General features: G+C 44.4%; 45 protein-coding genes and 3 non-coding genes across 69 annotated transcripts in view; 29 read left to right on the forward strand and 19 right to left on the reverse strand.

Moving 5' to 3' along the window:
• Positions 1–1,852: 1,852 nt before the first annotated feature.
• On the forward strand, positions 1,853–9,730 carry LOC139332124 (uncharacterized). The gene is made up of 17 exons (XM_070963844.1): positions 1,853–1,955; positions 2,709–2,897; positions 4,147–4,265; positions 4,599–4,691; positions 4,818–4,940; positions 5,182–5,274; positions 5,414–5,474; positions 5,559–5,701; positions 5,932–6,108; positions 6,264–6,446; positions 7,010–7,109; positions 7,220–7,412; positions 7,586–7,766; positions 7,862–8,099; positions 9,185–9,345; positions 9,429–9,533; positions 9,629–9,730. Exons 1-17 carry the CDS (start codon positions 1,853–1,855, stop codon positions 9,728–9,730), a joined length of 2,364 nt encoding a protein of 787 aa, XP_070819945.1.
• A 5,426-nt stretch (positions 9,731–15,156) lies between these two features.
• On the reverse strand, positions 15,157–19,850 carry cyp1d1 (cytochrome P450, family 1, subfamily D, polypeptide 1). The gene is made up of 8 exons (XM_070963896.1): positions 19,779–19,850; positions 19,331–19,613; positions 18,633–19,241; positions 17,399–17,522; positions 17,194–17,283; positions 15,702–15,825; positions 15,535–15,621; positions 15,157–15,439 (listed from the first exon to the last, which is right to left on the reverse strand). Exons 2-8 carry the CDS (start codon positions 19,598–19,600, stop codon positions 15,157–15,159), a joined length of 1,587 nt encoding a protein of 528 aa, XP_070819997.1. The 5' UTR covers positions 19,601–19,613; positions 19,779–19,850.
• Positions 19,851–22,307: 2,457 nt separating this feature from the next.
• Positions 22,308–28,186, forward strand: LOC139332165 (aldehyde dehydrogenase 1A1-like). Of its 2 annotated transcripts, XM_070963894.1 has the most exons (14): positions 22,308–22,556; positions 23,434–23,603; positions 24,130–24,234; positions 24,513–24,653; positions 24,760–24,889; positions 25,019–25,080; positions 25,279–25,407; positions 25,576–25,689; positions 25,777–25,879; positions 26,180–26,364; positions 26,465–26,629; positions 26,715–26,872; positions 27,026–27,100; positions 27,704–28,186. In XM_070963894.1, exons 1-14 carry the CDS (start codon positions 22,496–22,498, stop codon positions 27,771–27,773), a joined length of 1,668 nt encoding a protein of 555 aa, XP_070819995.1. In that variant the 5' UTR covers positions 22,308–22,495; the 3' UTR covers positions 27,774–28,186. The 2 variants fall into 2 exon arrangements, with proteins under 2 accessions (XP_070819995.1, XP_070819996.1); XM_070963895.1 differs by lacking the exon at positions 24,130–24,234 and having other exon boundaries at positions 22,390–22,556.
• On the reverse strand, positions 28,081–36,277 carry tmc2b (transmembrane channel-like 2b). Of its 2 annotated transcripts, none has more exons than XM_070963893.1 (20): positions 36,174–36,277; positions 36,036–36,077; positions 35,389–35,785; positions 34,174–34,320; positions 33,131–33,221; positions 32,956–33,037; positions 32,758–32,864; positions 32,582–32,680; positions 32,182–32,324; positions 31,958–32,105; positions 31,543–31,737; positions 31,270–31,449; positions 30,906–31,064; positions 30,683–30,811; positions 30,279–30,346; positions 29,795–30,034; positions 29,389–29,514; positions 29,130–29,208; positions 28,889–29,018; positions 28,081–28,780 (listed from the first exon to the last, which is right to left on the reverse strand). In XM_070963893.1, the coding sequence occupies exons 1-20, from the start codon at positions 36,217–36,219 to the stop codon at positions 28,572–28,574; spliced, it is 2,817 nt and encodes a 938-aa protein (XP_070819994.1). In that variant the 5' UTR covers positions 36,220–36,277; the 3' UTR covers positions 28,081–28,571. The 2 variants fall into 2 exon arrangements, with proteins under 2 accessions (XP_070819994.1, XP_070819993.1); XM_070963892.1 differs by having other exon boundaries at positions 28,081–28,789.
• A 3,342-nt stretch (positions 36,278–39,619) lies between these two features.
• On the reverse strand, positions 39,620–48,617 carry tmc1 (transmembrane channel-like 1). The gene is made up of 20 exons (XM_070964549.1): positions 48,494–48,617; positions 46,927–46,950; positions 45,930–46,410; positions 45,645–45,833; positions 45,439–45,529; positions 44,697–44,778; positions 44,430–44,536; positions 44,203–44,301; positions 43,963–44,105; positions 43,747–43,891; positions 43,453–43,647; positions 43,126–43,305; positions 42,891–43,043; positions 41,941–42,069; positions 41,749–41,816; positions 41,388–41,627; positions 41,188–41,313; positions 40,985–41,063; positions 40,520–40,655; positions 39,620–40,063 (listed from the first exon to the last, which is right to left on the reverse strand). The coding sequence occupies exons 1-20, from the start codon at positions 48,528–48,530 to the stop codon at positions 39,843–39,845; spliced, it is 2,925 nt and encodes a 974-aa protein (XP_070820650.1). The 5' UTR covers positions 48,531–48,617; the 3' UTR covers positions 39,620–39,842.
• A 9,581-nt stretch (positions 48,618–58,198) lies between these two features.
• zfand5a (zinc finger, AN1-type domain 5a) lies at positions 58,199–65,476 on the forward strand. The gene is made up of 6 exons (XM_070964663.1): positions 58,199–58,537; positions 61,596–61,757; positions 62,399–62,501; positions 62,613–62,698; positions 63,235–63,363; positions 63,477–65,476. The coding sequence occupies exons 2-6, from the start codon at positions 61,598–61,600 to the stop codon at positions 63,623–63,625; spliced, it is 627 nt and encodes a 208-aa protein (XP_070820764.1). The 5' UTR covers positions 58,199–58,537; positions 61,596–61,597; the 3' UTR covers positions 63,626–65,476.
• Positions 65,477–67,829: 2,353 nt separating this feature from the next.
• Positions 67,830–80,737, forward strand: snrnp200 (small nuclear ribonucleoprotein 200 (U5)). Its single transcript, XM_070963670.1, has 44 exons — positions 67,830–68,121; positions 68,359–68,522; positions 69,074–69,245; positions 69,347–69,539; positions 69,639–69,694; positions 69,817–69,915; positions 70,043–70,195; positions 70,296–70,395; positions 70,487–70,623; positions 70,709–70,786; positions 70,965–71,138; positions 71,270–71,407; positions 71,495–71,650; positions 71,753–71,923; positions 72,028–72,221; positions 72,318–72,441; positions 72,571–72,720; positions 72,805–73,047; positions 73,141–73,329; positions 73,422–73,619; positions 73,714–73,866; positions 73,964–74,044; positions 74,229–74,312; positions 74,594–74,700; positions 74,797–74,915; positions 75,000–75,154; positions 75,234–75,423; positions 75,508–75,681; positions 75,791–75,951; positions 76,065–76,292; positions 76,418–76,609; positions 76,822–77,000; positions 77,102–77,253; positions 77,348–77,456; positions 77,553–77,661; positions 77,768–77,957; positions 78,044–78,208; positions 78,301–78,422; positions 78,512–78,655; positions 78,735–78,911; positions 79,015–79,175; positions 79,706–79,787; positions 79,867–79,959; positions 80,069–80,737. Exons 1-44 carry the CDS (start codon positions 68,077–68,079, stop codon positions 80,216–80,218), a joined length of 6,411 nt encoding a protein of 2,136 aa, XP_070819771.1. The 5' UTR covers positions 67,830–68,076; the 3' UTR covers positions 80,219–80,737.
• ciao1 (cytosolic iron-sulfur assembly component 1) lies at positions 80,732–84,256 on the reverse strand. Its single transcript, XM_070963671.1, has 7 exons — positions 83,830–84,256; positions 83,036–83,184; positions 82,847–82,958; positions 82,676–82,764; positions 82,385–82,586; positions 81,867–81,933; positions 80,732–81,183 (listed from the first exon to the last, which is right to left on the reverse strand). The coding sequence occupies exons 1-7, from the start codon at positions 83,966–83,968 to the stop codon at positions 80,949–80,951; spliced, it is 993 nt and encodes a 330-aa protein (XP_070819772.1). The 5' UTR covers positions 83,969–84,256; the 3' UTR covers positions 80,732–80,948.
• On the forward strand, positions 83,849–87,054 carry tmem127 (transmembrane protein 127). Its single transcript, XM_070963672.1, has 3 exons — positions 83,849–85,253; positions 85,343–85,507; positions 85,592–87,054. The coding sequence occupies exons 1-3, from the start codon at positions 85,010–85,012 to the stop codon at positions 85,900–85,902; spliced, it is 720 nt and encodes a 239-aa protein (XP_070819773.1). The 5' UTR covers positions 83,849–85,009; the 3' UTR covers positions 85,903–87,054.
• Positions 87,055–87,719: 665 nt separating this feature from the next.
• Positions 87,720–91,954, forward strand: gatd3l (glutamine amidotransferase class 1 domain containing 3, like). 2 transcript variants are annotated; one of them, XM_070964475.1, is made up of 7 exons: positions 87,720–87,935; positions 88,018–88,070; positions 88,163–88,276; positions 88,422–88,553; positions 88,664–88,756; positions 91,434–91,599; positions 91,701–91,954. In XM_070964475.1, the coding sequence occupies exons 1-7, from the start codon at positions 87,819–87,821 to the stop codon at positions 91,833–91,835; spliced, it is 810 nt and encodes a 269-aa protein (XP_070820576.1). In that variant the 5' UTR covers positions 87,720–87,818; the 3' UTR covers positions 91,836–91,954. The 2 variants fall into 2 exon arrangements, with proteins under 2 accessions (XP_070820576.1, XP_070820575.1); XM_070964474.1 differs by having other exon boundaries at positions 91,434–91,954.
• Positions 91,955–93,424: 1,470 nt separating this feature from the next.
• igsf9b (immunoglobulin superfamily, member 9b) lies at positions 93,425–121,161 on the reverse strand. 2 transcript variants are annotated; one of them, XM_070963962.1, is made up of 22 exons: positions 120,595–121,161; positions 115,068–115,163; positions 111,983–112,189; positions 104,755–104,901; positions 103,353–103,504; positions 103,040–103,157; positions 102,506–102,647; positions 101,927–102,072; positions 101,480–101,622; positions 101,250–101,390; positions 101,051–101,167; positions 100,821–100,971; positions 100,606–100,717; positions 100,306–100,481; positions 99,972–100,210; positions 99,777–99,861; positions 99,491–99,661; positions 99,338–99,374; positions 95,840–99,238; positions 95,528–95,697; positions 95,143–95,354; positions 93,425–94,952 (listed from the first exon to the last, which is right to left on the reverse strand). In XM_070963962.1, exons 2-21 carry the CDS (start codon positions 115,126–115,128, stop codon positions 95,155–95,157), a joined length of 6,114 nt encoding a protein of 2,037 aa, XP_070820063.1. In that variant the 5' UTR covers positions 115,129–115,163; positions 120,595–121,161; the 3' UTR covers positions 93,425–94,952; positions 95,143–95,154. The 2 variants fall into 2 exon arrangements, with proteins under 2 accessions (XP_070820063.1, XP_070820064.1); XM_070963963.1 differs by lacking the exon at positions 95,143–95,354.
• On the reverse strand, positions 109,729–262,398 carry LOC139332218 (junction-mediating and -regulatory protein-like). 2 transcript variants are annotated; one of them, XR_011602282.1, is made up of 11 exons: positions 260,725–262,176; positions 257,422–257,595; positions 252,158–252,308; positions 251,323–251,492; positions 251,049–251,214; positions 250,726–250,895; positions 250,069–250,152; positions 249,885–249,980; positions 249,019–249,565; positions 247,865–248,922; positions 109,729–109,743 (listed from the first exon to the last, which is right to left on the reverse strand). XR_011602282.1 is itself a non-coding variant. In XM_070963964.1 (10 exons), the coding sequence occupies exons 1-10, from the start codon at positions 261,556–261,558 to the stop codon at positions 248,615–248,617; spliced, it is 2,700 nt and encodes an 899-aa protein (XP_070820065.1). In that variant the 5' UTR covers positions 261,559–262,398; the 3' UTR covers positions 245,900–248,614. The 2 variants fall into 2 exon arrangements, 1 of the variants encoding a protein (XP_070820065.1); XM_070963964.1 differs by lacking the exon at positions 109,729–109,743 and having other exon boundaries at positions 245,900–248,922; positions 260,725–262,398.
• Positions 125,375–127,222, reverse strand: tmem230b (transmembrane protein 230b). The gene is made up of 3 exons (XM_070963974.1): positions 126,883–127,222; positions 125,665–125,787; positions 125,375–125,574 (listed from the first exon to the last, which is right to left on the reverse strand). Exons 1-3 carry the CDS (start codon positions 126,976–126,978, stop codon positions 125,434–125,436), a joined length of 360 nt encoding a protein of 119 aa, XP_070820075.1. The 5' UTR covers positions 126,979–127,222; the 3' UTR covers positions 125,375–125,433.
• On the forward strand, positions 133,243–144,762 carry adra1aa (adrenoceptor alpha 1Aa). Its single transcript, XM_070965498.1, has 3 exons — positions 133,243–133,534; positions 136,941–138,393; positions 143,598–144,762. The coding sequence occupies exons 2-3, from the start codon at positions 137,496–137,498 to the stop codon at positions 144,149–144,151; spliced, it is 1,452 nt and encodes a 483-aa protein (XP_070821599.1). The 5' UTR covers positions 133,243–133,534; positions 136,941–137,495; the 3' UTR covers positions 144,152–144,762.
• On the reverse strand, positions 147,482–155,986 carry dpysl2a (dihydropyrimidinase like 2a). Its single transcript, XM_070964295.1, has 14 exons — positions 155,639–155,986; positions 152,881–152,969; positions 152,538–152,722; positions 152,237–152,401; positions 151,913–151,974; positions 151,714–151,794; positions 151,562–151,630; positions 150,938–151,058; positions 150,669–150,825; positions 150,393–150,534; positions 150,117–150,287; positions 149,724–149,903; positions 149,436–149,637; positions 147,482–149,344 (listed from the first exon to the last, which is right to left on the reverse strand). The coding sequence occupies exons 1-14, from the start codon at positions 155,678–155,680 to the stop codon at positions 149,253–149,255; spliced, it is 1,758 nt and encodes a 585-aa protein (XP_070820396.1). The 5' UTR covers positions 155,681–155,986; the 3' UTR covers positions 147,482–149,252.
• On the reverse strand, positions 157,105–161,749 carry bnip3la (BCL2 interacting protein 3 like a). Its single transcript, XM_070964698.1, has 6 exons — positions 161,640–161,749; positions 160,292–160,562; positions 160,141–160,222; positions 159,947–160,053; positions 159,715–159,864; positions 157,105–158,978 (listed from the first exon to the last, which is right to left on the reverse strand). The coding sequence occupies exons 1-6, from the start codon at positions 161,689–161,691 to the stop codon at positions 158,930–158,932; spliced, it is 711 nt and encodes a 236-aa protein (XP_070820799.1). The 5' UTR covers positions 161,692–161,749; the 3' UTR covers positions 157,105–158,929.
• On the reverse strand, positions 162,196–172,244 carry ppp2r2aa (protein phosphatase 2, regulatory subunit B, alpha a). The gene is made up of 10 exons (XM_070964479.1): positions 171,940–172,244; positions 171,479–171,556; positions 169,785–169,882; positions 169,430–169,595; positions 169,181–169,293; positions 168,231–168,408; positions 167,358–167,522; positions 166,718–166,887; positions 166,468–166,559; positions 162,196–166,135 (listed from the first exon to the last, which is right to left on the reverse strand). The coding sequence occupies exons 1-10, from the start codon at positions 171,944–171,946 to the stop codon at positions 165,856–165,858; spliced, it is 1,347 nt and encodes a 448-aa protein (XP_070820580.1). The 5' UTR covers positions 171,947–172,244; the 3' UTR covers positions 162,196–165,855.
• On the reverse strand, positions 175,674–182,140 carry vps33a (VPS33A core subunit of CORVET and HOPS complexes). Its single transcript, XM_070963967.1, has 13 exons — positions 182,014–182,140; positions 181,573–181,638; positions 181,316–181,443; positions 181,007–181,193; positions 180,738–180,854; positions 180,425–180,599; positions 180,091–180,284; positions 178,725–178,851; positions 178,448–178,515; positions 178,081–178,218; positions 177,602–177,739; positions 177,328–177,496; positions 175,674–176,505 (listed from the first exon to the last, which is right to left on the reverse strand). Exons 1-13 carry the CDS (start codon positions 182,113–182,115, stop codon positions 176,312–176,314), a joined length of 1,803 nt encoding a protein of 600 aa, XP_070820068.1. The 5' UTR covers positions 182,116–182,140; the 3' UTR covers positions 175,674–176,311.
• On the forward strand, positions 183,559–202,221 carry LOC139332219 (rabphilin-3A-like). The gene is made up of 17 exons (XM_070963965.1): positions 183,559–183,888; positions 193,716–193,817; positions 194,134–194,259; positions 194,397–194,526; positions 194,673–194,756; positions 194,845–195,013; positions 196,236–196,421; positions 196,545–196,727; positions 198,028–198,107; positions 198,254–198,328; positions 198,795–198,904; positions 199,033–199,159; positions 199,248–199,304; positions 199,417–199,571; positions 199,661–199,742; positions 199,894–199,990; positions 200,087–202,221. Exons 3-17 carry the CDS (start codon positions 194,147–194,149, stop codon positions 200,215–200,217), a joined length of 1,779 nt encoding a protein of 592 aa, XP_070820066.1. The 5' UTR covers positions 183,559–183,888; positions 193,716–193,817; positions 194,134–194,146; the 3' UTR covers positions 200,218–202,221.
• LOC139332125 (uncharacterized) lies at positions 202,673–209,897 on the forward strand. Its single transcript, XM_070963845.1, has 8 exons — positions 202,673–202,728; positions 203,044–203,432; positions 204,137–204,269; positions 204,936–205,070; positions 205,620–206,608; positions 207,151–207,280; positions 209,257–209,376; positions 209,517–209,897. Exons 1-8 carry the CDS (start codon positions 202,673–202,675, stop codon positions 209,695–209,697), a joined length of 2,133 nt encoding a protein of 710 aa, XP_070819946.1. The 3' UTR covers positions 209,698–209,897.
• On the forward strand, positions 210,896–223,630 carry LOC139332222 (uncharacterized). Of its 2 annotated transcripts, none has more exons than XM_070963973.1 (8): positions 210,896–211,543; positions 213,838–214,355; positions 216,191–216,280; positions 217,018–217,125; positions 217,770–217,912; positions 218,540–218,709; positions 219,112–219,275; positions 219,450–223,630. In XM_070963973.1, the coding sequence occupies exons 1-4, from the start codon at positions 211,406–211,408 to the stop codon at positions 217,022–217,024; spliced, it is 753 nt and encodes a 250-aa protein (XP_070820074.1). In that variant the 5' UTR covers positions 210,896–211,405; the 3' UTR covers positions 217,025–217,125; positions 217,770–217,912; positions 218,540–218,709; positions 219,112–219,275; positions 219,450–223,630. The 2 variants fall into 2 exon arrangements, with proteins under 2 accessions (XP_070820074.1, XP_070820073.1); XM_070963972.1 differs by having other exon boundaries at positions 211,324–211,543; positions 218,540–218,713.
• LOC139332221 (homer protein homolog 1-like) lies at positions 223,763–245,787 on the forward strand. Of its 4 annotated transcripts, XM_070963969.1 has the most exons (9): positions 223,782–224,529; positions 230,080–230,236; positions 232,374–232,505; positions 234,810–234,902; positions 237,300–237,448; positions 242,233–242,389; positions 242,653–242,763; positions 242,880–242,960; positions 243,072–245,787. In XM_070963969.1, exons 1-9 carry the CDS (start codon positions 224,510–224,512, stop codon positions 243,261–243,263), a joined length of 1,092 nt encoding a protein of 363 aa, XP_070820070.1. In that variant the 5' UTR covers positions 223,782–224,509; the 3' UTR covers positions 243,264–245,787. The 4 variants fall into 4 exon arrangements, with proteins under 4 accessions (XP_070820072.1, XP_070820070.1, XP_070820071.1 ...); XM_070963968.1 differs by lacking the exon at positions 223,782–224,529 and having other exon boundaries at positions 229,799–230,236; XM_070963971.1 differs by lacking the exons at positions 242,233–242,389; positions 242,653–242,763; positions 242,880–242,960; positions 243,072–245,787 and adding an exon at positions 237,711–241,971 and having other exon boundaries at positions 223,763–224,529.
• trnaq-cug (transfer RNA glutamine (anticodon CUG)) lies at positions 255,360–255,431 on the forward strand. The gene has a single exon. It is a non-coding gene; the product is annotated as a tRNA-Gln (tRNA).
• A 1,375-nt stretch (positions 262,399–263,773) lies between the features above and the next one.
• Positions 263,774–263,845, forward strand: trnaq-uug (transfer RNA glutamine (anticodon UUG)). The gene has a single exon. It is a non-coding gene; the product is annotated as a tRNA-Gln (tRNA).
• A 581-nt stretch (positions 263,846–264,426) lies between these two features.
• On the forward strand, positions 264,427–264,498 carry trnaq-cug (transfer RNA glutamine (anticodon CUG)). The gene has a single exon. It is a non-coding gene; the product is annotated as a tRNA-Gln (tRNA).
• A 1,158-nt stretch (positions 264,499–265,656) lies between these two features.
• On the reverse strand, positions 265,657–269,231 carry LOC139332126 (betaine--homocysteine S-methyltransferase 1-like). Its single transcript, XM_070963847.1, has 8 exons — positions 269,214–269,231; positions 267,747–267,879; positions 267,408–267,520; positions 267,092–267,283; positions 266,589–266,736; positions 266,312–266,494; positions 265,934–266,162; positions 265,657–265,741 (listed from the first exon to the last, which is right to left on the reverse strand). Exons 1-8 carry the CDS (start codon positions 269,229–269,231, stop codon positions 265,657–265,659), a joined length of 1,101 nt encoding a protein of 366 aa, XP_070819948.1.
• Positions 269,232–270,004: 773 nt separating this feature from the next.
• On the reverse strand, positions 270,005–273,155 carry LOC139332323 (betaine--homocysteine S-methyltransferase 1-like). Its single transcript, XM_070964180.1, has 8 exons — positions 273,099–273,155; positions 272,521–272,653; positions 272,275–272,387; positions 271,958–272,149; positions 271,722–271,869; positions 271,447–271,629; positions 270,599–270,827; positions 270,005–270,489 (listed from the first exon to the last, which is right to left on the reverse strand). Exons 1-8 carry the CDS (start codon positions 273,117–273,119, stop codon positions 270,372–270,374), a joined length of 1,137 nt encoding a protein of 378 aa, XP_070820281.1. The 5' UTR covers positions 273,120–273,155; the 3' UTR covers positions 270,005–270,371.
• Positions 273,156–274,425: 1,270 nt separating this feature from the next.
• cenph (centromere protein H) lies at positions 274,426–276,431 on the forward strand. The gene is made up of 9 exons (XM_070965177.1): positions 274,426–274,658; positions 274,861–274,916; positions 275,008–275,053; positions 275,176–275,244; positions 275,379–275,435; positions 275,516–275,579; positions 275,856–275,907; positions 276,009–276,169; positions 276,265–276,431. The coding sequence occupies exons 1-9, from the start codon at positions 274,546–274,548 to the stop codon at positions 276,355–276,357; spliced, it is 711 nt and encodes a 236-aa protein (XP_070821278.1). The 5' UTR covers positions 274,426–274,545; the 3' UTR covers positions 276,358–276,431.
• A 94-nt stretch (positions 276,432–276,525) lies between these two features.
• Positions 276,526–279,856, forward strand: dimt1l (DIM1 dimethyladenosine transferase 1-like (S. cerevisiae)). The gene is made up of 12 exons (XM_070964634.1): positions 276,526–276,703; positions 277,438–277,511; positions 277,707–277,793; positions 277,992–278,053; positions 278,135–278,228; positions 278,322–278,371; positions 278,466–278,589; positions 278,676–278,768; positions 278,859–278,923; positions 279,014–279,077; positions 279,184–279,290; positions 279,378–279,856. The coding sequence occupies exons 1-12, from the start codon at positions 276,646–276,648 to the stop codon at positions 279,418–279,420; spliced, it is 921 nt and encodes a 306-aa protein (XP_070820735.1). The 5' UTR covers positions 276,526–276,645; the 3' UTR covers positions 279,421–279,856.
• Positions 279,857–282,120: 2,264 nt separating this feature from the next.
• kif2a (kinesin family member 2a) lies at positions 282,121–296,926 on the reverse strand. Of its 4 annotated transcripts, XM_070964182.1 has the most exons (22): positions 296,718–296,923; positions 291,387–291,481; positions 290,865–290,987; positions 290,113–290,167; positions 289,370–289,486; positions 289,171–289,215; positions 287,757–287,857; positions 287,545–287,640; positions 287,399–287,453; positions 287,154–287,316; positions 286,930–287,020; positions 286,726–286,789; positions 286,534–286,625; positions 286,196–286,338; positions 285,768–285,972; positions 285,516–285,626; positions 285,360–285,427; positions 284,957–285,082; positions 283,984–284,131; positions 283,640–283,741; positions 283,211–283,346; positions 282,121–283,085 (listed from the first exon to the last, which is right to left on the reverse strand). In XM_070964182.1, exons 1-22 carry the CDS (start codon positions 296,776–296,778, stop codon positions 283,000–283,002), a joined length of 2,283 nt encoding a protein of 760 aa, XP_070820283.1. In that variant the 5' UTR covers positions 296,779–296,923; the 3' UTR covers positions 282,121–282,999. The 4 variants fall into 4 exon arrangements, with proteins under 4 accessions (XP_070820283.1, XP_070820284.1, XP_070820285.1 ...); XM_070964183.1 differs by lacking the exon at positions 289,171–289,215 and having other exon boundaries at positions 296,718–296,926; XM_070964184.1 differs by lacking the exon at positions 284,957–285,082.
• Positions 296,927–298,017: 1,091 nt separating this feature from the next.
• On the forward strand, positions 298,018–307,294 carry unc45b (unc-45 myosin chaperone B). The gene is made up of 20 exons (XM_070964768.1): positions 298,018–298,032; positions 300,291–300,452; positions 300,563–300,599; positions 300,716–300,891; positions 301,133–301,222; positions 301,317–301,484; positions 301,709–301,874; positions 302,087–302,257; positions 302,365–302,536; positions 302,671–302,971; positions 303,401–303,495; positions 303,721–303,862; positions 303,944–304,084; positions 304,201–304,328; positions 304,971–305,037; positions 305,120–305,233; positions 305,455–305,570; positions 305,681–305,798; positions 305,891–306,046; positions 306,954–307,294. Exons 1-20 carry the CDS (start codon positions 298,018–298,020, stop codon positions 307,227–307,229), a joined length of 2,811 nt encoding a protein of 936 aa, XP_070820869.1. The 3' UTR covers positions 307,230–307,294.
• A 1,147-nt stretch (positions 307,295–308,441) lies between these two features.
• Positions 308,442–313,468, forward strand: LOC139332968 (uncharacterized). Its single transcript, XM_070965170.1, has 10 exons — positions 308,442–308,539; positions 309,495–309,524; positions 310,036–310,124; positions 310,214–310,288; positions 310,371–310,610; positions 311,425–311,454; positions 311,543–311,608; positions 312,083–312,155; positions 312,259–312,318; positions 312,413–313,468. The coding sequence occupies exons 3-10, from the start codon at positions 310,109–310,111 to the stop codon at positions 312,477–312,479; spliced, it is 627 nt and encodes a 208-aa protein (XP_070821271.1). The 5' UTR covers positions 308,442–308,539; positions 309,495–309,524; positions 310,036–310,108; the 3' UTR covers positions 312,480–313,468.
• Positions 313,469–313,719: 251 nt separating this feature from the next.
• Positions 313,720–346,055, forward strand: pip5k1bb (phosphatidylinositol-4-phosphate 5-kinase, type I, beta b). Its single transcript, XM_070965059.1, has 15 exons — positions 313,720–313,926; positions 324,920–325,023; positions 325,134–325,202; positions 325,955–326,085; positions 329,128–329,245; positions 331,844–331,996; positions 332,657–332,956; positions 338,509–338,711; positions 339,085–339,168; positions 339,968–340,016; positions 340,113–340,197; positions 341,312–341,467; positions 342,526–342,652; positions 344,488–344,611; positions 344,750–346,055. Exons 3-15 carry the CDS (start codon positions 325,134–325,136, stop codon positions 344,750–344,752), a joined length of 1,602 nt encoding a protein of 533 aa, XP_070821160.1. The 5' UTR covers positions 313,720–313,926; positions 324,920–325,023; the 3' UTR covers positions 344,753–346,055.
• A 138-nt stretch (positions 346,056–346,193) lies between these two features.
• Positions 346,194–366,158, reverse strand: LOC139332026 (ceramide transfer protein-like). 8 transcript variants are annotated; one of them, XM_070963694.1, is made up of 18 exons: positions 365,453–366,158; positions 365,094–365,228; positions 362,572–362,688; positions 356,538–356,645; positions 356,182–356,320; positions 355,952–356,035; positions 355,681–355,838; positions 352,277–352,369; positions 352,042–352,128; positions 351,698–351,790; positions 351,235–351,312; positions 350,375–350,470; positions 350,047–350,179; positions 349,882–349,952; positions 349,641–349,769; positions 349,242–349,371; positions 348,097–348,232; positions 346,194–347,893 (listed from the first exon to the last, which is right to left on the reverse strand). In XM_070963694.1, exons 1-17 carry the CDS (start codon positions 365,540–365,542, stop codon positions 348,105–348,107), a joined length of 1,869 nt encoding a protein of 622 aa, XP_070819795.1. In that variant the 5' UTR covers positions 365,543–366,158; the 3' UTR covers positions 346,194–347,893; positions 348,097–348,104. The 8 variants fall into 8 exon arrangements, with proteins under 8 accessions (XP_070819795.1, XP_070819794.1, XP_070819796.1 ...); XM_070963693.1 differs by having other exon boundaries at positions 355,952–356,038; positions 365,453–366,132; XM_070963695.1 differs by lacking the exon at positions 351,235–351,312 and having other exon boundaries at positions 355,952–356,038; positions 365,453–366,127.
• A 1,116-nt stretch (positions 366,159–367,274) lies between these two features.
• polk (polymerase (DNA directed) kappa) lies at positions 367,275–374,963 on the forward strand. Its single transcript, XM_070965471.1, has 15 exons — positions 367,275–367,376; positions 367,558–367,695; positions 367,970–368,089; positions 368,217–368,369; positions 368,592–368,723; positions 368,847–368,997; positions 369,112–369,324; positions 370,239–370,363; positions 370,535–370,701; positions 370,800–370,832; positions 370,954–371,050; positions 371,814–371,985; positions 372,139–373,200; positions 374,163–374,211; positions 374,347–374,963. Exons 2-15 carry the CDS (start codon positions 367,567–367,569, stop codon positions 374,426–374,428), a joined length of 2,685 nt encoding a protein of 894 aa, XP_070821572.1. The 5' UTR covers positions 367,275–367,376; positions 367,558–367,566; the 3' UTR covers positions 374,429–374,963.
• A 668-nt stretch (positions 374,964–375,631) lies between these two features.
• On the forward strand, positions 375,632–380,991 carry ankdd1b (ankyrin repeat and death domain containing 1B). Its single transcript, XM_070965444.1, has 15 exons — positions 375,632–375,806; positions 376,222–376,322; positions 376,403–376,501; positions 376,604–376,702; positions 377,900–378,004; positions 378,105–378,206; positions 378,372–378,470; positions 378,986–379,084; positions 379,166–379,264; positions 379,461–379,559; positions 379,686–379,784; positions 379,916–380,011; positions 380,336–380,537; positions 380,685–380,816; positions 380,936–380,991. Exons 1-15 carry the CDS (start codon positions 375,632–375,634, stop codon positions 380,989–380,991), a joined length of 1,662 nt encoding a protein of 553 aa, XP_070821545.1.
• Positions 380,805–390,220, reverse strand: poc5 (POC5 centriolar protein homolog (Chlamydomonas)). 2 transcript variants are annotated; one of them, XM_070965441.1, is made up of 13 exons: positions 390,129–390,220; positions 389,274–389,357; positions 388,625–388,778; positions 387,851–387,940; positions 387,528–387,727; positions 386,185–386,361; positions 385,782–385,886; positions 384,764–384,943; positions 384,196–384,379; positions 382,857–382,990; positions 382,417–382,500; positions 381,846–382,016; positions 380,805–381,746 (listed from the first exon to the last, which is right to left on the reverse strand). In XM_070965441.1, exons 2-13 carry the CDS (start codon positions 389,355–389,357, stop codon positions 381,612–381,614), a joined length of 1,698 nt encoding a protein of 565 aa, XP_070821542.1. In that variant the 5' UTR covers positions 390,129–390,220; the 3' UTR covers positions 380,805–381,611. The 2 variants fall into 2 exon arrangements, with proteins under 2 accessions (XP_070821542.1, XP_070821544.1); XM_070965443.1 differs by lacking the exon at positions 385,782–385,886.
• A 6,162-nt stretch (positions 390,221–396,382) lies between these two features.
• On the forward strand, positions 396,383–426,207 carry sv2ca (synaptic vesicle glycoprotein 2Ca). The gene is made up of 13 exons (XM_070965111.1): positions 396,383–396,572; positions 402,883–403,685; positions 413,428–413,608; positions 414,552–414,703; positions 419,858–419,991; positions 420,489–420,578; positions 421,050–421,160; positions 421,239–421,327; positions 421,721–421,885; positions 421,974–422,107; positions 422,218–422,424; positions 422,661–422,820; positions 422,955–426,207. Exons 2-13 carry the CDS (start codon positions 403,088–403,090, stop codon positions 423,136–423,138), a joined length of 2,205 nt encoding a protein of 734 aa, XP_070821212.1. The 5' UTR covers positions 396,383–396,572; positions 402,883–403,087; the 3' UTR covers positions 423,139–426,207.
• Positions 426,208–427,418: 1,211 nt separating this feature from the next.
• On the forward strand, positions 427,419–456,291 carry iqgap2 (IQ motif containing GTPase activating protein 2). The gene is made up of 38 exons (XM_070963692.1): positions 427,419–427,675; positions 430,230–430,329; positions 434,455–434,611; positions 435,017–435,094; positions 436,802–436,878; positions 438,603–438,670; positions 439,138–439,251; positions 439,357–439,535; positions 440,150–440,237; positions 440,403–440,566; positions 441,035–441,122; positions 441,313–441,476; positions 441,617–441,777; positions 442,187–442,311; positions 442,427–442,590; positions 445,664–445,754; positions 446,356–446,523; positions 446,653–446,795; positions 446,920–447,090; positions 447,384–447,467; positions 447,677–447,748; positions 447,844–447,913; positions 448,058–448,266; positions 448,431–448,583; positions 448,712–448,875; positions 449,080–449,304; positions 449,394–449,534; positions 450,569–450,653; positions 450,774–451,006; positions 451,689–451,821; positions 452,632–452,734; positions 452,834–452,975; positions 453,876–453,963; positions 454,073–454,285; positions 454,393–454,553; positions 454,670–454,813; positions 455,173–455,281; positions 455,651–456,291. Exons 1-38 carry the CDS (start codon positions 427,630–427,632, stop codon positions 455,762–455,764), a joined length of 4,989 nt encoding a protein of 1,662 aa, XP_070819793.1. The 5' UTR covers positions 427,419–427,629; the 3' UTR covers positions 455,765–456,291.
• f2rl2 (coagulation factor II (thrombin) receptor-like 2) lies at positions 442,927–444,582 on the reverse strand. Its single transcript, XM_070963701.1, has 2 exons — positions 444,304–444,582; positions 442,927–444,027 (listed from the first exon to the last, which is right to left on the reverse strand). Exons 1-2 carry the CDS (start codon positions 444,365–444,367, stop codon positions 442,970–442,972), a joined length of 1,122 nt encoding a protein of 373 aa, XP_070819802.1. The 5' UTR covers positions 444,368–444,582; the 3' UTR covers positions 442,927–442,969.
• A 237-nt stretch (positions 456,292–456,528) lies between the features above and the next one.
• Positions 456,529–459,216, forward strand: f2r (coagulation factor II (thrombin) receptor). Its single transcript, XM_070964826.1, has 2 exons — positions 456,529–456,662; positions 457,690–459,216. Exons 1-2 carry the CDS (start codon positions 456,578–456,580, stop codon positions 458,916–458,918), a joined length of 1,314 nt encoding a protein of 437 aa, XP_070820927.1. The 5' UTR covers positions 456,529–456,577; the 3' UTR covers positions 458,919–459,216.
• A 2,440-nt stretch (positions 459,217–461,656) lies between these two features.
• Positions 461,657–463,989, reverse strand: LOC139332741 (saxitoxin and tetrodotoxin-binding protein 1-like). Its single transcript, XM_070964827.1, has 6 exons — positions 463,679–463,989; positions 463,031–463,173; positions 462,867–462,934; positions 462,448–462,576; positions 462,204–462,299; positions 461,657–462,109 (listed from the first exon to the last, which is right to left on the reverse strand). The coding sequence occupies exons 1-6, from the start codon at positions 463,787–463,789 to the stop codon at positions 462,021–462,023; spliced, it is 636 nt and encodes a 211-aa protein (XP_070820928.1). The 5' UTR covers positions 463,790–463,989; the 3' UTR covers positions 461,657–462,020.
• Positions 463,990–471,541: 7,552 nt separating this feature from the next.
• On the reverse strand, positions 471,542–519,754 carry LOC139332019 (single-stranded DNA-binding protein 2). 2 transcript variants are annotated; one of them, XM_070963680.1, is made up of 17 exons: positions 519,524–519,754; positions 498,389–498,461; positions 494,993–495,054; positions 494,555–494,639; positions 478,594–478,683; positions 477,179–477,238; positions 477,002–477,068; positions 476,077–476,147; positions 475,911–475,978; positions 475,490–475,538; positions 475,372–475,407; positions 475,218–475,272; positions 475,064–475,134; positions 474,827–474,905; positions 474,664–474,692; positions 474,462–474,560; positions 471,542–473,588 (listed from the first exon to the last, which is right to left on the reverse strand). In XM_070963680.1, the coding sequence occupies exons 5-17, from the start codon at positions 478,627–478,629 to the stop codon at positions 473,559–473,561; spliced, it is 750 nt and encodes a 249-aa protein (XP_070819781.1). In that variant the 5' UTR covers positions 478,630–478,683; positions 494,555–494,639; positions 494,993–495,054; positions 498,389–498,461; positions 519,524–519,754; the 3' UTR covers positions 471,542–473,558. The 2 variants fall into 2 exon arrangements, with proteins under 2 accessions (XP_070819781.1, XP_070819780.1); XM_070963679.1 differs by having other exon boundaries at positions 519,439–519,546.
• Positions 519,755–538,197: 18,443 nt separating this feature from the next.
• On the forward strand, positions 538,198–542,221 carry LOC139332770 (arrestin domain-containing protein 3-like). The gene is made up of 6 exons (XM_070964866.1): positions 538,198–538,672; positions 538,765–538,834; positions 539,058–539,205; positions 539,709–539,811; positions 539,899–540,164; positions 540,304–542,221. The coding sequence occupies exons 1-6, from the start codon at positions 538,396–538,398 to the stop codon at positions 540,400–540,402; spliced, it is 963 nt and encodes a 320-aa protein (XP_070820967.1). The 5' UTR covers positions 538,198–538,395; the 3' UTR covers positions 540,403–542,221.
• Positions 542,222–544,717: 2,496 nt separating this feature from the next.
• LOC139332127 (arrestin domain-containing protein 3-like) lies at positions 544,718–547,411 on the forward strand. The gene is made up of 6 exons (XM_070963848.1): positions 544,718–544,730; positions 545,868–545,928; positions 546,064–546,214; positions 546,334–546,430; positions 546,884–547,140; positions 547,229–547,411. The coding sequence occupies exons 1-6, from the start codon at positions 544,718–544,720 to the stop codon at positions 547,409–547,411; spliced, it is 762 nt and encodes a 253-aa protein (XP_070819949.1).
• Positions 547,412–550,035: 2,624 nt separating this feature from the next.
• Positions 550,036–553,285, forward strand: LOC139332701 (arrestin domain-containing protein 3-like). Its single transcript, XM_070964776.1, has 7 exons — positions 550,036–550,389; positions 550,870–550,911; positions 551,029–551,089; positions 551,374–551,524; positions 551,897–551,993; positions 552,077–552,333; positions 552,906–553,285. Exons 1-7 carry the CDS (start codon positions 550,128–550,130, stop codon positions 553,164–553,166), a joined length of 1,131 nt encoding a protein of 376 aa, XP_070820877.1. The 5' UTR covers positions 550,036–550,127; the 3' UTR covers positions 553,167–553,285.
• Positions 553,286–555,576: 2,291 nt separating this feature from the next.
• LOC139332868 (arrestin domain-containing protein 3-like) lies at positions 555,577–558,506 on the forward strand. The gene is made up of 6 exons (XM_070965006.1): positions 555,577–555,883; positions 555,979–556,039; positions 556,121–556,268; positions 556,369–556,465; positions 557,374–557,630; positions 558,220–558,506. Exons 1-6 carry the CDS (start codon positions 555,625–555,627, stop codon positions 558,472–558,474), a joined length of 1,077 nt encoding a protein of 358 aa, XP_070821107.1. The 5' UTR covers positions 555,577–555,624; the 3' UTR covers positions 558,475–558,506.
• Positions 558,507–559,299: 793 nt separating this feature from the next.
• Positions 559,300–559,990, forward strand: part of LOC139332963 (arrestin domain-containing protein 3-like) — a 2,439-nt gene continuing 1,748 nt past the window's right edge. The window contains exons 1-2 of the mRNA XM_070965162.1: positions 559,300–559,877; positions 559,967–559,990. The exon at positions 559,967–559,990 is cut by the window's right edge and continues 37 nt beyond it. Coding sequence (XP_070821263.1) covers positions 559,619–559,877; positions 559,967–559,990 — 283 coding nt within the window. The 5' untranslated portion in view covers positions 559,300–559,618. The remainder of the gene's footprint in view (positions 559,878–559,966) is intronic.

Below are 559,990 nucleotides of genomic sequence, written 5' to 3' on the forward strand. Positions count from 1 at the left end.
TGTTTTCACCTGTCCCCCACCTCCACAGGTAATGCACTCATCCTGCAGTTATCTGTCCTCTTACACAAAGGTTAGCAGGAGGCTGAACAACAGATGAATCTATGGCCCCGTACTGATCTGTGGAACATTTGATCATTATAATACCTGCAGGAACAACCGAGCAAAGACCACCATAACATTCCCCAGAAGAGTCTGGCTTTGGCGTGATGAAGTAATTTGTTTCTTTGAGGTGTGGCATGTTCTCATGGCAGCACAGCCAGGGCCTGACCCTACCTGCAGCCTACGTGCACTGACGGAGGGTAATGCCTTCACACAGCTGAGATTAAGAGCCAGGACGATGACACATCTGTCTGGCGGCTGCATCGTTCCAGCCATCCTTTGTCATCATACTGAAGGTGATAGACAGACTTCACAGGCCGTGTTGCAATCAGCGCACTGGTCACGTGTGTTTAACGGCACTGCTTTTTTCCCTCACTGAAGTTGGTAAAAGTGACGCATCGCTCAGCCACAGTGGAGTAGGGTCAGGGCAGGGTTAGGATTGTGAAAAAAGAAGGAGGGCTCAGCGCTGTGTTTTCATTAAAGTGGCATCATGGATGGATTTATCTCTAAGAGGGTGTGTTACTCAAGCTGTGGCCCAAATGTTCCAAATGAGTCTGTTGGCCTGAAAAAGAAATTCTCACAGAAGGGATTGGCCAGGAACAATAGGACAGGATCTACCTTTAATCATCAGATGCAGAATCACCATGAAGTCGATTTTATTACACAATTACGTCCTCATGATTCACGTGGACGCTGTAGTTCATCATATAAACCAGAACGACTGACGTGTCCTGACACCCCTCAGAGCAGTTCACCTGGATGTAGGTGACCCAGTGTGGGGGTCCCCAGGAAAACAAACAGCAACACGAGTGAAATGAGTGTGTGTGAACTATACGTGTGTGGGTGTGTGTGTGTGTGTGTGTGTGTGTGAGATAGCATCTAGTTACAATCTCTATCTTACACACAGGAAACCTGAGGACTGTTTGGGGCATCTTTTTACCAGCGAGCTCTGTGGGTTTAAGCCAGTACCTGGTGAAACTCCATCTCTGCTGGTTTAATATTTAAAGACTGATGAGAGTTTGGTTCCCCTTAGAGATCAGGATCGACGCGTCCCTGCGCTCCTGGTCAGCACAGCAGCACACAAACTGCCCTGAATCACACCGGAGGGATCGGACCTGCTCCCAGACCAGGTAGTCCTCAGATTATCAGGGCTTTTTAAATTCTTTTTTCTCAGTTTCGTATGTATTCTCTCTCGAAAGTGAATCTTTTCCGATTAATTCATGTGTATGTTGTGGATTGATGAGTCTTGTGGCAGCTTAGCTCATTTTTTAATTCAGAAATTCCACTTTTCAGTCATTTCAAATCACTTTATTTGGTAGAAGAACTGGCACTGTGCCCGTCTCACCCAGCGAGACGTGAGATTTGTTCTCACACAGCACCGTGAAATCAGGCAATTTGAAAAACAAAAGAGAGACACTCAAACTCTGGTATTTTCAGTTTTTCCTGTTGAGAAGCTCGTAGCTTATCGTATCTTGGAGAGGCTGGCAAACGGATTACACTCTGAGTGAATCTGCTGTGTGAGCTGCTTGACATCTGCAAACAGTTTGAGGGTTGAACCAGAGTTCATAACATTGACTGAAATATTTCATTTATATTATATAATATTTTTCAGCTCCATATTAATTAAAACATTTCATCTTTCCAGGATCTTTGTGGCTTTAAAATGATTTTAGCCTTAATTTCTCATCCAGGTGCATGTGCTCCGAAGACCAAACATAAGAGCAGCAGCAGCCAACACACAGTCACATACACGATGTATATGAACTCCTCTGGAGCTGAGAGCGGATCTTACTCGCTGACCTTCCTGGGAAAGAAAGTGGGGAGGCATCACTCTGTGGCTCCTGCAGGGAAGCAACGTGAGTATAAAACACACCAACAACAACAAACACCTGCACACTTAACACAGCTTATGATGATTTGCATGGTGGAAATGGCACCTTATGTTCACTTCTGTATCAGATATCAGATTCTAGGTTGTAGAAGCAGCTCTGAGTGATGAACAGGTGAACGTAGACGAGGTTTAAATATTTCAGCTGCTTGGCTGCCTCCGTTGTGAAGCAGCGGAGCAGTCAGTGTATCAGAGCAAACACAACACACTGTTCCTGGCTGGAGATCTGGACACAAAGGCCAGTCGGGTCCACTACAACCACACTTGCAAGCGCACATGCTAATAGACCTCCATATGCACACTTTTCTTTAGCCTAGCAGAGCAGCTGGTGTCACTTTATGCTGCAGAGGTGTTCTGTGTGGCTTTCCAGTCTTGCATGTGTGCATGTGTATTCACATGGCGTGCACGCAGAAGTCTGTGGAATCCTCTAAGATATATAAAGCCTGGCCTCGTGCCTGCAGTATGTCACTGTAAGCTCCACCATCTTCTGCCCAGATGTTTCATTACCTGAAAGCTCCTGCTCTTCTGCTGCAGCTTCTTTTCACCATTTCACCCACGTCCATCTACACTCTGTGCTATTTTAAACCTGTATGCAGCCATAGTTTGTCTTTTTGTCTGGAATCCTGGACCTACCCTGTCCTGCATTTCCTTGTACGTCTGTACTGCATGTATGAATTTGCTTTTCACAATATGCACCGTCTGCATGTTGAATTTTTCTCAGGCGCGTGGGAGACAACTAACAGGTCGACCTGCCCTGAGGACCCTGTGGCGTCCTTGCGGCCTGGACGGGTTCCAGTGGCAGCGCAGGTGCTGCAGGATTTGCCCGGAAGTGTACCGGAGCTGAAGGATGAGAGGCCCGGTCCAATAATTCACAACACACAGTTTGACCAGTACGAGGACGGCACAGGAGGTCAGACCAGTAGACCCCCCCCCCCCACACACACACACACACATAAATAGTAATATATATAATATAAATCCTCCAGGTTCAACCTCTGCCTGCTTTCAAGCTCAGACGGCAGATAACCCGAGTGCTTTTCATGCCAACTCTTCCCTGAAATTCCTGACATAATTTCTGTTTCTCCACTAAAAGGTGTTTCTGGGAGGAAAATAACAACCTGACGGCACGCCCACATTCCTGTATGAGGAAACAAAGAGGGGAGAGGGGAGAGGGGAGAGGGTGGGAACGAGGGGGAGTCATTTTCTGCAATGTGTCAATATTTTCAATAAGACTGACTGAACGGATTAACCTGAAAATGAAAATAAACAGGGACTAATTAAAAAATTAACACAGTGATCGATGTTTGGAGTGTAATATTCACAGCAGACAATAAACTGCATGCTAAGCACTCATCACAAAGATGTAAAACATGTTTTAAATCTAATAAATAAATTAAATGTAAATGCTTTCACTGAGATGTATGTGTTTTATTCAAAGACTGAAAGCGACTGCAATAAAATGATAATAAATGCTTTATAAACTGGAAAACTGACAAAAGAACGTGTTTGTGACTTTATCCAGTTATATGATTGGATTGTTTTGTTTGTTCACAAGCACACACACACACACACACGCACGCACACGCACATGCACGCACAAACACAGAGCTGGAGGAGCAATTTATCAATAAAACTATTAATAAACTAAAAGAGTTTGACATCCCTTCTTATATTTGCAGTTCTTACCAGTAAAATAAGTCTGTGAACTCCACTCATACAAACATGTTTATGATGATTTAACTGTTTATTATGAATGGGTGTGTGGTTTACTCCTAATTACGTAGCACATTCATTACATTGCAAACTCATTAGGCAGCTGAGCGGCACGTGCTCTGAGACTTCACTGCGCTCGTCAAGCTGTTTCCAACATTTGCTTCTTTGTTCAAGCTGTTGTTCATCACAAACCTCTGTGGACGAAGAGGTGGGCTGCGTTCAGACGCTGGATCGGTGCAGATCGCACAAAGAAACCCAGAGAAGAGGTCAACAGAGGTGTGTGAAGCGATGAGGGTGAACGTGTGTGTGTGTGTGTGTCGAGGGGAGGGTGGGGTGCTGATGATGATGAGGTTTAAAGACGCAGGTATACACAATCTGAGGCTGAGATTACTTCTAACTACCACTTGGACAGCGCGCCAGCTCTGAACAGCATGTTATTTCTGCAGGCTCATCAGGATCTCAGCTGTCTGAAGGCAGCGATGCAGATCAGGCGACAGAAGCTGGGAGGTCACAAGATCTCAAGATCTACATCCCCTACGAGTCAGCTGAACTGTGCATCAATCAGGTAAAATAATGAGCAGCATCACAGGAAAGCTGCACAGAACAGCGTCAGTCTTGTATCCTGCAAACTAACAGCATCAGAGCAGATAAAGATTTAATAGATAGAGTAAATAAATATGTTTCAGGCGTGTGACAAAGAGCTCTGTCCAGTTGTTCAGCGAGAGCTCGTGCAGACACACAATGAAGACACTGTCATACGCTGCGCCGGGTTCTTCCTCGCGCTCACATGGCTGCCCTGATGCTGCTGGTGTGACCCCGCGAGGCATTTGATCACAATGAGCTGCCAGGCTGCTGCTTTGTGTGTGTGCGTGAGTGTTTTTGTGTCACACCGGAACAGATAGCCGAGGACATGCAGGCAATGAAGAGACGACACCTGGAAATGGTGCAGGAGCTGGAGGAGAACTTTCAGGTCACGGCACGAGAGAACCAGGTGAGGGTGTGTGTGTGTGTGTGTGTGTGTGTGTGTGTGTGTGTGTGTGTGTGTGTGTGTGTGTGTGAGAGAGAGAGAGAGAGAGAGAAAGGGCGAGCCCTAACACGTGTCTTGCTGTGTGGTCAGGAGTGGACTGTGCAGAGGATCAGATCTCATTACCAGAACAGGCTGAACACTCTGAGGAGAATCCTGGACCTCTACCAGGAGAAGGTGGAGAAGAAGAAGGCTGACTGGGAGAGCCGAGTGGCGGTCAGTGATGTTCATTGGTCAGTCCGTCTCTCCCTCAGTGCCATCTCTTACCAGCTGGCTTATTCCCCTGCAACTCCTGCTGCTTCACCCACTCAGCCAAACTCTCTGATCTCCATTCAAGCTTTTGATTTAGTTCATCAGGCGTGCTGGCTACATGCTGCAGACCATATTGTTGAGAGATTAAGCAGCTTTATGTATTTATGCGTGTATTCCTCTCCCTGCCTGGTCCTGTTTGCTGCAGGCTTTGACAGCCCAGAGCGAGCAGCTGCAGGAGGAGCAGCAAGCTGAGAGGAGGAGGAGTAAAGAGGAGGCCCTGCAGTGGCACAGAGAGAAGGTCGGATAGGAGTCTGGCAGGCGTCAACTCTTTTGTCTTCCTCTGAACTGAAGCGCACCCCTGTGGCCACATTTGAATATAACAGGCAACCTTTTCATCACATATTATTGGACCAACTTTGTTCCTGTTTTTCTTTTAGAGCAAAATGCTGGAACTGTTCTCCAGCAGGCTGGACACCCTGCACAGCCACCAGGCCTCCAGTGAGTCCACATGTACGCACGGATATGTAACATCACTGACCTTTGCATTTAACGCCACCATTGATGCCCTGTGACTCTGAACAGCACTACGGGAGCTGCAGATGGCCAGACAGGAAGTGGGAAAGGTCCAAGAGATGTTGACTGTGTCATCACAGGAGCAGCAGGAAGCCGCTGAGGAAAGTGAAAGCTCAGAGGACAAAGAGCTTTTGGCTCAACAACAGACTGTGGTGGGTTGGAATCAGTTACCATGGCGGTGTGCTGCTGAGGTGCATGATCAAACAAACAAAGCAACCCACAAAAATCTTCTGAGCCCGAGGAACAATAACAGGCTGCGATGGATCTGATATTACCACATTTAACATGTTTGAATTACATTAACGTTCATGCATGTGTACGTAGCAAAGGTTTCAAACATCAGCAGGTAAAAACAAGTTGAGTGGACTTGTTCTGTCTGCAGGCCTGCAATGAGTCAGATCAGCCACTGGAGGGGGCTAAAGCCCGTCTGGAGGAGCTGAAAGAGAGCCTGTATCAGAGGGAGAGAGAGATCACTGAGCTGCTGGAGGCAGGGAGGAGTCCCGTCCCTCCCATCCCTCAGCCTCCCTGCAGCGTCCTGCTTCCTGCTGTCATTCACAAGGTGCTCCTCAACAACTAAACATATGTAAACAAACAACTCAATACATGTGCATCCAACTATTCTGTGTGACGTTCCCTGTTCTGCTGGTGGCAGGAAACACAGACATCACCCTCCTTTATGACTTTTCTGTACTGATGCTTTGTTTTGTTGCCCAGGCTCATGCAGTCTGCGGCACGGCGGCTGAGACCAGAGCTCTTTTGGACCAGATGATTGAGGAGAATCGGGTCGCTCTGATCGAAGCTAGAGACAAACTGGACCGTCTACAGACGGCCAAAGAGGACACTGGTGGCAGAGAGGACAAGACCGCAGACCAAGAGGGGTTAGAGATCACAGAAACAGTTTCATATTGTTTTCATTATTTTTATTGTCTGATTACAATAATCAGCCAAATAATTTCCTTCTACTTTTCAGGTTAGATGAATATGAGTCAAGTTTGTCTCAACTACAAGAAACACTGAGGGGGTACGAGGTCTCTCAGGTGGCTTTGGATTGCATCAGAACTGGAGAAAGCCCTTTAGCAAACGGTAAATAAAAATATCGACTGCAGCCAATAAATGACAATTTATGTATTTCAACAGCCATTTTACCACGTCAACATCAGTCTTGCAACAGCTGCACACATCTGTGTCTACAGTGAGTGCTCATGCATCACTACTCAACTTTCTGCCTTCCTCAGACTGCGAGGGAGCACAGAGTGTCGGTCAGCAGCTTCTCTTGCTGCAGGATCAGGTTGGTGTTTTATCACACAGGTCAAAATCTCTGGTCAGGCCTCAGAGACAGTAACCCCCCAGCTGCCCTGAAAGCACCGTACGCATCAGGCCTGCAGCTGCTATATAATGGTGAACATATTGCAGCAATTCTTCAGTGTCATAGCTGTGTGTCCTCATGCTCTTTTCTCAAGCTGAAGCAAATTAAAGAAGAGAAAAAGAAAATAATTGAGAACTACACTTCAGAGAGGACGATGAGGAAGAAGTACTACAATATGGTGGAAGACATGAAAGGTACACATCAGCATTAAATGATTCTGTATGAAAGAAGCCAGTTCCCCTCACTTTAACTCTCGCTTTTGTTGACGTCATTAAGGTTTGACGTCTTATATTTCTTTTCTGAGGTAAAATCAGAGTATTCTGCCGGATTCGACCAGTGAGCCGGGCCGAGGTGGCGCAGGGTGGAGCCATCGCGGTGGAGAAAATAGACGATTACTCGGTCGTTGTGGAGACCCCTCGCGGGCAGAGGGAGTTTCAGTTTGACAGGGTGTTCAGTGCTGAAGCCTCTCAGGACGACCTGTTTCATGACACCAGCAGGTGAGATGGACCACGTCTCCTGATCATGGATCAACACAGTTTATTCACAAATGCACTATAGTGTAGAAAGAGATCTAATTTCATCTACTTCTGATACTTTATGGTACAAATTTGTGCCAGTCAAGCCTGAAGTACAGCTACTTCAGCCACATATGCTGTCACAATCTCCACAGGCTCATCCAGTCGGCTATCGACGGCTTCAACGTCTGCATCTTCTCGTATGGCCAGACGGGCTCAGGGAAGACCTTCACCATGGTCGGGGACAAGGAACAGAAGAACCCCGGGATCATGCCGAGATCTTTTAATGCCATTTTTGATTTCATACGGGAGAACAGCACCAAATTTGACTTCAAGGTATCAGACGTATATCTTATCTAGGAGATAGGAACCACACATCTTCCCTTGTCTCCTTTTCTCCTCCTTTCTCCTTCCTCATCCTTTTTCTTCAGGTTTCAGCCTATATGCTGGAGCTGTACAACGACAGGCTGCAGGACCTCTTTGTGAGCCTGGCCGGAGAGGCCCATGCACAGCCCCAGTCCCACGGCCAGGCCAGGCGGGTGGAGATCAAGAGGAACAGAAAGGGGGTTGTGTTCGCACAAGGAGCAGAGACAAAGGAGGCTTCCAGTGCCCAGGAGCTCTACGCTCTGTTCCAGCAGGCCTGCGCCAACCGACACATCTCTGCCACCAGTGAGTTCTCTATACCGTGCCACGCCGCCCAGTTCAAACAGGGCCCTGCTAAATGGTTTGGATTAATCGTGTTAGTCACAGCCGGTGTGATGGGGCGGCAGCTAGGTACATCATTACTGGACTGAGAGCTGAGTGGCAGAACAGCCAAACTGGGAATCAGTACACTGGAGGAAGAGGAGCAACATTGTTTTATAGATGCACACAGGTCCTCAGAGTCCCTACAGGACACAGCTAACAGGGAGCGTGAGCCTCTGAGAACAGCAACAATATTAATACTGATTACAAATGCAGTTTAATGACAGTGGATACTGAGACATGAGTGGAAAACTCACTTCACTCACTCACTCACTCACTCACTCACTCACTCACTCACTCACTCACTCACTCACTTAATAATATTTTTATTCGTAATATACAAATTTATCACCTTAAATCGACAAAAGCTAAAAAATGACTAATTGATTAGTCTATCATCCCACATATAATAACTGTTTCACCATTTAAGTCATTTATCAAGAGAAAAATGCCAAATAATCTCGAGGATTTTCTGCTTTGTTTCTGTTTTATATGACTTTAACTGGATGATTTCATATTTGAAAATATCAAATACCTCTGGAAAATAAATTTCCATAAAAGCTGAAAGTCTCTGAAAAATACAAAGAACATTCAGGGTAAATGTTCAATTCCAAAGACAAAAGCCAGTTTCTGCACACACTTATCACCTCTGCACTGATTTATTGAACAAAAGGTTTGACGTTTCAGTCGCAAGGAGCTTTTTCTCAGGACATATCGATCATAATGTGGCACAGTGCTTAAATAATACAGCCCCGATAATCCACATCTGTGCTGATGTAGTCCTCTAACTATAGTTTCAGTACACACATGCTCTTATATATAATTGGGGCATGTGTATATTGTAGACTTGTGTCTTATGCTTACTTATATACAGAGGTGATAAGAGTGTGCTGCAGTTAACTTTGTAATTAGATTTTTCGGAAGGGGATTTGATTCCTTGCACCACGAAAGAGACGAAGCATGGTGTGTGCGTGTTGCTTCTATTCATTTTGTGGTGAATGTTCCCCAAGAGATGAACACGGAGAGCTCCCGCTCACACCTCATTGTCGGCATCATGGTGGAGAGCAGGAATCTGACCAATGGCAGCGTGAGCACCGGGAAGCTGAGCCTCGTGGACCTGGCAGGCAGCGAGAGAGCAGCCAAGACCGGTGCCAAAGACCACCAGCTAAAGGTTTGCTCGCAGGTTATGTTTTGATTCAGGTGATGGAGCAGCGTCAGATATTTCCTCATGGCCGGTTTGCTTCCTCTCTGCAGGAGGCCAACTCCATTAACAAGTCTCTGAGTGCTCTGGGTGATGTGATCTCAGCCTTGTCTGCTGAACTGCCCCATGTACCATACAGGAACAGCAAGCTGACTCAGGTAATGATAAAAAGCAGTTACAGCAACGACCGACATGCTGCTTGTGATTTCTGATGCGTTGTCATGATGTGATTGGTGCGTTGCATGTCTCTCAGGTGATGCAGGACTCTCTGGGTGGGAACGCCAAAACCCTCATGATCGTCAACATCTCTCCTTCAGAATGCAACCTCGACGAGACGCTCACGTCTCTCATGTAAGAGACAGAGAGAGATGAATCTTTGCATGTATATGAATGCTAACAAAGTCATAAACAGCATCTAAACCTTCCAGTTACGCAACAAGAGTGAAGGCCATAACCAACAATGTTCAGAGAAATGTGGAGAGCAAAGAGGTGGCTCAGCTGAAAGAGGTGCGTGTCACTGTCATTTACAGCTGGTGCAACAATGAATGGATCTGCATTTGGAATAAAAGAAGAAGAATTTGGTCTATCTGCTGTCTCTCTCTCTGACAGGTGATCATGAAGCTGAGGTCAGGACAGGCAGTGGAAGAAGAGGACTTCTGAACTGTTTCTAATTGTGTACAATAATGGAGTAAAGTGCTGAACTGGGATTGTTTGGAGCATTTCTTCAGCGGCCTCATAGCTCATATCTTTATGCATTGTTTAAGCTGCTTTAACTGCCTCATTCACTGAAAGTCATTTAAATATTTAATTTAGTCACATGGAGGGATGGGCAGGGTGGAAGAAGCATTCACATCCTTTACTTGAGTATTTGTACCACATTGTGAAAATACTCCACTTCAAGTAAAAGTCCTGCATTGAAAACTTTGACTATATAAGTATTATAAGTGAAATTTACTGAAGGTCTCAAAAGTTGAAATAGTCGTTATAAGAATCCCATTTTCAACTTTGTGACCATGCATTTTCCAGCTAATCCAAGAAGGTGTTTAAAGGTCCAGTATGCAGGAAGTAGTGACATCTAGTGGTGAGAGAACAGATTGCAACCAGTTGGACACACCTCACCTCACCCTCACATGTGTTGGAACATGAAAACATAAAAATTATGAAAAGCTCTCTCTGGATCCAGTGTTCAGTTTGTCCCTTCAGGGCTACTGTAAAACATGGCAGTGCAACATGGTGGACAGACAGAGGACCTGGTCCCTCTGTAGATATAAAGATCTCATTCTAAGATTGAAAATATATATATTATTACTATTATTATTTTAAAGCCATTATATGCTATAGAAAACATAACTGAATATTATATCACATTTCTGTCAGTAGATCCCTCTAAAGCCTATGAACTGGACCTTTAAATAGTCTATTTAGCTTTAAAAGTAACCCATGAAGGAACTCTTCAGTACGGAGCCCCCTAAGGGACATGGGGGAGAAAAAAATTTGATGGGTGAAAAAAAAGCCGTGTCTACAGCCAAGAACTGGTTTAATGTCTTTATATGTGAGGCCCATACCAAAATAAAACTTAATAACCTCCCATGGAGGAAGCGTATACTCCATCGTTGTGTATGTTTTCTTTCCGGTTACTGACCCGGAAGCACATTGATTTAAAAGAAAAAACTGCGAGATCTCGCAAAGGTTCGTCGTTCTTTTTTTTTTTTCACCCATCATTCACCCCCCTTAGGGGCTCCATACTTCAGTCCTTCAGTTGATCAGAAAAAATCATTAAGAAACAGCAAATCTGGAGATTTGAAGGTTTTCACAGGACATAAATCTGAAAAGTAACTAAAGCTTTCAGACAAATGAAGTGGAGCCAAAAGTACAATATTTGCCTCTGAGTAAAGTTACTTTACTCAAAGAAAGTACAAGTACCTTTGTACTTGAGTAAAACTACTCAGTTAGCAGCCTCCGCTGTGGACGGGTGACGTCACTGTAGGGGCACTGACTGGTGCATTCAGGGGATTGCGTGCAGTTCGTTAATGGGTGCAGCCTGCCAGCGTCTATAGAATGAGGCCTCCACAATACGGGGCCCCACGTGAAACTGAAGAGGCAAACAGGAAGTCAGTTGGTCATTCAGTTTGCACTCCTATTGTACGTCGGGAACGGCGGCGAGCTTGTGGCCCATTAGAGCTCGAGAGGTTAAGTCTCCACGGCCCGTGATCTGTTCCCGCACTGTTACGGGGTCACATCCCACGGCCGGGAATCGACACTCTCAAACACGCAAAGAGCCTGTCCTGTTCTGTTTTCTTTCTCCAGACGGGCAGGGGTTTACTAAAGTTACATATATCCTCATATAAGATAACTTGTTACTGATCTTATTTCTGAGTAACATGACGCTTGAAACTGGAATCACAGACGAGTACAACATGTCAGAATTTCTCATTCCAAGCATCTTATCTTTTTCATCTTATCCAGACATCTGTGGGATCTTTGAGTCTAGATCTTTGCTTACTTTAATTAACATTTAATTGCTTTTTCTTGTTTCAGAGAGCTGATTTTTTGGCTCAGTCACAGCAGAGTCGGTGCTTCACACAGAGATTGTTTGAGCCGGGGTGGCATGCCAGCGCTGACGGGGGTCAAAACTTTCTATAAGTAGACTGTCCTTTGTCTGCAGTTGGGCCCAATCTTAATTGTTCAGCATTTTTAATCCATACTGTGGGCCCCACAAGTGCTTCTCTTTGTTACGCCACATTAGAGCCACGATTTGTAGCTTTGCGTGCTGCGTTTTATTGGCTGCTTTAGATCAGAGGCCGCTCAACACACGTTCACTGTGATTTGTTATTCTTTAATGACGGCCATAGTTTAAATCGTACCGTGAGCTCTGTGGACTAGAACAAAGTGAGAGACAAAGACACGGAGAGAACATGGAGAGGGAACAGGGTTGATGAGGGGGCTGAGGTCTCTCCTCTGGGTGTGTTTTGTTAATTAATCAACACAAACCAATTTACCGCTGTAAACGGTTTGTATACACGACCACACAAAGGCAAAGTGGGAGTGATGCCTTTAATACAGCAAAGGGCTGCTCCGTCACCTCATGGCATGACACAACAGGCTGTTTGCAGTCACGTGACGTCAAATTCAGACGGAGAGCAGGAAGTGAAAACTGCAAAGGACGAGATGGAGGAAAGTTCTTACTGTGCTCATTTAAATGAAATAATGAGAGAAAGGTATAAACAGAAATTCAGAACATATGTTGGACGTCACCTGCTGTTTTTTAGTCAGTTTCTTCCTTTTTTCACTTTTCTGAAAAACAACTTTTTGTACTCAATAAAAGCTCCTCGTGGTTTCTTGGTTTGATCGATCTGAGCAGCCATAAATGACCCAAACAAGCATTTTGAGTGTGTGTTATAGTGCTTTCTTTGCAGAAAATCACTTCCTGCCCTCCATCTGCAGTTCAACAACAAAAGACAGACGTGCCGTCATCTGCAAACAATCTATTAGCTCGAAAATAAAAACAAATAGAAATATTACGAGTGCAACACAGAAGTTCAGCATTTCCTTTTTATTTTCAAGTTACATGTAAGACAAGACCTCATCATACAGAGATGTCGTGACATTCAAACTACTGTTTCACTTGACAATATTTTAGTGCTTTTATTGTTAATAAGAGACTATTGGTGCCACTTATTCTGCTATTTTAATAGGATTCTTAAATAAAAAACATCAAAATTAATTTCAAGAAAGACGAAGAGTCTACAGCCATGCAAAATGCTAATTTCAGCATGCTAACATGCTCTCAATGAAAATGCTAACATGCTAATTTAGCAGGTATGTTTACACTACATTCGCAATCTTAGTTTTTGACCTGATGATGGCGCTACATGAGAAGTCAGGGGGTGCTAAAGGGATTTTTCCTGATGGGGGCTTCAATGTGGGATCATGAATGTCTGGAAAAAATAATCCACTGAATAGTCGTTAAGTTATTCTGAGCCACGCTGTTAAAATATCTATATTAATTAAACCAGTGCAGGTTTAGGGTTCAAGGATTTCCAGTTTTCACAAAATCAGCTCAGATTGAAGGTGAGAACAGACAGAATTTCCTCTGTCAAAATGGAAAACCAGCTTACTAATATCAAACTGCACCAAATGAAGACGCCATAGCCGTGTTTCCATCTATTTTCAAGTGAATTTTGAGCAATATTTTGAAATATCACCAAAAAAAACCCAGAGAAAATGCAAATTATGGTCTTTTCCATAAGTTAGTTTGGAGCAAACAAACCAGGCCTCAGCGTAGTTTCTCTAGAAGTTGGCGGTAAGTTTTTTAGCTATGTTAGCTATGCTGTAATAAACAGAGTAGAAGAAGAAGACTGTTGAAAAGTTGAAACAACAGGAGTCGCCTGAGAGAAGAACGGAAAGAGGTCTGCAGGAATCTGTTTCGTTTTGGGCGTTCTGGCCATGTTTTCGTGCATTACAGGAACATCCAGGAAGATGACGACAGCAGAAACAGCTTCTTCTTCTTCGTCTTCTTCCTCCTCTTCTTCTTCTTCTTCTTCTTTGGGTTTTGAAACAGCTGATCAGTCAGAAGGTATTCAGCAAAGGTTTTTTCAAATTCTGCTGTTTCTATCAAGTTTAATCAACAGCATCAATATTTCAAAACATGCAGAAATGACCTCGATGGCACACTGATATTGAGAATTTTTCTTTTTTTTTGATGAATGGGGACTTTAAATCTTACACTCTTATACGTCAGTGACATGCTATGACCAGTAGGTTGCCAGTTTGAATCCCTGGGACAGATTTAACATCACATTGTTCTAACAACTCTCTGGCTGACAGGAAAATAACTCGAGCTCTCAGTAGACTTTCCCTCAACAGATGAAAGTTTGCATTGAACATAACTTTCAAAATTTCCATTTAAGGACAAAGTCCTCATCAGTAAATCTGCCCGACTCCTCTGTTCTTCATATGCATGCCGCCATGCTTCTTTACATTAGCCTCTAAAATTAGAAATGCCTGATTTCACACTCGGCTGTCCTCCCCCCCCCCCCCCAAAGATGTGTGGGACTGCATCTAATCTCAGTGTGTGGGAGGTCACAGAGCTGATGGACGAGGAGGAGGATGTTCAAAAAGACAGGGGACTTGTATGTCTTAATATATATTTTGCGTCATTCCTCGGAGAGCCACTGGGGGAGACTTTAGTTGGTGTTTGCCTTGAAGCTACAGGAAAAGAGGAGGAGGAGCCAGGGAGGAGGGATGAGGACAGGAAGAAGACGAGGAACACGATGGGGATGAGAAGATGAAAGCGGTGACGAGGAGGAGAAAAGTTGAAGCGAGGAGATGGAGGAGAGGGCTGACGAGAGCGAGGATGAACCCTGCGTGACCACAGTTTGAGTCCTGAAGCCATGATCGGCAATCTGAAACACCCCCTCACTCCCCTCCCCCAGTGTTTAACTGTGACTAATAGCTTCAGATAAAGGCTTTTAATGAGGGGCTGTTTTCAAGCTACTTTCATTTTTAATGCAGTGGGACAGGAAGGCGGAGGGACCCTTTCAAAGTACGAGCACAGAAGCACTTTGAGTGACCCTCGACTGTCGTACGTATTGTGTTCAACACAACGTTAGTTCATTTCTAGCTAATTTCCAAAATCTTGCAAACACATTTTTACAGTACATTTCCCTTTTGATGTTCACGTGTGTGCTTGACCATCTGGTGGCTAATGATAATAATGATAAGAGTTAGAATTTGTGCTGTGAAACTCATCCACGCAGAGCATCTTTTGTTTTTGGCGTTCTAAAACCTGGAGGCGACGGTAATCCTGTACGGACGCGGTTTCATAGTCAGACCGAAATCGGTGCTGAGATCCAGCTCCTGCCCTGGAACGTTTTCAATCCGCAGGCCGTGAAGCAGCGTGGTGAGGAAGACAAACATCTCCAAACGTGCAAATCCGTCACCGAGACAGCGTCTCTTCCCCATGCCGAAGATGAGAACCTTCTCCGTCAGCTCCTTGTGGAGGAGTCCTGACGATCCCAGGAAGCGTTCGGGGCGAAACGTGTCCGGATCGCCCCAGAGGTCACTGCGAGAGAGTGACAAACATGAAGATCAATAAGAAAAAAGACCCTCGTTCAACTGAAGACTCGATGCGTCAATGCTGAGATGATTGTTACTCACATATCATGATTGACTTGATACTGATTAATGAAGACACACGTGTCTTTGGGAATGAAGTATCCGTTCAGGGTGATGTTTCTCGTGGTACTGAAGGGGAGAAAATCAAAGTTTTAACAATACAAACAGCAGCAAGCATGAATGTAATGTAATCAAAGCTCCAGTCTTACCAGTGAGGAATGGTGAAAGGGACATAGGACGCGTGGCGAAACACTTCATACATGAAGGCCTCGGTGAAAGGCATCTTGGGCTTGTCTGAAAACCTGGGCAGTCTGGCTGTGCCAATGTGGTCATCTGGGAAAATACATTAAATACATACTGCATCTCAGTTTTTCAGACATTTATGTCCTTTGAAGGACCTGAAGGACAGGCTGACCTCACAGAATTACCCAAAATGTGATTGTCTGTCCTCACAGTGAGCAAAGAAACAGATGCGTTCAAGTCAAAATTCTGAGTTTTTCATCAAGAGCCTCAAATATCTGCCAAAGAGCAGCAGTAAACCAGGGCTCCATGTTTCATGATGGTTAAGCCAGCGTTTGAGCCCCTGAAGCCACAAAGTCTACAATGACATCGAATCACTCGTTAGCTGTATAGTAGATTGGTTTCTGATCATTAGTCCTCATGTCTGTATGAAGCTGCGTTTGAGTTCTTTGGGGTTAAAAGGGCTGAGATCTGTGTTGTGTCTTTTGAGTTCGTAACACTGCACCTCATGAGTTATTACCACATAAAGAATGCTCATCTTTCAAGCTAATGAATTCATTAATAAGGTTTCCAGTAAAGCAGTGAGCCTGCTGCAAGCAGAAGAAGGACAGCTTGATTTAAACTGAGCTGAGTAAGTGGTGAGTAAGTGAAGAATGTCAGACTATGTGTGTTCGGTGCCTTGCGTGTTACGGCCTTTGTGTCGGCCTGGAACAACTCTCTAACCTTTCTTTCTTTCTCTGGCTTTTTGTGCCTCCCTCTCTCGTTCTGATTCATCCTGTCTCCTCTTAGCGTCTCCCTCCCGCTGCCCCTCTCTCTCCCTCTCTCTGTGAAAATGCAACGTGCCTCAGAACAGACAGCACCAGTTCTGTCAACCCACAAAAGTAGCTCTGGCGTCAGCAAATTGGACTGATCTTTTGTGAGTTTCTCTGGTGGCTGTCGCACTCTGTCTGTCCGGGAAGGGCACTCGGTTTGGCCATTGTTGGGCTTTTATTATGTTGATTGTGCCTGAAATTTTGATACTTCACATCACAGACGCCTGGCTATTCCTGTCACGATGATACATTTATTAGAGAGAGGCGCATTTTCACCTGTTCACCCCCTTAGAAGCATCTTTTACATTTTCGGATAGTTTTGTGGCACATATTTTAAGATGTTCAGAGCTGAATATTAAACACTCTTGTCTAAATTTAGTAGTCTTTCAATAATAAACCACCTGCAACGATCTTTGCTCATTAGTGATGTGTTAAAATGAGTCATCGCACTGGAGACTGGACCGGCCCTCGCTGCTCAGCATAGCCTGAATTCCTTCTCTTTAGATAAGATAAGATGCTCTATAAGGCCTGAATTTACCTCTCAGTGTTCCCTATATATATGTAATATTTATCCCACACACATAACAGGCAGAGCAGGGCACGTTTTAAGGACAGCACAGATTGGTCACATTTACATGTAAGACAGCACCTATTTCCTGGTGTATTCTGCGCTGGATGTCAGGAAACTTTATCAGGTACAACAGGCTCCACTGTAAACCAGCAATGATGGTGTCAAATCCTTCAGAAAAACACAAACGACACAACTGCAGTGAAAAGAGAGCAATCATCTTCATCAGTATGATCAGTTCAGTGTCATTAGCAGCACCGTTCATCAATGAAATGTGAGCGTTAACCTGCTCCAAAGATGTCTATGACGCTGTGGATGATCTGAGAGTTGGAGAGCGTGGACGTGTCCTTATGTTCGTCTCTGTCCTCACAAAGTGCAATCAGAGCGTCCGTGATGTCCCGGATACAGTTCTGCAATCACACACACACAAACAGAAATATGCCGGGATATCTAACATTAGTTATGCTGCTGTCTTTCTAACATCAACATCATCATCACTGAAGCATCCTGTTGTCTTTATCAACTATTGGGTGATTAGCAATCCTGCAGAGTAGGACGGAAATAGAGGTTCGGAGTTTTAAAAGCAATACTTACGGAAGAGACGGTAATCAGTTACGGAATGACGCGTGTCTTCCAGTGGGACGCTAATTCCTAATTAGAGTGCGTGCGAACATTTTAGCCACTCTGCACAAGAACAAAGATCCCTCCCAGGGAACTTGTTTGTTATTTTTTTGGCTACAGTTGCACTCACAGCTACTACTGTATGAGCGCAATGTCAGATTAAATAGTGGACGGCAAATTAGTGGGACAGATCTAAAGAAAACAGCGCTTACAGACGCGTTTCCCGCCACATTAGCCCGTCCCGAAAATATTCTCTTTGTCTTTTGTGATCGCTGTGCAACACGCTGGCTCCAGGAAAGACAATGTTCACCAAGCCAACCATCGGTTTTTCTCTGTAATGCATTGTATTTCATTGAAATATCTATTTTACATTACATGTCCCTAAACACTCACTTTTCTTTGCATTTTCCAGGAGTGAAATTGAAACACAACCTTCATCGTAATGGGTCACATTAAAATTGCTAAAATACTGAAATGTGCAGAGAAGTTGGTTTTGTTGGTCAGTAGATAATGTCTTATCCTGCAGCGGCTGATTATATTGTAATACTTTTTCTTTTGGGCTGAACAGTTAATTAAAACATTGTCAACATCGCAGGACCGGTAACTTTCTGTTTGAGGTATGTCACAATGTTCCTTCATACATGAAGCCTATAAATCACATTCTTCTGATTTAATGGAACATGCTTGTTTCATACAAACACCAGCAAAAATCACCATATATTTATATTCACCATTATCATTTTTATGTTTTTTTCAGTGAAAATTAATGCAAAATTACCGTTCCCACTAAAATCGTCACATGTATCGCGATATCTGCAGTCTGATTTTTTTGTGCATCGCTCAGCCCTACTTGACTTTTTCGGTTTCCGTTCTACGTGTGCACCTGCCGGCCTCCTTACCTTATCAAAGGTGCTGATGTGCTCCTCGATGCTCCGCTCCATGAACCCGTTCATCCTGCGGATGTGCTGGACCATCTTCCTCAGAGATGGACTTGGAACGTAGCGGAACACGGGGAAAAAGTCCGCCAGGTTCCCCGCTGCAAAGATCCTCAGGACCTCGTTGTTGATGTGAACGATGGTGAGGAACTCCTTGTCATTGTAGTCATACCTTTTCCCGAAACAGAGGGCGCAGACGACGTTTGCCACTGAGGTTACCAGAGGCATCACCGGATCTATACCCGACGTATCTCCTTTAGCGGCCGCCTGTTCCCGAATCACCTCCACCATCCCAGCTGCCTCGGCGCAGACGTGCTCCTCCAGCAGGCAGGTGGCTCCAGATCCTCTGGGCTCGGCCTGAGAGAAAGACCTGAGGGCGTTCTTGCACAGCTTCTTATGGAGCATCCAAGCCGGCCCGTACTTCTCGCTGAAGGTCATACTGGTCCCGTTGGCTACGGCAGAAAATGTGAACAGGTCAGGTCGGCCAGCGAAAGCTTCTCCCTGCCGGACCAGCGCCTGTCGTATGGTGGTGTATCCGCTCAGGACGACGACAGTCAAAGAGCCCAGACGCATCTAGAGAGAAGGAATAAACAAATGACTGAATGAATAAACTAATACTTCATCCTCTGTCCGTTCAGAAAAACACATTTTATTATCTATACCTTGAAAACATCGCCGTACTGGAGCCTCAGCCGGGTTAGAGAAAGATGAATCTGGTCCCCCATCTGAAGCAGATTGCCGACAAGGGGCCACGGCGTGGGGCCAGGAGGAGGGGGATATTTTGTGTGGTCCAATTGGGAGTAGTGGTGGTGGCTCTTTCGGCCCCTGAGGGCCATCAGGAGGAGGGTGAGAAGGCACAGAGCAACAGTGACACTAGACAGAGAGGCACAAGGGTTCTCCTTGATGGGCAGAGTCCCAAACATCAGTCTCATCTTAGCAGATAAACTGCAAATACAGAGAGAGAGAGAGATCGTAGGACAGAGAAGGTGAAAGTTCATCAAATTACTCTAAATTCAGAAGCTCTGACTGTGTGCTCAAAATATAGAGAGGAGTATTTTTTTCCCCAAAAGTAAGAAGTAATGTCCTAAAAGAAAGAAGGAGAAAACTCACCATGCAGGATCCTCTGTAACTTTGGTCTGAAAATTCAGAGAGCCAAGCAGGACGACAGAGAGCAGAGCAGAGACCAGAATACTCAGCAGGCAGAAGTTTGAGGTCTGATCCTCAGGAAGGGTCCGGGACGTCCCTATCAGCAGCAGCCGGGCCCCCTGCAGAGGGAGCTGCTGCCCGCTCACAATGGAGAGGCGCACATGGCGAGAAACTTGGCTCAGGGTGAAGGACGAGCCCGGCCCGGCCAGCCAGTGACCGCATTGGCCCATTTGACCGCAGACCGGAACCATTCACAGCGTGGGCCCCTCCTCTCCTGGTCCCTCACAAAGCTGCAGCAGCATGTTGGTTTAAAAAGGGTTTGCAAGGGCTTATTATGAAATGTGTCTAAACATATGCAAGGATGGAAAAGAGCCAATAAAACAGTCATGACTGTGCACCATTAATATATTATCACTCTGAATTCAGGACTGCTTGTGCAGAATAAAGCAAACTTCCAACTTCCACTGGTTCACAGATTGTTTATGAGCAATGTAGTTTATCTAATGCTCCACAAGGGGGCGCTCTCCATCTGCTTAGATTGACTTTGTGTCTCCAAGAGTTTGGACTAAGGTCATGCTCTCAGGTTGCTGTGGGTTGAGACTTGCCTCAAGTCATTGCAGCACCACACTTCAGGAAGCGTGGACAGTAAAACAAGAACACCCCGCAGTGCATTGTAGTCCATTATAAACTGATTTAAGGAATAGAAGCTGCATGCACACGCTCAACGATAAAACGTTTTTTAAAAAGCTTCACGCTGAAAGGCTCCAGTGTTCATGCAGCTGCTGGTAACACCTTGTAGATGTGTATAGTTACACTGTGAAGAAATACATCCAGCAAAAGCAGATTATATGTCACAATGGGAGCAACATATCTGTCAACCTTTAAGAGAACTGCAAAGTCACCCAGCTATACTGTAATATAATAATTTAATATATGACAGACTTATTTCCCTTTAATTCAGGCGATTTATATCTAATTCGATTCTCACTGGCCTTCGTTCCCCTCCTTTCCTTTCTCTCCTCTCTTTTCCCCACCTTCCCTCTTGTTCCTTCATCCCTCATTTCCCCTCTTTCCGTCCATGCCTGTATTACTTCCTCCTCCCCTGCTCTCCCACTATCCCTCGCTCTCCATCTTTCATTCCTTTTATTCTCCTTTCCCTCCACCGAACCGTCAATTTAGCTCAGGCTCAACTGTGGAACACCCGGTGCTGTCAGGCCCAGCGACAGCTCCTTTGACCTGGTGGTCCACATCCTCTCCAGGCCGAGGCGGTCCGGTCTCGTCATTAGCTCTGGCAGACAGAGCCGAGACACACACTGACTCTGTGGAGCCAGACGAGATGCTGAAGTGTCTAGAAGAAGAATGTGTTGCTTATATTCACATTAAAGCAGGAGCAGACCCGACAGCCACACACACGCAATGCAGAAAACTTGAAATAAACATGAACACTGTGGAAATTTACTGTATGTTGTAAGCAAAAATGTGTTCATTGCACACACTTCTTAACACTTTATCCAGAACTCACAACACACTGTATAACGAACCCAAACTCACTGCCTTCACAGCACAGGCTTCAAGTCAAGAGTGTGACAAAACAGAGCTGTACACATTAGTATGGGAAGATGGGTTTGCTCTGCAGTTCTGCTGATCTTTCCGTTGTTTAACAAGGGTTAATTACAGAGGTTGTGTAGTCCCTGGGGATAATTCTCAAAGGGATGTGTGTGTGCATGTGTGCGTGTGTGGACAGCCAAGATGAAAATAGGCGCACCAGACAAAGTTATGTGATCGCATTGTTCCTGGGAGACAGTGAAGCAGCAGGAGGGCCCTTGTCAAAGCAAACATCTTCCCAATTATGTTTGCTGCCTCCTGGACGAGCCCATCAGCTGCACGCAGACACGAAGGCAGAGGCAGCAATGCAACAAGTGGCCATCACCTCGAAGGCCGAGAGGCCCAAACGTCTGGTCAGCAGCACAGCTTCAGATTACACAGACAGGAATTCATTTGGGTTTTTGATTTGATCAGGCTTACTTATTAGGCATTTGGCATCTGTTTCAATGGTGATAAACATCTTTTTAAAGAAAAATATTAATTCATTTAAGAAGAGACACATTCAATTATCTGATGAGGAGTGTCATAAATGTGTAGAAATTAAGCAAAAGTGGACAGAAGGCCTTCATGAAGTTGGAATACCCTAAAACTGGACACAGACAGACAGGTTAAAGGTGAGTCAGTGAGAGAAGGAAACAAAAATCTAAACTAATTATTAATAGATGAAAAATAGCAAAACACCAAAAGTAAAAATAAATAAATAAAATTAAAAAATAAAAAGTATTTTCTGATTCAGTTTCCAGAAAATGTCACTGAAGCAAACACAAAAATTAATTTTGGCTAAAATCTCAGATTCTTGCATTCTTTGTCTGTGGACTACTGCGCGTCACGGTCATAGAGGCTGAGCGGTGCGCGCGCCTGCCTCGCGGGGCACGTGGGGTAAACTGGGATTGGTTCCGTCTGAACGGTGATTAGCGCGTGCAGCGGGACCCTCAGAGGACGGAGCGGAGGACTCCCGGCGCGACGGGACGTGATGCAGCCGCCCTGTGCTTTGCAGCGCTGAGCGCGGCAGGTATTTAAGGCTGCTCGGCGCCTCCGCGGTGCACTGACGGCGAGAGGAAGCAGACGGCTGCAGCATGCCGGTGAGCGGAGCGGGAATCCCGCAGACTGGAGGCTCCTCAGCAGCACCTTCCGCAGGTAACAGAGCTTTTTAAGACGTAGGAAGCTGCTCACCACATCATACAACTAAACATGGAGCAGCAGCATTTAGTGACCACAGAGCTGGAACTCCACCTTTAATCCAGATTATGAATTAATACTAAACACTCTGCTGTCAATCTTTTAATTTCCTTTAAAAAGATTTGTGATTTTTAATGTTTTTCTTTCTTTTTCTTGTGTTTGACTAATTGTGTGAGCTTGTTTTACTTTTCAGGAGTTTGGTATTTTCTGATTTACTTCATGAATTATTGAAATATCATCTATGCTGTAAAAGCCAGTAAAGCACCAGGCCGCAGCTAGCAAGCTTAGAATTACATATTTTGAACGGATCACATTACAGGAAACAAAACATCTCAGTCAGTACAGACTGTGGTTTGTTTGTTTATTGTGTTTGTACATTTACCAACATTTTACCACCAACATTCTCAGTCATCTGTTTTTCATTGCATGACATTTCATTGTTTCTTAAATCAAAGTTCGAAGTTTTTTGGTGAATAAGCACACCTCTGGTAGTATTTGGATCCTGCTGTTGTCCGCTCCTCTCTGTCCAAATGAGGTCAGTCCAGTCCACAGCTCAGAGCCAGCCCGACTTTACGGTGCCAGGCGTGACCCTTGACCCCGTGGTGTTACCCTGCTGACAATGCCAGTACCTCATTTGGCACAGTTTCTCTCCAGCGGGTTGGGATGGCAACTTATGCACAGGGTTATGGTGAAACACGAAAGGAGCTATTCTCACTCAGCGATCCAGATATTAACTTTCACGATCAAAGCTTCACACACACAAACAGCGTATGGGCAAACACACACACACGCACCAAAACTGGTGGACACTGGCTGCTGTTTTTATTGTTTTCAGAGGGAAATCATGCCAACGTGAACACCCAGCCCGATGGCCACCAGCAGCAGGCTGGTAATGGGTGCAACCACCAGGGTCCAATCCAGAACTGTAAACCACAGCTTGCAGATGGGCCTGAGACCCAGGCCTTGCCCATGCCGGTCCCAGACCCCCACATTCAGTACACCAAGGTAAGCTGCACCCAACAGCAAGAGTCAAAGCAACCAGGACTGAACCGGACTTAGCTTACCACCATGTGATGCACGGCAGATCTCTAGTTTTATCATCTGTTCTGTGTTTTGGTAAATCAACCTGTAGATAATTGGCTCAGTTGCCCTTTAATATACCGTTTTATGGTTCCCATCAAAGCTGAAAAATGAAAAATGTGCTGTGTCGGCTTGTCATTAGAGAAGAGTGGAAATGTGCTTCCACTAAGATGAAACAAGATGAATGTGGGAGAGTATTTACTGGTCCTTTCCACTCAGCGTACTGTTGAAGGTCTCCTCAAGCTTTACGGCGTGCAGATGCGTCTCATAAACATATCAGAGCAGGCTCAATGACTGGCACTAAACACAGGTTGTTAACTCTATCAGGCTGAGAGGAGCTGATGCTCTGCACCAGGTGTTTACGACGGGCTTTGATCCGCTCTGCGACATGTGCCTGAACGATCTGTGTCTGTGCAGGACGTTCTTTCCTAATTCTGCTCTGGTGTCTCAGTTGTTCATCAATAACGGGTGGCATGAGTCCTGCAGCGGGAGAAAGATTCCCGTGTATAATCCTGGCACAGGGAAGCTGCTGTGTGAAGTGGAGGAGGCCGACGCCGTGAGTATAAAATACACAGAATGTGCTTTTTCTGTCTATATTAGCAGGAATTCACATATGAAGGAGGTGGAGTGAGCTCATTGTACCATGTTCTGTTATGAGTTTTCCACCCTGGAGGAGGGATCCCTGCACTGTTAAAGGGGTCTGGGTTGTTTTCCTGATCTGAATCGAGGCTCTGACTATAGAGAGTGTCATCTGCAGATTCTAAAGCCTGTTCAGGCATATTCATGAACAAAGCTGACTTTCGTGACCACCTCCTGCACTTGAACCTCTTGCAGGAAGATGTGGACAAGGCAGTGAGCAGTGCCAGAGCCGCCTTCCAGATGGGTTCGCCGTGGCGGTCCATGGACGCCTCAGACCGAGGTCAGCTCCTGAACAGACTTGCAGACCTGGTGGAGAGAGACCGGCTTCTGCTGGCAGTGAGGAACACACACACATGCAATAAATCCTGAGTTGACTCCATTAAAGAAGCAGTGAAACAAATAATGACGCTTTTATACTAATTTCTGGGCTTTTTATTTCTAGACGCTCGAGGCTCTGGACTCGGGCAAAGTGTTTCTCATGGCGTATTTTGTAGATCTGATGGCCACAATCAAAACCTTGAGATATTACGGTGGCTGGGCGGACAAGATTCACGGCAAAACCATCCCCGTAGGTGAGACGCCCTCTTTTCAGTACCGGTGTTTTTAACAGCTTTTAACTGATTGACTGCAGCTTCAACACAAACATTTAAAGCCACGGTGTGTCCAAAGCTGTCGTGAATTAAGTGTAAATGTGTTTTTAGATGGAGAGTACTTTACTTACACACGGCATGAACCCATCGGAGTCTGTGGCCAGATCATTCCTGTGAGTAGAAGAACAGGGACTGCACACACGACACTTAAAAGCAAATGTTTGAAATCTGGCAAAATGCTTCAAAAGGAGATATTTGATGAGTGGGTCCAGCTGTGTCACACAGTTAATTCATCATCATATCAATGCATCATTCAGAGGTCTTCAAAGCGTGGAGCGTAACCACAGTATTTTGTGCGTTTTGGCCGACAGTGGAACTTCCCAGTGATGATGTTTGCGTGGAAAATCGCTCCCGCTCTGTCCTGTGGGAACACTGTAGTCATCAAACCCGCTGAGCAGACCCCATTATCAGCTCTGCACATGGCTGCGCTCATCAAAGAGGTACTCTGGTTTATGATTGCCTCCTCTGACAATGATATAAGAACAAAGAGCATGTGGACGAAAGCCAGAAACTCTCAGAGTAGCTGTAAAAGCAGCTAAGCTCTGAGATTGTCTCCGTTAAAGATGAGCATGTGTGGTGTATCTGACCCTCCGTCTCTCCATGCTCAGGCTGGGTTTCCTCCAGGAGTGGTGAACGTGGTGCCAGGTTACGGTCAGACAGCAGGCTGCGCCATTTCCCACCACATGGACATCGACAAAGTGGCCTTCACCGGATCAACTGCTGTTAGTATCTACTGAAGCGCATTTGCTCCTGTTTGTATTAACTCTTTCGCTGTGATGCAGCTGTGCATCTCGCACTGTTGTTGTCAGGTCGGGAAACTCATCCAGAAGGCTGCAGGTGACAGCAACCTGAAAAGAGTTACGCTCGAACTCGGTGGAAAAAACCCAAATATTGTGTTTGCTGACTGTGACTGTGAGTAGCTTTTTTTTTTAGCTGGTTTTTAAGCGTAGTGTTGTTTTGCACATATACTGTCACTTCAGGGATTTCATTATTCTGTGCTTTGCTGATGAAAAGCATGAAAGCATAAAGCAAGCCTACAGAATGAGTGAGAGGATATAAAGAAGACTGTGCAGACTGTGTGGATTGTGCTTCCCGAAGGCATTACTATTTGCAACTCCAACCATAATAGCACCAACCCCAACAACTCCTCTGCATCGCTCTGTTTCCTTCCTGTCAGCGTCTGTCTGCAGCATTTTTCCATCTGTCTTGCAGTAGAGTACGCAGTGGAGCAGGCCCACAGTGGTCTGTTCTTTAATCAGGGCCAGTGCTGTCTGGCTGGATCCAGGGTGTTTGTAGAGGAACCGATCTACGAGGAGTTTGTCCGCCGGAGTGTCGAGAAGGCCACATCCAAAGTCCTGGGAGACCCATTGCTGCCCGGGGTCGACCAAGGACCACAGGTACAGGATTTCTTCATGTGACAGTCGTTGAACTGTCAGCTGCACTAACTGCAAGCTTTTTGTATAGAGAGAAAATGACTTAAGTTGCTGCTTTCTGCAGATTGACCAGAAGCAGTTCGAGAAGATAATGGAGCTGATAGAGAGCGGGAAGAGGGAGGGAGCCGTGCTGGAGTGTGGAGGGTCTGCGTGGGGTCAGCAGGGACTTTTCATCCAACCCACCGTCTTCTCAGATGTCACAGACGATATGCGCATCGCCAAAGAAGAGGTACTGTGATGTAAAACCTGCACGGACACAAGCACGCGTGACAAACACGTGGGTCATCTGTGTCCTTTCCCTCCTGTGCTCACAGATTTTCGGTCCAGTGCAGCAGATCATGTGTTTCCGGAGCATCCATGAAGTCATCCAGAGAGCCAACGCCACACACTACGGCCTGGCGGCGGGAGTGTTCACGAACGACATCGACAAAGCTCTCACGGTCTCCTCTGCTCTGCAGGCTGGCATGGTCTGGTAGGAGTCAAAACCTCTAGACTTCATCTGCAACAGTCCGGGTTTGATGACTTGACCAGTGAATCTGAAGTGTCTGCAGATCCTCACAGAAACCTCCCTTAAAGCGTAATGATTGATTTCATGTAATGAGGTGATCTGATGTCTTTTTTGTAGGGTGAACTGCTACAATGCCATGAGCGCTCAGTGCCCCTTCGGTGGCTTCAAGATGTCCGGGAATGGAAGGGAGCTGTGAGTGATACCCTCGTATATTATCTCAGCTTTAGCATGGCTGGTCCACAAAGGCTTTCAGAGGTGGTGCAGGGGCACAGTGAAGTCAAAGGTCATTCAGTAAGAAAACACTTTGAATTCAGTAAACGCCTGTTTCTGTCTTTTGTGACCTGAAAATGCAGAAGTGTTGGAGAGGCTGTTTTCAGCCCTGAGTTGTGTCTGCAGGCATCCTCAGGTCGAACTCAATCTCTTAAGCTTTGAAACAGGTTAGACACTGACTGTCACACTAATCTTGGACGTCCACCTTGAGACTGTGCTGATGGGCTGTAGATGTGTGTGAAGCATCCATATTTTATAGTCTTTAGCTTCTTTGCAGCAGCATCCATATTTGAGGCGTTGTAGTCCACCATGAGGTGACTGGTTTTACTGATACTGGCCTTCAGGTGGTTGTTGTTGCACCATGTTTCTATCAGTCCTCCGTGCTCCTCTGGAAAAACAGGCTCGAAGTGAAGACAGCAGGTTTCTCTCTCTACAGTGAGAACTTCATTGCAGCTTGACCGGTAAATTACCACAGGCTCTTGCAGCACTTGCTCCTTCCATAATCTGTGTTTTCTGTTATTCCAGGGGGGAATACGCTCTTCAGGAGTACACCGAGGTCAAAGCGGTCACCATCAAAATCTCACAGAAGAACTGATCACAGGACTGACGCTCCCCTGCCACCCAGCGGCTTCAGACCCTCCACACACATTCTGCAATACTCATATGGCACCTGGATGCGTTGAAGGCGTCTGCTGTCCCTCCATGAACATTTATTCCTGTCAGATATTTCTGTTTTTTCAAACGCTTATCGATGTTGTGTCTCTTGATGCGATAATGCTGACAGCAGTGTGTCTGTGTTCCTCAGATGTATTTAACGGTTTAGTGCACAGCATGGTCTCTGTAGTAGTGTCTGATGTGTGTTTTTTAGTCTTTTAAACCAGTTAAATAGCACTTCGCCACAAAGCAATTCTTTTAATAGGTGTCATAGAAAAAATAGAAAGACATTTTACAAACTATTTACAGTGATTTCCAAATGAAATCAATAAAACTGTTGACCCATATTAACAACCAGTAAACCTGATTGCAGTGCAGTAAACATGATCACGCTACACATCTGTGTACAGCAGGTACTGCGCTGAGTGTTTCTGCCTTTTGTGTCAGTGATACCATTAATACAGATGAAACAGTCACACCTGTGTCTGTTTACACACAGCTCTAACTCATTACCCTTAAACCGAGGACATGATGGGGTTTCACTCTGGGGGCTTTTCAGGGGTTAATTACACTTGATGAAGGTAACTGGCATGTTTAAAATATTAGTTATGATGCTTCATTTCATAGTTTTTCAGCATTTTAGTGGAACCCTCAATATTTTTAACCCTCCTGGCTTCAGCTGTACTGGTCATGTTAACAGATGCTGGTTGTTCGTTATGAATTGTGGGGATCGTGAGTCTTATTGCCTTGGAGGCCCACCCCGCCCTCGTCCTCTCCCAGGCCCGGGCTGAGGCCCACCGGCTCTCCCAGGAGGCCCTCGTCTTGGTCCTGGGGCCCGGGTCACCGGAGCTCTGGGGTTTGGGGCAGCCAGTGACACGTCTTTTTGCAGATTGACCCCTTTTCCTGCTGTACCTGGCTTTGTTTTTGGGGACTTGCTGCCCTTCTCAACTACAACATCTGAGAAGACAGACAGAGGACAGAATGAGCAGTGAGGACAGTCGGGTGTATGTTAGCTGGATGCATGCGTGGTAAAGGAATACGCAGGTGTGTGTGTACCAGGTGGAGGTGGCTCCTCCTCGGTGGGGGGCGGTATTAGAGACTTGTTTGGCAGCAGGTCCTCCAGGTCTTTCATCACTTGATTAGTGCTGTCTTTGTTGTTCCTCCGGTTCTTCTCCTCGTCTCGAGCCTGAAGAGTCCACCAATAAGACACCAGACGGTCATTTGTTTGATTGAATCTTGAGAAAAGGTTTTTAAAAAAGAGAGAAACAACAAAACAGAAGAGAATCCCCATACTGACCATCTGCATCTTCTTTTTCAGGTCTATATTAGCTTGCTGGTATCCCTTTGACACTGCGTTCAGGTAGTAGATGGCCAACCTGTCGCACAGATTTATAAGCCGTCATTAACGATACAGCTTAGACCAGAGTCAGGGTTTGTAAAAATATCTGAAAATGGTACAGATTTTCTTGAAGACTTCAGGGACGTTCTCGGATCTATCTATTTGTCTATGTCCAGCACATGAAACGGTTTTACGCTGACATTTCAGTGATACTTACACCATGAGGAGGACAGCAGGCAGGATGAGTCCAGGGTTGGTGGCATACACAAAAATGTTCCCTATGAAGGATGGCAGATCCTGTTCTATAGTCTCCATGATCACGTCGTACATCTTCTCTTGGCCACTGAGGGACAAACATGGACCAAATGCAGAACTCTGCTTGTTGTGATGTCATGTAATCCTGTGTAATGGTTGGGAGTTTTAGTATGTTTAAGCATAAATGTGACCTGCAAAGGACCTGCAGATGAAACGCAGCTTAAAGATTTAAAGCTAACTCTGGTCCAATGCATTTAGCAGTCGTAGTAGTAGTTGTAGTAGTGGTAGTAGCAGTAGTATTGTAAATGTTCACTTACAAATAAAGCAAATAAAACTGAATCTGTCTACTCCCTCCATCGCTCACTGACCTGAAAGGCCCGCAGTCGAAGGACGGCGACAAGGTCATGATAGTGTAGACGACAGGCAGCAGGCTGAGGAACAGCACCAGCAGCAGCAGGCCCATGTAGAAGTTATTGGACCGCGAGGCTTTGAAGACTCGCTCATGAGGAACGTTACAGCACATCACCGCCCAGCACTGGTAGTACATCGAGCTCAGGAGGCGCAAAACGTTCAGACCCACCAGACCCGGAGCGTAAAATGCTCCCATCCTGACGGACACAGGTGAGCAGCATTACCCCAAAAACACTGAACCAATCATTTAAAACTACCAAATATTCAAATGTGTGGTTTGCTATGTTCTCAATTAATCACGTATTAGAGACAGACACCGGAGAAACATAATCTCATCAGTCCACCATTAGTACCAAGGGTTCTCACAGTGTGGCCCGCGGACCAGTGGCCGCCCTCAGAAACAGAAAATAAAATCAAACACGCAGATGTGGAGTGTCTCACCATATCATCCCTTGATTGAAGATGAGGCCCAGCACATTCCCGCTGATGTCAAACTCTCCGTATGAAGGCTGGAATCAATACAACAACATGATTAACATGCTCACCTGAATTAATAAAAACCAGGTCAATACACTTTGCTCCTCTCTCTCTCTCTGTAGTTAAGTTCTGCTTGCAGTGTCCTGTTTCACTGAATGTTAGGGATCAGCTGTCTTGCTAGATGTCATTGTAAGGTATCAGGTTGACTCATCCAGTACGAACTGCGCTGCGCTCACACAGCGTCGGTTAAAGAAAAAAAGAAAATATAATAAATTAATTATGTAATTTAACCAAACAAGCAAAAACGAGCACACATAATGCACACAAAGAGACAGCGTCACCAACTGACACACACTGTGAGTACTCACAAAGCCGGCCTCCAGGTCCCAGCACCAGCAGTAGTTGAGGAAGCGAACAGTGACAGCTCGCACAAAGTCCCCAATCATGATGGTCAGATAGGTCACCTGAATGTCCGACACGATCAGCTTCACGAATTCCTGCTCGTCACAAGAAGCCAGCAAGAAAAGAGGAAGAAATTAATCGATACGGAGGGTAAAGCTCAACAGTACACAGCTGAACGCCACTACTGACTATTCCCACTGCGGTCTCCCAGCAGGGTCCTCTGATGACGTCGGCCGGGTGCACAGCTGGAGGAGGCACATCTGTGGTGTTGAAGAAGGAGCTGTAGTTGGAGTAGTACTGATTCAAAGCCCATTCAGTGGAGTTCTTGATTGACTTCTCGCTCTCCAACTAGAGAGCAGAAAACAGATCATTACAACATTATTTATGAAGCACATTTCAAAATCCAAAAACCAAGATGGTGACGGTCAAACCGCCTGGCTTCAAGGCGGCAGTCCACAAACCAACAGACTATGTCCACTACTTTTATACAATCTGTCAGACTGTACAAATACAAGCAAAACCACACCTGCCCATGCAGGCGTATCAGTCATACCTTGGCAGTAACCTCGTCAAACAGGGCGAAGAGGAAGGTGTAAAGGTTTCCCAGAAAAAGGGCGAAGATTCGTCCCAGCTGCCACTTGAGGGCAATACGAGGGTGATAATCTTCCAGTTCTGCGATGGTTTCAAACAGAGGAGGACACACCAGCCCCAGCAGAGACATCACAAACTCCACCTGAGACATCGGACGAGAGCGTTACTAATCTCATTATCTATTTCCTGTCGTTTTCAGCCTCAACCTTAAACCAGATGTTCGACGTCAACCTGCCTCGTTCTTTTCAAACCACGAGAGATTTTCTTTATTCATCGCAGCAAACTCCTGAGAACGCTTCACCACAAAGTAGATGAGGTATCCGCTGCCTCCGAGGCAAGACGTGATCAGAAAGTTTGCCAGAACCCTGAGGAAGCGTCGCAGATGGATGTTCTCGTCTTTCTGGTTCTCCTGCTCGTCCACGATGGATTCCTACAATGAGGCAAAATGAGGAACAAAGCTGCAGTTGTTTGACACTTTAAAGTTTTTGTTATATCTGCACATTGATGTAATTTCTCTGCAGACTCCTACTGCTGTCATGTTGCAGTGCTCATCTCCCAATACAAACACACACACACACACACACACACACACACACACACACACACACACACACACACACACACACACACACGCACACACACCTGCTAACCTTGAAGCTGGTGGTAATGGAGGCGTACTTGTTGTCTGCTGTCTCAGGGTTTCCTATCAGGTAGTCCCAGCTGGTGAACATCTTCCAGCTGAAGGTGAACTCTCCCTCCTCCGCCCCATCTCCTCCTTCATTTGCATTACGTGCCATCCTGAGAGGAGAAAAGAAAAGATTAAAAGCACCCAAACACCTCCATCCGTCTGTGGTGTGTGTGTGTCTCGCCTTACGTTCTTATGACCACCATCAGACTGTATCCAAAGATGCCAACGCCGACCAGCAGGTATGACAGAGGGAGTCTGAACTGGAGCACCCCAACCTTTCGCTCATGGTTGTAGTACCCGTAGAACAAGAAGGAGTACTTGCAGTACCCCTGTTGACGAGGTAAACAAAGACTTACAGACACGTACTACAATAAACAAGAAAAATGTGGTGCATAAAACAGTAACATTATGTTAAAGTGCTGATAAAAACATGACAGCCATGAGTGTGCGGCAGTGCCAGCAAGTCTGTGAGGTTGTGTGCAGTGGTGCTTTGAGCTAAATGCTAACATTAGCAGCCATTATAAATATCATCCACCTCTCTTATTCACATAGTTATGATGATGATAAATAAAGCTGAGATCCTCACTCCGAAGTCAAAGAGCACAGCGTAGTCCATGGCTGTGTCCTGCTCCTCTCGAGGCACAGTTTTCCTGGGAATGGAGCCATAAGGGAGACCCATCAGGATCTAAAGGCAGGGGAGAGACACGGGGGTGAGGACGGAGGGAGGGACGGATCTAACGTGTACCACGAGGAAGTCTGTACCTCAGGCAGCATCACCAGGCCGAACATGAATCCAAACAGCACCAGATTCAGACCGTACATCCACCTCAGAAAAATAAAGTAGGATGCAACAGATGATCCGAAGTGACCTGTGATCAGGAAAGCAAGAGCAGTGACGCCTGAAGCAGGGAGGCCATGGCTCAGAAATAATTTTTTAGATAACGTCAAAGAGGTACCAACTTTCTACTTCCTTTATCTTCCTCTCCCACGGTATACAGGCTGTTTTGAAGTTATCAAAGTCACGTTTAAACTTGATCAGTTTCTGAAATGTAAAGTTTAAAGTGCTTATTTCCACAAAATCATCCTCATTATAAAGTGTGCAGTGTCAGACCTTTATGCAAAATGAGCGGATTACCTTGGTCATCATGACTTTGAATGCGTACAGCTTCCTGCCTTTTCCTTTCCCAAGAGCGCCTTCAAATTTTTCAACGAACTCCTGCGCCTCCCTGTTCGACCAGTCAGAGAAAACACAAACATCCGCCGATGAGCAAAAGTGAGCACATCCAACTGAAAATGATCCACCTAAGCAAAATGAATTAGTTTGTGGTAACAGGGTGTTAGAACAACTGATTGATGGTACATTGTATATGGTAAGAACATCGGGAGGCAGCGGGTCAGCCAGCCGCAACAACATGCATTAAACAGTGTCGAGCTCATGAAAAAGTCAAAGCAGCACACATATCGCTTACACTGATCTGTACGTAGAGAAACATACACACCGAGCGCACACACAGTCACCTGCAAAGCTGCCAGCCTGGGCCCTGGCAGGGCAGGTGCTAGTGTTTACAGTCTTATCGCACAGAGAGGAAGATGTCTAACAGGCTGAACTGCAGCCAGCTTTGTGCTGCTGCTGCTGCTGCACATTTTCCTGAGATTTATAGACATCTGACTTCTCACAGAGGGAAGAGCTGAATACACTTGTCAATGTGGTGAATATCTGCCTGGATCTAATCATTTTGAGGCTGTGATTTCATGTTGAGTGCTTTTATCTCTGTTCAAAATTACGTTTATTTGAGGAAAATGTGATTAATTGGGCATGCTCCACCTTAAAAGTCTTATGTGTGAGCATTATATCAGAGCTCATTCCTGCCAGCGTTCGTTCTCTTGCAACATAAGAAACCAGGGTCATAGAAATCCTGGTCTTATAAAGATTAGTAACAAACAGCTAAAGTAACAATGAACAAGTTTTAATAATGCATATTCAACATCACATGTACATGACATGAGTGATGGCAGGCATGAAGGAGAGCGTTTGTAAGAAAAACAAATGAGTAACAAGCAAAATACCAAAAATAAAACAGGCTTAAAGAACAAAATGCAGCAATAACCAGAAATTACAGAAACCACAAGCAAGCAGGCAGAGGATGTGAGTCACAGCGGCCTCGGTTTGCTTTTTACTTGAGCACTACGAGCCTCCTCTTCATGCGCCAGGGCTGGTTCCTCAATGTCGCGATCGTCCTCTTCTTCTCCTCTACCTGTTCCTTCAGGGCTTCGATCTCTCCCTCCGACAGCGATTCTCCGTCAGAATCGGAGGAGGAAGAAGAGCTGATAAAGGGAGAGATGTGTCATGTGGCATGGCTTTGACAAGGCGCTGCAGGAGACGAAGGTAAACCTCAGAAACCAACATCAGAGATTCAAAACTCGGTTTGCCTCATTCGTCTCTAAGTGAGAGAGAAGACAGTTTGTTTTATTGTGTTGGTTTGGTCTTCACTTCTACTCAAAATCACAAGGGTGATCCTTTTTTAAATGTGTCCAGTACAAAAATAAAGGCATTTCCATCGTTGGCTGTACTTTCTGCTTAGTGCTAATTAGCAAGAGTTAGCATGCTAACCCGTTGCACTAAGCTTGCAAACATAGGTGCACATTAGGCTTTGCTTGCTAAATGTTAACATGCTAACTTTAGCATTTAGTTCAAAGCACTGTGCAGTACAGCACAGTGTCAAAGAGGAGCTAGCATGGTTATACTGTCTGATGGAGTATAGCAGCAGCTTAAGTCAGTCTCTTGATGTATATTTATAATTTTAGCTTTTAAATATTTTAACATTAATTTCCAGCCTGCCTTGTTGTCTCTGACTGTTCTTCACACGACCACAGGGGGGCGCAAAAGTCTAAAATCGAATACGCTGGCTTTAAGATCTGTTTTATGTGTGCAGGTTTAACGGTCGTAGCATGGATTTAAATTCTTCTACAAAATGTCAAAACCTTTCTTGATGCTGGATAGCCAGAACCCGAACCCTCCCAGCGAAACAGTAGTTAGATGCAGCTTCTCCGGCGTTTTGTCATGTTGCCTTTGTTCTAACACAGCAGTAAATAATGGATGAACAAATGAGATCACGCCATCACAAGCCAAAAAACGTTAATGCGACACATTTGGTTTGATTAAAAGCCAGAACATTAAACACGGCACAGGATCCCTCACTAACGTTTCCCAGCTCATGAACAAATGAATGTACTGTAAAAGCCACTCAGGGAAGTCAGTGGGTATCAGTATTAATATTGATGTAATTTACTCTCCCTGAGTTTACGCCACACATCACCAGAGTCTGTCAGGGGCCCATACAGGTGTGTGGTGCATGCAGGTAAGTGAGAGCCAGCTCTCAGAGAATACTGCACCTGCTCATCTTCCCATTCTTCTTTTTCTTGTCCTTCTCACCGCCTTTATCCTTCATCCCTTCTTTCCCTTTAACATTTCCCTTCTTCTCCTTATTGTGCTCCTCTTTCTCCTGTTTGGACGCCGCCCTCCCTCGTTTCTTCCGTTTCTGTCGGTCGTCCTCGCTCTCCTCATCGCTCTCCTCCTTCGCAGCTTTCCTCCTGGAGGCTTTTGAGCCCTTGCTTTTCACGCTCCGGCTGTCCTCCTCGTCGTCTTCGTCGCTGTCCCGGGGTTTGGCCTTCTTCTTTCGTCCTCTTTTCCTCGGTGCCTCATCCTCGTCCTCTTCATCCTCCTCGTCATCGCTGACCCGTTTGGCTTTACGTTGTGGTCTTCTGTTTTTAGCTCTCCTCCTGGCTTCATCTGAGACAAACATGCTTTAGATTAGCACCTGAAACGTCTATCAAGTGTGTGCAACAGTGATATTTTATATTACTAAGAAAAATAATCAAGTGCACAAGAATCCTCTTGAATTATTCCAGTCAGCCTCCATGAAAGAGGAAACTTTATGCAAAGAGGGAAAAACAAGCAGTAATTTCTACTAAATCGTCCATCACACCATGAAAAATCTTAAAGCCGGATTCTCAGTTTAACTGTTTCTCTGGTGACTCACCTTCACTTCCACTGTCTAACACAGCATCCACCTCCATCCCAACTGTGAGCATGAAAGAAAAATCCACACACAAGTTAAAGGATAAAGACATTTACCGCTGAAGAAAGGCAAGTTTAAGGGTGAAAACAGTCTCCTCACCATCTTCAACCTTGACGATAGCATCGTTTTTCCTCTTCGGAGGCATTTTGTTGAGTGTCTCTTAGTTATTTCTGTCCTCTTCTTCTCCAGTTCGTCCTCCTCTTCTCACTTCTGCCTCCTCTCCATCCATGAGTTGGTCAATGTGAGCGACTGAGGTCCTGTGTCAAAAAGCCAGGATTACACACACGCACACACACACACACACACACACACACACACACAGCCTGTTCAATGGCTGGCTCCTTGACGACCGTCAGTGACTCACAGTCCATTAGATGATAATCAGGAGCCGGGGAGAAAACAGAGTCCATCAGACAAAGGACCTGTCAATCAAAACGCTAATTAAAATCTGACTCGAGTGAAACAAGCTCACATCCAGTCCACAAGCTTTCCTCAAGTTTATTCAAATTGCGTTATGTTGAACTGAATCAGTGTCATATAGTGCACAAGGAGACCAAACACATTTCCCACCATGCAGCTGTGGCCCCTGTAAGGAGACACCAGAGAAAATGTGGACGTAAAGGTCAGGCGCCATTAAAGTTGGATGAAGGCTGAGAGAAAAGTGAAACAAGTCACTGTATTTAAATACCGTACGCAGCGAGTACGCTGAACACACAGGAGAGCAAAGGACGGGTTCACGTTATTTATCTGGAATGACGCTCACATGCCCACAAAGCTCTTAACGGCTGTGAAGAAGTCGCTTTCTACAAACCTGATTCCAAAAAAAGCTGCAAACAAGAATCCATGTAGTCACAGCCTTTATCCAATCATGTGTTCACAAAGTGGTGAAGCTCACTCACCCACCCTCACCCCGTTTACCTGTGGAAGGTTCCAAACAGGTGTTTTTGGAGCGTTCCACAGCTTTCCCAGTCTTTCATTGCTCCTGACCCAACTTGTTTGCTGACAGTGAATTCAGAATAATCAAATATTTCCAAAAATCAATGAAGCTGATGAGCTCAGACATTAAATATAATGTTTTCAGTTGAGTATATGTCAAAAAGGATTAGCAAGTTACTACATTCTGCTTTATTTATCAGTCAAATTAAATGGGTATTTTGACAGATTACAGTCGTTTTAATATGAAATTGTAACTGTAGCTCAACATTAAAAAGGACTTCTGTGACTTTTGAACATACTGAAGTGAACCGCTGCAGTCAGTTGAATGCAGGAGTCCATTTTCTGTCATATTTAAGGTCAAGCTTTAAAAACATGAACCTGTCCTCTCACTGAGAGCTGGTGGCAGCACAGAGGTATAAAAAAGAGGTGAAAGTGACGACTGAACATGTTCCTCTCCACATTCTGTGCTTCAGTCGCTGAGATGCAGCTACTACCTTTGTGGTTTATGGTCAAATGTCAGAGCTGACCTTCTGAATAATGCAGGAGGAAACAGGAGACGCCGGGCTGCTAACACAGAGAGCTACACACTTCCGGGGGTTATATGAAAGCTCGCTTGAAGGCTTGTACCTGAAATACAAGCTAAGCCCTCGGGGTTGGAGCTCTTCATGTCCTCCTCATCCAGCTCCTCCTCAGTCTTCATCCTTCCCTCTCACTGCACTGCTCTCAGGATTAGAGATGGCCTAGATGCATTCATTCTTCAGCTTAACTAAGAAGCGTCTAACTTTCCACAAGTTCACGCTGAGACTCAACGCCGACCTTTGCTACCCAAAGCAAAACTGGACACCGTCCCAGCTGTCAAATCAGTGCCTGCAGCGCCGCAGTGTCTCACTCCTCCCTTCATCACTGTCATTGAATAAGAGATGCAGCGGACATGGAGATATCCGGTAATGAGTAATCTGTCATGGCTCAGTTTCTGCTACATTGTACCAGCTCGGAGCGAGACGGGGACGGGGCCAAAACAAGACTCCAGGAGGAGGATGAGACGGAGGGCATCGGGCTGGTATTACCTGGATCAGTAAGAGTGGGCGGGTTATGACAGCACACAGAGAAGATGGAGGCTTCACTTCAGCGTCTCCTCAGTCTTCATTAAATCACATGATTGACGTTCGCTGGCCCGCGATGACAGAGTGAAGCATGGGGGCTTATTCCGTCCTCCAGCTCTCAAATAACTGCAGAATGAATTCTTAATGCCTGCCTGCCATGAATTGATCATGAGCATCATTGGAAGTGGATGTGACTGGCACTGTAATTCAGCTGGCATTATGAGCTTGATGTCTTGTAAATGATTTAGACACTAATTCCTCAGTGATGGCCCTTACATTGTATAACCCTTGAATTTAAAAACAAAGACTGTGTGGCAGGACTAATTTGACTTTTTTAATACTGCCACAGGGACGTTTCAGGCAGGACGTCCTTCTCCAGTTCCTGGTAGTTTCACACTCATTGTGCACAGGTGGGAAACCTTTCCAGCACAGTCTCATGATGCAGGCTGCTAAAACATGAAAAACCAAAGAAACACAACACAAATTACACTCACTTCATAAGAAACATGCCCCCGTTCATCCCATTGAGACTGAGGGTGTCCTCTAAACTTACATCTGTCTCTGTTACCACCTCTTTGTGTTCTAGTTTGAAGACTTTCAGTTCATATACAGAATTTCAGGTTGATGAAGTTTAAGTAATGAGACAGCAGCGTTCCCTGTAGATTTGACTGACAGGTGCGTTTAATGACATGCTGATTGACAGGACGCTCAGCGAGTGCAGAGCAGAATCAGCTGTTGGGACACATGATATGATCATGGCGCTATCAGATGACGTTCATGCTACATAATGAAGGTCAGGAGACCACGACGACTGGATTCACACTGACAGCTCAAATCTTGGATTTTTTCATTGCTGTCCAAAAAAGGAATAATCTGACACTCTTTATGTGTCACTCAGTTTATTATATCTATGCTACACAGCTGAAAAACAGATGTAAGTTGAGTGTGTGAGCGCAGTCAGAGATGAGAGAGATCCATTTAAGTCCAGCTCGCTGGGTTAAATGGCTTCCATGTCTAATGAATTGTTTAATGCTTTGGCCCAGTGGCAGGCGCAGGTACAGCTGTGTGAGAAACCAGGAGAAAACTGTCAGTCAGAGTGGTTTAAACTGACTGTCATTTTCAATATAACTGAGCTAATTTGTTAGGAAACTGGTCAATTTTTCTTAATGAATGAGAAGAACTAGTAGTTGATCTAAAAAAGATCCAAACAGCCGAAGTTAAAGCGTGATTGTTGGATGGGATGACATCTTCCCAGACAAAAATATGTACAGGATTCATCAAAAATTAATTAATTAATTTAAAAAAAAACAGCTCCATGTTTAGTTGAGCAGAAAATAACTGCTTTGATGAGTTTCTGTGATGTGAAAGATTAGACCGAGCACAGCGAACACGTGGACCTCTGTACGTCAAATAAAGACGGATAACAAGCTGCACACGATGCCAGCGGCGCAGAAAGACGACTAAAACTGCATATTTAGAATGAATGAAAATGATATCCTGCTCTTGTTAAGGTTTATTTAGTAAACAAAGGAACAACCACTAATGTGAAATGCTTACAGCTTGTTTTTATCATGAATACACAGTGAAAAAACACTTTTATTCACACATAATGTGCATTAACTGCCCTGAATCATCGCTCTCTCTGCTCTCAGCTCACAGTTTACCTGTAGACATGCTTCTCTCAGTAAAGTGCTCGTTTCGGGTGACATGCTGACTGTTTTTCACTCCCTCAGTGTCTCTGCAGGCTCGGCACCCTGTGCATCCTCGGTTCGCTTTGCCGAGGGAAACCGGGCAGGTACCCAGGAGCCCCGTGGCTGCCATGGCAATAGGTCCTGGGGACGGGGGCTCTGGTGGCTGGAAGGTCATGGTCTCTGACAGGAAGAGGAGGGTTGCGTCCGTTCTTACTGTGATGCAGCCTCTGACTGCTGCCACGGTTTTCTTCCCCATCTGCTGAGGGATTTATTTATTTCAGATGAGGGAGGAAAGAATCGTCTTATTAATCACACTGTGCTGCGTACGGCTGCAGCATCACAACACTGACTAAAGTATCTTCACACACAAGCTAATGCTAACAAAGCTGGCTAGCCCTTGGTAGTAGCATGTTATGGGAAATAAAGTGCCAAGAAAAGATAATGAAAAATAAATAGAAAAATAAAATACATTAAGCTTTCATTGATTTTTGTGGACTGAAGAACTTTACCAGCTGATTGGAGGTTAAAGGAAAAAAAACTTTTATGTATTCAGTCATATTTTTAACCTGAATAAAAACCTTTTACTACATTTAGCCAGTTTCAGGGCTCCATAGTGTGAGACCAAAGGCGACTTGTTTAATTTTTGTTTGTTTGTTTTTCATTTACATTGGATAAAAATCCTGTTTTACTTGTGCATAGAAGTCAAAAGTCTCACCCTCTTGCTGTTGCACTGAAGCGCTGTTGTTCTTTCTTTCCTCTGCAGTCTGTGATGCAGCTTTTCTGGCCTCCTCCAGATCCATCTGGGCCTTCAGCGCTGCCTGTTTGTTCTTCTTCTTGTTCTCCTCATTTTGCTTCAAAGGGACACACAAGCAACAAGACGACTAACTGGAAACATATTCAGCCCACTCGAAGCTCAATGCCCGCCCACAAAGCTTAGAAATATTGAATAAGACATGTAAATACACATCAGCTCTTAGTTTAACTCCACTGCTGCATTTAAAAGCAGCATAGTGATGAGTTAGCTGTCCGAGCTGCTGCTTTAAGGATGAAGATGAGCTTTTACTCTGCTGCTCTCTGCTGGAGTGATGACATTAATGCAACTACTGTTGCCTCAAGCTGTCTATTTGTGCATCTACAATTACAATTATGGGATGAAAACAACATATAATTCAAGTTTTACCGTTTGTAGTTTTTTCTTTAGTTCCACATTAGCTTCTTTATAGCTTTTGGATGTGGACTGCAGGTAATAAATGGCCAGTCTGAAACATCAAAACACAGCTTGTTACCATCAAGGAATCTTAAACTTTACCATGAAAAGGAGAGGAAAGGTGGGCATGCAGAATATATGTTCATGCAGTCTGCTGCTGAGTGTTCGTGACTCACACCATCAGCAGTATGAAGGGCAGCACCAGTCCAGGGTTAGAGGCGTAGCTGAACACTTTACTGAACCAGGCGGGGAAGTCCGACTCGAGCGTCTCATGGATCACATCGAACATACGCTTTTTACCACTGAGGAGAAGAGACTCACTGTGACAAAGAGTCAGAGAAATCAAACTGCACTTCACTCAAACAAGCATTGTTACCTGAAGGGTCCACAGTCAAAGGACGGGGGGATGGTGACGATGGTGTAGATGGCCGGCAGAGTGGACAGGAAGAGGATGACCAGCAGCATGGCCATGTAGAAGTTATTGGAGCCAGAGGCCTTGAAGACTCTTTCCTGCGGCACGTTACAGCACATCACGGCCCAGCACTGCAGGTACATGGACACGTGGAGTCTGAGGACGTTCAGGGCGGGCAGGCAGGGGGCGTAGAAAGCACCCATCCTGCAGGAGAAGAGGGGGGGCAGACTGAAAATAGACAGACTGTAGACGAAATACAACAATGAGCCTGATATGTCTTTTTTTTTAACCTGCTGATTTAAATAAAACAAATGTCTTTCCTCACCATATCATTCCTTGATTGAAGATCAGGCCCAGGACGTTTCCACTGACATCAAACTCAGAGTAGGACGGCTTTCACAAGCACAGGAAGCAGACAGAGACAACTCTGCTGTGACTCACATTTCAAATTCACCTCCAGAAAAAAGATAACGGCAAACGAATCACACACGGAAATCAGTGCGAGCAGATGACTCACAAAGCCGGCCTCAAGGTCCCAGCACCAGCAGTAGTTGAGAAAACGGACGAGCACGGCTCTCAGGAAGTCACCAATCAGCAGCGTGATGTAAGTTGTCATGGTGTCAGATATGATCAGCCGGACGAACTCCTGCAGAGGAAGAAGCATCATCATAACGAGAGGTTTTCATTTGCATTTTATGTCCAATTATCTTGTTTGGGGTAGTTTACCATGTTTACTTTGTAAAAGTACAAACTGTAACTACATGTCATATATTTCATATTTAAGGCAGGCAGATGTTTCTGTTTCTGTCATGTATCGGGTATCAACCCAAAGTTGTCAATATTAAATAAAGCAATGTGACATAATCCAAAGCCCAGTCGAAGATGGCTGTATTAAAACATGGCTCTGCTCTCATTTATTCACAAAAACTGCCTCTGCAACGTTTCTGTTGACCGACACTGTCTGAAAATGAAAAGTGGTGTTATGTAATAAAACGGTATTGGGGGGAAAATAAGCTTAAAACACAAACAGACTCCAAAGTCCTTTATCCTCGTTCCTCTTCAGGGAGCGTGTGTGTGAGCTTAGATGTTTGTGTGTGCTGGACACACACGGCTTTATGAAATACATGAGTGAATGCTTGGCTGCCTCCTCTTTGTCTGCGTGGTCTGTCCTCCTTCCAGCTCTCCGTGGTTGAGTGGAGGTCCTGTGGATCCACGCTCTGAACTAATGATTTACAATCTACTCATGTCCGTATTTTTGTCAGCATTGACTGTTTTTCTGCTCTACAGATGACATCGAATGCATGTCTGTCCATCCTGGGACAGGGATCTGTCTTATGTTGCTCTCCCTGAAGGGGACCCCTGTCATACCTCATGTTATATCTCTGAGTCAGAAAAAAATACAGACGACCTGTAAAATCATTCACATCTTATAAATACATGAAGGTTTAGGCCCACATGGACACTGACCTGTCCCACCATGGTCTCCCAGCAGGGCCCTCTGGGCACATCAGCAGGCTGGATCGTGATGGGTGGACCCGTGCTGTTTTCTGATACTGTACCATTGTACAAACTGGCTTCCCACGTGGTTATATTAAACTTTATTATCTTTTCCTCTTCCCTCTGCAACACATATACACACCTCAAGCTAAGAGCGGTGCAAAATACTGAAGTACCTCACACATCTACCTGCTCTTCTTCTCACTTTGAGGTTGATCTCATCCATGAGTGCAATGATGAAGGTGTAGAGGTTTCCCAAGAAGAGGGCAAAGATGCGACCCAGCTGCCACTGCAGGGCGACACGGGGGTGGTAGTTCTCCAGGGCGCTGATGACGTCGAACAGCATGGGGCAGAACATCCCCAGCAGTGACATGACCATGTTCACCTGAGAGACACAAAAGCTCGTCTGACATGTAAGATAACTGAAGGACTATCACTCCTGCTCAGCCCTCCTGCTGCTGAAAAGATTCATACACTTCTTTTTCTACATTTCTCTGCGTTTGATTCTCTGCCTCTCAGTCCTCATTGCTACCTCATTCCTTTCCCACCAGGTGTGATTCTCCAGTCCGTCAAGGGCAAATTTCTGAGAGCGACGCACTACAAAGTAGATGAGGTATCCACTTCCCGCTAAGCAGCACAAGACCAGGAAGTTGGCCAGCACACGCAGAAAACGAGTCAGGTGGATGTTGTCATCCTTTCGGCTCTCTTGCTCCTCTAAGATTGCCTCCTGGAGGTGTAGAAGGAGGGATATACAGGACATCGATGAAGATGATATAAAGGTATCAGTTACTGCTTCACTGGAACACCAACAGTCAGCAGCACTGACCTTGAAGCTGGTGGTGATGGAGGCAAACTTATTGTCTGCCGTTTCAGGGTTTCCTATCAGGTAGTCCCAGCTGGTGAACATTTTCCAGCTGAAATTAAAGCTGTTATCGTCTCCAACCCCCGACTCATTTGCGTTGCGGGCCATCCTTTAACCAGAAACACAGATTGAGTACAGCATTGTGCCTAAAGGAGATCTGCTTAGCCACAATAAACTCACGTTCTTATGACCACCATGTAGCTATAGGCCACTGTTCCCACACCAACAAGGAAGTATGACAGAGGCATACGGAACTTGAGCCAGCCAATGGCGCGCTGGTTGTTGTAGTAGCCGTAGAAGAGGACCGAATACTGAGCATAACCCTGTGACACAGATTTGAGTTAAGGTGATCCACAACAAAGAATTTGAGCTTGAGGTGAGCGTGATCCTGCAAATATATCCGGTGTGTAATTAACTGACTCCAAAGTCCCATAAAACAGCAAAGTCCATGGCACTGGCCTCCTCAGCCCTGGGGACAGTCTTCCTTGGGATGCTGCCGTAGGGACGCCCCATTAATGCCTGATAGCAAAGAGCAGGGAAACAAGGAGGGTTATTAGAGGAAAACTCAAAGTATGCAAACATGAAACATACAGGAGAGCAAGACTACTGATAAAATACAAGTAAATTATGACTTGTTTCTGCAGTACCTCTGGCACCATAACCAGGCCAAAAGTCAGCCCAAACAAGATCATGTTGATGCCGTACATCCACCTGAGGAAGATAAAGTACGAAGCAACCGAGGAGCCAAAATGACCTGAGGGAATAAAGACGAGGATGACTGTTACGCCAATGACTTCCTGAAAGCAGCGAAGCCTGAAAGACATGTTTGATTCATCTTACACTGTAAAAGCCTTTGACGCCTCCAGAACTCGAAGGAGGAAAAGAAACATTTGTGAAAAATGAACCCAACATACTTTCAATCTCCTTGATTTTCATCTCCCAGGGAATGCAGGCAGTTTTGAAGTTTTCAAAGTCCCGTTGAAACTTCATCCATTTCTGCAAAAGAAATATAATGAATCGTACAACACACATTTAATACTGATGCTTCTAAATGAACTGCATAAGCAAACAAGCCTTCGTTGGTTGGGTTTGTTAGGTAAAGGCATGAGGAGTGAGATCGGGTCAGGTTGGGGTAAGATTTTCAGGCTAAGCCAATCAGAGGCAGAGTAGGGCAGTAGCTAATTTCCCACGTTCATGAAAACTGTACTTAAATTATATTAAGGCTTAAGGTTAAGCATAAGTATGGCCAAGGCGACAGTGAATGACAGCTAGCTGCTAGTTTTCAGCAACCAGACTGGATCCTGCTCGCCTCAGCTCCCATTTTTGGTTTGGTTTTGGTTTTTGGTGGAGTCAGGCACCGCTAAGATTGAGACAGCTGGAGTCACTGTCACTGCTTACGTTGCTTTACCGTCATCATTTTACAGTTATTAATCTTACATAGCCACAAATAAATATATCACCCTATGCATCCTGCAAACAGCTGTGGTTATAAATCTAAAACAAAGGCAGTGGAAACTCTCCCACCTTTGTCCACATGGGGCGCCAGAGTGAAAACAAACTGTAAGCTGCTTCAAATAAAAATGTGTAATATTCAGTATAATAATTGAATAATTATCTGAATGAATACTGATATCCTATCAGTCTGTGTGTCGTTACCTTGGTCATCATGACCTTGTATGCATAGAGCTTCCTGCCTTTCCCTTTCCCCAACGCTCCCTCATATTTCTCCACAAACTCCTGAGACTCCCTGCAAGCGAGAAGATGATTTGATCCAAAATGTTGTTTCACAGCTGATCCAGAGAAAGTTTCCGATGGTCCTAATTGAAAGTGTGCGTTAGTCATAACAGGGTGAGTGAATTTACCGTAAAGTCACGAGTTTCTTCTTCATTGGCCAGGGTTTTCCCCTCAGACCTTGGATCAGTTTCTTCCTCTCGTCCACTGCCTCCTTCAGCCTCTCCAGCTCTTCCGGAGACAGAGACTCCGGCCTCACCTCTTTATCCTCGTTGTCCTCTTCATCATTCTCATCTTCCTCGCTCGTCTCCTGCTCTGAACTGAGACGTAGCAGAGCAGTGTACTTACTATCTTTCTCTTTTCTTGTGTGAATGACATGACAGTTGTGAAAAAGGCCTCCTGATCACCTGCTTTACCTTGTTTCAATCACTTTCTTGTGCTTTTTCTTCTTCCCCTCTGGTGTTTTCTCCCTCGCTGTACGTTTACCTCCATCCTCTTCTTCCTCTTCCTTTTTGGCACCTCGATGTTTCCTTCTTCCCTTGGTATTTCTGTCCTCAGCTTCTCCCTCCTCCTGCTCCATTTTTCTTGTTTTTTCATTTTTTACATTCTTCTTTGTTTTTGCCTCCTTACTGCTTCTTTTGTTGGCCTGCCCCTCTTCATCCCTCCCTCTTCTATCTGCCTCTTCATCATTCTTTGCCCTCCTTCTCCTGCCCCTCTCTCTCTTCTCAGCCCTGGCCTGTAACTCCTCCTCTCTTTCTCCTGCTCTAGAGGCTCCTTTTCTCCTCCCATGGCCCTTCCTCTTTTTCTTTCTCTCTATATCACCATCCCTCCTTTTTCCTCTTGTGAGTCTTTCCTTTTTATGTTCCTCATGGCAAGTGGAAACTTCATCCTCATCACCTGCAGTAAAAATATAAATGTTGTGTTTATTCAGTGTTGCAATAAACATTAATGACTGAATTACATGTGAGTAAGATATGCAATAACATGAAATAAAGGTGTTTACAATGTTTTTGTACTATTGCATGGTAGAAGAACATAAAACACAGTAAAAAAAAAAATTATCTGACAGTCTTGTGAAGTTTGTCATTGTTCTCTACTCAGTTCAATCTGTATCTCTTTTCTCTGTTTCTCTTTCTCTATCTCTTTTCTTTTATCCAGGTGTGATAATCCTGTGATAACTGGGGACAGAGGGGCAAAAGGGAGTGTACATGTTATACAGGGCTATGGTGGACAAAAGAACTGCAGTAGATGAGTATTGTTGCAGTAAACGCTTCTGAAAAGACAATTACGAAGTCGAGACTCCTGTGCCTCTCTAATAATTTAGATTATTGAGAAAAATTTTCATGATCTCCTTAAAAGCAGAAACCATTGGAAGCTTTAGTGGTTCATGTGGTAACACAACGACACACTCACCTGCCAAGTCCAGTCCAACGTCAACTGTGGGAGAGAAATAACTTGACTGAAGAATGAAAACAGGTCACTTCTGTTTATTTAGTGCTATGAAGTGATGCCTCATGAGCCATAACATTTTGTAATAATGCTCCTTTTACTGCCATGCATGCAGAAAATCAGACCAGAATCACGGCTGTTGGGGGGGACAACCACAGCTGCTGCACTCACTAAGTGGCTGACATGGAAACCTATCTTCATCAGGGTTTGCACTGTTAGATAAAGTCCATGTGACTCATCTGGACACATAACAAGACAGAGAGCAGCCTCCATCCAGCTTTTGTTGGCCTGACTTCAAGCTGAACAACTTGTCTACTTGCACTTGTAATCTTAAAGGAAGAGTTTATTCAATGATAGTGAGATTTTACAGTCTGTCATGAACATGGAGGAAACATGTGAAGAAGACTCTGTCACTTTGTCGTGAATGACAGCTTATCGGTTATCAGCTACAGGTTATCAGGACTCACTGGCTGAAGCAGGAGACTGACCTTGTGTCCTGGCAAAGCTTCAGCTTTACCTCTAAAAGCTGCACATTTATATTTTAGAGTCTGACCAACTTGTATTCCTTGTTTATGCCAAAGAATATTCATTTGTATATTTACCAGGTTGTAGCTAATTGAGCACCATTGTTTAAATCTCTTTCTGGAAATGTGACACGAAATGAAACATTTCTGTGCTACTTTTTTCTCTTCTTTATTGTTCTGCTTCATACTTTTCAGAGAAAGTAAATGCAGCATAGCCACCCCCATAACCACGACGCTGACCCCTTTCACTAGCAGAGCTCAGCCTTCCTTATTGTATACCTGCACTATTGTCCTGCAGTGAAGGGGGATAAAGAGGAAAACAAAGAGAACCACTGACAAATTGAACTGATATTTATGTAGTCAGCCCTTTGATGTGTGTCCTTAGTGTAACCGGAGTGGCCGGCACACGGGTCATTACGGCCGTGTGCAGCAGAGGGGCACAAAAGAGACAAACAATGGCCTAATGAAGGGAGACGGGGTGGCTAAGCCCACAAGGACGGGGAGACAGCTGAGGGCCAGAGGCCAGCTCTCAAATATGCAGCTGAGTGAGTAAGATGCAAGAAAACTGTGGATAAATGTGCTGGAGGTGGTCGATTGATGGCCTTTTATTGATGATTAAAGCCAGAAATCCAGCGTAAATGCCTGGACTGTTTTTCCTTGTCAGTTCTTTCCATGCCACCAAGCTTAAGGCTGTATTAAATCTATAAATATGGATGTTTTTGTCCATAAATCGGTGCAAATCAGTATATCATAAACACCGTGAGCAAAGGGCCTTGCTTTATTTAAATAATCAGTCATATTTTGTCCTAATGATAATGGTGATTTTTTTTATAATTTAAGATACATGCAATTATCATTAGACTTACAATTATTATTACTGATTACAATAAATTTTGCCTCCCCGGGGACAAAGAGTTAACATCCTCTGTCAACAAAACTCCTGCGTCATATAATGACACCAGAGGAGCAATTCGATGATGGAAATATGAAGAAGGTCCTGGACTTACTGTCGCTCTCCGAGGTGATCAGACTGTCTCGAGGCATCTTCCTCTCATGGTCCTGCTCCCTCCTACAGCGGTCGGCCCAGCATCCAGCGCACTCTAACTCTGCAGGCTTTCAGTGGCCTCTCTCCTTCTGCATCTTCACAGAGAAGGATGCAGCTTATCCAAGCCCACACACTGCCATGGGAATGAAGAGTGTGTGTTTCTGTGTGTGTGTGTGTGTGTGTGTGTGTGTGTGTGTGTGTGTGTGTGTGTGTGTGTGTGCGCGGGTGTGTGTGTGTGTTGAGGGGCTGGTACATGATGAGTAACTCGCATGAGAAGTTTACTTTTTCCTCGCCACCCATCGACCCGAAACAGGGACAATGACAGCATGGAAACCCTAGAGCCAAGCAATTTCACTAGCGATCAATTATTCAAAACAGTTATGACTGCCTTTATGCAGCTGTGTGTGTGTGTTTGTAAATGTCTTCTCGATATGTGTGTGAAAAGACAAAAACATGGGGGTTATAGGAGCAGCAGGCTGGACGGTCAGGACTCTTTGACAGACTGTTTTCACTGCATCATAACAGATGACTCCACTGAGAAGTGACATTCAAAAATCACATTCACCTCACGCAGCTGAACGTCCTCCTGTGTTTTATCAGGGTGCAGACGGCTTCCTCATCCTGTTCATTCACATGCCCATCACTTAACTCCAGCTAATATATTTAGCCGTCTGTTCCCACACACTGACCCTCGACAGGCGTCCTTGTTATTTGTGAATGAGGCTTTATGGCTAAAAGCAGCCAAACATTAAACATGTAAAGCAGCAGTGAAGAAGTAAATAAACTGGGGGCCTGATACTGACCCCTGACCAATCATTACTTTAAAAGCTCTTCAGTTTTTGGATGTGCTTTGAATGTGTCTCACAGGTTTGTGTTGAAATAACTGTAGCATCAGCCAGTCTGTTAACTGGGCTCTTGTTCTAAAACCTATGCTAACTATGTGTGAGTTGTGCTCTGGCTGCAGACCCATTGCTCTGCCTTTATCATAGGAAGCTAAATTAAAGCAAATGCTGACACTTCACAGGGTGTTAGGTTTTCATCCTGGCTGGTGAAGAATATGAAATAGGTCACAGATTTTCTAGGTCTGGTCTAATTCAGCCATCTGGCACATCTGAATGTGCGTGCTTGCATAATGATTTTGTTGTGAGAGGCATGTGTGTGCAGAACAAACCATGTGATCGTGTGAAACATCAGAGTTAATGAATGAAATCACCATTCTCACGTATGCATGAGCGTGACGTCAAAATGAGGCAAACACACTCTTCTTAAAAACACCAGAGAGACACAGAGGTGAGTTCTGAGCTAATCAACCTGTAGAGGGCAGCGTTGCTCTGCACTGACGTGTGGAGGAAGCACCACTTCTGCCTTGGTAAAGATTATTTTTATCTTTACCTGACTTGTTTTCTGTGTGTGTGTGTGTGTGTGTGTGTGTGTGTGTGTTTGTGTGTGTGTGTGTGTGTGTGTGTGTGTGTGTGTGTGTGTGTGTGTGTGTGTGTGTGTGTGTATGTGTGTTTGTACATGCACGTGTGTCCGCGTCACTGACATGTGGCTGTGTGTACATGCTCATCAGCTCCTGTGTGGTTTGGGGGTAACTAGAGTAGGAAAAGATATCGGTTTCCTCTTGCTAAACTTAGATGAAGCTAGGAGGGAAGCATTGAGACGAGGGAGGTCATCAAGGCCACTTGAGCTGAGAGTGGCATCAAAACAAACTGTGATACATCACCGCTGTACAGTTAAATGTTTCCCAGGGAGTAAATTATAGACTAGCAGACTGTATGAACGGCTTCATGGTTGATGAAACGGGGTACCATGCACAGAAGTAAAGGTTGAGCCACGTTAATAAAGAAGAGCAATACAAACGTACTTGTGGTATTGGACTAATGGAGAGTTTTGCTTTATGTTGTCCAGGTTTTGTGAAGTCTTGCAGAGATTTCTGCAGGCACCAGCAAAAACTATGAGGGGTTGTTTCCCAGGATCTTTCAGAGACGTCGCTGTGAATCATACACTGAATATAATGTGCAAAGAGCTGACACGTGCTTACTGGTTCAAAATAACGTTCATTGTCAGGAGAGAAAAGAGAAAATCTAATCAAAAGTTCATGTGGGTCTGCATGTGTTTTGTTCCAGCCTGTTCTGATGAGTGCACCTTGGTGTACCTTTGGCGAGCAGGGAGTGATAAGAGTGTCGTTGTACATGCAGACTGTGTTTCGTGAAAGGCTGAAATCATTGGTGGCTATCAGTGTGTAGGCATTAGACTGTGATTCATCTCGCAGTTGGCGTGGTAAAAGGCTGCAAAGGGGCCTGCATGCACTGTGTGAGTCAAACAGCAGCTCTGTAACAGATGATCAGTCTGTCACCATGCCCCCTAACGCAGGTTAGAGAAACAGGAAAAACAACACAGACTCGGATGAAGCCTGTGTAGTGAGGCCTGAAGGCATTGTGCTGTTCCTAAACAGAAATATGACGAGTTAATAGAAAAACTAGAATTACTGCCTCATGACTGTACGTCTCCACGTGCCAGTCGAGTTTCATTTACATCCACGTCTGTCTAGACTCATGATAAATGAAGTGGCAGCTTTGAAGAAATTTAAAAGAAAGTGTTAAATGTGTTTTTTGAAATGGAAGTTCTCTCTATACTGACACATATGATTGCAGTGAATGGGAAACATGCTGTCTTCTTACAGACTATTTTTCCAGAGTTCAGAGGACTGATAGAGAGCTTCATCGCATGGTGCAGCGACAATCACCTGAAGATCAATATCAGCACAACCAATCAGCCTGTGGTGGAACTACAATGCTTCAAATGTGGATGAGGCTGCAGAGGAGTGACAAACTGTAAAACATGGACACTTCCCACACGTCTTCAACCCGGCAGCACAGAAGATCTAAACAGTCAGCACAGTTTGAAGGTGGACGCCAAAGATTAGAGTCACCAGTTCAGGAACCAACCAAATGTGAAATCTGGTCACAGCCTGCCTTCTGTTCCTGAGGTATGGTGCTGAATAATGGCCAGAAAAGTGTTTCTGCAGAACATTATGATGTCACGGTGAAGCTCACCTTTCACCTTTTGCATATAAAATGTCATCACTTCATCATTTTCTCCTGTGAGACTTTTGTGTGAAATTTTGTCAGATGTAATGAAATTCTCTCCAGAGTTTCTCGAGATATCACGTTCACAAGAATGGGCCGAATGGACGGAGGGCTGAGTGGCTGCAGGGGCATAAAAATCCATTCAGGGTTCACATGAGCAACAATCGACACAGCTGTAGATATAGATTAAGTTTAAAGTCTACCTTTTACATCCCTTTTCCTTCAGTGCACCAAAACAGTGAAAACAAATGCACAAACACTGCTGTGTGATTGATTCTGCCTGTCTTTCTCTGCCGATAATGATCAAACTGTGAACTTTGTGTGGCAATAAAGTCTCAGCTCCACAACTGTTGACACTAAATGTAAAGCAGCAGGGAGTTGTGGCCCAGAGGGCAAAACCTGGCTGTTTTTGTCAGAGAGAGGAGGGAGCTGAGAGGGGAGCGCAGGTTAATCAGGTGTGACTCAGACTATAAACACATTTTCGCCAAAGGGATTCAAAATGGAGCAGAGACTTGTGATTAGAGACGTGTGCAGCAGACAGTTTCATGTGTAGGTTCAATGTGTTGCAGGCTGTTTGCCTGCCTGGGATGATTGACTGCTTCTGAGCGGACTTGTTTTTCAGTTTCACAGAGACTATAGAAAAACACACTACTTTAAATATTGCTGTTGGAATTTCATCCCAGTTTAACACCAAGTGATTACAACAGCCATAGAGGGAACGTGATTTCACCATAAACCCACAAGCCTTTACTTCCAAACTCCGGCCTGGCCCAGCTGGAGCTCTCCCTCCCTTGTTTTCCTCTTCACTACATTCCTTCTTCCTGTTTCTGGGTGTTTCTGCGGAGGACTGTTGCCCCAGTATGGAAGTAGAGGAAGAAAGAAAACATTTCAGGAAGGAAATATCAGCCCTATATTTATCCAGAGCAAGAGAGAAAATATTCAAAAGAGGTGGTTTACACGAACAGAAGAGGGGGAAGTGTGTTGCTCAAGTTTGTCGACCATGTTGGTGGCACAGCTACAGATAGAGTAGGCGTGAGCAGAGAGAAAGAGGGAGCATGGTAAGTATGCGTGAGTAAAACAGCGTCATCCAGCAAGCAGGCGGACCCCGTCAGGCTGTGGGTGTTGCTGGGGGCGGGGCTTGGCCTTGCAATTGACAGATTAAAGCGGCGGAGGCGTGGCTTGTCCTTGCAGACAGAGAAGCACGTGGCCAGGTCCGTCTGCACGAGGGAGCAGCAACAAAGACCAGCCAGTCTGGAGAACAGAACAGAACACAGGACATCTGCTGCACACACATGTACACACACACTCTCTCTTTCCCACACACATGCGCACACTCACATGCAGGGGTTCACATTTGCTGGCCGCACGCAGGCGTGCACTTGTACATGGAGTCTCATATATCAGCTGCAAAAGGACAAACCCTCCCACAGCAGCATTTAAATGTTAAATGACAACTAACAGCAACAGGAGTGCATTGTTACAGGCGTGTGTGTAACACACACACACACACACACACACACACACACACACACACACACACACACACACACACACACACACCATGTTATCCCATGATCATCCACATACCCATGTACGGTGAGGTTTGAGGAGAAAGGAGGAAGCAGACAGTTTGGACTGTGTGTGACACAGTGTGTGCTGAGACAGTGTGTGTGTGTGTGTGTGTGTGTGTGTGTGTGTGTGTGTGTGTGTGTGTGTGTGTGTGTGTGTGTGTGTGTGTGTGTGTGTTGTGTGTGTGTGTGTGGGGGGGGGGGCTGCTCCCTGGTCAGATAGCCTGCAGTAAAACAAGAAACACCGTGAGGGACTGAATGGTCAGTAGATGCTGAATCAGCAGATGACAGCTGGTTTTGCTCTTTATTTCTTTTGCTTTAGCTTCATTCAGAATATGTTGCTGCTTGACACTGCTGCACAGATGTGAACCCACAGTGGTCCGCCTCACGTTTTCTCAATTTTCACCTTATGTTTCCTCAACAATTACACCCACAGCAGTGTAAATGGACTGAAAGGAGCCAGAATTTACAACAAAGCTGTCCCTGATCCCCCCAGAATCGCGCAGACAGACGCCCTCTGTTCATGAAATGTTTCCCTTTACTTACCTTAACGCACACATATGCACCGTCGCCCCCCTCATGAGGGGCTGCACATGAAGTTGAATGTGGACAGAGGAGGGTGGGGATCAAGTTTTGAAGCGATGGCTTTAGTCCACCTCAGCGCAGAGCTTATCAAGCCCCGCACACAGCTTATGTAAATGGATAAGCTGCCATTTCCACCACGAGCCCCTTTATCAACAGAGTCTCACCACACCGACGCCAGACACAGCAAGCTGTGCCTGAGTGTGTGTGTGTGTGTGTGTGTGTGTGAGTGTGTGTGTGAGTGTGTGTGCGTGTCGGGTGTCGGGTGTGGGCCAATATCTGCCTAGTAACTACAGACAGGCTGTACTAGATTCACATAAAGTAATCCTCACACCCTCTCCCCCCAGCTCCCCCCCACACACACACACACACACACACACACATACACAGACACACACACACACAGACCGAAACACAACAAAAAGCTTCTCTGCAAATATGCATCCGTTGTCATGGCAACATTGTCACTTTCAGACGTTCACGTGCGTGCATCATGGTCGTGGAAAATGATTAGAAAGCCCCTCCTTCAGCACAACCACCAGCACCATTATACCTAACCACCCACCCACACACACTCAACGGCACTAAATCCTGCAAACACACACACACTGAAGCCAAGCTATGACAGCGAGGGGGATGGGTAATGATACTCGACACCCCCAACTCTCTCCTCAGCTGCCCCCTCCCTTCGCTGAAACCCATGAACCTTCACATACTAAACAGACATACATCTCACATACACACGCTCCTTCTTTCCTGCCTCTTCGTGCAGGGCCGCGTTAACACAACACTCACGCACAAAGGCCTCAGTGTAAAACACACAGCAGATTTCCCCTCACCGCCCCCCTCCTTCTCTTTACTCACATATGAAAAGCTTATGTCTGTACAATCGGGGGACCGTACCACTGCTGCTGTGTCTGAAACATGAAGGACTGTTTGCATAAAGATGCCACATGATGAGTTTTCACAGGCACTGCTCACAGCTGACGAACTACACGACGTTCAGCCTCCACTGGCTTCCAGTGTTTCATTCCTTTGCCTTCATTTCATTACATTAGTTGACGACTCTGTCGCTTCAATCAGATAATAATGCCTCTTTTTTTTGAGGATCCTCCCCTGAAACACTGGTTGTAAACTGTGTGTAAATGAACTCTATGTCATCTGTGAAAAGCATCATGAACATTATGTGTGAATGTGCTGCTCAAACCTCTGTGATAATGATGACTCCGTCTCCTTTCATTCACTCCACATGGTGACAAAGAACTACTGCAGGGTTTATGGTGAGTCACATAATAATCACCAAATGGCTTTTCATTATAAGAGATGAACAGTCTGACTAAAGATGATCAGGACTTGTTATATGCAAATATTTCCTGAGTGTTGCTGTTGATCAGTGATCACTTTTCAACTCACTTAACTGTTTATGAGAAGAAAATGTGTGTATTTAATGTGGGAATCAGGTCATATTGACAAGTTACTTGTCTTAAAAGAGATTAAATAGATAAAAAATAAAGGTTTGTGAGACATGTGATACAGAAGACAAGTTAGACATTGCTCAAATGAGACATCTGTATTGTAAAATGTATTTATGTGAATGATTTGTTTCATGTGGAAAACGATCTCACACTGATAGAAAATAAAATCTAATGAATTCAGTCAGCCCTCCTTTTAAGGACAGAAACCAAACTTTCCATGTTTCAGGCTGTGAAATGAAGACATCACCTCCTCTGTTCGTTTGTGTGTATGTTTTATTACAATGACGCAAAGTAATGATTAAACCCGTCTCACCTGTGTGAGCAAAAACAGAAGAAAAGCAGGAGCCATGATTGAACTGACCTGAACAAAACGCTGTCGCCTCACCTTCATCACCAAACTCACGACACAGAACCAACAGCTGGAACAGTGTTTCCATACAGTGAGGAAATGTGCAGTGACTCCTGTTTGTAACCTGCAGCAGTGTCTTTACAAGGTGCAGTAACAATAGCAGCTTCTGATATGTCAGTCCTTTCTTTTTTTATTGCTGTCATTATCTGTACGGCAGGTGTGTGTATGTGTGTGCATGCGCATGTGTGGAATGTTAATGCACAACAAAGTTTGTTTTGTACTGTGCTCCACCTTGTCTGTTGGTGTGTGCGTGTGTGTGTTTTCCCCTAAGAAAGCACGGGGAAGATCAGCAGCAGCAGCAGCAACTACTTTTACTTTCACTTGGCGACGCCTTCTCCCAGTTTCCACATGGAGTCTGGTTTGAACTGGTGTGAGCAGACCGGCTTGCAGCCTCCCATGTTTCCACGAATCCACTCGCTGATACATGACAGCATGTTCCCTCAAATTCACACACACAAACACCGAGCAGCCCTTCCCCCGAGTGTTTGTTTTCCAGCCAACGTGGCCTGGAGTGCCTGGGGATGTGTGTGACGTTACACTGACAAGGTGGGGGAATATGCTGGGACTTGTTCGACCTGCAGGGCAAAGCATACAGCACAGATGACACACTGCGAGCGAGCGTGCTTTCATATTTCATAAGACATAACCAGAAGATGAAATCTGGCAGCTAATGGTGTTAAAACCAGCAGGCTTAAGTAAAACCTGACAGAACAAAAGAGCCCAGAAATTCAGTGACTGCTCAGCATGTCGTGATGCTATATATCATTGAGTTTCATGAGCTGGCGTCTCTGGAAACACATTTTCTATCAGGGTCCAAAGTACCACTGCTTAAACTTCCAACTTACCATCAAAAATATAGTGTGTGAGAACTCACAGCGAGTAATTTGCCTTTGACTGTACAATCCTTCTCAGATTGTTTTCCCTGAAACGACACGGAGGACATGACCTCTGGCTCCTCAGCGGTGGCTACAACCCTGTTTACCAACTGAAACCACTGACGGCCTGAATGAATTTCACAACCAGTTTCTAACAGATGTAAGCAGATCTGTTCAGCTCTTATCTCTTGTAACCTCCCACAAGACATGTTGACACTCTCTGCTGTGTGTGTGTGTGTGTGTGTGTGTGTGTGTGTGTGTGTGTGTGTGTGTGTGTGTGTGTGTGTGTGTGTACTGTTATCACTTGGGCCAGATCTTCAAACAGCTGTTACCATTTTGTTTTGGGATTAGTGTTAGAAGTGTGTTTGGGTTGAATTAGGGAAGGGTTTGGTTTGGGCAGTGACTGTTAAAGTTAAGATTAGGGGCTAAATAATGGATTACATGAATGAGGGGTCCTCACTAGGAGTGGGGGAATATACCTATCAATACCAGACCTTTGTTTGAGTTTCAGTGCTGGCGTCAGTGGGAGCGACACCAAACATGACTTGGTCTTCCATGTTCAGGACACATGATCGCTGATGAATTCACACAAGAAAACATGTCTGAGATTGCCTGCTTCATTGAAGGTTATATATATGAATGAGTCATTGAACACTTTCTTGTGTGTGAACATGCATTAAACAGTGAAAGGAATGCCTTAAAGGACTAGTGTGTGACATTTAGTGACATCTGACGGTGAACTGAACACCCCCGGCTCACTCGTTCACTATGGTGGCCATGAAAAACATTAAAAAAAGTAAGAGCAGTCTCTACTGCCAGTGTTTGCTTTGTCCTTTCTGGGCTACAGTAGAAAAACTGCGGACTCTGAGGAAGACGACCTGCTCCCTCTGAGATGTAAAGAGCTTCTTCTAAAGAAACAATTGTGTTTTTAGGTTTTTATACACCAATGAAAACATAACATTATGCTACATTTCTAAATCTTATATATTGGACCTTTACGTTTGGCAAATCACTGAATAGTGATGAAAATGTGTTCAGAGGCAACCTAAAGACACGTTCACCTCATAAATCCTGACACATGGCGCTCACCCGTTTGATATCACATTACCCATTTTTAATTAAATCAAAATCTTAGTATAGTTATCAGTTTCTGTGATCCTGCCTCTACTCTTAGTTAAATTTGGTAGTATCAGTCAGCGCTGCTGCTTGGACGCTGCTGTTATTGCTGTTACCTCCCAGAAAACATGTTTACACTCTCAATATCAACACAACAAGCAGCCTCTGTGTGTGTGTGTGTGTGTGTGTGTGTGTGTGTGTGTGTGTGTGTGTGTGTGTGTGTGTTCCCAACAAACAGACGTGTATATCTTTCACGCAGTAAATCTGCACTTGTTTTGTTCCTGACAAATATAATCACAGTAGGTGGCAGGAGGGGCGAGACAAACTAGTCCCCTCTCACAGATAGGGAATCTTGTCCAAGGAGACATTCCCACGTGATTACCCTCCTATTCACACTTTTTAATTATTTATTTTTTTTAAAGTCAGTCATGTTAGCACCAGTATTCATCTATCCATTCATTTGTGTGGATTACTCAATAAAAGAGATTCGTGGCCTTGTAGGAGGATGACGAATAGATGTGTAATAACGCAACAAGAGACTACGCGCATGCGCACACTCGACTACCCCCGCTGAACTGTAGCGCTCGGGGGCTCCGCGGGCAGCCAATGGCGACACGTTGTTTTACCCGTGACATCATCCGCCACTCCTCTTACTAAAGAAGGAAACAAACATCCATCCAGAAGGGACGGGAGACGGAGAGAGGAAGAAAGAGAGGCAGGAGGGCGAGGAAGGGAGAATTAAAGCCCCTGAAAGCTGCCTGACACGGAGGACAACGCCACAGAAACGCAGCTAGACCAGAAAAAAGGACGCGACCAGGGCGTTTTTTTTCCGCCAGGACAAAACGGCCACTTTCCCCGTCGTCTCGCGAGAAGCTCCATCGATTTTCAGCAGGTGATGATCTTGGATTATTGTTTTTCTCTTTCTTAACGAGGATGAATTTTGAAGTGAGCTCGGCTTGTCGAGGTAAAGAGAAAAATGGAGAAAGGAGGGGTGTTAAACTAAGCTAACGGTCGGTCATGGCGACCTTTAACGGCGGATTGAAAGGTCAGGTGGTGCGTGCGTGATGGTGTTGTGTGGTAAACAAGCCTTTTTGTCTTTGGCTCGTTGGAGTTGTCACCAGCACCACCATCTCCTCCTCCTCCTGAGTGGAAATATCACAAGTCCTCAAACGTGACTCCGTCTGGTTCAGGAGAAAAACAGGAGAGGGAGCTCGCTGGTGCTGCTGGCCGCCTCTGTTTTTCTGTTTGCCCCGAGCTGGGGGATGGGGAACCAAAGCCAGCTAATTCCTGGCTAGAAATAGAAAATTCATAAGCCCAATGGGCAAGTAGAGCGAGAGAGATCCTCTGAAATTACTACAGAGCATTTTGTTAAATATTAAACGAAGTGCCAGCACGGCTTTGCCTAATGTTTGCAGCAGTTTCAGCTTTGGAGAAAACGAGAACAAGCTCGGTGTTTGGAGCTTTGAGGCGACACCAGGTCGTTTGGAAGTGCTTAAGAGTGATTATATAATGGAGGTTGTTCACATCGCGTCGTTGTCGAAAGATGGTTTTTAGTAGAAAGGCTGTGGGAGAAGGGAGCTGCAAAATGTCTAAACAGGAAGCAGAGAGATTGTAGACAAAGGAGGAAGAAAGAAACAAAGGGAGCAGAGAGCACACTGTCTAGACTGTGGGTTATTTCAGAAAACACCAGTGCTGGAGCTTCCTGCCGGCCTCTGGTCATTAAACGCAGCATTATGTCCTTTCTCAAACACCATTTCTTGACCAAACAGCAGAGGGGTCTTTCTGTCCTGTCCTTCACTGTGACTCAGGAGTTTTGAGCCCAGCAGGGCCTGAAATATGAGCTGAGCCCGATCCAGGAGCGAAGTCTTCCCCCTTTTGTTTGCTGCAGGCTTTCACACACATCGTCTTCAAACTGCCTTCAGTTTTTTCACGCTGTGACTGTTTTTGTGAGAGGAAGTTGGCGGTGGATGACTGTGACTGGTGATCTGCCCTGTGCTGGAAACCCCCTGACTTACCCTGTCGGATGTGGACTATTTTACCACAACAGGTATTCTGTTTGCTCGCACTAGGTGTGTGAATAATCGGCCCAAGATGATGATAGACACCATTATTTCTGAATAGCATGTGTGCCTTCCTCTTTAAAGGACCTCCTTTGTGGTGAAACGTGAATATGAAGTGTGTCCATGTCAGGTTGAAGGCTGGGGGGCTTAAACGTGGGTTTTGACCATCCATGGGTCTTGGTAGAGGTTAGGTTGGACGTGCCTGCTGTTTGTCTGACAGCTGGACTCAAACGTGACAGCTGAGCCTCACGGTCTATTGTTCCTTTGTGTCAGAAAGTCAACAGTCACGGTCAGCCTGCGAACGGGCCTCGTCATGCTCTTTGTTGTCCAACGCGTCTTTGGTGGTGTTTTTGTCCTCGGATGTGACGTCTCCTCAGTTTACATTGATACCTGTCCTTTTGAGGAGCTGTTTTTGACCTCGTCCATGTGCCCGGGGTCTGGATGTGTCCCTCAAATCCTGCAGTCCAAATGTAGCTGAGAAAGCTGCTGATGATCATGTGTAAAGAAAAAAATCCCTTTTGAGCCTCACAGGAGGAAATATCAGCGTCCAGCTCGGTCCTGTCTGGCATTTCTCATCAGTCAGCAGTCGAACACGTGACACGTGAGGCCAGACAAGGTCTTTGTGGGCTTTTCCAAGGAAACCCTTTGTTGACACGCCGTGATAACACGCAGGGGTAGAGACGGGGGAGGGGCTGGCTCAAAATGTAATATCACTCGTTGGTGAGGTCAGGCCACCTCGAGTGAACTGACAGGACGTTCTGAAACAACTGCCAGCCTCTCCTGGAACAGTCAGCCCGCCTGCCCTGTTTGTGTCCGTGACCAGAATATATACGAGCTTCACACCGACGCGAGCCAGCAGCTGCCATGTTACAGCACAAAGGGGCCAAAGGTTGTTTACAAAGGGAAGATGGTCCTGCTGTCGTGTACACTGGGCGAGGGGGGGTCTGGTTTGAGTTGATATGATGATCTGTGAACCGGTCAGGGCAGGACTGGCAGACAGGATGCGTCTTCCCCGGCTAATCTCGTCCTTCCTGGCTGCTTGTTTGCTCTCTCATCAAGGTGTTTCTGATCTGTTTCCTCAAAGGCAGCACCTCCCCGTCACACAAATTCCTGCCGTGTTACACTGCGACAACGTCATAGGACGCCACGTTTGGCCAAGTTACGCACACAGTACATGCTGGTGTGTGTGGAGGGAAATTACTCGGTTTTGAAACGCCTTGTGTGGCAAGAGGCAGAGCGTTTCCGAGGGTGTGCTTTCTGAAACTGTCGGCCTACTTTGTTCGTCACTTATCTTTAGGTTTGTTCCCCTTTGTGGCTCCCGGCTGAGACGCCGTCAGTGAGTCAGAACTTTTTTCTCGTGTGTCTGTTTAGAGGAAGTGAACGCACCGATGAGCAAGTGTTAGTTATTGTGAGGAGTCATATGACGGTCATGACGTTTTTCCCACAGGGGCGGACAGATATGAGAGCGAGGGATCGTGGGTCAAATGTTCAGAAGAACCATAGCGACTGTTCTCAGAGCTGTGAAAAGGGGTTTTATGGGGGAGGAAATGGAGGGAGGAAAGGGGGACAGGGCAGAGGACAAAGCTGTGGGACAGAACAGAGTCCAGCTTCTGCCAAGGTGCTGAGCAGAACACAGCGAGTGTTGTTTGTTCCCTGGACTTCCTGTGGAGAGACGTTCATTACTGTGTTCAGGCTAAAGGGCGAGTCTAAACAGGCCCGCGTGTTGTTCTCCACTTTTCATAATATGACTCCTGTTATCTCTCAGACCGGCGGGACGGGGAACTGCGTCCCGCCACGGAAAATATTTTTAGCTCTCCACTGCGTCCGTGCAGAAAAGCGCTCTCTCGGCGTGTCGGCCGGTCTAATAAGCGTTCCCTCTCGTTCTCTCAGCAATGGCCCAGGAGACGAACCAGAGCCCGGTGCCCATGCTTTGTGCGACGGGCTGCGGTTTCTATGGCAACCCGAGAACCAATGGCATGTGCTCTGTATGCTACAAGGAACACCTGACACGGCAGCAGAGCAGCGACCGCATGAGCCCCCTCAGCCCTATGGGTAAGTCAGCTCACACACACACACACACACACACACACACACACACACACAAAGAGATGCAGGAGTGTTTGTGTGTAAAGAAACAGAAAAAGAATCGATTTCACAAATGATTTCAGTAGCTTTGTGACGTAAAACAAATAAATAAACAACTAAACGTGCTTCAGGCTGTTTATTCGCAGCTGGAGATGAGGAGGGACAGCAGGAAGCGTAGACGTTGTTTGGAAACACAACCAGTTTCAGGCCAGTCGGTGTGTTTTCCCAGCTCTCCTCCCTCTGCACCCCCCTCTGTTTTTCCACTCTGTGTAATGAAAGACAGCTGTTTTCTTCATTACAGTGTTCAAGGTTATGTGGGTGTTCACTCCTTTAGACGTCTCTAAGGTCAAACGCCGAAGTGTCTCTCGCAGTGCGACGCTGGCAGGCGAGACAAACACGTTGCAACAGAGAGGGAAGATTATCTCGAGTGCAGCTTTGTGGGGGGAAATGACCTGATACCTCCACATTTCCAAGTCTGCTTAGGAGATATTAAATTGTTAATCAGTTAGATTTTAATTTCAGCATTACACCGCAGTGTTTTACTCTGATGATGGTACGTGTTTTCTGTGTGAGCTTTATCTGATGGAGTTCACCCTGTTCTCATCCAGGCTCAGCTGCTAGTCCTACCTCAGAGGCCTCAGCCATCCAGAGACTAGAAGCCAGTCTAGCCAAGGTTGACGCCTCCCCTGCCTCTTCACCAGACATGTCTAGGTCAGTGTTGGCCGTGCTTGACTTTGAGCTTGTCGGCGAGCTTTCTGTGAATCGGAGAATGTGTGAAATGTTGGCTGACTGGTTCCTTTTCTCCATTTATTTAACCTTCAGAACTATTCAAGGATCTCTTCCTGTGACTCAACAAATGACAGAGATGAGCATCTCGAGAGAGGACAAGCCAGAACCCCTAGAACCTGGTAAAAACACACACACACACACACACACACACACACACACACACACACACGTAGTAACACACAGCTGAGCAGACACGAACATTTAACGCAGATGGCCGCTCACATACAGACGTCTTCAGGCAAACGCTGCCTCGTAGGATTCGCTGTGGCCGCGGTTTATTTTTGATGCTTCGCTGCATACCTTAAACCCAACAGTTGGTTTTACTTACAGCCTCCAAGAAAGAGAGGAGGCCTAAAAATAAGCCTGTTTAAAAATACCTCCACACCAGAGGGCATTCTCAGATTTGGTGCTGGCTGCCAGAGGCTTTCTCAGAGCGGTGCACTGTTTTCTGCCAAGAACAAGAGATGGCAATTTAGAGATAAGGACCACAGGAATTACTGTCGTTTGGGCCAAAGGTGCACAGTTTCAGTGTTGCATGTCTTACAGAATCATGAACAAAACTCATCAATCCGCTAAAATAAAGATATCAGATGATGGCTAATTAGTCTGAGGTGACTCATAATGTTTCTTTCCTGTCGTCTTTCTTCATGTGTAGTTGTAAGCCAGCCTGCTGCTTCTAGCCCAACTCCTGTAGCTTCTTCCAGCAGTGACGATAGCAAGGGTGACACCCCCAAACCCAAGAAGAACAGGTGTTTCATGTGCCGCAAACGGGTGGGCCTTACAGGTGAGCTGGGGGGACGTCAGCTCGTGATGGTTGTTTTACTGGTCGTGGATGGAAAAGGTTTTTTTAAGCACCTCTCCTGTTCTGCCGTTGACTCCTGACATTTGTGCTTCCAGGATTTGACTGTCGCTGCGGCAACCTGTTCTGCGGCATCCACCGGTACTCCGACAAGCACAACTGTCCCTACGACTACAAGGCCGAGGCTGCCGCCAAGATCCGCAAAGAGAACCCCGTGGTGGTGGCCGACAAGATCCAGAGAATATAGATTCGGCGAAACGGCAGCGGTGGCGGCAGCGGTGGCATCACCTTTGACAAAGACTGGAGTATGAGTGTGAACCTTTTGAGATGAGCACTGGCATGAGTGGCTAAGTGAGGATTGAAAGGACTCGATTTACAAAATTACAACCTCAAGAAAATGACGAAAAAAAGAAAAAAATGAAAAGATCCTGTCTGAGGGAGATGCATGAATGATCACTTTTCTCCTTTTTTTGATTGATTCATTAGTTTGTTTTCTCCTGTTTTCTGTGGTGTGACTTTGCCGCTGTTCAGTCCTTTTTTCTTTTCTTTTCTTTTTTTTATAATGTGTATTGTCTTATCACGAGCAGCCCAGGCTAACTGTCCAGGATATGCTGTGCTCCTCTCACCCAAACCAGGCGCCGTTTTGTGCCAAACCGTCGACAGCCGTTTTGCTCAGACCCGCCGCGTGTCAGACACGGGCCGGTCCTTTAAAAGATTCAGACTTCACAGCGTAACAGTCCACACGAGTCGTGTCCCTCCGCCTTTGAACTTCCTGTCCCGTGCTCCGTTGGTTCTGGAGTCAGTCGGCGTTCAGAGAACCGTACAACTGTCCCCCGCCACGCACAAGGGGCTTCGTCACCTCGTCTCTGTCTTTCCTAGCTTTACCTACCTCACAGCTGCTGTGTTAAGCTTCGTCGTCTTCCCTTTTACTTTGTTTTCATCAGCTTTGACCCCAGCAGGACAATGGACCACCGCGATAGGCAGCCTCAGTGACCCTCCGATCGGCACGTCCGCGTCGACGTCGGTCGGTTTGATTGTGAAAAGGCTGTTCCATTACGGCTGGAGGTATCATGCTAGACAGGGACAAACCGATTACTCCACGTTTCACTGAGTCTAAATGCTTTCAATGGACGCGACGGGCGAAGGAGCTCCCCAACTGGTCTGCGCTCATATTGTAATCACAGATGCCTGGTGCAGGGCTGCGTGAGCCGACGTGTGGCCTGAGAGGAAGGATGGCACCCCCCCACCCCCACCCCCCCGGCAGGCCTGGTCAGAGACTTTAAGCAACAATATTGTAGGGGCATGAATGAATGAATGGGATAAATGCATGAGTTACTCTTCATCTGCATTAGTGTTTCAGAACTCTTTGGCCTCACTCACTTCGGGTTTTATTTGCTGAGAGACAATTATCTGTTATGTTTTATTAGCTTTTTTTGTTTTTCTTCCATCGATATTGTACTGACGTTAGCGCATGTATTCAGTGCATTTGTGGAGTTAGGGTATGTGAACCATGATTTTATTTTTCGTTTTGTTTTTTAATGCGCTAACAGAACGTTGATGTGAGCACAGTGTGTGTGTGGGTGTGTTTGTCCCCCCCCCCCGGCCCTTTTCGTCTGTGGAGCTACCCGGTTTATCAGCACATGTTTACAGAACTACAGGAGCATGCCAGAGCTAGAGTTATGAAAAATAATAGATACCAAGATTAGATGTAACTTCTCATCTGTCTAACAGCTATTGGTCTGTGTGTCTGCTATAGAGCACCGTAGAGAAGTGTGTGTGTGAGTGTGTGTGCGCGCGTGCATGTGCACATTCCTGTGCAGAGGTGTGTTTTCATGGCTGCCTGACACATTGATAACATGTATGTTTGTGACTTGTGTTAATCCCCCATTTTTCTCCCCCGTGAGGATGTTTTTCATTTAAAAGACAACTGTGTGTATCCGTTTGAGTTTCTCCTTTCTGATTCTTAGTTATATGCAAATTTGTACAAAAAATGAAAAAACAACAAACTGTGTTGATATTTATGTATTACATATAATCTTGCTATCCAGCATTACGACAGAATAGTATCATGTAAATAAAACTGTACAGAGAGACATTAGCAGGTTTCGTTGTGTGTTGACTTTCACAGCTCGCTGTTTGTTTGAGTTTTACTGGAGTGTGTTTGTTTAAAGCAGTGTTGCTCATTTTATGGCCTTGCTTGTGTAGACAAACCTGTCAGGCCAGAGTCAGCAGCTTCATTGTACCTCAACACAGTAAAAATGACGGAAAAGTGAGGCTGTTTTGAGAAGCTGAAGATAGTTACGGGTGAGCATCATGGAACATTTCAGTCACGACGAGAATAGTGTCGGAGCGACATGCCGGGAGCTCCAGCATTAGCCTGTAATACTTCACCCTGGCTAACCCGGCCTCTTTAGCATCCTCATGTTAATACAGAACGCTGGCAGCACAGACTGTAAACCCACTCAAGAGACTCTTGTCCAAACCTTGTCTGGGTCACACAGGAAGTATTAATCCCCGGACCCTGGAAGAAAGCAATCCTGTTCCACTCTATCTAGGCTAACACCGCACACACAGGACTGATGTTGTGTGTGTGTTTCAGGGACAATGTGTTTTCTCGCACTCCTGTAGGGAGCTCCTGGGCGGAGTGTGTTCACAGATGGCGACACGACAGCAGCTGCTCCGACAGCTGAGGTGTGCTCATGTGGCGCTGCTCTGACAGAAAGTTACCGAAATCACATTGTCTGGACACACTGAGGGACAGCGGAGGGTTCACACAAAGGCATGTGGGGTGAGAAAACATCAGCGCTCAGAGTTCAAACTGAAGGTTTTTACTGAAGCCAGACAAACATCTTATAAGGCAAATTAATCAGTGACCCCACCATCCTACTTTCTACTGATCACAAGTCTGCATGTCCTTTGAACCAGAGAGGACAGAAGAACGAATGCAGGGACAGATGAGAGGAGGATCAACACACCCCAGATATGACCTGGAACAACTGCAGATATCCTGATTCACACGTTTTACGTGTGTGTGTGAAGGCACATGTGGAAAAGAGCTGAACACACACACTGTAATCCCTCAGCCCCCCCACACACGTTAACCTATAATTTGTTTCACTGATGTGTGCGGCCCATTTATCTGTGTCACCCTCTCTCTGTGTGCGTCTGTCATCGGCTGTGACTGAGGTTAAAAAGCTGGCTCAGTAGATGTAAAACATCAGAGATTCTGACTTGCGGAAAGTAACAGATGTCGATGCCAGATGTGCAAAGGGTTTGGAAGTTATACGAAGCCACAGACAGTAAATACAAACACGGACGCACTCGTCTCTCTCAAGAAAACGCTCACACCCACATTAAGTGCATCTTCTTCATCTGCCTTTTTTCTTCAGCGCTTACTGCTCTTCATACTACATCAGTACAAGCGATGCAGTAATTTGGGCCAAAAATGAAATCTTTTCACACACACATACACAAAATTCACACATATACACGTCAAGCACTTGCACACACACTTATTAAATCAGTTTCATATCCATGCATAATGGATACTCACATCCACAGGAAGCATTTGTACATGTATGCGGGCAGGTGTGACTCAGGAGGTAGAGGGGGGTCCTCCATTAATCACAGAAGATGCTTACATTGCTCTCTTTGCTGCCATCTGGGTGTGAATGCTGGAAGTGCAGTTGATGCAGCACCTCGCAAATCCAAGTGAAACACACTGACAGCGTGGACCCTGACATGGAGAGGGATGCCTCCTTCACTTTTGGAGCAACTAAATGTGGAAAAGAGTTGGCATACTCGACAAATAAAAATTCCCTATAAAACATTAAAGATGAGTAGATAATTTTATTTTTTTTTTAGGATATTTAGAAAAAGTAACAGGGGGTTCAAATTTGCCAGAGAGAACTGCAGTGTGTTTAAAAGAAATCTGGTTTATTATGTTACAAAGAAATGCTCTGAATGTGCTGGAGGTTCAACAAACCTGTACACCTTTACTGGTCTCTTGGATAAATCAATGTCATACCTAACTAAAAAATTAATTCTTATCATCGTTATTGAGTTTAGGTTGTGGTATTACAAAGACCGCAGCTGTGACAACCAACAAAACACTCAAAATGCATTTGTACTGATAGTTTTAGGGGTGATGAGCATTATCTTTCTAATTTAGAAAGCTGCATTTAGATCAGAATCAAAAAATTGAGATTTTTTTTCCCCACTTGATAAAACCTGGTAATATTATGTTAACGCGTCATTGTTTTCATTATATGTACATAATTAATAGGCTATGGGAGGATGCTAATTAGTAATTAATCACAAACAATTTCTTGAGTTTTTCTTATTCTTGAGAAACAGATTTTTCCTCTGAAGAAGTAAGTGCCACCTGTAGGGGGCGCTGCTCGTTTTTGCGCTTTGTAGCTGGTGTCACCTTTGCTACCGGAAACGGAAATAGCACTAGCAGCGGCTTGTTGTGCGCTCGTGTAGCGCTGTCTTTGTAACGTATGTGAGACGCACTTTTTTGAATGAAATTCGGACGTTTTGAAAAAGATTTCATGCAACAAATCTAAACATCGCATCGATGTTTCCGGCGTCTCCTTGAAAAGACAGAGTGGAGTCAACTCTGTGGATGTTTTGAGTCAGCGGACTGCTTCACATCGAGTAAAAGTGCGGTAAAAGCTAAAAGATACAACTCGCACCATGGCGGATGTTACTGCTCGTAGCCTGCAGTACGAGTACAAAGCGGTGAGTATGGTTGCGGATAAACCTATCAACACCATCACTTAAGAAAGTGGTGTGTTCGTGGCAGCGTTTAATACGCTGTTACGTTAGCAAGCTAACTAGCTGTATGTTTTTGATTCATGCTGCTTCATGTTTAGCTAGCCATGCCGCTAACTAGCTTAGCAGTTAGCCTAGCTGGAGCTTTGCAGCCTGATGTAACTGTTCCTGACTGATCTCCGTGTCTTTGTATCGGACTGTTAGAACTCAAACTTGGTGTTGCAAGCCGATCGCTCTCTGATCGACCGCACACGGAGAGATGAACCCACCGGAGAGGTACTGTCCCTGGTGGGAAAGCTGGAGGGGACCAAGATGGGTGACAAGGCTCAGAGGACCAAACCTCAAAAGCTGGAGGAAAGACGAGACAAGTCAGTACTGTCAATAACAAACTTCATTATCTGTGTTAAATCAAAGCAACATACAGATGTTTGTTTTAGTCTGTTTATGACAATTTCACCACAAATACTACAAATAGTTTGTTTTTCTACAAGCTGTCTAAGTTTGAATTTAATTTTAGTTAAAAAAAAAAATAATGCAGTCCAAAAGTAAATTGAAAAACAATTATTGACATTTGCCAGCTTGTAGCATAAACATAAATTCTAGAAATTCACAATCACATCAAACATATGAAACAATATCAAAACAATATGCAGTTTCATTTTCTTTATGATTAAGTAAAACAAACTCTGGAACTCTCTTTTATTATTAATGACAATAAATTCAATTCAATTCAATATTCCTTTATTCGTCCCTCAAGGGGAAGTTCCAAAATGAAAATTAAAAATCTGTGCTATCTTTTGGAAGACATTTGTCTCTTAAATTTTTAATTCATTTCACGTGTGATCCTTTTAATGCACTTCAGATGTGCTGTTGAGTGACACTACCCTTAACCTCATTATTTTCTCTTGTGTCTGCACAGGAGGCGAAAAAGAGACGAGGACAGACACGACATCAACAAGATGAAGGGCTTTACTCTTCTCTCTGAAGGCATTGATGAGATGGTGGGCATTGTGTACAAGCCGAAAACCAAAGAAACCAGAGAGACGTATGAAGTGTTGCTCAGCTTCATCCATGCTGCTTTGGGAGATCAGGTCAGAAAAGTTTAAAACACCTGTTTCCTTTTAATGCTTTGTTTAAAAACTTCAGTTTTTCACCCGAAGCTTTTATTGACCTGGCTAATGTCGTCTCGCAGCCACGTGATATTCTGTGTGGAGCGGCTGATGAAGTACTGGCAGTGTTGAAGAATGATAAAATGAGGGATAAGGAAAGGCGGCGCGAGGTGGAGCAGCTCCTTGGACCCGCTGATGACACACGCTACCATGTGTTGGTTAATTTGGGCAAGAAGATCACCGACTATGGAGGTGACAAGGACTTACAGAACATGGGTAAGTGAATCAGAAATAACTGTACTGTTCTTTGACATTAGCACATCATGAAATAAGTCCAGTACTTATTTAGATATTTTAAATACCGTTCCTTTACAGATGACAACATCGATGAAACGTACGGTGTGAACGTCCAGTTTGAATCTGACGAGGAGGTGAGGCCTTTTCGCTCATTCCTGAAGAACTGCAGCTCTTAATTGAACCATGATTTGTAAGTCCAAGTTCTGGTTTTAAGTACATTGTGTCACTAATTTTCCTCTCTTTTGTTGTTATTAAGGAGGGGGATGAAGACCAGTTTGGTGAGGTGCGAGATGAACACTCGGATGAAGACAGTGAAGGAGAGGAGGCAGATGTGGGCTGCACTCTTTCAGCCAATGTAAGTTTCACATCAGAGTCAGTATTTGTAGTTCAGCCAGTATGTTTACAAAGATAAATCTGTCTTTGTGGATTAATGCACACTACGCTACACTACACAAAAGGTTAATAAAGCACTCTTCGTTTAGCTTGGTGTCACAGGCGACGTGATGACGGTGAAGAAGAAAGATCTTCATCCTCGAGACATCGATGCCTTCTGGCTCCAGCGTCAGCTCAGCCGCTTCTATGACGATGCCATCGTGTCCCAAAAGAAAGCCGATGAAGTATTAGAAATCCTCAAGGTAAGTCTGACATCGTGTCTGTTGTGAGCTTTTTGTTTAGCGCTCACACACATACGTGTTTTTCAGACCAGCGCCTCCATTGTTTGTCTGTGTTCCACAGACTGCCAGCGATGACAGAGAGTGTGAGAACCAGCTGGTGCTGCTGCTGGGCTTCAACACCTTTGATTTCATCAAAATCCTCCGTCAGCACCGTCGCATGAGTGAGTCAGCGGTGTAGACAGATGTACTCTCAGATTATTGGCTCCTGTGCATCTTGAAGTTTTAAATCTCTTTCGTTCTTCTGACATACAGTTCAGTATTGTACCATGCTGGCAAGCGCTCAGAGTGAGGCAGAAAAGGAACGGATCATAGGAAAGATGGAGTCTGATCAGGAACTGTCCAAGATTCTTTACCAGCTGCAAGAGACAGAGAAGGAGGATATTATTCGGGTAAGTCCTCCTGCTTATTAAATTATGTGAGTAATAGTTTGAATCAAACTATTCTCATGTTATTCGTTGGTTGTTGTGCTCTTAGGAGGAGCGATCTCGCAGGGAGAGGGTGAGGAAGTCTCGTGTTGATGACTTGGAAGCGATGGACATTGACCATGGAGAGGTAAATAATGTACCAGTGTTCATATGTCACCTGCACATCGTACAAGCAGGTTATTTTGGTGTTTTTCACTGTAACTAAGATTACTGCTTCAGGTCAGTAGAATGGCCTCTGTGACACCGCCATAGGTACTGTATGTAAAGCTGGCATGTTCATGTTATCCATTCTTCGTACCCTCCAGTCAATGGCCCCTCGACAGTTGCTGGACCTTGATGACCTGGCCTTCACACAGGGGAGCCACTTCATGGCCAACAAGCGTTGCCAGCTGCCAGATGGCTCGTTTCGCAAACAGCGAAAAGGTTATGAGGAAGTCCACGTGCCTGCCCTCAAACCCAAGCCCTTTGCTGAGGACGAGGTGTGTTGGTTGTATGCTTCATCATGGAAAACTTTGCCTCGCTCAGCTATGCAGCAACCAATGCAAAAGTTTCATTCATAAGCAGTGTGTATGTGTGTTCGTGTCCATTCACCACACTGTTGTGTCATCAGGTGCTTGTTGCCATTGAGAAGCTGCCCAGGTACGCACAGGCTGGATTTGAAGGCTTCAAAACCCTGAACCGCATTCAGAGCAAGCTGTTCAAAACGACCATGGAGACCGATGAGAACCTGCTAGTGTGTGCGCCGACGGTAAGCTAACGTTAAAGCCCAGAGCACCGTGAGAGTTCTTCCTAAGTGTGTTTTCTCCTGTAATTGTGTCGCTCTGTGCGCACACAGGGAGCTGGTAAGACCAACGTTGCGTTGATGGCAATGCTGAGAGAAATAGGAAAGCACATAAACCTGGATGGAACCATCAATGTGGACGACTTCAAAATCATCTACATTGCACCCATGCGCTCACTGGTACAGGAGATGGTGGGAAGCTTTAGTAAGGTGAGCCCCACCTCTGTCCCTCAGAGATATGGATATATAATACTGCTCTACATGTACCAGTTTTTTTTAATTCATTTAAATCAATTTCACACTTTCTCCCAGCGCTTGGCAAGTTATGGCATCACAGTGTCTGAGCTGACAGGAGACCACCAGCTCTGTAAAGAGGAGATTAACGCCACTCAGATAATCGTGTGCACCCCCGAGAAATGGGACATCATCACCCGTAAAGGTGGAGAGCGTACCTACACCCAACTAGTGCGGCTCATTATCATTGTAAGTGCTGTGAATGTGTTGACAAAGTCATAAAACACGTCTAATTTTATTTACCAGTGATTCGACGTAAAACTCTCCTGATAACAAAATGACGTGTCGTGCAGGATGAAATCCACCTGCTCCACGACGACCGTGGACCCGTGTTGGAATCTCTGGTGGCGAGGACCATCCGCAACGTGGAGCTGACCCAGGAGGACGTGCGTCTGCTCGGCCTCAGCGCCACGCTGCCCAACTACGAGGACGTGGCCACCTGCCTGCGCGTGGATCCCGCCAAGGGACTCTTCTACTTTGACAACAGGTATGGCCGTTTGGAGAATGATAAAACACAGATGGAGCCGTTCTCGTTTGCACTTTCTGCATATTCATCTCTGATAACTGTGTCCCTTTTCTCTAGTTTCCGACCTGTGCCGCTGGAGCAGACTTACGTTGGCATCACAGAGAAGAAGGCCATCAAGCGTTTCCAGATCATGAATGAGATTGTGTATGAAAAGATAATGGAGCACGCTGGAAAGAACCAGGTGAGTTCTGTATGACTCCTCCCAAGTAACTGCGTGCACTTGTCCCACGCTTCTTCCTGAACTAACACTCATCTACAGCAATGTGGAGACAGACTCAAGAGACTCCTGACATTCACTTGTCTCCATCAGGTCCTCGTATTTGTCCACTCCAGGAAGGAGACTGGAAAGACCGCCAGAGCCATAAGAGACATGTGTTTGGAGAAGGACACGCTGGGCCTGTTCCTCAGAGAGGGTTCAGCATCCACTGAAGTGTTGAGAACTGAGGCAGAGCAGTGCAAGGTGAGCCAAACTGAAACTTCACCAACACGGTCGATGACGGAGTTCAGAATCTCGGCAGACTTACACCTGAACTTTCTTTTCTAGAACCTCGAGCTGAAGGATTTGCTTCCTTACGGCTTCGCGATCCATCACGCCGGTATGACCAGAGTGGACCGTACGCTGGTCGAGGATCTGTTCGCTGACCGACACATCCAGGTCCTGGTGTCCACAGCTACTCTGGCTTGGGGTGTCAACCTGCCGGCACACACCGTCATCATCAAAGGCACTCAGGTGTACAGCCCAGAGAAAGGCAGATGGACTGAACTTGGAGCCCTGGACATTTTACAGGTGAGGTGTGCTGGCTGGACACTAAGCTGCAGCAGAAAGCGTTTCACACCTTTTACTGACAGTAATAACTCGATGGATCCTGTCGTATTTCAGATGCTTGGTCGAGCCGGCCGTCCTCAGTACGACACCAAGGGCGAGGGAATCCTGATCACGTCCCATGGAGAGCTGCAGTACTATCTGTCCCTGCTCAACCAGCAGCTGCCCATCGAGAGCCAGATGGTGGGCAAGCTGCCTGACATGCTCAATGCCGAGATCGTACTGGGCAACGTGCAGAACGTAAAGGTCTGTGCACGTGAAGACGAAATAGATTCACAAGGTGCTTAATACTCTGTTTGTTTTGCAGTTTTTGTAATTTCATGTATTTGTTGTGTCAGGACGCTGTGAACTGGCTCGGCTACACCTACCTGTATGTCCGCCTGCTCCGTAACCCCACCCTGTACGGGGTCTCCCACGATGACCGGAGTTCAGACCCCCTGCTGGAGAGACGCAGGATGGACCTGGTGCACACAGCAGCCAATGTCCTGGACAAGAACAGCCTCATCAAATATGACAAGAGGACCGGCAGCTTCCAGGTACACACATCCATCTGTTGTCATCTCTACTTTAGCTTTTACTTTTACTAAATGATTCATTATTAAATTGACTTTTTTGCCTCTTACCCTGAAGGTTACTGACCTGGGACGCATTGCCAGTCACTTCTACATCACACACGACTCCATTCAAACTTACAACCAGCTGCTGAAGCCGACCCTGAGTGAGATCGAGCTCTTCAGAGTCTTTTCACTCTCCTCAGAGTTCAGGAACATCACTGTGAGAGAGGTACGCTTGATCTCCAGACAGCCCTGCTTGTTCAGGTATCACCCCATCAAAATGTTATTTAACATGCTGAATTTAAAAACCCTCATGTGGTCTGTAGGAGGAGAAGCTGGAGCTGCAGAAGCTGCTGGAAAGAGTTCCTATTCCTGTGAAGGAAAGCATTGAGGAGCCCAGTGCAAAGGTAGCGTTCAAAAGCAGTGATCAGCTGAGAAAAATTACACTTTCCTAGTTTTATTCATGATGAATCTCCTGGCGTGGTGTTCTTCTTCTGGTGTGCAGATTGGGTCACTTTGTCTGTTTTCAGAAAGAGCATGAACTCAAATCCATGAAATGTTCCTCCTGAACTTTGTGTCGCGTTGTTTCAGATCAACGTGCTGCTGCAGGCGTACATCTCTCAGCTCAAACTGGAAGGCTTTGCCCTCATGGCCGACATGGTGTACGTTACACAGGTAAGAAAGGAGCTTCTTTTCTTATTTTTATGGTTTTCATACATTTTTCCAACAGAATTTATTCCTTCAGCTGTAAAAGTTCTTGAGTTTGATGGTCTTAAGACAACATCAGAGAGCCTGATATGATGGAAAGACTTTCATTACGCATGTGTTAGCTTTCTGAAACCTAATGCCAAATGTCCATTTCACTGGTGTTAATGATGAAATAAATGTTTTTGAGAAAATAAAAATCCAACTTAAGTTTGTCCTTAGATTAATTTAATATTTTTTTTTCCTTTCAGAGTGCTGGAAGGTTAATGCGGGCCATATTTGAGATAGTACTGAACAGGGGCTGGGCTCAGCTGACAGACAAAACCATGAATCTCTGCAAGATGATTGACAAGAGAATGTAAGTCCGTAACTCTTCTGTCAGCAAACAGGCTGGTTGTGCTGCGTTTGTCTGCCAAGGCAGGCGGCTGATGATGTGTGTCCCTGCTGTCCACAGGTGGCAGTCCATGTCTCCGCTGCGACAGTTCAAGAAGCTGCCGGAGGAAGTGATCAAGAAGATCGAGAAGAAAAACTTCCCCTTCGAGCGTCTCTATGACCTCAACCACAATGAGATTGGTGAGTTTTCTTCCTCCACAACACGCTCGCTGAATTCCCCTGCAGTCTGGAGAGTAATTAGACATCTCGTGTTACCTTGGTCAGGTGAGCTGATCCGAATGCCAAAAATGGGGAAGACCATCCACAAATACGTCCACCAGTTCCCCAAACTGGACCTGGCTGTCCACCTGCAGCCCATCACCCGCTCTACCCTGAAAGTGGAGCTCACCATCACGCCTGACTTCCAGTGGGACGACAAGGTCAGCAGTTCGACCCTGATGTGCTTCACCTGCGTTGCTCTGTCTTCAGCCTCCTGACACACGTTCCTTTTCCCCACAGATTCATGGATCGTCGGAGGCTTTCTGGATCCTGGTTGAGGATGTGGACAGTGAGGTCATCCTCCACCACGAGTACTTCCTGCTCAAAGCCAAGTACGCCCAGGACGAACACCTGGTGACCTTCTTTGTGCCGGTGTTCGAGCCTCTGCCCCCGCAGTACTTCATCCGTGTGGTCTCCGACCGCTGGCTCTGTGAGTAACGACTGAAACGTGACATCACGTGACTTTAATGTAAACTTTTTAACTAACACTTTCATTCTTTCTGTTCCTTTTCAGCCTGTGAGACTCAGCTGCCAGTGTCCTTCCGCCACCTGATCCTACCGGAGAAGTACCCCCCACCCACCGAGCTGCTGGACCTGCAGCCGCTGCCCGTCACTGCTCTCAGGAACTCTGCCTTTGAGGCTCTCTACCAGAACAAGTTCCCCTTCTTCAACCCCATTCAGACACAAGGTACAGAACGAGACGAAGCACAGTCTGCTGCTCTGCAGTTCCTCTCCAGCATCATTGACTCAGAAGAAAACGTTTTTCTGACTTCGTCGTGCTGTTTCTGTCCCTCCAGTGTTCAACGCTGTGTACAACAGTGATGATAATGTGTTTGTGGGGGCTCCCACCGGCAGTGGAAAGACCATCTGTGCTGAGTTTGCTATTCTGAGGATGCTGCTGCACAATGCAGAAGGTCGCTGTGTCTACATCACCCCGATGGAAGCGCTGGCCGAACAGGTGTGAAGTCCTTTACAAGCTGGATTTTTGCTTTTATCAAAACATTCTGCAGCAGCGGTGCTCACTTTCCCAGCATAACATAACGAATCATTGTGTTCATCTTTGGCTCTCAGGTGTTTGTCGACTGGCACCAGAAGTTCCAGGACATCCTGAACAAGAAGGTGGTGCTGCTGACGGGAGAAACTAGCACAGATCTGAAGCTCTTGGGAAAAGGTGACATTATCGTCAGTACCCCCGACAAATGGGACATCCTGTCCCGCCGCTGGAAGCAGAGGAAGAACGTCCAGAACGTCAGCCTTTTCGTCGTGGATGAGGCACATCTGATTGGAGGAGAAAATGGAGTAAGAACACAACACCAGCTTTGCGCAGCATCTCAGCAGTTTCATGCCGTACACATCAGGTGTGTGCTGCTCTTGTCATTTTTAGACTCTGCATCATGTTCATGCCACTTGTTTCCCTTCATTAGCCCGTGTTGGAGGTCATCTGCTCCAGGATGAGGTACATCTCCTCTCAGATCGAGCGTCCTATCCGCATCGTGGCCCTCAGCTCCTCTTTGTCTAACGCTAAAGACGTGGCCCACTGGCTGGGCTGCAGCACCACGGCCACGTTCAACTTCCACCCCAACGTCCGGCCTGTGCCTCTGGAGCTGCACATCCAGGTCTGTGAGCAGTGTGGGACCGTAGACTGTGTGAACACCCATAATGCCTTGATATGCCTTTAAATGAGTGAGGTTTATGACAAGTCACACCTGTACGGTTGTCATGAAAAGTGAAATTAGCTGTAGAGAGCAAAACCATTTTTTGTGTCAGGCTGTAAACATGTTTCTGGGGTGAAGTTGGGCATCCTGATTCGCTCCTCTGGTCTGTTTAGGGCTTCAATGTGAGTCACACTCAGACTCGGCTGCTGTCCATGGCTAAGCCCGTGTATCACGCCATCATGAAGCACTCCCCCTCCAAGCCGGCCGTGGTGTTCGTGCCGTCCCGCAGACAGACTCGCCTCACAGCCATCGACATCCTCACGTTCTGTGCTGCGGATGTGGTCCCTCAGAGGTCAGTCACCACAGTGAGGTCACGCCTGTCGATGAGGAGTAGACTGTGATGGTGCTGACGCTGCCGCTGTGGATGCAGGCTAAATGTTTGTCTCTCTGTAGGTTCTTGCACTGCACTGAGAAAGACCTTGCTCCTTTCCTGGACAAAATAAATGACTCAACCCTGAAAGAGACTCTGGCCAACGGCGTGGGCTACCTGCACGAGGGTCTGTCTGCAACCGAACGCAAAATAGTGGAGCAGCTCTTCAACTCGGGTATGACTCACTCCGCTCTGCTCTCCCAGCATGCTGTGCGCAGGTTCAGGCTAAATATTTATTTTCGGCGTCTGTGGTTCTTCTCCCCTGACAGGTGCTGTTCAGGTGGTGGTGTCCTCTCGCTCGCTCTGCTGGGGCATCAACATCTCCGCACACCTCGTCATCGTCATGGACACCCAGTACTACAACGGCAAAATCCATGCGTAAGGCTGCCGTTTGTTTGAAGCTCATTAAGGTTTGTGCTGTAAATAAAGTGTATTGCTTTAACAACATTATCCTGTTCTCCCTCCTTCCCTCAGATATGTGGACTATCCCATATATGACGTCCTGCAGATGGTGGGCAAGGCAAACAGACCCATGCTAGATGATGAAGGACGCTGTGTCATCATGTGTCAGGGCTCCAAGAAGGTAGAAAGACGTCCCTTGTGTCTGCCTTGTTCAGTTTTGAAGACGGTGACTTTGGTTAAAGCAGCTGGTAAGAACAAGCCAAATGGTTTCCTTTTCTTCTCTTTAGGACTTCTTCAAGAAGTTCCTGTACGAGCCGCTGCCAGTCGAGTCCCACTTGGACCACTGCCTCCACGACCACTTCAACGCTGAGATTGTCACCAAGACTGTGGAGAACAAGCAGGACGCCGTGGACTACCTGACGTGGACATTCCTCTACCGCCGGATGACCCAGAACCCAAACTACTACAACCTGCAAGGTGAGGCTCATCCTGTCTGCACTTTTAAAAGAGAGAATAAATATGGTTTTACTTCTAGATGTAAAGCTGTGTGTTCACCTGTCCAGGCATGTCCCATCGTCACCTGTCGGACCACCTGTCTGAGCTGGTGGAACACACGTTACATGACCTGGAGCAGTCCAAGTGCATCAGCATAGAGGACGAGATGGACGTAGCGCCGCTCAATCTGGGCATGATCGCTGCCTACTACTACATCAACTACACCACCATCGGTTTGTGCCAGTGCAGCTGTCCTGTCGTCACTGCCTGTCAGATCCTCTGTGTTTGGAAAAAACGTGACTTTGTGTCCGCTTGTGTTTGGCAGAGCTGTTCAGCATGTCCCTGAATGCTAAGACAAAGATCCGTGGGCTGATAGAGATCATCTCCAATGCTGCCGAGTACAAGAACATTCCTATCAGACATCACGAGGACGCACTTCTCCGACAGGTAGACGCTGAACTCCAGCGGAACCATTAACTCTTCTCTGCCGAGGCGTTGAAACTGACCCCTTTTTGGACGACTTATTTCTGTTTCAGCTGGCTCAGAAAGTCCCCCATAAACTGAACAACCCTAAATTCAACGACCCCCACGTGAAGACCAACCTGTTGCTGCAAGCCCACCTGTCCAGGATGCAGCTGAGTGCTGAGCTGCAGTCGGACACGGAGGAGATCCTGAGCAAGGTGCACATTCGTGGCGCTCAGTCCTGAGTGGGAACGAGCTGCTGGGTGTCTCATTCTAACCCGTGTGTTGTGTTTGCAGGCGGTCCGTCTGATCCAGGCCTGCGTTGATGTGCTGTCCAGTAACGGCTGGCTGAGTCCTGCACTGGCAGCTATGGAGCTGGCTCAGATGGTCACCCAGGCCATGTGGTCCAAGGACTCGTACCTCAAACAGCTGCCCTTCTTCACCTCGGAGCACATCAAGCGCTGCACAGACAAGGTACACCAGCGTTTTGTTGTTCTGCTAAGCTCACTTCACAACATCCAACTGTTGCGTCAATGCAAGTGTGCACGGATCATCTTATCCCCACTACCTTCATCAGGGCGTGGAGAGTATCTTTGACATCATGGAGATGGAGGATGAAGACAGAACCGCGCTGCTGCAGCTCTCAGATGGCCAGATGGCCGACGTGGCTCGCTTCTGTAACCGCTACCCCAACATCGAGCTGTCGTACGAAGTGGCAGAAAAGGAGAACATCAAGAGGTACGCGTGGGTTCTGTTTGTGGTCGACGTCGTCACAGGTCAGGAAATTCAGACCAGACCCCACGTAGAATCTGTCAGGACACATGGACCCTGTGGCTAATCCACACGTTGTTTCACCTTAAAAGTCAGCTGACTGTCATGGTGACAGACGACAAACGCGATTCTTTTGAACTGTAACAACTGCTCGTTCGTTGTCACGATGGCTAACGTTAGCATCGCTGACATCATCATCTGTGCTCTCTAACACAAGTCTGTTGTGGCTCTTTAAGGATTCAAGTTACAATAAACACAAGCACACCTTTTATCATGATAAGCAATGTGGACCTGGACCTGGCCCCGTCCAGGTTTGGGTCTCAGATCCTGATACATGAAGACTTCTAGTTTGCAGTAAAGACCAGTGCTGTAGAGGATGAAATACAGATGTTAAACAGCTGCTTAACAAGGATAACGATGCTTTTTTTAATAATAATTTTCACCCTGCGTGGTTCTTTTTGCCGAATGTTGATGTGTGTCTCCGTGTTTGGTCGCAGTGGCAGTCCAGTTCTGGTTCAGGTTCAGCTGGAGAGAGAGGAAGAGGTGACCGGGCCCGTCATCGCGCCTCTCTTCCCTCAGGTAAATAACCTTTTTTATGCATTTCCCAGAGTTTCGCTGACAAGTTTGAACATGTAATGAACATTTTTCATTGCTGCAGAAACGTGAGGAGGGCTGGTGGGTCGTGATCGGAGACCCCAAGTCGAACAGCCTCATCTCCATCAAGAGGCTGACTCTTCAGCAGAAAGCAAAGGTCAGTCAAAGGTCAAAGGTCGCTCTCTGCACGTCATGCGTAAACGCTCTTTAAACCAAGAGGTCTCATGTTCTTTGTCCCGTTGCGCCCCCCCCCCCCCCCCCCCCAGGTCAAGCTGGACTTTGTTGCACCAACAGTGGGCGTCCATAACTACACCCTGTACTTCATGAGTGACGCGTACATGGGCTGTGACCAGGAGTACAAGTTCAGCGTCGATGTGAAGGAGGCCGACAGCGAAGGAGACAGCGACTCAGACTGATCAGTGGAGTGTTTCACTCCTGCGTTGTGTTTTATAGGACGGATCAGTTTGTTTTTTCTTTTTTTACTGTAGATATGTTCAACCTGATTCACGTCCCTTCACTTTGTCTACATGTCATCATCATCTCTACCCCTGTGAGAGGAACAGTCATAACAATCAGTACAGTTTAAATCCCGAGTGATGAATTCTTGTGTACAGGATCAGTTAACAGTCAGTGTAATCAGGCTCATTGTTAGAATGAACCACTGAAGCCTCAATCTGGGACGTAAAACTCTGTCTTTACTGATCTACTGTCAGTTTTCAGGCATGAATTTAACTTGATAAACAATTTAAGATAAAAAAAGACATTTATTAAGATGCTCTTATTCCAGATTGGGTCCTTAAATACTTCAGAAAACTGTCCAGTTATATTTTGGACTTGTGAAATCTACTTCTCACACTGTTCTAAATGTTTTTAGTATGATGTGCTGTCTGGAATATTTTTTGCAATAAAGAGAAGCCACACGATTCTTTATAAATTATTTTTAGATTTATTTATAGAAACGTGAAATTGAGCTGTTATACAGAAATACATGGACTCAAAGGAGAAGATGTGCTGAAGCATGTTCAGTTTACAGAAGTGAAGGAGGACGGGCGACGTGTGCTGACGTCAAGCTGAATGAATGCTGCCTGTGGTGACCACAGTTCCCAGTGTGAGCTGCAGTGAGGGATCGGCGCCGTCGGCCCTCGTTCAGTCTTCCTCTTGGAATCTCCAGATGCTGATCTCGCCGTCGTCGCTGCAGGAGGCCAGGAGTCCCGCCTCCTTCGGGTTCCAGGCCACGCAGTTGACGTCCTGGCTGTGAGCTTTGGCCACCTGAGCCGCCAGCGAGAACACAGGCTGGTCTGGATCCGCCGCCTCGTCCTCCTTAAAGACACGCACCGCGTCGTCACCGCAGGCGGTCGCCAGGGCGCCGGTCAGCCGACACCTGAGCGGAGACAAATGTCCTCAGATTTAACAAGATGGTGCACGCATGGTGTGGCTGAGCCCGCTGCTGACGAGAGACGTGATTTTACGTACAGTCTGAGTGAATTAAGCCCCTTATCAACATTCAGGAAGAGTGTGTGTGTTTACCCTCCAATGCCACATTTTCCTTGAGTTTAACCAAATTCTGCCTATTTCTAAGTGCTTCCTCAGGCAGCTGGACTTGTTTGTGGTTCTAGAAGACGTTCGGCCTCTTCACTTCTGACTGACTGATGGGGAGTCTCAGGCATTTGTCCTCTTGCAGGATCATAACTCCACCCAGACTTGTGCGAGTCGCCCTCCCCACCCACCCACTCTCACCCATCAACACCTATTGTGCAAGCCACACCTCGACTCAGGTGACTCGAACGACTCGCATGAGTCTGGGTGGAGTTATGATCCTGCAAGAGGACAAATGCCTGAGACACCCACCAGTCAGTCAGAAGTGAAGAGGCCGAACGTCTTCTAGAACCACCAACAAGTCCAGCTGCCTGAGGAAGCACTTAGAAGTACCGTGACCTGGATGAATGAGAATCTCCACAGACAAATCCTGCCGACAGTATCTATTAATAACATATAGAGATATATATAGATATAGTTATCCATGATGTGGAGATGTTACAAGACTTCAGTGGAGACGGGTCTTACCAGGCGACGTCGTACACCGTCCGTCCGTGGTATCCAGACAGAGTGCAAACACACTTCCACGACAAGTCTGTTAAACAAGCAGAGCAGAAAGGTTTGAGAAAACAGTCCTGCAGCATCTGTCCACCAACCACACTACTACACCTTTTTTTGTGTGTTTTGACAGAAATGTGCGTTAGGTTTGGATACACTTCATCTATTTCATGACAAACAGACAAACTGAACGGCAAAACGTCTGTTTAAAGTCTTTTTTTAGTCGCTAAAAATAAGACGAGGTTGACAGAAATATCAACTGCAGCAGCTCTTTCACTGCTCCCATGTTGTTTGAATCAATTCAAGTATGAGACTGATATTAAATGAGGTCTCTGATGGTCCACAGCTTCTCTACTCCTCAGCCTTAAAGATCAAACTCATCTTAACCTGCTGAAAAACTTCTTCCATTTTCGTCAATTAATAAACACGTGAAACAACATTTCGTTAATGAGACGTTTCCTGACGTGTGACTGATGCCGTCAGCTCACCCTGTCCACCTTCATTTGGATACTCCTTCCAGATCTTGACGGTGCGGTCGTCGCTGCAGGAGGCCAGCCTCCGTCCAGCCGCATCAAAAGACAAAGCCCACACTGTGGACGTGTGTCCCGTCAGCGTGGCCCGGCACTCCCAGTCATCGTCCTCTTCCTTGTAAATGCAGATGTTGTTGTCGTAGCTTGCTGAAGCCAGGAGCTGAACGAACACGTGGTGAAAACGCAGTACGGTAAACGTCACAACAAACTGAGAAATGATGTCAGTGCGCAGAGCGGAGTGAGAGCTACCTCCTGGGTCGGGTGCCACACAACGTGCTTGACATCTTGTGTGTGAGAGTTTACGACGGTCACGCACTCATACTCGTCCTCTTCATCCACTGTGAAACACAAACAGATCGTTTCCACAGACACACAGAGAGGCATCAGATTCACGCTGCACATCTGAGCTTTGACACAAACCTTCCCAGACCCACACGCTCTTGTCTCGGCTACATGTTGCCAGCAGATTCCCCGAAGGCGCCCACGCCACGCATTTCACCTCGTTCTCATGTCCTTCCAACACAGTCAGACTCTGGAAGACAAGGTGAAACTCTCAGTATGATCCAAAAAAAATGGCAGCATATTAAAAGTGAAGATTAAACATCTCACCTCAAAGTCATCATTCTTCTTTTTCCAGATGCACGTGGTCGCATCAAAGCTGGCCGAGGCCAAATAATTCCCACAGGGAGACCACGCCACTTTCCTCACAGTGCGCTGGTGTCCATCCTGGAGCACGGTCTTACAGATCCAAGAGTCACCTGAAGGAGAGCAGGAAGGACGTCAGCCATCAGACACTTCAAAATCAGCGAGCGTCACTGCGTTATGACCGGATGGATTACAGGACCTGTGCGTCAGTGTAATGAAGCTCCTTACATTTTAAAGCTTCTAATAAAAAAAATTAATAAAAAAAATTCCCCAAAACTAACTGTCATGATAAATAATTACATACCACGATAGAACATTTTATCCATATGTCACAGGTCACCTGTACTAACGTCAATTAGTTTCTGACACAAAATCTAAGATGTGTTTCGATTATAATCCCCCTGTATAATAACATAATCCCTCTGAAATTACTCCTGTCTTATTTTACTCGTAATCATATTTCAATTTCTCACAAACCAGATATTATAGATGGGAAAGTGGAAGCGTTTTCACTACTTTGAGTAAAAATGGAGTACAGAATAAACTCAAGTGAAGAATAAACTGAAGCGGCGACATGAACGTTACATCCTGGGTTGTGAGGAGTGATGCGTTCCAGTACATCCAGTGAAATTCAGATTTCCTTGTTTCTAAAGACTATTCAGTATGACATTGTTATTTCACCATTTTCTTAATCTGTAAGTATCGGCTCAGTTTCTTGTACACCAGCTGTCATTCGGTCTATTTAGTTGACAGCCCACCTTCTCGTCCCCATATCCGGATGGCCTTGTCGCCCCCGCATGAGGCCAGCAGCGTCCCGGACGGGCTCCAGCTGACGAACCAGCACCGGGAGTCCGGGTGTGCGCTCAGCCTCTGAACCAGGGACAGAGTCTCCTTCATATCTGAGCTGGTAAAATGCTGAAGACTGTGAGCTGCCGCCAGTCCCGGATATGTCAGTTAACGTTACCGCCGACGGTTAACTGACGCGAGATGAATCAGTAAACAAACACCACGATGCACCGAAACAACCTGCACAAACAAGCAGTGATGCTGCCCTAACCTACCGAAATATTTCAGTCAGAACAGGATTTAGAGAAAATTGACGTATTTACGCAAAAGTACAAAAGTTCACAAACACAACCATGTCGGAAATGTCGCCATCTTGGTCCATCAGGTGTTTTGCGCGATGCATTCTGGGGGGCTTCTTTTTCTTTTTTCTCTCTTTTTTTAGTAATGGTAAATATATTCCCTGATAACAGTTTAAATGTGACTTAATCAAATGAAACATACAGCCGCTGTGTAATGCTATCACATGATATTGTTAATATTATATCAAAACTATTATTTCTTTGGAGGAGTCACCACTAGGTGGGAGCACTAATCGCAACTCCCGCTTAGACTGCAACCTAGATGCCACGAAGAAGAATGTTATTAACACGGAAGTCGACAATTTACAGGAAGCCAGCGTAAGCTTCCTTTTGTTTTGATTTGTCTTTGTTTTTCTGTACCAAATTGGTGCTTATTTTTCATCAGGGTAGGTGGCTATATTAGTTAATAGGTTATAGTTTATATGATTTGTTTGAATTAATTTATTTTAATGACAGTTGGTGACACTTGTCGTCAGCTGTGAGCTAGCTTCAAACGGTAACAACAGAGCTAGCAGGCCCGAAGGCCATCTGTCCATTGTCTACCCGTCAGTCAGATACTTTTCCTGTTTCCATCAAGTAGCTAGTTTTAAGGTCAAACGTCGTTTGGAAACATTATATGTCAGAGTAATCAAAGCTACAGGACCGCTGTCATCCGCTCATCGCCCCGGGGTAACGTTAGCTGTGCTGGCTAACAGTACTTACTTTGGACAGTCAGTTGGCTGACCTTAATAACGGATCGTGTAGTGCAGTCGGGGGAAAGGGAAACAAACTCAACAGACGATAAAGAGATTGGATGACCATGTATGCCCCACCGGGTTCTACTGTTCCTGGAGGTCGGAGGAGGAGAGGGGGCACCTCCCTGCCCAAACAGCCGGAGCGGAGCCTGGTGTCGGCCCTGCCCGGAGCTCTGTCCATCACAGCGCTGTGCACGGCTCTGGCGGAACCGGCCTGGCTCCGGGTTCATGGAGGCACCTGTCCGAGACAAGAGCTGGGGGTGGCAGATGTCCTGGGCTACATTGACCCCAAGCTTCTTGACGGTGAGGACCAGCACAAGGCCATTATGCCCTACAGCAGAGATGTGTGGCAGCTCACCTGTAATGCTTTGTGATGTCTCTGTGTTCTCCAGATTACTGTGTCAACCCACAGACCATCTTGCTGCTGAGGGTGATCGCCGCCTTCTGTTTCCTGGGCATCCTGTGCAGTCTGACTGCTTTCCTTCTGGATGTGTTTGGCCCCAAGCACCCAGCACTAAAGATCACACGCAGATATGCATTTGCACATATTCTCACAGGTAATTTTAATCTGTCACGCAGGAGTTCTTTTCATTCTAAAGAATAAAAATTGGGTGCTCAGTCGTTTTTTCTTGTCTCATCAGTGTTGCAGTGTGCCACCGTCATTGGCTTCTGCTACTGGGCCTCAGAGCTCATCCTGTCTCTGCAGCAGCAGCACAAAAAGTACCACGGCTCCCTCATATACGTCACTTTCGCCATCAGCTTCTACCTGGTGGCAGGAGCCGGCGGGGCCTCTATCCTCGCCACGGCTGCGAATCTCCTGCGCCACTACCCCACCGAGGAGGAGGAGCAGGCTTTAGAGCTGCTCTCGGAGATGGAGGACAGCAGTGAAACGTTTCCTGCTGATTATGACATTGCCAATCAGTTTCAGCCACCGCCTGCCTACACGCCCTAACGCCGCCTGACTGGCCTTGCTAACACCTGCTTCTCTCTCAGCACGGCTATTGGCTTGATGAGCAGACCCCACTCTTTATCAAATGGATATCTTCGCAAATACTCTCCATAATGAACACAGTGTGCACAGTTAGTGCACAAACCTTTACTGACAGTGCTTGGGTGCATGAAAGCTTTCTTAGGTGGTGGCAGAAATTTAGGAGATGATTCTTACTTTCACCACTGAAGTTGTTAGTGGTTTGCATGTAAATGGCTTTTAGGATTTGGTTCTTACATGTGAAGCAAACTAAACTGCAAGGAGGGCTCAACGTGGCTCATCACAGGTAATTGATGAGACAGCCGCAGCCTGATCAGTGCCAATGTTGAAGCTGGGCTGTGGGCACATTGTCAGCGGTTGCGTTGCTCTTGGTTGGACGTGGATGAAGCTTTGTTCAGCATCATTTTGATGTCATTTTTGATAAGCTTTCCATGTGTATGATTTTGTTTTACCCATGCATCAAGAGTGCAGACATACACTGAGAAGTTTTAGACATTTCTTTTATATGAAACATCAAATGGACCTTATTATTTATTGTTTGGCTGTCTGTGCTGTGTCTTTCTTTCTTTTGCTTTGTAGACATCTCTCACTGGTTTAGTCTTATTTAATCACATTTGTACTTGAAATAACAAGAAAATTGAAAAATGTGAGGCCGGTCTTTGTGGTGTTTTAAAAGGATTGTGTTGTGTGTTGAGAGCTAGCAGCCGCGGAGAAACTGAGAAAAACGTCTTTTCGTTTCACAAGCTGACACTTCGTGACGGGAACCTCGCCACACCAGCCGGTCGTGTCATGTTTCTCGTGTTTGATTTAAAAAAGAAACCTTGTTTATACTTTGTGATTTCCATTCGTGACAGTTTGAGTATGTGTTTTCTATGCATGAGTTCTGTCGTATGCAGATTTTAAGCCCTCAGGCTGAATCTTAGGGAGCGTTTCACGTAAGAGTCCAGCCGAGGCTTAAAACTGTGATTGATGTGGTGACTCTAGTTGATTGTGTATTGTTCTGTTACTTCATTTCTGCATTTTGTTCCTCAAATTGTCGCTATACTTTCACCACCAGTATGTAAATATTGATTGTTTATACATAAAAAAAGTGGTCATAATAAAATAAATGCCATATTTTGCCTCCTGTGTGTCATCTGTAACTTGATCTGGAGTTCTTTGCTAAATACAAGTGTTTTCCACCTAATTGGATATAGGAAGGAGCTGCAGTTCCGATTTAACGCTATATTGACTCTGACATTTCAGGCTGGCCGGGGTATTTTTGGGTTTACTGTCTAGACGCTACAGGGCATTACAGTGAGTAAGAGCCTTACGACCTAATAGACTTTAAAGGGCATACAGTATGCCTGACTGTACTGTGTAAAGGCATCTCATCTGCCGCTGCTTTATAGAAACTGAGTAAGACATTTAAAAACACTGCACCTGTATGCAGAGTGGTTTATAAAAGGTGTTATCAGTCCACTGCCCTGACAGTTCATTTTAAGTCTTTTTGCATTGTTTCTGCAGGTTTCTCCATCTAGACGCCGTGCTAAGAGTTAAACTAACTGGGTCAAGATATTTCACGGGTTAAAGCACTACATGTTTAGATTGCTCTCCAAAGCTGAAGAGTCACTGGGTGGCCAAATGACTTAAGTTAATCAGATGAATAAACAGGGTTTTAATCGGGAAGGGTGTTCAAGAGACGAGTAGGCCGTTCAAGGCAAAGGAGCGTCGCCTCTTCTCAGAAAATAGAGCTTACGTGGTAACGTCACGTAGCCGCACTCTGGTGTATATATACAGAGAGCCACAGGTAGATCAACATTACTACCAACAGTCTTCGCAGGCTCAGTGGTAAACTGTTCACCCACATTCTCCTCAAACAGTGAGACTGAAGCTAAACCATGCTGGCAACCAGGACTTTGCTGTCAAAACAAACCCTGGCTGTTCTTTCCCGCCAGCCTGCCTGCTTTGTTCACCATGGTGACTATGGCAACTGGGGAAACACCAATATTGCAGTGGTAAGTGAAATATCAAATTGGGACCAGTGAAAAAACAGGCAAAGTATTAGCTGGGGGCTTCATCGTGATTCTGAAATCACAGGTTTTCTCAGGATGCGGCTGGTGGGATGGGACTGATGTCCACGAGGGAGTTTAGTGAGTATCAGGCCTGCTGAGCTCAGGAATTTTCACATCATTGCATGAACATGTCACCACACAGAGAGAGTAACTGACAGCTCTGTCTTCAGCACCATGTACCACCTGAGCCGCAACGGCGCTCGCTTCCAGATGTTTGCTCCAAATCAGCAGCAGATGCATGTGATGGACCACATGAGGAAGCAGCCGGCCTCTGGCGAGAACCGGTAGGCATGTTTGCAAACACGGATGCACTTTGAGATGAGGATCAGGATCACAGACAGGTCCTGCGGCTTGTTAACCGTTGAATGATTCCACACCTGACGTGACTAATTCCAACAGTATCTATGATTATTTCTGGCCGTTACACAGGAACATGATGATGGAGGCAGCTCGCTTCAGTCACGGTCAAGGAATGATGCAAATGCAAGACCTGGCCAAGCTGGATGTCAACAGCTTTGATGGTATCATCTTTCCTGGAGGCCACGGCGTCACCAAGAATCTGTGAGGGAGACACAAAAATGATGTAATCGCTTTGAAACTGTGAGGTGTAAAATAAGAGAGAGAACAAGGAAGAAGGAGCATTAATATTATTACAATTCTCAACTCTTTAGATCCTCCTTTGTGAAGGATGGCAAAGACTGCAAGCTGCACAACGACGTGGAAAGGGTGCTTAAAGATTTCCACCGTTCACGCAAGCCAATCGGGTATGTACCCTTTGGTCATTCTTCAGTCCATCAGTGATGAGGGAGCAATGCTGTAAACCAATCTACAAAACACACAATCTACAAAACACACAATCAGTTTAAGTATTAGAGGAGCGGTGGTTTGTTTTTTTCGGGCTTTACAATCACTTAAAATTCACATTTTTAATCCAAACATGAGGCGAAATTGCAGACTGCCACACTTTAAATCAGATTACATTAGATTACATTAGGCTAGATAAACACACGAGATTTAAACAATCCCTGTAATGGAATTGGGACATTGGAGCATCTGCAGAAAAGAAAAGAAGTCAGACAATGCAGTTTTCATTGTCTGACTTCTTTACTGACAAATTGTGTACAATTGTTGTGACGTTTGGCCAAAATATATCCGATTACTGAAGAAGCTGTTATGAGACGCAGTGACAGCGGCCTACTAGACCTGCTACTTTATTTACTTTCACATTGTCAATAAACTGTTTGTTAGAAAATCCACTTTACTTTTACTTCAGATAGTACCACAAAAATATATTATGCCAGTCCCGGCATATTCCTGAGAACAGAGCCTAAAGCAGCTCAACACCATCGTAGGACTTTGCATTTGTATTTTACAGTAAGAGTATGTAAAATATGTTAAAGAAAACATTCACAAACAAATATCACCAAATCTGAAAATGTACTAAAAATCCACTTAATAACTAAAGTCAAGGCAGGACGTAATAAAAAAAAAAAAAGTCTACAGCCAGAAAAATACGTTTGCATGTTTGTAAAACTGTGCCTCGTGACCTGCTCTGAACCATGTTAGAGGCTGTGTGGTGAAAGTGTGCGCTCACTGATCGCAGCAGGAGGAGCAGGTGCAGTTAAACAGTCTTTACTCTCTAAAGAGCAAAGCTGATGCTGGGCGACGCACAGCCAGTCAGACCAAATCCTGCAGGTCAGAGCAGGCCGGACAGAGCGAAGGCTCAGGCTGCAGGCAGAGTGGGATCTGCTGCAGAGACGCTGATCCTTTGGCTGCTGCGCTCGCACACGTGGGCCGACAGGGCGACTGTGCAGGCAGGTGAGAGCCTCAGGTGAGGGGGCGCCTGGCGGCCAGGTGCAGAGTGGCAGGATTACAGGAATTAAAGGGCGGAGCTGGAGGAGGAAGAGGATGGAGCAGGTCTGACCTGGAGGCAGCCTTCATTTAAATATGAACAATTCCAGTGTAATCATTTCCTGTTGCCATTAAGGCCCAAAAAGAGTTCAATTCAATTCAATTCAATATTCCTTTATTCGTCCCTCGAGGGGAAATTCCGAGTTGGATCCATTAAAGATAATTTGAACACAAATGAAAAAAATATTGAAGACAATGTCAGTGAATTTTTATCCTTCTTCAAGTGACAATAAAGGACACAAACAGCTGAACAAAGAGGCTTTGCTGTGCAGTGTAGGAGTCAGTATCATCACTGTGATTCACATGTTGCTGTTGCAGACAGGATACGCCCCCCCCACCCCCCCACTATTGTCCTGTTTTGTCAGAGCTGTAATCATGTCCTGGAATTTGTTAAATAACAAAACAAGCAGCGTCTAAATTTAGAATCGGATCATCTTCCTCAAAGCATTAATTTAGCCCCTGGTGGCAGAGTTATTATCTGCAGCTCCCCCGCAGTACAGCCCCTCCAGCTGCAGCTCCTCACCTCACCGCTGTCCTCACATTTCATCAGTGTTTCACTCCCGTTGCATTTAAGACTCAAAAATTCACCTGGATGCACCCTTACCTCAAAATTCCTCCCCAGTAGCATCCTGCGCCACACGTCCTGCTCCGTGTGTGGACCTTGCTGCTTTTTGGTCCACTGGAGCAAATGAATTCTGATGTTTTCGGAACAAAAACACAAACACGGTGACATCAGAGAAACATCTTGCCTCCCCTTATTTGAACAGAACAGAGCCATCTTTGATATTCCTGCTACCACCTCATCTTTTCCTGCAAACACAAATAAAAATGCCTCATGCAGACGCCAGGCTGTGACTGTACTGTCGTGTGCATCTTCAATAAACACCAAGTTTAACTGTGAAACAGCACCTGCATTTCTTTAAAGGCACAGCGCTCACGCACAGGTGTTTCCCACTTTGGCTGATTGGACCTCCTCTCAGGTTCAAGCTGGGAGGAGCTCATGAGGTCACCAAACTACATCTTTATGATGACGATGAAGCTTGTTTCCTATGGAATAATGACACAGTCAGCAGTCTAAGCTTGTGTCCAGGAGCAGGTTCAGTCATTGGGATCCTTCTGACTTGCACTGAAAGTTAAGTTTAAGTCTGTAGGATCTCAGTAAAGCTTCACAGGTGTGTATTACCTGCCTCAAGCTGCAGTGCTTGTGCTCTAAACGTTGATGAATGTTTCTGTCCAGATGTGCTGCACATCCTCCCATGGTTTCATTTATTGGAAAAGGGTGATAATAAACAGCCGACAGTCTGTAATCCTGCCTCGTGACCATGTTTCGGTAGTAATAGTGGATTTCCAGTGAAGCCTGAGCTTCACACTGCTGCCCCAGTGCTTTATGCTGGGGGAGCTTTTCCTTTTCAGGCTCTGAATCTCTCCTGTCGGGTGCTGGTAAGGCAATTATTCTCACACCCTGATCAGTCTTGTCTCTTAATCTTGACTTAATAAAAAACCTCGACTGACTGTCTGCTCCTGTTTCAGTCTGGCCAGCATGGCTCCCGTGCTGGCCTGCCGAGTGCTGCCGAACATCGAGGTGACCATGGGCTACGAGCGGGACGACAGCACTCGCTGGGGGAACTGGCCCCACACGAACATGGTGCAGGCCGTGAAGAGCATGGGCGCTCGCCACAACGGCCGCGAGCCATACATATCCTTTCCTTTCAGTGGAAATCTACAGGTTTCTGTTCATTTTGTCTTTTTTTTTCATTCTGAAATGACTCCCGCTTTCACCTTAACTCTTTCCTTCACGAAGCTTATGTGGACGAGAAGAACAAAGTGGTCAGCACCCCTGCCTTCATGTGGGAGACCGACTATCACTATCACTATATCTTTGACGGCATTGGAAATATGGTCAAACATGTCATGCGCATGTCAACCAAGTAATGTGGCATTTTGAGCCTGGAAAAGAAATAGAGAAAGCTGGTGTTTATGTTCAACATGCACCTCTGTACTGTGACCAATTCTTACCTGAAACAATATAAATGCTTTAGTTAAAGAGCAAATGGTTTGTCGTGTGTAATTGCTAGCATTGGTTTATATCCAGGAAGGGAAACATGTGACGAGTCCAGATAACGTCCAAGCAGATCGGAGACAGAATGTCTTAAACAGGACAGGCAGGGAGGGACTCATTGTCCTCACAGTGAACCACAACACAGCTGACATTGTAAAGTGAAGGATCAGCAGTTAAATGACCACTGCGTCTGATGTTTGGTCACAGCAGGACTCTGCAAAACATAATGTACAAACCACTGAGGATCGACACCCACTGTGGACACGAGCTGTGACTCCAAACTCCATGAAACTTAGGCCTGCAACATGTTAAACGCCTCCCCCAGATCCTTGAAATAAACAGTGACTGCGTGGACAATCGCTTGCAATGTTGTGTAATGTTTGTCACGCCTGCTGAGTGCAGAGGTAAGACACCTGTGACTCACCTGTCTCCACAGGGAGGACTCCTACTGGCTGAAATAGAGGCTATACATGTGGCCTGCTGGTAGACCACTTTGGTGCAGACATTCAGGGTCCCCAGAGGATGAATCCTCCTGACTTTGGTGATCTCCTGACTTTTCATATAGCGCCACCATCAGGCTTCATTTGGCCAAGTTTGGTTTATGACCAAATGTCAGAAAAACTAACAACATTCACATCAGCCTGAGCTGTGCTTTGTGTTCAGCGAACGTTAGCATGCTAACATGTACATCAGCATGTTAGCATTATTACCAGACGCTCAGCCGCTCCATGTAAAAAATTAACAATAATTATGGAGATTTAAAATGTAAAAACAAGAGGTGTATCTCATGCAGCCAGTGGAGTACTATCATCCCACACTGATTTTGAGTCCTTTGGTCACATGACCTGGGAGCTGTTGAGCTGAAATGCTAATATTTACATATGAAAAATTAATACAAATTATAAATAGGTGTAAAATGTAAAAACAAGAGGTTTCCCAGGCACAGCATCTCAGCAGCAGAGTACTTGCAGCAGTGCCTCGATAGCCGACGTTTGAGGGAGGAAGGAGCTGGTAGCCTATTGACAAGTGAGATTTTGTCGCACTTTTTTAATGTTTTTTTTCCCCCATCGTTTCTAGTTATTATTTTTACATTTTTCATCTTTTTGTAATTTTTCATTAATTTACATTAGAAGTTCAGCTCAATAGCTCCCAGGTCATGTGACCAAAGGACTCAAAATCAGTTTTTTATTCTTTTTCTGCATGTGGCAGAAGTTCAGTGTTTTTAGGCTTGTTGCAGCACATATTTTAAAATCAGTTCATAGAGACAAACAGCATATGGATACAACTGGTTTCACGAGCACAGACCACATCACACCAGTATGTGATTAAAGGTTTAACCAGATTAGCCCTGCTGGTTAACTAGCTGCTGTGATTGAGTTAAAGAGCGACTGTGTTCATCCTCACTGCATTTCCTCGAAGCACCAAATAAATAAATAAGTCAACACACTCTCAGTCTGGTACATTCAGAATAAAACAATTTATTCATTACAAACATATAAAAATGACAAAAACAAGCAGGTGGCAAGATATAAAAATTTCCAGTTTGTACAAAACTTCCAAAAGCATCATCAGAAATGCATACTCACTCCATATGAAGATCTTCATCTGGGTTCTTTACGTAAATAGAGTACAAAGAATTGCTAGAAAGATTTTCTTATCTGTCAGGTGACGTAAAAAAAAACAACTTCTTTTATTTTTCAGTTAAAAAACCAACAAAAAAATGTAGGCTACTGGGCACAAAATTCATAAGAGACTTATAATTCAAAGACAGAACCAGAAGTCGATGAAATATTCACAGTGTTGCCTTCACACCAGTGATGTGAATTGTAAACATCGTTGCATATCGTAACTCACCGTAATAAATACACAGAAATACTCATTGTGTGAGCTAAACGTGTAAAAAAGGTTCGACTCTCCGATCGTTTTCAACCCTCTGATCATTTTGTTTGATTACAGCTCGCCAGCGCAAACCTTCCACAGTCAATCAGCTAGAGCGTCCTTCTGACATTTACAAAAATAAGGCAAAAATCATTTTCCCTGTGGCTGCCGTTGAAGCGCAGAGGCCAGGTTTGACCGATTCAGTGGAGTAAAGTAGCATTTTCTCTTCTGATGAAACGACGAAGTGGAATATACAACAGCAGGGCTCGTTCACATTACAGTACATATAAACATCTGTACATTTTGAGCAAACAGTGGGAAGTGATCTGATTACGTACGTATTAAGTCCTCAACGGGAACGTTACTGACAGATAAAATGTATAAAACAGGAAATGAGTTCAGCAGGAAAATGACAGTGGCAAATAAACAAAGTCTTCTTTTAAATACAGTAAATAACGGTTTGGAGTAGCAAAGTTAAATATCATAAACTGCCTAATCATGTGATCTTTAAGTAGTATGACTCAAGTACTTCATATTCAGAAGGAGAGGGTGGTGAAAACGCTCCGAGCACCGTCTGACAACACAGGCGACGCTGCAGCTGCACACATTTCCACCTACAGACCGACATTGTCATTAGCGTCCCTTTGCCTTTATTAAAGGGAAGACTTTCGATGCATAAACATGAAATGCGACCTTCATTATGCTGCTTTCATAAAGCAGGACTTACAAGGGGGGGTGGGGGCATTTCATTTCTCAAAGCAGCCCTGTGTGCCTGATTGTCAAGGTTGAAAAAAAAATCCAAAAATACAGTTGCACAAGCTTCTTAGAAAAATAAACAATCCCTTCTCAGCTTCATTATGCAAAGCACAACAGAACAAGTACAAGACTCATCTGAGAAGAGCTGAGGAGCTGCAGTCTGTCACGTTCGATGGCATACAGCGCGTAATAGTGTCTCTTTAAACTGCTTAACTTTAGTCTACTCTAACTGAGGATAAAAACATAAAACCATGAGTTCTTCACGTGACAGTTCCAGTGAGGTGTGACGGCGTCCAGGACCACAGTGCTGTCGTCTCTTCTTTAAAACTGCTATTTGGTGTCTGTCTTAGATATACCTGTGAAAGACAAAGGGCGGTGCAGCGTTAGAGAACAGCCCTTACGGGTTAACACGTTAACTGAGGAGCAGCTGGTGTGCACGAATTCACATGGATGATGCAGAAGCAGGCGAGAAAAGGGTGCAGGCAGGCGAGCAGTGAGAGGCGGAAAAAAGAGGACAGAGGTGAGAGGGCAGGCAGAACAACGGACCGAGTCAAGCTGCTAGAGCAGGGCTGAGTTGGAGTCAGAGCCTGAATCGTGGCCAGGGCCGAGGCAGGGCTCACGGGAACAGATGGATTCCTGAGCCCGCCTGTACTCCTGGTACTCCTGGCGGAGAGCGTTGAAACGCGCCTCACTTAGGGAGCGGCTGTACTGGCAGCGAGGCGGGTTGGAAACTGGCGGGCTGACTGAGGGAGACGGGCCTGGGAAGGGCATCAGGGAGAGGAAAGGCATGGATGGTGTGTCATGGGACAAGCTCACAACAACAGCACAAGGGCACAGGATGAACACATGCAGCGTCACGTCACTTCAAGCATTACACTCGTGCAACAACGAAACATCACACACACGTGACGGCAGCGTAAGGAAAGATCACCTTTCTGTCGCTGGTCCTGGAGGCCACCAGCTTGATCACATCTGGGCTCCGCTCTGCCTCTCTGAAAACCCATTTGCGACTGATCAAATCTCACGGCCTCCAGGACCTCCGAGTCCACGCAGGCATCAGCAGAGTCCCACTCATAACTCTCATCTACTGATGTGTTCCTTCTAACGAGATACACAAAACAAGTGGTCAGACAACAGCAAACAAAACAACAACGTTAATGTTATTTTGGCAACGTAAATGAATCCCTCTGCCAAGGAGACACTCCAGTGTTGTTGCTATCATCCAGGTGCGGTGGGCTTTCACCTTTTCGCTCTCCTCTCAGGCAGCTCCATCTCAGCTCTGTGCCGCTCGCTTTCCTCTGTGGTTTCGGGGGAGCTGAGGAGGGTGGGCGTGACGGACAGGGACTGTCGGAAGAGACCGGCGCTACCTCTACCACTGCTCTGACTGGCATAGCTGGCCCTCCCTCCCTCCCTGATCTCTGTCTCCCCTCCCCTCCCCATCAGCCTGTCTGGCTGTCTGTAGCTGTCCCCCTCCCTGGCTGGGAAGGGGGCGTAGTAAGGTGAGGGCCAGCTGATGCCCCTGGGCAGATAGGACCTCGGAGGGCCCCTCCTGGGGTCCATGGGTCTCATGCTTTCCGCTCTGGATCCTGGCCAGTGTTGGTACTGGGGGACAGGGATGGAGGAGGGCATGGGGACATACTTATGTTGGGCAGACCTCAGGGTGTCTTGATAAGAGGGGGACCACCTGGAGGACTCGGGGAAAACAGCAGCTTGCCGTCGTGGATCAGAGGGTTCCAGCATCGGGGAGACTGAGGTCTGTCTGGGAGGGTACATGGAGGGAGTGAGGTAGGGAGGACTAGCTAAAGATCTTTGTGCATGGTGGGGCCGCTCTAAGCTCCCCATGCTGGGGCGTCTGAAGGGGACGTACTCCCTCCAGGAGGGGCCTGGCCTGGGAAGGGAAGACGGACTGTGTCCCAAACTGTAGGACTTTAGCCTGACGTCTGGGTTTGGGAACTCGTCCCAGTAACATTTCTCAGAAATATATGTTCTAGGGGTCTCGAAGTGCTCCCACCGCTGTGAGCCTAAACTGACAGACTTCTTTAGAAAAGGACGAGGCTGTCCCATACCTGAGAGCGTCCGACACGGGCCGATGCTTAAGGATTTCCTTAGAAATGGCACAGGGGCTTGACATATTCGTGATGCAATGTTATTAGTCCTACTGCCCTGAGAAGCTTGTCTTTGGGGTTGCTCTGATAAAGACTCACTGCTGTGAACAAAACTCTGCGAGTGCTTCGACACGATATCTGCCATTCCTTTAGCTGCACTGAACAAGGTGTGAGCTGACCTGGATCCAAGTCTGGATTCAGGTCTCTCTGTGCTTTTACTCCCAGCTCGAATTTGTGTTTTCTCATCATAAAGTTGCTTGCTAGTTTTTTCTGGACCAGGAGACGACGGTCTCGTCTCATCTGGGAATCTAACTCTAAGTGAAAAATCTCTAGCATCCATGTGGAAGGAGCGTTTATATCCTTGTTTTTTACCACCATAAAAGCTAGACTCCGCCGCACCCGCAGGATGAGCCTGTTCAAAGCAAACCTTTTGGCTTGAGTCTCTTTCCTCGTTTTCCTGAACATGCACCTCCCAGTTTCTGGGAACCACGTCAGGCTTCGTCCCCGGGGACTTGTCTGGCTTCAGTTCTGAACTTTGTCCGGCAGTGTCTGTGACTTCAGCGTCTTCCACGGGCTCATCCACGCTCATTTCAATGAAACCTGGAAGGCTAAGGTATTCAAGAATTGCACTTGTCTGCAGTGGGGACATTTTGGGAGATGGAGCTGCAGGCTTGGCCTTGAAGGACCCTGACATTCCAGGGGCAGAAAACTGGGACTGGTCACTCTCAACTTCTTCTACAAGAGTCAGTGTTGAAATAGGGCTGGGGCTATCGGAGAAGAGACACTTGTCACTCCTCCTGGAGCGCGTCCGGACGCCCTCTCTCTCTAACTCAGAGTAAAACCCTGAACTCCGTCGGTCATCCCGAGCCTGAGTGTCTTTTTCTTTGGCCTTTGCCCCTACATGATGTTCATAGGGCAAGGTAGAATAGCTTGATGGACTGGGATCCCTTGTGGCTGTGTAGTCTACTTCTGCAGTTCTCTGGGGCTGATTATATGGAGCTGAGGCTGAACCTTCAGGCCTCTCACTGTCAACTGAAGGACGTCTGGCAGCTGAATCCCAGGTATGAGCTCCTGCATAAGCGTATGAATGTCTCGACCTTGTAGCAACACCTCCATCCTGTGTCTTTTCCCTTAAACCCTGCTCAGTCAAAGACTTCCTGCCCATATCTGTGTCCCTCTGAGGACTCAATGACCTGGCTCTGTCTGGTGTTTGCAGACACAGGACAGGTGGACTTTGTGAGGTGACATCAGGGGAGAGCATGGGGAGGGAGGTGTTCTGGGTGACCGGAGAACGTGACGAATCAACAGCAAAAGAGTCCTCTGTGGTTTCCCTTCGCTTGCGAGGATGCTGAGACCTGGGTGACGTGGTGTCCCGGGGGGTCTGTACAGGAATGAGGCTGGTGACTGATGTAACAGGGCTAATGTCCCATTGAATGTGAGACGTAGGCAGCCGGTCCATGGGACTGCTGGTGTTCCCGAAGTAGCACGCCCTCCGATAGTCCGACACCCGACTTGTCTGACCAGAGGGCCTGTGTTTCTGTCGGATGGTGACATCTTGTGGCTTCCATACAGGCTCTTCCTCTGACTTGGGCGAGTCCCGTTGAGGACTTTCTGTCTTTTTAGACTGTTGCTCGTCTCTTCCTCGACCACGACCTCTATGTTCAGCTGTATAGCTCTCCAGCTCCTTCTCCATTTTTTCCCTCTCCTTTGCCAATTGGACACACTTGTTAATGCTGTCCCGCTCAAGCTCACTGTCAAGTTGTGAGACCAGGGTGCTGTTATTAGTCAGCTGGCTCTCCATCGGCTGGTAGCCTGAAAGGAGCGGTCTGTCTCTGTCTCTGTCCAGGTGCTTAGATTTCTTGCCCAAAGTGAGGAACAGGTCGTCAGCCTGGCCTGGCATACGGTACCTCCTGAGAGAATCACTGGGTTTTTTCTCACTGTTGTCTGAATAGAAGCTGGCTCTTTCCAGCAGGGCCTCCGAGCCTTGTTCATCGTCAGAGTAAAAGCAGCCGTGACGAGAGAAGTTTCTGGCCATGGCCCGTACTCGTCCAGGGGAGGAAGGAGGTCTGCTCAGCTCTGGGACGTCCACAGTGAGAGGGGAATTCTTCCTCTCATCCTTCTCTGAGCTCAAAATGCTTGACTTAGGAGAGTCCCTGAACGATGTCCTGTTGCTCCCTGAGCAACTTGCTCCACCATTAATTTGCAGGATGTCCTCCTTCAAGTTTTTCTTATTGGAGGGACTGGAACCCCCTTGCAGTGGCTGGACAATGAAGCGTCCATCTGGGCCTCGGGAGATGGACTCCAGAGCCGTTGGTGAGGGGGCCTGAGACCCCAGGTGACTCTCAAAGAGCGTGTAATGCGGTGGAGGGGACGAGTTGGACAGGAGTTGTTTCCGCTGGTCGTGGTATTCCCCGCGGCTGCCTTTATCGAAGGACGACCGGTCGGACTGTGAGGAGGACGAGTTGGGGAAGAAGGGAAGCGGCGGACAAAGCTTCAGCTTCAAAACGCTGTCTGGGCTGCGAGGAGGCGAGCGAGTGCTGAGATGGACATGGACAAGAAAAAAATGATTAAAGGTCATACTCAGAACACAGAAATGTTTGATGAAAATACACATGTGCACAGATGAAGACACTCACTCTGGAGAGGAGCTCTTCTGGAAGGCAGACGGGAGATCTAAGAAAAGTGAAGGAGGGAATAAAATGTCAAACAACAGCACAGCTGAAGGTCCCATCATTACAAAGCCTGTTTAACGTAAACTCAGATATCAACAAGTCAAACCAATGTTTTACCATGTCTCCTCTTTCTGCGCCGGCGCCGTCTCCTCTGACTCATATAGCACGCTGTCACCAATGAGAGGATGATGGCCACAAACAGGAAGCACACTCCCCCTAACACACCAGCCAACAGGGGCTCAGGGATGACCTCCAAGAAACTTGGGCGCAGGGGGTAAATTTCCATCCCTGCAATCAATCAACCAGTAGTCGATAATGGTGAACACAGATTCCACTGCGTCAGTTAAATGGTGGAAGCTTGACCCAACGTGCAAGTGATGCTCATCTATAGAAAGGCACTTACCAATAGTGGAGACATTGACAGACTCGCTCGGCTCGCTGAGCACTTTGTTGCTGCGAGACATCAGCCTCAGATCATAACTGGAGTCCTGAGAGAAGGTGTTTGATTAGATATAGATTTGTATGCTGTGATTAGTCACTACATGAAACCAGACTCCGACTGATCTTTTGGCTAAACGAGAAATAAATTAATCATTACCCTTAGCAGTCCTTGTATAATAAGGTCACTCTGATTGGCAGTGATGTTGCTGCTGAGGATGACCCACTGGCCCTGATTCCTGCGGGCCTGCAGCACGTAGCCAGTCAGCGGAGAGGATGGAGCCTCAGGAGGTAACCACTGGAGGAGAACACCCTGCTCAGTCCGGTTGGCTGACAGAAGTACAGGGGGATCCAGTGCTGGAAGAGTGGTGACGGCTGTGGGTGTTTCTGTTGGCACAGCTGACAAAAAGACCCACTGTAAGTTCAAACTGACACTTTCCTTCAGCAAAACAGCATCAGATAGACGGAGGGAAACCTGAAACACTTGCACAAACCTTGTGTTCGCACAGTAACAATTTCACTGAACGGTCCAGAGCCGAGTTTATTCTGAGGTAGGACGCTGAACTGATAGCCAGTGCCAGCAAGCAGCCCGGTCACCAGCAGGTAGTTTTTGGATGTTGGCACAGGCAGAGACGCCCATTCATGTTTCCCTCTCGATGCCTGCTTGACCCTGGAAAAAAACAGCCAAATATAATATAAATATAATATAAAAATAAAGACAGATGATCAAGCAGTTGGGACTGTTGCTGACAGCTAAAAGCTGCATCACCCAGTGTGTACTATGTGTTACTAACCACACAGTGAACTTCTGGGTGTATCCACCATCAAAGCCTGGTACCCAGGACACGTTGGCCTGGTTCATCTCCGTCGTGACAAACACCGAGGATACGACATGAGGACTGGTGCCTGAGGGACAGAAAAATACGGCTGTAAGTTTAAACAATACACATTCAGGTTAAGTGTCACACATCAGTGCATTCATTTGCAGAAATAAGGTCGGCCTGCTCACCCAACACCATGACCACAGTGCCCACGCTGACAGTCGCTACACGATTAGTGGCCAAGCACTCCCAGCCCCCGTGGTGATCTTTACTGAGCGGCTGCAGCAGGAGGGAGCCGTTAGCCAGCACAGTGTACACGGAGCGAGGAGTAGGGCCAATCTGTGCGCCGGGACAGCAACAGGTCAAATAAGGTGTCGGTAATAAGACGTGTTTGAGCAGAGTGGAAAATCTCCTGTACCTTGCTCCATGTTATGTTTGGAGTGGGGTCTCCACTGGCTTCACAGGGGATGATCAGCTCTCTGCCCACCTCCTGGAGATACTCAGGCCGAGGAGACACTCGGAATGACGGCGGGTCCTGGAGGAGGGAGCACGTTTAACTGTGTATGCTCACAGGAAAAGGTTTTCTCTGGAACTGAAGTCGAGAGCATCAGCCTTACCTGCAAAATGACCTGTGTGGCTTCAGACTTGCCCATGGTGCCATAGCTGTTATAGGCTGTACACGTGTACATGCCCACAGCATTGTCATTGGCTGTTGTTATAAAAACTGAGCCCTCAGAGTTCACTAACCAACCTGGGTACTGGAAAGATCAATGGAGGACAGAATTATTCGAGGATGAAAGAGGCATGTGTGCAGAGACGCACTGGATTTCTTCAGGACAAGGCTTACCTTGTCAAGATTCAGGTCGTCCCCATCTTTGGTCCAGTTGACATACAGCACGGGGGGATCAGCCTGGACAGGGCAGACAATGACCCCCTCCATGCCCGCAGGCAGGTATGTTTCCCGGGACATTCGGCCAACACGTGCAGGGTCTGAGGTGGAGAAAGAGGAATCGATCACAGAAAGTAACTAAAGCAGGGAAATACTCAAGACCCCTGCAACCCTGACCAGGGTTAGAAAAACTGAATGGGTGTATGGAACCACAGGGATGCAGCCTCTCAGGTGCAACCTCTGCACTAAAAAATGTGAAAGCACCAAAAACTGCAGTTCCCTGAAAGGCCATTTGAGGCTGGCTTATTAAAACACATAGTTTTACAGCAGATATAAATATTTACAGCCTGGGTAACGTCACAGAGATGACACCCATTGTTTTACAGTCTATGGATTAAACCTTACGTTTCACTTTCAGGTGTGCAGAGGCTGAGGGCGGGGTCAGTATCCCATTAGTTGGGATGCAGGTGTAGTTGCCAGCATCTTCTGGGATGAGATTAGGGATAAGAAGTGTTCCATCCACCAAAATCTTAACTCTGGACTTTAGGGACCTAAAACCAAAATACACACAACATGATGCAATTTAAGAAGTTCTCAGATTGACATTTGTGATGAGAATAAAAATTGATTATTGAAGATGTTTATTCATCAGAGCGCAGAAAATATCACAATGATCTGAACACTAATCTCCTTTGTCTAGGGTTTATAGCGTGCCTGTGACCAAATGATATAATAGTCTTATAGATAATCTAATTAGAATTGATTGTATTAACAACATGCTCTGGAAAACGACTAAATGATCCATTGTGTTTATTTAAAGGCTTCCTTTAAATGTCCTTCCGGTATTCCAGTTAAGCAAATGACGATACTGTGGCTGATCATGTCTGACAATCACGAAGTCACATTAATCATGTTTTACGTCTGACAGAGAAAGTTTATTTTCTTTCCACTTCATGGACACAGTGCAGGGACACCTGTACTCACTCAACATGGTAAACATTCTGTCCTTGTTTCAGCCACTCATAGGTGAGGTTAGAAGGGTAAGCGTCAGCCTGACACTGCAGAACTGCATCCTGGGACATGTTGAGAGTGGTGTCCTCTGGGGATATGATGATGATTGGAGGTCCTTTTGACAAGGTGGAAGAAAACATAACAGACCCTGATGTTAGTATTGTGTTTATATAGTCAGTCAAGACCTGGACAGCAGATCAGTGCTGATCGGCCTTGATTCAATGCAACAGCAGCGGACGGGCTATAGGTGGCAGTATAGACTCTGTAACCATGACTGTTACACTGTTCACTAGGTTTGTAGTCACACAATGGGATCGTAAAGCCTTTGAGACGGACTTAATCTATCTGGATGGACCTTTTGTCCCAGAAAAACATATGTAGTAGATGCTATTTTAAAAAACACAATCCTGGGTCTGGTTCACCTGCACGTCACATCACAGCAAACGCTCAAACGTGACAACAGCAGAGATTCCGCCTCTCCCTGGTGATTGACAGATGACCACTGACCTTTGACCTGCAGCTGTGTGGAGTGGGTCAGGTTCCCCTCCGAGTTGGACACGTGACATTTGTACACTCCTGAAATATTTCTCGTCACGGAGGCCAGAGACAGGGTACCATTGAGTACCTAAAAGGGGGCGGAGGTAAAGAGTAAGAGGATCAAACAGAAGGAGAAGTCGGAGGACGATGGTGAGGCTGTCGTGGAGAGGACAACAAAGCAGTTTGCTTCAAAGGAACATCAAAGCAACAACTCCTCCAGAAAATGCTAATTATAAAGTATTTAATTAAAATACTGCAAATGCCATCTGTTAATCCAACTCACTTTTATTTTTTCATGTTTCTCAATTTGGCTCTCATCTTTATGCCAGACAACAGTTGGTCGAGGGTTGCCATGGGCTCCACAGCTGAGAGTCAGCGCGTCTCCGAGCAGAACCTCCACGAAAGTTGGGGGTGTCTTGATAAACACAGGTGGAGCTAGAACAAAGGCAGAGCAGATGAAATATTTATCCAAATGGTACAAAGAAGGCAATCAAAGCACTGACTTAGCACTAAAGCCAGCAGTCAACCAAACTCAGATGGTTTTGGTTGATTTGCTGTGGTTCAGAGGTAACACCTGTAGAGCTCGGTGGCAACTGGAGGGATGCTCTGAAAATCTGGTTTATCTAGACGACCCCCCGACTCTGTGAGCAGTTTTACTCCCTCTGTGTGGAGAGGGGCAGTTGGTGGGTATGTGTGGCTGCAATGTTCTCAACTGAAGAAGATTTATGGGTTTTCATGAGTAACTGTGTCAACAGATTTGGAAAGAGACACTGTTCATGTTTCCAAACGTGGTGTTTTGGGCATCACAAATGTAAATGGAGCACAATAACTGGGGTAACCACCAAACAGCAAATCCCACAACTGGACTGACTTTTATGTTTTCTAATACTTGTTTTGTGTTGCTGAGGGGAGAATATGGACTTAACACTGCCATGTTTGAGTTTTTTTACCCCGGTGGGACCACCCATGCTAAAAATACATGCACTCATTGAATTGGAAAGGGATTGGATAAAATATGTCATCACTGTTTCTGTGCATAAGGCTCTGTGTCAAGTTTGGCTTTGGGATTACTGAACATATTCTTAGGTAACATGTACAGTATTCATGAGATATTCAATGCATGAACTCATGAAATACTATTATGTGCAAGACAGGTGTCCAGTGTTCATCTGCAGCCTGATGCAGCACATGAAGGCCTTTCATTCACTGTCAAATCCCCACTTCACACTCTCAGTGAAGTCCTACCTCGACTGTGGCATAACCGGTGTGTGTGTGTGTGTGTGTGTGTGTGTGTGTGTGTGTGTGTGTGTGTGTGTGTGTGTGTGTGAGACAGAGAGTGGGACGTATGTGGGTTAAAAACAGTCAGATTTACACATTTAACCTTAATCTTTAGCCCACACAAGCCATGCATACGCTGTCCTGCTCCTGATATTCTTAAAAACAACTCCTACGTTGACATCAGCTCATAGCAGGTGAGGTATCGACAAAGACACGATCACCGTGGGCACAGAGCGTCTCACAGAGCGTCCCAATACGCTGCTGCAATACTCAGGAAAATTCAGTTTGGCAGGACCTTCAGAGTCCCAGCCAGGCTCCACACTGTGGCTGTTCTAAACAAGGACAGCGCCAGCGATGAGCAACGAGAGGAGCAGCTCCAGAGACCCGAAAACCCTGCAGTGCTGCACCTGTGATGGAGAGGAAGGTCCATGTGCCGTTCTGAAAGTCGTCCGTTTTGCTGTCCAGGAGCAGAATGCGGCATTCGAACCAGCCCTCGTCCTCCAGGGTCAGCCGTTCCACCAGCAGAGAGGCACCCCGGGTCAGCGACACACGGCCTGCGGGAGGAGGGGTGAGTGCAGAGAGGAAGGGGTGAGAGACGGAGAGAGAGAAACGGTCAACACACACACATAGCCAGACAGGCCGAGTCAGCACATGCAGGAAGAGGGCTTAGCATGCAGAGGACACAGGCATCCAGTGGCACAAAGGCCACAGTCAAAGTCAGGGACTTCATGCTAGCAGACAAAACCAAGCTCAGTGTGAACATCAACTGCAGCTCGACCGTTCATAGCAAAAAAACAAAACAAAAACAAAACTAAGATTCAGTGGAGGTGGCAGACAAAATATGCCGCTCAGGGGACAAAAAGTCCAGGACCGTAAGTTTGAGTGCAAACACATGAATCACTCCAGCGATGATTGTAATGATACGCAACATCACAGAAAAAGATGGTGTCCTGTCATTTAGGGTTTGGGTGGTGGTGGAGTGGAGAGCTAGCATGTGCATGCCAGGGATATTTGGCGGCCGCTTCATTAAATCACTAAAATAGAAGCTGCGGGAAAAATTTCTGGATATGAAGGAATGCCGTGAAAGAATCTGTGGGTCGGCACGATGAGTCGACCTGAGAGCGCCTCGCCGTCCTTCACACTTGGCACACTTGTGCAGGCAGACTGGGTGTCTGGAGGTAACAGTGCAACCTTGTTGATGTTCCCTCCTCCCTGATAATGAAAGGGACTCGATGATTCTGTATACAGCCGAGCGAACGCAATGCCACTTTGACTTCTTCTCTCACATCAGTCTTGTGTTGTGAGAAACTTATATATTCAAGTGAAGAAGTGTTTGTCTTCCTCTCATTTTTTGCAGTTTTCGGCTTAAAAGGCATTTCTGCAGCAGATGCCGGATGAAACGAGTCACCTGGTTTTGTTTATCAGTGAGGGACACTGGGCAGACATAAACAATATGGAGCGCTGCAGATGCATGCTCTGAACTTGTGCGTGAGATAAACACCCTCAAAGACACAGATGGATCCATGCATGCACACACACACACACACACACACTCTAACACACACCCATGCTCTGCTCCGTCTCTGCACTTCTTACAACTCCTTGTCAGGCTTTGAAACTTGATCTGCTGGTTGCCTGGTGACTGCAGCCTGGTTTTCAGGGTACTGAAGTTACCCTTCCCCACCCACCCCCCTTCCTTTTATCCGTCTCTCAATGAACTCTTTTTCCCCCTTCAATCTCAGGGCTTTAAACGACAGGAGGATGCGTGCAGGGGGGAAACACACACGTTGCTCATAGCAGGCCTTTGGCCAAAGCAGTTTGAAAGCAAACAGGGCAATGTGGAGGAGTTTCCGGCATCACGTCACACTTGTTTGTGGATAACGAGCTTCTCAGATGATATAAGTAATGTCTGTCACATTCAATCCTTTGTGCAGAGTAAGAAGAAATGCAGTCTCTTCATTTGAGCTTAAGGCTCTTCCCCTGTAGACTTATAGATCAGAGCAGACAGTTCTCCAATGTTCTGCAACCCTGAAGCAAAAGTATCGCAAGAAACACAATATCCTCGCTGTCCCTCCAGACAGCAGTGTCTGGAAAGCTATGAAATTCATTTAAAGCTATACGTGGCCTGAAGACAGGGTGAAAACACTCACTTAGAGTAAAGACAGACAACAATGGCTAACAATTAACCCTGCATTCCTGACTGGGGCTGTTGCTGTGCTTAATAGTTGGGTTTAATGTTTGACTGACCTCCCAAAAGACAGACCAGCGTTTGACGGGCGGCGCTCACTTAAAGGCACCATAAAATGAATGCCTCTCGTTTCAGCCAGCATCGTTCAAACAGCCGGGCAGGGCCAGGACAGAGGCAATGTGCAGACAGATGATAACAGGTACGGGGATAACTTTAGGCCTTTTCCTTTTATCTCTCCATGAGGGATCCTCCCTGAGCTGCCCGTTTCCTGTGCAACCCTTTCCAACTGGACGTGAATTACCCATCCGCTGCAGGCTAAGAGGAAAAAGACTTTCTCGTGAAAAATCACACAAACCCTCTTTAGCATGCGCCTAATCCTCATGTGGCTAAATATTAAAGGATACTTAAAGATCACGGCGGCTAACGGCGACTCTGGCTGCCATGTGCGCCGATGTCGTGGGTTCAGGAGCACGTGGGTGTGTATACATGTTGATTTTCAAAATTCGGTGAGGGCCCTGCCCCCTGGGTCTCCACAGGGGAATTCTGGTTTTGATGTCGAACACTTAACCCTTTCCCGTAGCCTCCCTCTTGTCCATCACTACAAAGAGACGGCAGCCCCCCGCTCCTCATTCCTCGGGTTACCATAGTGATGGACGAGAAAAGCCCGGGCTGTGGGTTTAGATTTGAATCCAGTTGCTGTAGAAACCTGGGGGGGGCCAAACATGGGCAGGGGTGGGTCGATCGGGGAGAGGGGAGGGTTTCTACTGTCAGAGATTTGAAGAATTACCCGTTTGGATTGAAAAAAAAAGTCTTGTGTCACATGGAGCGGCAGAAAAGGAAGAGTGAGAGAAATAAATGAGAGGCGGATGAAGAAAGGAGTGTTTTCCTTTCAGGCGGACGCACAAAAGGCCGACGCTGTGTGACAAATGTTGCTTTATTTAAATCTGAATGTTGCATCTTGAACTTGAGCTGAAATCTGGACGGCGCTCGGCAGGTGCTCTGCCCTGAAAAGGCTGCTCTTCTCTCCGACAGCCGGACGCACTGACGCAATGCAAAAACGCTGCAGTGATCGAGCAGGGGAGGTGAAAGACGATTAACCATATCAGTAAAAACCCATCCTGTTTTTCAAACACAGAGGAGCGAGAGGTTACGGCGAGGTTACTTGAATTATGTGCATCGATAATCCACTGACAACCAATGAGAGGTTGACCTTTCTGCCCTCTGTGCTCCGCCACTCCCCGGCAGACACATTCATCACTCCCCCTGGCTCTACATTACCACAATGTCCACGAGTCCTCCTCAAGAGACTAACATCATTAGACTGTGTGGCTGACACGGAGGACGGCTGAAACAATAGCTGCTGCTCCTCTCTCATGTCCACCCTCCCTCCTCGCTGTTTTTCCTCCAGCAGCTATCACATGACAGCTCCAGTCCACCTTAAAACAAGCCCTTGTTTCCAACAGGTCAGGCTGCAGTGCAGCCAAGGGTAGAAAATGGAAACGTTAATCCAGTGGTGCTGTGTGAACCTCTAAGACGCACCCTCTTCATGTGAGCGAGTCAGGTTCTCGCCCAGTGGGTGGCAGGTTAGGAATAACTCAGCTTTCAGAGCCGTGCCGCTGGCCAAGAGCTGGACTCGTCTTACTGACTCCCCCCCCTTAAAGACCAGATTGATGAAGCTTTTTCTGCAAGTGAAACCACTGCGATGCAATCAAGCTGAGAACCATTTAACCCGCATACATTTGACCCTCATGATTCTGGTTCATTTCATTTACACTTTCTTTACATATATTACTGTTATATTGTATTTTTACTTAGTTTTGTGGCTAAAAAAGCTCTGGGATAAGGCTGCTATTGTTCCACAGGAGAGGACTCAACATGTGATTTTTGCATTGCTAGTTCCCACTGGTACTTACTGACACAGTACTACACAGGGTACACTGAAGTACATGTGATACAACGGCAGGCCGACTGCGGAGGAAGACAGATTATTCTGTTTGCAGAAGCATCAGCACTGCTTTTCTTTGTCCATCCGTATGTGCACAAGAGAGTCCGGCAGAGGTGCATTGTGGGATGTGTTTTGATTTGAATACAATCATAAGTCTGGGACCGGCCCCCTGCTTCTGACAGCTCACCCCTCCCACTCCCCCAAATTTCTCTCTTCAATCCTCCTGTCTCTCTAATCAGTTTAACCCTCTTATGAATAGCTCTTTGTCGTGAGATAGATTACAGTTAACTCTGCCCCTCTCGCTCTGTCCGGCTCTGTTAACCCCTGCACCGGCAAGCGCGCACAGCTCACGTGCCAAACTTTCACTACAGCGGCCCCTCAACTTACCGCGGGCGTCAGCCTTCGGACAGAAGAGCAAAACGTTTCTAAAATGTGGGATTCGGTCCAGCGAGATTACAGGAGGTGTTTGAACTGTTTCCAGTGCAGAGCTTGAGCTGTGAGATAACGCTGATGTTAATAATTGCTAGTAGCCTAAAATCTGCTTCAGTCAATCCTCAGCGTTAGCGAACAGCAAGCTTGGTGTGTTCAAAATACCGCTGATAAAAAATGAAACGTCACTCATCATGAATTGGCCATGCAGCAGTGGGTCCACGCAGTGACAGACGAGACACTTGGACAACATGTCCACAGTTCAACAGGACACAGCGCTGACTGATGATATGAATCTGGCCTGTGACACACCTAAGGCGTGAGCTCACACAGCCTTTGTAAGGTCCTGCTGCTTTAAGCCATCTAGCATGAAATTCCCAAGTCGCAGCCATCTACTCTTCTTTCTTCGTGTCATTGTTCGCCACCCACCACCCTGGTCTAGTTATGGCGGAAAAACTGGTTGGATAAAGGTGATCAGTTTCACCTTTCAGCTGGGCTATTTTCCAGCTGTCAAACAGGTGTGTTTGTTAGTTGTTAAACATTAAAGTCCACTCAAGTCTGCGAGCAGGAAGGTTAGAGAGTTCACAGATTGTGTAGATTTAAGTGTGTGTGTGACCTGTGTCTGTGTGTGACAAATGCAGGCCTTAACTTCTCCAGTGTTCAGAGGTCGCGCTGAGAGCGTGATGGAGGCCTGCTGAGACGGGGGGGGGTTCGCCCATTGTCGTTCTAACCTCAGGTCGGAGACCCCCGCTCACAGTCTCTCCTGATTTACTTGAGCACACAGGAGACATTTGATCTAACCCTGCAACAGTAAACCATCCTGACACTGCAAGACTCGAACATATTGTCTCAACAAATACGACTCGAGCAGACTATAGCGGCATGTCAGTCAGAGTTTATCCGGCTGTTTCCTCTTTGTTGTGAGTTGACTGATGTTCAGCCCTGCAGGGCATGCTGGGTGTGAAGCAGCGGAAGAGGGACGAGGGGTACTAATACCTTCCTGATTCACCTTAAGCAGACAAGAGAGGCTCTCTGAGGCCGAGACAGCCCGGTGTCTGAGGAGGTCGACAGAAGAGGAAGGCTGCTGTGTAGCCGTGACACTCCTCAAATACAGAGTGCAATCTCAAATACACCTGATATCGTATCAAAAAATGTCGCTTTAATGGACGACTGAAATAGTCATCCAAGATACGGCCTGCTGTGATTCTTTCATCTCAGCTTCTAAAAATGGCCAATAGCATCAGTGAGCTTGAGACAAAGCAGCAGACCAAGGACAGACAGCGTTTTATGTTTTATTTTAGCCTCCTTAAATGTGCAGCATTTGCATTGCAATGAGTCCTCCAAAGCAGCGACAGGAAAACACTTAAATTTAATAACATACACGGAGCCATTATGCTGTAAATCCAGCCTAGTTCTGCACAACGGTACAGGTCTCATCCCTGCTCTCTTCCTCTTGATCTCAGACAAGCTGAGACAAAGATCAGGAAATGGTCGCCTGCTTGACTGTCTTGTGGTTAAAACTGAAATCCCCCAACGTTTTAATTTGAGGGTAGAATACATTAGACCCACAGCGCTGACACGCTTCACATGCTGCCATCTGCCTCCAGTGGGAGGGGAGATATGAGGATCTGAGGCAGACAGGGCTAAAGCCCGCACCAGACAAGAGATACGCAGATATGGCAAAATATTGGGGCATCCCGAACAGTCTTCTACTCTGAACTACACCCCTGCAATGCTGTTTACTTCATTATGGCTGCTTGTGCACCAGATGACTGCTCCGAAACAATGACACAGTTAACGGCCTACAGGAGGGTTAACATGCCAAACACATGTAGCCCAGTTGCACAGCGGAGGCAGCCTGTTTGTGGCTCAGCCCCTGTACACTCCACGATGCAGCAAACGTGTTTCTGAATGCGAAGCTTTGATTCTCTGCAGACCCTCTTGCTAAAGGAAGTTCTAATAAGTCCAACGCGGACGGCTTCCCTGCACATTTCAGTGACCTAGTTGGGACAGTATGGGATTTTGGGTGTCCTAGTGGTCCTGTTGGCTTTGGCAATGCAAGGGGAGGTTGTGATACCCCTCTTTGTCTTTTGTCCTCCAGTAGACAATGACAGGATTATAGAGCTCCAGCAAGAAAACTCCCATTATTCCCAATGCTTCATCCATCCTCCTTCCAGCACAACAATCTCCCCTTACTGGGTCACCCCTCAGCATACTAATAAAACACTGTCATCAGACCACCAGGCCCCCACCTACACTCCTAATCCCCCTATGCACAGCGTTACTAGTGCCCCCCTTTTTCTTGCTCAGCTACCCCACCCCCCTTTAACTGCCTCCATTAAAACGCATCCATTCTCGCCCTTCCCCTTCTCCCAGCACTTCAACTGCAGCCTCAAACACACAGACTGAACAACAGCAGTAATTACAGGGCTTGTGGTTTGGATGGATTACCTATTTGGGGTATTGTTTCATCCAAACTTCCCCTCCGCAAGGCTTCATAAACACCAGTGTACCCTCCTTATATCTACCTTTGCTCACACGGGGCAGATGCCTGTAACTCAAGCTCTCTTTCCCAGAGCCATAACTGCTCTGAATCAGTCCACCAGTATCTCCCATAAACTGTCTGACTGCTCCCATAATGCCACCAATGAGCTACACAACTACACAGGGGTCCACTCTCCTTTGCACTATTTTCTACTGCTGGACACTTTTTCTTTAATGCTACTTCAGTGGCATTTTACCTTACTTGTTGTTTTTCTTATAGCATCGGGTACAGAAGCTGCAAACAAAGATATTCTGTTCCAGTCAAGATAAAAGTCTACTGAACCATAATTAGAGGAATCAGTCAATCGGTGGTCTGCCCCTCGAAACCCTCCAGAAACAAACTGCTGTGATAGCAGCTGCAGAGTCTGCTGAGAAAAGTGTTCCAGGCTCACATTAGGGTCTGATCACTAAAACAATGGAAAAGAAGATTCCATGAAAGCGAGGCCTGACTAGGAGGTCTACTTCGACCTCCAGTCGTGGACCACAAGTTGTTCCAAAGGAGACATGAAACAATGGGAATGACTCTTACCCTTGTAGTTTGGATGAACACGAGGAGCATACACTCCAAATTTGATGAGGATGGGAACGCTGTAACCGAGGCGCACCCACTCCACCACATGCAGAGGGAAGAGATTTGGGCTGGTGGCGTCTTTGGATGTGGGAGTGAGACTGCAGCTCAGCTCTGCGGACCCCCCCTCTCTGGCACGAACCAACGATGCCTCACCTTGAGACACACCTGCAAAGACAAGAGCGTATCACCGGGATAAAGAGTGGAGTTCACTGTGGACTGACAGCACGGAAGGCAATAAACAGTCAAAGTATGGATAAACACATAAATCTTGCTCTATAAGCGCCTGAGAAATATGGGCCTTTTAAAGAGAGTTATGGCTGCCAGAGAAGCTGGATTAACCTCTCTGGAATTTTTTTGGGCCATTAATTCCTCTGAAAATTGTTTGCTATGCTCAGAACAGATCATAAAACATAAGCAGCAATATCTCGGGGGACAGAGAAGGGCCACGACGAGGTCCAAAAAGTTGGCGGGAGACAGACTGAAAGGACTGACAGCTGATGCGTGAATGCTTGTGTTGACGTGGATCAGCCAGCGACTGTGGCATCCCCGGAGCTCTCCCCGTTGAAAGCTGGGCCATCAGAGGCCATGTAAAACAATCATTTGCCATTTGGTGACGAGATCGTATAGCTGCAAAGCCTGCAAACACACAGCAATCCCATTAGCGACACCTGGAGCAGCGTCTCCTCTCGCTGCCATGTGCTCACGTGGGTGTGTGCGCAACTGGGTGCCAGTGTTTGCTCTGCTTCTCATCTGGCCTGGTGATTACTTTAATCTCAGGAAGGAGGAGGTGGTGGTGGTGGGGGGGGGTGGTGGCGATACTCTGATGCAGGCCAGCAGGACCCTCTGTGCTCTCTGCAGCCGACCTCCCACTACCCCCTGGGGTCCACACATGGTCTGCGGACCAGCACAATCAATCCCACCAACCCCCCCTTATGAACACATGCACGCACACAGAGAAGCGTGCCTCGGCTGGGGGGTAGTATAAATCCCAGATTGATCTAAATCCACACCCACAGATATTATTTAAGTTGGATTTTGGCCTCATTCTCTTTGCTGTAGCCCCTCCTCTTCACTTTCTCTAATGTAAGGCGATGGGAGCTGTGCCACATTCACCGCGGTGTCACTCAGACTGTGCATCGGCAGCTAAAGGGCAGCATATGCCAACTGCTTTTCAGTGCTTCACTGTTCAAGGGAGGGGGATGTACCACGAAGCAGGTTCCACTTAGCCGGGCTTTCTTTGCATGAGCTGACTTGACAAAACCTAAAACCCCAGTCAGAGATAAGGGGTATCACCACGATGGTTATCAGCTTTGTTTGTTCACCAAGATTCAGGTTCTGTGTGCGCTCTCATAAAAAGTTCTCAGTGGCTCCCGTTCATCTCTATCGTGACAATGGCACATCCACAAGCTCTTAAACCAATCAATTTTCTAATCAGCGTTCTGTTAGCTGCGATACCAGCCGTGTAAAGCAGACCTGGCAGCACATCAGGACCGAGCATGAAACTTAACCCAAAGGTGTCTGTAACTTCCATGCCTTCATCCTTCTTTGAGTGATGCTGTGTGAAATTTAAGGTGTTAATATGACCTGATGCAAACACGAAAACTAATTATTTTCTGCAGCAGCAGCTGAATGCATGTAGAAAAACACAACGTGATGCATACAACCCAGTAACGTTTTAGAGAGGCACCCTCATGACGCTGAAAACCCTTCAGGCTCAGCATACCTGCTAACCCAATCGTCTCATTTCGTAGTACATCCCTGCGGTCCTGCTGATGTGGGTAAACAGTGAACTTTTGGGGAAGCAATGCAAACAAATGGCAGAGACAAATGGAGGAAAACAGCTGGTTGTCTTAGAGCAAAAACTAAAAAAAGCCCATTGAGAAAGTCTTATGAAAAAGCAGATTTGTTTGACTGGATGTGACTGCGTGATTTCACTCTTCAGTGTCGCTTCATGCTGGTCGTAAAACAATCTGCTCTGTGCACCAGTGGTTTTCAACTGGTTGTGAATGTGCACAAATCCAACCATTATTTGACTTAACGCAATACTGGACCCATTTTTCATTCCGACCACTGACACAGTCTGCAGAACGATGTGCCAAACTCATAATCCAAACCCGACGAGCAAAACAAAAAGTGGCACAAGCTTTACAAATACTGCAATAACGTAGACACATAGTGACATACTGTAAGGCAATATCATGGTCGTGATCATGTAAATGTGATCCAACAAAGCAGATTTTCATTGGTTAATCTCTGCTGTACACGTCCTATTTACACATGTTGAGTGAATATTCTGTCAGTGTGACACAGCTGTGTTTCTTTTGCTGTTTTTCTGTGTTTAAACCAGCTGTGCACCGAATGTTCAGATCTTTTACTGAAGCAAAAGTACTAATACACATACATCACTGCGAGACCTGCATTCAAAACCTTACTTGAAGTATCAAAAGTAAAGTACTCATAGTGCAGTAAAATATTGCATCGATGTGTTTGCTGCATCTTACTGCTGTAGATGTTTAAGGTTGTGCTAATTTACGACCTCATATACTGTCGATGAGACTGATCCACAGCTATGCATCATTTTCTATAAAATCAGCACTCTCCTGTGAGAACCACAGGTTTCTAAAAAGTTTTCATGAGCTCATAAAAACAGCCTGTTTTCATCTTTGTTGGGATGCATTTTCCAGCTAATCCAAGAGGCTTTTTAAAGAGTTTATTTAGCTTAAGAGGGAGAATTTTCTCAACGCATAAAGGAACACAATCCTTCCATTCATCACAAGCATTCACATTCAGAATCACCACATTTGGAGATACATGGTTTTCAGTGGGTATGAAAAGTGTAACCTGAAAAGTAACTAGTAACTACAGCCGTCGGACAAACGCAGTGGAGTAAAAAGCACAGTGTTTTCCTCTCAGACGTCGTGCGGTGGAAATACGAAGCTGCATAAAATGGAAACGCTCGAGTGAAGTTCTGCAAAGAGAGCTTAATTATGGAGATGCATTGTAAATGTATGCGACGGATCCATATTTGCATTAGCATACTTACTTAGCAGACAGATGGCTACAGCAGCGGTGACAGCCTGAAGCCAGCGTCTCTCCAGTCCCATGGCCGTCCGTCACACTCCTTCACACATCTCCCAACCTGAAAGAGAGGAGCACACATCCCGTTCACTCCTCAGCACAACGCTACCGGACCACTGACAGAGCCAGCGCTGCACAGGGACATCCCTGACGTCCCCCCTCAGACTAATGTAATCCCTCAAGTTAAAATCACCTCATAATCCAACTACTGCACTCCATTCCAGATGCTTCTTGGTTAATAAATAACTGTATTCTTTGAAAACACTTAATCCTCTGGAAAATTGCATGTCTGTGCTGCTGGATTAAGGCAAATAAGCTATTCCAACAAGTGCTGCATTACACAGCAGGACATGAGACTGCTTAGAGCATGCAGCATCCAGTGGAGGTTTGCACGGGCCAAAGTGTGTGTGCTTGGGTGTGTGCGTGCATGTTTATATGTCTGTTTGTGTGTGTCCACAGAGAGGACCTGTACAGGGCTAAGTGTATGTACAGATTAACCTGATGCTTGTGATTGGTCCAGCTCATCCAGAAGGTCTTGGCTCACGCTAAATAGGCCAACAGCAATTGACAGGTGACAGGAGCGATATTAAAAAGTGTGTATACCCGACTCCAGATGTTAGCCTGTTAAGAGAAAAGGAAATTAGCTGTCATAAACAGACTGTACTTTGACGAGGCTCTTCAATTACGCTGGATTCAAGCCCCTGCTGAGTACAGTAAATATACTGTCAAGCAGCCAATGGCAACAAGTGCAGCACATGCAAACACAATCCACTGATCTATCTACTAACGAGCCTCATAAATAAGACTCCACTTACACAAAGCCTGGGCCTACTTCACAGTCTGAATGATGAGAGCCGACGCAGCACCTCGTGAGGCCCTCCACCTCAAATTGGATTGGAGGCACAAGTCTAAGTTGCTGCCCTTCAAACACAATTACAGACCTCGCCCCCTCCCTTTAAGTCGCTCCATTCAGGACCCCTAATACCATCTTAATAAGTTCATTTAAGTAATACAAGGAGGAGGCTATTCTTAGGGAGCAGGTAGGTGTTGGATATTAGCTGCTGATACAGCCACAGATGCACTGCAGACACGCAGGATAACGCAGTCACATGACGGACGTGTTTCGTCTCTTAGAGGTCGTGTTTGTGCTTGAGCAAACAAACAGCCCAGAAAAGAAAGCAGAAAGATGCATTTATCTCCTTGCAGTTTCTGCCCTTGAAGCGCGGTAATAACTTCTGTTCAGCACCTTTCCAAAACAAGCAGAGAGCCAGAAACCAACGTCACACAGGCACTGAAGAGGAGTGGGACAGGGACACGTTGGAGCGGGGTCAGCTTTACAGCAAAAGCTGATGAAGAGTGGGGGCGGCAGAGCACAAATAATGGCTGAGATTGGTAGTTTTTGCATGACAGAATAATTTCAGTGTAATGTTTGTAATGAGGAAAGGATTACTCCTACTGAGCCGACATTATTCGCTCAGTAGGGTGTCGGAATAAACAGGGCTCTTATGATGGATTCAGAAAATATAGAAATACATCTTTTCAGTCCAATCATCGGGGTGTCACCTCCAGCAGTCAAAAACAGAAAAAGATGATGGAAGCCATTGCACACGGCTGCATCATCTCGGCTGTCATCTTCACAGGCATTTTAACGACATGACAGCGAAAGCAATGAGCGCGTCATACATCTAAAACTCCAGCTTGGATCCAGACCTCAAGTGACTTCTGACAACCTCAAGACATCTCAAACCTTCGCTCCTGCCAGCTCCGCTGAGCTTCCACACCACAGACGACCGGCCTGTGGGAGCAGACACACTGAGCCGACATATTACAGAGGAAGCCTGGAGGGGAGCTTTGTCTGCAGGTGCAGGAGTAGACGGAGGACAACCAGGTTATTTCCTCAGGCAGCGGAGCGGAGGAGGGGGGGCATTTAATTGGCACGTATGCAGCGAAAAGAGCCCGGCTGCTTAAGTCAGATGATGGACTCTGTGACTACTTCAAGCAGCAGTAACTTCTACCAGTCATAATTTACCAACCGTAATTTACTCTGAAAGAAAAAATAACTGTGGATTACAGCTCCCATTCAACAGCGATCGCATCACACCTGTGTGTGTGAGAGGTGAGGGGGTTTAATCCTACACACTAATCTCCTCACAAGGGTATCTGAGGGAAAGTGGACATAATTAACTGCTGTTTGCAAGTCGAACACAACCATACTGAGAGATCATATCATAGTGACACAGCGGGGACGGACATGAGTGAGACATACAGGACTTTATCTGCTTTGAAGCTCTAATGATGAGGTTAGCAGGGTGTGATTTTCAGGTAAAAGGTGACATCATCTTAGAAAAGGTAATCAAAGCTAGGGACACAAAAGCAGAAAAAAACGCAGTAAATTCGTGCCTCAGGTGTGAGGGCGCAGCTGACCGCTCCGATGTCTCGCTGGATTTCAATGACACAAATTGCTTTAGATGTAGTCATGACTTAGCCTTCTGGACTGCACATTTAACACCCAGACTAATCCCGCCCTTCTGCTCTGAGTGTTAGTAGTGTAATTAAATTAGGGCTCAAATTGGTGAGACAAATCAAGGACACGCTGGCTGTTTAGTGATCAATCACTGGTGAATCAAGTCACTAAACACTTCAGATTACTCTGCTCGCTGGGAGCCGACCAGCGCCCGTGGAGATGACATGGCGGTGTGTTTGCTGCAGGGCGTGCAGGTTGTGTCGGACCCGGACTCAGTAAACAGCAATAATTTCACATTTCAACGGAAATCTGGGACTCTGGCCATCATTTACCAAGTGTGCAAATCAGCTACACCCTCCAGGGAATCCAAATTTCATCAGATAATTAGCACAAAGGTGTTTCCAAAATGAGCATTAAGATGGATGGATGTGTTCTGGTGGTGAGTGTAAGTAAGAAGCTGAGTCCAAGCTGTCGGCTGCAGCAGCTGGTAAGCCTGAGCTCTCCATATGCATCTCCTCTGAGTCGCACTGGAATTAAATGATCAGGAGGCATAAACTGAATAATGCAAAGGTTAAAGTGCATTCTGGAATGAGTTACACTGTGCAGCAGTTAACACGAACAGTGCAGCAGTCCATGAAATGCTCGGCGTCTCATTCAGCCAAACGTCTCCCCAGTGTGAGAGTGTGTGTTTCCCTTCAGCGGGGCCATCAGTGATGTTAGCAACAGATACAGGCCTGATAAGAAGCAGCATTACTCTCTTAGTAATCCCTGTTAATCCTGACAGAAGCTGTAGCTTCAGCGCAAACCAGCCTGTAGCAGGAACTAAAAGTGTTACTGGAGCAGAAACTTTCACATGTGAACAGAACAAGCTCAGAAATGTTTACGCCAAAGTCACAACGAATACTACATGTGAACCCAGCGCTGGGTTGTAAACCGTCAGTCCAACCACGACTGGTTGAACCAGCCTTCCCAACACAACAATCAATTCATGGATGTTGTCTCTGGCACCGCAACCCAGTTTCGTATCTGTATTGACATTTACTCCAGCTAAAGGAAATGAGCCGGGCACACACTGGGCACGGGAGTGAAGCCCGAGTCACATGAGGGGAAAGCCTGCTGGATATGGATTAACACAGCAAAGTTTGGTCACCTAACATGGTGCTGCTGCGGTTTAACATCACTGACTAATGCAGAGTGCTGCTTTTACTATGCAACGCCATTTTACAGCAGTTGAACAATGCTGTAAATTACTAAAGTGAGTCAGCACATGCTCCACGCATCAGTGCACTGATTTCAAGTTTTCTCTCCAGGATGACTTCACATAAAGCTCATCGGGCTCTGGGGAATGAGGAATGACACGAGTCCTGCGAAAGCAAAGCAGCTAACGTCCTCCTTGTAAGTCCAAGAGTCTTTGTCCTCCCCTGCCCCCGACTCGCGGGAACAGGTCAGTCCCATAAAGCTACTTTCAAGACCGGACAGTGAGAGGAGTCGAGGTGTCAAAGGCCAAAGGTAACGAACTCCAGAGCTGAAGTCCACTGTTGAAGCACGGCACTGGATTTATTTTAAAACCTGAAGCTCAACGAGAACTGCTATCCGAGTATATCCTGAATAAATCCTGCATGTTTAAGGTCAAAATGTTCAGATTCGTCTGGTTTCTTCATTCAAGTCCAGCTGTTCATGCGCAGATGTTAAAGGCCTTTGCAGACAGTTACTAATGAGATGCAAAACATACAATGGTGACCATTACGGGACACTGCATGGTCCTTAAGCTTTATTAGCCGCTTTGGCCAACCTCCCTTTAGTTTTAGTTCACTCCATTACTTCACTTAAATGTGCTGTTCTTCATTTTTTGTCTCTTCTTTGGTGCCCCATGAGCTTCAACACAGTCACTGATGCTTTCCCTGCAGAGGTTAACAGACTCTATCCTCACACCTAACAACACAGCAATTTGGAGTAACCACTTTCATCTCATGAATAATTTGTTTCTCGATACAATCAATTTCCTCCAGCAGGACAAACTGCCTGCCGGGCACAGCTGGCCACACGGTGTTTGGAACAGAGCAGCAGGCTGGTGACATGTCAAGGCCTGCTAAACGCTGATATATGTGGGATATCACGGTGTACAACGACACCTGCGCTGGAGTCTCACATGCACAGACTTTAAGCTGGGGGGGGGTCTGGATGATGTGCTAAACATGTCCTTCAAGGATCCAAGAGAAAAATGCAAAACTGCTTCTTGCACAGAGCTGCAAATGATGCCAAAGCAATCAGAAAAACTGACTGGACCAGACTGGAAGACTCTTCTCTGTTGTACTTTTGGAAGAAATAATATATTAACATTAACAGAGGACTAAATCCTTCGACAACCTACAAGCTGATTAATGAAGGAGGCTTACATTTATGAAAGTAACCAGTGTGTATATACAGTCTAATGGTCCTACATCAGGGATTAGAGGCTGCAGAGTGATGTGAGCCGCTGTGCACCCCATTTCTCACCAGCCAGTATTAAAAAGCACAACAAAAACAAAGGAGGGGAGTCACCGGAGCAGGGATGTAAAAAGCACTGCACTCTGTCCAAACCAGCTCAAATCAGCTTGTGTCCAGCTCACTGCGCCGCGGGCAGCACCAGCAAACACCACAGGACCCCAAGTCTGGAGCTCTTTATCTACAGTGAATTGCGATGCTCAGTCCAGAACAGGTGCGTCTTTTGTCTGACTCAGAGAGTGACACCAGCAGAGGAGGAGGGAGCCCTGAACACAGGAAGCAATTTTCAAAAAGCACTATTTTGACTGACTAATGCGCCCACCGTTTCAATCATGGGGAGAGGGTTCACTTATGGGTCATTACAGCGCGCTCAACCTTTTCTCTGAGGTATTAGGGGGGGAAACGGCCACTGGGAGATTACAAGTGGTGCATGTGATACAGTAAACATAAACAAAGGCGCCATACTGCAGTCTATCACAGTATTACTCCAGGACCTTCTGCGGGGAGACGTCAGGCCTGCAGAGGATGCTTCAGCGCCGCTTACCTTTCTTTAGGCACTTTTTCCACTTGAAGCTGAAAGTCTGCTCTTTCAATCCATTGATGCTCTCCTTCTGGACTCGACTTGCAGACCAGATTCAAGTTAACCGTTCATTCCTTTCTCTTCGGGAGGAAGCGATATTAAAAAAAGAGGGGAAAAAAGGACTTTTAAAATTAAAAGAGAGTTGGATGAAACGCAGGTGGTCACATTTTTGTTCTCAGTCCGCGCGTGGATCACAAGAAAAGAAAATTAATCCTCCACATCCATGCTGGTTGGACTTCCTAAAAAACACTTTGCGGTTTCAATAAAATCCATTAACCCAGAAAACCTTCACGAGACATCAGTCCATTTAAAGTCCATTTAAACTTTCCACGCGTTGGCTTTTATGTGCGCAATCGTCTTTGTGCAAACTTGCTCAAAGTAGCTCAAATCTTGACTGAGACTTTATCATTAATTCACGAGAAATTCAGAAATGGCGCTCGGTCGACGCACTGCGTATTTCTCATCAAACAGGCGCAAGTTTCATCGGAAACAGAGACACACTGCACGTTTGGTGAAAGCCCCGCTGTTGATATCCTTCCTCCCCTCCCATTATTATCTTTCCCTCCTCCTACTCCAGCCGCTGTTTGAACCACCGTCAAGACAGGCGGAATATGAGCACAACATTTCCTGTTACACCTTTCAGAATAAAGTCCTGCTGCGGCGCGAACTGTTTAAATGAGGAAACCGATCCATTGTTAAATGTGGAAATTAGTGTAAAAACAGCTTCAGGTATGTGTCAAGCATGAACAGCAATATTTGCTGTCTCATGCTTCTCAAATATGAAAAATTACATTTTTTTTGTTTTATATCATTGTACATATAATAATGCAACATTTTTGACTCTTAGGTTGGACCAAATAATTAATCTAAAGATAATTTAAAATCACTTTGGGCTCTGGGATATTGTGCTGGCCATTTTCTGAGTTTTCCATTATTTTTATGGACACCATGAATCATCAGTGATTGAGGAAATGATGAACAGATTAATCAAAAGACTTTCTTCATTACAGCCGGTTAGAAACGTCATAGGTGTAAATTAATGATGAATGAATTCCATTTAGCTGCTTCTGTTTCAAGGTCTTGGTATTATATAATTAATGAAAACTGCTGTATTTCCCATACTTACTCATACTTCACATCCCATTTCAAGAGGCTGTCTTCACATGGGGTGTAATATATAGTGCTGCCAAAATAATAACTGAAGACAAAGGTTTAACTAAAAAAGACTGAAAGTGTGCTGTGTAGGGCTGACAGTTATCTTTATTGTATCTTCATTCTGTCAATTATTTTCCTAATTAATGGATTAGTTGTTTGGTCAATAAGGTGTCAGAAAATTGTGAAAAATGTTGATGTGGGTTTCAAAAAGCCCAAAATGATGTTCTCACATGTCTCATTTTGTTCAAAACCCCAAAATGTTCAGTTTCCTCTCATAGAGGAGTAAAATATTCACATTTAAGTAGCTGGAATCAGAGAATTTTAGGTTTTCTTAATTTAAAAATACTCACACTGAACAATCAGTTGTCAAATTACTTAACAATTAATTTAATAGAATAATTGTTGAAGCTCTAGTACTGAAGTGGTGATCAGATTATATAGTGTGTTGGTCAAAGGCTGAGAATACATAGTGTGGTTAAAAAATGCTTTAATGTTGAAGGCAAAATAATAGACTTCCGTTAATTTGCCGCCTGTCTCTGTGTGACTTGGTGCTGCTGGTACTTCAGCGCCTCGGACAAAAGCGCCTTTCCATGAGAAAGACTCGGGCTCATAACAAAAGGCAAACGCACACCTAAAGGACACGTTTGTCCAAAAGCCGTTTGGGACAGAATCCGGCAGACATGCGACAAAACCACATGTTGTTATCCTGCAGTGAAGACAAAGATTCCTATGTAATATATTTCCGGTTTGATATATTAAAAAATGTCACATACTGAATTAATGAGCTGAATTTACCATCCAGTACACATACACATCTATTTTCTCTAAAATATCTGGCAAATATTCGAGCAACTTGAATGCCAGAGAAATGTGTATGTTAGACGAGCGGTTACGTTAAAATTCAGCATCAAATTTGTAGCTAACCTTACAAACTGCAACGCACTGCCATTCAAATTTTGAGCTAATGCTAGCTGGCTCTCCGTTAGCTAACGACTGAAGATCAAGCTAGCAAGAGCCGGCATTTATTCTCTAAATAAACCTGACAATAGCTATTAAATGGTAATAAAGTATACATTTATTACCACTGACATAAACCAGCTGTTAAGTTAGCTATGTTGTTTTGTTAACTCTAGATGTTATTATGGTCAAAACTGAGTTTTGCTAATATGCTAATTAAGAAGACTCATTCAAGCCCTTTGACTCTTGAGTTGTGCTCTTGCCAAAATAAATCCTTTTAATTTATTTCTTTTTAGTGTTTCACTCTCAGAGATAGCAGTTCAAACTAATTCAGATGACCCTCCATTATAATAACAATGAGGAATCAAAAAAGATTAGGAATTGGTAATTTTCCTGTCAAAGATTGTCATTATCTTAACTTACCTTAAAACTACTTCTTTAGATGTCCTCTCAAAATGAGCTGGAAGTTGCTCAAAAATCTACAATCATTGCATTTTATGAGCTGATGAGGATGTGGTCTGTTAGTTTTTCGGGGGACAGTTATAGTTTTGTCTTGTTTACCTGCAGTTTAAAACAGCCAATCCAGGGCCAAACACTCTGTATCACCACAAGAGGGCGACACTGTCCATCAGTGAAAAGGGTTAATGGCAGGCTTGTGTGTTGATGCTGAGTGCATTTAACCACAAAAACATTTAATGGGGACTGTGGACACAACTGTGGACATACACTGTTAAATTATTATAATATCCTTACAACTTTACTATAAACTTACCATGTGCCTCTCTCTACCTCCATCTTCTGTCAGTGATTTTGTATGTAAGTGCTTCCTGAAAAGGTTTGCAGCCTTCAGACATTATGTTTCTGAGCAGATGTGAATTGTTTTACCTGGTCTGACTAATACCAGGCAGCTTGTGGTTGGTGGCTAATTGAGTGAACACAATGGGCAGCAAGAGATACACAGAGAAGACAAGCAAATGTCCTTGCAAACATGTATTGAAGCACCTGAAAGGATTATACAAGTGCAACCAGTACTGGCAATGTGTATGTATGACAGTATCCTGCAAGGGAAATGGAGGAGGTGGTAGCCTCGTCACACTTTCAAACACTGAAATCGATTAGCTGACGGCACAGACTAGAGGACAGGTTTTGAAACAGGTTAACAGATCAGAATTGCATGCGCACTTCCCCGTTTGACAATGTTTACTCTCGCAGGCCAGGTGTACCATATGGAGATCAAAGGATTGGAATTAATCACATGAGATCCTCCAAGGAAGAACAACTCTGAACAGCATTAAGAAGAATTAACTGGAAGGGAAGACAAACTGTTATACAGAGTATTGATCTCATTGTGCGTAAGCCAATAAAAAGCCTTTTATTAAATATTGGTTATCTGCCAGACGGAACATATGTCATTGAGATGGTGACATCTTATAAGTACCTGGGTGTTCATCTGAACAACAAGCTGGAATGTACTCATAACACCACTGCACTTTATAAAAAAGGACAGAGCAGACTCTACCTGCTCAGGAGGCTGAGGTCTTTTGGGGTGCGGGGGGCACTCCTGAAGACCTGCTATGACTCTGTTGTGGCCTCTGCCTTGTTCTATGGTGTAGTCTGCTGGGGGAGCAGCATCGCAGCAGCTGACAGGAAGGCCAGCTCTGTCCTGGGATGCCCTCTGGAACAGGTGGAGGAGGTGGGAGAGAGGAGGACGACAGCCAAGCTGTCCTCCATGACAGACAATGACTCCCACCCCCTCCAACACACACTCACTGCACTGAGGAGTGATAGGATGCTACATCTGAAGTGTGTGAAGGAGCGGTATCGCAGGTCATTCCTTCCTGCAGCCATCAGACTTTACAACAGATACTGCTCCAAGTAATCAGTAGAATAATATGTATAACAATCTGTGCAATAACTGAACATGTGAAACAATCTGTGCAATATTTCAGTACATAAAAGTCTGCCTGTAAATACTATTTACAATTTTTTTAGGATGACGTTTCTCTTTCTATCCCATCCTTTTGTATATACTTGCTGTGTTAACTTGCATGCACTTGTTGTCTTTTAACATTTTATTCACTTTATTGATGCTGCTGTGAAATCGGAATTTCCCCTCATGGGACGAATAAAGGCATATTGAATTGAACTGAATTGAATTGAATGCCATGTGATTTACAACGCAGGTTGAATTAAGAACCCACTGAACGCAATGTTAGTTTTATTTGGCATTAAAGCTATTTGATTATGGGAACTGGCTCGACTTAAAAATGTGTCTCAAATCATCAGTCCCTTTTGGGTACAGGTAGCCACATTGGTTGATTCCCCTTCATACTGTATTATTGGCTAAAATGTGCTTTATTGTCGAGCCACTCAGTGTAAAGTTATTGTTATTGGTATGTGTGATGGCTGTAGTGCCAATGTCTCTGTGTATAGATGATCTCACTAGCAGAAATAACATTTTACAAACCAAAAGATTCATCAAATTAGTTTAATTAATCTATCAAGCTAAAAGAACAAATATACAAATCAAACAAAGTCTGATACTGGTTTGGCTTCATAACAGCGGGCTGGCATCAACCCTACGACAAAATCCTGGAAATTAGACTATTTAACCTCATTCTCTTTCAATTTATCAGTGCATTTAAATGAGCATGAGCAGAATACTGTGAGTGCAGAGAGCTGTGGTGTCTGTCAGTCATCAAAGTCTGGGATGTCATCGTAGGAGTAGCCATGGTAGCCCTTTGAAGCATAGTAAGCTATTCGTAGGTGGTAGAATCCGGGCAGGAAGACAAGGATCCCTATGATGAGGACAGGCACGGTTCGGTCTGAGTGCTGAAAGAGAGAAAGCATCTCAGTATTTACCGGAGCTAAATATATTGTTCGTACTGTGAAACACTGTAAGAACTCTGTACAAGTACTCACAGTGACTCCAAAGTATCCAGCCAGGAGAAGGGAGCCAATGATGATTAACAGAGAGCCGATTAAGAAGAGTACTGTGGCCAGGGCTATGGCTTTGTATGGGACTTTGGGTGGGCTCCTTTTGAACTGCAGAGGAGGAGAAATATTTCATTAAAGATTCTTTTCTCTCACACAGCAGACGGTCAGAGGAGATGCCTGTTTTCTCACTCATGTCATGAACTGGACAGCAAAATGAGCCTGGCTCATAACGGAGCTGAACTTCCTGGAACAGTGAAAGTCTGACACTGGCTGAGAGACGCAGTTTATCAAAGTGTGTTGACTGCATGAGCCATGAAGCTGTCATGTTACGGTCTGGATTCAAAGACGTAAATGTGGATGTTGCTGCAAAGAAGCTACAAACTGTAAAACACGGACGCTTCACACACATCTTCACCGCGGCAGCACAGAAGACTTTTACAGTCAGCACAGTTAAAGGGGAACGCCAAAGATGATTCAGCAGTTGTGAATAATGACCAGAAAAGAGTTTCTGCAGAACACTTATGATGTCACAGTCAAGTTGACCTTTGACCTTTTGGATTTAAAATGTCATCACTTCATTATTTTATCTTATGAGACATTTGTGTGCCATTTTCTCATAATTAGTGTTTGAATTCTTGAGTTATGGTCAGAAATGTGCATTGTGTGGTCACAGTGACCTTTGACCTTTGACCACCAAATTCTAATCAGTTCATCCTTCAGTCCAAATGAATGTTTGGGCCAAAGTCCCTCAAGGTGTTCATGAGAAATCAGGTTCAGGAGAATGGGCATGCAGCTGGAACCAGTGCTTATTTACCAAAACAAATGATGAATGTCGCATGATGCATTGTGGGAAATGTAGTATTTTTTGAGCTTGAGCCATACTAGACGTTAAATATCAGGAAATTTCAGCTTGAACTGCTTCTGTTTAATCTTTTCCGCTTTAAATCTGTTTATCTTACATCCTCCAGTGTTTTGGCGGTGTTATACTAAACTTATTCCAAGTTCACTCTTACAAGGCTGAACTTTAACCTTCAGTTTGTCATCACAATAAGGCAAAGTTTACTGACTAAAAATAAAGATATAAACGACATTATCAAGCCTCTGTAGCACTGATTGAGTTTGCTTCCCTCCTCTTAAACACAGGACCCCCTCCTCACCAGACACAGCTCGTTTTAATGTGTGGGTGTGCTAGGCTGTGCTTACCTGTAAATCAATGTAGCCATCATCATCGGTGGCTAACCTGGAGTACCTGACTTTGCTGTTAGGGGTCCCGTTGGACACAATGTTCCGTGCTGGCATCTTCAGCTGCTCAGGAGCTTCACCAACAGTTTGTTTTCAGTGTTTCAATGCAGCTCGGCTACAGAAGCGTTACTAACACGAAGCCATCATCCGGATCTCTCACAAACTGCTAAAAAATAAAATATTACACCAGAACTGATGTAAGCAAGCTAAAACAAGCTCTGAGAGGAGATTAGAGGGAGGTGTTGTCTGTTTAGAATCCGCTAAAATGGAACTTCCGCATTTACGCTTCGGTCCATAATGCGCATGCGCATACCGAAGCGTCAACATCGGCTACCGTAGGACGCTCAAACCAACGCGTCAACTCAAGCGTTTAAGTGTGTTGCTATACTAATTTAAAGTAACTGTGTAGAAACAAAGTTGTCGTATCTGTTTTCTTCTTTTAATTTTCATCCTCACAGCCTCCTCTTGCCACCGCTGCGTGTTTACCACGAGAGGGCGCCGTCGAGTCTCAGATGAAAGCCCAGGTCACAGTGAGCGTTCATCTGTCTGTGTGGATGTTCATTTCCTGAGGTGTTCTCTCAGGCCAGCTTTATAATCACACCGAATTCTCAGAAGATGAAGTTTCTGTCGAGGCTGCAGTTTTGTTTTTTCTAAATTCAATTTCGTGTAGCAGAAGCTGAGACACAAAGACAGTCAGCTGAGGCAGAGATGAAATCTGGTATATCACACACAATATTCATTTCATTTTCCATGCATGGAAATTTAACAAACAGAACATGTGAGTTCACCAGATCAAAATCACACTCAATTATTTACAAATGAAACCAGCTCCTTGTCTTCAAAAATGACACGTTAATGAGTCTCTTTGATTTCCATTATCCGTCAAATCCGTCTTCAGTTGTTTGTGTTCACAGCGTTATCTCTGCCAGATGTTGTCATCTCTCTGGTCATGCACAGCAATAAGCTGGCCTGCGAATGACTGACCGTGAAATAGACAGAGCACACACAAAAAACACATTTGCTGACAATTCTCCTGAAATGAATAATTAAAGCAGGTATACTGCCTTTTTTCTCTCTTTCTTTTCAAATTGTGTTTTTCACATTTTCCTGCTGCTCTGTGGAAAATTGGACTGTCACGTAGACAAATATAGACTCTCCTGTAGGCAGAAGTCAGATAGCTGCCTAACCCTGAAGCTACAACAGGATGATTGTGACTGTAGCTTTCTGGCAGAGCCGTGGAGGGCACACTCATGGATAAATGTCCACAGGTTGTAAATAATCCAGAAACACACTGCTCCTTTCAAGAGCAGCAATAATAAAAGACTTGAATATTCTTATTAGACGTGCTCCCTGCATCAATAACACGCTCTTGTTTCCTGTGAAGCACATGTTGGCAGAGAATGAGTCTCGAGTGATCATTAGAGTGCTCAGTGACCTTGACTGCAAGTCACATTGTTGTAGTTTAAGGCCATACTGTAGCTGTCAGGGGGGTTCGTTGTGTTGTGTTTCATACTCCTGTTGTTTCCCACCGAGCTTTGTGCTGCAGTGTGTGTTCTCTTTTGTTCGATTTTCTGATGCTTGTGTCCAAATATATCCAAACCTCTGCAAGACATAATCTCTGCAAATCTGCCATGGATACAACTGGATTTCACCTTTGTTTTCAGGGGATTGAACATATTTATTCTTCTACAGGTCACTTTAACATGAATCAGGTTTGGAAATTGCTGTGCACAAATGCAGAGCGCGTTTAGCTCCCACATATGTCCTCTTCTCTGGAACAAAACCATCATATAGGCCACCTGAAATAAGTATTTGTGCAGACGTCGTGCATGCTGCTGTCCTCACTGTACCAGTTACTGACAATACCAGAGGTAAACTTTGCCCTGTGCTTTATTAATGACGCCAGTTTCTTTACTCACATCTCACTGCTCTGTGTGACCGTGTGTTGGCTGCACTCATTAGCCAACAGCATCACTGCATCACTGGCGCATATTCCTTTCAATGACGAAGACTTCCCTCTTATCTGTCCTGTCTCCTCACCATAGTTCAATACCTATAATCAAGGTCACTGCACAAGCCGCTTACCCTTCCTCTGTCTGAATTTAGAAACACGGCTTTTAATTTATCTGTGCTTCAGCCTTGGAACAATCTGCAACGGCGGATAAATCTTCAATTATTTTACATTCATAAATTCAAAATGAATGGGCTCAGAGCGGAACCACTGATGGAGTAATCTGTCTGTCCACCCCGCTGCTGGTTTTCAGACATTATTTCATTGCATCACTCATTACTTCTCGTCTAGTTTGTCTTCTCTGTCTGATGCATGTGAGTTGGCTTCCTGTAAAATATTGATGCCATTCACTTTCACAACAACAACAAACAAACAAACAAATCAGAACAAACTCCACAATACAAACAACGCCGCTCAAATAACATCTGGAGTTGTGATTAATTAATCAGATGATAGAGAAGACTGCCACCGGTCGGGGGGGGGGGGGGGGGGGGGGGGGTTAGATAATCCCTGCCTCTAGACCATAATGCCAGTACAGAGGAGCATCAGAACAGCTGGGCACACTGAGCCCTCAGGGTGTGTGTGTGTGTGAGAGTTTGTAAGTTTGTGTGGTAAGAAGACAGCAGCAGTCCCCCCCCCCCCCCCCAATAACCCCTGGGTATGACACTGAACAGTAAGAGAGCAGCATTTAGGCCATAATTAGAGTCCAGCTCAGAGTGGAGTTCTGTCTGCTGAGATAATTAGGTCTGTCTTCATTACAGCAATTGCAGATAGCACCGCGGCTGGAGCCAAATAAAGGGCTGAACCATTATGCCACTTGAACATCATGCAGCAGCCCTGTGGCTCAGCCGTTTTTACTTTTAAGCCCACCAGGTTTCACGAGTGATCAAATGTGGCATGTGGGTGGCGCACAGGTGCTGCTGAGCAACAAGCTTTTCAGAATTTGAAATAATCGCGCAGGCTAATATAATTACTTTTATTTTTAGGCTCGTCGAGATGCACGTAAAGTTGAGCAGATTTTTTTAGTTTTGTGCTTTGCTGGAATTTGTTCTCATCTATTGAACATGTGAAGAACAGTCATGCATGTAGGTGGAATGTGGCTATGGATACGGAGAGACGTTTCTCTCTGTTTTTATTCTTAGCCCCGCTGGCGGCATGGCTCAGTGGATGGCGGTCGGTCGGTCCACCACTTTGGTCCAGACTGAAATATCTCAGCAGCTATTGGATGGGTTGGCATGAAACGTCCTCAGAGGACCAATCCCACTGATCTCCTGACTTCCTAAAATGCCTCCAGCAGGCCACAGTGTTCGTTTATCCAGTGAAATATCTCAACATCATTTGAATGGATTGGCACAAAGTTTGGCTCCGGTGTTTCCCAGATGATGGATCTTAATGGCTTCGATGCTCCCTTGACTTCTCCTCTTGTCCCACCATGCTGACATTTGCAGCTCTACAGCCAGTGGAATGATGGCCATGACATTTGGTGCAAACATGAATGGATTGCGAGCACTTTGGCGATCCTTTGACTTTTCATTCAGCACCATCATCAGGTCAAAGGTTCGTTTTGTCCAGTATGAGATAATGTAACATCTATCTGCAGTGCCTGTCGTACAGGACGGTCACAGCCAGTTACTGGAACATGTCTTGTAATACTGTCTACTGCTACTGATCAGTCAAGTGTTTTTTCTCTTTAATCTGCATTTCAGTTGCGAGGTTCAGGTTAGCTGTGTGTGGGTGGACAGCTGACTGCTGCAGGACACTCTACATGAGAAGCTCCATCGACGATGACGAAGTCCATCACCTTTATTTCACAATGTCAACCCAGTTTTTTCCTTCCGTTTAGGAAAAAAGCCCACAGGGCTTCAGTGGCTTCGAGAATATGATTAAAACATGACACATAATGTTGCTGCTCGCATTTGAATTTGCCTGACATGGAAAGCATTTCATATCAGTTTACTTCAGACGACATGTACTGCATGCACTGTTACACACAAAGGAATCAGTGCCCTGCGGCATGAGGTTGGCTGTTTGCATTTACCTGCCTGATGATTGAAATCTGTGTCAGTTACTCTGTTTTTTCTTAGGATTTTGTCAAAGTCAGAACCAGGAGGGTAGAATTCTCTTCATATGCAATTCAGGTGAATGTCACTGTAAATGCCAACATTAGCTTGATGCCTGGCTGAGGCTTGTTGCCTCCATGATGGGAAATGTTCTTCCAGTGCAGAGATATTGATTTCAGTATCTCTCAAACTCAGCAGTCCGCCTCACTGCATGGGCGGCTCAGACAGGTAATTGCTTTTCCAACAGGTCTTAGATAGCATGATAAACCCTAACAAGATGCAAATACACAACAAAGTCGCACAAAGGAAACGTATAAGCATGATTTATTTCTAAGCATGAAATTGTTTCACTGGGTTGTTTTTAATATATCACGTAATTGCACAATAATTGATGCGTAAATGTTGCAGTAAATACTTATTTAGAAAGTGCTCCATCTGTGTCAGTGCAACACAGTCATGCATGAACAATAATGAGACATAATCTCTCTAAATCTTATGATAATTGTAACCTAAATTGCTGTGAAAATTGTTTTTCCAATTTTAAAGACGGTCCATTGGTGACATTTGCTTTCATAGTGCACACAAAGCAGAGTCGCGCCGCCTTTTGCAGATGTGACTGTGCTTTTAGAGAGTTCACAAGTGTGCCTGTGATTCTGCTTCCGACATGCCGAAGTAGATCTGTCCCCAGGATAGAACAGCAGGTACAAACGCGTGTGCGAGTGTCGTACCATCAAAGTCACATCGCTGATTGAGCCGAGAAGCTGCACTTTGAATAGTCAAACGTTTACTTCACAGATGGGCTTAACATCTCTCACTGTGAGCCGGCTGCAGCCCCAGGTAAAGCATTCATATCTGGACCCAACAGGAAAACAAAGAATGCACCAGCTGGATAAACAGAGCGTTTGTTCACAGTGGGGAAAAAAGGAATCAGCCCAAAACTAAATCAATGCACTATTTCTATGCATGTGTTCTTGTGTGTGTGTGTTAATGAACCTGTTTCTGCTCTTCATCATAGCTTAATTGAAAAAAAAAAAAAAAAAAGAAGCACAGGCGTTGAATAATAAGGTCCCTGGTGAAACTGCACCACCAGATAAATTGCACTTGACTGCTACGCCTGAGGCATTAACAAATGTGTATTGACTGAAGTGCAACAGATACACCAGAGAGTCTTATAAGTTAAACATGCTGCACATGTTGTGTTTATCTATGTGTCAGCTCTCAAGTCTGTTCACACAACAGAAACAACACCCAAAAACATGAAACCATAGAAGAAATACATGTGAGATCCTATCGCAGAAACAATTATCATATTTAACATTCATATTAGTGTTTATGCTTAGAATATGTTATGTGCATTCTAGCTGTTTAAATAAGAGGTAATGCCACGATAGATTACAGGCAGCAAATTACAGTTTAGTCATTTACAATGAGGGGTATCAATAAAATACTTATGTGCACCAGAATACCAGGAGGAGAAGGAAAATGGACAAAAGGTTAGAGAATAATAACTTAATGCTCAGGGTAATAACTTTGTCATTGAGAGGGCTGCAGAAATGAATCACATTATAAGTGCTGTTTAAAGGAGCTATTGAATTGTATGGAAATATTTTGGGAAATAATATGGATATAATTGTCCCTGCTGGGGAACAACATGCAGGCTGAGCCTCAGAAGAAGGATGTGCTTTGTAAAATAGACATCTTAATGGGTTTTTTGTTGAAATGATGGTAAAATACTGGGGAACGCAGGAGAGATTGTACCTCCTATCATCAGATCATAACGTATTAAAGAATCAAACACATGTTTTTGTCCTCACAAACTTTATTGGACAGCTCACAGCAGAAAGTGCAGTTGATTTTTAATGGTGTGGTGATTTTTGAAGCATGCATGAGTGATTCCAGCTGAGGTAATGGCCATTATCTGTAAGTGACAGCATTAAATATGTCCGCAAAGCTCCTTGATTATAGTATAAATCCTCAGGCTGTAAAATAACGCAGTCCCTTGCTTTCCATCGTAAGTACAGGGTCGTTTCCAGCTGCTGCTTCGGACCTTGTGTTTTACACTGTAATTTTTGAGCCGTAGTCTGAAGCATCACCGCCACTGACGCTAAAACGATGAAAACTTTTCCACCTGTGCTTCCTCCTCTTGCAGTTTGACATTTTGCAAGGTGAGTGACGCTCGCTAATGAAACATTTCTGAATGAAAAGTCATTTTGGTAAGACAGTGACTGGTTGCGATGACGCACAGGGAGTGATGCTGAAGGGGGGTGATGCGAGGATGAGGATGAGGAGGGTTGGGTGGCGGGTGGTGGGGCTGTACGGGGGGAAAGTGGTTCGAGGAGAAAACGGTGAGTCACTTGGTGCTCATCATCATCTGAAGAGGCTTGGAGCACCTGAGAGTCGGGCGTTTGGACCGGCAGACGTGAGGGCTCTCCGCGTCGAGCGCACTTGGCTTTCGCTTCAGCGTCTCCTGGTGCGAGTCAGCAATCAGCACCGTCTCCAAATGTGGCTGAGCCAGGCGTCGGGATGTGAAAATCAAACTTAGGTGAGTGCCAGAAAATTTGATCTCAAGCATTTAATTTAATGGAGGCATTTTTGGGAGGATAGTGTATTTTCTTTCTCATCCAGTTGACGCGTTTCTTCCTCTGCTGTCCATGCTGCTGGTGCTGGACACGTTTCATTGTTTCCACATGAGCCGACTTTTGACTTAAAAAGAAGGAAAGATTTCTGAGCAGCAGTAACCAAAAAATAACGTTGATTTAATTTTAATTTTATATTTTTTAAAGTAATGAAGCGCATGATTTATCGTCAGAGGGGCTGTCTGAACATCTTCAGCTGTCCTTCCAATCTGTGGGAGTTCCCTGTCTAAATTAATTTGACTGCTCTATAAATACTTGGATAATATGATGCTATTTCTGTTGTTTTTAAATCTCTCTCCAATCTCTTAAATTGAAATCTTAAAGACGTTTTCAGATGAAATGTCACTTTAAATGACAGCAGTGTACTTTCAAGAGTGTGTATGTCAGAGAGATGCACTATGAGCTCTCAGTGTAATGACTGCTGACCATCACAAGCGCCCACAAGACCCCCTCCCAGTCATTTTATGAAGGTGGATGTCACTTTCTGTCAGGTATCACCTACAGTCCTGCTCAGTGGGCTCATCTCGTAGAGCTGGGAATTACCCAGCACACCAGCAAAGAGGCTGAGATTACAGCTGAGCCACAGAGGATGTTTACTCCTGACCAATTAAAAGAGCTGCAGACACAGAGAGGCCAAATGTCTCGAGCTGTCCTCAACATTATTGTGGATTCCTGTCCAACGCTCAGCAGCAGCTGCACATCAACCTTTTCAACACACTGCTGTGTGTCTGCCTGGAAAACAGCCAAGAACAGACAGCCTGTGTTTGTCGATGATGGCGGAGAAACATGTTCGTAACAAGAAGGACCTGCAACATTTTATACGGAAAGTAAAGGCAAATACCACCACATGCCCCTGAGCAAGGCATGTAACCTTCATTTACATCATTATGTTGCTACTCAATGACAGGATCACCCCTCAGGCATGCCTCTTCTGCTGGGCAACACCCACTGTACATGTTTGTTGTTCTGTATGAATATTAAACAGACCGGTGCTGGAAAAGAGCCGAACAATGTGCACACTTTATGCACCTGGATCCATCGCATCAACAGGTTCGCTTTTTATCAGCAGCCTGATGTTTTATACGCTTGTCAGTTTTAATTTGCCTCAAAATTTAATAGTTTTAATGATGAGTTTAAGTCTTGAGATTATGAAGTGTGAGTTTGAATTAAATTAGGTCTGTCTCAGGATCTCAGGATTTAATTGGCTCAGCTCTCAAGAAATAAGTCCTTCTTCTAGTCTGAGCAAATTTTCTCTGACAAAAATGAAAAGATCATCACGACCAAATCAGCCCCCTGTCACATACTCGTTTTCATTGTAACCCTAATTATTAATGTAATAAAGTCACTGATCAGCTGTAAATGTCATATCTACCTTATTACAGGCACTGATATAAACACCTGCCACGCAAACGCTGCAGAACTGAACTGAAACTCCTGAGAGAATAACCATAAAAGAGCAAATCGTGACTGAAGGGGTCTGTCAATGTGACTGAACATGTCGTACAGTAAATCCATCAAGCCTATTCTCTCCAGTTAATTGTAACACAGTATGTTTAATATTTTAATGCCGCAGCGACACTCAATATTTTAAGAGGAGGTAACTTAATCTTTCCTACAGTGCAAAATGATGACGATGTAATGAGCTCCTGCAATCCTCCTGTGGATAAACATGTAACTCTCACTTTCATAATTACCTCAGAGGCACCTCCTTCCTCTACTTGAGTGGGTGGGAGAAGCTCTCAGGTGCTGCGTTATGATGGCTGCTGAATGCAGGCTTTTTGCCGCACCGTTCCTGCAGGGGCTAACCAGCATTACAAGAGTCTATCAGACATGTTGAACAGCTGTACATCCAGCAGGGGCTCGTGGGGAAAAAGGTCAGCCAATGGTTAACAGTGTGACGAGGAGCAATGGAGGAGGGGAGGGGGCTAAAGACTTGAGGGGACTGCATAATGCCTGCGCCCTCATCAATGTCTTTGCACAGTCTGTCGTGTGTTAAGAATGTTTAACCCCCCAGCACTGTTGTTAAAGGGGCTGCTGATAGATAGATAGATAGATAGATAGATAGATAGATAGATAGATAGATAGATAGATAGATAGATAGATAGATAGATAGATAGATAGATAGATAGATAGATAGATAGATAGATAGATAGGAAACAGTAGAAAAGAGGGCAGCTCAGATGAACTTTTAATTTTGTCTCAAATAAAGCAGCTTAACGAAATCCTAAAATCGTCAACAGGGCCGCACTACTTTTACTAGTCCCATCTAATCTATGTTTAGTTAAGGAACATCCACGTTACAAATGTCAGTAATCTGCACAGACAAGATTAATCTCACATCTGTCAAAGTGGAGGAGTTCGCGTGGCACTAAGACATTGTTTTGCGGTCAAAGGACAGAGCGTTCACAATGAAATTAATTCGATGCATCAAAGTCAGAGGGAGCGATTCAGGCCAAAATCGTCACTGTTGGAGGAGCAGCGCACAATGACGTCACTTAGAAACCCAACCGAGCAACTGCAATTTCTCATTTTGCTTATCTCATACAGTTAGACAGCCACAAAGGAGAGAGCCGAATACTCTGGCTTGAAATGAGATTGTGTGAATTAGAAAATACAAGGCATGAAAAACAGCAATATGCAAGCAGGAGTCTTGTAGTTGCAGAGGGAACGCTCACAAACCAGCGAGCAGACAGCTAGCAGCTGCTAGCAGACAGCAGACGAGGGGTTTACGAAGTGTTCAGAGCAGTGTAACTACACCTGAATGCTCGGACGTCAATTAATGTCAGATTCTATTGTTTTGACCTCTACCATATAGATGTCACTGTGTGGTATCGATTTGTTGAGAAGATGGATTATGAGAGGGATCTGCCTTGTGTAGGTCAGTTGAAAATCATATTAGCACCGCAAAATGGCAATAAAATACACATTAGGTATTTTGACCGTTGGATTGTTGACTCTCCAGCTATTCCACATGGGCTTGATGCCATCTGGAGTTTTAACTGTGTGATGTTTTCCCCAATGATTCAGTGAAACAGGCAAGCGATCGGTCCCGATAGCACGTTCTTTATTCTTCAACCTCACGTTGTGTGTGGTCGATAAGCTCGAGATAGTCACATTGATCTGACAGTGGCTGCGGCGCAGACGTTGTCTCACGCCCACAGTCTTGATGGATGTGAGCCGTGGTAACTTGGAAAAGAAAAAAACAAGAAGAGATTAGACAATAGACAAAACAAGGATGAAGGTTTTGTGTTTTACTGTCTGTGATGGAGGCCTCAGTTCTCTCAAAGCAGATTCTTCTGTCTCTCTTTTCAGAGGTTCTGGATACTGTTGCTGAATCCTGACGCGTTGAAGCTGAATCTGCCACTGCGTTCAACAGGAAGAGCCTGGACGACTGCTCGCCTACCACTCAAGCCAGAGAAGCAGTTTCTCACACGGCACTTCTTAGATTAGACTTAGAAAGACTCTTTCTAGATGGGGTCTCTACATCCCATCTGTAACGCATTTCCAACTGTGTTTTTGTACCAGCTGCATAATAACAGTTTTAACAACAGTAGCATTTTCAAGATGGATTACCTGATTTCAGCGCAGTAGGTTTCGCCTGCATATATTATTCATCTCCCTTGGTGTTTGTGCACGCACCCTGTTTTATTTTCCTTGATGCTTTGCCAACGTAATGGCAATTTGGTCGGAGCATCATCATTCAAATTATGTTTTGACAAGACAGACTTAATGTGATCATTACTCTAATGGCTCTTATGAGAATGCCCTGATGTCCCTTTTCTCCCGCAGTGAACTTAAATAGGTGTGTGTTTCAGTCTACCTTTGCTGCACAGGACAGTGTCAAGCATCAGCATAGTGCTGGAACAGATGGTTCCTGTGCTGGACACAATGACCCCGGCTCCTCTGACACAGAACTGCTCCAACTGCAGCCAGGTTTTAGTCCCAGAGCTCAACGTGGTCAAGGCTGTGGTTTTGGGCCCGCTGCTTGGCATCTTCATTGTGTTTGGAATTGTGGGAAACATCCTGGTGATCCTCTCAGTAGTTTGCCATCGACACCTGCGGACAGTCACGCATTATTTTATAGTTAATCTGGCGGTGGCAGATTTGCTGCTTAGCTCCACTGTACTACCTTTCTCTGCCATTTTAGAGATTGTGGATCGTTGGGTGTTTGGACGAGCCTTCTGCAATGTTTGGGCAGCTGTGGATGTGCTCTGCTGCACTGCCTCCATCATGAGCCTCTGTGTGATCTCTGTTGACCGCTACATTGGTGTCAGTTACCCTCTGCGGTACCCAACTATAATGACAAAACGCAGGGCGCTGCTGGCAGTGATGCTGCTGTGGGTGCTGTCTATCATCATTTCTATTGGACCTTTGTTTGGCTGGAAAGAGCCGGCGCCTGAGGACGAGTCCATCTGCAAGATCACAGAGGAGCCGGGCTACGCTATCTTCTCCGCCGTGGGCTCTTTCTACCTCCCTCTCACCATCATACTGGTCATGTACTGCCGGGTTTACGTGGTAGCTCACAGAGAGAGCCAGGGCCTGAGGGAGGGCCACAAGACGGAGAAGTCCGATTCAGAGCAGGTGATACTCAGGATACACAGAGGCAACACAACTGTGTCGGAGGACGAGGCGCTTCACAACCGCACACATTTCGCCCTCCGACTGCTCAAGTTCTCACTTGAGAAGAAGGCCGCCAAGACCTTGGGCATTGTGGTTGGCTGCTTCGTATTGTGCTGGCTGCCCTTTTTCCTGGTGCTACCTATCGGTGAGTATTGTTACTCTTCTTGTATGTCATTCTTATTTTTGTGCGCCAGATAATGTCCAAAAGCTCTGTAACATTTGTCTGGGCAAAGCAACAACTGTGGACAAAATCAGCTCAGTATGATGTAAACAGCATCATTTTAATCAGCCTACATTTAATTTGTTTATATGATGAATGTTAAAGGAATAGTTGGACATTTTGGGAAATATTTGCCTCATTGCTGAGAGTAAGATGAGAAGATTGATACCACTCTGTATGGTAAATATGAAGCTGCGGCCAGTAGTGGGTTAGCTTAGCTTAGCATAAAGTCTGAAAACAGGGGGAATAGATAGCTTGGCTCTGTTCAAACAACTACCAGCTGTTCACAAATTAACACATCATTGCTCATCTGTTCAGTGTGTACTTAACCCAAAGGCTAAAAATGACAAGTTGCGGTTCTACAGATGATGGGGGGACTATTTGTGGCTGGACGAGGTGACATCCTCGTGTCCTGAGCGAGCTTTAGTGGTGTGAGCAGATTTATTTAACCAGATGTTTGTCCCACAGAATCATCTGGGAAGTCATCCATGGAAAGTCTTTGGAAACGGGCTGCCACTTTCAAAAATTACTTGGCCGGTGATCGGATGACTTATCACCATTTATCACGGGTTACTTCAGCCAATCAGATCAAAGCATCCTATGACGTCTAGTATGACGAAGCCAGTCAGAGAGAAGAGTGTACAGCTATAGCAGCATCTACGCTGACCTCTGTAGGAGCTGCCATCATCACATCTAAACCACACCTGCCCGTAGCTGCCAGCAGCTCCTCACAGGACACTGATTGGTCAAAACCACTGTGGTTTGGCCACAAGCTCATAACCTGAAGCCTGGCAGGATGGATTGTCAGCCTGCCTGATCTCGTGTGATCTTGTGGTCTTGTGAATCTAGCTGCCTCAAAAGATAATCATTTAGGTACCTTTTTGGGCGGAGCGAGGCTGGTTGTTTCCCTGTGTTTCCAGTCTGTATGCTAAGCTAAATGAAGCTGTCTCCTGGCTCCAGATTCCTAATGAAAGGTCATAAATGACAGTGGTTTTCTCATCTAACTCAGGGCAGCAAAGGAAATTAGCATGTTTCCCAAAATATCACTGTTCCTTTTAAGATACAGATGATGACTTGCTTTCTATCCTTTTAATCAATAGGACTTCACAAACGAAAAACAGGTTCATATATTTGATCACCTGCTTTTACACGTATGAGTCAGACCACTTTTAGAAAGCTATTCAACTTCTGCATTAATTCATTTTACAGATCCATTCATTGATTGCCAAGTTTTTAAGTGCCGGCGAATTTAATAGTTTGATCAAGTTAATTGAATTGCTCCTCTGTGGGAGCACACTGAAGTTACTATCAGTCAGACGAGCCTTGTGGCCTGTTGTAGTAAATGCTTTGACTCGGTCAGGTAGACGCTCTATAAATAGGCGCTATAAATCTTTTAGGTCTCTGACAGCTTCCGTTGCTCCCCTGTCTGTAAACAAAAGCACAGAATTTCAGACCAACATGTATTTCAAACATTCATTCCTCGATAAGCGTGAAGCCTTTTCTCCACTCCTTCCTCTCTCTTTTGTGTCTGTGGCTCACTTCATCACAATGCGAGTCCAGCAATGACAGAGAAAGCTATCACATCGGTGTCAGACCTTATATTATGTTCCCTTCAAGAGCTCCCAGCTTTATGAAGACAGGCTCGAAGGGAAATCACGCGGCTTGCCGACCGTGCATGCACTATATGTGCCGGAGTCAATATGGAGGGAATGTGAGGCGGAAATCTGAACCAAATAGATATGAGATATGGCAAAGCCCTCAGAAATCCCTCAGGGTTTTTTATTTATTCCATGCTCTCATGCTCGTAAATATAGCCGTTACCATTTGGCTGAAGGCCTCTCCGCACTGGGAAATGAGGAAAGGCCTCAGCTTACCAACACTCCTGCACTAAAGCTGGCGTCTGGCTGCATACCGCTGCCGCATAAGTCTGTGGACAATGATAGATTTATCAGTAAATCACCAAGCAATGGTCGAGTTTTGACATGTGGAGCTGAATAAGTCTTGATTGTTTGATTTGGTTTACTGGCGTTAACATTGTTTTGTTACCAGAAAAAATGCATTTGAGAAAGATGGGATTTTTTTTTTCAGGTCTGCTCTTCAGAAGTCCTCCTCAGAGACTGTCACAAAGTGAAAAGCAAGCCAATGCTAATTTAAAGAATGACTTCACGTCCATTGGCCAAAGACGTTAAGACGTCAACCAGGAATTGCAATGTCCCTGATTCAAGTCCAGCTGGGGCCCTTTGTTTGATCTTTTTTGCCATCCTAAATAAAATAAAAGAAGAAGAAAATAAAAAGAGTAATTTTATAGCTATTATGAAAAACAGTGGTTCAGTGCACTTCATCATTTAAAGTTTAAAGTCTGGTTGTGGCAGACCTGATGTGATGTACTGACACACCCTGCCATAGAGCTCCACATCACAGCAGAAGTGTGAGAAGTTTCTCTCCTGTAGGTTGACGAAACATCGATTTTCAGCTGGTGTGAAGCCTCTCTTTAAAGCTGCACTAATCAACATTTTTAATGACTGCCTGTAATGTGAAAGAGGTTGCTGCCAGTGATGAACCCACAGATAATAATCACCCAACTGCAATTCCCTGAAAGATTTTTAGCATCTATCGAGCCCGTCCTCACCAGAAAAACAACCGCATGGATCAACTGTGCAAGCAGGTTATTATGATTATACTTAGCTTTACTGCACAGACTGTGTAAAACTGTGAAGTCTTGGCCCAGCTAAACCAAAAATCAGCAATGAGGTGGAGCATGGGTGGAGGTGAGGCCATTAGCTTTGAGTCAAAGCAGCCATCCATAATGATGCTTAACTTTAAGCCTTAATGTGGTTTAAACAGTCGAGCTCTTTAAAAATGCGTCCTCTGTGCAGTTGCCATGAACAGGGAAACAGAGAGCAAAGCCGCTTCTTCTACCACCATCGTACTGTGTTTATTTCTGCTGTAAAATGTGGCATTTTGACATGGGGGTCTATGGGAATTGACTCCAGTGGCCATTTGAGGAACTGCACTTTTTGGCACTTATGCAACAGCTTCATTTGTCACCCCAGAGGTTGGTTTATTGTTCGTCAGGGACCTCTTTTTAAGAATAAAGATCAAGAAAGTCAACATTTGGAGGACGGTGGGGTGGATCGGGGGGGGTGAAACAAGCTTAGGGCGTTCACCCAGGACGCCGCTGTTCATGTCCCGCACGCAACTGAAAGTCAACACTGACTCATTTAAGCTTACATAACGTGCTTAAGTTACATCATGTACATAACACATTTGTTTTAATCCACGATCTTTTCCTAAACCTAACCAAGTCTTTTTGTTTCGGGCGGCCACTGTTTTCAGCTGGAAGCTCTAAAAACCACAGTCTGCTCCCTGCCTTGCACCAAACAGCTGACAGAGTTAACTGCAAAACAATCTGATATTGTTCTCAAGAGCTGGTGGAGACCGAAACAGAGCTGAAAGGAGAGTGAAAGTTACTCGCATTCATCAGGCGGACAGAAGCTCCAAATGAACGCTGATGTTGCTGTGCCTGACAGATGTGTGCTAACATGGCCACCACTGATGTGGCAGTGGAAGTCTGATAGAATACTGTCAAAACAAATCACGTTGTGCTTTAATTGAATTAACAAAAGTTACACAGGTTCCCCTTGACAACAGCCAGTGATGTTTCATCGATTTCGGACATCAAAACATTTGTCAAACAGCTGCAATACCTTTCTTTTCTCATTCGACAATGAATTTATCAGATCTACCGGCAATAATGGAATTGTTTTTGTTGGCACAGCTGGGAATAAAATGTATGAGCCGGAGAGCCGGGCACAAAATAATTTGCTCTCAAACTCTCTCCACTTGTACCTTCAATCCATCTTCATATCACGATCTCATTTTTCAAAAGCCCACGTTTAACCGTCCGCAACAGCTCGACCAATAAAGCATTTTACAAGACGGCTTCTCCCCTGAAGGTGGATGGATGGATGGATGGATGGATGGATGGATGGATGGATGGATGGATGGATGGATGGATGGATGGATGGATAGATAGATAGATAGATAGATAGATAGATAGATAGATAGATAGATAGATAGATAGATAGATAGATAGATAGATAGATAGATAGATAGATAGATAGATAGATAGATAGATGGCATCCTTTTAAGTATTTCACTGGCAGTCACTGGATATGTGAAGGATCAGTGACTAACAGGCCTGCTTGTAATGTGCCTGTTAAGCCATTTTTTCTGCTTCTTCATTAAGGATCCCACTCACACTGCCTGCCGTGAACGCTTCCTCTAATCAAAAGCAGCACTATTTGCACCGGCAATTTTAATACAATCCTCAACCTTGATGGCAAGTGGGGAGCTTTTATTAGCGGAGAGTGGATAAAACAATTAGAAATATATTGGCTTAGGTGGATGTAAATGAGAGCAGTGATATGTTTCTCTCGTGTTAGTTTCACATTAACGCAACCTTTGATGAAATAGATACTAGAGAAAGTAACCAGAGCTCTGAAAACGTCATCTATATCATTTTAGCCATGTTAGCAGCATTTGATGAAGAATGAATTGTTGACACCCATGTCCCCAGAGGATGAACCCTCATGTCTTTGGAGATCTACATTTTTTTCCTCTAGCACCACCAGCAGGTTCACATGTTTGTTTGTTTTTTGGTAAAATATCTCAATCTTCAGTACAGATTTTCATGGTGCTCAGAGAATCCCAACAACTGACTTAGCTTCTAGTCCCACCGCTGGGTTCCCGGGTTATTCAGTTAGACATCTACCTGATGGACTGGCACGAAATACTGTACAGACATTCACGCTCCCCCACAAGATGAATCCTGATGACATTGGCGACTTTTTCCTGGAGCCACCATGATATTGACTTTTATGGTCAGGTTTTATGAAATATCCTAGAAACTATTGGATTGCTCTAAACGCTGCTACAGATTAGCCCCTGCAAAGCTAATGACCTGTACTGTACCTGCTAAATAGACAATTACAATGACAGATGTGCCGACAGCGTCACAGAGCTGCCAGCATGGCGGTAGATTTGTGTTGTAACATCTGAAACTGCACTTTCCAGACAAGAAATCAGTTGTAATGTTACTCATGCTTTATGTCTTAATGTCCATACAGGCTCCATTTTCCCTGCATACAGACCTTCAGACACTGTCTTCAAGATCACCTTCTGGCTCGGTTACTTCAACAGCTGCATCAACCCCATCATCTACCCGTGCTCCAACCAGGAGTTTAAGAAAGCTTTCCAGAGTTTACTCGGAGTTCGCTGTCTAAGAATGGCCCGTAGACCACACCATCATCATCTGAACGCAGTTCAGAGCCAAACTCAGGGTCACAACCAGTCCCTCAATCTGGGCCTGGACAGCAGGGGGGCTCCCTGTCGGCTCAGCCCTTCCTCCTCCATGGCCCTGTCCAGGACCCCTTCCTCCAGGGACAGCAGGGAGTGGAAGGTCTTCTCTGGAGGCCCCACCGCCGGATCCGGTCCGGCTGAGACGAGCAGAGCCAAAGTGGCCAAACTCTGCAGTAAAAGCTTCCACCAAACCTGCTGCTGCATCCTCAGCAATGGGACACCCCCGCAGGAGTCAAACTGCGCCCAGCCCCCTCCCGTCGGAAACCTCCCCACCATTAAAATCCACCAACTGTCCCTGTCGGAAAACGGAGAGCCTGTATAACTACTGTAATCCTTCATCCATTAGTCACGACTCCTCTTTCAAGGTCACAGATGAGAAGATGTTTCCTTTTGCTCTGTTACCATCACGAATGATGAGCTGTGATGGAATGATGGCTGCTTTGAGTTTAAAACGGAAAAGTCTCGGCTTTGATGTCATTTTTCTGGATGTAACATCCAAAGGAACATGACAGCCATTATATTTTACCCCTTTCCACAAACACAAACTACTGCAGTGCATCTAATGTCCGTTACATTTTGTATAAGTGCGAAAAGATCCTGTAAACACTCCCCTGATGTGGACCAAAAGAAGAAGAAGAATCCTTACAGTAAAGAGACCAAAAGACCTCTAAATGTTTACATATTTTATATTCCAGAAGAGCAGTTCAAATGTAAAATCATGTAAATAGGAACGTTTTATATGTTGCATGATTTCACCAAATGTTTCAGAAATGCTGGTCAGTGGTGCTCCTGTTTGCCTAATGCTGTTCCTGTTGTCAAAATGTTGTTTGTGTACTGCTCTGTACACAGTTAAGACCGAGGGACCTTGTGTACTTCCATGTCACATTACAATAAATTTATATGACGCACTCCCAACAAGGGATTCATGAGGACATTTTTAGACTCCGCTTGTTGTTTCTTTTGGTTGATTCACTGAATATATCGCCCCTCAAAACTTCTCCTTCATCTATCCAAATTCCCACAATTTCATGTACCTCACAGCGGTGCCAGATGGATGTCTTAATATACTTGTGTGGAATTTTAACTGACCTTGTGGTTGCTGACCTCAATCCTGACCAGCCCCCAAGCCTCTTAAAAAATCCACCAGATTTAGAGATGTCAAGTTAAGTCATACAGTCTCAGACATTCTTCTCTCAGGCCGTTCTCTTTGTTTCAGTCTTTTTTAGTTGCCATCCACTTATAAAGCACGCAGAGCCTTGATCTGGGCTTTTCATAAAATCTTCTGCGTGGGCGCTGTTTACCATTGCAAAGGTGCAAAGCTGAGTGTGAGGTCAAGACTGCAAAGTGTCTCTGTGTTTACGCAGAAGCACCAAAGGGTAAGAGGACAACCTCAGCCAACCGTATTGATTTATTTCCCCTGGCTACTCCTTCTGTAGTACCAAGATGCACTCCCTTTGTGAGTGGGAGAGGGAGGAGATGCAGTCGGCATTGTTAAGCCCATCCACCCGTCTGCGTGTGAAGTTCAGCTCCAGAAGTGGAGTCGACAGATTTCCCACAGGGGAGGGACTCGGCGTGGCAGCTGAGTGCTTGTCTGTGTCCGCGTTGTCATTGACTAGCATGCCTGTGAACCTGTAAATCACACCGTCTCTGCGCAGATGCCATTAGGAGAGCAGCTACCAGCCGCAGCAATAAACTACAGATGTACAGATGGCCTAATTCACCCCTCCCTTCCATTGTCTGCCTCTGTGGAAAGTGGTCGGATTATGAACCAAACCTCAGCCAGCGAATACCTGTGTGCCTTTATAAAGATATATCATCTTCCAAATGCAATAGCTGTAATGAACACCATAAATAGATCTGCAGCCTGGCAGTAGTCAGATATAGCCTGGAACAGGGCATGAACAGCCCCCCCCCGTGTTCCACTCTCTCCTCTTACCCAGCAGCTGAATTTCAAGTGCATAATCTGCATTGTCTTAAAATCTGATCCGCCGCTGAACCCACGATCTTTGACTCTGGAGGGGAATAAATGTTTTCTAAATTCATGTTCGTGATGATGTAGTGATGACAATTCAGTTCTGGGAAGGATTGTGGACTTGCAGAGCTGGTGTCTGTGTTCCAGGGGATTGAAGGCATAGCGAGTGCAGCTGGTGAGTCATGTTTGCACACTTCTCCCAGGAGGGCTTATCTTTGTAAAGTCTTCCTGATGCTTTTTGTGTTCTTTCTAAAGCTCTCATCAGTGGGGGAAGATGTTGACATTATAGGATTCCCCTCTCCGGTTTAATCAGTGCGCTCATCGTGCTAAGTCCTAATTGGACGACTGTCAAACAGCCAGGGGGCTTCACTAATCACAGAACTGTTGTTGATGTGTGCACTCGCTGTGACTTCGTCTTGTTCAGTTCATTTTTCTGGGAGCATCCCTGTGGCTGAAGCATTGAAGGAGCTGGAGCAACAACACGCTGCCTCGAGGCTGAGGCTGCACGTCACGACTCTGTGCCTCCACCTAGTGTCTCACTGCCTCTCTGCAGCTGCTCCAACCGCTGCTGGATGTGCTGTGACTCAACACAACATCTGATACCCAAATCTGAAATTAACAGCGCTCTGTTTTATATATCAGATAGTTGACTTTGACATATCTGTGAGGTGTTCAGAAGGTTCCTGGACAGCACTGTTAATTGTAAGGACGCTGGAGACTCTGCTCATTTGGTGCACTTCTAATTAATTCACTCCAATTAATTGCTTATGTGATCAAGAGAATCTTCTCATCAGCAGTGGAAGGAAGGTTCAGGCTTTACTGAAGTAAAAGTAGCATCAGCACAATGTAAAAATACTGCAAAAGTCCTGCAAGTACAAAGTATCATGAAGTATAAAAATCACCCGTGTGTACATTATTTTAGTAAACAAGCCCGACTAAGATGTTTAGACATAAAGACGTGTGTTTGTTGTGGTTAATAAAAGATTGACTAATAGACTCTCAATGAAAAGTCTGAATGCTGAGAAGTCCATTCTCACTTTCTGTGACCTGAAGGTTTAACATTCAACATCACACTTGTGTAAGTCGCATCCCTGAACACGATTGGCCTCCAGACTGTGATGACATCACAAAATCAGCTCGTAGGTGCGTGTGTGAAACTCGGATTTAAGGTGAGCACAGAGAGACTTTCTTCCTTCAGCAGATGAGTGAAAACAAACTGCATCATCCTGCACAATGAAGCCGAGGCGTTCCTGACTGCGTGTATGCAGCATTTCATTCTTGTAGCTCAAGAGCTGTTAAATACCATAACAAAGAGCTGAGACGATGCATCAGCAGTGCAAGGTCATCATGTGTTTTGTCTGTGCAACCTCCATCTGCGAAGAAGCTGGAGCTGTTAGACTGACTTATATTATATTACATTACATTACATCAGCAGTAGAAAAGGGGAAATACAAGTACCTCAAAAGCATACTTAGTACTTTCCACCCCTGCTGTTTGACATGGTGCAGTGAGTGAACAAGCAAAAATGTGAAATGTGTCTGCAGACAAAAGGAGTTTAGTGCATCTTTTGTGGAAAAGCTTATGAAAATATCAGCTATACTTTCAGTTATGAAGTTAAAGGATAAAGTGTTTCTATATATTTGTAAAAAACAAAAAAAAAAAAGAAGAGGCAGAAAAAAGTTTAATTTTAATCATTTTAATCCACTGAAGTCAACACAGATAGGGTCAAATGCTGACAGGACCGATGAGTTCCCCCCCAAAACCCTGGTATCCTACAAAACATACACGACCAAGAGAGTATCACACCTGCTGGGAAAGGGGCAACAACATCACAACTCAATAACCATCACCAAAAAACTTCCCCGAATGGAAATCACTTCACGTTATAGCTTGGCATACAAAACCTACACTTGACGAGGGAATGAGGAAGAGATAATCCAGTGTTTTACAGGACGGCCGTGCTGTGCGCGGAACTGACAAGCCAACGTGGTTCAGTGAGTACAGGGACCACCTCGAGTGAACGCGGCGTCGACAACGCTGGGCAGGCGGAGGGGGCGAGAAAATCCGGCTATCTGGTAATTCATTCACAACACCAACACCGAGAACAGTGGACACGTCATGAGCACGCTGTGAGGGGGTTCCTTTACATTTTTCATCAGGTCTCAAAGATCATGGTCCCACAAAGAGCCTTCATAGATACAGTGTGCTATCAATATGTTACAGAACAGGCAGGCAAGTAGTTCAATTCAACACATATCCTAAAACATACAGACATTTCCAATACAAAGAAAAAAAGATGCAAGCTCACATACGTTTTTACCGTTTGGATCCTTACAGGTGCAAAACAAATAGTTTCAAAGTAAACGGTGGATAAATGACGGCTGCTGATGTGACAGAGCGTACAGACTGCAGTGTGGAGGTGAACATCATCTGCACATATACAGCAAAGGTCATATAGCACCAGGTGCAGAGAGGCTGCAGGCAAACCCCCCCCCCCCCCGCCTAAGCTTCATCGTACCTTCATTCTGCATCCCGAACAACATACGCTGGTCTGATTATTGGAAGCTTGTTGACCTGACAACCTCTGAGGAGAACAACAAAATGGTGAAATGGAGGAAAAGGTTCAGGTTGCTTGGACGAACTAAAGCGCCAGCTGAACCCTAAAATACCCTTTCTGTTCCTTTCAGTGCAGCCGGCGCTTCCCCAAAACGACGGATAAAAACATAAAACATCCCTTTTTACAACAAAAGTGCGACTATAACACAAACAGACGGTGAATCTTTCAGCTGCACCTACTGCAAACGTCAGACAGAATCAGGTGTGATGAGCTGCAGGAGCTGATTTCTACAGTCTAATCTTTCATCGTTAGTGTTCTGAGTTTCTTGTGGCAGCAGTGCAACAACATTTTTGTAACTTTAGAGTGTGACGGCGTCAAAACGTGGACGGCGGAGGCTTTACTTTCAGCTGAGGGCGGCTCTGTGGCCACCGGCACATTCTAACTTAAATGTGGGAAATGAACAGCCATGAAGAAGAAGTGTAAACACGTGGCGTTCCTAAAACGCCCGCTCATGAAACTGCCCGCGTCTTGGGACTACTCTCTGAGCCAAGAGGGCAGCTAAACAGCTCAAACATGTACAGCCAAAAATATACAAAAAATGTAAACAAATGATGTCCTCAAAAACCAAACTGAGCTTAAAAACAGCAGAAAAAGCTGCTTTGGTTCACCTGATCCCTCCAATGATGATGGAAAATGGCAGGAAAGACGCGACAAAATGGAACAGTGCCTTCTTTTTTTTGCATGACACAGTGGGGGTGTGTGAGTAAGAATGGATGGAGTGCTTTTGGGTGGGATGCAGGGGGAGTCAGAGGTGACCTGATGGGATGTGACAGCGGTAAGAGAGGCCTCTGGTCCCGTGTTGCCCCGCACCCCCGGCTCAGTCGAGAGGAGAGCTTAGCCGAGGCTGGTGATGTTGGCCTTTCCACCGGGGGGAGCCACGATGCGTTGAGTGGTGCGGCGAGGAACGTTGTCGTCGATTTGGGCTCCTAAAGAAACAACGGTACGATGGAATAAAACTGAAGTGCCTCGTCATGAAAGAGGCCGACTGCCAGGACTGAAATCTGTGCAATCACTCACCAGACAGACTGAAGCCCGACTGGTGAAGGTTGCGCACCGGCTGGTGGGCGAACTGCTGCTGCTGCTGCTGCTGCTGCTGCTGCTGCTGCTTGGCGGGGGAAGTCTTCACCGAGGAGACGGTGGACATCACCTTGGGAGTCACGGTCACCTCACACACCGGCCCGTCGTACTGGCCCCGGGGGACTCCTCGCAACTCTGTGAGCTAAACGTCCAGACAGAACTGATCAGACCACAAGCAGCACAGCGGCCAGTTTGTCTCCGGCGCCACAGTCCGGAGGAAGGACTCACCCTGCTGCGAGCCTTTATCCTCTTGTACACGTGGTCAGAGAAGGGTTTACGGCTGATGTAGCGCCCGCAGCCCTCCGTGGTGTGCAGGCTGCCCTCCTCCAGCACGATCTTGCCCTGACTGATCACCACCACGGGACCCCCACGCACTTCTGTGCCCTCGAAGATGTTGTATTCCACAGCCTGGGAGAGGAAGAGATTTGATCAGGAGACACTTAAAACACTGCTCATTACATGGTTAGCATACGTCATTCTGCAGTCGCTCTTAAGCAAGTTTACTTCTTTTAAGCTAAATCAGTTGATGTGTGTTAATCCCTTTCACTGCAGCCCGTAAAAATGAGCTCTCAACACGCTGACATTGCGGATGAGGCTTGAGAGGCAGAGTAATCGTCTGACCAGGTTGTGGCTCTTGGCTGAGATGATCTTGGTCACATCTGGGTCCCACAGCACGAGGTCGGCGTCCGACCCCACGGCGATGCGACCCTTGCGGGGGAACAGGTTGAAGATCTTGGCCGCGTTTGTGCTGGTCACCGCCACAAACTGGTTCTCATCCATCTTGCCAGTCACCTTTTGGGACAGGACAGCCAATCACAGGATAGCATCTAAACGTGCACATTTGCCTCATGGTGGGAATGTGTGGAGCACGTGAGGAGGGAGTCGCATCAAACTCACCACACATTTGTCCCAGATTAGAGACATCCTCTCCTCAGTGCCATTGGTGCCCTCTGGGATTAGGGTGAAGTTATCTTTGCCTATCGCACGCTGAGAAGTCTGGAAAGTGCAGTGAGCACTGCCAGTCACCTGCAAGTCCCCGCTGGATAGGAAAGAAAGCAGGAAAATGACCAGTTACTGAAAGCAAACTGTGATGTTTATAACTGTACCTTTGCATTAAGTGCAGTGAATTACAAAAAGAAATACGGCTGTGTCAAGTTTTAGTTTAGAGCCTACCATGACAGCAGAGAGCTGAGGTAGTCAGGGGTGGTGGGGTCAGGACTGAGCGGTGGAGAGGTGACATAGGCTGCAGCCTTGGCCCAGTTCTTGCTCCAGTAATGGGTGCCGTCCGTGCCCAAGCTGGCAGATATGGGCTCTCCGTAAACCACAGCACCTACAGGCGGAGACAGGATGACGTCAGAGCAAAGAAAGAGCTGGAAGCCAGCCGGTGATGGATGGAGGCGTGCAATAAATCTGTGGAAGAAGTTTTAAATTTCTCCTTTTACCCTTTTTCCTGGCAAGGGCGATGACATCAGCAGCGCTCTTGCTCATCACTTTGGTGATGTAGAGGGGGCAGTTGGTCTGATTGGCGATGGTGACGGAGCGATTGACTGCCTCGGCCTCCACCTGCAGACACGCAAAGTCGGATTCATCAGCAGCCTGGTTTCCATAGCGGATTTCTCGTAAAAGGTGCAACAGTTCCACCTCTTCCACTCGACACAAAGCCCACTAACAGGCACCAGCGGCAAGCTTTTCTCTTCGGTATAAAAGGGCACAATCAGTATTCATTCCAGGGTCAGATGACTCTGCAGCAGTCACAGTATTTATTGGCTCCAGCTCCAATCGGCGGTGAAGGAAACATGACACCGAAGAGGACGAGCTAATGACCCTTTTACGGCTCGACGATGACGTGCCCTGAAGTTCTGGCTGCTGGTGCGTAAATAGCCAAAAACGCGTACTTTATGTTCTTACAGTCTGTGTTTTGTTCTTCGTATTGTCCAAGATGCAACACTGGCAGGTGAGAGCATCACCGGAGTCAAGGGGAAAGACACGTAAAAGACACCAGCTTAACACTGTCACTGGCCTCCGTGCTGCCGGCACATTGTGATTAAATCTGTCCTCCGTCTTACCTCCTCTGGGCGGCTCAGCACATGACCTTCAGGGCCAGTGATCCCCAGCTCTAGAATACGTCTCTGCTCCTAAAAAAGTCCACACAAGAACATTACTATCCAAAAAGGGAATAACCGGCCCAGATCTGACCAACAATCAGCGGTTCTGTTACCTCTGCAATGATGTCTCCATTCTCAGCATGCACCTGCGCAATGGCTCCAAGGTCTCTGATGATGCTGAACACCTCGTAGATCTAAAAGACAACGACACACGCCGGTCAGCTCGCAGCGCAGAAGTCTACGCCAAAGACAGCCTCAAAAACATGTGCTGTGCTGTGACAGACGGCTCAGCTGCAGAGCCGCAGAGCATACCTGAGAGTCAGAAAGTTGGAAAACATCCTTATAAGCCAAATAGACCAGGAAAGAGTTGACACCTGAAGATAGAAAACTTATGAGAGAAAACAGCCAAAAGGTGGAGCAAAGAGAGCAAAAGAGGGAAAACCCAGAGCGAAGGAGAAGAGTAAAATCAAAAGGATAAAAATTACAAAGCAGAAACATGTAGTTACTGTTTATGGTCTGCAGGCAGCGACTTACTTTCCTCCCATAACACTGTCTGAGAAACACGTAGCAGTAAAAGTGGCAGCAAGTCAGTGATTAATGCATGTGGAGACAAATGTGAGCGTGCTGACTGCATACCGTGATCCTTCACCAGGACCTCCATCTCTTCCTGAGTGCCTTTGTTCCACTCGGTGATGTCCACGTGCAGAGAATAGTCACAGCAGGACTTGCCGTCGGCCCACTCCCTCCACTGTTTGAAAGCTGCCACCAGGCTGGCGCCGGGCTCTGGCACCACGTGGTCAACTGCGAAGCACAAACAAACAGGTTGGATCTCATGCGCACAAGCAAACAGCGTAATTACATCACGCGGTTGAGGGAGCGCATATCTGCGGCGTCACGATCCCTGCAACAGGACAGCTGCATCTGATACAACACGTACTGATCATAGTCGTCCCCCCTGCCAGGGACGCTCTGGTGCCCTGGTAGAAGTCATCTGCTGCCACCATGCCTCGGTCAGGCATCTGGAACCGGGTGTGCACGTCAATGCCGCCGGGCATCACCATTCTCCCATGAGCCTCTATGATCTTAACTCCCCCAGGAACGATGAGGTTGTCTCCTATCTGCCTGAAGGAGGCGAATAAAAGAACAAATACAGAAATGAGTGAAGGAAACGTGACAAGATTGCGAGAATCTAGATTCCAAGAGTCAAGGTGAAGATGAAATATTTCTGTCATTCATCACACGGTTCACACAGGACATTTAAAATCCTCTCCTGAACTCACTTGATGACGCCATCCTCCATGTAGATATCAGCCAGGAATGACTGATCATCGTTGACTATCTTTGCTCCTTTGATGAGGAGACGGTCACTCTGAAAGGAGCAGACGGCATTTCACATCAGCCACAAAGCACAAAAATTCACGCTGAGCGGAGTAAAAGAGCGAGAATCAGCTCCGTGAATTCCTCAAGGCGAACAGGCCGTCCCATAATTCAACAGTGAAACTGACCAATTTCAAAGACAAAGAAGTGGAAAAGACCCTTGGGCCAACTTTAGTGACTCATTTTGCTTAATGCATTTCCCAGTTTCCCAGTCCCAGCTCCCATCGATCAGCGCATATCAACGTCCATCCTGTGGAACGATTCACATAAAACTGACCCGTCGGTTAAAGGAAGGAGTGAAACCTTCAAGTAAGACCTCAATCTCTTGAATGGCATAATTAACTCAAGAGACACGAGAGGAGAGCGGGCCGGCCTGTCTCTCCTGTCTCTGAGGACAGTCAGGACAGCTAATGAAGACAGACGTGGTTTACTGCCAACCTCACAGCAGGAAACTCTCAGTCTGTAATGAGCAGAGTGGATGGACACGGGCAGCGGGAATGCATTAGGTATACAAGTCGTGACTGTATTTACATGATCTCCCAGCCCATTACTCCCCTATAAGTGGGTCCTATAACCTACAGCACGTCCTCTCTGTGGTCACTGACGGGCACACTGAGATGTACCTCCACTCAAAATGGCTTTCACTGTGCTGGAGTCTTTAATTCTGCACATGAATCAGAAAACAGAGCCCAGAATCAAAGGAAGTCAGGACCCTGTGAAGTGATCCCGAGTCCATTAAGCAATCTCCTTCATTCAATCATGTGTTCACAAAGAGGTGAACCTCGCTCCATCCTCGGTTGTGATCCAGGATGCCCCTTTCATACCCAATCATGACACTATCACCTGTTACCAATCAGCCTGTTTACCTGTGGAATGATCCAAACAGGTGTTTTTGGAGCGTTCCACATCTTTCCCAGTCTGTGAAACGCGTTCACAGTAAGCAGATATTTACAAGAATCAATGAAGCTGATGAGGAAGAACATTAAATACATTGACTTTGAGCTGTTTTCTCATGAGTTTATGATGCAGATTGCCACATTTTATACTGTTTTATTTATATTTTACACAGTCCACAGAAGTAGAAGTACAGTTGTCTTCACAAGTGTACTCACACACACACGCTAGGTTTTCATCACTTTTGGGGACATTACATAGACTTACATTCATTTCCCGGAGACTACTTGCCTAACCCTTAGCCTTAACCTTAACCTTAACTTAAACTTACACACACCAGTACCAAAAATGTAATGTTTTACATGATGGGGACCTGCATTTTGTCCCCACAAGTATGGCAAGTACAAGTATGAGTGCCCACAATATGACTGTGTAAACAGATTTACGTCCTCACAATGTGAGTAACACACAGACACACACACACCCCTGTGAGTACGACTGTAATCTACAGACATAACACTGAATTGATTACTGGCTCACTGTCGGCCATACTGTCAGTGGAAGCAGGAAGTGTGTTACACACACAGAGCGCCACACAGCTGTCCGTTCATTATGGACACCCAGGGTGCACTTTGGTGTCCATGGGCCAAATGGCTGGTGGAAGTTCAGCTCTTACCAGCCAATCGATGGACTGATGCTGTACCAAGAGACCTGAACCAGAGACCATGCGCATGTCCACCATTAATACAATGAAGAGCTTTTCCAGCATCATCATTCCATCAATGTATGGCTGCTGGTCATGTTTTAACTCTCTGCTTTGTTTAAAAATACCTGCTTCAGTCCAAACAAACAAACGCTGTCTGACTGTGTGTCTATGGGCCTGGGGGGTGGGGGTGGGGGGCTGCTGCACAGTTACTGCTGTCTGCATGCTGTGTCTGGGATGTCAGGGCTGCATGTTCGTAACCCTGCCTCTACCTGTCAGACATCTACAGACAACTGTCTGCACACACCGCAGCCTGACCCTGAGTCAGTGCGCGTCACTGTTTGGTGTCATTAAATGATCAAACTTAAAGCAGTTGCCGCCTTTATGCTGCAGCCATAACAGCTGCATGATGAAAGCTTTGGGGAGAGGTTTGAATGGGTGCTGCTGTCCGATGACCTACTTTACAAAAGAGGTTTTACTTCCTCTAACTATCAGGACATCCCTACTGTAGGCCCTTAATGCTGTGCTCTCTGGTGGAAAAGCTGCACCATGAAGCAAATTTAAATGGTCAAATCCCAGATCAGGGTTAAATGAGCAAAGCTCGTCCTGCAGCTGCAGCACTGGAAGCTAGTCTACAAAAATAAAGAGTAAAAAGGAGGCTGAGTGGATGTGAGATGATGGAGGATGAAAGATGAGATGATGACAGTGAACCTGTTCGCTACACCCTCCAAGCTGAGGATGCTGCGAGGCAGAGCTAACAGCTGCTAATGACAGCTAGAGGAGCGAGGAGCTGCTGCAACCAAGCCCTCAGTGTTCACCACACTCAAAAATACCACTTCAGCTCCAGTAATCAAAGAGCCTGCTGCAAACCCACAGGCAGGTCATCATTATTCATGCCAGGCTGGAGCAGGGGTGCTGCTGGAGGCTGCGCCTGTCAATGAATGGAGCCGACATGCTAAGCGGCGGCTAGCCTTTCTAATCCAGAGGCTCACCGCACGTTCACCAAACACCACCAGTGAAGGACAAAATGACAGATTTGTCCCGAACATCGACACCATACTCACTGTAATTCGTGGGATGTTCTTCTTTCCTTGGTACCCCGACATTTTGAAGATGCCTCAGACACAGCTGTCCCCTGCCTCTCGGCTAACGCTAAGCTAGCTGGACTGGAAAACCTGAGCTGCCAATGAAAGGATGAATGGATGCTCTGCTGGTCGGCCAGTCGACGCCCTGGGTGCTCTGTGCCTGTCTCACACTCTCTGTCGATGCTAAATGACGTTTGCAGCCTCGCAAACAGATTTACTCAGCAGATATAGCTTTGCTTGGCACTCCTATCCTTGGATTTAGTGCTGGAAAAGGTCTCTGAAGACCAGACAAGCACCAAGAAGAGAAGGGCCACAATGAGGTACCGCGCATGCGCACTGCCCCGCCCTGCTCAGCTCCAGCTCCATGTTTCTTTGATGTGTTTTGATGAGGGGAAACACGGGGCACGGACCCCAACAGGTTACTGAGAATAACATAGTTATTAACCATTTTAATGGCAGTTTCAAAGCGTAAAATGAACGTGGTGGTTGTTAACTTTGATGCATATTTCTATGAATAAGCTGGCTTGTCTGTGTCATATTTGGGGGTTTTGCAGGGAGCAGTCACATAAAATGACCTTTGGCACAAAACTTTTAACTGCAGCATGTATGGTTGGCATAAAATACTATATTCCACTCTAAGTCTAGGTTCAGTAAACTCTGAAATGTGCCGCTCTAAGGCATGCAGGTATGCAGATAACTGCATCACATCCATTTAATGTCATCCGTTCAAAGGAGCATGTGCAAATAGCAAAGAGGAGAGCTTTGTGGAGGTATAGTTTAGGATATCGTAAAAAAAGGTTGGGCCTGTGACCCAAAGGTTTGACGGGTGGAAAGACTGAGCACTTACCCCTCTGTTATTACCACCACTGAAGAGCCCTTGAGCAGGAGCCTTAACTCCAAACTTTGGTGCTGCTCAGTGGTTCATCTGTCAGCTTGTTGTGATCTCAGGCCTCAGGATTGGCCTTAGTTTGTTCCCTCTTGTTGGCCTCATTGTTTTTCCCTGTAAATCAGGAAATTGATGGGTGGAGCTGAGACCTCATACCTGAGCAGACTGAGCTCAGGAGGTCATAAATCCTCTCATTCCTTCACGGAAGCATGGTGTGTGCATGTAGTGTGTGCAACTATGTGTGATAAATAAAGTACATTTCTTCTTTTTTTGTACATTTCTTCTGTTTGTTTCTGTGTGAACTTTGTGTTTCACACTCCTCACCGTTCACCCTCTCACACAGGCATCGCACACACACTTACTGCACTGTTCATTTCTTTCGTTAAAACCTTTGACATTTACAGATGTGTGACATTTACAGATTTATGTGTGGTCTCCCATACTTACTGTGACCGTGTGTGTAACTGAGTAAACATGAGAAAGACCCAGTTCTTCAGGATTTACAGTAAAAAAGCAAAAGCACAGCATTAATAAACATTTAGCTGCTGACACGCACACGTATGTAACATAGAATTTATTTTGGATTATGTTGACATGGTTAGGTGACCACATGAGATATTTAGTTGAGGAAGAGGAGTTTAAACCTTACTTTGATTAAAAGGGAAGAACATGAATTTAGAAAATGAACCTCCACAGACAACACTTTCATGTGTGTATTTACGCCTCAGCCTCTTTGTGCTGTGTTCAGTATGAAGTCCATTCAGATTCACAATGCTCACTGCTGCTCGCTAATCAGCTGTGCAGAAGCCTTAAGGATATGTGCCATTTATTAGCTATTATGACTTGAATAATGCATGAAGGTCTTTGGAGCTCTCTTCACTCCCTTTGTATTTATCTCTTAGCCACTGTATACAGTACAAACTTTATTCAAATTCCAAAATGCTCTGTATTGCACACTGATCAACTGTACATAAGCCTGTTATGATGACAGTTTTATGAGTCAGTACGAGTCATGTAATGTATTAAAGCCCGAATGCATGATGAGTGCTTCAAAACCAACGACTCTGTGACGTCCGTTTGCAAACACTGACAGAAGGATCATCCAGTCATCCAATCGGCATCAATACACGGAAATCACATGCACTGTCTTCAGGAAATGCTCTTCTACTTTCTCTGGAAGTTCTACACACTGTACACTGTTTATTCTAGCATATTATGTGAAATGATTGCACAGTGTAGTCGAGATAAAAGTCAGATAACACTCTTAAATGAGGCCCCTGGAAATACCTTCCACTGCGGTGGTTTCTCCCACTGACAGCAAAAACACATGACGTACACTGCCACAACACTATATAAGAACAATGATATAATATGCATTTATATCAATGTATAAACAAATTATACAATGTCAAAAGGTGTACACGGGGCAGATCACAGCTTAAATTATTTTTCACATCTACATCTTTAAATACCTAAACATACCAGAAAATCAAAAAAACAGTCTAAGATAAATCACCAATGTGCAGTGGTGAAAGACACAAACTTGGCACTTTGCCATTGCTGCTATGTTATGTTAAAGAAGATATGTTGGCAAAAAGAAATAAAAATAGCATATGGCCTGGTAAACTGCCATCCAGCCTAGGTTCCACTATCACGGGTGCTCAAACAACCCCATTGTAAAAGTTTGCAGCTACATACTAGATCAATGCATAAGCCTTGAAAAACAACCTTCAGAAAACAAAGCTTTTAGAAGAAACCCTCGGGAGTCAACATGATACAACTGTATACTCAAAAATGTGTGGAATTTCAAAACAAATCCCACTGTGCAGCGTCATTTGCTTCCCCCCAGTAACTGCACCTTGAATGTTTCGCTAAAAAAATTAAGGCGACGGGCCTTTCTGTTCCCAGAGCCAATTCAGTTTGTGTGTATTGCAGAAATGGCGCGTATTTTTGGTTCATACACTCTTCCTACTGGGACACAGTGGAGAGATGCAGTGTGGGAGAAGGCCAAATTTCTCATGACATAACATCAAAACAGGTAGAGAAACGTCAACCCTGAAGCCTCTGGACATCAAATCCTCGTCATGTATTTTGAGTTGGACAGGATGACTAATACTCTGCAGCTCTAACAGGGTCTGTTGTCTACTGGATTCAAGTTGGTGACAGCTGCTGGGTGCAATGTGTCAAAATGTGATGGAGTGCAACCACATTACGCCATGTGTACAACTCGATAGCTACATCTACGATGTGACAGGATTTAATGCCGACTGGAGGAGAAATGTGGGTGTACAATAGATGCAGAGAGACAGCTTGACTACAGGAGGATGGTTGAAAGACTTGGAGACGGGAGAACATCCAGGCACTGCTTTATCTTCTTCTTCTTCTCAGTAAGAGCTGGTGGAGGCTGTGGCAATTCTCTTCCCAATGTACACCCTGGAAAAGAAGTCCAGACCAGTGGAAAGAAATGGGAGATGCACATGAGTGAAAAATGTTATTCGTGCAGTAGTGAAATAAAGCCATCGATCCATATCAAGTGAGCAATTAAACTGAAGGTTCAGACTCTCATTAACGTCCAGGCCTGTCCTCTGTTTTGAATATAAAAGGCCAACAAACAGGTGCAACCTGCAGGTGAAGGTAGCTTCTCCCACAGTTGCTGCTTCTGACTTCCTAAACCTTCAGCGTTTAGAGGAAAACGTTCATCAAACAGCACTGCACTGATAAAATGACGAGGTGCACTTCCATCCACCTGTTTCTGAATGCATTTTCAGTTTGCACTAAAAAAGAGTGGAAATGCAGACAATAAAATAAAACAGTGTTCTTTTTCTACAGCTGTATAATGGTACCTGACTGGGGCATTATCGCCACTTATTGCTTATGTCAATAAACCAGCTCCTAATATTCACATCAACACGACAGCAGTGGATGGAAACATGCATAAATTTGCATTTCCTTCTGTTGATTTTCTGAAAATTCAGTTTGAATTTGTGCTCTCCTGGATGGAAACCTGGCGGTTAACAGCCCGTCCTGACCCTCTCCTACATGCACACAGTGAGTCACTGAAACAGCAAACTGGCAAAGGCAAGTAAAAAACATCAGACTGAGAAACTTTCTCCAATCCAGAGCCATTTTGCCCCTGCATGGAGACACAGCAGCGTGAATTCAGACCTACCCGAGGCCGAGAGCGAGGATGTGTGAGATGAGTAAGGAAGGGATGAAGACTTTGAGGAATTCAGCAGAGAAGATGCCACCTTTCTTCATGACGCCACTCTTTCTCATACTGAGAGATACTGAACGGCGGGGGTGCCTGAAGTGGAACTCCCTGAGAGGAATAATCAGTCGATTTAGAAAACAAATCCTGAACCGCCATCACTGAATCACTCGGCAGGTGAGGGTTTGCTTACTTTGGTGGGACGTTTTCCGGTCTGCTGGACCAATCAGAAACCCAGTCTACTTCTTTGTTGAGCAGGATGTCTTCCTCTCTGTCCTGCTCTGGACCGTCTTCCTCTGACTGTGAATGTGCAGGTGCAGCAGTTAGGTTTGGGGCTAAAATAAAAAGACTTGAGAGGAGTCTGAACGTTGGAGTTAGATCTTTTACCTGACTGCCTCTCGGGCTGGGCATCTCCACATCAAAGGTGATCTGACCCTCGTCCTGGTCTGGACTTGGTGGCCTGTGAGGACTGATTCACATGCTGGGATTAAAAACTGAACATGAGCTTTAAAGAGCGTGCACAGGCCTTTATTCCTACCTATCGCAGGAGGAGCTACTTGGGCTGGATTCGTGCTGTGCATCCAGGAGGATCTTCTCCATGTCTCCATTGTGGATGGAGGAGGACGACGGCACATGCTCCAGTCCTCCAATCAGGGTTTCATCATTCTCGGGCACCACTTCCAAGGTCTGCAGAGTTTGACTCATGCCAGCATTGGCGTTTATTTGGTCTGCAGCGGGTGTCATTAGCGGGCTGGTCTGCACGCCCTGGGCCCCCGTGTTCCCATTCAGCTCCAGCTCTACCCAAGAGCCTTGGCAACACAAAGGTCAAGAGGAGGGAAGGAAGGGAAATTAAGCTTGTTGTGCTAAAGGGAACAACAAAGAGCAGAGCACACACAAACACACCCCTGCCTGCTTTCAAATGGAAACAGCTGACCTACATTTCCTGCACCACTGACACTGTGCATTCACATGAACTGGCTGTGCACCGCATCCAGATTGCATTTCTTTGTGCCACACTGCCCCACAAACAGCTTGCACATTTTTCCCAGACAGGCGGGGGTTATGTAATCTCTCATGGGCAGCGGGCTGTGCTGGAAGGCTTGTGATAGCATGCGACGCCCTTTCCCCCGTTTTTTTTTATTTGGCTCGTTGCAAATGAAACATGATTTACGTTTCGACGACGCGTTTGCAAACCCGAATCCCTTTTCCAGACCAGCCTGTCACCGCCGCTGCTCTCAGGAGACCGCTTGCATAACTGTAGTGCTCAGTGAGAGACAGTTCGCCCAGACATGTCGCTGTTCCAGCTGTGATGCTGTCACACACAAAGCGCATGTCCTCTTTTTCTCAGTGGGTCTTTAAAGAAACTGTTTATCGGTTAACCTGAACGCACCTTTTATTTTTAGGTACCTGTTATTCTGCAGCCACTTGAGCCAACATCATTCCATTGTCTTCCTGTTTATATTTACTTAGCTAAACTGCTGCTGGTTAAATAAATATCAAACTCTGCTACACAAACAATGAGAGTAACATGAGCCGTTATAGGACAATTTAAAAATAAACACTCAAGAATAAAAGCGACATTTATTCCGTCTTTTGTCCCAAACTTGTTTTCATTTGGGCCAGCGCCCGCCCAGCGCACACTTCCCTGCCTGATTGGCCGCCGTGCCATCAGTCTAATATTTGTCCAAACGCAATTGGCTGTCTCGCGGTGACGTCAAACAACATCACCCTCCACCCCTCCCAGAAGAAGAGGAAATAGCGTACCAGATGTAACTTTACAATAAAATCTTCATTACGCCGATATTCTCTCAAATACGCACACTTATTGAGAATTTCTCCCGCGGCCTTCGCAGCGCGGAGGACAGAGTAGTGAGGGCGTTACGTACCGTGAAGCCCGGGCTCTTCGTTATTGTTCCGTTGAGCAGCGGCGGTGGACATGTTGACTACCCAGTTTTAGCATTCATCAACATGACACGCACACAAAGTACGAAGTGCGCATGCGTCAAGTGTATCCGGAGTCCAGACCGCAGATAAGACGCTAACTACAGGCCGCAGATCAGGGATGGGCAGCATTTATTTATTTTCCATGAAATGCTGTGGTGTCGAGTTACAATATTAAGCATCAGTTAATAATGCATGCTTTAAAAATGGGATAAAAGAGCACATTTGCACTATAATTATGTCCTGACTGTGTGGTCTGTGGTTCTATCGGAGTCTGCAGAGGGTTGTAGCGCTGATGGTGGTCCTAAGGCTGAGAGTATGCATGAACTCCACCTCCTAAAATAAGCCTGACCATGTTTTAAAATGAGTTTGTGTTCAGCTTAAATTATAATTCGAGGCTCTACAATAACAACACTAACATGTTGATGTAGTTTATGTTTATGTGATGGCTTCACATCGTCTTCGACACACAAACCACAAAACAGTTTAGTCAGAATAATCTCGGTTTGAAATTCTTTATTACTTTTCATCTAAATTGTACTTTATTCCATTTGACAAAGATAAAACATTGCTGTACAATGAGCCATTTGTAGTTTTTTCCTCCCAACAAACAGATCGCCAAATCTCTCCTACAATCTTTATTCAAGAGCCTCTTGAAAGAAATAAAAACATACAAATTAATGAAATTCACAAAAATAAAAAGTGCATTTTTGTTTTAACTCCTGTGATACATCAGACATGTACATAATGCTGCTTCAAGTGGAAAAACCTCATAACTCCAATTCAGTTTCCTTGAGATTTCATGATCCTTTGTACGCGGGGCAAGTTTTGTTGACCCGAGGTTCATGTTAAAAAAACACTCACAGCGAGCTGAATTTCAAAAAGTGATCTACCTGTAAATAAGGCAGGTTTTTAGTTAAGTCCTGATAGGCTGCTTTTTTTTGGAAGGTACAAGGTTTTGATCACAGAGCAGCGGTAAAATCCCCTGAGCAGTCTCCTGTCTGGCGCGCCAGAGACTTCAAGAAACATACTTGATTATCTTATTTCTTCTGAATGCTATAGGAAAGGCATCAGGGCTCCTCTGACCGTCTGTGGTTTACACCAGAGCCTCAAACAATAGCTATGAAGACAATTTGAGGGGGGAGTGACGAAGATTACTGGTTAGCTGTTTTTTTTTCTGAACGCTAGTGACCGTTTTTCCAATAATGCTCCGACACTCGACGACGTCTCTGCTGTTTTTAAAAAAGGAAACTTCAGAACTATTTCTGTACAGTTTCTTTTAACAGTGCCTCCTTTCAATGAACGACGACACTGAGCTCATATTTTTGAATGGACATCTCTCCTTGTTGATTGGCGGCTAACTGGCTGGATCATCCTCAAGGTGCCACGTTATGCAGGTCTACACGACATTAGGCAAATAACTTGAATAACTCTCACACAATCTCCCATTAGACAATAAAGTTGCTTTTCAAAAGGTTGCAACATAAAAAAATAGAGATAAGCAAAGTATCTCAATACTAGAGGACATTACCCGGAGCCCTGAGAGTGACGCTCAGCAGCAGCTTCACGTCGCCGTGTGGAGATGGGTGGTTATTTTGGTGGCATCCAAGCAACTGGAAACCAGTTCTCTAAAGTAGGAGTGACACAACAACTCACATAAATATGCTCCAGTGGAACAATAAGCTTCATGCCCTGACTCAATGACCTTTAAAGTCATCCAAACGTTCATGTAATAAAGTGGAAAACGGGGCGATAATCAGCCCGTTTGCTCCAGAAGAGAGTTGGCAGCATGTGACCGACGCATAGTGTCGCAGAGACACAGCAGGGTCCATTTCTGGAAGTGTTTCCCGTGTCAAATACAGTCAGCAATAACCGCTTTCATACAGCAAACAGCGGCGAGGCAAGTGCTTCACAAACTCTGCTTTTTAAATAAAAAAGTCTGTTCAGAGACACATTTCATACAATAATCCAAAATCAGTAACTCTGCCTGGTCTTCGGCCGACCTGAGCGGCTTTAGGAGAACTTGATTTAACAGTTTTAACATTACAGGTTGATTAACACGCCTTTCCCGTTTCACAGCGAGCAAAAGGATTCCCAGAACAAAACCATGGCACAAAAACAAAGATCAAAATCGACTCAGAGCGCGACTCTGAAGCATCCAAATAAGCTTTATATAAACATCAGTTACAGTCAGCCAAATTAAAAAAATAAACTGTTATAGTGCTTACGACTACTGAGGTACTGACACCTGAAAATACTTCTTTGGACATCCCGCCAGAGAAACGACACACTTCCTCGATGTCACAAAAAGTCTTGAGCCTTTAAAGAAAATACCTGCCAGAATTAAAAATGTCCCCAAGTCGTGACAAAAGCCCCCCCCCCCCCCCCCAAAAAAAAAGAGATCAGGTCACCTTCCATCTACAATCAGAAGCTAAAGAAACTACAGTGATCAGACTGTAATCCTATTGCCTTAATTTATACAAAAATAAATCAGCTATAGTGACTCTTCTGCTTTTATCAGGTACAGTACAAAACATCATAAAAAAGCTCTACAAACACAAACTAGATCCAGAGAGTGAAGCGGTCCATCAATCGGCAACAATGCAACAGGCTCTGTGGGGAAGCAGGCGGCGGACCGCCAGAGAGTGAGGCTACGTCACGCCACGGCGCCTGTCCACACGTGGACAAGCGTTTGTCCTGAGCTGCGTATGATGGTCCACACGTGTGCAAGGACGAGCAGCCTGCTGAGCTTTGTAGGACTGGTTACTTTGGCGTGATTAGCCCCCATTCAGCTCCCACAACACCTGACGAGTGTGTGCGCATGCCGTTCTTATGTCCAAGTTAAAGGACGACAGTTTTGCATTTGCAAAGAAATTACACGAACATTACTGCTGACCATTTTCCTACGTGAAGCCATTTCAGTACACAAAGAAACTCATGTTACAGACGTGAATCTCCATCAAACAGAGCAGACAGGTTGTGAGATGCAGCGGAGATTTGGGATTGTTCTGAAAACCTGATGCTGCGGTTTCCAGCCTCGGCTCGTCAAAAGCCACAGACTGGATCAGAAAATCGAATCCAGAAGTCTGCTGATCCTTTTGGACTCAATATATTGAATGTCTGACCTCATTTAGTTGATTTCTAAAAAGGCGTGATAATTCTGAATTTGATGCAGCAACACATGTCAAACAAGTTGGGACAGGAGCGACAGAAGACCTGTGGAAAGATCCAAAACACCTGTTTGGATCTTTCTACAGGTAAACTGTCCAGCCCTGAGTTTACCTGCTTGCTGCTGCAACACTACCAAACAATTACTCTGACTTAATGAAAGAGAAGAAAAGCTCATTGTGATGGAAAATGTGTCAAGTGACTTTCTTTCTGTAAAGAAATGAGTGTAAACCAGCGGCTGCCTTGAAGCCTTAAATTTGATCTGATGAATATGGGTACGCTGACAACGGTCAGCAGTGATGTCCGCTCTGCACTGTAGAGAAAGAGCTAAAACGTGATAAAACACTAGAATAGTCCTTTAAGGGCGTAACCACACTGTACACAGGAAAGAAGCGGTGCGGGAACTTGGCAACTTGACAGATACTTGGGGGAAATACGGAGTGTCGACAGCTTGTATTCGCAGTGTTTCAGGCCAGTACCAAAAGGAACTTGGTGACAGAAAGACGTATAAACAGTAGAAAGAATTTCCTATGCAAACTAATAAAACATGGAAGCTACAAAAACTTAACAACTGTTAGCTACGACGTACAAGTGACTCATGTCAGGATGGCACAAAAGAATGATGAAATAAACTAGCCAAACGTGTATTTAACACATTTCCCTTTGGTTTGGGATGTAGTGGAGTTGCAAACAGTAGCTTGGTGAACGGAGTGCTCTCAATGGAGAAAACCCATGACACCAGATCCCAAGTTCTGGGCTCAGATTTACAAATCCTGCATGTTTGTATTTGTAATACACATGGAAAATGTGCTTGTGATGGCCTGCTTAGATGCACTGTGTTAATGCCGTTGTTTGCTGTTGACAGAGTAGGTCTGGTCACATTTGGTACTAAAGTCACCAAGGGCAGATCAGATCGAAGACAGATAGTTTGTATGTGTGTATCAGAGCAGTGGGGCTCAAGCAGAAACTGGGATCTGAGCGCGTTAACAAATGCTAGTTCAGTTTTTCCTGGAATATGTACAGATTGTTGGTGGTGGCCACAGCTATGATGTTGTCCAGGGGATGCCAGGCAGTGTGGAGGATCTTCTTGTTAAAGTCCAGACTGTCTACACTGATCTCATCCTTTTTGCGCTTCCCACCTGTGCTTACTTTGCGAGGTTTCAGGATCGACCGTGGCTTGCTGTTCTCCCGCGATGCCTCCAGAGTTACGTCCTGCCGGTAGCCTCTGTCGAACATCCGGAAGAAGTTGTTGTAGGAGCCGGTCATCACAACACTGCGGAGGGACGAAGTGTGAGTGATGATGAAGGACAATGAATCAAAAAGCCACGCGTGCATGTGTCTGCCACGAACCACAATGGCAGCATGAGCAGAGCAGCCCTCTGACACCCAAAGCCAACCATGAGCAGCCCCCTGCTCTGCGCTGAGCAGATAACCACCATTACTGATAAGGTCGGTGTTGACGGGTTCAGCTGCATCAAATTAGGGTCAGCCCAGAATGTGGGAGTCATTCCAAAAGCATGATTAAGAAAATAAATGACTTTCTCAAATGCAAATTTTGTTCAGTAAGAAAGGCATCTTTTCCCCGAACATAACATGGACGCTCACCTGTCGTTCCCGTTCCAGCAGCACTCGAACTTGTCGAAGATGCAGTCATTTTCATAGAGTGAACACAGTTTACTCCTGAGATATTCATGCACCTGTTAAGACAAAGTGAGGTGGAATTATAACCAACAGTTCAAGAGTGAAACCAGCGTTTTGTTACGACTTCTGTTAAATGGCTCCCCCTTGTGGACAGACAGCAGCATGACGTCAGGCCTGGCATTAGTTTGGTCTTAGCATGGCAGAAGTCACACACCTGATATGTCTCGACTGGCCGGCTCTCCATGTTGAGATCCCAGATTTTGACGGACAGGTAGTCGCGGGTCATCATATAGCGCCCACTGTGGCTGAACTTTACATCAGAGATGGATGAGATGATTTCAGAGAAGAACGAACGATTGTTCGGATCCTCTGGCTCTTCAAACACTTCAGAGAGAAGAAAGACGCAGGTCATTAGAGTTGCCTGACTGCCATTAGTTTTTATACAGCTGTGGGCTATTTAATGCGAAAACAATTCAGTTTTAATAATGTGGTCATGCAGCGATGTAAGGTCCCAGGTTTGATCCTCACTACGCTTCCTGTTGGGTCAGACGTTCCTCAAATGTTCGTCTACCTTTAAAAAAGCATGCTCAAGATAACTGATGTCTGTATTTCACTCAACCCAGCTCACACAGGTGGATGATGCCTCATTAAGACTTCTCCTCTGCAGGCTTGATAAAAACACATTTCTTGGCAGATTCTGTAGCTCAGCTGTTACAGAAGCTAACTCCCTATCAAAATACTGAATGGCTGGCTGACATTTCCTTCAGAAGCTGTGACCTCTTCTAGTTTCACTGTGTATCATCCAGTTTCTTTAAGCATGTCACAGACGCGCCTCGTGCATGAAACTGGCTTACTTTTGGCGTGCTTGTCACACAGCGCTGACGCCCTCATGTCACACAGGCGAATGGTGCCTTTGCTGCTGCTGTAGACAAACGTGTTGCATTGGTTGGGGTGGAACTCTGCTGCTGTGATCACCTCCGTCAGCTCCTCCATATTGGCTGGTTTAATGTCAACAATGTCTGAAGAAGTGGGGTTAAGGTCAAAGGGCTCAACTGACATTTTGACAACAAAAGAAACCCTTTAGAAAGTACAAACAGCTTTCTGCGTGGTCAATGTGCTCGATTCAGGATTAAGACATTTCCTTACACTAAAACTACTTTGGGGTCAAAGTTAGACCTTTAACTTTTGTTAAGCTTCAGACTCTCACAGACACTATGTGAAGAAGTTGAAAATTCCTCACTTTGGGGACATCTTGTGGTAGCATCACATATGACACCAACAGACGCCAATGTTTAGGCAGCCTTGAAATACATATCTGTCATTTGAATGGCCAAAATAATCAACAGGATTGATTTACTGACTTGTCATGGAGCAGAAAAAGGTGTGGTGGGTTTCAGTGCTGCTGTCGGGACTGAGTGACGCACAGTGTGATTGATGTGTGGTGGGCAGGTGAAAGGATGCATGCGGGGGATCATAATCGGACAGCGTGAGTCAGAGCTACCTCGAAGCAAAGAACTAAGCTAACCAGGACAAACTGTGTATTATTCCAAGTAGTACACATAAAGAATTTAACTCCTGCAAACTTATCATCACTTAAAATGAACCGCAGGTTTCCACTTTGTCTCAATCAAACCGGACAACAACAACAAATACGCGTCTTTCTATGACACAGGACACACAAAGACGCACAGAAGACAATGTGCATGGAGTTAAAAACGAAAGGATACTAAAGCTGCGATCAGTGATCTCCAGATTCCAGAGGTTAATCCGCAGGTCATCTGCAGACAGGTAGGTCTCACAGTCACTGTTGACTGAGATGGAGTTGATATGGTAGGTGTGAGCGTTTGCAAACACTCGTCTAGGGCTGGCTTCCACCATCAGGTCCATGGGCCTGAACACTGGTACCTGAGGAGAGGAGCGGGCTTAGTGCTGCAACAAATACTGGTTATCAGAAAAGTCAGGCAACTTTCTATTTCCATTTCCATTTTTGACATTTTGCTGGTAGTGTGAAGGGAAAAAGATTTCACTGCTGGTGCAAAGAGCAGCAGTGAAATGTCTTTTAAACAAACAATGAAGGGCCAAGCTTCAGTGGAACAGGCAAGTCTGTTAAACTGAGTCTAAATTTGGAAACTACTCAATAAATATAGATCACTGCTGCCTAAAGTGGAGGATGCATGTGAGCAGGGAGGAAAAGTGCAGTGAAAGTAAACCTGAAAAGACCTTTTCCAGAGCTGACTTGCCAAATCTAACAAATAGCATGATGAGCTGTTAATGTTATCAGCTGAGCACATGCTTTTAAGACGTGTTAATACGTCTGTACGAATCAGGAACAACTGAGAAGACACAGACGGGGCCTTGGTGATTGGAGAACAATGATGCAAAAGGTGCAACACAATTAGTCTCAATTTGATAAAGCGTTGGACTTCCACTACATTTCTCTGCATGTGGGCTAAGGGGACGCTGTGCACACCAGCAGAAAACTGCACTTTAAACAACCTGCAAACAAGCCAAATCTAATTTTCTAGTTTCTTTAATCTAGTTTTAATTCACTACCAGGATCTATTCATTTAAAGAATGGAGTAAGTACAGAATCACAGATGCAGCTTACAATCACAAATTTGGCATATTAAAATACACTTAATAACATCATTGGGAGAGTGAAAGCAATCATACACACCCGTAGTGTTGTGACAGTGTTGAAATCTCTGTATCGCCCATCTTCTTCTTTCAAATTGTAGCCCTCCGGTCTCTTGTCACGCTCACTAATTTTCCAAAGCTTTATGGTTTTGTCTGTCAGCGAGAAAGAAAAACTCTTCAGTAACAAAGAAACTCTAGATTTAGATTACTTGCTGCCAAATGGTGGCAAAATATCAACTCATGCTTACTGCAGTGAAACAATTTAATTAGAGTACGGCGGTTTACGAACCATTTGTAGACAACAGGAACTGTGCTGCGTTCTTCTGAGGCAGCCATCGAATCTTGTTGATCTTCTCCTCGATCTCAAGGCTTTTCAGGTAGTCGAACTCAGGCTCGTGGCTCTGGAAGGTGCTGTAAACGTTGTATTCTCCTCGACACTGTGGCTGATTCTTACTCTACACGATGACAGACCGCAGATCAGAAGTGTTACTACACTAGAAATAGACACGATAATCGAAGCCACAGTGTTTGTTTTCCCTCACTTCAGGTGGTGATTTCAGCATAAATTCTGAACCGAATGTGAAAAACAGTGATCGCACTCTTTGTGCACACTTCGTTTAGTCAGATGAGTCACCAAAACTCACCTCTGGCTCCTGCTGAAAGATGACAACACGACCCCCCTTGTCCCCGGTGGCTAGTAGCTCCCCAGAGTGGTTGAATTCGACAGTGGATATGATGTCAGCTGTCGATAAAGCAGCACAATTAGAATATCATCAAGCTTTGTGCTTGTGCTACTGTAGCAGGGAGCCTATTGTGCACATTTCAGGTATGTTCACTGTGAAAAGATTTTGTAAGGCTTCTCTGGTTGAAGGATTAATTTCCTCCCACTGATGCACGAAATTCTTCCAGCAGTGTTAAAAATATTGTGCGACTGCTCCTGTTTTGTCCACCTACAGTATGAGGGGTGAAAACCATGTCAACCATGGTGAAAGCATAACAAGCAATGACGTACGTGCACATCTATATTTATTTATACATATGCACACGCTACAGACTGTTAGTGCAATGGAACTAAACGTCTACTGAACAGGAAGGGAGAGAAAAAACTTGCCATGTGCAGCTATTCAGCACTTTTCTAAGACAAGCATTCTCATCAAATTCTACAACACAACAATCAATCCCTGTTTACAGGCTGGCACTATTCTGAGCCAGCGCAATCCTTCATATAGACCGTGGCGTTGTTCCTCTCTTAACACAGCACACAAGGTGCCTGATACAACCTGACTCCATACAAATGCTCATACGAAGCAAAAGAGGACAGAGGGAAGAAGAGCATTTCTGCAGGAGTCACAGAAAACTACTTCATCACTGCAGTGTTGAGTTTTCGTCCCCCTGCTGCTGTGTATTGACACAAGGAGAGGCTCACATTTATGCTTGTTCTCGGGCAAAGCTTACTGTAAACAAGTGTGTAGTCCTTTAGGTACAAGTAAGTTCATCATGTACTGTAAACATACGTGTTTTGGGACCTCAGGAATTTACTCATTGGACAATGGGGAAAGGGGGGTTACCTTTCCCTGCGGTCTTTCTGTTAACATGGAGTTAAAATCTTGATATATAACAATCACTTACCCTGTGAGCTCACTGCAAGGCTCAGTTCAAAAATAACACTGCTACCCCTAGAGGTATCTAACCATGCAGGTAAAACACAGGACCGTCTGCATGGCTCGATGCCAATGTAGTTAAGTATGTGAAAGCATAACTGGCAATAACCCTGATTCTGAGGGGGGACAGTTTTTCTTTTGACTTATCCAGTCAGACCCTCTGAAAGCAGGACATTAACACACGTTTGAAGTTGAGCCCAGGCAAACTGATTGCTCAACTGTTTCAGTAACTTCCTGCTTGTTTATGAAAGGTTCTTGCAGAGGTAAAAAAAAACCCTGCAACTATTCAGCTCTGAAATGCACTTGACTCCCAAGCATACAAATATTACATTACACACACTGTATAAATGCACTCTGAGGATTTGTGAAGGTAGTGACTGCTGACATTTTGCAGCAATTATTGCAAAAAATGACGAATGCTGTCAGCCTTCCGCCAGTTTTACCAGTCTGTACCAGGCCTATCAGCAAGACTGTGCCACGCTACTGACCCTTTACTGCGGTGCAAACAGGTTAATGCTCTACAATAGCAATCACTCAGAACTTATCATGATCTGCACAGTTTGAACAAACAGAAAGTGCAGCATTATCATTGTTGCTAGCTTCAAAACAAGCATGCACAGGGTGCCCATCAGACGGTGCGTGTTAGCAACTGCTCACTGGCCAGCACATGGACTCACCTTCAGCGACATCATCATCTATCGCTCCTTTGACTTGGGAAAAGCACCACTGCACATCACTGTTCCCACCTCCGGCCCCTGCACGAAACACAAACCGAAGTTAGACCACACCACCATCGAAGACGACTTCACACGCGTTAGCCTGCTGCTAACTCAGCTAAAACCAGTAATATGAGAACAAGGGTGTCCGTGACTTGACAGAAGGGACATAATGTGACTATGGCAGTCCATTTTAGGCACAGGAAGTAGTTCACGCACGTTTGCAGTGGAAAACGGTCACTTTCACTGTGTCACATATTAGCATCATGGAAGTGTATCCTAGCTTGCTAGCTAGCCTGCGCTGGTTAACCACAACAGAGGGACAAACCCATCGTCTGTGCCAAACAGGATGTAACCAGCGATAAATGCTGGAATATAATCCAACACCAGACACTCTGACAGTCTTTACACTCTAGTTTTACCTGCCATGGTGAGCGACTCAGACAGAGGGAGTCTCTGGAGCGGGCTCGGGCCCTGGACTGGAGCAGTGCTGACCCGGGTCGGCTGGGTGGTTCTGACCGAGGAACAGCAGCGGAACAAACCTGGGAGTGCTCTGAGTCACTCCAAAGACTGTACAAGTCCTCGGCCCGGTTGATAGAGACCACTCAAAACAGTTTTCAACCAAAGAAAGTGAACCGCAATCCTCAACACTGAATTTTAGACTTTGCACTCTACTTTGAGATTTCCCTCGCCTCTGCCTCTCCCAGCGTTACGCTTTCAAAATGGCGCTGCGCGGGCGGCGTTCATCAGGCATCACTCGGAGAGCGGTGAGGCTGCATCGAGCAGTTTCAATCTCTCTGGCCGTCAGCGAAAAGGGTCTGTTTCCCCTGTGCACTGAGACCACATGGTCAGCTGATTCATAACGCGTTTAATTTTCAATGACAAGTAATAAGGACTTTTTAGAAAACCGCGTAATGGCTAACCCCGCCCACATGGATTGTTTCTGTGACAGAAATCCAACTAACCCCGCGCACGCAGGGTTTTTTGCTTCACAGCAAAAGTGAACTTCCTTTGAACAATTTTTGCTTAGATTCAAGTGGCAACTACGTTTAATCAAAATTCATGATGTGTTTAATAGTTATGCAACAATAATTACTGAATTATGTTTTTGGTTGCTGCTCCTGACATATTTAAACATATTAAAAATAAAACTAACTTCCGGTGGCACCTGCCGCTGCGACCGACAGGATCTGCTGCAGTCTCTTGCACCTGCTGCCGGACATCTGTTTTGGAGGATGCCACTCTGAAAGCTTTGTTGCAAAGTGAGTGACAAACTAACTGTTCACATGCAAACTGACGTTCTGGCACCGGAGCCGGATTTACCTGCCCTGAGGTAAGAATAGCGGTGACCCCTATAGGCTTTGTCACAACAGACAACTTGATATGTCATAACAGATGTAGTTCAGGTGTGACTAATAGCTTTAGGATATCTCTGTTCTGTTCAAGTGTCACTGAAACCCTGACACTGAAGCAGCTAAATGGAATTCAGCCATCATTCCTCTTGGAATTTACACCTGTGCTTTTCCTGCTGTAACATGTCAAAATGTGTCTTGTGCCCATGAAGACGAGCTGTTAACATACTGTATGTGTGTATTATGTTAGTTAGAAATAGATAAGTGTCTAAATAATCGTTCATTTTACGCCTTTTATAAGACAGGACCAGCACATCGATAACAGGAAACGTGGGAGATGGAGTGAAGCAACAAAGGGCTCAAGTCAGACTCGAAGTGGAGACATTGGCTTCAATGGTTGCATCTTAACTAAGGTGGCACTCAAGTTTTTGGTAATTTGACTGATCACAAATTTATTCTGGAATATGCACAATTCAAGCACAGTTTAAATTAAAATGATAAAAGCTTTACAACTAGATTTTAACTGCACAACACACAGCCTCAAGGCCCAGAAGATTTGTTTTCATTATGCCTGCAAAATGTAGAATTTATGATATTATCCCAAATTAATTGCTATACAGTAAACCTGGAGCATTCAGGCCCTCAGGGAAGCTGGGGGCCCCTGGTGCAGTTGTCATCATGCCAGCCTGGTGATTCGGTTTTTCCAGACACATAAGATCCCATTGGGGAGGGGGGACCAGGAGAAATTTGCACTGAAACAGGAAACAGTCCCCGCTGACATGGCCGCTGCTGATACACCTTATTTACTAAAACATTTTTTATCAAACTTTGTATGTGCTTCTCAGGGAAAAACAGCTTTAATCAATCAAGAATACACAACACTGACTGTACAAACATGTTTCACACCTACACTGTGGTCATTTTCCAACCCGGCAGACATCACAGCTTCTAAGCTGCACATTTATCGCTGTCAACAAACACATCTGATGCAAGCGGTTTGTTTAAGATGAGTTTCAGCGTAGATTTGCACTACATGCCTGCAACACCCTGTTTAGATCATTTTAAATGCTTGAAAGCTGCGAGCTCGGCTGCAGAGTGTGAATCAAATCAGGAAGCAAACATGATCACTCCAGCTGTTGCTGTTGTGTGCGGAGACAATGATTTATCGGAACTGCATAGACCACAAATCGCAGTGAGGTGTGCCTGGTCGTCTCCATTAACGAGCTGTAAGTCCGAGAACAGGCTCATCCTTCAACAGTCAGTTTATTTTCACTTTCCCACCATAAAGTACGTGGTCCATCTGGCGAGCAGCAAAGCACCAAACAGCACCGTGTAGCTGAAGAGAACAAATTTGAGGATTTCCCTGAACGTCCGGAGGAAGCGGATTAACAAGGGCTCCGCATCCAGAGGCTCCTGCTGTGTCTTCTGCCTGCGACCAGGTTGAGTCAGGTGTCCCATGTTCTCACCTTGACCCATTCTGAAAACACAAGTTTCACAACAGAAGAGAAGACAAAGTGCCTGTAATTTAAGGAGCAAATACTCCTTCATGTGTTATCAAATATGTTTGTTTGAGTTCGAGGGGTGAATTGATTCGCTCCCAGCCTTGTAGAAGCTCAGGAAGCTGCATTGTTTCAAGACCACTGTTAATAATTTATTCGTGAATTGCACTAAGTGGGCTCAGTATTGATCTGCTTTGTTTGTGTATAGCCACAAACAATATCTACTGTGGAACATCTTCAGCATTCAGCTTTAATGTCTTACTGATATTTTTATGGAAACATGCTGAATACATCCATGGAGCAGTTATTCATCAGGCTGCACAAGCTACAGGCAAGCTCACATATGAACCATGTAAGCTGTTATGCCTCACAGTTAGAAAGAAATGTCAGTACAGTCTTGTTAGTTATATAAAACTGTGTTCTTATCTTGTTCTGGTAAAGGTTTAAGGCATGCATGAAACACAAACAAGCTCGCGGTGTAATAAAAACTTACAGCAGTCATACCTCAGTGTAGTTGGAGCAGGACAGGAGCTGATCAGCAAGTGGGCTCCTGTGCTTCCAGCCCTGAAGTCCAAGTTGGTGTGTGCTGCTTTGAGCGTTTCGAGCCCTTATGGCAGAGGAGGAGCCAAAAGCAATAACTGATCACAAGGATCTGAATCCCGTGAGATGGGTCTAACGGGACTTTAAGTCTTCAGTGCACCTGCGCCTCATACAAAGACGCTGTAGTGTAAGATTCTGGCCATCAAGCGAAATTCACAGAAATCAGATTTTCTAATGATTTGAATCAGTTTCCATGTCTTCCAGCCAATCAACATGCAGGAAATGAGCATAGATTTATCCAAGGTAGTTCACCAAAATACCCAGAAGCTGTCAGCAGGTCTCCCTGTGTTCATAGTGTAAGGCACGGAGAAGGTATCGACTGAAGCAGGGATCAAACACCCTCCCGCAGCACAGTTATCCTCTACTGGAACATGGAGCAAATGGCCTCCTAATTCAATCAGTGTCCTGCGCTGTCAAATCACGGGCTGCTGTGGGCTGAGCTCTCCAGACAGCACAGGACCATTACCGGCTGATCGGGAGGCCTGTTACAGCGCTAATTGCTCCTTCAGAGAGCCGGTCCGCTGCTGACGGACACACTCCCATCCCTGCCTTTCATCTGCTCTCCCCGATAACAATCAGCTTGCCTCTCTGAAAATGATCTGCTAAACAATAGGCAACATGGCTTCCCTCATGACCAAGTCATTTGCGATGCAGTACGCTTTATTTATCTATTTTTTTATCCACAGAAAAGTGCTGGCACAAGACTTCAAAAACTGAAGAAGCGCATCCTTAATTATCTTATACATGACATCATCACAAACATCCCGAAGGTTTTAATCATACACACAAATATACAGTAACTCCACGGTACAGCAACGACCCCAGTGATGGAAATGTAGCTCGGAGACAAAGCGATGCAGGATAAACATTAAACCATCTCTACTGGTGCAAATCAAGGACCAGAACAAAAGGTACACTGTGGAGTTTATTTGTTAAATGTTTTCACATTTGCGTCTCCGTTTTGTTTGTATCATGCACATTAATGAGGTGGCAGGCAACATGATGCACGTTCACTCGACCAGTCTCACATCAGTGCACTGATCCACAGTTGGTGGTGGTACAGCACAAAGAAGGGAAAGCCCCACCGAAGGCAAGACGTAGACAGAACTATGCACGGAGGAAAAGGATTCATGTCAGGCATCAAGATACAAACGTGTTTTTGGTCTGTAACACTGAGAGTCAACTTTGCTTACAGGACACCTCCACTGGGCAGCTTTAAAGAGCCTGTTGCTGTCCAACCAGCACAGACATCAATGAAACAGCTGCAGTGCACCAACATGGACATAAAAACAGCAGCTGATGGATGGCGGTGTTTGATGTGGCCAGGTGTGCAGGCAGGTGACTCAGGGCGTCTGGGATTCAGGCCGGTCCATGAGGGATTTTACCCAAGTTGTGCCGTTTATGAGTTTTGTAGTGGCTATAATATACTCCATCCCGCTGTCCTCCATTTGAGAGAGGAAACGGAGGGCGGCTATTTCTGCGTACGTTACTCCACCGAGGAAGAACACCAGCGTCGTCCGGTTCTCCCCCTGCTGGCCTGCGTGACGGGAAAGGGAGACGCACGCCAGTCAAACAAAATGTGAAATCTAAAGTAAAGAAATTGCTGATGTGACAGCAGATGGTTTGTCACACAAACTCTTTCTTCAATGCAAAAATACTCTCCGTTCAGATATAAGTGATGCTACAGCAGCTTCTACGCTAACCTCTTCAGGCTGCTCTCGCTGTCAGCACACCTAAACCACGCCCACCTGTAGCTACAGGTGGTTCCTCATAGGACGCTCATTGGTCTGAATCAATTAATCTTAATCTGTCTTTGTAAATCAATCACATTTCTGCCATCGCTCACTCTAACGCAGTAAAACTGAATGTAAAAAAGGGCCAAGTCTCTTCTGCTAAAGCGCATTACTTTGAAATGTGAAAACACTAATTTAGCCGTCACCCTCCCCCTAGATTAGAGTCCTCTATTATCACCTTTTAAAGCCAGCGTAAGGCAGGCCTGTAGAAACAAGTCAACTGTCTGATGCCCAGACTCAGTTCTAATTAGCACATTTCAAATTGAGCGTGTAATCTAATTCATTATTCACGTCAGTTTAACACCTCCGACTGCCAAAGCGACAAGATGGAGGAAAAGTGAAGGAAAGCATTAATGGTCGCAGTATGCTCGCAGAAAAACCACAAACACTGACGGTGCTTCTGTGGTGCTGTCAGCTCTGGGTCATCAATCTGCTGCATTCAGCATGTGACTGGACAGAAACAAAGCCGTGTCTTATCTGCACGTGGCAGGCGCGAGGCTGTTTGCTTTGCTTCTGTTCAGTGAGCAGCAGGGCAAACAGCAGACCGGGTTTGTTCTGGTGCTTACGTTTCTTATGAAGGCCGGTGGGCAGCTGCTGCCTCTCCTCAAAGTGCGGGCCTGGAAGCATCTTCAGCACCTCTTCGATGCTACGCCACCCGGGCCTGGCCAAGACCTGGGTCAGTCGGATGCTCAGCGGAGCGTAGCCGCTGTACACGTAGGAGATGTCGTTGGGGTTCTGCAGGATTGAAGTAACACAAAAAGGTCAAGGTCCTCCTCAAACCGTCCAGAGTGTTTGAGTTTAATCCTCATAGCTTCTTTCTTCTCTTCATAAATCTCCTACCTGTTCATTGGCGTCCTCCATCCACAGTTTAAGGGTTTTTCTAATCGTGGGGTAGTTGTTCCTTGAGCTCGTCTGAGGCTTCAAAAGACCCGACTTCTCCAGGTTGTTCAGTGTTAGCATGTGCTCATAACCATAGGTCTTCACAAAAGACAAAAAAGGCATTATTTAAAAAAAAAAATTAAAAAAACATGCCACAGACAAAAACAAATCTAAGCTGCTGCGATTAGTCCATAAATCGAATGAATCGCAAAATGTCAACCATTGGCTGATTCCAGCCCCTTAAATGTAAGAATGTGCTGCTTTTCTTTGTCATTTATGATACTAAATAAAGAGTCTTTGACTGTTAAACCAAATTAAAGATGTCACTTTGAAACTGGCATTTCGTTGACTAAACAATTCATTGATGAATCTGGAAAATAATCTGCAGATGATAATGAAAGCCATTGGTCGCAGCCCTAAACGAGTCTTCATGTCTTCACCTGGAGAATCTCCCTCTTGTAGTAGTCGAGCACCTTCTGCTTGAGGCCGTTGTTGCAGACTGACTGCATACAGACCAGGCGCAGGATCTTGATCAGTGGATCCTTTTGTGCAATGGAGTCTTCTATGTATGTGTTCACCTGGACAGTGATGGAAGAGTCATCAGAACTGCAGTGCACCCACAGATAAAGGATATAAAGTCTAATTCAAATCAAAGAAGATGCTAAACTTAAAGACCAAATGCAATGAGGCGTCTGATTATTGTGAGGACTTTAGTAAGATCATATGAAACTAGAACATGTTTGCACGTATTGATGTGAGAATCATTTTTATGACAGATCATAAAAACAACAGGCAGATGAAGAAAACCTTGTCTGTGTCGACTCCGGTCATGAACTCCTGCTCCACTGTCAGATTATCGAAGAAGGCCTCGGACGCTGAAACAAGACACATTAGATTTGATCACACTGACGACACCTTAAAGCGACAATGCTGAAAGAAAATATACAAGAATAGAAAATATAAGAAATATGGGATTCTTCAGTCCTTAAAACCAGGAGAAATAAAAGACAGAAGGTAGATCCAAAATGCAAACACAATAAACTGGAAAGCAGTTAAAGGGGAAAAGAGGGGCTTATGTACGCACTGGTGATATCCTTGATCAGCTCTGCTATGGAGGTGTGGTTAGCCAGTGAGCTTCGTGCCGCCTGCATGTGCGGCAGCTGAGACACAAACTGCTTTATTTCTCCCACTGTTTTGGCGTTGTGACGTTCCTGAAAGCCAGAAAATATCACTGAACTGGCTGAGCTGTTGATATGTTTGATACCGCAGCTCAGAAAAAACAGCATTTAAATGATGGAATCCAACTTACTGGCCACAAAAAGCCAACCACACAGCACATCAGGAAATGAAATGAGATGGAAAACAGGTTTGGACGTGGCAGGAAATTAAAATTTCTCAAAAAACAAGGTTATGATGCGGTTTCTCCTTTGACTAAACTTTGATTTTAACCCATCTTCAATAAACTATTTCAGTTTCCCTTCAGGCTAAACACTGACAAAACACACACACACTTACAGAAAATCAATTACGCTCCTGAAAACATTTCCAATGGAACGTGCAGAAGAAGAGCAGCCTGCATGCTCTCTGCACGCTCACTACACCTCTGATGGTGCACAGTTCTGCTTATCAACAATCTCTGCTCCTGTAGTTTGTGCTGCAATCAATGCAGCGGGCTCTGAGGTGACGAGAGAAGGCTAATGTGTCTGGCCTCGTTCTACTTGAACAATTAGCATTTTATCTCATCTCTGGGTACCTGTCATCACTCCCCTGACCTCATGGATTTACAGAATGTTATGACCTTTGTGGTTAAATGCCACAGAGATTACAATCAGATCAGCTGGGATGTCTGGAAGTGATGTGATGTTGCTCCCTCAAAGCATCAGACACTGCAAAGGTGTGTTTTTAACATTCTTACAATGAACACTGAAATGAAATGAAACTGAAATTACTGACAAAAAGACAATGCTGCATGAGTTAAATTGCAGTACTTTGGATATCTCAAAAGAATGACGCACAGATTCAGACTGTCGGTGCCGACGAAGAAGGAAACACAACAGATCTTTACCATCACCTGAGAAGGTACCATCCCAGCAAGCACACACAAAGTATGAAAATGTGGGCTCATGTTAAATTCTTTACATTTAGAGGTCATTCAATCTATTCTTTTATCACCAAACGTACCCTAAACCGAGCCACGTCTGTCCAGTTAAACCTTTACATTGAGTTACTCTACTTCTCGTGTCATATTCCAAACTTTGACTGATGAATCTTCTGTTTTATTCACGTCACTTTCAGGATACTCTTCAAACTGGCCGCGTTATCAAGATATAAATATCGATTCTGGGAAAAATGACTGTCATCTTATTCTTTGCCATATCGCCCAACCCTACACTGAAATCATCTGACAGCAGGAAGATGTTCTACAGCAGCAAAGATGAGGCGAGACCGACCTCAAAGGCGGCTGAAATGATTTTGGCCTTCTTGCTGAGCGCCGCTCCGACAGCATTGAAGTTTTTGTCCCGTATTTCTGCATAGAGTTCCTCCGCCGAGTTGAGCTGCAGCTTCTTGGGCTCTGTGGGCAGATCTTTACTCGCCTCACCTTGCTTCTTCTGTGCAAACTTCTCAGGAGGCAACTTGACATAACCTGAGGCAGAGGGAGTAAAAACAAAGTCATTAAGAAGCAGAAGAAGACAATCAAGAAACACACAAATAGAAGCACTCTTAAGGTAGTTCTAACCGTGTATTCACACATGATGAGGAGGAGCCACAAAGATTTCTTCTCACCGTTGTTGATTCCGTAGATCTCGTCAATGAGACCCTCGTAGGTGAGCTGTGTGGCCAGAGGGGTGAGCAGGTCCACATTACGGTCCAGGAGGAGCAGAGTATCGAACACGGGCAGGATCTGATTCTGACTGCCGGCAAACTCCCTCTTCATCCTCAGCATCATGTTGGCAACATGCTGAGAGCAAGGAGAGAATTTCTTTCTCAGACAAATTCATTCACCCGGCTGCTGCCGAGCCGCCGTCTGGGAGCAGTTTCAGGATAACAGTGACCATCGGTTTTCATGCACGATGATCCCACCTCACGCCGCACTCACCCGTGCACACTCTCCTTTGCCATATATCTGTGGAATGGTGCCATACAGAGCCTGCAAGGTCATGAGGCCTTTGGCTGTGTGGTAAAGGCTTGTTTGGTCATTTTCTAAGTAACACTCCTGTTAAGAGACAAAAGGGGGTGAAATCACGTCATGACAGTTGATGATCAAAATAATTCCTTAAAGAATTCATAGTTACTTTATTCAATGAGCGACAGAGGAAGTGATATATATATATATATATATATATGAGGTGCACACGTTGAACACACCCTGAAAGCACTTTCGTACTCCATGGACAGCAGGTCGCCGTCATAGGGGATCAGGTCCAGGATATACTCGTCAATGTTGATGAAAGAGGCCAACACGCCCTGCTCCTTCAGCCGCTGTTCACACAGCATGCTCCGCCGAGGCACGAACAAAATGTGGAAGTCTCGTGACGAATGCATTTTGTCCTCACTGAAAGGAGCACAGTCCAGGACGAAGGCGTTAATACTGTGGGTGGCTTTGACGGAAAGCACCTGAAAATACTGGACGGCCTTACATAGAAAATGCCTTCATCACTGCTTTTAATCACAGACCTGAATACATTCTCAGCGATGATGTCCATGAGCTCCAGCCTGGGACGCACAAAGAAAATGATGTTTTTGACGTCAGCCGAGGGGAGCCTGCCGCTCTTGAGGGTGAACATCTTTTCCACTTCATGTTCCTTGAAAACACAGTAATGAACAGTCAGCACGGGCTTGAGCTCTTAGAATTAACAAACACTTCAGATGTAAACCTCACCTGAGACTAGTCTACCATGTTACAGGACAAAAACTGCACAGGAAGTACTTACCTTCAGCAGAGAGTACTGAGCTATCAGCCCAAAAGGTCCCGTCAGATATTCATCCCAAACTATGGCCTAAACAGCAAGGGAACATAAAGTTATGTGGATCAGTAGCAAGACCTGAACAATTATCTGTATGCGGAAATGTTTGCTGTCAGTGTTGATTTAGCTTTTAGCTAATGCTTGCTATAACACACTGATGTGCTGCCACCATCAAGGAAGAATACATAACATGCAAACACGGCTGTAGCTACAATGTCAGAGGACTGTAGTATTTGAATATATCCACTATCAGAATATAAATATCTCTTTAAATAACTGCAATATTATGTATTTTGTAAGGTGTGTCGACGGTTGGCAGCTCGGTGACAGCGCTCAGGCTCCATGGATATGGCTAACTGTCGCTGTTTCGGCCATGTTTTCGGTTATATGTTCATGTCTGTTCCTTACCTTGCTTCCCGCACATTTGTCCAAAAACTCTCGAAGCTCCTTTCGCGCTGCTTCTCTCAGAATGTTTAAATTAACTCGACCGTACGACAGGTGGGCAGCCATCTTTCTTTATCTGCAACACAACAAGTCAGGTGACCACAGCGGTGCCAATCGATCACGTGACCAAAGAGGATACAATATCAAGATAGTTCACACCATTAACGCCATTAACACAGCCCCCAAACCCAAGTCCTCCCAGCCTATGAAACCTTCCTGTCTGGTGCCGTACAACAGTCCGAGATTTCCATAAATAACGGTAACTAGCTAGCTAACAGGATAGCTATCCACTTTTGGCTAGCAGAAGTAACTAATTTGTGTTACGCATGCGCACTGAATGTTCTTTAAATAACTTCACTAAAGCACTTCTGAGGAATATCTGCGCCTGATATGTATACCACTACCGATAGAGTGGACATAATCTAAACATTTTAGTGTGCAAAACATGAGTATTTTCCTAAGCGTGTATTCTTAAAGTGTGACGCGAATACGGAAGTAGGGCCGGAGTATTTCCTTGTTCCACCTGTACTCTTTTCCTGTGTGTGTAGGTGTGGCGAATATAGACTGTAACCGCTCACACGGTCTGTGTCATAATGGAAATCCAAATAATTTGTGCCTTGTATCGATTCAACTGATGCCACTTATATTATGGTACTTATATATATATCAGTGTAGTTCCATAAGTAGCCAGAAAACATCTTTAATGGAGATATATAATGTTTTGTTTTTGTTTTGTACTTTTTTCAATTCTAGACTTGCCTCAGCAGGTCTCTACATGGAAACCGAACCCATATCATTCTTAAGATTAAACTGATTGTATCAAGGATATCTATTTTAAAACTGTGCCACATTTACATTGATTGTAATAATCGGCTCTGTAGTAAACACTTTCTACCATAACTGTATTTTCATAGGGTATTTTCTGCAGTCAGATTGCAGTAACCGTGACGGGGCGATGACCAGTCTGCACACATTTCCAAATCAAACGTAAAGACAGAGATCCAGATGGGCAAAACGGAAGCATTTCCTCCGTTTTTTGGTGCAATGAATACTTAACCCATTAGATGGCGCAATGTCTCCATAGCATGAATCAAAGTAGAGGCTTGTGCTTTAAACTGAGACACTGATGTTAGGATTTCAGTGCTTATTTTTGGAGATTAAATTGTTGCTGCAAAACAATATGAAAACCCAACTCAAAGGACTGGAAAAGGAAAAGGTGTCAGCAAATGATGTAGTCTGTTTGGTTGCTGAGATATTTCTGAGGATCCGTAGTTATGCAGGATAAAAATAAACTCAAAATAAAAAGCATTACCTTAAGATAAAAATAGAATAGCAGCTCAGTTCTATTAAAAGCCTTTGCCTTCAAATAGCAGAATAACTTTCAACAGCCACATTCTTGCTGTGATGATGATGTTAAAATGAGACAAAGCGCAGTTACAAATCACCAATTCATCTTCTTATAGAAATGACTTCTGAGCAGGGATGATGAGACGCATTTAGACACCGAGCGCTGCTACGGAGACCATCGCATCAGGTGATGACTGTCCACTTCAGCATCAGTGCTATCACTTCAGATCCAGGGGTTTCCTTCCCAGGGTACCAAGGGCTTTCCATCCTCCACGCAGGATAGAAGACGAGTTCCCACGCATTGTGGAGGTCCACTGAGCCTCTGGCAGCAGACTACTCCTCCAGGCTGAAGAGAAAAACGCGGCTTTGGGTGACACGCACCATGCGCAATGACTGACTTCGAATCCAAGCGCTGCACAGAAATTTAGTCCGCATCATTCTCTGACAGCTCCCTGAGCGAGAGGAGAGAGCGGAGCAGGGCTGGACTCTCAGGTAGGCTCATTGATCTCCTTCGAAGGATTTTCAAACATCGCTTCCTCATCATGAAATCACTGTCAGGTTATTGCGTTCGGCCGGTGACTCAGTGCGTTAGAATTTCTCATTTACAAGTTGAATGAATGCAGCATTTCATTCACAAGAGAGGGACTGGAAATGATGCCTGACGCTGGAACACCTTTCACTACCCGTGTTTGTTAATTTGATGAAATATTTGTATTTTTGTCTTTGTATTTGTGAGGCAGTTATTTTCTGAGTCATTCGAATGAAAAAGGAGCATCTGTGAATGTGTGCAGTTCAACTCAGCATGCATGGAGCTGCTGCTAATTAACCTATGTGAGGTAAAAATTATGCAAATGAGCATTTGATTGGTTCCTTTGTTTAATGGAAAACGTGTCTTACTGGAAACATTGCTCTGCAGCAGCACATTCCTGTCATTCATGCAGAGGAGTTCAGCTGATTGCCTTCTTATTTTGAATTGTTGCATTGATTTTACTCCAGCATGCTTTGGTGTTGTGATTATGTTCTCATGAATGGCTGATAAATATTACTCTCGGTGCAGCTCAGTAGGTTTTGTTAAATTCCTCCTTGGCGAATTAAAACAATGGTGGCCGGCTGCACTCCTGCAACACGAGTGCTTCCTTGTTGCAGATCTGATAGAAGAAAACAGACCTGGTAAGTCATCTGGGAGATTGTGTGGTTGCGGTCCCTGGGCGTTGCTGCAGGATTTTTACAGTGGGAACGCACACTGGGGCTTGATGTGCCTGCAGACGAGGAGGAAAACATCAGTGATGCCTCCAAATGCTGATGTGGGCAGGGCAGCTCTGAACTCCAGCTGTGCCACAGGACAGGTGATTCAGTCGCCTACTTGTTGTGATATTACCTCATCCTGCACCCGTGGGTTGTCACACTTTGTGGGTCAGAGCTGTGTGTGTTGTATCCAGAATTATTGGACCAAACAGGTTCATTGCTCCTGGTGTGAATATGGAAGAAGTAGAGAAAAAAGAAGATGGGAATCCGCCTCTCGGTTCCAGCATCTCCAACTCCTCCTACAGACCTGAAGCATGGGGATTAAATGGGGGAGGGGAGAAAAGACTGAATGAACAGTCTGTGAGATATCTGCAGCTGCCTCCTCTCACATGAGCAACCACAGTAGTGATTGGACGACACCCCTATGCTGGTACCTCGCTCTCTGTGCTCCTGTCTCTCTGCCAGCCCACTGTTTTCTGTCCAGAGGAAGACCAGAATTAGGCAAGAGGGAAAAGGGGGAAATAGTTCCTGTGGACAGATCACACGAAACAAGAGAAAACAAACGACTGAGAGCATAAGGAAACATGGGCGTTAAGGGAAAAGGTGGAAAAAGATGGAGGGAGCACTCTGCACACTAACTGCATTATTTAAAGCTGAAAGATACGAGGCGACTGTACTCATAATCCCGTGTCTTCAGCTCGTCTTCCTCTCTCGCCACGCTGTCTGTTCAACTGCTAAGAATCATCCGAGCGAGATGCCTCATTTCTGACAAACTGCAGCCACGTTTATTGATAGGAGAGATGATCCTCTGACACTGCTGCTGCAACAATGAGCCCTTCTGCATGGGCTTTGAAATTTGGCACAGGTACAGTCTACTACAAACACACAGACTGGTGGACACACACACACGCGCACACACACACACACACACACACACACACACACACACACACACACACACACACACAGGCTTTTAATCATTCTGATTCTCGTCTTCTGATCTTGCTGTTACCATGGCCACAGTTGTAAAGGTGCATAACTCTATGTTCCTCTGTGCTCCTCACAATCCATACTGTGCATGGAGCTTGGACCCTGAATCGTATGTTCTGCTCTGAGTACCTGTTTGTGCTGCCTCTGAGCACATTTCTAAACGTGTTGCGCGAAAGCCATTTTTCTGCCGTTTGTGGCCGAGCTTCAGCAGGGAGTGGCTTCATCTTCAAATTCTCATCAGAGCGGTGGATGGGAATCGATTCACCAGCCTCTCTGAAACTGGTGATTAGATCTGCCTAAACACTGTGGCATATTGGAAAAGACAGATATAATTAATGTGGCCTTTACACAAAATTCTCCCAAGAGAGGAGGGAGTTGAAAATCCAAAACAGAATTGGATTGTGGAAGAATCTATACACACCAGCCTTTCTATAAGCAACATTTCTGTCCACTTGGCTGCTTATTTTCAGCAGTTTTGAACCACCTCTGTGCATATGCTGTAGCTGCAGTAATGCCCCAGAAGCTCGTTGACGTCTAAATAAACAAACTTTGCATTTCAAGCCGCATAGCTGAGCATCTCAATGGGGCTTTTTGTCTCAGAAGCTGGTCCAAAGCTTGTTTTTAGTGTCGTAGTGTTTCCGGACCAGAACAGACTTTCGTTTGCCAACAGATCCACTGAAAACACCCAGGAGTATTGTACCTGCTAGTTTGCTGCTGGGGCATGAGGACGGCTCAGATATCCGGCAGTTGAACTGTGCCAGATCTTCAAAGCAAAGCGAAAAGGAGACAGCATCATGGCGGTCACACTGAGGGATCGATAGGAGATCAGATTTGTTTCTTTATATGATAAGAAGTATGTAGTTTATCTCAACAGACCACCGGCTGCAGGTCACTTCTGGTTAGCAGGGATTAAATGTGTAGTATCTTTACAGCAGACCTTCACTGTGCTGATTTAATGCCCCCGCCTGGTTGTACTTGTTTCCCCGAGATAAGATGGGAGGAAATTGAAGGAGCATGACTGGCCAATGCATCAGCAGGCAGTTCTCAAAGTCCCACCTCTTACCTCTGGGGCACACAGGGATGAATCACCATCAGCCAAGAAAATTTGAGACTTACTGCAGGCTCTTACTGGAGTGCAATTAACTGAGTGCTCCATGTCCGATAACCATTTACTTCTGCAGTTCTAAAATAAGGCCTGGATGAAAGAGGTCTCTGAATTACATCAAAACGTCTGAGAAAATGTGGGTCAGCAGACATTTTTTCTGCTAAATTTGAGGGTTCGTAATAAAAATGAGACCTATAGGATATGGACTGCTAATTCAGTGTTCAGTGTGCATTTTGTTGATTTAAGAATGAAACTCACAGCGCCGGCGCCGTTTAGGTTTGTTGGGCAGGGCCAACAGTGATAGCAGGATAACAGCACGGTAGCTTGTTGGTCACTGGACGGTCTTTCCTGTTTGTTCTCCTTCGATGCGGGACCTGGAGCCGTGCCTGACGAGAGGATGTAGTTGTGTGCATTTGAATTGGTGCAGCACTCTCACATTTGAGAGGTGAAGAGTCCTCACAGATGGTTCCACAGATGGTCCCCATCAACGCCGTTGTCTGACTGAAAACATGGATAATTTGTCGATGCCACAGACCTAAAAGGCTAACAAACATCCTTACTATTTCCCAAAATAGGGTTTAATAATTGCTCAATCTGTCTGATGCTCTGTGGTCTTTTTCCTCCCAAAATCCGCCATTCTGTGTATAATTTCTGATACGGATCCAAGTACATAAAGCATCCACTAATGCCTTAAAGAGGGGACTTACACAGAGTGAAAGGCAATGGGGGTGGGAGTTGTAAATAATTAAGAAATGCTGAGTGATGTTTTCCCTCTGCAGTGGAGGGCTTCTTGGTGCAGTGCTTTACAATCTTGCCCAGGTCCGGGCCTCACTGTGTTGCCGTTGGCACCCCATCGTCCCTTTATGGTGGGTGGATGGAGTTGCGCCACGCAACTGGGAGTGGGTGGCTCCCCTTCCTCTCTTCCCACTCGCTCTGGATGCCTGATGTGTGAGCATTAGACACCAACAACTGAATCCTGTGAATAGTTTCTAAGACCCAGTGATCTGTTTTGTGACAATCCATTCAGCAGAAAGTCGATCGCTACCCTTCACCCTTTAAGGTGGGTGCGCTCCAATCATCCATCATGTGCGTCTTGTGACAGTTATCAGACTGTCCGTGAAAGCTGTCTGCACAGACCTTGAATTTCTTTGCTTCATTCGTTTTGAAGTGAGAGGGAGCAGCTGGTTGAGCTTTGGATGACGTGCATCTCACTTGTGAGTCAAGGTATTGTCAACCAGTTTATGTTTTTGTGGAACATTTTGGTGAATATCTGTCGATGATTCATGAATCAAACTCTAAATTGGCAAATTTGACCTCTGATCGACGCTCAGATAAGTCAGTATTTATAGATGTGAGGGAGGAGAAGATGATTTAAAAGGGAAAGAAGACTGTTTTTCAGTCTTCCCTGCTCAGACATGACGTTCCAGATCACCACAGGACTCGAGTCGAAACTGTAGACCCGCCAAGACTCTCCTGTCTGAGGATCTCAGGCTGTGTTCTGTTTCATAATACATAAAACAATGTGAGTTACCGCCAGGCCAGATGGTAAAGGAAGAGAAACTAGTAAAAATGAAATGTTATTTCCCTTCTCTTCTTCATCCATGCTGCACAATGACTGGCATAATTTTAGTGTCACTGATTGTTCGTAGTTTCCCACCAAGATAAACTATGAATATAAAGCCACACAATGCAGTAAGAGCCTGGTAATGGCTAAGTTTAAAAAACAGCTGCTTTCTTGCAGCACTGTGAAAAATTGTGTGTGCTTTGAAAGGTTATTGGGTCTTTAATAGGAAAAAGCACAGTGGCTTATAGCCAATGAAACATTCGTGGTCACAGCAACCAAAAAACAAATGTTCATGGTTTCACCAGGATTATTGAATCACTGGCAGGGTGCGTATGGTGTGCTGACATGAATATCAAATCTGGCATCCACTCAGCATCAGCGCCTTGGAAAATGTTTTGGATGAAAATGCTGACCTGAGCCCACAGGGACTCCGCCTTGGCCAGTGGTTGGGGTTGTTGGTGAATGATCGGGTGGCGGCTACAGGCGACCTCCATTATACAAAGTAAGTTTTACCCCGAGGCATTAAAATACAGACGGAGACCTGATGAAAGATAAATTAAAGTGAAGCCAATTGTGGGACTTCGCATTGATCTCCGATTCTCATTAACCTATTTTAGAAATGTCCCTCTTAGAGGATGGCGAGGGAATTATTGCCCTGGAATTCAAGTCCAGTACGACGTAGTGTTTCATTATATTCAGTACATTTACAAATAGGACACGCAGCAGTGTGTAGAAAAAACACACTGGTGATTCATTTCCTGTCCATTCACTAATGGACTTATGTTTCAGTGCAAATTGCATGATAATAACATGAAAACGATGGAGTAAAACCACATCTTTTTTTTGCTGATCTCAGTATAAAGGAGATGACTCTCTTACCACCGCCCCCACCCCCCTTGAAGCTCTCAGTGCTGTTTCCATAATGATCCATGTTGGATCAATCCACCGCTGCCCCGCTGCCTCATTGTCACTCTTCCTGCTTTTGTCACTTCTCGTTTACACCAGCAATGACCAACATCTCGAAAAGAAATATGAAGCTGCCGGCCATAACGAGGTGCTCCTATTCCAGTCGTATGTTCTGCGGTAATGCCAACCTGCCGTTGAAAGTCATGTAACAACATTAATCTGTGGGAGTGCCTGATAAGACTTAAAGCTAGTTAGTCACGCTGATCCGTCACCTCATGTATCCAAGGAGGATGCATGGCTGTGTTTCTAAAAATGGATGGAAAATGTGTAGGGTGTGCTCTGGGAGTTGTGAATGCATACACCCCTGATGTACAGATGCAGATTTTTATTGACTATCCTCTCAGGCCCTGAGGAGGAGACACAGGTTTCTAAATTGGTCCTCTCCACCCCCGCATGAAATTCTATACAGGAGAGATTATGCTGGGTGGATGACTTGCGATGATCAGGCAGATGACTAGCTTGAGTCAAAGCGCTCCCTCTGGTCTTTCCTGTTGTCATCTCACACATGACGTGTTACTATTCATGCCTGGTGTACTTGCAGACACTGCTGCATGGACCACCACATCCGAAAGCGTCGTTGCAGAGGCTTCGTGATATTTTGGAAAAGAGAAAGAAAAGTATCTGCCGCTCCCCGGAGAAGAGCCCACCACCTGACTGAGTCATCTCCGATGGGAGGAAAACATGGAGAAGATGACTGTTGTACCAAGTCAGAGTCGCAGATGACGCAGATTAGTTTCATTTATAACCCCAGCAGGATAGAGGATGACGGTCTGACGGTCACAGTGATACCATGACTGGAGAATAACAAGGCTCAGTGTGACATTTTGGTCGAGACAGTCCATTATAATTGACCTCAGGTACATTTTTGAATATGTACCTTTGAAACGGCATGAGACTAAACCCTCTCTGGCTGCACAGTAAATGAAACCAAGCTGTACTCTTCCACTGCATGTCTGAGGCAGCAAAGCGTAAACTGACAGCTCTTTATGAGAAAAGTGTGTTTACGATCCTTTAGACTATCTCCTGAATGCTAATTGGATTGTCAGCAAAGAGTCCACTTCAGCGATGCGGTAACAGCAGCACCAGAGAGCTGTGACTTGTCTGAGTCAGTAATTACCCAGCCCAAGTCTGAATGCCCCCTCCCATCTGTCTCCCTCCATCCACCTCTCCAGGACAATCACGTTAGACAAAAGTGGGATTATTCATTTTGGCAAGTGAAGGAGGGCCATGCTTAAGAGCCTCTGTGTATACGATATCTATATTGAACATTCAGAGTGTGAACCGTCAGACTGCTGCTGAAAAGTGGGGAAAAGACAAATGCTCCCTGAGGACTGTGTTGTCACTGTTGGCTGGATGCAGCAACATCAGAGGGAAAAGCCCACACCCAGAATGTCTATTGATAGCACGGCGAATTTGCTGTTATTCTGTGTCCCACAGGCAATGCAGCAACAGATTAGAGCTCAAAAGGTATGTAGCCTGGCGTTACGCAGCATAATGTGAGCATCTGAATGAGGGAGACGGCGGCACACCCCTCCCTTTCTCTCCCTCTTTCACTTTGCCCGAGATTTTATAATGCCGGATTTTACTTCTGTGAAAAGCAGAGCACAAGTGAAACTTATTGATTCTCCTTTTGGCCTTATCGTTATACATTCTGTAATCTCTCCGCAACACGGTGCCTGCTCTCTCCTCATCCTGCGCCATCACAGTTCTTGATGTGTGAGGCTCCAGAGGGGCTTTTACTTCCTCTTGTTGCTGCCTTTCGGAGCCCGTCGGTCCTCTCTGACTACTGGTGTTTGCCCTCAGGACATACACTGCTGCATCCTCCGGCCTGTGGCTGCTGCAGCATCACTCCATGCATTGTCTGGCAGAGGCTTGAAGCAGCTCTCAGTCAGTTGTGCAGGAGCGGACACACACACACACACACACACACACACACACACACACACACACACACACACACACACACACACACACACACACACACACACACAGAGCAGACTTGCCCACGGGCATTTGCCTCAGTGATTCCTGTTGACATCTTTACCATGTCACTCTGAGATTAAATTATATTGCTGGTGTATCATGTATGGATACAGCTGACAACGCGCTGTTTCTCACTGTCATCATCAACACTGGTCTGTGTTCTCAGCCTGTTTTTTGTACCATGCACACAAACAACTACAAAAGCTTATCTCCTGTCATCGTGTACTTTAAATACTCAATACTTAAATACTCAAGGATGACACAGCCATCTTTAGACTCCTCCTCAGCAGCAGTGGCTCTCTTCTAGACTACAAACAATCCAGTCCTGATTTCACCACACAGAGTGATGATGCCTGCCTACAGATCTCATTAGCAGTCCAGTCCCACCAGCATCCCTGGATAAAGTGCAGAAGTGGTTGAGAACTGTAAAAACACATTTGTCACTTTTGATAAAATCTTCACCGTAAACGATCAGAAACGGTGGAGACAAAGACTCTTAGTCATCCTTGTCAGTACAAACGCACCTCCTCCTCCTCCTCCTGTTTGGTAGCATAATTGAGTGACTCCTGCTATATGGAACCATCTGTTTCTTTGAAATGTGCCAAGCCACAAACTGGAAGACACTCCTTACAGTTGCGCTTGCAGATGCTAAAACAATTGGCACTGTCTCTGTCAATTTGGAAAGCACATATAAATTTGCATGGCACACACCACCCACTTCAGTGTCATTTTGCTCTGGTCTCTAATGTACAGGACGGCTCGCTTGGTCATAAGCTTTGCTCCCTTTGCAGTACTCACACTAAGCTACCCCTATTATAACCACCATATGCCTATTTTACAGATCCTTTCTGTTGTGTCTTTGCTGTGTTTTCCTGTGTCCATTTCTTGCTTGAATATGTCTCTGGATAGGATTTGCTAAAACATGCTTGGCAAGAGGAGATGGTACTGACTCGGCTGCACATTTGGCACCAGGAAATGTGCTTGCATGGCCATTGGTAGCTGATATGTTGTTGCTTTTTAGAGTTAATATGTAAATTCACAGGAAGCAAGTAGATGAAAGTGAAAATGTCATTAATACTTTTCTGGAAACATGAGCTAATTACTTTTAATCTCTTCTGGTGGTTGTATGGCTTATGGTGATCAAAAATATAAAGACATCATGGTCTACTTTTTATTTAATCACCAATGTGTGCCAATTACAGGCCATAATATGCTCATTGTCAGGTTAATGCCTCTGTCTGGGGGCTCTACTAGATTAGCTTGATAAGCGTTAATGTTCAAAAAACACATAATGTTTCTCATACTGTACATTGCTGCAGCACCTCTATTCACCCTCTGTCTGAAACACTGTTTTAGCTCCTGTCTCTTTAAGGCCTCCTTCCAAAAAGCTCAGTCTGCTCTGATTGGTCAGTTCCCCTAGACCTGAGCAGGCACCACACACAGTGTTTTTACAGCCAGGGTGTTGCTATAACCCACTCCTGCCTTAGATATCACCACAGTACCCGCTTCTAAAACTTCATAACTGCACATGTTTGAGAGGGAATGTGATCCATATTAGCATCAGCCTCATTGCCCAACAGGCCAGTACCACCCACCATGTGCTTTATGGCCTGACCAAGCTAGCTGCTGTGTGCTAATCAGGCGTACACAGTGCTGCCAAACAAATGTATTCCTGCAGTTTGACCATTTCTTTGTCACATGTAGCTGCTTCGTTAGCTTCAGAGCACGTCTTTCAAGTAAATTTATGTGTAGCAGCAGCAAAGACACACATACTGCCGAGGATCCCACATCTGAAGACGCTTCTGAATAGCAGCAATGATACCGCTAGCTGCTAGCCGCTAGCCGCTAGCTTCAAATGAGGCTTAACATTCATGCAGTTTCTCTTGACTGTCCCTCAGTATTACAACAGTAGTCCAGCATCCATTTTCACCAAAAATACAGTTAATCCACTGTCTTGACATCCTCAGATGGGGAAGGTAGATGAAGACATCAGAGTTGGTTCTTGAGAGAAAACAACAGAGAAACAGGCATGATTTGCTCATTTGCCCTGGCGTGTTGATTTCCTCCCATATCTTTGCATACAGCGACAGTGAGGTAGACTGTCTGGAGGTGGAGGTGGTGCTGCATTGTACAAGTGACTCAGGCAAGCAACAGAAGAAACTGGACTACTGACAAAGCCTTTCTGGTGACTTTGGGCTTTGTAGCTTTGCACACAAATGCTATTTAACACACTCAAGGAAAGGGGGGAAAACCCAAAAAGCCCACGATGATGGTTAAGTCAGTGGTGCATGAGGTAAAGAGAATAGAAGATAAAAAGTGTAGAGGAGACATAACTGAGGCGCAAGTCAGAATCTAGTTATGAATTTGATGATTTATGACTGTACTTAAACAAAACCATTAATGCCAGTTTAAGATCATGTGACCGTTGCTGAATTGATCTCTGTCCTTCTTTGTGTCCCCCTGCAGACTGTGACAGTGCAGCATGACGGACACGGTGATGAGCAACAGCTCGGATCGCTGGGTGTCCAACGACAGGCAGAGGAGCATGCATGCTGGGTAAGCACGATTGTCAGAACGTTTTGGTGTTGTTAACCTTCTCTGTAAGTGTGCCAAACCTACACTGTGCTCTCCTTTGTTTCACCTGCATCCCGCCGATGTGTGATCTGTGACACAGTGATAAAGAACAGTAAGTAGACAAACTCCACCTCTTTCATCTGCATCCTGTATATCTGCTCTGTAACGGTTCAGAAAGCACAAAGTGTGTTATTCAGTGTGTTTGCTCCGTGCGTCCAAACACTGAATGTGAAGCGTGCATGCAAATGTGCTGATTGGAAATCATTTAGTAAAATCATAGAAGCAACTGGAGATTATGTTTGGCTGACAGGGGCACCTGGACCATGCAGCCAGGCCCTGGTCCTGGTCCAGACCTGACAGATGAAGAGAAAGAGATTATAAACAGTGTAATCGCCCGTGCTGAGAAAATGGAAGCCATGGAGCAGGAGAGAATTGGGTGAGAGATTTTCAAACATGCAGCGGTTTCACTGAGATAAACACTAAATCACCCGCTGAGACTGGTGAGGTGTATATTTTGACCTGGGATAATTAACGGTGACATTTTAAGAAAGATTTCCCCCTGTGCTGCTGCAGGCGCTTGATAAACCGCCTGGACGACATGAAGAAAACTGTGTGCGGGGATGGAATGTCCCGCTGTTTGCTGTGTGGGGAGCAGCTGGGCTCACCTGGGGTCAGCTCAGTGGTGTGTGAGGACTGTAAAAAGGTAGGTAATGAGTCAGACCCACACCTCTGCCGCATTTCACACAAAAGTTGTAAAAACATAATAGGTCATGGTCTGTGAGCCATGCACTTGTAATAACATCGTAAATGGCAAACAGCTGGAAATCTCTATTTTCTCCTGTCGTGTAGAACATGTGCACCAAGTGTGGCACACAGTGTAGCAGCCGGCCACGTGCTGTGTGGCTATGCAAGATTTGCAGAGAACAGCGAGAGGTGAGTGCTTTACACCTGTGAACAAGCAAAAGAATTAGATTTAGTGTTGTAAAAGCCTGAGACACATATATTTCTTGTGTTTTCTCAGGTGTGGAAGAGGTCTGGCGCCTGGTTCTTCAAAGGTTTTCCTAAGCATTTCCTGCCATCACCCATGCCATTATCTAAAGCAAAAGAGACAGGTGGCCAGGATGCAGCAGAGCCTCAGGGGCCACCAGCCCCGAGGCCCAAGAGCGCAGAAACCCAACCACAAGCACCAGGTAGACACAGCCAAGAGTTGCTCCTGCAGCTTTAATCTGCAGTCTTTTTTCAGTCGCCATGAATTTTTACATGAGGGGACTTGAAGGTATTGGCAGCTGGCTTTGGGTGCTTCTGTGCTGAATAAACTATAAACATTAATACAAGGTTTTTACCCCCCTTTTCAAGAAACCCACATTATTAGTGGTTCAGACTCTCTGTTGCTTTACAACATTCAACATTTGGGAAGAACCGTCATGCTTAAGTTTGCATTCACACGAAAGGTAGCAAGGTAGGCTAAATACCTTCCACTCGAAAGGTGCTAGCTCATTAGCTTAGCCTGCTAATATAATATTTTTTTCGTTATTTCAACACATGCTGAGTCACTGGCAACTCCGACACATTTAGTGTTGTGTTTCTCCCAAATCATACAAGAGGGGAGTCTAGTTAGCAGCTAGCAGCTAGCAGCTAGCATTAGTTGGGGTTGTCATGGGTCCAGATGTGATGATAGCTGACAAATCACCCGACAAATTCAGCACAGATAACCCATGACTTGAATCATAACGCAGAGTATAGCCTGTAATCGTGGAGTAACAGGAACAGCTGTTGACTATATATATAGATATGTGTGTGTGTGTGTGTGTGTGTGTGTGTGTGTGTGTGTGTGTGTGTGTGTGTGTGTGTGTGTGTGTGTGTGTGTGTGTGTATGTGAGTTTTTCATAGCTTCTTCAGTATCATCAGATCAGCATCTTTCCTCTTGCTACCCCGCCTCTCATTGCTCTTTTCCAAACCATCAAACCTTTTATCTGCTTCCCAAATTTGGCAGCACCGCCCACTGTTGCAGAGGAGGGAGATGAAGAGCTCAATTAAGCTGTCGGAAGGTGCATGCTGTGACATGGGATGAGCCTCCAGGTGGTGCTGGCATGATGGGTCACATCGTATTATTTCACACTTTCAGTGTGATTACCTGGGCAATGCAGCTCCCCCATAAAAGAAAGGGATAGCTCGAGCAGACGGGCAGACCATATATCTGCTGCATGTACAGTAGTCGGCTGCCACAGCCTGTTGTAGTGTATGTAGGTCAATGCCTTTGCAACGAAAAAGCTGCAACATCAAAAGTATCCGGAGAGGCTAGGGAGTATTACAGATTCCACTGCAGTAGGAGCCTGAAGTGCCATGATTATGCATGTTTCCCTTATGTATAGACTGTGTCTGTGTGCTTATGCTATTCATGCTTATTTTTAGCACCAGAGCCACAGGGCCGTGCTGGTTACCCACCTGTGGCCCCTAAACCATCAGTTGGGCGCATGGCCACAGGCGGGGCTGGCCCTGAAGAGGCAGGGCAGGGCAGCCCAGTGGTGATGAAGAAGATGGTGCCCGTCCAGAGCTCCAGACCTCAGCCCGCTGCATCGACCACAGTGGCCCAGCAAGGTGAGAGTCAGCTGGGACACGATCCTTGGCTCATGTCCTCATAAAGAGTCCCAAGCTTTAACTAAGCATTGCATCCCCAGCTGTGTTATTTGTTCAGCCTCATATGATTGAATGTGGTTGTAGGTCCAATGGCAGGAGATGGAGGGGCTTACTCCTCTGGCGCAGCTCCTCCAGAGCAGAGAGCGCCTCCTGCAGTAAGAGAGGACAGGAGGCAGCCTGCTGCCTACGGTGCTCCTCCCACCCGACAGCAACCTCCCCCAGCTGAGGAGGAGGAGGAAGCCAACGACTATGACTCTGATGAAGCCAGTGAGTACACCATCTGCTCTCTCTTCTCAGAATCAGGTGGCTGATGTGTCGGCTTTCATTTCACCTCGTACAGTTTGACATTAGCGATTTCTTTTCATTCATTTCAGGTAAATGGCAGCAGATGGGGTGTTTTTTTCTTCATAAAGCAAAACATATTGCCATGCAGCATACAGTATTTGGCATTGATGCCTTAATTTGGAGGCTTCTCTGTTCCCCTTAGGGATTCTGAGTCATATTGTGTTGATTCTTGATTTTTGCCTTTTAGTTTTCTCATAATAATTCATATCTTTAAATTGCCCACAAGTCCAACCAAACAGCAAGTATCACTCTGGCAGCGTATGTTGAGCTGGGTGGAAAATGGCAAATGATAAGCGCCATTTGTTATCGAAGCATGATAATCTGTATCTGAGGAACTAAAAAGGAGAAAAAGATGAGAATCACGATGTGAATCACTAAATCAATAGTGATACATAAGCTGTGTAATCGCTCAGTTTCTTCTTCTTCATATATCCCATGTTAATGTGAGAATGGTGCCGTGCCATTCATGTTCTGCGCCTGCAGCGTCAAACGGCCTTTATTCTCTCTCTGGGGGATTGGGTGTTAATTTATTTTATTGAGGTCTGGAAATATGGAGCTGTGCAAATAATTTGAGATACAACACGGCTACCAGGATATAGATTCCCCTGGTGTTTGACCCAGTCCCCTGTGTTGGGAGTGACAGTGGCAGAAATAGCAATGGTTTCATGTGTCTGTTCTCTGTGGAGATGTGATGTGAGAACTGGTAGCTGCTAACTGGTTTCACTGGTTGTAACTAATAATATACAGTAAGAGTAGTGTAGAATGTGATTGGATGGGGTTAAACAATTCTTTATGCTAAATTTTTAATGTAATATAGTCTGAAAATCTATAATTAAGCAGCAGTGAAACTCCTCCAAAGAAAATGTGTGGGCAGCATTCACTCTAGTTTTATTTATTTTTTACCCAGAAGCTTATTTTCTGAATGTCTTCCTTTGAGACGTGTGTGTTTTTGATGATTTCTTTTATATTATATGACCCTGCTTTGTAATGAGATTTTTCTGTTTACTTAAGGTGAAGAGGAGGCTGGGATTGTTTCATGAGTGCAGGACTTAATTAATTTTTTTTTTTTTTTTTTTTGTCCAGTCTGGGCTCGTGCTCCTCACTTCTTTTCACAAGTTGAGCGTTCTTTAATTACAAGGGTATCTTTCGCTGTATTTATTCTCTTAATTATTCAAAAGCAGACTAGCTGTCTCGCGTAATGACTGATCTGGGTCTCTTTCAGCCACTCTGGGTTCTCTAGAGTTCAGTCTGCTCTACGAACAGGAAAGCAACAGCCTCCACTGTAGCATCCTCAAAGCAAAGGTACCACTATTCTCCTCATTCTCTCACACAAAGGGACAATTACAATCAAGTGGTTTATGTTAAAATGCTCCTGAATGGCACTTTAGCTTAATTGCTCTCTGCTGCGCATGATGGTGTGATGGACATGGTGCTCTGTCTCTCCTCAGGGACTGAAGCCCATGGACTCCAACGGACTGGCAGATCCTTATGTCAAGCTCCATCTGCTGCCAGGGGCCAGTAAGGTAAAAGACACACATTTCCTACATTAAGCTTTTACTTCCTTTTAAAGATTTATTCCCTTAATACCCTACTAAGCAAAAGAGGAAATGTGATGATTTTAGATCTCCTTGGTTTGATTAGAGGCCTTTCTGCCAGCTCAAGCCTGACACCTGGTGGTTTGAACTGACAAAATCCTAAAATTAGCTTACGGTGATGTCTTGAAATAAACTTTTAGATTTTAAAGATATTATAGATCAAATTAGAAAATGTAAATAAAGTGCGAGTTGTAGTGAAGGTGCATTTATTGTGGTGAATTACACTGTGTTGTGGTGGAGTCTTAGTTGCAAAAACACCTTTTGATGGGAAGTAGCATCACGTAGGTTCCTGCGATAAAACAGCACAAACTGCAGATGTGAGAGATCTTGTGTAGTAGTTATTTGCCTCGAGGTATTTATATTTCCTTGTCCTGATCTACCCTGCATGTAACAGTCTAACAAGCTGCGCACAAAGACCCTGAGAAACACCCGCAACCCCGCGTGGAACGAGACTCTCACCTACCACGGCCTGACAGATGAGGACATGCAGCGCAAGACCCTCAGGTGAACATACATCACTCATTTAGCTGCAGCAGCCCTGTTTTCATGTTTTAAACTTAATCTGCCCTCAGTTGACTCTTTTAAAGGTGGAAGAGGTCTGTATGATTTAGATTCCCTTTTGATTTCCACAGGCTGTCGGTCTGCGATGAAGACAAGTTCGGGCATAATGAGTTTATCGGGGAAACCCGGGTGGCGCTGAAGAAACTGAAGATGAACCAGAAGAAAAACTTCAACGTGTGCCTCGAGAGAGTTGTGCCTGTGAGTGAAGCTCAATTACATCCAAACATCGCTTTGTTCTCCTTGTCTGAATCTCTTACTGACCTGCTACGATCTCCATCCCCCTCAGACGAAGAGAACTGCGACAGCCGGGGGGGCCAGAGGCATCGCTCTCTACGAAGATGAGGCAATGCTTTTATTTACAAGCGTGTCTAAACATGATGCATTCCTCCAGAGGTTCACACAAATCTTATCATGAACCCCACTGAACTGTTCTTCCCCCCTCTGCTCTGTCTTAGCCGGGGAAAGATGGCACAGAGGTCGAGGAGCGCGGCCGGATTCTGATGTCCCTCATGTACAGCACCCAGACCAACCGTCTCGTCGTGGGTGTGGTGCGCTGCGTTCACCTGGCTGCTATGGATGCTAACGGCTACTCTGACCCATATGTCAAAATGTAGGTAGAGCAGAATCAGAGGCACATTTGGATGAATGCATGGCTCCAGAAATGGTACAAATTCACTTCTACATGTACACAATTCACAGATGTCTGAAACCTGACATGGGGAAGAAGGGCAAGTGCAAAACACAAATCAAGAAGAGGACCTTAAACCCAGAGTTTAACGAGGTTTGTATGAGAGCTGACGGTGAAAGGCTGCAACAAGTCAGAATGAGTTCATCCACAAATGATGATCGAAATTTATGTTCTTTGCAACTCAGGTATGGAAAATGCTGGGAAGTGGCTTTGGGAATGAATTAATGTCTTGATCAAATTTCAGGAATTCAGTTATGACATCAAACACAGTGAACTGGCCAAGAAGACTTTAGATATCTCTGTGTGGGATTATGATATCGGGAAGTCCAACGACTACATCGGTAAATATTTGAGGAGTCTTGTTGCTTTGATAAGATTAACCTGAAATCCTCACCTGCTCACCACCTGCCTTTCACACCTCACTTCCTCCCTGACAGGTGGGTGTCAGCTGGGTATCACTGCCAAAGGAGAGCGGCTGAAGCACTGGTATGAGTGTTTGAAGAACAAGGACAAGAAGATTGAGCGCTGGCACACCTTGTATAACGAGAATCACGTTGCTAGTGATTAACCACTTGTCCCCTCCCCGATACAGCATGAGCTAACCCCCCCGACTTCCTTCAAACTTGGTTTGCATTCATCTCCTAATGCACTTTCCCCCATTTGTATTGTTTTGTCTATTCTTTCACGACCTGACCCTCACACAGGCTTACTCGCCTCCTCTTCCCTGATGTAGTATATCTCTTCTTTCCTGTTGTCTTATTAACGATTTCTCTGCCTGTGCTGATAATTAATCTGCCTCTGGGACTAATCATGGCATAAATGAATTAGAGATTTCACTCATGTAACCAAGACATCTGTCAGTGAACAGCTGCACCAGGACCATGTCTGCCTGTCAGTGATGCTGTGTATTGTGCTGAACTTGACGCATTCTTTGCTAATGAAAATTGAAGTTTGAATTGCACTGGCACAGGACAAGAAAAGCAATATGTTATGGCATCTGAGGTCAAAACCATCTTTCAAAGTCATAAAATCCTTGATTGAGCTCATCCCTGACTGACTGTCAGGGTTTTTTTTATTGTTTCTCATGTGGTTACATCATGCTGTAGTGAAACACTTGAACTGTATGCATGCCAAGCCACAGACATAAGGAAACACGCAGCTGCGCCTTTAAATATTTCACCCGTGCCCGCTGTCCTGAACATATTGTATATTTCCATGAAGAAATGTTTACATACTGATACATTGCTCAGGTTAGGATAGACATCTGATATACAGATGATTCATGTCAGTGAACCATGAGCTCGATGAGTCTTTCAGCAGTTGCTGTTAATTTGAGAATTATAGCACACCTAGTTAAACATTAGGAGTTTTATGTATGGTTAGTCAAACTGTGAATTTTGATTTGTTGGAATTATTAACTGTGATTAGAGAAACTGAAAAGTGAAGACGTTCTTTCCTTTCTTAGTTACGGTGAGAATTGGCAGGAAAAAGGATTTTCCTCCTGCTACCTCTGCTCTTCTGAAGCCCGCGGTTCACTCAGAGGTTTTCTACTGTAGTGTTTACACTGAATGCACACGGCCAGGTTTCTCACAGGTTTCCCTAACAAAATTTAGCCGCTCCACTAGAAGAGGAACGACCGTGGAGCAGGTTATGTCATAAGCATATGCAGCTTTACCTGCATGCACTGTACTCGTGACTCTGGTGCACCTGGGGCAGTCGTGGCCTGCTTTTACCCCAACGCACTCTTTGCACAAAGCAGGGCTTTTTACCCTCTGCCACACCCCAAACATTCAAGGCTTTAGTGTGTGTTTGTTCACTAATCACAGCAAACCAAGGAAAGCACACCTCACAAAGTGGAATGACCTCAATTTATAACGCTGTTTGCAAGTTATTCCAATGTCAAAACAAAGATGGAAACAAAAAATCCTATGCATGAAATGTCTTGTGGTTCAAGATATATATACTTTGTAAGAATTTAACGCTATTGTAATTCCATTAATGTTTACACTTCTTCCCCATAACATTCCTGTTAGAGTTTCTATACAAGAGGCCATATTCTGCATGACTATGGCGACTATGGTGTAACCTGAATAAAGTGGTCTGATAGCACCCACAGGATAGATTGATGATCAACTGAGCACATCGACAAAAGACTATTCAACTCAATCAGTAGCAGACATCGAGGTGGATCTCAGTCTTTGAATGAGGCGTTCTGTACATACGCGTTCAAATCTCTCCAGTGTCTTTTCTCTGCACTGCCCTGTGGCAGCTTCACACACCCACCGGGAGCATCACACACTGTCCTATGTTGTGCTACTTCAGCTGCACTGATCATCGCAATGACCAACATAAAATATAATCAATAGTTATTTTTTAAAAAACTGGCTTCTGTCTGAGCTAAACCCATCGCTGTCCTCTCCATTCTGCCAGTTCAGTGGAATGTTTTCTGGTTCATCTCTGTATTTGTACATAGATAGTGCATGCACTGGAAAGATGTATGTTTGCATATAACTTTGCATGTAAAGATTTTGCAGAGAGTTTACACAGATCAATAAAATCTAATGAAAACTGACCAGCTGTGTGTGTATGGACTTATTATCAGTCAAGGCGATGAAGATCATCACAGAAGATGAAGTCAGAGGAAAAGGAAGCAGAAATATTTCAGTTTCAAAATGATATTAGAGAAAATTTATTGGAAATAAAAGGAGGGGAGCGTCCTGATGAATGCTTGTATGTTATGTTAATAATGCGACTATTACCCCGAACATTTCTTTAAAATCACATTTCTAACCACTACAAGATTAAAATCCAAAGTCGGAAATTCCACATTACATTTTCCCACACCTTTGTACCATGCTTGCCATCTCCTTCACCCACATGGAAATTCAACAGGTTAAGACAACTCTAACTGTCGTCTTAAATCTGGGACAGATCAGATTTCATCACAGGCTGATTGATGTTGGTTGACTGTGGGCGCCGCTTCTGTTTAAACTTGGAATTTAATTTTGTAATAGCGTTAAATGATGAACGGAGCCCCGCTGAGTCAGAGCACACACCCACCACCCACAAACCCTCAAAAGTGAGGAGTGTCGTATTTCTGACGAGCCTCCATATCGACACACCAATAACAACCGTTTACACCGGAGGCGCACATGCTTTCCAGGGAAGAGACCGACGCCTTTAAACCGGCTTATACAGAAACCCACTGAAGCTGCAATGACTGTGGATTAATTCGTCCACTTTAACAATTCAACTGGACTTTAACTGCAATGATTATGCATCCATTTTCCGTTGAGTTACGAAGCAGATATCTACTGCAGCTTCTTTTCGCCTTATCATCAGTCATTTCGCCAGGAGCACAACATGTGACGGGATCTGGTGTCTCCTGTCTCAGCTCGAGTCCGGCGGACGACGGACTGACGAGCGTCACGTTTCTGCGGGAGGACGCAGCCGGCGTGCGCTCCCTGTACCTCACCCTGTGGTCCGAGGATCTGCGCCCGGTCACATGCGAGGTCGATACCAGTCCAGTCTTCACGGAGACATACCGCGCTTTCTGTGACAGAAACGGCACGCAGGGTCACGAAATCAGCCAGAGGTTTAACATCAGCTCGGTGTTGGCTGCGGATGCGCCCTGCGCGCTCGTCTCCTCCAGCGCGCCAAACTTTCCCAGGCGCGCAAAGGGAGATGGGACGGGGGGGAAAGCTCGGAGGAAACGCTCCTGGATATTTCCAGGGACGCTGTGGTGCGGCACTGGAAGCAAAGCGGTGGGATACGAACAGTTAGGTGAGGATGGTGAATTTTGTTGTTGTTGTTGTTGTTGTTGTTGTTGTTGTTGTTGTTGTTGTTGTTGTGATGATGTGCGGGCTTTTTGGTTTATGAACACCACCGTGTCACTTCAATATGGCCTTTAAAAGTATGCTTACAGCCACGACAAGTTTGGGCCCCCTGAAAGTATGTAAAATGTAGACCTAAGGAGATTTTAGGGCCCTCTGCAGCTGTGCCTCCATCACCTCTAATTAAGCAGCACTCCCTCAAGGTGATGCAATTATTTTAAAGCAGCCTATTTATTAACATTTATCCTTTGTATGAACTTCACTGTGGTGAATACAATACTGAAGGTCCTGTAAGCATATTACAATTTACTGAAATTGAATTGAACTGAAATGATATTAAATTTTGGTGTAGAAAGCGTGCTTCAAAGTGTCTTTGGGGTTTCAAGTGTGGCACTTTCTGCAGATTATTTAGTTTGAATGGAGCTGATGGGTACATGTACAAACTTACATCATAAAAGTAATAAATGTCTGTTGTAGTCACATCAAAAAGATGCACTTCTTCAAATTAAAGATCTTGGTTTTCACATTTTTAATCTTGAATTAACTAACTAGTCTTGGGAGCTTGTGATTCTAAGTCAGGTAGGTGGTCTCTGTCACAGGGCTTGTTTCCGTGCAAAGACTCCCCCTCAAATCAAATCCTGTTCTCCTGCGCAGGGATGTTTGAGAGCACAGACAGATGCTGCCGAGAGCACGACCACTGCCTGCATGTCATCCCAGCTTTCACGCGGAATTATGGAGTCTTCAACTCCAAATTCTTCACCGTCTCACACTGTGACTGTGACCAAAGGTGAGCCCCACAATGCACACCCCATGCATCTGACCCTGAGTTGGGATTCCAGCTATTCATCGCCTCCAGGGAAACTCCTGCGACCTGTAATTCACACCTCCCCCTGACCCGTCCACATAATGCTCTGGCTAGCATGGACGGTCAAGTAAGGAAAGACCTGCTCCAAGGCTTATTTTATACCTCATACTTCTTACTAATGATAGTGTGCTCCGGGAATGTTAGTATCCTATCAATTTGTCACTGTGCCAATAAATATAACCCGATTTAAGAACCGGGGCCATATGATAGAACTGCTCATCCAGGAGTAATAAATGCATCCCTGCAATCAGCCCTCCAGATACACTTTTGATCTCAAGAGCGAACACGTCGCTCCAATCTTCGTGTTTGCCAGGCATTCCAGTACCACTACATTATCTAGTGGTGACAGGTGCACGTGTAATGTGTTCACTCTCTAACTGTTGGTGCTCATGCATAAATAACTGACACACATTTCAAGAATTCACCTCCCAGCTAAAAGGCTTTCCATCGCTAAGAGCTGTTTTGGCTCCCCAAAAGGTGTAGTCAAAATGAGGCAGCATTCAAGGGTATCTGCCCAGCACATGTGTGTGTTCATTTTGACTGGACTGTGTGTTGACCTTGGCTTGTTCCTTTCCTGCTTCTCACCAGGTTTCGACAGTGCCTTCTTGATGTGAATGACACCATTTCCAGTATGGTGGGCTACAGCTTCTTCAGCGTCCTGCAGGTTCCCTGCTTTGAGCTCACACTGCAGAGGCAATGCACCGATATATACTGGTGGGGAATATAAGAGAAATACTGACACTGTTGCTTGAACTTTTAACTGCATATTGTCAGCTGGAGCAGGATGTGCAACACATTTGTTGAGTGGAAAGTTATGGTTCGGTGGGAAGCTGGAGCTGCTGCTTGTAATAACATGTCTGATACTGTGCCAGACCTCACAAAGTCATGGGAGGCACTGTGCCACACCTCTGCTCTGTTTCCACAACTTTATCTATGAGGTCACTAACAAATGCTCTTGCAAACAAGAAATAATTAATGGTTAGCCCTTTTTTAGCATTGCTAGCATTGCATTGACAAACTATTTATAATAACTGTAATTTATGATTTGTGTGTTAGTGGGAGATTCTTGAATTTCCACTATATTACTGTAATTATCTTTCAAGGGAAGTACCAGTTAAAAGTGCTTGAAATTACAGGCCATTGACAATTGAAAGTGGCTTTCTTCTTTGTTAAATAAATATTCCAGGGATGTGGTGAATACAGAATATGCAGTTTTTGAAAAAGGTTCTCTTTTCCATGTCTTGGTTTTAACATGTATGCATGTCTGTATAGGTGCAAAGCAGTCAAAGAGGCTCCACGTGCTGTCTTCAGAAGCCCCCTCCCCTACAACAGCACTGATGTTATAAGCAAATACGGGGATAACAGCAACTCAGCAAGTAGCGAGAGGCAGCATGTGACCGAAGGCCCAGCGATCAACACCAAGTCACCCAAAAGTGAACATAGATGTAGCTCCCAAGACCCACCCAGAGGAGACACCCTCAACCACAGAACGACAAAGGGGAAAGGATGTAAAAGATACCAGAAACTGTACACAGTGGCACCCTCCCAAGCTCCTTCAGTATCAAGGGCACGTAGCACTACTTCTTCAATGGAAACCAGTCGTTTACATGCTTCTAAAAGTAGCACGTTGATGTCAAATAAGAAAAGAGCTGGCGAAAACAAGAGCAGCAGAAAGGGCCTGTCGGCTTACCCCACACAGAAAAACCAAGCGGCATCACAGGTGACCACAAACTCATATCCACAAACAACATCTACAACACAAGGCGTCCCATCTACAACTCAGAGGATGGCGCTTCAGCCGCACTCACTAACAGCCGTCACAGCCGTGAGCAAAACCACCAAAAGTCACAAAAAAGACCCAAAACAAAGTCGCTGTTGTGGAGTCGGGGTGCCTCTGAGAGGTGACAGTTTTCGGCCTCATTGTAAAAGTTGTCTGGAACAAAAAAAAACATCTCACATGACGACAGTTACACCCTCAACAGCTGCACATGGATTACCGATCAGAGTGACATCACTTGAGATCAAACAGTCGACGGAAACACCCAAACGAGACGCTTGGAGTAAAGCTACGTCTGCAGCGCTGCCCACAGCTGAACCAAAGACAGCAGCCTCCATTCATAAAGATGGCAAACGACAGAAGCAGATGGTTTCCCATCGACCATGGAATAACACAAGCCAGAAGGCCATGGGTAGAACCAAAGCCCCAAACACACATGCAGAGAGAGGCCTGAAACTAAATATTGCATTACATAACATGACAGGTGAGTGTATGCAGCTGCTGACCCCATCACCTCTGCTGGGGCCTTCTGCAACACAAGAGGTCTCTCCTCAGTATAACTTAACTAAATATTTAAGCACTCAGTGCCTGTAAAATCAATCAGAGTCATCTTCCTCTCTGGCTGGTACCATCTGAGCTGACAATGTTTGGATCCATCAAAATGAAATTTATCGTTTGAATTCTGCATTTAATGACAACTTGCAACATCTGTATCAGTGAATTACAAACATTTTCTAGGTGTGTGAGTAAGGCTGAAGGTAATGATAGACAAAAAAGCAAAATATCACTTTTTAAGCTCTTTATTTAATATTAGTAATTGTGCTTAATGCTGCTGCTGTGGACAGGTGATGATAAGGGCTCTCACTACACCACCTACAGGTGAGACAGAGTAATGCACATTTTCACCTCTGATGATGGTCGACTGAAGAAGCTTTTGTAGAGACAGCGAAGTTGCTGAGTTATCCAAAGACGTGTTGGTACACTTTGATCATTTGTGAGATGATCTGTGTTTACTTGCTCCTGCAGACAATCAGCTCCGGTGCAGAAGCCTCAAACTTCTGGATGAATGCAAATACAAAATCCCTCCTTTGGAGAAGAAGTATCACCTGCAGAACGAGGAGTCGAAGACTGCCTACCACTGTGACTGCACCAGCCGGTAACATGACAGCATTCTGGCATGCTTTTCCCCATATTTACAGATTCACTGATGCACGTCTCACAGAGGAAAAAATAGATTTATTTCTGAAATTACAATCATTAAACAAATGCCATGGGCCTGTTTCACAGTGGATGATAGCTGCATAACTGCTCTGAGAAAAGCCTGGAACATCTTTTTCCTCAGTTCTTGTTCTAGATTCAAAGGGCTTTAAAGTTTTACTCAGACAAATTGTTCTTATAACTTATTTGACAGGGTCCTGTCCTATGGCTGCGTTTACGGTTGTAAAACTGGGGCAGATATTAAAAAATCATCTTTTTTTTTTTTTCCAGTGTCAGAACATCACAAATTCCAGCTTCACAGCACATCTCATATTTTGTGTTTCGTGTGTGTTTTGGCCACAGAGCCATTGTTCTCACCCATGGAAACAGCTTCTCAGCGCACACCGAGGTCAGGCTAATACAAGCCCTGCAGAGCTTTTGAAGCAGCCCAAACCAAAAGCTATGTCCCCAATAATCCTTTATGACTTTATTTTACATTCCTGAGCTACTTCGTGGTTCAGGCTGGGGGGTGCAGTGAGATGAAGTAACCCAGGCAGCTTTAAGCAAAATGAGAAGTTGTATAGAAGGTTGAAATGAAGCACAGGAGGGTTTTTTCTTTACATTGTTAAGTCTCTTATTGTGGTGGCACCATTACAAAGCTGCCTCCAGCAGGATGAAGGACTGAGGCTGTAAAATAACTGAATTTTGTTTTAATAACTTCAATTTCGTTGTTGTCCACTTGCGCCTATTAAAAGTAAAAAGGCCTTTCTCACAGCACACACTGTGACTGTCATAGTCGGATCCCACGGTTGCTTACTGATCAATCAAGTGTTCCAGTAAACTATGACAGTGAACCAGTGTGCCCACTGCACCTTTTTCACAGCAAATATGCTGACATGTCACAGCAGGACAAGCTGCAGCAGCTGATTCAGTGAAATGACATGAACCGTTAAAGGATGGGTTCATGATTTCTAACGTCTGTCTCAATAGTCAGGTTCCCACAAACACTGAAACAGGTTCTGCTCGCTGTGATCATTCCTTCGGTTCATTCTGGCCACAAAGAGATCTCTTCCCAAAGCGCTTTAGATGTAAGTGATGGAGAACAAAGATGTATTTCACTGATTATCTGAACTTTATGTGAGGTTTCAGCAGTCTGAGTCGGACAAAACAAGCGAGAATCCTCCAAAGCTGCAGTCTTTTTTAGAGGAAATTTCCCTCTTTGTTTTTCCCTGGTGAGCAGCAGTGGAGGAATTTTAACAAAAAGAGGGAAATTTGTAGTGAAAGGGAAACTTTGAAAGATATTCACTTGGTCTGACTATGATGTGTGAAGTCCCATAAGATTAACACTGAGTGGATTTTTTTGCAGGGATCATCATAGTGGCCGATATGAACAGGAGGAACAATTACAGCAGGCGAAACCTGTTTCATTATCCATATTGGCACATGACTGAAAAACTGTCAACCCGTCCTTGAAGTGGAACTGAGCCATTTTTCATCTAACTAGTTGCACCTGTGTCTGCTGATTTGATTACGAGTCAAAACGTCAGCAAAAGCACCTGAAGCTGAAGCAGCACATTCATCCATTATTCGTGTTGAGAATTCCACCTGTTTTTCCTTTTAGAACCAGTCAGCGTGTCTGCTGTGATCATTTTTACTATCCTGTGTTTGACACCTCGTGTTTACATTAGATTTTGCAGCAGTCACAGTGAGGCTGCGGCAGCTCGCGTGTGCTGCGATTACTCATGTTTGTGTACAGCATGTTATAAAGGAGGAGGAAGGCTGCCCCCACAGGCAGCTTTCTCTTTCTTTGTCTGCGCCTCTGAGTCATGCACAAATGCATATATAAAACATTATATTGTTTCATCCCTGCCTTGTTTCCCACTTTATTTCTAAGGTTTTAAACGGCCTCTGCTTGTCTTCTTGTCAATTTTACAGCATGGCGCTTCAGATTGAAAGCTCAAAGCAGCCCGGTAGTCTCTCCAAGCTGCTGATGGATTTCGTCTCTCAGTACTGCTTTAAACTGCCGAAGGAGAAAAAATGCCAGCGCAGAAAAAGGTTTTAAGCTCTGATTATTCATCTTAATCTCAGGCAACTTTTGGTTACAGCAGTGTCAGTCTCCTGTATTAACTCAGTTTGCTTGTATGGCAGATTATTAGGTTTCTGTTTTTCATATTTTTCATGTGTTTCTTTTGTAGCTGCTCTGTAGGCTTCACTAAAGCCTCTGACCTACTTCAAGCACTTAAGAAGATGGAGGAAAAAGAGACCGCTGGGGTGCGAAATTCAGGCAACTATAGAAAAAGAGGGTTTCCTGTTCGCCTTTATAAGCGATGCCTGAGGCTGGAAAGAGAGGCTGATATAACGGCACCGCTCACATGATCATAGACTAAACTGCTTCATGCAGCAACAGTGAATTTTGTAAGCCTTGCATCTCAGCATTTTCTGTTTTCTCTGATGGTGTAAGACTCAAACCCTCAAACATTGTAATGTATTGGTAATTATGTCATAGATGTAAATTTGACATATTTATAAAGAACTGTAATGCAAAGCTGCGATCCATCAGATTGTGCACTGAAAATGTAATTAAATCATTTATTTTTTTGCTTCTGTTTGGATCTAGCAATTGATTTACGATCATGTCAAGGGCACTTTCACAAATGATCACAGGGTGGCATTCCATTATCTGCACTGGATATTGATTAGGAAAGGAAAAATCATTGGACAGTGCCTTCCAAAACTTCCCACAGACTGCCGTTAATTAGAATCCTTTGACACATGTTCAACAAATTCTTGGTTTAAGAATTCAACTATAGGAATATTTATTCATTATTGGAAGCAAACATTTGCTTGTTACACTTTGGCGTAGCGTGATCTATATCATATATGTTACTGGGCTTGTAATACATCCCTAATACAAAAAATTGTGAGGACTGCAGCACTGCCATGTGCTCTCCATCTGCCCTTTCATTTCATAAACTCCAGTTCTTACAGTGTGTTGCATCAGTGTTTTTCAGACATGCCTTCTCATTTACAAGGTATGAGAAATGGAATTTTAGGTTGTTTGAAATAAATTCAAGATCAGTTCCTCTTGGTTGAGACAACCGTTTGATCTATTCCTCCCTGAAAATGCCACCGGGTTCAGGTTTGAGGAAATAAGGGAACCAAATCTGTGTTCTCAGTGATTCCATAAAAACTGATGTTAAAGAATTGTTAAGTGTTTTTCTTCACTTGTTTTACTTGCATGTGGTTATATAGGATAAGAATAGTCAAGTAGAGTAGGAATTAGGCCAAGATAAACTAGATTTTCATGTGCACCTTAAAGGCTCATTAAAGAAGAGGAACATCTCCATGTCAGAGATGACATTAGGTGCAGGACTTGTCTCCATTGTGGTCTGTTATACAGTAAAAACACAGGTGACTATTCAGACTCCTCCTCCTAACCTTCATGTTTGTTCTAAAACTGTACAACATAACCTCTGAACCTCATGATGATCGTCACTCGCCTCATTATCACAGCGGCAAGTTGTGTTGTTAGAATGAACTCCTATTCTTGACTGCTGTTACTCTGGGCCGCGGTGCATGCTGGGAGCTGCTCGTTGGCCTTGGAAACATGGCGTCACAGTGACGCCTGACCAGCTACTGATACACCGGCTGGGCCGTGAGCGGAGCTGTCTGTGCCCTGTATTAAACTGTGAAATGAGCTCTCTGCGGATGCAGTGCTCGTCCTGAAAAGACTGCCGTGTCACGGTATCGCGCCCACTCTGCTCGGTAACGTTAGAACGATAGCGTACGGTGAGTTAGCTCCGCTTACAGCTAACGAAGCCAGACAGCTAGCAGCCACTGCTACCACGACACGACCACCCATGTAATGTGAAGAGGACCTGCAACTACTGTCTGTTCACCGCTCGGCTGTCTTCTGTTTGCTGGCACCGTAGTTCTCCAGTCTGTCCTGTCAAACGCCACCGTCAGACAAAACGGCGACGGCAACGGCAGTCACGTTATTGTAGCTCGCTAGCAGGCTAGCTAGGGCGATTCTGTCATTCTGCCACTATTTTTTTTAATTGTCGACCCCTTTGGCATCACTGCGATGGGGTCTGGGGCTGTAGATTCGTCCCAGTGGCTTTCGGTGAAGGAGGAGACCATTTTCCTCCTCATCCGGGTCACAGATCTGGCTGAACTGCCCAGTAAAATTGGGGTGTCGGAGCAGGGAGACACCGAGCAAGAGGTGGGTGAAAGCCATCTCACACACACAGAGTTTATATATAGAAACACACGCTCACAGCTGTCATAAGGGTGTTGTTTTGTTACTTTTGATTTTAAATTGTGTTTTCACTGTGAGATGACACACCGACCTTACCGATAACGGCAGCGCTAACGTTCGCAAGTTTCCTGCTCCAACATTACATGTTATTGACCACGTTCAAGCTAGCAAATGTTTTCTTGTCACTTCCTATCATGTCCTTCAAAATTTAGGTCATTCAAACCAAACGGCGGTGAAAATTAGGTTAAGCAGTCACAGTGTTTCTTCTAACGGTACGTCCAAGTGATGTTATGTTTTATTTGCTGTCTAAAATTGTATTCAAATAACTGTGTTCCTATGAGGTGGCGCACACGCTTCATTTCTGTGTCAAGTTGCTTCACCTCAATTTCACAGGTAATGCCAGTGCAGCAGCTTTCCTGTGCAGGCAACTTCTCAAATTCCACTAATCGGTAAACATTTCTTTGGGTCTACAAATGACAGTGTGGAGGACTTTTTACTGTAACGTCCATATTTGTTTAAATTGTTTAATCGACAGACTTTTGATAATTGAAGATGATGTACTTACACCACTGTCAGGTGTAGCATACTCAACAGCGATCATAAAAAATTATGTAATGCTTTATGACTTGTATTTTTGTCCTCTAAACACAGGGAAACAGTGTTATCTCAGGTGCTGGATGGTAAACAGTGGGTACTTATGGAGCGTTTATTGTAACAGTGCGATAAATGGTTTTGACTAGAAAGTAGGCTTTTATTTTGAAGGTAAAATCTCGAGACCGGACGTGGCTATGTTGTGTAGTTTTGGGGACTTTATGGTGATGCAGATGGAAACGATCATATAACTTATATGCACAAAGTATAGTTGTTATTTAGAAAATATATTTATTTGTTCAACAGCATATAGCAAGCTAAAAGATAAAGTGAAGTTCAGTTTAAAATTCTGTAGAAATTCATATTAATTTGTTAATATCTCAGCACGCGCTTGTTTTAGAGGATGTTATAACAGTAGTCAGGCTCACAGCTGTATGATGGGAGAAGTGGCGTGAACCCTTTTGTCGTCTTTTAAGGAGCGAGTCAGTGCTGTTTTCGTGGGTGTTGTGGTGCTGACTATTTTTATCCACTTGCAGCAGTGTTTTTCAGAGAAAGGTGGAGAAGGCCCAGCATCCAGCTAAGGAGTGTTACTGTAACATTAGCAGGGTTTCTGAAATTGAATCAATACAAATTGGGGCTGCTAAATGGCATAATGGGCTTTTTTCTAGTCCATGATTCGTGGGCCACAGAGTGTAATCAATATCTGAAATGCTGCCTAAGTGCACATGAAGCACATTGCTTCACTTGTGATAGGCTGTCCTGGTGTGTTGCTATCCCTGACCATTATGCTATAGACCAAGGAACTGTAGACACAAGGCTTTAATCTGTGGAGATGATTCATAGTCGTTCTGTGGAAATGCTCTAAGTTCTACCGATAAATCATACGTGTGATCAAACTTATTAGCTTAGTTTTAAATGAGAATGCTGGCTGCATATTAGCTGGCATTGTAATACACCCTGTGGATGAACCGGTTGATTGTAACTCTGCTGTAAAGGAGACCAGCCCATCGCATAGTTTTGTGTAAAGACCCAGTTTAGAAATGTTTCTTCATCATCTTGCTGTATAAGACAGACTATGGCTAAAAATGAATGACAGAAAATTAACAGAAAATATGTTAAGATGTTTTTTCCATTTTGTAAAAACATAAAATAACATGATATCAACCCAGTTTGCTTTTCTCAGCACATATAAATCATTTCTTTGTGCTTTCATGTCTCCACTGTAGACTGAATGAATGAATAAACTCACACTTTTTCACTGAATGTTTTCCTCTACTCCCCCTCCACCCCGACACCAACCCCTGCTGTAGTTCCTTGTTTGTATGAAGAAAAATTCAAGCTGTGTTATTACTCCATATAAGACTCAGAAAAAGTAGCTTTTCCTCTTCAGCGAACATGCTTCTGTCTTTGTCTTCTCTCTTATTTCATTTTAAGTGGTGTTCATGTTTTTTCTCAGAAATGTGGAAACAAATGTGGTGTGTCAGGTGTTGGTAGTTACTGAGGAAAACAGAAAGCGATCTGGTGGTGTTTGCAACAGCGGTGCCAACAATAATACCACTTGGAAATGCCAGGGGGGAGAGGGAAGTTGAAAAGTCATCTGTTTGCACTTTAATGTAAATTTGTCTGTTTCCCGCTTTGCTTCCCTGCTGTCGACTTCTGTCTTACAGATACTAACATGTGAGACGAAGAACCCGGTAGAGCTTGCTGAGCGTCTGTGCGCCGTCTGTGGGAATCAGAGCAACGCATATGCACGCCTGCTGGAGCACCGTCTCAATGCTCTACGTGGCCTGTGGGGGGCGCAGCGGCAGCTGGCCCTGGAGGAGCAGCAGGAGCGAGAGGGAACTGGAGGGGCTGATGAGGAGACCTTGGTCTTGCTCAAAAGACAAGGTCTGCTCCAGCAACCCGAGCAGGCTCCCTTCACCTTCTGTGTCGGTCTGCTGCTGGTCTTCTCCCTCTTGCAGTCCCAGACTCGCAGTGACCCGGCGCTCTGCAGGGTCACAGCAGAGGTACTGCTAGCCTGCCTCCAGGACTGCCAGCCGCTCAGCCTCAGCAAAGAGCCCGCTGACTGCCTCAATGGCCTGGAGAGGCTGCTCTGCTCCTGGCTGGAAGATGCTGCCCACAAGTCAGGCCGGCAGCGGGGGCAGGCTCAGACGCAGATCCTTCTTGTGGCACTTGCCTGTGCCAGGTGAGATGATACACTCTGTCCTTGCTGTCCCACTCATGCCTCTGTTGGCTCCTGTAGACACAGTTTGAACCACCAACATTCACTAAATGGCTTTTAGAGTGGCCAAACACTTCAGTACGAAGAACAAGTCACTGAGAGGCACAAGCAGTGAGAATAACACGATAAAGAAGCATCTTAGTGAAAGTACTCTTGAGTTACTTTGTCAGTAACTCTCCTCACAAGCAGGTCAGGCAGCCAAAGCTAAAATAAGCACATAACTGACCAGCTGATTAGTTTCTGTCCTCTCTCTCTCAGCGTACATGCCACAGGAACGATCATGCCTGATTCAGTGCTCAAAACCGCAATCCAGCACACACTGTAGCAGTGTCACTGCCATGTTTGCACGATAACATAAAGGAGTAGCTGAACTTCTGGTGACTGTTATTTGTATATATCTTTAAATTTAAGGGCATGAACAGACTTCCTGCTCTCTGTCAGCTCAGTGTCAACGCACTGCTCTGATGCTCTGAACTCGAGCTAGCATTCACAGTTGGAGCTTGCTGTGCTCTGTTAGCACGAGCTACTTACACTGTTTGAGTGTGATGCTCGAACAGAAGAAACGTGTTGTTTTGCCTCCTGCTGTAGCTTCAGCCATTATTGTACAGTTGGTGAAATCCATGGGGCAGCAGCAGAGGGCTCCCGTGATGGACGGGGGGGGGGGTCGTGGTGACTCTTTTGCATTGTCTTTTGCTCACATGCAAAAAACCCACAATACCAAAAGAAGTTAAGCTGAAATTGAATGTAATTGGTTGGATGTTTGTTATATTTGTCACCTGCAGAATGAGCTTTTTTTCTGCATATGTGTCTGAACTCTGGCGTCTGCTGGTGACAGCTGATCTTGACTTGTCAAAGCCAGAACTCTCCATCCTTTGTTCAGCCTCTGTTGAGGCTGAGAGCTCTTTGTTGTGAGGATCCATCTAGCCCCGATGCCTTTTCACCGACACTGGGACCTAATTAAAGAGCTATCAGCTTTACCCCCCTGCACCAGTGATGGGGTCGGTTAGTAAAGTCACTATGTAGGAGGGGAAAGTAAGCTAAAAGGCTGCCATGTTTACAGAGTGAGGTGGAGAGGGGGACACTGATGTGACTCGTGTGTGTTGTGTGTCGCCCGTGGAACATGTTAACACTGAGTCAGACATACATTCCTGCACAGCTCATGGCACAATTTCCCTGGATTATTCCAGCGTCCCAGTAACTGTCACATGCTGCTGATGCACAAATCAAAGTTCTTTGATTTTAGTTACTTCTTTGCTAACATACACATATGGTGACATGTCAGGTGGTTAACTGTAGAAACGAACAGACATCAAAATTATCAATCAATAGTGTCAATCAATAGTCATCATTATCATCGTATTCTTGAAGAGGTTTTCCAGAGCTGCAGTTTCAACCCGTGCTTCTCTTGTATCAGAGACTGCCAGGACGGCACTTCAGCAGACCTCTTCTTGCATAGATCTTCTCCCTGAACATAGAATGACTTGACTGTATTCAGTCAGTAGTTCAGTCTTGGACGAGGCGCAGCAGTAAATGAACACTGCACAGACTTTAGTAGGTTGCTCATTACACCCTGTAGAGTCACAGTGTAAAATAATCTCTCAGCTGCACTCAAATGGAAAAAAAAATCTTTTATTTAGATTCAGAAAAGATTTGGTTTTAATTCCCAGCACATTACATCAGAACCCCTCCATGAGTCAGGCCAAGCATTGTTTCATTTACAGCTCCAGAAGTGCTAAAATGAACTTTTCCTTGTGTTTCATGCTGAGGCCTCCTGACTAATCTGCCAAACTTCTCTTCAGGGGATCTCTGGAGACCTTCATCCACACAGGTCACCTGCTGCAGAAACAGACTGATCTGAGCCAGCTCCCTGTGTCAGATGGCCTGTACAGGTGAGTGTCGGTTAATCTGAAGGGACCCTGCTGTTATTAATGACTCTCCCAATGACTAACCACTGTATCTTTACTGCTTCAGACTCCTGCTCCTGGAAGGAGGCCCAGGCTCTCCATCCTTTAAAAACCCTTTGTAAAAATCTTTGTGTGATCAGCCTCTGCATTTGTGAAACCAAAGATCTGAATAATAGGAGATGCAGTTCTTTCGTGTGCTTGTGCTGAATGATGTCTTCACACACATCCAGAGGGCTGTGCATGTTATATTCTTTCCACCGTAATACTGCCCTGCTTTCTGATTTATTTATCCACCTTTAGATTATTTATAATGCCCTTTGTCTGTAATGCATGGAGTGTGTGAAATCCCATCCAGAATGGAGGGGGAGAGTGCGTTGGCTGGGACAAGGCTCCTTTGGCCTGATTTTACTTTATATGTATAGTAAAGAGATTAGAGCCTATGCTGAAACCACCTTGTAGAGTGATGAAAGCTGATCAGGGGTTATATCCATAGAGAGGTTTGCATATTTGCATCTGAAGCAAACCTTACACCAGATCAGTTTGAGTCTCTGAAGGCTTCACAATTGTTGTAATGAAAAATAAAGTGAAGTAAACAGATGTCTGACCTTGCTCAGCATCCTAATTCTCCATGTCCATTCCCCTGTTGATACCTCCCTGACTTTTCATTCCCGTTATCTGTCATTACCCTTAGATTGAATTCTTTCTGTCCCCGTGTCTTGCAGACACTGACCCAGGTCGCTGTCTAGCCACAGACAGGCTCTATCTGTATGCCACTAACTCCTGTGGGGAGGACTCAGCTAGCTGGGCTCTGGTTTACGTGGGACACTGAGGTAATGTGACGCTCCTTCCTCCTGCCTTTCTTCATCCACAGCAGTCAGAGAGCAGAAAGAGAGTGGGAAACACTAAACACTTCCCAATGCAACAGTGGTGTTATTTCCTGTACATGTTTGAACCAGTATCTGCAGTACACCATCACATCCTCCCTTGATCGATTTAGTTGATTTTTAAAAGGGCGTGCGTTCTGCATCTTAATTCCACGCCATGGTAGCAAATTACCCAATTTGCAAGCAGAAGGCAATTTCCTTCCACAATGTCTTTTTAGAATTCAAAGAGCCCACAGATCATTTTTACTCTGTGCAGGAAAGATATATGTGCCAGGTTTAGGCCTATAAGTTAGCTAATTTAATGCGAGCAGCATCTCAGTCTCCTCCATTCTATCAGTCGAATAACAGCTTAGAAAACAAACATTTCAGTAGGGAGATGAGACTCGGTATGAGCCACGCTACAGCAATAACACACGGCCAATAGCACAGCTCGAAGCAGTGGCATGCAAACACCACACCACTTTTCCTGTAGGACATACGGTCAGTTTGTGGAAAGGATCGTGATTTTAATGCCAATCGAGAAAAGAAAAATCAAGTGTTCAGCAGAACACAGCACAGACCGCTGAAACAGATGCACTGTGTGTGTTTAGTGCAGGGGGTTTGTGTACTGTCCAAATGAAGAGTTGGAGCCTGGCTGGGTGGTGTTCAGCAGTGTCGCCTTCTTCACCGGCCTTCCTCTTTTGATGCCAGGCCTCATCAGCTGTGCCAGGTCGTTGACCTCTTCACCCTCCAGGTACTATGCAGTCTCCTTCCACTGGTTTCATTGTGATGCTGAATCATTCGATACACGTGACACTGTAAGGCTGAATCCCATTTCGCCCCTTGGCCCTCCCCCTTGGCCCTACCCCTCCGTTTTGCGCGTTCACGTGGAGGGGTAGGGGTGTCCCAATTCCCATTATGACGGAGGGGTAGGGGGAAGTGGTAGGGCTATGTACCCCTCCAAACGGAGATTTTTCCGAGGCACACTCCAAACGGAGGGGTACGACAGATTTCTCAGAATGCCTTGCAAGACCGGTATTTTCTCCATGAATGAAGTTTTAAAATGTACGAAAACCACTTTATTGTCTATTTTAACGTTGTTTCAATGTGTAGTGGTCATTTTCCTCGTAAAAAAACCCCCCGAAAAAAATCGATAGTAGTCGAGGCTTCAGTTACGTGGTTACCGTTGCCAGGCTGAATGCCACTAGCGGTGCTCTGTGGGCAGCCCTGATGATAATCTGCAGTGATAACGTTATCAATAATAACTTTGGCAACCTCGCTGCTGGTATTCAGTTACATTGACAGTGTTGTGGGATACAACATGCAGGAATGTCATACACAAATCGAATGTAACGACCTTGGTGTTCTGTGCCATTTCCAGGTGTGCCAGATTGTGCCCATGCCAGCCCATCACTCCCTGTGGGCAGCAGCATGACCACGCTGCACCTATGCTCAGATGGAACGTACCTGTGCTGGCTCCGGTCCCCAGCCAGTCTCAGTGAGAAGACGCAGAAAGGCCATTCTGTCATCATGGATGTCTTTCACCTCTCTGCAAGTACTTCATGCCCTGCCGTGTAGAGTCAATGTGCCGTGTGTGTCGGTAATGGTCGGGCAGTGCGTTATAATGGCTCCAGTCTGCTGCAGTGGAAGACTGTCAGGCTGGATGTGGCTACTTCCTGATGAGACAGGAGACAATTATGTTTTTCTTCATGTACAATCTACCGTCTCTTTTGTTTGATTCAGTCAGCTTAGAAATCCACCCAGCAGTGTGAGGTATGGATTTGTACTGAACTCCTTAAAAGCATTGGATCTTATCTGCCTGCTCTTTCAGAACAGCACATCTTGCTTCTGTAACTCAAGCTGTATGTCGTGTTAGCACGTTTTAAAATATGTTGTTACCTGTTAGCTTTGAGTCATGACTTAGAATGTGACTGTATGTTTGTATAAATGCAGGCGATGTGGCTGGAAGAGGCTGAGAGCTTTCAGAGGGCACTCCTCCACCCCCTGGTCAGGGCCCTAAAGGCAGGGTCTATTTTACCTTCTGTGGCCAGCAGCTTGGCCCCATCCTGGGGGACGTTGCTGGTGGGATGTGGCCTCTGGTCCTCATTCAGAAAAAGGTAGGATTCTGTTGACTAAAGTGACCTTGAAAGGTTTCTATTTGAACTGTTGTTAAGCTATAATGTGGTTCATGAGTGACCTTTATTACATATTAATTTAATATTTATCCATGTCTTTGCTGTTTCCGTGCAGGATTAACGCTCTTAATTTTTCCTTTATCATTTAATTTTCAGAGCTCAAAGATCCGTGCCATTCAGACTGTTCCATCACAGGTGACCTTAATCTGCAGAAATCTTAAATCCTCCCTTGACATTAAAGTGTCCTCACTTGACCTTTCATTAAAGTCTTGATGGTATTGTGCGATCAACAGCTGTTCCATTTCATCAATGGAGATCCTGCTGACTGTAGGGCAGCCAATCATCCCCGTATCACTTCCACTTCCTCTAAGTGTGCCTTTCAAAAACAACAAATATGTTTGAAGAGAGGCAACATCCTCTGCTTTAACTGATGGCCAACTTAATGTCAGCTGCTCCAATCTTCATTTCATTGCCAAAGTGCTCTTTTAATAAATACTTTCATAGCCTTGATCATTTGGCATGTGATCGCAGCTTCTGATCAGTTCTCTCGGCTGCCCTCTGGTGTACAGCTGGAGGTAGTACAATCAGTCGTGGAGGTTCATGACTTTACCTTCAATCCCCTTTTCAAATGCCATGATAAAAGATCCATACTAATTCTAATACTAGTATTAATAACTAATGCAAAGCCAGTATGGCTGTTTTAGCTGTAGCAGCAGCTAATTGGGTTTCCATTTCCAGTTTCCATTTCCATGGCATGCGTTGGATTAGTGCTGCCTTTTCAGCCTTTGCTCTTAAACTCTGAAGCTCAGAAACACTGGCTGCCCCCCATCAAACTCTTTCTGATTTATACCTTATTTCATTCACCTGCTGCTGGGAGGTTACCGGTTAAACAGAAAAATGCTACACCCTTGTGGCCAAATAAGGTATCTGCACAAAACATAAATGAAGAATGGCTCGTACAATTGTTTTCTCTATCACTGGTATGACTCCGGATAATGCGCAGATAAAACAGTCAGTACGCTTCATGGGGTGGTGCACAGCTGTTTTCTACTGTTTTTCCTGAGTCACGTTGCTTCCTGGCTGAATTTGACAGCAGCTGAGTCAGAGACTTTTCAATTATTTCTGCAGTTCAAGTATTTCTACACAGCAGTTTTATGTAACTTTACTGCGTAACTGTTGAGAAAGTACAAATACGTCCATCCTGAAATAGTAAACTCTGCCGTTGCTCTGCCATAGTGCGCAAGCTCCGTACAGTCGGTTACACAAGTGTCAAGTTGTGAACGATGGAAATAAAATTTCCGGCCAAATTTTCAAAATAAGATTAACAGTTCAGCACTGATGCCAAACACTGCGGTACAAGGTGAAAGTGTCGTTTAAAATAAATAAATTATATTGATAAAAGTGTAGTGAATGAAAATTCAACTGTCATTATTACTGAATTATCATTTTTAATATTGACGTCATTTCACCTGTCAGTTAAAAACCTTGTATGTCACCCCAGTCACAGTCCGGCAGAGCGCAGCATCCAGTCCTGGACCACTGTGCTCAGGACCAGCTTCATCCCGCAGGCCACAAAACTGTTCGACTTTTTTCATTATGACACTTAACCTGGCTACCACATTATTTTGTTTGGTATTTTATGTTATATTCTACTTTTACTTTTAAGATACTGCACTATCTTACTTCTGAGCCAACTAGTTTTTGTTCGACTTGTGTGCTTTTTCTTTGCACATGTATTTTATATTTCTTGTACTATTTGTACACTTACAGTAATTCCTCTGCGTATGGCATAAAAGTACTTCAACTATAATAAATGTTTGCATCTATGCAAATTTTCTCAGCCCAAGTTTTAGGACAATGTGTGTTAAAATAATAGTGGTGTCCGCCTTTAAAAACAAAACAAAAAAAACATAAAACTGAAACTGCTTTTAAGGTCTCAGTGTTCCCAGAAAAAGATAGTGACATGATCGTATCGTGTAACGCTGACACGCCTTATTTTGAAGGCAACATCTCGCAGATTCCGACATTGTTTCTGCTTCCTGTGACTAGCTTAGCGCAGCTTCAGGTTACAGCAGTTGCTGGGTCTTTAGCTGCCGCCGTTGTGCTGCCTCTTGACAGCCAGGCGGCAGCTCTTGCGGTCGCCTGCCATGAGAGGCAGGAGCACCTCGGGCGTTAAACTGGACAACGATGCCCGGATGGCCCACCAAACTGTCCTGAGACACCAAGCGCTAAATTATGCTTTTCACTTATATTTAGCAAACTTTGCAGTGAAATAAAACTAGTCTGTCAGCTGTAGGAGTAAAGGTAATGGTAATGTTAACTTGACCAGTGACTGAATGGAACTCACAGTGCTATCACGGTGGTTACGGGTCTGACCGCGGTGTACTGGGAGACTCCCAGCTTACACCTGAACAGCAGCACCCTGACAGGGACAGGTACATATAACATTGTTACATGTGTTTTATGGTTGTTGTGCAGTGTACTGTATTTTTCACTGTCTTTTAATCCAAGGTGGAGTGTTTGTGTGCTAACGAATTGGGGTACAACAACACCTCATCCATTGCTTTACATGGAAATAATGAGGGGAATGTGTCTGGACCCAGACCGTATCTTATTTTTGAATAAAAATGAATTAAGTCCTTAAGTTGCACAATCAAATTCACTGCCCTCTTCATGTTCACAAGCACGTCCACCGCCCCTTACCATGTTAAAACACAGCAACGGTTTGAAAACAATTGTTCCCCTGTCATGAGTTATTCAAACGTTGACAAAATAATATGTAATATCTGTAATATATCTGGCTGTTTAACGGTCTTTGACCAGCAGGGGGGGGGGGGGGGGGGGGTTGTGTGCACATGAAGCCTCGAGAAATGAACCTTTTTGTGAACCATTTGGCTTCTTGAAGCTCAAGAAGCTTCATCTCGCTATCACTAACTAAAACGTTCAGTCAAGAATGGAGCTCTGTAACACCTGTCAAATTGTATGTCCTAAACAAAACTTAAGGCGTTAGTTTCGAGTATACTTCCGCATTAATCTCATGACGTAATGGGCAGCGATTTAAAGGAGCCGCGGTCATGCCTTTTAAAGGGGAATTCCACCCAAAAAATCAAAACAAAAAGCTACACTGTGAAGTCAAGATTTTAAAAATCCAGTCCATCAAAACTTGAACTGATGATATCTGTGACTGTTTGTACATACTCTTTAACATTTTGATTGAGATACTGTAGGCCTATATCGAAATGATAAGCCTGTTTATCAATAAAATCAACATGGCTGCTGTCAAATTGTTCACTATTCATTGTCTTTGGAGCAGCTTCAAGATCTATCTGTTGTTTGTTCAAATCCACATATCTAAACCAACCTTTTCAATGTAGTAAACATAACATGCATGGATTCTATTTAAGGTGGGTTAAGTCCACTATGGTATATCAGTGATTAGATGAAAGTGATGAGAAAACAATAGGACAGTCATTACTTTTAGGGGGAACTAAATCAACAGGTGCAATTAACCAGAGACTTATTGTGTTGAGTTTTGTTATCGTTCCGTTGTACCTTTGTGACCCACCACTCCATCAGCATTTCATTCATTATGGAGTAACTCCTAGATCATATGCATATGTGTTCCCAGATTTCCTGTTTTCAGCCTGTTGTTATTCTGGATATATGACTAGTTTAAGCCACTATAAATGAAAATTTCTAAGTTGAGTGGTGTCTTCTTTAAAAGAGTTATTGCCTCACACCACAAGATTCAGAAATTGATGTGGCCCTGAAATCAGTTTTTATGACTTAAATAGAACCAATCAGATTAAATGGAACAACAAAAACACATAAAATAGCTCACAGAGACCCATAGAAGAGAATTAAAAAAAAAAAAAAAAAAGATAAGAAAGAACAACAGGTACAACTCTGACCAATATTGAGGGTGTATATTTCAGTCATTTTGAAGCTATTGGGTTTGTCACATGTTTGCAGGCTGCCAAAGACAACTGATTTATCGACAGAAAGCAGCCTACATGACTCATGGAGCATGAACAGAGTTATTCATCAGGCTGCTTGTTACTAAACTGTGTTATTTTAAAGAAAGCAGTGACCTGTTCACTGGACTCAGCCCGAGGCTACAATTATAATGCTGCTGGTACGTTCAGAAAACTTAGGGAGGGAAAACACTAATGACAGCCTCGGAATAACGCTTTCTTTGGGCATTTTGATGAGTAGGCCACTTCCCAACAAACTTCTCATAAAATAACAAAGCATCAAATGGCATCAGTCCCCTGAGCACCGAGTGACGTCACTGCGGAGGACGGTGTCGTGACGTAGGCAGTTCAATACTGACAGCGATCTGAGTGGGAGGGAAACGGATGCATCAGCCAGATGTGGAGCGGTTGGGGGGGTACACATAGGTGCCTGTGGATAGGCTTAGATCAATAAAACGCACATATTGCTACAGCATACAAACTGCAGGATATTTGAATCTATGCAAACGACTCCACATACCAGCAGTGGTAAGGAGAGCAGGACTTCGTCCAGTGAATCAGTAGGAAAAGGCATGAACTGATGTTGCAGAAACACAAGAGATGCTGTGGTGTTAGTCCTTGAACCCCATAAGAAATCGGCTTTATCATAAAAAAAATGCAGTGGTAATACTGAGTGTGTGGAATAGCTGTGAAATAGCTGTAGTCTGGGCGAGACAGTGGGGGTGTAGCATGTGAGCCTATGATAATGAGAGAGAGAGGGAGAGAGAGAGAGAGAGAGAGAGAGAGAGAGACGCGGGTGGACAGTGTGATGCTGTGCGTTATCTACTGGCTAAATGAGGGTTGTCTTTCCCAGTTCAGGCAGCAGGGCTTCTCCACCCTTCCAGCGAGGATCTGTAATTTACACGACAGCAGCAGGGCGCCTGTCGGATCTCCATCGGGCTCTGCGCTGGATCTCCCGCAGCGCTGCTCCTTCTGCTCCCGCTCCATCACCAAACCCTCAACGCCAAAGGACGAGAAGAAGATCCGCTTTCCGTGCCATGTGCACAGCGACATGTATGTGTGATTTCATGCGGTGACAGCGGAGGGGAATGGAGCAGATGTCATCAAATTCCTGCAGACGCGCCGACGGTGATACATTGAAGGTTGTCGTGTAGAGAGAAGACCTTCATACGCAGCAGCCAACCCGAGAGAGCCGTTTTTTCATTGCCAGCGAAAAGGAGCGGTCGTCAGGTGTCGCTTCTAATGTCATCCACAACAATGGGGTAAGTGTGATTATTATCCCACAGGCTGACTGACTTCCTTTCCCTCCTCTCTGTAGTCATTCAGATCAGCTGCGGCTGCCTCACAGGGTATGAACTTCCCTGTCATGGAAACCACAGCAGACATAGCACAACACTGACCTCCGTATGCGTTAAAATGCGCTTCTCTGTCTTACATGACGTCTAATAGACCTGAGCGTGGATAGTTCAGGTAGCTGTCTCACATGTGTGATTGTGCACACATACACACAAAAACCCACAAATTTTCAGATATAAAATGGAGAAACTTATCCATCTTTCCCCTCAGAATATACCCCGTTGGGTAAAAAAGAAATGCACGTTAGGCCCAACATGTGGACGCACAAATGCTGGTGCAGAAGTTGCCCCATCGTCAAACTTTAAGGATCAAAATAGTGTGTTAACCTGCAATGAGTCCCAAAGTGGGACCACCAGTGGATCCTATAGGGGCTTTTGGGTCTTCTCATCAACATGAGGCAAAGCTTAAATTCCCTGTTATTACTCTGGAACAGTGAGTGAATGAAGATGCTGTTTTTCTGTGTCCCTCCATCTCAGTGTTACTCCCCACCTACATTACAGACAGTTATGTAATTCTGACAGAAGGCATGTTTAACAACAGCATTTCTTCTTAAATATTCCCAGACAGAGATCTGTGGTCTGATGTCTTGTACATCCTGTTCTGGGTCCTGCTCCAGAGGTTTGGGAGCAGTATAATGTCAGTCATCAGCTACAATGCTGCACAAGGCTCCAGTGACAGAAAGCGGCTTCTTGTCACTATGGCAGCACAGTGGCCGCTACCTTACACATCCTCAAGGCACCCATCAGTGAAATATCCGCCTAATGCACAACCATGCTCATTTGCATGTCCCCCCCAACCCTGCGCTCAGCGGTCCATTTCCCCCACCAAGCCTGCCGTCCATTAACAGCTGTCTCCCGCAGTTCATTGTGATTAATTGCACAGCAGGAGGTTAACAATATGGCACAGGCACGGTGCGATTTCAAGGCATCAGCCAAAACTCCTGCATTAACTATTTACAATACACTGGAGGCTTCCCAAGCGCCCACTCTGCCCTCCTACAGTGTGGGCAGCATATCATTCAGCGGTCTCCCACTCAGCCTCAGCTCTCCACTGGGCTCTGCCATACTGGTGACTAAGTTACTGTTATGCAACTGACTCAGTGACTCAATTGATCTACGGTGGAATAAATGGTAAAATCTGTGATTCAAAACACTAAGACGCATACAGTGTGTGCATTAAAGTCTGAATCTGTGCAGGTGCAGAGACAAAAGCACACATAGGTGCAGATCTCTTATCCAGCTGCCTATCTAGCAGTAATGGCACAGACAGACAGAGTCATATTTCACTTCCGGTCTCGTGGCTCAATACCAAGCCACTTACAGCTAAATGGTGACGGCACAGAGGAGAACATTATTGTTGGATGAGAACTGGAGATGCCTATCAACACTCTCTCTGGTGCACTCTCACTTCCTTGGGCAAATACAATCAATGCACAGAAGGACTCAGCTTCTCTCCCTGTCTTTGTCTTTGCTCGTGTGTGTGTGGGTGTGTGTGAGAGAGAAAGTGTGTTCACAGGCGCATCTCAGGTCATCCAAGCTGCTCCGAGTAGATCGAGCAACAGGGAGCTCACTCATTAATGACCTCTCTCTACTTTAAATAAGATCTACTTCCCTTCAAGCTCCGCTCTGTTGAATTAATGAAAAACTCTGGAAACAAGGACAACTTCTAGAGGGAGGTGGAGTGGAGGTGGGGTGGAGGTGGAGGTAGCAGGGGAAAGTGAGATCTCCTGAGATGGACCAGTTCATTATGCTCCTGTTTCACTGTCAGTTTGCAGAAAGAGGGGCAGCTGTACAGCTAAAGGGAACACGCTGAAGTAGAAAATAAAACGCAGCCTTTTGTGGCATAAAATGATGCTCACGTGTGTGTGTGCGTGCGTGCGTGCGTGCGTGCGTGTGTGTGTGTGTGTGTGTGTGTGTGTGTGTGTGTGTGTGTGTGTGTGTGTGTGTGTGTGTGTAAGCTGTTTGGGTACACACTGTGACTCACAGAAGAGTGTTGACATTTGTATCTCATGAAGAAGAACAAGATGTGCTAAAGGCAACACCTGTCGCCACTCCTGGACCTGCGGATGCCGTGTGTGTGTTTGTGTGTGTGTTCATGTGAAATGCCCTGTAGGTACTGTTGTTCAGCGATCAATACCTGTGTTAACATGTGTAGAGTTTAGGTGAGTACGTTAGTTCAACACGTTTTAAAGGGTTGGTTCGACCCGGTTATAACAAGTGGAGCAGTATCAAGCCATGCAGGAAGTTTTTGTCTCATATTTTATTTTACACATTTTACACCATCTTCTTCATTCAGCTCCATTACACTAGAGGCAGAAATATTCCTGGACAAATAAAATTACAGTTATTATTGCAAGATACCGTGAGAGGTAAGTGAGAAATTCCTCTGTTTTCTTGTAATTTGCGTGTAGTGACCCTTTAATTCACGACACACCTCCAATCTGACTCCAGATCAGTCCACCTGTAGTGGCTCCTTTTTCTGTTCTCCAAAAAGTATCACGACTGAGTTTAAGCAATCACTGTAAGTTCATGCAAAATAAATCTTGAGAAGTCAGTCTGTCCATTTTAAAGGTTTTAAAATGAAACGTTTCAAAATCCGCTCTGCATCGTATCAGCCAAACACACACTAACGAGCTGTGACTGAGAGCTATTGGTCTCAATGTCACCAATAAGAGAAGAGGAGCATCTTCAAAACAGCCAGATTTCAACAGCAACATTTGCATCAATAATTCAGTACTTAGTTTTCTAGAACACACAATTTAACACAACAGTAAAAACTGTAAAAATGTTGTATATTATGCTGTGAGACAACATACAGTCTATCTGCATATTGGTTTTCTTGATTATGGATCTTTACTATCCATCCATTCATCATCATCATCATCATCATCATCATCATCATCATCATCATCATCATCATCATCATCATCATCATCATCATCATCCTCCCACAGGAAGTGTCTCAGGCACACAGCGTGCAGCTGTTTGACACTTTCACATGTTTTTCCCAGAAAAACTCTTCTTGCGTCCCTGCAGTTCAGGCGTTAGCAGCTCAGCCATAGTTCACATAATTGTATACCCAACGGTGTAGCAGTTTAGAGCATCCCACTCTCTCATCTTCTTCTCAGCACTCTCTCCTCACCTACATTCCTCACCTCCTCCACGTTCTCCTCATCCCTCCCTTCTTTTCTCACTTCATCGAGCTCCCTCTCTTCCTCCCTCCCTCCCTCTGCCTGCCTTCTCTCTCTGTTTTAGCATTCACGTTCCATCACCTGCCCTTGTGTCACGCAGTCCACTCTGCATGCTAAACACTTCCTCCTCCTCTTCCTCTTCCTGCTCTGTGTTTTTCCTTCCTCCTCTGTACTTTCTCCTTTAGCGCTCATTTGCATCCCACTGAAATTATCCCCTCGTGTACCCTCTCACTTTTCTTTTTTTCCTCCCTGACCGTGCTCACCCTCTCATAGCGGGGTGGGCACTTTTTATTTTCACATTCACACTCTTGTATTCACTTCTTTCATGCACTGATGGAGGACAGGCACATCCCTGGTGCTTTTGTTGTGTCCCTTTTGATAAATCTGTGTAGCAGCTATGCAGCCTACATGTTGCTACTGGAATTCATCACTAGAGTGCAAAAGGATCAGCGTACTCTGAATTGACCTCCATGCGATCCCATAACCAGTAACTCTGTCAGGCTATTGGCTGAAACCAGAATCAGTGTAGAAAAGAAACTGTAGTGGGAGCATGAACGATGGATCTGTTGCCTCTCCTGTTTTCGAGGAGAGAAAATGTATTTAGAAATTATCGTGTATATTTTGTAAGAACGGCGAATTCAGCTTGAATCGCATTCCATCATTTATTGTGCTGTCTTTTAAAAGTTCTCTTGTAGGAGTAGGTATTGCTTTTTTTGACAACTGGTGGGTGTCATTTTGGAATAAAACTCTTTGGCAGAGGCATTGATGTAAAATTCAAAGCACAAGAACATTGCTGTGTTTGGTACAAGCACAATCAGGCAACAAGAAGCGCAACATTTGCCACAGCTCCATCAAATTATGCAATGAAAAATGATACCAGTTGCCAAGTGGCTATTGCACAGATCATACGGACAGGCCGCGGTTGTGTGATGTGTGCTGGGAGAGAGTTGAAATGACTCACACTTCCGCCACTTACACTGCTGTCGATGATTATGATAATTCGCGCGCAGCACTCCACAAGCAGCTTTGTGGAGCGACATTAATCATCCCAGATTCACTCTCTGACTTCCTATACTCTCCATATTCCCCATCATTCTCTTTCTACTGCCTAACTTCCCCCTCTCGCGCTCCCTCTCTCTCCCTGTCTCCATGTTTTTCTTTCTTTCTCAGTCTTGGTTAATCACACACAGGAGGGGTGCTGCTGCTGAATTTTAATATTCATTTATACAGCAAGCCTTTGATGTCCCCCATCACCCCCTCAGTGCAGTGTAAGCACTTCTCTATCTCCTGCTCTGCCAGCACTGCCAGCCCAGAATATCTCCCTCTGCACCCTGTGCTTTGAGTGTGTGTGTGTACTGACTGTAGATATTACCCAAGAAGCCCCAACAATGCTGGAATATATGAGGGCATTTTAAGAGCAAACCGAGGAGTGGGGGACGAGTGGACAAAGGGTGAAGGTGGCGCATGAGTGACAGGTGAATGGGTGGTCAAAAAACAAACATTAGCAACATTAATAAGGGAGAATTCTAACTCTGGTTTGAGTGTCACACAGAGGTCAATAAGGAATTAAGTCATCTCAAACTGAGCCCATCATTGAGTTTTGATCATCTACTGATCCAAGCTACAAATCCACATATACACTCACACATGAATAGAGATTTATAATTCCATCACATCTGTGTCAGAGTGTGTGCATGTTTATACATGCACATGTATTCTGGGTGTCTGTGTGGAAACTGCAGCTCTGTGGGGTGTGTCTGTGGTAGTTAACCATGGCCTACTGTCTATATTTAGCCTTAAATCCTCTCCTTTCCCCCCCCCGTGCTCCCCTGTGTGACCCTCGCTCGGTGCTGCAGGCATTCCCATATCAGAGCACTGAGAGACGGCGCTCCCTTACACAGACAGAAAGACAGAGAGAGTTTCTGCTAAGTGGCTGCCTGCATTTAGTGTGTTGCTTTACAAGTAGAGAGATAATGGATGAGAAGAGCCGTAGACTTAAGTTGTATGTGGGAACTCAGCTGTAGTTTGTAGGTTCAGTTGCTGTAGCTTGTTATCCTCGTCCATACGACAATGAGTGTATGCAGTAATCTTGTCACAGCCTGTCGCTCTGTGCTGTAACTATGGAGGATGGCGAGTTGGTAATTCGTCTGCCAGGGCGATCTGACTCCCCCGTGGGCAACAGGAGTTTCGGTGCTGGCGTTGGATTTGGTGAGACGTTGGTGTTGCGGCACAAAGAGGTTCACAACTTCTTCTTCGTCCCCTTTAGGGAGCAGCCCATCTACAGCACCCGGGCCCATGTCTTCCAGATTGATCCCAACACTAAGAAGAACTGGCTGCCGACCAGCAAGCACGCCGTTACTGTCTCCTACTTCTATGACAGTACGCGTAATGTCTACCGCATCATCAGTCTGGATGGCACCAAGGTGAGCAGTTGATTCTGATTGTTGTAGCACACCTTTCACTCTCTGTCGCACTCATTTTACGCTTCCCTGCTGCGTCCATTGAGTTGTTTTTAATTTCTGCACACTGACATGGTTTCATGAAGATGACAAACAGTCTTCCTACTGTGATCCATTGAGTGTTGACGGTGTTAATAAGCTCTAATGTGCAAACACATCTTAAAAGAGCTCATCGTTGCAGCCTGTCCCAAGACTGGCAGCTCATGTTTCATTGTGTGCATGCATGAACTACTGTATTTGTGCGTGCATATCAATGTGTTTATGTCTGCGCGTCAGAGTCCACGCTTTATGTCTCAGGATATTTTCGTTACAGATCTGGGAGGGTTATTTGCTGGGTATTATTTGAAGCAGAGCTCGAGGTAGAGCTCGTCATGACTAAAGGTAGAACTTCAACCCTCAGCTGAGTCCAACCACACACATGCACATTCCCCGCCAGTAATGGAAAGAGGAGGGGTGCAGTTAAACGAGAGAAACAGATGACAGAGTGAGAAGAATCAATGGTAGGAGAAACAACTCGAGCGGCAAAGACAGACAAGTGTGAAGCCAGGTGAAGAAGAGGGTTGAAAGAATATGAAGGACGAACTTAAGCCGAGCAAGGTCGCGGGGTTCGCATTCAGTGGCTGCCAAGTGTGCATCAGCCATTGCTTCTAACGGTCAGTTTACCGTCTCATATCGTACAGCACTCAATAGCTATCTGATCGCTAAATTCAACTGTTGTATAACACACACGCTCACTGGCTGCGACCCATCCCAAACTCATCATTAATTATTGATGTCAACCAGAATGTCAACCATTACACAACACTTCTAATTGATAAGCAATTAATATGTTCCCCATCAGTGTTATTTAACAGTGGAAGCTGAATTATGTAAGATGTAGAGGTAGCCTTCTGTTTCGGCTCGTGAATTAAAGGAGAAGGCTAGCAATGTTTTATATTAAGGCAATGTGATTTTTAGACTGTTTATATATAATGTAAATATATAGATTTGATTTTATTTTGTTTCCCTTTTTACTGTCTATTTTCTCTTTTTCTAGATCTCCTTTTTGTTCTTGCTATTATTGCTATTAACTGAATTTCCCCGGCGTGGGAACTTACTTTGGATAGACAGAAAATGTCTGATGGTAGGATCAATGCATTGTTAGTTTTGGACTTCTCATGAGTTGTTTATATATATATGAATAAACAATATAAAATATTGCTAGATTTACCCTTAAACTCATAGCTCACAGCATTTCTGTGGCCGCCACCTCTTGTCTCCCTGTAAGATATTTCTATCTCCTGTCCGCCTCTCTGTCATCAGCCTACAGTGTGTGTCTGTGTACATGCATATGCTTGTGTTCGTGTGCTGATGTTCATGTCTCCCTGATGTTGAACCACTGAGTCTGTGGCTGAATGCTTTCAAAGTCACATTCAGAACCTCTCTGTTAGCTTTCCGAGCATGGATTTTATCGTGTTGGTGCATGTGAGCCTGTGCTGCTGATACAGGATTTTACATATAAACTGTTCTCTCTGGCTTCCTCCCGTCTCTCACACGTACCAACAAACATGCACACAAACAGAACTATTTGTTCTGAAGTGTAGTGATGCAACTATGAGTATTTTCGTTATCAGTCAGTCTGCCAATAATGTTTTGATTAATCGATTAGTCATTCCGTTAATGAAGTGTCAGAAAATTGTGAAAAATGCTCATCACCATTGCACAGAAGCCCCAGGTGATGCATTAAAAGACTTTGTTTTGTCCAGTCAACAGTCCAAAACCCGAAGACGTTCAGTCTGCAATTACATAAAACAGAGAAAAGTGGAAAGCAAAGAATGTTTGACGTTTGCTCTAAATCTATTAATCTCCTAATTGTTTTGGCACTACTGCAGCACTGTTCAGGGAGTCTCTAATAGAGGCACTGATACCAACAGTTACAGAGAGATAGAACAGAAATGCATTCGAGTGTGTGAACTGCGTGTCCCCCATAAAACAACACAATGTTTCACTGATAGTTTCATCCCTAGTCCTGACTGGTATGAATAATCTTTATTCTGATTAAACACACTGCAGTAATAAAGTTAATTTAATATGTATTAAGTGGGCTGTCTCTGTCCTACAGGCAATAATCAACAGCACCATCAGTCCCAACATGACGTTCACAAAGACCTCACAGAAGTTTGGCCAATGGGCGGACAGTCGAGCTAACACTGTGTACGGCCTGGGATTCTCCACTGAGCATCATCTAGCCAAGGTACCACCCCACACACACGCACACACACGTGCACACACACCACACGGGGTGGCTTCTCCTTTCTTGTCGCTCAGTCCCTGAGAGCGGATGACATTTCAGCTTTCTTTTTTTACTCTAGTTGCTATAGCTTCTCTCAAAGTGGATCTGTTTGGCAGTCAGCCCTAATGAGGCTTTTTTCTCTGTGTGTTTATGAAAGTAATGTATACCTGTGTGTTCACTGTGTGTGTGTGTGTGTGTGTGTGTGTGTGTGTGTGTGTGTGTGTGTGTGTGTGTGTGTGTGTGCGTGTGCGTGTGTGTGTGTGAGAGAGAGAGAGAGAGAGAGAGAGAGAGAGAGAGAGAGAGAGAGAGAGTAGGTGGTTGTTTCTCTCCTCTGCAGTATGATTAAGCTCTGTCATGAACCTTGGAGTCTCACAGCACCCCACTGTCAGAACCACACACACACACACACACACACACACACACACACACACACACACACACACACACACACACACTTTACAACCAAACTCAACAGTGTAGACACGTCCTCTGTGTCAGGACGGCAAAGATAAAGAGGCTGATAACAATATCTAATATTATATCTATTACATTATATTATTATATTATTAATATTACATTATATTATCTGTTTCATGTCATCTACTGGACATTAATCATATGCAGTCTTGTGACATGAACGGTGTCAGGTCAGGTCCTCTCTCCTCCAATCCAATCATTTTCCCCTTAAAAAAATGTTACGCTTATGTTTGGTAAGTGGAATATTCTGGCACTCCACCAATTTCACATAATGTCTTCTGCTTCTTTGATTTTGTCCATTCCTTTTAAAATCTGTTTCTCACAAGGCCACCAACTTCATGAAAGTCCAAAACTAAATTGTTAGAGTACCCTTGCGAGAAATAAAGGTGCCGCACACAGCACTTAGTCACCAACTGGTCCCTGCCTAGGGACCGGGTGTAAATTTGTCTAATAATGTGACTGTAAGGCAGACAGTTACTATAGAACAATATGTTCACTCAGGTGTCTTCCTCAGGTAAATAAATAATTAACCAATAATGCATAATAATGGCCTTGTTCTTTGTTTCCACCAAGTCTATTATTGTTCTATTCTGAGTGTGACAGCTGCCTAGTACGACATGTGATGTGTCTCAGTTCTCTTGCACAGAACATGCATTAATCTCAATGAGACATAAACAAAGCGTACAGATCACCAAATAAAGGTAAATTGTATTGAACATTCAGCTCATTATCAAGCTTGCATCACTGCCACAAATCAGAGAGAACAAAACAATAAAACAAAAACTTTTATTGTTTTTTAATTTGAAAAAAACTTCTGTTTTCCCAACTTCCTGGCTCGTAAAGAGCATTGTTGCTTCAGCTGATTTGCGGTCAGGGATGTACCTATATGCAGTTTTAACAGACACCTACCAGCTGATTAGAAGTATATTCAGTTGTTTAAAGTTGAAACAATCAGATTCACTTCTCAGATATCTGCAGCGCCAACACTCCTGTAGCACTTATACTGAGAACTACTGCATTTAGATCACTGTAGCAGAACTGTAATATTGCACTGAAGTGAAATGATATTGAGTTACTTGTTGCAACTCCACTAATGGCAGGCACAAGACTGGCTCCAGCAGAGCTGTCAATTTGATTTCCTCACCACTCAGCCCTCCGCAGTACAAAATTACTCTGTAAGACTGTGGTAGCAGTGTCGGCGATGAACCACACCCTAAAGGGACGTTGGGGATACGTGTCTGTGTGTTTATATTTGCTCAAAGCGCCTCAGCTGAGCTCACCTTACTGCTTCAGGCTCGCAGGATGTATCTTCGCTCTAGATTAAAATAACTCTGCAGATCAACTTCAGCCACTGACAACCTCTGATTAACGGCAAAAACCCAACCAGGAGAACACAATGGTGCACTCTGCTTTGCCGTGTGCGTGTGTTTGTGTGTGCATACTGTGTGTGCATGTCCGTGATAGACAGGTTACTTACAGTGACCTAGTTAGCTCATGTTTCTGCTGAGGCATTATGGGTAAGGGCCTTCTTTTCTAAGTTCAACTGTGGGTTGTTATTGGCCACAGCTTCTCTCTATCCTTCCTCTGTCTTCATGGCTGATGTATTACACACTGATCTGTGTGTGTGTGTGTGTGTGTGTGTGTGTGTGTGTGTGTGTGTGTGTGTGTGTGTGTGTGTGTGTGTGTGTGTGTGTGTGTGTGTCCATGCACATACGGCTTTACTGAACAGATTAAACCACATTATTGTATGAACTGCAGTCCATACTGATGTCTTTCCTCTGTGTCCAGTTTGCAGAGAAGTTTGCAGAGTATAAAGAAGCAGCACGGCTTGCTAAAGAGAAAAGTCAAGAAAAGATGGAGATGGCCACGTCTCCTTCTCAGGTACGTTCAGCACACGCTCTCCTAAACCTGCTAATTCTCAATTCAACCTACTTACACCTCTTATCACAGGCATGTTGTGTTTAATGAACAGGTGGTGAACAGGTCAACCTTTGGTGTTATTTAGTCTGATTATCACAGTTATTCAGTTTAGTTTATTTCTTCCATGAGTGAATCATATGTCTGTTTGTTTTCTAAATTAACTAATTAACTAATTCTTCAGCTAAAGGCTAACCATTAATTATATCTGCCAAATAAATGTAGTGAGGTAGAAAGCACAATGTTTCCTTAGAGAAATGTATCATAATTCATATAAATGTAGCAGAGAATAAAACTGAAAGTTTCTCAAAATTATACTGAAGTACTTGAGTAAATGTACTAAGTTACTTTCAACTGCTAATGATAATCCTGATAATGAGGTTAGGAATTACAGTCCTTACATAAAACACACCAATATGGCACATTTTCGCTGTATCCTCCCTATAAATTAAAAGCAAAGGATGAAGCCGTCTGCGGACCTGCCATAAAGTGGAGAGCATAATTAGCCTGTATGTTCCGTATTTGTTTGTGTAGGATATCTAATAACAGTGTTTTAGGGTATGTGTAACTGCATCTGAGAGAAAATTAGCTTGTTTCAGGGAGGAATCCCCAGAGAAATCTGTTCTTTAATCTAAAGGCTGTTAACGGGCTTCATGTCCTCGTCTGTTCATTATGGAGGCGAGGGGAGCAGCCCCCCGCTGTACTGCGCTCTATTAATGCTGCGGCCCACATAGGCTGAAATGTTACAGTACCTTGAACCTCCCATGGGAGGATGTTTATTAATGAAGCCAAGTGGACAGCTTCGCTCCCATCAGGGGTTGAAGGCTGCGTGTGAACTGGCCACCACACGCTGGTGGTGAAAGTGAAGGGCCTGCTGTAACAGTAAAGGCTGCAGCCGTCCTGCTACAAGCCTGCCGTGCTCCACTGAAGCTGGCTGCTGTTTCACTACTGATTGTCAGTGTTTCAACCACATGCCTGTTGGCTCTCTTTCTAACCTCCAGATCCTCTCTTTTCTCTCCTCTAAATAAACTAGAAAACACGAGAGAGGAATTATTCCTGTAAGACAAAACGAGAAAACACTCAGCCAAATGCTAAATGCTAGTCCCAGTAGGTCAGAGCCCAGTGGAAGTGTACCATGAACAGATATGAAATGGGATACTAATGAACGTGAAGCACAAAATGTAACGCCCGCCCTAATCTTCCTCTTATCTCTCACTTCCTTCTTGTCCACTGGAGACGTACAGGCAGTGTCATTGTCCTACTGTATTGTGCCTGAGCCCTGAGTCTTAATAGCTTTGTTTTATGTACGTGCACAAGCTAAATGATTTGTCTCTCGTATAATTCTGTGGTTGTATGGGATATAAAGATAAGCATTAATCTGAAATTATGCAATTTCCCAGTGCTATACTAAGCAATTTATTGGCCTATAGGCGTGTTTAACTGCTCGCTAAGACGCTCAAATTTTTTGCACCATATGAGCGTTATGATTGTGAGAGACGGCATCTATCGCCTCTAGAAACACACAAACACACCTCTATCATTTCTCATGTCGACTCCTCTGTTGAGCTGGGCTTGTTGAGATCACTCACATTTCATTTTATGCGAGTGTTACGAAATGATTAGTTCATTAAACAATTAGACAATGGACAGGTAATTCATTGAAAACAATTTTCAGAATTATTTAAGTAATTTAGCAAGGAAATAACGACCACATTTTCACTGGTTCCTGCTTCACAAACATGAGGATTTGCTGCTTTTCTCATTGCAAATTAATTATCTTTGATTTGGATTTTGGAGCGATCTGACAAAACAAGAAATTTGTAGGCGTCACCTCAGGCTCTGGTTCGGGTTTTATCAGGAAAACAATTTATTTATTAACTGTGCACAAAAAATAGTTAACGGTTTAATCAATAATGAAAACAGTTGTTAGTTGCAGCCATAAAGTGGTGCTCTTTTTTTCCTTCTCACTTCAGTCATGGTGTCTATCTTTGCTCACAGTAAATGCTGCCCAGTTCTTCTCTATTTCATCTAAACTAAAAGGATTTTGCCTCACACTGTCTCACCACCATTAGTCACCATTAAGAAGTAAAAATGTAGCAGATCTGAAAGCTTTTATGAACTCACTATGGGTTTAATCATCCCCACTTTAAATTATTGGCATTAGGGAGTATCATACAGATATTTATTTATAGGGAAATGTAACAAATGTCAAAATAACTTTCATAATGATTTCCAAATTATTTCCTGCTTTATAAACATTGCTCGCTGCGTGAAGAATAATTAAAGAATATTAAAATATTTAAGTGCTGTATTTGATGTCTAACTGGCAGTGACAGCTGAACAACTTTGTTTCACGTGTAGGAGTCTCCAGGAGGTGAGCTCTCGTCACCTTTGACCCCGGTGACTCCGCCCATGGAAAACATCAACGGTACAGATGAAATCTGTGACACGACTCCCAATTCGGACGCCCTTCCCGGGCCGGCGCAGAACGCACTGGCTTTCGCTCACAGGTACATCTCACATCATGCTGTGTTCACTGTCCCGAGTTGTTTACTGCATTACACACACTCACTGTCACAGTCATACGTCTCATAGAGTGCACACAAACAATACTGAAATACATTAAGTGTTATGAACCTTTCTCTGTTTTCTGAGGCACTTCTCTTCTTCTATCTCCGTCTTTTCGTCTGCGTGCACTTATATACGTTACATGTCAGCATGGTGGTGAACTCCTTCTATTCACTGCTCCTCTCTCATGTTTTTCCTCTCTAGGGAGCAGTTTAAGACTTGTCGGGTCTGCTCTTTCTGATAGGGATGTCATAACAAGTCCTGACTACTGCGACATCATAACTACGCAAAGCAAAAAATGTTCAGGCGAAAACTTTCTGAAAAATAAGAGCCTGATTGCAGGCCGGCAACAGGGAGGGTCCTCTTTACAAAACCTGATGCATTGCCTGTTTACTAACTGTTAATGAATAAGGTAACAACGGTGCGCCATCACTCCAGTCAGGAGGAATCAGGGTGCTATGAATATCAGCGACAGTCTTACTCACATACATACACATGGACCAGCAGAAGATGTTACTTGTGTTTCTCAGGAATGAGGAATTATTCAAGTTGTTTTGTCAAATCTGAGCATGCTTGGTAAGGAAACTCACATATATTTATAGTTTTGTGTTTGCCTACTGCGATGCAATAATATCTCTATGCATGCACAACTACTGTTGTATACATTCCTGCTGTCTTTGTGTCCTGTTAGCAGACTGAATATTGAAATGGATAATTCATATTCCCTGTGACTGTCAGTAATGGTTCATATACAGTAGATTGTGTAAGATAAAGAGGTCAAAGTGCCATGTAAATATGTTTGATTTGTGTAATGGCTTTCTGAAGAGGTGTGGCTGTGAGGCTCATCACCAAAAAGGTGTTGATGAAGCGTTTATGTAAGACTTATATAACATACTGTGGGTAGTGAGACAGATAGACAGAGAGAGAGAGAGAGAGAGAGAGAGAGAGAGTGTATGTGTGTACGTCTGTGTATGTGTGTGTGTGGGTGTGCGTGGGTGTGCGTGGGTGTGGTTGTGTGTGCCAGAAACTTGGAAAAGAGAGTATGACGGAGATGGAGAGAGGTGCATTGTGTAAAGTCTGTACATGAGTCAGTGCTACCTAAACAGCCACCAACTACACACACTCGCACTTCAATAAATAAAGTGAACAGGAGGGCATGGACAATCAGTTTGAGCCATTTCAGCGACTGAAGTGTTTTTTTCTCAGGAGAGGAAATGTTCCTGTTATCTGCTGTCACCTGTAGTCGACTGTACACACAGGTCTTTTCTTTTGTAAAATCCCTGTAATCCTGTGCAACTCCTTTCATTATTTCTCTGGCTGCGATTCTTATTAATTAAAGACATCAATCAATGGCTTAATGTATTATCATTCTTTTTTGCTTAACTATGGGGGTCTGAGAGGAGACGTTTTTTGATATTGAAGATCACTGCAGAGATCTTTAGAGACAGATGTATTTTTATTAGCGTGTTAAAGTCTGTAATGCTGCAACAAGCTCAAGTGCAAATGCTTAGAAATCCCTACCGCTTCATCATGAACTCTGTGAGGCTACACAGATCTGAGTGTGCACTGAGAGCGGGATGTGGAGAGGACACCCACTGCCTGCTGCAGCATTGCTGCTGATGTGTCTATTAATGCTGCATGCGTGGGAGACGGGGTCGACTCTCAGCATTCGCGATGGCAAGCATGGACGTAACAAGCGAACCTCGGTCTCACATTTTCTCAGAGGCATATGCAGAGAGGGTAGATGCTAGGACAAGTCCCGATGTTTTACCACTTCTATGATTCTTCCTCAATTTAATATCAACTGTGTGCATCATCTTACATGTCTATCAGTAGCTCCATCAGCTTTTCGTGTGTTTCCAACTGCATTTAAAAGGGACAGTATGTTAATTTGTGTGATGGTGCATAAGCTTGTAGTTTTATAGCCAAAAGAAAAGAATAAAATGTTTGTAGTTTATTTTGAATGTGTTTACTCATATAATACTTCACGAGGGCTCAGGCCCGCATGCAGAAACACACCTGCACACGCTCGTGTTTGCTGTCTTTTTGCACCAGACCTCTGCGATGGTCCTGGTTTGTCTCTCTGCCATGTGTCTGGAATCAGATGATGATAACATATACACCACACTGCTTCTGAGCAGGGCTGTGTAGGCAGCTATGTGTGGGTGCAGAGGGCAGAGGAAGAGAGGAGGATGAAATATAGCTGTATGCAAGCTGTGAGAGGGTTTTTTTATATTATGGGATGTAGGCGTGTTTGGCAGGTCTGCAGTGGAGTCGTTTTGAATGGTTTTCTGAATATTGGAAGACCTTTTGTTGGGACTGCCTTGGCTGTATGTGAATGGTCTTCCAGTGCTGGAGGATGTAGGCGTCTGTTGGTGGGTTTGTGGTAGGCTAGTGTGGACGGACACGGTGCCGATGTCATGCGTCAGGGTGCCACGAGCGCCTCTGTTCCTCCAGTGCTGCCATGGCAACTGCTCTGGCTCCCTGCTTCTTCTTGAAGTGCTCTGTGAGGAGGAAGACCTACCTGACGACTCACAGCGGTCAGGACACGGCAGAAACACCAGAGGGCCATAGAAAACCTTCACTGTCATACAAGTTTATGTTGTGTGTTTGGGAGCTTTATCGAGCCTGGGACAATAATTATACTTCACATTTCAAAGTAGTAAAACACGAAACAGTGTGCTGACGTTTTATTGAAGAGTCACAGTGTATTGGCAGTGTGTACAGAATATGTCCAAACCACAAAAAACAGTCAGAATTAAATCAAGAAAAGATTCAGCGTTAACCTGACACCCGCAAAATCTGCCTTCTCTCGTCATGACATATTCTGTTTTAGTTGGCAGAAAATTGTTCACATGAAACAGATAAAAACACATCAGCTCTGTAACATGAAAGCATCTTCTGTACCAGATAGAGAATTAAAAAAATTGTGATAACATGTACTCAAAAACAGTACAAAAAAAAAAAAAAGCAAAATTATTTCTTCATCAGTTCAGCATCACACATTTGGCTGCTGCATGACTAAACGTGAAATTTTAGCAAAATTACATAATAATCATCAACTGAAAAACGTCAGTACTAATAAAAACCTCATCGTGTACACAATCATATCATCATCAGCAGCTCCTGTAACTTACCCTCCATGTGTCTCACACACCTTCAGCTCTGCTGTCTTCAGCCACAATTGCGCCCTCCCGAAACCTTTTAATGAAGACGAACAGCAGTGTCAAAACATCCTGCACTCTTTTCTCTCCTCTGATTCTCCCTCCATCGCTCTCCCATGCTCTCTCCGTCTGTCTCCATCTTCACATCTTGACGTCTCGCTTGCTCTCCTGCTCTCCGAGCTGGTGTGTGGGGTTTATACATTGGCGGGGCTGTGTGCTTTGGTGACAGCATCGCTCCATGTGTGCATGTGTGTGTATGAGTGGTTGTGTGTCAGTTGATATGTGCGTGTGTAGGATGAAGTGTCGTCTCCCTCCTGTGCGTCACACACGCAGACACACTTGCACTCACAGAGGGGGTGGCTGTTGTGTAAGAAGTGAAGGCGCCGTGGGAGTCCTGAGTGAATTAGATCTGGGCTTTCTCTCTTTTACACTTCACAGAGTGGGCGTTATGGCATAGTGGAGTACTGCAGCAGTGTGTGAGCATATATATGTGTGTGTGTGTGTGTGTGTGTCAGTGAGGGGGCGGAACAAAACTGAAAACAGCATTGTTATGGGTCATACACAGACCCTCTCCACTCCTTGAGCTAGCTAAGCTCCTTTTGTGTTTTTCTGTGCATGTGTTTCCACCGCTGTGAGGAATTACTGTGAAGTATGTGGGAGTAGGAGCTCCTTTTCAAAGGAACTTGACTTGATGTCGGTACTCGACAACGTTTAGGTCTTTCTCCTGCCCAAGTGAGACATTATGTGAGAGACGGGGAGTGGGCATTATGTAAATCTTAAATGAGTGCCTACAGTAGTCATATCTAACAGGGGAGATGTACAGCGGAAGCATTTTCCCTCCAGAAGGTCGATGTTATATATGTATCTCATGTTACACTTCAATCCAACCATCGACTACCCCCTCAGCCCATATGCAAGTATTTTTTTCCACCAGCCTTTTTTCTCCCATACATACCCTCCATCCTGAAATTCACTCACATTCAATCACTTCTCCCTTATCTCTCATCTCATCTTCTCGTCTGTGAGTAGCTGGACCAGATTAGGCCAGCCAGTCTGAGGATATAATCTCAGATTACAACTCATGTGGCAGACAGCTGCTTTCACAGCTACTGGCCAGGAAGTGCCGACCTCCGGCTTGAGTACCCGCTGCAGCCTTTGTCAGCTTTCAGCGCTGGAGCAAAGGTGAATGCATGGATGCATGCATTGATTGCTGAATGGATCTACTGGGCACAGGCACATGGGCCCAAGAGGTCATGAGGCCCTGGGCTTTTCCTGCAAAATGTCAGTCAAAGAGACACAAATAGACACCACACACAGACTTAAAACAATCAGAAGCAGCTTTATTGGCCAAGTATGTGTGCACATACAAGATATGTGACTCCAATTTAGACTCACACTTTTCAAAACTACAAGAAACTCAAAATGACCACAAAGATATTTAAAGGACCACTAATTGATGCTAAAAATATACACACAGACTATATCGATGACATTAAAACATGCACACTTGTTGTGTTACTGCTATGGTAATCTGACAGTATGTACGTCCCTGTGCTCTGCAGCCCCGCCATGACAAAACACTGGGAGGCTGAGCTGGAGGCACTGAAGGGGAACAATGCCAAACTAACGGCAGCTCTGCTGGAGTCCACAGCCAACGTCAAACAGTGGAAACAGCAACTGGCTGCCTACCAGGAGGAGGCCGAGAGACTACACAAACGGGTGAGGGACGGGACACGGCAATGCTTGCTTGTTTTCATGTGTGATTAATTCATTCAAATCGAATAGGAGTGATCATTTGGAAGTGATGGTGTGAAGCCAAGATGAGAGTGTGGCAGAAAAAAAAAACAGACAGGAGACATGGGATTTTGTATGAGGGAGAGCAAAGAAGAGGTAGTCTGGAAATGAAAGGTAGGATGAGATCAGGAGTCTGTGGCGCCAGTCTCTCTCCTTGGATCCAGATCTTGATCATATTGTTCCTCTAGGTGACAGAGCTCGAGTGCCAGAGCAACCAAACCCCAGTCATCAAGTCCCAGAAGACTGAACTCAACCAAACCATAGAGGAACTGGAGAATACGCTAAGGGATAAAGAGGAGGTGTGTGTGTATGCATGTATATGTGTGATAATGGTGGAGTCAATGCTTGAAATGTATGGCTCATGCAACAACATCCTATGCTATGCGGTCTTGTAATCTAGCTTTATGTCCTCCAGGAAATGGAAAAGTTGAAAGAGGAACTGGAGAACATGAATGACCTGATGGAGCAGAAAGACACCCTTACCCAGAAACTTGAGGTGAGTGACAAGAGGTATTAACCATATAATTGTTCCTCAAAGCAGCGTCCTCTGTCATTATTACCTTTTTGATGACACAAACCTGCTAATGATTCTCCTCTTCTTCTCCAGGAGACGGAGCTGCGCAGTCGGGTGCTGGAGGAGCAGCTGGCGGGGGCCGAGCAGCGGCTGGAGGAGAACCAGGAGGAGCAGGAGAATTTCAGAAAGAGCCTGCGGACGCTGCTGGAGCTGCTGGACGGCAAGATCTTTGAGCTGACGGAGCTCAGAGACACCTTGGCTCGGCTCATAGAGGAGGCCAGCTAGAGTCGGAGCTGCCTAATCTTCACAGACAGAGCCATATGATAATTTACTGACACCCCAGCTCACCCACACCAATCCTACCCACCATGCACCTGCCTCCTACACCCCACACACTTTAAAACTGAGACACTACACTGCCCCAATTCTAAATTTTGCTCAAAAAGGGCAGCTAACTCCCCATTTTTACCTTGCAGGCATTGAGTTCCAACCAACCGTAGGAACTCCTGTAGTTCAGAACAATACAGGGACTACCTCATCTTGCCTTCTGATTGGCTGGTGTAGGCGTAACCTTGGTTGAATTGATCTCTCCCGTCGAAGAGATGCCTGTCACGGCACAGTGCAACTGCCCACAAACCCGCCCAACCACACACTCTCAAAAAAGTTAACTTGGGAACTGTGCCTCAGTGCCATCTGCTGTTTCACTGGGAGAGCTGCAGCACAGCTTGCAGCATCACAACATCATGCACACACACACACACACACACACACACACACACACACACACACACACACCCTTTTTCTTCCTCTCTAAACTGCCCCCCAAAGGGAATGTTGAAAGTCATGTGGAAATAATTGCTGTTAAGACTCAGAGAACTGCGCCAAAGCTGCCAAATCCCCCCAAAATGTTGTCCTCTAACTAGCAGATGCTTTGATCCAAAGTGACTTACTGTACAGAGACGTGCTGAACAGAGAAACAGAGCTCCATGTTTCAGCTCGGGCTGCCAGTGGAGCGTCACTGGAAACAGAGAACTGAGGGACGGCTCTCAACAAACCAGTCAGTCTTACCTATCGGCCTGGGGTAACATCAGCGCTGCTCCCAGCCTGGACACAGAGGACTGCTTTACTTCTCCGGCGGAAATGAATGACTGCTATTTATCCACAGCCTATTTAAAATCCTACATGATAGACGAGCATTGAATCTTCCAGAGGCATCGCTCATGCCACACAGAAATTTTAGAGGGTGTGCGCCCATGCTAGATTTGACATGAGAATTCCTGCATCCAGACTGCTTCCACAGTCACAGACAACCGACCTGTCTTCCTGCCAAACTCAGTGTGGTGTTTGTCCCCGAACAAGGCCTGACCTTTGACATAGCGTGTGCCTTCAAAGCACATATACGTGGACACATGTTTGTATATAATATGTGTGTGTTCTGTGCTATGAGAGAAAGACCGTTTTTGGACATCAAGGCCTACACGCAAACACACACACACACACACACACACACACACACACACTGAGCAATACCAGACAGGCTCTATACTACACCTCTATCTAACTAACTCTATCAGGTACTCTACTCAGTGGACTCATGCAGATAGGTCAAATGCAACTTAATTGATCCCCCCTGTCCAACAGAAAGTGTACTACCGTTGACCGCGAACCTGTGTGGCAGCCCTGTCTGGACAAAGTAGTGCATCGCGAAGGGCTTATAGAGTGCCATCTACATGTCCGTAAATCTCGACCCTCAGTGAAGCTGGCCACAGATTTTCACTCCTCTCGGGTGAATACAGAACTGTACACAGTTTCTAGTCTTTTTTTTTTTTTTTTTTTTTACACAGGATATAACACTGACGATATAATAACTGAACTGTATAAGACAACTTTCTACTCATGATGGCATTGTAAATGAATGGATTGAATACTCAAATGCAGTAACACCCCGCAGTGGCTTATTGTTGTGTATTAACCCACAGAGCAGGATTGCGTAGTTATTATAGAGTATCTAGTCTGTAGGGAAACAATGAAAACCTCTTCAATATATATTTAAAACGCGTAACAACACGATGTAAACACACAGTATTAAATGTTCTGTACCAAAACATGCACAGAACTGCATCTTAAAACCTCTTCCTCTAAATTCACTGAATTCCTAAAAAGCTATATTGTCACATGAAATGCTGCTTCTCTTACCTTTCAATTGAGCACCCTGTTTGCACTGTGTTATTACACTGTTGTAACTACATTATATATCAAGAGATTTGCATTAAATACTAGCACAGCATAATTCTGTAGGTAAAATATTGTAGTTAGTCACACAGGTTAATACACTGGAATAAGACCCATGTAAAGGGAGAAGTTACCCATGTTTTTCTTTCTTTGACCGTCAAATAACAGAGATGGAATACCTTGATATTAATGCTATTGTTAATGAATGCCTTTGTACAGTAGTGGATAAGAAGCTTTTCATTCTCCTGTTTTGTAACTTATGGTATTTAAATGTAGGTATTATTATTGTATTTAGAGGTATGAGAAGACTGGCAATATTTTTGACTATTTAAAGTAATTTTGAACTCATGATATTAAAGAGGTACCTCAGGCTAATGATGTTCATAGATTGGTGAGACTTGTGTGTTTGCAGGTGAAAGGATTTACCAAACGATCAGGAGACACACCTGTTGGTGCTTCAGCCAGACTAAATTCTTTGTTGAATTCAAACCAACACAGCCCTACCAGGCTGCGAACACACCTCTGTGAACTGAGAAATGCTATGTTTTATATTCAAATACAGTGACCGCAGAATTCAGCGTGTGCAAATCACTTTTGTTCTGCTTTGGGGTTTTTTTTTTTTTTTTTTTTTAACAAACACACATTCTTAACTAAATTATTCATCAGTGAAACAGACAGTCTCAGAATTTGCTTCACAAGGTTTTATTCAAATGCAGAGGCAAGGTTGTAAATAATAATAATAAAAAAGACTTGAATAAATGAAAATGTAGGACTAAAGGCAGAAAGGTATTGGAACAGTATGTCTATCCACTAATGTGTAAAAGCAAGTGCAACATTTAATAAGTCTGTTGTTTTAGGCAATCAGTCAGAACTCATTATCAGCCATTAACCTGTTTCATCCCTTTTTTTAATTCCTCGACACTGATATTGCACTTCTTAATTGACTGACTGTCGTGTTGAGACGGCGGGTCATACAGTCAGCCTGTGTGGATAACAGCTCTACATCGGAAATGTTCAGAAGCAAACACATCACGAAACGATTTGGCTGGAAATGCTTTGGAAAAAACGGGATACAAACGAAGCAATGAAGCGCAATGTAAAATCACAGGTAGCTGACAAACAAGCTGAGTTAAGGTTATTCATAGATCAGTGTAGAACACATGACAGTGCATTTCTAAGGTCAGTCAGGTGATGAATACTTGATTCATGGCAAATGTGTCACGTTCTGAGTGGAGTTTCCCAAAAGTTCAGAGCGCGTTGTTGTTTGGTGGAGAAACCTAAACCCGATCTTTTGGGAAACTGCTCCAGTCACTAGTGATGTCAAGTCAGGGAAGGTCTGGGTTAGGTTTAAGTTAAGAGTCATGTCAGGATTAGATCTCATCTCATGCTACATGATGAGGATATCATGGAAGAACATTGTGCTGACAGTGACAGAAGACATGTAAAAGGGCCTCAGGTTTGCTCTGCTGGAAAATCATAAGCTCTCTTTAGCACTGAGCTGTTATAATGTGACATAAACCTCCATGCTGGTTCTTTCTACATTAGAGTCTCCTTAATGATTAATCCGTGAATGGCTCTCATCACAAGAACAATAGGAAAAGCAAAAACCTTTGCATCAAAGCTGTTTAAGACAGTGGCTATTCCAGATTCAGAGCTTAGTCTGTGAATCCACATCTTTTCGCTTCATGTTAACATGTGTGTGAATCCTGTGCTGCTAAGCATGCCGCTGGTCCTCTCACACCGTTCTCCCATCACACTCCTGTAGGTCCCACTCCACATGTTGTTCAGTGCTTTCAAATTTATTCATTGACTACAGATATAATGTTTCACCAGTGATTAAAAAACAAAGAAAAAGCTGTTACTGTACAGATAAAGTGATTCAGATGCTGCACTGTGCATCATGTAAGTGCTGAACCGTACCACCAGTAGAGGCCGTGGACTCACTTTGCCACTAAAATCTTTCTGCACACGCTGGCTGTGAGTTTAGTGCATGAGTCCATGCGTGCATGAGTATGTTTTCACGTCCAACACTGTGAGTAACAGACCTCCTGCTGTGTGCTTCTGCCCACTGAGTGCGGAGAAAGGAATTAGAAAAGATGCAATGGAGGAGAGGAGAGAAAGTGAATAAGATAGCAGGAGAAACCGCATCAATCACGAGCTTCTGCTCCACCGCCCACAGCGACTCCCTACAGTGCTGAGAGAATCTAACCTCCCACAAACCATCCATCATTCAAACAAGCGTAACCAGTTTCACAGCTCTGCCGTGACTATCCCACATACGAAGTTCGGGAATCACCAACCAAGTCTGCCCACACTTCACAAAGAGTCCTGACCTCCACCTCGCTTAAGAAACTCTGCAGCTCTGCCCATGACCCTTCCCTTCATCTAATCATCTACTACTCCAGGTGACCAGCTTTTGCTGTTGTTGAGATGTGGCATCAAATGCTAAACCTTTCGTGACTCTCCAGATCTCCCACCAGCCTGGCCATATGCTGCAGTCGAACAGATGAGTCAATGCATATTCCCAAAGAGGGGGTGAGAGTTGGGGGTGGTGAAGGCCGGAAGAGGACAGGAGCGGGGGAGGGGTGCGGATCTGTTGTGACGGACTAAAAGGTTTACAGTCTTTGTACAGTGTCAGATTAGACAATCAGGACCCCACATGTGACAGGGCAAAAGCAGCTGTGCAGCATAGTGTGGCTCAGTCATAGTAAACTGGTTGAGAAGAGAGAGTCAACAGAGGTGATGGTTTACAGTCTGGACTGCAAATCCAGTTCAGATCTCAGCAGTATCTTCTATTGGTTTTTCAGTCTCCCACATGATCCCAAACTATCAACCATACACATTACATTTTTATTACAGTTTCTCATTTCTAATGCTTTGGAGCGAGTGGGAGAAAAATCACACACTTCACAGCACTAATAGCTTTCAGTGCAGTTTTTTTTGTGTGTAAAATGTGTTGTGTGCTGTCTCTGAATGTTAATGTAGCCACAAAGGGCCAGTGCAGAGCTTTTCAATGGTACAACTGAAAAAAATAAAAATAAAAAACAAACATGGCATCATTACAGTCTGATTACAGTACAGGAATCCACATTAGCATAAAGTCAAAATAAAAACACAAAAACATGTTCTCAGTGATGGTGAATGTCGTGTGAGAAACAAATGAACAGGTTGACCACAGACCTTTGGAGCATTTGTCGAGTCGGTGATATTCATTATGATTCAGGCCCTGGCATAGTCACTAGGTACATGTGTGACTGGGCTATGTGTGCATAAGCGAAATGAATGAGTGTGTGTGTCTATGTGTGTGTGTACAGTACAGCGCAGCGTTTTGCAGTACAGTACAGTGTCTGCAGTGCCAGAGGGTGCATCTGTGCATGTATTATATGTTGCGTCTGCGCTGAACCCTAGCTGTCCCAGTCAGGCCCGGCCAACCCTTCATCATCTGAGTCAGACTCAGGTGAGGCCTCTTTGATGCGGCGCAGCGCCTCATGGATGCTCCTCGTCAGGGGGTCGGTGGAGGCCAGGAGCTCCTTCTGGTCCTTTCTCTCCTTCCTGGGGACGCGTCTCAGTTTGACCCCCTTGCGAATCTGAACCAGGATGCTGTTGGGATCATCGTCACCCTTAGCCGGGGGCAGGGGCCGCTGGTCGACCTTCCTCAGGTGGAAGCTGCCTCTCTTCAGGGAGGCTAACACCTCGTCCATGGGCGAGCTCACTACACACAGGAAGAGAGCAGGAAGATGCACTGTGATTGGCTACTGTAACTGGCTAATCTATTAGAGCCTGCTATTGTATGAAATGGTTTCAGTACCTCTTCTGCTGTGAGAGTCAAACTCTGGAGTCTTCCTCAGTTTTTTCCTGGCGCTCACCAGTTGGCTGCTGTCAAAGAAGCGAGGGATAAATGGACCGAGTGGGGAGAGGGAGAGCTCTTCTGCTGCACTCTTCCCCTCGACCTTCTGCCCATGCCGACCGGGACTCCCAGAGGGAGACAACTCCTCCTTTATTGGCAAAGGAGGTGGAGGGGGAGGTGGAGGAGGAGGGGAAACGGGGGATGCCAGTAGTGAGGACAGGGAGCAGGGGGAGCAGGAGGAGTCTGCAGGACTGGGGACAGGTAACGGAGGAAGGGATGCTGTGAGGGATGTGATGGGCTGAGTGGTGAGCGTGGAGCTGGGGCTGGGGTCTGTCTGCACACTGGTGGTGAGACACAGAGGCTGGCCCTGCGTCTGGACGCAGAAAGAGTCCACATGCTGCTCCCTCTCACTCACGCTGCTCATTTCCGTGCTCCTTCCGCGGTCTCTTCTTCTGGTGTGAGACACACGTAGTCGAGTGGACTTCAGAATCACCTGCCCTGGGTACCGCTAGAGAAGAAGACACAGAGGACAGAAATCAGTGACAAAGAAACTTGAATTACTGCCTCACTTTTGTGTGCGATGATCTATACACTTGGCACAGTTTCAAGGCGGAAACCAAAGATTAGTGTCACCAATTTAGTATCTGGCCAAATGTGAAATATGGTCACAATCTCCACTTCTGTTCCCGAGTCACGGTCAGAAAAGTGTGTGACTTCCCTAATGTCATTCCTGAGATATCGCACTCACGATGTGCGCACAGACAACCCCAAAATGTGGCTGTCGCCAGCGTGGAGGTGAGATATTTACACTAAAGGAGGGCACATACCTGCTTGAAAGTACGTAGTCTGTCCAGAGTTCTCTGTCTCTCCTGACTGACTCTGCTGTTCTTCCTCTCCTCATCTTCCTCTTCTTCATTTTTCAGCTGAAAAAGTTAGAGGTTGACAGGAGGAGAGACTTACTGACAATGCTTTCCAGATGTACAGTCACATCATTCTAAAAAAAGCGTCTACCTGTAGGACCTGGTGGGCTATAGAGTCCTTGAGGATGGTTTGACGTTTCTGCTGTTTCTGAGCGTGGTTGGACACACAGATCTCCTGGAGGAAAGCGAGAGAAATAGAATATAACACAACGAGGTACACAGAATCATGAAGGCAATAAGACAGCAACAAAAGCCTGTAAGTCAGTGTCATATATGATATTTGAACCATATATTGGAACCATTTATTACCATGTGCCTTTATAACCTGTTGTAGGCGAGTCTTTTAATAGTTAGACATCTATTTTTATGAGTAACATTTTTACTTCTTTTGTAAACTCATGGCAAAATCCAATATGGCTGCGTATAATTACAGTGGATAAAAAAACAATGTTGTTCTTTATACACAATAAAAACTATCATGTGATTTGGGAGAATATGATCAATAACACAAGTGTGAGAAGCCGTCCATGTGAACAAATTAAAATTTCAATGCACAGTTTTAACTACTTCCTGATGAAATATGTTTCTGGTATAGCAGAAGTGATAAACGGCAAACAGTTGGAAATGAAACCCAGTGCAAAACACACACTCCACTGTATGCAATTAATAATATGCACTAACAATATCTGGGATCCAGGATACACGTCAGGAGTGAAAACAAGTGTGACTGTGAGTACGGTGTACACACCCTCTTGTTCCTCAGATAGGAGCGCTTGGCAGTGATGCGGCCCCTTCTTGCCTCTAGCTGTCGAGCGCTGACCTGAAGTCTGTGCAGCTCTTCCCTCTCAGCGGTGTCGTCCTCTGTGATATCATCCGCGCTTTCAAAAGTGTCGTAGTACACCACCTCATCCTGACGCTCTGAAAACACACGTACATATACTGACTTGTGTGTTATGTAGTTGCAGACCTGTTGTGTATTTTTTTTTTACTTGTACTTAAGTACTACCTGAGTAAATGTACTTAATTACATTCCAGCGCTACTTAAAAAATCAATAATGCATCTTAAGATACCTGTCATCTGTCTGCGAACGCTGTCCAGTTGAGCGGTGAGGAGCAGCTCTTCACACTGAAGTATCTCAGCCTGGATGTCATACAGCTGGAGCTGGAGCTCATAGTACTGTGTCTCCATGTGGTCTAAGAGGGCCATGGCATCCTCACTGCTACACAGACTCTGCATCTGAGGGGACGAGACCAAAAAAGAAAGTCACAAAACATCTGTTGGCGCACTGCTGCATGTGCATGTCTATGCGAATGTGCTCGGCGTGTTGTTGTGTTAATACCACACCTCCTCTCGAAGTGTGTGTTTCCTCTGGTCCAGAGAGATCTCCCTGGCTCTTTGGAGCTGCAGAGTTTCCTTTGCGACAGAGTAACGAAGCCTCTCCATGCGCTCCACCGCCGCTGTCCACGAAGATTTACCGAACCTACGCTGGTCCACCTTCATGCGCTCATACACCCCTACACAAACACACAGACACGCACACAAACAAATGTTGGCGGTGAAACTTCCACACAGTTACAAGTGACGTGCACTCACGTGAAAATGAGTCACAAGCACGATCAAATAAGTTTCTCCTCTCCTCTTGGCATGTCACCCACTCACTCTCTTAAAGTAAACTCTCTCACTTCAGGCTCTCAGGAGTAAAGCTTTATTACAATAACGTAGAAGGCGACATCTGCTGGCCACATTTGGACATTACAGCTTCTCTCATTCCAGTTTCCATTTCAAGCTCCCACTTTATTTGATTTATTTGAATTTTGATCTAATAAGTGTCAGATAATAAATGGACCAGTCAGTGGTGGAGAAGAAGTGGGATAAGTGGAGACATAGTGTGGAGCGACTGGATGGACACACTCTGCTGGCAGAGCTGTCTGATCAATAGGCTGTCCTTGTTTCCTCTTGTCCCTGTCAAAGCATGTCTGTCTGCAACGCCTCATTAATACCAAGCCACATTAGCCCTGGCGTTCAAAACCACACACAGGTCAATAGCAGGACAATGCCTCCACTGTGTGTGTGTGTGTGTGTGTGTGTGTGTGTGTGTGTGAGGGGGGTTTTATTGAAAGTCATTCCTCTGCTGCTTTATTGGCTTGACATTGGCAGTGACACTGATGGCATGCTGTACCTTTCTGTGCTCTGGCAGTGATCTCAAAGTACTTTACAGTAAACTCCTGGATGTTGAGGACTGCTTCCTGAGCTTTCTTCTGCCAGTCGAAGTCTTCCTTCTTCAGAGCGTCAATCCGCCTGGGGCCCATGTAGTCATTCTCCATGGAAATCTGTTGAGAGAGGATGAACACATTTTTGTTAGCAAGACCAAAAATGACGGGCTTTAATGAGGGAGTAAGAAAAAGATAAATCTTGTGGGAAATCAAGTCCAAAGAAAGAGTTAGGAGATGAACGCATTTCAAATAGTATGCTATTGTTCTGGAGATCATGGGATAAAGCATGGCTGTTACTGTGTTCACAGTACAGTCTCTCTAATACCGGGGAGTTAGTGTCACGTTCATAAATGTCTGTATGCAGAAGATAACACTGCTTCATCCTTATTTGAGATTCAGAGGTTGCTTTGAACCCCAAATGTCAAACATTACTTCCACTTAGTGGCAAGAGTGAATGCCACATGATGCACAGAAAGACGGTCTGACTGAAACAGCTGCATGCTATGAGGAACAGGGCAGGTTAGAAACAGGCTCTCTGTCTCAGTGGCTTCCTAACAGACAGCAAGCCTGGAGAGGGAGCTACTATCCCATACATGGAAGCACTGACAATATGCAGTATTTAGCATGTATGCTCACACCTGTGCAAACACATCTGTTTATACAAATCCATTTTCTGCTCTGTTTTAACTTGCACAGCATCCCAAATTTGATGTATTCTGGCTTACAGATCGAACATAAGAATTAAAAGAGAAAATCAGCGCAGTGAAGATACTGAACAAATATCTGAAAAACTAAATACCAGATGAGGAAAACAAAAGTGCACATGCAGCACAAAGAAGAAAAGCGGCAGCAAAGCTTGGAGAGCTACATCTCTGCCTGACCCCGAGTAACCTCACTGCACCTCAGCTCACACTGCACGACTCAGCAGTGCACCAGTATCATTTACCACTGCGATTTCCTGCTGCCGGACTGCCAGTGCTCATTCCTTTGATTTTATTCTTGCACTCCTATACAGTGTCATTTTAGAGCTGCTGGCTTCACATCCGATGATTTGCATTACTGTAAATCTTTGTGGGGAGATTTTTCACATGCAAACCTACCATCTAAAAGTTTACTTAAAAAAAACATATCTCAACTATTTAGATGTACTGCATGGCCTGGATTTGCCTTCATCAGTGCACAAGATTCTTTGTTACCAACATCTCATCTTGTTGTGTGACTGGAGCCACTGACAGAGGGGAATCCTCCTCCTCCTCTTCTTCATTTGTATTCAATGAGCATCTTAATTTGTGAAAACCACCACATTTTTTACACAGCGACTGTTTTCCAGCTCACACACTACGGTTATCTTTTTCCCTGTAACCTTTCCTCTTTGCGTACAACATGTCATACTTTTCCATCCATCCATTATCTATACCGCCTATCCCTTTCGGGGTTGCGGGGGGCTGGAGCCTATCCCAGCTACAATGGGCGAGAGGCAGGGTACACCCTGAACCGGTCGGCAGCCGATTGCAGGGCCACATGCAAGGACAAACAAACATTCACACTCACACCTACGGACAATTTAGAGTCATCAATTAACCTAATGAGCATGTTTTTGGTCTGTGGGAGGAAGCCGGAGTACCCGGAGAGAACCCACGCATGCACGGGAAGAACATGCAAACTTCACACAGGAAGGCCTGACCCAGGAATCGAACCTGTGACCTTCTTGCTGTGAGGCACGCGCACGGGCTGCGCCGCCGTGCAGCCCGTCATACTTTTCCACTTACTGGATTTGTTTAAAAGACATTTTGATACAACAGTGACAAAAATGCATCACACAGCAAAAATGCAGTGTTTCCTGTTTTCTTCTCACATTGAAAAATATGAAAAAAATGAATGAAAACAACAGATTTTGCTACATCTTAGGTTACAGTGAAACAAGTATCAATGCAGTTAAGACATAATGAGATTGATGTGACACTTAAAATACGCAAACAATGGGAATTCTCACGGTGGACTCACCTTATTGTGTGATAATTTGGTCAAATCATATGAACTGATGCTTCTCATCATACTGTACACTGTCACTCTTCACACACTCTCACTTGGGCTACAGCTGATTTCTTTTCAGACAACCCAGAAGTCGTCCAGTCATATCTTTTTGTTTAGTTGTTGACAAAATGAGAAATTACTGACATATCTCAGGGAGAAGTTGCTTTGAAAGTTACAATCAAGGTTGCAAATATATCCTCCTGAGACCCAGCCTGTTCATTCGTGTCCTCTGTAGTGGACATCCGGTCTCGCTCTATATCTTTTGACTCATTTGAGCTACCCAACTAAGTCCTGGTGTGCTCGGTAGAGGACATCCTGGCCTTTCCAATGATATCTCATGTGTTTGGGTGGGATGAGGGGAACTTTGTTTTCATGCTCAGACAAAGTGGAGACTGCAGCAAAACGCAAATGCCAGGAAAAGAGAAAAGATAAGTCAAATGTTGTTAAGATGTTGTTTTTTGGTAATCATATATTTTCTTGTGTATGAACATGTCAGGAATCATAAAATTGGAGTCAGAGTTCAGTTAAACTTTTTGTTAGGTAAAATAATAGCAATGTTATGAATGTTTAATAATGTCAATTTTCTTAAGTAGTTGAAAAAAAGAGACAGGAAAAATGTTCAGTTTCATTTAAAAAAACAGATTGACATTTTTATTTGCTTGTCAGCCTGTTATGATTTTGCTGTGTTATGGTAAAATCTAAACTAAAATATTTTTACAAAATTCTAAATTGTGAGTTGTTGTTTTAGCTCCAAAGAGGCAGGAAATCACAAAAAAATTAAACTGAAAGACACTTTTTTTCCTCGGTTCTCTGGAGGGTATCATTGTTCAACCTTGTTATTTTTGTCTGGACATTGAGGACAAACTGTCTAAATGTAAAAGGTTTCACTGAGCAGCAGCTAATATGTGCAGGCTTTACAGCTGATTCAGTGTCTACAATTGTTCTGTTCAATCGATTTCTAACGTGTGACTGAGTTATGGGCAGGTGAAGGGCAGAGAAAAAGACAAACAGACCCACTGCTATGGAAATTCAGATGGTGAAACCATGCTGCTTCAGAGCACAGACACTGCAGGCTATATATAGAACCGGAAGTGTTAGTTCAAGCCGCCGTCTCCACACCCCACACATGGAGGTGGTTCCATGGTGTAATGGTTAGCACTCTGGACTCTGAATCCAGCGATCCGAGTTCAAATCTCGGTGGGACCTGCAACTTTTCTAACTACTACATCCTTCTTTCTGGCACTGACATGTTTGTGAGCACTTCAGGTATTCCAGGTACTTCAGTAAAAACTAAAGCTAAAGACTGCAACAGACACAAGTCATTTGTGAAAAGCAAACACAGCTGACTGTCAACTTTGACATTTTGCTAATGAAGTGGGTCAAAGTTGGTGTAACTTCCTGATCTGTAAGAGAAAAGTGAGAGTTACATGTACAGTATGCATGTTGTCTAGTGTAGAATCTAAATACTACTAACTGTGCAGGACAGAAAGGAAGCCTGCAGTACTGTAAGGTACAAAGTAAAGGACATACTAGCATCCTTCAAATTAATGAAAAAAATCAGCACTACAAGCTCTGTATCTTATCACCATGTCCTATTTAATTATCTCAGCATAACAAGAGATTTTGTTCAATTACGTAAGCCGAAGACGAGAGAACATCATCATCTATTAGGGATCTGATTTGTTCCTAATTAAACTGCTTCTGTCTGTTTGATTATAGCACCCATTTGAATGCAACACAAACGCGTTCATGTAGTCTGCAGTTCAGATGTTAATGTTTGATAAAAACAAGAAATTTAATCGAGCACAGTTTCTGTTTCAATTAAAAAAACAAGTGCTGGAAATAAACTTTTGTCAAAACCTTCACATGTGGGATCACACTGGAAACTGTTTGTCTGATAAAGGACAGACAACGCCTTGCTGGCGTTCCTGTCTTAAGCAGGCACAGAGGATCCTCACCTCCCCTGAGGAGCTGGAACATTTACTCAGCCACACCTAAAACAGAAAGTTCCCTAACCTTCCCTCCATCTTTCCTTCCCTGCTGCATGCTTACTGAAGCCGGTGTGTCAGCATCAGCCTGAACCCGCAGTAAACCTATAGGGCCACACACAACATGACTTATTCATGTCTCTGTGAGACTGCAGGAAATCGGAGATCCATGGGGCTCCATTCCACCCACAGACACTCAATCCCCAACAGCCACATCCCACAAATGTTCCAGATAATAAGGACAAGGACAAAATTGACAGGATGGTGTTTCTTCCCAGGGCTGGGAAGAGCTGTGTGCTTACATTGTGTGTCTGTTTGCTTCGTTATTGATGTATGTTGTGTAGTAATGTCTTTTTTTTACTGACGTCCTGTGTGTGAGTCAGTGAGCTAAATATAAATGTGTCATCAGCACCGCAATAATTGAACAAAGTCTTTCCACCATTTATCCATTCAACAGCCTTCATCTTCTTTTTGCAATTAGATGCATCTCACCGCCGTGCCACTGCTTTACTAACCATAAGGCATCTCATCAGAATATGCAAGAGAATTCATTTTGCATAACGCATCACAGCCAAATATGCACATACACACTGATGCACACAGAAGAGCCTATTTTAAGAGACATGAGAATTTCCTGTGACCATCCATTGTGTTTTATGACTGTGCCATGTTGGTGCTTGTAGACAAACACAGAAATGCATCACTGAACCTGGAGCCCTTTGCATAGTAGTCAGCTTCCCACGTGTGCTAGTTAAGCATAGCCTCTGAGTCAGAAAAAATGGTTCACATGATCTATAATAATAAGCTCAAACTACCAGAAACAACACAGAAAACACAAACTTTTTAGTCATGTTGTGGTCTTTTCTCCTGTCTGGATGTCATCATTACTATACACCACTTTTTCACAATTAAAATCAGCTGGACATTTGTGTGTGTGTGTGTGTGTGTGTGTGTGTGTGTGTGTACACTGTGTACTTGTCAGTAGAAAACTGTGACTCAGAAAGTTGAGGATGCTTGGTAGAATGCCAAAGAGGTTTTCGCAAATTACTGGTCAATGGATTTGGGCCAAAACTCCGTAAAAACCTAGCTTTCATGAGACAAATCCCCCCAAAATATGGAGGACAATTGCTGGCGAGCTGCCTCTGAATGCTTGTACATACACGCATATACACTTGACTGCAAGCTTTAGTAGACGCGCCCACTGTTACCTTGATCTGTTGTCTGCGTAGCATTGCTAGTTCCCTCATGTCTCTGAAGGGCTGCAGCAGGTACTGGTACAGCTGCGTGGAGGCCTCCAGCAGGCCTCCATAGGCCTGATCTTCCTCGTCATATAGCTCCAACAGCTCCACCATACTGTCCATGGTCTTGTGCTTCTCCAGCAGCTGCATCACATGCATACACAGGAAGCTCATTTTATCATTGTCAACATACAAACAACATTCAATATCTGATTATCAGAACAGATAAATATGTATAGCAAATCACAGATCAGCTGCAGAGAGCACACATGCTTTAAGTGGCTGTACTGTAATCTGCAGATGTAATGTAACATGTATTTCCAGTTGTCTGCTGTTCATATGATAGTGTGATAACAGTGTCAGAAAGTCAGTTATCCCATACAAAGAACATACTTGAGAAGAACTTAAATACGTCTTTTAGTGTCGTTCAGCAGTGAAAGGGAATTTGCAGCGCACTGTGAGATGAAGAGGATGCTTTGTGTAACTGTAAATAATAGGAGTATATCTGAGTACAGTCTCAGTGCACAGGCCGTGGCTGAGTGAGCAGAGTCCTCTCTGCTGCTGCTGCTGGGAATAAGATCAATACACACACATTTTTGCTGGACTGAACAATCCTGTAGGCTACCAGCAAGCACTGAAATAGCCATTAACTCTGCCCTCAAATGGAGTGGGAGGATCAATAGGCCAGTGTGTGTGTGTGTGTGTGTGTGTGTGTGTGTGTGTGTGTGTGTGTGTGTGTGTGTGTGTGTGTGTGTGTGTGTATGTGAATAAGATCCTATGACACAACAAACTGTGACCGTGTTCAAATGAACTAGAGCATTTGCAATGATAAAGAGCTAAATAAGATCAGCAGCTCTTCCTGCATATTCAGGATGAATGCACATACTGCAGGTGCACACCAGAAAACCCACAGAGTGACAGACACTTATTAAAACAGATGTTACAGATGAGCTCGGGCTGGTTGGCATCCATGCAGCGAGACTGATGGCTTTGCTGTTTGAGGCGTTTTTGCTCAGGAAGGGCAGTGAGGCAGAGCTTCCTGTCTCTGGTTTTCTGTCTTTTTTATTCTGGGTGTGTGTTCATATTTCTGAAAATGTGAAAATGGGAGTGGGTGTGGGACTGACTGGGTGGAATGACATGTGGGTCACTCGTCTATGCTACTTGCAGCCTTTTTTTCACTGCCAAGAGCAGAGCAGAGGGGAAACGCCTTGGCCAGAAAATCCACACAAACACATCAGTATGAATGGATTTAATCTCTTCACTCTTGAACATTGAATGCAGATATAAAACAGCATTTTCTTGGTTCATACTGCTGTATTTGGAAGATATTTATTGCATAAATATAGGTAAGACTCAAACTTGATGTACCAGCTAGCATAATGGTGGGGAGCAACGCTGTGATGCTAATAATGGCAAACTCTTCCATTAATGTGCTCCCTCTCACCTGGTCTCCCATAGGACTTCTCGCTCTGTCTGACTCCATAACTCAAGGCTACATAAAACGTATGTTATTGATTAGTAGGACAATGTCAGTATCAATGTAATGTCTGATTAAATGAAGAGCAGTTAATCAATCGCTAGCTTCTGCTGGTGCGTAAGAGGAGCAGGCCTGCAGCGTTCACCGTGTCTGGGTTATGTCTCCACTGTGTCCAGTCAAAGACACAAAGCAGAACAACTGAAATATTGGTTCCACAAGTGTTTCACAGAAATGTTTATTAGTATTATAGCTTCAACACATCTGGCAGGACCCTGTGAGCAGGCCTCTCCCTCCACCCTCCAGCAGCCCTGTGGGTGGGGTTGGGTCACTGAGACAAGTCAGACGGTAAATAGAATTAGGAAGTAGGAGCTTATAAGCACTGTTGCGACCATCTCTAATTTTGCTATTGTGCATATCCAACACATTCATTTGTGTTCACGTCGTGGGTTTGTGATCTTAAACGTAAATGGCTAAATCTGTAGCATTGCTGCCCTTTGTCTGCTCTTGTTATGTCACATTGTCCAGCTTGGTTGAGCATGGCGTGCCTCAGGATGGCTCGGCACGTGGTTGAATTTGGTTTAGAAAGTGAGGAACTGGAATATTGGTGTTGAGGGAGTTGTTACCATGTTGTCTGCACTTGGTCAAGTAGCTTTGGTAGCTCTTTCTTTGTTTTTTTTGTGCTTTGCCGTAGCTTGATTTCCTCTCTGTATGTTACATCTTGGGACAACTTGGCTGGCTACTGAGCCTTTGTTTAGAGGGACCTTTGGACATGCTTCTTTGGTTTGGCAGTGACAATTCCAGTTTTGTGTGCATTTGGCTGGAATTTTGTTTGGTTTTTGTTTGGCCTGTGTTCCTGCAAAAAATGAGAAGTTTGTGAAATTGTGATATTCTGAACAATTAAACCTTGGCTCTACAAAACACCTTTACCGTTTTTTATATTTTCTGTGAGGGTCTCCTACAACCTTGGAAGGGGAAGGTGAGGTGGGAAGTATTCAGTTGGTTGCAATAGTGGTTATGGTAAGTCTCCAGGAAATTTAAGTGAGGAATGTAAGCATGAGATTCCCCAAAAGTGACCTAGGTCCTGGAACTTTGTGCATGTGTGCATGCACTTCCTGTGTAAGCAGCAGAAAGCAGCCATGCTGAGGATATCATATTCCTCAGAGGACTTATTTTCGGTCACAAGCTAATTTTACAAATGATTGTATTCTAAAGCCACTAAGATTTGTTGAACTGTTCTCAAGACCCTTCTGTGGTTGGAATGAAAGACTAATGGAAGAACCTTGCCTGTCTGCTGTGCAGCTGCTGAAGAACATGTTTGCGTGTTTCTGTCTCATGCTTGTGAGATTGCAAGTTGCTTTGTTTCATACTGCAGCTTCTGGTGGCCTCTTTGTCTCACAGACCTCAATTCCTTTCATGTTTTAGGTATCTAATATATGTATTAGAAAGAAATAATAAGAAATTCTTATCATCTCAGTCTAAGACGAATCCCAAATAAAGAAAAATGCTTTTAAAATGATGCTCAGTATCATGGCTCATTCATTTTTCTGCTGACCTTTTCTGTAGACTGCATTGTTTTGCACTTACACTGTATGTAATTAATTAAATATGTCTAATAAATGTCTACCTCAGTTCGAGTGCATCACACTTCCTCTCTACCATTTTGGTATGGCACAGCCTCAAGCAATGCAAGTGGTCAGTGCAGCAGAAAGACTGTGACTTGGCATCATTGGTGAATGTGAGTTACAGAGAAAACCTATGCGCAGACTTAGCTGGTATAATTGGTGATTTAGTCTCACCTCTTGCAGATGTTTTGTTGCACGGTTGAGCGCCTCCTCGTACCCGGACTGCCTCAGCTCGCTCAGGCTCTCATAGTACTCATCTGGATCGTCGTTTTCCGTGAACAGAACCTGCGAAAGGATCTTCCATCCGCACGTATCGAGCGCATGGCCCAGGTACACCTGTAAGCTGTAGCAAAGCTCATCCATTTCGGTCTCGGACACTTCCGCCGGGCCGAACAGCACAGTCCACATCCCGGCTGGCTCCTCCGGAAACACCGGGAGGCAGGGCTCCAGGTCCGAGTTCACCGAGCACAGCTGCTGGTGGATTGCCCGGAGGTCCTGGAAGGAGAAGAGTCCGGCCCAGCTGCAGTCCTCCCTGCTCAGACTATCCAGTTCCTCCAGGTCCAAGCTGTCCAGTGATGGAGACAGCTGGTCCTCCTTTGGTGACTTTAACACCTCGATATCAGGACTAACGGGAGAAGCTGCAGATTTGATCACAGTCTGGATTTTGACAGGACTTGGTTTTGTCGCGACCACAGACTTGGCTTTAGGGCTGCAGCCTTTATCCACAGCCTCCCTGGCTCGTTTGCTAGGGCTCCGAGATACTTTATCCCTGACGGGACTTTCGGGCCATTTTGTTTTGTCCCCATCCAGCCTAGTCGCCTCCACCGGAGGGTCCCTGCCAAAGCTTCTCCTCTGCACCGTCCTGTTATGACACGTAATGGCAAATTTACCCTCCACTTCATTCCAGGCGACGATAAAAACAAATTTATGCTTTTCCTTCTCCTCAAACGCATTCGGGCGGACGGCAACCCACCCCGACTCCAAATTATCCTCCATTGTGAAGGACATTTCTGCAAAGTGATGAATCCAAATATAATGACGCTGCTCGCGCCAGCAAACCCGACGTTGGCACTGGTCAAGAGTCGGATGCAGCAGTAAACAGTGTTAATATCTGCTGTTGAAGCAGCGTTTACCAAACACTGTTTTCTCTCCGAGGGTATTTTGCCTGCAGGGCTATGCTCCTGTCGAGCGGATGAATGTGGAGCAGCGCGGTGTCATTTCCCATCTCTGGCCCACCTGCTTTCTACTCGGTTGTCTGCCTGCAACTGCTAGCTTGGACATTAGCTTTCCGACCATACAAGACTCGACTCAGACACATAACGTGAGGCAGTGTGTTTACCAGGTCCAGCGGTCGATCCCCCTGTCAGCTGCGTTCCGTTATTCTCGATCTCTCGGCTCCGGACCTCCCTTCTCATCATAAAGTACCAACAGGATCCACAAACCACCGTGCATCGTTCAAAAACTGCGGACCGAGGCCATGAATGACCTGCGGTTTTGTCCAACCGTACAGACCTCAGAAAGGTTAGCATCATCTCCAGACTCATAACATTGCCATGTTTTCTTCATCGTTAGACCAACAGGACCACATACGCAAAAATACTGTTATCTTAAGGTGCTTTAAGAAATATCGGAATTTCCAGAGCAGGGGCTATTAAGACCACGAAAGCATTAGTGTGAAATCTTTTCATTTTTATCGGCCTTCATCATTTTGTGGCTATTGTCATTATTCCTTTACAACCCCGCACTATTGCTGTCTAAGAAAGACTTAATTAAGATGCAGTCGTCCGAAATACTGCGAAGAGCAGATTGAGGTTGTTCTGGTAAATCCGAGGAACATTTTAAGGCAGCATCAGAATCTCAGTTGGAGCAGGGCACGTAAGGACGTGCTGACGTCGTACAGTAAACTGAGCAGTGCGGGATGCTTTGCAGAGCAGCTGCAGCATCAAGAATACGTATGTAAAAAACAAAAACAAAAAAGCTTTCAAAAAAAACAAAACAAAACAAAAAACCAATCACACTAATTAATACATAAATAAATAAGCGAATAAATACAATATTTAAACAATGTATTTGCACGATAGTTGCTGTACTGCAGCAAAAGTAGTTGAATGACTTCTTAATGTAGGAATCAAGTGACATTACTGTGATGTGATGGTGTTAGTTATGTGCTTTCAGCTCATACAAAACTTATTCTGCCCTGAATTCATGGAATGCAAAAGCGGTCATTTTAAAGATTCATGCAATATTGACTGATGATGTAACTAACTCCAAAACAATTTCCAAAAAACAAACAAAACAATAAAGTCATCCTGAAATAAATATTGACAAAAGGCTTTACAAATGTGCCATTCAAACTGTAACATATCCACAGAATGATGCCTCGAGCCATCTTGGTGAGTTGCTGTGGGAGAGCGCTGTTGAGTTTTCTTTGTTTACACATATTAGCTAGACTGCTTCAGAGGACAGGAATGGAAAATAGTGTTCCCCTTTAATGGTCACAGCCTTGAGACAGATGAAAGTAGTCCCTCATCAGGGTGCATCACTTCCAATGATGCTAAAGGAAACACTTGATAGGTTCCAACAGAGGATGCCTGCTGCTTTTATGAGCCCCATTGCAACATAACCTGTGGCCCAGTGTGTTTGCATTCTCAGACAGACCGTTGGTGTACCTTGCAAAGTCAAACAAACTCATGCAACATTTCTTTATTTTAAAATGCTGACATGTGATCGGGTCATCTGACTGAGATGATTAAAGAGCAGAGACAGAGGATTCAGGACAGAGACAGGCTGCAGCAAATGTAAGGAGTCAAGAAACCACACATAAACAGCACACCCATACCCAAAGCCTGAAGCAGGTTTTACTAAATTCCTTGAACTGGAGCCTACAAGCAGTCAAAAAGTGTCTGCTGAGACTGTTTGATCTTCATCTGCGACTGATAATAGTTTTAAAAATTCCGACCTATCTGCTGCTCCCTTTGCTAATATTTGGTAGCAGTAGCTGCTGTGGTGGGCATCGTCTATGTGTCCCCAGATGTGGAAATGTTAGCACCCCAGTCCTTTTCCTGATGCAGTTCATATGTAGTTCCCCTATGTTGAAAAAGAACCACATAACACGTAAAAATTTACATCGTCTGTATTGAATAAGCCAAAGAGTATCCTGGACATTTATAGTAAAGGTAGTGTTTAATGAGTCATTCATGATATCCTTAGTATTTGCATCACTGGTTCCATGGTGTAATGGTTAGCACTCTGGACTTTGAATCCAGCGATCCGAGTTCAAATCTCGGTGGAACCTCGTGATTTTAACATGTGAAACTTAGAAACTCCCACTTTACAACTTTACAAGAAGTCCAACCACAGCGAGATCAAACGGAGCGAGAAAGCTGTATGAAGACTGAATAAATTAAGGTACACAACAATTTAAGCAAGGAAAAGGTGGATCTTGTATGTGTGTTTGAGTAGATGAACAAATACGTAACTTCGTAAGTAAGTAAATAAATAAGGCTGGGGACATATGATAAGTCAAAGTCAGAAATATTTGTCTACAGCGTTTTATTTGATGTATACATGTATTTTTTAAATTTATCTAATGTACGCACTGTTCCTTTTAAAACACATCAACTCAACATCAACAACAACTCTAAATTAGAGCTCATGAAGCATGTTGACATATTTTTTCCCTCATCCTCCATTCTCATTCTGATGGGTATTTCTATTCATGGTAAATCACATTAAATTCCCAGTTATTAAGAATAATAAAAAAAAGTCTCACTGGTATATAATGTCTCTCTAGTGTTGGTCATTATTACCTGTTGTCGTATGTCAAAGTACTTCTCAGATGGTCCGGTCATCTGTTGGCCTCCGGGTGGCGCCGGCGGTTCCATGGTGTAATGGTTAGCACTCTGGACTCTGAATCCAGCGATCCGAGTTCAAATCTCGGTGGGACCTGACACTTTTAAAACGACTGCATCACTGAAGTGAATGAACATTGCAAGAACTGTCTCTACATGCCATCTTACTCATAATCACCTGCTAGCACACTTGCATATACTTATGTATTGTACAGCTGTTGATGCTCGACGGCTACATATCTGATCCATAGCGTATTTATATTTATAATTCTGTCTATACTATATATATCTGATCTATTGTTTATGCGTTGTCTACATCATACCTTCAGCTGTTTATTCTAGCTTCTATAACATATTATTGTACTTGCACTATATGTTTTGCCTAATATAACTGCTGCTGCACATGTTCAACCTGAGTGTATTCATATCAGACTGTTCATACTTTTAATACTGTGCATATCACCTATATCCTAACATATTCTTAAATGTCCCTACTGTCTATATACAGTTGTATAATGTGTAAATTTTTTACATTATTATCGCTTTTATTTTTATTACCTTGCCAGGGCCATAATCCTCCTCCTCACTTAACATGACTGTTCTGATTCAAGTTTTTTATTACCTTACTACAACCTTTGTCCTCATCTGACTTTTAGCGAGATTGAGGTAAATAAGTAACACACAGTGGTGAAGAGGCATTCAGATCCTTTACATAGGAAAAACGATCAATAACACAATGTGAGAATATTCCACTGAAAATAAAAGTCCTACATTCTGAACCTTACATAAGTAAAAGTAAGTAAATATTAGCAGCGAAATCAATATGTAATTACTAAGTGCACTGTATTTTGGAACCAGTCTAGATCAGGACAGCAACCTACTGGTCAGACCTGACACACATTAAGTGGGTTTGTAAAGAGTACTCAGACTATTAGTGTGAAGGAGGAAGTTGTTGAGCAGCAATTAAGCCATGTTATACAAGACTTTCACAGAAATAAAGCACTACTTGTTAACAAATCAACATTGTTAGAAATGTTTTGACTAAATATGTCATGAGATTTAGCAGCACATTTCAGCAATTTAACAACAAAGATGATGATCTGAGGATGTTTCACAACAATTACATGCATGTGATGGGAAAAAACATAAACTTTGTTTTTCTGTAAAATCTGTTATTGATTTTAGTGATGGTGCACAGTTTAGAGAAAGACAGGTGATTGGTGTTTTTGAATGCAGATATTGAAGGGCATCCCTCTTATTCATCAGCTGGTGTGGCCATGGAAGGGCATTTGGGACGTCCAGAAGCAGGCAGAAGGTTTTCCCAGTACTCTCGGTGAGCCCTAAGGTGATTTTTGGTGGATAAGTTGGACAAGACAGAGTGCTAGTTTAGCTGGTTGGAAATCAACACTTCTGTAGAGCAGTACATATTACATATATTACACTTTCTTAATGCCACTTTACATTACAGTGTACAGCTTTCTGTCAAAATTCCTGATTTTAGAAAAGAAACAAATGTTTCTGCTCGCTCTCACCTGGCTCTGACCCAGGGTTTAGTGTGCATCTCCAGAGCAGCTCCCCAGAGTCCGTGCTTCTCTGAAGCTGGTGGGAGGAATCCTCTCTCTGCAGCCAGCTCCTCTGCTATAGCTCTGATATGGTAGGCCTCAAATCCACAGCAGCCACCGATGTAGCGAATTCCAGCATTGTAAGCCTCTCTGGCGTATTTATGGACGTCCCAGCGGGTCATTGATCTGGTCTCCAGTGCTGAGAGGAGAGTAACGTGGAAATCTGGGCATTTACTTCATTTTAGCAATAACATTAAATGAAAGAAATTAAGTTGTCAAACCAAAAACAACAATTTTCCAATCTATATCTTTTTTTTTTCTTCATCCTACAGAAAACAAAATGCTGACCGAAGGGGAACTCAGGCAGGCTGACGTATCCAGTGTGGTTGCACTCAGGTGTGTGAAAGCCCAGCGGCTGGACCATGAGATGGGCTTTGAGACCGGCTTTCTCTAATCCCTCCTTCATTAACCCCACTGTACGAACACACGTCAGAGGGTCCAAGTGGCAGTTTATCCCAACAATGTCAGCTCCTGCACATGAACACATACACATAAAGCATACTCAGGCTGTGCAGCTGAAACACAATATGTGCCTTGTGAACCACATCACAGAAGGTCAGCGTACCGGCTTTGACCAGCCTGACAGCACACTCTCCAGGTGGGACTCCTTGCATGTCTCCATGAGGGGAGATGCACAGTGTCGCAGCCACTGGTTTCCCGCTGGTCTTCAGCACCTCCACGGCCCACACTGCCTCTTCCACATTCTCAAAGAACTGCAGGAAAAATATGTATAATATGTTAAGAAGTCTGCAATGTGGTTTTAGTTCAGGTTTTGTCTCCTCCAACCCTTGAGAAAAATATCTGCTTCTTCAGCTGCTACATGCTCAATATTCTTCACAAGCCAGTTGCTAACTTTTTGTGAATGTCATTTGGTGCAGGGTAGGTGACGCAGAGCGGGTTTATCAGAGTTTATCAGAATCAAAACTGTGATACAGGAACGGCAAAAAGGGAAAGTCATGATTACATTATAATTAATTGTTATTACAGATTCATTTGATTCAATGTTGAGATCAAAAATACTTATTAATGCAGGTTTAAGTACATGGCAATTAATTGCACAATTAGTACCTCAGCTATAAAGAAATCAATGTCCTTCTTGAGGAAGTCCTTCATCTGTTTATCAAAGATGGCCTTGACTGCTCTCTCATCGTGACTCATCACATAGCAGGGTGTCTGAGACACACCCCCAGCAACCAATGCATCACCCTCATTGGCTACCTCCCTGGCCAAGTCGCAGGCGTCTTCATTGATCTGGGCGCCCTGGATAAGATGAAAGAAGATTGGACTAATATCAGTCTGATATGAGGACATTTTTTAGAATGTAATGCAAACAGAACAACAGTGTTATTAAATGTCCTAATGATTAATAAGGTTTTGTACTGACGCTGATGGCAGTGACATTGCCACTGATCTCCAGCTTATCTTCACTGCAGTAGAAGGTGAAAGTCTGAATCACACTGGATCCTGATCTCAGGAACTCCCTGTGCAGCTGCCGCACTGACAGAGAGACAGAGAGCGAGACAAGAGAGGAGAGGCACGAATTAAAAAGAACTTCATACAAGTCAGCTGTGATCTTTATAAAGTAGGGAACTGTCCAGGGGCAAGGCTGGATGTCACGCTGACATGCTGTCTGCATGTCAGTGGGTTCTGGTGCTTTATTCATTGTGAATGCATTGGCGAATTGGCACCACTAATTAGTTTTGCATCATGGGTGGGTTAATACCTGCTTCAGGGTGTTCAACAGCTGCTTCAGGTGTCCAATGTCCAGCCTTCACATAACCTCGTCGCTCCAGCTGAATCACATAACCTCCATCTCCTACAACCACCTCTCCAGCATTTAGTCGCTCCAAGATGCCCTGAGTGAACACACACACACACACACACGCACGCACGCACGCACGCACGCACGCACGCACGCACGCACGCACGCACGCACGCACACACACACACACACACACACACACACACACACAGTTACTGTACTCACCAAAAGCATGCATGCACAAACTGGTATGTTATGCAGATGTCCACTCAGGTTCTAAAGACTAAAGTGAGGGACAGGTAACTCGGGTATGAAGTGTTTCAAACAGATGCTGATAAACTTGTTTGCTCATGGAAAATAGATAAGGTTTGCCAGGTCTCCTGGAAATGATTTGAGTCTCTTAGAGAGTTGTGAATAATTGGTTGAGACACTCTGCATAGTTATGTGTTCAGATTTTCCTGAGGTAGTAAACCAACATGTACAACAGTTGTCAACATTGTTGTTTCTTCCTCACTGCTTGCCAGTTTAGGAAATGATATTCTGAATAGTCAGAGGTGGAAGAAGTGCTCAGATTTTTTTACTTGAGTAAAAATAGCAATACCCCAGTGGAGAAATACCTGTGAGAAATACCCTGTTACAAGTAAGCATCCAACATTCAAAATCTTACTTAAAAATGAGCGTAAGTAAAAGTACTCTTTATGCGAAATGGCCCTTTTCATAATATGGCATTACATAATGATATATATTATCATGTGTAATTAGTGATTCATTATCATGTCAGCATCATTAATGTTGCAGCTGGTATACTACTGGGTAGTTTAATCTATAGCGATAATTACATAACACATTGATGATGAATTATATTTTAGATTTTTTTTTATCTCATTCTGTACAGTAATGGGTAACTAAAGTTGTCAATTAAAGGTTGTGCAGTAAAAAGTAAAATAATGTCCTGCAAAATGGAGTGGAGTGAAAGTGTAAAGTAGCCTTAATTTGGAAATATGCAAGTAAAGTACTCAATTGCGATACTTGAGTAAATATATCTATTCATTTCCCACCACTGTGAATAGTTAATATGTAACAGTATTTTCCCTGCTAAACTCCCTTTCTAAATATTTACAGGCATGGACATGTTCCAGAGCACAGTGATGTGTTTGTTCCCATAATCATCCAAACGTCAGTTTCCAAATCCGAATATCAATGACAAAACTGTATGATAAACATCCTCAGTACACAGTGTACTTTCTAACATTTTCCATTAACATTTTGCATGAAATGCTCTTTGGAAGGCAGTGTTTTATGTTTTTAATATGCTCTGGAAATTTGGACAGTTCAGTAAATAACATCCACAAATTTCATGACAGACAAGACTCAACCTACCTGCTCAGGTCAGAATGACAGATAACTGTTCATGTTTCTTTGACTTACCCTCCTTTTGCTCTCCATTGCAGACAATGTTCCAGCTGCTCAATGGAGGGGGTTGTATACATACATGCTCCGAGTGCCACTCCCCCTTCTCATGTCAATGGACCCGTCCCCTTAACCCTTTCTGTTCCCTTTCCTGCTCACTTCAATCAAAATATCTGCAAATGCAACTACATACAAAACATAAATATCTTTGTAAAGGTAAAAAAGACACTGAGATCCATTTTAAAGATTAGTAAGGGGAATTAACACGTTGGACCAAAGGAAAAGTAAAGCATCAAAGGTTTTTTGCTAACAGTGATTCTAAAGTCGTGTTTGAATTCCTTTAGGAAAAATTAGCTGAGAAAACACACGAGTACATCTGGCTGATGAAGCTCTAGTGAAAATTCAGCCAGGAAGACAATTCTTCTGCATGCTTAGGCCTGTTTCTCATACCTCCTCTCACCCAGGGTCACTCATGGAGATATCAGCTGTTCTCGTCTACAAGTCTCATCTATCCAACAGCACAGTCACACTCTGCCTTCGTGTGTTCATGCTGCGGTCATGTGCACCCCTCCAGCTCCCCATTACCAGCTTATCTTTGCAGATTCATGAGCTTCATCATTTCATCGGTCTCAGCAGAATCATCAGCCATCACCAGTGTCTGGACTCTATGGAGGAATTCATCCTGCTGCTGCTCAGAGCGATGCCCCTTGATTACAAAACCTTCCCATGCAGTCTGCTGTCTTGCTAAAGCTACAGTGTGATATCTAAATACAGTTCATACAAAACAGGATTGTTGAAAAAAGACGAGAATTGTTTGAACAATTTATTCAAAAAACTTTAGCAGCAGATTACAATTAATCATCCAAAATGTGAAGCCTGTGAAGATGTTTTCTAAAAAGGCAACTGTGTTGTCTGTACAACTATTTTGGATTAATGGATAGTGCATCCAGGTATGGAAAAAGAGAGGGAAGCAGCTGTTTCAACTCAACTATTACTACTATGGTATGAGTAACATGACTGAGCCAACTGGACAGACAAAATGAAGAGATTAAAGAGTGACTTTTAAACAGGACAAAGCTCTGGTAGATCAGATCCTTCATTGTTATTCTTGTTATGAAAAAGTGTATATTTTCATGGTGTAAAGAAGACAGAAAACTGTAGACTGTATACAAGATATTATGATGGCATGGAAGCTTTCAGCCGTTGCTCATAATCATCGGCTGGTGTGGCCATGGAAGGGCATTTGGGACGTCCAGAAGCAGGCAGCAGGTTTTCCCAGTATTCTCGACGAGCCCTGAGGCAAGATTTGGGAGAGGAGTTGGTTGTAATTTAATACGTGTGTCTTTGTCTGATTAATGAAGCTTAATTTCTGAGCCAGTAGCTGTGTTTCTGCTCGCTCTCACCTGGCTCTGACCCAGGGTTTAGTGTGCATCTCCAGAGCAGCTCCCCAGAGTCCGTGCTTCTCTGAAGCTGGTGGGAGGAATCCTCTCTCTGCAGCCAGCTCCTCTGCTATAGCTCTGATATGGTAGGCCTCAAATCCACAGCAGCCACCGATGTAGCGAATTCCAGCATTGTAAGCCTCTCTGGCGTATTTATGGACGTCCCAGCGGGTCATTGATCTGGTCTCCAGTGCTGAGAGGAGAGTAACATTTGAGTTTGGGCATTTTGTTATGCTGATTTAGTTCCATCGATGTTCTAATCAAACTCCACATATGGGGAGTTTAAAAAGGTAAAAACACGCGAGCCCTGCACTAAAATCCTGCATGTGTTCATATAGTTCTTAGATTAATTGCACAAAAATACAGTTTTCAAACTAAAATCACAATTGAGCTGGACCATTTAAAGGTCCAGGGTGTAAGATTTAGGTGAATTTATTTGGCAGAATGTGGCAGACATTAAATATAATAATCATAAGTATGTTTTCATTTGTGTATGATCACCTGGAAACAAGAATCAGCACTTGTTTGTCTGCTACTTCTGAAATCAATGTTTAATAATTGTAAACACTAAGTCAGTGGTACCAGACAGAAATACAGAATAGATCATGTAACCATAATCCCAGAGTATTCCTAATTTAAGAACTGATTTTTGTGGTGTTCTGTTTTGAGGTGACATAAAATACCCAGGTTTCAGGTATCATTATCATCAATGTGCTATAATAATAATAATAATCATAATCATAATCATAATATCATTTAATATTACACTGTTCTTTCTTTGATCTGCACATAAGAAATACACAAATGCTGACCGAATGGGTACTCAGGCAGGCTGACGTATCCACCGATGTTGCACTCAGGTGTGTGAAAGCCAAATGGCTGGATCATGAGATGAGCTTTGAGACCGGCTTTCTCTAATCCCTCTTTCATCAACTTCACTGTACGAACACACGTCAGAGGGTCCAAGTGGCAGTTTACTCCAACAATGTCAGCTCCTGCACGTGGACACATACACATGAAGCATAATAAAGCATACGCAGGCTGTGCTGTGAAACACAATGTACCACATCACAGAAGGTCAGCGTACCGGCTTTGACCAGCCTGACAGCACACTCTCCAGGTGGGACTCCGTCCAGGTCTCCATGAGGGGAGATGCACATAGTCGCAGCCACTGGTTTCCCGCTGGTCTTCAGCACCTCCACGGCCCACACTGCCTCTTCCACATGATCAACAAACTGCAGGAGCAACGTGCATTGAATTATCAAACTTCAGTAAATAAAAGACTGAACTTATGCACACTATCATGTGTGGTGCTGGTCGTACCTCCACGATAAGGAAATCAACGTTCTTCTTGAGGAAGTTATCCATCTGTTTTTTAAAGATGGCCTTGACCTCGGCCTCATTGTGACTGTTCACATAACATGGAGTCTTAGACACACACCCAGCGACCAATGCCTGACCCTCATCGGCCACCTCCCTGGCCAGGTCACAGGCTGCTTCATTGATTTGGGTCCCCTGGATGAGAGGAGAGCAGAGCGGAGTGGTACCAGACTGATGTGAGGATCATTTTCATCAGGTACAGTAGCTCAAACAGGGTGTTGTTAGAATTTGTCCGATAGCAGTTTTTGTTTTTCACTGACAGTGATGTTGGTGACGCTGCCGCTGATCTCCAGCCTGTCCTCGCTGCAGTAGAAGGTGAACGTCTGAAGCACATTGGCTCCTGCTCTCAGGAACTCCCTGTGCAGCTGCCGCACTGACAGAGACACAAAGACAGACAAAGACAAAGAGGAGCTTATGCAACAACACAGAAATATTACACACAGACTGAAATGTGCTTTAAAAGAATCCACTCATGTCAAGTTAACAAAGGAGCAGACCAGCAGTACCTGCTTCAGGGTGTTCGACAGCAGCCTCAGGTGTCCAGTCTCCAGCCCTCACATAGCCACGTCGCTCTAGCTGCAACACATAACCTCCATCTCCTACAACCACCTCCCCAGCATTCAGGCGCTCCAAGATACCCTGAGTGTGCACACACACACGCGCACGCACGCACGCCAGTTTAACCCAGATCAAATTATCGCCGAGTAAACTGCACTGAAAGTTTGACAAAAACAGATAACTTACTCTTGTCTATGTTTAAGCACTGTGTTGTTCGTTTGTTTATGTTTACAGATCTGTCACAGTGGACAGGAGCGGACACTGCACACAGCTTGCATGGCGCACACTGTGCCGCCTGTTATAGTGGAGGCCTTCATGCAGACTACATTTCATACGCTGGATGAACTTTCGAATGCACACTTCTATAGATCAAGTTGACTTAACTTTCCTTTGGAAAGCAGCCTCTAACAATCAGCTTTGGACAACTTAGTTCAAAGACGACAAGGTTCAAAATGCATACGACAGACAGGACAAAGCCGAGATTTATGCAAACACTGCAACAAGCGAATCTGCATGTTTCTCATACCCTCTTCTTCTTGGTGTCCATCGCTGACAACGTGATGGTGGACAGAGCAGAAGTAAGCCTGCGCAGATTTCAGCGTCACTCCTTTAAATAGGAACGATAATCTCACGAGAGTGAGGAAATCACAAATAAAAGCCCCGCAGGGAAAGTGCACTGTCAGCATGGTATGGACACCAGCATGTAAAGACGAAGGAGATAAAAAGTTAAAAAAAAAAAAAAAAATCTGCACGCAGCAAAGAGTCTGGGGATTTTTGAAATGCCAGTTTTGAATACTTTGTGATGTTTTTTCCCCTCCACAAAATTATAGAATAAGAAGAAATATAAGTAAAGTTAATAGAAGCAATAAATTCTGGTTAAATCTGGAAAAATAGGTTGTTCTGTATTTTTTCATTCTGGTACTCTCTGTCAGTCTGAAGTAAGTGAATCCCAAACATACTCAATTAATTATCACTGATTTTAGTGTAATTCAAAGACAGTTGCTACATACACTTTGGAAATGATCAAAATCAGTCATTTCCTGGATCTGTCTACCAAACAAAAAGCTTTGAGACTGGTATTACATGACACATAATTTATTGTTCATTATCATTCATGTCTACCTTTGGACACTGTCACCCTGAAAAAAAATGACAAAAGTTATCTCTTACGATTCGTGTAAAGCTTATCATCATGAATGGTCTTGAACTCCTTGGTTAGGTAACAACAGTGAAATTGAGCAAGAGGTCATTTCGGCCCAAACTCATTTTTCCATATAAACAAACTGACATTTCTCGTTCTTCACCTTCAGGTAGCGCTGCAGCATTTATTGGGGACGTAAACTTCGCATGACGTCACTTCCCGGCGCCGTTTCGAAACCGATGTAAACAACTAAACACAACTAGTGACAGGATTTAACGGCGTTAATCGACAGTGATACGGTGTATTTTTGTGGGAAACTATGCTTCATGTGTGACAGCCGCTGAAAGCTTTTGTGAAGTAATTGTCAAAGTTTTAATCGTCAGTCTTGTAAGTAATTTACGTAACTAGCGTAACAGTAAACGTTACTAGCAAATGTAACGTTAACTGTTGGATAAGAGGAAGCCGTTTCTGTTCAGGGTAACGTAAGTGCCTCTTCCTTCCTTTAATTTTCTTTTACAGTTAACCTCAATTAAACACTGTCAGATCCTTTTTGGGCCACTAATGCTATTATAAAGTACAGCTGTTGTAAAGTAAAGATGATTTCTTTTGTTGTTTCAGTCTTCACATCCTGTGAGTCACTGCTTCTTTATTTCCACTTGGTGTTTTTGTCTTTTCAGATAAACCTTGTAGTTTGAATCAAATTCACCCTGAATTTTGCTTTTATTTAGTAACAGCAACAACAATAATAAAGCAATGATTGCTTGGTTATTGCTTTAATACATATAGTAGTCATTTTGATTTTGTACCCTCCAGGTACCTTCAGTGTTTCGCGATGGCCCAGTCAGGCAGTATGGGGCACATGGTGGAGGCTGTGGCGCTGAGTGATGGTGCTCCTCCTGACAGCTGCACCGGACAGAGGGATACCTTGCCTGCAGACATGCTGAGGTTCTTCCTCCACACCTGCTTTAACACTTCTACTCTCTTAACAGTGTCTGAGGGCTGGCTCATTTGATGAAGCACACCTCAGTGGCAGTGTTTAAGACTCACTTTTCATCCAAGTTAATCATGCACACATGAAAGCTCATCACCTCTTCTCTTAAGGCAATCATTTGAATTGGTATAATTGCTGAAATTAATGCCTTTTCAGAATGAAACAGCAGATGTCCAACCAGTGCTTTGAGATGACGGTACAGCTCCATGCAGGTATATGACTATGTGCATTACTTCCATCATGTTGTATTTTCATTAAGCACTCAAAGCAAACAACGCATCAATATCACGTTTCCTGTGACAGGGAAAAGTAAGAGATCGTGCAGCGTATCTGAAGCTGAGAGGGACTTGTGAGTATTAATTGTTATTGGCTTATTAACTGTGGATCTGTAATTGAACCAAATGTAGGATTAGAGCTGATTTCAAGATGCAAACTGTTTACATACTGTATGTTTTTCATTAACTTTTGCAGGCCAGATTATGTCAACGAACTGGAAAGAGTCAAGACAATTAACTTTAACAGCACGCTGACGCTGCACAGGTAAACTGATTCCTCATCTTTGTGACGAGTCCCGGATTTTACCCTTTCATAGTAATATATACAGAAATATATGAATCTAGAATCTGAGCTTTGGCTAACTTCTGTTAATTACTGATTTAACGGGTGTCTTTCAGAATGCAGATGTGGCACGCTATTGGAGAAAAACTGAAGCAGAATGATTCAGAGGCCGAGTGAGTCGACTGACAGCATACTGAAGCAACTGACATAGGTTTACATTGGTGTCATGTACTTTTATCGTTGTTTTCCTCAGTGCCCTGAAAGCTGTGAGTGAACGCTGCATGGGTCTTTGTTCACACATCAAACAAGTGCAGCAAGTAAGCAGTCTCATCATCCATTGTGTTTTTATTAAGTGTGTGTCTGTGCTGATATACTATACTATACTATTGATAAATATAATCAGTCAGTAACAGTAATATTACTTTGTTCTTGAAGACCTATTAATTTGGATTTGTTTACATTTTAGAGAAGGTCATGCAAGTTTGACTGTTTACTGCCACAAATCCAGACATGTGAATTAAAACTAAAATGTGGTGTTGTGTAAAATTGTGATAATTAATTCTGTGCTGGACTCCCATATGTTTTGTTAACAGGAGTCAAGAGATCTTCAAGATGAAATCACAGAAATACAGAAGAAGAGGCTCGGTATGTTGTCTGGTTTACAATGAAATAGATCAGTTAGATGGTGATTTAGTTTTTCTGTGGTCTGGTTTTTGGAAAAATGATGTGTGTGTGCGTGTGTGTAGGGATGAAGCGGATCACACATGAGAAAATGAAAGAGATGGAAGAGTTGATGTCCAGGAAAGAGCATCCAGATACAGAGAAGTACAAAGCTGCACTGGAGAAAGGCCAGGCGAACCTGGAGAAATATAAAAAGATGGCCATCATGACACAGAACGTCTTCAGGGTAAACAGTGCAAGAATTGTGTAAAATGTTTGGAGATGGTTAATTCATACACTGAGTCTTGCAGCTGGTGTATTAATGTCAGCGTCTCTCTTCAGGGCATCCTCTTGGCCTGTAAAGTCAACTGGCTGGATGATCCCAAACTTCGAGACATCGCCATCACGCTGGAGGAATTTCCCATATCTGACTAGAGAAAGGGTCCATCTATCTTGTATTTATATGTTTTTGTATTGTATTGTCTAATAAATAATCAACAAACCTGCTGAAAACAGTACAATGATTTATTTGTAAACGCAATGTCACTCCATGCCACTGGAGGGCGACAGCGGGCGCGAGGAGAGATTTTAAATCTCGGGCACAGCCTGTCAGTGAAGAAGAAAAGGGGGCTACACGTGTTTTGTCAGCCCAGGCAGATATTTTGGGTTATTTTTCTCAGGTGTGGTTTTCTGGATCTTAAAGCGAAATAAAACAAAGTAAAAATGCCGAAGGTCAAGGCGGAGAAGAAGAGCAGGCAGCACCAGGAGGTCAAAAACCAGGGTATGTTCCTCCAAGGAAGCGGTTAGCATTAGCATGTTAGCAAACACTGTCAGCTGCTGGCAGAAAATGGGTTTAAAAGTCATATCACCACAACGCGCGCTGAAAAGTTTTATACCTTTATCATACCAGGGTCGAAGATCATCCATCAGTCAGAATAATTGTCACGTCTGTCGCTTGTGGTGACAGTAGATAATCGCTTGTGAGAGTTGTGTGAGACTGACGCCAAACTCAATTCAGAACATCGTTATTTAAAGTTACTCGACTTCCTCACAAGTGCGTGTTTATACACGGCATTGTTTATGATACTTGTTGAATTGTCGAGTGTCTTGTGGCTATATCGGCATACAAACTGACCAACAAATAAGCAGCTAATGTCAAAACTATCGCTAATGAAGTACCAAACTGAGTGAGTGAGGCCAAGGCTCAGTTTCGTACATTTATTGTATTTTTAATCGAGGATATGTTTTAGCTGGATAACGCTACAACACTATGTTTCTCGAAATATGAATACTACAGTTATTTCGCTCACTGTACGATGTCAACAATCAACTACAATTTAAAAAAAGATTTACGACTCTTTGGACAGACTTTGTCTTAAGCCTATTAATGTAAGAGGACAAAAGAAAGTTTTGTCAGGGGTGGTTATAGAAAACTGGATCTAATTATTTTACCATAAATTGCTTTGCTCATTAACATCACTCAAGCAACAAGTGTCCCAATCCTTCCTGCTGCAGGGATCATGTTCAACACCGGCATCGGCCAGCACATCCTGAAGAACCCACTGGTCGTCAATGGGATCATTGAGAAGGTACGCTGGTCTCGCACACTCTGGCATTGAGACATTGATGGTGGATTTTCTGACACACACACACACACACACACACACACACACACGCACACACACACACACACACACACACAAACATCCTGTAAACTGTAAACTGTAAACACACACTCATGACACACCCAGTTTCTAAGCCCTGGTTGTGGCTGTGCTTTCCAGGCTGCCTTGAGGCCGACAGATGTGGTCCTGGAGGTGGGACCCGGTACTGGTAACATGACGGTGAAGCTGCTGGAGAAAGCCAAGAAGGTGAGTGCAACTGAAACTACAAACACATGCTCAATCACTTAAGTAATCAGGCGGCGATATCATAGGTGAGGATGATAAGATTGTGAAGATTCAAGTGTTATCTTGGTCTGAAGTTTGTGTTTTACTGCGGCGTCCACAGCAGTGATAGAATAATTGATTGCCATCGTTGAGTCCTCACAGAAGTTTGTCTTCTTGCAGGTGGTGGCCTGTGAGTTGGACTGCAGATTAGTGGCTGAACTTCAGAAAAGAGTTCAGTGCACGTGAGTGGAGTCTGCAGCACTGTGCCACCATGAATACTTTAATAGGAGTGAATATGTCATCTAATATGTGTTTTCCCGCAGACCCATGCAGACCAAGCTTCAGATATTAGTCGGAGATGTTCTAAAAACAGATCTGCCATTCTTCGACGTCTGTGTGGCTAATTTACCTTACCAGGTAACAACCTGAGTGTCTCCTCCACGCTCCGCACAGTTGATTCATTGTCATTCAACACACTGATCTCTAACTTGGCTTTTCTTAATTGTGCAGATTTCTTCACCATTTGTCTTCAAGCTGCTGCTGCATCGACCTTTCTTCAGGTAAGACACAGCCGGAGGTCCACTGACAGTTTAGTTGTGTTCTTTGTACGTCACCGTTGAGCATTTAGCGCCTCTCTGTCTTACATTTGTCCAGGTGTGCTGTGTTGATGTTCCAGAGAGAGTTCGCCATGCGACTGGTCGCTACACCTGGAGACAAGCTGTACTGCAGACTGTCCATCAACACACAGCTGCTGGCTCGGGTGGACCACCTCATGAAGGTCAGTGTGTCACTACAACAGCATCTTTGGAAGTTTAGTTTCATCAAGGATTGTGGTCTTAGCATCGACGTTTCCCCCTTGATCAGGTGGGGAAGAACAACTTCCGTCCTCCCCCAAAAGTGGAGTCGAGCGTTGTCAGGATAGAACCGAAAAATCCTCCTCCTCCGGTTAACTTCCAGGTGAGGGCTGACGCTGTGAAGTTAATGCTGATGCTGCTAATGCTGATGAATGGAGATGATGAACGCTGTGCTTTCCTTTCCTTTGAACAGGAGTGGGACGGCCTGGTCAGAATAGCCTTCGTGCGCAAAAACAAAACCCTCAGTGCAGCTTTCAAGTGAGTCCGTGCCTGCTGCAAACAGTCACCTCATTTCAGCTCTGAAATCAAGAGTGTGTGGGAAAATCTCTTTTTTAAAATAACTTTCAGGTCCACTGCGGTAGAGCAGCTGCTGGAAAAGAACTACAGGATTCACTGCTCTGTGCACAACGTGGTGAGTCATAATGCAGTTTTTGAGTCATGCTGGACTCTCAGTAAGTGAACATGAGTGTTTTCAGAATGTGGATCTGAACCTAAAGTTTCGTCCTCCACCATGACAGGAAGTCCCAGCGGACTTCAGCATCAGCAAGAAGATTGAGAGTGTTTTGCAGGAGGCTGATTTCTGTGAGAAGAGAGCCCGATCGATGGACATTGATGACTTCATGGTGTAAGCTGAACATCTATCACCTATTTGTTTCTTCCACCCTTTTTCTCCTGAGTAATGTTTCAACATGAGTGTTTCCTTCATCCACAGGCTGCTTCATGCATTCAACTCTGCAGGGATCCACTTTTCTTAAACAGCCGAGGACGCTGAAGAGGACCGTCCTGTGACTCTCATGTCCTGCCTTTAAGATGAGAGTGGAGAAGTCAGCGGTCAGACGAGTGGAGAGAAATACTGTCTGACTGATCTGCCCTCCTTTGAGCTTTGATGGGAAGGACTGAAACGTACAAAGAATATCAGAGGACACATTTAAAGAGCTCACATTGAGTTTGCTATTTTACCCATAAGAGTGTAGATCAAGTGTCCCTGAGCATGCACGGAGTGTGTGTGTGTGTGAGTGAGTGAGAGAGAGAGAGAGAGAGAGAGAGAGAGAGAGAGAGAGAGAGAGAGAGATTCATTGGAAATAGTCTGTAATGAATGATTATTCACTCTAAACTACATCAAACATAAATATTTAACACGTCTGACTTTTGAGAGTGTGCAGCCTTTTAAAATAAATTTACATTGTCCACAAGATTTGTTTCACTATCAAGTTTGTCTTTTTCTGTGCTTTTCTGTTCCTGCAACAGCATCCGACTCTCCCTCATCGTGCAGACTAGGTCTGCAGCTGTTGATTACTTCCAATGTGGTGTTTTAGAATTGCTTGTTTTGAGCAACCAAGAGTTCAAAACCCAAAGATATGATTGACATAATGTTTGGGCAAATGATTTATTTAGGCAGCAATACAATTTGCTGTAATGTGATATTTATGCTTTAAAATGTTGTTACTGTGACTTAGTGGTTTGCAATTGACTTATTCAGTCTTAGCATTATTGTCTACTTTGAAAGTTTATTTTGAAAGTTTGCAGCGGAAATAGTGTAGTCTTGCTAAAAATGACGGTTGTCATCTGAGCGTCTTAAGTTAATACTGCCCTCCTGTGGTCAAGAGTTGCAGCTACATATCTGAGTTTTATTTTAAGAGGCGGCCCCGGAAAGGAAGGTAAAATGGAGTAAGATTGAGTCTGTTTTTACAGTTTAATCACGGTGCTAGCGAAGTCTGAGAACCCTCGTGATTAAACGGTGAGCTAAAAAGGACTGTTAACTTGCTCATGCCATGGGACAGATCGTTAAATACGTGCTGTAATCACCGCGTTATGCTGACCATGGGACCGGAGCGAAAAACGTACCTTGCTGTATTCTTAACCAGTCATAAATTTGCACTGCCCTCTGGTGGCTGTAATATGTAACTACACAAATCTGTATAATTTATTTTGAAAATGTTTAACGGAAGGTAGAGTAATATGCTATTGGTTCTGTCTTTACTCCTGACACAATCGATGGCTCACCGCTGCCCTCCAGTGGTCACGGCGTATAACTACAACCCCGCGTAATGTCTCACCAGTGCCGCCCAGTGGCCACAGAATAAAACTACAATAATTACATTATTTAGCTTACCTTGATGCTACAACTCAACAGCTGTCAATAGTGTATTTATAATCACGAATGTTCATATTCCTTCTCACTGACTACAACTAGATCTCCACCAACAAGAACACACGAGATTATACGGTTACAGTTGTAATTGCAGACTGCAACCACTAGAGGGCGGACCAGAAACATCTGACCGTCACTGACTCCACTAGCATAATGGCAGAATATGATGATACGTTAGGTGAAAACATTAAAAAGAACAAACGATAGACTGTTAGACTAATAAATATTGTACACCGTGACCGCTGTATTTTGTGAAACTTCTTGTTTAAAATATTGCTCAGTGTTTATTACATTACGTCGTACCGTTTCTATATCTTTAAGATGTTAAAGTGACAACCAGTAGGCCTACTACTGTATCTGCATTATTGCCAACGCAGAGTGCAGGTACTCACTTGTACCGCTAGAGGGCAATACATATGCCTAGTCATGACGACTGTTGGTGCGGCTGTATGTCAAGGTAGACGCGGCTAAATAAAAGTGCTTCCGGTAAAATTCTTTAAAAATAAAACTCGTGCTGAATCTACAGAAATGACGCTTCTGGTGTCATTAGGGGAGGAAGAAAACAGCGCATATTCGCAACTTCATCCAGCTCGGTTTTTATTGTACTTTTTCGGTTTCCACTAGCGGTAGTGAGGGTAAACAAAGCTGTAGAAGTAATCACTAAATGCACTCATTGATTCGAAGTGTCTGTTGACATTACGACACTGCACTTAATGTAATTTATTACATTCTGCAAAATATATCAAACTACACTTCTCTGTGCAAATTTCGTTACAGTTTTCCTTTTAAGTTCGCTGCTGCACCAACGTTTAAGGTAAGAAATTACTGCTTATATCCTTTTCCACCTGCAGCACGTGCAGCGTCACCTTTAGGCTCAAGCCTGCAATGACGTCACACTGGTCTGTGGAGGATGAACTGGGAGATTTATGCATGTCACCATGGATGCTGATACACAGTGTTTCCCCAGCTGCTCTTACCATGTGGCTTCTCTGTAAATGTAAAACTCCAAAATACTGAGTATGTCACAGGATACATGATGTATTTTTTTAATTGATGCAGGGTTTGAGTCATTTTAAGTGAATTTGGGATTTTATTATGTTTTCCTTTTTGTTTGTCTGAAACGTGAGAAGTAGCATAACGAGTTGTCCTTCTACTTAACAACAGGAGTATGATGGTAAGGTCAGCTCCAGCGTGGACTCCTGTCAGACGCTTTTAAAACGCAGTCTGCTTTGACTTAAAGGTCGCTGAAAATGGCTATTGATGGAAGTTAGTCCACTTATTTAGATTTTTTTTAAAGAAGCCATTCAAATGAAACACATGAATCTTTATTAATTCATCCAGCATTACATCTGGTGCAAACACTGAGCAACATAACCAACAGTAGGTCAGTGGTCTTCACTATACATTTATTAATAGCAGTTTTTCTAGTTTCATTTTTATAAGAAAGTGTTAAACAGGGGTGGAAAACATTTTCTGCATTAAGTAAGAGTTTTAAGTCAGTTGCCACATAGAATGACATGGCACAAACTGAAGCAAACTACATGTAAAAAGCTGTCGAGGAAACAAGGAAAGAAACACAAAGGAAGAAGCCCGACGTGGTTAAAGGCTTCTTCCAGACTGGTAAATGCTCAGAGGAGGAAGGAGAAGAGACCGCTTGTTACGAGGTATGACTTTACAATGCCAACAAAGGACCGAAAAGCATGAAAAACAGAGGACAGTGGCGTACACACACTATTACAGAGTGACCATGCAGACGTGTCAGCCAGAGCAACCAGAAGTCAAATACTGGTTTTGTGGTAAACCTTAAACAGTTCAATGAGGATCTCTTCAGAAACCAGGTCAAAACAGTCTGTTCAAAGAAAGTACAAACAAGTATAAAAGAAAATAATTTAAGAAGAACCGAGAGGGGAGACTAAACATTGTCCATGAAAAAAAAATCTACTAAAAAGGGAAGGAAATAAAACTATTTTCCTCCCTACGTTTTCTATCGAGACCATAGAGAGTGAACAGCCAGTTTTGTTAGGAGAGGGATCATAACAGATGCATTTCCTTCAGCCTGTTGGTACGTCAGACAGTCCTTTATTCCATGTTTTCATGGCTGCTCGCAACAGCCTGAGTTGTGCCGAACATCTAGTGGTTACGTTTCTGTAGGTGGCTCTTAAACCTCTTCAGCCTCCAGTCTCTAAAGAGCACGAGGCCTCTTGGGGTTGATCTGCTTACTGGCCTGCTCCTCCTCCTGGAGTGCAGAGCGGAATGACTTCACTTTATCTGTGGAAGAGGAAAAGACACCATCGTAAAAAGCGAGCGGTGTTTGAGGAGCAGCGTGTGTGTGTGTGTGTGTGTGTGTGTGTGTGTGTGTGTGTGTGTTCAGCCGCTGTGTGTCTCTGCCATACCTCGGAGCTCAGTGAGGATTTCTATCTTCTGGTCTAGGATCTGTTCCAGTTGAGTGGCGTACGACTCCACGTCATAATCCACCTCCTCTGTCATCTCCAGCAGCACCTTCTCATCTTCCAGCCACCGGATGGACTCCTGTTCAGAGGAGACACGTGCCAGTGCGTATTTAGTTTGTCACAGACGAAGCAGCACCAAAGAATGACGGCTCCGATTTCTGAATTTCCGACCGTCCTTCAATGAATCATGCGCTAAGAACCAAATCTAACCTTAAAACGGTGATATTTCATCAAGATCACTTTATTCTACAACTGTGAATGTCGCCGTGTTTGCATCCTCCCATCAATGTGTAGAAATGACAAAAGTTCTTCATGTATGTGGGGACGAGCTGCTGCATTCAGAGTCGTTCATGTTTTCTTCAGTGTTCTGACCTGGAAAACGGCTCGGTGGTCCTCCAGGACCTGCTCCTCCATCTCCACTAACTGAGACACGGCCTCGTGGAAGGTGAAGAGCTGGGGAGACACCTCCTCCTCCTGGAAACATATTTACAGAGTCAACAAGACACACGGAGACACAAACAGGGCTGACGTGTCTTCAGTAGCAACAGAAACTGGACAGGTGAGGACACCTTTTCTGACATCACAGCTTTACTGTTCACCAAGAAATAAAGTCAGTTCTTTAGGAGTTTAAAGCACATTTCTGACTTTCTCACCCTCTTCTCTAACACCTTCTTAATTTCCTAACACACAATATGCTGCGTGCGCTCACTGCTTACATTCTGCTCACAGAGCAGTTTCAGGTCGTCTCTCTGTGGCGAGATGCTCAGCCAGTCCTCGTCCAGAAGATCCAGCTGGTTGACGGCGTGGATGTTGGGCCGACCCCCCTCCATCACTTGGTTGGGGTCCACGGTCAGCTCCTTCACCCTGCAGAGCAAACACACCGAGCTGGTCAGGACCGACTCTTTCACAGCAGTTCTGAGCGTGGCGGCTGTTTGACTCGGGGGATGATGTTAACTGTGGGGTTCACAAATAGCACAGGGTGGCACCATCATGGCAGCAGTGACATCATGCATGGGGAAAGATGAACCCTCGTTTAATCCTTATCATTCTCACAATGGGCATGCTGACTCAATCCAATACAAGCCAAACACAGGAATGTCTAACACCAAGGGATGGAATCTGGATGGTCAGAGCTCGAGTTTAATGAGGCAGATCTGATGAGGCTTTACCTGCAGATTAATTAGGATTAATTAGGACTATGTGAGAGGGATTATGTGCGAGAGTTCACTCAAACAAAAGCTCATCCTGGAGGCTTTCACTGAACAACTTCAGGGACAAGCACCATGAGTTCAGTCTGACAGCCAGCTTTCACTGTTGTCCCTGACGTCCGGGGCGTACCATCGATGGTGTCACACGGGACAAATAAAAGACAAACCCAAAATATGGACAGGTGGATGGACTGTTCCTCAGTGAAAAGAAAAGGTTATGTCCACAGCGTAGCAAAAGAAGAGTCAAAGCAGGGGAGGAGGATGAAGAGTGGCGCATCATGCAGATGAAAAAACAGGATAAGACGATGGTGGAGGTTTTCCTCCGTGAACAGCTGATGAGGTGAATGGAGGCTGCGTAATGAGCTCATGGATGGTTATCACAATGTCATAAATACCTGCAGGGAGCGCATGCACCGTGTGTGTTTTGTGTGTGAGAGTGTGTGCAGTGCTGTGCAGTGCTGTGCTTTGGGGAGTGCTTGACCTGCTGGGAGAGGTAGCAGCAAAGTCATCGTACTCAAAGGTATTGGTGGGCGAATGGTCAGGGCGACTCCCCTGACCGCCCTGGGAGAAGGGGATGTCCGACGGACTAATCCCAAACTCCTTCACTCTACACAGCGGCAGCAGCCACACCAGCGCACAGAGGAGCAGAGGGCGGGAGAGAAGAGGGAAACAAAGCAGGAGAAAGAGGAGAGAGGGAAGACAAGAGAGTCAGACGGAACTACTGAGAGGATTTACAACATCGGTACAGCCAATTTCTGTCTACACAAAAGCCACTGGGGATCATCGTGGAGTTAAAGGAGGCATAATTTCATGTCGTTGCTTAATTTCGGTTTGTAGCATCACAGCATTGTCCAAATCTCTGTAAGAGGTCAGCATATTCCCACCTGTTGGCGTAGCGTAGCGTGTTCAGGGTGTTCTCGCAGGATGTCATACCAGGAGAGATAGTTGCAATCTGTGCAGAGAAAGAGATCATTCAGATAAATGCCATCGGGACACATGGAGGCACGGGCAGAGTGTATTAAAGAAGGTAATGGACTGACCATGCAAGTGCGGGAATTTTCCCCGATGAAGGAGTCTCTCAGGACCTGCGTGAGCTTGCTGGCTCTGAAAGGAGTGTGGGGCTTGTTACGGCCAAGAGCCCTGATGCACTCCTGGAACGAGAAGCAGAGACGTGACACGCGGTAAATGAGAAACCAGCCTTTTGGAATCACTGTGCTTTTTGTAGGAAAAACAGGAACATGAGGTGAAGCTGCAGCTGCAAAATCAAGCTACTGCCGTCGCCACTCGCACACCTTCAGGGCCAGCAGGCTTTTGTTGATCTCAGCTCCCTCCAGACGAGTCTGGCGGTCGGCACTCGATGTGTCGGCCCCCCTCTCGTTCCCCGCGAGGTCAATGAGGGAGAACTTGCCGTGCATCTTCCCCTTCCTCCGGAGAATGATCTGGAACACAGCGTGGCTGCGAGACGAGTGGGCGTTGGCCGACGTCTGCCCCGATGTTCTGGGGTCGAGACGAAGGAGGTGAACGAAGGACAAACGAGGTTGAAGAGAGCAAGAGATGAACAAAATGTGGCCATGAACACAGCGATGTGCAACTCATCATCATCAACTCAGGACAAAAACAAGTGTTTCACAGAGTTATGAAAAGACTGAACAACTGTAAGGATTCAGTCTTGGGATCGCTCCAGGACGACAGTCAGATGGATAAAGTTGGGTGGTCATACCTGCAGCTGTTGCCCACTTCTATGAGTTTCAGGACGTCTTCTGTGCACCTGACCTCCTTCTCCTGAAGCCCCACAACCTGCACTTGCTGTTTCCCGTCCTCCAGCACCCTCAGCTTAGCTTTACGATTCAGCAGGTCAAACACCTAACACCACACACACACACACACACACACACACACACACACACACACACACACACACACACACACACACACACACACACACACACACACACACACACACACACACACACACACACACACACACACACACACACAGCTTAATGTTTTATTTAGGGAGGACAAAGAAGAAACACACAATGATCACCTGTCACTCACCTTTCCGCTGTAGATTTCAAAGAAGGTTGCGTACACTTGTAGATCTAACTTCTTGTAATTGGGTTTCTTCAACATGAGAAATACATCCCGAGCTGCAAGAGAAGAGATGAGAAATCTAAAAACTATACCGGAGCAAGACAAACCTTTTAGAAAATAATAGCCAGACTCATTTTATCAAGCTCTCTGACTTACCAGCTAATGCATAAATTCCTTTAGAGCAGTCTTGGTTCTTTCCAGAGAAATCTCCACCCATGGTCTAAAACACAGCACACAGTGCAGTTTAGGTGAGGACATATTCTTTTATGAGAGGGTAATACATAGATCAAACTCTTAATGGGATTCGGCAGGTTTAATCTCTATTATGTGATGTGGTTTTGGCCTTTTGAAGTAACTCACATGTGTTTTTCCACTGCCTGTCTGCCCGTAGGCAAAGCAGGTGGCCATGCCCCTCTCAAAAATGGTCTCCACTAGAGGTCTGGCAGTGAACCTGCAGGACGAGAGAGCACACCTTCATTTACTACTCTAAGCAAGATAACGTCTAATCATTATGTACACAGCACACACACATTCAGTAAAACAATGCACTGTCCTCACAGCTTTGATGACTGGTTGTTACAGACCTGTAAACCATCTCGTTGGTGGTGCTGTCATCAAAGGCGTAGTCAAAGCGGAAGGTCTGGTTCTCCAGGTAGCGGGTGAGGTCCACCTTCTGTTTCGGCTCATGAACCATCACCACGTCTTTACTGGGGATAGTGATCACATCCAAATCCTTCATGGACAACTCTGGAACACAGCAGAGGCCAGACTTGAGGAAAACATTCGAAAGAGAAAACAGCACGACTGATCATAAGACCAATGACCTTACCTTTCTTGTTGAGGGGACGTTTCCTTACACAAACACATATTCTGTGCTCTTCAATCTGGACCGTGCAACAGAGAAGGACGGGTTATTATATTGTTGCCGAGGGTCTAACCTTCGGGAAAGAAGGAGAAGCTACAGCCTCTACTCACCAGGTCTGCTGTGGTCAGGGGCCGGTAGTCTAGACTGGCTCGGAAATCTCGGATCATGTACATGATCTCATAGTTGGGGATGGTGGTATCCACCTCCTGAAGTGAGATAGCAGCTTGTCTTATCATTTCAGCGTCAACAATGCCAGCAGTTATCAAGACTCAGTCAATGTATTTTGTTCATTGAGGAGGAGAAAGGTGAGTGATCGATGTACCTGAGCTCTCTTCTCCCTGAGCTCCTGCTGCTGAAGCCGACGCCTCTCTCTCTTCTCCTGCAGTTTCTCCACCTCCTTCACGCAGTTTGACTTCCTCCTCGCTGCCATACAGACAAGACAAACACTAATTCTTCTACCTTTCACAGGATAAAGCAGTACCCTCTCTTTATAGAAAGGTCTCCTCCTTCCAAGTTCCTACTCTTCCTCAGTCTTTCCCCTTGGTTTGAGCGCTATCTTTCTCTCAGTGAATCTTTCCTTTCTCTTGGTCTTCCTTCAAACAGAAGCGAGACCTTGGGCTATTTCCAACAAAGCTGAACAGTAATAGTGCTCAAGCACAGACCAGGAAGCAGCGGCTGGCACACAGTGCCTCCAGTATAACACTAGCTGCTTTCTCTACATAAGCAACAAAAGGCCTTTACACTGTGTTCAAATCCTGCTCTCCTCATTCATCCCTTCAGCCTGCATCCTAAAACACAACCAGACCGGAAAACTGCCACAAAAAATTGCAAAAATAGCAAAAAATTAAACTTTGAGGTGGTTTCAAATCAAGTATGATTAGGAAATTGCTTCAATCAACCAGAGGGTTATTCCACATCTCCCAGCACAGCACACCCACAGATTAGTGGTGTTTCAGGTCAATCACGACATATTAGTAGTTATAGAAAGAGAGCACAAGTTAGCAAACGTGAGTAAAAGCCACCTCTGCCTCAGAGTTCATAAAAACCAGTGGTATCTGATTAGCCCTGGCTCGCTGCTACAGCCCCAGCTTCCCACTGCAAAGCCTGGCCCAAGTCCTGTAATACAGTCCCGGCCTCCTGCTGGCTCCAGTCCACGAGAAGCCAGACCATCAGAGCAGGGGGATTAATAATCTGCTCTAATCTGGGAGGAGAAGATGAGCTGGGTCAACACCAGGACAAGGGAGTATAAGAGGGATACAGAACCACCAAAAACTGTGGGTCTCAGTGTGTTGGTGGAGGAGCTGAGGGGTGAGGAGGGGGACACAAAGCGTTTCCCTCCTCCTCCTCCTCCTCCCAGCCCTTCAAATGACAGTGAGCATTTGAAAGGAACAGAGGTTAAAGACAAAGGTTACTGCTGCTCTCTGAGCCTTGAGGGGTAATGCACAGTGCCACCGGCTTTTCCCTGTGTGTGACTCAGCAGAAAGCAGGCAGGGAAAAGACAGCACAGTCCAGCAGCATGTTTTTTTCCTCCCTGTCTAATACCCAGAAAGCCTGTCTACTGGATGGATTGCATTTGAGCTACTTCACCACCACACCACAGCTCTGAATAGCATCTGGCAGACATATTGGGCGAACAACCTTCTCGTGAGACTAGAGGACTTTCAGTTTCTACTGGGAACTCTATTAGAATCACCATAAGGCATTGAGGGCAGGGGGAACATGCAGGTGATACATACAAAGCTGTCCAAACTCCTTTCTGGATATCGGTTGGTGTGAGGATTCTGTGATAAACACGTGGTCAACAAAAACACGACACATTAAAAATTCATGTCTGTTTTCTGCAGATGGCCTAAATCAACTGATCAACAGCACTGGAAATGAAAGAAAGGCCGCAGCTTAGGTTGTAAAAACAAATCCGTGTTCAGATGGTGTTACCGTTCTGCAGCTGCTGCTGTGTCTGAGCTTGAGTGGGCTGTGCAGGTTGCTGGGATGGAGGCGGCGGTGCAGGCTCGGGTTGCTGGGATTGTGGGGGTCTGGCCCGGGTTGGAATCACTGCAAACACAGAACCGTAAAGATTAAGGAAGCGACAGTTTGACTTGAGACACCACCTACCTCACTTAAAATTAAAATCTGTTGCACCATGGGTGATTTTTACCAGAAATTAGTAACTCAAGATCTAGAGTTCTGAGTTGCTGTCCCTTTATTCTGGCAGGTGTTTCTGTTATTTGTAGGTCACAGGCTAAATAACAGAAACACCTCTCTGTAACACAATACAGTCCGACAGCACCACAAACGTCATCTTCCAAAATGACCATGAAGTTGAATCAACACCTCACTGCAACCTTCATGACTGGAGGATTTACTGCAGGACTGTTTCATCTGATGGCAATAATTTTAGCTCGGTGTGCCTGATAAACTAGAAACTGAGTGTATGAATGTGTGTATGTAAGAGCACACATCTTAGGCCAAATAATCATACAACACTGGGACACAACAGGTTTAGAGTGTGTGAGATATTCTTCTGAAACACTTAAAGAAAATCAGAATAATCGGATAATATTGGTCACTGATGTGTTTTGCACGTATTGATCACTGCTTTTATGATTTCTAAATTCATTTTCAAGATTTGACACATCTGACATGTTTTGAGTTGGTGATTTAACAATAATTCAACAAACCTCTGTTATCCCTGGACGGAGTGTCATTCTTCGTGGGTGCTATCGTCCGACGATTCTGCAAGAAAGAACAAAAGCTACAGTGAAATGTTCTAGGATTAAATCATTAGGGTTAAGTCATTTCTAATTTCACTTTAATATATTTCACAGGCCCTGAATAAGGAAACACATACTCCCCCCACCCCCACTTTCTGCTCTTCCCCCTGCCACCTCTGTTATGTGGAGATACAGAAATAGACAAATCCTGAGAATCAGATTAGTGCTGAGTACAGCCCTCCTTTATTAACCCCAAAGTTCGTGATGACACTCACACATCTTTAAGTGTTTAAAACAAAGAAATGAGAATAGACCGACATCACAAAGGGGTGTAACTCCAGGCATATGTTTGTGAGGATGATTATTGTACATTCTTTATATGTTCAAAACTGAAATGAAAATTGCAGTATTAATCAAAATAATCCCAGTGTTTACGTGACAATACGGCCTGTATCTACTGCGCACCATACACAGTGTACTTAACAGGACCAATTAGTTGGTTACCCAGGATGATCTGGGTTCTATATTAAGGTGCAGCAAACTGCAGCCACACCACCTGAGCAGGTCTGAGCCTTCACATTCACTCTGGCTGTGACATGAACGAAGGATGTGAAATGGAGGAAGAGAATCAAAAGAAAAAGTTTTATTTTTGTTTACAAAATCTCGATCACACTGATTTTTTGCAGTTGTTTCCAGATAGGGGGCATACCAGTACTCACCTTAGCAATTTTGTTGACCTTCACACATGTGGGTGTAGGTGGGGGTGGAGTTTCTGGACTAGGGGCAATTTCCTCATCTGGGGCCACATCTGGGTTAAGTGCAAATATACTCTCCAAGTCAATCTGTCCAGAAACAGAGGAGCATTAGCACCAGCTGATTACATGCAAACCTGGACTACCAGGACCTGAGTCATTCAGACACCGGTCAGACTTGAACCACAAAATCTAGAAACTTTAACGGTAACCTGACAAAATTAAATACAATAGACTTGCATCTTGACTGACTTTAACACCAATGAGCTGAGACTTCACTTGGAAGGCAAAGCCGAGATATATACACATATACAGAGGTCTTAATAGCTCATGCACATCAGTTTACAGATGGTGGTATCTGGTGGGACTGTAACTCAGACAGGCTGGATGGCCTGAATGTCTCTGGATAATAGCATAATAATTGCTGTGGAAAATAAGAGCACATGCTGGTGCCGCTGAAGCTTTGAGTGGTAATAAAAGGTGGTTTACCTCTTTCCCTTTTGTGTCTCCATTTTCTATCCACTCCACTGTGACACTCTCGTTGTCCTCATTCAGTGAGGTCACCATTGCCTGGTGTATACGTCCTATGAGAGTATCAGAGACAGGGGAAGCACAAACACATGACATGAAAAGAAAGGCAGACTACCATTAGAAAGTGAAGGCTGCGCTGCTTACAAAGGGCCCACTGCTACAAGGGCCCAAACTCTTTTAGGACCTTTGAAAGTTTGGCAGCAGTGATGGTGGCGATATTTTATCTGAACAGAGTGAGTGAGTGAGTGAGTGATAACGGCCCTGAAAAAGCAATAATTACAAAAGGCCTAATTACCACAGCCTGATCAGATCTGAGCCTCATGTGTTCATCAGCTTTTAGCACAATAACTTCAGACTGATTCAACTACATGTCTACAGTCCAAAATAATGATTCTGTCCAAGCTGTAATCAAAAGCTAAAAAAAAAAAAGAAGCTAAAACGTATATTAGTATGTAAAATACCTACATTGTGGTCCTAAACACTAAAACAGATGAAAACAGCTCGGTACAGAGCTCAGTGTTGAATGAAGGCCTAGTAAACTCACTCCTGGACATGCTTACATTAATACTAACCAACAGAACATCAACACCTTGAAACATCAGGACATAATTGGGTCCTTCAAGTTTCAAATGACAGCAAGGCAACACACAGAGGCTAATCTTAGTGTGAACTGACTCTGAGGTTCGATAATGACCCATTGGAGGGAATCACTGATGACAGAGACGAGCACAGCTGCTGCTCGCCTGCATGCCTCTCTCCGCCTCTCTGTCTGTGCTGTACTAATGCCAGCTGTAAAGAGCCTTCTCAGCCCTCCCATCTTTGTCTTTGCAGATCTGACGGTTTGCTGTGAAACACCAAGCACAGTCAGGGCAAACACCATGTTCCTGTATCCATTATTCAGAAACCCAAAGGAAGCTTGTGAGCAAAGATGCTTTCAGTGTTCTCGGCTGCTGAACATCACGCAGATTTACCTTACGACGGCTTTACGTCAGGAAAATGGAAAAAAGCAAACTGAGTGTCTTCAAACACGGACAGTTGGGAAGAAACACTTTGTGCAAGCTGAAGATAAGGAACCTCTGGCAGACAGATCCCATAAAAAAATTAATTTTCCATAATTAGTAAATCAGCTGCAGTCATAATATGCCAATAGTCAATTTATAAAACTAAAGTCAACTAACACTACACATAAATTCAGCAATAACTTGATCATTCTGCATACATAAAACAAACTGGGATATACAACACTGCCATAAAAATTTTATGAACAATAATCCCAACCTTTAAACCCAACCCCTCCCTCTATCCCTCCATCACTGAAAGTAAAATAAATATTTATGTACTATGTTCTATTATGTACTATTACAATATGGATTAAAAAAGCTTTTTCAGACAGATTTCTGAGAACTAAATAACAAAATTCTACTCGATTCACAATAAAACCCTGTGGGGCTCCTGCAGCCTTGCAAGCCTATCGACTTAAACAGGCAGAATTAAAGGCTACAAAAAAGATTAACACTGCAATCAACACTATTCTCAACAAAGACGAGTGACATGTTGAAGGTGTTGGGCCCCCAAGGACTGTCAAAAGAGCTTCAATGTCTCTGTACCTCTACTGATGGGATAAACACCATTCTTCCAAAAAAATATTCCCACATGTGGTGCTGTGGTCGAGAACACTCAGCTGAATTTTATTTATATAGCATAATTTATATATAGCACTAACACCAGTCAACAAACATCTATAGGTGATCATCAGATGAAGGTGTGGTGACTGTCAAGCCTTCATCAGATGATTCACATCGTTCTCATTTTTAAACCATTCAGTCATTCCTACATGTCCTGTACATGAAGACATCTTTTCTTATTTGTTGTTTAACTCATTTATTCAGGTTTGCCTTCCATTTGTCACCTGTCTGACTGTGCTTTCAGTTCCCACTAGCATACTTCAGTCACTACTATGCCAACATCCACAAGGTCTACAGGAGGAAAGACAGCCAGACATGAATATGAGTGCAATTAATCCACTGCTGAATTGTGACAGAGTAGGTTACAACAGTAAAAGCCACTTAAGGAGTGTTGAGAGCATGCCGTGCTGCAAAAGTGACTGCAGCACAGGATTTGTGGAAACAGCAGAGGGTCGGGGAACGCCAGAAAAAAGACTGCCATTGGTTAATGTTAGTGGTCAAGTTTGAGGACACAGCCTTCCTGTTGTTCATACAGATAGGACTCAATTCAACAATGTGCTGCATAAGTAACTGCAGAGCACGACTTCCTCCAAACCACCTGCATGATTATGACAGACTTGTCATGTGACATAACATCCAGTAAAGCTTTTATTTGTGGAGACACATTTTATTAGTTTCTACTTTCCAATGGGAACATGTTACATGAAGTGATCTGTTTCTCCCCAAATCTGCTGACCTAGTAAGATGTTTGCTGTGTCAACCAGCACACGGCGGCATCCTTACCACACATTTACAGAACCTCTTTACTGTTAACATAAAACAGTGTATCTTCACATAAGGTCACACAAATGAGCAGAATATGTGGCCAAAATACTGGGTTCAAGACATGATCATTTCATAATGAAACAATAAGACATCCTAAGGTCGCTGCTTGTAGACATGTACAGTTATCAATACTGCAGCCAAAGCTATCACCTGAGAATAGAGGCCACAGTGACACCATAAACAACAATGGGCTTATAGGGGGCCCATCTGACCTGTTGTAGCCAGGAGCCTTGAGACCAAGGGACACAAAAACTGGCTCCACCCATCACCAAGACAGCGCTTTTTATACAGTCAGGACAACTTTCTCCCTCCACATCCAGAGAGGGCAGGATGGCAAAATGTGACTGGGCTGAAACTGAAGATAATTATTTATTATTGATTAAGCTACCTACATTTTTTCTACAAATCATTTAGTCTATGCAATATTTTGATAACGGACTTAAATTGTTGGCCTATGATCACATTTGATTACCTTTCTGTCAAGTAAAGTGAAAAGCCCTCAGATCAGTTCACGGGCTCAGTATCTGTTCTGTGACAGACAGTGGAAACCTACAAGATACAGACACACCTTTCTGATCAAGGGGACATTTAATTTCCCTCCAGAAATCAGCAAAGTGCACCAGCCTGCCTACCTTTTCCTCACATACACACTCTACTCCGATACCAACCTACATGAGCTAAATGTTAAGTCACGTAACGGCTTGTCTTATCGCAGATGATACCCTGATTTTCTGTAACCAAATTCACTGTCCACTGTGTCCCACTTTTATACTAAAACCTGGCTGGATGGGTATGCTGACACCTCCCAGTAGTTGAAGAGGCTTAAGGGGGGGTGCTTCAAGCTCTGCTAAGCCTGAGGAACAAACAAAGCCTTAGAAGCATCAGTTTCACTACAAAACCAACAGCACCCATCGATGAAACTGTGTCAACATGTCACAGATTGAGAAAAATTATGCAGTCCTTAATCACCAATCTGGTATGTGGCCTATGTCTCTGTAGCTCTCTACTTTAAAAGATACTCCCAATATGTCACACAAAAATGAATACCCAGTAAAAACAGATAACATCAGCCATTAAACAGTGAATCTATTGATGACACACAACTGTAGAGCTGGGGAGAAGATGATTAAGTAATGTACTGAAGTAATTCACTTCAGTACATCCACTGAAGAGCACAATGTATTTCTCCATGAAATCTTGCTCTCATGAGGACGGACTGTGAAAGGGAAAAAATGCAGAGGGAGCAGGAGTGTCCTGGCAGAACCGAGGGAGCTGGCTGCAACAGATGGGGTGGTGGCTAATGGCCTGAATCTGAACCAGCCCCGCGATCAACCCCCCAGAGAGAGGACAATCCCTGCTCTGGATGCAACACCAACCAGCAGGGAAAAGGACAGACAAGGCTGCGTCTCCCTCTAAGCCTGCTGAGTGTTTCCTTCACATTTCACCTCTGATCTTAGGATACCAAGTCAACTTCTCAGGGATGGAGCTGAGGACATTATCGTCAACAACACAGCCTTAACACTGGCTTTGATGGTTTGTGTTCAATCAAGTGCTTTGAACAAAAGAGTATTCGTTGCTAAATGACAAAACATTTTCACTGGGTGTAGCCTCATCCTAGGGCCAGCAGGAATGACACAAACTTTCAGTCATCTTCGGCTGCCTGGCCCTGAAGCAGTGTTCTACATGTACACCATGCCGGCAGAATAAAGCTGACATTGACATAGAGAAGAGTCATACAACAAGCCTCTCCCTTTCTCTGTCTACGTCTCTGTTAACCCTCAAAAAACCGAGGCTGAAGTGAGTGTATTGTAAACCCAGTTTCTTCCTGGTGGTACTTCACAATATGAAGTACTACTGCAATAAGCACAGAGCTGACGTAGCCATTTCATACAATACTGTTGGCCTTCATGCTGACAGTGTCGTGGCATAGCGTTATATTTGCTACGAGTAAAATTACATTTTCTTGTCAACGTTATAAAAAGTGATCTTGTCTGAGTTTCTAAAGTTACCTACACATCAATGTAGCTGCAAAAATCTTGGGATATTTCTGTCTATGGTGTCACATAGCATGTCAAATTTACAACAGACACAACAAATCTAAAATGATTTTGGACAATTTGAGGGTTTCCACAACAACCAAAGCTAGTAAAGTTAGCTCAATTGACATTTAGATAAAATTTAATCCTTGTATTGAATGACTGGATCACATTCTGCAGAAAATATAGCCAAAGAGCAAACAACTCGTTAACCAAATGGATCGCGGTTCGGTTTCAATAAAGCGTTACAGTTATAATAAAGCCGGTAACATTAGCTAACGATGGCCGTCTAGCTTAACACAAGCTAATGTTGCACTCTACCGCACTAACGTTAGCTTGGTTAGCAATTTCGCTAGCTTGGCTAATGCTCAATTTTAGTTTGCTAGAACAAATCGTATCAGTAACATTATACAGTGGCACTGACGTTGGCGTTTTAGCTTCGTTAATTTTGAGTTGAAAGCATCTGATGTTATCTAACGATGAATTAACAGCTAACGGCAAATGTCTCCTAAATTCGCACAGAAGCTAGCTAACAAAGGTAAGAGCTCATTCAAAGGCTTTGGCCATGTTGAAGCACTCCGCCCTGACAGCTAATATTAACGTTCTCGTGCAGCTAACGTGAACGTTACGCCCTGCAGCCAGGAACAACGGTTGCTGTATTCACCAGCACCGCAGCAACAAAGATCCCCAAACAACTTACACAGGGCGACGGAGAAAGAACAGACAGGGTGGATGAAACTTACCATCACTGCGTTTTATCTCCACATAAGTACCAACGACAATCTTCCCAAAACCCGACGCCATTCTACATTACTTAAACAGTTAACAGAAACAAGACTACAGACTAATTGTGAGCCGGGTAAATACAGCTTCGTGTGTTTGGCAGTCTTTGGTCGGGGAGGAAGATGCAGGCAACAGAATGAGCTAGCATTACGTAGCAACCAAGGACAGTAAAGTATTTCCGGTGCGACATTTTCAAAATAAAATTAGGCAGAATTTGACTCGTGTTCCTGACTGCTTGCATGAATGAAAACACGACAAAGGCCAGTTTAGTTTAAGTTATGCGTGTTTTGTGACATTTGAATTGCTGCTGCAACATTGCAATTTCCACTAAGGGATCAATAAGTACTCGAGTACAGTAAAAGCAGTTTAAAGCAGAAATTTTAGTTGTACAATAGTGTGTCTACATTTGATATTGCTACCTTTACTTACGTAAAGAATCTGACACACTGTGACACACTTAACACACTAATCTAACTAAAATAGTCTACGATTGACACGCTTACTGTAGAGGACGGATTATGCCACCTGTGTTATCTCCCGGAAGACCCCTTGACATACCGTTTACATCACACACTAACGCATTTCTGTGCTCATGCTGGTATTTTTACGTGGGTGTTGGATCTGACTGTTATAACCTGTGGTCATGTGGTCTGTGTCTACAGTTAACTAACGTGATTGAAGGTTAACTGCAGAATAAGAGCTCAGTGTGTGTGTGTGTGTGTGTGTGTGTGTGTGTGTGTGTGTGTGTGTGTGTGTGTGTGTGTGTGTGTGTACTCAAGTACTGAACTTAAGTACAAATTACAGGTATGTGCACTTTCCTTGAGTATTTCCACTTTTGGTACGTTGAGTAAATTTTGCTGACAGTGCTTTCTAACTTTTACTCAAGAAATTTTTGAAATGCAGAACTGCATTCAGGACTGCTGTGATATCATTATAACCACATGTGATGTGTGGTAAGAGAGGAGTGGTAGTGATGAGAATGAGTGGGAAAAAAAACCCTTATACTTCAAATCATTTCACTGAGAATGTATGTGCATCATATTTGAAAGGAAATTTAATGCAATATTACCCAGATAGATGATCTCAAGCCAGACATCGGCTGTCTCTGACCATCAGCAATTTTCTAATTCCATAAAATACCAAAAGACTCAGTGGGTAAAGTACAAGCTAACAAATGCATTTCCCCCCCAGTTCTGAAAGCATATGCATTGTAGTCCTTGTCCCTGCTGACCTTGAGATGACTGCAGACATTTGCTACCTATGACACCTGGTGTTGTCTGCCACTTCACAGCTTCACCTGGGGGATGTAATGCATGTGACACTCAGAAATGTAACAGGAAGTGGCCTCTCTGGAAACAAGTCAGCTGGACCCACATGTCTGTGAAACCAGCAATAACCACAGTTAACATAGAAAATGAATACACCTCTTCAATACACTTCCAACCTTACTACTGGTTAATCATATTAAATATGCAGTTCATATGGAATTCATCTCGTCGTGTGTTGGGGACATTTGACCTTTGACATTTTTGTTAAACTACGTACAGTAAAACAGTGACTAATGGCTTCCTCTTTCCCATGGCACCTGTTCATTTTTATTCATTTTTTTACTTGACATGCATGTATTTATGTCACATGAGCTGGTTTGTTCTTTAAGGTGGCACAGTTACAGGAATAACAACTCTAAAATATGTCCTCAGCTAACCAAATTTTTCTTTGCTGCTGTTATTACTGTTGCCACATTCTTGTTTCAGAAATAATGGCATTTATCCAAGACAGTAGCCAGCACAGCTAAGCCACTGACAGATCGTAAATATTTGTACTTGCCGTTCAAGGTGGTTCATCATTCAAAAATAACAAAGCATTGTGCCTCATCAATGGGGGTTGAATTGTTCATGGTAATGTAGAAACAGCCTTAAAGTGTGAGAATTTTAAAATATTGTAACTGTTTACAGTGAGAGTGTTTTCTGCATGTGGCAATAAAGAAAATGCATTTGATCAGCTATCTGTTCCTATGACCTGAAATTGCCCATCAACACCTGTAGGCTACAATTAGCATCAGAAAGTGTCCAGTGACAATATGCAATATCCGGTATGGAAAGTAAAACTTCTGAAATGAGATGATACCCTAATATAACTCTCTCACTAGCTCACCACAGAATCAGTTCATTCTCTCATCCACATAAACAACTGACACAACACACACGTTTGCACTTTTGCACTTATGAGGACCCTTCTGGATATAATGCTTTCTCTTATCCCTGACCATAACCTCACTACAAAATGCCTGACCCCAGCTCATGGGGCTTGAGATCGTTCTCTTTCCAGAAGCTACCAGGTTCCTCTGTCATCATACAGCTGTCAGTCCCCCCCCCCACTGTCTCCAGGCACACACACTCTTTTAAACCCCCCTCCCGCCACTTTGGCATCAGGCATTTGCTGGTAAGTTCTCAGCTGTCCGTGCCCTAAATAGACCTTATCAGGGGCAGACCATCTTTGAGGGGGTCACTCTCACAGCAGTTATTGAATGGAAAATAACTGTTTCATTCATAAAGTCGGATAAATCAAAGACGCCTGAAGGATAGTTGTTGCAACAGAAGTGATTATGGTTTATAATGACCTTTGGTACGAAGTCGTCATTTGGGGTTTTAGTGTGTTTGGAGTTAACCCCTATGTGTAATAGCCTACCTCCACCATGGATCTGTCCCACCTCATTGAGATCCACTATAAATATAAATTGAGGAGTTGGTGGGGGAGGTTACAGGAGACAGACAGATAAAGTCTGTAACAAATACCAGGGAGTGGAGATCCAGAAAACCTACGCAGAGCCAGACACAACAGACAGTCCTAAAGGTACTGTACAGCTTCCACAGTTTTTTTGTCATTTGAGTGACATTCAGGTATGCAGAGGGGAGCAGGAGGAGATGGTGTGTCCATTGGGAAATTGGCATGTGTTGCAAAGGGACTATGCCCAAATAAGGCCTGAGGGGAGGCCATTTAAACTTAGAGATAACATGTGCATGGCCATTTGCTCCAGGAGACCCAGGTCAGCAGGACACTGATTTGCAACAACGGTGAGAATAAAAACATGTATAATGCTACAGCACTTTTAAAATAATGTCATTATGCTGACAGATTGTGATACTATTCTCCAGTGAATGCTATAATAAAGGTCTGTGCTGTACATCAGTATACTGTGCTTCTAATCTAATGCTTTTTAACTTTGAAATGGAGAAAAAAAGTGTAACTGTGTTAATCAGATTTATTATTAATCGTTAGCTGATTTGAAACATTTGTTTGTGTCCAGACATGCCTCCATGTGATTGAAAAATGCGACTTTGATAAGACGCTTTGATGACTTTATTACAGTAAAAATACTACATTTATATTTTTGTTGATAGACAACATTCTAACTGTTGAATTGTGCTTTCTCTGGGAAGCTGATACTGTTACATATTTACTTATCGTTACATGATACGTTACATGATCTTTAGATTTTTGATGTCATAACTAAAAATCCCTCTTTCTACCAGATGGGAGACCCTGTTCAGTTAAAAGATGAGGGAAACAAACACTTCCAGGCAGGCGATATCGACAAGGCCATTGAGTGCTACACCAGTGCCATCAAGGTGTGCAAGGACAAAAAAGTGCTTGCTGTCATTCACAGGAACAGGTCTGCATGCTATTTAAAAAAGGTAAGCAGAATGGTAAAGCGGTGCCAAAAAACCCATTTAATAACAGACTATGTTTGCAATTTCTTTGGCAAAATTGGACTTTTATTTAGTTGTATCTGTTTTTCTTGCAGGAAAACTATGCCAATGCAGCATCTGATGCTTCTAAAGGTAGAGCAAGAAATACATAAATTTAACAAACACCAAACAGAGAATCAAAGCACCAAAAACAATAAAGACTATAACTTAAACCAAGCTCATTATGACTTTGTCTTCCTCTTGTATAGCAATTGATGTTGACGCAGCAGATATCAAAGCCTTGTACCGGCGGTGTCAAGCTCTGGAGAAGCTAGGAAAACTGGACATGGCTTTCAAAGATGTGCAGAGATGTGCCACTCTCGAACCAAAGAACAAGACCTTCCTGGAGACTCTACGCAGACTGGGAGCAGAAATCCAGGCCAAGGTCAGCATCGAGAGTATAAGACTACACAAATCACTTTACATTAATGCATTCAGCAACACTAAATTAGCACTGCTACATGTTCAATAGAGATATTTTATGCTATGATTAGATGTTGTTTTGTTGTGGCTTTAGAAGTCAATGTTCTTTGAAACCAAGGAAAATTGACAGATGTTCTCAAACCGAACTAACAAACAATATCAGCATCAGGAAATGACAAAAGTTTCATTTTCATTTTCCACAGCTCAAAACAACGTTCTCCACAGATTCAAGGGTACAGAACATGTTTGACATTCTCCTTGATGACGAAATGGACAAGGAAAAAAAGGAAAAAGTGGGTGTTTTCTGTTGCTTTTTTATATTGTGTGTCAGAATGTTGATGTTTGTAATTGCAGTTTCATTTCTGCTACTTATCCTTTCATGTCTAGGCTGCCAACAACCTGATTGTGCTGGCCAGAGAAGACGCCGGAGCAGAGAGAATCTTCCAGGGTAACGGGGTGCCTCTGCTGCTCAACATGATAGAGACAGGCAAACCAGAGATGATCCTGGCTGCTGTTCGTACTTTGTCAGGAATGTGCACAGGACACAAAGCTCGGGTGAGCAAATCATAGACAAAGAATCAAGAAAAATGCAAGGTTAAATCAAAGAGTTCATTGCAATCCAAAGGCAGTGATGACATTTGTGCAGCCAAACACAACAAACTTTCAAAGCACATCTTCTACCGACATGTTTCCATTAGAAGTAAGTTTTATATTATTTGCATTTTATTCTTCTCATAAAATGTACTTCGTCTATGTTTCTTTTCGCTACACCTAAATAGGCCATGGCTATTATTCACATGGTGGGTATTGATAAGATGTGCAGCATCATGGCCATTGACAATGAGGAGATCGCACTGGGAACCTGCAACCTCTTCCAGTGCATCAATGACTCCCTCACTGGTGGAGACAAAAGGGAATATGGGAAAGAAGAGGCCTTGGTTTTGGGTGAGTTTGAATCATCATCTGTTTGTGTAACAAAAAAGTAGATTTTATTATGGATGCTTATTTGGTGTTTAATCTTTAATCTTCATCTAAGCCCTATAGAATCACAGACATAAAGTCAAATGGAAACGGCTGTAGTTTTGCTGCTGTTGGTATTTTTTCACAGCACCACTGACTGAGACATATACCCTTTTACGCCATCTGTCTCTCTGCAGATGCATCTAAAGACCTGAAAAGCATTCTTCTCTCTCTGCTGGAGATGGTGGCTAGTAAGAAGGTGTCTGGCCATGGCAGAGACCAGGCGCTGAACCTTCTGTGCAAGAATGTACCTCGTAAAAGCAAGAAAGAGCCAGACCACTCCAGGACCCTCTTTACAGTTGACCACGGTGAGCCAGACAGCTGTATCCGGTCATTCATCTGGTTTGAGCAACAGTCTATTGCTGCATCCCAAGCTGACATGAAACAACTATATATTCATGTGTTTGATCTCCAGGTCTGAAGAAGATCCTCAAAGTGTGTGGTCAGGTCACCGAACTGCCAGACCAGCTTCCCATGACAGACAATACACAGCTGATTGCCAGCGTGCTCCTCAACAAGCTCTATGACGACCTCAAATGTGACCCAGAGAGAAACAACTTCAGGGACCTTTGTGATGAATATGTTAAGTATGTTCACAAAATACAGATTCCCCATTGATCAGTGTTGTAGCCAAAACTTTATAAAAGGAGACCCAGCCAACAAAACTTACACCATCTCTTATGCTTTTCTCTTTACCTTGTCCTCCCTTCCTGTTCCATAGATCCAAAATTGACCCCAAAGACATGGACAAGACCATTCATGCTATCAACACCATCTCAGGGCTGCTTCAGGGTCCTTTTGATGTTGGTAATGCACTGGTTGGACATCAAGGCATAATGGAGATGATGGTGGCCCTGTGCGGCTCCGAACGTGAGGTGGACCAGATGGTTGCTGTGGAGGCGTTGATCCATTCCTCCTCAAAGATGAGCCGCGCCAGCTTCATCATCACCAACGGTGTGTCGCTGCTCAAGGATATTTACAAGAAGACCAAGAATGAGAGGATTAAAATCCGAGCGCTGGTGGTGAGTGTGCTCAGGAAAGATTGGAGCAGAGTTGGTCTTCATTATTCCACGCCCCACACACAGGAAATGATAACAATACAACGCATCAGGAAATATCACTTAGAAGTATGTACAATGCAAGACAGTACAGGAAGGCAAGCACATAGTGAGCGGCTACTGTTGAATCAGAATCAGCTTATTATTAAGTGGGTTTTCACATTCAAGGAATTTGCCTTGGTGTTTTGGTGTATAACAATAAACATATGTAGAAAAATATCCTGAAAGATTAGACCGCAGATTAAAAGCAAGAAGAAAAAGAAATGTACTAGACTGGGCACAATAGTCCTGTTCAATTTGTTATATAGAATATAAACAAATGCACCCAGACTATCTATCTTGTAGATTTGGTCTGTGTGTGTGGATGCATATTCATGTCCATGTCCTCTCCAGGGTCTCTGTAAACTGGGTTCAGCTGGAGGTGATGATTACAGTTTAAGGCAGTTTGCTGAGGGCTCCACAGAGAAGCTGGCCAAGCAGTGCAGAAAGTGAGTACTCACACGGAGATTGTTAAAGGATCTAGCAGATTATTTCCCATAATAAACATAAAGGAAATCTGCAAGGAGACCAATACTAGTAACAGTTACTGAATCAGTTATTATCTAATTTTTTTGTATAGTCGTAATTTAATTTTTTCAATTTCTTTTTAATCCAACCACATCCGTCACCACAAAATGCACTTCCTCTTAAGTGTTTCTTTTTTTCTCTTCTAGGTGGCTTTGTAATCCGCAGATTGACACCAAAACAAGGAACTGGGCTATTGAGGGTCTTGCTTATCTTACTAATGATGCTGATGTCAAAGATGACTTTGTTGAAGATGAGCTTGCCTTGAAAGCCATGTTTGAACTGGCCAAGGTATGAAAATAACAGACAGAAATATGCAGCAAATCTGGTTAGATTTTAGAAATAACCCCTCTCCTTTCTCTGTGTTTTCAGTCTAAAGATAAGACAATCTTATATGCAGTAGCTTGCACCCTGGTTAACTGCACCAACTGCTATGATAAGAAGGAAATAATACCTGAGCTGGTTCAACTTGCCAAGTTCTCCAAGCAGCATGTGCCGGAGCAACACCCCAAGGTAAAAGACAAAAGAAAAACACAAAACAATACCTACACTGATGTAGGTAGAGCATGAGCTGTTCTGTCATTCTGTAGGCATGCGTATACACTCTCTGTACTCCTTGCTTTTCTCAGGACAAGAAGGACTTTATTGAGAAGAGAGTGAAAAGGTTGCTGAAGGCTGGAGTCATATCAGCTCTTGCAGTTATGGTCAAAGCAGACAACTCCATACTGACTGACCAGACCAAGGAGATGCTGGCAAGGTTGGAGAGGACGCATTTCATAGCAAAGCAATGATGAGGCATTCTGATGTGTTATCAAACATGTCTGAGTGGAATCCCTCAAAACAGCCATGCGATGTTATAACCTGACGTGACTCATCTTGAGTCACTGTGTGTGTGGATGCATATTCATACTCATCTTGAGTCACTGCATGACTGACTGCATGTGCTGGGTTGGGGCTTGTGAACAGGCAAGCCAGGCAGTGGCTTAGAGCCCCGGCCACTTATTTACAACAATGATTATTGATGGGCCTGGTCTTTCAAGGACCTCTGTTGGTCCCTGGACCTCACTTTGAGAACCACACATCTATTTTTTCAGTATTCATCTCAAATGTCCCAGAAATTGTGCATTTGTGTGTGCAAAAAACTAATTTTTGCAGTGTGCATGGGTGGGGTGGGAGCCCCAGGGATTTCTTACTTGGAAGACCCAAGAAACCCTAGCAACCCCACTGAGCATGTGCAAGAGGCTTCGTACCATTCCCATTTTGCTTTTAATTGTTCCGTTCCATAAAGGAGGGAATGCAAGCTAAAACACAAACGAACACATCCAACGTCTTGTTTACTTGTCCTTTAAGCTCAGCATTGCTTAAAAATATGTAACTGTTGAATCAATTTTATCTTTAGGGTTTTCTTGGCATTATCAGAGGATCCCAAAGATCGTGGTACTATTGTAGCCCAGGGTGGAGGGAAGGTGAGTGAGTGACTAAGACAAACATTATCTGGAAAAATATCCCCACTGTTGTTCACTGCTGTTCCTCTGGCTCTGCCCTCAGGCTTTGATACCACTTGCTCTGGAAGGGACAGATGCTGGGAAGGTGAAGGCGTGTCATGTCATTGCTAAGATTGCAGCTATTTCCAACCCAGAAATTGCCTTCCCTGGTGAGAGGGTAAGACTGCTTTGTTTATTTGTACAAAGAGAAGTCCCCTTTGATATGATTGTGAGGGAATGGAAATGTAATGAGGCATCACATTCTTACTAATCTCTCCTTGACAACATAATCTTTACTTTTTATTACTTTTGACATTGACTGGGAGAGTTATATTGCTATCATTGCTGTGATAGTCATATTGGTTCTGCTGAATTATTATTATTTTTCTTGTTTGACAGGTGTATGAGGTTGTGCGGCCTTTAGTTAGCCTCCTTCAGACAGACAGAGATGGGGTGCAGAACTATGAGGCTCTGAGAGGTCTCACCAACTTGGCTGGTTTCAGTGAAAAACTACGGTAACGTCTTGCACCTCATGATGTTATGGTCACACTTAATAGCTCACTTCCTGCAAGTGAGTTCACTGCAGGCCACAAGTGGTTATTGAGCTTTTTCATCTCCTTTGTAGAGCAAAGATTGTGAAAGAGAACGCTCTGCCTGAAATTGAGAACTACATGTTTGAGGAGCATGAGAAGATCAGACAGGCTGCCACTGAGTGTATGTGCAACCTTGTTACATGTAAAGAGGTGAGAGCAGACGAACCAGGAAATCCTCACATAGCAACAGATGATGCAGCAGGGTGTGGCTGCAATAAAAATTTCGCCTCTGTGTGTTGTAGGTCCAAGAGCGTTTTCTGGCAGATGGCAATGATAAGCTGAAGCTCCTTGTTCTGCTATGTGGCGAGGACGATGACAATCTTCAGATAGCTGCAGCTGGAGCTCTGGCCATGCTCACTGCTGCTCAGAAAAAGCTCTGTACCAAGATGACCAAAGTGGTATGTACAGCAGTGTTTAACAGTGTTTTTAATGTAGAGCATAAAAAAATAGTGCCACATCAGAGTCTGTTTTGAAAGCATGCATGCCCTACTATGAAAGATTCCCAGAAATCCCCTGGCTGGCTTTCCCCCAGGAACTGATAACTTACGCAATATGGTAGTTTGTACACCTACTGGCCCTTGTAAGGCCTAACTACAGTGCCGCTCGCTGCATCTGCCGTGTCCACATTGATGCTTTTCCCATCATTCAGCAGTGCTAACTTGTCAAAAGCCACACTGGTATGTCATGTGTCACTCTTTGAGCCACTGAATGCATTTCACATTTTAATGAATTCATTTGGAATATCTGAGACTACAAAGTCATTATGGTATTAATCAGTAATACTTAAGCAAAATTCCATTTTGTGTCATTTGGGAGTACTTTATGCTTTTTTTTAGCACTTCACAAAATAGCCTAACATGTAGTTTAAACACAGGTCTATGATTCTGTAGCTGAGCTTAAGTCTGAGTTTCAAATTATTATTACTATTACAGCTGTAATTTAAGCAGTGCTGCAATGATCGAGTATTGCACCTCCATAAAGTTGTAGGAAGGGACTCATGAGATAACCCACAGCCCAAGCTGAGCTGATGGCATCATCATCAGGTGATATTTTACATAACAAAGCTCCATTCATTCAAAACACATAAATTCCCCTTTAAAATGAAAATAAAAAACTGCTGAGTTATACCCACACTAACTTACTCAGATCCTTATTTTAAGTCATAGATTTAACTGTATAGAACCGAAAGTGTTCAAGGAAATTTTCCAAGCTAATGAGTTTGAATTGCAGCATGTGTCATTCATTCGTCATTCACACATTTCACTTGAGAGAGTCACTGACTGACCAAGTGATCTTTCCCAACAGTCCACCCAGTGGCTTGAGATCCTGCAGAGGCTGTGTCTCCACGTCAATGTTAGAATACAGCACCGAGGCCTTGTGACTGTCTACAACATGCTCAACTCAGACGACAGCGAGCTGGCCAAGAAGCTGATTATTGATAGTGAGATGTTGGAAATCCTCTCAGTGATCGGCAAGGCGGCGGACAATCCCAAGAGGCAGGAGGCCATCGATGTAGCACGTGCCTGCCTGGTCAAGGCTATGGATCTTGGTCTCATCCAACCCTTCACCAGCCCTTCTTAAAATGATGGCAACAAGAAAAACAACAGCACAGGACATTCTTCTTATTTCTTCTGTTAAATACAGACTTTTTTTTCCAAATGATTTTTCCACATCAAAGATATTCAATTGATTCATCAACCTGGCTCCAAATCTCTAAAGAGTCACAATACAAACCATTGTTTTTTTTACAGGGGGTGTTTGGGGCTAGCTGAATAAACACACGTGGGGGTCCCACCATGAAGCTTCAGGAAATGTATTCTGTCCCTTTGTGCTGCACTGAGAGCACATCTTAGATGTGAACACTACTTGATATATGAATACCTTGTAACCTAGATTACAGTACTTGGAAAAATTGCTTTGCAGTAAACTGAATGAAAGGTCATTACATGCTAACTATGTACAGTAATACATTAATTAAACAACAGGAAATTCTAACTGTAATCGGGCTGCTGATATATTTGACTTACACACACTTACATCCTTTGCCATTTGGAGGCATTTTATTACACTCAGTTTGTACCCAAATTTCTTACAGACCAACAGTAAATTGCAGATATTTGATACAAATACACCTCTCTGAAAAACCATTTCATATCTTATGTGCATGATTTTAGCCAACTTTCAGTGGAGATCTATGGTGTTTATGCTTTAACTCACATGCAAGTATTCTGATTTATTTTGTAATGTAGCTGAAATGGCTGAAATGTACATTTTTTTAAAAGGTTGTCTGTGAAAAGTGAAGTTGCACGCTAGGAGGAAAATAATCAAGGAATAGTAATAATAATAACGTCCACCCTGTTGAAAAATCCTGGCTACACCACAACAAGAAGTGAGACCAACTTCAGAAGAAGACATTCTGAACTTTCCATCCAACATTTGCACTTCCTCAATGAGCAAGCATTTGGAGGCTTTGTTCACACACATCCTGTAATCTGCATGTTTACCACTCACATGTTTCTATAGATGAGTAACCTTTAAGTAATGCTCTGTAAGCCACAAATAGAATGAAAGGGTTCTCACAGCAGTTGGCATCACCATTCTAACATTCATATTTTAGATGTCTATAGGTGTCATAATTAACTTTGCTGCAGACGTTTCATGCTGTTAAAAGCTCAGCTCTCTTGAGAATAAAATCTTTGACAGCAAAAATTTACACAGCCTAGAGACGATTCTTAGAAATGCCAGCAGTTGACTCACAGCCAGTGTACTCGTGCAGGAGGAGGAGGAAGAGGAGGAGGTGTGTTTTTTGGACATAATCAACCCCCCGTCCCCAGTCTTGCTGTCCGCAAGGTGTGACAGATTGTCCGAGGCGTTTGAGCGGATCGTTTCAGGTGAGTTTATGCTTTATCTGTCATTATATCGAAACATATCTCCTAACTTGCTCACTTGAGGACCTGTTTCAAACGTGCATCACGGAGTCAGGCGCTGCTGGCGGTAAAGAAGTCACGATCGTAAAGCAGTAACTCCTGCAGCCATTAGCTACAATTAGCCGCCTTCTTACGCCGCATGAGCGCCGTTACGCTCTCTGTGACTCGTCCATCTCGTTTAAGCCGCCATCCTCGCCAAGTTTCAGGCATCGTTTTCAAATTTAAGCTTTATGGCAGTCAAGCAATTAGGCTCCGTGGTGGGCGCTTTTGCGGGAGTTTGCGGGAGCAGCGCTACGCCGATCCGTGTGATAAATGCGCCGAAAGAGAGCGGCGACTTTTTCCACAGAAAGCAGAGGGGGGGTGTGAAAGTGTGTGTGTTACAGTCCTCCTTAAAAAGAGACGGTGATACGTAATTGCTACCCGGCTGACAACTTTCCGATTGAGTGTAGACATGAAAACCTTGAGTTTTGTGTTGTATGTATGAGATCCATTGCATGCATTTATTTCAGTGAGGAGGCTAAAGTCGGACAAACCACATTTCTGTGTGATGCACGTCATCCAGAAATAACTATACATATGAATCAACAACTCTCTGTGGCCTGCTGGAGCAGCCTGCATTGATTTTAGCCAAGTGTAACTAATAAACTGACACTTGAGTGTATTTCCACAAGCAGTGCAACAACTCAGAAAAGTGACACAAAACACCTTTGATGCCAAACTAAAGTCTGGATTTATGTCTTATCTCTTTGAAATCTTTGTTCAGTACATACTGTAAGGGGATTGAGTGAACTGTTCACACTGATGACTTCACACCCAGCACATGTCCCCACATACAATTACCACAGTGTAAACCACAGTTTCTTTCTGAGGTTTTTCTGTTTAAAACATGTTATAACACTTTTCTTGTTTTCTCAACTAGACGACAGCAGCATTTGTGCTTTTGCCAGAGGTAAGCTTTTCCTGCAGATACACACTTTACATGATGCTGCTCACTGTTGTGACCGACCGCTGACTAAATAGACACATTCATCACCACAGTAAGAGTAAATACCACCTCTTTTCTAACTGAAAGGAAACAGTTCTTCAGCCCATGCCAAAGGGTCGCTATTGTGATTCAGTTGTCCCAAAGACAATCTTAATTTCATGAATCACAAGGGATGCAAGAATGATGTCAGTGATTATGTTAGTTAGGGAAGCTGTGGTTGTATGCAGGAAAAGGTACACCGATGTGAGTCATGTGAGGTTATAAAACCCAACTTGAAGATGAGGTAACGAAGAACAATACTGAAAAGGGAATATCTGGTGTAAGTGAAACAGATGAGGTGGCAGGAGTGCGTGAATATTATAGCTAAGAGGAGGGATTCCCACTGAGTGGTAGCAGGTCCAGGAGCGTGTCAGGGAGGAGAGGAATTAGCAACACTGCAGCATTAAATTTCAGATGAGAGATTGTATCTCAACAGAAAGTGTGGGTGGAACGACACAGTGGCCGGTGAGCTACAGGTGAGGACAGCAGGATCGACCTTCTCAGCACTGATGTCTAACATGAATAGTAGGTTTCTGACACTTCAAGCAGCTTTAAACTGTGTCTTATCTTAGCCATCAGATAGTCTTCCACTTCCACAATCTTTGTTTTGACAGAGGTGGCCACCTTCATCTTTCTGCTCCTGTGGGCTCTTGGTCTCACTCACAGCTTTCCAGTCACAGCACGTCAAGGTATGCCTTCTCTTGTTTCCGACAGTCTCTTGATAGAAAGTTTACGTGAGATATTTCATAGCCGTACTGTATTATGTTACAGGTGGAAACAGATCTGCACGGCTGTTTTTCTGCGTGATTCAAGGATGTGCTGCTAATGTGACTCACGCATTTTGCAATGATGTGCGGATCTTCAGTGGCAGCCACATTGCAAATTGCGCTGGTCCTCTAACACCTAATGCTGTCTGCCAGCATGATGGCCGGGCCTTTCTTTCCACTGACACAGATGGTGATTGTGAATTTGAGGGGAAAGTCAATTCCATTGATACCAAAAAATGTAAAGGTATTTACTTTTGCTTTCTAAACCCTTAATGTATTGTCCATTGTGATTCTCTTGCAGTCATTCACACCTTCCTAAAACCTACATTGTCATTTGATGTCCCATAGAAACAACAGATTTCACAGATTTAGCATCTGCACATGCACTTTAGCACCTTTTAGCACCAACCTGACCTGAAGGGGGTTTGGAGTTTGTTTTTTTTTACACGTAAACTTGTTTACCTGTTTAACCCTTCATGCAATCTTTGGAAAAACCCAAATATCTGCCGTATGCTCTGACTGAGATGAAGTTACTGCAAATGTAGCAGAGTCACAGCAGCCAGTCTCCTGTTTCAGGGGGAGTGATGCAGTTGCGTGTATTTCTTGTGACCTTTCAATTGTTGTGGTTAACTGACTGAAAGACAACAGAGAGCTTTCCTGTTAATCTCAATGCCCCTTTCTGCTCCTGTTGCTACCTTTTCTTCTGCATGTCAGGACTGTGCACCAGCTGAGGGCGCTGTTTGTTAGGTCATGTTGGAGGGAGGTCTGACCACATCTCTCTTCTGCTACAATTCCCCTTCCACAATTTAGCAGCTGAGTCTCTCTGCTGCCACAAAACACCTTTGATGCCAAACTAAATTCTAGATTTATGTGTTGTTCTCTTTGAAATGTTTGTTCAAAACGTACTGTAGGGGATTGAGTTAACTGTTCATACTGATGACTTCACACGCAGCACATTTCCCAAATACAATAACCACAGGGTAAACAGGTAAACAGGCTTTTTCTGATGTTTTTCTGTTTAAAACATGTTATAACACTTCTCTTGTTTTCTCAACTAGACGACAGCCCCATTTGTGCTTTTGCCACAGGTAAGCTTTTCCTGCAGATACACTCTTCACATGATGCTGCTCACTGTTGTGACCGACCACTGACTGGAAGTTTTTGTCTTTCTGCTAGCTCCCACATCACCACCAGTCACCACAAACAACTATGCAATAGCTGCATACACTGTTGCTGCAGTTCGTAAGTTCTGAACACCAGTAAATCTGCTAATGTGTCTGCTCACATCATGTTTGTTCAGCTTCAGGATAAGCAGTGGTAAAATGTAACCAAATGCATTTACTTAAGGACCGTAATTAAACACAAATTTGAGGCACTTGCACTTTACTTGCATGTTTTCTTCTCATGCCACTTTATACTTGGACTATACTACATTTCAGAGGAAATATTGTACTTTTTACTCCACTACAGCTATTTGACAACTGTAGTTGTTTTCTTGACTTGTTGCACACCAAACAGCAAGTCATAGAAAATAATGCTTTTTGCCACTAACCCAGCTTGCTTTTACTCTGCCAACCTCTGTTTTCTTGCTTTCACTCAGTGCTGAAATGTTTGTCTTTCGAATGCTGACAGTCAGGTAAGATTCATTTGTATGATATGTTGTGTTTATTGTGTATTCAAACAGTTATCTGAAATATCCATCTCTTGATTCCACAGTTGTTTTAGGACTAATATTCTTCTCTGTTTGGCTCTGTAAAAAGAGACGACAGAGAGAACAACAGCCAGCAAGGTATTTAAAACATATTGTTATTCTCAAAGTAACTTAATTAATATTGTAAGATATGATATCATGTTACCAACATGTCCTCATGTTTAACATGAATTTGTTTCAGTGACACTGATGGGAATGTACCCCTAAGAGAGGTACAAAGACCTGAAGATGGCAATGGGAGGTTAGCGAACATTTTATATGCAACATTTAGCCCATAGTCAGTGCAAATGTACATCTAAATATAGTCATTCTGGCATGACTTTTCACACTTTCAGAGATACTCGTGGTGGTCCTGGATTGGATGATGGCAGCTCTCCTTCTCAACACGACCATGGATCTTAAATCAGCAGCAGCCTTAGAATTTGTTGTCTTATTTATTTTTTTAAATTTTATTTTCAAAAAATGCTTTGGTTAAAAAAAAAGCGGCTTTTTATATTATTGTTGTACAGGACTCCAGCTATGTATTATTCGCATTATATTATTATATCAGGGGTGCCAAAACTCTTATATGAAACAACCAGGAACTAAGGTGTGACAGACTGTGACAGAGATATTATTGTAATCATTGTAGGTTGTAGGAGCAGAATGTGACTGAATTTATTTATGTCTGGTGTATTGGGTATCAGGTCTCACAGGACAATTAGTGGTCATTGCTATATTCAATTTTCAATTCAATTCAATTCAATTTTATTTGTATAGCGCCAAATCACAACAGAAGTTGTCTCAGGACACTTTCCATATAGAGCTGGTACAGACCAAGTTCTTTTATCTACAGAGAACCAACAATTCCCCCATGAGCAAGCACTTGGCGACAGTGGCAAGGAAAAACTTCCTTTTAACAGGCAGAAACCTCGAGCAGAACCAGACTCTGGGTGGGCGGCCATCTGCCTCGACCGGTTGGGTGAGAGAGGAAGAGCAAGAGAGGGAGAGTGAGACAGACAGACAGACAGACAGAAATGCAGTCAGAGAGAGAGACAGAGAGACAGACATGCAGTCACAGTAACAGTGACAGTGGATGTAATAACAGCAGTAGTAGTTGCAGTGGATGTCAGGCAGGGCCAAGGCAGGAGACGCAGCTGCAATCCACAATCCAGATTCAGCCACTGTCCATGGGAACCTGCAAGACGACAAAGCACAGGCTATATATGGTAAGAACCTTTCTTCGTCTGGTCAGGTGTTCCACCCGGAAGAGTAAACAGCTTTGACCGCTGAAGCAGCTAGGTGCAAGTGGCAGTGTGGATGTTTTGTGTGTTTTTTGGAAACCTGTTCGAGTTTAAATGGACACTGAAACGTTTGTGAAGGAAAATAAATGGACGAAGTTTTCAACTGGCAAGTTTGACTCAGACTTTGATTCATCAGACACGGTAACAATCAGCGCGTCAATTAGGTTATCCTGGTGCAGCACCTCAGTGGCTTAAAGCGTTGGCTTGGCCTCTACATAGGTAATACCTTTATTGTTTCCTACCAAACTGAAGTCCTCTGGTGCCTGGTTCAGTCCTGTGCAGGCCTGCAGAGGGCAGTATCCAGTGGCGCACTGAATGGTATGGTTGTATGTAAAGAGGCAGGGCTGGGACGCAGAGACGCACACGGCTTCTCGCTGCTCTCAGTAGAGGAGCGACTCCCCAGCTGGACAGTCGGCCTGTGGTGGACGTACTCAGTGACACGGCGTGTATTTTTCTGTGCCGTCTGTATTCATCTGCCGGGGGTCGAAGGGGCTTTCTGTGAGGACCGCAGCGGCCACTCTGAGGAAAACATTATTTCTACACGACTACTCGGATTAGATTGGCTGGTGAGGTTTCTGTCAGTTTGATGTATCTAACAGTAGATATATTGTTGAGATCTATGTACGTGGCAAAAAAAAAAAGACATTAACTGTGTTGACAATCTGCATTAACTTAACATTCATTACGTTTCGTTACGCGTCTCCAGGTGTTACCACAGGTGAACACTGCAGGTGCGTTTCAGATGTTTTCCGTGCTTACGCGAATGTGTTGAGAGGTTATAGTTGTAGGCTTTCTTATTTTACCATAATTTAATGACTAAACTTTAGTGAAGGCGTGGTGTGAAATGTAGTTGTGGTTCAGGGAGTTTCTCATTTGAATGTCATCCTTAAACTCCACATACATGAAATTGCTGTTGCGGTTATTGCTGGGATAAACAACCAGGTCCAAAGTGTAGCTGCAGTGTTTGCTGCATCAACACTTACTGTTTGCTCCTGTTTTCTAATTAATAAGGAAGTTTGTTGTTGATGTGTCTGCAACTCTTCTCTTGCACTTTTAGTGAGAAACTGGAAGTCTGTCTAGTTTGATGGGAAATGAGGCAAGCGTGTTGGAGGTTGTGTAACACATTAGGAGGCAGCGGAAGAAAGTCACTCACTGGACATTTGACCTCAGAGTAATGCTTATGTTAGCATATCTTCATGTCTAGATGTTATTAACACCTGGTAAAATCTGGCTCAGTTTGGCCTTCTGTAAGCTAAGTTACTGAGAAACAGCTGCATGTGTGCAGTAAACAGCTGCTGAGTCGCATTGGCACAGCATATGCTGTAGGCCAGGTGGCACATTTTCTGGATCCACATATATTATCTGTGTACATTATTAGATGCTGTCTTGGACCAGCCCTTCATTTACTGGTGTGATACCTATCACATTATCACTGCTCTTTACAGTGAAGTGCTACATTTCTCCTGCTGGTAATTGGCAGCCAGGATGTGACTGTGAAATAGTTTGGCCAGTCCAAAGAGAAAAATAGATTACTGGTGATGCTGGAGCTATGCTGGAGGATTGAGAGCCACCCAGTGAGCAGAGAAGCTGCTTTAGAAGCTCAACAACAGCAGTGTCCAAAGAGAGATCTGACTTACTGGTTTTCATTGGGTGGGAATTCAACTGTTAAGCTTCTGTTGACATGACATTAAGTCACTGAGAAAATACTGAATTTTAACAGGCAAAATTGAGTTTGTGTGTCTGAGGGAGAGTTGTTGTTGTCACAAAGGATTAAAAGTTTTTGACATGTTATGATGTGTTTTTCGCTCTGTTGTTAGAGAGGATATTGAACACCTAGAATGAGAAATGTTTCTCTTTAGAAATAACTTTTTTTTTTTAATTCATGCAAGATTTGTTGTAGACCATCTCATCTTAACACGTGTCATTCTGGTTGTAGCAGGCTGAGAATGAGGTGAGTCGCCCGTATAATGGCTCTGATTTTGTCCTGTGACCTTTTCATGTTATATTTGTCTCTGTATTACAAAGTGGTTCATGAAGCAATGTTAAATGTAGATTGTGATTGTTCCTTGAACTGTTACACTGTGATAATGTTACACTGTAACACTGTTACAATGTGACACTGGATTGTCATTAAACTTTGGATCATATTGATGGCTCGAGAAAATTAATGGTCATGCAAATCTGACTGATTTCAAGCCAGGCTTTTAGGACAAGGTGTTACACAAGATAATGAGCATATGGTTTATTTTATGAACTTCCTCTTCCATACTCATTTGACTGTAAGGCAGCGGCACTGCTCCAGCTCGGGCCAGGTTGGTCAGCTTGCCGCAGAGGATGTTTGAAAGGGAAAACAGCTCATGCAAATCCCCCACTCTCTCCTTGGGACTAACACCTGAGCTCCTGTGCTGTGCTGTGCTGTGCTGCCTGCTGTCCTTGCACTGATATGTTGCTTGCCGGAGTGAGCAGCATCTGTGCGTTATGTAATATTTTCCATCTGAGTAGCATCATAAGTGCCACATCACAGTAGAGCCAAAACCCTGTCAACACAAATCATACTTATTCTCAGTTCTTCTTGGGCTTTTGTTGTGGATCTGATTCTCTCTTAGATTAGTGATTAAATCGTGATACTGACCGTAACCATAAGCCATAGTCATAACACTGCTTCAGAGCAGAGGGCCACCTTTTTAAGGTGATTCCTCACTTATGAGCTTCCTGTGAAGAGGTAGCACAGCAATTAACAGCTACAATGGTTTTAGTGCAGCCTTGTGATTTGGGGTCAAAGAGTGCTCGGTGCACTGTGCTTGTACTGTGCCATGGGATCCCTGCGGTGATATGACCAGAATAACAGCCATAGGAGGCTCATTAAGACAGTTACATAAGGCAGTGCCCTGAACATTCCTGATAATGGCCTGACTGATGGATGTGTCTTATGTCCACACGCAGGGGTGTGGCCCCCTGTTGGGTCTGGTTACTTTCAAGATGTTCTGAATCAAAAATCCCTCATTGTGTTGTGATAATGAAATCCGGCACCTTGTAATGTTTGTGTGTGTTAGCGTGACCTCTCTTCCTTCTACACCCACTCTAATTCTTCTCTCAGAGCATCTTCCCTCCCACTCCCGTCTACAGTGTTATATTCTGGGTTGAAGTGCTAATGTGCCACGTCACGGCTATGATGAGTTGAAAGCATGACAAGAGTGTTAGTTTTATCTCCAGATTTCTTCATCTCAGGTGACTCAGCACCGCGCCGTTCTTTTCTGTTGTAGCTAGCTTTAATCAGATCCCTTTCATTTTGTTGAAGCAGCAGAGCGAGGCCGTGCGTTTGATTGTAGAATGAGATTTGGGGTTATTTGTAGGTTGGGATTGAAGAGATTATTTGATATCAGTTCCTGTTGTGGATATTATTATGATCTTGTTTTTCAACTTCCTGTGATTTGACTTGTTGCAGTTGTGGGATGTCCCACAATATATTACATGAGGCCTATATGGGTTGCTACTAATGATCACTTTTTTATTGGTTAGTCTGGTACTGTTTCGATTAATCAAATTTTGAATTAATCAGCTGATAAATATAAAATGAGCAACCAAAAGAATAAGTGTTCAAGTCACATTGATCAATTGAAAAAGTAAGCAACTTTTTATTATACTCTGACTACACTGGATTTTTGAGGCAGATGCTGAGAGTCCAAAAAGATTTGATAATGATATATCAGTTTTCATTTTTTAACATAATGACACAACAAAGGCATTTCTAATGAAATAGTAACAGCTAATTTGTTTGGTGCTACTACGTAAATAAAAATATTCATCGCTCATCAAAATTGGAATTTATTGTCAATAAATTGTGAGTAATTGGACTAATTGAATCAGCGTCCATACTTCCTCAAAATATTTGAAACAAAGTATTAGAGGCACCTTCTCCCCGGCCAACCGTATGAATCTGGGCACTGCTGAATAAGAAGCTGCTTTGTAGCATAAAACCTGGACAGGTCAGTGGGCAGTTTGACCCACATACTCTATTGATCAGATGAGGTTTAGCCTCTGCACTTCTGTTCAGCTGGTTTGCACCTCTACCTAAGCGCAGCGTGAGCTGCTCTCCCTCTATTTTCTCTTTCATTGTCCTCATTCATTGGCCAGGCTGCACTCATGTCAGCACATACCACATACTGCTGATAGCTACCAGGACTTCATAATCAGCTAGATTTTATTACCAGCACCGTGATCTATGTTCACCCCAGACAATAGAAAATTTTATTAGAAACATTTTTCACAGCAAAAGAACAAACTGTATGCCAGTTGTCATGAATAGGAAATCATCTGACTTTTTCATTAAATAATTCAGAAATATTATGTAGGGCTGTTAAAGTAATTACAAGTTCATGTAATAAGTGTTCAGAAAAAGGTGAAACAAAGTATGATTTTTTTCTTTTAATCCTTGAAAAGGGCTTGTAAATAAGCTCAGCTTTTCTTGGCAGACCTGGAGTCAGCGGCCCTCCCTACATATATTATGGCCGTCACTGTTTTTGGATTTGTCCACGCTGAAGGAGAAAAAAGTGAATAATTGAAGATCAGTTTACTATTTAAACTGAAAACATTTGTGGAATGTCTTCTGTGGCTCTGGAGGAGCTATATTTGTCTGGGAAAATAACCTAGATGATGTCATGAGGGTTATCTTGATTAGGACTCGGAGACTACAAATTTATAACGAAGTCTGTGTGACAAACTCGAGGTGAGAAGTTTGAAAGACCAGGCCATTTACCAGGCAGGGAGGTACACTGTTGCCTTGTGTTGTACGTTCAACCCATTATGCTGACCAAAACTCGGGATAGCTCTCTCTCTGTGACAGATTTGGACTTTTCTTGGTCATTCAAGTCAGTTTCTTGGAAGTTCCCCAACTATGTAAAATCACTGGAATGCTGTTTTAAGAGTGAAGATACAACAGTCCTCTGTCACAGCACCTTATGTAACTCTTGATGAAATGACCTGACATGTGTTCGTCACTCAAAGCTGCCTTTCTGCTACGCTGAATTCTTCATTTCATGGTTGTACAGAGATATGTTCATCTTGGGAAGACTGTCAACAAATGCCAGTGTCAGGGTGTGTTAAAAATCCCCTTCATTTATTTTGCACCATGTGAATCTGGATGAATTTCCCAGTACTGTTGCTTTGATCCTAATGACCTCCAAAAGGGAGTTCCCCCCTCCCTGGCCCCACAGCAAAATCTGCCAAAGGAGGCCTGCAGTGGTAATTGGCTCGTAATTGTGCTCCTTTGTATAACGATTGGTGGGTTTGAGGGTTGCAGGCAGAGCCATAGGTTGGCAGCCGCGCAGGAATTCAGATTATTCGGAGGTTGTGGCGTTTGTTGTTGTTTCTTGTTGTTGTTGTTGTTGTTTTGGCCCTGCTGAGCCCCCATGTCCCCCTCCTACTTTCCTGTCCTGGTAATGACGAGGCTTGCAGAGGCCCACGCAGGGGGACCCTGAGTGCTCGAGTGGGAAGGAGAGATGGCAAAATGAATAGGCCAGACAGCAAGATATGGAGGTGTGGGTGAAGACAAACAAGTGGGAGAAAAGGATTAAAAATACGGAAATTTGTCAACATGAGATGTTTCCTTCCTTCCTCTATTTCTTCAGCAGACTATGAACTCTCATTGCAGTCACCGTGCCTTTATGCGATTGACCACAGTGGAGAATAATTAACAGTCAGTCGAGCCCACGGTGATATGCATTGGTAATAAACCTGACTGTCACCCCTCTGGTGAAGCGAGTACGAGGACCTTTGGACTCCAGGGCAGGGCTGAGGAAAACCAAGCTGGGCTTGACTGGGATGGGCAAGTCTTTCTCATCTTCCCTTTGTGTCCTGTGATCTTTTATTTTCCACGTGGTTTGTGACATTAGGAGCTGAGGCCAGCTTGCACAGATATCATTGGCGGTTGAATATAATAAGCCTGCTGTAATAAGTCATGTCTCAGAGAGTGTGTGGTGATGCAGTGCCTCGCTCCATCAGGGCAGCCTCTCCCTGCCTCTCTGTCTTTGGAGAACATCGTCCCTGTTTTGTCTCATCTCAATGTCCCCCCCTCACCCTCCCTCCATTCCTTCAGTTGAATCATGTGACTCTCTGGACACAGAGGGTGACCTCCTCCTCGCTGCTTCTCAGGCAGAGTGGAACCAGAGTGAGACACTCTTTGAATCACAAATACACAGGCCGAGTACTCTCCCTGGGTTTCTTAGAAAACAAAACATATTCAATCTCTTGCTCTATATGGAGTGATTATGTACTTGCATTTGCATTATTACAGTGCAGATGTTTTCACTGCCTGTCCTGCTGGGAAAATAGATTGCTTTGCTATGAATAAAACTTGACATGTGGTCTTGTTGTACATTGTTGTTACATAAATCACAAGGTAAGCACCCAGCTAAGTATTTCAAACTATCACACCTTTTGTTTTCTATTACTGTGTCTCTCCCGTTCCTCTCTTCCTCTCCCATCATTTTCATCCCCTCCTCCCTCTGTTTAGCTCATTTTTCCTCTTCATGTCACGTCTCTTAAAGGTCACAGCTCTGTAGGTTTTGTCTGTCTTTCCATCCCACCTATTGTTTCTCTTTGTTTGCTCTTGCCAAAAGGTCAAATATCGTCAGTTGTTAAAATATACATTTAGTTGCTGATAGCTCCTTGGCTAGTGGTATATCTCACACTTGTGCGCCGTTGAGCACACTAAAACAAGAAATCAGACGCATGTTGTGCTCGTCACACACTGAGCAGTCTGTCTGTATGACGCTGTCCATCTATGGAAGGTATGTCACCTTCATGACAAGGTGTATCTAAATTGCATGACCAGCGTTTCCCATGAGTCTCTGCTGTACTCTGAGATCAATGTCGAGGTACTGTGTCATGGTAACAGGATGTCGTTAGCATTCCACCGTGTCATCAATTAATTATTACATCACATTAGCATGCATACCAACTCCCACATGTTAACATGCCTAACAAACATACTGAACACTGCTTGTTAGATGCTCAGCATTTTAATTTAGGCAACAGCATCTTTTCATTTTGGTGTTGGCCTTTGGCCAAATTACTACTGGTAGTGATCACAATGAAAGTTCTTCCCATTGTTGTTAATCCAACCAATTAAACATCCACATGGGCTGCCTGTGTGGCTATAGATTTTTTGCCTTGTTTAGTCACATAGTGTACACACTCAAACACACTTCTTTGCCAGCTCTGCAGTGCTGCATAGAGGATGCAGACACTGCTCCAAAGCTGCAGCACGGCTTGTCCGTCAGAGGGATGACGAAAACAAACACACCTCCAGAGGATACAGTAAAATATGGAACAGAACGCACCAAAAAGTCCAAAATAGAACCTGCCTGCTATTTTACAGCTTCATTTGGTGTGGGGACTCACCAGGGAGTGAAAACAGAGTGTGTGTGTGTGTGTGTGTGTGTGTGTGTGTGTGTGTGTGTGTGTGTAAGAAGTGTGGCTGGGTTTACAGGGCTCTCGCAAAACCTGTGTGTTTCGGTGTACATGCTGAAACTGTGTGCACTTTATGTCCTGTTTGGTTTCAGTGTGTTGTGTGTGTCTTTGGGTGGTTTGTTTGAACTGGGTGGAACTGGAGCAGTACACTTGAATTGGCTGTTTTCTCTTTTTGTGTCTTTGAGATTGATGAGCAGACATTTCTGTTTGACTGAACGTTTCACACAGACAGTGTTAGTCTCTTCTCTATCCCCCTCACTCTGTCTGCCACCCACCAAGCATTTTCTACTCGTGCGCATCTACTATTTGTCACTATTTGAGAAAAACACAGTAATTCTTAAAATATCTACTACAGCAAAGGGATGCATTAATTTGCTTGTCATTGTCATTTATAGGACTGATCATTTCTGCTCGTCTAGTGGAGGGAAGCCCACACATTAGATGTTTGTTTCCAGGATGCATGATTCATTACAGAACAGGACATATTTCACAGAAGCAACTATTTTACACAGTTGGGGTAACTAAGCCAATTATGTAATCACACTGACACACCACACATTGAAGAACACATACACACACATACATTCAGCCTACAGTACTTTGGGGAAATTTGGGATCTTGTTTCATCCATTAGTTTAGACTTTATTGTATTTATCATGTTGCCTATCGTCCTGGAACATCAAGCATTGCTGGATACGCAGTGATTTCATTAAAAAACACAAACAGCAATGCAATTGAACCAGTTCTCTGAGTTTAATTTTGCTTGGGTGGAGTTTCTGTGAGCCGTAGTCAAGGATCAGAGCAGTTTAGTTGATGAAGCCGATCCCCTGCAGGCAGGGCTAAGCTGACTGCATGCATGTTCTTGATTGTATCCATTCAAATCCAGATATCAGTCCGTGGGTTGTGAAGGTCATGAAAGCCCAGCAGTCCAGTCCTCAGCGCTCTGTATGGCTGGCCTGCTATTGATTCTCCATTATGTCTCCACTCTGCTGCAGTAATCCAGTAGTATCTGGGGACTGAAACAAAGCTGAGCATAAAGGAACCTATATGTACAGTAGCGTGTGTCCTGGTGATAGAAACCTCCTTGAATACCTCTCAGCGCTGATGTTATGATCAGAGCGTTTGAAAATGGCTCTACTATACTGTAAAAATTGCTGTCCAGATCTACCTGAGAAGGCATGTTTTTTAAATTGTATGTAAGTGCATAGCATGGCTGGTGACTGGTTCATTGATCTGTCTGATTCCTGCCTTCACTATTATCATCACTATGTTGGCTAATGAGACCAGTGTGGGAATATTACCACAGCTACTTTTTGACAGTTCAGATGTATTGGATCTGTATTTTCATCATACCAGATGGCCCATGTCTGCTCTCAGCAACATATTTTCTTTGCCAGGAATGCTTGGCTACAGAGTGGCTATTTGACTTCCCGAGCGGCCGACTGCCACCCTTGGTTATTTCCCTGAAACCGTGGAAGAGATATGGCATGAGAGGCAGTGTTTGATCTGCACTTTTGTTTGTTCGAAGGGTGGTAGAATTTCTGACAAGGGCGTGTGGACGAGCGGGAAAGAGTTGCTGTGGAACAGAGGGGCTGACGGGAGGAAGAGCCAAGAACGTAAAGTTTATTTTTACGGCACCTTTTAAGAGCACAAGTCACAAAGTGACTTTGAAGTCGCAGCAGTTTCTTTTTTTTTTACATTTTTACTGGACAGTTGCCTATTTGTGGACAGTGTAGTTGTTTGTGTGTGAAATCCAAGCCTGACTATGGCGTGAAATGGAAATGTACTCAGACTGTATTTTTCCCCATTACACTGAGTTTTGCGCAGACATGGTGTTGCAGTTTTTACCATGACGTATGAAGTCTTTATGATCCGGCTTGACTTTCACAAGGGCACACAAACAACCCAGAACTCAACCCCTCTCCACAGGCCGCCTCTAAGTGGCTCTCATTCAGGTTTAGACCTCCAAGTACAGGGTTTTCTTTTTATTGATCAGTTGGATCAGTTTACCCATTTGGTCCTCATCCAAACCACAGAACATCCACTCTCTGCCAGAGGCATTGATTTGACAGGGACGCTTTTTTGTATTTGTTGCTCACAGTAATGTAATTGTGGCTTACAAGGTGTCAGGTTACATATGTGTTACCGTACACCTGTGCTCTCTTTTTTCCTGCGTTATACTCCTGTACGCCTGTGGTATTTGCAAAGGGAGTGTTTGACAGTGGTAAGACATGGCTGATTAGGATGATCCGTCCATCCATTTTCATTCGCATGTCCAACCATCTGTCTGCCTTTCTTTTGTTGAGAGGTGAACAACAGACCTGCTGTTGTTCACTGCAGCTGCGGGCCTCGCACGGATTGTTCTGGAAACAGTCTGTTGGAGCACCGGCTGGGTTGTGAGGTCAGGTGAGAGAGAGAGGGAGAGAGATATAGAGAGAGAGGTCCAAACAATCCCTTTTAGCACTGACACTCGGGCCAGGGATGAACAGAGAGCCAGACAGGCTCATTAACGTTCCTCAGGCTCAGAGCACACAGCCAATCATACAGCGTAATATCTCAGGTGGATCAACACCTCATTACGCAGTAGTGAAGATAAAGATATATCAATTTCAGTGACTAATGATCGATGGCAGGATTTTGTTTTGTAAAGAGCATTGCAGGTGAGTTTTGCGAGAGATGATGGAGAGGGTACAGATGATACGTATACCCAAACAAAGACTCACAGCTGTAGCTAAGACTGAGAGGTGGCGCTGGCTGAACTGCATCTATATTAGTGTTGTCTCTGCGTTTATAGCAACAGAAGAGCTGGTGCACAGATAAAGACTCAGTCTGGAGATAAGAGTGTCTGCTACATTCTTTCAATATCTGAGTCAGTGTGTGTGTGCCAGCGTGCATTAAATTCTCCTTTTGAAGACTATTTTTAAACAGGGCTGCAACATATTTGGTGCTTTTAGATAATACACCCTGCAGCATTGTAACTTAGTTCTAGTTGTCTAGTTGTAGCTGGTAGTCACACTTTCAGAACTGTTCCACTGAGTGTGTATATTGTCAGTGCAGCAGAGTCTGATTTGATGGGGACGTGATTGCTGGTCACAGAGCAGGTGACTGGAGAACATTGTACTGCAAGTGCTGATGAAGCAGAGGGACACTGTGCAATAGTCAAGGCTCTGAAACCTGCAGGTGCATTTATATGCAGGTGGAGTGGTGACTGCAGGCTTGCTAGAGCTTATCAGACAAAGTCCAAATTTTGTGTTTCTATTAAGCGTCTGCTCCCCACTTCCTGTCTGTGTCCCTGTTTTTTCCCAGGAGACGCACAGTGACGCACAGTTAGTGAAAGTAAGGAGGGGAGGGGAGAGGGTGACGGGGAGGGGTACAGTGAAATTGGACGACATATGAGGAAATGAGGCAGAGTGGTGTTTTTGTGGCTCAGTAAGAAGTTGGTTGTGCTGTAAGCTGGGCAGCAGCAGCAGATCAGTTTCAGCCCCAGGGCTACACCTCATTCATACACACTGTGCAGTTCTGCTTCTTTATGAGGTGTTATTTATCCAACACACACACTCACGGCCTGGAATATGGAAGGAATTACAATAAAGAAGTCACGAGGAGGAGGAGGAGGAAGAGGAGGAGGAGGAAGCTGCTGGTAAATGTTTAAGTATAGTGTGCTTTCTGCATCTGCAGAGTGAGATTTGTGAAGCGACAGCCGCACTGTCAATCAAGACGGTATTGTTCCCAAAAACAAGACTCCGACAAGAAGAGTTGTGATGCTTATTACACACACACACATAAACATTTCATTAGTCATGAGCGACTGTCAAAGCAGAGCGCTCTGCCTGCAGGCCTGTTCTACAGTGAGAGTTTAGAAATAGACTAAATTGCCTCTCCTATCAGGCTCAGCTTAACAGGAGAGCGACGGCGTTCAAATGGCCTCAAACTTACTGCAGTTAATCAGGGAGTCTTTGCTGGTGGACATCCTCCCGTCCTCAGCTTGTCACATCTTAACTTCGGAGCAGCTGCGCTTCAGCTGAAGCTGTGAGCGTTTTTTTGCCCTGGTTTTTTTAATTATGTAACAATAGCTCTGCTCTCTTGCAGAGGGTTCCCCGACAGATCCAACCCTCCTGATGTTTGCTCGAGCTGACAAGCAAGAGATGTCGCCCTGAGTGCTGTTTGTCGGGCATAGCTTTTCATTAAGCAAGGTGAGTTCATGCTGTTGACTTTTTGGAAATAGTCATTTTAAGTTGTGAAATTACCATCAGTGATTTTTTCTTAATCGCAGTTTTATTCGAGGTCTTTTCTTCTCGTTCAGATGTCAACCACAACAGAAAATGGGATGGGAGGGCCTTGGAGCACAAGCAGAGAGAAAACATATAAAAAGGTGAAAAGTAGGACCATTCATACGACGGCTTCACTGTATTTGGTTTTATCTGCCTCTGAAGACGAGTGTCAGCCTGCTTCCATTGCATTTATTTCTGAATGCCGCTGTTTAGAGCCAACTAGTCCAAAAGGCCCTCATTTCTGAGTCATATGAGTCCTTATAAATGTCCTTCTACAGCACATTAAGTCCTGACCCCTGCCAGGGCCGGCTGCCAGAGATCAGTCAAGTGCTTGGTCACACTTGTTTTCTTTCCCTTTTTTTTTTTCAAACTTTAGACGTCACTGCTCATGGCAGCATTTCTTTGGATGTGACCATTACAAGTGCTGGTTCAGGTTGGGACTAACATCTAGTCAAAGGCCTTTTTGTGGCGGCTACCCACGCAATAAGAACACTACTATGTTTATGTCCCAGCCTATTTTTTGGTTTTAATGTGTTTGTATGGAAATTGGAAACAACTGTAAAATTGTACTATGAAAAAGTCTTGGCTGGATTCTGATGCCTCAGTTTGTGGCCTGCTTTCCTTATTTTGAGGCCATCTGCTATGGCATAGTTTGAATTGAATTGTGTTAAACACACAGCTTGTAAAAGAAATCTAAAAGTGGGTCAAACATAAGGGTTATCACTTATTGCCTATTTTTTATTTTTCTACTGCTCACATTTACACTCAGTGGCGTTTGTAATGGGGATAGCAGTGGCAGTCTGCTGTAACAGCCTGACTAATATGATGTTTTCTCTTCTTTTTAACCATCTAGACCACATCATCGGCCTTGAAGGGGGCCATTCAGCTCGGTATTGGCTATACAGTGGGCAACCTCACCTCCAAGCCTGACAGAGACGTGCTTATGCAAGACTTCTATGTGGTGGAGAGTGTCTTTCTGCCCAGGTGAGACATACGTTCATGCTTACGCACACAGCTTCTACACACAGCGAGACATCTTTCATAATGTGTGCGTTTTTGGAAGCACTCGTTTAACAAATGAGTAACTTGTGTACCAGTGGTTTGCACGTTGTCATCAAATAATAGACAGACTTTTGCGTAAGAACAAGATTATTGATCTGTGTGAGCCAGTGAATCACTGAGCTGCTTCAGAAAAACAGATTATGTGTAGGAGGTAACGTGCTGGTCTTTGGCTGTGATAGTTTCATGTCTCCGCTAAGTGAATGAAGGGAAAGTGAATAAAGACTAAGCTTTGCCTGTCTGCCCTCTCAGATATTATATGTCTGGTTCTTAAAAACTCTTAAAGCTATTATTAATCACACTCAGTGGAAACTGTAGGCGCTGGACATCCAGTCCAAAAAAACTGCTGTTACCACAAACTGCCACCATCATCATTTATCAACAAAGTGAATTTTGCTAGTCTAAGTCATGATGCAGGGACAAAACTATTCTGGTGGATAATCCTGCCAAGAACTGTGAAATCAGCTTACTGTGCGCCTCTTACTGCCACAGTGCAAAACATATGTCAGCGTAGGGCGGCTCCGTCATCTCAGGCTGCCTTCAGCTTAAATAAACATTTTCTAAAATCCAAAACAGACGCAGGAATTCTTAGAAAGTGTGACTCATGTATTCACACATTTCATACACTCATGCATTTTTTTCATCTGGTCCATCTCTCATTCATTTTTATCTTTTCATGTGTGTGAAGCACTTCGTAACTGTGCATTTTAAAAAGTGCTGCATAAATGAAGGTTTGCTTTCTTAATTGCTTACATTAACACAGAGTTGTTGCTCAGAAACACGCTGTAGATGTTAGAGTTAATCACTAATCAGACAGAGTCACTGCTGGCATTATCTCATCAGAGTAGATCGATAATACAGTCAGTTTTAGAGGTTCTCATCATTTTGTGTTACCTGTATGATGGATTGATGCTACTTCTATTGGAAAATGCCTATCCTTGAAAGAAAACTTAATAGGTGATAATCAAGAGGTCGCAAAAGGTTCATCGATCATCTAATTGATCTGGCTTTAACTCTGAAGCTTCAGCATGAGAATTGGAGTCCGACTAGGAAACACTTTAGTTTGCATTTGAGATTCTGCATCAGGATATGCAAACTCAGTAATATTTATGCAAACCTGGTCTTGGCACGCACATTTACTGTCCTGCTCCTCAGCAACAGCCAAACATTACTCTTTGCTGTTGGCCCTGCATTGACGGGTGTTTAAAAACCTGCTGCAGCTTTGCTGAGAGAGTCAGGTACAAAAGATGAGAGCTTGTTACATCATCCTCAATCTGCTCCCAATGTCAAGCCTTTTCACATAATGGAGAAATAAAACGAAAGGTGCATTCATCTTCAGGGACAGTTTTTCACTGAAAAAACCGGCTAAAAAAAAAAAAAAAGAAAAGAAATCGAGGCTATGTGTCAAAGAACAACAGAAAAGACACAACAAACAAAACATAATCAGTGGGGAGGGAAAATTGATATTGTACATCTGGCATCTGACATAACCATTTCTCTCTTTATTTTCTTGCTTTCTCTAAGTGTTTCTTCTCTGTTCTGTAATAGCACACAAACACAAACCCCTCTCTTTCTAGTCGCTGTCAGAGTATCCTGAGAGAGCGGCTGAGTGACGGAGACGGCTCTCCGATGCTTTTATTGCTTCCCTCCCTCTTACCGCTCCTCTCCCGCTCTTCCTCCTCGTGCTGTTGCTCCTCTCTGGAGGTCGTCTCGCTGTTGTTTGTCCTGTCACTCCAGTTTAGGATGGCTGGAGATGTCGCAGATCACTTTGACTCCCGCTCACGCACAGACACACACACAGACACACACACACACAGACACACACACACACACACACACACACACACACACACACACACACACACACACACACACACACACACACTATTTGTTTCTCAGTGCATGTATCTCTGACAACCGGCACACATCTTTCACCAGACACACACACACACACACACACACACACACACACACACACACACACACACACACACACACACACACACACACACACACACACAGATGGCTCCCTGATTAGATTGAATGAAACATTTCCAGGTGCTGTTTGTTGTTAATGGTTTCCAAGCGAGGCGTACATTACTGTCATGGACTGTCAGTCACTGATGATAGATATTGTTATTGTTGTTGCCCTCGCACACTAAGCAGAGCAGTCAGATTTCATTGTTTGGTAATCACAGATATAATGTTACACGGTTGGGCCTGACTGCTGCCTGTATCCCATTACCGAATACGGTAGCAGCACAAAACAACACAGTAGCCTCTTTACCCAGAAAGCCATTAAAGCCCTTTAAACCAGATTTAGACGCACACTGAAAAACAAAAACCTTTATTAACCTACTTCTTGTAGATTTAGGGTCAGTGTGATTGATTTCAATGAGAGTTTATTTGATGAAATACTCGATGGCTGACTCAGGCTAACCTTGTCAGGCGTGCTTACAAAACAGGGTTGTCCCGTCAGGGGGATGTCAGGTCTCGCGGTCCAGTCATGACAACAAAAAATGCAGGCTATTTTGTGTGTTTGTTGTATTTTATTTTTCTCCCCCTGGGAGTCAAGGCTCATGTGTTGTGTGACATTGTTCAGTTCCAGTAACCAGAGCCCCCTTCGGTCTCCAGGCGAAGAACTCTATACAGGCCAGTTTCTCACCACAACACTGGTGAATCCTGGTTCCCATAGATGACTTTGCTGAAGCCTGTTCATGCATGGGTGGAGCACATTACAAGGGCCCACTGATACACTTACTGGGACTGAATAGCCCAGATACACAGGCACAAAGGTTAGGTGTTAGGCTCCACTTTCCCCCTGGTGCTGCCTGCTCGGGATTCTTGGTAGGAAAATGTGTTAATGACACTGACTGACTGTTTCACTTAGCATTGGAATAATGTAATTAATGCACTTTTCTATGTTTTTGTGTCCTGCCCTGCTGGGTTATTCATTGGACATCCCAGCGAGGGAAGCAACTTGACCCCAGCACATCACTATCCTGACTTCCGCTTCAAGACGTACGCCCCGCTGGCCTTCCGCTACTTCAGGGATCTGTTCGGCATCAAACCAGACGACTACCTGGTAAGACTGACACCTGGTCATTATTTGTTCCACCTTCAGATGATTAGGCATGGTTACCAACTAATTTGCATAGTGTTGTGCAGGTATGGGGAGAAAGTGTTAAGGGTCAAATCAAATCAGGCGTACTCACTGTGCACATAAAGTAAGACACAATGAAACATCAGATCAAATTCAGCTACTGTATGTAGTTCTACTCAGAAAAAATGACTTAAAGGAACATAACCCCATGTAAAACCACAAATTGTCTTTTTTAGACTTAGGTTTTTGAATGTATTAAAAAAAAACGCTGTGGTAGTTAGTAAGCTTTAGAGGTGCTAGATTTTGTTGCCTTAAGACAGAGTCGGGCTCGCTCTTTCACCCTGTTTCGCGTCTCAATGCTAAGCTAAGCTAATGGCTGTCTAACAGTGTGTCTCAAGCAATGCCTTTATGGAATGCTCATTGTTCTCTGGTGTAAGCATATGCTGAACTGCACACTTATTTATAGATGAGCACCTGAATTAAGTTTTGTTCCATTGTTTTCATAAGTGCACAAGTCAAAAATACAAATGAAAACAGTTGCTCCCATAAACAGAAGACAGCGGCCTGCTGGTTGTCTTTCTCCTGAATTACTTCCCATTGACTGAACGCTTATCTTCCACTTCAGTGCGTACTTAATGTGACAGAACTCAACGTGTATTTTATTGGGTAGGGGGCTGGTAATGCCACACACCATCTGTGCAGGGGAAAGACAGGATTGGAGGATGATGACGAGGCAAAACTTTGGGGCGGTGAAGATATTGGAGGTAATGACTGAGCTAACGGAGCGTGGCCTCATTACAACGGCTTCAACCGGCTCCTAGTGCTGAATGAAATTAGCAGATGATTCTGTGATTTCCCAGCAGAATCAAAGACAAACACAGACTTAGAAACAGATAGAGAGAAAGAGAAAGTAATGTTTTTGATTCTTCTCTGAGTGAAGCCTTGGATGACTCATGATGCATGTCCAAACGCCCCTGTCAAAGCCTTTACGTACGTACCCTGTATGCCATCATGTTTGTTAATTTGATTTGCTGCTGCATACCTTGTTATTACATTCATCCCTGTTTAACACATACACTTCTTGCTTGGAACAAGGTGAGATTTTGTGTAATCTTCTTTGGGCTTTATCATGTTATTACGCCATTTTCCTCTTTTCTGTCTGCCTCCAAGCCTTTCAGAAGCCCACCAGCTGCATTCTTGTTCTCCAATGCAAATTTGTTTCCGCATAAGTAAAAGACAAAAGGCTCTGGAAGAGAGGCAGAGACGAAATGTAACTTCAAGGCGGCAGAGGGAGGATGGCATAAGGCTCAGCAGCTTAGAGGATGTGCTCATGATTGATGTCCTTGAGGTGATGATGAATTCATTCAGACAGAGGCCACACAGCAAGGCCTAATTAAACGAGAGAACTCACACGCACGCAGTATCCTGAATGCAAATGCAATGAACTGCGGATGTGTTTGTGCTGGGAACTCAACGTGACTGCAGACAGTCATCAGTGGAGGAGTCTCTGGAGAGGGAGAGCGGATGCCTCTGGTGTTTCTCCTCTCCTCTGAACATGTTGCTCTCTTAACGCACTGATTAACATCTAACTCTATTCAGTCTCCCTCACACGCTGGGGTGAAGGCTCTGGATCTGCTCGGGTGTTTGCTTTTTTTAATGCAGCACAAACTGTAATTACTCCAGCTGAGGAGCTCATGTTTGTGTCCGTATTTGTGGGCTCGTTGTCAGCAGCAAGGCTCAAATGTCTGTAGATTTCATTAAAGGTTGGCAGACAGATACGCTTTACACTCCGGTGATACAGTTCATGTAATTAGCTAATGTGGACAGAGACCTTCTTTCATTGACATGCTGGTAATATACCTTATGTGGCCAAAAGTTTGTGGACAATTGAGTACTTTTGGGTACTTTTCATGATTTAGTCTAAACCCCATAGTTCCAACTCAAGGAAATCTCAATACTACAGCACACAATGATATTTTAGACAACAGTTTGCTTCCAGCTTTGTGGCAACAGTTTGGGGAAGGCCTTTTCCTATTTCAACACCATTCTGCCCCTACGCACCGAGCCAGATCCCTTTTAGCAAGCTGGAGCAACCCCCATCAGTCAGGTTACAAAATGTGTGGAGAGTCTTTCCAGCAGAGTGAAGGCGACTGTAGCAGCATGTTGATGGTTTTGGAAGTACACGTTCTGCAATTGCATGACAGTGTAATATCCGGGTTTACGCTTGCTTTGGCTGGGTGTTCACAGAAGTTTGGGCCACACAGTGTATGAGGCCACTAAAACAAAACAAGTATTTGAATAGAAGCCTGGTGCTTTTGCATCATAAGACTTACTGTAAATGGCCTAAAGCCACTGAAGATTTACTGTTAATCTTTTCCAAGTACTAAATAAACAAAAGATGTCTGTGTCGTAACATCTTTGATCTTATCTTCCACATAAACTTTGTTTTTGTTTTTTTTCTGTTTTGTAGTTTATGTGTTTAGAGCTGTCTCTGTCTGGATAAGCGATGCAGTTTCCAGAAGTGTGACTTCTGTTTCATGTGAAATGTTAAACTGGTTTGTTTGTGTTTCTAACCCTCAGTACTCCCTGGTGAATGAGCCTCTGATTGAGCTGACCAACCCGGGGGCCAGCGGCTCTCTCTTCTACCTAACCAGCGATGACGAGTTCATCATTAAAACCGTCCAGCACAAAGAGGCCAAGTTCCTCCAGAGACTGCTACCTGGATACTATATGGTGAGACACTTTAAGTTGCTTCATGAGGTCTCCGGTGCCTGCTGAGGCAGCAAAACTCCACTTCTGGGTGTCGAATGGGTGTCTTAAATCCTCTTAGTGTCACATTTGAACAGATCACTCATCATTAGCTCCAGCTGCAGGACACCATCTGACTGAAAACTGTCTCAGACAAGGGGATGGAGGGCATGTGGGTTGCATGTACAAAAGTCCAACATTTGATCAGTGTGCTTACTTATTCATTCATAACCTGCATTTATTTTATGACTCCCTGTACGCATATTGGCTCTAACTTCACAATTCTTTAGACTATAGATAAGAAATTAGTCAACAAGCAGCAGTTAAACATGATCGAGACAAGAACAGAAAATATGTGATCCATAATATCGTTTTTAAACAGTGCCAAGTAATGAAATCATGTTTTTTTAAGAACTGAGCTAATCCACAAACAGTAACAAAAATTCATGGGTGGGACACAACCGTATAAACACTGTATTAAAAATCTATTATACTCATCAAGTGATTCACAGATGATATCACCATTCAGTCACAGGAGCCAAATTTTTTTCTCACGCAGAGCTTCCAAATTACATGAAAGTAATAATACTGTAATTTGTGAGCCTGGCCGCTGCATCGTAACTAAAGCTGTCTGTCACATCACAGAACCTGAACCAGAATCCACGCACGCTGCTGCCAAAGTTCTACGGACTGTACTGCATCCAGTCTGGAGGCATCAACATCCGACTAGTGGTGATGAACAACGTGCTACCGCGCTCCGTCAAGATGCACTACAAGTACGACCTGAAGGGATCCACCTACAAGAGACGAGCGTCCAGGAAAGAGAGAGAGAAGTCTTGCCCGACCTACAAAGACCTGGACTTCCAGGACATGCATGAAGAAGGGCTTTACTTTGACGCAGAGACGTACAACAACCTAATGAAGACCCTGCAGAGAGACTGTCGGGTAGGTGGTTTCAGCAGTGTGTGGAGCGAGTGGCTGTGTGCTTGTTCTTATCTCTGTCTGTTCTCTGGACTGGCTTTGAAACTGCAAAGTCACACAACAACAGGAAGGTCACTGTTATTCCACGAAAGGAAGCTGTGCGACAAGTGAGGAAGTCTAGGATCAGTCAATTTTTGCTTCATTACCAGAGTACTTTCCTCCAAAAGGCCTTTTCTGTTCCATTCTCATGTCTTCATTCTTTTGCTAAAACACTTTGACCCATGTGCAGCAAAGCCCCACTTGGACATTATGTCATGTGCGATATCAGAGCTTGGAGCAGATTGCTTTGAACCAGGGAATTCACTGGAGTGAAGGGGCATAGCTGTTGAAAGATGTCACTGACCTCTCATTTTTGTAAAGATTAGGGAGGCTTAAACACATAATAAGCATACAGTAAGTCAACCACATTGTGTGGTAGTTCAGGACAGTGTGTGTCCATCTCAGATGGGACAAAATATTTTGAGAGGAGAATTTTCCGTGTGTTTGCTAGTGGCACCGCAGTGTGTTTCCACTGTGTGTGCAGTCTAAGCTTTCAGTTTGCCCCACGCTCTGTTCTCTCGTCTCTGTGCTCCGATGTTTCACTACACGACAGCTCTCCAAACACTGAATGTGATTAAGACATGATCCTGGTAGCGTGAGAGACTCAGAGCTTGATCCAAAGATAGACTTCCAATCTAAAGGCTCACATTCTTCTCCATTTTGACGCAGAGGCCAGGAGGCTGTCTGCTGGAGGAGTTTAATAGGAGACATGGTCTGTGCTCCACTGATCCACCAATTTTCCCCTGCTTTTAGCTTGAAAACAGGCAACAACATACCAAACTAGTCATCTGAAATAGTCCAGACTTCTCAATGTAATATCCTTTTTGTCTATCTACATCAGTGTCAGAGAAATTGTTTGTGAAAACAGCCTTGTAGTTGAGACCGAAGGTCCATGTGCAGTGGATTTTCAGATTTTGCTGATGTGTTTGTGGACGGCAGTTGCAGGCAGGGAACAAGCCTCCAGGCTTTAGAAAGCAAAAGAACCAGAAAACACAACAGCTGAATTGCTGATTTGCTTTCCTTCTGCCTCTAAAATAACAAGAACTGAGACACTGTGGCTACTAGACCACAGAGTTATGTGCTAGAAGTGCAGTGAAACATTACATTATCAAACTGTACAATAATTATTTTGGGTTGGGTCCTCAACAAACTAAGTCTGCATTTGTGCAGTGACATTTCTAAAACGTTTATGTGAACAAGGTGAAGTGCCTCTTGGGATAGCTTTATGAGTGATGACAATTTGCCTTCCAGACAATGATTTAATGTGTTTTACCCCCATAGAGGCTGGTTAATGATGGGCCTAAAGCCCCCTGTTTTGTAATCTCATTTGTTAAGCTTGACATACGTTGCACACACACATACACACAGCTTGGCCATGGGGTCCACACTCTGAAATTCAACCTGGAATCCGACCAGGATCTTACTGTAACTGTGGATCAGTGTATTAAATGAGGCCCAGAGATCAGAAAGAAAGACTTCCTGCCAGACTTCCTGCAGGGCCTGACTAACCTGCCAGACCTGGCAACCCTGCGTGGCACCATTCAGCTAACAACTTAATGACTTCCACTGCACCAGCCTCAGCTTGAACGCTTCAATTTTTAGTGTGTGGGAATAGAAGAACTTGATGGTTTTATCGCCAAACAGTGATTGATGGCGCATGGAAGGGAGTTAGCTGTAATGAACAGTGTGATGCTGTGGGTATATTTAGTTTAGCCTGTTAAGTAACAGAAAACTCTTCTCTTCTCTTTTTGTGTGTGACTGAAAAGCAAATTTAACGCTGCACATGAAATGTCATGACTTTCATCTTTTTGGTTGTAAATTAGTTTGTGTTTAGTGTTGCTCTTTTGGGAAAGTGGAGTATCCCTCCAGGAAAGGTGTGTAAACAGGTGTGATCACCTGTTGTTTTCCCACCTCTTAAATCAAACAGTACCTCGGTCACAAGCCTGAGTCTTGTGATGTTGGGTTACAGCGAAATTAGCAGAAATTCAGCAGGAACTTTATGTAATCTCCTCAGGTTATGGCCGTTCTCATCATCATTAACCAACATGCTGACTTCGCTGATGTCCTTTATTCTGTCCTCTCTTAGGTTTTCTTAAGCAGATTGCAGCTGGAGTGACTTCCTCCCCTTTTGCTAAGTCAGTGCTTCCTTAACCTGGTGGCACACACATTTACAGCCTTGCCAAAACTCACCCCAGAGATGCACTCGCTATGTCTGCATGCACAGGCCTCTGTGTGCCATATATTGTTTGTATAAAACACACGGCGCAGTGTGTGTCTGTACGTATGTAAGTGAGCCTGTTTATCAGCAGCTGTTAGAGACTCTCGGCTGTACAGTTTGTTATTGTCATGGCTTCCTGCGCTCGCCTCCTGAGCGGGAAGCAAAGTGCCCTCTAAGCAGAATAGCTGTCCATTTCCATGAGTAAGCAGCTAACCCCGTCACCCCAGGAGAGGCTGCGGACCAAAACACAGAGGAGGGGTCGGCAGAAGCCAAGCAACAGGGGGTGAGGGGCGTGGAGAGAATGAGGAAGTGGACGGGGATTGCTGTCTTATGAAAGTACATGTGCTGAGGCCCTTAAAAAACAAATTTCAGCTATTTTTCCGGTGCTTTGGGTCTTGTGATTCCTGTTAGATAAGAATGTGGGAGGTCAGAGTAAAGTTGAAGCAGAAGACTGAGAGATGGGACAAAGAGGAGGATAAGCAATGTGTTTGAGAGAATCAGATATTTCTGCTATGTAGGACACTTGTAGGGAAAGGCAGGGTACGCTTTCCTCCTTTTAAGTCTACTCTCCATTACTCTACAGCTCCCCTGATACTCCCCAAATGCCAAAACAACACAAGCCATTAATAATTCATGTTGAACTCTACTGTACAGAGGGAGCGAGATGGAGAGGGTTTATTGTAGATTGAGTGTGTGTTTGTACCGTTCTGGTGCCGGCTGTGTGTGTGTGTGTGTGTGTGTGTGTGTGTGTGTGTGTGTGTGTGTGTGTGTGTGTGTGTGTGAATCAGAGAAGAGCATCATGTCCCAGATGCATTGCACTGACTGTGCAGCAGCTGTCTGTGAGATAGTCTTTATGATGATGATCGCGATGCTGATGATGATGTCAAGCTGTTGAGACAGTTTTGTTCACAGCACGTTTGACAGTCGAGACGTCGGCATGAAAAATAACAAACGCTCATCCACAAACTGTTTGAGAGTTTGTGATATAGGAGTCCTTTCACTTCACGTAGCAACAAGTGCAGATATAGTGATACCAGACAATGTAGGCATGCGTTCTTGGACATTGGACAATAATGGGTTGCATAGTAGCCAGTGTAGCCAATCATCAACAGCCATTTACTGTATGGTTACTCCTCTTCTCAGCGTGATGTGACTGTGTGACAACAATGGCTTCTCTCACCCTCTGTCAGCTGTAGAAAACAAGGCCCTGACCTTGCAATAAGAAGTCAGTAAAGAATCCTTCACCACAGTCACAACACACGGCTAAAACCTGGTAATTACAAAACGAATTACTGCAAGTAATTATGATTTTCATTAGTGATTAATTTACTGATTATTTGCTTAATGAATCAACTAATTGCCTAGTCCATAAAATGTCAGCGAACAGTGAAGAATGTTCCCAGAGGCCATGGTGATGTGTTCAGATGTCGTGTGTTGTCCACCGATACTTAAAAGTCAAAGATATTCAGTTTACTGTTAGAGGAAGAAAACCAGGATATACTTACATTTGACAGGGGATTTTTGCTTAATTAAAATGATTCCTGACTGTTCAAATCATTGCAGCTCTACACAGCTCCTCAGACAAAATTTGAATGTAAAATTATTAAATGCAAAACGGTGCATACTTTCATTCATATTACCTCAGACCACAAAAAGGAGATTATCACTGGGTTTCCAGCAGCCACTATAAGCACAATGGAGGACTCTGCAGCCCTCCTGGCACAGAGACAGAAGGGTGGAGGAGTGCTGCAGGGTGGAATATACTGAGAAACACTGGAGATTTGGTAAAGATCAGGGGACGCTGTAAGAAAGCTTCCTACAGGAGCGTCAGGATTAGCCTTTCCCGCTCACTGTTGGAAAGCTGAGCTGTTTGAAATGAGAGCAGAGGGCAGGCTGCAGAGGGCAGAGACGCAAACACTCCGCAGTATTCCACTCCACAAAAATGAATGTTCACACAAACAGTACTTATCAGAATCTATAGAAACTCTCTTGCACAAACCACCATAGAAATGCAGCTGTTCTCGTTCTGCTGTGACAGTTTGATTGTTTGCCTGGGCGAGCAGGGGCCAGGACACACAGTAATGGCCTTCTGTAGGCAGCCTAGTGTGCGTGGCTCTATTCAAAATGGTTGCTGTTTGAATAGGCTGGGGGAGTTCGAGTGAAGGGATGCAAATCGTTGATATGGAGAAGGCAAAGCTCAGACAAAAGCCCCAGTGTCTGTTAGAGTCAGTCATTAAGTCTGTTTTGTGCTCGTGTGAATGTGTGAGACTATGACTTTGTGCATATTAGAGATGCAAACTGGATTTACAGCTACAGTGACACTAATAATTTCATCTTTGACCAGACATGGAGAACAGCCTATCTAGAGGACGATAAGAGGACGTTGCAGGTTTCACATTCTTCTCAAAACGAGCTAGATTTCCCTGGACTCTGGGTCACAGCTCTCTGATTATAACAGAAGTTTTCTTTTTATTGCTTCCAATCCTATTAGGCGTAGGAATGTGTTATTTATGGAGTGTAGGTGAGAATGTCCAAGACTATAATGATAAACCTTTCATCTGGCTTAATTACTGTGCTGTGTTTCTGGCGATTTCGTCCTCAGCCTCTAACCTCTCTGTTTTCTTAAAGAGGATTTACTGAGAGTTGCATGATTTTTGATTCTTCTTCCCTCACTGAAGGGAACTGAAGAGATCAAATGGACAGTACATTTGCAGCCACCCCCTTGTAAACAGTTATTCCTGTATGAACAGGTACAATAACTTTTTACCCAGTCTGGGTCATGAAATAATCCCGGCTACCTGGCAGTGACCCTGATCCCATTCCCAGATCAGGCTCCTGCCTCTCTTTCTCCGCTTTCTTGCCATGGCTGCTTTACTTGAGCACTTATGAGACATAATGTCTCTGAGAAAGTAGGCGAAAGGCTCCTCAGACGGGTCAATGTGTAACACTTGGCTCACTGTGGAGAAACACCTTGTTTATTTAGCTTTAAACTGGTTCAAACAGAGATTTCCTTTTGCAAGCTCACAGCTTTTGAGGCACTGAAGCGTGTTGGGTGATGGAAGTGCATTTGGAAGGAGAAAATGTGTTTTTTTTAAAACAGTTCATAATGACGCTATATTTAGTGTCTGAAGGTAAATCATCCAATCCGGGAGAATAATCTCTTCAGTGTTCACATAGTTCAAAATGTGAAATCCAGCTTGTGTCAATGGACTGATTGTGCATTTCTTGTAAAAATCGTATGTCTCTTAACTTGCTATAGGTGCTGGAGAGTTTTAAGATCATGGACTACAGCCTGCTGCTGGGTGTGCACGTCCTGGACCAGAGCCAGAGAGACGGGGGTGAGCCGGGCCAGGCAGGGGGGGACGGGAGGAGACCTGTGGGTCAGAGGGTGCTTTACTCCACTGCCATGGAGTCCATCCAGGGAGACGGCAAGGCTGCCGAAGCCCTCACCACGGACGACACGTGAGTCGCCTCAGCTGGGGGAAAACACGCAAATTATGCACACATATTTGGGCATACACACTCTGCCTCTGTCTGTCTCTTAATCTCCACCTTTTCTCTCCCAAACACAGTTATACAACCATGCTCATACCTCACACAGGACACTCAAACACACTGTACACAGACTCAGCTCTCATATTACCATGGCTACACAAATACAAACACAGCCACTGTCCAGCGTATTTACAGCAACACACATGAATGTAAATACTGTAAGTGCCTCTTTTACAAACAGATGTTAAGCTGTGTAGGCAGGTCGAACAGTGTTTCAAGCACTGCAGAAGAAGAACAGGAGCTATTCTCTGACAGCTGCTGTGTTTTTACTCTGTTTTAGGATGGGTGGCATCCCTGCCAAAACACACAAAGAAGAAAAGCTTCTCATCTTCCTGGGTATCATAGATATTCTGCAGTCATACAGGTACTGATCTTCATGAGATTACATAATTCCACTGCTATTTCATTGCTAACACTGGTGCTCTCTTATTATTACCGATTGGGAAATTGATTCATCTGTTGACTTGAGCCACAAAGCTCTTTAAATCTGACTGTGTGATCTGCAGAAATGACTCAGTTCTGAAAAACAAAATGTCTCATCAATAGCCAGTAAAGATGTGACATTAAGAGGGAATGTGCTTGAATAGTTGAGGACTCATGGCGTGATTCTCAGAGTAGCTGCTTGCCCTGTGACAAGAAATCTTAACGTTGAATTATCACCCTGCATTGATGGAAAGAGCTACAAGCCTCTTTATCACACTCTGAAAAGTCTTTTTCTCTGTCCAACGTGATTTAAACAGATGCAGCGGTCTATCTGTCTTCTTCATTTACACATTGATTTTTTTGTCCTGAGAGCAAAAGCGTCGAGTAACAGAGGAGGAAGCCTTTTGGCTCATCGACTTTTCAAACTTGTGGAAATTTAAAAACATCACATACGTCTTTGTCAGCCCGCTTGGTCGAGGCATCAAAGGCAGACAAAGTAGGTGAGGTGAGACTGGGTGAAGGAGGAATTTGTCTCCACTTTGTCTCCACTTATCCTGCCTCATTATATAACTTCAAAGTTTGATGTATTTTCTGCTCAGAAAGCTGAAAAATAACCCTAGTTTTGTTGTGCCAAGGGGGGAAAAGGGAAGAGTCTCAGGTTTGATCAAGCATAAAGGGGAAGTTGTTGAGTAAGTGGACACATTTGTGACAAGGCTTCCTCTTGTTTTGCTTCTCCCCAGGTTCATTAAAAAGTTGGAACATTCGTGGAAAGCCCTGGTGTACGATGGCGTAAGTCGATTCCCTGCTCAAATCCAACACCGCTGCTTTTATGAGTGGGCCTTTTATTTGGTCGCAGACTCTTACGTCTTCTCTGCCTGTCCCCAGGACTCCATCTCGGTGCACCGGCCCGGGTTTTATGCCAGCCGCTTCCTCAAGTTCATGAGCACACGGGTCTTCAGGAAGACTCAGCGTAAGTCTGCTGGTTGATCGTCATCACACATGGGAGGGAAAGCAGCCCACGTGCAAAAAAAGCAAACAGGAGAAGGGGCAGCTGTGGGAAATAGGAAATCGTGGCCTGATAAAGAGTCATTCTGTAGGGAGTGTTTATTGTTTATATCTGGGCATTTGTGTGTCACTGTTACATTATTATATTACTGGGTAATTCCCTTGTTATATTAAGTGTAATATTGTTTCCTTGTATTGTCCTCTTTACTTTCTTGCCATCGTTATTGCCATTGTGTCCCATAGTTTGCTCTTGTATAAGCATTTCAGGCACATGACTCAGTGTGTGCAGAAATGTGAGCTTTGATTAGATTGTAGGATTAAATAACACACTTTTGTTCTTCCAAATTAAGGACTTCATGTCGGTTGCGTGGAAGCAGTCATGTGGCCGGGTCATTCACAACAGATTGAGTTTGTTGTTTGGCAATCCACAAACAAAAGTACACAGATGCAAACCACTGAGGTGGATAAAAAAAGGTCGATAAACTCCTTTAGTGCGGGAAGCAAAGATGACGTCGATTCCCATTTTAAACTCTGTAGAAATCAGGCATGCAGAGCGGATAGATGTATGACTGATCCATGTCAAAATTTAAACCATTAAACCGCAGAGTCTATTCCCAGTGTCGCGGCTGTAGGTAAAGCCAGGAAGCAGTTCTGGAACTTCACGTTAACATCAAATATAGTAACAATGTTATGCAACCATGCGGGACCGCCCTTGTGGAAATTAACATGGCTGAGGCGAAGATTTGAGGATTTAGCCATGCTATTAACCATTGCCAAGTCCCGTCAGAGGGAGATGACAGGGAAGGATTTAATTTCATGCCCTGCTGGGGAGGCAGGAAAAGGATGCTTTAGAGGACGCTTGTGTAATCGTCATTGTGCATTTTAACAGTTTAATGACTTTACTAATTTTGGAGGCAGAGCTTTGGAGCTTCATTGTGTGTGAACGTCGCTTCAGTCAGGATAATGGTCCCTTTCCACCACCTCCTCCAATTATCTTCCCCTCTTCCTCTTTCTGATTTCCTCAATCTTTATCTCTCTCTTTTCTTTCACTCACTTGCATGCTCCCTCTCTCTCTGCAGCAATTCGATTCTCCCCTTCAAAGAGGACTCGCACTTCCATCCCGGCTCTGAAGTCGTCCTCACAGGAGATCCTTTCATCGCAGGCAGATGAGAGGAGCGAGGACAGGAGGGACAGGCTGGGAGGAGCTTGCAGTCTGGCCAGTCTGGATGGACAAGGTACAACTTTTTAGGAAAACCTCACTCTGGCTGCGACAGCTTATAGCTCACTGTGAGTTTCTCCCTTATAGTTTGTAAGACAGCCTATTGGATTCACTCTGGGATGTTCATAGAAGTGCCTGAATTATTAATGAGATCATTTGAATCTCAAAACCCAAACGATTTTATCATAAATGTGCTTGTCATTTTACCCATGTCTTCCATTTCAGCCTCAGTCATTTTCGAGTTTTTGAGGCTTATTAGAGCTTTTTAGAAACACTTGAAGCCCATAAATAGCTCCCTTTGGGGTGGATTGATACGGTATTTGGCTTCGTTGGAAGGAAACTGCACGTGTCCATAGGGTGTGTGCTTAAAGATGTGCAGTTTTAGCTGTGTGGCCTCACCTCCCCTCTCGCTCTCTTTTATGATCAGAATCTGACCCCTGCACATGTAGATAAATGAATCTGGACCTCACATTCAGCAGCAGCGTCTGACCTCTGCACTCGATGTGAGAGAGGGTTAGCTAACGGCACACTGGAGGAAACGTGGATGTGGGTGTGCATGTGGAGTGAAAAGAGAAGTCACGGGTCATGTGTCCTCGTTCTCTTTACAACCGAACGCTGTTCCACTGAGGACTTCAGCTCTGACGCAACAGACTGTAAAGCAATTTGGATTTTTAGCCTCCCTGACACTCCTACTTAACCAGTCTCAAACTCCAAAGTGTGAGGCCGACATATAGAAATGGGTCAGTTCTATTGTAATCAATTAACTTAAATCAAAGTCTCATGCCCAGCCTTGTCTCAGTTTAAGTTGTTTAAACTTTGATTTCCACACCTGAAATACAAGAATAGCTCTTTCTCCTTTCCTCCTTCCTCCTCAGCTTTGCATTTTGATCGATACAGACATACAATACTGTACTGATTGACTTTTTTGGCTTTTTTTGTAATCCAAGAATCTAATCAGCCTGTGTTACAAACCGGGGGAGGGTAAGGGTCCGACAAAAAGACAGGAAATAGGGAATGTAGGTGTGTGTGCACGTGCTGCCTTGCACTGATATCACGTGAATGTTTCCCCCTCAGCTGTGTTCGGTTCGTACCTGCGTCCTGATCTGGTCCCAGCCAACCCATCCTTCTACGAGGGCTCCTCCATGGGGACCATCTCCACCTCCTCCATCTTTGTCAGCGTGGAGAACCAAACAGAGGAGAGGTAGGGTGTCTGCTTGTTTTGCCTTTTTGCTCTTTCCAGTTGCTCTCATTATATGGTGACATTTGGTCTTGATTTAGAGGTAGAACGTGTACTGTGTCAACTTCGAACCATGACGCAAGCCGACTGCTCGCATTACGGCCTTAAGAGCGAGAAGGAAGGCTCATTAACCTGCCGCGCCCACCACATGCACTCACACTCTCCCACGTTGTCACCTGTGCTCTGACATCACATCGGTGACATGCGTCATGGAGCAGGTGACTCAACTGGCTTGGCAACATGCATCCAATACACATGCATATACACACACACTTCCAACACGGCACACGGCAGTACAGTTAAAGGACGGGTGGTGGGTAGTGTTAGTCTCTTTATTTTCAGTTCTTGTGGCATAATTTATAGAATATTTCCTTGGTGCAGTGTGGACTCATTGACCTTGTTAAATTATTTATTACCTTACATTACCTTGTTCATTATAGTAATAAGTAATAATAAAGTAATAATCAACGTCTTACAGTAACAGGTTTTATTACACCTCTTTACGTGCCTTACTCCATAGTCTGGCTGTTAATAAGGACTGTTTCACTTTGCAGATTGCTTGAAGCTTCTGAACTCTTCGTCCTCTGGCTTTTACGTGTTTCCCGTCTTTCACCCGTCCTTCTGTCCAGCAGTGTCAGGTTCAGCTCGCTCTCTGAAGCTCCATTGTGTGACTTGCCCGGTCTTGTCTCCTCATCACTCACCTGCTGCTGCACTGACATTGTTCTGTCAACTGTTTTCATAAATATTTAAACGGTGGCTTTGACACGGTCTCACTTAGTGCCATTAGGCTGCAGAAAGACCGTGACAAAAGAGGACAAGCGGCGCAGCGGCGAGTGTACATCTGATGTCTGGTGTGCCTGTTGCAGTAGTAACACTTTATGTGGTGATGAGTCAGGGCAGGATTGTTTTAAATCAAAGCTGTTATTTTACATTTTACATGTCTCTGTCCTCATCCATTCATCTACCTCTGCAGCTGCACGTCTCTGCTGCTCTCTCTGCTTGGCTTTCATTTCGACTTTGAACACAAAAAATAGTCAGTCACATTTCATAAAATGGTAAAACACATTCCTGAATTTATCAGGGAGTCACCTGACCTGCTGTCAGATAAACAGCTCTCAAATCGCCCCCTGGTGGTTGAACCAGGATGGAGCAACTCAGAGCGACGCTGCACTCCTGATGGTCAAGCTATATTTAAAGCCATAATTGAATTCATGTATTGACGCTGTCTCATAGTGCACTCTGTTTCATTTCTGAAGTATGTTTGCTGTTGCTGGCTTTCTGCTTTTTATTTAGTTTGATGGATTTTTGGAGAGAAGTTGGCAGAAGTTGATATGCATCTGTTGGCTGCATGGGGATAAAAGTGTACTTTGGGTTTTGTGTCCTGGAGGGCTCCTCTGTGCACTTGCAGGACCAGGTGATGGCTCTCTATGCTGCTGCTTCCCTGCTCGTCATTTAGAGCACTTTTTAATGACTTTTCCATGTTACAGTTTTTCGTGATAGCCTGGTTAAGATCTTGACACAGACGCTGAAACCAAAATGAAACCCAAATTTAAGGTGTGCGATTTCCTAAAACAGTTCATTCTTATGCTGCAGGTGACCTTTGTGGAGCACACTCTCCCAGCAAGGGTCTCATCTTGACTTGGTTGTTGTGGTCAAATCTTGAGGAGACTTTGTTCATTTCCTGTGAGACATTTCTGAGACTATGAGCCTCTCAGCTGAGGCCTCCACTGTCCCGGCACCAGACCTCCTGGGGTCGTCTACCACAGAGGTTAATATGAAAAGCTTTTCTTCTGTTTCAGAGACGACGTTGCATCCAGCTCCACGTTTACCTTGGAGGACAGTGCTATCTGCCTCACTTCAGAGCAGAGCACCATAGATGTGGACATAGACCGCGATGATGGATCTGTTCTCGATGTCTACTTGGTGAGTTGTTTCTCCATTTGTTATTTCAGGTCGACCCCGGGCTCACTCTTTGAAGTTGGTGACTAGTTTTGTCCTCTTAAGGTTAAAACAGGCCTAAACAATGTTAACAGTCATCCTCTTCTCTCTTCTCCACTACAGTGAAAAGAGCAGCTTTACAACCTTCATTTCCTCCTTCCAATCATAAGACAATCACCACACTCCATTGGACGGGCCAGGCTGGCCTTTCGACTCCACTTCCAGTGCTGCTAGATCCATGTTGCCACTTGTATTGCCAACACATAAAAAGACTCTCCACCGGGTGATGGACTAAAGAAGACACCAACAGAGTCACAGCGATGGACATCTGCAGGAACCATGTGACATATCATGTGATGTGATGAACACCAGGCTGAACTGAGTGTCGCTTTTTAGAGCATGCGTCAGCGCAGTGCCATTTAGTTTTATATATGTATACTGTTTTCATGGCCCGCACAAAGATCTTCACACTTAAATTCTATTCATATGATGAGAAGGTAGATGCATTTCTTTAAATGTTTATTTTTCTCCTGACCGGAAAGGAATGAAAAAAACTTTCAAAGTCTGTTAGTTGCCGATCAGAGGAGAAATGTTTACAGTGAGTTTGATGGTGGCATCTTTGTCCTTCATCAACGGGGAAATGACGGTCACACAGAGGACACGAGCCAGCTTGTAACCACAGCCAACAGACGACAAAGGAGAACAGGCTTGATGGATTCTGAAGCTCCTGAGGCCCAATGCAGACTGTGATGCGGTTTAAGTGGCCACCTTATCCAAACTGGGCTGCCCTGACAGGAGCCTGAAGCCCTGGCGAAGGGCTGCTGTAAAGTGAGAAAAGACAGTTACTGGATCTTGGATGAAGCGCAGAGCAGAGGGACGATGCACTCGCTCTTGATAAAAAGGCACTTTTGACATTGGTTATGATTACTGTAAGAAATATTTTTCTCTGAAGAAGTTGCTTAGGTGGGTGATCTACCTGACATAAGCACAGATTTGGATATGTGAATATGCACTTTTTCCTCTTTTTACTCTACAGATGCACACCTCTGTAAGTCATTGATACTACATGTACAGAGACAGTGAAGGAACATTGTAGATCATTTTTGATGTGGAGCTTCTAGTTTTGTGAGGTTTGCGTCTTGACTGAAATGCTTTTACTCAGGATATCCTTTGATACTCAATAAGTGTGTCCTCTTCAAGAAGTTATGAGACATGCATCCTACACTTAGAAGCTGTCCGATATCTCTTCATCAAGACCATATCCAACTATAAATGTTGAATTCCACAATTCCACGTTGGTTGAGACCATAATTTATTATGTAAATCTCAATATTTTACCATTTGCTGAAAGATACTTTAATCGCTGAATGTAAAGACAATGCATATTTATATATAGAAGAGACTCCTATAAATAAACTGCTTAAATTCAGTGTCTGTTTGTTCTTTGAAGAACTTCATCTGTTTGCTTAGAAGCTGCCGTGTATGTGTGCATAATTAGTTTAGTGTTGTTTTTTTTTCCTGAAATGACCCTCACCTTCACAGCAGTAAAACAGTACACTGCACTTGCTTCTGTGTAACAATTTTAATTTACAGAACATTGTCAAATTGCATTACATTTAGTGCAAATAATAACACTTCTGATGTACAACTTAGAAATATACAAAGTGTGTAGATTACTGACAAAATATCAAAATTAAAAACACTAAATGCATTCTTCAGTTGACATTGCTTGTAGATCTAGCTCATGTAATCATCAGCAAAACGATTATCCAGAACCTTCCTAACCTCTGACCCCTTAGACCAAAAATCTGATGGTGAATTTTCTACCACACAGATCTACTGATTGCAAATCTCCCAACGTTAGATGGCATCGAACACATTCTAGAGTAAATTTAAATCTTGAGGTAAGATGATGTGAAATGCTGACCCTTTCCACCCCCGCTTCGTCTCAGTGTTGATAAATGCACATCTGGTGGCTGTACAGTAGAGATAACCAGGATTTTTAGGGGTCCATCCTGGTGTCTAAGGCATTCAGGGGGTAGTTTATCAGTCAAAGGGCAGGAGGCCACTGCACTGTAGTGTGGCATGTGAAATGTAATATTAGAGTATTACAGAGAGTGTACGGTGTAAATGATATCTAAGTCAACATTTTACGTTTTCCTGCATCAGTAGCAGCAGGGCTAATTTCCAAACCTGACACTCGTTAATTGACAGACATTTTTTGCTGCTTCATCAGGGGCTGAAAATAGTGAAAAACAACCTAGGCTGTACAAAACGTATCCACTCATCTCTCAATGAATGAGAGGAATCTTTATATCCGACGCTATGGCAGGCCGTTTGGACATATCTGTCAGAAACTGTGTTACAGTGAGGTCAATGACGACAGATAGATACTGACAGCAGACCGCAGCTTAGCATCTATACACAACAGTCAACAAAATCACAGATATCCAATTGATTATCAGTTCACCTGTGTGAAAAATATTGTCCAATAGGAGTTAATTAGACTTAACAAATGCTATTCATCTCCCACTTCAGGGTTCCTTGGCCCATTCCTGTCATGAAATTCAAGCGTTTAACAGTCAATTCACATTTCCCACATTAGTAAACTAACTGAAAACTTAATCTGTTTTCTCTGTACAATACATTGTGTCCACGGTGCTCTCTGAAAGCTACTTTATAACAATCTAGAAATATAAAGATTTCAAAGCTTTAGGCTCCGACCCCCCATCAAACGGAATAGAGTCATCACTAGAGGGACAGGAGAAGGCAAAAAGAGGAGACACGGTACCACACCTCATCAATGCTTTTCCTGCCAAATCTACTTTCCTCTCTCACTGTAGTTACTTTAGCAGCAGCAAAACAAGTAGCTGTAATACTAGTGATTAAAGCAAACCCAAAAAGTCAAGAAGTATGTAATCATAAGAAATGTACAAAACAATTTACAAAAGAAGCAAATAATCGGTAACAATTCAAAAACCACTTGAACTCTTGAGCTTACATCCAAACGTACCCATGACCGACTAATGGTGTTAAGCCATTACAGTGTGGCTGGGATGGCAACTACTGATGGATTAAAGCCGTAAAACCAGTCTCTTCTACAAGCTGGTGTCCTGTAGGACGTCCTGGATGAGGTGGTGTCCCGCATGTAGTAAGTCTGAAAACACATTCTAATTGGCAGGTGAATGGGTCGTGTAGTCATCAAGAGCCTGTTCAGCGGCGAACAATGTAGCCTCTCCAGTGGGCAAAGTTTAGCCCTCTTCAAGCCTGAAACAACAAGAGAGATTAAAAGTCGATATCCTCCAAAAGAGCAGGTCTGAATTAATAACAGATCCTGTGCACCTGCTGGCTTTTCCATGGGTCACTCACAGACATAGCACCAGGGCAGATACGTCTGTTTCATTAACAGTGTAATGAATGTTCAACCCATCTGTTCAATCGCCTTCTCAGGTCCAAACCAAACCAGTTACCTCTGTGTTCAGAAGAGGATGGGCTTCCCAGCAGTTTTTTCTTGGACGTAGGAGGTGAAGCGTTTCAGGAACTTGGGATACTCTCTCTTGGCCACAGCTCTGAGGACTGAGGCTGGAGCCCAGCCTCCCGGGTTTACTGCAGCCACACAGAGGAAAACGATCAGGAAACTGTGGTCACACGTCAACTTATCCTGAAATTATTAGTCAGAAGCCTACAGAAGCCTGCAGTACACAGACTCAGTACACAGACAATGGTCTTGGGCTCCCTCTAGTGGGAGCTGAGGATGTCACGCTTATTCCTTCAAATGAACTCTTGTGACCTGCCTGGCTTCTCTAACAATAAATTGGCTCAGGATTCCTTGTGTGGCGCTGCTTTATGTCACAATCTCCTCCTCAACAGGAAGTCAGGGGAGGGGGCGAAGCTGTGCAAGTCTAGACTGACATTTCAAAGACACAAGACCGTGTACAAAGACGAAGTTGCAGAAACACTGACTGATAATGAGGTTGTTCTGAATAGAACAAGCAGCATCACAGCATTTTAAATAAAACAAAGGAGAACAAGCCAGCTCCAGGCAGTTTTCTGGCAGCTTGACATTTCATTTTGGCAAATTAGACTCATACACACTGGATCTCCCCGACCTGCTCTTTTTCTTCCACGTGAGCTTTGGTGACAGCTACACACTGCGCAGTAAGTAAACATAACGCTCCAGCCTGCCAACTGCATTTGAGCCAACTCAACAAAATACTCAAAATGTATTTGCTTAAGCTGCTGTGACATTTGAGCTCTGGGGTTAAGACATTATTCACAAACACAAAGTATCTTCACCAGAGTCTCGTGCTGAATGTCATCATTAATGCTTTCTTTAATTTCTCCTCTGTGGTTGAGACATTTCTGCAGGTTGTACTACTTATATCAGTATGGACTGTGTGCAGGCAAGAAATAAGAGTTTGACCCAGCTTGATCAGGAGTTAGGCCTCAGCTTAGCACTTCTGGCATGTAAAGTAGGCTGGATGTTAATATTGCTGTACCTTACTGCAGATTACAGTTAGATTGATGACAGAGAGGCTTTGTTCTGCTGGCTGCTGATCTTGCCTGGGGCACATACACTGAGATCAAAACCTTGTCAGACTGGAGAGGCACCTACCATTGGCAACATAGGTGATCTTACAAAGGATGTTGTCTCTGCTGATCCCTTTATCACCCTCTGGTGGGCTGACCAGTGTTTGGCAGATCATAGCGACATTGATTTTGGCACGAACGCACCGGTTTGTGGGCTGAAATGAAAACAAAAGCAGAAATGCAAAAAAATGCCTGAACTGAGTGACTGCGATTAAAAAAGGTCTAAAGCTATTCTTTCTTTGATTTAACCATGAAAAGGGCCCTACGACAAAGCCTTGTTTGACTAATCTGTAATTAGAAAGAATCAAACACATTTTCAATCTAATCTCTGAATTTGGTTGCCTGATACGTTGGGAAATGTCACTAAATCATGCTCACTGAATAGTTTTCAGTTCATATCACATGATAACAAGTGTAATCTTACAGGGGCATTGTCGTGGTCCACAGAGAAGTTGCACACCAGCCATGTGTCGGGATCATTTTCGTTTGTTGCTAAGATCTTCCTGATGGCTGACAGATAGAGCACATCCCTCTGAGAGGCAGGCCACACTCTCTGAAACACAACCAGAGGCATTCAGGCGGCAGTCAAACAGGCTGCAGAGCATCACTGATGAAATGTGTATCGTGTTTCAGCGAAGTCTGGAACCACCACGATGTCGATTTACCTTGTGCGTCTGGTACACAATGACGGCATTGTCAGAGAGCGTTTCCACAACGTTGAAATTTTCAATGGTGGCTGAGGGAGGAAGGGTTCGGTCAGGTCAGCACATTAAAACAGAGGAAGTCAAACAGTGTTGATATGAGGCCGACGTCTAAAACACTGAACTCACTCTCCCAGTCCAGTCGGACAGCTGTGTCCCAGAAGTAGTGGCAGACCTCGTGTCCCGTCACCCCCTTCACAGCATGCGTAGCTTTGAGAGGATCCAGCACAATACCGTTCTCCTCTACCTCCCTCCTGTACACCTGTCACACACACAGACAACAAAACGCAAAGTCACATCAGCACCATCAACAACAGCTGATAATTTTGCCCTCCGCCTGATCCATCAATGCTTCTACTGCAGCCGCACTGCCTTTTAAAAGGGACTGAGAGTTAAATATTCACAGCTAGTAATCGAGGGAAATGATTCATAAGCAGCCTCTCTCCTCTGTGCTCACCTTCATCTCTCCTTCTTCTATTACCAGCTGCCAGTTGGCATCTCCACCCACATCCTGGAGAGAGTAAGTCATATGATTCTGCACCATCTCCTCCACCTAAGACATGGACAGATATTGATTAAATTCTTCTGTTCGAGTCCTTTGCTGTTCTTTACCTGCCTACTTGAGGACATGCCGTGAAACTACGCACAGTTTGGGGAGAAGAATGCATTGTATTTGTATAGTCATGTGATTTACAGCCTTGAGCAATCAACAGACCTACTGTAGCACCTGTGCTGGCATTCAATTTCAGAAGTTTTGATAATATCATAGGAGGCAAACAGGAAGACTATTTCCTCCTCCGATTCTTAGGAATTCCTTAAGAAAATACATTATCCACTGAGCAATAACCAAATAAATATTAAACACTTCATCCTGCTCGGGGTTGTTATTCAATATTTCAACAATGCATTAAGACCATGGTGCAGTCTGGACTCGTGCCTGCTCATGCTGTGGAAGACAGAGTGATGTGAGGACAGGAAATGAAGTGGTTTCACTAGATTCCAGTCATGCAGCCTCCGACTAACTTAATTTGTATCTGTGGTATTATGACAACTGTTATGTGAGGAACACAAACTGTTAGTCACTGCAGGTTTCACTCTTGTTTGGTCAGTTTTTTTGTCTTCGGCTGTTATGTAATACTATAAAGACTCTGGCATAAAAACCCACAACAAACATTCTACTAAAGCACAGAAAATGTTTGTGAAATCCTGGAGAGACTGGTCAGTAGACATTCTCATGCTATCTGTGCCTGTGCTGGAAAGCAGTAGCTTTGCATGCCCCTGCAGACACAGGTGCTCGCTGTTAGGCGAATACAGTACCTGAGTGCTGAATCTGTGAATGTCATCTGAAGCACTGACTAGCTCAACGGAGGACAGGGATGAAGAAATGCTATGCGGCTGTACAGCAGAGAGGAAGGAAGATTGAAAGAGAAAGGAATAAGGACCAAAACAGAAAGAGGCGCCACTGCAGCAGTCAAGAGGACAACAATCACGGCCTGCTCGAGCGGCATTTCACATGAAGATGTTATTTGAGCTTTCACATTATTGCATTAAGCACAAACTGATTCTCTGTGTGAGCAGATTAAGGTGAAGCATGGACACACTGTGAGAAAGCGCCGGCACAGATGTTGCAGTTGCAGAGCTTTATGGGCTGGTCACACTGGTTGGAAGCTGACTAGGCCTCAGAAAGGAATGAGGAGTAGCAACCGGTAGCCTTAAATTAGAACAGGTAGGATGGAAATCACATGTGCATCAAAGAGTAAACAAGAAATGTTTTGAGCACCTTGGTGGCAAATCGATGTGTACCGATGGTGGAGTAGGCGTCTCCAGGAGGAACAGGAGTGAGTCGAGGTATCCTGACCTTCTCTGACTGGCACTGAGGGACAGAGAGTAGGAGTGTGGAGAGAGAGAGAGGATTAAGGAGATACCACAGAGAAAGGCAACACTTCTGTAACTGTGCTTTTGTTCAGTTTGCTTTGTTTAATGTGTTTCAGAGAGAGACAGAGAGAAAAATTAGGAACATGAGAGATTCAATGTGCTGCAGACAAATACTTGTAAAATGTCTAAATACATGTTTAAAAACAGGATTTTGACTGTGCAAAATAAAGCAAGTTTGGATTCTCAGACCTGCTCCTCTATCTTGTCCTGTCTGTCTAGTGCAGCTTCCACCGCATCAAAGAACTCGTCCTCATTGATCAGGCTGTTGGGCCCCTCCTGTGTAAAGCAAATGTCAGCAAAAATAAGAATCTGGTGAGAACAGACCTGCAAACGGTGCAGAGTGATAAAAAACGCACATGCTGGGAGACACAGTCAGGAAATCTTTCTGTTTTGAATTCATTTATCTTATCTCATTTCATCTTGCCTCATAGTCTGGACCTCCGTAGTGTGACTTTTTCTTCAGTTCATTCATAGCAGACTTGTAGGCATCTTCTATCCTTCTCCTCTTCTCTAGCTCCTGAACACAGAGAGAGAGAGAGAGTGTAGTGTATTAAGTATCAACCGTGACAGCACTGCAATTAGAAACAGCCACTGAAACAATCTGTGCTGCATTTAAATGAGATTTTCTAGTCCTCAACATTTAGACAACCAACAACAAACAGCCATAAAACATCTGTGAGCCAGTGACAACGCTCCTTTTATCAGACTGCAGCTGGCAGAGTAGCAAAAAAGGGTGAGAAGAAAGGTCTACATGTCACAAACAATTGTGCAAACCCGCCACATCATTCAGCTGTGTACGCACTCAAACAGGTTTTACAGAATGTCTCAACCCCTAATAAACACACTTCACACAAATGCGTTAGAGACAACAGGCTGCTGCGACAAAGCGGAGCTGAAGAGGCTGGATTATCTTCCAGCGGTAGAGTTACTGTTTTCACTGTCTGTTCCTTAAAAGCACAGAAACCTTGCAAACAAGCTGATGCCATTGGTCCCTTTGTGAAAGTAAATAAATCAAAATACAAAAACTTCACAATGTGGGCTGAAACCACTCAACAACCCAGCAAAAAAAACACTTCATGATTCAGACAGTTTATCCACACAGTTAATCCACACTGCAATAAGAGAAAGCAAACAAATGAATGCCACTGGAGCTAAGTACACTCTCTTGAAAACACTTAAAAGTAGGAACCAGACAGGCAGAGATAATGAAACCAAACTAAGTGTACAGAAAGGTGTCGACATGTAACACTTGGCACAACATAAACAGGAGGTGATCCTGCTGTCGGCTGTGTGTTACCACCAGACAGACAGACAGACTGACTGACAGACACCTACTGTGAAGAAGAGGCTGCAGGTCTGTAGAGGTATCCATCTCTGTGTTTGGTATTTGAGCAGCTCTGTCCCCCTTTGTAGCGAAGGCTTCCACAAATTGAACCATGATGTCCGAGCAGTCATTTTCTAGCTCGCTCTCGGTGCGGCGTGTCTAGTTCCTTTGAGTGTGTGCTCTCTGATAACTTCTATTTTCCTGCTTCACATTGGGAGCTAAACTTCACCCACAAAACCAAACACAGATAAGACTGAGGTAGTTTCGCTCTAGCTGTGAAAGCACCTCCCGGCTTTAGAAGTTTTTAGGGTTGGGCAGCACACCTTAGCACACAGGAGAGGAAAAAAAAGAAAGAAACTGGTTTGACAACATCAGCTGAACTGATCAGGATGTAAGCACGAGGAGCTCTGAAGAGCATACCTCCACAGGCACAGGCCGCTCTCTAGAGAAAGCAATGGCTGTAAGAGTCTTACGGGAATGCAAACCACTCATTAAAACAAGACGATCAGATAAAAAATAGATAAATCACATTATGAGGAACAGGTGCATTTGTGCTTCTGGTAAGCAAGTCTGACTATGTTGAAGTGGACACATTCATAGAGCAGTAGCCCTGTCGTGTTACAACTAATGTGGCTGGTTTCCATTAATCACCTGTCAGCCAGATCCAATAAAAACGTGTGCTTTTGAGTAATCTGGATGATACACATTCTCTTCTCTAAGAGCAGGCTGCTCTACGATGGAAACTGGCAGTTGCATGGGAGGCCACATTGTGAAATGTATTGCTTGAGGCATCTTAACAATTCCCACAAAATACATTGAGAATGCACTTAATGAAAAACAGAACAACAAACAGAAACAAACTGCTTTACAAGATACAGTTTAAGTTACCAACTAAATACAAATCTGACCACGCAGAAGAATAAGGACTAATAATCTGAACTGAACTGTTTGCATTTGACATCACATCACTCTTTTGTTGTGGTGCAAGCTGCAGATGGAGGGCCAGAGGTGATTTTCTGCATAGGAAGCATCATAACACACTCAAAATGATTTGCATCATTTACGGTCGCTGAGATAAAACAAACCGAGAAACCACAAGGAGCTTTTATGGAGTACCAAAAGTTGTTCATTAGAGAGAAAAATGCAAGAAATTGATGGAGAAAAAGCCTGAAAAATGTTGCTGGTCTGTAGTCAGGAGGAGGAGAGGTGGATAATGGTAGAAATGGTGTAATATTAGTGATTATTTTAAATAGATGTGATAGATTTAGGGTGAATCCCATTTCTCTTTTCTACCCCTACCCCTTAGCCCTACCCCTTGTCCCTTGCCCCTTGAAACGGAGTGCCAAGGGGTAGGGCCGAAAGTCAACGCCTCCGAATTGGGACACCCCTTCGACAATCGCGTACGTCATCAGTAGTCGCCGCTGCCTCTTACGTAGGCAGATGCGACAAGCTAATGCTACCGTCACATTCGATTTATGTATGACATTCCTGCATGTTGTATCCCATAACGCTATCAATGTAACTGAATACCAGCAGCGAGGTTGCCAAAGTTATTATTGATAACGTTATCACTGCAGATTATCAGGCTGCCCACAGAGCACCGCTAGTGGCATTCAGGCTGGCAACGGTAACCACGTAACTGAAGCCTTGACTACTATCGATTTTTTTCGGGGTTTTTTTACGAGGAAAATGACCACTACACATTGAAACAACGTTAAAATAGACAATAAAGTGGTTTTCGTACATTTTAAAACTTCATTCATGGAGAAAATACTGGTCTTGCAAGGCATTCTGAGAAATCTGTCGTACCCCTCCGTTTGGAGTGTGCCTCGGAAAAATCTCCGTTTGGAGGGGTACATAGCCCTACCACTTCCCCCTACCCCTCCGTCATAATGGGAATTGGGACACCCCTACCCCTCCACGTGAACGCGCAAAACGGAGGGGTAGGGCCAAGGGGGAGGGCCAAGGGGTGAAATGGGATTCAGCCTTAGAGTAAAGGCTACAAGCAACACGACAAATAGTTGTTAAATCGCCGTCAACAGTCTGAATTTAACATCATGTGACCGCAAACAACCAGTGAAACCTCAGGATTGTCTAACCTGTTCATTCATATAGATATTTATTTAAAACAGGTCATGTTATTTAGTTGTTAATCAATTTGAGAGCCACCTCCTTAAATCACTTCCTAGCATTTCCAAAACAGTCTAATTACCCATCCCATCACCTCTGCAATCCACCGCTGACTGCGGTTTTCAAACACTACAGTCATGACTAGATCCTCATCACCTGAAGGACAGAACCCAAAAACACCAAACACTTGTTGGTCACAATAAGCAACTCCTCGAAGACAACAGAAGGCATCAATTAGCTCGTCAGCCTGCGACACGTCCACACAGCGGCGGCTGCCGACGAGCCCACTCAAACCCAAACTGCTTATTATTCACATGACACACACACTGAGTGACATTTACTTTAATCACTGTGTGCAGAGTGCAAGCGCGTACCTTATCCAGCCTCTTCTGCCAGCTGTCCTCTCGTTTGACCATCAGCTCGATGCAGTGGGACAAGGTCGACAGGATGCCTGCTGTGGTGGCCTTGAAGGTGATGGCCTCACCCTTGAAGTCTATCCCGTTCATACCTTTGGGACTGGCAGGGGGAAACACTGACAGACAAAAAATAAAGAACTGAGTGCGACAGCTGCCCTTCACTAGATTAAAAATGGACATTTGAGCGAATCACAATGAGTGATTAGACAGCATCTGCACGTGAACTCACATTTCTCTTTGCTGCCATTGTTGTTGTGATTATATTCACCGTCGGGTCTTGTAGTGGTAGGAAAGTCTTCTTCGTCTTCCTCAACTTCTGGTAAGAGAACAAAAGCAATCTCAGATCTATGTACTACGTATGTGTCCAAATAACCAAATCAGCCCATTTAATACAGATTTAAATCTGTTTAAACTGAATCTCTGACACTATACAAGCTCCATAATGGTGCCACAGGTTACCTCTGTCTCTCTGAAATTCATCTTTGGAGACAACATCAGCGCAGGAGTCAAAGTATTTCTGCAGGGTGTCCACTTGTCGGCACAGAATGTCCCGGAAGGTTTCCATTTCTGCTAACTTCTCACGCAACCTGTGCCCCTTCTGAGCAGAGAGAAACATGAGCGAAGAAATGCAATCAAAGGCTGTCAGGGAAAAAAGATTCATGTCACTTCTCTTTTTTAAACCACAAAGCGAGGCCACGCTACAAAATCAGTACAAATCAGTAACACACTTGACAAGTGACAAAAGTGTGTGCTTTTCAGAGGGTTTAAATGTACTTTGAGGGGCTGATAATTTAACATTATCCTTTGTTTTTTACCTTGAAGGACGATGTGGATGTGGCAGACAAGGCACTGGCTGCAGAAGTGAGAGACAACATGGAACCATGACGCCTGAGACTGGTTTCTGAACCATAACCAGACTCTGCCTGAAGTCCAGAGGGAGGGGTCGAAGGAAATACAGGACAGAGAGGAGAGAGTATGATATGGATGATAAGAAAGGAGAGGGAAACCAGAGGACACATGGAGAAAGGAGAAAGGAACAGAAGATCAGTAAGTGGCACAAAACACATGAAACCAGCAGCAATATAATAAGAAAGTCTGCAACTCTTAAAGTAGACAGAAACAGAAAGAGAGGGGGAGATCATTTCTAACAGTCAGCAGCACTGAGCAATGCTGAGCCCGACCAGAGCGCGACCCACACCTACACAGACAAGCAGTCTGCTGAAAGGGACTGAGGCTGACAAACAGACATCAGCATCAGCCCAGCCAGTCGACCTGATATCAGTGGTTGAGCAACAGTGGAAATAAATCACACTGTTTTGCAGAGTGAACAGATCTTGGCTGGTCTGCGACTTTCTGGAAGAAAACACTGGGTAACACTTTATATTAAGTGCTTATATTTAGTGATTAAGCCGTATTCTGCATGACCATACTGTACTACTACGAGGTCATTTAATCAGAGTTTTCCCTAAATAATCTCCTGTACTGCTTACTGATAGTAAGGGAGTTGCTGTATATGAGTTAAGATCTTCATAGCAGAACGATAACCCTTAATAACCCTAACCCCCAGAGGAAAGTAATAACAAGTGCTTTATGATGACTAATAGAACATCAATATGTTGCTAATGTGCATGCTAATAAGCAAATAGTTACTGGTGAACATGTACCTACCTTAACACCTTCACCCGCCTACCTTAACCAAAATCAGTATCTACCTTTTAGAACATACAGAGTGCTATGTCACACGGCATTATGAAACAGATCTACTGAGGGAGTGGCAGCGACATTTGTTCCATTAATCAGCCAACTTATGACTGGGTGATGCGTGGGACTGCCAATACAGCAAAGCGACAGAATATTATTTTACATAATGTGCTGTGCTGTGCCCCCCCCCCCCCGTTGGTCCGACATGCAGCTGTTAAGAATTATCCATTATATTGGAGAGAGCAGCAAATTCATGACCAAACATTACTTAAATACCTTTACTCAACCAGAAGACACAGTAAAGGGGAGCTAGTGTGATAAAGTCTGAATGAATGAATGAATCAGGACCAAAACATGCTCTTACATTTTATGAGTCTAAGTTAATTTGCTCAGGTTTGCTCATTGTTTAATTTTCCTCTTAATTATTAAGTTAGCCTTATTTTTGACCATATTCCACAGCTAATATTTTTCTGCTTGCTAACTGGCAGACAGAGGTCTTTCTTAAGAACAATAAGCGACTGAAGAGGGAGTCAGGTGACAAACTGAGAGGACACATATTTCCTCTGTTAGAGGATCTTACAACACTTAACTACAGGCTGACAGACTGGGAACATCGACACAGAGTACTGGTAAACAGATAATGAGCTGGGCAGTAGAAATGAAGTCCCAGTGTTTGCTTACATTCATAGAATCTTGTGAATACTGTGACATTAAGATCACAGTGATATCTTAAGCATTTACGCAGCATACCCTATGCAAGTTACACTAAGTAGCTTCAGTTGATTATTGAGACACTTCCTCAGTCATAAAGGTAACATCATGTCAGAAAAACAAGACTTACAGTAACAAGAAGCGATCTTGTACAGTCCCACAACCAGAGTCATACAAGACCAATAAACACAAACTAAAATCCATATAAGATCTTTTAGGATTTGCAATCGAACTTTGAACACTTCTGGTGAATTCACATGCATTAAGGGTGAGGACAAAATACCAAGAACATCATAAAAAAATTATAATAAATTCAATAACACAACAGGAAAATGCCAGCCTTAAACTGACCTGACAGAGTCGTAAAAAGCATTGACTGTTACAACATTCACTAAAATACAATCCGGGCTGTCAGTTTAAAAACTGCTACCACAAAGATTTTCTTTTAATTAAAAAGGACATTTTCCATTATTCCAGCTGCAAACACTAAAGCCACTCTGAGTGGCAGAGCTGCATGCCAGACGGCCAATGACTGCTGACACTTTGACTTGTGATCTGCAAATTGCTTCAGCTGCTCTGTGTCACCTTTGATGGCTCATCCAACATTAATGCTTACTGCACGGTAGGTATCATTGCAATAGGGATTTTATTTCTTTATTGCTTTCTTAATGCACTTTTACAGCAGTCTGACTTGTAACTACATCATCATCAGTGTCACTGTAATTTATGATTCCTGCAACGATGAGTCCAGTCCTTAAACACATTAAATGTACTACTGTTTACTTCGTGTTGACCCGTTGACACAGTGCAAACAGCTGAGAAAGACAGCAGGGTAGTTACAGGAGTAAATGGACAAAAAGTGCGATGGACTAAAAACTGTTCTTCCAACACCACCACTAAAGGATCCGATGAGCTCTTTGATTGTTCTGAGATATTGAACAGGTGGCTGAAATCATTGTTACTGTATTGCCACTTTGGGGTAAAACAATGCACTGATGAAACATGAAGACCAACTGCAGAGACTGTCATCTTCATGCACCTGGTGAGCTGCATAAGACAGCCATGCAAGCTAAACACCCACTCCTACGCAACACATGAGATGGCATCTTGTGCCCACAGCTTTGTGATGGTAATGAAGAAGAGCATACAGTAACTGACCATGGCAACCACTGAGTACTTCTACACATATGAGCATACAGCCGCTTGTATAATTACCGCTCATTAAAAGCAGTGGTAGTTCAGAACACGGCCATGCAGCACAGACTTCATTTCTTAAAAACAGAGGATTTCTCATAAAGCCTGACATGCAGTGGAGTCCAAAGCTCAAGCTAGCCCATCACTACTGCACACATGCAAACAGAAACTAATCATTTATGCAACATAGAGACAAGAGCAACGATGGGTTATGTTTATGAATCATTCATGCCACACTACTGGCATGCCAATTTAAGACTTCAGTGATGAGTGACAGTGAACAAGCAGTGTGCCAACATGCTGTAAGCCCACCATTCGGCCATTCCAACACCCAAGGCAGAGCAGGACACTGCTGCAGTCCCGGCGGTTTGCTGTCCCCAACATGGCCCAGACGCTCCCCCAACACTCCCACTGTTCTGACAATTCAGAGGCTTAAATCCAGTATTCCCGTTTCCCCTGGACACACCTCACTGAGGAACAAAAGGGAAGAGGAGGAGGAGGAGAAGAAGAAAAGCCACACAGGCTAAGCTTAGCTCATCAAGTAAAGGAAAGCAGCTACAAGAGAGGGAAAGGAGGAAGAGGAAAAAGTCATTTGCTCCGTAGCACCCGGAGGAGAGGCAGACACAAGCTGCTCCATGAAGCAGAAGAGACAGGCGGAGGCAAAAGGATGAGTCTTTTAATTCCTCGGGAAAAGCAAAGCCGGTCTGCTTTCAGTCAGGTCTTGCGCAGGCACACACATGGACTCAGACACACACGTACATGCACTCCACTCTCCCTGCATACATATATCAACAGACCACACACACCCTGATATGTGAAACCTTTTCATGGTGTCCATCTTTATATCCAGCATCCATCACTGAGCAATGGTGTGTTTGCATGAAAGAGACAGAGCGAGAGAGGCGTAAAAATGAAGGGTGCATGCATGTATGCACTGGAGAGAGAGACAGAGAGAGACGAGGGCTGTCCAGAGCTGTTTGTGTGATATACCAAAGTACCAAATGAGTGGGCGAGAGAGAGAGAGAGAGAGAGAGAGAGAGAGAGAGAGAGAGAGAGATCTTCTGCTTTGCTTCTATCTAGCTGACTCTCATCCTGTCTTCCTCTGATTGGCTGATGTCCATCCATGAAGCCTGATCTGATAATGTTCAGTCTGTCCCAACAGCCAGCGTGAAGACATGGTAGAGAAAACTCAGAAAAAAACATAAGGGGTTTTCCCCATTCACCCCTCTGAATCTACCAGAATGGTACAGTCTTCTCGGTATGATCAGGGGTTTTATGTGTCCCTCTTGATTTTTGTTGCTGTGAGAACAAGCGATTAAAAAAAAATACATTATTCATCAAGAGCTGCACTTAACGTCCCTACATTCTGCACGACTTTTTCCACCACTAACAAACTCACCCACTCATAAAAACACAAATGGACTTGAACAAAAGCTGCTTTTTTTCCTGCACAAGAACAGTCTAATTTGGTAATATGGATATGCAAATGGTGGTTGTTTGCTTTCAAAAAGTGGCTTATAAGAGGCATTTAAGAGCAGTAACCATGGTCTGTTTGAGCCGTGTCTAAAGCAATGACATAAACCCAGCTCGAGCAAAGTATGAGCATATGAAACAGCCAAAAGTAAAAAAAGTTACCCTTCAACACCCCAAAACGCAGTTCTAAAAAGCTAAATATTACACAGCTTGTATCTGATGTAACTATCCAGAGCTTCACTACTAGATGTTAACATCATGCTTGAAAGCTAGGAGGAGGAAATGCGAACACATTGGCTGGATTTTGAAAGACTTGAGAAAGGACTTGGTGTGTAAGTTTGTACGTGTTTTACTTTTACTTGTTTCTATGATGAGAATACTTTCTGCATTGGGACTAGAAAAGGAAACTACAAATGAATACCACTGCATGTTTAAACAAAGTAGCCAAAAAGTGAGACAGCAGACACCAGTTCATGTCCTCTGGGGTCCTGACACAGGGACAAAAACCAAAGCGTGGGGAGCATGATGCTAAGTTCTTTTTTGTCCAGCGGGAGCAGTGCAGACGCACTCACTTAAAGCACTGGTGCAGGTAGTGCTGCATTAAGCTTGCTGAGGTTACTGCAGGTCACAATCCAGACATAACCCTGAAATACTCTCATACCATTGTTAATGTACTGGAGTCCAGCGGTCACTCACACTCAATTGACATGCACACACCCGGCAACACTAATGAAACTATCCACAGCAGCATTTTAGTGGAAAAACAGGCCTAAGGCCAACTCACACAATAATGATTATTTTTTCGAGGGTGGTTCATTGATGGTGGTCTCTCAACTAGGGTCCTTTTTTTTTTTTTTACATGGCAAACACAAGCAAGAAAAACGCCAGCAACACGCTTATTGATATTATCCAAGTTTTGAGTTAGGGTCAGTGTCTGTAGAGTATTCTGAACACTGTACAGGCAAATCAATGAGAACAAAATAAAAGTAAACGTATGGTTAACTACTTTAATATTTAGGGCATACTTACACAGACAAAATTACAAATTCAGTAACAAATAGTGAGCTGTGTCAGCTAGTTTTGGACAGATTACAGCATTGTATGTTGCACAGATCATCTTTATGTAGGGAAACTATGCATCCCTGACTAGATGTCACTGCAGCTCCCTGGTATCTGATGAGAGGGGATACCCTCACCTCAACACCTCACTCCTCAGATTCCTCGCATTCCCAGGGGGAAGGGCTGTGTGTGTGTGTGTGTGTGTGTGTGTGAATCCCTGTCCTGCCACACCCAAGCTCACTGAACAAAACAGATAACTCCCAGTCTGTTCTGAAAAACACCCTGACCCAAAATTGAACCTGAATACCAGAAAAATGTGAACAATGCAGCGAAGCGATGTTTTCAGTGGGTGAGTAGGTGAGGCAGAAAGAATCAAATATTTATTTATTATGGCCTGAGGAACTGATGCAATATGGCTGAAGAAAATTAGTTCTGATTCTTGAGGAACACAAAGCACATAAAAAAATGAAAAAATCCAAAATCCCTCAGCGTAACAGGGACTGCATTCAGGCACACAGAGCATCTGCACTATTAATTAATATATCAGGGTAATGCTGCTGACTTGCTTGCAGGTAGGCAAAATCTCCATGAATAGCTTTATCACAAGACAGTCGATATGACAAGCAAACCAAGGTGCAATAAAAATTAGAAAGGCCAACAAGAAAGATCCAGAAAGTCTCTGTTGAAGAGAGAGAAACCCATTCCACTCACCTTGTGCAGCTCTATCGACTCAATCCACTGGAGTCTGTGCTCGGGATCTTCAGCTCTGAGGTACCAGACGCTGTCATTCACGCTGATGTCAAAACGGCACTCGTCAAACTCATGAGGCTGCATGGAGAGAGGACAGGTCTCATGAATAGATGTTCGGCAGAGTGCATGAGTCATGTCAGGAAATACTGTCATAATCTGTGTCTGAATTCCAAAGTCCAAAAACTCAATTTAACATTTTCCCCTCATTCAATAAAGCCACAGAGGAGCAAAACTCCCGGTATAGCGCCTCTGCAGCTGTCTGTCTGTTTTTGACACTGGCTGAGGAGCGATGACACATTCTGGACACACATGGATTCCATCAGTCACAGAAAAGCCTCTGCCACACAATAAATAGGAATTTTAATTAGAAACTGATGTCTTATGTCTGCAGGCGCAACCCTAAACGACCGCTGCAGAGCTGTGAAAAAACAGAGTTCCTTTAGCGTGCCTTCGTCTCAACCTGGGTCATCATAACTTTTCCTTCTGCTGTTGAGCCAAATCTTTCAACTATTTCACTCCCGCATTCTACAATGCACCCCACCCAGCTCCAACTGCTGACTGCCTTCGGCATCCAAACACGTGCACCAAAGAATTCCCGTTTCCTCTGAGATTGGAATTCGACCGCTGCACTCAGCTGAGGAGAGATCTGCTCTGCAAAGGTTCCTAATAAGAAATGAGGCATAGTTGTCTTGGATTTCCTTCCCGTTTTTCTCCTCATCTGCACCAAAACTACAGCTGTCACCTGACATAACCTCATGTTGCCCAAGTTTTATTAGATTTGCTGAATTATGCTCATGTGCTGGTTTATTTGCTGCCACAGACAACAGCAACACACACTCCAAGTGTCAGCCTGGGTAACTTTACGCAACATTGTCTGCACTTAAACACGAGTATTACGTTTCACAAGCTGCATATCTGGGATGCTGACGGGGTGAGCGGTTTTCTCTGACCCTTAGATGCTTTCTATTACAGTCACTGACAACCTCAATACAAAAGTTTCCCCTTGGAGACAGGGGAAATGCCCTCCAGTTTCAAAATTTCAAAATAAGGAGGGTCGTGTAATGGTGACCTCTAGAGCATCCAGCCATGCTGTCATTACTGCTTAGAGAAATCCAGTCTATCTCACTGTGCTGTGTCAGGCACGGCCCATAAACCTCTGCTTTACAGTCGGTTTATACCTCTTTCACTCGGCCTCGAACAGGCTCCTTCCCTTGCGTAAGCACTACTGAACATCCATGCTGCACTGGCTTTTTTCTGAGCACAGGACTGTGGCATCTCAGTGTTAGGAAGTCAAACAATGATAGTCATAGTTCACGAAAGAGACAAAGATCTTCAACTGAAAATAACAGTGAACACTATAAATATTTACAATAATTCACATGAGTGTGCTTTGTACAAAAACACATAACAGGAAAATACTGATACACACACAAGCTTTTGATAATGGACGCTGGCAGACGAAAGGAATTTTCACAGTTACATTTCCTGCATATTTTGCCTCTGTATGAGGAAAGCACAGTGTGTGTGCAGCTACACAGTGTGTAACAGGCTGACGTTAGGCAAGAAGAGAAGCAGGGGCTTGTTTCTGCATTCCTGAGTCCTCATGGCATGATCTCCTTAGACAGCTCTTACTTTAGATATTTCAGAAGAGGGAAGAGGTAGTAAAACGACGCTGTGGGTCATTAAGTGCGCATGTGTAATAAAGCTGTGTGCATTCTCTGTTAGCCTACTATAACACGATTACAAAACATCCCTAACGTCATGTGTAGTTCCATTCAGGTCTGCACAAACACAGGAATTGGTGCTGTGCTCACTCAAACGACCAGTCTCAATAGAGGAAACAAACTGTAACCTTTCATGTTGTCGTTTTCCTCCAGTTTTGAGTCATATAATCCTATTAAACAAATCACAGTGAGGCCATTTGTTTGGCCTCTGGACTGGTGGTATGCTCAGAGAGAACAGTGAATATTTAACCAGAGCGTTGGATTTTCACTTATCTGACCAACAAGAGGCCTGCACAGGGAGAGTACAGGTGCACACCTCAACAGCATGCGGTCAAGGCTTAGAATTTAACTGCAGGGAACACCAATTTCAAGGAGCCAGAGAAATAAACTGGCATGGAGGAAGAGACACAAGAGTGCTCTCAAATGACTACTGGAGCAAGAATGCCTTGGTCTGCGAAAACTCAGCCCACTGCCTTACCTGCAATGTTAGTAAGAGCCTCATTTATAGTTAATGTTTACCTCTGTACCTTTGAGGACCGTGGATGGAAGGAATTAAAGGTCAACTCCATGCTAATGATGGGGAAACACAGGATCCCTGAGACCTTACTTAATTTCCCCAGACTGGGGAAAGTGATACAGAAAATGAGGCCTTTCATTGTCACCCATCTTATGAGCCCTTAGTCCCTGAACTGTTGAACAGAGGCTACCTCACCTGGCAGCAGAGTGGTGCCCCTTCCTCACATCATGGGGAATACTTACTGTGATAACAGCCTTGCTGAGACACAGAGACCCCCTGCAGCCGTACTCCCGTTCATCCTCTGACTTGTAGTAGCTCAAAGTATTGTTTTTCAACACGACCCATCGGTCCTGCCATCCGTGTATGTAATTTGTCCACTGTAAACACACAGGAGGTACAACACAAACGGTTAGCTGCACCATGCCATCAACACGTCCTCAGCCTAAATGATGTGTATAAGGTTAGACGAGGTCTCCACCTCATTAGTAATATCCATCTTGCTTTCGGGCTAGTGGTTTGTTTTAGAAACACACAATATCTATCTAAGTTATTTCTGCAGCATCAATCAGGGTAACGTGCACACTGGATCACCTTACGTTACCTTGCTTAAAACGCCTCCGAGCTCCACAGGCTGGCCGGATTCCGGATCCACATCCTCATCCGAACCGGACGATGAACTCTTTTCGGACATTTAACGTTAAACCCAAGCTTCAAAGAAAACTTGAACCTGATTTTTGCGACAGAAGCACGTAGCTTAGCAGGATTAGATAAGTTGAAACGCGTCACAAGCCAAACCTGCTGACAGCTTCTTTAACTTAGCCTTAACGTCAGCGAAATAACGTTAATTAGGCAGCAACTGAGTGTGTTAAACATCAGCGGAATGGCGTAATTTATCTTCGGTCGGATGACAGACTTACACCTAGCTAGCTTGTCTTGTAGCAACCTTTTCTGGAGGTGACAGCTGAGTCTCAACTTCTCGATTTTGCGGGCTTTGTTTTGAAACTGACGTCGAATACCAATGAGACTAGCTAGTTAGCGTTAGCTGTCAAACGACGCATCTAGCTAACATTAACTTCAACTAGAAACTTGTGACGGTTCTGGTTAGCTATCTTAACTGCAGTCGATAAGCCACTCAAATGAGCAGTCGATAAGGAGGCCTTCGAGTAAACGCTGTACCTCCACTTCCAGCTACAAATGACGATCAACGGACTGTAACGGTGCTGTAGTTCCGCAGTTTAGTTAGCAATAGCGGAGGACTGAGTCGCTGTCTTCATTCAGGTCGGGGGGAGGAGCTGCAGCCACGCTTTACTGTGTACCTAATAGAGGCGTCAAGTTAAACACATCCACAGTATTACCGGAAGTGGCACATATTCGCCTTGAAATTAAAATCATTAAATTTCTCATATAGGGATTACAATGGAAAAGAACCTGTCCCAAAATCAGCTGGAGTGGGTAGGGGTAATATTGTTTCAGTTGGAGATGGATTTCTCCCCTAAATATACTTAATTATTTTCTACCAGAAGTCACACAAAACAAAGGGTGTACTTTGAAAAAGAAAATACCGGAAATATGAGTTTTTATTTGGATAACTTCACTTAGATTTTGCCATAAACTGCAGTGCATGGATTTTGTAAAGATAAGAGAATAACACTGTGATTAAGGTGGTTTTGGAGTTAAAACAAACTGTCAGCCATAATGGTTAGAATGAACTTATCAACGTTTTATTCTTTGAGATTTTCTGGAGCATTATCTGACCGTGGGGCTGCTGTAGATCCTTATGATTGACATCCTTCAAACTATGCCAAAGGTTAATTTTAACAGCTTTATGCTTAGTGTCCTTCTGTAGACCACTATCTATATTCCATGTACTTAGACACAGTGATCACGCCCCAGTCCATGGTTCATAGGGTCCACCAGAGAAACAAGTACCACTAATTTCAGTCATAAAGTCTAAAAAGGAAACTTTCTTGTGACATCTGTAGCTTCAAATGACACCCATTGTTATTGTAAATGGAGTTTTCCAAACAACTTCAGTTAAATAATCTCAACTGTGCAATCACCTAGAATGTGCTATGGCTCTTTATCACCACGTGGGGGCGCTGTATGACAGCTGGACGGTTTCTTAATGCTCAGCGATGTCAACCAAAAGTCCCTTCATAGCTTTGCTTGTATGTTTATGCTTTATGGGACTACATCTGAAATTTCCAGACAATGTTAATTTTGCAGTTAAACAATTACATTTTGGTTTTTATTATTTGTCGTCTTCCGGTCAAAATGTGATCAAAGGTAAAAAAAAATAATTGTCTTTATGGTTCAATATTATGGCAAATACCTATTCAGTAATACAAAACTTATTTTATTGAATTGACTCGTTTACAGAGATTAAAAAAAGAGCCAAGTCCCGCCTCTTCCGGTGATGACGCAGTACGCGGAAGTGCCGCCAAAACATCAACGTCTCAGTTTCAAAACATGTAGAATGATCGTTAGACAGAAGGCTTCCGTGTAATTCCTGTCAGAGTGAAACGGTAAGTTGCTGAATTGCCGTCGGTTATCTGATCCAGCCAGAAACGGCTCACAGATAAAGTGACACACCGCTACGATATCTCAGAGGTTTATCTTAAACTTCAGAGCAGAGTGGAGATCATAATAAATTGGACCATACTGCCAAAAGCGAAACTACTTTTCCGTTTTCCCTTCAATGATCAGTTCATCGGGATGGAGAATGGGGTCGCATCCACTGAAGCAGTGGGCTTCCTCTCCAGAATGGCCCTCAATGACAACAAGGCTGGCATGGAGGGGCTTGACAGGGACAAGATCAACAAGATCATCATGGAGACATCTAAGGTAGATGCTACAGCTCAGATAGACTTGTTCCCTTAGATGGCTCACCAAATGTTCTCTCTAATGTCTGACGAATCATAACAAAGAAAGGTGTTAGAAGTACAGGTACGCAATGGACAATGTGAAATGTGAGGTCCAGCCTTGTGTGAAAGTCCCGTATCCTCTATTTATATATCCTATGACACACAGGCCTAAAAATAGATGTGCTGTTGTGGCTTTTCTTTATAGCTGTGCCAGAATCTGTAAGTCTTTTATCGTCCTTGTCATTTCTCTGCAGGGATCTAGGTTTTATGAGAATGAGCTGAAGAAAGAGCAGCAGGTGAACCAGCGCATTGAGAAAATGATGCTCCAGAAGGCACAGATCACAGAACAGCAGTTAAAGAAAGCACAGGCTCAGGTAAGGCGTGTTCTGGATTTAACTCTTCTTCTTAGAGGTCACTCAACAAATGTACATACAGACAAATATCATGTGCTGTTAAATTTCCAAACGCTACTTCAGTGCTTACTTAAATCTGTCTTTGCAGGTCGACAGGATGGCCGCCGAGCTGGAGAGGAGTCGTGATCTAGGACACGTGATCGTACATGTGGACATGGACGCTTTCTACGCTGCCGTGGAGATGAGAGACTGTCCTGAGCTGAAGGACAAACCCATGGCTGTAGGAGGCATGAGCATGCTGGTGGGTTTAAATGTTATCTGTGTAAATCGACAGAATTATAATAGACAGCTCCATTCCAAACAAGTTGGTACAAATCACCAACTTTTCTAAATTTTTTAAACATGTTATAAATGAGTGCTTCAAAAGAAATGTAACATTCCAGTGAGAGTTTTGTATCTGAAATCCAGATTGCCTCTCTTAATGTCAAAGAGTTTTATTTAGCTGTCACTCTCTCTCTTCCAGTCAACATCTAACTACCATGCCAGGAAGTACGGGGTCCGAGCCGCCATGCCTGGCTTCATTGCGAAGAAACTCTGCCCCACCTTAATTATCGTTCCAACCAACTTTGATAAATACCGAGCTGTGAGTGCTGAGGTGAGGGTGACGGCAAAACACACAAACGAGGAGACGCATGCAAATGAATTTGAATGAAAACAAATGCTGTGCAGCCTGTTTGTGGCTTCTTCAGGCACTCATGAATTTGTGTCTTCCTCTTAGATCAGGGAGATTTTTGCAGACTATGACCCTCATTTTATGCCAATGAGCCTGGATGAAGCCTATCTGGATTTCACAGACCACCTGGACCAGAGGCAGAGCTGGCCAGATTCCTTGCGTACACATCGCTACCGTGCCAGGAGCACCGCTACAGGCAGGACTTAATTATACAGAAATGCAGACATGACATCCCAACCGGGAACATTTCACTTTTCATACACTAGAAAACCATCAACATCCATCGTGTGATGCTTTCCTTTCTGTAAAGGTGAAGAGCAGGTCGAGCTTCCCCAGGAGACAGTGCCAAAGATGAACGACCTCTCTCCGCTCCTGTTTGAGGACAGCCCGAACTCCTCTGCCTGCTTGCCAGGCTGTGAAGCTGCTGGTGGTGCGTTCGAGGTGTTTGGGAAGTCTGCTGAGGAGGCTGTGAGAGAGATGCGTTTTCGCATTGAGCAGAAGACGATGCTGACTGCCAGCGCAGGTGAGAGGAAAACCACGTTATTAATACAACACTGTCCTTTTTTATTTATTTTGCTTTTTGATTGGAGTTTCACAGGAGTATTTCTTTTTTTTACCAAACTTTATTTTTTGGGTTTCCAGACGGATAGCTGTAGTTTACCGAGTTTTAAATGAGGCTTTAAGTAATTACAAAACAGAAGATCAGAAAGAGAACAAATGTGAGATATTTGAACAGGAAGAGACTGAGAGATTCATGGTAGCATGAACGAGCAGACAAAGAGGCTGGTCGAGAGGACGAGGACTCCATCATTATCCATGTTGGGGGAGAGTGGGAGTCCTCCAGATGAAGCCAGAACTGAATTGCTCTCGAGTTAGAGGCCCAAGAATAAAATCTGAAATTCGCAGATGCCAGACCCCCGAGAGGTTTTGGCCTCTGAAGTGAAGCTTTACAGGGTCTTGGAGTCTTCCTGTTCCAGATTAATTCAGACAAGTGGCGAACAAGAGGGGACTCAATGGGCTGAGTGGAGCAGTGGAGAGGAAAACGTTTTGAATGGGTGTTACTGGTTTGGATAAATCCTGTTTGGTCTCAATGAATGATTTGTTGAAGATATCAATTAGGATCGGGGCTAATTTATTGCTGGACTGTAAGTTTCGCTGGAGAATCGTAACTGAAGTCTTTCACGCTTTGATATGCGACTGCGTCCTGCCAGATATTTCTTTTTTGTTTTCCTCCGTACTTTCTGAATAAAAGCAACATTTAAAAAGAGGGCAGGCGACTCCAGTTGAACTGTAATTCATTCTTTACAGTGCAGACCTGCTCAACAACAATCATAAAGTCTTTTCTGTGAGAATTAGAATTATGATCAATATGATGTTTATGTTTCACCAGCTGTTCATTTCCAAACACATGATTCAATCCAATATTCAACCTTCTAGGAATTGCTCCAAACATGATGCTCGCCAAGGTGTGCAGTGACAAGAACAAGCCCAACGGCCAATACAGACTCCCCTCCACTCGAGAGGCAGTCATGGACTTCATCCAGAATCTCCCAGTTCGCAAAGTACAGTACACACTGCTCAAACTAAAACCTAAACAGAGCCTTGTGGTGTAGTTATTAAAGCCTGACAGATGTGCTGTAAAGTGACTGATGATGTGCTACAGAAGGGGGAACGATGCTTGAAAGAAATTCTTTACCGATATTTAAAGACAGTAAAAATGTGTATCCTTTCAGGTTTCTGGTGTTGGGAAGGTGAGCGAGAAGATGCTAAACGCTCTGGGTGTCAGTAGCTGTTCTCACCTTGGCCAGCAGATGGCGTTGCTGTCGTTGTTGTTCTCCGAGACAGCGTGGCATAATTTCATGCAGGTCTCTCTGGGTCTGGGCTCGACATACGTACCGAGGTACCTCTCTGTCTGTTTAATAAAACTCAACACAACTGATTAAAAAACAGCAGTTCAGAGAGACGAGGTGATGCTCACTGTCTTTGCTTTTTGTACAGACATGAAGACAGAAAAAGCCTGAGCACAGAAAGGTATGGTTTAATGAGCCATAAAGAGACACTGCCGCTGAATTGATTTTCTTCGGTGTCCATACTGTTAGCTCTCTCTCATTTCCTCCCTGCCTCGCTCTTCTCTGACACTTAATCTTAACAGGACGTTTAAGGAGATGAGTAAAGCTGAGGAGCAGTTGTCTTTATGCAAGGAGCTCTGTGAAGACTTAGCAGAAGACCTGAAGAAAGAAGGACTGAAGGTAGTGATTATTCATTTTTCACCCCATACGTGCCTCTCTGCATCTCATCTGATGAGCGAGTACGCCGTCTTACACACACGTTTAGCAACCTGTCCTGGTTACATCAGCCAGGTTATGTTGTGTGTTCATAGGTTTCATTTGATAGCTGCTGTGACATTGCCTGGATGATTCTTGTCTTAACATGCTGTGTGAAGCGAAATAAAGCGAGCGCCGCTGATATTTGAGCAGAAATGGACAATCCAACAGAAATGGATTGAGAGAAAAGGGTTATATTGGTAAAAACGACAAAAAAAATACCATCTTATATTTGGCCTTCCTTCAATCACCCTGACTCCAAACTAAATCTCGTACAATTACCTCAACCTGTTCATTCCTCTGCGAATCGATAGAGAGAGGACTGGATGGCTTGGCACGACCATCACCCCCCTGCCTGGGTCCCGATGTGCCCTTGATAGCTGGAAGAAATGGAGGGCCATTAAGGAGACAGCAGGGGCTACTATCAGCCTTGGAAATGTCTCCCTGGGAGATGATCACATTACTATGAAAGCGCTTTGTGGCGTGTTTCTCACAAAGAGGCGTTCTGACAGATCAATCAGTGATATGACAGGTTGCACAGATTTCCACCTCCCTTCACTTTATGGCCCTCCACATCTGTATCGATGATTATGCATATAATTAAGAGGATGTTAGACAGCAGACAGACATTATCGTAACTGTTTTCCTGATGTGAATTCAGCTTTTTGTGTTTTTTATTTTCCTGAAGGGTAAAACAGTAACACTGAAGCTGAAGAATGTCAACTTTGAGGTGAAAACCAGGGCGCTGACGCTGTCATATGCCGTCGCCACAGCGGATGAGATCTTTGCTGTTGCTAAGGACCTGCTGAAAACAGAAAGAGACAACGAAAGCCCCCAGCCACTCAGGCTGAGGCTCATGGGTAATTAGATCTTGCAATATAACTGAGGTACCAATTAATATAACTAACTTGAAATAAATCTAAATGGTCTGTGACACACTGCTTGTGGAAATAATATTACGGTTGTCATTCATTTTGAATTTTTCTCCAGATAATTTGTTTTTGTGCTCGTAGGTGTGAGAATCTCCGCCTTTGTCAGTTCGGATGATAAAAAGCCCCTGCAGAAGAGCATCATTGGCTTTCTTCAGTCAGGCAAGGCTGACTCTGCTGTCTCTCCCCAAGGAATGAATCAAAAGCTTGAGAAAGAGCATCTCTCCAGTCACTCCACCCAAACCTGCCCCGGCCTCAAACCTTGTCTTCCTCCAGTGCAGAAGGGCCAGAGACAAGAGCAAGTTCCCAGCTGGAGTAAGCAGAGGGGGTTAGAGGGGAACCAGCCGGGTGAAGAACCCCAACAGTCTTTCTTCCAAAGGGCTCATGTCAGAAGGCTGCAACTCCAGGTAGAGAAAGCAAGCACGCAAGATGAAGGACACCGGGAGGATGTCCCTGTGGTCACTGCCACAGGTGCTTTTTCTCAAAAGAACGTTGACTCATCAACAAAAGCACATAAGAGGGACAGTGCAGCTCCAGATCTGTCAGAAAATCACTTTGTTCCTCCTGTAGTGGCCCATGCATCCACATCAGGCCGTGGGGGCTCAGTGTCAGAGAGTCTCACCTGTCCAGTCTGCTTCAGGCGGGTGGAGACAACTGATCTGAATGTCTTCAACAGACATATAGACCAGTGTCTCACTGATGCCTCTAGAAAGCCAAACCAAAGCACAGTTTCTGACACGGAGTCAGATTTGGACTTAGAGAATGACCTCAAAGAATGTGAAGCGGTGGACAAATGGAGCAGGGAGGGTGAGGCTGAAGAGGGGAAAGCAAAGATCAATGAAGAGCAGGAGTCAATCAGAGGTGATCCTCAGGAAGACCAACATGGCTTGAACAATGATTCTGTTCAAACAGCTTTGCTGATCGATGGCGACAACAAAACTGTGACCTCGCAACAGCCTCACTCAAGCAGCGATAAAAGCCCCGTCCTCATCTGCCCAATATGTCAGCTGACCCAGGACAATGATGACCTCATTACCTTCAACCACCATGTTGACCTCTGCTTGAACCAGGAGGTCCTACATGAGCTGGGAGGAAAGACATCATCCCCCTTAAATCCACCTTCACTTGCTAATGGGAAGCCCGTGGGTGAGTGAGTGTGTGTCATGAATGAGGTTGAACATTTTCTCACCAAGCAGGATCCTTTTTGTCTTTCATTTTATCTGGAGTAAGTAGGTTTTTTTTGCCACTTGGGGGCAGCACAAACAAGTTGTGAACACAACGCTGGCATATCACGAACTTTATTTATCAGTTATTTATTAACATATACATTCTGTTTTACTCCTGAGCTAAATATGACTCTTTAGCAGCTAAATGGTCCACTATGCTAACCAGCTAGTCACCGTGCTCATCGGTGCTGAGCATATAGTGCGTTTTAAGCACTTTTAACGACTAACTTTTAAGTTAAGTTAAAGTTAAGTTAAAAAATGATGTGCAAAACCAGACTAGTAGATCACCAGACGTTGTACTGACCATATTATCATGTCTAATTTCATATATTGTTGTATAAAAACATCGATGGTAGCTGCTTTTAATTAGTCATTTAGCTCTTTGCCTACTTTGGAGTCCCAGGTGTGTCGGTGTTCGTTGCATGGATCCATACTCTGAGCATGTATTTTTCTCTGCTGATGACAGACATGGTGCTGTTAGTAATGTCTATAAACTGACATCTTTGGAGTTAACAGAGGCAATGTCTATTTGGGAGGATGTCAGTGGCCTATGACCTTGTTATTTACTGACAGTGACATTGTGTGAGGAGTTTGTATTGATTCCTGCAGAGAAAAGACATCTCATTTCAGCCCATGGGGCTTCCTTTGCCCTGGTCTTGGAAATGGCTAAATCACTTTCTCACCTATTCATTTCCTACAATGAACTGCACCCTGGTTTCCTCTTAAACAAGCCTGCCCTAGAAATTGCACTCTTTATATCCCTGAAGAGGTTCTGCAGTCGTGTTCCTCCTCAGTGGATGTCATTTTTTTTTCTCAGAGAAGAGATAATGATGCAGCTTTTTTTTCCTGTCCATGTTCATGAGAGTGTGTTTCTGATCACAGACAGAGGCCGTCTCCTGCCAACACCAGCAAACAAAGGCAAAACCAAAAGGTGAGACTTTGTGATTACAGATGTGGTCTCTGCATGTTCCGTGTCCAGTTAAACTGCATGAACCATGTCGACATGGGATTCTTTAATTTATGCAAATCGTTTGTGTTTTGTTTGTTTTGGTTTCATGTCTTTCAGACGGGACTCGCCTTCCTCTCCTCCTTCTAAAAAGGCTAAAGGCCTCGGTCCTCGCAACACCATCGACAAATTCTTCAGGTGACGGTGTTCACACACAGCGTCCATCCTCATGTGAACTGAAGAAGTTTTCTACAGGAAATGTAGACATTTGAATGTGTTTGTCTGGTCAGGTTTGAGTCGTGCTCTGTACTCTATGGCTCAGTCTGTCCTCACAGTCATTGCACTCAAAAAGTGCTGATATAAGAAGCTAGAAGTATTTGCACTAATTTGTCTTTTTTGTTATTAAAAATGACAAAGAAAAATGCTGTTTGTTTTAATTCTGGCAAATGAATGGAAATATTTATGACTGTGTTGTCTGTCAATGCCATTTTCATTGCCTAAGAGAAGCCTTTTATTTGAGTGAATACTAAATGACCCATGCAGGTATTTATTACATGCTAAGATTCCAGTGTTAGCTTTTTAATATATTTTCATGAAGTTATTTAATTCAGATATCTTCAGTAGTTGTTGTATTTATCATGTTTTCCAATGATAATACTGTAAATGTTTAATGAAGACAAGAATCTTTCTATCGTGTAAATCAAAGTTGAAATAAATGACCAATCTACTGAAACTTCTCTTTGGGTGATTTTACAATTAATTATCATCCATTCTCCATTAATGTAGACGAAACACAGATTTAGACTGGTTTAAAGTAAGTTTATGACCGGACTGTTTTCTCCAGGTGAAACTGCACAGTGAAATGAAGCAAAAGGCTCTTTTGCATCAGGCTGTATGAATGTGAAACAGCTGAAAAAGAGGATGTGTAACTAGTCAACTCAACAACCTCCCCACACAAGTTAGCCTTCATTTTAATCCTTTGTAAACACTGCACAGTGTTTCACGGAAAATAAAGTAAAAAGAAAACATTTGGTATAACATCTTCATGTTACACAAGCCATGACATAAAGGAAGCAATACCAGCGCCACCTACTCGTCATGCCACACAGATGAAGTGTGACATGTTCAATATTCTCTGGTACTATCAGCAGTCTCTCAAGGGTGTGAGCAGGAAAAGTAAACATGGACCAGCCTCGGGCATTAAGAAAATAGGAGTACACTTCCACTTCAAGACATGTTGTTCACTATTTGAAGACAGGAACTACATGAAACCGGGTAAAAATGGGTTCTGCGTGATCTGTTTCTCCTCAGATATTTGTTTTGCTTTCAGCGGATACTCGGCTGTTTATTGAATTACACCAAGCCCACCATAGTTACACAAAGAGGTCATTTAAAGAGCTTCCCAATGGAGAGAAAAGCTGTGGCTATGAGGGCGATGTTGAAGAAGCATTGTCCTACGAAGGAAGATTTGGACCCTCGAAAGTGGATGAGACAGGAGACTGTGAGGGGATTTGCTGACTTCATAATGAGCAAGCACTCGGACCAAGATACAGACAACAGCTTTGACAACAAAGAGATGTGTGAGTACGCAAGGACAAGTGACATGAGAAAACATGCAAACAAGTAAATGTGGCTTTACAGAGCATTAAATTGTAGAACATTATGGAGCTTAAAGGTTCTCTTGTTCAGGACTGAGCCTGTGAGTTTATAGTGTTAAAGCTAGAGTTAATTATTGTCTATTCACACAGCCTGTATACCTGTAGCAAGAAACACACTATATTTGCACAAGGCTGAAACCTAAAACCAATACAGACTCTTTTTACCTTCCAGTATGCTCCTGTTGAGGTTTTGACTCACTGTAAATGCTTCACACATCATCTAGTTGTACATTAAGCCGAGTACATGCTGTCATGCATATTAAATGTTATAGTATATATATATGTCCATATGTAAATCCAGCCCCGCGTTGTAAAATCCTTCCTTTCTGCTGTGCAGTGCTTGACACAGAGAAGCAGTTTATGGAAGCAGCTAAAAGAAATGATGTGGAGACCATGAAGATTTTAGGAAAAAGACTGAACCCCAACGCGAAGAATGTGGTGGGTCTAAGCAGAGAAACCTTTATTTGCAAAAAATCTACATTGACTGGATAAGATACTGATTATGTTGTTTGCCTCAGCATGATAGGACTGCCCTCCACTTTGCCGTAGCTGGGAAAAATACGGAAGCGGTGCAGCTTCTTTTACAGCGCAGGGTCAAGGTGGACCAAAAGGACAAGGTGACATGGTTTGAAATGCCATCTGAAGACCTGAGCCACACATAGCTTGTGTAATATTTCCAAGTAATCACAACTGTCCATTTTGTGTTCTGTGTCTGACAGTACGGTGTGGCACCCATTCATTTGGCTGCCTGGTTTGGCAGTTTGGAGATCCTGAAGTTATTAGTGCAGGCTGGAGCCGAACAGAAGGTTGAGAACGAGGTAAAGAAGCAGGAAGTTTTGTTCCACTGTTTCTCAGTAACAGACAAAAATACCCACAAACTATATATATATATATATATATATATATATGTGTGTGTGTGTGTGTGTGTGTGTGTGTGTGTGTGTGTGTGTGTGTTGATTAATTTTGAATATCATCTCGGCTCATCAGGCTCATCTTCGGAACAAACCTCAGTGGTATGATCAGGGGGTCAAAGAGTCTATCTTGCCCTCATTTAACTGAAGGAAATCATGAGCCAAACAGCAACTTGGAGACAGTTTTATTGTCGAGTTACATCGGCCTAATTTGAGGGATTGAAAGGGAGGCAGATCTGAGTATCATATGTTAGTGTGTGGATGATTCTTCCCAATGGGAGCCTGCAAAGACAGTAAAGAAGTGGCCCTAAAACTGAACTTTGTGGAACACCACATAAAGTATTTGCAGATGAGCTGGCATTGGAAACAGTCAAATTTGTTTGAAATCTAAGAATGGAAGCAATCAGTGGTAGACGCAGACATGCAGACCTGTCTTCTCAAGCAATTGAGGAGAATAGTGTGGACTGAGATGTGAAAGAATTAAGACAGAGCATTTACCAGCATCCACATCACGGAGGAACTCATTTGTCACTCATAGAAGAGCGGTTTTTGTGCTGTGATGTTCACAGAATTATAACTGAAATTTCTCAAAAGCATTATTCTGGTTTAAAAGGGATATTATCTGATTAAAAGCAACCGTTTCTAAAACTTTAGATAGAAAGAACGCTTCGAAGTTGGCCTAAAATGATTTGGAGTAGCCAAGTCAAGACCTGGCCTCTTAAGGAGTGTTTTAAAATAAGATGGGAGTGTACCTGTGGCTAGAGGACTCATCAGTATGCTAGGAACTGCTTCAAAATGTTTTAGGAGCTTTATTGGTATTATATCAAGCTGACAGTTGGTGGGCTTCATGCCTGCAAGTATGCGTCCAAGCAGCGGTAAAGAGACCGGGGCAGAAATGATTAAAAGCAGGAGGGTCCTCAATAGTGCTTGTATGTGCATACAGTACATAAATGTCTGTCTTTGTGAGGTCCGTTGGTGCAAAATCACTTTGCTTTTTAAGATGCTGTATAAATGAACTGTTCTTTGACAATAACAGATAAGTTCACACTGCTTAATTAAAAAGAAAATGTTTTCTACATTATAATTAGCTTTTTTCCATACCAGGAAGGACTGAACATCATGCACTGTGCTGCCATCAACAACCACACTGATATTATAGAGTATATTGTTGATGACCTGCAGATGAAGGAACTGGACAAAGATGACCAGGTATCTACTTTACATGAATTTTCCATGAATTAAATCATTTAAGACTGTCAAGGTACATGCAGTAAATGTGGTTGTTTGCACCTCAATTCTTCTACTTCAGTCAGGAAACCGGTCATTTGCATTGGCAGCAGAGCATGGGTGTGTTGATACATTAGAAATGCTGATGGGCCCGTACAATATGGCCACCATGAAGCCTAACAAGGTGCGTGTGGACTTGTTTATGTGTTTGTGGTTTGTTTGCATCTATTTACAGTCGATGGTTATTTATGCTCACGTGTCCGAGTGCACATTTGCGTGTCACACCTGCAGGAAAGCTCAAAGTCAAACACTCTTTGATGCGAGTTGTTTCCTCCCTCCCTTCTGCCAGAGAGGAGACACGCCCCTGCACTTTGCTGCCAGGAACGACCACTTGGACGCCGTCCAACTGCTGCTGCAGAGCTTTGATACTCGGAATGAAGTCAATATGGTAGACGATCAGTGTAAACATCCTCTCTATGGTTTGTGACTGTGTGTTCAGTGGCTAATCCACTGCTGGATGGTGCCTCCACTTTGGTTACTACTACTGGTATTACTATTCAACAAGGTAAACTGAGCTCTGGCCTGAACTTCAGCTCTGACTGGTAAACCCTGCTTAATAAAATGTACTTTATGATGGATATTATCTAAATTTATTTACAGCTATTACACTTGCACCTGCTATTAAATAATCAGAAATGTTGAGAAGGCTCCCAAGAAAAATCAGCATAAGCCAATGTCAAAGATGTGTTCTGGCTATTAAGTTACTGATGCCTGTCCGAAGTCTCCTCAGTGTCAGAGCGTTGGTTGACTTGTGAATTCTAGTTGGTTCCAGGCCTGAAAACAGTTATTTTTTGTGAGCATAGTTATTTTAAATCGCCACCTACCTGAGAAGACTTTTTATTCTCTTCTGTAATGGTTATCTAGCACCACCACTATATTTTTGCTGGATCTTCTGTGTTGCAGGATGGTGAGACAGCTCTGTACCAAGCTGCAGAGAATGGTCAGGAGAGATGTGTACTGGTCCTGCTGGAGGCTGGCTGTGACCCTGACATCCTCACAACGGTACAACACGGTTGTTAATAAAAATATTTCACTGTGACTTAAGACCTACAACCAAATCTTCCTCTCCTGCATCTCTTGTAGGCCAACTGCAGTGCTCTCCATCCAGTTTCAGAAAGAGGAGACACGTCTCTTGTCCAACTCCTCTTAGAGTACAAAGCCCAAACAGACTTTAAGAATCAAGTAAGCAAACGCAAGCTAGGTGGCAGTAGTACACTCTTTCAGGAAGGTTTTTTGGTAACACAGATCACACACACATCAGCTGTGCTGCAGACACTCTGCTTGGAAACAAACACATTGTGATTTTACATATTTCCTCTTAAAGCTAACAGTTCATTTTTCTGGTTCATATTGTCTAACAGGATATTCTTGCTTTCAGCACCTAGAGGCTCCTCTCCACCTGGCAGTGAAGAACAGTCACATCCCTGTGATCCATTCTCTACTGAAGGCTGGCTGCGACATTAATGTCACAGATAAGGTATGACCTCCCTACTAACACAGGAAAAAAATAAGATGTTAGCCAGACTATATACAAGAAAATAAATAAACAGAGAAAATGTTTGCTGTGTTGTACTGTCCTGTCCTTTGCCACAAACTGTCCCAGAGGTCCCAGACTGCGATGCATCATGCAGCAGAGCTGGCCAAAATAGAAGTGGTGGAGATGCTTCTTAAAGCCGGGTTAGATCTGACACTCCAGGATAAGGTATGAATTCTCACAAGCACGATTTCTAGAGCCATCATAGTGTAGTTATTTCATGCCAGCAGCATGATCCATAATTCTAAATTTGCTAGACTAATTGGAGTATTTCGTTGTGTGTGTTGGATTTGGAGCAGCAGGGGAAGACGGCTCTGGGTGTGGCAGTCAGAGCAGATGAGGTGATTATTGTGGACATGATCATCAAAGCAGAAAGATACTGCGCCTGGAGGACGGTGAGAGAGTAACTTTTACTGTTTTCATGTATGCTATAATCCAAAATCAATAACTCCATACATCACAAATGATTCATTTCCTAACGTGACAATCTAGATTACTTGAATCCCCTCTAATGCTATTAAAGCATCCACGATAAAATATGACTCATAACCCAGAAACATTTGATGGCCAATTTACCATCAATTTAATTATGAATTTCAAAATATTCAACTCAGACATGGATATTGCTAATCATGTGTCAGTGCCTTTCCAATAATCTCTTCCTCTCTGAGGCTTGTGGCCTTTATCAATCTGCTGACATGATTTAATTGCCCTTTCAGGCCAACCCCGAGCTTAATGAGAGTGTTCACAGCGAGTATCCGCTAACATTTAAGCTTGACCACCGCTCTGAGACCAAGCAGCTCCGTTTGATGGCCTGGCGCCTGGCGTACGAGCTCCTGAAAGCAGGAGACTGGAAAAGACTGGCCAAACACTGGGGCTTCACTCAGGCTCAAGTGTCGGCCATCGAGGAGCAGTGGATAGGTGACACAAGTCACACTGGCTGACTTCATTGTTTCAAACAGACTAATTTTCTGTTTTATCTTCAAATTCACGGAGGCAATACTTAGGTTATTTTTACTAGTGGAATTGTTTTCGTGACTCTACAGTGCAGTGCATGTTTGTCCGCAGGTCAGCACAGCTATAAAGAGCATGGGAACAGGATGCTGCTGATCTGGCTCCATGGGGAGGACTTGGCTCAGAAGAGCCCCGCTAAAGAACTTTACCAGGGCCTCATCCTGACAGGGAACAGGAAAGCTGCAGGTACGTTCAGTTAACAGTTTTTCAAAGATAATACACTGAGAAATTTAGAAACATGTAGCTGTGCTGCCTGGGGATATGTGCCAAACTTTTAATACAGAAAATGTTAATTTGTCTCACAGATAAGATCCGAATGGAGGCAGAGAGTTCCAGCAGTAAGAGCTGCAGCATTTCATGAGAATGAACACTGTAACTGACTGACAAAACAAACTCCACATTTAGATTGTTTTCAACTACTCATCTGTACTGGAACTTAGCAGTAAAATAATTTATTTAAAAAGAAAATAATGCCTGAGATCATTAATATATGGCTTTGGTTTAGTGAACTAAACAACTTACTGGTAAACAACAGCTGCTGGACGGTCAATCCTCAATTGAAAACATCTATAACACAAATACTTAAACTATGTGATTTTACACATTTCAATACAGTCTCACCTGTGCATAATTTAAAATAAAACCTTTTCATTGAAATGAATGTCCATTTTGCAATTATTAGCTCTGTCCAGCTGGTAATAATTACAAAACATTTACATCCGCTGTTCTAAACACCTGTACCTCAGTAGTATTTTCCTGGGGAAAATGCTACTGCTCAGAAAATGCCTTTCACATTCATGAAAGGAAGCTGAAAAATCTAATGTTAACCTCAAATGTAAACAAATTCATTTCAAGATACTTAAATAAAATGGACTTGACGGTAATGCCAAGCTAACTATTTCTGTGATTGTTGCATAGGATGCGTTAAAATTAAAATCTAGACTAGACGAGAGACACTTTCTGTGAGACGTGTGTGCGTGGTCAGTCAACTACTTTGATGGAGTGTACATGACACGTGCTGGTGTGCGTTCGGGAGGAGCTTCTCCCTCCGGTGGAGCTCTGAACCTGTTGGGAGGAGCGAGGAAACTTAGCAGCTGTGGCCTGACCGACGGTGAGCTGAAAGAATGAGAGAAACAAAAGGAAATGTTATTTTCCAGCTTCACGTGACTAAAGGTTTTCATGGAATAACACAAAGTGATGCCCACTGTTCCATACCTGCGTAACGGGATGATGACGTTCGACTATCACAGAGCTCATGGGTGGAGCCACACCCATCACCTGCAGGTTGCTGCGTGCAGTCTTACCGACATCAGGACGTGCAGTGATGCGAGCTGTTACAGTCTTTGAGGGTTTTTGTTGACTGGCTGTGACGACACGCCCGCTGACCTGAAACAACAAACAGCACTGCTTCAAGTATGCATGTGATTATTTTAGCAGACAAGATCGAGTAAGAACACCAACAATGCAGGTGGTGAAGTAAAAAAGAACAAATGCAACAACATTGTTTCTTCACACTGGTCTGGAGTATCTGAGAAACTCGAGCCCATCCTTCCAAAGCATGACCTGGGTGACTACGAATCTTTACAGACACTGTAGCAGAGACTTCATTTTCACTAAACCATCCGTCTTGTTGATCAGAATGTGATAACTCGTGATTTGATGATAGAATTATTTTAATAGTTCCACATAGCTGTTATGAAGGTGGACATTGGCATTACTTGTGGGCTCCTTGTACCGACGTCAAAAGATCATTTTGCCTAATGCTAAGCTGTTTGTGGGAACTTACAGCGCCCCCAAGTGGAAGTGAGCTGTGTGCCAGCGTAGTGGGAGGGAATACTTCGGCCCTGGACATAGGGGCACCAGAGCCCCCCTGAGGAAAACAGAAGCAGGAACATGAGTGGGATTTAGAGGAAGTAAGAAAGAAAGGAAAGACAGAGAGAATTTCAATGCTGTACGAGTACTTGGGTTTAGTGGCATCTACATGAGACCAGCTGAGTGTGAAGACATAATTTGCCACGACAAAAGGTACCAACAAACAAAAATTCTAAATTCAAAGAAAATAAACTATGAATTTTAATTGTATGATATTATTTGCATGAAAGACTGATGAACTGAGTGATCAAATGAGACATTTGAGAGGAAATCAAACTATGGCACAGAAGAACTATGGTGTTTAGATAAATGATAAAAATAAAGTGTTTTCAGGAGAAATGGTCAGTGTCTAACCATATCCTCCACTTCGCCATAAGAAGGAGCCGGGCGGTCAAAAGGGACTGGGCTGAAGCGTGTGGAGGAGATGGGATATGGTTGAAGCTGAGCCATTGTAGTAGAGCCAGACTCTTCCTGGGGAGGCAGAATATCTACAGAAAGAGAAAAATAGGAATTGTTTCACACTCTGGCACAATATAGTCTTGATACAAATCTGTTATAGTTCAGTCACCAGTTTTAAAGCTGAATGTTAGACTGGAGTTTCTTTATGATGTGATTATGAAACCTGGATGACAAAAGCCAACCCATTTCCTTTTGGTTAAACAATTTCACTTTTTAGCTCTCCATACTACTGATATGAAATTGGAAATGCACCTATCTTGCTTGTTTGAACATGTGTTAACAATACAGTTTTAACCTGAATGTGTAACAGAGAAGCCAGTGCTGACCACACATCCAAATCAAAGCAAATCAAAAAGGTGGCTGATCATTAAATATGCATAACTAACTGACAGTGAACAATGACTCAGGCAAAGTCTATGTCTTAGTATTGTTGGATCTTGGTGCCACAGATGGCCATGACCTGGGGGGTTCTACAAGGGTCCATCTTGGGACCTCTCTTGTTTAACCTCTATTTACACCAAATCATACAAAATAATAAAGTAGCCTGCTACAATTATAACATGCAAATCTAGATTTCCATTACACCAGATGACTATGCACCTGTCGGATCTCTGTAACTGCAACCAACAAATCAGTGACTGGATGAAGCTAAATTTTCTCCAATCGAAATAAACCCGAGTTAAATGTCCACAGAAAGAAAGACAGAATGTCCGCTCTCACCTTTACTCCATGTCTTCATATGTCTATCATATCAAAGAGTTAGCAGCATTTTGTTATGCACAGATCTGGAATAACCTCCCAGTTGATTTGAGACAAGCCTTGACTCTGATCATTTATAAGTCAAAGCTACAAACTCTCCTATTCTACACCCTGTAGGACCTAACCCACAATGTTAACATACTACTAAATAACACTAATTGCATGGTTTAATAAAAAGGGCTATTGAACTTTTTCAATCATTCAGTGCCATGTCAAGGTAATAACCTGTGCACAGTACCCCTCAGTCAGCACTTAGTACATCCACTGACTCATCACTCCACTAGATAAAGTCTCCGTCCACTCCACTCCACTGCCCTCTCTTGTAGAAATAGTGTTTGTGTCTTTTCTGTCTTGATAGCTGCGTTAACTCAATACAGAACAGAGGCAAGGCTAACCTTTATGGTTTGATGCATAGAGCAGGGCTCTATTTATGTAGGTTTAATGTGCTAGTTTGTGTGGTCATTCTGATACAGACCATGCTGATCATGAACTGGAGGTTGCTCTGGTCGTCCCTCTGTGGTGTGAAACATGCCGAGAGCCTCCATGTTGAGAGCACACACGCCCCTCATGAAGGCTTTCTTCATTGATTCTTCATAACGCTCTCGCTCTAGTCGTAGTCTCTGAATCTCTGCCTGGGCCTTCTCTATAGCCTCACAGTGCTGCAGAAACAGGCGGCAGAGCACAGAAGGAATCAGTCATTTATCAGTTTATATAATACCGACAACACGTGACGTGGTTCATTTTCTTAGGCCTTTGTCTTCCACCTTTGATATGCATCTGTAACACCATCAATGAGTTTTCCCTAACTAAATGTTCAAATTGTATGCATTTATAACAATTCACTAAAGAGACTTTTGTACATGCACAGTATCTATGTAAGAAACTAATAAATCATGGTAACCAGTGATACTTTGGGACTGCTTCACATGACTCAGCTCTGCAAATGTACAATGTGTCTTACTGACTACAGAGTGATGTGGATCAAGTATGAATTCACCATACACACGCTGTTTTATATGCAGGTCTTTCACCTGCTTATTTACCTCTGCCAGCTTGGCCTCATACTCTGTAGACAGGCGGGTGCAGACCTCTTCAGCCTTTGCACGGCAAGCCCGCTCCACCTTGACCTTCCAGTGTTTCTGGACCAGAGAGTGCCAGCCTAACCACACCTTCTTCTTCAGCTGCAAATTGTAGTGCTGCTGTGCCACTTGAGCAGCATAAGCCTGGCAGGGAACCACAAGACCATGAAAATATTTCAAAGGAAATAATTACACCCATAATTCATTCTTGTGCAGGTGCAGTACATTTTCTCTCATGGAGCACTTTGTGTCAGGGTGTAGACAAAAATATGAGTCATCCACTAATTTTTCCATTTCCAGCTATTTTGTAAACATAAAAATACCATATTATATGCACTTTTAGTTTGATATGCAGTATGCCACGTATGGACATTTTGTGAGAGGAGATATTTGAGCAAAAATGTGGCATGTGCATTAACAGTGTGCAGTGACATACTGATGTAAGGGTCAGTAACTCATGCAGAGACTGATCATCTGCATAAAACATTAAACTGTAATCTAGCAACGTTAAGGTACATTCACTACCTGCAATTTTAAATCCACTTCTCAAACAATAGACACGAAAATGAAAATATAGAAAAACATAAATTATACTGTGATTGAAAAGTGACAAAAACCATGATTTTAAGATGCAGAGATATCACATGTGAAGCTCACGTGATGTTCATTTGATCTTCTTGTCCAACACACACACACGCACTTTTTTTTTTTTTTAAATCAAGTCCATCATCATATACTTTTTATGTTTTATCCTCTCTTTGGTATCATGTTCATGCAGAGTAGCAGTGAGATTTTTTTGCTTTAAATTATGTTGGAAGACAAACAAAAGGCAGATGCTGTGTAAAGGACGGTGTTGACATGCTCCTCCTGTAAGATTTACTAGTTTTTTCTTACCAATCTATACAAACGCCCATGAAGACAACTGTCCAAATGGCAAATACCACCACGACCTGTGGGAAATGCCACCTTGTTATCAGTTTACCTCTTCTTTGGCCTCAGTGTGCTGGAGTCTCCAGTGGGTGAAAGTTCTCATTTTTTCAAGCTTTACTTTTTGTCTGTCCAACACTTGGCTCAGGTTCACTATCACCTGAGTGAGGACACATCACACAATAAGCTTGTCAGTCTAAAAAGCAGAAAAAAGTGTTCCTCTCTCTTTTTTTCAGGTGTTAAACGTCACATGCTGTAAGTGTGAGAGACAGAATGTGCAAGTGGGTAAAAGATAGAGATACGGGGTGATAGTATGGACATGGATTAAGCCCACCCAGTCCTACACTAACACTTAAAACAAATGACTGTAAATTAAACCTCAGTCTGGTGCTTAATCCATATCCAACCAACCAGCACATTATGTACTAGAGAGAGCAAGTATACACACGTGTAGTCACCTCATCTTTTCTCTGGTTGGAAGTCTCGTAGGTGTGCAGCAGCCCCTTCAGACTCTCAAGCTCGGACTTCAAGCCAGCTGTCTGGACTGCATACCTCTCCCTCTCTTTCTTCATCTCCAGCTTGTGCTGCTCCTTCAGCGCCAGCTTCCACTTCCTGAGCTCAGTCAGTACATTCGACTAATTAGGAAACAGAGGGTGGGACAGTCACAGTGTGTTCGTTACACTACTTCAGTAAATATGGAGATATTTTCAGTTGCTTTTAAATGAGATAAACAGGTGCAACAGAGGTTTTGTCACTAAAAGCAAATGCAAAACATAGAACCAGAACTCTCTAATGCAGAGGTATAGGCTTCTGAATGGCTTAAACTGCTAAACTGTGACCTCAGTTAAATTTCTAGAGTCTACATAAACACCTGCAAATGTGAACAATGTTGGCTTATCTGGAAGGTAAAACACAGATTTTGTTCCTACAACAAAAGTCACAAGAAATGAAGGAGACTCAACATCCTCCTCTACAATTCATGGTTCTTCAATGCCTTTTTCCTCGGTCAAATTCTTTAATCAGCACAGCTTAGCCGGCGATTGGTTGTCATCTGCCCTCCATGAATGAGCTGTACAATATCAGAAGAAAAGGGCAGGAAGGACACCCACATCCAGGCACTCACCTCCTCCAAAATCAGACACAATTAAAAGGTCACTGGTGCCATGAAGAGTAGAGCAGTCATCATATTCAATAAGCCCTCCAACACTTTACATTCCCTTTATAATCTCTGACCTCTTCCTCACCATTGCCTTTGCACAGCACATTGGTTTTCAGTATTTCTTGAATTTTTGAATCTCAAGTCTAACTTTGTTTATTTCGTGAATGTGTGAAATGTCAATAAAAGCCTACTGTGCAGATTCAAGCTGCTCGCACATGTACAGTGTTAATTTTTTATAATTACATGTGATCTGAAACGTGCAGCGTCTGTGACATAAACATCAAGTAAAAGGTAGTTCTTCGAGGACATTCATTGAGCCTTTACTCTTCAAAGGCTCAGTTAATGCTCTTTGTGCCACGGTACTTACTTCCTCACAAATAAGCGATTCAGTGTCATCTTTTCAATTTATCAAGAATAAACCTGCTATCTTGGGCCTATTTCACAGTAAAAACTGCTAAACTAAAAACACAACACAGCTATGATATAATTGTGAGTGTGAGTGTGTTATTATTCAGCTACGTCAGAGCACTATGGATATGCTATGCCATACAACATTATCTACGGTCAGCCCTCAAACTGACAGCAACTAAGAGCCATTAAATTGATTGATTGTTGAAGGAGACTATGAGGAAGCAGACTAACCTTCAGGTTGTTGCTCCACGTGTCCAGAATGTTCTCCATCTTGCTTATTTTCTCTTCTGAGATAAACATCTCTGTCACAGCAGACTCACGGGGGTCTGGGGTGTTTGGCCTCGACCTCTCAGACGTCACGAGCAACCTGTCTGACAGAGGATTTGAGAGCATTGACGCCCTGCTAGACAGCCGACCTGCCGTCTCCATGGCTGAAGAAAAACAAAACCGAAACACAGAGTAGACAATGAGACAACGCTGCAACAGGATGGTCTCTCTATTTCTAAACTTAGTTGATATTGAGAGAAATTACACGTATTTCGAATTCAATTTACCACGAGAGTCTCTTGAGTGTGTGGGGGGCTCAACAATCAAGGGGGAGGCATGTGATTTTACGGTCCTGCTAGAATGTCTCCCATCTTCAGCTTCAGTGGCAATATTTGAAAGATGACAGGAGAGACAAGGGGAGGAAGTCAGAGGGAGAGGCACAATGAAAAACAGATCGAAAGAGCATGTTGCTAAAATACATCTAACCTGGAATAAGTGAGTAAAATTAACGGCAAACGTAGAATGTAAAAGACAGAAAAGGTGATGGCAAGAATGCTGAATAAGATGAGCCGACTCCTCGTCCAGGAATGCATTTATGTCAATATCTTAATTAAATCCTGCAGGGGAAAGAGAAAGGCTGCACTCTAAAGAGCAGTACGGGAAGAGTGCCAGGAGATCATTACCAATCGGCCGTCTGCTTTCTACATCCCTGTGCACTACTCCATGACAGTTAAAGCAGCTCCAATGGGAGCTGCAGCTGGGGCTGAGGGGGGAGACTGATGGACTGTTTAAGATGTGGGTATCGTAGGGGAAAGAGATAGGGGGTACAATCTGACAGACTGATATCATATGCATCTTGACTAGACTGGTTTACAAGCTGGAAATATGAGACTGATAAGAATACACTACGTTTTTCCATGTTGTGATGCCAAATCCTTTTTGACAGCTGATCATTTGATGGGGGCAGCGTCTGGAAGGGCTCAAGTTGTGATTCTGTCAGAAAGACTTAGTGAAATGTGTGTGTATGAATGTATCCTGCATACAAGAGGAACCCAAGATACCTGCTGGGTGCTTTGAGTGTGCGCCATCTTTTCTGTGGGAAGTGAAACCCTCTGCAGACAGATATGAGGTGCTCAGCCGCTGCATGTGAGCACTGGTGAGCGTCTCCAGCTTAGGGGTGACCACAGCATAGCGGAGAAGCTCCTCATACTCATCCTGTTGATCCATATACAGCAAAAAACGATCAATGATCAACAATGAGTCATTTAGGGTGGGCAACACAAGCAAATGCATAAATCCAATAAGCTGCCAGTTTAACAATATCAACTAAATCAGTTAGTGAAGAAACCAATAGTGAATGTTAAAGTGAGTATTCAGACTGCCTGTCGCAAATTGAATTTGTCATCTCTGGCTTCAACTTCAGTCGGCTTACCATATTTAAAACACAGTAGTTCTACATGAAATTAGTTTTACAATGCAACGGGTAATTCTAACAAACACTGCGGGTGTATTTGCCTTTTCAGTTTCAAATATACGGCTTGGATTATTAATTGAAACTGGGTGTATGTTAATATGTATATGTCTGATTGCATGTGCTGCTTGACTGAACCCAGCACTGAGGATGTGCTGCACAACGTTGCTGTTCCCAGATCTGCGTGATGTGACTAGTGCATACAAGCACATAACTGCCTTGTGTTTTTGTATAACCACCTGGAGCTCAGAGGAGACAGAGCTGCCCCGATCAGAGTCCTTGGGCAGAACAGGACTGGTTTGTTCTTCTTCGTCTGAGGACATCTAACCAAAAATACACACAGTTAGACAGGTGTTAATTTAAGGATACACTACAAACAGCACAAGCCAGAGATGCCAGGTCACATGTATGCCTCAGATGTAAATCATATGTTGTAAAACATGGTTAATACTGAATACTTTATATAGTATATTAACATAAAACGTTTGTCTTTTAAACCAAAAGGACAAATGTTCATCGAGACTCCATCCAGTAGACTTTTGCATAGATAGTTTAGTACCAGCTGCAGTTTTTCATTATAATGTAAGTTAGCAACAAGTTACTGTACATACAGGACATGCAGATCCAGCATACATAATAAGGTTTAGCGGATAAGCTGTTTGAAAGCGGTCACAATCAAGTACACAAAAAAATATCTGTTCTTTTAACGTCAACAAACGTGCAAACTGTAGCTAACAGACGTTAAATAACACTTCAGGACATCTTCGACAAGACAAATTCACACTTGTAATGTTAGCTAATGTTAAACACACCATACATCTTAAAACAGCCTACAAAGTAGGACGGGGACAGACGCTGGTGTAACTTTTCCTGGAAGTTAAGCCCTTTCTGGCAAACACACAATAGTGGAAAGCTAATGTTAACTTAAATACGTAAAAACAGACGCACACGCTTCCTTTCTGAAAAACATATAACTATTTGAAGCAAGAACGTTATCGCTCTTACAGTCTGGAGTGTAAACTATAAGTATGAAGTAAATAACGTACCATCACAGAACATTAATGTGGCGTACCAGTGCTTTCGGAAATGTTTACCTGATTTATGTTTGTACGCAGACTACCACACTTCTCGGTGGTACTTATTCCGTCAGTTGGAAAATGCTTGCTTTGCCGTTTCAAACAGGCTGACTCTTAAACAACGGACTCTGTGATTGGCTACTGTTTCCGCTGCACCGAGCTAAGTCGTTTGTGATTGGGTATGGTGTTTCCGGGGTAACGGTAAGCGGAACAACGCGCAGCTCATCAGATATGCTACTCCAGTACAAATCACTCCTCCGCTAAAGCTTTTTCTGTGATTTTTATAGGCCAGCTCATGTGCTTTACATTTATACTGACAGCCAGGAGCGGCGCTGTGTAGTGCTACTTTCCAGGCACTCAGATTAGGAGGGCTTGTAGTTATTATGGTTCTCTCCACTTATATTCATACACGTAAGAATTACTGCTATATGCGAGATTTACACATCGATGCACAAAGAGGCAAATAGTTTGTTCATGGTTTGATAATCCCATGAAATTACAAGAAAGGACGTTTGAAACAAGTAATTTCAGGCAGTTCTTCAGATGGCAGTTGTGTCCATTGAGAGAGCGAACGTGGTTTCCAAACTGTGTTCAGTCGTCTGACAGGCTGCATAAAGATTATCTGATTAAAACTGTCACAAGCGGAAGCTCACCTGTCTAAGGAAGGTGTAAATCCTAGGGGAATACCACCAACCTGTGAACCTCCCTGTGATCATTTCTCTGTTGTTCACTTAGGCAAAAACAAACTGAATTACAGCAATGTCTTAACCCCGCTGACGACCTGGTGCTTAACAGTATTAAGACACATATGTGGGATAGGCCTAACGGCTTGGCAAGCCTGGGCTGGGACAGACTCTAGAGAGAAGAGACATATGGTCCCTCTCAGCCGTGGCAGAGCTGCAAGCAGTACAGTTGGACTGGAGCCTCCTCACCACCTGGCTGATTGCTTAGAGTACTTCACCGTCCAAAGGTGTCCTGTCAGCACTGCCATAAGATTCGCAGGCTGACTTTGAAAAGGGGCAATGCATGCATCCCCAAAAACATCAGTTTGACAGCTGAGAGATCGATGATTCACTCATACATTACATATCAAATACATATTATCAATAAACAGAATGATTACTCAGTAAGCACTTACAAGCAATGCCTGGCACAGACACCCCTCAGCACACACACTTTTTTATTACATGTTTTGACAGTCGATTCAAGCTGTGAATTTGAACCCGAATTGTGAGGCACAGAGGATAATCCTTGCTGCTCTGTGGGGAATGGAGGTTTCCTGTTGAATGACAGAAAGCCATTGCTCCCACAGATTACTTTATTTCCATTTCAGAGCAGATGATTCACACATTTGGAAAGGTTTTGGTGATGTTTTCATCACAGTTTGTCTTTTCGGGTGATTTTTGCCAACCCATCGTGTTTGTTTCTCTGCTTTTTGTTGAACTGCTTGTCTGTTTTTGTTAAGCCATTAGAACAAGGACTAGTTAGTCACAGACAACTGCAGCATTTGTGCATGCTTTGTGAAAGAACCAGCTTTTAAGGCATCTGTACTGCATCTGTCCAACTGACAGCACTCTGGTATTGTGCTGTCTTTTCTTCTGTGATATATGATTCTGTTTGTTTTTAATGCCTGTCTGTACTATTAATTGAATCCTGTTATTTGCCCCACATTGGATTAAATAAAGTTCCATTAAACTGAATTACTGTCTCTCAAGTATATAACATCCATATTCTCTTAATCAATACAAAGCAATTATGATCACAGGGCAGTATCAGCTGTTACACCTGCATTCAAATGAGTGAATGAAATACTCAACTGAATTTAGCTGAATCTCTTGCACAGACGATAGAGACAGACGTATTTACCCACTATATAATGTTTCCCTTTTGTTGCAGACAAAGGTAATAAGCTACTGCTGATCGTGGTTGGATTAAAGCCAGTATAACTGCCTCAACCCTTTCTTTAGATCCCCTCTGTACGTTTCACCTTCCTGTGTGTTGAAATGGGATTCAGCTCACATTCCTCTCTCACAGCCGGTTCAATCTGTTCCAGGACAATAATCACAATCCATTTGACTTTCTTCCCCCTGGTATTTTAGCTCAGGTACGTTAGACTATTCAGGACCTTGCAATGGTAGACAGAACAGAAATTAGGAAATAATGTTCTGTGCTTATACAAGCTGACTTTGTTAAGGTACTTTTTCTACAGTACTTTTACTTTTTTTTTTTTTTTACAATGTATTTTGATTTCAACAAATTCCCCAAAACATTATGAAGCACCGTTCTGTTGTTTATATGTGTGATTAATCTTTTGCATTCCAATTGTGAAACTAGATTACAAACTTGGAGTAAAATTGTTTCTGCCCTTGATTGATTTTTAGTCAGACGTATTTACAGACAGCCATAACTCCTGCAGACAACAACTAATGTGCCATCATCAATCGTAATGTTATCAACCCATTTTTCTCTCATATGAGACAATGACGACCTCTCGCTGAATGCAGTGTTGCCAGAACTCATCTTAGAGTTATTCATAGCTGCCTGCTGTTTTCAAATTAGTTTTCATTACATTTTGATGGACCAGGACTTCCCCCTTGGGCCACTTTAATCCATCATATCTCTCTATCTGTGACACGAGCGTCCTTTTGTTTTGCTTTCACAATGCGTGCCTACCAAATTTGCCAGCACTTGTAAATACATCAAGGCAACTTTATTCACACTCATATAAGATGGTGTTAAGACTGTTACCAACCAGGTAACAGACAGTGAGGCTGCATGATCTCTGTCATCATTATGTAACATATCCATATAGTATAGTAACTGCTGACTCCAATTCAATTCAATTCAATTTTATTTGTATAGCGCCAAATCACAACAGAAGTTGTCTCAGGACACTTTCCATATAGAGCTGGTACAGACCAAGCTCTTTTATCTACAAAGAAACCAACAATTCCCCCATGAGCAAGCACTCCAGCACACAGTGGTCAGCCATATGAGTGCAGATGAGCAGTGGAGGCCGAGAAAGAAGATGGAGACTAAATCAGTTAGGCTGAGCTTCTATCTCCACAAGGCAAAAACAATTACCATCAGTGTCCACATCCGTTCGTTATAATCTGGATGACGATAAGCAGCGGACTGTTGTTCCAGTCTACCTCCACCTTTCTGGTCATTTCTTAAGGAAAGCTGGCACTGCAGGCACCACATCCTTTTTAGAAGTTGGGGCAGGATCAACACATTACAATTTATGCATTTGTGTATGTGTATTCAAACACTGCAGGTTCACTGGTGTTGTATTTGTTAGATAAGAACCACAAACCTGTAAATTACGTTTTGCATATCATAGTTAAATACACCCTCTGTGTTATATGAATTACATGTATGTCTTATACAAAACAGATATATCGTATAATATATTGTTTCGTGTGTGAAAAGAGCAAAATGTAGTCAGCGACATACATTCTCTGTGTTAATGTGGGATTCCTATGGGATTCTAGTACGTTCACTTTTGTATTTCCTACCATCAATATCACGATACGTTTACTGAATATGTCATAGGAATTCATCAACTTGACAGCTGTTCTTCATAGATACATTCACTATCCAACCTGCAAGCTCTGGGTAACATCAATATGATATTTATTGTATTTTTACTGTAATGAAAAGACTGAGATTCACGAGCATCTTTTTTGCTTGTGTGTATGTTTGTTTGACAAAGAGAATAGTATAAGCTTTACAAGAAAAGAGAGAGAGGGAAAGTGTTGGCATGCACTTGGACTGTGTGTGTGTGAGGGTCACTCTACTGTCCCGTACATTAAGCTAAGTGCTCCTCAGCTCTCCAGCAGTAGTAAATGGAGTCTTATGGCTTGAGGGGGGTTTGTCTCCAAACTCTGAATCAAAAGCAGAGAGTGTCCCCAGCCCTAGGTCACTGCTTCTGTGAATCATCAAATTCAGAGGATAAAGATAGATGCCTTTCCTTTTGTTTACGTGTGTGTGTGTACCCTTGCACGCTTTTGTGTTGTGTGTGTCTTTGTGCACACTGTATGCATCATTTACGACCCTATTCAGCTTCCTTTGTGGTGAATATAATGCAGAACCAGTGTCAAAGCCATATCTCAGTGTTTAAACTCAGTGAGCAAATGCACAACTGGGCTGCAGGATTTGCTACATTTCCTTCATGTTAAGCATTTTAACATGGAGCTATTGAGATTTAGCTTTTCTAAAAATGAGAATAAGGAATCAGATGGACAGGGTGTAATACATCAAAGAGCTTGCTGGCAGTCATTTCTGCAGCAGACCAAGTCTCACTGCTAGTGCTGGTATAGTTTGCAGGCTTTAATGATGTGAATACTGAAAGGCTGTATGTCCCTGTGCTTGCATCAGTCCGTCATCTCTTTTTCTCCCCCCTCCCTCACTTTCTCTAGGAACCACTCGCAGGTTTCAGAGGCGTTAGGATCTGACATAGCAGGCACACAGGCAGTCACTGTCTCACACTTCACGTAAAGAGCCTACTTATCTCTAAGAGCCCATGTTAGGTTATGCAATTATTGTAACGGGATTGTATAATCTTTCTGCTGTGTTCGTCAATAACATTACTCCCTCTGTGGTTGTAATTTGTGGGCATAGAAGGAATGAAACTGTTAAAACTGCACCTGAAAATCAAGGATTTTGCTTAGGCTACTTTATGCTGTCAACATAAGAGCAGTTGGGTGTAAATGAAACAGAAAATGTTATGCATGAGGAAAAATATTCTGTAAACATAATAACTAAGACATGAATGTGAAGCACAAGCTGTAAACAGACATATTGATGACTCGCTCAGGGTGCAGCTTCAGTTAGTGCAGGCCTTATAGAGTAAAATGAGAGGTATGAATCTCAATGATGTGAACGTGGCTTTGTGAATTCTGAAGATTGCCAGAGGTGACTGAATGTTGCGCATGTACAGGTGAGTCATTATATAAACTAACTCACCTGTGGCCTGGGATGATGTAAAGGTAAAAAACCTCTGCTATTGTACTGTCTGTTCCAGCTTACCTTCTCATCAAGGATAAGAGTGACAAAGTGAGAACTCTGGCTGTCATCTTGATTCATAGAACCAATGTTACGCTCATAACTCTCACTCTGTGTCACAGGTGAGATCTGCCAGTCTGTGTTGCCTCAGACATCCTGGTCTTTCAGGGCTTTCTGGCACCTCTGTGTATACCTGCTGGTGATCCAGACTCAGATGTCATGTTTGGCCAACCAGTTGTGAAACAATGTTTATCCTCAGTACGAACCATTTATGCAGATGTGAACGACATACATTTGTTGCTCTTGGGTTCTTAATGCTAGCTGTGGTTATATGAATGTGAGTATACTGTACCTGTACATTGGTTAGGGCAGTGTGTAAGATTTTAAGTGCCTGGAAAATTAATTGTAATTGCTATCATGGTTTAGGGCGTGATTATATTGTTTATAATAGCCTTACTGTGCTTTACTATTTCTCCTTTCTCCTTAGTATAATCCCCAAACACTTTTGGGTCCGTCACTTTCTTATTTAATGTCCAGTTAGGAGATATGGACTGACTTTGTGGACATTTGCTTTCAATTATGCACATAAATTTAAATTTGCACCTGGATATTTACAAAAGTGGCGAATGTGGACGACGGGTGCGATCATGTCTGTGGCATCAGCAGCACCAAACCTGGCGCACCCAGACAGCTGAAAGGCGCAGGTGTCGGTCAGCACCACGGACAGAGACAGTGGATGAAACGCAGTGCGCGCCTCGGGTCCCACACAGCTCCACTTTTATGGAAGCGGAAGTTGAAAACAGACGAGTGGACGCACAGAAATGGGAAAAAAGACGAATGACTGTGGGTTTCAGTCTTAAAGACCAGCCTTGCAGCTCAAACGTGAAGCTGTCAAAAACTTTTCCGTTCAGCAGCAGCTTTTGACAACTTGTGCCCTGAAGCAGAAGCCCGGGCCTGTTCACCACGTAAAAAGCATTCTCCGTTTTTTACAGAAATGCTCATTGTTCTCGTTCACGCACACAGTGGGCTTCACTCGCGGTGAATGGGCGAAAGCACCGACTGTAGCCTGCTTGAATTTAGACCTTTCTTATCCGTTCAGCATTCGTGCGTCGCAGTGTTTCACGTCATTCAGCCACCTAACTAGATTGTTCCATCAGGCGGAATTACCCGCATCACTCAATGAAGTACAATTATTGATTACACTGCCCCCCTCCCTCTCTCCATCCCTCCCTCTCCCCTATCACCATCTCTCTCTTTCGCTCTCTCCTTTCCTGAAGTGCTGCAGCGAGGGAGGACTGCATCGAAAAAAAACACACTGTCGTGCGCTGGCAATTACCTCTGATCCTTTTCTACAGTAAAAAACCCAAAGATTTTTTTTTTCCCCACAAAGCGAAAGCGGAGTCTGATGCAATGGCTTACTATCAGCTCAGTCCACTCTCCTTGCCATAAATGACGGTAAGTGATTACTACTTTTTCCCTCAAAACATGCTGACTGTGTAACACTCAGGAGTTGGAAAAATCCAGCATTTTCCATTAAACTGTTTTATAATCAGCTGTGTTTGGATTTAAAAGTCATGTTGCTCATTTATTTGTATCTTCTCCAACTAACATCAAAGCTGTGAGACAGGGAAGCCTTATTATTTATTCATAGGCTTGTGTATCATTTGTTAAAAGTTGTGTAAATGCCTCCTGCAGAAGTAGAGTAATTGGCGTCATTAAGTGAAAGTAGGCAACAAGCATAAGGATTGCCTCATAAAACTAGAGATGTAGTGGAGTTTCACTTCCAATTTCTGCACCTTTATAATTGCGGGATCGAATTAATTCAGTATCTAAAGGTGTAATAAAGGCTTCTTTAAATCCTTTCTGTGCATCTTTAACACATCTGATCTGCTTGTTTAAGCGATTCTTCACGATAATCACTGACTGGAGCTCATAGTTTACGCATCTTCTCGTTCACCAGCATGTTTTTCAGTGAAATACTTGTCCTCAGCATGAGCAGACTTTTGGGTTGTTGGCTGCGTACTGTGCATGCTGTAGTGCAGTCCAGCCACCTGCCCTGGGGCAGTTAAAGCACTCTGCACTGCCGCCAAAAAGAGGAGAGGATGCGGGAGCAGGCAACTGACTCATCCGTGAATTGCACCTCAAGAGGCAGTGCGCGATTGACAGGCACACAGCCGGTGAACTGGAAATCTGTGGCAAAGTGCTTTGTTTGCAATCTGAAGGCTGCTATGGTAGTCCTGCTGGGTTAACACTAAAGGTGGCCATCAGTGCAGAAGTGCTAGATGAGGTAAAGTGATTGCAGGTTGCAGAATTCGTTCCCTTGGTGCACTTCTCATTGAATTGAAGTTGATGTAGGTTGTTTTCTGTCGTGGTGAACAAAATTCTCATTGTAATTCAGAATGCCACTCATCTGCATTCAGTAACGTCTCCATCCCAAGCGTTCAATGACCTGTAATTTTGTTAGTTTTCCCAAAGTTGCAGCTTCACACAAGCTGTTTTGCGAGGAAGGCGTTTTCTATTCCAGTGTTTCACTGTTGAAAGGAAGAAAGGACTCAAAGTGCAAAGCAGGCTTTAACAATGCAGTAGACGTGAGAGCTTCACAAAAAGATTCTGTCCACACATTTTGTTGACAAGCGCAGGCGAATAGAGAAAAAGTGAGTGAACAGATTTCTCATTACTTGTGTGGCAAGTTAAACCCAATAGCACATTTTACATTACATTCAAGAGTCCTCTTGTCATCCTCGTATCTACTAGAAAGAGAGAGAGCACGATTTCGTGCCTGTGTGGCACTGAAGATGGTGTTTTTGCTTTTTTGTCAATTCTTACAACCTTTGTGAATTTTAGGGACACATATACAACCACCGAGCATCACATAAAACATTTTGATAAAGTGAATTGTAAAGAAAGCACCAGCAAATGTGCCACATCTGGCATCCCTTAGCTCATCAGTGTTATTGCGTCACAGCAACATAAAGTGTAAGGTCTGCAGCAGACAGTGGTGGTTGAACATTGTGTTTTATATCCGCTCTGTAAGCACTGTATTGTGTCAGCAGTGAAGTCTGGCAAGGCGCGAGACCATATGTTTACCAAGAAGATCAAACAGACATCAGCCTAACGCAAAAAAGCAAAGGAGATGACGAACTTTGCTCCCTGTAAATGATTTTTAATACCTGCAACTTTTCCTTATGTCTGTACACATGTAAGATTTAATGATTTAAATAGACACAAAGTGCTGAACATGTTTTTCTGAACACAGGCATTCTGTATCCTTTAATGGTAATATTAAGCACAGATTCACAGCAATGATATAAACAGAAGGGAGTTCATTTTCCCTGAGCCAAGATGGGCACAGAAATGATTAAAGTCAGTGCTAATATTAACAGTTCCTCCTGGTTGGAAAAGCAGATGTCAACTTGCTGTAAATGCGTAATGAATCTGTGTGATGTAACATTAACATGGCTCGCAGTCAGCTCTGCTTTTGAAGTTTTTATCATCAGCGGTGGAGCTGTGACTCTTGAAGAGAGGTGAAAGTCGAGGTTTAGGTGCTTTCAGAGATGTTTTCATCATTTTATTCTATTCACATGAAACATTTGCAGAAACTGCCATTTACTGTACTCCCTTAAAGTTCTTTTGCCCAGCCTCCATTTATTCTGTTATTAATTCCTTGCATACACCCGCCATCTACAGTATCTCTCATCCTCTGCGTGCCCCTCCACTCGGTCAGTAATGGCATCAGTGTTTGATGAAATCTCCTAACGGAAGACGTCCCGGGCTGGCTGTGCCTCTGCCTTCCAGATGAGGTCATGGGCTCTCCGTTTTGATGGGATTATATGAGGCTCTGCCCACTTAGAGATTGGACCTGCTCTTTCTGATGCTAATAGAACAAACCAGCCGTCAAGCCACTGTGCTTGCACATGTCTTTGAAAGGGCAGGACACTGGCAAGTCAAGCCTGACTGAGATGGAAAGCACTTGCAGTTCCTGTAAGGCAAAACTGGCTCAATGTATGGTGCACATGATATTTAAAAATGATCAAGAAAAGGCAGAAAATTGTCACTTCAGAAAGTATTTTTGGAGATGCAACCACCATGCATTTGCTCTAGCATTTCAGCCCTCAGCTGCCCTCATTGTCAGATTTTTTTTGGTGCTGTTTAAGGGCCAGTGTCCGGACTGCTGGACTGCATGCAGCCAAAAAAGGTGCTATTGATTTTCCATCAAGTTCTCATGAAAAATTTAAAGCATTTGTCTCCTTCAGTGGTTATGGGTCAAGCAACCTGAAATTCTTCAACCAGAATTGATTTTTTTACTTCTTAGCCTAAAAACCTGCTTGCCCATATCAATCTGTTTTGGTGACTGCTGAACTCGAGGTAGATGGGTACCATCAGCAACAGCAATCCTTTAGACAAAGTGCATTGTTTGCAGTAAACCCTCACTGTGCTGATAATTGCTTCATTGTGTTTGAAGTTCTTCTGACTAAGCATTGTCATTTCCACTGCCATTATTACAGTGTTACGTAGTGTGATTATTCAGGATTTCTTTACTCATTAGCAGTTTCATTACTGCGATAAGCAACAGAAGAGTGTGTTGAAATGGACTGAGTTAGTCAAACACACATACTCTGGATATTAACACGTTTTCTTATTCATTTTCTCTCTCACCAGCCGCTTCAGCTTGGCTGGTATTACTTTCAATTTGTGAGTCTGTGGGTGTGTCATCATGACAGAAGGTGGTCCTGGACACCTGACAGAAGTGGTTTTTAGTACTTTGCCAGGTTTTTATATGGGAATTGATCAGTCTGGTGACAGATTTTGTCAGTGCAATAGCATCATAAGAAGATGCAGTCACAGATATTTACAGGAAGTAGGTAGAGAAGGCGCCATTGCCGCCCTTACTTTACACCCCTGGTCCACATTCCTTTTAAATCACTGTATTTCCAGTTTCAATCCTTCATGTCCCCTCTAAGACGTCAGGTAGAACTAGAGATCATCTTGTGATGACATCACACCAGCCTTGATGTCAAATCGGTGTGTACGGTGCAGTGGAACACATGACATGAAAGAATGAAATTTGGTAAAACATGTGAACTTTGAGAGATTTATTCAATATGCCTAACCATCCTCGCACGGTCAACCTTTAGCTGAAGTTAGTACAGAGTTAATCAGTACATGTGTTTTACTAAAAAATTTCCCCCATTTGATATGAGGAATGTACATCCTCACAACCCAAGATGCAGTCTCAAACTTTACAGGTGTGTAGCTGAGATCAAAATGGTCAAAGATGGGTGTGGTCTGACCCATTAGGACTGAGTGTAATCACGTAGTTATGACTGCTGAGTGTTCATGAGTCAGAACATCAATGCTGACATGCTTGTGTGATCCCATCGCAAAATAGTCTCGAGTTTCTCTTTATGTTCATGCAAGAGGAAATTTGGGGCCAAGTGATACTTGACCTCGTGTTTTTTTTTTTGTATTCTAAAGAGGTTGAAGGAAAGCAGGGCCACTATCCATCATGCAGACAGAGGGTATTACCAGAGCAAGGCCTATTTTCAGCCATTCTCACATGGTTCACAGCAACAGTGTATACACTAAATTAACTCTGCGGTGATTTTAAGGACCAGTTTTGCCCTGGGACAGTCTATGAATACAGCTTCTTTATGTTCCAATACATTTCCTCATCATCATCATGCTGATTTCACAAGTAGGGATGTAGTGTTGTCTGACATTGAGGCTGTGGTGAAGACAATAAGTTGGACAACCGAGCTGGTTATGATCTGAAAATGCACAGGTGGTTTTAAATGGAAGAATGACCCTGAAAGAGAAGAGCGAAAGCAAAAAATAAAGAGGACGCAGGAGAAATAAATTGGAGTTGCGACAGCATGAAATAAAACTTAGAAATAAAAGAGAGATCAGTTTGTTTGGGAGTGTTGGTGGCTACCCAGTTTGATCGTGATTGCTCCCATTGCTTGGGCTGTCAGTATCGAGTCAGCTGCGGTCAGGTGAGGTTGGTCGTCGTGTGCTCAGGTGTCCTCTGAGCTTCATCACCACTGACAGGGGGGCTCACCATACACTCCATTGATTCTCTGACAGGCAGGCTGCGCAAGGATACAGCCCCTTTTGCCAGTGTGTGTACGTGCATGTGCTTGTTTTAAGCAAAAATGATGTGTGATAGCCATCCTGAAACAGTAAATAGCATCAGTTCAGTGACACTGCTGACTCCGGCAGGGTGTTAGTCTACTGAGGTATTCAAAATTCATTTTATTTAACCCCTTGCACCTTGCAATGTGCATCTCTCCTGAGAGGTGAACCATTGCATTTGGACAAGGGAAACAAACAGATTGCTGGAAAAGCTGTCTTTGTGAATCATCCTCAGGACGGTCTCTGAGGCACAGCGGGTGTCAATGGATGTATTAAAAAATTATCAGCCCATGTGTAAAGGAGTGTGCTCATAAGCACAGAAGTCATCCAATGAGCCAAAAGGGATTAGTAGAGTCACCTTGAATCAGCAGTGTCATTTTGCCCAGTAAAATTGCATTATGGGAGCTGGAGCTGGCCCTGTGATTTGTGTCCTCCTGACAAGGCTTCAGTGTTCATTAGAGGCTGTGGTGAGCAGCTCCTAGACTCACAGGAACTGCACACACTGGACAGCTCTGACCACACACACACACACACACACACACACACACACACACACACACACACACACACACACACACACACACACACACACACACACGCTGGACAGCAGCTCTGGACCATCTCCACCCAACTCTTAAGTCTGCACTCTATCTTATCTCCAAATATTTTACGAAAATTTAACAATTTCAGATTTTCTAATTTAACTGTTTGTTTTAATGATGTTTTTGTCTCTGTGCAAGAACCAATTCTAGAATAAACAAGCCGGGGTGAGCCCGCGGAGGCAATGTGATTACAAACTGTGGATCACAGTTTGAACACTCACATGAAATCATGTTACATCATTTGCACTGCTGGGCTCGGGTCTCCCTCCCATCAACACTGGCCTGGCAGGATGGGGAAGGGCTTCCCCCATCCATGCTGAGCGCACACTCACATATGTGCATGGCATGTTTGTGTGCTTCTTTCAAGTCTGTGTGACACACTGATGTGTTAAAGACACCTGACTACACAAAATTAGGGGCCTTAGAGAATAGCTATTGTGCCTGTGTGTGAGTGTGCATTTACTATCTACGTATCCAGTCATGACCATTTCTCCTTTCCTCCTTTGCATGGATTAAATATGACAGTGCCGTTCCGGTTGGATCGTCACTCCCATTATAATAAACCAGCTCTTTATTGGGGGCAAATTGATTTTGGGCAGAGCCTTGTTTATTAGCTCCTGTTCCTCAGAGCTGATCATGAGTCAGCAGATTCAGCATCTCTGTTGAAAATGCCCATCTCTTAAGTCCAACTCATGAAAGAGGAAGGAGAGCGCCCCTGGAAATTAAATATTCATTTTGAATAAAAACTGAGAGCTATACAGCTGAAGCCTTTTTCTTCACATCACTCCAAATGATTAAAATGCCTGGGAGAATGGTGAATGAATGATTAAAGTGGGTATGTGCTGTCAGTGGGGTGTCACCTGCAACTCTGGGATAGTTATGGATGTAGTGGAGACATGAGTTACAGGCATTGTCTGATGAACATTTTCCTTTCTTCTTCTTTTCTCTCTGATCCCTCCCCTGTCCTTCTTCCTGCTTGTTCTCTCTCTTTTTTATCTGTCTGTCTCTTACCCTTCCCCCATCTCTCTCAGCCTGGCCAATGATTGCCACAGCCATTGTGGGTTATCTCCTGTGGTGACTGCAGACTCAAGAGTTTTCTTCCCTGCTGCATCTCGAGGCCCACTGATCTCACCATTTCTGAAATCCTCCCGCCAGCTTACACTCACCCCTCTCGCCCCTCCTCCCTCTTTCTTATACTTCTAAGAACCCCTGTGAAGACCTACCAGTGGAGCCACAATGGAGGACACTTACAATAACAGGACTTCCCTGGCTAAGGGGGCCAAGGACATGGTCAAGGAGGCCAAGCGGCATGCAGCAAAGAAAGTCAACAAGGCGATGGACCGCGCCACAGATGAGTACTCGTCCCACCGCAACTACAGCCGATTCCAGGATGAGGAGGACGAAGATGAGGATTTCTACCGGAACCCCCCGAGGCAGGACGGAGAGAGCTACCATGACAATGAAGAGGGTTCCAGTGATGCCACAGAGGGCCACGATGATGAGGATGAGATCTACGAGGGCGAGTACCAGGGCATCCCCTCGGCAGGAGATAAGAAGCATAAGGATGGCCAGGTGGCGCTGGGGCAACCGATGTCAGACGCCACAAGGGACCGTAAGGGGCTGGAGGAGGAGAGGCAGGCTGATGAGGAGGAGCTGGCGCAACAATATGAGCTGATCATCCAGGAGTGTGGCCACGGGAGGTTCCAGTGGCAGCTCTTCCTGGTGCTCGGGCTGGCGCTCATGTCAGATGGGGTGGAAGTGTTTGTGGTGGGCTTCGTTCTGCCCAGTGCAGAGACAGACATGTGTGTGCCGAACTCCAGCTCGGGATGGCTAGGTAAGGGTCCCTGTGTTTGTTTGAGTGCTGGTGAGTGTGCATGTATGTATTTGTGCTAACAGGAAATTACGCAGTTCCTCCATTATTAATCCAGTTGTGTCAATTTCTCCTGATACTAAATTGTGGCTTTTTATCTTGCCTTGATTATAGGCTTTTCATTCTGTCATTGATTGCTTTGTGGGACAATAATAGGTGCTCAAACACTTCAGCATTGCAATATTACAATGCAGCTTTGGTATATAACCATTCTAAGGGCCCAAAAGTCAAGTCCTCTGCTGCACAACATTTTTCATACCCCTCCCTCACAAGCTCAAAAGCTCTGTGGAACTGACAGACTGAATGAATGGTGTAACCCTACTCAGTGGTCCCCACACATAATTTTTATTTCCAGTGCAACAACCTGATCATTTTCTAACCTGTATCATGGATATTTTAGCAGGATGAGTGGAAACACAAGCTTGCAAACAGCATCCTTGTGAGGAAGTACTTCTTCTGGTAGTCTGGTCACCTGCACTTGGTTGTAAAGGTGCAATTATGTATGTGCATTTGTAATTTGGACTCAAATCAAACCAGTTCACACACAAGTATTCTCCGTTTAGTTATTTTCCAAGTGTGAAATGCTACGTGTCCACAAAACGAAGAGCCACACTACTTTCTGTGGAATATTGTTCATCTTAAAAGAAAAGATTAGTTCTGCGTGTTTGTTCTATATGTGTGACACTTTATCCTAGTTGTGCATCACATGGATGAAGGGTTTCGGTCCACTGGTCTCCATGTCAGGATTAAGAGGGTAGCTAGTATTCCCTGTGTGCTCTGTGTGTTGAGCCAGGAGTCCCAGAAGTCCCAATGGCTGCAGGTGTATAATCCATCACCACAGAGCCGACAGAGGGCTGACTCACTGTGTCAGTACCAGAGCGGTGAGGACATTAATTCAGGCACACAGACTGAACTACTAACTGCCACAGTGAGACATGACAATACATCAACTCCACCACAACATCTGATGTGAAGTTGATACAGCGGGGGCTTTTTGAGACCGAAGGCTGTGACTGAAAGTTTGGATTATAATCAGTGAAAGTGTAAAATAAGAAATTCAAAAACCCTGTCATATATAAAGTATCATACGTTTGATTATACACATTTGTTCATTTGTCCATAACAAAAATGAAATAATGAATGCATCTTAGTGATACTGAATGCATAGATTTCTCAGCTTGGAAGTATATGCCATGCGTACTGTATTATTTAAACATGATAAAAGCGTGTTGATGTATGTCTGTATGAGGTTGTCACTGTTAAATCCTGACAAGATGTTGTTTGGATGCACCTTCATTTTTCTGTCTCTTTCCAAGTATCCATGTAAACTCTTTTCTGCTTCTCTATCCAAGCAGAGTCCTGCAGGCATTCATGCTCTATGCTCTGCTTCTTCTTGTTCGTGACTCCATCCCTCGCCCCCTGTCCCTCCCTCTCACCCATTCTGTATGTGCCTCTCCTTTCTTCTCCCACCCTCCCCCATTCTCTTCTCCTTTCTCCCACTGATTGCCCTGAGGCTCCTCCCTGTTGAGGTGAACATGATTGGTGTGTATGCGTGTGTGTTTGTTTGTGTGCATGTCTGAGCATAGCCTACATGATTACTATGACCTTGTTGGTATCCATTTGGAGTTTTCCAGAGTAATTACGCTTAATTACAGCAAACAAAATGAAGTGACTTGATGTTTTAAAGATGCCATGGCAATATTTGATTACTGTGAGGTGCAGAAATAAACAACAACCAGTTAAAATGGTGGGTGAATCCGATAGGGTTGTCTCATTTTTCATGTATATATAACCTTTATAAAGAAAAGCAGTTGTTCAGAGTCCATATTTTGCAGTGACAGCCTCACGATAAGAATCCCTCTTCATGGTGATCTGGTGGTGGCAATAGAGAATAGCTATGAGGCGACACAGAGGCGAGACCACATGCCAACGCACTGACCTGGCTACAGTTTTGGCAGAGGTGCCTGCAGCTTGGTTGTATGTTCATTTTACCACAATGGCAGGTTTAGCATGTGGGAAACTAGTGAGGGCTCTTGTCCTCGTTGCCGCTGCACCAGTGACTCATACTGATTGGTTGGCACTACAGAAGGGGTTGTGATCTTGGAAGGGAGATTTCTGCACCTGCTCTGCATCCTCCTGGTGACACACTTCAGTGCATTTCCATCCACTTAAGTAATCACATTACAGTCAACTTTCTGCTGCATAAAGAGACATGACTTTTGGAATTGGGAAATAAGATTCGAGAAAGCTGATATCCTCAGCTAGATTATGTAAGAAAAAGATGGTTTCTTAGTCAGTTAGTGTACATGTAACCGCTTTTCTAAATGGCTTTTTATGTGTGAGCAGAGGCATGACAAAGACTTCAGACAAAAGTACTGTATCCCTGTGACAGTGGACCAATTGGATAAAAGGAAAGATCATCCTGATTAAGAGTGAAACTAACACACTTGTAGAAATGTATACGAAGGCTTCTACAGTTGAAATTTTGACTATTTCTGAAAGACTCAGACTCATTCGTGTTGTGAAGAAAAGCTGTGTTCACTATAGACTCATATCTCAGTGCATATTGTATCACTATATATATATACTGTATACACACACACACACACACACACACACACACACACACACACACACACACACACACATATATATATATATCACAGTAAGTAACACTTACAAAATAAGGTCAAGGATAGAGAAAAAAATCTGATTACTGACCTTCCCATGTACAGAAGTTTTACAGTTCTCAGAGTAACCTGGTCTTTTGTGTGCATGGACAGCTGGCTGTCGACATGGCCAGCGATGGAGAAGCAGAAATAGCTTTCAAATAAATCAAAAGTTCAAAAATAGAATTGAACAAGGAACAGAAGGAATTCTTTATTTTACTGGAAATTTCAAGTCACACTGAAAATGAATTGCATAGTTTTGAAAATTGCTATTTGGTGTTTGGTTTGTTCCACCTGAGCTGGACTCCTGTCGTAGTTTCATTGTGCAGCTCCATTAAGCACATAACAGGCAGAGACAGAAGCAAGCTGCACGGACTGAGCTGAGCATAATGGGATAATGCAGTATGAAAAAACGCAAAGGCCTGAATAGGATGGATGAGCAAAATGCTGATTAGATTACAGAACTCAGTTTGGTCCTACCAGCATCACGATCTTGCAGGAATCTTTAATGCTATATGGGAATGAAGGACAGAGAGTTGGGGTAGGAGGGAGTGAACTGTTGCTTGTGCTTGATGAGAGTGGATGATGTGGTAAAGAAGCAGGAGGGAATACAAGCGCCGTGAGATGCAATATGTGTGATGAACAGAGGAGAGGAGAGGAGAAGAGGAGGGACAGCTTTGAGGCAGAGAGATTGCCAAGTTAGAGAGGAGTAATGGGGAGAGAGGTGTGGGTGGATGGGAGCAAAGAGGTGGCAGATTGGTGGTATTCACTACAACAACAATGTGAGGGAGAGGCCCAGCTATCATCTCAGACACAACAGACAATGGGAACGCATCACCCTATCATTACTTTTTTGTTCTCTTAGGCTGTCTTTTCCCTGCTGAGACTCCCTTCATTTCTCCCTCTGACTCCGTCAACTGGGCTCTCCTCATTTTCATTTAACATCCACCTCTCCCTCTCTGCCACGATACTCCCCCCCCCCCCTTGTTTCAACTCCTCTTCTTCTTTTCATCCTTACTTCCCTGTCTTCTGATCTCTTGTACCTTTGTCTTTGTTGGGCTTCTTTGTGTCCCAGCTTCACTCCCTGTCTCCTCTCAAGCTCTACCGCTCTTCTCCCTCTTTGTCTCCTTTCCTTCTCCATCATTCCCCCTCTTTCTCCCTGTCTGCATGAGCCAGCTGGCAGGCTGTGTGGGGCCGTGTGGTCCAGGGGCAGCTGAGCATGGCTAAACTGCAGTAAGATCGCAGCGTCACTGCAGAGATTACACCACTTGAGTAGTGCAGCTCCACATTGTGTGGGAGAATGTGTGTGTGTGTGTGTGTGTATGAGAGAGGGAGGTGGGAGTGTGTGACGGGACTGAGTGTGTGTGCGTTTATGCGTGCATATGGACCAAACCTGCTGCCACCAGCAATATCAGCCAGAAGTAAACCATGTCTAACTGCTCGCTCTTATCAGGGGTTCATAGCATCACTACATTTCATGCAAATTATTCACAGTCTTTAATGTAATGAAGGTTGTATCATTACTGACACTGAGTGAGTCATTTTAAACCCTGCACTCTAAGTCCCACAATAGGTTACTTTCATATAGATTCCATTGAAATCCTGCCCCCACTGATATGACTTAAACATGACAAAGAGCTTCAATCTCTTTTTCTGCGGAGGTGGCAGAAGACGGAGGCATGAATCCGATCAAACTGACACGATGTAGTACAAATGTGATTACACGCCGCTCAGTGTAAAGGAGCTGATGACAGTGGAGCAAAGAGGAAACTAAGGCAAATAAATGAGAGGGGAGCACCGAGGAGAAGAGATGAAGTGAAGAGGGGAGAAAAAGGAGGACAAAATGAAGGAGGGGAACGAGAAGCGAGCCAAGAAATTGGAAAGCAATAGGAGAGGACACAAGCTGAGACAGAAAGAAATGGAGGAAAGGCTGGGAAGAGAGGCACAAAAGGGGAGGAGAGCTGAGCGAAGTGGAGAGGAGATAAAATGAGATCAAAGTAGCAATGAAGAGATCGAACGAAAGAGAGAAACGGAGAGAAGGAGCAGGACTGGGAGAGGTTTGGCAGCCCGCGCCGGGCACGCTGTTGTATGATAGTATCATCATTATGAATAAAACAGGACGGGTGTTTTGCGCAGCACTGTAACAGTTTGCACCACTAAGAGTGAAGAGCATCAAAGCATGAAATCAGAGAAGAGGTCGTGATGCAGCTCAGCGCTCCCACGGCTCTCAGGGGGCTCCTCGGGATGTGACAGGACAGAAAACACTGCACCAGGGCCTTCCCTTTCCTCCCCCCTTCCCTCTCATTCTCTCAGCCTATCTGTCAATTAGTGAACTCTCCTCCCTCATTACCCTTTTCTCTCTTTTGTCACCCCCCCATCCCACCCCCGTTGCTTTTGCTCTTTCTTCTGCTGCTCACATATTTCACTTGCTTGCATTTGCGCTCGCTCCCGTATGAATTTTCATTTCTTATCTTCCCTCGTTCATCTCGTCCCCCTGTGGCTAGTTTAGCCACACCAAAACAGATGAAATGTATTGGTAGTGTTTTAATCTGGGGTTTAGTTAGTCTGGTCCTGTGTGCATGCACGTGAGTGTGCATGTGTGTGTGATTGTTGTGGAGTTGTACACCATTTCTTAGCCTAAAACACCAACTCCATGGGATTTGTCTCCTGTTTAGAGTGCGCCTGTGATTTTGCTGAATATTAACCATTCCTGGAGACGTGTTTTGACATCTCAGCGGAGTGTCATGGGCCAAATCCTTTTGCTTCTGCCTGAGAGGTCTCCTGACACACTGTCATTTTCTGATGGTGCTCAGAGTCTACAAGGGTCATCAAGTCCAAATGCACTGCTGGGTTTCACACTATACGGTGAAACGTCTGCACCAGCTGCCGTCCATTCAGGGATTTTTGCTTCTAATATGTCTTATCAGTGCTTCAGAAAATGTTTAAAGAACCAAGACTACATTTCATCCCTCTGCAGTTTCAGATTCACATTTTGGGTCTTTAAATAAGGCTGGCCGGAGCTGAAGTCTATTGATTGTGTCCTTCCTCGTCTGCAGGCCTGAGAGAGGACCTACATTTATAGCCATACTAAATCAATGACAGCGCAGTACTGGGGGATAACACTCAGGGAAGAGGTTTCATTAATCAGAATACTCTGGCTGAAGCTCTTGTGGTCCAACCTCCAACCTAATAATTTCCAATGTGTTCAGTATTGACTGAGTGACGGTAGTCTGAGCATCAGTCTAATGAACTATTGAAACATTTCATGTACGTAACATTGTGAACATTGTGATTACTGAACAGAACTGACGGTTTGGTCATAGTCCACTGGGAGCACAGAGGAAATAATGACACAAGATGTGCACTTTTTACACCTATGCTGATTAAGATGAGAGGAAACGCTTACAGAACGACAATCCAGCAAAGAGCCAACACATGTTATCCTTTCATTAAAAGAAAAACAAGCATATCAACCTTTAAAACATTGCACCGTGAGATTAATTCACAGGAAGACACTTTATTTAAATTCAAAGCTGAACCAAGAACAGCAGGTTTACTCAGAACTCAGGGTTGACATATTCCACCATCACTCTTACATGTCTGTTACCATAAAAAAACATAGAAAATCCTATACGGGCTTCATTTCATGCTTCAAATGTTAATGTGTAAATGAGAAATATAAGCACTCCCCGGGGCTCCCGCATGTCAACTCTCAGCCTGTGTCAAAAATATGTCAGTAAAGTTAAAGTCTACATGTTTCCTACATGCACTGATAGCTGTCATTTGTAAATGTTCATCCTACTTGTTTCTGTCTTTCTGTAGCAACAGATTTTGAGGAGATCAGATTTAAAACAGGCACACAAAGAAAAATATTTTCACAATCCAATGAAAGATGCATGTGAGGAACCTTTCATCAGTTTGGACTAAAATCTAAAACTCTGCTTTTTGAATTAAAAATAAAAAGTGAAAAACTCTCATGCTGAGCAAGATGCCACCCAGTGGTTTGGTGCAATTTGCCAATAACGGGCAACAATGTTAAGACCACGATCTCTGAAAAAACTATGACATTATAGTTCCATTAAAAAGGGAAATATCCTCACAGTGTAATACAAAACCCAGCTGTGAACTACAATCAGCATTTAGATAAGAAACAACTTTGTGAAATTAACCTAATTTAGACGCATCTCATCAGTGCGTCTTTCTCGTCAGTGTGAGCGCTCCTGTGAAACAAATCTTCAACCTAAGACTTTGCTGTGGTGCAGTCACGACTTGGTTTGAGTCTAAAAGCTGCAGAAAATGGGACTGTATCACTCTGACATCACACTGAGAGTGTGACTCATGATCAGATCACAAAGAAATGCCTCACGGGACAAAAGACACAAGATTCTGTTGAAATATGAACCACAATTTTCTGACATGGCAGTTTAATGCCACGATAACTTCTTATTTTTCTTTGGTGGATGATTCAGACCTCGTCATGCGAAGGGATGTCCGTGCTATTTTTAAATTATGTGGCACCACGGCACCCCACCACCCCTCTGTGGGCACAGCTGACATCATGCTCAGAGATACTGAGCAACAAGTCGGATGGAACATCAATAAATTCATTACATAATGGACCGTCCTGTGAGGGCTGTACTCATCAATCAACAGTTTTATTGCCCTTTTTTTTTTTTTTTGAAGGTCATCAATGTAGCAGGAATCAGAGTTTCTTTCTTTGTCTGGTTTGTGCCTGTATCTCTAAAAACCCAACCCAAAAAACAGCTTATTGTTTCATGGAAAGTTGAGTGCTGATGCTGCATGAAAAGGCCTCTGGATGTTTGGATGCATGACAATTAAATGGGAGGCCAGTGGGTGTTTGCCTGGGCACCTTATATCTTGCCTCTCCTTAATGGAGCAAGTATGAACTGTGCATAGACTGACTTCCGTTAAATTTAGAATTGAATTTATAGGACCTTCAGGCGAGTATCTAGATGGCTGCCAAATGTGACAGATAGCCTGGTTTTGACCCCTGAAGCAAGAGAGTCAAACAGATATCTGCTCACAGCAGAGGAGAAGAGACCTGACTGCAGACATTACAGAAAGGAAATGCATCTTGTGGTTATTGTAATGGGATGAAGAAAGTGTCCCTACGGCTGAGTCGTATCAGTCCACGACTGCAACTTTCACGTTCTCTTCTTTTTGTGTGGAATTATAAATACAAATATCCTCCCTAACCCTGGTTTATGTTTATGTGCCCGCATACGGTATGTTTGGATATTGATGAAGACAAAGCATTAATGTGAAATCATTTCTAAATGAGGAAAAATCCAGTAGGAGTTCCTCTTTGCAGCTGACACTGTGCGTCCGTGAGGGCTTCTAACCACACAATGCCACATACAATATGGACTAAAGCAGTAATAAGAGGCTCCTCTCTCCAGAGCAGAATCATGATGATCAGTGAGAGAGATCAATGCTGTTTTGTTGGAGCATCGATCCCATTTGTGATGAGAGAGATTAAAAGAGAGCGGTGGGCCCTTTTGTAAAGTCACCCTGCATTACTGTTCACATTTGTCTCCTCATTGACCAGAACCTGTTTTCAGTCTATTACAAACTGCATTTACTGATCAGCGCTGGAGTCCACCAGGGCCAAGGGGTTTCCAAAGGGGGGCCAGACTCATCGTCACCAGTCAGCGCTCCAATTTTTAAAATCCACTCAGAGTTGGAGAAATACGATAGCTTTAATTTGAAAAACTGCACGTGCAGCACTCCTTTTCTCAGTTTATGTCTAATATGTGACTCGTGTGTGTGTGTGTGTGTGTGTGTGTGTGTGTGTGTGTTCAAAAACATCTTGACTGATATTTGCACATGCAGAGCAGTAGTCTGTTTTTCCTTTTTTAAAACAATATGATTGCCTGTATGTTTAACTTCTGATTCACTTATGAACATTCGGCAGTAAGGCACAAGCTTAATGTTTTAATTTGACACTTCGCCGTTTGCCAATGGAAGCACATCCAGAGGACACGATTCCTAAAACACTTCTTGGCTGAGAGTCAGTGTTGGGTGGCTTTGACTATAGGGGGAGATATTTTCAAAATGTCATACCCTAAGTTAACTTCCACTTCAGTAAGTGCTATTTTTTTGGCAAATGGTGATACTATAAGAATAGAAATGCATCGTTAGCAGAGAGGGGAAGCGTATCCTCTGCTGATGTTAAAAATAGCTGCAGCTGAGACCTTTCTGGGAATCTGTCTGGTGTGTAACTATATTAACATGTCAAAGCTGCTGTAACCATGTTTATATTCACAATGGATCACATGAGTACTTGTATGTGTGTCACTCATGCTGACAAACCCACAGATATTTATCACACAACTCTGCTGTTCCCCTCTGCTCTGTTACGGAGCTGTAGCATCTTATAGTTCATTGCTTTTGGTTTAAGAACGTAACTTTGCTGTTTTGCTACCACTCTCATAGCACTGTTTTCAGCAAAGCTCTGAACACCCGCTGTACACCGTCTGCTCAACCCCAAACAGCAAAGAGACAAAGTTAGCAGCTAGGTGGTGAAAACAGTTCACACAATTAGTGGCTAAGCAGCCAGATATTTCCCTCAGGAGTTACTGGAGACCACAGCAGAGCTGAAAGAGAGAGATTATTGCATTAAAATGCAGCAGGTGGCCAGTAACTGCTGAATGTGTAAATAGGCAGCTGTTTGCTAAATTACTGATATCAACTTTATTAGGCATTAATATGTGAGTGTTATGTCTACAGCTTTTTTTTTGCTGCCCCCAGGTGGCCAAAAAATCTGTTATTTCAGGTTTAAAACATGTTCTGAAAGTGCATGTGTAATTTTGTGAGATAATCTATTAAATCAAATATGAAAAAAAAAAAAAAAACCTGTTAGAGGTGGCTCATTTATCTGAGACTTAGGTAATCAATTTAGTCCTTTCCATAACATGCAACTCTATGCAAACTTATGCACAGGCAGAGATGTGAGGTGACATATCGTATAATAAGGCAAACAAAACTCAGACCTCTCGCTCCCTTTATCTTTCCAGGAAGTGTTGTTTACTTGGGGATGATGGTTGGAGCGTTCTTCTGGGGAGGGATGTCTGACAAAGTGGGCCGCAGGCAGTGCCTCCTCATTTGCATGTCCACGAACGGCTTCTTCGCCTTCCTGTCGTCTTTTGTTCAGGGATACGGCCTCTTCCTCCTTTGCCGTCTCGTCGCGGGCTTTGGGTAAGTCTGATAAAGTGGAGGTCATTCTAGGGTCAGTTTAAATGATTTGTGAAAAGTCAAGTCATATGGTACACTACAGCACCTTAAAATCTGCTTCTTTGTTCTTTGGCAGTACATATAAATATATAGAAAATGTTAAAAAAAAAAAAAAAAAGAAGCTGAAAGCAGTTTCCTTTAATGATTCCTTTTAGCCTGCTTCTCTCTCCCTGCGCTACAGACAGTCTAACTCATTTACCATAGAGGTAGTTTACTATACCACATCTGTCTGTAAAGTCTCCTTTCCAGCTGAATAAATGTAATTTTCTCCGGCTGCTGCAGTGCAGAGCGGTGAAAACTACACCGAGCCAGCGTCTAAGATTTTACAGCCATTGACACACTCACTCCATAAATGAAACTTCAATATGAATTCTGGCAATCTTGCAATTTCTTAAACTAACCAGTGGAAGAAAATCAAAAGTCACCCTCTTACGACACAGAAACATGATGCTTGGATTTATTCTATCTTCCTCTTTGGCTGAGCATCTGCTCCTTTAAGAGCTAATTCAGTAATTGCATCTGCATCTCCCCAGAGACCTTTAGAGTAATTGAAAAGCCTGTCCAAACTGTTGATGCAACCTGTGCCTCTGATTCATGATGAACTGGCACTCAGGGCTGTTTTTAGAACATGTCTAAAAATGCTTAGTTGTGCATATTTATTTTTTTGCTTCCTTGGTCTCCCTTGTAATATTATCCAGGTTATTCTGTCCTAATGGAAAACAAGCACTGATTCACTGTATATGTCTGACTCGTCCTTCTACTGGAGGAACGAAAACAGGTCACCAACTGAGGAATTAACACAAAACATGCAAATGCCATCATGAATACAACTACGTAAAGATGTAAAACATGTGGTTTGATAAAGCGAAAGTTCCACTAACTTTCCCATTCTCTCTGCTTCCTGCAGGATAGGAGGTGCTGTGCCCATCGTCTTCTCCTTCTTTGCAGAGGTGTTGTCCAGGGAGAAGAGAGGAGAGCACCTCAGCTGGTTGTGTATGTTCTGGATGATTGGGGAGATCTATGCATCTGCTATGGCCTGGGCCATCATACCACACTATGGTGAGTTCATCAGTTAGACAATATTATAACGCAAGCCCATCTGGGCTTGCTAGTCTTTGGGTTGTGCTTCAAAAGAGGTAAAAAGGTAAAATACCTGTTGTGAATTGCAGAAAAAGTTATATAGCGAAAGCCTTAAAGGAATTAAATTTAGCAACACTGATGGGAAGCTTGGCAATGTGACTTTGTGCTAAGCTCCTGACCACAGGTTACAAAACTGTAAGGCTTCCCCTGTGGCTGCGGGCTGAGGTGCAAGTTTTCTCTGCCACGAGAATCAATCACTTAATAGGTCTGAGTGGCTGCAGGCTGCGAGAGGCAGAGGTTAAGAGATTAACGTACGCATATAGATACCACGGAGCAGCGTGCTGAAGGGGTGAGGGAGGGCCTGTGGGAGAGAAAAAAAGTGATTTATGACAATCCTGTGATAGATATCGGCTACACTCATCATGAAAAGAAACAACAAGCAGGGAATGAGCTTTCTCTCTCCCCCCCGCGTTCCTTTCACCTCTCCTCGGCTTTTTAAACCCGCTCTGCCTTCCTTTCGCCGCCTCCCCTCTCCTCCTGTTTTGTACTCTCCCCATCTCTCGGTCTAACTCTGTCCTTCCTTTTATTACCTCTCCTCTCTCTCCAGTCTCTGTCTCCGCAGAGTGTTCTTCTTGATCAAGCATAATTAGGTTTTTCTCCTTGCTCTAATAGGACAAAGCTACAGCTAGAGGTGATTTATGGCCAGACCATGCTTTAGCCAACCTGTGACGTCAGCGAGAGGGAGACAGTGTGTGTGTGTGTGTGTGTGTGTGTGTGTGTGCTGCTGGAAGTGGCGTGGATGATGTTTTACTGGGCTGCAGCCACACACAGGTCTTCTTCAAGGCAAATTGAAGGCAATAACATCTGACATTGTAAGAGGTCATTTGGGTTAACACACGCAGGCAGACGCACACACACAGGAAGGCACATGAGAACACACACATATCGTGGAGTGTCTGAAAAAGCAGGCGCACACACACACATGCACAAATGCACACGCTGCTGTAGATCTGCTCACATGTACAGAAGCACACTGATGAAGGGCTCACAAAACCCTCTGAAACCAGAGCGAGCCTTCATGAGGAAACTCTGCTGTCAGATCTGCTGATATCGTATTGAAGGGATGGTCGTGGCCTTACTTTGCTCTTATTCTCTCTGACACTCACTACCACTCTGCTCCTCTTTCTCCGGGAGGGAACGACGTGTCTTGCATACATACTCCAGCGCTCACCAGTAGTTTTTATGTTTTCCCTAAAGTACTGCAGTGCTGCTGTGATGTGTGGGCAAAGACGCCTCCTACAGAGACACCTTTATGTCTTTGAAAGAAGATATAAAGGTCTCAGGTTATGATACAAGCGCCTGAACTCTGGTGTTAAATACGTCATTATCACTTTCATTTATCATCTCCACTCACTGGCGCCTAATGTCTCCCAAAAGCGCCCTGCCAGGCTCACAGCTGGGGCCCTGAAGGAGGTCTGCTCGGCACAGATCCTCATCACACTGACAGCAGAGTTTGAGGAGTTTACTTGCTGCCAAGCGAGCCCACCACTGGAGTAACCTCATTAGACACTGCTCAGATCTACAGATTAAAGATTAAGTACCCCCCAATGAAATTCACATCGTTGTCAATTACTTTTAACTCCCTTACTTGTGCTATTTGAACAGCATTAAAGCACTGAAAGGCTTTAATTAAACCTCCAAATTTCTTTAATACTTAATACTACGTTTTATTCTAAACAATAACTTCTCTATCTATCTATCTATCTATCTATCTATCTATCTATCTATCTATCTATCTATCTATCTATCTATCTATCTATCTATCTATCTATCTATCTATCTATCTATCTATCTATCTATCTATCTATCTATCTATCTATCTATCTATCTCTGTCTCTCTCTGTCTACAACATCCAGGCCTGGGAGTCGTGTCGTACTGCTGACTCAGTCATCCATAGATTTAGTCAATTATGTACATAATCCCTGTAATGAGATTTCCAATGGCATGGGTGAAACACTAACCCTGAGGGGCAGGAAGCTACACCACATTTCTATAGAAAAGGCAATCACTGCTGAACAACTCTCTCACTCTCTCTCACACTCCAGACACACACACACAGAGAAAGACAGGGGAATAAATAAAGGGACTCAGAGAAAACAGGAATACACACAGACGAGACGCTGTCTACAAAGCTATTACCCCTCCTGCCCGGCAAAAGACACCATGAGACTGAAACCCAATCCTAGTCTCATCGTAGAAACCCAATCGTAGACTCACTGCCTGTGTGTATTGTCTCACATATAAGAGCAGAGTTAGCACCAAAGCTAAACTTTAAACCGGCCAGTGAAAACACTGAATGCATCCTGGTTATCCTGCACTTTGTATCATGCTCTGTACATCAAATAATGGGCTGCTGGCAAATATGAAGACTGAGTGAATACAGTGTTTTTGCCTCTTTGCTTATTTCCTTCTGCAGTTTTTGCATTTCGAAACATTTTTTGTATTTTTTTTCTTCACTGATTTCCACTTGCTTCATCTCTTTTGGGACGCATTTCTACCACTTATGACAGACGCCCACCCCTCTGAGAACATAGTTGTTTTTAGCAGTTGATATGCATTGCTTTCAAAGCCAGATTTTAATATGCTGTGAGATTAATTGCAAGCAGCCTTTTCCTGGCATAACCATTAGCGTTAACCCCCTCCCCACCCCCTGACTCCCTTCCTACGCCTGTGGATGGATAAAGGCGCTCTTCCCTTTGGAGCAGCATCTCCATGAGGCACGATCTGTCGACAAACGTGGGAGGTCACGACTGACATGGCAACCCCTTTCTGCGCTTCCTCCCAAAAATTCTGAAAGAAAAAAGAAATCCGTGAGAGCATAAATATATAATTACAGTGCATTTGTGATTGCATCCTGGCTTTTTCTGGCATTATTGTATATATTCTTAAGTTCTTCTCCTGCATATAAAAAAAGCAATGCACCAAATAATTCCACATTTGGAGAGAATCAACATTCTTCTGCAAATTTAAATTACCATGCTACTCTTCTAATCTAAGGCTAATCTAAGTCTTTTTCTTATTTCTAATGCTAAAATGTCTTAATGTAGTTATCCCTTTTCTCTGCTGAATGGACAATTATTTTGTAAATACACTTAAAAGTAAGTGCCACCTTGCTCTAACCCGTTCAAAAGGAATAGTGTATATAGTATAGTGTGTATACCTCGTGTGTGTGTGCGTGTGTGTGTGTGTGTGTGTGTGTGGGAGTATGGCATTATGTCACTGTTGTCTGCATATAGTAATTCATCTTAATAATTTCTCTGCTTTTTCCCTGTCAATACCAGTTTTTTGTGAATATGTGTGTGTGTGTGCATTCTCCACCTTTGTGAGAGTGTATATGTCTCTGCATGTGTGTGTATGTGTGTGTGTGTGTGTGTGTGCATGTTACAATGATTAATGAGCCTGGGAGAGTGCCTGTGGGCTGAGATCAGGTGCAACAAGATTTAACTTAGCAGAAAACACTCAATTCCTTTCCTACACATTCAATTAACCCGTCCCTGTGCACTTCTCTCAGCTCCCTCTGCAGAGCCATTCATCTCTGAGCTTACACATCACGCTGCTCCGGCTGCAGAGCGCTCTCATTTAAATGCCGTCTTTTATTTGCGGCCCGTTTTTATTCGCAGTATGAGACTCACACGTAACATTCAGAGTCATCCCCTCAGATCAAGTGGTGCAGTCTCCCCTCTGATAAGGACAGCATCTACACTACATCTAATATTATTTAGTCACTGCGTCCTCAAAGCATCGTCTGAGACTTATTAAGTAATCATATTTGCTTTTATTATGCCCCTGTGAGCTGAAGATTGGCTAAACAGCCACCTGCTGGCTTCAAATGGTGCATTGAGCATTAGTGTGTAATTCATCAATTAGACACATTGTGAATTGTGGTCTGGTCCAAGAACCGAGTAGTTATGGCCAGAAAGATTCACTTCAATGGTTTGCAGAGGAAAACAAAGGAGTTGCTATATGGAACATTTCAAGGAATAAGGGTTTAAGTCTGCATATTAACTCAGAATAACAAATAATATAAACAGGTAGGAAGTAGTGGCAAAATACGTTAAATACCAGTTTGCAGTATTTGTGACCTTAATGTCAGCACTTTGATTTGTGAGTGCTGTGGTTTCTTTAAAATCAGGACAGTACACCAAACACGGATAAGCTGCAACAGAAAGAAGCCATTCAATAAGAATATGACACATCTTATCACACACACTATATTGGTTTCCAGCATGATGTGATCAGTTGCAATGGTTTCTTAGAATCTGAAGATTTTTTATTTTAATAAAACTGCACTAATCAATATACTGCTACTACTACTACTGCTACTACTACTGCTACTATGGATTGTGGATGAATTAAGTACAATGTGTTTCTCAATCAGCTTGAACCAGAGGTACTTTTGGGCAGCGGAGGACTGTTTTACTAACCAGGAGCTACGTTACAGTGTTGATCCTGCACACATGATGTGATAATGTGACAATGCACATTATTGTTTTATCTATGTTTTTAAATATAATCTGTTTTGTCATAGTTATTGTTTTCAGTGGTTACTTTTTATTTAGTTTTAGTCTCGTTTTCATTGTGAAAAATAGGTTGTCAGTGAATATTGCTCAAATTAAACCCTGCCATTGACCCAGTTTACGTTACCCGCCCAACACCACACTGCAAACAGACAAAGTTAGTGACTAGCTGATGAACATAGTGGAGCATTAAGCAGTTAAGCAGCCATGTATTACCCACAGGGGTTAACATTTATCAAAAAAATTGAGCTTGAAGGCAGCAGTATGCTAACAAGTTCATCACAGCAACCGTATACAGTGATAATATGTCAGTTATATTTACAGTCTGTTCCACTGCCCCCCAGTGGCCAAAATAGTCAGTTACAGTAACGCTGCTTGAAGTGCATATCAGGTTTGTTTCACTAGACAGTTAAGATGCTTTAGAAAGGTACACAACACTTGCAAAAAAAATGTAGATTTTCATCAAGCATTTAAATGCATTCACTTCCTTTTCTGCCATGTCATCCGTCTGTATCAGATCTGACTGTCACTGGTGTTGTATGCCACCGTTTGCAGGTTGGAGTTTCAGTATGGGTTCAGCGTACCAGTTTCACAGCTGGAGAGTGTTTGTGGTCGTCTGTGCCCTGCCCTGTGTTTGTGCTGTGGTGGCGCTTACCTTCATGCCTGAAAGTCCCAGGTTCTACCTTGAGGTAATGGCACTTCCCCTAATTATCACAGCTCATAAATATTCACACTGGAACGGTTTCTCTGAGTCACCGTGCTGCCTCATGGTGCTGCGTCATCGGCACCAACTGTCCTCTCTTATCAGTTTTACATTCAGCATCTCTGGAATGATACATCAGGCAAATTGAGAGTACTTGGACATTTCCCAGCAGATGTTTAATCAGAACAAACAGTGTGAGTCACCCAAAGTTCTCGGATGAGGATTTAAACGAGTCTGCAAAATAGAAGCCTGGAGATCCGTGACAGTAGGTGTGCTGTTGCGGGATAATTACCCTTTGAAGTAAAATGAGTCGCTGTGTTGTGACTCCCATCATTTTGGCCCATCTTTGAGAAATCAAAGGAATGTTTTTATGTACAGTATACATGATTTTGGATGTGAGACTGTTGCTGTCCCTGAGTAAGTGAGACTGGCGCTGATCCCATGAATTTATCTCGTCCTCTTTTTTTTCCCCCCTCCTGTCAGGTGGGGAAGCATGATGAAGCCTGGATGATCCTCAAACAGATCCACGACACCAACATGAGAGCGCGTGGGCAGCCGGAGAAAGTCTTCACCGTGAGTGTTTGTTTCTGCCGTGCGCTGTCTTGGCTGGGTTTCCTGATGCTTAAGGAAGCAAAGAGGCTTATATCCTGCCACCGCTGGGACAGGTTTTAACGCTTTCACCAGGCAGGATCACATCTGAATTATGAAGGTTCTGAAAGCTGTTTTGTGTCATTCAGGCTTATTTGCGGTGTGAGCTGCACTTTGGGAAAGCCTCTTAGTCAACACGTTTCTTGAATTGATCATGGACTGTATTACGCACCGTTAACATTCAGTGTTTGGACTCTGATTTGATTTGTATTACAGTTATCATTTCAATCTGTGTGAAAATCTAATGGAAAACATTTATATGAATAACATCCATGATACTGCTTTTGTAATCACAGTGATGTCAAAAAATAAATATTGAATGCAGACTGAATGTACAGCACTACACCTGTTATATTAAACTGTAGTCATCCATTTACTTTTTGATTAATTTTCCAGGTGAACAGGATCAAGATCCCAAAACAGCTGGATGAACTGGTGGAAATGGAGTCAGAGTCTGGCAACCCAGTTTCAAAGTTTTTCTTTAGGATAAAGGCTGAAATCCACGGGGTAAATATCATGCAGCACATTTCTGCATGTTTCTCTTTTGGTCATCTGACATATAATAAGTCTCTTGTCTCTCTTCAGATCTATCTGAATCTCATGAAATGCTTCAACTACCCTATGCGAGAAAACATGATGCGACTGGCCATAGTGTGGTTCACGCTGTCGTTCGGGTGAGCTCCTTTCTGATGTCATTTGTGTCACGGAAAAATCAGACAAGTCTAATTTCTCCGGTCTGATAATAACACTGCACAGTCGGGCTTGCGGCCACGTTGTGTTTCTGTTGTCTTGTTCTATCGGCTGCGCTGAAGCTGCGCAGTCTTGAAATCAATCATGGTCTGTGGATCAATACTGGTCCACTGGTGTCTCAGTGGGAGCAGCCAGAGATTGAAAAAGCACCCTGAAAACACACTTTAAAATCAAACAGGCACCACAAGTGTCTCCTGGTCCTCTTCTGTGTCCGTCTGCCTCTCTGCTCGCGTTTTTAAAAGTGCCTCAATGTTTTTGTCTGACCTCGGTCTAAAATCAGCATTATTTCCTGGCTCACTGTGTCCTTCTGGTTGCAGGTATTATGGCCTGTCGGTCTGGTTCCCTGATGTGATCAAACACCTTCAGGCAGATGAGTATGCCTCCAAAGTGAAGATCCACAGCAATGAACGCATTGAAGACTTCACCTTTAACTTCACTCTGGAGAACCAGATACACAAAAATAGCCTCTTCATCAATGACCGGTAGGAGAAGTCAGTTTACTGGTAGGATTATTGGATGCAAAAATTCTTGGATTACTCTGACTTAATATTATTAACTGTGCGTCTTCAGATTCATCAATATGAAGCTGAAGTCTGTCACCTTCATTGACTCTACCTTTCGTAACTGCTACTTTGATGATGTGACATCGGTGGGCTCCTTCTTCCGTAACTGTACTTTCATCGATGCTTTCTTTTTCAACACAGGTGAGATTTTGGGATTAAAGACTCTTAAACTCGTACTTTGACATGAATGCACAGATAATCTGCAGTGCTTTGTCACACTGCATTTTGTTTGGTTCTGTTTTTTTTTCCAGACATCGATGAATCCAAGTTGATAGATGGCACAGAAGTGGTCAACAGCACGTTCACCCACAACAAGACGGGATGCCAGATGACGTTCGATGATGATTACAGTGCCTACTGGGTTTACTTCATCAACTTCCTGGGGACCCTGGCTGTTCTGCCCGGCAACATCGTGTCCGCCCTTCTTATGGACAAAATTGGCCGTTTGTCCATGTTAGGTAAGAATGGAAGGTAACAGTGTGGTTTGTGTGTGTTTGTGTGTGTGTGCACTTGAGTGATTGGTTTCACATTGACAGCAGGATGCGAGATGATTCACGCTATGGGTGTGGCATCCGTCGTTGAGTACGAGAAGACATTTTGATGAGACTCTGTGATTTAGTCAGCCGACTGAATGTCACTCGCTCTAACTCTTGCTCCTTCGCTCTTGCTGTGTGTGCGTTGGTGTGGCCATCAGGAGGCTCCATGGTCCTCTCAGGCATCAGCTGTTTCTTCTTGTGGTTCGGCACCAGTGAGTCCATGATGATTTTCATGTTGTGCCTTTACAACGGCCTGAGCATCTCTGCCTGGAACTCCCTGGACGTGGTCACCACTGAGTCATTCCCGACCGTCAGGAGGTGAGGGGACAAACGACAGATGAGTACATCCTGAGTACGACTGTTAATGGACAGACATGCACATGCACGGAGGGGATTCAGTCAACTTTAATATCCTTTTCTCTCTTCTCTACTCCTGGTTTTGCTCTCCTCAGAGGAACAGGCTTTGGGTTCTGCAACGCTCTGTGTAAGCTGGCTGCCGTGTTGGGGAACCTGATTTTTGGTTCTCTCGTTGGCATCACAAAGGCCATCCCCATCCTCATGGCCTCATCTGTGCTCGTCGGGGGAGGCCTGGTTGGACTCCGGTTGCCTGACACCAGGGCGAATGTCCTCATGTAACACCAGCTTGGTGTTCATTAGCTGGGACACAACCTGGATGAAACCCGGGTGGATCCTAGAGGAGGCCCAGGGAGTGTTGAGCAAGGAGTGCAAATGGCTTGGTTCACACATATCTTAACACTATTAATCACATTTTGCTAATGTACTGTAGGTAAAGCTGGATAGTAACCACCTCTTGCCAGTGTGTTTGACTTTTATCTTACAAATCAAAACCATTAGATTCCTCATTAGTCAACGATAAGCTAGGCCATTCTGTGAATGTATCGGTGGGAAACTTCACATGACAGAGCTGAGAGTTTGCACTGGTTTTGTTCAGTGACTGCTTGCACCTTCCAGCTGCAGCCGTAGCCTCGTGCGGAGTCACTGCATGGCTAAATCTCAAAGCCTTTAATATTGATACGGTCTTATTAAGACAAGCCAGATGGGGAGAAAAGTGACAAACAAGCTATAATGAGCACAGCCAACCTGCTGTGTGACAACGTAGGGAATAGATGATCAGACAGAGCGGTCACACGACACAGCTGTATGACAGCTGGCTCGCCCACAGGACCCACATACGCATGACATGTTGTAGACAGTGTGCAGAAAGTCAGCACACACAAATATATAAAAAAAACACACACAGATGAAGTTTGTGTGCAAGTACATGTTTTAAAAAGGCATACACTCACATAAAATTAGTTTTTTTCCCACACTGTGCACTTGCACCGTACTGTACACACTAAACTGCACAGGCTCAGACATCTGCAACCTTTTCAAAGGAGAAAATTCATGGAGGACACCAAGCCCTTTGCATTACCTTCCCAACCAAGAATCAAAAAGGCCATATTGAAAAACTGTTGAAAATTTGTTTCCTTGTCCCAATAATTGTATGGTATGTTGATAGGAGACTGCTAATTCTATTTTCTGTTGTGTTATTATGGAAGTTGGGATGATGAATTATTCATTTTATCCAAATGTTCCCTTTCCATGTGTTGTGCTGTTGTACAAAGGCTCTCTGATGAGCTCTCCTTCGGGTTTCGCTTTGTGTTGGATTTTGCTCGTGGCAGTGACGTTGATAATGACATGTCATGCTGCTTCCTTTTAAAAATACTGAATGGCCTTTTTTAAATGTGCCTCTCCTTAACTGGAGCAGTCTGCCCATAGTCATGTGGTGTTGGTCATAAGGAACAGGGCGTAAATACATACGGTAAAATAATCATTTCATTTTTGTGTATATATATGAATATGTGGCCAAGATAGTATTTTATTAGGGTGTGAATCAGTTTTTTTCTCATCTCTTTTGTTTAACATCCCTGTTTTGATGAAAGTTATTTTTGCGACCCTCCTCTTCTTCTGATTAAAAATAATCCGTTTGTTGCTTTAAGTAACAAAGAATCATAATAAGATCAAATGGTGTAAGTTACCATGCATGAAAGGGAAGTTAGAATATAAATAACTACCTCTTTATGAGGGCTAATCGGTGCCACCCACGATGAAAACGTCTCCTACGAGGAAACTTTCTGGCTTTATATTTTAATCATTTGGGGAAATTTCAGCTCAAATTATGTTAACATATTATATTCATTATATTTAAAGATGTGAAGCTAAAGATGATAAATTTGAGCTCTGTCATTGGTTGTGACTTAGCAATATTTTCTGTAAAATATTATTTTGCCATAACCTCACACTTGAAAACATGACCTACCTTGTAATAGTTATTATGTATCTTGTCTTTCAACATTGCAACCTCAATGCATACTGCTGAAGATAATGATAATAAGACCACGTTGCTATTTTCAAAGTGTTAGAATGCCTCTAAATTAAAATCGATGTTGACATTTTTCAGATATATGGAACGTAACACTTGAGTTGCTCTCATCCTTGGTTAATTTGTGCCTGTAGATTGTATTTTCTGTGGCTAACGGCCAGCCTCCTCCTGCTTTCCTCTGTATTTGTGGTGTCTGTGATTGCAGCGTAGAGGTAGTTCGCCCTTGCACTGCAGCTGGCTCTGTTAAGGCCACTCCAAAAAACAAAAACCCACAGGCTTCCAAAGCGGTACCATACACGTGCATCCATTTCTATAGACCCAACTTTTTCTCAGATTTTGTAAAATCAGTTGGAAATATATAATGAAGTGTGCTGCTATTGTGCAACAGATATTTTTTCACCATATGATTTCACTATTTTTAAAGCAAAAATATTACATATGTATTCAAAACAAATGCACTGAAAATAAGGACTCTCACCCAGTGTCAACCCAACGCCGCTGACGGGTGTCAGCTGCAGGAATAACAGGAGGATTGACCCACATGGTTCTGGATGCGTTCAGTGGCAGATCTACCTGCTGTGTTATATTGGGGAGAAATGATATTACCTGTTGTGTTTGAGGTATTTTTGGTATTGCTTAAATGTACTGTATTTAAGTGTGTGTGCGTACACGGGAGAGGACTGGATGTGTGTGTGGATGCATGAGTGTAAATAATGTACATTTCAAAGCTGATATCTGTGGACTTTTGGGTTCTATGTGTATAAGCTCCTTGATCAACTTATGTGTCTCCTGCTTTGTCCAAGCGAGTCCATCTGCTGTATCAGTGTTGTATACCTCAGTGTGTCCTTGGCTTTAAGCCCCTTTTCACCTGCTACTCTGTGTGTGCGTTTGTTAGTGTGTGTGTGTGTGTGCGCGCGCGTGTGTGTGTGTGCTCAAACTTGCATGTCGGTAAGAAAGCTTTTGTTCCTTTCGTGCTGAATTTTGTGTTCTTATTGTAAATTCTTCTGGCAGAAAATGATGGCAATATACTGATTTTGTTGGGGAAAAATGTGAATGTATCACTCTTGTAAGTTCTGTTCAGCCATTTAATGGAGGTAGTCAAACGTGTGTGGAGAATAAGTTGTGTAAATTATTGTGAGGGCCTGTCAGCCATAGGATGGCTGAGCTGTATGTTACCAGGTCCCTAAGTGTGAAAATATATGAAGAAATATTTGCCAAATGATGCTTTGTGAATAATGTTGGAAACTGGAAAGGCAGGGATCGGAGAACGTGCTGCTTTTGAACATATATGGTATACATTAAAAGTCATATTCTCTAGCAAATTATGTTGTGCTTTTATTTCACAACCCTGACCTCAAACTCGGACTGAAATTAATCTCCATACTCTATAATACATGACTGGACTCACTGATAGACATTTGGCACCAAGACTGGGTCCTAATTTTACATTATTTTCTGACAAACACAAAATCTTGGGGTGAAATTGTGCAGACACACACTCACAATGTCAGCTTTCCCTTCTGTCAAGTTACTTAGTTGGCACTTGAACAGCAAATAAGATACTTAAATAAATAAGCTACTGTGTACTTTAGAAAGTCAGCATACAAAATAAACTTTATTAGTTGAGTTTATGTGTTAAGACAAACTAAAAAAGACTGCGGTGTAATGAAAAGTGTAATATATGAGGCTGTAAAATAAAATGCTGCTGCAATAAATCTTTATGAAGGTTATAATGTTCAGATTTTGTTGAAACCGTTATACAGAACATTATGGACATTTTGGAAGCTGTAGGTGTAACTGTTGAAATGTATTGTGCAATACTGAGAACTGTTTCTATTTAGTCTACTTGAAAATAAATGAGGTTTGAAAAGAAACACCTCTCAGTACAACAGATAGTTGAATTTAGGGGCATGCAGATAAACGCTTGAAGTCGTGTTCATAATCTCGGAGTAATGCTGCCACCTAGTGGATGAATTTAGGTATTGAAATTATTAACTGACAAAAAAAAAAAAAAAATGCTGTGACGCTGTGGATTCAACGATGCATTTGGATGTTAAAAAAATCCCCAAAGTTTGTTTTGACATCAAGAATGTATTATATATACAACAATATTTTGATTTATTGATTACATTCAGAGATCAGCTTTAATTTTTCTGTCTGTGTACATATTCCTTAAATACTAATACCTTAAAGGTTAATGAGAACGCATTTGCTTTCAGATACAGCAGATTTTTGAAAATAATAATAATAATAATAATAATAATAATAATAATAATAATAATAATAATAATAATAATACATAAAACTGAACCGGAAAATAATGTTATAGCACACCTGAACTACATGAGTGCGGTGCGGAGGTGGTGTGACGGAATTTTTCCCAGCGGCCATGAATGCAACACGAGCCAACTTTTGACCAGCAGGTGGTGCAAGGTGTCCTGTCCTGTCAATCATTTCACCTCAAAGCGTAGCGGGGTGAAGATAACACACACACATACACACACTTTGTCAGGAGTCAGGCCACAGGCGCGCACATCATGGGGATTGTCTGCCGCAGGTCACAGTTGGCGCTTTCATGAAACTTCTGGAGACCGTTGAGCCCCATAGTCGACCCTGAACTCCAGTCAGCCGCGGTGGTCACTTTACTGCTGTCAGAATATCCGTTGAGACGCGGCACGTTGCTGGTTGTTTTACTTGTAGGCTGAAGTTATTTCCCGTTCAAGCGGAGGAAACGACGCAAGATGCACCATGAAGAAACCGCCACTTTACAAAAGCCACGATATGGAAGTAAGTCACTCGTCTTTTAGCGCTTTTTACGGCGCCTCGGCGTTAACTGCTCGGTGGTGAGGGACACACGGTGAGGACAAGCTGCCGTCAAACTGCATGTCAGGGATGTTTGATGAGCAACAGGTGGTTCAGCAGCACCTGGCTCTGTGGGCACCTGCAGTAGGTGTGGCAGCCCCTGACAGTGCGGCAGAAAAAGAAATGAAATGAGGTCTGAAGAGGACGAGAGTCAAACTGCCACTGAAAGACGTTCGTAGGTCAGCTGTTAAACGAAAGCTGCAGTCAGTAAGTTCAGGGTCCAGCCTGTAGATGTGGGGGCTGGGGGGCGCACAGTCCCCTTAACTTTGATTCAGGATCTTTTAAATTGTGCTTTTACTTTAAAGTGCAGCTGCACCTCAGTGATTTTCATCTGTTGATTTAATGTCAGCCTGTCTACACATAAGGCTTTTTCTCACAGGTTAACCATTAACTTGGGGTTTTGCTGCTGTTGGGAAATCTGTAACTGACTCCATGAGTGTGTCAGGACTGTAACTGACATACAAACCCACCTGAAGTCTGCAAAATACTCCAGCAGGTCAGAGGTTACTTCAAGTATCTTGTCACTGACCAGCATCTGTGGGCAAAGTGCAGCTTTGAGTGATAACACCAATCAATGCAGTCTTTCTGCCTCTGACTTCGCTCTTTGAATCCATCGACCGTCTCCTTTAGTTCTGCGTCCAGGCCACTTTTGCTGTCTTCATTAGATGTTTTGCTACCATGGATTCAAAACAGGAGTGCAAATAATGAGTAGTTTGTTGCAAACACTGAGATCAGCTTGTCTTAGGAACCAAAAAGCTGTTGACCTTGTCACCGTGTGGAGCTGGACACATTGAAAGGTTGGAGCTGCGAGATCTGTGAAACCAAAGCAAAGTCATCCCCTGGATTCAATGTCAGTGAATGTCAGACCGAACTCAGTTAATGGACCCACATGCAAAGTGGCCATGATTTGTGGTTCGCCTTTGGACCTTTGGTAGAACAACCCTGCAGCTAAACAAAGGCATGAGTCACCATCACAGAGCCTGTAACTCAGGTCCGATGATCCTGTGACACACAAAAGCAACAAACCCATCCTGAGGGTTAAATATAACGCTCGGTGCAGGGGTGCACACGGGCTCTTCCAGGAAGTGTGTGAGTGAGTCAGCGTAGGTGGAGTGCAATGGCTGCACTGAGGTCGCTCTGCCTCCGAGGCGAGTGCTCGTACAGCGTCCGTGTCAGCTGCACAGATGGGCCGCTGATCTGAGGTCGGACGGCTGGACGGCGTGCACGTGAGGTTTTTGGGGCTTTGCGCGTGTTTGTGCGTGTTTGGCCTGTGTCAGCTCTCACATGTGACAATTTCATGTCAAGCCTCTACTGAGACCCAGCAAACGGATGTCTGCGCAGGTGGCTGATGAATAGCTGATGAAGATTCAGGCCAGCTCCATTAGAAAGCACTTTAATGTCCTCATGGGGGAAATTGTCTTGGACTCCTCAGTGTAGCTCCGAATAAAAGGAACAATTTACAGACGGAAAATGTTAGAAATACATTACAGCATCCAGTAAGAATCACAGATCTACCAGTGTGACGAGCTGGGAGATCATAACACAGTAAACATCATATCTGCAGGTTATCTTAAAGTGGCCGTGTGGTGAAAGGAGCCATGTTTTGCCCTCCTCCTGGGATTAGATTGTTTAGGCTAATCAATCAACAGGATTAGCCTGTTTCACTTGGCATCAGTACAGGTAGTAACAGTCATGTGACCCATGGACAGAAGTGGACTCTGTGTGTCTTCCATCTTAGCTGATGTGCTACAGGCCAGTGAAGAAGAGATAAACCATAAAACATGTATTCCATGTGAAACCTCGACCTGCACTCACAGTCCAGGCGGAGAAAGCTCTGTGCTTAAACTGAGCCCCCGCCTCTGAGATTGCCCCTCCACTCAGCCAGAAATAAAGAGATGTGACTGGATTAGAGCGGGGTGAGACGCGCTGGGGGGAGGAGATCTCATTAAGCTGCAGGTAAAGGTCAGCTCTCAGCAGAAGTCACTCTTCAGTCGGGCCGCTTTGACATGAGCACAGCTTCCCAGCGCCGGAGCCCCAAACAGTCAAAATGAACACTTTAGCAGAAGTTATCCGCCTGTTTGTGGTCTGTACAGTCCTTCATGTGCGTCTGATGAGATGAATAAGAGCAACAAAGTTTAGATCAGTGAAGCTTTAACGCTGAAGTTAAAGAAGAAATCCACCTGCTGCTCGTTACCTGTGCGTTTGTACAAAGTATCAGCAAAGCAACTTTCTGTTTCCCATTTCATGGTAAAACTTTTATCGTGAACAGATTCTTTGCAGTCTGTAATGCAGGTAACGTGGATCATCCTTCTGATCAGAGCAGCATTAGCATGTTTCACCCTTTTGTTTCTGTGCCCAAATTCATCAAAATGAATTGAGCTTTTGGAGCGCATGAACATATTTTATGTGATATATGTGACATATATCAATATCAGGAAAGTTACTGTGACGTGATTTTGACTTTTCTGACCTTTTCCAGCCATCCAGGATGACGAGAGGCTGTCTGCAGAGGAGATGGATGAGAGGAGACGACAGAACATCGCTTACGAGTACCTGTGTCACCTGGAGGAGGCCAAACGGTAAGGCGGGGGGGGGCGGGGGGGGGGGGGGCCTTAGAGATAAGAGGAGCTTAATGGCACATCCTGATGAAAGGAAACCACTTTCCTTGACATTGTTTGCTTTGTCACAACTCAGAGCTTGTAGGAATTACGTTGGGTGTGTTCTCACACTGAAGATTAGGTTTGTGTAATGTTTGATTATGTAGAGCAGCTTTGTGTTACAAGTCAGCGTGTTTGATGAACAGCGGGGAGTGTTTGAGAGGTGAAGCGGTGGATAGATGGTGATATGATCGATGGGGGACCAAAGCAGCGTGCGGCTAAATCTGCAAATCATAATCTTGGCAGATAAAGGCAGAATCAGCACGCATGCGAGACGATGACGCGGAGCTGTGAGCGTGTGTGAAGAGCACAGGAGGTGCTGACTTAGTGGAAAGCGTCTCTTTCACTGAGCCCTCATAGTTTCTCAGTAGGTTTACTTCAGAAGTCAGTTATTCTGAAGCCCATGAGGAGTGTTTCTCGTGAATAAAAAGCTAAACCACTTCCTGTCGTCTTCATGAGGGCATCATCTGAGCAGGAAGGAACAGGAAGTGTAATACTGCCTTTTTTTAACCCAGATTTAGTGCGGGCTCCACCCAGTCACAGAGACATTGACTATTGATGCTGCTGTCGCGACTTCTCCTTGAGACGCTCTCTGTGCGAGCGTGTGCAGCCTCACTGACATCAGCGTTTCCTCAGATCGTTGATGGCAGTTGCACTTTGGCCGTTTTTCTGCTTTATTGTGCTGAAAGACCGTCTGAGCTGCACCGAGACAGTTTCTTCTACACGCCTGTCGGTTGTGGAATGGAACCTCTATTCTGGGAAAGGTGTCAAGTTAAATTAGGATTAAGACAAACAGCACAGAGAGCGTGGGATTAGCTTCAGCTCTCTGGGGTCAGGAGTCAGCAGCCACTCTTTTAGCACACCTGGGATGTGATCTCATCATCAACGTATGCTCAGTGAAGATATGTCTCATTTCAGAGCTCCTCACACGCTGCGCCGCCCTCACCGTAAGCTTTCTGCTCACTGCGCCTGGTCGAGTGCTGGGTTAGTCTTACTGCTGTTGTTGTCGGTTGATAGACACGCCCTCCTACTCACACACACTCACACACTCACACACACACGCACACGCACACACACACACACACACACACACACACACACACACACACACACACACACACGTTAACTTCTGGAATGAGACTTTGCACCCTTAGCGGGGAGTAAACAGTTGATGGTTTACATTCGTGGCTGTTTTGGAGGGAGGACTCTCAGTGTGCTCTGATAGAGGTCCACCCCAGGATCTCTGGAGCATGTTCTTTCATATTTTAAGATTATCCTAATTTCTGTGCAGCCACGTGTGCTAAAATTCTCCCGTTTCAGACAAGCTCATGACCAGCATGACTAAGCTACGTGACGCAAATTTTCAGAAGTCACCCCGTGGCAGAAATACTTCAGCTGCAAGCGAAGGAGTGCAGATTATTACTAATGTGTTGGGGTAGGACAGATGAAAGCCCCAGAGTCCAGAAAGCTGTTTTTCCTTTACCCTTGTGAGTCGCAGATGGGACAATGGCAGGAAGGCCTGCTTTGGAGGGCTGTAAACAGGACTGCTAGCTTGTCCTGCTTCAGGAGACAAGCTCTCCCTGCATTGTTTTAGGGGCAGGAAGCGAAGTTTCACAGGAGAGCTCTGTTACCCGTGCAGGATGCACGCAGGATGTTGACTGTGTTCCCGCCAAACAGATCTTTTTTCCCCCCTCAGTAATCAGACAGTCATCTGCATCTGTGCTTCCCCATTAACACGTCACCTCTACACCTCTAAGGAGATATGAAACTCAAAAGATTCAACAAGCCGATGTGCATCACTGCTTTGCTCTGGTCGGCTTCAGCCACTAACCAGGCTGCATGTGTGCGTCTGTATCGGTTTCATAGTGAAATGGTCTTTTTCTGACCTGCGCTCTCGTGCAGGGATTGAGAGTTAACAACCGCCTGAACCCTGAGCTGTGACCAGAGCCTGTCGACCAATGCATTGGTCATGTGCAGAGAAATCAGACTTATTTACATATTGTAATATTTACACCTTTGAGTGCTTGAGCCGTGAACAGTCAGTGACTCTCTGTACTCTGTTTATGAAACATCAAAGCGTGGCAGAGATCCTGCAGCGTCAGCTGACGTACATGGTTACGAGGATGCTTTGTTCCTCAAGGTGGCCGACCTGCACACTCCGCTGAGCTTGTGTTGATGGTGCATGGTGTGTTGTGGCTGTCCTTAATGTGCTGACACATATTTTGGCTGACTGGATCACTGGAGCACCCACACAGCTTTAATTAACCTAAACAAGGTGTTCGCCCACATGCGTGTGGGAGGGAGCACTTCGTCTGCAGACTGTGAGGAAGGAGCCGCTGCTGTGAATGAAACTTTCTGAGTGTATTACACTCCCTTTGGCAAAGGATAAGTTCAGATGTGGGACGAGCCAAAAGATGGAAATCTTTAAGAGTGGAACCACTGGGAGAGAGGCGTTGCCATTACAGCCAACATGGTGTCACTTCCAAACATTAACATAATGTGTAACAGATTCTGAGGCGGTGATGATTCACTGTGGTCACAAATCATTCACGAGCTCTTTGGAAGAGGTTTTCGCTGACATCTCGGGGAAAACTCTGGCAGACGCTGCTCTTAAGCAAGTTGAACCTTTCTAAGGGACATTACGTCAGTTTGAAAGAAGGTCAGTGTGAGTGTGACAAGCACAATATGCTCTATTCAGAGACCTGTTTCTGACGTCTCTGTGGTCAGGATGGACGATAGATATGGGGCCGATAAATTATTGGCAAAAATGGGAAATGTACATTTTTATATGTTCGACATTATTGCAGATAAACACAGCTGATAACGTAAAGCCACAATGCCTTCCTGGACTGAACGCAGCATCCTCACACTCCAACACAGCAGGTGGCGCTATGTCTTTTTCATTAGAAGTTCATAATCTGTAGTTTCTGAGCACCTGAGGATGAAGGTTTCTTTTCATGTCTTTTCATGGTGCAAAAGTGTGAGGTTATTGGCCACAAGAAGCAGATGATTATCGGTCGTCTGCGTCGGCTGAAAAGCACCACCGCTCTGTCGTCATCCCTTGCAGAGATGGAAATCAGTTTCTCTCATGAGGACACGTTGTTGCCTTGCGGATGTGAAACTCATAAACCTTGAGCAGTCATCAGTTCAGGCGTTTGACTAAATGAACACGTGGGCGTCTCGTTCACTGTTGACCTCTTGAACCTCACGCTGTCCACTGGACACCTAAGCCCAGCACTAACCTTCACATGGTCCCACAGCTCAGGCTGTAGGTCTGTCTGTCTGTCTGTCCCTCCGTCCACAGCCCCCTCCCTAAAGCATGCTGGCTCAGTGTGGGTGCTGCCTGTAACAATGCCCAGCTCTCACTGGCCTACACGCTGCTTTGTTGCTCTAGATTTGAGTTGAAATTCATTTGAAGGTGATGTATTTACTATCTTTGAGCTAAAATCAGATTTCTGTTGTCCCACCAGCAGTGCTTATTGTTGAACTCTCTCCTACTCGACTGTACTGTAAATGCCATAAATGCCATATTATGATTTCTTTTTGGTCCACGGTCTTCAGTTTTTGCTCGTCAGGAAGGGCAGCAGGTGGAGGAAAAGCCAATATTGACTTGCTGACTACATGCAGGCATTCGGCCACCTCATAAATTGCGCTGCACCCTGCGGATCTCAGGTGGCAGGGTAAACAGTGTGGACTGATGTTTGTTTGTGTTCTGAATGTAGCTGCAGCTTGTTTAGTACGACAGTCAGGCACCAACCTGAGCCTGGAAAGGTGATTTAGCCAGTGAACTTAGCTGAGTTGAGCTCTCGCTGTTAAGAGTAGTTTCCTCCTCATCTTTATTCATGCTCACCTCGCCTTGTCGGGCAGTAGCGTGACGCGTTATCCGCCTCTCAGCTTTATGTAATTAACCTGCTTGCTCAGACTTCAAAATTTGTAATAGCTCCTCCAGAGGCGGTTCCAGAGGTCTGTTTGGTTGCACGAGTTTAACATTATAGAGATTAAGAAAATCCGCTTCCTGCTCTGAGGTCAATATTTGTGCTCTCTCAGGTGGATGGAGGCCTGCCTCGAGGAGGACTTGCCCCTCACCACAGAGCTGGAGGAGGGACTGAGGAATGGCGTCTACCTCGGCAAGCTTGCCAACTTTTTCGCTCCAAAAATGGTGTCTGAGAAAAGGATCTACGACAGAGACCAGTCCCGCTATAAGGTAGGTGTCCGCTCTGTGGCGTGTAGACTCCTCCCGTCTTCAGGTCAGATCACAGTCACCAGCTTACGTCATGCAGGCAGGAAGAGTTTCCATGTGTTTCAGGCACTGTCTGACAGTTTGAAGCAGTTTCACACAGGAAAGGAGAGATGTGTGAGGCGGGTGTTAGGGCCCCACTTCAACATGCAGCTGTTGTGCTGGTACAGTACACAACAAAGACGTCTGCAGGATTTTCTGCTTGACTTTGAACTTTTATTTTATTTTTCACACTGTTTGATGCTATAATACGTTTCAGAGTCAGCATGAGGTTTTTAGGTTTAGCTGTTTACGTGCCATAACAACCCCTTCAGTTGCAGTCAACCATTTCTCCTATTGTAATAAATTTTGGACTGTTGTGCTCATCTTCAGAGCAAAGGGCTGCACTTCCGACACACCGACAACACCGTGCAGTGGCTCAGAGCCATGGAGTCAGTGGGTCTCCCCAAGGTAAGGGGCTTGCACAGCCATGAGTCATGCAGACACACATGCACAGTAAAACACCCATCTGAGTCTACTTTCATGGTCGTCTCACCATAAGAAAAGACAGATTTGTTACGTTAAGTACTCCGTTTGCAGACGGATTAAAGCTTTTATAAAACTTAAACAGCTGTCAAAGAGTTATAAAGATGACACATCGACACAACAGAGTGACATCAGCTCACTAATCGATCAGATGTGATCGTTTTTGCAGCAGATTTTATTTTTCAATCTTGGGAGAAAGTTGCTCCGTGTAAGAAGTTGTGTCCTTCCTCCGTGATAACAGTATGCTAACTGTCTTACAAGCCGTGCAAGGCGCAAAAACAAACAAACAAACAAAAAACCCTGGGAGATCCCATTCATGTGATGTTTTTCCACACCAGCCTCAGAACTGGGTGGCCTCGCCTTTGTCATGTGGTCATTGGCTCAGTGTTAGTTCATATTCGCTCATATTAGAGGGACGAAACCGTCGGAGGACTAAGAAAGAGCAGAATCCATCCATTCAGAGGAGCCTAGAAACAAGGACACGGTATAATCAACACTGCATGATTAATTTCAACCCTGTCCTCAGGCAGAATCCATAAAACTGCATCAAATTAGACTTTTAGTCGTTCATTTATTCATTTCATTTCATTTCAATTTTGTTTACTTAAGTTTTTCATTTATTAGACGTATTAACATTTCTTGTCTGCAGACATTTTGTTCCAGCACTCGTGACAACCTGTTTTTACCTGATTAAATGCTCTAAGTACAAACGTATGGCACCCTCGCATCTCACTGGATGGAACTTTGTAAAGCACATTATTTGTACTAAGCTAGAAAAATAGTTATTGTAATGACAGTATTGCTAAATCCATGTTGCATGTGACAGTGTGTGACCGTGACTAAACCGGCGTGTGTGTGTGTGTGTGTACAACAAATCCATGTACGTTTCATGCAAAAGTAAAAATGTAAACACTGACAGAAGAGACTAATGAAGGTGTGGCCGCTCTCACAGAACACCATTAACCTCATTACATCTTTCATGAGACGACACAAAAGACTTCACTGACGTGTATCGTGGAAATGAAAACGAGGTAAAACTGATACCCACTTATCTCCGTAACGCCCTTTGGGATCGCTTTCCACACTAATTTAATTGGCAGTTTTTATGAAAAGCCTTTTTGGTAATTGTCACTCTGATCACGTAACCGCATCTGAAGCTTTTTCTGTGGCACCACCATGTTTCTGAACGAAAGCACGACGATGCTGAGGGATGTCTGTATGAAGTGACTGATTTGTTAGTGAAGGCATTCAGTATATCTGTAAGGTTCCTGACAACCAAATGCATTTTATGAGCTGGAATAAGTGGGGCAGAGCAGTACTCCTGTAAAATATGTGGAATCTGATGCAATAGTACTGCAGTAAATACTGCCTGTGTGCAGCTTGTAGCCGTCAGTACTTAAGAAATGATGCTCTGTGGTACTGAATATTATGTGCTCCACAAAGGTAGTATTTATTGCGGTGCACTAGCCTGAGATTGCAGCAAGTTTTACAGGCGTTCCTGTTATTATGTCCAACCCTTGCAACCTCTCCTGAAGGTGAATACGTGGAGAAGCAGCGCGATGGTCATCAGGCCACAGCCGAAGAGAAAGTGTCAGAGCAGAGTGACCAATCTGTCGTGGTTTCTGCTTTCAGATATTCTATCCTGAAACGACAGACGTGTACGACCGCAAAAACATGCCCAAGGTGGTGTACTGCATACACGCGCTGAGGTAAGGAGAAAGGGACTCCAGAAATGATTTCTCACTTTGGCGTCTTCACGCGTTTCCCACCTCTGACAGCAGAATCGCTCGCTCAGCTCTGAAGCTTTTGCAGCCGGCTGTGTTTCTCCTGGAGGTGCCACACCTGAACGTCGAGCTTGGTTTCAGTCCCCAGAAAGACATGAAAACACTGCGCTGAGTGCTGCTGTGTCTGTAGCTGAAAGCTGGTGTCTGGTTCTTTGAATTAAACCGAGCTGGTGGGCAGATCATTGCTGGCGAGCGCTGCATTTGTCTTTTCACTGACACGTTACTCACTGTCTGATTTCAGCTCATTCCCTTTCACTTGATGTCTCTAACAGACAATGTCAAACACTTAAGTTCGACGTGGACACGTCTGGCTTACTTTGCCATCCACACAGAAACTGGGACAGCTCATATGTCGGATAACAAACGCATGAGACTGCTTCCACTAACGATTTGTTATTGCTCTGTGGGGTTCAGGCATGGCCTCTTTTTATGTCCAACGTCTAATTTATGTCAAGAGCAGAAATACTACTTAGTAAGTGATCTGAAACAGGAACTGGAAAACGTTATTTCTACTCAGGTAGGACAGAGAGCACTTCTTGTTAAACGCAGACCTTTTTATGATTTGTCTTAAATGGGTCAAGGCTGTGTTATTCAGCACCGTGCGTTTAGCTGCAGGGAGTTATTGCTGCAATGTGGCAGTTTGGTGACTGAACGGTCCTCGTTTTTTCAGTTGAGATGCCTTTGAATGAACTGAAGGGCCAGTTTTATGTGTCTGACGCGTCCAGTCAGCCAAACACACATTTAGGGAGTGGCTATGTGAGCTGGGAGGATTGTTTTCACTGTTGTAGTGTTATGGTCAGGCCCTCAGAGAATTGGTTTCCTTCCCTCCTTGTGCACACACGTGCTCTTCCTTCCTGCGAGTCCGGCTGAAGCCCCGCAAGGACCCAGTGAATACGCTGCTTTCCTGGGTAGAAACACATGCAGGCACTGAGGCAAAGCAGCGGCTGCTCCCGCACAGTCAGCGTGGCGGAGAGCTGAAAGGCAACACAATGTAAAAGGAGAGAGAAAGCAGCATTTTATACAGGTCTTACAAAATGATAGAAATGTGGGACTTTATTTGTTGTCTGAGAGGAAGGGGAAATAAACAAGGAGGATCCTCAGTCTGGAAAGAGCAAGTTGCTCCAAGCTGGTCAGCTGACAGTCTGTAACCCCTGCGGCTTGTAACCGGCCACCTTCATTAAATCCAGTCAGCTGTTTCTGTGTTTTTATCTCAACTGAATCAGCTGCCTGCATGTTAAAACATTACCCTTTGTATGAGCAGAGTTTAGATAGCTGTCTAAAGCCCCCCCGTGTCCCAAGGACAGAGGGCATTTCATGTGTACACACACAGTGACCAAAGGCCAGACGAGCCGGCTAACACAGGTGCTCCATTCAGAGCTGCGCTGATGCCGGATCTGCCTTAATATCTATAATTCATTACCGCTTATCAGGTACCTGTGGGAAGATGAAAGTTTTATGAGGTTTCCAGCCACCTGATTGCTGAATCCAGTGTTCAGTGGTGGACTGTCCCGCAGGCTGCTGTCAGATGTAGTAATGTGAGCCAACACTACCCCCCTGTGGTGGAAGTGGGACATAGGCTCAAGATATCAGCCTGTTGAGTATCTGAATTGTTCATGTGTAAATCTCACACCCCACGTGGTTTATTTCAGCCTGTACCTGTACAAACTGGGGATTGCACCACAGATCCAGGACCTGCTGGGCAAAGTGGCGTTCACAGGTAATACCAGTTTCTCCTGAAACTGAAATATAGTTCAAAGTTACACAAAATATCTGTGTACATATTGTGTTTATTAGTTCTGTCAGGAGTTAATTGACAGAATGCTTCCCCGTTCTCTCAAACATTAAAAGTTTTCTGAGCATTTGTTTAAACAGCTGTGATTTGGATGTCATCAGATATTTCATCAAAATATACCTGCAGCCATTCAAGCAATACGGATTAGCACCAGTATCGTTCACCAGAGAGAGCACTAGAAAAACAAGTTAAATCTGCTTTGATTAGAGGATATCTGAGTGCTTCAGTGAGTCGTTTTGTATTTGCACATTTTGCTTCAGTTTGAAAGCAACAAGAAAAGTAAATACTGTTACTGTGAGAAAAACTGCGAAAGGAAAGTAAGAGCATGTCTTTCAGTACGTTTTTCCTTTGATAGGCTATGTACTCTTTAACATCCCAATTTTCCCCTCCAGAGGAAGAGATCAGTAACATGAGGAGTGAGCTGGAGAAGTACGGCATTCAAATGCCAGCTTTCAGTAAGATTGGAGGAATCCTGGCCAATGAGCTCTCAGTGGATGAAGCTGCCTGTAAGTCCCCGACCATTCAACTGATATTCAATACTGTTTTCAACAGAAACTCCAGAAGATTTTAGCCAACACTAAAACGTTCACACACACTCTGTGTTCCCTCAGTGCACGCTGCTGTGATTGCCATCAATGAGGCGATCGACAGAGGTCAGCCAGCTGTGACAATGGGAGCCCTGAATAATCCTAACGCGATGCTGAAGAACACCCAGGAAGCTCTGGCCCAGGACTACCAAGACACGCTGAGCCAGGCCAAGGCTCGTAAGCAGAACCAGTGTGCAGGGAAGGTGAGACGCCTCACAAACACTTCAGTGGCATCTTATGCGTCAGTGGAGTCATTAAGGTGTATCGTTGTGTGCTTGACGACTGGCTTTCCCTGCGCTGAAGGCTTGATTAGCCTCTTTGATTGCTTGTTCTCTTGCTCGCCTGCTCACTAAACTCTACTGCCGTTTTTGGACCAGTGAGACATGCAGTTGCATTAATGTACTTTAAACAACAGTAACATTAAATGAAAGCATCATCACCAATGAAAAAAGTTGCTCTGAGTCGGTGTTTGTGACTGCGCTGACACGGTCATAGTGAAATGAGGAGATATTGGCAGAGGTCTGAAAGGGGTTGCCTGCACTGAGTCACGCCGTGGGCCTTGCCAGCACATTCCAGTGGCTGCAGTGTCAGCTGTACTTCACTAAACATAAACCCTCCACATCATCCGGTGTCTTGCCTCCCATTCTCTTTACCAATACTGTACAAACACCAGCCACCCGTTTCCACTTCATACCTCAGCTGATATGTAAAATATGCAGTTCTGTATGAACCGGGGAAAAATAATGTGACCAGGTGAAGATGAAAAATGTGATATGAAATGAATATCAAATATGTATTTTCTGTCTCTGTCAATTAGCACTCGTCAATTGCTACTGAAGAAAGAGACGTTTATGAGGAGCTGCTCACTCAGCAGGAGATCCAGGGCTGCCTTGACTTTGTCAACAGTAAGTTTTTCCTGTCCAACATGAACGCCTTTTTGCATGGAGGAAAAAAATCCTCATACAGAGTTTGTGCATGTGAACACAGGACATCTGTGAACTCTGACTGGTTTGTTTCTGTACTTATCTGGAATTCCTTATTCCTAAATGTCTTGTTTTTCCCGTCTCCAGTCCAGGCAGCAGTGAGGAAGGTGAATGAAGCGGTGTCGAACCAGGACCAGGCTGCTCTGTTGGCTGCACTTAGGTTGGAAGCTCTGGCCCTGCTGGGTGTTCAGGAGTCAAACTGCCGCTGGTACCTGGAGCATTTTACCACCTACTGCCAGCATAAATCCAAGGTACACTGAGTCACAACATGTTTGTCCCCAGCTCAGGGCCTCAGAGCCAGAGCAGCTTTTCTTCACAAGCAATTAGTTTATTTCATTTATCAGCAGCTGGTAACTTGATTTGTTGATGTGTACAATAAAAAAGTCTGATCTGGATGGCGACAGTAAAAGAGCAGCACGGTGGGATCCTCAGGGCCAAAACCGAAAATGACAGTTAACGACTTACAGCCACAATTCGTATGGACTCTAGAGGAAAGTATTGAGAGTTAAGTGTTAAAAAAGTGTTTGGGATGGAACAAATCGTGCACACAGCTGCACACTTTTCAGTTTTTTTGTTTGTCCATTGGACAGATCAGATCCTCCAATTTTAAGCCTCCACAGCTTCAGCTGCAGTGGAGAACCACCAGGCAATTTGGCATCCACGGCCCTGCATGAAAACATGCGAAATAATCATGATGGACTCTAATCTGTGTGCTGCAGGATGGAGGGAGGGCGGTGATGGTGGACAAAGAGGAGATTCAGAGAGTTGTCAGCTCTTGTAATGACTTTGCTGAGGCAGAGAAACGAAGTAAGCACCTTTTCTTTCTTACTGTTCAGTTGAAAATCACCTATGCACCCTCGTATTTCACTACAGTCCATGATAAATTTACAGTGTGGGTTTTCCAAAGGTATTAAAGCATGTTGTGCAGTTGTAACGCAGGAATTACATTTGTGGTTTTATGCAAGATGTGACCATTTCTGATCATTTTCTTGACCAGAACTGGAGGCAGTTGCCGCGATCAATTCAGCCATTCGTCTGGGCAACGCAGCGGAGACGGTGGAGGAGCTGATGAACCCTGAGGCTCAGCTGCCGATCGTCTACCAAACCGCTGCCAGCCTCTATCAGGCTGAGCTTTTCAGTCTGCAGCTACAGGCGGGCCGGGTGAGACGCCATGTTTGTTTGATTCCTTAACATGTGCATGCTGATACAGATATGCTGGCATGTGAGGGGAGGTCAGAGCTGGATGTTTACTGGAGTCAAACGCCACATCATGTTCATGATCCGGACCCTTTGTGTGTTAGTCTGGCTTGGGCCACGAGGAGCTGAGTGTAGCTGTGGAGATGCTGTCAGCTGTAGCGGTGCTGAACGAGGTGCTGGACACCAAAGACCCTCAGGCTGTGATTGAGCAACTGACGGACTCTCCTCTGGGCTTCACCAACATGGACCAGGACAACCTCAATAGGTAAGACAGCAGCAGGACGGAGAGCTGTGGCCTACTGAGAAGCAAACGGTGGACTTGGCAGTGCATGTTAAGAAGCAGTGAGCAGCAGCTTGGTGACGTTAGCTTCAGGCTTCTCTTTTGTCATGTAAGAAGACCCTGGACTCACCATCTGCAGTGGAGATGTGGCTAACCTCAGACTTCTGTCACGTCTCATGATGCTGATGGCGATGGCTTCTCTTTCATGATGACTGCTTGTTGTTGGTGCAACTGTGGCGTTCATATAAGTTCAATTATGGTGCTACAGTGAGGTTTCAGAGCAGGAAGTTAATTAAGAAGATTTAAGTTATACGAGTAATATCTTTAGATCACATGTCACTGCACTCTGCTGTCGTGAAGTTTTGCTGACCTTCTTCATGGCGCTCTCCCTCAGATACGCTGACACGCTCATCAAACAGAGAGAGGAGGCTCTCGCCAAGGGCCAAGAGTTCCTCACCTGGAACGACATTCAAAAATGCATCGACACAGTCAACGTGCAGGTCCACGAGGAGCACGAACGTAAGAACGTTTTGCACATTTATAGCTTATTGACATACAAGTATGATCCTACAGTGAGAGTTTTTAACGACACGCGATTGATCAAGTGTCAAATGGTTTTATCTTCTACCTCCAGGCATCATAGCTATAGCTGAGATCAATGAGGCACTGAACTCAGGCGATCACCAGCAGACGCTCGCAGCGCTGCTCCTCCCCACAGCCAAGTTGACGGGGGTGAACCCAGCCACAGCCAAACACTACCACGATGTCCTACAGTATACCAAGCAACTCCTCTGTCAGGTATTGTGAGTCTAATTTGAGTGAATTTCCTTTATTTAACCAGGAAGTCCTATAAGACCTACATAGAGATGTATGTGTGAAGGAGTACAGAAAAAAGTCCAAACTTTATCTCGTTTTAATCATCCGTTTTATTGGACTTGCGTGGCAGCCTCACATCCCTGACATGGCTCCACTGTTCATTATGAATATCTTGTTAACAATATAGAACTCTACCATACATACATGTAACTGAGAACTGCAAGGGGAAGAGTAAATGTTGTGTATGTAACAAATCTTTGTTTCTGAGGTGATGCTCCCCTGCTGGTTCCCAACAATGGTCCTGCAAGGACACACACACACACACACACACACACACACACACACACACACACACTGAGTCTCACATCATAACAGCCGACCTCTTAGGTTTCCCGTGGAGCGAGATGAATTGTATTTCTGAGGCTGCCGTCCTGGAAATGAGCATGAACAGGAAGGGATCCAGACAGCTGTGGAAGCAGCACAGACACACCGCTACTCTGTAGTACCCATACAGCCTGTCGTCCCCAGTAGAAGACAGGCGGATGTAGTGGGCGATGTGCAGGATGCCGCTGGGCAAAAAACACACCACAAAGATGATGAAAACCACAGTGGTGACCCTAATAAACGGCCTCCAGTCGCACCCCGACTGACCGAGGTGGTATACCACTGCCACATGGGCGTAGATGCAAATCAGGAAGGGCACCAGGAAGCCCAGACAAACCAGCATCAGCCTGTATGGCACCAGCAGGGAATGGGATTTTTCCTCTAGGGGAAGTATGTCATGGCAGGTGGTGACTCCCAGCTGGGCAACCTGGTAGCTCTGCCTGACCAGCAGCTCAGGCACGATGGCAGCGCCAAACAGGAACCAGACCACCAAGCACGTCCACGCAGCCAGCGTCGTCTTACTCAGCCGCCTGTACAGAAACGGTCTGACCACAGCCAGGTAGCGCCTCAGACTGATGCACGCTATAGTTTGAGCTGAACAGTAAACGTTGCCGTAAAACAGTGCGGTGATGAGCCGGCAGGAGATTTCTCCAAACGTCCAGTTGTTTCCGTTGAAGTGGTAGTGAACCCGCAGCGCCAGAGAAAGCAGGAGCAGCAGGTCGGACAAAGCCAGGTTCAGGTAAAGAACTGCAGTGGAGAAGGACTTCGCTCGGAATCTGAGGAAGGCCAGAATGTAGGCGTTGGAGGGGATACCCACCAGCATGGCCAGGATGTATGAGGAGGGTATGACCCAGGTGCTGAGGACCCCTTTGGTGTAGGCTGTCACTGCGTCCTCCGAGTCCACATACAGCCAGGGGTTTGTGCTGGGGTGGGACACAGCCGGCAGCAGCTTCGTGTGGTTAAGTTTGTTCGTCTTCCCCTTGTAGGTTTTTGGCATCGCAAGTGAACAATTGGTTTTTGTCCTGGTTCTGTTTCCTATAAATGAGTATGAAAACAGCGTTTATGGCTTTAAAGCAACTTTGGTTTTATAATAATAGTTGTGTTAATTTGAGGACTTTCTAGTAGTTAAAGGAAACAGACATTTCTAGCATGAAATTAAGCATTTATGAAGATCGTTTTTTTTGCGGAGTTTTCTATCTGGGCATTTTGTATTGTATTCACAGCTGTACTAGAGTGTGTTGTAACTTTGATTTGGGAAAAGAGACCTCAAGCAGTTACAAAAAAGATAAGCATTGTGAAATGTTAGCTTACCGTCGTGCTGAATTGTCTGCACTGCCATCAAACAAATGAGTAGTCCTGGCACAAAGTCGGCCATGTCACTCCAGTTTATATCCCAGAGCTTTTAAAGATTTCCTTTGTCCTCACCCGTCCCGCCGTTGCTGAAATTTGATGTTTTGCATCTCTGCAGTTCAACAGTAGAGCTGATAACGGCGTGTAGTCAAGCTCAGCTTCCTGCTAGTGTACAGTGTGTGGGACGCTTGCATGTCTGCACGCTGCAGTGAGCATGTTTCCTGCCCGGCCTGGAAACTGAATTCCCCTCTGTTGCGTCACTAACTGCCCACTGACTCACTGGGGTGGGACAGTACTGCTTACTGGTTCATCAGCAGCTGTGAACATGAACACATTGCACTGGTTACTCTTACAAGTGGTTTTAAGTCATTTTATTCTGGGGTTTTGGTATTAACGTGGATTTTGGACTTATTTAAGGGTGATGGTGTGTTGGTCAGCCTGGTTATGAGATTGAGGAGTCACTACTTTAACACATGTTTTGGAAAATAGTAAGTATACAAAGCAAAGAAAAAACTTCTTCTTGGTTTGCTTCCGCGACATGCAGCTCACAGATCAAGTGCGTTCACGCCTCTCTGGTTTGTACCATAAACTCCAGACTGAAATGATGTCACACACACAAAAATGACATAATAATCTCTCACGTGATTAACCACTGGGTGTTTTTCTTCATGTTATGCCTCTCTCCCGCTCAGTGAATTGTCTGGGAGGTCAGGGGTCAGATGCAGATGTAAACAAAGCTGCTGCTGTTTTAATGGCGACTTCCTTCCTGTCGGCTCTGGGACCCACGGCGGGCCCCTGCAGGGTTCTCTAAAATTAGCCTGAGAACAAACACAAAAGTCAGGCTGAATAAACGTTCTTTGTGCTTGTTGTGATGCTGCATTGTCAGGGCCTGTTTTTCTGTACAGAGTCGTTGATTAAGGGTGAGAGTATGTTTGCCGTGTGACCATTGTCAACAACTGCTCTGACGTTTTTTCCTTTTCCTCAGATCTTACCTCTGGACACAGGGGACATGGTACTGTCATTTACCAGCTGCTGCTCTAACAGCTCGTGTCGTGTTTGTGATCAGTGCTATGAAGTGCTTCTGCTGTAGAGCAAAATCCTGCGTGTTTACAATCTCCACAATCCTAACTTGATGAATTTGCACAATATACTGTAACTACAAGAATTTCTAATCTTGGGTATTTTTTTTTTTTTGCTTCAAAAAATATTTTTAATTAAAGTTAGTATTGTGTGGCTGCGCGTGAACGATGCCTTGTGTGCCTGAGGTGCAGTTTGCTCTCTTCCTTCTGCTAAGTAACCTCCAGCTTTCACCTGATTGCAGAGCTCTGGAGATGAGTCTGCAGTATTGTGGCTGGACCAAATCCAAGAGGCCATACACACAGCCAACCAGGATGAAGAGGAGGCTCTCACATGTACGCACCCAGAGTTTGAACTCACTCACTCAACAGTTCATTGATGTCCAGTTAATTGTTCTCATGCGGTGTTCAGACCAGGATCTGTATTATTTTCAGATCACCACACAACACTGACATCGTGGCTCATTACTGCTCCAAATTAACACTCATCGCTTGTTTCAGATGTTACAGCTCCTCCTCCCCGACTGATGGAGTGATAAGATGACCTTTATTTCATTTGAAGAGCATAATGAACCGAAATATGAATAAACCGTACATGTTAATGACATGAAGGCGGATCATTTAGTCAGTATTTCCATAAATCATAATGTCGTCTTTCATGATAGATGCTCTGGCAGCAGAACGACAGCAGACACACAGTGTTTCTTTCCTTCTCTGCAGATATTTTCTGTCTCAACTGCTCTGCCAGTTAAAACGATGACATTATTTAGAGACTACGCACTTTGGCACACATTTTTCATATTAATTCTTTATAAAACTAACTCGTTACAACTTGAGGAATAAATACAGTAAAGGTTTGATTCTTGCTTTGTGAGAAAATAGCTGCCCTTTCTCTGGGTTCATCGTATTGTAATGTTAATCTTGTTTCCTTTGCTAGTGGCTGGAGCAGTAGCTGATATTAACAGAATGGTGGCCGAGGGCGACTCTAAGAACACGCTGCAGGCTTTGCAGGTTCCCAGTGCTGGACTGAAAGCGGTGCTGCCTGAATGTGCTGACACATACCAGACTGAACTAGCACAGAGACAAACAAAGAGCGCTGCGAAAGGTAAATTGACTTACTTGCACAAGTATCATAAGAAAGGAATCTGCACAGAGAGGAGTCACCTGGTTTTCAGATTTGGTATTCAATGCAACGTTCACTGTGTCTAAAGGGACATTTTCTGCTTTCCTCCAGGCAGCACTGATAGTGTGTGGGTGAAACATTGCATCAAGGACAGATATCACTACTATTATAACCTGGAAACTAGACAGGGCACCTGGGAAGAGCCTGAAGGATTTGAGCACAATGGTGACCATCTCAGTAAAGAAGAAATCCAGGTACCCTCTACTGTATCCGTCATGTAATGTTTGGTAACACACTGACAGTGACAGTAAAATTGAAAACAGAATATTCCCCACATAGGGTGTCTGAAAAATGTCTAAACAAGCCGTTTTCTCGTAGGGCGTTGTCAGCGGTGTGACTGCAGAATATAACAGGGAGCAGCTGTGGTTGGCCAACGAATCCTTGGTGACCCAGCTGCAGGCGAGGGTCAGAGGTTATCTGGTGAGGAAGAAGCATGCCCAGAGAATGGAGTATCTGCACCGACAGGAGCCACATGTGGTCAGACTGCAGGTAGTGTATGTCTCCTCTGTGAGCGGTGATTGATGTCAGGAATCAGATGAACTTCAGTGATCGCTCTTGCAGCTGTGCAGTAATAAATCAATAGAGGCAGCCATACAAAAGACCACAGTGTGCTGACTGTGAAAAGACCCCCAAAAAAAGTTTATTCAGTGCATCGACAACACATCAAAGACAACACCTCTGAGAATCTGGGGCCATCCGTTCTGTGCAGTCACTGATGGAAAACACACAACTTGCAGCGTGCTCATGCATTTTTGATCATATCGTTCCTCTTTCTTTTGCAGGCTTGCTGGAAAGGTTACAAACAGAGGAAAATGTACAAAGACAGGATGAGCTTGCTTCATAAAAATGTTGCTTCTATTGTCAAGGTGATAAACTGTTTGCCCTTCATAAAAACGCTTATTGAGTGACTAGATGACTGTAAAGCTGTGCAGCCCTTTCAGGTCAATGAAAGCTTTAGCTGCAGTCTGGAAATCCTCAGTCTCAACCTAAAATATTTATCAAATGAATGTGCATGTGCCTGAAATGAATAACACAGCTACCATATCAAACCTGACACAAACATTGGTGTTTTTAGATCCAGTCTGTGGTGAAAATGTGGAAAGCCAAACGTAAATACGGTCAGAGGTTGCAGTTCTTCAAAGATCATGTGAGTGACGCTTTAATCGATAACTGAGCGGCATCCTTTGGATTTGTGTTGTTTGTTCCATGTTGTGTAAGACTCACTGTTGTCTGTGTGTTTAGGAAAAAGAAATCGTGAAAATCCAGGCTTTTCTAAAGGCCAACAAAGCCAGAGACGACTACAGAACCCTCAGTGAGTCAAAAAGGCTTTTTACACTCCTGCAGTTATCTACTGTGTATTGATAAAGATGTGTGAAATTGTAAAATAAAGGATATAAATATGAGTGCAGGTGAAAGACGAGTGCTTTCACTAACTTTCTTATGTGCCATATTTTAGCTGGGGCCAAGGATCCTCCTCTGTCAGTGGTGCGCAAGTTTGTCCACTTACTGGAGCAGAGCCCCTTGGACCTCCAGGAAGAGCAGGAAGTGACGCGGCTTAGGGAGGAAGTGGTCACCAATATTCGCTCCAATCAGCAGATGGAGAAAGACTTGAACCTGATGGACATAAAGATCGGCCTGCTGGTGAAGAACAGGATCACTCTGCAGGTCGGCAGCAGGATTTCATGTTGGTTGACGTCATTCAGAGCTTGTTATCGGTGCAGATTTCACACAGAGGCTATCAACACTGAACTGTGATTGAACTCCTGTCATTTTAAGCTGTGTTGTCCAGTTTGGCGGCTTACTTCATTTGGTGTGTTTCTTTTTTAAAGGATGTTGTGTCCCATAATAAGAAAATGAAGAGCAAGAAAAATAAAGCGAGTAAAGATGACCTGACTGCAGCTGACAGACTGGGTATTAAGGGCTTAAATAAAGGCAAAAGAAGGAAACTGGAGGCCTACCAACATCTCTTTTACCTGCTGCAGGTGGTGCAAAAATTTGTCTAACTCTACCTCACCTTTGCCCTGACTTTAATGAGACATCATGGTTAGTTTATTGGTGCGGTTGCAGAGGTTCACTTCACGCTGCTCCTTCTCTCTTCACTCCCCTTTAGACCAATCCACCTTACCTGGCCAAGCTGATCTTCCAGATGCCCCAGAACAAGTCCACTAAGTTTATGGACACCGTGATCTTCACCTTGTACAACTACGCCTCTAACCAGAGAGAGGAATACCTGCTGCTCAAACTCTTCAAGACGGCTCTGGAGGAGGAAATCAAGTGAGAACTGCAGACATAATCAACACTGCACCAACTCGACACTCACTCACACTGTCGTCTAACTGTACTGGTTAGAATATATTATGATTACACAAGTGACTGTAACAGTGTAGGGTAGTTTTCAATCCCCCAAACACAAGTTCTGTGTTGTTTTTGTTGTTTGGTGGACAAAATCAACTGTACCTCCTCGCCCGCATGTCTCAGTTCTAAGGTGGACCAGATCCAGGACATAGTGACGGGCAACCCAACAGTCATCAAGATGGTGGTGAGCTTCAACAGAGGAGCGCGCGGCCACAACACACTCAGGCAGCTTCTGGCTCCGGTGGTCAAAGACATCATCGAGGACAAGAATTTAGGCATCAACACCAACCCAGTGGATGTGTACAAAGCCTGGGTCAACCAGCTAGAGACGGCGACTGGAGAGGCCAGGTAGGGGACATGTGGTGGTTTATTTTTTACACCACCATAAGACTGACAACAGTGCATAAATGTTTGCCTGCTGCTCTGTCGTCCCTCAGCAAGCTGCCTTACGAAGTGACTCCCGAGCAGGCCATGTCACACGAGGAGGTACGCCACAGGCTGGAGGCGTCCAGTCTGGCGCTACGCTCCGCTACAGATAAGGTCTTGAACTCAATTGTGTCCTCGCTGGATAACATCCCGTAAGTCTTAGGGTCTGTTAAGTCTCACTGTCCACTCGTCCTTTGTGCTCTCTGTGACAGTCTGCTTGTCAGTGCTTGAGCATATTGGTCAGCATGAAACACATCAACACATGACGGCGTCACTGTGTGCATCACATGACAAGACTGTGAGGTGTTGATTCAGCTCATGGGGCCATAATTTGGGGTGGTTGTTGTGTTGTACTGAGCGGCATTATATTTTACACCGTCCCTGTTATTTTGTCCACCCCCTGCATTCTGCCTCAGTATCGCTTCAACAGGAAATGCATGAAGTCAAGCAAGGAAGATGTTTTCCAAGTGCACTTGTATTTTTACTTTATGAAAGTAATTAGAGGGATAAAACAATGTTATTTTCATTTATTTTTAGGCTTTTTTTCATCCTTTGCACTGAAAGATTTCCTTTTTCATGCTGCCTATTGTTTCTATGTCATAATCTTCCTGTTGAGTATTTGTCTCTTCTATTTTTCACACTATTATCCAACAGTGTAATGAGAGCGACGTGACTGAAATAGGGCGAGGCGGGATATGATCATATGCTTTGGCATGTCATTAGCCACTCTTTCTGGTCGTTAAGGTTTTAGTTGCATGTTGGGACACGGTCATTATTGGACAATAATTGCTTTGCTCAAAACACTCGTCTGTGCTCAAGCACTGAAAACAGAAGTTTGCTTTGTGCGCCGTTAACTACACCCAGCTCAGGTCTGTGATCGGGACCTAAACACTCATCTTTTTATTACTTCTTTGATTAAACAAATCACAAGAAAACACCGTTTGAAAAATTGCTGAAAGCTCAGTATACCACAAGATGGTGCCATTTTTCAATTATGCTCAGGGCAAAAAAAATCCCACATAAATAAGTGTGCAAATGCATATAAGGAGACGCTGAAACCATCAGTACTTACTAAGTATGGATGCTTTAATCCTGTGTCATGCCTGCCAGATCATTCGTCATACAGTACATGAATGCATGTTGTTTTGTGTTTGACGTCCCATCAATCTTTTTGTTTTGCATGTAGTTATGGCATGAGATACATAGCAAAAGTTCTGAAGAACACCCTCCATGAAAGGTTTCCAGATGCCTCAGAGGATGAGCTGATGAAGGTAGAAACCCTCGGATGTGTTGAACAGCATGTTTTGATTCTTCTCTGCATGCTTTGCTGAGGCGAGAGCAGTTTAATCTGCCAAAGGTTTCAACGATGTCCTCTCGTCTTTTCACGGCAGATTGTGGGAAACCTGCTGTACTACCGCTACATGAACCCAGCCATCGTGGCCCCTGACGGCTTCGACATCATCGACATGTCAGCTGGAGGGCAGCTTCACTTAGACCAGCGTCGCAACCTGGGTTCTGTGGCAAAGATGCTGCAGCACGCTGCTGCTAATAAGCTGTTTGAGGGCGAGAATGCACATATGACGCCACTGAACAACTACATATCTCAGACATATGAGAAGTTTAGGTAAGACGGAGTATTGACAGAACAAATGTGCTCTGTATCTGGAATAAACATCCTGAAAATCCTTTGGAGTACAGATAAGCCTTGCATGACATCTTAATTACATACTTTTGGTCGATGTTAAAAAACACCACGATGAAGGGGAAAACACATGAGGTAAAGCCCTTCTTGCATGGGCTGTTTTCCCTTTGTGTTTTGGGTGAAGCTGCACATGCAAAAGAAATTTTCCATCTGAACAATTTCAGGAGAAAGCGAGTTGATAAACAAGCACGTTCACCTTGTAAGGTCGGCTTAAGCTGACAGGGAGGAAGTGGAGAATCCCGGTAAAGGAAGAAGCTGTTATGTGCTGTTTCAGCATCAGGAGATGTCTTCCCTGAAATCAGCTGAACTCCTGGTGGACCTGTACAGACTCACAAATAAGAAGGGCTGGGCCAGTGTGTTTGCAAAGTGAATGACTCATCATTACTGGAAATCCACACAGATAGTGGTCCGTTTTCTGGGAACAGGTCCGGATGAGTAACTCACCCAAGCTGACAAGTCGCAGGCACATTAAAGAGAATTAAGCATTTCAGCCAAACAGTGTCAGAGCTAATAGCCTGCAGCCGCAATCTCAGGGAAATCAGCGGTTAGTATTTGGGGCTTAAAGACATAAAACCACTAACTACTGATGTCTGTCCTCTTTCAGGCTATTTTTCCAGTCGGCATGTGACGTCCCTGAACCCGAGGAGAAGTTCAATATTGATGAATACTCAGACATGGTGACTCTCAGCAAGCCTATCATCTACATCTCAATAGAGGAGATCATCAATACCCACTCGGTAAACCCAATCTCAGACATTGTTCAGGCCACATTTCACCTCCGGATGTCATTCAAGACGTCCTTAAAATAACAAAAGATTCATCCTTCTGTCAGCCAGTGGCGTGTTTGTACTGACACTGCAGGCACTGTGGAGTGTTATCTGAAAGGATTCTTATTCTTAAACCAACATGTATGCAAATCTGAAAAGTCAAAATAAAACCAGGCATGATATTTCAGCTCTCAGTGGATCCACTTCCTGCTTAAATCCCACCCAGCGTGGTTATGTTGCCCTCTGCTTTCAGGATGTGCCGTCATCCCTTGTCACAGCCGCTTGCTTCGTTTCTGTTATCGTCCTATTTCCTTTCTTTACATTTCGCTTCCTCGGAAAGGGGCTAGCGGTGAGGGCGTCAGTAGGTTGAAGCCATCTGCGTCCTTCTGTCATCAGTTTCACTCTGCACTTATTCACACGGGCAAAGATGGAGACGACGTGTTGGTTTGAGCAGATGTTCTCTCAACCTTCATTTCGCACAAGATAATTTTAGCATTTCCTGTCTGTTCGCTTGACACAAGAACAGAAAAAGCATGCTTGAAATGGGGACATGATGACACGTCTCTTGTGTTATGTCTCCTGTGGTGTGTGTGAGGAACAGAGTCAGCACTTCATACTCATATTCTACCCGTAAGAGAAACCTGTTGACTCATAAATCTGTCCTGTTGTGTCTCCAAAGATGGATTTAACGAGGTTCATTCACTGTATCACAATATTTCAGTTGTACAGTAAATATTTCAGCTTGTTTGTGAAAGACTAATCACATCTGCATTCGTTCAGCTGCTCCTGGAACATCTGGAGGCCATCTCTCCCGACCCCAGTGACTTGCTGCATGAGCTGCTGCAGGACCTGGGAGACGTCCCTGATGTGGAGACATTTCTCGGTACTGTCCAACACACACACGTGCGTTCATCGCAGGTTAATCATCGGTTGGCTGCAGCGTATTTATTATTTTACACACTGTGCTGTGTGTCGCTTTCAGGCGAAGGTTCAGTCGACCCAAACGACCCGAACAGAGAGAGTGCTCTGAGCCAGCTGGCCAAGACGGAGATCTCCCTCACCCTCACCAGCAAGTTCGAGCTTCTGGACGGAGACGACAAAGACTTAAAGACTCTAATGACAAAGTAAGCTTGTTGTCAGATATAATCCAGCCACTGATGTATATTTAACACCATTACACTGAATCTCACTGACTCAGAAGTGCTCAGCGTAGAGTTTGGGATTTCCATGAACGCTGTGTGTCATCCCCTCTTGACACCGTTGTGTGTTTGTGTGTGTTTTCGTAGCTATCGCTCAGCAGCATGTCTTCATGTCCTTTCCTGCTCTTCTATCATTTCCTGTCCTTAAAGGAAGGGGTTTGGCGGTCATGGTTATCTTGGCTTTGAACGTGTATCCGTGTGGGTCACTTTCTTTCAGGAGACTCTGTTGTGTTTTGTAGGCATATACAATTAAATGCAGTATGGGTCATACATACATACTGTACGTACATACGTACATATGGTGGCGCTGTTGGGTCCAAGCCAGCACCAAAAAGATATTCTGAAAGATATTCAGATATTCTTGTGCTCATGGTGTTGTTTCCTACCAAATTTCATTTCAATCTGTAAAGTATTTTCTGAGGTAACTGGAAGAACACACAGACAAAGGTAACCTCGTTGGGAGAAGGCGATTCTATAGCTGAGTCAGATGTTTTAGGGGTTGCGTGTATGAATTGTTTCCTGATCATGATTTAATGTGGGGAATAATTATTCAATTCTGCAGTGAGAACTGAAGCCAGTGAAACATCTGGACTAAAAACAGCTTCACATGTGTATCTAGGGCTGATCTTTCTCTGTGTGTGTGTGTGTGTGTGTGTGTGTGTGTGTGTGTGTGTGTGTGTGTGTGTGTGTGTGTGTGTGTGTGTGTGTGTGTGTGTGTGTGTGCGTGCGTGCGTGCGTGCGTGCGTGCGTGCGTGCGTGCGTGCGTGCGTGCGTGCGTGCGTGCGTGCGTGCGTGCGTGCGTGCGTGCGTGCGTGTGTGTGTCAGGACAAAGAAGCTCATCGTGGATGTGATCCGGATTCAGAATGGAGAGACCCTGCCCGACATTCTTGAGACCCATGCCACTGCCCCACAGGTGATGTTTCAATCTATTTCCTTCTGTTGTGCCTCACCCATGAACTCAACAGCCATTTTTCTTCGTCACATGTATGCACCAAAACCGTTTTTTGCACTTGCTCCTGAAGGAGGTGGAACATACTAAAATGGTGGAGCGCCGGGCAGTCCAGGATGCTCAGACCCCGGAGGGTCTGAAGAGCAGCCCGGCAGTGCTGGAGGACAGCCAGCTGCCTCTCGAGCAGAAGAAGAGGAAAATCCTGAGGAACCTCCGCAACCTGGAGCAGGCTGGCCTCGTCGCCGTTAGCAACAAATACCAGGACCTCATCAATGACATCTCAAAGGTACAGAGGCAGCTGTCCGCTCACGCCGGGCGATTCGCGCCTCCAGTGCTAACTTATGTTCGGTCTGTTCGGCTTCTGAACTTGTAAAGCAAACCTGTCATTGGCAGGACATCCGCTACCAAAGACGCTACAGGCAGAGGAGGAAGGCCGAGCTCGTGAAGCTCCAGCAGACGCTGACAGCACTCAACTCCAAAACGGCCTTCTACCAGGTCCAGATGAACTATTATGACACCTACATCAAGACCTGCCTGGACAACCTCAACCGCAAGTGAGTTGTACCTCCTTTCCTCTCACTGTGTGCATGTGATGCTTTATGTTAGCGTGTGGTCTGGATGGTTTGACGGATGGATGGATGATTCTACACTCGTGTCTTTGCGTGTCCAGGAATTCTCGCAGATCGATTAAACTGAACAGCAAAGGAGACGATAAGGGCAGCAAGAAGTGGAAGCCACAGTCTCTGAAGTACACTGCAGCCAGACTGCATGAGAAAGGGGTCATCCTGGAGATAGAAGGGCTTCAGACAAACCAGTGAGTTGAGCTGTTCACCAGTCAGTGGGAGTTGCCTCGTCAGCTGTCTTTTCATGGGAAGAAAAATATTATTCAGGGTGTTGTTCAGTGAGATGACGTCTGTCCTCATGTCCCACCTCACCTGTTATTCCCACAGCCATTAGCACGCTCTCCATGTGTGTGAGTTCAAACGTTAAACAAATTTAAGCTGATCTGAGTGCTATCGTCAGTTCCCCCAAGCTCTGAGGAAATGCTGATAAGGGCTTTCATTTAGTTTTCGTATGTCTGCAACAATAGAGCTAAATGCTGTGAAATGATCAGCGTGTTTTTTACCCGCTTGCTGAGCCGTCACTTTCATGTTATTGTTTCTCTTCGTTCAGGTTCAAAAATGTCATGTTTGACATTTCACCCACTGAGGAAGTTGGGGATTTTGAGGTGAAGGCCAAATTTATGGGAGTTGAGATGGAAAAGGTCCAGCTTCATTTCCAGGTAAACATTTCCCAAATTCATCAGAATGTCACAAAATAAAAGCAGCTCACCGGTCGACACTAAACCTCCATGGCAGATGGTTAGATTTCCTGTTTGCCTCGTTGGTCTGCTTGCAGGAAATATCATGGAAATAAAGCAAATATTTTCCCACAAAGACAATTCTCTGTATGTTTGTATGGAGTGTGAACAGACAGACATACAGGACTTGATGTGTGAATGAAGGTCTGTACAGAGCAGACAAAAACTGTAAAAACCTTGACTGAAGACTTCCTTTAAATGACAGTAAAACAATAACTGAGTGCACTCCCATATAGAGGTTATTTATCTTACATGTTTCTCGTTTGCGTCTGCTTTGCACTTTGTGTCCAGGACCTCCTTCAGCTGCAGTACGAAGGCGTGGCCGTCATGAAGATGTTCGACAAAGCCAAAGTGAACGTCAACCTGCTCATCTTCCTCCTCAACAAAAAATTCTACGGAAAATGAGCAAGTGCAGAACACGAGGGAGGAAGCAGCAGGAGAGGACGGGGAAATAGACTGTGCCTTCTGAGTTCGTTCAACACAAGTAATTTAATCAGAAAACATGAGGTGGCAGGACAGTTTTTTTTTTCTGTTTATAATTTCACACAGCACAACAAAATGAAATGTTGTTACTGTCCAGCTAAACGTGTCCTGTTCGATATTTTTCCACGTGGTGATTGTAAATGTGATGTATTTTTAAGAATGAAACTGTAATGGTCTTCGTGTTTTGTATGTAAAAGATGCTTGGAAACACTGTCATTGTTACTTTGTGTGCTGGAACAACCTGAAGGTCTCGCTGCAGATCTCAGTGTTTCCATCCGGCCTGCGTGACCAGTGCCTTTTAATTCAAGGGTTTAAAGAAACATGTTTTAATTAATAAAACATTAAAACATTTTACGAGCTGCAACTGATGTATTTTTAATGTGTTTGTCAGTATATGTGATTTCTAATATTTGAACAATGTGCATAATAAATTACACATGTCCACGATTATTTGCTGTCGTCTGTGTGATCAGTATTATTTTAATTATCCGTTCTATTTTTTAGCAACACCAGTTTTAACCTCCTCCAACCTCAAACTACTTTGAGGATAAATATTTTGGTGTGCAGATGGAGGTCACACACGTGTCTAATGGGGAGGAGATGTGCAGTGAGGCGGAGGCGGAGTATCCACAGCAGGCTGTAATAACATGTTTGAAGCTGGCAGAAAACCACTTCAACAACTCCTCTGGCAAACAGATCATTTCAACACACTTGTAGGTGTAAAACATTTGGAGGATGTACAGTAACGCCATGGTTCGGCCGTCAGTCGGGTTGTTGGTGTTGTTTTCTCTCCTCAGCTCTGCGCTCGCCTCCGAAAATGGTAAGTAACCATGAAGTAACCAAAACTTTGAACTTTATGATAGTTCATAACGGATTATTGCGTAATTTTATGGAGTTATACTTTGTACAGGCATGTACTCTGCTGGGCTTTACACCTGCATGATGGGGTAACATTTACTACATATCAACGCTTTTAAATAAATAAAGCATCTCTGGTTTAAACAAGTTGGGTTGTTAGAATGCTTCTTATACAGGATTGGTACTGCGTTCACATTCCCAACGTGTCCGGACAAATTAGTGACTGAGAGTGAAGAATGTGCCCGTAATGAGAAACTTAAGCCATGATTAAAGTTTTAGAGCTGCTGCTTAATGATTGGTCAGTGTGTCAGTCTGGCTGACAGCATGCAGCAGGTCAATGGACAGCGTACCTCAGAGGTACTTTTATTTTACTTGAGAAATTTCATGTTCTGCTACTTAATGCTGATGATTTGACAGTGATGGTTAAAAGTTACTTCACAGGTTACGATTTTACACACAAAACATGATTAGCTCATAATAAATAAGTAGACTATGATCCATTTCAAGACTAACCAACAATGCACCTCAAAGCAGCTCCCCTCAGACACATACTTAAATGCTGCTTCGCCACAGGTGAATGATTCAGTAATAGTCCAATAATACATAAAGAGTGCTAGTAAAGTATATGTTGCTGATAATACTCCACTTAAATGATATTGAAGGCAGGACTTTTGTTTGTAATGGAGTTTCTCAGCCGCCTGGGTATTAAAATACCTCCAGTCTCTAACTGTATGAACCCAGTCATGTTAATGTGTGTAGTTCCACTTAGTATATTTGTAAAAAGCCAGAAATAATGAGTAATATTGGTGTTCATCGTGGAGTCTGCACTACACATTATAGTAAGACCTTAAGCAGATGTAGCTTTAAAATTGGGTAACCTAACCCTTTAAAAAGTAACAGCATGTCTTCAAATATGTTGCATCTTCACCTCAGAAAGGAGCATTTCCAGAGAAAACTGATGTATTCTGTTTCCCTCCATCTCCTCGAAGGCTCAGCGCCGCTCCCTCGGACGTTCTCGGGTCACTTTGTGATGGTCACTGCTGAGCCTGTGGACTACCTTGACCTGTCTGTGTTAGACAGTCTGAGGGATGACGGGGGGTCCGGGTCAGGGTCGGAACAGGAGCCGGTGAAAAGACACGACCTCCACGGCCCACGCCACCATCCCCAGAAACACTACTTTGTCTCAGAGGAAGCTAAAGGTTTTCTCCAGGGTCGCCTGGCAACGGGCTTCGTCCCGACCATTTATACCCTCGTCTTCATCATCAGCGTGCCCCTCAACCTCGCTGCCATGGTGATGTTTGTGCACCACATCCGTCCCAGAAAACCGGCTGTGATCTACATGCTGAACCTGGCCTGCGCCGACCTGCTTTTCGGCCTGCTCCTTCCCTTCAAGATTGCCTACCATTACAACGGCAACAACTGGATCTACGGCTCCTTCATGTGCAGAGTCGTCACGGCAGCTTTCTACTGCAACATGTACTGCTCCGTGCTGCTCATGACGTGCATCAGCATCGACCGCTTCCTGGCCGTGGTTTACCCCATGAACTCGCTGACGTGGCGCAGCCCTCAGACGGCCTCGGCCGTGTGTGCCGCCATGTGGCTGTTAGCCCTCGGAGGAGTGTCCCCTCTGCTGATCTCTGGGCAAACCATCCATCTGCCAGACCTGGGCATCACCACCTGCCATGATGTGCAGGATGTGGAAAACCTACAGGCTTATTATCTTTACTTCTTCCCAATCTACTCCTCTGTCTTCTTCTTCATCCCTCTTGTCTTCACTGTTGTCTGTTACGTGCGTATCATTCAGGCTCTGGCAGCAGCCAACGTGGAGAACCGCTCCAGGAAGACTCGAGCTGTGGTGATGGCCGTGGTCGTGCTGGTGGTGTTTGTGGTCTGCTTCACCCCCACCAACATCATCCTCATGGTTCACTATGTTCAGGTGTCCCACAAGTCCAGTGACAGCTCCTACCAGGCGTACCTGCTCTCCATGTGTGTGGGTAGCCTCAGCTGCTGTCTGGATCCAGTCCTCTATTACTTTGGCTCCTCTCAGTGCCAGAAGCAGATGGCGGCGCTGCTCAGATGTAGGCGACTGACCCAAGCAGAGAGCAGCTCAGGAACGCAAAGTACAAGAACCAGCGGGCGGACGGACAGCAGCAGGTCATACAAGATGGACAGTGTTCAAAGTGGCCTGGGGAGCCAATACAGCAGGCTAGTGGCTTAACTGCATGGACGCCAGGAGCCTGGCTCTGAGAGACTCTTCAGACTTACACACACATACGCAGAGCATGACACATCAGGGTCAGTGTGTGTTTCAATCCTCGCCAAGGAAATGCTTGGGTTGGATCAAAAGAGTGTGTCCAGTGTCTAGTCATGCTGGATCATCTGCACTTAACTTAGCTTATTGGATGTTTCATTGTTTACGGAAAAAAACGATGACAACTTTTTGTTACTTTGCAGTCATGCATCCACCAGCCTGACAGCGTGTGGCATCCAGTAAAACTGTCCGACTTTCTTTCCATATTTTTGTTTCATATTCTCCTTCTTGCTGAACCATAAGGATTAAAGACTTAGTGTATAATAATAATAATAAAGTTTTAATCTGAAAAATATTACAGGTGATGTAGTAACCGCATTATTGTAAGACAAAAAGAACAGTTTTGACCCCAAATTTTCATAATGCAATTCAATATATCATCATCTGTTCTAGGTTTTTTAAGGACATATATCAGATCAGTAATTACTTGATGCACTGGCGTTCATGAAGCCAAAGCATACATGTAAATAGCAAAGTCTGTGCTACATCAGAGGTAATTCAATCAAAACAGCACTACTACACTATACATATTCTTGCTTATTACAGTGTTGTTGTATCTCTTCATCTCTTTATACTGCAGCTCAGTCTGCACTCTCTTTGTCGTCGGGGCACAGCTCTGAAACACAGGAAAACATGAACAAGATGAGCTGTAACAGACAAACACAAGAGAGGAAATATTCCCTGAGCAGCATGAAGAACATTGGCTCCATTTCCATATCCTGGCCATGTGCAGCGCTCTTTATGGAATTACTCTCAACTAATGAAGTTTGCTGCATTAAGGCATCATGTGTAATCGTATTTAAATGTTGCTTTTCACAATACAACATCTCCACCTTGTGGCAACTTGTGTAAAATGTTGTAAAGACCTGGACTCACAGGTCCAGCTTCGTTTTTAGCTCCAGTCTTTTCAGGCTGCTGAAGAGTTACTCACCTATTTTCTCATCGTAGCTGTGAAAGTTCTCCGGGAAGTTCAGGCACCCAACTTGCTTCTTGAAAATTTCAACGTCTTTGGGGTCTATTTTCCCCGTCCTTGCTGAAAGAGGGGGGGGTTATAAAAAGGAGTTACTACACTTGAAACTCTGAGCCAGTCTTGTTAAAACTGCTGAGGACTTACTGAACTGCAGGATGTATCTGCCAGTGACGTCCCCATTTCGAAAGGTGTCTGTCCACAGCAGGCAGTCAGAGCAGGTCTGCAGAATGTGTCCTTTGTGGTCTGACAGATTTTCTTTAAAGGTGGACAGAGTGACTGATCATCATGCAATATTATCCATGTGGAGATCCGCTGTTGTAGATATCCTGTGCTTTTATTCATGCTGTAAATATCATGTGGAAGACAGACGCAGCTTCGTCTCATGTGCTAATTACACACATCCTTTGTTTGACGTTCACTTACTGCGAAAAGTGGTGGCAAGTCCTGAGACTGTGGCATTCACCTCCCCCAAGATACACCGATTACTGAGAAACAAGAATATGTTGTTTTAACAAGCTTAGAATTGAACATGGTGCACCTTTTATTAAATTTAGTGCTACAAACTCTAAAGATCTGCCCTACATATTTAATTGAGTTAATCATCAAACTTACAAGCAGCGATCTCCCCAACGTAATGTCACAATTTGACTGTCGGATGTGGGAGACAAGTCTATCCAGGAGCTTTTCAGAGCTTCCAGTGCCTTGTGGTATGGTTTGGGGTCACCAGCTCCCATCACATACACCCATTTCCCAAAAACCTTCACATAAAAAGTCAAAATTTCTGTAACTACATTAAAAAATACATATATGTGCTTATTGATAATGTGTTTTTTAAGTCAAATCAACCATCAGTGGAGTAAATAAGACTCAAAAAGCATCATAAGCATAACTTACCATTTTGGGGTCCTCTGGCATAATGGGTTTGACCAGGTCCTTGCAGTCAGGTGCGGTTGCAGCACTGAAGGAAGTGAGAGCCAATAGAAATACGACAACAGGCAGAGCCATGGCTATTGCAGAGGGGTGAGGATGAGAAGGAAAGACAGCAGCACTGCAGAGGATGTTGCTGAAGCTGCAACAGAAAAACGTCTAGCACCGATTCATTTTCCCTCTGGGGTTTCAAACAAAAAAAAAAAGGTGTTGTGCAAGTGCTAATATGGGGGAGGGAAGGGGGGTTTCCACTTGCTCGGATGCACCAATGAAGGTTTTTTAATGACCATGCAGAGCCATGCAGATTTCCTTTGCTCAGCATTGAATGGCAAGCTCAACGGTCCTCTGCTGCCAATGCTGCGCCTGAACGAGCTCAGGCAAAGTGCCACGACTTGTCCGGGACTGTTGAGACAGTTAAAAAGGACCTGAAGCAGCTTTTCTCCAGCAGGACGAAGGCTGCTTCCCCGTGGGTCTGCGCAGACTCCTTGAGGCGACAGTTTAAATGTTTGACGTCTTCTTTCTCCCCCTGACAGTGACATTACCCAGTGACGGGCTTTGTTGAAGTTTCTGGGAACAGCGGTGCATTTGAGAAGAGCTGTAGTAGTTTGGATGAAGCGTATCATTTTACATACGGGTCAGCAGAGCGTCTGGCATCTTGTATTTGAAAAACGACCAAGAAATGTTGGAGCTCAGAAACCAAGCACTTTTTGTGAATAAGGGTAGGAATAAAGGACTAGAACACAGAGCAGAGGGAGACTGAAAGCTGCTTTATTTACCCTACACAAACAGTTGAAAACAGTTCACACACTCAATTATTTACAGGTTGTTAAACTGACTTAAAGGAAGCTTGTAAGTGTTTTTCATCCATTACTGTACCTGCCAGAACATGCCATTCAGATTTCACATTTCCTAAACTAAATCACGAGAGGTCAAGCAGCTCAGCAAGCAGAGACACACAATACTAAGACTACATATGACGGACCACAGATCTAACATGACGCTGGAAACGCACGCGCAGCTCACATTGCAGCACTATTTAGCACATGCTAAGCTGGGTATGTTTGGGTGTGTGCAGGCCGTTCACAGGGCTGCCACCTCGGCTCTGCTCTGCTTTACTTTGCAGTGGGCTGAACCTCAGTTTGCTCGCTCTCTGTATTCTCTGCAGCAGCTGTAGTGGCTACCCTGTCATCTGGACACAGATCTGAAATAAGAGAAAATGATCAGTGAAGAAAGTGGCATGAAAATAAACGTATATAATTTAATTGGAAAGATGTAGAGCTGCAGTGATGGCTAACCTTTGCCTCCAAAGTGGTACTCTGGGAGGAATTTAAGACACTGCGCCTGCTTCTTGAAGGTCTCTAACTCAGATGGCTCCAGGGTGCCGGTTCGTGCTTTAAAAGAGCAGCCAGAGACATAAAACGTGTGGGTGAGGTGGAGGAAGACAGTAGAGACAGATGGCAAAGTAATATCTCAGAGTACTGACCAAAAACTGTGTATTTTTACTCAAATCAGTGATGGAGGAAGGAAGCAAAGCCTTACTAAAGAGGAAAATGTATCGTCCCTTTGACTTGCCGTCAGGGAGGAGGGTGGTGTCTTCGGACAGGAGGCAGTCGGAGCAGGTCTCGTAGAACTTCCCATCATGATATGAAGTGTGACCATTGATATTAACTGCAAAACATCAGGAAAAACAAGGCTTCTACATGAATGCATCCACAGTGCAAGACACTGAATAAGACTTTTTTATTTTCATGGATTGATTTGAAATGCAATAATACGTAGAAAACATCCAGACATTGCATTTGCAGCCTCACGTGGCTGTTTACTTATGAAATCCACCCACACCGTGTTAATGTGCTTTGGCTGCATGCATCCCCCACATGACATTACACAGCATAGAGAGAGAGATGGTGAGTCAGGGCGTAAACAGAAAAACACTATGAATATCACAAAATACATACAAGTGGTGTGAGTGGTCATTCCTGAGACGGTGGCATTGGCTTTACCCTGAAGGCATTTATCTTCCCCTCTGTGGTGAGAAAGAAGAAGAAATACTTACAAGCTCCAGACAACACAACAATATAACATCACATGACTGATCATTTGCAGTCAGCAGCGTCCTCACAGGCGATCGGCCCAGTAGACGGTGATGACTCCGCTGTCTGACGAGGCTGACAGCTCCACCCAGGAGCTGTTCACCGTCACCAGGTCGCTCTTCAGGCCAGGCTGGTCCCATGACCCCACATGGAGCACCCACTTCCCATAAATCTGCCACAAGAATTGGTTTGAAAGCGATAGATGTATCACGCCTTTGTTCTGCCATCATTGTTATTCTAATGAGATACAAGGTTCATTTGCAACCTTGGAAACAGCATCTGAAGATTTGCAATTGGATTAAACAATGGAAAAAGGGAAATCTCTGCTAACAATCTGAATTTCTATCCTAAAAGCACAGTTGTTGTTTCTGGTTACATAATGTACAGTAGGCTTTATATACAAGATGCATTAATGTTCATGGGAAATTAGATACGCTTTACTAATTTAATCTGCAAAGCCAAGATAATATAAACCAGACTGCAGAAGCTGCACAGACGCACTGCAATTTTTATAACAGCCCTATTTGTAATCCCCCTGCAGCACATTTTAATGTAAGTAAATCTAACACACACACAAAAAAAAACAAAACTCAGCTATTCAAGTTGTATTATCAGCACCAGGCTTCAGAGCATCCTCACATGCGACCAGCTCATAACAAAGGATCGTGGATACTCACGGGGCTGTGGCTGTCCAGTACCAGAGGCTTAACCAGCTCTTTACAGTCCGGTTCAGATGCAGCACCCAGGGAGGCGAGAGCCAGCAGAGCAACAACCAGCTGTGCAGCCATGGCTCGAGACAGCAGGCAGCCAGAGAGCAGCACTAATGTCAGGGATCCTGCCAGCTAGAGCCTCCTCAAAGGAGCCAGGGGAAGTGTTGTGTAACAGTGGGCTGGGCCACACACACACACACACACACACACACACACACACACACACACACAGGATTCACCACAACGTGACTGTTTCTAAGGGGAGTTGAAACAAGGACAACGGGATTTGGTTTTGGAAACTCATCCAACAGATTTATGTCCCCACAATGTGAGTAATACACATTCCAACACACACACACACACACACACCTGAACTTATACGATACCATCAAACCCTACCGATGATGAGGATGATGATGATGATGGCAGAAAACTTCCTACAGCTCAACCGGGATCAAACCGTTCAGTGTCTGAGTGCATCAGGACCGCAGAGAGCGTTGGTGTTTTTAAAAGGAGGCTCAAAGGTCACCTTTTTAGTTTTCAAATGATTTCTTATACTCTTTTAATTCAGACATGTTTTACCCGAGCACATTTTCTTTTAGCTTTTAGGTCCTTTTATTTTATTCAATTTTAGGTTTTAGGTCCTTTATTCTATTGTCTGTTAGGTTTTAGCTCCAGTGTTTCGTCATGGGGGGCCTCCACACTGGGAGGGGTGTCTGGTCTGCCCGCTGGGGCGTCGTCCTGGGGACCCCTCGGACCCGGAGGACTGGGGGGTTCTGCCTTGCGTGTGGCGTCCACCCCGGTCTGCCCAGGTCAGGGGACCGGGGGGCTCTGCACTATGTATGGGGTCCACCCCGGTTTATCTGGGTCGGGGGTCTTTGTTGCGGCGGCGCTCCCTGTGGCCATGGGCTGTGATCCTTCGCAGCATGGATGAGCCATGTTATTACACCGACAGTTTCGTTGGGGTGGGCGTATGTGTGTGTGTGTGGGTGTGTGTGTGTGTGTGTGCATGATGTAGGTCTGTGGACATGATGGGGGGGGGGGGTTATTGCTATGATATTGCTATTTTATGTTTTTATCTTTTGTCAAGCACCTTGTGTTGCATTTTTATGTATGAACGGTGTTAACGCATATTACAAATAAAGGTACAAATAAAGTTTGATTGATTGGTTGAACGACTAACTCTGAATCCTCCAAAAGCTGCAAAAGGTCCCCTCTTGGTTAGTTACATAAGCAAAATGTCCTCACTCCCGAGGTCTAAAAGATGGATGTACAAGCATACACGCACGCACACACACACACACACACACACACACACACACACACACACACACACACACACACACACACACACACACACACACCTCTTTTCCTGAAGGGAAGGACATTAGAAAAAAGGAGAGCGGTGCAGCTCTTCGTGTAGGAACATGGGTGAGTTTTATTTCACGTTATCACAACAACCTCGCACATGTGACCCGCCAGAAAGCTCATTTTACGACAAACAACTATTAACCTGCGTTGTGAAACAGCTGTGTTTCGGCAGTGCGACCTTACAATTGAGACTGTGCGAACTCCAAACCATGGATAGAACAAAGGAGTCGTTTCACACACACAGTCAGCGAGGGCTGTGCGTCCTATTTATTCTGTTACATAACAGGCAGCTGGCAGAGTCTGAAAAGACCCCTGGATCTTTCAATATGTGAACACCCCCCTGCACAGAGTCTCACACACACACAAAGGAAGAGAAAATAAAGAGACACACACACAAGCGCAGGAAAACTAAAGACGCGCACACACACATGCACGACACAAACACAGAAAGGTCTCTTCTCCTGTCTCCATCTCTTATTTCAGCTCTGGCATTTCAGAACGCTCCAGAAAGTTACACAAAGTGCTTTTACTTGCTAATTCGTTGCAAAGACACATGCAGATATTTGGACATTTGCTTTGGCATCAAGTAACTTCTTGTTCCCTCCTGCAGGTGCATCTTACATAACATGTTTCGAGGAAGTTCAGATCCTGGTCAGTCAGTTTTTTTTGTTTTGTTTTTGTTCTTTCGGGGGATAAATCACCACCATCAATGGCATCACCAGTACTTCACATATGTGTCACAGTATAACCTCACACTTCATGTGCATCCTGTGAAAGAATCGAGGACTTATCACGTTGCCAAAAACACTGTGGTTCGGCTGATCTGCCCCATCTTCTCCAGCCCAACAATGTGTTCAGAGGTGCTTCGCGCTGCCATTTGTCTGGCTTGGGTAATAAATCCCATGTTGTTTTTCATGGCCCCGTACCAATAAAGGTTTGGTCTGTAAAAGAGTCTGTCAAAGCATATTTCCTTAGTTTGTGTTTTTGCTCAGTTGTGATACTGTACAGTGATAAGATGACGAATAAAGATCATATTCAACCTTAAAAGGGAAGCTTATATAACTCACACATGAAGTCCTAAAGCAGTGGGAGAGTTTCTTTATTCTCTTTATTGATGCGTACTAACAAGACAGCGCTAACACAATAACCTTCATTAAGTTGCAATCTTTTATTTTTAATGATGTCGAGCCACACTGAGGCAGCGAGACTGCAGTTTCCGTTTTAAAAAGTTTGAGATACGTGACGTTTAAAGGAGAGCCTGGTGAAATTAAGTGACAGGAAGTTACCAGAACATGAACAGCCACCATCTTTCTGTTCTTTCATGGAAGTTCACCACACAGTGCAAGGCGACGTCTGAAGGGGCAACTTTCTCACAGCCCTGTCAGACTGCTGCACTCCATCCTTCAAGGGGCCATCTTAAAAGCAGACTGCATGAAAAGGCTGAGGTAGAACAAGAGTATGAAGTCAGCCAGCTGCTCCAGCGCTGCATGCTAGTTAGTCCCACAACAATTCCACTGGTCAGAGAAACTCTCACTACCTTGCAGCCTGTTTTGGACAATGTTTTGCAGAAATTGCTGGACGCTCACTGGACCTTACTTAGTAGTGTCAACAACATATGCCAAGAGCCAGAAAGTACAAACAGATCACATTTATGTAAAACAGAAGCATGCAAGCATACAGTGTTGTCTATTGTTAAGCTTTATACTGCATTTATAAAAGAAAGAGGCATTCAAGCGCTGTCCATCATGATGATTGCCGGTAAATGTGAAGTCATTTTATTCAGTTGTCTTTAATACAGCAATCTACTGAGAATATCAGCCTGCCACGATGACTAACTTCAACAGGTAAGTAGCTCTTTGCTGCTACAAGGTGAAGACAAACTTAGGAAAGGTACAATCACTCTCGTCAAATTAAACTCCAATGCAGCGTGGAAAAAAAGGCGTCCTCTTCACGTCTATCAAGACGTGATCTGTGAGACACACAAGCATACTTGAATACAAATTTGACTCATGGACTAACTTCAGGTCTCATAGATTTGAGGTGTGGGAGACAGCGGAGCCTCCCGCATGCATTTTCTCTACTGTTCTTCCTCCTTTGCATCTGTGGTGTCGGGGCACAGGTCTGCAACAGAGGCAGGAAATCAGGTTACACATGCTTTGTGACTGTTATGTGCAGAGTGGTGAGGGCAGAGACAGACTACAGCATCTTACCTGTGGTTTCTCGAAAGTGGAGCTCTGATTCAAACTTGAGGCACGCAGCCTGTTTCTTGAACACTTCCAGATTAGAGGCGTCCATTTCCCCAGACTTTGCTGGAGGGGAGGGAAAAGGAAACGTTATCTCAGGTAACTAGCCAAAACATTTCCACCAAAATCTGAGTCTTGTGCACAGAAAGCTGTGAACTCACTGAAGAGGTAGAGGTTTCTGCCCTCTCTGGTTTCCCCGTTTGTGCCCTTCGTCACTGAGCTGTCGATCCAGACGATGCAGTCTGAGCAGGACTTCAGGTGCTTCCCAACATGCTCATGAGTGGTGGAGTTGAAGTGAACTATTTGACATAAACACAACATTAGCATAATGTTATGCACTTAGAGCATTTCTAGTGCGGAAGTGTGGGCTAAAGCACATGCAGTAATATGCACCATCATTTACTTACATGTGACCTTGGTGGTGTTCCCCGTGAAGCTGGAGTTAACGGAGCCGTGGTGACATTTTCCACCCCTTTCAAGGAGAGGTGAACACGATAAGCACATGCAGTGAGCCTCACAGTTACCTTATTGCACCGGTTGCCTTAAAGATATTAACATTCAGAAGAGCAGCAGTTACATTTTGTCTCCCCAGCGAAGGGTGTAATCATCGCTACCAGGCAGGGGTGAGATATCAATCCAGGAGCTGCTGACAGTCTTCAGCTCCTTCAGGAGCTCTGCGTTGTCTGATGTTCCAGCATGGAATATCCATTTTCCATAAACCTAGACACAGATGTGTATATTCATATTCATATGTCTAGAAAAACTCTTGGTGAAGTGATTTTGAACACAAATGTAATTTTGTGTCAAATGTCATTTTCTTAGCTTCGTGGGGCGCCTTTGAAATCTAATCAAGGGCAGCATATGGTACATTTAAATAATATGCATTAGTCCAACCATCAAATTGCTTACAGTCAACATTATTTACCTTTACCCATTATTACCTTCGGATTTCATTACAAAGGAAATTAATCACAGTGAATGTTTAGTCATCCAAATCTTCCTTTGTTGGTGTGTTCATGTGCTCTTCCAGCATTTGAGATGTCAGTGCTGGCTGCTAAATAGTCTTTAATGCAGCTACACTCAACTCAAAACTCAAATTCTGCTCATTTTTGCAGCATCTTCACCTGTTATTTTTTCTTCAACAGCTTGATTTGAAAGCAACTTTTGGCTACTAGAGGCTCTCAAGAACCAGATGTTGTGGCCTCATGAACACATCACAAGCAAAGAAACAGTCTTGCCTTCAGTTGCATTAACTCACAATGATAACGTAAGTCATTTTTTTTTTTTTTTAAACTCAGTATCTGCTTTATCCTGAATGTGAATGCTGAGGACAACGTACCCGGTTTCGATCTTCCAGAGGTTTAAGCAGCTCATCGCAGTCATGATCAGACGCAGCGGTCAGAGAGGAGAGAGCCAGCAGTGCCAAACAAAATTTAACAGACATGATTAGAAGTCAGATGAAAGGCGACTAGAAAGCACAGCGACAACAAGATAAGTCTCCTCCTGCAGGAAGGCCACTGTGAAGATGAGCAGACGGGAGGTCATATAAATATGGGAGGGGGAGGGAGAGAGAGAAAGAGGGAGACTGGATGGGTTGAACAGGGACATGGGTGGTGGGCGGACTTCAGTATGTTTTGTGTGCTTGTGGAAAGGTGCGATTGTGCACTAAATACATTAACAGAGGAATTTTCGGCACTGCTGTGAGAGACACACTCATATTTGCAAATGACTTCTTATTTGGTTTCCTGGCACAGAAGACATAAATATTTCAAATATGGTAAATGTTTTATATGTGTTTGTGTGTAAGAAACACATTTATTTGATGGTCTATCAGTGTAATATAAGGAAAAAAATACTGTGGTCTTCTTTGTGGTTCTGCCAAAGGTTCCCTCCTTTCGTTCTCTGTTGGGTCGGATGAATTATTCCCTCTGTGGGCGATCGTAGTCTCACTCTTTGTCTGTTTGTCGTGTGCTTGAGGACAGAAAGACAGAAAGAAAGTCATGCAATATGCAAAGATCACATAGTGTGAGGTGTGCCTCTAAAGCGTCTTCCTCTGGATTCCATCCACAGTGTTAATCAATTTGTAAAAAGCCTATTACATCACTGATTCCCCCAACTACCGTGATTTGTGGGTCTGTGCAGCAACAAGTGCTGGGTTCCAGGAAGCTGCTGTCCTCCTGATGGACCGTGTGTTTCACTTAAAGAAACAGTTCAACACTTTGATAAATGTGCTTATTCTCTTTCTGGACAGATGTCTGTTTGCTAAATGCAAAGCTGTAGCTTTATTTGCTTGAGAAGGACTACACAAGTTACTGCTATTGCCTGTAATTTTGCATTTTGAGTCTAGTGGCTGTTGTATGGTTTCTACTTTATTCTATTTTTATGCACTTTTAATTATTTTCTTTACATTTCTCCATGTATATGTACTTTTGTGTGCTTGAAACAGCACGAGCATGCTTTGTTACGTCTGTGGCTGGAAACCTGGGATAAGGATGGAGACAACATGTCAAACTGTGTGAGCTGCAGAGTGTGAGCGACTGACTGACCCTGAGTATTGCATGACTTGAAAAGAGGATTGCAACAACGCTGCTTCAGAAGAATGAGCCATTGATTGACCGTGCAGCAGCCTCTGTGCAAGCTGCTGCACACAGACAGACTTTTATACATTATACATAACATACGTGGATCAGTTCAGCTGCAGGGCGTCCTGGCACAGATGTGGCGGTCCTGGGTGTGTCCTAACGCCACTGGATCAGCAGTTTATGCTCCCAAACTAGCGTTTCCAAATGACGCGTGTTATTGGCACAGCACCAGCACCCAAATGAGAAAATCCACTCGAGCCAGGACGTGGGCTGACGTCGTCCACTGCAAAGGCAAATCCAGCAAGAAATTCAGTAAGAGCACACAAACAGTCATTGTACCACCTGAACCTCTGAGCAGCCTTGGACTTACCTGACATGTAAATAAAGCCACTTATCAGAACGGAAACATTTTGGACTTCATTAGGAAAACAGGGTTAAACATTGACCAGCTGCCCAGCAGCCCCCCCCCCCCCCCCCATCCACACTTATCTGCATCAAAATCAGAATAACCTCAATCATTGTGAACACAGATGACCTCAGCACACCCTGTAGAAAAGATGCAGCCATGGGACAATTCGCCTGTGTTACATTAGCTGAGCTCTGCAGGACTGTCAGCGAGTCTCTGCACTGACTTCCTGTGACATTTAGAATTGATTTTAAGGTCCTAGGGCCGAGCTACATTGCTAACTCCCTCGCTTATTATTTGCCTTGAAGAACACTGTGATCATCTGCTGCTGGTCTACTGGAGGCGCAGCAGCAGCTGCAAGAAAATCAGGGCCTTTGTCAGCTATGCCCCAAAGCTCAGGAACACACTGCCGACAGCTCGCTGAATGTTTCTGAAAGAAAGCTAAAAACTTAAAGCTACGACCTCCCGATACAGGTCTGACATGCACTGCTGTACTTCTTTTAAATTGTTGTAGTTTACCTGATTTTATGGATTTTATGTACTCTATTTCTTAACTTTCCTTTCATCATTATTAGTCAGTGGTCTTACCTTGTTTTTACTATCATCATCTCGTGGGTTTAATCTTATTTTACATTCATTTTCAAACCCTGTGTTCGTGTTCATTGTATGTCTTTTTATGCGAAGCGCTTGTTGCATGTGTAAAACACTTTGAGCTGCATTTCTTGTATGAAAAGTGATACACAAACAGCTGTTGTTATTATTATTGTTGCTGCTGTTTTAAGGGAGCAGTTATTTTAAGCCAAGTCGTGATCTTTCCAGAAACCTAACCAAGGAGTTTTTGCAGTATTTCTCAGCAAGTGTTATTGTCAAAGTGAAATGGCTCATTGCACATTTATTATCGGTATTGTCGTGTTTTCATGTCCAGGCCCACCTCTCTAAATCACTGGTGCAAAAGTTCTGTCACAAAGTGGGTGGGCAGCCATGGCAGTGCCAGTAAGTCTGGAATTAAGCTCAGTTACAGAAACTGGTTTTGGCCTGAACACAGTCAGTCTTTGTTCTTCAGTGTTGTCACATTGGAGACACTGTTGTGCTTTACAATACAGGCAGCAAATTGGGCCACAGCACAGAGAGACATAACCTGTGATCGCATTCAAATTCACCCTTAAGTGGCTTCGCTCATATTCATGTTGACAGAGTTGTGACGAATGAAAAGAGCTGACGCTTTGGCTAAGGGAAGAGAAGCTTTATACTAGCATATTCAAAACCCATGAAATACTTCTCTGTGTATTTACAAAAACATAATACAAGAATAAAAAAGAGAAAATTAACACGTCACAAATGGAGTCCCACATACTGCCACAAAACAGAAAACATGATCCGATTTACAAATGCATCTTCTTGTACTCCCACTTATGGCTTCAATCTAACACAAAAGCAAAATTAAATATATCTGTTCAGTTGTGATGGTGCATCATCAGTCCGTTCCTCCCTTTTGCAATAATTCTCTGCAGATTTTTCTTTAAATAATAATAATAATATCAAATACACATACAAGACAGAGGAGCTACATTTGTGAGCTGTACACGTCGCAGTAAGGGAGGGGGAAGGAGAACGTTCACAGGCATGTTGACCTTTTGTACATGAAGATATCTTGGGCAGTGAAAAAAGTTCAAAAACAAGCTTACTTTAGCTTTCTGTACCAACCAGCCTTTCACATCACGCTGAAATCACAGTTTATCCGGATGGCGATGGCCGGAGGGGTCTGGATAAAGGTTAAAATAACTAGATTTGAGAGAGGCCTCAGCAAATAAAAACAGCGAATCATACGACTACACGCACAAACTGACCCTCCCATCCTGTCTGATAACATGGTCAACCAAAAAAATCAATGAAACTTTGTCCTGCGCTTGTGCAGTCCACCCAATTGAAAAAACTGGGGAGCCTCAGTCTGACTCAGCAAAGGTCTGTCACTGAAAGATGCATCACTTCGTTATAAAAAGCTTTCAGTTTGTTCTGTTTGGTATTAACCTCTGTGCAAACCACGTCCCCAGCGCTCCAGGTCAATTACAGTTAGCACGCTGACTGATGACTGAGTTTTGGAAGTGTCGGTCTGGTATGGCCGGTAGCTTTTGGTTGCTACATGTTAGCTAACGTTTGCAATCTTTAGCTTGATGTTACTCTATAATGGAGCCACTTACAAAGCCACTTCATTGACTATATGACTGCTATCACCTCTTTCATGTTTTAGCATATACTATTATCCTGTCATTGTGACTTGTGGCCACAGCGGCTACCGTTCAACAAAGGTTACGTAGTCTTTAAGGCTCTTTTTCTCTCAATAACCATTCAGCGCGACTTCAAATTCAAAATGCAGGCGCCTCTTTCAGGCTGTGCTGAAAATCGTGATTAAAGTCTGAACAAAGAGCTGACTTTGATCTGCACTTCATTTGAAGTGGGCCTCGTGATGCAGGTGAGGCAGAAGGAAAGGATTTAAATTTTCCACATTTGTGGCTGAGTTTGGGGATGAATATTACAAAAAAAAAAAAAATCTTAGGCCCATAGCGTAAAATATAACACACAATGTCAGTGGTCCATAAGACAAATTTCGAGACAACAAATATCTGCACGAGCTTGAGGCTTGGTGAGATGTCTCTGATGTCTCTTCAATTCTCTTCCAGAAATGGACAAAGCAATTCACCGAGAAAAGACAAAAGACGTTCCACATGACCATCAGTTAGATTAAATTTCATCATCAAGCAAAAAAAAAAGTCTATGTCTGTTCAAACCCTTGGAAATTTAAACTTTAGGAGAAATGGGATTCTGGCCTTTTGTTTTTGGGCGTGAACTTTCTGGGGGTGATATGATGCAAAAGGCAGAGACATCTGTCTATGACTGGAGTGTGTGCACAGTCTCATACACACTGTATGCAAATATACAAAGAGTTCTCCTCCAGGTTGGTTCAATTTGGTTCCTTTGTACAGTCTCATAGTTGCAGAGGAAGAACAGATGAATGTAGCAGAGTCACCACTTAGAACGGGAGAAGAAACAGGAGAGAAAAGACGTGGACAGGAACGATGGAAGGGTCAGGGCGGGGTAGAAGGACGGAGCCTGGGGCGACTGTCCTGACTAGGCAGGTGGCAGCGGAGGAAGAGTCACTGCCTAGATGACATCACATCCTGTCTCTCTGCTTTTCACCGATCCACACCAGCTTACTGAGCGACTGAGCGAGCGTGCCTCCAGAGCCTTCACACGCTCATCGTCATGTTCGGAGAATACTGCAGAGATAAGACGGGGAGAAATATGTGCGTGAAAAGGAGATTCCTCTTCTCTTGGATGAAGCTGAAATCAAACAGGTGGTTTGTAGCTGAGGCTGGTTTATTGACCAGAGGTCAGAGCAGACCCAGAGGAAAACGAATGGCAGTATTAAAAGAATTCAAAGCGAACTAAACAGTTATCTCATGCCATCATATGAAAGCAGTTTCCACTGACACACACCAGCATCCTGATTTAGAAAACCCTCCAAAGTTCTATGAATTAAGTCAAATTATCTTCAACCCTGTCAAACGCTGAAGGAATGGAAAATGTTGTGAACTCTTCTCTTACATGTGATGAGCTTTAGATGAGGAGATCCATACCAATCACACAGCTATACGTTAAATGTGAAGGTACAGATAGCATCCACTTAGCTTAGCTTAGCTTAGCTTAGCACGGCCTTCTCACCTCGTTCAGAGTGCAGCACAACCCACCAGCACCTCTGAAGCTCATTAAAAAAGACCGTATATCTTCTTTATTTAATCCCGAGTGACTTGCTGGACTATTGTTGTCACAGTGAAGTTTCCGGGCAGCTCATGGAATCTGCAGGAGGTTGCTCCCGGCCAAGAAACAGTCCAGCACATAGATCTCCACAAGGCCACAGCTTGGTGTTTATACACTTTATTATATGACATGTAAGGTGTTAATTAATAAAAGTAAGAGGTGCTACTTGGCTAACTGACTTCTGGCTGTAGCTTTAAAGCTACTGGACAGATTTGATTTGATCTTCTCTGCTAACTCTGTAAGGAATGCTACTCCTTTCAAAGCATTAACGTTTTGTGAATTTTACAATACTTATACACAGTATTATATGCAGTAGATGACCAAGGGCTTACACTTTCATTCTGAAAAGGGTTAAGGAAGTTTCCTCCCATTTCTCCATCCTCCCTGGGGGTCCCGGGCTGGTTACTCATACTTAGGTTACCGGGAGAGTTCTGTAAAAGCGTATGCAACACACACATTACAATTAATGTAAATGTATGCACCTAAAGACCAGACAAAGACCAGACGTGCAGTTTCAAAGTAGATGAATCTTACCTTGGGGAGGCTGTCCATATCACCTGACCCTGAGAGAGTATGAAAGTAACACAAATCACCGTTATCAAACAAACACTCATCTTGCTTGAATTATTATTGAATTATTATTATTGAATTAATTAAAACTTAACCAGATTAAGCGTCAAGCTACGTATTCCTGTACCTAATGATCCATTCATGTGATGGGGCTCCATTCCGGCCATTCCCCCCAATGGACCATCGCCACCTGCACCCATAGGGAACTGAGGAGAACACACACAGGAGACAGTGACATACCTGCGACGATATTTACCATCAACAAAGTAAAAACAATACTAATCTGAGAGTTATTACACCCACATGCCAACTCCATAACCATCTGCATTTCAGTGAAAGACAGATAAACAGAGAAATGTCTCACATTTGGTCGGCTTCCACCTGGAGGAACTGTGTTTATCATAGTGTACATGTTGTCACCGGAGTTGGTTGAATCTAATGGAGGAACAATAAGAGGATGAAAGAGTAAATGTACTCTGTATACACATACAGCTTATATATGCATACACAGAGCTTACCTGCTGGACTGGGCATTATTGGCGTCCCCGGTGGCCCCCCTCCTCCTGGAGGTCCCTGAAACGACAGCACCGGTTTCCATAAGATTCACCCATGAAGTAATGAATTACAGCCTGTGCAGTGAGTGAACAGGCTCTTAAAGTCAAACATACGTACCACATAACTTCCTGGAGACGCAGAAGAGTACGGGGTCTGCAAAAACACAGAAAGCGATGAGGAAAGAAACGAAACGACGGCTGAACTTTCTGCAGGGCGTCTTTGTTCGAGCACTTACCGAATTGGAGTTTGGAGGATTTGGCCAGGGTCTACCCCCACCCGGTCCCCTGGAACACACACATACACGCAGACACAGACAAACACATACTTTACTTTTCTGCTTTTGGCAAGCGTCTTTGTTTCCAATTCATTTGGGCAAAGTTGGCAACAACAAGTTCTTCTGTTGCCCGAGAGAAGTGATGGGAACAACAAGTAGAAAAAAAAAAGACAAAATAGAGGAAAGCTGGCTCCTAGCTCCACTTCCAGACCTCGAAGAGCCAAGAACATACCGTGAAGCAGTAATTAAAAGCTTCATAAATTAAGCGGCTGACTGTGTCTACTGTAGTGAGAGATGAAGCACGTTTGCAGTATAATTCTGTCCCTGAGCGAGAGAAACATGGGGAGGCCATTTACACTGCGTGTCTGTGGATACCACTCACATATTCATGCCAGGCATCCCAGGACCCACCAGGGCATTCAGCGGTGGTCTCATCCCACCTCCATAGTTCTAGAAAAAAGACACCAAAATGCTCTAAGTTATGTCTAGAAGAGAGAAACTACCAGAACAGTGCTTTGTATATCGCCACAGGTCATCTGGTCACACACCTGAGGCCCTAGCGGCACCATGCCTCTGGGTGGAGTCATCCGCTGCATCGGTCCTCCCATGTTTGGATGTCCTGAAACACAGAAAAACAGTCAAACTGCAGCCAGTCACCAGTTCCATTTACAGGTGAGCGTGAGACGAGCGGAGGAGTAACTGAACAGTCTTTGAACCTGTGCATCATTCGTGTGTTTGGAGGAGGGAGCAGTTCGTGTGACGGGTGGGGTACTTAAAGGATAAGAAGAGACTTTTTTACCATTATCAACAAATCCCACGAAGAGACTGAACTAACAATGGATTCATCCTGCTAACATGTTTGTGTAGCCTTCTGCCTGCATGCAGGAGAACTTCACTGTTGTTCAGAAACTATTAAAATTCAACATAATGAGGAAATGAGGCGCCCGTGTGGCTCTCTAATGTGTGTATGGATTGGCACAAATGCTGGTACACACATTCATGTTCCCCACAGGATGACCCGAAATGTCTTCCTTAAAGTGTCATCTAGGTTTGAAGGTTTAAAGTCATGCATAATTATGGGCATGGCGGCTTCGCGTGACAGCTAGCCCCTTGGTTTCAGTAATAAGGCCTCATTTGTCCTGCCTTAGCTCCACCCACGGCAGGCACTACCAACACTGAGCGTCACACTTCACAGAGACTGCATCCATGTTTTAAACCATCTATAGTTATGACCAATACATGCAAAGTCTGAGACATTTCCTTTATCCTGAGCTGTGTTTTGAGTGTAATGCTAATCAACAAATGTGAACATGCTAAGATGCTAAAGTAAGATGATGAACAAACATCTGAGCATTAAGTCCTGCTGCACCGAAGTGCACAGAAAATCCTTTTTAGTTCTTCTTAAATAAACTGGGAACACGTGCTGTAGCATCGTGTGTCTGTGTCTGTGCGTGCCAGTGTGTCTGGGTGTACCTTGCTGTCTTGTGGGATCCATCCCGCTGGGTAACATGGGCTGGCTGCCTGGGACTCCTCCAAGTCCCTACAGAGGGAAGAGCATCACCCGCCTTATCATCGCTGCCACACAGACACTGTCCACTTCTATCATCCACAGTTCTGTCTGCCGCCTGCAGGGGTCAACGTGGCTCTTACCTGATTTGGTAATCTGAGGGGTGGTCTGGGTCCTCCGGGGTATCGAGGTGACATAAATGGCTGAAAAAACGACATAAACGCATTTTGAATCACTCGTGAATATACGTCCTGTCTGTCTCATGCATGAAAAGACGGCAAACAAACAAAAAACATACTCACTTTTGTAACATACGTGATTTGATTATTCAACACAGCATCTAAATACTTTGTCAAATTTACTGAAGGAAACTGTGGAGCACTATGTGAAGTTTTTTTCACTCTCTAAAACAGGAAAACACCCAGGACTACTGCGCTCGTCCTCTGCTGAGCTTCGGGCTCATTTTCCTTTAAAAACAGTTCCATGACAGCAGCGTCGGGAGTCTGGAAGCCGACCGCACTTTCATTGGACTGGATTTACGGAAAAAAGAAGGCGATAATAAAAGATGAGGTTTGTTAATAATGATGTAAGCGTACGTGTTAACTGCGTGCTGTTTGGCAGCGACTGTGAGAAGCTCTTTTGCAGCTGTGAGTGGGTTTTCACTTGTCCTCACCACAGACAGTAGCAGTGCTGCTGCTGTGTCTGCGGAGCGGATGCCTCTGTGGTCAGAACAGCCTGGTCTGCAGTGCCGGAGAAGCAATGCAGTAACTCGCCACTAGAGAGCGATGGTCCACTTGTTTTAATCAGGGTCTTTTCTTTAATTAGCCCTCTTGTCATCACCTAGCTGTGCTGAAGATTCACAGTGTTTCAGCTCTATTTAAATACTAGAATGGCTTGAAATCTTGTGAAGAAACAAATGCAAACAACTGAACACTGCGTTACTGAACGTATAAACTGGATGAATGACAGCAGGATGTGTGGATATAACTTTGCAGGTATGGGTGCATGATTCAGCTTTCATGCACTCTGTGATATTCTGTCCATGTGGAAGTGAAGAACTGGCAGTCTGGTAATTGTTGGGCTTCTTTAAGCGATAGGCTCTGACAGGAGCCTGTCTTCAAAGAACAGCTGATCTTCAGAGGGAGGTGGAAAACGCTGCTCGGACTTTAAGTTGGAGTTTTTGGAAAGCGGGCTGAGAAATGCCCACGAAGGCTATCGATCTGCGCGTCAGACGCCAGCATCTCGGTTTGACTGATAATGACGGATAATCGATGTGCAACTGGCAGGTGCTTCTGACGGAGAACAGGGAAGATCTGGGGCGAAGCTGCATGTGTGACTTTTTGTTTGTGAGAGATTCATTTCTCCTGTCAGATTCTTCTTTTGTCCATTTTGAGAAACACACAGCGATCCCCCCCCCCCCACACACACACAGATGAATGCAGGCTGTTCACATGTCCAAAGCTACTGTAGGTCAGTGCATACAGGTATGTAGCATGAGTGTTTCAATATTCACATATGGAATATCTGTGTGTGTGCGTGTGTGTGTGTGCCCACATACCTGAAAGAACCCTGGAGGGACTGGCCCCACCGGCATGCCATCTCCTGGGGGAAGGTTCCCAAGGACAGGGCTGGGAGCTGCCGCGGCACTCTGGAAGATGCAAACACACACGTTAAAACACACACACAGAAACATCACAACGTTGTGGAAAGACGTGGAACGCTCCAAAAACACCTGTTTGGAACGTTCCACAGGTAAACAGGTTGCTGAGCGGGGATGGAGCGAGGTTCACCACTTTGTGAACACATGATTGGATGAAGGATACTACTACATGTAAAACCATTGTTTTCAATGCAGTACTTGGGTGTACTGGAGTATTTTTGTACTGCAGCATTACTGCTCTTCCTGAATTAAAGGGTTCTGAGGACACTCTCACTGCTGCTGCTCAGTCAGTGCCGACAACAGAGCGCCTCTCCTGAACGCACCGCCAAAGAAAAAGAAGATGCTAATGCCATAAAAACAAACAAAAAATAGCAATCCGAGGGTCTTCCCCCATGTCTCACTTGCTGTCTCTCCCTCAGTGGGACATTTCCTGTTTCTGCAGATGCCCTGCCATGCTGGCCCAGGTTTATTTTTATACCTCGTGTTTTCTGTTGTGCTTGTCCCAGACGGGCGGCGGTGGCACATTTCAGCACTGTCTGCTTCCTGTGGCATTGTACTACTAACTAACCAAGTTACCACCCAGCACCGGCCTCTTCCTCATCCTCATTAGGTACACAGACCAGACAACATGCGGTGTGGGAGAGAGCACATCCATATATATGATAATGTGTGAACAGTGTGCACATAAACCCAGCACGCCTGTGTCTGCGTGGATCTGCCCACTCTCTCTTCCTTTCCTCTGATCTCCCCTCTCGCTGTCTCTGCCTCTCTGAAGGCATCGGCTGGGTGTAAAGAGCTCCGGTGAAATTCACCCACAGTCTCTGAAGTTTCCGCCAGCTGACTTTTTAGGTCAGACAGGAACAAGGTTTAATCAGAGCTGAGATAAAAGCGGACTGACGACACTTCTGCATCCTCCTCTGCTTCATCCCACCACCCTCGCTGTTCCCTCGTTCTAACTCATGTCTTCTGATTGTTAATGTTCGGCAACTGGGAGCAGGATGCGGCTTTTTGCTTCCATATACTGCTGCAAACAGAGCCCGTATTTGTCTCAGCAGATGAACGTACAGATGGACGCAGATGGAAATTGTATCTCCGTGGTTCAGCGGTGAGAGACTGGATTTGGTTTGTTTGTGTGTGTGTTTATCTCAGTGTACAACATCATGCAGAGCATCAAGTGTGTGTTGTGATTTTGTCAGTTTTCCCCCCTTTCTTTCCCTCTGCCGTCTCTCGCACCCTGGATTACCCAGAATGCCTTTACACCCTGGCAGCCTGGAGGTCTGCTGAGTTTGCCTTCATGCACAGAGAGAGAGAGAGAGAGAGAGAGAGGAGAAAAGAGGACAAAGCAGAGATTATGACTGTGCATGTGTGTGTGTGTGCGTGTGCGTGTGTGTGTGTGTGTGTGTGTGTGTGTGTGTGTGTGTGTGTGTGTGAGTGCACCTAATGTTTGTTTGTGCAGGAAAAGGAGAACTGAGGCAGGAAAAAAAAAATCTACCTGACCTGCTGACAAAGCAGCATTTTCCAAATACAGCAACAAGGAGGGAAAAAAACCCCACAACAACCCGCCAGGATACATCCCCGCCCCAAAAAAACAGCACCACCCTCCATGTTCGGAAAACAACGCTGGGAACAACACCAACTCCTCTGCTGCCGACAGTCTCTCATGATTATGACAAATCAGATTGACTCAAATGACATTAGAGAATCAGAGTGAATCACGGTGAGAAGGATCCGCGAAGCCTCCTCAGAGGAGAGCCTGTGAATCTTTTCCAGCTTGTTCTTAAGATGCAGCTGAGCTGGAGGAGTCATGTGGTTTGCACGGCGATGCCTGGGTAAAATGTCTGCAGCGGCTCCTACGACACGAGTCAGACACCTGATTAGCCATTATTAAAAAGCATAGTGAGACGTTTGGTCAAACAGGCTTATTTGCAGAGAGCTAAACGAGATGACTGACATCACTCCCGTGCCTCTACAGCTAACATGAAGCTACTGCTAGCAGTCAATTAGCTTAGCACAAAGACTGGAAAGCAGGGGAAACAGTTAGCCTGCTTCTGCCCAAGTGTCACTAAATGCCAACCAGCGCCTCTGAAGCTCAGTGCCATCAGTGTCTGATGAGGAACTATCGGCAGCAGGTGGACGTCGTTTACAACCAAAAACAACAATGGCGGCTCCCATAGCGGTTAGCGTAGATGCTACTATAGCATCAGTTATGTGAGAAGTGTATTTCTGCCTGAAGGCTTTTCATCATGGAAAAGATGTTTTCTGCTCTTCTCCAGACTGGCTTTGGCAAGAGTCTTATTACAGCATATGGTTCGTTGATCTGATTGGTTGAGGTTAGCCTGCGATAGGCAGTGATAGACAGATGATTCAGCCAATCACCTGCCAAGTATGTTTTTAAAGTGCCTGCCCTTTTCCAAACTGTTTTCACGGACGACTTCCCAGGCGGCTCCGTGTAACGAACCATCTGGCACGTCACGTTACGAACTTCTTGGAGTCTCAACACTAAAGAGGTGCTGGGAGGTAAATTTAGTTTTTTGCTTCAATAAGATTTTGGCATTAACAGTCATAGTAGCTATCTGCATGTAATAGTACTAATAGTGTATTTAATGCTACTTTAGGGTGCCAAAAGCAAAGAATGCAAATCACAATTCTTGATTAACTGAACTTAATCAACACACATTATATACGTGACAATCGGCTGAGCTCTTATATGGGCCGCACTTAGCTCACAGCTGGTTTATCAGTATCTGCATACATGTTTTCCATCAGTAATGACAAAGATGTGTTTGAGGTCATTTAGAAATTTCACTGGTATTACATTGTTTGTCCACCAGAGGGCACCAACAAATTCATTCTCCAACTGTTTAGTACAGTTCAGCAAGAAAACTGATTTTTCACACCTAAAATACAATATTGGTATAAGAGATTCAGTATGACTTGGGACGTGGTAGAAATCGCTGTACGAGCTAACGCAGAGCAGCTGAATGCTGCCTTATACAGGCCTCGAGCACTAGCATCTGTGAATTCAGTTCAATTGAACTGATGGGTATGATAACAACAACATCAGCCCTGGTTCAAACTGTCGATAAAGCTTAAGGATTTGTAGACTCATAAGATCTGGTATCTGTACAAACTGGGAGGAGTTGGTGTTTATTTCAATATGAGAAAAAAAAAGCTCTCAGTTTCACTAATTGGCTTTATCTGCTGACGTGCGGATAGCGATAGAGCTTTATTTGAGCAGCATTTTAATGATTATTCCATTTGTAAAGTCTTAGTATTACTCAGATATCTGTCGATAAGAGCTAAATTAAACATGCTGATGCGCCGAGACGTTCACTGTACCTCTCCCATTCAAAAACCACGCAGTTGCTTGTGGCTATTGATAATTGCATTGACTCTGTGTGCATGTGTGTGTGTGTGTGTGTGTGTGTGTGTTGGCTTCACCTGATGTAATGTGACCACATCAATGTGGTGCAATTAGCTCAAATTAGCTACAACAGCGTAGCAAGCAGAAAGTTAATGTTTACGGGTTGGTTGTCATTCTTACATTACGGGAAATGACTCTGAATGAGACTCGGTGGATTCCTGTGAGCCAGTTCTGTTTAAATACTGATTCACAGCCAAGCTCAACATATTCCAGCACTTAACCTTTGTAAACATCAAAAGCACACAGATTGTTACACGCTGTTAATGAGTCCATCATTTACACTTCTCACACATCAGTGCTTACACTTTCCTGACAAGGCCGAGCGAGAGGAACAATGAGATACTGAGCTGATGGCTTTGCGCGCTAACACACTGCATCATAGTGTACTTTGCTGTGTGAACGCAAGTGTCAACAATGTCTTGTGTAGTGTTTTTGTACATTTTTGACTGAGCTTAAACACAGCAAGCGCCGCTGATAATGTTCATTGTGCCTGAAGTAATGGAGCTGAATCAATGTGTGAGCAAGGTGTAAGAGGCATTATAAGAGGCAGCTTATCTGACAAGCCCTCGCTGCTGGGTGAAAGCTAACCTGTTGTTGTCCTGTATTACTTTCAATAAAATAAGTCATTTCATTCTCCGTCTTGTCTGTCTGCAGTCCATCCTTTTTCTGAAGATCCCAGTCAATGAACCCGTCCGTCCATCTGTCCGTTCAGCAGCCTCACTGCTTTAAGCTTTGTGACCTCACGAGTCGTCACACTGCTCAACGATCTGCTCTTCCTACGATCCCTGCGTTCGTCGGTGCTGCCGTCGTATCCGAAAGGTGTCTGTGATGAAACCTGAGGCGGTGTCGTCAGATGAACACCTGCATCTCCTGGCAAACTCATTTGTTGCATAAATAATTCAAAGCACCACCCTCCAGGAGAACAGCTACAGTATAGGTCACATACACAACAGAAGGTACAGTACAGTGCAGACAGCATCGCTGAGCGTCCACAGAGACAAATGTCTGAAAAAAGGGGACGCAATAATAGATGTGGACGTCCTGGATTTAAAACCTGCTACAGACGAGAGTCTCCTCTTTCCATGTGGACTGCAGAGTGGTGGTTTTATGTGTGTGAGACAGAAAGGCCGACAAAAGTTATAATGAATGCCAACATCCAAACATGCACGAGTGGGACATCAGGTTGTCCAAGCACAGGTGGACATGCGTGAGGACATAAAAACAAAGAGGTGGAAGACCCCTCAAATATCATAGCACCACCCTCGCAATGGCAATGCACAATTTCTCCTGATCCATCTCCATGTGAAATGACGCACTTTCCACGCTGCCTTATCTTATCGAGCGCCCTTTTCTTTACGCGCCTGCAGAGCTGACGCGAGTGACTCATTACGGACCAAACAAAGCAAACAAACAACAAAAAAAAAGGGGACTGAAAACATTTTATGTAAAGTGATGGAAACGCGCCGTGCTCTCCTGTAGAATACAGTCCAATTACACTACAGTTCTCTACTTTACAACCTAATCAGACCTTCTCCACACTACATTCACAGTACACTAATCCCATCAGAACAAAGGGCTCACTAATACTTAATGAGATAACTCGCAAACTCCTTCATCCCTATATGTTTACTGAATGTCTTCGTCTCTAATGCGTGTGCCTTAATGCATGCATACAATGTGTGTGTGTGCGCGTGTGTGTAAAGGTGGGGAGTCATTTTCATTCAATACTTCAGAGACTGAGAGACACTCGGAGGTTCGTGAGTGGAATCTCAAAAGGCTGTCTGTGTCTGTCTTTCTCTCTCTCGCTGCATCGCTCGTCGTCGGCTTTCTCCACCTCTCTGTCTCTCACAGGCTCACTTTGCTTCTCAGACAAATGTCTTTTTTTGCCTTCATGAACCGCCTCGTAACAATGCGTTTCTATCGCGCGTCTGGAAGTCAGCTTAGAGGAGAGGGCAGCCCAAAGCGTCCGTCCTCCAGAAACTGGCATGTTCCCTCATTACAGGCACTGCGGTTTATTTCTGAATCAATCCCACATACGTTCTCCTTATATAACAGGCCTCCACCAAATGCACTGTGTTTGAGTGGTGAAAAGCACAGCGGCCACATGACCAGGGGGGGAAAATACGAAGCTGAATGGACATGATTTATGGAGGAGGAATAAACAAACGAGAGTTCGCTGGTGCTGACCTTTAGTTCACCAAATTCAGCTTGGATCCTTTTTTTATAAGTTGCTTCCTGTACCATTGTTAATGATTGATAAAAATTGTAGGGTGGAGGCCTCTGAAGGGGTAAATGCCAGAATACTGGACAGGACTAATGCATTATTGGTTACTTAATGGGAAAATATATATAGTAGACTAACACCAGACTCATCCTAGAATCTCCTTCTCTGGTAAAAAACAGAGCTGCAAGTAAAGATTATTTTCACTGTCAGTTTACAAATGACATTTCCCACAGCCGGAGGTGATGCCTTCAAATTTCTTCTTTTGTACGATTGACAGTCCAAAACCCTAAAAATATCCATTTTTTCATACAGAAAACACAGAAAAGCTGGAAGTCCTCACAATCAAGACGCTGGAACTACAAAGAAGCTGTAAAGAATGACTATTAAGAACGATTATTTCATTATCTTAAAAGTGGCAGATGACTTCTCTGTGGATCAACTCAGAGATTAAATGTTTTAGCTCTAATTTTGGAGGAACTGCAACCTGTGACTGAGGTGAAGGGAAAGCAGGGAGAGTGTGAGACGACGGAAAAGTCCCTGGTTCTGCGTGCTGGCTGTCTTTGGAGGGCTTTTGGGTGGAGGCTGCGGGGGCGTAGTGGTTGGGTGTGGAGGGGTTACCACTGAGTCTCAAGGCCACCCGCAGTACAACAGGATCAACAAATGACAAACCACACAGGAAGGAACTCCATCCCTCCTCCCTCTCCCTCTCTCCCACTCTCTCCATCCTCTCAAATGCCATTAGTCCACTTCCTGAACAAGAGAGGGGGGGGTTGGAAAGAAGAGATGCCAGTCTGCATGACACACACACACACACACACACACACACACACACACACACACACACAGTCACAGGCAAAACACACATTCGCATTAAAGTGTGAGAGCGGAAACGCGAGACGATTGATTCCTGCATTAGTGTATGAGCACAGAGTATAACTCTGTCAGTCACTGTCAAAGCAGAACTGGAGTAAATCTATAAGAAAACACAGAAGTAAGACAGACAGAGAGCAGAAGAAGTGTGTTCAGCAGCGTAGAGATGAGAATGGGTGTGCTCTGCTTTTAACCATGTATTATTCACAGTCTCCCGTGGCGACCAGAGACGGATCAACACGCTCCACCGTCCAATCCTGAGCCAAACTCACTTTTCAATTTCAAGGCTTAAAAATCGCCCTCCGGCATTCAAAGCTCTCTTTCTTAACCAAAACAAGCCATATGTTACACCGGCAGAACACAGCAGTGAGCGGAGAAAGCGCTCTCTCTGCTGAGCAGCAGCGATATCTGACTGAGTTCAATCTGAATGAGAAAGAAAACAAACGTAAGTCCACGTGTTCGTCTGTTAGACGCACGTCGACGTGGAAAAGGCTCAGGTTGCTTTGGCTGACGTTTCATAAAAGCAGGGCGAGCAATCGCAATGAATCCATCCATCCAACGAGCGCTGTCTGCACAGACGCGACGTGACGGCGCGTCCAGTGGAAGAAACACAGTCCCGACGTTCCCTCTTCTGCTTTTATGTGCTCTATTTATCGCTCATAACAAGCAGGTCTTCAATTGTTTGGTGAGAATTCACAACAGTCCATAAATTTCACACGTGAAGGTCAAAAACTGTTTGCCCGTTTCGTCTGGCCTGATAGAGCTGTCACAAATACTCCCCAGACTGTTGAATGTGTATACATCCACAGCTGAAAATAGTCCCCTATTAGCCCATTGGAGTAATGTTTGCTGAAAACGGCTGTTTTAGGTAATGAAAGCATACATTGGTGAGCCATTTTTCAAGGTTCAGACTCCGGCTTAGGCAGTCTGAAAGTATTGACAGATGGACAAGCAGACTGGTTTTGGGCTTTTCACTGCATTTGTTGGCGTAAGACAAATAAAGAAACACTGATGGAGCAACACAGATCTCAAATATTACTGTGGCGTTATGAGAACGAACAGAAACGAGGGCCAAAAAAGAGAATTTCAACCTGCAGAACATCCTTAGCTCTTCATCTTTCTGCATCTTTTCAATCTTTATCACCTGCAGCAGCACATTATCCCACACAACAGCAGTCCCTCCAGCAGCCAGACGCTCTCCAGTGTAACACTGCAGGTGATTACCAGGTAAAATGGCAGCACAACATTAATCTACCTGGGTGATTACAGGTAGTGTGAGATTAGCTGCACAGGGGGCGACAGTCGGGAGGGGGCACCGGACTGGCCGTGTTTCCTTTATCGCAGATGTCGTTATCGACCCCTGTAAGCATGTCTGAGGCTGCGAGGAGCCGTATAATATGTGGGATGGAGCCGCGTGCCGATGCACCGTCAGATACACGGACAGAGCTGAAAATGATAGTCGCTTTGGTGCTGGGGAGCCACACTTCTCCCACCACTATCTCGCTTGGTTGAACGACAGAGGGGGAGATAAGGGAGACGGACTGAATGCAGAGGAGAGGAGAGGGTAGAGAGACGCAGAGGTTGAAGATTTAAATCCACGGCTTGAGACGAAGAGGAGACGACGTCGCGCTCTTTTCTATTCGCATATCGACGCAAAGGCGGAATATCGATTCGCCTGAAATCTGCAGATTTTGTTACCTTTAACACTGAATCGATCCAGAAATACCAAAGTGAAAGAAGTGCATTAGAATGACACAAAGACTCATCAGTCCAGCCCACAGGAGGACGCAGCGAGGAGTCACTTTCCGTGTCTCATCTCGCCGCCTTTCTTGCGCTCGAAGGCCAGACTCAAGAGGCAGCGCGAGATAAGGATATGGGTGTCTACAGCAGCGAGAAACCACAGGGGTTAGTTGGGGTCAAAGAGATAACGTGCTGGTGTGATCGTGTCAGCATTCTCGCTCTGCCCTCCTGCTCTCCCTCCGAAGAGCTGCTGCAACTTCTACAGCTCAATCTGTGGATCATTCGCTGTAATCCCTCACACACACACACACACACACACACACACACACACACACACACACACACACACACACACACACACACACACACACACACACACACACACACACACACACACACACAACCTGCTGCTGTGTAAACTTCTGCATTTCTACGGCTTTGCCTCCCAGATGTGTCGGGGAGGCCTGGATGTGCGAGCACACAGTGTCTGGTGATTAATACTTTAGAAAATATCAACTTCACTTGGACTCCAGCTAATTCGGGAGAAACATCCTTGAAGCTTGCTGGCCAAAGCTGCATGTTTAAAGCTCATATTGCACTACACCACCTTCCCTGAAACACCACATATGCTCCTGACTAAGCCCCTTATTTTCATAATCAATAATAATAAGCGCAGTCAAACTGGAAACCACTCTCCCGTATCCCACAGCTCCGTCAGGGCTTGTTCTACACCTCCTTGTCTTCCCCTGCCCTCTGTTAACCTCTCCCCTCCACGCTGCACCGTGGCCTCCTCTTTGCCCCTGCCCGCCGCACGGCGGTGAGGCGTGCATATGTCAACATCGCATTAACACTCCACCTCAGCGTGTCCAAACACGCATGTGACATGACTCAGCGTAACACGCCAGCGGAAAAACACGCTCCTGGGAGACCGGCGGGCTGCGAGCAACAGGCCGGCGAGGGAGGAAGGAAGACGATAAGAGGCGCAATGTAAAGGGGAATGCAGAGAACAGAAATAGGCAGAGGGAACGAAGAGGAGGAAAAAAAAACTGCTGATGTGAAGGAGGATGAAGCCGAGGAGAGAGCGAGGGCGACGGGCAGGGGAGGGGAAGCGGGAGAGACAGGGGGAGGAGTGTTTTCCTGTAGGATGCACAGCAGCGGCGTGCAGCAGCCTAGCATACAGTAACTGCTGTACGACATTTCTTCTTCTTTTCCAAACTGCTGGAGATCGTGACGACCACCTTCATCTCTGCTCTCCCTGTGGAAACGTCTCCCTGCACTCCCTCCACGCTCGGCTCGCTCTTCATTGCCATGGCAATGATGTTACAGTGAGTCACCTCCAGATCTCCCTCCTCCTCAACACCGCCAACAAGGAACATGGGAGTGTGTGAGAGAGAGACATGCACAGAGAGAGGGAGAGAGAGAGGAGGAGAAAGGGCTCTGTTTCCCTGGAAACAGACTGGGGGTCTCCCCAACCCCCATTGGTTCTCAACTGGTTGGAATCAGCTTGTTACCCATAATGCTCGGAGCCAGCAGAGTCTCTGTTTCTAGGTTGTCCTCTCTGCTCGCACAAACACACGCTCTGGTCAAAATTCGAGTTTGCGCTTCATGGCGCCGAATCGAGCCGTTCGCTCTCGGGTTCATTTCGTGCTGATCCATAATCAGATAATAATGCGTCGGCCCCCGACGGGAGCCTCCATGTTTGCTTTTTGTTAGTGCTGCAGGAACGAGTGAATGTGCAGCTCCTCTCAGAACAAAGGTGATGCGGTTTGCAGCTCTTTCTGTATTATTTCCTGATAAATTACAGCAATATTTAAAAATTTCAGGCCCACAGGAAAAAAAAAGAAGCAGTTGAAGGAACTCACTTCTAATCAGCTTATAATTACTTCCAGTAAGAGGTAAAATTATCTTCAAAAGACTAAATGCAGCTGGTGGTAATTGCAACAATATGCAACAAGACTGGGAAAAGCGAGACGCAGACGGTTGAGCTCGGACTGACACACACGGTTTCCTGAGGAATGAACTGGTGGAGCTCGCTGGGAGGCGGCTCTGCCTGAGAAGACGACTTCAGGGGAAGGAAGGTCCCACAGTCAATAACGTGGCTGAAGGGAAGTTGGATTGTTGAGGTAGAGTATTGATTTTATTTGATCTGGGCTCCTAAGGAGGTCTCTGAAGGGGGTAATTGTATGTAGAAAGCATTCTTTCAATTTGACCATTTCTTGGAGACAGAAAACAGGCGGATTGGACCTGATGGGTAACACGATCTCACGTTCGCGGCGGGACAGAAAAGCAGCAGGGGCGTCTCAAATGAAGACGGCTTATCCTCTGCGGAGCATGAGTGTGCTCTGACCATCATGTTTTCATGTTTCCTGGGTGCGAGTGGAGATTTTAGGCGGGAAAGGTCGCCTCGTCTTGCCATCCTTGTGCTCGGAAGAAATGAAATATTAATAATGAATAATTCCAACACGACAGCATTTGTAACTCTCTGGGAAGCACTTCAGTTATTATGGTTACAGGAGAAATAATCAGGAGTGTGCAAAGACCCACTTTGTGAGTTTGTGCCCAGGATACCACAGCAACCAGTAAACATGTCCAAGGTCAAGTGTGTGTGTGTGTGTGTCCTCCTCTTTGTGTGTGTCTCGGCAGGCATTCATACTGTACAGTATGTTTCTCGTGCTGCTTTCAGTTCAAGCCCAGGGTCGCTGCACCTTCCTGTCCTTCCCCCGCACAGCACGCACTTGTTTTTCCAGACGTATCAAACACAGAGAGTGAACCAGTGAAGCCGTCCTGTGCGTCCTTACATATGTACAGATGTGCGTACGCTTCGGCCGTACAATGAAGACAGAATATGTGCGGCGCTGTTAAATTGAGCAGCGTGAATTCATTCCCATGCATGAGTGAGAGAGTATGAATGTGAGATCGAGCAGCGCGAGACGGAGCCTTTCTATCAAAGGGGGTTGCTCTTGGCACTGCCTCTTGATCTCTTCTTCCCCTCTAACTGCTGTGAGCCTGCTATCTCCCACTGTGATGCCACACAATGATACCAGGCTCTCCTCGCTTTAAATACTTGTAACACTGCTGCCTGTCTCTGCACATCTACTGTCAACTGCTCACTCTCTAACTCCTCTATCTGTCGCCCTCTTCCTTCATCTTCCTTCGGCTTCATAAATGCAGCCAGTGGGCAATGACACCAGTTTTTATTGCACCAGTTTCACTGCTTTACAAACTTTTGTCATAAAAAGTCATAAATCTGAAAACTGTGGTTCCCAACCTGGGAGTGCGGCCCCCCAAGGTCTCCTCAGATAAATGTGAGGGGTCATGAGAGCATAAACACAGAAAAATATATATACTCCCCCTTTTCTATGCGACACAACAGAACTTTTCTTAAGAAACTGTGGAGACTTTTCATCCTCTTTGCTTAAACTCAATTTCTTGATCAATCAATTAGTCCATCAATTATTATATGATCATTTTCCAGTAAAAGTGGAGGAAACTGAATAAAAAAAGCCTGTATTGGTATCAAGACCCCTCGCTTGTTTGGGGATCTTGGGGATGAAACTTCCTGGTCCCACTGCCACGTTTTACTTTGTTAAGACCAAAAATACACTGAAATAATTTGACACTTTTCTATTTGGCGACACATTTCTAAGACTTTTGTGGATGCTTATGGGTAGAAATATTCTCAGCTAGTCTGCCTGGCTGTCTGCCTTTTCTTCTTCTGCTTGACCGAATTGCATCTTTGTTTTTTGGAGGATTTCCTCTGTGAGAATCGCTCACATGTTCACACACTGACGAGAAGAACACATAAAGCACATATTCAAAACTTTCACAACCACCTGCGAAATTCGGTTCACTGCGTATTTTCATTTGCAATAATTGCTTTTCATGCAAAAACCACGATTCATCCAGGGGGGCTAATTTTCCAACCAACAACTTGCTTCGGTTAATAAGCACGCTCTTATCTGGAGGCTGCACAGCACAACCAGTACAACTGTCGGACACTGATAATCTCCTGAAATCAGGAGCGAGATATCTTTCTCAGCATTTCTTTTTCTATCAGTTCTCCCAAACTCCCCCAACTCGTCAGCCCCTCTACCACCAGCCTCTGCCTCTCTAACATCTAGACTGTCTCTTCCAGAATAATGTACTGAGGGAAATATGAACATGTACAGTCTACGTGTACAATTAATCCTCAAAGCGCACCAACGCACGCAGCACAATTTACACGGAGACGTTCAGATTTCAATTAAATGGACCATTTTTCAGTACGGCAAACATTTTAGAGCGTCTAAATGTCATAAATTAGTACAAGAAATGCCGCTAATATGCTCAATATTGTTTCTACAGGTCTTACAAGCAATTTCATGCTGGCTCGATTCTTTCTCGCTCCGCTTTCGTTTACCCAGATTTTGTTAAAGATCACAGAAATTAGTTTTGTTCCTGCAGAAATCAGTTGAAAGCATAAGACTGCTATCATATATCCACTCATCAATCATCATGAGACACTGAATTAGCTGTATTATAAACGCGTGTGTTGAGATGTTACAGCTATGTGACAGCTGTCGGCTTTCAGACCCACAACACTTCTAGGAAAAGCCTAAATGACCCCCATGGATTGACGTCTTATTCCTCAAAGACAGAAAAGCTACTGAGCAGCTGACTTTGTCTCCAACAGGGCCAAGCATAAGAATATAAAAATAACTTGTTTTTATGACTTCATGGCCCCTCGCAAATGGAAACCGCTCATTTAGCATCAAGAACACAATTTACAAAGCACTTAACAGAACTGCAAAGGGCCTTTCTGAAGCCTGAAAAGCCTCAACTGAGGATGGAAATCAATAACATTGCATCTCTCTTCACTTTGTTCATCAGTCATTTCTTTCTCTCCTTATTAACATTAGATTACCGTATTAATGTCCTGTAGGACCGTCCTCACACTCCACTCTGATGCAGAACATCACGCACATGCAAACAGACACACATGTAAACAGGCATTGTTTAGATATTGTTTCTTTAAATCAAATTCACTCAAAGCCAATTATATCTACAGCTGATAGTTCAAACTGGGATAATTGAGCAAATCAAGTCAAAAGCTTTGTCAAATACCCATCAATTATCAAAGGAAAGAGACCCAAAGATGGTGCGAATGAGCTCCTATGTCTCCCCAGCATTAATTAGGACTTCGCTCAGTAATTAGCTATCTGAAAATAATTACCATCAAAATGTCTGATTAAAATCTCCATCAGTCTCAAAGTCAGGAGACTGAAAGAGAGACACCGGCATCAAATGAAGGCGTGCTACTTCTTCCAACCACGGCCACCGCGGTTGTCCCCTCATTTGGTTTTAATTGAGCGGCAGATATGTGGGTAGCACCTCTGATTGGGTCTGAGAAGCGGCACAGCATTGGAACAGTTGATTGAAAGTGACCTTGCTGTATTACAATTGGTCTAATTATAATTCTCTGATTACGTCCCCGCAGGAAATGTAAGAATAAGATGTTGCTGGTGGCCTCCGCTAATGACGTTAAGCTAGATTCTGACTGATTCCTGAATTGAATTCATTCTGATCAGATAACAAGAAACAACAAGATACTGTTGTTGTCATCTTGAGCACAATTGGATTTAATTACTTTGAACGTGCTTTGTTTGTTATTTGGCGTTGAGAGGCGTTTCAGATTAATAACTGAATCTGTCTTTTTCGAACTGTCCCTCTTTCTGTCGCTCCCCCGTTGTTCTCCACCTCCCTCCTCTCCTTTCTGTCTGCCTCCCAGGGCTGAGGTCACGCTGCCCTCCAGCTCCCTTCCTCAGAGCCGGGATGACATCACCACATAGCAGCCTCGTCCTTGGGAGTGCCTATTCATCACCCTGATCATCATCGGCAGCATCAGCAGCATCACCTCCGTGTGCACACACATACACACCAGCACATACACCCACTGCATGAAGATAAAAGAGAAGAGAGCCCCCACCAGTTCTGCAGGATTGCAAGCCTCAAGGAAAGAGGGAGAGGACCACAGAGAAGAGGAGGGACGATCCTGCTGGGGTAGGCAGAAACCCCTGACCTGTGCACTTCCAACAATACATCTCAATAAACCACAGCAGAGACAAATGTGATGAGTCAGACTCCAGGCTACAGAGGGAAAACAACAACATAAAAAGAGCAGGAGAGAGAAGACCCCCCCCTTCCTCCACATCGCAACTTCCCGCGAGGAGAGCCGCGCTTCCTCTCTCTTAGTCACCGGCTAATCTAAAACTTCAAGAGCGCTGGCACTGCTCGCTGTATTCCGGTTACTGAATGGTGCATGACTAAATCAAGCCAGGCCTTGATGTGCGGGAATCAGAACAGCAGCGAAGTGGAGCCACACTGAGAAAACACAGCAATAAACAGTGTTTCCACCACACGGGCCACACTGTCCGCCTGCCCGGTCTGCTCCTCACAGCGCTTCAGCGGACGTGTGTGTGTGTGCGTGTGTGTGTGTGCAGCCTTTTATCAGCGCTGGTAGAATGCAACCAGCAGGTACTGCAGACCTTAAGCAGCATGTTCTTTTATCACACACGTCATAGCAAGTGTTCAATTATAGACCACTTCAGGTCAAAGAATCGTGATGAGATAAAACCATCTGACAAGGCTGTGAAGACAAGCTGCAGCGTATAAGAACCCAGTAGTGTGAAGTATAGAGTCACAACTCTGTGGCCTAAATGCGGGCATGAATTTGCACCTGATCTCTTGATATCAGCTCTCGTCGACGCTGCCATCATCAATGCACGTTTCCAAACGCCACCTTATTTCATACTGCTGCTAATTATGAGAAGTCTGACAATCAGGACAAACAGGGCAGAGAGAGTTAACTGGATGTTTGCTCAGTCAGACCAAAGCAACACCATCCATCCATCCATCCATCCATCCATCCATCCATCCATCCATCCATCCATCCATCCATCCATCCATCCATCCATCCATCCATCCATCCATCGTCAACGGGCGAGAGGCGGGGTACACCCTGAACCGGTTGCCAGCAGATTGCGGGGCAAAATATATAGACAAACAACCATTCACCATGTAGAGTCACCAATTAACCTAATGAGCATGTTTTTGGTCTGTGGGAGGAAGCCTAAGTGCCCGGAGAGAACCCACGCATGCATGGGAGGAACATGCAAACTTCACACAGAGAGGCCCTGCCCGACCCGGGGATCGAACCGGCAACCTTCTTGCTGGGAGGCACGCACACTACCTGCTGCGCCACAGTGCCGCCCCCAAAAGCAACACCGGAACTCAAAAACGACGAGCAAAAACTTCCTTCTTTTGTCTTTCAAAGATGTTTTTTCTAATGTGTCCTTTTCTTAATATTGAACACTTTGGGCTTCCATACTCCTCTCTCGCATTCAAATATTTTTTTTATTGTGAAGCATGAGTGAAGCAATAAAAGACTTCTGCAGAGTGGATATCATTTCAGATGTTCAGCGACAAAAGACAAACAATGCAAGGCGGTAAAAAAAAACAGCAAAACGAGACAAAAAACAAGCAAAAAGCCAAGAAAAACCCCAGCGTGGATTCCTGAGCTAATCAGCGAGAGAGCGAGGAAAGCCGCAGCGGCGCAGACTCACGTAGTCATGGAAGGCCTTGGCCTCGCTGGAGTGTTCGCATGTGTCTCTTCTCTCCGGAGCTGCACAGTACAGGTCCCAGAAAACACTGCGACACACAGAGAGAGGCGCTCAGAGAGGAGAATGATGACAAAAGAGGAACATTAAAGCTCGACAGATAAAAATAATGGTCCATTTTAGAGGCAGGCTAATCCAGCATCCAGGCAATAAGTACGATTCTATTATCGCCACTGGAATAGACGATTTTAGGTGAGCGCGTTACAATTTCCAAACAGCAACCCGAGGAAGAGCTTTTGGGGACAATTAATGAGATGAGGATAAATGAAAACAGGAGGAAAAGGAGGGAGAATAATCATTTGATTTTGTACCGTCGATGAAGGAATGAAGAAAAACAGCATGAAGGGGAAAGCGGCTTGAATCGCTACACAGAAAAACACTCACCACCACCACGAGTGGAGGAACCCCGGAGGTTCTCCTAACGTGATGTTCTTCTCCCATCGGATCTGGACAGACGGAGGAAGAGAGCGAGGGAAAGATATTATAAAAACATGAGTGTAAAAACATGGTCGACATCTGAATTACCTGCTTTACAAGGTTGGAGAGGGTGCAAGGGAATTCTTATAACACATGCCATTATGTAATTATATTATGGTTCTCATGCCATGGATTCATAAGTGGATAAGTGAGTATGCGTGCCTGGAAGCCCATCTTTCACAAGTACCTGAAAGAGTGTGTGTGTGTGTGTGCGTGTGTGTGTGTGTGTGTGTACTGAGCCAGGGGATGTGCAGAGTCTGAGGTCAGAGACATGTAGCAGCCTGAGGAGGCCAATCAAGGCTTTGTACAGCCCACACACCCTTCCGCCTGCTCCTCTCCTGCATTATCCTTCCCTGGTTTCATTCACTCTTTGCTTCTTTCTGGTCCTTCCTCGTGACTTCTCTCTGTCCTGCGTTCCTTCTTTCTGCTCTTTACTTCCTCCCTTTCGTCCTAATAGTCAGAGTAAAGGCTGGGGTGTTTGCACAGCGTGTTGTCCGACCACGTTTGAGGGCAAAGGTGATCTTGAGTGACAAGTTCGGATTCTGCCTCCTGTTATATGCAGCGTTACTTCCACAGAAGGAGGGAATACATACGTTATTTTGAGGGGCAACAGGTCAAAAGTTGATAAAAAGGACCACAACTAGCACAGAGTATTATCGATTTAGTCCTGGGTGCTATCAGAGTTCAGGCTAACATTAGCAGCACGTTACAGCCCAGCAACCTAAACAGGGAATTCAGGACAGATCGACCAACCCAAGGTGTTTGGTTATTGAGCTAACTAGCCATCCCTGATAGAAACTGCTGGCAGTAATTGTCATTTCAGGCAGCAAATTAATGATTGTTGGCTAGACAAGAAGCTACTTCTGCGACACACAGCAAAACAAGCAAAACCCAGAACGCAGTGTTACTACTACAGTTAAACATGTGCACCATGGACCCCAGATAAGTTTGGGGGAAGGGGAGAAATCTGGCTACTGACTGCTGAATGTATGCAAAGAGTATATGTCACTACAGTGCACGTAAACACACACACACACACGTAACCTGGGTCCTTACACATATTAAGAGCGTAATAACACATCGATTGTCTGAAACCATTGTTCCCAAAAATCGATCAGTTCCAACATTGAATTCTAGCAAAAGATGTGGGGGAAGAAGATTTCAGCCACCATCTAACAAACGCTTCAGCTTAAGTATTTTGACGCCTTAACACCTCAGTCAAGGTTAGTGACAAGCATGAGGGCTGCCATCACCCACGGCGGGGATGATTCATGTTTGCGCACAATGTCAACTGATGTGAAGATACGTCCGAAGACAAAGACGCACAAGCAGCAGCTGTGGGCAGCAGCAGCAGCGGCAGCAGCAGCAGCAGCCAGGCTTCTCCTATCAGACTATGACGCTATTGTTTAGTCTGCCTCTCCTCTCCATAAACACACTTACATCACTCTCTCTGAGTTTTCAAGCATGCACACGATCATCTTTTTAAATTCCTCCGCTGAGACGTCTCATACGGGTAAAAGAAGGACAGCATTGTGCCGCCTGCTCCGCTGGCTGCGTGATCAGGCGCTGGAACAACAGAAGAACTGAATCACTGCGCTTTCAATCAGGCCGCCCTGACCTCAGCTGCGCTTCAGACACCCTGACTTTTAGAAGGAATGTCTTGCTTTGAAGTCTTTTGGGGGGGTCAGGAACTGCCTCCCTTTGTTTATCCCACAAGCTTCCAGTCCGAGTTAGCAGCTCAATAAGACATCGGCTAACTCGAAACATTTTAGGCAGCCGGCAATTTCCATACACACCATGACAAAGAAGGATTTACTCCCTCATAATTGCTCAAATGGTACAAAAGATGCAGAATGGGCATGACATCCCTCATTTCTCACTTTAATTGGCTGTAGCTCAGTCCAAACACGACTGCAGACAGTTCAGGTCAGGACACTTTTTAGCCTGTTCTTTTATTCCCCCCTTCATCTGGAAAGCGTAGAAGAAGAAAAGCTTCGACTGTTGCCGCACATCCTGTCTTCTTGTGGTCTGCGCTCCCGGGAGGTTCGTTCATTTACCTTCTCCATGCTACAGCGAGGTCCCTTTAGCGTGATTACTGGCAGATGTAGACTGTGTGTTGCAGCCTCTCTCTCTCTCTATCTTTAGTGTTTTATATCCACATGAATAAACTTCAAACTAACTGGTGTTTAACCTTTTTATTCTTGCTGTCCCGTTTTGAAGGTTTAGGTGTATTCTTGTTGTTGGAGCCACCACTTTAGCTCGACATGGTTGCGCGGTTTCTCGTTTTCTGTCCTTCTGAGCTGTCTGCCTTTGATTTGGTATTTACGTTCAGGTATTCCGGTCTGATTCATGACTCTTCTTTCTGGGCTCTTGTTCTCTGAGCCTGAGGATACACTGCAGACAGATGTGGATGATAACAAGTGGATAACAGGCCTTTAAAGCTACGTCTTACTCCACCCCACCATTCCAGCAAGAGGAACATGACGGCACGATGTTTACCCTCTGTGTGCATGTGCGTGCTCTTGTGTATTGTATACAAGTGGCTGTGTTTATACTTGTTGCACTCTTAGCTAATGCGTTCCCACACTTGAATACGCCGCCGCCTATCCTTTTCATCTCCCACATCTGTGTAAGAGAGAGCAAGTGATGTGGCGGAGAGGAAAGGGTGTCGGAGAGACCGAGAGGTGTGTGTATGCACATGTGCACGAACACACACGCTAAGTCAGAGTGATGAGACTTGGTGGCAGCTGATGATGTAACCTTTTCCATCCCCCTCTCTTTGTTCTCCTCTTCCTCTGGCCGAGGTACAACAAGCCTCCAGCCGCTGTCTTCCACATTGTAATTTACCGTCATTTACGGCGACGCACCAGAATCAACTGACCTCATTTTCACCCCATCGCCTTTTTACCTCTGCAGAAATAAAAAGAGGACAGGCTGGCCTCTCAGGAAGAGCAGTGAAGAGACAGTCCGCAGAGAGAGAGCGGGGGACAGAGAGAGGAAAAGAATGGGATTGAAAGAGATGGACTGAGGCGCAGCTGCTGAGCAGATCAGGGAGTGATGTCAGCTGAAGACGTCAGCTTCGGGCTGAGCGCCGTAACTCTCCCTGCGCTCCGGCTCCAGTCCCACTAAATGCAGCACTGATGTTAAAAAGCCTGTCTGCTGCTACCGACCTGTTGGCTCAGCACTGTAAGTCCAGGCTAATTCAATTAGAGGCTACACTCGCTGGACACATTGCAGGAGTGGACACATAAAGTACATGTACACACACACACACACACGCAAACACACACTGCTGAGACTTACCTCTGAGAGGAAGGTCTGTGCTGACTTCTGTGCTCCTACATGCAGCAGGTACTCGTACACATACAGAGCTAACCTGCACATAGAAATAGAACACAGCGGGAGGACATGGGTCAGTTTTTACATCACGGTTCAAGCAGTCAACAGTAGACGTGAGTGAAAAACAGCCTAAAACATGGGACACGATGCAGAGTGAGATGCTTCCCGACCATCTCTGTCCAACTCTGGGACCAGAAAACAACTGCTCTGGGATCTAAGACAATTTTACTTCCTCCTCTATATTTAAGATAAATCCATATTAGAGGGTTTCTCCCAGGATCGCCTAAAAATAAAGATGAAGGAGCCTACGCACGGATACAAATTGCCAAGCAGCTCCAAGATGCAATGTGCAGCGATGTGTGAGGGCGTCACAGTCCATTACAAATCTCATGAGAAACACTGAGACACACAGCAGCTTAGGAGACACTAATCATCTCCCGAATTCCAAACAGGCAGGGCAACCTTTTAAGACATTTGAAATTCACCCGACGTTACGCTAAATCTGAATCCTACCTGTTTGAAGAACAAACAGCATGGTAATAGGAGCAGACTTGGCGGGACCTCACTGTAAAACACCTCGCCCTCGTCCCCCGGGCTCTCCGTAGACTTCCTCCCATGGCTTTGATCACAGTAAGAATTAATTACAGGCTTGATTTGTTAATCAATTCTCCTCCCAGTGTGTCTGTTTGGGTTCTTACAGCAACTCAGAGAAGGGGCGGCTGATCTACTGGGTCTATAAATACAAGATAAACATTGAGTCACAGGAGATCAATAGCGGATCACAGCGGCTCCTGACGGCACTCTGTAGATCTGGACAGGTGTGACGGCACGCAGTGGCTGAACATGAATAATGAGATGTTTGTCATGAGTTTAACAATGGGGGCAATGAGTGGGTGCATTTGTGCTTGATCCTCACATTTCCCCTAAAATCAATACTAACCAGGTTAGGGCTGATTGGTGGGATTCCTGATGTGCTGCCTAAGCGTTTTCATATTCCGGAGATGCACTGTACATGTCTTTAGCCATATTGGAAAGAAATTAGAAGCTGGTGCGCTGAGGTGAAACGGGACCTCCAGTCAATCAATTCTATCTGTTACAGATAATGAGTTGATGTGTAACATGTCAGAAAACAGTTGATAGTTTTGTCAGTCAAAAACGTGTTATATGTGACAAAGAAAACAATCATATTGTGACATCTGAGAAGCTGTAATCTATGGATTTTTTCTGTTAATCAGATAATCGATCGATGACTGATACACAGCTACAATACGGCGCATGACACAGCACCAGCTTTCACCTGGAGCCTGTTGTGTCTCTGTGTGTCCATGTGTATGGCAGTGCATCATCAGGTGTGAAAGATGGTCAGACCGGGACAGCAGCTGTCCTAGAACCCCCACTGAAAGGTGCGACCAGCCTGCCGTCGCCCGTCCAGACTCCTCTTACATGGAGGTAAAAATAAACTCCCCAGACAGCCCTGTCTGCCTGTCTGAAGATGATGGACTGCACACCTTTCTGCTCTGCACACAGGTACTCTGTGTCCTCGCCCCTCCCTTCTCCGTTTCCATCTCTCTTCTTCATCACTTTCATCCTCAGTCTCCCCTCTTCCTCCTCCTCTCCCCCTGCCTTTTCTGTCTGGATGGCGCTGCTTTCTTCTCGTGCTCTTTCTGGTAAGAGGCCATGTTTGTTTAAAGCTGAAAGGATGAAAGGAAGCGGCGGAGCCCCTTCCTCTCTATCTGTCCCTCCTCCTCTCCATCCCTTCGTCTCTCCGTTCCCCTCGTGGCCTGGGAGTAATGTTTAACCAAAGAGATAGAGACAGAACGTTTCACAGGGACGAGGTTAAAGGAACAGTGAGAGGCTTGACAAAACTCTTGACACCTCGACAACTGAACATGAATAAAAGATGGCCCCGTTTTTTCCGAGGCACTGTACAACTCCGAACATTTCTAGGAACAAACTTGTTCAGTTGCTCTGTTCTGCATCGTTTTCCTGTCAAGCTGTCCAAACCCGTCATTCTCCCCCGTGGACCCGAACATCAGCCACAGCGGCGTCAGAACAGAACTATTTATTAATCCTGAAAGATCTCATGTAGCTGCGATGAACGCATTCACAGCCATGATGACCGGCCTGATGGGCCGCATGAATGAATGCATTGTGCAAATTAAGAAATGAAAGCTTGTCCTCAGCACTGGCCTGAATCCAGTCAGCTATTACCACACAAAAACACAGCCTCACTCAGGAGCTGCCTTGGAGGCAGACTGAAAGGTCTGACCTACGATTGATTTCGCAGGAGCTGCAAGACGCAACCTTTGGCCCCGATATGGAGAAAGGGTCAAAGAAAATGAGGAAAGACAGGATAGGTGGAAGGATGAGGGCGGCTGCTGGAAGGATGGTGATCGAATGAGACAAACATTAGAGGGATTGAGCGGGCTGTTGCAAGTTTTGGCGTAAAGATGAAAGGAAAAACGAAGGTCGGTTTGGATGCACGGACACATAAATCAGACTCAAACCCCTCCCCTCTCTCTCCTTCCTATCTCTTATTTATTTAACACACACCAACAGAAGGCAGAGTTGAAACAGGGCTGATAAGCAGGCAGCGAAGCGGCAGAAGAAGGCACTTTGTTAGCATTCAATATCTATTGAACTTTAACTCAAAACTTCTAATTTCCTCAAAGACGAGCGATAGGCTTTGAGAGCACCAAACCCCCTCGTGCCGCCCTCTCATTGTTCACTTACCACTTGTTCAGCACAGCCTCCCGCTGATAAAAAAAGAAAAGCGCCCAGCTATGTGGAACTCGACTGACTGACAGACTCAAAATACCGAGCGCAGATAAGGTTGGCGGATTAGAGGACGGGGGAGTGTTCAAGGTTAGGAATCCTCTAAAATTCACACAATGAAGCGAAAGCATTACAAAGACTCTCTTGTCATTAAATAAACTGTCACTTTAAATAATCTCTGCATTAGGATTTGAGGTAAAAGTGCTCAAACCGAGGCAGTCAATGCATATATAATGGTTTCTGACTCCATATTAGTCCTTTGCAGGGAGGCTCTTTTCATGTTTGCCCTTGCTGTCTGACACGGCCCAGAAAATTGAAGATGTTTTTTATTTCCTGCCCGTCTTCCTCGGCAATTTGTGTTGTAAATAAGAACCACTTTACATTAATCACGACTGCAACCAGGATGATTGAAGAGATCAGGTGCCTCCCACTTTGCATCCTCTTCCTATGTGTTAACCTGTGTGTGCGGGAGAGTACAGATGCATGTGTGTGTGCTGTGGTGGTGAGGGGGTACAAGTGGAGAAGGTGGGTGGGTGGGGGGGTGGGGGGGTTTAAGATCCACACCTGACCCTTTTCTCCTTCAAATTCAAGTGGTTTTGTCTTCTGTGAATCACATTTAATTAAATTTATATTTGTGAGCGACCCTCATCTGGGCTGCTCCTGTAAATCTGCATAAGACGGCGAGCTTGAACAGTCAGAGAGCGAGTTGAGCTTAATGAAGGCGGCAGAAAGAAACGTAGCCGGCGTCTGCGCTGCCTTGTTACTGAGCCGTGCAGAGAGGAGAGCATGGAGAGGAGAGGAGGAAGAGGAGAGCACTGAGAGGAGAGCATGGAGAGGAGAGGAGGAAGAGGAGAGCATGAAGAGGAGAGCATGGAGAGGAGAGGAAGGAGAGGAGAGCAGGGAGAGGAGAGCATGGAGAGGAGAGGAGGAAGAGGAGAGCATGGAGAGGAGAGGAGGAAGAGGAGAGCACTGAGAGGAGAGCATGGAGAGGAGAGGAGGAAGAGGAGAGCATGAAGAGGAGAGCATGGAGAGGAGAGGAGGAAGAGGAGAGCAGGGAGAGGAGAGCATGGAGAGGAGAGGAGGAAGAGGAGAGCATGAAGAGGAGAGCATGGAGAGGAGAGGAAGGAGAGGAGAGCAGGGAGAGGAGAGCATGGAGAGGAGAGCATGGAGAGGAGAGGAGGAAGAGGAGAGCATGGAGAGGAGAGGAGGAAGAGGAGAGCATGGAGAGGAGAGCATGGAGAGGAGAGGAAGGAGAGGAGAGCAAGGAGAGGAGAGGAGGAAGAGGAGAGCATGGAGAGGAGAGGAGGAAGAGGAGAGCATGGAGAGGAGAGAAAGGAGAGGAGAGCATGGAGAGGAGAGAAAGGAGAGGAGAGCAGGGGGAGGAGAGCAGGGGGAGGAGAGCAGGGGGAGGAGAGCATGGAGAGGAGAGGAGGAAGAGGAGAGCATGAAGAGGAGAGCATGGAGAGGAGAGCAGGGGGAGGAGAGCAGGGGGAGGAGAGCATGGAGAGGAGAGGAGGAAGAGGAGAGCATGAAGAGGAGAGCATGGAGAGGAGAGGAAGGAGAGGAGAGCAGGGAGAGGAGAGCATGGAGAGGAGAGGAGGAAGAGGAGAGCATGGAGAGGAGAGGAGGAAGAGGAGAGCATGGAGAGGAGAGCATGAAGAGGAGAGCAGCTCGGAGCTCAACCACAACCTCAGCTTAAAGACATGAACTGATTTTCCAGGATCAGCATTCAGGAGCAAACAGTAGATCACTGCTAATCAATTTACCGCCGTGGCAATCAAAGTCTGGCAGAGCTTCAAGTCACAACAGACAATCGCTTCAGTGACTGGATTTGCCTGTTATAGATTAGCTCCAGATTATTTCACCCTTGTTAAAGATGAAATGGAAAAGTGATTATACTTCTGATGTGAATCGGCATGTTAATTGACACATTTACAGGACTTGCCGCTATGCTGACACTGCCTTATAACACGTTTCAGACCAGGGAAATCAAATTAAACACTAAGTATTTGAAAAAAGAAGTAATAAAATCTGAAATGAATTCTCGCCTGTAAACATGCTATCCACATTAGCGCTGCACGAGTCGCCTCTTCAGCAGATGCATAATGTTGGTTGTCTATAATATTTTCCTTATACTGCATTACTGGTCAAACTGTCTTTTGTATCTGCACATATTTTGTGTTAAAGCTGCACCTGGAGATTTTCTGTGAGAGACAACCACAGCAGAGACAGTTACGTCTTGCCTGTAAGCGAGACATTTTCCCTCTTTGCCCAAAGCAGCCTTAGGAGTGGGCAGCGGCAGGAAATCATCTCCGCACATAAGAGATGAATAAACTGTCTCTCCAGCAGCAGTTCAAGAGCCACGCGGTCAGGAAAGGATGTCTTGTCCCCTTCGGTACTTGATATGTAATTACCACAGACTGTAAACTGTATAAAAGTGTACTGAGTACAGTTTAATGATGCCAAATGACATAACAGCATGACGAGCTGTAAACACAGAACTGACACCTTAGAAAGTTGATATGGTGAACTCATTCACACATTTAAAATTAGCTTTGGCTCTTGTCTGTGGCCACCTGATGAATTTTTCTTAGAGCTCTTTTTTGCTCTCCACCAGCTCCAACAACTGCCTGGAAATGCTGCTGATAAGAGCAGCAAAGCAGCCAAGACGCAGGTTAAAACCCTGAGAGCTGAGGGAAACCAACACGCTGCTATAAAACTATTCATTACAGCAGCTTTAAGCTCAATTTAACCTGCTGCTACTCATCAAGACGCAGAGTGAAGCTTCTGATATGACAGGTAATGTAAACAGGTGTAACTTTGGGAGTAAAATCCATCAGTGAAACCTCACGGGGATGCTGTAAATCTCACATCAGCAAGGCCGCGGCAGGTTTAAACCTGGAGCTACGCTGCTTTCGAAAAAATGAACACGATGGCCTTTTAGGTCCACCTTTCGGTGGCAGGCCTTATGCAGAGGTTGACGAGGCTTCGCGCCCTCGGCTGAATGCGGGTCAATGGCGCTCTGGTCGCCTGGCATTGCTCTGGGAATCAGAATGCTGTTAAATGTTATTGATAATGAAGTGAAATTTAGTCGTCTACAACGATAGAAAGCGAGAAAACGAGAAAACGAGAGGAACAAAACTGGAGACTTTGCGGTGGTTAGCTGGTTAGACAAATGAACGAAGGAGAAATAAGAACAAAACAGGCGGAGAGTGAAACATGCCCCCCCCCCACCATGGAGGAAAATTACAGAAAGAGAGAGAAAACGAGAGAAAGAGAGTGACGGGTGACAGGAGCGTAGCAGAGAGAGAGAGATGAAAGGTTCTGGTGAGGAGAAGAGAGTGGAGGAGGGGGATTAGAGAGGCAGGAAAAAAAAGGCAGATGGGGAGGATGGAGGTGATGGGTGCGAGCGGATGAGCCCACAGATGAATACTCGCGGGATCTGTAAACTTTCATATTCTAATGTTGAGGATCCTCACCGAGCGTTGTCTCAGTTATCCGAGCACCCTGCTGTGACCTCCTTCTGCAAATTAACACAACGCCCCGCGATGAAAACAGGCAGGCTAAACTAGACCTGATTCCTCCCATTCTCCAGCAGAAAAAGCAAACGGCTGCACGCTGCGCTGAAAACACGACGCACAGAGAGGACAGGAGGAGAGCCACACCGGCACGCCTCGCCTCGGAGCGCGCGCCGACTTTCATTATATTTTTATAAATGAATTTCAATGGGTTCTGTGTGAGAGGTAATAACAATGGAGAAGTAATCCTAGATTGAACTAAGTCACAGTCAGGAAGTTGAAATACTGTAATTATCTCCTGGATATGCTTACCTACTACGAAAGGCTAAATTGCCGCCTTAAATCTCTGCTGCATGTGTTCAAAGTAAAGAATAATGTTGGTAGAAGTGACACAGTGAAGTATCTACTGAGAGCTATAGTTTCTTTGAAGCACATTGCTTTCAAGCAAACGGAACACTTTCAGAATAATAAAGCCATAAGGAGAAATAAAGCGACTCGTGGAAACAGTATTAACACCTCAGGATATATCAGACCTGCAGTAAACTGCAGTTTGCTTTAACTCGTAAAGCTCAGTTGCAGCATCACTTTCGAGGCTGCGTCTACATTTTGTGTCGCTGTTAATCAAACATCCCATCATGTGTCTTTCACAGGATCCATTCGGGCCTCTTCGCGAATGCAGCTCGTTTGGCTGCACATTGTCACCGTCTTGGAGACATTTCTTTCTGCCATGTTACATAATTTTGCAGCACATATGACTGATGCAATGCAGGCAGTGACAGCAGCAACCACAGGTGCAAAGGCAGCCAGGCGGCACGAACTGAGTCATATTAAGACGACAACTTAGCGACAGTCATCAGCTTTATTAGATCAGTCATCATTAAAACAAGTCAGTTTAAAGGCTTTAAAAAGACACACGGCTCTAACAGTTCTGGATTTTTCAGGCTGTGTGACGATATCTTTATTTGGGAGTTTAGAAAATCTTGATACCGCTGGATTTATTTTAAGAATCGTGAAAGAAACACACTAAACTGGACATTTGACGGCGTAAAAAAATCAACTTTTCAGTGGTCTCTGGTGGACAAATGATGTAATCGTTTAGCATCTCTGTACACACAGCAATACCAACACACAACCCTGACTCCATAAAAGTTGGGACGCTTAAATAAACTACAAAGAGAAGATTTTTAGTGTTCAAACTGATTAACTTTGTTCTGAGTGTGATGCCTGCGACACACGGGAGCGTGTTGGCCATCTCTTAACACCACTCACTCACTCAGTGTTTGGAAACGAATCGCTGAGGCTCTTGTGAAGTCCTTTCCCACTCTTTCTTGATTTATGACAGTTGCTCAACAGTCCGGGGTCTCCGCTTCATAACGCGCCACATATTTTCAATGTCAGACAAGTTCGGTGTTGGTTTTCAGCCTTGCCCCTCATGTGCAGCATTTTCTGGATTATCTAAATCTCTTAATGATATCGTGGATTGTAGATGGTGAAATCTCTAAATTCCTCACAAATATGCGCTGAGAAATGTTGTTCTTAAACAGTTTTTCACAGGGTGGTGAACCTCGCTCCATCCTCACTGAGCCTTCCCAGGATGCCCTGTTCAGACCCAATCATGATACTAATCAACCTGTTTACCTGTGGAATGTACCAAACAGGTGTTTTTGGAGCGTTCCACAGCTTTTCCAGTCTTTAGCTGCTCCTGTCCCAACTTGGTTGAAACATATTGCTGCATCAGATTCAGAATAAACATATTGGCCAGGCTACGCAACTGTATTCCAGCGTTTCTGTTATTTTGTCCACCCCCTTTATGGTAATCATATGACCGGCTCTCATGCATCAGACGTTCGCAGTGGTTTCCTCCTTTTTGTTTGCATCCTTGCCCACTGACAGCACCACGTCTCATGATATCACACAGCACTCCGCTAAAGCAGCACCTGCCTTTGACTCCGAGGTAGGATCATCAACATTACCATCATCATCATCATCATCATCATCACGCCCAGTCTGCAGCAAAGCCAAGTGGGCTCTCGCACTGCAATCAAGCCTCCAAAAGCCCACCATCAAACACCTGTGGATGAGGAGAGCATTGGCAGCTCGGGCTGTGGCGAGAACAGAGAGAGGGGCCCCGCCATGAAAGGGAGCGCAGCCATCAAGCTGCTACCCCTGCTGAGGACAGCCCTGTGTGTGACAGCCAAACACTTTCCCTGATTAATCAAGCCTAGCAGCGGGGCTTTACGTGCCATTAAGAGCCCTGCTAAATGACTTCACTTCATTCATTAAAGTGGAGCATCCTCTGCGGGTGGAGCGGGCGACGCTCGCCAGACAGACAGGCAGACGAGCGAAAGCTGGGATAGAGATGGTGCTAGGGCAGCCGTGAGGGTGGCGGGGGCACTGAGGCAAGATAAACAACGACAAATATAGACCCATTACAATGCTGAATAATTCATCTTATATGCAGGGCTTCAGGAAAACAACAGCCCAAAGAACCACAGGGATTATGTAGCCTTTAGACAGTGAGAGCGTCTTCAAAACAGACCTGTTTACGCGCACACCTTGTCTGGGAAAGGTACAGCGACAGGATCACAGTCAAATCACTTTAAGTGGAAAATCAGGTTCCAGTGGACTAATCCCTGATGCATTTTTATTAGGCAAAAGTATAGTTTTAATGAGTAGGACAGTGAGGTGCGAGCTAACGCTGTTAGCTCCATACAGCGGATGCTTTGTTTGTGCTGTTCTTTTATTCTTTTAACTCGCCTGCAAGCTCACAACATGCACACACATAAAGGAGGAAACGTACGGTGAAACACCATGTTTGAAAGAAGCTGGAAAAGAGGGAGATTATGGAAAGCAGAGGCAATGATACACGCCGATAGCATCGAGGGAAGGACAAAAGATGGGTAATTTAGCAGTCAACAGAGAGATAAAGATGTAGCGATGGAGAGAAAGATAAAGAGATAAAGATTAGCGGCAACAAGAGGACTGAACGGGTGATGAGGAAGAGAGAGAGCAAGGAGAGGGACGAGGAGGGAGAGATAGAGAGACACGGAGAAGAGGGAGTAAATGATTAATGAAAGGAGCTGGGAAGTGCGGCGAGGGGAGGTCAGGACAGCGCAGAGCAGGAGTGATGCTGCGGCCTCCCAGCAGAAATGAAAAGGACAATATTATGACCGTGCCTGGCGCTGTCACACACCTTCATCAGGGACAGACCGAGCCGGTATTAGGCAGACGCTTTCTCTCTAACGCCAGATTTGCACAAGTGGAGGCGAACCCGATGTGGAATAGGAAGCCGAGCTGCGGCCGTTTCTCCCCAACAGAGTGTGATTACAGCGTAAAACAACAACTGCAAGAGCATCGAATGACATGCAAACCCGCGTGTGGGTAAAGTTCATATCATGGTGCAGCAGAAGTATCAACATGGAGGTGATTTATTGTTTAAGTGTGACAAGACTTCCATTAGACTCCTTCAACTTCTGGCGATATCTCAGTCAAAGACATGCCTTCAATTAATCCCCAACTGGCAGCGTGCTGTGGCTCTTTCGCTGGCGGCTCGCTGATGCATTTCTAATTGGTATTTTTGCTGATGGTCACAAGTTAAATCTATATTCTCCATTACCCCTCCACGGCGTCCCCTGGGGTCTCTCTAATGGCTGCTGCTGAAGGCAGGGCTCTTGTACAGAGTGTATTCTCTCTGACGCTGGCCGGCCGCTGCGTTCAGCTACGGGTTCGGTGCGTGGTCGAGAGCTGGGAGGAGCGGCGGAAAGTTCGCTCCAGCTTTGAAGATTAGCAAAACACGCGTCATAATCCCGCATGGAAACAGCCTGAGGAGAGACACTCATACTCAAATAAACTGTGCTTTATCTGCTCGTGTTCCCCACTTCGTCTCCACTGAGATGGTTTCATCGCTGCTTTGCTGAGCAAATGTTTGTCGTAGCCTTTATCCCTCTCACTTCCAACACATAGCAAAGCCCTCAGTGGAGCATTGGCTGGGTGACAGGCCCGAATGCTCCAACACCGGCTTGGCAAAGATCGGCGTAGCTGGCGCTGGCTGGGAACAGCCGGGGTGATCGGAGCTGGCTGACTTCAGAAGTGTGCGATAGGTGGATCAGCCACACAAAGAAAGCCACTGTGGCGTCTCAGACAGGCTGATAAATGCTGCTACATGAGTTAACTGCACTCCAGGGATGATGATGATGGCATTCACCATTACCCCGTGCATCCTGCTGCGGATAAATACATTAAGAGGAAAGTTTTTCATACTCCAGGTAATAAAGCAAGAACTATACATGTGGCTGCAAACAGTCAAGTCACTTTCAGGGAATCTTTCCTCCTGCAAAGGGAGGAATTTGCCGGTAGTAAGGTCGAGTGTCATGCGTAGCAGTATAAGTCAAAAGAATGAAGCTCATATCCTGACGGAGAGGAAGACTCCTGCGTTCTTTGGCTCACCTCAGTGGAGACCTTGTGTTTACCTTTCATTAACTAGAGATCCCAGAATCCCCTCCTCCCCCTCCCCACCGCTGGGACAGTCCAATGCAAGGTGAACATAAATGCTTTTCGGTCACTCATTCCCAACTGCAGCCACAAAGCACAACAATGAGCTCCAAAGGTTTCAGTAAACAGCGTCTGACTCTGAATACGCCGTTTTCATCCTTAATGAGAGAGAAGAGTAATGTGCACGAGAGGGATAATGTCAGCTCAGGCAGTAATCCAAGCTACATGGTGAACAGGACGGAGACTGATAACAGCAAGATAGTCTGACCACAAGTCCAACTGTAGCTGCAGCCCTCCACCCTGTGCTGGGAGGGCTGTGGCTCCGAAAGGCTCCACCCAAACCTGGTAACCATCAAATATGTTGGGCCTGAAAAACAGCTCAATGAGGCTGTTTAAATAAACAACTGTGAGTATAATACGTAATACTTGTACTCCACAGTTTAGGGACTGAAGCACTGAGAGAAAAAAGCATTTTCGGGCTGCAACTAACAATTATTTTCATCACTGATCAATCTGCCAATTATTTTCTGGTCTATAAGAAAATGTGTAAAATTCCAATCATGTCATCACCAACACTCCACAACCTAAAGATATTCACTTCACCATCACGTAAGACAAAGAAAAGCAGGAAATCCTCAAAATTTAGGAGCTGGAACGGGCTAATGTTTGCTGTTTGGGATTGAAATGTGACTTTAATGCTTGTTTCGTTCCTTCTACTCGCAGTTCTAGTTGACCAGATCCATAAAAACAAGTGTATTTTTCTGTTTTTCTTAAGATTCAAGTAAAAGAAGTCGAATAAAACTGAAGTGGACGCCTTGACGGCAGCACAAGAATATTGATGAATTCATTTTTCTCTGTGCTTGTGTATAAGTAATAAGTACTGACTGCGAGTTCAGTGGGCGTTATGTGCCGGACTGTGCCGACTGGTGGCAGCTCTGACAGGATACACTCCCCCACTCGCGGCTTGAAAACAGCAAATTAGTGCAGCTGCAATTAAGACTTGAACAGACAATACAATAAAAAGGAAGCCTGATCCAGGCACGCTCGGACAAAGCGAAACAGCTCTTGTTCTGTCAGCAGCGCCGAGACTCTACTGTCTCACAGAGCAGACAACAATGCCCAGGGCTGAGATAACAGGAAATGCCAGCTTATCAGAGAGAGGGAGACACAGAGAGAGATGGCGAGAGAGCGTGATGGCTAGCTCGCCGTTTGCTAACACGCTGAGCAGAAATCCACATGCGAGTTTCAGCCAGTAAGATTTTTCTACGAGAGAAATTTGTTTGCAGAACATGTAAAGTGGATAAATCAAATAAAAGCGGAGGCAAATCCATCACTTTCTTAATTTGAGTTCCATTTCATTGCCTTTGATTTGTTTAGATTGAGTCACCTCTCGTGGGGAGTTTGTTTAATTTCACAGCTGAAGGAACACCAATGATTTTTAGGAGTGTTTTCCTTGTTCAACTTTCTCTACAAGCTATTACAGTAAATCTTGAATGCAACACAGCCATAAAGCCCAGAATATTAAACTGCTGTTTACAGAGAGAACTTAAGAGTTTGATGACAACACTTAGCGATCATGTGAGCTTAATTATTTTTTAAAGTGTATTTTCATAGTTTCACAGGAAGAGGGGACTTTAATGAATCTGAGCGTGGAGGCGATGCTCAGCTCTGTCTACAAAACGGCTAAAACAACAACAATAGACTAAACACCTCAGTATGACGACAGGAATAGGCTGCAACTAATTTCTTTGCCCATAAAATGTCAGAAAATACAGAAAAACACGCCTCCTCCAAGAGCCAACAGTAATGTTGCTTTCTTTGTCCAAAGAAAACCCAAAGATAATGAATTTATGACACAGAGCGAAGCCTGAACCGGCTGCCATCGCTTCATCGATGAATCACTCAACCAATTAGCTGATTATTGGAGTCGTTGCTGATTAATTGTCCATTGACAAACTAAAACAACTACCACTGTAACCTTCCATCTAATAGCTTCAGCTCGATGTGACGCTACCTAACGGCCGAGTGTGTGAGCTCTACAAACAACACACAAACACTACTGACCGATCGCTAAGTACACCTAAATATACCTGGTGGCTACGCTGATATTGTGCTGGAAGCTGCATGTCTAAGGCAAAAAAAGCTGAATCCTGCTTGCTGAAACCAAGCAGCTAGCTGTCACTCAGCTGTCATTCCCGTATGTAAGCATAACTTTAAGGCTGAATATAATTTAAATGAGTGTGTTATATAAAAAATCACCCTGGATGGTTGTCATAAATTAGCTAGAGAGAGCTAACAGGCTGTAAACATGTTTATTTCTGCTGTAAAGCTGGGCACTTGGGGGTCTATGGGGATTGACTCGCTTTTGGAGCCAGACTCAAGTGGCCATTTGAGGAACTGCAGTTTTTGGCTCTGTCTTCATGAGTTCACCGCTTGGACCCTCACCAGCTGACGGTCCATAAAACGTGGAGGTGAAGGAGCAGCATTTTTCTTGTGCAGCAGAGCAGACTTAGTCACGGCATTTAAAGTATTATAAGGAAAAATAAATCATGCTGCTATTTTGTTTGACGAACTAGTTCACACAGAAATAGTTGCTGTGCACACATCCTCTCTTTTTCCTTCTTACATTCCCTTACACACACACACACACACACACACACACACACACACACACACACACACACACACACACACACGCTGGGGCTGCAGTGTCTCCCAGCTCTATCCGAGCCCGGTCGACGCCTCCCTGTTGTACAGCAGCATGCAGACCCTCGAGTGTCGCTCTCCCCTCCCGCCCGCTCCGCAGACCATCCAGCGACTCACCGTCATTGTTCGGCTCGCACAATGCAACATTCCACAATCAGCAGCAACTCCACCAAAACCAGAGGGAGACGGAGACGACTGGGAGGACGGCACCGCTCTAATCTTATAGGATTAGGATTCCTTTCTATGGGATCTAATAGGCCCTATTCTTTTGAACAACAAAGCTTTGAGATGAGATAAAAAAAAGTGATACAGATGAAGGCAATCTAGAGCAATTTAGTGAAGAATGTGAGGCTATTAGGGCCTGTGCAGAGGAGAGGAAGCATAAATAAATGACTAACCATTCAGAGAAATACATCTTGCTGCAACATGAGATTGTATACATTACAAGTAAAATGTACACACTGAGATGACTGTAAATGGAGACCGTTTAATAAGAAACATGTAGCAGCTGTACTTATTCTCAGTCAGTTAGCTTCCAACACTGACGAACAGCCCCGCCGCTGCCCTGCTCTGCACCTTGTGTCACTCATTTATCCTTCCTGCTCCTCTATGGATGAGAAATGGCATTTAGTGGACCTTAAAAAGGCAAGACCTCAATGTCAGAGATTTAAATCGTGAGCGAGAGGATATACAGCCTTGTGTTCAGAGGGGAGAAAATGCCACGGAGGACTTTATGGGGATCAGCGGACAGACGGCCTGTACAGTATGTGGTCATGTAAGGACGGTGCGTTTATGGGGAATTAAAGAGGAGAAGTCTGAGGTTTAACTTCCCAAAACAGACAGGAGACAATTGAGGGCAAGAGAAGAACTGAGGGCGGCACAGACAGAAAGCACAGTAAGAGAAAATAAGTTTGTGTGTGTGTGTGTGTGTGTGTGTGTGTGTGTGTGTGTGTGTGTGCAGGAGAGAGAGCGAGTCTGAAGCAGTTCCTAAGCCTGGCCGTCACGCATGCTTAACCTTGCGCTAGCGCCTGTGAGATGCAGCTTGCATATCAATGATGGAGGAATATCAGCAGAGAGGCCTCCGACCAACCTCCACTACGCTCGGCAGGCAGGGGAGGCGCAGCAGCATCCAGGCTCACGCTACGCCGCTTACAGCAGAAACGCAAGCTGGTCCGCACCGGCGAGCGAGACACGGCTGAAAGGTGAAGAAATGAGGACGCTGAGATAATGAATATTTCTGACGAACGCAAAACGTCGGCCTGCTTTCCTCCGCCGAGCCTGCAGACAGTAAGTGCTGTTTCCACCGACAGCATTTACTTTTGGCTGCAGCTCTCAGGTTACAGGAAGCGCTTTGAGGGAGCGTCCCTGCCGTGTTGTGGTCGGGAGCAAAGCTGTGCATATTTGGTGTCGCGGGGGCAACAACAACAACAAAAAAAAACTTCCTGACAAAACCGCGAGTGCTACCGCTAAGAACACGAACAAAGCCTGACAACAAGGATGGCAGTTGCCAGTCGTGGTCAACAAAGCACACTATGAAATGCCCCCCCTCTCTGCTCCAGGTCTCCCTCTGATCCACAGTGCACTGATCTGAGTCCTCCCCTCCCGAAATGTCACTCTCTCAATCCCAAAGACAAACCTGATACTATTGCAGGGAGGAGGAGAGGCTTCCTTGAAGAGGAGAGGAAGGGGAGATATGATGTGATGGTGTGTTTCTAATTAAAACAGAAGCATTCAGGGACACCAATGGGGTCCTGGGGGACCAACACCGAGTGATAAACTCACTCTTCCGTACCCTCAGTCTTCTGAAGGGTGTGATAAAAGACGTTCAGGATGCTGCGCCCTCTCCTCCTCTCTTCCCCTTCTTTCCCACATGCTATCAGATGCCAATGAGGCCTTTTTGTCAAGTCAGTGCTTCCCAAGGACCCCCAAGGCGTCCTGTGAGGGTGCCTTCTGCATGGTCCTCTCTCTTGATTGACATGTCACCCCTTTTTCTGCCCGTGTCGATCAGAGGCTGCCACCCCCCCCACCGCCCCACCCTCCCTGCCTCACACGGCTCAATAAGAGGCCGCTGCTTTGATAGCAGTTCTGTGGCAAGTTACATCTCTGGCAGCAGGGATAAGAGAGAGACTAGGAGGGATGCCAGCAGATAAAAGAGGACTTTTAACAGCCTCTCTGTGTTCAGCAGGTTAAAAAGTGTTTTCTATCAGGGCCTTGTCAAACTGTCATCATCACTTTCGTTTGAAGACAGCTCCGTGTACCCAGAAAAAAAGAAAACATATCAGAGCTCCATTTCTTCTGCGCTTTCCTTGTAATCCCAGATTGATGCTAATCTAAAACGCCGCGAGGATTAAACACACTGGCAGCAGTTTTAAGTCGATATCTTTCAATGAGCGTCAGTGTCGGTGGGAGACGACAACAAAGAAGTGGTGACAGTTCTCTGTGTTCTCGCAGTTGTTCGCACGCGTCCCATGAGAGCTGGAGAGGCTATTAGCCGCGTAATGATCACTGGACGTTGTAGTTCACATCCACACGGGCGGCGTGACAGACAGATGGAGGATGATTTTGAGGGATGAAGCATATGGGGAAAGTGCTGTAAGCAGACAGCTCAGATGGGCTTACTGACTTACAAATGCAGCACGCTCTCTGTTGACCCAAAGCAGCAGAGAGGATACAGATCCGCACGCATTATCACACGTTTTTATATTGTTCCCTGTCGACTCAGCTCAGCTGAAGCTGAGGCCCCGCCATGTGGCGGCGAGGGCCTTCTCAACGGGGCTTCAGCCCACAGAACCAGGTGTGGTCACTTGGCGGTGGAAGTGATCCACAGGAGGACGAGGTGCGTGCAGAGTGCAGAGGTTCAGCCATTAGACCAGGAGGTCCTGCAGGACATCGCCTGACCTCGTCTGACCCGGACACCAAAACACTCTCTTTCCCTTTTTGCTCCTTCTTTGCTGAATTTTAAGTTCGTTTTCCACCATTCGACTTCGATGCTCATTTTCCCGCCTAGTTGACCGGTGACATGTGTTTATCCTCTGGCTACGTTCTTTTGTTCTTCATCGTCCTCTCTCTTTCCCGCTAACGAGCTCGCCTCTGTCATTTCTCAAGGACACTGAGACGAGGCAAACGAGCAAAAAACTCATCAGTTACATTCATCAGGTGGCAGCTGGCACGGACAAAATCAGATTCCCTGCACAGTCGATGCGAGGCATTGTGGACATACAGTGTGTGTGTGTGTGTGTGTGTGTGTGTGTGTGTGTGTGTGTGTGTGTGTGTGAGGGAGATACTGCTCTTTTTTTTATTGTACTTCTCCTGTAATGCGACTCACTGTCAGAGCTGGAGTGGCAGCCTGAATTGCTTCTGTCGGATAAACACTCCCAGCATGCACTGCTTTGCCTCTGTCTGCGCAATGCTGCATTGGCAGCCTCCTGGCAGGATTCAGAGGTGTCTCTGTTCAGCTGTGTGTGTGTGTGTGTGTGTGTGTGTGTGTGTGTGTGTGTGTGTGTGTGTGTGTGTGTGTGTGCAGAATGATGATCCTTACAGCACCAGAAATTCTTAAGTCTGCACCAGATTTATGGGTGGCAGCTGAATTACAGACTGAACAACAATGGCACTTATTTTAACAAGTTGGACAGTTTTCAGCTTATTAAACTAATAAACACAGGTTGTACTTTCTAGGAAAGACTCCACAAAGGCTGAAATGTGCTGTATGTCAGTGGGACCAGGAGAAAGAGAGAGGAGACTTGTGAGCATGTGTGTTTTAGCAAACACTGTTTGCACCATGATTCATTACACACACAGAAAAGGGAAAAAAATGGAATGTGTAGTATGTGCTGCAATGCAACTCGCTCCGAACCACAACCCCAGAACTATGTGGAATGTGTCCTCTAACTGCCAGCGACTGAAACCTACACTCGTCGAACAACTGCAGTACACAGTCAGTGGTCGTGTACTGTCACTCTGAATCAAAATCAAGTGCAGACCGTTACACAGGTACAGCCAGGGGGGGGGATAGCTAACAGTGCTGCTGTCTGAGACCCAGAGAGAGCGCTCACTACAGGCACATAGGTGCAACACATCTCTGCTGTGTTAGACCTTAAAGGCTCAGTCAAATCATAAAACACACATCATCTAACTGACCACTCATGGCATCTTTTCCTGCAGATCGTTTGGATTTCATTTGCACGTCACTGTTACACACTGCACATCTGCTGCCAACAGTTTGTGACTGGAGCTACTTACTGAAGAAATGGTCCTGATCAAAGCTATTGATGGCTGATGGCTGGCTCAGGTATTGTTTCTGCACAGACTGCACTGAACGACACAAACGTGATCCCATTCACCTTTATTGAACTCAACTTCCTAGAAGCAGATTTCTCACCAGCGTGGCCCGTCTAACCTGAGCCGTCTGTGTGATACCAGCACAGTTAAGTCAGACATTATGTTTCAGTTTGTTTAAAACATCAGATTCTTACTCATCTGCTTTCTCTTCATCTGCAGATCCTCCTCCTGAAATTAATAAGTGATAACAGCTTAAGCCACATCTTCGGTGGACTTCAGGAAATGTGTGTCTAATATTCTGCGCAGTCATCTGCCACATAATTTATGCAATAAGGATATACAGCCCGGAGACATGTCAGGTACACGGCTGAACCGACGATTTAAGGAAAACTGTGGACTTCAGGCACGATTCCTCCATGTGGGAGAACACAGTCAAAAAGGTGAACTGACATCAGCAGGTGATAATTGAAGAGCGTGGACACAGACTGTGTGTCCTAATGATTTCTTATGAAGCTTTTTGTATTTTTGGTATTTCTGCATACTGTAAATCCACAGATTCATACAGCATTTAATGCAGGATCTCAAAAAAAGTGCTTCATTTTGGTGATTCTCCTAAAGTGAGACCTTCATCACGCTATATTACTTTTTATCTCTGAACATGCAAAGTGCAAAACCCCAGGATAAACATCTGCAAACCTGCGGTATGTTAACCTGGTGAGGCCATAAAAAAGTGCATTTGTAGCGAGGAGGCACCGCACAGATCAGATGCTTATCGCACACATACCAGTGGGCAGAGTTGCATGGAGGTCAGCTGCATTTAGAGCTCCTCTACATCTACAGGGGCCAGACGCCACAGCCCAGAGTCTGCGGGGGTCCGTTCTGAGGTCAATACTACAACACTGTAAACTAATGATCCAGCAAATTCCCTCAGTCCTGCTCTGCCCCCTCCTCCTTCTTTGCCTCAATCCGTTGTTGCCCTCTGTCTCTCCCACTCTCTGATCCCCCGCTGCGCTGCAGAAATGAGAAACAACTGAAGCCTCGGCAGCGCCGGGCCCGCTCCGCTTCTCTGATACACACCGCTGATAAACAAGGTTGCTTGTTAAGAGACAAAATGAAAGTGCCTCGCCTGATATTTGCCTTTCGCTGTGTTTTCATCTGGTGTTTTCTCGTCACCCCGTCCTTCCGCTTGCCGCGGCCTTGGCACTAACGCCCTGTGCAACATCACTCCAGCCTCGAAATGTAAACACAGATAACGAAATGATCGGCAGCAATGCGGAAGTCTAAATTACATATGAGGCATAAAGTGAGAAGTTTAGAGTCTGCAGGAAACATCTTGCTTGTTTTGATTTCATAAGCACTTCAGGCGAGACATGGACAGCGTGTCTCTGGAATCAGGGACGAGCATTTTCCGACTAAATCCACCACAGAGCAGAAAGGGGATGTGTGTGGTTAGCTGTTCATTTTAACACTAATCACCAGTATAATCAGAAGATACCACTGTGGTTCATCCACAGTAAACATCGTACATGTGGCTGAAACTCAAACTAACATAACAAAGTTTAAGAAGATGTTTCCTTTGCAGACAGCAGGTAGTCCACATACAGGCTATGTCAACGCAGCATGTCTGAAAACGCTAACCGAGGTCTCTCATCACAGGGGACTTCTGAACAACGCTTTAAAGAAGAAGCGTCTGCTGTGTTGAACACACGCGTGCTCACGCTTGCATGTGTCGACACAGCGTACCTCTCAGGCCTGGAGGAAGCTTTCCATCTCCGCCTCTGTCAGTTCACGCAGTAAGTCAGCCCCAGAGCCGCACTGTTCAGCCCTATCCCTTTGGTATCGATTGGGGATAAAGAATGGGGCTCCAGGGATGGAGATGAACACTCAATCACACTGTTGACAAACATGAACTGGACTGAGAAGACACAATAGGTAAGGAGCAGCTACTGGGAGTGGAGGTGAGGTGATTCATCTAATCTTTTATGGAGCAGGACAAATAACCTTAGAGTACGCAACAACTCAGAAATAAAGGCTGGATCCAATGGCTCTGCACACTCCTCTGTATAATTATGTCATACTATAACTCTACTCCTTATCAGCTGCAGAGGCTCAGACCGACCTACATGTTCTCCACGGCTCACAGTCGAAGGCCCATCATCAATAAGTGCATGCTCCTCCTTCCCAGTGTTTGCTGATCCTATGATCCCTGCTCGACCGTCTGACCCTCAGCATCCAAAAAGCACAGAGCAGGTTAGTTTTTACCTCTCATGCATTACAGCAGATAACATGTAGAGCTGAAAAGTAGCACAAAGGGATCATGTGCCAAACTGCATCCAGTATGTAAGAGTGATTGTACATTTGTATAAGTTTAAGTGGAGGAGATGATAATAATATTAATTTACTGTCACTGACTTATCCAAAACTGTCTTAACTCTATCATGTACAAGCTCTAGTCTGATCAGGAAAAAGCCAAATTAATTTCATTCTTAGATCAAACTCTCTGTCCGCGAACCCTGTTAATAGACAGAAACCACAGCACAGCCATGACAAGCACTTCCATTAAAAAACCCTCGACCTAAACTGCTGCGCACCATCTTCGATATGACCAAAAAAATCCCCGTTTCAACGTGTCTGCTGTCACAGATCTCGTCTCCTGTAGCGGTGACTGGACTCGAGGAGCGTGGCATTCAACGCCAGGCTGCCTCTTGGAGAGCGGCCCCTCCAGACGCGCAGCGGCTGCTGGGCAGCCCAGTGCGCGGACTTCGCTGCCGCTTCCACCGCCGACAGACGGTCGCGCAGGTCTGGATTCGCTCCGCGTGTTTACAAAACTGCTAGCTGGTCACTGAGTCGGAGCGGTTGAATACGGGTGCAAAACAGGCGTAAAGCGGTGCAAAATGACAAGCGAGTGTTAAAAACGAAACAGCCGACAAGCGCAGAAATGCCCAGACATCACAGTATGTTGCTGGATTCGGAGTAAAAACGCCTCGAACCCGAAATGAAGCCGCGACAAAGAAAACTGCGTGTTGAATTCAAGCACAGTTCGTCTAATGACAGTAAAACCCCTCCGACAAAATGTCTATCTTCCTTCAAATAAATGAAGCAGTCAACTTTCCAAAGCCTTGCCGAGCAGAGAGCCCCATGCCGCCGAGCGCGCCCTCCCCTCCCGCCGCTCCGCGTGTGACTGCCCCCGGCCGTTCATGAACTTCCCTCGCAGCCGCGGTTTCCTCCCCCATAAATAAAACTTACTTTTCTCTGGCTTGGCTGTCGGACGGCACGTTGCTACTCTTGCCTTTGGCGTACATGCTTGCAGAGAGCTCCGATTGTCACGCACCTGTCAACCCATCACAACCTCCCTGGGCACAGCCCCGTCACCATGGTGACACAAGCAGCGTCGTCTCCCATTGGATGTCCCGCTGTTCGGGACCGCCCGCTCGCCATGGCAACCGCCGGTGAGTGACAGCAGCGTGACCACGCCTCTCCCAGAATAGCCCCACCCCCGCCTCTCTCCCTCTCTCTGCTCCTCTCTCCCTCTCTCCGCTCCTCACCTCCGCTCACCCAGTCTGTCTGTCTGAAGGATGTCTGTCTGTCAGCGTCTCTCCCATCCCGTCCCTGATTGGAAAGACTCTCCTGACATGCGGACAGACAGACACACATCCGCACCTCCCTCCCTCCATTCTCCTCTCTCCGTGCAAGGGGGGGATTTGAAACCGTCCAACTCGGATTTTAAACAACTGGCTTCGGCTGTTCCTTTTACAGACAATCACACCCTCTACCGACGCACACGCGGCGCACTGCGCAAACAACTCTCGCAAATATGAACTGCATTTGCATTGGTGTTTGTTTACAAAGGTGTTAAGATATCCAAACATGTGTAGAGCAAGAGCATGCTGGGAACAGACGAGCACCGCTGAGGGCCTGTAAGCGACACGCTCGGCGTGCATGGAGAGGCTGTGCTGTGGGAAGATGTCTGCTACTGTGCAGCTGCTCCAGCACCAACAGGAAATGTCCAGTGATACATCAGTGTGGGGTGTGAGGGACATCAGCTGGTAATGTGTAAGTGATGACCTGTTGGAGTAGCAACAGCTAAGACCCTCTGAAGGCCTCACACTGGGTTAGGGTTAGGGGTAGATGATCATGGGAATGACGCAGGTTTGGCACATTTAAAGTCCTGCTTTATGAAAACTAGAGGTCAGGATGACTGTAGAGATAGCATCTTCTTCACAGAGTGCTGTGTGTGTGTGTGTGTGTGTTTACGCGTGTGTGTTTGGATATGCAGTAGGGAAGAAGTGCTACGTCATGCTGCTGTCCAGTCTGCCAGCAAACAGAGAGGAGGGTTCGCTCCACTGTCACGATGCACAATCCACCGAGAGGAAGAGCGCAAGAGGAAGAGAGGGACCACAGCTCGGTGCCACGATCTGAAAAACACTGCAGACTGTCGCCTAAAACAGCTGATTCCCAGACAGTAAGCTCTGGGAAGACATTGTGTGTGTGTGTGTGTGTGTGTGTGTGTGTGTGTGTGTGTGTGTGTGTGTGTGTGTGTGTGTGTGTGTGTGTGCGCGTGCTAAGGGCATAGCACAGGGGCAGCAGTGTTTACGCTTACGCAATGCTCCCGTGATGTGACCCAGTTGGAATGGATGCACACTGCCTCGTTCTCTCCTGTCCTCCCTCTCTCCCCCTCACTCTCTCCCTGCCTCCCCACGTGCCAAACGAACCCCCACCCCCCCGGAGAGAGAGAGGCAAGGTTCTATTTCAGACGAGCAGAACTTTTGGTTTTGGGATGAGTCCCTTGGGGTCGATCACCATGACAACCACTAGCAGGCGATAACCATGTGTTCCAGAGGATGGAGGAGGAGGAGGAGGAGGAGGAGGGCGGAGAACGGAGGCGAGAAAGAATGAGGAAGATGCAGAGAGTGTGAAAGAGAGAGGATGTAAAGGTTAGCAGGTCACGTTATGTAAAAAAAGTCAGATCAAACGTGATCTGACTGGGTCACTGGTTAGATAGATAGATAGATAGATAGATAGATAGATAGATAGATAGATAGATAGATAGATAGATAGATAGATAGATAGATAGATAGATAGATAGATAGATAGATAGATAGATAGATAGATAGAGTAGGGGAGGAGTAGGTGGAGGAGGTAAGACTCATTGGCCAGCCCACTCTCTCTCTAATGAGCAGTTAGCCTTTACTGAGTTTGTACATTGACTTCCCTTTCCCATCATCCTCCCTCCTCTCTCTTCGCTCGCTCTCTTTTCTCCTCCGGGCCCCGGTTTCCTGCTACTCCCTTATTTCCTGTCTGAAGATTTGTATTTAAATTAGGGCTGTCAAGTGATTAAAAATAATCTAATTAATGAATCACTTTGTGATAAATCAATCAAAATTAAACGCACATATAATCTGTCACAGGTAGATTTAGTCTGTGTCTGAACGCTCATGGTAGCGTCAGGCGCTGTGCTAGGTTTGACCTCTGAACTTGCCGCTCAGTGCTTCATATTGAGGACTGAGGACAGAAATAATTAGTCCATTAATAGCTTAGTTTGAGAGAAAATTACATTTTTGATGGCTGATTAGTTGTCATTTGACTCAGGAAGGGAAAGCAGGGCTGCTGACCCGGCCTGGGGATATTGTGGAAAGGCGGATTGAGCACCATGAGTAGCTCCTGCACCAGACCAACATGTCCTCTGTGGAGGAGGCTGTCGGAGGCCTCGCTCATATCCCTGGAAGAGGTCACTGAGGTAGTCAAGAGGCTCCTCAGTGATAAGGCACCAGGGATTGAGATTTGCCCAGAGAAGAGGAAGGATCCTGAAATTGTTGGGCTGTCTTGGCTGACATGCTTCTCAAGTGTCACATGGAGGTTGGGGACAGTACCTATGGAGTGGCAGACTGGGGTGCTGGTTCCCATCTTCACAAAGGGTGATACTCCAGATGTTGGAGTATCACACTGCTCATCCTCTCTGCGAAAGTTTATTCTGGTGTACTACAAAGGAGACCACCAAACTGCAGATTCAAGGGGAGCAATGTGGATTCTGTCTTGGCCGTGGAAAAGTGGATTTAGCTCTTTACCCTTGCAGGGTTGTTGTGGTGGGAGTTTGACTAGCCAGTTTACATGTTTTTGTAGACTTGGAGAGGGCTAATGACTGTGTCCCCCCTGGGAACCCTGTTGTGTGGCAGTATGGGGTACCAGCTGGGGTACCAGCCATCTGGTACTTGTATAACCAAAGAGAGAGCCGTGTCCATATCCTTGGCACAAAATCAAACACGTTTTCAATGGGTGTTGGACTCTGCCAAGGTTACCCCTTGTCTGTGATCCTGTTTGAGATATTCATGGACAGGATTTCAAGGCGCAGCCAGGGTGAAGAGGGTTACTTACTGCAGATGACATGGTTCTGTTGGCTTCATCAGACCTAACCTTCAGTACACGCTGGAGCTGAGCGTGAAGCGGCCAGGATGAGACCCAGCACCTTCAAGTCTGAAGCCATGGTTCTCTGCTGAAAAATGGTTAGTTGCTTCCTCCAGGTTGGGAGTGAGTTGCTGCCCCAAGTGAAGGAGTTTAGGTGTCCTGGGATTTGGTTCAGGAGTGATGGTTAAATTGAGCATGAGCTGAACAGACAGATTGGCGTATCATCAGCAGTAATGCGATCATTGTACCAGACTAGGCAAATAATACGGCTGTGGATACAAATGGCTGAAATGAGTGATGTAGGGTGGCTGGGCTCAGCCTTGGAGATAGGGTAAGGAGCTCTGACATCTGGAGGGAACTTAGAGTAAAACCGCTGCTTCTTCACGTCGAAGGCAGCCAGCTGAGGTGGTTCAGGAACCTGATTAGGGTGCCTCCTGGGCACCGTCCTTTGGAGGTTTTTTTGGGCACATCCAACTGGGAAGAACCCCTGGAGTAGACCCAGAACTCTACCAGTTACTGTGGAGACGCATGCAGTGGCGAACTTAGCCATTTGGGGGCTCCAGGCAAACAGTCATTTGGGGGCCTCTGCATCTACCAGTCTAATGTACCTTATATGTATATTCCATGGACATTGCAAACTCTCATACTGTCTTAAAGCGTGGATGTGTGCAAATAGATTTGAATTTGTCTCAAATGTAGTTTTCCTGGTCTTCTTCAACCCCTGACCCCTGACTAACCACTGACAAGATAATCTTGACTCTTCAAGTCTGAACAAAGATGTGACCTTTGTTATACAATATTAGTAAAGACTTGACAATTGTTATTCCAGGATGAATAAAGATTTATTTAAAAAAAGAATAAGTTAAAAAAAGAATATGTTGAAAGACAGGGTTAGGGAAAGGGCCTTGTGGTCAATCTTGTGTCACCTGCAAAGTGAGAATAGCATACAAAACAATTAGATCAGTTATGAGACACATTATGACACAGTGACTGTTAACCTAATATGTCATTATTGCTTCCGCTGACTCCGCTGCTGCGGTTCCGGTAAAGAAGCTTGACAGCTTTGGCAGCTTTGAGATGAACTGCTGTCTTTGGTCCCTCTTTTTCTTTTTTTGCGATCCACTTTCGTATGCTCGCTTCATGTCTCTTTCTCTCTTTTACCGTTTGTTTGTTGTTTGGATTTTACGCGCCTTTATCATTTCCGCATAAGCACAGCGCGATCGAGTGTGATACGTAACATGGAATAGTCCATGCAGTGCAGACTGAAGGGGGTGCACGGTTGGTAGAAAGAACATGAGTAATTGATCAAATTAGACATCCCGATGCTACTATTGTGAAGAGATATTGATTGAAAAAAAGTAATATGGGGACAAATTATAAAAAAAATGCATTTTTGGGGCCCCAAAGGCCTTATAGTTAGGGCTGGCTCAGGCTTGTCCTGGACCAGCCCCTAGTTATGCTGCTATAGGATTAGACTGTTGGGGGACATCCAAAGATACACCGAGCTCCTCCGTCCTTCTGTCCCTCTCCATCCGCACGCTCTCATGTCCTACCACGGCGTGTTACTAACTTAGCTCCTTCCCCGGAGTCTCTGTGCTTTGTCGTCTTGCAGGTTCCCATGGACAGTGGCTGAATCTGGATTGTGGATTTCAGCTGCGTCTCCTGCCTTGGCCCTGCCTGACATCCACTGCAACTGCTACTGCTGTTATTACATCCACTGTCACTGTTACTGTGACTGCATGTCTGTCTCTCTGTCTCTGTCTCTGTCTCTGTCTCTCTCTCTCTCTCTCTCTCTCTCTCTGACTGCTTTTCTTTCTGTCTGTCTGTCTGTCTGTCTGTCTGTCTGTCTGTCTGTCTGTCTCACTCTCTCTCTCTTGCTCTTCCTCTCTCACCCAACCGGTCGAGGCAGATGGCCGCCCACCCAGAGTCTGGTTCTGCTCGAGGTTTCTGCCTGTTAAAAGGAAGTTTTTCCTCGCCACTGTCGCCAAGTGCTTGCTCATGGGGGAATTGTTGGTTTCTTTGTAGATAAAAGAGCTTGGTCTGTACCAGCTCTATATGGAAAGTGTCCTGAGACAACTTCTGTTGTGATTTGGCGCTATACAAATAAAATTGAATTGAATTGAATTATATGGGGCCAGGGGCTCCAGGCAAATGCCTGGTTTGCCTAACAGTACGGCCCGCCTCTGGACGCATGTCTAAAATACCCTACTTAGCCTGCTGCCACCCTGGTCTGACCATGATAGAGGGAAGAAAAGCGATGGATGGGTGGGTAGCTGTCGATTGTCAAGCCAGTCCTTTGCTACTCAAACGTGAATCGTTATGTGTATAATTCAGTGTAATTCGAATTCATTAACATGTACTGTTTAGCTAAATAGTATTGTATAAAACACAGTATTTCTCCTTTTTTTGGTTCTCTCCTTTCTCATTTATTCACTGTTTCAACTTCCTGTCTCCTTCAGGATGCCTGAGGTGGTGGCATGCCGCAGTCACCTCTGTTGTACTACAGGGGGCCACAGTCTCATCATTGTACTGTAGATCACCTCAACCCCCCATTCATCCCCCCAGGGAAAGGAAGCAGTACAGAAGTAGAGTTAATGGTGTGAAACCTGTCTTACTGACTGATAAACTTGGTGACAGTTTGGCCGGCTCGTTGACCAACTGGCTGACTGACTGTCTGATGGATTGACTGACGAGCACGTTTTCTAACTGGCTCTATGCCTGCAAGGCAGGCCGGCTGAAGGCTGTAGATGTGCTCCATCATAGGGGACTTAGCTCCTTTCCCATTGACTGTGCCCCCATGTAATCTGCGGGCCTGTGGTGACAATCAAAACTAAGCCGCAGCATGTTACACTCAATCAGTGAAAAGCACAACTGCAGCCCGGAGAGCAAATGATCGGATCCAGAGACAGCGAGACAGAGAAAAGTGAGGATGAGACAAAAGAGACAAATCACCCTATTCATTTTTCCAAAATCGTATTTCAGATTTGCCACCAAACTTTTACTGTTTCCCTCCAGATCCACCTGTGTGTATGAAATGCAGTTTATACTATTTTCTGTAAACCATTTTCTTTCTCCCATCTCGCGAGCCTTGATCTTAATGAAATAGCAGCAGGAGGAATGAGAGGGAATAGTCTAGTTATTGCAACTCTGCTTATCCATAGAAATATTAGTATACCCAGTGGTGAAAGAAGTACTCAGATCCTTTACTGAAGTAAACATACAATAGTGAAAAAAATACTCCATTACAGATAAGATGTCCTGCATTTAAAGTCTACGTAAAAGCACCCCTCCACACAAATAGCCCCTGTTAGTGTTTTATATATTACATTATTAAAATTTTGATGTTGTAGCTGCTTAAGATGGAGCTCTTTTGACCTACTGTACATACAGTTCGCTAGTTTAGTCCAGTGGTTTCTAACCCAGGGATCGACCCCCCATCTAGGGGTCACAAGATAGACCTGAGAGTTTGAGAAATGATTAATGGGCAAGAAGAGACCAATAATTAACAGTGCTTATTTAGTCTTTATGTGAAATATTTGATACTTTTTTTGGCCTTGACCAGTCATTTAAATGACAGCATTTGACATATTCAGTGGCAAAATTCAAAATTCAAATTCAGTGACTGAAATGTAAGGGGCATGACCCAGGCAGCCCAGCAAAAAGGACTGGCAAACACTGGTTTAATCTTTTAAAATGCACTGTACTTTAAAAGATAATCAGATGTTTCATAAAAGCACAGACATCTCCAAATTGTACTTGACTGCAGTGCTTGAGTACTTTCTTTCTTTGCACTTCTGGTCATAAAAGCAACCTTCTTACATCTTTCAGAAAACACCGCTCCTGTTGCCTGGCTTCCTCTCCTCCATCTCCTTTTCTTCCTCTCCCTCTTCTCTCTTTCTGTCTCTCAGTCCACCCACCAGGTCCTTCCTCTCAGTTTTTGCAGCACTAAGCCATCTGTCTGAGGTCATCTATTCCAGGATGTCTAGACCACCAAGTCTCAGCACTGTCACTTACAAACAAACCGACATGTTCCCGTAAATCCGGTTAACGTGCAATCGCTGTGAGTGAAATCAAAATGCACCGAACAATCCCACTCTTTCTTTGTTTCCCCCCGTGCTCTCCGGTGTCTCACTTTCTCTGTTTTCTTCTATCACTTGTTCACACATGAATGCGCGCACAATCACACACAGCAGGCTGCACACACACACAAACACACACACACACACACACACACACACACACACACACACACACACACACACACACACACACACACACACACACACACACACACACACACACACAAACAAACGAATGATAGATTTGCCCCTCTCCAGCTTTACAACAACTGCTCTGGCATTTTGGCAAACAGCCTTTGTTTACTGAGCCTGTCGATGGGCTATGTAATCGTATATTTCCACTGAGAGTGTCTGTTAGCAAGGACGCTAATTAGCGAACGATTAAGCTCTCACACAAAAGAGGTTCTTGAGATTAATTGGCGCTGAAGTTTACAAAAGCTTGTGGCTCAGTAAATAATTTAGCATGAACAATAGTACACCTTGTCACACTGTTTTTGTTTTCAGACGAGTAATTGTTGGTGTCAGGGCTACGGATGTACAACGAATCACCGCTCAGCATTGACTCTAAATGGACGGTGGAGCGCTTCACACGGTGGCAGCAGGGTGACAATGTCTGCGGCCCCTTTCGCTTTGTGCATTTCATTTTTGATGTTCAGTCTCAGTACGGGGAGCGCAGGTTTCTTATTTGCACAAGGTAAACAGGTGCTGTCTTTGAGCTGCATGCAGGGTGGAATATGTAAGATACTCCTCTGTTATTCCAGTTCAAACAGCCCATGTAACTACAGTATCCTCTGCACCTGTGAGATCTCGACAACACCTCGCCATCCGCACCGCCTCGTCCTGCGGTGAAATGAACCATGTCTGTTCCCCCTGCGGAAAATGCTCTCCCTTGAAAAAACTGGAAGAGGCTGCTTTACAGTCTCGTCAGCCCTGCAAGTGCCAGGCACATACTGTATACATGGACACACACACACACAGATACATCGCATGCGCGTGCAACACACACAGTCAAGGAGGAATCGCATCTACAAATGGATGCACGCAGGCTCACACATGTAAACACATACATAGTACACAGGAGGACAGGAATCAAAGTCTTTGGTCCCAGTCTCCTCTGGTCCAGGGGCGTCTTGAAACTGCCTGCTCCAAACAACATTTGCTGTTCCCTCCTCCCCCTCCTCTCCGCTGATGAAGAGGGTGTCCCAACCAGGGGTTTTGTTAATGGTGGAAAAAGTTACAAATCCCCCTCTGCGATTGGCTGAAAAACTTAGAAATTGCTTTCATAAGCACGATGGCACTTCCAGTACGGTCTCTACCAGCAACTGGCCTCCGGGCGCGATTTGATCGGCATCGTAAACACGGGCAACTTACAAACTGGCAACACAGTTTATCTAACAGGAATCAACGTGGAAATACCGCAGCCTGAAGATCATCCAGGCCGGGCTGCGAAATAAACTTTCATTCAACAGCTGATGCAACAGGAAAGCAAGAGACGAAAACATCCTAATAAGCATTTCTAGCACCATTCTGCGTCTCGCTGGTTTTACAGACGTCTAAAGTTAAGCGGTCCTGAAAATGTAGGCCCTGCTGTGCCCACTCTTATGTCCTGACGCTAGTTGACTCAGAAGATTAATGCCTGTTTGCAAAATAGCCTGTCAGGTCTTTGCAGGGAGTCAACCAACCAATATGTGTTTAACTTGAAGTACGATTCAAGAAAGCATTTATCATAGATGCAATGATGTGTGCTGGGTAATATGTTTTTTCAGTGGTTTTCCTGCTGCCCTGCTGATCACTTTTTAAAGGAGTTTTTTATTAGTAGTATCAGCGTCAGCAGCGGTGTTGAAAGCTCGAAGTAGACGGGACAGACCGTTTTGGCATCAAGCAGAAATGTCTAAAAGGGATATCGTCCGCACATGTGGTTCTGATACATTTACATTTGTTTCTAATTTGGCCAAAAGATGCAGCTTCCTGGTCATGCAAAGACTGCTCACATGCAGGCTTTTAGTGACTCTAATGGACAGGGACATAAGAAATGAAACCTCTGCATAAGAGAGAGGAGCATACCCTGTATTTGTTAGACCGTTTTACAGACTATGAAGCTGATTCGTGCAGCAATTAGGCAGCTGTTAAATGGTTTATTACTAAAAGGGCTTCTGGCATTTCTACTCAACAGATGTTCAGAAATCATACAGATGATATCACTTTATTTTCATGACTGAGTCATATGCAGTGATGCCACTAAAAATAAAATGAGATACGATGTTAATGGTTACGATGCAGACATAAATATAAAGCCAAAAAACCCCACAGCCATTGTAATCATCACTAAATAGTCACAATTTGTCATGATGATTGAAATATACCTAAGGGGCGCAGAAAACCCAGCCATGCTGATTTGAACACGCGAAATAGACTCTTCTTATGTATCATAGATTTCATTTCTTCGGTTAATTACGCTGGTGAGATGAAACAGCGTTTCATCCTGGGACTAAGCGGAGAAAAAGAGCAGTTGAGCCGGGGTGGAAAACTCCATCACAATTAGATGTATGCACAGCCTTTTTCTGAATTCTGAGCAGGTTTTCCATCGGTGAAATTCCTGATGATCTGAGCTGGGTTGAGCGTGCGCTGGGTGCTGATGTGACTAACAGAACACTCCAGCAGCGGAGCGTCGGTTGGGCTGCCGCAGAGGACTCTGGGTAATATGGCTGCAGATGAGTGCTACCCAAAAAACAAAATGGGAGAGTAGGGATTGGATGTGTGCGTGCGTGTGTGTGTGCACGGCTGTGGGTGCGTGGCTGTGTGTGTGTGTGTGTGTGTGTGCGTGTGGGAAAAAGACACACTTCTTATGCCGCCAGCCAAAAGCACACTCTCTGATCTGCAATACTGAGATGACCTCAAGCCAGACTTCTCCAAAGAGTACAACACGCTTAAGAGAAAGAACACACAGTACCCACACACACACACACACACACACACACACACACACACACACACACACACACACACACACAGAACCATTTAAAATTAATAATGTGTGAAGGGTTGTTTCTATTGTATGACTTTATGGATAAAAATAAAGCCACAAAGCATTTAGTTCTTGCATGTATTACTGCCTTGTACTCTTAAAGGGGTCCGCTTCACCATTGCAGTGGATGTTTTCTTAATCACTGTAGATTTTCTTTTATTGTGTATTTTTGAGCAAATATTCTCTGATAAATAGAGTTTAAGGCTGCTATAATCAATAATTTTCTATCAACAATGGATGAAATGACTGCTTGTTTATAAAAGGGCTTTCTTGCAGTTCGCCTCAGCTCTAAAGAGTTTTTCCTCGTCTCTCAGGTCATTGTTTTGCTTTTCCGGCCCACAGCTTTGCTGTTCCGGTTCACTCTCCCCGCTCTTATCAGTGTCATTTCCAAACACAGCAGGTGGCCGTTTTCTGTGAAAATGCTCTGAAAGCCCAGTGCACACTACCTGCCGAACACCAAACAGCAGACGGAAGAAGTCAGCGACGAGCTGGTGAACACAGCGGAGCGTTTACCCTCCAGCAAGCCAGGAAATTCCTCAGGAGACGGTAGAGACCAAAAACAGAGCTTAAAGAGAGTGAATATTGGACTAACAGATGGCCAGAAACACGACTTTTGAAGAGGACGACCAGGGAGGCAGGAAGTGCACGTAGTCCTGTCCCAGCTGTTGTAGTTGCCCCTTTATCTCAAACTTCTATGTGATTACATCTTTCAGATGAATCGGATAATTGGCTTATTGCTTGTAGAAAAATGAGACATTCTAGGTATGAACTGATCTGTATCACTGTCAGCTCTCAGTGACAGATCAGTCGAGGAAGTGAGAGGGATGCATCAATATTCATTGCTGTCTGCCACAGTGTCTTTTTCTGTACTACCACTTGGGGGTGCTAAAGTCTTAAATCTTCAAATCCAACACATCTGAGCTTTCAAATAAAACTGTCAAGTTTACATTTCTAGCTTTGAGTGCGTTGATATTTTTGAACTTGCATCAGTGTGTCAAATCTGAGTCTGTTTTATAAAACTGATTGCAAAATAATTTATCTTTGATTTTGTTGTTTGCAAACATTTATGTGTTCATATTTTTATTGTTGTTGTATGATAACAAAAGCAGTCATTCTCCCTGATTCCCATGCACACCCCTCAGGAAAGTCACGACGGAGGTTGTGTGCTGGTTAGGACGTAGCGGCTCTATCCTGGGTTAAGTGTCCTCCATCTGGATACACCTCTCAACCTCGATCCCTTCTCTAAGTCCAGATGATGGATGGTTCTGCATCAAGGTCAGGACAGAGGTTGTGTGCCCATATTAACTACCCTCTTCCACTGATAGACTGTCAGACCCTTTGCGTCTGGAAGCCTCCCATTGGCCCTGATGTAAACAACTGCAGCAACAGCGGCTGTGTGGTGAGAGGCAGCAGAGGAGCGGTCCCAAAAACACATCACACGGACAAAATATATGTCACAGGCAGTTTCCCGGAAAAAGGCATTTTCATTTTTTATTACAACCTGTCTTTTATGGTGGTTTAGTGCCTCATAATGCCATCACGCTGCATTCCCCTTAAACAGGAAATGAGAACAAGTTGAGTAAGACTCAGGACTACAGAGGTTTGAGTGATGGCGTCTCTTTCTTCACTGAGTCATAAAGTGGAGTTTAGAGGGGAGATCACCTGGATTTGATTTCAAGGATCTCTGTCATAGGCTGGAGGATTTGTTTTGAAACAGCCGGACAGCTCAAGGCAAATATTTGACCCAGCTTTGACAGACAACTCACTCTCTTATTCTGCAGTAGTGGCGCTTGAAGTGGCGATTATGATGTGATGTTACAGTGTGCATATTTTTAGTAGGGAAATGCACACAAATATTCATGTAGGTAGGATGTCACTGTCATGTAAAAAAAGACACTAAAAACAATCTTATTCTTTGCTTTATACCTTTTTTAACATCTAATGTTGACTGTCAGAGAATTTACAATAATCTATTGTGCAAGCAGTTTAGGTCTATGGATGAAAATATCAATCTGTCGGGTGATCAGTCAGCATTGACACTGAATGTTTCTTTACGTTCTTGTGTTCAGTCTTTAGAGACCATGTTTAAGCTTAAAATACCACAAACATGACTGGAAAACCTCATTAAAAATACCAGATTTTGTATGTACCGCTAATCTGAACGTCACTTTAATACTTATTGTACAAATGTTGCTATGGTACATATAAAACACACAAATTTAATGTATCTGTTGGATGGTTTGACATTAAATTCAACACATAAAATCATGTTCCAGGATTAACTGTAATCACTCTGGTGATCTCTGGAGAAGTTTTATGTAGCGGGACCATTATTTGAACATTTTAATTTGCCTGCTATATTAGTTTATGACCGATATAATGACAACTCCCCTTCAGCCTCAGTTGTTCTTTGTGTTTAATGCTACCAAATGCAGCTTGTTAAAGAACAGCTTAGCTAAGATGAACCTGGTTAATATTACCTGGCAAACTTTAGCATGTTAGCGTGGTGAAAACAGCCTTCCGGAGATGCTCGCGTGGCTGAGCTGTCAGTCTCATTGTGTGTGGGTATCTCATACCTGCAGCAGCATGCTGCCACTCAGGCACTCAAGTGCAATCCAGGATATTTTGCTGCCAAGGGAAATGAATTCACTGTTAATGCTGAAAATAAAGACTCAAAACATAATCAGGTCTTTGAGTGTGATATTAACAAATTCATAAGGAAAAGGAAATCTTTATCACACTTACATCTCAGCTAAAATGAGCTAAAGAGGCCGATTATAACAGTTGGGGGAAAGAATGCATGAGTTAGAAGAATTTGCTCATAAAAGACCTCAGATTATTCATGTCACACCATTCGTCACTCTTGGCTTTATTTTTTGATAGTAAGCAGCCATAGTCAAGTCCAGACTTGCCTTATAATGTCAATTATTTTTCACACGAACTCAAATCTGACGACATGTGGTCTGCACGGATAAACGCAGACAGCAGCAGAGGTGCAGAATCACAAGATTTATTCAAAGCTCACAGCACAGCCAGCTGAAAAAGAGGAGTGATCGGGCTTTGCCTGTGGAGCGCCTGTGTCTTCATGCTCCGCTGCCTGCTTTAAAAGAAAGTGTTGCTCTGTTCCTCGCCGAGGTCTTTGGAAGGTGAGCGGTAATTGCTGAGGGAGGATTTAGCCTGACGATGGAACAAAGCACCTCTTTTGTTTTACTGAGGTAACTCTTATACTCTGAGATGGAGCACTGCTTTAGACGTGCACTTTAGACATGAATATAACATCTGGGTTTGTGGTTCCATTTTGTGTTAGTGTGTCAGGGTGTTTATGTGTTAACCACAGGGAGAAAGACAGACAGACAGACAGACAGACAGACAGACAGACAGACAGACAGACAGACAGACAGACAGACAGAGACTGATTTGTACATGTAGGCTGCATTATAAGACTACAGTGTTCCTGACTCATTAGCTGTAGCACTGGCCCTGTGGTAATGACATCATGGAGGCAGTATTAGCTTTTAAAGCCTGACCGCAGACTGAGCGAGCTGTGATGCTCTTTTTAAAAAGGATTCTTTCACTCTGACTTCATCGTGCGGTCGACTTTTCAGGAAACCCCAAACAGGTCTTCTCCCATTGTTTGCCTCCTATATAACAGTTATTGGATGGACAGACTGTTAATGAATTAACATACAGACAGACATGAATTCACGCTCTCTCACACACGTACAACAGATGACATGCAGAAAGAGGATTATGAGACACTGGACATCCTGTGCTTTGGAAAGAAAAAGCAATTTCACATTTGATAAGTGAAAAGGAAACAAGCAGAGAAAGAAAAGACACGATGGAGGATGTGAAACACTGCGAGGCACGAGGTTTTCAAGTGACTGAAAATGATCTTTTCCTGGTACCACATGAGCATGTCTGAGTGCTGATCAGTCACAGGGTGACACAGGGCTTGGCTCTGCCTGGTTGTTGGGTCTTTCAACACCCCTCCAGAGTCTCCTCAGCCCTGACCGGCATTGTTTGTGGAGAAGAAAGCTATCAGAGGATCTGCACAAGATTAGGGTTGCCAACTGTTCCCTCTGCGCCTTCCTGTTTTGCCGCAGGAATTCTTTTGGCGGGTGCAAAAAAAAAGCATGTAGCTTCAAAAATCTGCCATAGTTAACCCTTTCCTCTCAACATGCTCCTCAGTGGGAGTCTCAGATTTATAGTATTTTAGTTTTGGTCGCAGCCAAGAGAGGATTGAACATTGCACTCACAGGTAAAAGACGCCACTCTCATGTGTGTACAGTAAATACACGGCTCTCGCCAGCAGGTGGTCAGATTAGCTTAACCATCTCTGCCTAAAGATAATATCTACTGTTATTTTTCCTTATTTTATCAAAAATACAAAGCATGAAAACAGCAATTTGGCTTTTTTTTAAGGGGGGTTACATGCAGGACTGTTCTGAACTCTCGTCATCTCCATGAGGTTGCCAGACAAGACAGCGGAGGCTCCAGGAAATCAGTGCTCCCAGCCAAGAAACAGTCTGGTGCAAAAGACCCAGAAAAGGCAAGATCATTGTTTTCACACTTCAGTTTTTGCATGGATTAAACAAACAATATATAAAGTGAACTTAAAAGGTGCTTACAGGTGGATTTTTCTCCCTCTGGATAGAGCAAGGCTTGCTTTATCCTGTTTTCTTATGCTAAACTAACTGGTGCTAACTTGATGTTTAATGGACAGATATGAGCGTGATATTAGTTTTGTCATCAATCTCTCAGCAAATGAGCAAAAATGTCAATGTCATATTCCTTTACGTGGTGAGTGAAAGTTACCAAGTCTATTTATTGTGACTCTTTATCGTGTGAGACATGACACAACCAAATCAGCAGAGTCACTAAAATTCTCACTTTCTGTCACTCAAATCCACATTTTGTTTTCCGTTCTCAGACCCACTTTCCTGCAGTGCATCCCCCTCCTTCTTCCGTCCTTTCCTTCCATCCATCATCTCTTTTAACCCCGTCACTTATTTCAGCCCTCCTGTTACTCCCCACTTTCCCTTCTCCTTCGCTTTCCATCCTCGTTTTCACCCTCATACACCTCCTCCTCCTCCTCTTCTCCTTTCCCTCCATCTAAATTGCAAATGGCAGCAGTGCCGACTGCCAGAGGAGCTCCTCAATGTCATTAGAGCTGACCCTGTGGATTAACTAGAGGAGAGAGGCGGTGTGTAGAAACTACAGATCAATAACGCGGCTTATCCTCTGGGTTCTTTTACTTCACTTTGGATTTAGCTCTGATAAGCTGAAACGTCTACTCTATTCCTGTACGATAAACAACGGGGTTAAAATTAAGAGTGACATAATGAAAATAGAAATTATTAGGCAAATATTGAGGAGCGATCGGGGTTACCGTGTTTGAGCCCACGTGAAAAATGGACAGGTATACAGAAACTTTGATGATGAGGGAAACATGTTGCACACGCCAGCTGCCTCATTATGGGAGCTGGTCGGAGCTGTTACGGGGATTCACAATGGACAATGTCAGAGGAAGCATTTGGGTGCATTTGATGGTGAGTCAGACGACATGAACTGGAAAAACAAAAATAAAACCAAGACGTAGCTCCAGCAGAACTGAACACGGCTATCAAAATACCAAATGCTGCCGTCTGGATGATCCAATTAACAGCGTGATGTGATATCTATGAGATACAGAGATGGATGGAGAGATAGGTGTGTGTGTGTGTGTGTGTGTGTGTGTGTGTGTGTGTGTGTGTGTGTGTGTGTGTGTGTGTGTGTGCAGCCGTCATACTGTGTGTGGTTGGTTTACCGAGTTGGCAGGCAAAGTCAAGTCACCATGAGCTCAACTAAACCTGATAGGTGGCCTTATCAGAGACAGCTAACGCCAAAGCCCGTTATAAACGGTCGCGTGTGGGAGCACCTGACCAAACTACTGGAAGTTTGGCGTTATGGACATTATTCCTGGATAGCTTTCTGAACTTCTTATGCTGAATTCCTGCTTCCTGCTTTGTGACGGTGCTGTTGATCTACTGTAGTCTAGTCAGAGCTGTGTGCGAGTTAGATCCACACTACATACACAGCACCAAAGGGCGAGCTGGGAATAGTAAGCAATGCATGGCTTCCATACAGCCCAAACACAGTCTCTGACAAGTCATTTGTACAATATGTTGAGCCTCACTGCGCTCCAAAGAAAGCCTCATACTTCAGAGGAAACTGCTGGCAGGTCTATTCCCTTCTCAAATGGAGCAAGACAGCAGGTATGAAAAGATATGTGGTCAAGTTAAGTTGTGCCAGGAGTTTTTATATGCCTCGTGCTGTCAGTTTTAATGGGTCGTTATCGGCCTTTTATGGCTGCATTGTGTACCATAAACCTATCAAAGGGCAGTTTAACGTCTTGTTATTAAAGCATTACAAAGCATTATGTTCATCATGCCACTGTGAAGCGCGTTCCAGGAGTCCCTCTGAAAGAACTGATCTGTATCTGGAAGAAATATGACATCTGGGTTTGACATGTCAAGTTCTGTTTTCAGTAAGTTCTGTGAAGTCATGGTTAATACAGAAGAGAAGAGGCATGAAGAGAAACAGAGTAAAGGATTTAGTGCCATCTAGTGGTTCAACTATTACAGGGACAGTTCACCCAAAATTAGAAAAGCACATTTTCTCACTTACACCTAGTGTTACCAAGTCATGCCAGCAGCTTTTGTTTTGTTTTCACCCCTTTTTTTCCCAACAAAATGTAGATAAATTAACAATTTTTTGTGGAACTCGCAACACTAGAAATAAAATACCGAAACAATGTCCCCCATTACCACGAATAACTCTTCAGCCACACTGGACACAGTTCAGGATCTACTTTCTGCAAGAGAAATGGCCCCTGTGGAAATGCTAAACACAGAAACAGGGACATTATTTGAGCAACGCAAATGAAATTTCACTCATTGGCTGGTGACACAAATCTCAGAGGTAGACGGGTAGAGGTGAATCTCTCAGAAGCTGCACAGATGAAACCAAAACCACCACAGAGTGATCTCTCTAGAGGAAAGTGTGGAGGCAAGAAAATGTGCATTTTCAACTAAACTAAAACAACTCTGCTTCTTCCACCACAATAACAGAATTCAAACTAACTTTTCTTTTAACAAAGGCAAATTGAAGTCCAATGTCCTGGTTGATTTCAGAGCAGTTTTGCATTTACGTGCAGGATACAATCTGTTTTCTCATGAGAATGACTGTCAACACACCATGTTTTAGAAATGTTTACTGGATAAATAAGCAAAATCCAGAAGACCATATCGCTTGATATTGTGTTATTATACCAAATAGAGTTTTCAGAGAGAAATATGTTCGTGCTGAGATAAAATGATTCAGGAAGAGAGCAGACAGTGTTCAGTGTAGACAGGATCATTTTCGCTGAAGTCATCAGACTAACACCCTGCAGAGCAGACCCACATATGAAACAGTGTTAGATGATGGCCCTCAGTCTCTGTCCCCAGAGTCACCAGATTTCCATCAGAAAACCATTTAAAGACATAAACTTATGAAAACATATCACGGGTCGAGAGGTTTTACTAGAACAGCCAAAGAAACTCAGTTTAAAGGAGGTTTTCATTGGGGCAAAATGTAGGAATGAATTCGGTCTGAGTGCAGCAGCTGACACACACACACACACACACACACACACACACACACACACACACACACACACACACACACACACACACACACCAGCACTGTTTTAGGAGGAAGTAAGGAAGTAGATTAGATCATCTTGGTTGTTGTTGTTGTTGTTGTTGTTTAGTGTTTTGTGAGTCCATATCATGAATTCATCAAAGTAAAAACCAAACTGAGCTGAAAAAATAAGCGATTTAAAGTTTTTACAAGCTTGTAGTACTGAAGGACACCAGTGAGAATCATGATCCACCAGTGTGTTGTAAATATAGTTAAAATGAAGTGAAAGTACAGTGTGTAGTTTAATACATTTAGGTAGAGTTAAATGACATGTAGTTAGAAGTTTAAAGTACATGTCAAACATACTTTAAGTTAAACAAAACTGTTAAAAGTGTCCTTGTAATGACTTTTCTAGACCTAAATTATACTTCTAATACACGAGAGAGTACTAATTTTGACCTGGGAAACAATAAATTATCGATTAAGCTTGGAATAATACAGCCAGTCAGCTCCTGTGCTTTGCATAGAGATTAATCCATTTGCTGTTTACCTTTCACAGGTGTGTTTTGTGTTGAATTGAAATCTGGATTGCGTTTCTTTCCCCTCACAGCTCCTTGTTGATGCTGCAGCTTCTCATATGAGAGGTAAAAGCAGATGTGAGCCGCTGGAATGAAACGTGTCTCAGACAAGTTCAGTTATTTTTAATGGATTTTAAACTGCGGCAGAAAGTGACTGAAGTTATTCCAGATGTGCAGAGCAGACTCCACACATCTCTGATGACCTGACTCCTCGTGCCCCTTGTGTTGCTCCCTGACTGTCTCTGGGCTCCGCCTCAAAACAGGGCTGGTCTCCTTGCGCATGCGCAGTCTGTCTGCGTTGTGTTTTCTTCGCCCACCGAGTGAGGAGTTATAGCTTTTTCCTTTACATTGACCAAAATCGACAATCACTGCAAGGAAAATTCAGCTTTTCTAAACTACAGTCTTTTTTTCTGATTATTCTCACTGTTGGTATTTTTAAACTCGAGTCTCAGCGATGTTCGGGCAGGTTATAAAGAACTTCGGCATAAACGTAAACGCTCTGAATGAGAGGAACACTGTCTCCAGCGGGGATCTGATCACAGGCCACATCTCCTTTGGCCTCACAAAGCAGACGAAGATCACTTCCATTACGATGACCGTGACGGGAAAGGTGCATGTCCACTGGAGCACCTCCGGAGGTGGGGGGAGGAAGGGCAGGAACAGGCGAAGAAACTTCTCGGGAAAAGTGGAGTATTTTAACTTCTCCAGCATCATCTTGGCAGAAAACAGCGGTATGCAGCGGGGGGGCCGTCTGGAGGCATGCAGCCCTGCAAACAATCCTTCGTTGTTGAGTGAAGTCACTGAGTTTGTGCTCCTCTTGCAGCTACTGGTGTGGCCTCTCGACTGGAGCCTGGCACGCATGTGTATCCGTTCACATGTCAGCTCCCGCTGGGGTGCGTATGAGCACCACTGAGTCCTCACATGGTGTTTTACACAGATGCATCCATGTGCACGGGCTGTCACTTCAAGGTGGAAACAAGACTGAAAACCAAAGCGAGGATGCAGCCAGATTGTTATCTGCGGATGTTGTGAAGATGGTCTCAGCTTGTTGAGCCTTCATCTCAAAGTTATGCAAAACGCTGAGTGTCTTGTCTCCTCTGTTTTTCAACCATGCAGAAACTTCCCATCGTCCTTCCGTGGGGCACATGGAGAGATAGTGTACTCCCTGACGGTGGCCATCCACAGACCCTGGCACATGTCCAAGACCTTTGTGACAGAGCTGAACTTTGTGCACCACATCAATCCCAACCAGCCAGAGCTGTGGGTGAGTGATCCATGTCCACGTTCACCTGAGGGAGGGGAGATGAAGAGCTGCTGGGCTCTTATTAACCCTCGTTAAACCTCCCACTCTGTCTGGGATGTGCAGTTTCTGTACTGGAGCACTGCTTGGCCCAAAGTTTGGTGAGACAGTAACTGAGATAGTAAAGGTGTGAAAACTAGATTTTGACAGAGGGACCCTTGTCAGGACTTTGTCTCATTCAGTGTGTTGTTGATGGATGCTGTTGTCCCACAATGCAATGCACAAACAAAGTGGAAGTGATGCTCAGAGCTGCAGAGTATGAGAGACAGCTTCAGGAAAATCAAATAAAACCAATTTAAACAGTTATTACATACTGTTTAGCTGCATCGCCCCGGCTGACTTATTTTCCCTCAGTCTCAGTGCTTAAAGTGCTATTTTATGAGATAAGAAATATACATATTAAATGCAAAGTTGCATCATGTGCATCATTGTTCTGCTGCATCGCTGTCTCTGTTGTTTCTCTGCAGGCTCCTCTCTCAGGCACCAACAGCATGACAGTGTGCAGTCTGTTGTGCACCTCAGGTGCTCTCTCAATGACAGTCAGTACAGAGAGAAAAGCCTTCCGCCCTGGTACTGTATCCATCCCTCCATGCATGAAATAATCCTGATAGTTTTATTAAAACACCCTCATCCAATCACTGTCTGTTCCTCCTCCAGGTGAAACTGTGAAAATCATCTGTGACATAGATAATGCTTCGTCGCAAACAATTACTCCAGAGGTGAAACTGCAGCAGAAGCAGGCTTTCTACACCCAAAACAAGGTCCACAGTAGGATGATTGTCAAGACTTTGGTGTACAAGACTGGACAGCCCATCAGCGGTCACACCTCTGACGTGCACGCTGAGCTCATGGTCACTATACCTTCGCTCTCAGTGCCCTCCATCTCTAACTGCAGCATCCTGGAGGTCGAATACCCAATTAAGGTTGGTACCAGTGACAGACCAGCGGTCTGATGGTGCAGAGCTACAAGATGCTGGAAACATAAAATATTCGCAGTGGATCATAATTTGAAAGCCTGCTGATGATTTTCAGGTCGGTGTGTCTCTCTTGTGTCTCCTGCAGGTGAGCCTGAAGGTGAGGGCTTGCAGTGAACTCACAGTGCTGGTTCCCATCATCCTGTGCGATGCCTCTGTTAGCGCTCCTCCTCCATCTTATTTGTGAGTAAACGTGCAGACATCTCGAATTGTTTCAAAGGTGTCTCGTGTGAGATGATGATGGGATGTTTGTCTGTGACCTCACAGTGTGACGTGTTCCTCAGGGAGCTTTATTTCTCAGGTTTTAGTGTCGGGCTCACCTGAGTCGGACGGCCTTTGCCACTGAGCATTTGTTTACATCTCAATACACAGTTTGTATTGAAACATCACTTTTTTCTATGTTTAATGACACTTTTAAAGATGTTTTGCTCACGTTGGAACCACGTAGCCTGTAATAGCTTGTTTGCATTTGACGTCACGCCTCTCTTTTGTTGTGGCGCGACCTGCAGATGGAGGGCAGGAAGTGATTTTCTGGAGCACACGCTTAAAATGCCAATGTTTGGCGTTGTTTACGGTTGCTCAAATCAATCCAACTGCCAAACCAAGAGGAGCTTTTATCAAGTTCAAAAGTTGTTGTTCACATGCATGAAAAATGCAAGAAATTGACTGAAAAATGACGGAAAAATGTGAACAGTCTGCGGTCAGGAGGAGCTGAGTTGGTGGAAATGGTGTAACATTAGCTATTGCTTTAAATCTGTGGTGATAGATTTAAAGCAATAGCTACAAACAACACGACTGACACTGTTTAAATGAGTGTTAACAGTTTCAGAGAAGACAGGTGAAAGTAAATAACGTACCCTGCCGTGCAGGTTCAATGGACTGCAGTGACTTCTCCATCTTGTTTAGTGACCATTAAGTGGCGTTTGACCGGACCTTTGCGAGTGGTTAACCTAGCAAACATCCAGAACGTAAACGTCGACATTCAGCACCGCGGCGCTGAAAGTTTGTTGCTAGGTTGATCCACAGGACAGTAAATGCCACGCACCGTGTCTTGGACCCAACAGCTAACAAAAACGTTGTATGCGTCCATACTTTTATATGCTTTCATTGGATTTCTACAGCACAGCGACATCTGAATGAGCAGGTAGTTGGTCGTATCTGCTGCCTCAGTAGCGGGCAAATCTCAGTTCTCCATCAGGTAATTCCATCTGAACTCGCTCAGTAAGAACTTTCCTCCATCTCGTCCATCGCGGTTTTCACTTCCTGCCCTCCAGCTGATTTTGACCCGTCATCAGAGTCAAGTGCCTGTTATTGTATACCACTCGATGTTTTGGTATGTCTTCCTGTTTTGTAGTTTTTACCACTGCATGCATTGTCTTTGTTTTATTATTCTACCTCAACGTTTGTCGATACATCAGCGTTTAAGTTGATTTCATGTTTACTGTTACAAAGAACATTTTTTCAGTCATTGCATATGTTGCTGGTGAAATACGTGAAATCGTGCAGAATCGTTTTCATGGCAGCTGTGTGTTCACAGGACCTATATGAACCAAACTATATCAAAATGCCATGTCAGGTTTAAAAGTATATGCACCGTAGTGCTTTTGTATGAAGCGACTGACTCTTCAGTACTTTGAATATAAGCCAAAGACTCAGTGGACACTTTACCATCATACTGCCTTTAATCACTTTTCTGACTGCGTGTGTGTTTTATCCCTTCACTACGGATTATTGTAGACATCCATAGGAAATCTTTTCTGTGTCACTGTACTGAGTAGATTGACGCATTGGGAGGAAGATGTGTGACATTTAAGTCTTATTACCACTTACACAATGCCAGAGTTTGGATTATTGATGTGTATTTCCAGTGGAAAGATGGAAATTATACTACAACCTCAGCTAAATCTTCATATATTGTCTCTGTAGTCCTAAAAAATATAATATCAATAACCTGACCTGTAAGTATTTTACTCTGTGATATAACCGAATTAAAATGTTGCCACAGTAAAGGTGAATGTTCTCTAATTGATGATGATAACAAAGACCTACCGTGCCAACAGCTGAATGCTCGGCTGAGCTGGTCAATGCACCAAAAAGCTTTTTGCTCCCTTCAGCAGAGAAGATGCTGCAAGTACCACATAAACCAAATTCACTGATTTTAGTCAAATTATTGCGAACACCATCAGCCTCTTTTCCTGGAGGAAGGCCGTCTCCCATTTGCTGTTCAGCTGGCACTCCCTCTAAGAAAGATATTCACTGACTCGTCTCTGCGCGTTTAACCCCTTTTATAGACTTTTGTTGAGAGTTTCATTATTTTCAAACGTGGGTTCACATCATCTCAGGCCGCTCACGATGGAGGACGTGAAGCACCGCGAGGCGGCTGAGTGTTGATGGGTCAGTTAATCAGGGTGACACAGGGCTTGGCTCTGCCTGGTTGTTGGCTCTTTCGGCACTTCCAGAGTCTCCTCAGCCCTGACCGGCATTGTTTGTGGGCCTTCCTGTTTTGCTGCAGGAATTCTTTTGGTGGGTGTTTAAAAAAAAAGAAAAGAAAAAGCACATAACTTCAAAAACCTGCCGTAGTTAACCCTTTCCTCTCAGTGGAAGTCTCAAATATGAAAGAGTTCTCGTATTTTAGTTTTGGTCGCAGCCAAGAGAGGATTCATTCTGAAATGTGCAGGTTTCCTTCAGTGACACATGAAGGTTCCTGCACATTTGGTTAAAGGAATAGTCAGACTCGGCTTGACTGGCCAAGTGTGTGTCCACAGAACAGCAGAAATGTGCTTGCAAAGGTAAAAAAGACGTGCAAAAGAGTGAACGATAAGTGTGAAAACCTACAATAAACAATATGTACAAAGAATAGTGAGGCAATAAACAACATCTACAATGAGATTATTTGCTTTATTGTTGAGCTTTAGATGAAAACCACTCGCGTGCACAGTAAATATGAGGCTGGTTACTTAATCTGGATCTGCTTGATGATGAAGTTCATCATTTTTTGTGTGTTTAATTAAAAATCTGAAGCGTAAAAATGACAGTTTTGGCATTTTACAGGAGGCTTACGTGCAGGAGTATTCTGAAGTCTTGTCCTTGAGTCCTTGAGTACCACTCGGCTGTACTGAAGGACGCCAGTGAGAGTCATGATTCATGAGCATTCAAAACACACTTGCAGTACAATCGTATTATATCATCAGTGAGTTGTAAATATACTTAAATACACTTAAAATGAAGTCTTTTCTGGTCTTTTGCTCATTTTGGTACAATTAAGCTCTAATTCTAGTCACTATCTATACTGCTTGATGTTTAGGTATGTCTTCCTGTTTTGTAGTATTTACCACTGCATGTATTTTCCCATCTTGCCTGTCTTTATTTTATTATTCTACCTCAGCTTTCTCTCTACCTCTACCTGTTTACTGTTACAAAGAGCATTTTTTCCAGTACATACATACATTTTTTCAGTATTTGCATATGTTGTTGGTGAAATATGTGAAATCGTGCAGTCTTTTTCATGTCAGCTGTGTGTTCGCATACGTAACGTTTAGGTGAAGTTGAATTTTTGATGTTTTGTGTGAAGATGTTTTATAAATAGTTTATGTGTCTTGGCTGCAAATATGATGCAGTGCACCTGGTTTCCTGTAGAGGGCAGCAACATGCAGGGTTGCACTGTGAAGGTTTGGGTTGTCTTGTCCCTGCTTTGCTTGCCCTCTGTATCATCCATCCATCCATTATCTATACCGCCTATCCCTTTCGGGGTTGCGGGGGGCTGGAGCCTATCCCAGCTACAATGGGCGAGAGGCGGGGTACACCCTGAGCCGGTCGCCAGCCGATTGCAGGGCAACATGTAAGGACAAACAACCATTCACACTCACACTCACACCTATGGACAATTTAGAGTCATCAATTAACCTAATGAGCATGTTTTTGGTCTCTGGGAGGAAGCCGGAGTACCCGGAGAGAACCCACGCATGCACGGGAAGAACATGCAAACTTCACACAGAAAGGCCCCGCCTGACCCGGGGATCGAACCGGCAACCTTCTTGCTGTGAGGCACGCGCACTACCTGCTGCGGCACCGTGCAGCCCGCCCTCTGTATCATATCTTTTTAAAATATTTTTGTCTCAAAGTGCCACAAACCTGTCAAGTGAGTGGTGAAACCAGCCTCACATATTTCACATAGTTGGTCCTGGATGACGTGCGTGATGACGTTAACCCCATGAAATAGCAAGATGTCACTGTTGAAGATGAAGGCAGTAGTGACTCTTGGACCGCTGACAGTACCTTGACAACAGGTTTAGCCACATACCCACAGCTGTTTTCATGGCAGCTTCAAGGCCAGTCTGATATCAGCAGGCCATGGAGCTTCACATTAGATTATGTGCTGGACTGTAATAAGAAACTCAGCTGCTACATAATAAAATTTGGAAGTGAAATGTGTTTGTAGGAATTACTTTTCTGTGACTGTGCTGCTTAAATAATCACTGTCTTGCTAAGAACTGCTTTCCAGAATGACATTTAAAGGTAATGAGGGATTCTTGCCCACATTTCTGTTGCTGACATTATGGTGCTTTCAAGCACGTTTATCCTCACACCTTTAGACCTCGGCTGAACCTGAGCACTTTTCCTGGACTCCGAATATTTCCTGTAACATGTTCGATCCCTGCTTACGACGTGGTTGACAGGTGTTAGACACATCCACATACGGACAGGTGGCAGCAGTCTGCTGCAGAATATACTGCCGGTAACGCTGTCAGCTCTGATACACAGAGTCAGCTCATTCATTTGATGTGTCTGTGCTTTGACCGCTGCATTGACTTACACAAGAAACATGCATATAATGCTCTGTTTGCTTTCCCCAAAGTAGCATTTTATATTTTTAAAGCCAATAACTCTTTGTTAGGCATCTACCAGCAGTTCCAACCATGGAGCAAGATTTATTGCAGTATTGTGGTTTAATTATTACTAAAACCAAAGTGTCTCTTTAGACAGAGACACACCTCCCAACATACAGTGTCTCCGTCCTCACTCGCACTGACAGTTTAGCTCGGCGGTCGCACAGTGCATCATGTCAAATAATGTTAAGAGCTTTTCAGTGGGATATAATCCCATTAACAGCAGCAACACTTTCACCAGCGGTGATTGTATTACTGGACAACTTACACTAGAACTGACTAAAGAGTGCAAAGTAGATTTACTCTGTATAAAGCTGAAGGGCAAGGCAGAAGTCAAATGGACTGAAAATTATGGACAAACAATAGTAACGTACTATAACAAAGAGAAGTACTTCAGCATCAAGCAATTCATCATTCCGGAGGGTCAGGGTAAGTGAGCTCTTCATGACATTTAAGAACAACCTGCTGCAATCAGATTTATCGTGTTCATAGTATATTTCATGAATACACATCCTGCAAAATGTAAGAAAACTCAAGACTGTCACTGACCTGATGTTCAAACACAGGCTCTAACAGGCGGTGTGTTCTTGAATTTTGTCTCTCTGATTTAACACTGTTACCTGTCAAAGTGGGCTACCTTGCTAACAAGAGTAGTGAAAGGGCTATAAATGTATTGATTTATTGTCTTAAATTAATATTTATGGCTTAATAGACCTCGCTACAGTCAGTGATAGAAGCCATGTTAAATAACTTTGATGCCTTTCAGGTAACGATATCATTGACCGGGGCTGCCATGTCTACCCATTCACATTTCAGATCCCTGCAGAGTGAGTTGTCTCGAAATAAATAGCCTGAAATACAACTATAATACTTTCACCAATGTCTTTAAACATCTAAATATAGCCCTGCAGAAGCGTCACTTATCTGCTCCTTTGGGGACATTGTGCTGTCACCTCTTGCAGAGACCTGCCATCCTCCTTCAAAAGCTCGTCTGGAAAGATTGTGTACAAAGTGGAGGCAATTCTGAAGAGGTCGCTGAAAGTGGACAGCAAAGCTAAGGCACATTTCACCCTCGTTCACAACGGGACGATACACAGCGACCTCATGCTGAAGGTACCCACCTTACGACACGCTCACAAATGCACATCCAGCGTGTTTGCAGTTTGACTTTGACTCCGCTGCAGTCACAGGAAGTGACACCATCTCTTGCTCATTTGTCATTTTCCTGTCAGGCTCCACAGTACGGGAACACAGAGAAGAAAATGAAGCTCTTTTCATCCGGGGCAGTGGCCCTGGATGTGAATATTGAACGAACCGGCTACCACCAAGGTTATTTTGAATCACGCGTGAGCCGAAATGATCGAATCACACATTCACCTCACAGATTATCTTAGCATTGTGTTGCAGTAAAAGATAACCTCTTCACGGCTGAACCGTAGCTCAAAGTCCCTTTGCTCATGGGAACGCTTTATGGTCGAACGATAAGACAACTTCAAATGATGGATGTAGCAACAGCAACAGCAGAGAGATAATCCAGACATATTCTCCAGGCTGGAGGATTGTACCTTCATAACACAGCACGCGATGTCTAAAATGCAGTAGCTAATGGCGGCTACTGTTAGCACTGTTAAGACAAGACACTTGTGTTCTCTTATTTTGTAACCCTTGTGCTAGTGTTAGGTAAAATTTGTATTTTGTAATTGCTGCTTGCAGCCAAAGAGACTGTTCAGCAGAGGTTAGACAGATATCGTGTGTTAAGCGCTGCTCTGCTCTGCTCTGCAGGTGAAGGCATAAAAGTTGTGGCCTACATTCAGAACAGCTCATCCCGTGACATAAAGCCCAAGTACCATCTGTATGAGAAGCGCAGTTACTTTGCAAAGGGGAGGAGGAAAACGCGCACCACAGACATCCTGAAGGAGGTGGGTGACGCCGTCCCGCCTTCTGCAGGCCAGGCTGTCACCAGGATCATCACCATCCCTCCCGCCACGCATGCATCCATCTTAAACTGCAAAATCCTCAAACGCGAGCACAGGCTCAGGGTGGGTATCTCTCCCCCCGTCAGTGTGTCTTTACGTTAACAGGGCTGCCTTATTGCAATGATGAGTGCTGACTGTGTCTCCACCGCAGGTCTCTCTGGACGTCAAGTATGCTTCAGACCCAGAGATCAAGTTACCCATAGTCATCCTGCAGGCTTCACAGGACCCTGATGATGCCTGCCCACAATACTCAGTGTTGTCAGCTCTACCTCCAGCTAATGGGATAGCTGGGATGTACCCCTCCTTGACTGATTTCAATGGAAGTTCTTGCTGATTCCCTGTTATCGAGGCAAAACGGCAAGAATGATGCGTTGCACAGATGTGTCTCTTCTAAAATATTTCAGATGATTATAAGAATAGAGACATAAGAAGAGGGGGAATGAAGCGAGTTGAGCTACTGTATTAATGAGTTGATTGAATGAATCTGAATAATATGTAGCTCTGAAATAAAATCTCTTATTCTAGAGACGACATAGCTCCACTGGACATAATGTAGCTTTCATCCTTCCTGGTGTCTGACAACAGAAGACTTACATAACCAATGTGTACTTTGAAAACTGTGATAACTTTGTAACAGATGCATGTCTAAATGTGGAATCTGACCTCTTTGCCACCAGCTACAGTATATGTAAATCAATAGCATGGAAAAGGAAAAGGAGCTTCTGAGACAAGAGCGAATGAAAGTGAAATGGACATATACAAGAGCTATGAAGCGTACTTTTGAAACCCACAGTTTTTTATCCTTATGTAATATCTCCATGTAGAAACAGATTTATAGTAAAAATCACAAATGGAATAACACAAAATGCACATTGTGCTGGGGAACTAAGGCGCCCCTCTGGATCCATAAACTACTCTCATGCATAACTGTTATGAAGCATTGCTTCACTAAGGTATAAATGACAGCGCACATTGTGCTGTTTGATATTGTATTTTTGTCTTGTTTTTTCATGTTTTGTGTGTGTGAAGCACTCTTTAACTGTGCGTTTGAAGGAATACAGATATAAAGTTTTACTTATGTATCAAAAAGTGTTTCTAATATTTTGTCCATGCCCATCGCTGTGAACTCAGGGAGATAAAACGCAGTTATCAGTGTATGTATTTGGCAGCAATGCATCGCCTCTACAGCCTGAGATCATCTGAAAATAAAACGCTGTGATGAAGCACGAAAAGCATCTAGAATCAAATCAGGTGCAGTCTCAATGATTTAGATATTTTATACATTATTAATACAGTATAGCAAATAAAAAACTGTATTTTAGACAAGAATCATGCCCAGATGGCTGTACTACTTAAAAAAAACAGTAGTAGTAGTCACACCAATCTTGCTCATTTTCACTCGGTGTCATTTCAAACTCTTGCACTTAAAACTAACTTGTGTAACACTTGATACTTTGTGTTGACCCTTCATGCTTTTCACAGCAATGCTGTCAGTCATGCATAAAGCACAGTACTTAGAGCCTGTCAGAGTTACACAGGCTGAAACAACGGGGACATGTTTCAGTAATCTTTACATGTGTCACATGTGGCTTTACATTCAGCTCTCACAGCCCACATGCAGACAGAGGCAGGCAGACCGGATGAGTTCAGAATGCAGAGAGCAGATTATGGAGCCTATAGGGAGCACAGGTGTAAGTCACCTGACAACTTGAACTCTCTGGCAACAAGCGAGTGGAAAATCTCTGACTAAGTGCTGCAAGCCTGACGAGGATGAGTGGAAACAGGTGAGCAGGTGGGTGGGGAGGGTCAGGTGACAGGGACTGGTGGGGAAAGGGGTTATTGCTGGGCAGGAAGGAGTGACTGGAAGTGGGTGGTGAGTGGTTTGGAAAGGGGAAGGAAGGATGGGTTTGAGGGAGGGGGAATGTGGCTGGAGGAGGTACAGAGAGGCGGGCTGAGACAGAAGACCCTCCGCTGCTGTTTGAGCGACGGTGCTGCAGTGACCAAAAGTCATTTGATAATAATTTCATTAGGATTTTGTGTTGTTTGTGTTGTTGTGTTTGTGTAGGAATGTGTGATGTTTCTGGATAAATGTGACTGCTGTGTTAATGTGCATTTTACTGCTGTCGTTATTTGAGGTTGTGTTAAATTTAAGCACTTTTTAAACTGTTGGGTTGTTGAATAAACCGTAATGCATCACATTGTGGATAGTGTCTGCTTGTTTTGTGTTGTAATCTGTTACTTGTTGTTCTGCTTTCATCTTTGTGGTGATGCATTTTCCAGTCCAACGTGGTTTTGAACACTTTATTTACTTTTCATTTAAGTAGGAGATTTTTCTCAACGTATAAAGGAACACTTCATCATTCAGTGTGTCAGAAAAACATCTAAATCACTACATTTGGGGATACGTGGATTTCACTGGACAGGAAGAGTAATCTGAAAAGTAACTGGTGGCTAAAACTGTTTAGATAAATATAACTGAGCAAAAGCACAATATTTACCTCTGTAGTAAAAGTAGAAAGTTGCATATAGTGGAAATACTTAAAGTACAAGCACCTTGAATGTGTACTAAAGTACTTTAAGAAAAGTACTCGGTTACATTTCACCATTAAAAATCGCTTCAATGCCTTTTTGAGATATCTAACAACACAACAGATGGAGAAAAGGAAGAGAGGTAGCTACACATGAATAATAAATGAATTATTAAATGAAGACATGATGAATGAATAAATAATTGATGGGGAGGAATATAAAGGAAACCAGGAACCTCCTCGGATTTTTTTTCCTAGGATGGCGGAGACAAGTCCCTCCCTACTCATCGTCTGATTGGCTTACTCTGACATTCTGCCCTAAATCTAACCAATAATTACTCCGCAGACAAAAAAAACAAGGAGTAGTAGCCAATCAGAGTCAAGGTATGATGGACCTTGCCTTCGGCATCCTACGCGGGAAAATGGCGCTTCGTAGCCACCCACAGCGGAAGTCCGACCTGTTGTTTGCTTTCACCGTTTCCGCCTGAGTTAACTTCGGACTTCTTCGAGCAAGAGCAAACCATGTCGAGCACCGTGAAGAGCATCAAAGTCACATATCAGCCCATCAATGAGAAAAACACTTTCTCCAGCGGGGACTGGCTTTCCGGTCAGGTCGCGCTGGAAGTGGCCAAAGACTGCCAGATAGAATCACTGCTCATCAAGTTCAAAGGGAAAGCCGAAGTTTTATGGACCGAGAAACACGGCAAAACCACTGTGACTTACCACGCCAAGGACAAGTACTTCAGCCTCAAACACTACTTCATTCGAGGCAAAAACGTCAAAGGTAGGTGGCAACAAATAACGTCAGCGGGACGTGCAGGTATCGCTTCAGAAAGCAGTAAAACTGGAAAGAAATCAGCTGTAATGTGGAAGAAAAGTCGCAGACTCAGAGGTGATGCATGGTGATGTGCAGCATCTGCAAAATAGCATGCAAATAACATGCATGCAGTTTGCAGTGCAGTGAAGTGTGTCCCGCAGATTTCTATTAAAGAGGACAAAAGTCAGCACATTCATTTAATTACAGCTAGGATTCATTTGGACAACAGAAAAACACAATCTGGTCAAACTGAATGATTGAATTGATCAATCAACTGACAGGAAGTTAATGAGGAAGTCAGCAGTTTCAAAATATTCTCAGTTGTGAGGATCTGGTTCCTTTAATTTGTCTGATGTGGTAATAAACATGACATTATTTGGATCAAATGTTAAATAGCTCAAGCATCAAATGTTAATCGCTCTTAATTCACTGTGTTTTGCCCAGAAGAAGACAACCAAACACTGCTGTCAAACCACAATGGAGAAACATGTAAGTATTTGACAGTTCGGCCTGCGGCGAGGCCCTGGCGTCCGCCGGGCGAGTTCAGACTCGAGAGCAGCTCTGGATGTAAAACGAACAGATGACTGATCGTCTTTTGCTTTTCAGACAGCAGCGTTGTTGCCCCGGGGTGCTATGTTTACCCATTCACCTTTCAGATCCCTTTGCAGTAAGTAGCAATCCCTTTTAATGGCTTCATAATGAGTTGGATGGACCCGTATCATCCCCAGGTTTAGGTTTTTAAACAATGAAAATGTGTTTGCACGTTATCTTCTGAAAAACAAATGAATTGATCAGCATCTCGTTTTGCCACAGCAGTTGGGTTTAAAGGTTGTGTTCTTTTATAGAGCTTCTGTTTAGCCTGTATGTGCGTTTGATTGCATGCTTTCATGTGTGTGCAATGCATAAAAAAGTCCCATTAATGTCCCCCGTCCCTCTGCTCTTGTGCCTCAGGGAAATGCCTTCCTCCTTCACTGGCTGTGTGGGTAAAGTCGTGTACTTGCTGGAAGCCAGACTGAGCAGATCAATGAGGATCGACAGCAAAGACTCAACTAAGATCAACTTTGTGTCAAGTGTGGACCTGAGCCGTGACCCCAGTCTAATGGTATTTGCGGAGTAACACAGCAGTGATAGCATTCAGCGGCTGACATCCAGCCCCTCTTTAGTACCTGCGAGGATTGAGCAATGTCCTCAACCCCAGCTGCCCTGAAGAGTGGCTGTATTGGTCTGAGTGTTTGCATCGAGCAAACTCACTCTGGATAAGCTTTTAAAATGAACACAGACTGCTTAGCGTTGCTGGTAAAACACCATAGAGGAAACATCTAATAGTTATTTTAGCACTACACCTGTTGAATTGGCTCAGTTAGCACAACAGACACTGCATGTGGACACCAGAATGAAATCCAGAACAGGTTTAGTGCTTTCTCTCTCTCTGTTGTTTATGTGTGTCACATGAGTTCATCTATTCGTCTTCCAGACGCCGCAGCACGAGTCGAAGGATAAGAAAATGAAACTCTTCACCTCGGGAACTGTAGCCATGGATGTGAATATTGAAAAGTCCGGTTTCTTCCAAGGTGAGGGCCCTCAAAGGGACATTGACCCCCATTAGTCTCGTACCAAGGCTTGTTTTGATGTTTGTTTCCTGGTTTTGTTGCAGGAGAGGGGTTAAAGGTTCTCGCCTGCATTGAGAACAACTCGTCCCGTGAGATCAAGCCCAAGTACTGCGTGTACAGAAAGCACAGCTTCTTCGCACGAGGGAAGAGGAGAGTCAGCACGAAAGACCTCATAAAAGAGGTGGGGGAGCCCATCCCCCCTCATTCTAATGAAAATGTTGTGAGAGTCATCACCATCCCTCCTGATATGGAGCCCTCCATCACCAACTGCACCATCATCAAAGTGGAGTACAGACTCAGGGTAAGCTCTGCACGCCCAGATGTGTGTCAAATCTCATGTTTACTGACAACTGTAGAGGTTCTTATTGATTTTATAAATTTCAATTCAAAGCAGGTTTCATCACCTCTGTCCTTACACACTCATGCCTGGTCCACACGCACAAAAAACTGTGTGTTTTTGCCTTTTGTCCACACACAAATGCAGTTTTAGGTCACAGAAAACGGACTCTTTGGAAAGCTCTGTCCAGGGTGACGATACTTCAGTGGGTAGATAAAGTTTGTTTATGTGAAGCGATGTTGTGCAGGGCAGATGTGGCTTATTTAAAACTGTTTGTGTGGATGGAATTTAGTCAGAGCAGTAGTTTACCCTTTTCAAACCCTCCTAATAGCACGCACTTGTGTTTTCAACATTTAATCTCAGAGTTTATGTAGCTGCTGAACCATTTGGACCCCTCCCCCTCTCATTCTTAACGGTGTTTGCCGAAGGAGTCGGCTAATCAGTGACACTTCAAGCAGTAGTGTGGTACAATTCTTTTGAAATGAGGAATGAAAAATGAAATCCAACAATAGAACATCAGCAGTGCTTTTCCACAGGTCTACCTCGATGTCAAGTACGCTTCGGACCCAGAGATCAAATTTCCGATAGTCATCCTGCCGGCCTCTCAGGCTCCTCCCTCGGCTCCACTGCTTGCTGCTTCCGGCTTTGGATTTGAACCCTTCGGGAACCCGGACCCACCAGCATGGGGCTTCGCACCACCGCAACCACCAGCAGCACCCCAGCCTTCGGATCCCCCGCCTGCATATGGAGCATATACAATGTACCCTCCTTTGACAGATTTTGGCAAAAAGTATTAGTGATGGGACGTGGAGATGGCTGGACAGATGCTATCGATCCCAGTACAGGGGCTTTCTTTTTTATGTGCCTACATGCTTTCTGTTACAGATGCAGTGTATTTACCACTGCAGGAAGACTTAACCTCATCTTGTGCTATATATATATATATATATATATATATATATATATATATATATATATATATGCTAAATATGTCGTAGCATTTCAAAGTACTATGCTATTTTCTGTATGACTTGTCTGTGAGGCTGGCATTCAGATAATTAACCACACTAATGTCCAGCTCATTTCATCCCGCCGCATTGAAAGGGCTCTCCTCCAGTTTAACACTCAGGTCAGCGCAGCCGTCGTGGTCAGTGCTCCTCAGCCTGTCAAAACCGTTAGATGATGTATTTTGGCTCTGAGTGGAGCTTTCTAAAGTATGAAAGAATAACGCTATCACGTCAGGCTGGAGGCCGACAATGTTTGACAGAATACGTGTGTTTATCAAAGTGATGCTAAAGACTTTTAAACTCATGGGATCCAGCGTATTTCAAGCTTGACTCATGCCAGCGACTGAAAGTCAGGATTTCTTTTTTCACAATCCGTCTTTCAGATCCTTTAATGTCATGGAAGCGCAGTGCTTTGCAGGAGTGCAGCTGCTCTACTGCATCCAGAGTGTTTCGACAGTCACCCAGTATGTCTCGGTACTTTGACTGAAGTCCATTGGATTTGTTTACATTACATGTTCTTACATAATAATGGAAAAATGAGATTGTTGTCCTTTTCTTGAGGGAATTACAGACACACTAAAATGCTTATTTTCTATATTGTTGAGTGATGAAATATATTTACCACATATATATTCATATATATTAATACTCTTTATTGAAAGTAGTCCGTGTCCATTTCTCCAGTTACTGAATGTTTCTTTTGTATTCAGGTATACCTCAGTCACTGCACAGCATGCTTTTCAAGTGTCTGATACGTGACCACTTGCTCCTGTTTTGCTTTCTTACTGCATGAATACACAAGCGTCTATTAAACAGTGCAGGTTAAACCCAACACCGGCTCACTGTGCTTTGTCTAAAGAGCTTCATGAGGCGATTGAACTCAATCTTTGAATCTGACAATAGAGAAGAATCTAGATAATATAGAAATACTTTAAAGCAAACGCTGGAACGCTGAACAATATAATCAGTAATGATTTGAGGGGTAAGGTGTGGCTGGCGTCTCACTCTTCCTTTGGGTCTGCCCATGAGGAAGTTGAAGGTCCAGTTGCAGGAGGTACAGTTAATCCCACGTTTTCAAGCTTTGTACAGAATCTGGAGCGGATGAATGTTGAACTTTAAACCCAAAGCAGCGTATTAAGATAATTCCCCCACCCAGTTTCCAGGTGAGGCAGGGCAGTGTGGAGCAGGATGTGGGCTGCAGTGGGTCCAGGTGTTGAGGAGGGGATGAAGCCTGACGAGCCTCTCAAAGCGCATCGTCACCACCGAGGTCAGAGCTGGTGGCCGGCTGTCGTTTAGCCAGCTGGGAGGAGGTTTCTGTAGGACGGGGACTGCTGTAATGATGATTTTCAAAGGAACAGAGCACAAATCTAAGAAAGAGCAACCCCTCAAACACACACATTTAAAACTCCATCCAACAGCCTCGACCACACGTGCTGCACGTAAATTTGGATTAAAGTCGTGAATTCTTACGCTGCCATGCAAATTCACTGAGAGTGACAGCATCAAAATCAGCAGCCTTGTGTCTTTCATGCCTGTGTTAAACAATGGACTCCATGGACCGCGACTTCAGTATTTTTACATTAACCTGCACATAAACTGTTTCTGAATGAACACTGTTCACTGTGAATTCTGTGGATTAACAGAAACAAGTCACACTGACTTGCTGAGAGATTAATCAATGCTGCCGGAGCTCAATAAACAGCTTTCTTTAGTCATTTCCAGCCTTTCACTCCCCCACCGTGAATATTCCAGCTCTTTCAGATCTTCCTTCCTTTGGACTAAAACTCCATTATGTCAAAGAGCACATGTGACACGATGTGAACACTGAATGGAAATTAGTTTGATGTGACTGGAAAATATGTCATGGGACACGCTGAGAAAGCGCAGCATGTGACAGTCATAAACCCAGGTATTACTCCACCTGCTGAGGTAGTTGTGAAGATCGCTGATCCTTGTCCACAGCACTGTGATTAATTACTTTGATTATGACCATCCAGCTCCAGTTTAAGCTGTTTGATTTTTTAGTAAACTGTGGCGTGTGTGCGAGGCTGAATGCTGTTTCCTGTTACTGTGTGTTCACGTGTGTCCCTCACCTGTGGGCACAGTTAAGAAAAACAGGTTAAACTAGATTCGGATGCCTCAGATCAGATAAAAACAGCACCGAGCAGCCGGTCAGGGCTTACAAGGCTCGAATCTCTCCTTGGTTTCGCAGGAGGTTTTGATTTTACACTTAATTTCTTTCTGGAAAATGACCATCAACAATTTCTCGATTGAATACGATGCCATCAACAGCAGGAACACCTTCACAAACGGAGACACCATTAATGGAAGAATCATCGTGGAGGTTTCTAAGGAAACTAAGATCAGTTCACTTATTTTCAGAGCACAAGGGAAAGCTAACGTTTGCTGGTCTGAACATCACGGCCAAAATCAGCATCGTGTGTACTGGTCTGACGAGAAATATTATGATATCAAGCATCATATCTTGAGAGAGGCAAGACAAGACGGTAACATAATGTATTCAATTAATGCAATCAATGACATGTGGCACACTGTAGCTAATGCAATGACTTTTGGGTAATGAGCCTTTATTCTGTTCCAGGTACTGAAGTTATTGGTAAAGGAAGACACGTATTTCCCTTTTCCTTTCCGATTCCTGACAGGTACCTGTTCTTTATTTAATCTTCATTTTCCGTTGATATTTTATTTTGATTAAATTCATTTTCTATCGTTCCACTTCACAGAAAAATCCCATCATCTTTCAAAGCCTCCATCGGCAAAATTGTTCATAAACTGAAGGCAGAGCTGAAACAACCAATGAAGCTGACGAAAAAGGCCAAAAGTCACTTCACATTTGTGTCCAAAGCAGACATGGATTTCCCCGGACTTATGGTCAGAAATCACTAATCTTTCAAATGCAACCATTTAATAATGAAAGCAGGGGAGACAGTTCGCTAACTGTGCTGGCTTGTGGTGGGGGCTCTTCTTTTAGGACCCTCAGTATGGCTGTAAGGATAAATCTGTCTCGCTGTTCGGCTCTGGAAACACTTCAATGGACGTTCACACCAAGCGAATGGGATACAAGCAAGGTAATACGAGGGAATGGTGCACCTGAGGGACTCTGATTCACTGACTTTCCTTGTCGTGACTGGACTCACTCTCTCATTCAGCAAACTAATCAAACTCTTGTTTGGTACCAATTTCCTAATCCCTCACCTGTCATGGCGACTTAACCTATTTGGAAACAGGAAGCTGTGCAACTAATCCGTTGAGTGGCATGTAGAAATGTTTTCCGTCTGTGTGGACTGGCTCATGAAAACAGCTGCATACTTCAGAACGCATGCTAATTTTTCCTCCAATTTTCTCCATCTTAACACTGCTGATTAGCGTATGAGCTGTGTGTACAGCATGAGAGGAAGATGACATTGTGACTACAGCCGTTCTCCCTCCAGAAACACAGACAGACTTCCAGCTTGTGTGCGCTGGACCTGCTCAGAAATGAAGGCAGCAGGGAACATAATGTACAGAGAGTGTGAAGTGTGGCGGAGAGCTGATTCAGGCCCAACAAGTTCCTGCCTTTGTGCACTGCAACAGGTTGGTCTGGTCATGGTCCAGCCACGGGAAGAAGGAGGTTGTGTCTGCCACCTTAAATCACTCGGACGCACCGATCAGCACAAACAAGCATCAACAGGCGAGCAGGCCTCATTCTTTTGCCCTGCATTTGTTTGTCCCGGTCCACCTGTCCACCTGTGTGAAGCTGAAGGTGATGAAGCTGGTCCTTCGGGGACCGCTCTGAACAGCGGGGAGGGATTGTGGCTATTTTTACCAACAGTCACATCTTCCAGTTTGTGGGATCTCTGTTGAAACAGCTCTGCTAGAGGGCAAAACCTGCATGAAACAGAAACTACTTACATATTATCTAGTCACAGAATCACAACCGCTATCATCGACTAAGTGGGTTTAGGTATGAACTCGCTGTCTCTTCTCTGTTTTTCAGGTGAGGATCTGCAGGTCACGGTTCAAATCACCAACCGCTCATCTCGCTCAGTGAAGCCCAAATTCACACTGTACGTGAAGACGAGTTTCTTCGCTCAGGGACGCAGGAGAGTCTCCACAAATGATATCCTTAAGGACAAGTGTGAGGCTGTCGCATCCTCCGGCGAAGAGACTGTGACCAAGGTGATCACCATCCCCAGGGAGCTACCTCCCTCCATCTTGAACTGCTCCATCATCAAGCTGGAGTACAGGCTGAAGGTAAACTGCTCTCTGTTATGGTCAAAGGATTGTGGGAAGTAGTACGTAGTAGTGTTTCCTCTTTGTGAGGCATTCTTTTGTTTGTGTGCTTGATAACTATTTGTTTGAATAGATGGCAGTATATGTAAATAGATGGGAAGCTTGTGAGGCTTTACTGTGTTCACTGTACTTTTTCTAATGAATGTGGTTTGATTTTTCATTTACTGGTGACATAAGAATGAAATACTGATATTATAAATAAATCCTTTCCAGGAAAAGGTGTAGCATTTCTCCTATTCCATGATATAAAACATGCAAAGAGACAAAGGGAGCATTTTCTTAACATACTGTTGGCAAATAAACATAATCAACACAGGAAACTAAACAGAGAGAAAACCTTCAGTAAACCAGAGGGGACCTCTAGTGACAGAACTGAGGAATAGGAAATGTAAGAAGGAGCTTCTATCACTTGAACTAGACTGACATAAAACCTTTCCTGTTATTGGCTGTGTGCAAGTGCTGTAAGCAGCTGTGACTGTATAATATAACAGGATAATTCAGGTGATATGAAGAAAATCCCTCAATATAACATCAACACTGATTTCCACAGGTCCAGCTGGATATCAAATATGCTCCAGACCCAGAGATCAAACTCCCTATAGTCGTCCTACCCGCCTGTGAAGCCCCTGCTATGACACAAGCACCTGCTCCTGCTGCCTACGGATTTGAAGCATTTGGGAACTCCGCCCAAAAACCCTGGAGCACGACACCAGGACAACAAGCAGCACCCCACCCCATGGATCCCCCCCCTCCATATGGAGCATGTGCACTGTACCCATCCTATCCCAACCCTGGCAAATATTAGGAAGCACTGTAAATACACAGCTTTGCACTCCTCAAACACTGTCAGACTCATGATGGGTAGTTTTTTTTAAGTATTGTGCATTCTTCTGTCAAACCCTGCTGCCTACATTACCCACGATGCAACTCAATCACAAACAGTTTGGCTGGAGGATTGGGTGTGTTATATTGTAAGTGGCTAATTTATCCCCTCTGGGGCCTGACAAGGGTTTATACAACGTTTCACAAATGCATTGTAAATAATATGTGGACACACTTCTGATGGAGCCTCAACTTGTTTACTATGAATAATTATAAAATAAGCCTTTACAGGAATAAATTGCGCAAAATAAATGAATGAACCTGAAATTGTGAGATGATTAAAGAAATATCCCTTAATGTTATTTTAGCTTTTTATTTTATTTCAGCTATTGTTTTTGATTTTGCAGTAAATTGTGGTGAGTGTGCGGGGCTGTCATTGTGTGTGTCGCCCCTCTTTAACAAGATCTCCATGTGTGTGTGTGTGTGCATGCATACATAACAACTGTGTATCTTCTTTGTGAATATTATTTTTTGTAAATCTGTATGTTTTTCTGATTCTTTCATGCATGCCATCCTCTTGGAAATATGCTCGAAAGGAAGCTTAATGCCTGCAGGAATCATCAATGCTACCAGTTGAAATTCCCCTCGTTCACATTAAGAGTATATTTTTCTATGGTATGTAATGTAAACATGAAGTTATTGATGAATTATGTTCAGTATGCAGTGCTGTTCTGTGGTTTTGACATTGTTTGAACAGTGTTTACTGAGCAATACCAATGCATTTGCACACATGTTTTAATCTTTTGTTTTACTGCATCCATAAGGTCAATCTCAATTTATTGGGCCTAATTTGGCCTGCGAGGCTGCAGGCTAGAGTTACCTGTGTGAAAGCAACACCTGCAGCTCTCGATCACGTGAACGTGTGTGACACAGATACAGGTTGCTACAGTGCGTCACCAGCCTGGCCTGATCTTTGTCCATCAGCGAAAGGCCTCGCTTCAACACCACCGTGGATCCGTTCAGACCTGCTTCCAGTGAATTTACAGGATATATTTTGCTTGAAAGGAGGATCGCCCTCCTGCATTCACTGCACCAGCTTTAGGGAGGTTATTTGATGCGGTCTTATCATGACTGTTAAGCATTTCTCGGTGGATTACAGCAAGGTGAATGAACGAGGCACTTTCTCTCCCGGGGACATCCTCTCGGGGAGGGTGACAGTGGTGACGAGCAAGGAAACCAAAGTGCAGTGTTTTTTGGTCAGAGCCAAAGGAAAAGCCAAGGTGACGTGGTACGAACAAGAAGGACGAGCCACCGAGGTTCACAGCGACAAGAAGAAATACTTTGACTTTGAACATATTATTCTCCAAGATAAAAACAAAGGAGATGGTTGGTATTGTCTCTCTCTTGTGCCTAAGAAAGAAGAAAAAAGCTTGAAGCTGATTGTACATTTAACAAAAAGTGTTTCTTTTCATAAGGGTCAGAAATCATCGGCCCTGGGA

Source organism: Chaetodon trifascialis, chromosome 6, assembly GCF_039877785.1.
Source record: "Chaetodon trifascialis isolate fChaTrf1 chromosome 6, fChaTrf1.hap1, whole genome shotgun sequence".
NCBI lineage: Eukaryota > Metazoa > Chordata > Actinopteri > Chaetodontiformes > Chaetodontidae > Chaetodon > Chaetodon trifascialis.

Bases quoted from the DNA above. Each gene is read 5' to 3' on its own strand.
- LOC139332124 (XM_070963844.1), top strand. From the start codon at position 1,853: ATGTATATGAACTCCTCTGGAGCTGAGAGCGGATCTTACTCGCTGACC. The intron at 4,692-4,817 runs GTGAGGGTGTGT...CTGTGTGGTCAG, and splicing joins TCACGGCACGAGAGAACCAG to GAGTGGACTGTGCAGAGGAT. The intron at 6,109-6,263 runs GTGCTCCTCAAC...TTTGTTGCCCAG, and splicing joins TTCCTGCTGTCATTCACAAG to GCTCATGCAGTCTGCGGCAC.
- cyp1d1 (XM_070963896.1), bottom strand. From the start codon at position 19,600: ATGAGACTGATGTTTGGGACTCTGCCCATCAAGGAGAACCCTTGTGCC. The intron at 17,284-17,398 runs GTTAACGCTCAC...GTTTTTCTGAAG, and splicing joins CATAGACATCTTTGGAGCAG to GATTTGACACCATCATTGCT. The intron at 15,440-15,534 runs GTGAGTAACAAT...ACTCTCTCGCAG, and splicing joins TATCAAGTCAATCATGATAT to TGACCTCTGGGGCGATCCGG.
- LOC139332165 (XM_070963894.1), top strand. From the start codon at position 22,496: ATGCCGGTGAGCGGAGCGGGAATCCCGCAGACTGGAGGCTCCTCAGCA. The intron at 23,604-24,129 runs GTAAGCTGCACC...CTGGTGTCTCAG, and splicing joins CCCACATTCAGTACACCAAG to TTGTTCATCAATAACGGGTG. The intron at 25,690-25,776 runs GTTAGTATCTAC...TGTTGTTGTCAG, and splicing joins CCTTCACCGGATCAACTGCT to GTCGGGAAACTCATCCAGAA.
- tmc2b (XM_070963892.1), bottom strand. From the start codon at position 36,219: ATGCCTCCGAAGAGGAAAAACGATGCTATCGTCAAGGTTGAAGATG. The intron at 30,035-30,278 runs GTGAGACACTCC...TGTGTCCGTCAG, and splicing joins TTCAATCAAGGGATGATATG to GATGGGAGCATTTTACGCTC. The intron at 28,790-28,888 runs GTACACACACAC...CTGTCTTCTCAG, and splicing joins GGAGGAGCCACCTCCACCTG to ATGTTGTAGTTGAGAAGGGC.
- tmc1 (XM_070964549.1), bottom strand. From the start codon at position 48,530: ATGCCTCGAGACAGTCTGATCACCTCGGAGAGCGACA. The intron at 44,537-44,696 runs GTATGTTGGGTT...TTATTCCCTCAG, and splicing joins GAAAATCAAGGAGATTGAAA to GTCATTTTGGCTCCTCGGTT. The intron at 40,656-40,984 runs GTAAAACTTGAA...GTCCCTTTGAAG, and splicing joins TAAAGAAAAAACTACAAACG to CAAAATGAGGAGAACAAGAA.
- zfand5a (XM_070964663.1), top strand. From the start codon at position 61,598: ATGGCCCAGGAGACGAACCAGAGCCCGGTGCCCATGCTTTGTGCGACG. The intron at 61,758-62,398 runs GTAAGTCAGCTC...GTTCTCATCCAG, and splicing joins GAGCCCCCTCAGCCCTATGG to GCTCAGCTGCTAGTCCTACC. The intron at 63,364-63,476 runs GTGAGCTGGGGG...TTGTGCTTCCAG, and splicing joins CAAACGGGTGGGCCTTACAG to GATTTGACTGTCGCTGCGGC.
- snrnp200 (XM_070963670.1), top strand. From the start codon at position 68,077: ATGGCGGATGTTACTGCTCGTAGCCTGCAGTACGAGTACAAAGCG. The intron at 69,246-69,346 runs GTCAGAAAAGTT...GTCGTCTCGCAG, and splicing joins ATGCTGCTTTGGGAGATCAG to CCACGTGATATTCTGTGTGG. The intron at 75,952-76,064 runs GTGTGAAGTCCT...TTTGGCTCTCAG, and splicing joins TGGAAGCGCTGGCCGAACAG to GTGTTTGTCGACTGGCACCA.
- ciao1 (XM_070963671.1), bottom strand. From the start codon at position 83,968: ATGAAGGAGACTCTGTCCCTGGTTCAGAGGCTGAGCGCACACCCGGAC. The intron at 81,934-82,384 runs GTGAGCTGACGG...CTTGTTTAACAG, and splicing joins TCCAAATGAAGGTGGACAGG to ACTTGTCGTGGAAGTGTGTT. The intron at 81,184-81,866 runs GTAAGACCCGTC...GTCTCCGCTCAG, and splicing joins ACGGTGTACGACGTCGCCTG to GTGTCGGCTGACCGGCGCCC.
- tmem127 (XM_070963672.1), top strand. From the start codon at position 85,010: ATGACCATGTATGCCCCACCGGGTTCTACTGTTCCTGGAGGTCGGAGG. The intron at 85,254-85,342 runs GTGAGGACCAGC...TGTGTTCTCCAG, and splicing joins TGACCCCAAGCTTCTTGACG to ATTACTGTGTCAACCCACAG. The intron at 85,508-85,591 runs GTAATTTTAATC...TTGTCTCATCAG, and splicing joins ATTTGCACATATTCTCACAG to TGTTGCAGTGTGCCACCGTC.
- gatd3l (XM_070964474.1), top strand. From the start codon at position 87,819: ATGCTGGCAACCAGGACTTTGCTGTCAAAACAAACCCTGGCTGTTCTT. The intron at 88,071-88,162 runs GTGAGTATCAGG...CTCTGTCTTCAG, and splicing joins GATGTCCACGAGGGAGTTTA to CACCATGTACCACCTGAGCC. The intron at 88,277-88,421 runs GTAGGCATGTTT...GCCGTTACACAG, and splicing joins CCGGCCTCTGGCGAGAACCG to GAACATGATGATGGAGGCAG.
- igsf9b (XM_070963962.1), bottom strand. From the start codon at position 115,128: ATGGGACTGGAGAGACGCTGGCTTCAGGCTGTCACCGCTGCTGTAGCC. The intron at 112,190-115,067 runs GTAAGTATGCTA...TTGTCTTTGCAG, and splicing joins TGTAGCCATCTGTCTGCTAA to GTGTGTCTCAAGGTGAGGCA. The intron at 100,211-100,305 runs GTTTGTGCAAGT...TCTTTTTGTCAG, and splicing joins TGTTACTGTGCGAACACAAG to CTGTGCCAACAGAAACACCC.
- tmem230b (XM_070963974.1), bottom strand. From the start codon at position 126,978: ATGCCAGCACGGAACATTGTGTCCAACGGGACCCCTAACAGCAAAGTC. The intron at 125,788-126,882 runs GTAAGCACAGCC...CCTCCTCTGCAG, and splicing joins ATGGCTACATTGATTTACAG to TTCAAAAGGAGCCCACCCAA. The intron at 125,575-125,664 runs GTGAGTACTTGT...TCTCTCTTTCAG, and splicing joins CTGGATACTTTGGAGTCACT to CACTCAGACCGAACCGTGCC.
- adra1aa (XM_070965498.1), top strand. From the start codon at position 137,496: ATGGTTCCTGTGCTGGACACAATGACCCCGGCTCCTCTGACACAGAAC. The intron at 138,394-143,597 runs GTGAGTATTGTT...ATGTCCATACAG, and splicing joins TTTCCTGGTGCTACCTATCG to GCTCCATTTTCCCTGCATAC.
- dpysl2a (XM_070964295.1), bottom strand. From the start codon at position 155,680: ATGTCGGGGTACCAAGGAAAGAAGAACATCCCACGAATTACA. The intron at 151,975-152,236 runs GTATGCAGTCAG...TTCTATCTTCAG, and splicing joins GGTCCTGGTGAAGGATCACG to GTGTCAACTCTTTCCTGGTC. The intron at 151,059-151,561 runs GTAAGACGGAGG...GCGTGTCTGCAG, and splicing joins TGCTGAGCCGCCCAGAGGAG to GTGGAGGCCGAGGCAGTCAA.
- bnip3la (XM_070964698.1), bottom strand. From the start codon at position 161,691: ATGTCCACCGCCGCTGCTCAACGGAACAATAACGAAGAGCCCGGGCTT. The intron at 160,563-161,639 runs GTACGTAACGCC...TGTGTTGCCAAG, and splicing joins CGAAGAGCCCGGGCTTCACG to GCTCTTGGGTAGAGCTGGAG. The intron at 160,054-160,140 runs GTAAAAGATCTA...GCACATTCACAG, and splicing joins CCAGCCCGAGAGGCAGTCAG to TCAGAGGAAGACGGTCCAGA.
- ppp2r2aa (XM_070964479.1), bottom strand. The intron at 166,888-167,357 runs GTAAGCCAGTTT...TTCTCTCTGAAG, and splicing joins GTGTGACAAGCACGCCAAAA to TGTTTGAAGAGCCAGAGGAT. The intron at 166,136-166,467 runs GTGAGCGTCCAT...GTCCCTCCGCAG, and splicing joins TGCTGGAACGGGAACGACAG to TGTTGTGATGACCGGCTCCT.
- vps33a (XM_070963967.1), bottom strand. From the start codon at position 182,115: ATGGCTGCCCACCTGTCGTACGGTCGAGTTAATTTAAACATTCTGAGA. The intron at 180,855-181,006 runs GTGTGTTCAACG...GTCTCTTAACAG, and splicing joins AGTACGAAAGTGCTTTCAGG to GAGTGTTACTTAGAAAATGA. The intron at 177,497-177,601 runs GTAGGAGATTTA...TCAATCCTGCAG, and splicing joins TGGAGGACGCCAATGAACAG to AACCCCAACGACATCTCCTA.
- LOC139332219 (XM_070963965.1), top strand. From the start codon at position 194,147: ATGCAGCCAGGCCCTGGTCCTGGTCCAGACCTGACAGATGAAGAGAAA. The intron at 194,757-194,844 runs GTGAGTGCTTTA...GTGTTTTCTCAG, and splicing joins TTTGCAGAGAACAGCGAGAG to GTGTGGAAGAGGTCTGGCGC. The intron at 198,329-198,794 runs GTAAAAGACACA...TGCATGTAACAG, and splicing joins TGCTGCCAGGGGCCAGTAAG to TCTAACAAGCTGCGCACAAA.
- LOC139332125 (XM_070963845.1), top strand. From the start codon at position 202,673: ATGAACGGAGCCCCGCTGAGTCAGAGCACACACCCACCACCCACAAAC. The intron at 203,433-204,136 runs GTGAGGATGGTG...TCTCCTGCGCAG, and splicing joins GGTGGGATACGAACAGTTAG to GGATGTTTGAGAGCACAGAC. The intron at 207,281-209,256 runs GTAACATGACAG...TCAATTTTACAG, and splicing joins CACTGTGACTGCACCAGCCG to CATGGCGCTTCAGATTGAAA.
- LOC139332222 (XM_070963973.1), top strand. From the start codon at position 211,406: ATGGGGTCTGGGGCTGTAGATTCGTCCCAGTGGCTTTCGGTGAAGGAG. The intron at 211,544-213,837 runs GTGGGTGAAAGC...TCTGTCTTACAG, and splicing joins AGGGAGACACCGAGCAAGAG to ATACTAACATGTGAGACGAA. The intron at 214,356-216,190 runs GTGAGATGATAC...ACTTCTCTTCAG, and splicing joins GTGGCACTTGCCTGTGCCAG to GGGATCTCTGGAGACCTTCA.
- LOC139332221 (XM_070963968.1), top strand. From the start codon at position 229,934: ATGGAGGATGGCGAGTTGGTAATTCGTCTGCCAGGGCGATCTGACTCC. The intron at 230,237-232,373 runs GTGAGCAGTTGA...TCTGTCCTACAG, and splicing joins TCAGTCTGGATGGCACCAAG to GCAATAATCAACAGCACCAT. The intron at 242,764-242,879 runs GTGTGTGTGTAT...TATGTCCTCCAG, and splicing joins CGCTAAGGGATAAAGAGGAG to GAAATGGAAAAGTTGAAAGA.
- LOC139332218 (XM_070963964.1), bottom strand. From the start codon at position 261,558: ATGTCCTTCACAATGGAGGATAATTTGGAGTCGGGGTGGGTTGCCGTC. The intron at 250,896-251,048 runs GTATCTTAAGAT...GTGTGTTTTCAG, and splicing joins CGTTCGCAGACAGATGACAG to AGCGTCAGGATGAGGTGGTG. The intron at 249,566-249,884 runs GTATGTGCCCTC...CTTCTTCTCTAG, and splicing joins GACTACGTACTTTCAAGCAG to CGGTACCCAGGGCAGGTGAT.
- LOC139332126 (XM_070963847.1), bottom strand. The intron at 267,521-267,746 runs GTATTAACCCAC...TCTCTCTGTCAG, and splicing joins TGTTGAACACCCTGAAGCAG to TGCGGCAGCTGCACAGGGAG. The intron at 266,163-266,311 runs GTCAGCATTTTG...CTCTCCTCTCAG, and splicing joins CCTGCCTGAGTTCCCCTTCG to CACTGGAGACCAGATCAATG.
- LOC139332323 (XM_070964180.1), bottom strand. From the start codon at position 273,119: ATGGACACCAAGAAGAAGAGG. The intron at 272,654-273,098 runs GTATGAGAAACA...GTGCACACTCAG, and splicing joins TGGACACCAAGAAGAAGAGG to GGTATCTTGGAGCGCCTGAA. The intron at 272,388-272,520 runs GTACTGCTGGTC...TGTCTCTGTCAG, and splicing joins TGTCGAACACCCTGAAGCAG to TGCGGCAGCTGCACAGGGAG.
- cenph (XM_070965177.1), top strand. From the start codon at position 274,546: ATGGCCCAGTCAGGCAGTATGGGGCACATGGTGGAGGCTGTGGCGCTG. The intron at 275,436-275,515 runs GTGAGTCGACTG...TGTTTTCCTCAG, and splicing joins CAGAATGATTCAGAGGCCGA to TGCCCTGAAAGCTGTGAGTG. The intron at 276,170-276,264 runs GTAAACAGTGCA...GTCTCTCTTCAG, and splicing joins TGACACAGAACGTCTTCAGG to GGCATCCTCTTGGCCTGTAA.
- dimt1l (XM_070964634.1), top strand. From the start codon at position 276,646: ATGCCGAAGGTCAAGGCGGAGAAGAAGAGCAGGCAGCACCAGGAGGTC. The intron at 277,512-277,706 runs GTACGCTGGTCT...TGTGCTTTCCAG, and splicing joins TCAATGGGATCATTGAGAAG to GCTGCCTTGAGGCCGACAGA. The intron at 278,924-279,013 runs GTGAGTCCGTGC...AATAACTTTCAG, and splicing joins ACCCTCAGTGCAGCTTTCAA to GTCCACTGCGGTAGAGCAGC.
- kif2a (XM_070964182.1), bottom strand. From the start codon at position 296,778: ATGGCGTCGGGTTTTGGGAAGATTGTCGTTGGTACTTATGTGGAGATA. The intron at 287,641-287,756 runs GTACATCGATCA...ATCTCACTTCAG, and splicing joins TCAGGGAGAAGAGAGCTCAG to GAGGTGGATACCACCATCCC. The intron at 283,347-283,639 runs GTCAGAACACTG...TCCTCTGAACAG, and splicing joins ACCACCGAGCCGTTTTCCAG to GAGTCCATCCGGTGGCTGGA.
- unc45b (XM_070964768.1), top strand. The intron at 302,537-302,670 runs GTATGTTCACAA...CCTGTTCCATAG, and splicing joins CTTTGTGATGAATATGTTAA to ATCCAAAATTGACCCCAAAG. The intron at 304,329-304,970 runs GTTGGAGAGGAC...TTTTATCTTTAG, and splicing joins ACCAAGGAGATGCTGGCAAG to GGTTTTCTTGGCATTATCAG.
- LOC139332968 (XM_070965170.1), top strand. The intron at 310,289-310,370 runs GTATGCCTTCTC...ATTATGTTACAG, and splicing joins TCCAGTCACAGCACGTCAAG to GTGGAAACAGATCTGCACGG. The intron at 311,609-312,082 runs GTAAGTTCTGAA...TTGATTCCACAG, and splicing joins ATACACTGTTGCTGCAGTTC to TTGTTTTAGGACTAATATTC.
- pip5k1bb (XM_070965059.1), top strand. From the start codon at position 325,134: ATGTCAACCACAACAGAAAATGGGATGGGAGGGCCTTGGAGCACAAGC. The intron at 338,712-339,084 runs GTGAGTCGCCTC...ACTCTGTTTTAG, and splicing joins GCCCTCACCACGGACGACAC to GATGGGTGGCATCCCTGCCA. The intron at 340,017-340,112 runs GTAAGTCGATTC...GCCTGTCCCCAG, and splicing joins AAGCCCTGGTGTACGATGGC to GACTCCATCTCGGTGCACCG.
- LOC139332026 (XM_070963693.1), bottom strand. From the start codon at position 365,542: ATGTCCGAAAAGAGTTCATCGTCCGGTTCGGATGAGGATGTGGATCCG. The intron at 352,129-352,276 runs GCAAGATGAAAT...TGCTTTACACAG, and splicing joins ACGGAGGTCCAGACTATGAG to GAGGGGCCCAACAGCCTGAT. The intron at 348,233-349,241 runs GTAGGTGCCTCT...GTGTGGCTGCAG, and splicing joins GATCACCTATGTTGCCAATG to TAAACCCGGGAGGCTGGGCT.
- polk (XM_070965471.1), top strand. From the start codon at position 367,567: ATGGAGAATGGGGTCGCATCCACTGAAGCAGTGGGCTTCCTCTCCAGA. The intron at 368,370-368,591 runs GTGGGTTTAAAT...TCTCTCTTCCAG, and splicing joins TAGGAGGCATGAGCATGCTG to TCAACATCTAACTACCATGC. The intron at 374,212-374,346 runs GTGAGACTTTGT...CATGTCTTTCAG, and splicing joins AACAAAGGCAAAACCAAAAG to ACGGGACTCGCCTTCCTCTC.
- ankdd1b (XM_070965444.1), top strand. From the start codon at position 375,632: ATGGAGAGAAAAGCTGTGGCTATGAGGGCGATGTTGAAGAAGCATTGT. The intron at 376,323-376,402 runs GTGGGTCTAAGC...TGTTTGCCTCAG, and splicing joins ACCCCAACGCGAAGAATGTG to CATGATAGGACTGCCCTCCA. The intron at 380,012-380,335 runs GTGAGAGAGTAA...TTGCCCTTTCAG, and splicing joins GATACTGCGCCTGGAGGACG to GCCAACCCCGAGCTTAATGA.
- poc5 (XM_070965441.1), bottom strand. From the start codon at position 389,357: ATGTCCTCAGACGAAGAAGAACAAACCAGTCCTGTTCTGCCCAAGGAC. The intron at 384,944-385,781 runs GTAAACTGATAA...GTTCCCTGCCAG, and splicing joins ACACTGAGGCCAAAGAAGAG to GCTTATGCTGCTCAAGTGGC. The intron at 382,991-384,195 runs GTCTGTATCAGA...CTCTTTCTGTAG, and splicing joins TCCAGTTCATGATCAGCATG to ATATTCTGCCTCCCCAGGAA.
- sv2ca (XM_070965111.1), top strand. From the start codon at position 403,088: ATGGAGGACACTTACAATAACAGGACTTCCCTGGCTAAGGGGGCCAAG. The intron at 421,328-421,720 runs GTGAGCTCCTTT...TTCTGGTTGCAG, and splicing joins TGGTTCACGCTGTCGTTCGG to GTATTATGGCCTGTCGGTCT. The intron at 421,886-421,973 runs GTAGGAGAAGTC...GTGCGTCTTCAG, and splicing joins AGCCTCTTCATCAATGACCG to ATTCATCAATATGAAGCTGA.
- iqgap2 (XM_070963692.1), top strand. From the start codon at position 427,630: ATGCACCATGAAGAAACCGCCACTTTACAAAAGCCACGATATGGAA. The intron at 439,252-439,356 runs GTAAGTCCCCGA...GTGTTCCCTCAG, and splicing joins CTCAGTGGATGAAGCTGCCT to TGCACGCTGCTGTGATTGCC. The intron at 441,778-442,186 runs GTAAGACAGCAG...GCTCTCCCTCAG, and splicing joins GACCAGGACAACCTCAATAG to ATACGCTGACACGCTCATCA.
- f2rl2 (XM_070963701.1), bottom strand. From the start codon at position 444,367: ATGGCCGACTTTGTGCCAGGACTACTCATTTGTTTGATGGCAGTGCAG. The intron at 444,028-444,303 runs GTAAGCTAACAT...ACTCATTTATAG, and splicing joins GCAGACAATTCAGCACGACG to GAAACAGAACCAGGACAAAA.
- f2r (XM_070964826.1), top strand. From the start codon at position 456,578: ATGTACAGTAACGCCATGGTTCGGCCGTCAGTCGGGTTGTTGGTGTTG. The intron at 456,663-457,689 runs GTAAGTAACCAT...ATCTCCTCGAAG, and splicing joins TGCGCTCGCCTCCGAAAATG to GCTCAGCGCCGCTCCCTCGG.
- LOC139332741 (XM_070964827.1), bottom strand. From the start codon at position 463,789: ATGGCTGCACAGCTGGTTGTTGCTCTGCTGGCTCTCGCCTCCCTGGGT. The intron at 462,935-463,030 runs GTGAGGACGCTG...TTCTCACCACAG, and splicing joins GTCTACTGGGCCGATCGCCT to AGGGGAAGATAAATGCCTTC. The intron at 462,300-462,447 runs GTAAGGCTTTGC...GCTCTTTTAAAG, and splicing joins ACGATACATTTTCCTCTTTA to CACGAACCGGCACCCTGGAG.
- LOC139332019 (XM_070963679.1), bottom strand. From the start codon at position 519,494: ATGTACGCCAAAGGCAAGAGTAGCAACGTGCCGTCCGACAGCCAAGCC. The intron at 478,684-494,554 runs GTGAGTCTGCGC...TGCATCTTCCAG, and splicing joins CCAAGGCCTTCCATGACTAC to AGTGCCGCGGCAGCTCCCAG. The intron at 477,069-477,178 runs GTAAGAGCCACG...TTCCCTCTGTAG, and splicing joins CCCTCAGATTACCAAATCAG to GGACTTGGAGGAGTCCCAGG.
- LOC139332770 (XM_070964866.1), top strand. From the start codon at position 538,396: ATGTTCGGGCAGGTTATAAAGAACTTCGGCATAAACGTAAACGCTCTG. The intron at 539,206-539,708 runs GTGAGTGATCCA...GTTTCTCTGCAG, and splicing joins CCAACCAGCCAGAGCTGTGG to GCTCCTCTCTCAGGCACCAA. The intron at 539,812-539,898 runs GTACTGTATCCA...TTCCTCCTCCAG, and splicing joins GAGAAAAGCCTTCCGCCCTG to GTGAAACTGTGAAAATCATC.
- LOC139332127 (XM_070963848.1), top strand. The intron at 546,215-546,333 runs GTACCCACCTTA...TTTTCCTGTCAG, and splicing joins ACAGCGACCTCATGCTGAAG to GCTCCACAGTACGGGAACAC. The intron at 547,141-547,228 runs GTGGGTATCTCT...TCTCCACCGCAG, and splicing joins AACGCGAGCACAGGCTCAGG to GTCTCTCTGGACGTCAAGTA.
- LOC139332701 (XM_070964776.1), top strand. From the start codon at position 550,128: ATGTCGAGCACCGTGAAGAGCATCAAAGTCACATATCAGCCCATCAAT. The intron at 550,390-550,869 runs GTAGGTGGCAAC...TTTGCCCAGAAG, and splicing joins TCGAGGCAAAAACGTCAAAG to AAGACAACCAAACACTGCTG. The intron at 551,090-551,373 runs GTAAGTAGCAAT...CTTGTGCCTCAG, and splicing joins ACCTTTCAGATCCCTTTGCA to GGAAATGCCTTCCTCCTTCA.
- LOC139332868 (XM_070965006.1), top strand. From the start codon at position 555,625: ATGACCATCAACAATTTCTCGATTGAATACGATGCCATCAACAGCAGG. The intron at 556,040-556,120 runs GTACCTGTTCTT...TCCACTTCACAG, and splicing joins TCCTTTCCGATTCCTGACAG to AAAAATCCCATCATCTTTCA. The intron at 556,269-556,368 runs GTCAGAAATCAC...CTCTTCTTTTAG, and splicing joins TGGATTTCCCCGGACTTATG to GACCCTCAGTATGGCTGTAA.